Consider the following 568,789-nt stretch of genomic DNA (forward strand, 5'->3'; position numbering starts at 1 on the left):
AAATTATTTGGTTCTTATCGCGTTGTAGACAAACGAGTATACAGCTCACCCGATAGTGAGTACTTATCGTCGCCCATAGACATCAGCAATGCCAGGGGTAGAGCTAGGCGAATATCTAATGTTAAAACAACAACCCACCGCACAACGTTAATCTTAGTCAACTGTAAATACAAAACCCGCTTATTACATTTTCTTGCGCCACTCTGCTTATTGCGGCGCATAACTGATATAATTCTTGGAGTGCATTTCAATATTTCAAACACGCGACCACCAGCTCCGGTAGCCGTGATCGTCTAGTGGTTAGGACCCTACGTTGTGGCCGTAGTAACCCAGGTTCGAATCCTGGTCACGGCAGTGATAATAGCACTGTCGCGGCGGAGTTATGTTTTTTCTATTTTTATCTGAAAAACGAATGACATTAAGCTTTTCATTGTTTTGATTTAAATTATTTTGTACTTGACAGATAAACTTATGAATTAAGTCAATTACGACGTGGTCCTTCTGTAGTTTGTGAGTTATGACAGTAAAAATATAAGTACTTCACAACTTAAGCCTTAGTTCACAACTTAAGCCTCGTTTCTCTTACATTTAAAAATGTACTGCTAATATTTAACTTTTATACAACATTGAAACGGCGCATAAAGTTTTGTCCCTCAAAGCTAAAGCGTCACGTTACGGAGTTTTACCAAAAACTTTTGAATTTTACGAAGCTTATTTAACTACTCCGCTTAAAAATTTTAAAACAGTAATTAGTAGTGGATGTGGTCACAGTTGTTTCATAGTCTTAGGAAACATAAAAATTAGATCAACTTAATATTATCATTCAAATTCAAATTCAAAATCATTTATTTCAACTTAGATGTCAGTATGACACACTTGTTGAATGTCAAAATACAAATAACAATGTTAACTCTACCACCGGTTCCAAAAAAAGCCACAGTCCTGAGAAGAACCGACGAAACAAACTCAGCGGGCTTTTTTTTTTGTTTTTTCTCAAATATTTTCTTTTTTTAAAATAAATAAAAATATTTACAATAAAAGAAAAAACAAGTCAAAAAGTACAATGAAAATAATAATAATAATAATGAAAAATGAAAAGGCCAGGAGCGAGCGCCTCATTCCCACGTAGTGCCATCTAGTAATTCATCATTATTATTATTACATATTAGTATTACATCATTATTAATATCTTTATTAAATGTGTTAAATTCTTAATGTTCCATCATTAGTAGCGTAAGCAATTGATGTCTTAAAAAATTGCACATATCATTAGCACACCGGTCGGTATCGCTATTGATAAAGGAATTTTAATCGCTTTGTTACGGTTTGGTCAAATCAACACTTCAGAATTCTCTTTCCTTCATTGATATGCTATGCACTTTAATCAAAAGATTACAATCATAACACAAATTACAATTTGTATACGACTCTAAACTGTAAGTTAAAAAATGTATTTTTCTTTGATTTGTAAGCTTTACCGCTAAGAAGCTTAATATATTATATAGATTTGTAAATGACAAAAAAATGTCACATAATAAACAAACGTATGAAAACAACTTAAAACATTATGTACGAGTGCTCATATTTTATTTATTGTTAAATGAGAAAAGAGCTCATGTTCATCAGGTGTAAAGTGGTTATTACATAAGATGAATTACGCCACCTACTATTAAATATGAGGTCGAACCTTAGATTATACATAAACAAGCTAACTCTAAGGGTCGAACTCTCAATTGTATTGTAATACAACGGCTGCCCAACTTTTCGTACTAGAACACGTCACATCTTCGCGACTGATAGACCAGAGCAGACCCACCCACGACCAGACCACCGATGGGACTTCACAATATGAACTATTACCATTAATTCATACCCGATCCGGTGTACCGAATGGTAAACAGTCGACGTCGCCCTAAACACGTCATGACGGATCCACCAGATCCATTATCGGTGCTTTTAGGTACTTCAAGCACCGGTCACCGTCCGAGCCTGTCGCTTGCAACGAAGGTCTTGACGAGTAAATTAACTCATAGACACAGCCCACTGAGTTTCTCGCCGGATCTTCTCAGTGGGTCGCGTTTCCGATCCGGTGGTAGATTCTGCGAAGCACTGCTCTTGCTAGGGCCAGTGTTAGCAACATTCCTGGTTTGAGCCGCGTGAGCTCACCTACTAGCTTGGCGATACTAGAATAACCCCTTCGAGGTTACTAGAATAGGTAGGAAAAACAACATTAATTAGGCAACATTTCAAATGTTTTGCGGAACGCCTTTTTACTACACTATAATCACTATCTTTCGTTGGCCGTTTGTAAACGCGTGTTTGGAAGGTTTTTCTTTTTTTTAAGTCTACACTTACTTAAGCTTCTCTTGAATTGAACCCATGCGTAGACGCCGCATAACTCGACGCGAGCACACCATATTGAAATAGCATCTTCTCTTACCATGCTGCATACGGATTTGGCATGAGTTGTACGACCAGCCCGCTGCCTGACGTCAACCCTCCTTGAGTTATAATTTCCATACATCCATTCCAATGTCGGAGGGACATTTCTGTTTCTTCTTTTGGTGTTCCTATTATTTCATCTGTTCTTTTAGTTCTATAGTGTAGTACATTTATAATGACGTAAGTCATGCATTCAATATAACTAGCTGTAAGTGAAGGTGTCTTTAAAATAAATCAGTTTCAATACATGGTGACAGCGGTGGGATAGGGCATTTTTCGCGAGTATGTGTGCAAAAGAAAGTAATTTGTAAGGTGTTAAATTTGAGTATGGATACTGCGATGATAGTGAAGAAAATTGCAAAGAAATGTTCTATGTGAATACGATCGCGGGGAACAATAACATTATGTAAGTCATCTAATGAATGGGTGGAAATTGTAAAATATAAAGACACCCTCACTTACAGTTAGTTAAATTGAATGCATGACTTACGTCATTATAAATATACTTATAGATAATAACATAGATATAGATAGAGATAGAGATAGATAGATAATACATATAGATTTGCATTTTATTATCATCTTTACCTATGCACGTACCCTTTACTTACCCATATAAAACGAGCTGGACGCACTGTTCAATTTACATTTACGATGTGCGAACTTTATGATGCTGACGAAGACCGCTCGTAGAAATCGTCTGATAGACTTTTATGGAGCTTCGAAGTTTTAAAATGGACTGTTCTAATGTTTTACGATATTCACGCACGATTTAAGGATTACGATTCGAAACATTGCACGTGCTTTAACAATAATTAGTTTATTTATTTGTTTATCGACAATTTACCATAAACTGTGAACTCTCTTATAGACAATACGCTCTGGTTCTTATAGTACAAGGATATTTTGGGGGTTACAGTTTGGGGCTAGGCGACTATTTACCATTTGTCCCCGATTTTTTTCCCCTTCCTATTCATCGGTAGCCTAAAGGGCTTTTTCGGCTACACTCTGGCTCTTAGTTGAGCTCACGGGGATCAACCCGAGAGAATTTGCTAACACTGGCTTTAACAAGGGCAGTATTTCGCTGAAACTTCCACTGGATCGGTATCCTGAGCCACTGAGAAGATCCGGCGAGAAACTCAGTGGGTTGAGTCTATTATATATTTAATATTTGGAATATATGGGAAAATAATATATTGAAAAATATAGGTATCAGATCTTCTGAAACCGCGAATTAAGATCTTTAGATTTTGAATAAAACTTTCAATACAGTCTGTCTGATATCCGTGGCCAAAGAACAGCATCACTCCAGCTCGTTCCGTAGATAAATAAAACATATTTCTCTCAGGAATATACCAGCAGATTTCGATCCTAGACTAGTATTTATTAGTGCTTGACCTCATTTCTAGTCCTCATGTGTATATATGACCATGTTGCCTATTTCGACTGTGAAGCATTTTTCGGTTTGATGATTGGATCACCCGTTATTCTATATAACTGAGACATCAAAACAATGTCTCATACTACGTTATTCATTTTTTATTTGCTTCGGTAACATAAGGACAAGTCAGTAGGGAGCTCGTCCGCCCATTCACAGCTATAAATAAAAGTTTATTGCCTTAAAATTTATATCCATAATCGTAGTTCTTCAATGAAAAATATTCTTATCGGATAGTGTAGGGATAGTGGAGGTAGGTATAGTGTCGACAAAAAAAAAACGTAAAAAAATTAACTCCGCCGCGACAGTGTTATTATCACTGCCGTGACCAGGATTCGAACCTGGGTTACTACGGCCACAACGTAGGGTCCTAACCACTAGACGATCACGGCTATCGGAGCTGTTGCTGTTGACGACGAAGAAGCGAAAGGTGTTCCAAAAACGAGACCAGTTTTAGGGTACACTTGCGCAACAAAATAAGAGAAAGTGTCTTAAGAGCAATACACTTAAGAACAATATCATTCAAATTGTTTTTAGTGGATATTGTCCCGCGATATTTATTTTTTAAAACCAAATAGCACATTACTGAAAATCCAGAATGGACTCATAAATAGATAGAATAAGAAAAAAAATTAAAGCCCTTAATCTCTTTTAAAATTAATATTAAAAATTAAACGGTAAACAGTATTAATAAACTAGAGAAAACTAAGCTCTTTTTTTACTTAATGACAGACTTATCAATAAAAATCCTTTTTAAAAACTAGAGTTTTAAATAGTACAGGTTTCTCTTTACACTTATTTATTTAATTTTTTATTTGTTTGCAAGAAGATCACGTCGTGTGAAGATCTACTCCAACGAAAATCAATGTTCCCTATTCTGGGCCAATTGTATCCAGTTTGGTCCCCTTGTCTTTGCGATGTCAACCTACGGAGGGATGATCTCACCCCGAGCGATCTCACACCTTAATTGGCCAATGGGGTATATTTAATACGGGGTAAGAAATAACCAAACAAAATACCGCCATTAATCGAAACATGAATAAACAGTGAATAAAAATATATGAAATTAATGACTTGAAATTAAAATTAGCTCGATTCTGAGATTATTATATTATATTTTGTCTCTAACTAGCTGACCCGGCAGATTCCGTAATGCCTAAATCGATAAATAAAAGACCTAAACTTTTGTATACTTAAAACTTAAAACAAACAAAAGGAATCCGTCCGACGGGGGACACATCAAAGGAAAAACAAAATTGTTATTTTTATTTAATTCCGAGCATTTTCATATTTATCTACTTTTTAAATCTTCTCTGTACTTCCACAAATAATTCAAGACCAAAATTAGCCAAATCGGTCCAGCCGTTCTCGAGTTTTAGCGAGACTAACGAACAGCAATTAATTTTTTTATATATATATAATTACATAAGAGATATATGGCCAGACATTTATGATAACAACTTCAGAGCATTCCTAATTATATTTGTTTCTGATCTATCTAAAACAAAAACAATATATTTTTAGCAACGGCTTAATAATTTGAATAAATAAAAAAAATACAAAAGTGGGTTGGAACGATCGACACAGAATATTAAATCTAAGACAAGTGAACGCTGCGCGCGCTTTCAGCAAAAGTGATCCGAGGTGGCGTGATGTCCCCGCTGGTCGGTCGGTTGCCCCTCCAGATGACGAGTTGCCCCTCCAGATGACGTCACGAGTCCACGTGAGTGCTCGTCGTCAATGGCTCCGCCCATCGACTTTGACTTAAGAGGAAGTCGCCTCTAATACGGCCTCTCCTGACTGGTGGACGTCCACGTTCACCTCGATGTCATGACCGTCTTCAATCTCTGACGATGCAGGACTCACTGTGTGCACAGCGTTGCTATCGGGGTGTTCTATGATATCGTCATAGAAATAGATTGTTTGCATTACAATCATGATTTTGGTACCATGAACCATTAGTAAAAGTTAGTAGTTCTTGTGAGCATTTTACATCACATTTCAGTGTGTTCATGTATAGTAGGCTCTTGTTGAGTTACGTTAGATGTACTGACGACACGGCACTGTTACCATATCGGGTGTATAATATACTGTGAGAGTAAAGTCTGGTTGACATGGCCAAGTTAACATGTCAAGCTAATACACTCGTAACGTGAACTGCGTTACCACGTCACACCTTTACGTGAACTTTGTTACCACGTCATAACATATACGTGAACTAGGTTACCACGGTACAACATCTACGTGAACTATGTTACCACGTAAATCTCTGCGTGAACTATGTTACCACGTTACAACATCTACGTGAACTATGTTACCACGTAAATCTCTGCGTGAACTATGTTACCACGTTACAACATCTACGTGAACTATGTTACCACGTAAATCTCTGGAAGTATGCAGTCAACCCCAAGAATGTTTGACATTACGCGTCACTGGTGACTCAACTAGTGCCTGAACCCTACGAGGACTCGGCCTAACCTGACCTCCACCAAAAATTAAATCAACTCGTGAATCTGTAGACTAGCGTTCGCGAGTCAACCAGAGGGCCCATTATGCCCCGTATCATTATTAAAGTTCCGAGTTTGTCAGTCAGACCTCTGACCATCTTAATACAGAGCAACGATCTCCTGGCGCACTCGACGTATGAGGCAAAGCAATCTGATGCTAATTGCATAGCATTATAAAGAATATTGGCATACTCTAACTTTCGTGGACACAACGGCTTAAAGTCTTTTACGAAGTTACCCCACGTCCGGTCACTAGACAATCACACGTGTAACCAAGTACGCTCATCACTCTTAAGACAGCCCAAAACTCGTGACAAATACTCAGTGCCTTCCCAGTTAAGGATCTAGTCCATTCTACTTCCTTACACAATGTGCCTATGTATTGCACGGCAGGGTAAAACTTAGAAATAAAGTAACCATGAGCTCGATCTGAATTTACGAATCTAATGGATTCGGTTAACTTCCGTGCTGATGTGGTAGTTGCCTTGTTATTGTCACAACGCGTGGTGGAACTATTTTACATCTATTCTCAAACGCGGGTACAATCGACACGGCGATGGAACAACACGGCGTCCCGTTTGCATGATCACCGACCTGGACAGTCGGACTGTTGTCTAATTGACGTATTGATGGAGTGTGCCGACTAGTAACATTTTGAACCCTTCGAATGTTATTTCCACCCATCGAAACTGAGCATTCAGTCTCCAGCATGTTCTATCGCGTCAATAAAAATAGACCGTAAGGTCGGTTGTGATAAAGTCGTTGAGCTAGTTACTTGGTGACTTATTACATTTCATAAGAGGGTATCCGACAAAAAAAATCTACTTCGCACCAAGAATCGATATCATTAACGCTGGGGTCAAAATTAGAAATATAAAAATGGTTCGACCTTACTTTGGACAGTGCACTTAATGCTCCGATGATCCTGTCTGTAGCGTCGTACGCGCGGGACTCTGACGGCGGCGGTGATGTGATTCCCAACGCCACCACGGGTCCGGCGCCACCACCGTCCGCGGTCGAGGGACGTGCGTCTTCTATCTGCGACCCTAGCGGGCTTGACTCACGCGCAACGTTCACATTTGAGTTTTAAGCAATTAAACGCGCCAATATTATTCTCCAATATTGGTCTCGAACATTCGGCGAATGCGAGCGTCCTCCTACCCTGCTTCCAGTTACACGTATATCGGTCATTACGTTGTTAATTTAATGCAAATTTTAAAAATAAACTGTACGCCAGGATAACCCAAAAGCGGATAGGGCACAAGCCCTATCCCACTTCTGATTTTAGCAACGGCTTAATAATTTGAATAAATAAAAAAAATACAAAAGTGGGTTGGAACGATCGACACAGAATATTAAATCTAAGACAAGTGAACGCTGCGCGCGCTTTCAGCAAAAGTGATCCGAGGTGGCGTGATGTCCCCGCTGGTCGGTCGGTTGCCCCTCCAGATGACGAGTTGCCCCTCCAGATGACGTCACGAGTCCACGTGAGTGCTCGTCGTCAATGGCTCCGCCCATCGACTTTCACTTAAGAGGAAGTCGCCTCTAATAATATATATTTTTGTTTGTTTGTCTTTTATGCGTACAGTTGTTGTTGTGATAAGACTCCGAGAGAAAGATATCTCTGTCTTAATACCATCAACAAACAACGGTAGACCGCTGAGCGTGACCCAATTTCACTACCCTACTATATGAGGGGGAGGGTGATGGGAGAGATGTGCTCCGCACTAAACACTTCACTTTCCCCCCTTTGCCTTTTCATGAGTTCTGTCTCATGTGAGGTTTGGACGTTTGTTGTTGAGCGACAGGAGGTTTTAGTCGGTTCGACTCCGACATGCTCCGCCCGCCGTCCCCAGTGGAGGGCGAAAGTCCGGCGATTTCCTCCTGACCAAAAAAAAAAACCCTACTATATAGATATTTAAACATTAGTAGAATAAACAATGAAGCTGAATGAAGCAATTGGTTTGTGAAATTTTGCCCTAAAAATAAAGCCCACGGATTTTTCAAAATGTTTATACGACTTTTCGTCTGAATATTCATAGATCAGATTTCTTGAGTGACATAATAATTAAAACTATGTACTTTTTTATTGCCCTTGTAGGCAGACGAGCATACGGCCCACCTGATGGTGAGTGGGTACCGTCGCCCATGGACCTCAGCAATACCTATATTTACGGTTTTTAATCTCGCGATTTTTACGGTCATTATATTGTTTCTGACGTTTCGAATACTCTAAGCTTTCTTTGTTCCGGAACGGGTCGTCGTAGTCGTCGTTGCTGTACAGATGATGACTTTTTGTTTCCGGTGATTGGTTTTTTACTTGGCCGACATACGCAATTTCAACAAAAACCTATTTAATAATCAGTACACTAAGGTTTGACTTTGAGGATTTAAGTACGTATTGACAAAATTTGGACTTCCTTTCATCTCCCGTATGGTCTAGTGGCTAGGATACCTGGCTTTCACCCAGGAGGCTCGGGTTCGATTCCCGGTACGGGAAGCTTTTTTGGTTCTCTATCATTTATGTAGAGTTTTACGCTTAGTGATTGTTTAAATTCATCCTGGCAGGCGATTTAAATTGCCACCACACTAGGTGGAACTGCCATCGTACAAACGTTAACGGTAGGCGTCTCGACGCGTTTATAGACGACCTCACCTTTGAAATAGTCGGTCCCCCAACTCCAACATGTTATCCGTATAACATCGCGCTCCGTCCGAGCACTATAGACCTGGCATTGCTTAGGAACGTAACTCTGCGCTTGCGTTCCATCGAAGCAATGTCAGAGCTCGACTCAGACCACCGACCTGTCGTTATGCAGCTCGGTCGCCCTCACAACCCAGTCACTGTTACGAGGACCATGGTGGATTGGAATAAGCTGGGCACGTGCCTAGCCGACGCCGCTCCGCCAATCCTCCCTTACAGCCCGGATTCGAATCCATCCCCCGAGGACACCGTCGAATCCATAAACATCATTACCGATCACATCTCTTCCGCGATCATTAGATCTTCTAAAGAAGTCGATGTGGAGGACAGCTTCCACCGCATCAGACTGTCCCCCGATCTTAGGAATCTCTTAAGAGTTAGGAACGCGGCAATCCGGGCCTACGATCGTCTTCCCACGCATTCAAACCGGATTCAGATGCGTCGTCTACAACGCGAAGTCCACTCCCGCTTAAGCGACGCGCGTAACGATAATTGGCATAGTTATTTAGAACAACTCGCGCCCTCCCACCAAGCATACTGGCGACTAGCTAGGACTCTCAAATCCGAAACTACCGCTACTATGCCTCCCCTCTTACGCCCTTCAGGCCAACCACCGGCATTCGATGACGATGACAAGGCTGAGCTGCTGGCCGATGCACTGCAAGAGCAGTGCACCACCAGCACTCAACACGCGGACCCCGAACACACCGAGTTAGTCGACAGGGAGGTCGAGCGCAGAGCTTCCCTGCCGCCCTCGGACGCGTTACCCCCCATTACCACTGATGAAGTTAGAGACGCGATCCACAACCTCCAACCTAGGAAGGCACCAGGCTCCGACGGCATCCACAACCGCGCGCTAAAATTTTTGCCAGTCCAACTGACAGCAATGTTGGCTACAATTTTAAATGCCGCTATGACGCACTGCATCTTTCCCGCGGTGTGGAAAGAAGCGGACGTTATCGGTATACATAAGCCGGGCAAACCGAGAAACGAAACTTCTAGTTACCGTCCGATTAGTCTCCTCTCGACGATAGGAAAAATTTACGAACGTCTCCTTAGGAAACGCCTCTGGGATTTTGTTACCGCGAACAAAATTCTCATAGACGAACAGTTCGGATTCCGCTCAAAACACTCGTGCGTACAACAAGTGCACCGCCTCACGGAGCACATTCTGATAGGACTAAATAGGCGTAAACAAATCCCGACCGGCGCCCTCTTCTTCGACATCGCGAAGGCGTTCGACAAAGTCTGGCACAACGGTTTGATCTACAAACTGTACAACATGGGAGTGCCAGACAGACTCGTGCTCATCATACGAGACTTCTTGTCGAACCGTTCGTTTCGATATCGAGTAGAGGGAACTCGTTCTCGTCCCCGTCAACTGACCGCCGGAGTCCCGCAAGGCTCCGCGCTCTCCCCGTTATTATTTAGTTTGTATATCAATGATATACCCCGGTCTCCGGAGACCCATCTAGCGCTCTTCGCCGATGACACGGCTATCTACTACTCGTGTAGGAAGATGTCGCTGCTTCATCGGCGACTCCAGATCGCAGTAGCCACCCTGGGACAGTGGTTCCGGAAGTGGCGAATAGACATCAACCCCACGAAAAGCGCAGCGGTGCTCTTCAAAAGGGGTCGCCCTCCGAACATCACTTCGAGCATCCCACTCCGTAGTAGGCGCGCAAACACCTCCGCCGTTAGTCCCATCACTCTCTTTGGCCAGCCCATTCCGTGGGTCTCGAAGGTCAAATATCTAGGCGTCACCCTCGACAGAGGGATGACATTCCGTCCCCATATAAAAACGGTACGCGACCGCGCCGCGTTTATTCTAGGACGACTCTATCCAATGCTTTGTAGTCGAAGCAAACTGTCCCTCCGTAATAAGGTAACTCTCTACAAAACTTGTATACGCCCCGTCATGACGTATGCAAGCGTAGTGTTCGCTCACGCAGCCCGCACCAACTTGAAATCCCTTCAGGTTATTCAATCACGATTCTGCAGGATAGCCGTCGGAGCGCCTTGGTTCCTTAGGAATGTGGATCTCCACGACGACCTGGAGCTCGACTCTTTTAGTAAGTATCTACAGTCGGCATCGCTGCGCCATTTTGAGAAGGCGGCACGACATGAGAACCCTCTCATCGTAGCCGCTGGAAATTACATACCCGACCCAGTAGACCGAATGGTAAACCGTCGACGTCGCCCAAAGCACGTCATTACGGATCCTCCTGATCCATTAACGGTGCTTTTAGGCACCACAAGCACCGGTCACCGTCCTCGTCGAACCCGTCGCTTGCGACGAAGGGCTCGACGAGCGAACTAACCCATAGACACAGCCCACTGAGTTTCTCGCCGGATCTTCTCAGTGGGTCGCGTTTCCGATCCGGTGGTAGATTCTGCGAAGCACTGCTCTTGCTAGGGTCAGTGTTAGCAACTCTCCGGTTGAGCCCCGCGAGCTCACCTACTAACGTTAGGGTGAAGCTGAAATAGCCTCTCAAGGCTATCAGCATAGGTAGGGTTAAAAAAAAAAAAAAAGATTGTTTAAAACGCCTTTTGAAAGGACATCAATTGTAACTATGCTCGTTCTTTGATGTTTACTTACACATCAAAGCGATTGTAAATGTTTAGATGTACTATAGCGTTTACTTTAATATATGCCTTCAACAAAAACATCGCGACACCATTATCGACTTTTGCTAAAACATAAATTATTAAAATTTGCAAAGAGTCTGTGCGCGTCCCCGTTGTTTCTGCCGAGGTAGTCATGTCTTGGGTGGGACCGTCAACTTACAATGCGTTTGAGATTCTTATTGTTCAAAGACCCCTCCCTAACTGTACTCGTCGAAATCGGCAAAGAGTTCGATGTACAACCTAACCTAAATATCAGCCCGCTGAGTTTTAGCCGGATCTTCTCAGCGGATCGCGATTCCGATCCGGTAGTAGATTCATTCGCGAAGCAGCTACTCTTGAGTTGTTAGGTCTTCTTTAAAGGCGCTCAGGCAGCTGTTAGCAAATCCCACCCCTCCTGGCTGAGCCTTTGCTCGCCCACCTGTCCTGGTGAAACTAAAAAGGCCTCCGACCAACAGTAAGCCCTGAATCATAAAAAAGGTCAAAGTGAGAGGTCACGATCGGCTTAAGTAACCACTCAACACCAGAGGGATCTGAGCTCGTTCAATAAAAATAATAAATAGATGTGCTTAGTTGCGATTTTAAAAGACTTCTGTTCAATGTTATATGTATATTCTCTTAAAAACACCAGAACGAAATCCAGAAGAAGAAACAATTTTAATCTGATGAAGGTAGTAATTCCAGTGGAAACCTCGACCATTTCTAAGATGAGTTGATTATGACGTTGTGGTTCATGTAATTTGCTCAAGACAAAACAATTTTATTTTTATTTTTTTATTGCATAGAGCTCGCAGCCTACCTGGTGTTAAGTGGTTACCGGAGCCCATAGAAATGTACAACGTAAATGCCGCCACTCACCTTGAGATATGAGTTCTAAGGTATCAGTATAGTTACAACGGCTGCCCCACCCTTCAAACCGAAACGCATTACTGCTTCACGGCAGAAATAGACAGGGTGGTGGTACCCACCCGCGCGGACTCACAAGTGGTCCTATCACCAGTAAAATGGGTCTGCTTAGTTGCGATTTTAAAAGATTTCTGTTGAAAGTTATATTTTCTCAAAAAAAAAAAAAAACAGACCGAAATCCAGAAGTAAAAACTATTTTAATCTGATGAAGGTAGTAATTCCAGTGGAAACCTCGACCATTTTTAAGATGAGTTGATTATCACATTGTGGTTTATGTAATTTGCTCATTAAGATTAACATAAAACTATTAACATCCACAGAATGAAATCAAGATTTACGTGTTCAATTATTAAATTTATTAAATTAATTCTTTGACATATCACGGACATTTCTGTGATCCGCGGTTTCTCTTGTTTCGCCAGTATTCTAAAAATAAAACAAAAACATCAAAAAAACATCCTTTAATGTATTATACAACAATGTAACTTTGAGTTACCTCGGTACAAACGTGAAAGAACGCCGCGGGCTACAGTACATTTACAAAGGTCTTTGTGAGAGAATTTTAGAATATAGTTCTAAATGCTTTGTTCTAATTTAGAGTTAAATATTGTTTTGATAATGTTGACGATACTAATAATATTAGGTATATTTAAAAGCTAGGTCTGCCCTTCTAAGGAAATGATTTTTTTTGTCATAAAAGCTTATGGGTCTGTTATGAGTGCTCCAGGCGTCTTAGTGTTTATACCATGACGACATCAAATTCGGAACAGAATGTTAATTGCTCTATGGTGGAACCGGTATATGCCGATGCGGATAACTTTCTGGCCGGATCTTCGCAGTGGGTCGCGTTTCCGATCCGGTGGTAGTTTCGGCGAAGCAGTGCTCTTGCTAGGGCTAGTATTAGCAACGTCCTCAGGTTAGAACCCCTACTCGCTCGGCAACGCTGGCATAGCTCTCCAAGGCTACCAGATTAGGTAGGAAAAAATACCGATGCTGTATAAATCGAATAAGTTGTACCGTCGTCCTGTTGTCTCCTCGCTTGACCCCGCTGCTCCTTAATTTTACGACAGCATGTCTCAAAATCAGTAGTGACATTGTCGAGTAATGATTTACAGAAAATTACAAACTTTACCTAATAATAACATAATGAAAACTGAATATTCTCACTTCCATATTCTAATTTAAGCTTATTTACAGCAACGTTTGTGATCATTTATCAGAGTTGAAGATGTTTCAGGATCATCAGCGACGTGATATAACACCGTTCAAGCCACTTATCTCACACTTATCCTCGATTAGGGATGTAGCGAATAATTTTATGACACATATAATTTTTTGTCCAGAAAACGAAGAATATGGTTAGTTGTAAAGGTGTACAATCATGCTTCAGCAACTAATGTAATAATAATTAGAAAAGTTAAACATGCGTTGATTTATCAAGTAATTATTTTAAACCATTTTCAGGCACCCTAATTTCTTTAATTTACAAGAAATTCATGAATAGGTGGTAGGACCTCTTAAGTCCGCACGGGTGGGTACTACCACCCTGCCTATTTCTGCCGTGAAGCAGTAATGCGTTAGGGTGAGGGGGGGGGGCAGCCGTTGTAACTATACTGAGACCTTAGAACTTATATCTCAAGGTGGGTGGCGTGTTTACGTTGTAGATGTCTATGGGCTCCAGTAACCACTTAACACCAGGTGGGCTGTAAGCTCGTCCATCATCTAACCAATAAAATAAAATTGGGACCCGATAATTACTTTTATGGTTGGGATTTTTTTTCCCTAATGGGTTTAAGGGTTTCACGCTGACCTCTCAACAGCCACTCATGGGATCTGTGAGCTTTATTTGGGCCCTATAAATAGTAAGCCATGACTTGATTTCTACATTTATTCAATAAAATAATTATCAGGAAACAAGTGATGTTACATCCCTAAAATAAAGCGCTTTGAGATGAGAGATTTGCAGGACGTAGATTGTAGGAGCTTCTATAACCACGTACAACGCTTTTATGATACGTTTGTCTTATCTTGGGAAAACGAGGTGAAAATCTGGTATATTATAGCTTTTTTCTATGTAATTGTCGCAGTGGCCTTAATGATAAGACGCCTGGTGCATTCGTATTGAGGGATGCGAATCTACCGGTGTCCGAATTCCTTAGACCGGTGCTAATAGCCTCCACAATGTATGAATAATAACGTGTTATAAAAATCAAACCCGCAAAAAATATAATTTGTGTAATGTATCGCACGTTAGGTAGGGTTAGGGTTAAGTTTTGTGAGTAAGTTTTGTATGCAGACGAGCATACGGCCCATCTGATGGTGAGTGGTTACCGTCGCCCATGGACTTCAGCAATATCAGGGGCACAGCCAAGCCGCTGCCTACCGCTTATTACTCTCCACAAGCCTCTTTTGAAGAAGGACATGTCATAGCGCTCGAGAAACACCGTAAAGGGGAGCTCATTCGATAGCCGGATGGTACGTGGCAAAAAATACGTCTGGAAACGCACTGTCGATGAACGCAGCAGTTTCAGATAATATGGATGAACTCTGTTCCGATAGAAAGGAGATGAGAGGATCTTTTTGACGTTCAACAAGTATGTAGTTTCATTTATGTTGAATAAATTTTTTTTGATTTGATTTGATTTGGAATTTCCGCAGAGCACTCATCCACCATCATCCTGCTTATTTATATCGTGAAGCAATAATGCGTTTCGGTTTGAATGGTGGGGCGGATATTGTACTCTAAAACTGAGACTTGGAACTCATGTCCTAAAGCTGACGGCAGGATTTACATTGGTGATGTCTATGAGCTCCGGTGACCACTTAAAATCAGGTTGACCGTGAACTCGTCCGACTATTTATGCAATTACAAGTCAGTAGATTTGTACATCTGTAGATAAAAGCTTTTGGTGATCTTGGCTCTAATGATTTAGCGTCAGATGAGCTACTTCGAAATCTTCAGCAATAAATAAGAGAAAATAAAGGAAAAATACAGTTTCCAACTTTTCTTTTTGCATCAAAACCACATCTACGTTTTTATAACGTTGTGAACGTAAAAGCTCCGGAGGAACATACACGACAAACGGGAAGCTTTCACTCGCATCGTAAAAATGCTTAGCTTTAATCGTAAAAAGCTGAGGCGCTGTTCTATAGTAGTCTTTTAATTATTATGTATTTTATATTATTAACTTCGATAATTAATTATAACATTGAACTTTATTAAATATATGGTTTATTTTGCAATTCATGTGCTTTAATATGAATGAAGTATTCTTGAAGGAATTTTGTGTTAGCAGATTTTGTTTTGATTTTTTTAGGGAGAGTTAGAAGTAGAGGATGAACTATCTCAAATTGTGATTCCATATACTCCATTAGATCTACATCTTCGTCGCAAAAGTGAATTTGTTTGTTCATTGTACATGTTTACGCAAAATATTTGAGCGATTGTATGAAATACAGCTGTCGACTTTTATAAATATTCTTGAACAGTTTAAAAAATGTTTTTCTTGAAGTCTCGACCTCCTAAATTTTTAGTATCTAAATACAAAGAAGGCATAAACAAGGCATCTAAATGCCTTATTTATTTCTACTTAATAATAACTTTTATGACCCATCTAATTCAATGCCACATTTTCTTTCTTAACTCTCTTTTTCTGCCGTTACCATGTTATTATAACAGCTACTCTCAGCTAACTCTTTTTCTAACTCTGTTACTCGCTGCTTTCTATTGTTAAGCAATAGCAGCTTCTTTGGCTGGTAAGAGAATTGTTGTTATTACACAAATCTGATATTTCGACCTCATATCCCAACATGAGTCATCGTACTCTCTCGCATGAGACCGACTAACCATTAAGCAGCTCTGGTCTTTGAATTAGACCCATAAGAGAGCCAAAATTACCATCACCTTTTTAAGACCTTTATTTATTTTGTTGCCTGATTGAACCAGGTATTAAGTGGCTACAGAAGCCCAAGAACATCAGATAGTGAATGTCGCAACCCAACATGAGACATGAGGTTAAAGTCTCAATTGTGTTGTCTAATAATTTTATTCATTTAAATATGATTATATTTTTAATTAAAAAGGTTATGATTTTTTTATGATGCCTCCGTCTCGCATCCCGTCATGCTTAATCAAAAATCACTAGGTAGCCAATTATTTGGACACTAAAGGGAATGCGTATTAGTTCGGTTAAATTCCTCATGAATCTGACATCGCAACGCGTGGTCCCGAGTTCGTTACACCGAAATTAATTTTGCATTACCACACCTTACCTTAATGGGTCGTGAGCCGGATTTTGAGAGAACTAAAGAGATGGGGAGATTGGTATGCCATCTTTAATTAATTGTCACGGTTTATTTTTTTATGTACTTGGATATCGCCGCATTTTATCTTTTAACAGTCGAAAACATTTAAGGAAAAAAAATCGGCATTGGTGATATACAGCTAATAATATTTGCCATGGGGAGTCTTTTTATTGTCATCCGAATTACAATTACTGTTTTGTCTTTTGTGACATTGCTGAAGTTTCTAAGTTCTCCTGTAATTGATGTATTTTAAGAAACCGAATTTCACGTACCTAATTGTTGGTTGGGATCTTCAGAGTCCTATCCTATCCTATAAAGCCTATAAAAAACCAAAATATATAATTTAGCTTACTTGGATTTTTTATGTTGGTATATTTTCGCTATTTCAGGAACCCGTTTCCGCGAATTTCCATATCCATTGAACGGGGCCATAAATTTCATTTCTTTCTACATCAAAATAAGGTTTAGCTACGTTCAAACCCATTGTTATAGGTACATATATGCAGAGCGGAATAAAATTTTCTCCTTCCGAATACAAATAGAAAAGTCAGCGCTGGTTACTTATTTGCAAACTAAATACTTATTCTCTCTAACCTAAAGGTGAAAAATAATGTTACATTTGTACAAGAATGTACGCATGGAAAACGCGACATACGGCCTAGCGATAGCTACAATAGAAACTAGAACATTCTACAATGCTCTAGTAACCAAGAACTGGAAAAATCTGTTCTTTCAGAAAGTGATAATTACTTATGCTTTTGTCTACAGTCTGCCCTATATATTTATGTACACACTTGTTAAAGTTGATTCTGCATTAGCTTATAATATAATAATATAATATTGTAGTCGTCGCGGCCTAAAGGATAAGACGTCCGGTGCATTCGTATCTAGCGATGCACCGGTGTTCGAATCCCGCAGGTGGGTACCAATTTTTCCAATGAAATATATACTTAACAAATGTTCACGATCGGCTTCCACGGTGAAGGAGCAACATCGTGTAATAAAAATCAAACCCGAAAAATTATAATTTGCGTAATCACTGGTGGTAGAACCTCATGTGAGTCTGCACGGGTAGGTACCACCACCCCGCCTATTTCGGCCGTGAAGCAGTAATGCGTTTCGGCTTGAAGGGTGGGGCAGCCGTTGTAACTATACTGAGACCTTAGAACTTATATCTCAAGGTGGGTGGCGCATTTGCGTTGTAAATGTCTATGAGCTCCAGTAACCACTTAACAACAGGTGGGCTGTGAGCTCATCCACCCATCTAAGCAATAAAATAATAATAATAATAAAAGTTGATTTTGAGAATTATTTCAAGTTATTTTATTTTCTTTACCTATTAACTGGTAGCCTAAGGAGCTATTGCAGCTACGCCCGGACGGGTAGATGAGTTCACGGCTCAACCTGAAAAACATGGTTGCAGATGCAATGCAAAATCTACGACCGGATCGGAATCGCGACTCACTGAGAAGATTCAGCGAGATATTCAATGGGCTGTTAATATATTAATCAACAAAGGATACATTGAAGAAATTGGCTCAAGACCTAAATAAAAGTTACACAATAATTCATCAAAGAGCGAAATTTAGATACATATACGTGGATATGATATCGAAAATTTAAAATATCTTACATTACGGACTTTTTTTTCGGTTAGGGTACCCCTCCATTCGACTCCGACATGCCCCGCCCTCCATCCCCAGGGGAAGGCGGAAGTCCGGCGATGTCCTCCTGACTAAAAAATAAAAAGTACCCCTCCGCATCGTCCCGTAAGAAACTTCGTTCCAAAATACCATAATCATAACTACGTAGGATACATTAATGTACTTACAGAGAGGTCGTAAAGAAATGTCTGTACTAAAACGTTAGATTTTTTTTAAATTACGCGAACAAAATAGACTCGAGTCTCGAGCCTCTCCGGCCACTCGAGCCAATTAAAAGTGAAAGTTAATTAAAAACTTTATGACGAATTACCATAAGTTTGAAATAAATTAAAATACGAATTAAATATTTCGTTCAAAACGTAGTCTCAATATGACGCAGTTAGACTGGCACTGAATAAAATTATAAAAGATATAATCTTATATCTTTAAAGGGGCGATTCTTGTATATGTATATAATCTGAATCTCGGAAACGACTCCCAACAATTTTCATAAAATTTAGTATACAGGGGATGTCGGGGGCGATAAATCGATTTAGCTACGATTTATTTTCAGAAAATATTGTTTTATTCGTGTTTTCAATAATCAACTTTATCGAAAATCAAGTTAAATATAAACTTTTTTTTTATTGATAGAAAATAACAAATAACATAAAATAACAAATAATATCAATATGTAATTCCTATTGAAATATAATTTATAAACAACAAAATTTATAAAAAAAAAGCCGGTCATCCTCTTGTTTTTAATATTGGAGCATTTACTCAACTCAAAACCAATGATAATGGGCCATGATAGAACCTTATCCGAGTTCTGGATCCTAAGGGTTTCGGTTTCACTTAGTATGGCGTCTTGTGTGTTGCGTCAGGATGTGTAATATGCTGACAATATCTTTACTTCTTACTCTAAATGTATTGTGAAGACTAGAATTAGTTTGAGATCTTTTTGACCATATTTAATCACACGCGACTGCTATCTCCACTGCTACTGCTACACACCATTAATCCATCACACCTCTGTCAGAACCTGGTCAGAGTAGGGGGGTTCTCGCGGTCAACACTACAACCAGACACGCAGTGCCAACCCGAGGATGCCCGACCGACGGGTCGTCGAGGCGATAGTCGACGACCAACGACGCCGGTCTCTGCGGTACGGCGGCCCTACCAGGCCGCCCGGGCGATGCCGCTGGTGTTCCGCGATACCCCGCTGGGCCAGAACCAGCCTGCCGGGTCAGAACGCGATCACTCACGTACGCATTATCACAATACAGCGTGAAGTTGTTTAGCAATGGTTGTGATTGAATTTTGATAACTTCACGAACACTGTTAAAATTCCACTTGTCCTACTGTTCTTCACATACGAGTGCGGTGTGAAACGTGGTCTCGTGTTTTCGCTTAAAATCAACTTTAGCCCGAGAATTTGCCGTAGTTTTGTGTTGAATAAATTTTGTTTAATGCATCACAGAATATAATGGATATTAAGTGTACTGAATTAATTACACAAGAGCTTAGACAGAGGAATGCGCCACCACAATATAGAGATGCAATGATATTTGCATTTTTCATTTGTCCTTTAAAACGTTTAATGGAGGCCCAAGAATTGTGAGGACGCTAATGAATTTTAATAGAAATATTACGACACTTCGATTAAGACCACAATAATTACATAGATTAAATAGACAAAATATAAAGAAATAATTGATCACTCGCCGTGGGTTATTGATATGCACTTACTTACTTAAGCAATCATCTAAGCAATAAATAAATAAAACTAGCACTTTTTAATATGCCAGTGAAATAAGTTACTCAGCTGTGATAATAAAAACTGTATAATACTCAAAACTAATACATAATAAATACAATAAATGCGTAATTAAGCCGCATTTTCAAATATTTACGTAAATATTAATTTCAAATTTTATACGTCATCACCCGAACCTTTAAGTTCGTTCACGTATATTTAATTACCGTAGCATTAAATTTTACAACACTCTTAATTACCGAGCTAAATATAACTTGAAATTAAAATGTAAGGATCGAAGATAAGTGCTGCGTTAATTACTTTGAGGTAAAATCTTTGCGTTTATTTATTCACGCACTATTACAAATACAACCACCTTGTGTGTGAGTGATTACTGTAGCCCATAGACATCAATTAATACCGCCACATGTAGTCTTATCCCGGTTTGGATTAGAAAGAAAGTGTTCTTGGAAGATCTAATAGCTCTGTATTTTTACGAGATTTATGCGTAATATTGTAGCTCAATGAAAGGCATCTACCTTACCTTATGTGTGAGTAATTACTGTAGCCCATAGACATCAATTAATACTGCCACATGTAGTCCTATCCCTGTCTAAATTAGAAAGAAATTGTCGTCCTTGGAAGAACCAGCTCTGTATTTTTACGAGATTTATGCGTAATTTTGTAGCTCAATGAAAGGCATCTACCTTACCTTATGTGTGAGTAATTACTGTAGCCCATAGACATCAATTAATACTGCCACATGTAGTCCTATCCCTGTCTAAATTAGAAAGAAATTGTCGTCCTTGGAAGAACCAGCTCTGTATTTTTACGAGATTTATGCGTAATTTTGTAGCTCAATGAAAGGCATCTACCTTACCTTATGTGTGAGTGATTACTGTAGCCCATAGATTATTTCATCACATATTTTTTTCCTACGTAAGCTGATAGCCTTGAGAAGCTATTTCAGCGTAACCTTAACGTGTAGGTGAGCTCCTGGGCCCATAGATATCCATCAATGCCACCACATATAGTTTTATCTCGGTCTGGATTAGAAACAAAGTTCGCTCTTGGAAGAACCAATAATTCTGTATTTTGACGAAATTTATACGCAATTTTGTAGCTCAGTGAAATGCACTTACCTTACGGAAGACGTGCTAGCAGCGGTCGAATGAGTAAGACACCCGGTGTATCTATTGTGTAGAGGGATTCAAAACGCTTGGAAGGCAATCATGTTCTGAAAATTATATCACGATTCAGCCTATTTCTGCCGCACCGTAATAGCGCGTTTCAATTTAAACTATTTATTACGTTAATGTGTTTTAATATCACGACATACCTGATTGATATTCATTCATAATATCAGATGTAAAAGATTATCCAATGGATATAATAAACATTTACTTATGCTTAAATAAGTTATTATTCAGCTCTTTTATAGAGATTGTAACAAACCTAATTTTTACTAAATCTTCATTAACTCTGCTTTCAGATTGGGAAAACTTTTAGAATTTTCAGTAAGGTACTGATAAATCTGAATCTATTAATTCATATTAGTTTCATCACGTTACATTCGGGTCCAAAAATGTATGTAATCGTTTCAGTCTCCTTTATGTAGTTTCTTATTTTCCGTATTTACAATATTAGAAATTGCGTGACATAGTTTTTTCTATAGTAATAAAAAAGTTGATTCACAAATTGAGATTTTTTCTTCAAACTATTGTAAATATCTTCTACTTTAAGATTGGCAACATTATTACTCTTCAATTTTGCGTAAGCGCAATCACTCAAGCGGTAAACGTGCTCTAGTTTACAGAATATGACTTGTTATTTAATTTTACCAGTCACCAGCTCCGATAGCCGTGATCGTCTAGTGGTTAGGACCCTACGTTGTGGCCGTAGTAACCCAGGTTCGAATCCTGGTCACGGCAGTGATAATAACACTGTCGCGGCGGAGTTTCGTTTTGCGGCTCGTTGATTAGGGGTCTTAAAATGAAACGAAAGATTCAATTTTTTTTTAATTTTTGTTACGAATATTTTATTACCTAATTGAAACGTTATGTTAATAATAAATGTAATTGTCCTTTTTTTCTTTACAATAAATATTATTTTCATGTTAATACAAAGAATTTTAAAGAATTATGAATGAAGAAATATTTTGAAAATATTAAACAAATATTGACGAACAATTTCTTAAATCGATTCAATTTGTACATAATATTTTAAATCTAAATAGAAATCTCTAGTTATGACTTTAATTTGTTCCAGAAATAATTAAATATATTATATATTAATAATTGTCGAAGCTGATGTTATAGAAAATAGGTATTCAGTCTCATCTATATAGTAAAGTTTGTTATTTATACATAGCACTCAGAAGAACTATGTAATTGTATATGTTTTATGGGTATTAGTATGTATGTATGTAAAAGGTTATATCTATGTGTAAAAATGATTATTCATTTTTTATGTGTCAAGGGGTAATATTATCATTTTATTATCGGTATAAATATAATATTTTTTTGAATAAAAAGGTACAGCGCTTACAGATAATTCTTGCCGATCCGATGGTAGTCTGGAAATTTTACTTTTGTATTTAATATTTTGCAGTTGCGTTTATTTCATATCGGAATACAATAACGCATACTCTGCTCTCCGCTCATAAAAATCGCAGTGATGTAGCGGCATCAAATAGATGTATAGTATTGGGCAAGAAATAATGCATTGAGAGCGCTGATGGTGAATCAGAAGGAATTGAGGATTTATAATTGTTTTGTCAGAATGTATCACTTTTCAAAATAAATAAATGAAAACCTAAACATACATGTTTTTTATTTTATTTTACTATAATCTAAGGACAACGCTTATAGAAAAATAATTATAAAAAAAATATTAGATGTTCCAGATTTTTTTTTTTTTTTTTTTTTTTTCCCAGAATTTCTGTAAATTTATCGCTTTTAGCGATAATACCGCCTATTGTACAAATGTATCTGCTTTTTTGATTGTTTTTTGAATGTAAATTGTGTTTTGGTGTGCAATAAAGTGTATTCTCTAAATAAAAAGAATAATCAAAATAAACAACTCATAATAATTGTTTTAACAGCTCTTAACAGATACCAGACTGTTAATATTTCGTGCGAAAGGGACAACGCTCTACAAAGCCTAAATTAGCCGAATGTCTCTTTCTAGAGGTCGATGTGCATTATTTCTTGCCCAGTACTATAAACAGTTGTACTTTGAATGGTGTGATTCAGTTAGTGTAAAGTAGGCACGTCGTATCATAGCAGCGTATACCGGCCATTACCTCCGAGGCCGGAGCGCATCACTGTTTGTTTACGTCAACATTTGTTAGGATAATAAAACTTCTATGAGTGCTTTATACACTTTATTGCTTGGCGCATATTATTCTCCATAAAATCTGAAACAACCACGTTTATAACGAGAAAACGAGGAACGCCCCGAAGTTAGGGCGCCGTAGACTACACGAGGCACTGAAAGACAGGAATCACAGATCGAGAGAGCTTAGAAAATAGACACGGACTTATCAATATAAGAAGCTGGAGGGAGGGGGGCGAGGCGACGGAGCAGGTCTCGCGAGCCGGGGGTGGAAAGCGCCTAGTGCCGCTTCGTTGGTAGAAGACGGTCTCTCCTCCCTGACGCGCAGCTGAGGAAGGTGCCAGGCGGTGCACGCTGACGTAAGAGCGTGCCGGTTCAAGACCCAGTACGCTACAGCATTCAAGGCTGAGTGCGCATAACCCAGAAGAAGCGCGTAGTGACCAACCATTTCAGGGACGTGGATACCAAATGATCCACATATCACTATCGCGGCATGCGGACACCAGCACATAGCGAAGATTCCAGCGATGCCCATCAACACGTTGCCGAGACGTCGACGTGAGCGCAGCGTCGAGGTTTGCGGTTGCGGACCCAGAAGACTGGGCTGTAGCTTTTTCTTAGATCTGGCATCACCAACATCCACTGCGTCGCGTCTTTCTCTAGGTCCCACTCCAGCAACGATAATGACATGAGTCGGACGCCGCATCAGTGGAACTGGTAGAGGTAGCTCTCCGTGAGCTGCGCGTGCTGTCAGCGATAATGCAGTCAGCTTGACACGAACCGACCAATGGCATCTCGCCACGGCAATGACCGGGAAGCAAAAAGCCACTACTGCATGTACGGCTGCGAGTGGCGGGCACGTTATGCAAGTTGTTGTGAATGCTGCGGCACCTGTACAGAAATACGATTGATTTTTTCCAAACGAATCTAAGGTCTAATTAAGTAATTAATTAATTAATCATCACATCGCGACTTGTTTTTCTGATACATAGTTGACCTATCTCTGAAGCTTTCGATAGCCGCTTATATGCATTGGTTCGTTTTCGCCGTAATGTCGGTAAATTACTAACGGTATATTGTTCTTCTTCACACTTAGACTTAAATTTAACTAGTATGAGCGATGTTTATTTCGATAGTGGCTATCAAACTTAGTAATTGTAGTCTCAATGCTATGCAGACATTATCATATCGTAGACAATGCATTCCGGTATTATTCATCTAATTAGCGATTTAAGGTAGCCTATCACGATCACCAGTATTACCATTCATACAAGAAAGTGAGGTTTTTTGTTTGCTTTCTAGTCTTAATCTACTCAACCGGTTATAATGAAGTTTTGCATACATATTGTCTGTAGTACACAATAGGATATTCAATGAACCTTTCATCAAGAATAAAACTATTATTCCCAAGGGACAGAAGATAGCTTTGAGGCATGGGTAACTTGTAAAATAATGTCCGGAGTACATAGAAGGAAATAAGACCTGTATGTAGAATTCCAAGCTTAATATGATGTTGCGAAAAAGTGCAACGAAATTATGCTTTTTCCATGGCCACTTAGATGTGCCGATTTCGTATATGCCCAATGCCCAGAGTTGATTTACACCAACACTACCGTTGCCTTCCCTGTACAAGTTATTTGAAATTTAAAAACAGTAGACCTTACTGTCAGTCAGGGTCCCAATGGCAGTGAGTCTTGACAAATCCAACAAAAACTAAATCGCGTTTGATGGTTAAACAAAGTTCTTACCAAGCAGTAGCGCCATAGACCACACTGCAGCAACAGCAAGGAAGGGCCTTGAACAGAGCGTGGTACCTCGGCCACGGTGTATTGCTCCACAGCGATCTGCCGCGATCGCCACTAAGGATAACGTACTTGCCGCCACCGGGAATGTCTGGAGGTAAGGCAGTAGTTTCTTCAACGTTTTTAACAGAACTACTAAGATGTAATTGGTGGCAGATTAAGCTATATTCGCACGTGTAAGTTGCAGAAGCGACTTGGCTTTAAGGACGTAACCATTTTCTATGTCTACGAATCCCATTGTCTATGAAGATAGATGGTGCAGTTGAGCTTTTTCGTATTTAGAGTCTAACGTGACGAACTCATAATAAGAATTTGTGTTCCAACCTAAAAGCCATTGGTTTCTCGGGATACTTTTATAATTATGTCATGCTATCTTTCGTAAGGACATATAAGGTCAAAATTGATGCCTACACATTGTTGGATATTAAAACACTGTGATGTAAATAAAAAGCACACAGAGGCAGCTTTTATGACTACGTTTAGGCATACATGTGTAGAGATAGGCACTAAGGACTGAACGTTGCTCTTCTTGGGCTGGCTATTTGACCCGGCAGTGCAGTAGCTATCAGCCCTAACTGTTGTAGCGAGGGTCGTGGGTTCGATTCCCACATCGGCCAAACATTCGTGTGATGAACAGGTTTGTTTGCTCTTTGTTTGAGTTTAAATTATCTATACAAGTAAAGTTTAAACGCAATAAGTATGTCTGTCTCTGGTACCTACCCATAACACAGGGAATATTAATTTAGGCCCGGATGAAGATACGGGAAGTTATTTAGTTTTTTTTTTAGTTTTTTTTTATTGCCCGTGTAGGCAGACGAGCATACGTTCCACCTGATGGTGAGTGGTTACCGTCGCTCATGGACGTCAGCAATGCCAGGGGTATAGCCAAGCCGCTGCCTACCGCTAAACGACGAGTAGAGAAACTTGCCTCGATGTAATAAGTGACATGACATGGTAGTGATTCGACGGTAGCAGCGCGTGTTGCCGCAAGAGGTGCACTCGCCGCGCAAACCAAGAAATCTGCCGCGCACGCGCTCAGCATTTGCGGGGTGCGGAGCCTGGCAGCGCCACCAGACGCTAGGGCTGCCATTAGACTAACATTCCCTGGGGACAAAATGATTTATTTCTATTAAGTTAAAAGAGTATTGATAAATTCTTTACTGATGGTAGGACGTCTTGTGAGTTCGAACGGGTAGATACCACCGCTCTGCCTATTTCTGCCGTGAAGCAGTAAAGCGTTTCGGTCTGAAGGGTGGGGCAGACGTTGCACTGTAATAACTGAGAATATACAACTTATATCTCAAGGTAGGTAGCGGTATTTACGTTGTAGATGTCCCTAGGTTCCAGTAACCACTTAATACCAGGTGAATCGTGAGCTCTTCCACTCATCTAAGCAAAAATAAAAAAGAAAACCTATTCACATAAACTTAGAGACAGTTAAATATACCATTATTTGGTCTTAAATTATTGATTTAACGGCAAAAGGACAATATCAAATTTGGAGCCTCTGGGTCTGCGGAGGGACTTCGGTTCCCTCTGTATTTTGTACCGCATGTTCCATGGGGAGTGCTCTGAGGAATTGTTCGAGATGATACCAACGTCTCGTTTTTACCATCGCACCGCCCGCCACCGGAGTAGAGTTCATCCATACCACCTGGAGCCACTGCGGTCATCCACAGTGCATTTCCAGAGATCTTTTTTGCCACGTACCATCCGGCTATGGAATGAGCTCCCCTCCACGGTGTTTCCCGAGCGCTATGGCATGTCCTTCTTTAAACGAGGCTTGTGGAGAGTATTAAGCGGTAGGCAGCGGCTTGGCTCTGCCCTTGGCATTGCTGAAGTCCATGGGCGACGGTAACCACTCACCATCAGGTGAGGTGGGCCGTATGCTCGTCTGCCTACAAAGGCAATAAAATATATATATATATATATATATATATATATATATATATATATATATATATATATATCAGCTTGACTGCTAGAAAAGCCGATTTAAACATCGATGTAGGTAGTTCCTAAGATCAATTTTTTTTTTTTTACGGGAGTCAAGGGACACCTATTCTCAACCGGGTATTACCCAGACAGCTCTTACAAGCCCACAGGTACAAACTATTTCATAAATTTACTCATTAGAATGAGACCCTCGTCATGAACTGACTATGAACAGAAATACTATAGGCTCTGAACTAAACGAAACTTAGGCACTATGATAAAGGTTAGACAAGTGGATATGCCGTGTCTCTTCTTATATTGTTACGCGCTGGGGTTCGGAATAAATAAATGGTCCACCAAAGTATAACTTAAACTGTATTCAACACATACAGAACACTTAAATCACTTCACAAACACTTTAAAATTCTCAAGTCGCTTCTTCCGCTTCGCTTCAGGTGATCCGTTCGCTATTTCGCTTAGAGTAGTTCCGATAACTAAATGACTGCGTGCCATCTCTGCAACGCTTTCATAGCCGATACTACATTACTAGAATTATCGAGAATATTCCACACGTTTCTGGTATTGCGTTTCCGCTGTCTGACAATAGATGGCGTTGTACTTCTCGAGCGTTCTAGATGCTACTAGATCCTTCGATATTCGTTTGACTGTTCGGCAATAGATGGCGTTACTCTTCCCGGCGTAACTATATTGTAGTCCTATTCAAAATTTAGGTCTATATTATCTTCTGGGATACGTGAGTTCCGGTCGCGTTTCGCTTTTAATTTGCTTGAATGCCACTATTCGTCCTTATTTTTGGAGTAAAGGAGTCAGTTTCGTCTTAAAACGACTTTCAGTCATCGAGTATTGAATGAAATATATCCATTTTTTATATCTTCAAATGTAAATTTCGTTGATATATAACGCATTTTTTTAGGTTTGGGTTTTTTGTATTTGTATTGATTTTACTATTTAAATCAATTTCTCCGGATTATCCACATATATCCTGTTATAATTTTATTTTATTTATTCAATTTATCTTCAAATTAAAGCGAAGCTTAGATTATAAATAGATAAGCTAATCTCCGGCTGAAAGCGGTTACCGGTGTCTAGAGAGCTGTTATTGGCAGGTAGGCTTGAAGAAATAAGTCTGTCAGAATGAAATCTGAGCAACTTTGAACTGGATATATTAGAAGTTTTAGTGTAAATATGAAAATTTAACACTGTACAGATTAGGAGCAAATTTAAATTACTTTTAACTAGCTATTTTGGTTCATCGGAACGTATTCTCCTGAAGATCATATAGCAAATATTTTAAAACCCTCCTATGGCGAGGAAACAGCAGAATAGGAAAATATATATCGAAGTTTTACGTTTGTTTCATTAGTGCGCATTGCAGTTGTTAAATATAATGTTATGAGGCAGGGAATCCAGGCTTAGGCCCAGAAGTGCAGGTCTGATTTATTCCTGTCATTTATTATTATGTATTTATCTTTGTAGGCAGCGTCTTGGCTCTGCCCCTGGCATTGCTGAAGTCCATGGGCGACGGTAACTACTCACCATCGGGTGGGCTGTATGCTTGTCTGCATACAAAGGCAATAAAAAAAAAATTCCTCCCCGAGAACCTTCAAGGTACTCCTAGTAGCTTAATAAAAACTGTTAGGCGAATTGATTTATCACCGCATTGGAATCGCCTGATATTGTGGGCCATGCTTCGCGAATTGGAATCTACGACGCTGGCGAGTCGAATGCAACTACCAGAGCGGATTAGCTCCCAACCCAGCTCGGTCCAGAGGTGTTGGGCGGCTATTAGAGTTATATTAGAGAAAATGTTTACTAGCTTTTTTTTTATTGCTTAGATGAGAGGACGAGCTCACAGCCCACCTGGAGTTTAGTGGTTACTGGAGCCCATAGACGTCTACAACGTAAATGCGCGACCCACCTTGCGATATAAGTTCTAAGGTCTCAAGTATAGTTTCAACGGCTGCCCCACCCTTCAAACCGAAACGCATTACTGCTTTACGGCTGAAATAGGCAGGGTGGTGGTACCTACCCGTGCGGACTCACAAGAGGTCCTACCACCAGTAATTACGCAAATTATAATTTTGCGGGTTTGATTTTGATTACACGATGTTATTCGTTCACCGTGAAGTCAATCGTAAACATTTCTTAAGTATGTGGGTGACTCACATGTATTTATTTATTTTATAATATTTTATTATAATTACACTACACAACAACACATACATACTTTATTTTATTTCAACACATTCATTTATCACACAATCATACAAAACATTATTTACACTTAACAAAATAAAATTCACAAGCAAAGTCAGGCGATAACTGTAGTATAGCGGCGGCGATATATTTCGCTAGTACATCGGTCGCATTTTTACCGATCCACCGCCACCAGTCGAAATCTGACTTGCGAGCGCGCATCCCGTATTATCTTTTCTGTTCTACGCCTTTTATAATTTTTGCTTTTTGTTTCGTGTACCTGCTTGTGTTGCTTGGACTATCTATTTCTTGTTACTTTCTCCTTCTTTCTTTATATTGGTGTTCGTCTTAAATAAAAACTTTCTTTGTGTACTTTTGTGTTTGCAAAGACTTTATATTTCAACCCAAGACGACTAAACTGGTGACCCCGACGTGATTGTTGGGTGTCCCGACTAAACTGGTGACCCCGACGTGATCTGAACACGCAACCTTCTGATCTGGAGTCAGATCTGGTGACCCCGGAGAACACATTCAAGAGATGTCCAGTTCGAGTGGAAGTGATACAGTTAAATCGCAAGTTAACACGCGGCCACGACGACACGGTAAAATGGCGTCTCCAGTCGCAGCGACAGACTTAACAACTTTTTCGTCGCCACCCTCACATTTACGTATCCCACCTTTTTGGCCAGAAAAACCTGCTATATGGTTCGCTCAAATTGAAAGACAGTTTGCAGTGATGCGTATTACCGATGATGCGTCCAAATTTTACCACATCCTGAGTACCTTAGACAGGCAGTATGCAGCCGAAGTTGAAGACATTCTTACCGGCCCACCTGACTACAATCGACTTAAAGATGAGCTCATCAAGAGACTGTCAGTGTCGCAGGAGAATAAGGTGAAGCAGTTGCTCATGCACGAACAGCTCGGATGCCGCAAGCCTTCACAATTCCTACGGCATCTGCAACATCTCGCTGGTCCCGGAATACCTGAGGACTTCGTCAAAACAATTTGGACAAGCCGTCTACCCTCTGGATTGCAGCCAATCATCGCTTCGCAGCCATCGTTGTCTCTCGACGCACTGGCGGAACTTGCCGATCGGGTTAATGACATCGCGACCCCGGTACCGCAGGTAGCAAGCGCTACCACGTCTACACATATCGACGAGTTGACACGACAGGTAGCAGAGTTGACAAAACAAGTAAGTGCACTGACCGCGCAAGTCAACCATCGCCCAAGCAGAGCACAACGGCGACCGAAACAGCGCAGCAGATCTTCATCTCGCCGCCGGTCACAGTCTAACTACAGACAGCACCCCATATGTTGGTATCACTTCAAATATGGTACCAAAACCGTCAGATGTGTCCAGCCGTGCGACTACAAGGCGTCGGAAAACAGTCAACAGTCCGGACAGTCGCTGATGGCGACACAAGACTGCCGCAACACCACGGGTCGCCTCTTCATAACGGACAGTAAAACTAAAAATCAATTCCTTATTGATACCGGTAGTGATATTTGTGTCTACCCAGTGTCCGCACTTCGAGAGCGTCGTTATAAAACTTCTTTTCAACTCAGTGCCACGAATGGTTCAGTGATAGATACGTATGGATATATCGAACTTAATCTTAATTTAGGTTTACGTCGTGACTTTCCATGGCGCTTTGTTGTTGCTGATGTCACGATGGCTATTATTGGTGTTGATTTTCTTTCACATTACAACCTTATTGTTGACATCAGCAACCAACAACTTATTGATACTTTAACCAATCTTAAGTTTGTAACATCTATATGTAAAAATAATTGTCTTGTCACAAGTGTAAAAATTCCAACTGGTGGTAGTGGTAGGTATCATAACATTTTGGCACAATATCCGGAAATAACTCGCCCCGCTGGTACTCCGGGTATCGTCAGACATCACACGACACACCACATCATCACCACACCAGGTCCACCTGTATCGCTGCCGCCCCGTCGTCTCGCCCCAGATAAATTGAGAATCGCCAAGCAGGAGTTCGATGCTATGCTACGTAACGGCACGGCACGCCCTTCCTGCAGCCCTTGGGCATCACCACTGCATCTGGTGTCGAAAAAAAAAGACGACGGCTGGCGTCCATGTGGCGACTACAGGTCATTAAATGCACGAACCATACCCGACAAATATCCTATTCGTCATATACATGACTTTTCACATTGTTTGTCCGGATGCACAATTTTCTCTGTTGTCGATTTACAAAAAGCTTATAATCAGATACCAGTAGCTAAGGACGACATTTTAAAGACAGCAATCACAACACCTTTTGGATTATTCGAATTTCCGTATATGACGTTCGGACTGCGCAATGCGGCGCAAACTTTTCAAAGATTCGCTGACGAGATGACGCGCGGACTGGACTTTACATTCCCTTATATCGACGATTTTTTAATTTTTAGCAGGTCAGCCCAGGAGCACGAAGACCACTTGCACCAACTCTTCACACGCATGAAAGAGTATGGCGTTTTGGTTAATACTACCAAATGTGTCTTCGGCGTCCCAGAAGTCACGTTTTTGGGTTACCAAATCTCCGAGAAGGGTACCAAGCCTCTGGTAAGCAAGGTCGAGGCTATCTCAAATTTTCCTGTCCCAAAAACCGTCAGAGAACTCCGGCGATTTTTGGGCATGATAAATTTTTATCGCCGATTTCTACCTAACGCTGCCCAGATACAAGCGCCTCTCAACGCATTGCTAGTTGGTTCCGTTAAAGGTGCGCAACCCGTCGCTATCGAGGGAAAGTCATTGCAAGCCTTCCAAGATTGCAAAACCAGCCTATGCAATGCAGCTCTCCTAGCCCATCCCGATACTCAAGCAAAGTTGAGTCTCGTGACAGACGCTTCGGACTCTGCAATAGGTGGAGTACTCCAGCAACTTAAAGGTGGAGATTGGCAGCCGTTAGCATTTTTCTCTCGCAAATTGAGCCCCTCGCAGTCAAAATACTCGCCGTACGACCGAGAGCTCCTCGCCATTTATGAGAGCATAAAATACTTCCGGCATATGCTTGAAGCAACAAACTTTACTGTGTATACTGACCACAAACCTTTATGTTACGCATTTCAGCAGCCGAAGCATAACTGTTCGCCGCGTCAGTACAGACATCTGGACTTCATCTCCCAGTTCACCACGGACATAAGGTTTGTTTCGGGCAAAGACAACCTTGTCGCTGACACCTTGTCTCGCATCTGTGAACTGCAGATGCCTGTTGACTTGGAAGAAATGGCCAAGTTACAAACCACAGATCCGGAGCTGGCAGAACATTTAGCAGGTGGATCATCTTTACGCCTGACTAAGATGAGCGTCCCTGGAAGTCAAGCTGTTTTGTACTGCGACGTCAGTACGCAGATGCCCAGGCCGTTCGTCCCACGAGAGATGCGTCAGAAGGTATTTCAGTGCCTTCATTCACTCAGCCACCCCGGTCCCAACGCTTCAGCCAAACTCGTTGCACAACGATTCGTTTGGCCACTAATGCGGAAAAATTGCCGTGAATGGTCTAAGGCATGTTTGAATTGCCAGCGCTCGAAGGTCACAAGACACGTCACCGCCCCTGTGGGCAAGCATGACGTACCTTCAGCACGATTCAAACATGTCCACCTAGACTTGATCGGACCCCTACCGCCAGCAGGTGATTATCGGTACTGCCTTACAGCCGTCGATCGCTTTACGCGATGGGCAGAAGCTGTACCTCTAACCGACATCACCGCCAAAACAGTGGCCACAGCATTCATTTCTTGTTGGGTGTCCCGATACGGTTGTCCTGTCGAGGTTGTCACCGACCGCGGCAGACAATTCGAGTCGGATTTATTTCTACAGTTGTCCAAGTCCATCGGCTTTGATCACCGTAGAACAACAGCATATCATCCACAGTGCAACGGTTTGGTTGAACGTTTTCACCGGCAGCTGAAAGCTGCGATAACTTGCCACGCAGACGCGAACTGGACTGAGACCTTGCCACTCGTCCTTCTCGGTATAAGGACTGCTTTCAAGGAAGACCTCCAAACGTCATCGGCAGAGCTGGTATACGGTGAACCTCTTCGCCTACCTGGTGAATTCTTCGGTCACAATGTCACTCATCACACTACCGACGTCACCGACTTCTTGGCTCGTATGAGGTCCTTTGCAGAGAAGATACGCCCAGTCCCTCCTCAATACCATTCGACACAAAAAACATTCGTTTTTAAAGACCTCGCCACTTGTAATCATGTATTCCTCCGAGAAGACTTGTTACGTGGCTCACTTCAACCTACTTATACAGGACCGCATGAAGTGCTTAAAAGAGGCGATAAATATTTTTCTATTCTTGTCAAAAACAAAGCTGTGACAGTAAGTATAGATCGCCTTAAGCCGGCATATATACTGTCCAATGACACCGGCACAACCTTAAGCCACACATCTCCACCAGATACACCACCCACTGTACCAGATACACCACCCACTCCACCACACCAACACCTTCCAGTAAGGACAACACGATCAGGGAGGAGAGTACACTTTCCTGATTACTATCGCCCGTAGGCACGGTCTCCGGAGGGGAGTGATGTGGGTGACTCACATGTATTTATTTATTTTATAATATTTTATTATAATTACACTACACAACAACACATACATACTTTATTTTATTTCAACACATTCATTTATCACACAATCATACAAAACATTATTTACACTTAACAAAATAAAATTCACAAGCAAAGTCAGGCGATAACTGTAGTATAGCGGCGGCGATATATTTCGCTAGTACATCGGTCGCATTTTTACCGATCCACCGCCACCAGTCGAAATCTGACTTGCGAGCGCGCATCCCGTATTATCTTTTCTGTTCTACGCCTTTTATAATTTTTGCTTTTTGTTTCGTGTACCTGCTTGTGTTGCTTGGACTATCTATTTCTTGTTACTTTCTCCTTCTTTCTTTATATTGGTGTTCGTCTTAAATAAAAACTTTCTTTGTGTACTTTTGTGTTTGCAAAGACTTTATATTTCAACCCAAGACGACTAAACTGGTGACCCCGACGTGATTGTTGGGTGTCCCGACTAAAAGTACGTATTTCATTACAAAAATGGTACCCGCCGGCGGGATTCGAACATCGGAGCATCTCTCAATACGAATGCATCGGACGTGTTATCCTTTAGGCCACGACGACGATAAAGTTAGACGACGGTAGAGTTATCTATCTATCTATCTATCTATCTATCTATCTATCTATATATATAAAAATGAATTGCTGTTCGTTAGTCTCGCTAAAACTCGAGAACGGCTAGACCGATTTGGTTAATTTTGGTCTTGAATTATTCGTGGAAGTCCAGAGAAGGTTTAAAAGGTAGATAAATATGAAAATACTCGGAATTAAATAAAAATAACAATTTTGTTTTTCCTTTGATGTGTCCTCCGTCGGACGGATTCCTTTTGTTTGTTTTAAGTTTATTTTATACAAAAGCTTAGGTCTTTTATTTATCGATTGAGGCACTACGAAGTCTGCCAGGTCAGCTAGTATTAGATAAAATGTCTAGTCGCTTCCCTTACCTATGATGCCGATGAGCGATACGAGCACGTACATGGCGAGGAGTGTGGCCAGAGCGTGAGCGTGTGTCGCCTCGTCCGTCTGCGCGTCATCGCTCGCGTTACCGTACGACATCACTCCGCATCATATCATATCTGAAACAAAGTTGAAACATGAGTTGCTCGCTCCGGGCATTTCAATATTGTAATAATTGTTACGTTATAATACTCACTGTAAAAATGAATATTTAAAAAAAATCTAATATTAATTTTTTTTATCTAATCTTAAAAAAAAAAGACATGCCCGCTGAGTTTCTTGCCAATTCTTCTCAGGACGGAGGCTAGGTTTTGTCAATTGGCGGTAGTTCTTTTGACATTCAACAAGTATGTACTTTCATTTCTATTGAATAAAAATTTTTTGATTGGATTTGATTTGAAAGTATTGTTTGTAATCCAGCGAATCGAATTTTGAATTTGTCGTGGCCTAAAGGATAAGACGTTCGGTGCATTCGCATCGATGCACCGGTGTTCGAATCCCGCAGGCGGGTACTGATTTTTCTAATGAAATACGTACTTAACAGATCTTCACGATTGACTTCCACGATGAAGGAATAATATTGTATAATAAAAATCACAGCCCGCAAAATTATAATTTACGTAAATACTGGTGGTAGGACATGATGTAGATACACAGTGTAATTGTTATAATCTAGAAGACCGACTTTATCTATGCACGTCACAATACTCACGAATTACTTTCACGATGAAACAACATTAAAAAGGTTTGTTTCGACTATCCCTGAAATCTCCTGAAGGTTGGCGACGCTTAATAGGTTTACTGCTGATCTTGTAAGTCCGCGGTAGGTGCCGCCGTCCTGCCTATTTCTGCCGTGAAGCATTATTGCGTTTCGGTTTGAAGGGTGGGGCACCTGTTAACCCATTTACCCGGGCAACGTAATTACGTTTTAAGGTTCCATTAGATATATATCTATGAAAAACTATATAATATAAATGTAAAAATTATTGAAATATAATAAACATAAAAACTGGTGAAGCAATAGCTTTAAATGTTGTTTCTCTTTATAGAGCAACTCAGTTTGTGATATAGTTTTACTAGCCTAAACTTTAAACTATATGTAAAACTCATAAAGGAGTGTTAAAAATATATCCTAAATGTATTAAAGTATATGTATTCAAAGATAATACACAAAAAGAGGGCGCCTGAATTTTCTAAGCAGTAACAAGGAGCAGGCGCCCGAGGCGACTTCTTGGGAAGACTTTATACAAAGAATTATTCATTTCCATCTCGTTCCTAATAAAAATTTAACGATGAAGGACAATTTTTTTTCTTTCCGAGATCCGTTACGTAAATACACGTTCTAATCTCAAGTTGGTTCAGTAAATTGGAGATAAAATGGTCGCTTCATGTTTTTCATTAATCGTTTCCGTTAAATGGGCTCCCTGTATCCATATTTGATATTGATCTAAATTAATGGGTCAGCTCACAGATCACTTAGTGTTAAGCTGTCAAGGGCGGATCCAAGGGGGGGGTCATGGGGGTCATGCCCTCCCCCCCTGAGCTGGTTCCAGGAACTAGGTGTACCGCATATTGAACATAATGATTTTAGGACCACGGTTATAGAATATAAATAAGCTGCCTCATTCCGGGCGTGATAGTGCTTCTCTGGATGTCTTCAAGAGAAGATGACAATATGTACGTGTATACGTACAAGTTATTATGTGTCAAGTTTTTCAAGTGTACAATAAAGAATAAATATTTTTAAGTACAGTACTTACGTACATTAATAAAATACCTACTTTTTACTTGTATCTATTGTTATCAAAATTAAATTATAAGTTCTTGACTTGACCATGACTATGTGACCCCCTCCTGGCACCAAAGCTGGATCCGCCCTTGTAAGCTGTTACCAGAGCCTATTGAAATCAAACTACTCTTTAAAGCGGGCCCTAGACTTACAATAACATTGTACAATACATTTTATCTATACTTCTATACTAATATTATAAAGAGGAAAGATTTGTTTGTTTGTTTGTATTGAATAGGCTCCGAAACTACTGAACCACTTTGACATAGTGAGTGACATAGGCTACAATCTTTTTTGAAAAAAATTAGGGATCCCTACTAAAACTCCAATAATATAACCCAAGGTGTAAAAAAATTACCTAAAATACACAGACTGAAAAATATTGTTGCAATAAAAATTAACTAAACTAGCTCAAACTTTCGATCAATCATTGGGCAATTTTCAATATTAACTTTACTAACTACTAACAGTCTAATTGACTAACAGTCAATAATATTGTCCAGTTCCCAATCTTGCGCAAAATAATGCGCAAGGCAATACCTAATTTAACACGTGTAATATTCATACAATTCCCGTTCCAGTCTATCCACGATCTTTGATTGTCTGAATGTTGACGGATAATGCTTACAAAGAGAAAATGTTATGTGATACATATTTACGTTTGTGAATTTTAAAATATGAACAAAGGTTAAAGGTAGGCAAATAATTGAAGTATACAATCTGTAATTTGATGAATGAAATAGCTAAAGTTCCTAACGGGTGGCGTATATTAAGAGTCAACTCCCTGAGCCTATAAGAGTTCTTGCCCTAGAAATTTGTAATAAAAAAAAGTGTGTGTGTCCGCTCCGACGCACGACTGGAGTTTACTGGATATAAATATAAATTTGTGTCAGTTGAATACAGTAAAATATGGAAGTTACGTATTCTAGTGAGAATGATCCGGGAGTTGCGGAACACGTGGATGCGGTAATTAAGTAAGTCTATATAATTCACTTTTACAATTAATATATAAGTTGTCCATTCACTGATAGAAGGAATTGTTTATATTTAATAAGCTTTATTAATAAATGATTTGTAGCGGGTTATATTCGGGTATCAACCCACTAACAGTTGATACGTTCAGGAATCGAACCCGAACGGCGTCCGGCCACAAGCAAAACGATGTCGGTAAATTAAACGAAACAATACGAGAAATAGTTCTATATTACGACAACACGATACACTACAGATTATTAACAAATTAACGAGACACAAAACAAACGACTAACAAATATATGAAAATACAATAATGAGAGAAACGCGCGATCAGTACGAGGCTTTGTGGCGGACTGCCGGCGCAGCAGCCCGGCGTCACCTGCGATAACGCGGCCGCGCGTTGGCTCCTGATTGGCGCGCGCACGCATCACGCAATCAGGAGCCAATCAGGCGCATAACGCATTTCGTGTGACATGCTATACTCTCTAGTACGATTTTGGTCCCCATAATTTTCATACCCCGGGCCTATATATGTAAATCGATTCTTAAGGAGTAAACTCCAAAAAAAACTCCCATCAAACATTATGAAAGCGTTGTGGAAACAACTTTACTGGTGGTAGGACGTCTTGTGAGTCCGCACGGGTAGGTACCACCACCCTGCCTATTTCTGCCGAGAAGCAGTAATGCGTTTCGGCTTGAAGGCTGGGGCAGCCGTTGTAACTATACTGAGACTTTAGAACTTGTATCTCAAGGTGGGTGGCGCGTCTACGTTGTAGATGTCTATGGGCTCCAGTAACCACTTAACACCAGGTGGGCTGTGAGCTCGTCCACCCATCTAAGCAACAAAAAAAAAAAAAGTGTGTGTGTCCGCTCCGACGCACGACTGGAGTTTACTGGATATAAAAAATTAAACGAAACAATACGAGAAATAGTTCTATATTACGACAACACGATACACTACAGATTATTAACAAATTAACGAGACACAAAACAAACGACTAACAAATATATGAAAATACAATAATGAGAGAAACGCGCGATCAGTACGAGGCTTTGTGGCGGACTGCCGGCGCAGCAGCCCGGCGCGCATTTCGTGTGACATGCGCAATCAGGCGCATAACGCATTTCGTGTGACATGCTAGTACGATTTTGGTCCCCATAATTTTCATACCCCGGGCCTATATATGTAAATCGATTCTAAAGGAGTAAACTCCAAAAAAAACAGCGAAAAAGGAGAACCAGAATTTGACAGGGTCTAGTCTTAGTCAAAATTCATCGCTCTAAGATGAATAAATTATAAATTCTTAGACAAGCGTACAAACAGAGTATATTTATTATCCTGAAATGTCGACAAATAATTCACATTAAATCGTAGATTAATTAAATTTGCATTTATTATTTACTCTTAACGCGTAACTGAGCAGTCTATTCCGCTTAGATTGAACTGGAGCCAAATGATTAGATTAAACTGTATCACAAAAGATTTAATCTCACTTAAAGTTAGTTTTTTGCTCACAAAAAGATTGCAGTACACGTTATAAATTTGTTATGGTCGCTTGCCGTAAAAAAAGACGCTGCAATAAAAATGTTCACAATTACTAAGCCATTTCTTAACGGGTTCTCTGGTGAAGTAAAATAAGGCATCTACCCGATGATAGAGGGCGGGAGTTGGGTTTTTGAGCGGGGGTCATGGTTGTTCTTTTATATTGCCTTAGATAGTTCTCGAATCACTTGGTGTTCTTTTATTTGTACTATGTTTTATTACGGCAGTTACACCCTTTTAATCTGATAAAAATTTTTTTGCTTTGATGGCTGGACGAGTCTTCGCCCGCCTGGTGTTAAGTGGTTACCGGAGCCCATAGACATCTACAACGTAAATACCGCCACCAATCTTGAGATATGAGTTTTAAGGTCTCAGTATAATTACAACGGCTGCTCCACCCTTCAAACCGAAATGCATTACTACTTCACGACAGAAATAGGCAGGACGGCGATACCTACCCGTACGGAATGACAATACGTCCTACCACCAGTATTATGCAAATTATAATTATGCGGGTTTGATTTTTACTACACGATGTTATTCCTTCACCATGGAAGTCAATCGTGAACATTTGTTAAGTACGTATTTCATTAGAAAAATTAATACCCGCCTGCGGGATTCGAACGTCGATGCATCGCTCGATACGAATGCACCGGAAGTCTTTTCATTACATATAGACCAGGGTAGAAGCCTTTAAAAATAATAAAAAGTGAAATCGAGAAAAACCGCTTTTTACCCTTAAACCCCCCCCATCCCCTTCCCGACCTCAGATCGCCCGTAAATTTTTTTTGCCTTCCATTTTTATAATATTCCCCTGCTTTTGTAATGGGTTTCATCCTACTATTTTTTTTTTGGTTTTAAGAATTGTCGACACTGGTCTAATAGTGGAACAACGCTCGATCTTGTCCATTCGAATGAACTTCATACATATTATGCTGTCGACGTTATAGTAACAGTATAGAAAGTGGACAAGAATTTGTTTTGACTATTGACCGTATAAAATTTCACAGGGTCTTTCAGATGCCAGATATTATTTGAATACGAAACACGATTTAACTGTAGGTAAATATTATCTATTTATATGTTAATACGTGAAGCAAAAACTTTGTACCCCTTTTACCCCGGACGGAGAGTATGAAATTTCTCACACTTGTAGAGAATATAGAGCAGGAGTGCACAATGATAATATTTTTTTTAAATAAGGCATAAAAGATACTTTAAATCAATAAAGAAAACATTACACATACTACCATGCATTTTACACAACACATACATAAAAATATACTCTTTGTTTACTGTTAATTGGGAAACTTTTGTTATTGTTTAAAGTCTGTGGTCGAATTGAAAATAGATTAATATTATTTGTCTTTAATATTATTGATCTATAGTGCAGTTATGGCGAATACTGTGATCATATTATCGAATTATAATAGTGTTTGACAATAGAACCATATTAATGTTTAAACTTATAATTTCAATTAATTATAGTCGAATTTCGACTACTGCAGGGCCACTAGTATACACAATAACACTGTCGTAGAGATTAACACGAATAAAAAGACAAAAGTGTTTCTAAGTTGAGTTTAAGTACGTTTGTAGATATTAACTTATTTCGCACTAATAGGATGTAAAGCAGAAGCCTATAATGTTCAGTCTGAATATATATTTTATGTATTTGTTCAACTCCCCGATTACGGCCCTGTTCGATTCTTATTACGATTGGATCTCGTCGTCTAGACTGGGGTGAGTCGAATCGTACAATCGCCTTGCGACTTTTTTTATTTTATTATTCTATTGTATTTTCAATTGTTTCGTTCATAGAAAAACCGCTGTTTTGATGAGTTCTTTGACGTTCTTCAAACATTTGGCGAGATTGTCTTTTAATTACTTTAATTAAACTCTATATAATATATTGTACACATTCTGAAAGGCCGGCTTGACACGGACGTGATGAGGGACGCGGTTACTAGCAGTCGGATGCTAAATAGCCTAACTACCAACTTAAGCTCCTAGTGTCCTGTACTTTAGACCTTAATACCCCAGTCTAGACGTAACAAAGGTTTTTGTATTTGTTGGTTCTATTCGCTACTGGACAACAAATGGGCTTATATATTTTTTTGAAATGAAACTTTTTTATGCGCCTTGTGAGTAAAATTTAACTTGCAATAGATTCGTTACGGCTAGAGAGAAAAGATACAATTTAGGAAGAGCGAGAGTGAGAAAATAGACAGAGCGTCTCGTGAACCACTGTTTACGGGCGTCGGCTACCAGATGGCTTGTTATTAGTTTCTCATTGCTCCTGTAGATGGCTGTAGCATATTAAGTATCTTATATTTAATTTAGTTTAGCGAAATCTATTGGATTTAATATAAACCACTATATTGCAAGGCTAACCGTGTGAACAGTTTAGATCCTAAAAAGTATATGAAGAAAATCACAATACTACACACCGCAAAAGAAGCTTAACTTCTTTCACGTGGACTAAGTTGCACGCCCACCAGTTTTCTTCCTAAGTAATCTTTGGTAGCCTAAGGGACTATTCCAACTTCGCGCGGACCGGTAGGACCTGAGAGAATTGCTAACACTGCCAATGGACTTGTATGCTCATTAATAGTAAACAAACAACACCATTGTTTTAAACCATAATGATTATGTCAATCAAAGTAGATTTTGTAACATAAACATTGATTGATCGTTTATTTTCTAAATTGAACAAGGATAATCCAGGATGAAGAAAAAGACGCACACAAAAAATTCATCACCGAAAAATTTTCCCAAAACAAATTATTTCATTCGCGAGAGATTTAATGAATGAAAAAATTTAATAGAACCGCAACTTTGCGTTTCAAATTTCAAGAGGAAACTGGAGAGATGTTTGCATAAAACGGCTTAAATTTTCACTCAATTAACTTTATTAACTAAAATACTTCATTTTAACTATTCCGCCTTTTTGAGGTAAACACGCAGAACCATTGGAGCTAGAGTGTTCGATTAAGCTTGTTTTGCTTAAAAATTAAACAATGGTATTATACAATAAGCGTAACCAATTCAAAAAAGCGTTAAATTCCAGCTAATCTTATAAATAAAGATAATAATATGGGCAGTAGAAAAGTAAGAGAGTGCAACAATTATTAACTAGATGTGGATCTTAAGCATGGCACTTTGAGATTCTTTTTTTTTTGCTAAAATGGATGGACGATAATTTCGCCACCCACCTTGAGATATGACTTCTAAGTCTCAGTTTTTACAGTAAAATGGCCGACCCGCCCTGCAAACGCATTACTGTTTTGCGGCAAAAATTGGCAGGGTGGTGGTACCTACCCGTGTGGGTATACAAAACCCTGTAATATGGAGCTGAACATTGAAATGATGATGATAATGGCTATCCTATTGTTTTAAAGGCGATGCTCAATGGTTTTGTTATACAAGGAAAACGAAGCGATCTCATTTATTAAATTATGCCATGAAATATATGAATGTTTTAAGCATTTTCGTATTTATGATAATGAAGTCTCATTTGTACTCGTTCTCATTCAGCGCGCTGTAAAATGTGTGTGTTTGTAGAGGATTCTTATGTTCCCTTATTACGTCGGTAAATATGAGTTCCGTTAAAATATAATGGCCGTGTACGAGGGAACATTGGTACAATTGTTTAAAAAATAAATAAAATGGAAACGTTTTAAATTTATGTTGCCAAAGCATACATATTCTGGTTGTTTTGTGAGTTTTTTTTTATCGTGGTTATATTGGGAAATAATTTTTCTAATGAACTATGTACTTACTAAATGTTCATGATTGATTTCCACTGTGAAGGAATAACATCGTGTAATAAAAATCAAACCCGCAAAATTATAATTTGCGTAATTATTGGTGGTAGGACGTCTTATGAGTCCGCACGGGTAGGTGCCGGCACCCTACCTATTTCTGCCGTGAAGCAGCAATGCGTTTCGGTTTGAAGGGTGGGGCAGCCTTTGTAACTATACTGAGACCCTTGAACTCATGTCTCAAGGTAAGTGGTGGCATCTACGTTGTAGATGTCTATGGGCTCCAGTAACTATTTAACACCAGATGTACTGTGAGCTAGTCCAACCATTTAGGCAATAAAATAAATATTATTATATTCGCATTGTCAGTCTTCTGTAACACAAAAATCTGTTGGGTATCTTAAATATTGGATACATCCCAGAAATGAAGATTCCTTGGAGAGATTTGTCGTACAGGGCTGTGTAGAAGGCAGAAGAGCTCGAGGTTGATCCCTCACGCGCTGGCTTGACATCATCATCAGCACTACGAAAGCCACTGCCACCAGTCTCCAATGGAGGAACATTGCTCGACGTGCGAGTATCTTGGAAGCAAGCGGCGACGACGAGACGCAACCCTGTCTATCGAGAGCCATGACAACTCTGCCAAGAGTATCCGACTAGGAAGAAGATCTTAAATATTGTGTTACACCGGTTAGAGTAAAGTCATCTATCGCCTAATAGCCGAACGAATATCGAAGCATCTAGTAATATCTAGAGCGCTCGAGGAGTACAACGCCATCTATTATCAAATAGCGTAAACACACCAAAACTACTCGACTGGTCAGGAATGTTCTCGATAATTCTAGAGATGTCGTATCGACTATAAAAGCGTTGCAGAGATGACCCGCAAGTAGTTAGTAATCGGATCTACTCGAAGCGAAACAGCGAACGGATCACCTGAAGCGAAGTAGAACAAGTGAATTGAGATTTTTAAAGTGTTCATAAAGTGTTTTGAGTGTTCTAAATGTTAATACAGTATTAATTTATACTTCGGTAGAATTTTAGTTATCCGGAACACCAGCGCGTAGCAATATTAAATGTATGGTTAAGTATTGGATCGCCCAATTTGAAACATCAACGGAATCTTTCTAATTAGTCAATTTGTATTTAAGCCGCGAAACAGTAATGCATTTCGACTTAATAAGAACTTTAATAGAAATCTATGACCTATCCGTTCGTATGTCCGGTCTATGTCCTATATCCTGTATATGACCTATCTATCCTGTTGCTCCATCTTTTGTTAATTAATTTTAAGGCTGCCTAAAAAAGGACGCTTTTAAAAAAACTTCTTGTGATCTTTAAATGTACGATCAAGTTTGACGAACGTTACCTCTCGTCCATTTTGAAATTAGTAACTGAAAACTGATAATCAATGGAACAAATTGTACAGAATTAAATTGTAAATTCAAATTGATTTTAATTTACAAAACAAATTAATTCGATCAGTTGATTGGTGTCGCTCTGTTGAAGAGGACCTGGTTATGTCAAAAAGAACCATTTAGATTTATTGTGCAAATAGTAAAATAATGAGGGGCCGAATCGTGTAGATTATTTGTTGTACCTCTGGCACTTAACATCCATGTGACGATTACGCACTCTCTTTCATTTCTATCATTAATTAATAATATATACAAACTAATAATTTCCTTTGTCAGGTTTGCCCAAATTTACATAAATTATGAAACTGATAGAAGCGAGTTTAAACTACTAAAATATTATTATTCAACTGTAAATTAGTGCAACACGAACTGGACTGACAATCTGAAAATAAGCGTTGTTTTGGAGGCAGATTTTCTGGTTGCGTCAAGAATCTCACATTTAATAGTTTTGTAAGACCTGCGCTCTGGAGTTTCTTTTGAGTTGGACGGTGGGACAGGGTTGACGCAGAGCACATTACATTCATCCCGCCGTCCCACAGACGCCGGACCAGCGGCCGCCGACGACACTACCACCGGCACCCTCGGTCAGCGGGCCAAGAGTTCGCCTTGATGGCGCCGCGTTACACCTTCCCCCGGAGCGGTCGGGGGGACGCGGTCTACCATCACCCGGCTTCCTACTGCGTGTGAGTATACAAAGCATGCCACCCCACGCCTGGGTCCCTCCCCGCACAAAACGCGTGGGCCCCAAGCTCTTAGAGGGCCAGGTCACGGATACGATCCCGGTCCCGACCCTCGCTCGACGGCGGCGGGTTTCTGCGTAGTGAGGAGAAAGGAGGCGCTCTGGAGTTTGGTTCTTTCTTGCATAGTACTTACAATAAAAAAATATTGATAAGATTTTCTACTTGTATAAATATATTAACAAAATTGTCCGATCGAGAATAATGATATTTTTTTTCGTATGTAATGTCAACAGTATTCAGTCTGCATTGAAATAAAGAGAACTTTATATTTTATACAGAAAGAATTAATAATGAAATTTCAAATTAATTATACCTGTAAACTTGTTTAAAAATCCAGAAATATGTAAATTTCATTAAATTGATATTTAATTAAAATTTGACTTTAAAACTTTTTGGTTTGACCTGGTTGGTGTTTGTGGCTAGCAGACTGGATTAGGACCACCATATCTCTCTGTCTGTGGGTCGACTACAGACAGGCGTTCTACAATACAATTGAAACTTCAACTTCAACGCAGAATTCATGTTGTGGTCTTAAGGTTTTGGTAAGCCCTTTGGCTTAAGACCAAAGAAAAAGCCAAAGTGTAAAGACACTGGATGAGCTATGAGTAGCGGTAATAACGGTAATGATGAAGCAGATAAAAAATCTTTATCGAAATGATTGCGTATGTTCTTCGAATGACAATCGTGTTGTAAGCAAAAAATCACGAAACTTTTTCAACGAATGTCAGAGCAAAACTGAAAGAATCACGATTCGTAATATGTCTCAAGTGTTGGTAAATATTTTTATATTGTTTAAACAAAAGTTTTTAAAATTATACGCCCTCTACAAGTTTCTAAGTGTATTTTTTCAGGAATATTAGGCTCGAAAATCAAATAGTGCTATAATTTTTTTTGCAAAAAAGGATTATAATTGGCACTCCTTAGTTACCGGTTAGTAGCGGTTTGATATGTTCTAAGATCGGTAGCCTACTAAGCTAGAACCCTGATAGATTAGTGTCGAGTGAAGCTAACCTGTATTTTAAAATCTGAGGCAAATACAGATTGTCATAAGTAAATTCGTATCTAACTACCACTGATTGAATAACATCATAAAACTCGCAATATGCGGAAGAATTTGGAAAATCCTACTTATTTCTGGAGAGAAGCATTCTAACGTTCTAGGTTAGGTCGGTCGTGATTAAAATATTATTATGACTTTGATCATGACGTGTCAAGGTCAACTTATTCACGTAATGACATTTACAAGAGTCTGGTAACTTCAATTGGAAAGTGAGCTTATTCTGTATTAAAAAAAAAAAAACATTACCTGTGCTTATAGCGCACAATTTACGGCTATGTATAAGGGCTGTCACTAAAATATCTTCGATTATTCTACGAATATTAGGTACACTAAATACAGAGTAAAATTCAATTGGGAAAACCGTTCATAGCTCTTAGGCTGTTGTTATATAATATGTATGTTTCTTTAACAAAATCGAGAATCGTGAACACTAGCTTAATGAGCTGAGGGTGAAATATTCGAGACGGATATTATTGAAGTATATTGAGATCTGCCTTTGTTCTCGCGGGAACAGCTGCCAATTCCAGCCGAGACAAATGAGCTTTGAAGTCCGATCGCGGCATGAGCGTACCAATGTATTGAAATTAGAAGGCGTGAAAGATGACCTTTTGTATGATCAGGCAGTGCATTTTTGTGGTGACTTAAAGAGGTTTTTTTAAAGCATTTTTTTTAAAACTATCTGGTAAATGTGTTATTTATTTAAATTATTTTATTATATAATTAATTAATTTAGCTTAAAAAGCGCTACATACGTAGCAAACATGGATTCAGCATAAGAAACAAATCTAAGAAAAATAGTGATATTGCGAACGATATTGATCACTAGAGAGACAGAAACATCGTCCGCAAACAAAGAGTCGAATAGCCGGATTAATGCTTATTCATTCGGGATTTTATTAAACTTTAACGTCCGAGATTTAATATAATGTTATTCAAATTGATACTGAAATATTAAAAAAAAAGAAAATTTTAATTTAGAAAACATTTTGATACGTGGTCGGTCGTCAAAAGATTAATTTGGTAAACGTAAACAAATCCAATCAATACATCAAACATTGAACAATGGCCTCCGATCAGCAATGTCAGTGTCGACATCACGTACAATGGATTACCGGGAAAACATGTTTCACGTTCGAAATGGCATTCAAACAAGAAAATTTGTGGCAATTCAATACTAATTATATTGTATACAGAGTAGTAACACAAATTCTATTCTGTTGTGTTTGAAAATAAGAAATAATCACACGTATTTTTTTAAATTTGTTTTTATTAGTTCGGTGTGTGTGTGTGTGTGTGTGTGTGTGTGTGTGTGTGTGTGTATTTACGGAATCTTTGAATGTCATTCTTACCAACTTCAAGAAGTCCGATTACCTTGAAAATTGGCATGAGCTCTTATATACTTATAAGTTAAGCGATATATTTATGTACATTTTGTAAATACGTTTTGAAAGTAATAGGACAGGTTATGAGATTAATAAGTAATAAATGAGCGTAATCTAATAAGTCCAACGCAAAACAAAAAAAAAGTATATAATAAACAAACTCGAAGTAATAAACAAAATGATTAGTTTATTCTATTATTAACCTGAAAATTAACATGTTTGATGCTTATTTAATACCACAATTAGAACTGGGGCTAAAATTTCTATTGCCTCTTTAGGCAGGCAAGGCATAGGTTATATAGTCACTTTGCTCATAGACATCAGTCATGACAGGCGCACAGACAAACCACTATCTACTGCATAATTAGATTGTATGTTTCCATTACATACATACATATATTATGTCCAGATGTTGTAAGTGGGTTGTGATGTTTACAAGCTCCAAGGAAACAAGTAATTATCCGAATTCGAAGACAAACATATGCCGAGATCAAACCAATATTATTGATGTATAGATATATGTCGTTCGCGAACGAACGAGTCAAACGACCCGGATCTCAAATTCCGCGCGAACGATAGGGTCACTTCAAAAAATATGAGTCGTTCACTAAATCGACTCGTTTAACACAAAACCTACGAATCAGAAGAAAAGAACCATACGAGTACGACGGTCATTCGGGTCATTTCGGGTTGCCGCGTCTCGCCCCGCGCCCGTCTCGCTTAGTCGTTCGTTCGACTGAACGGGTCGTACGAACCGGATAATTTTGTCAACAGGTCAGTACTGATCTGAATCTCTAAAATTGACACATATCTAGTGATGTATGAATAAAGGATAATGTACTTCAAAACCAACTGCTCGAAAAAATAGTGATCGCCAAATTGACATTAAGAAAAAAAAAACGTCTGGCACTCGAGGACTGCCGCGGTAAAACGTAGGTATCTCAAGGTAGGCGTCGGAATTTACGTTTATCTATGGGCTTCGGTAACCAATTAACACCAGGTAAAAAAAAATTACTCGAGAGATTTGCTGATTTATATTCCTGGTACCTGAGTTCTCTGATGCTTGATTTAAGAGAACTCTTATATACATATTATGTAGCCTGTCCTAATTTCCGACATGCAATATCATAAACAATATTAGTGGAAGTTTGTTTCGTGAAATTTCCACGTCGCACTGCGTTCGCTTGCGGCTACATGACATAATTCAGTTGATTTTACATTCGCGTTTTCACAGAGAAGCGTTTCGGCTCTGCGGTAACCGATTCTGATTTAATTACACAACGCGCTACAGGCTTGATTGCGGACGATTGTGGTTTGTTAAATTGAGTATTAATTAATCGTATTGTTTTTTTTTGTAAATTGTATATTGGTTGTTTGGTGAATTGATTAGGAATGGCTTCTGCGTATAAACAGGCGAAGACGGTTCAGGGACCGTTTTCGTACTGTTTATATTTTTGTAAAAAAATTTGAACTGTTTTTGGAACAGTAATTTCTTTTTTACCGTCCATTTGAATGAGTGATTTTTTTTAAATAAAATCAATCTTATACCTTTAAACGAGCAATTCTTGTATATTAATATAATATATGTATATAATCTGAATCTCGGAAACGGCTCCAACGATTTTCATAAAATTTAATATAGGTACAGGGGATTTCGGGGGCGATAAATCGATCTAGCTACGATTTATTTTCAGAAAATGTTGTTTTGTTCGTGTTTTCAATAATCAACTCTTCCCGACATCTATTGGCGAATAATAATACTATTTTTCTTAATTGAGGGCAACTATCCGCCTTAAAGACATAACAAGATGGCGTTATCAAAAAAAAAACCGAGCAAAGCTCATCGTCTAGTATATACATTATGGTCGAATTTTGACAACCGAACGAACGCAGATAGAATTAATATTTTGATATGCCTTTAGTTTAACGGCTGAAGGTTTTCTGAAAATTTTATTGAAATCATTCCAGCCGTTTCGGACTCTATATAGAAAACAAACACGCATCGATTTTTATAACCATATAGAATGGATGCAGGGTTAACACCCAACTAACCTATTTCGAAAGTATGATTGCTCACTAAAGCCGTCTTTGGAGAGATTAATGAGAGTCCCAGGTCGTACCCGTTTCGCTACTTCTATTTAGGCATTAGCAGAACCAATCTGTGCCGGCCCTAATCTACTAACATACTTAGACTTCGAAATGTAATTGTGCGCTTAATTAATACTACGCCCAATTGGCCTTGATGGGCAGAAAAGGTTAAGTTGGAACTACTTTTAGTCTAATATGTACTTATACTAAATTGTGACGAACATACATCGTGCTAATTAAGTTTTTTTTTTGTAGCATAAGAACTGTTTATTCCGTTTTCCAGTGATAACTTTTTAAGAACGTGCTTTAGGCTCGGTTTTGAGAATCACGCATCTTTTGTCTATGGTATTATAATTTTTTACTAATTTTATTAGACGGGTAGATATCAGCTGACAGCGTCATAGATAACACACATAAATGACAGCCTACCTGTCATTAACCGGCTACTTGAATTCTTAGGCATGAAAACGTGAAAGTCACTGTCTCTAGGAGATTGTTACGATTAAAAACATCAGCAGAAATAAATAAATTTAACTGGCAATATTATTTTTTGAATAAAGATTTAATCACCGACTTCATAAAAAGAGGAGTTTTTGAGATATCGTTAATAGTACATATAAATTTGTAGTCGAACTTAATTATTTTTATAAACCTGAGCTTGTGTGTTCACGAATGCTGCCTACGTTTGCCGCTAAAGGCGCTGTTCTAACTCCATACAAATTTGAGTTAGCTTTTACACGATCGAGAAGTTAAGAAACAACATTATTTTTTATTGTCATTATTATCAGGGAGTCCAACACTCATATAAATATTAGCCTATCCATTAAGTACATGTATTTGGATACCAAGTTTTAAGTCGATCGGATGCACGGTTCAGTAGTTATAACGGAACATCCGTAAAAACCACTGTAGATTTATATATTAGTATAGATATTTTCAACGGCAAAGGGTAAGGTCCTTTGTCACCGTAAATGAAATAAAAATTGAGAATTTCAACGTTATAGTGTATTTCATTGCAAGATATATTAAATACGCGAGTAAGCTGAGAGTCTTACCCATAAATCTACTGACGCCTTAATATGGCTCTAAAGTAATCCTAGCACCCACGAAACCTAGACATTGAAATACCGTAATTGATATGAATAAAATGCCACTCGAATTAAGTTATCAATATCTAGAAATTCAGACCCAATTAACTATAATTCTACTTATTTCTATGTGGTTTCAAGGACACTGTTAATTACAACACATTCGATACCCGAAGCCCTGCCTTGCGTTTAATTCAGATTATTATGTTTATAAGCGTCTGTAATTACTGGTGGTGGGACCTTTTGTGAGTCCGCGCGGGTAGGTACCACCACCCTGCCTATTTCTGCCGTGAAGCAGTAATGCGTTTCGGTTTGAAGGGTGGGGCAGCCGTTGTCACTATACTGAGATCTTAGAACTTATATCTCAAGGTGGGTGGTGCATTTACGTTGTAGATGTCCATGGGCTCCGGTAACCACTTAACACCACGTGGGCTGTGAGCTCGTCCACCCATCTAATCAATAAAAAAAGAAGTAATCACGCGGCTGTTGGCTATAAAACTCGTACCGAAACACGAATCGCATCGAAAACCTGTCTGCGGGATTCGAACACCTGTCCAAACGCATCGCTCGATACTAGTACACCAAGCGCCTTATCCTTTAAGCCACGTAGACTTCTGAATTGTCATTGAAAACAACAGTGTTTCGTTTGGTAGTTAAACCTTTCGTATTATGCACCAAGATCTGCTACATTATGTTCTCTCTATTAAAACTAAATATACTAGAGGTCCCGCAGTAGTCGAAATTCGACTATAATTAATTAGAATTGTAAGTTTGTACACTATTATGATTGTATTTTATGCTTCTATAATCACAAAATTCGCCAAGGCTACGCTATAAAAATATTAATAAAGACAAACAATATTTAATCTATTCTCAATTTGACCACAGACGTCAAGAACAAAAGTTTGACACTAAATAGAATATTGCGTGTGTGCGTCAAATACATGGTAGTGTGTGTAATGTTTTCTTTACTGATTTATTGTATTTTTTATGTATTATTTAAAAAAAATTAGCATTGTGCACTTCTTCTCTATATGCTCTATTAGTGTGGAAAATTTCTTGCTCTTCCGTCCGCGCAATTTTCGTAAAAAGGGATACAACATTTTTCCTTCACGTATTAATATAAAGATTAAATAAAGATTATATTTCCTGTCCGCCGTGAAACAGAGAGCGTTGCGTTGCTCTCTGTTTCAACAAAAGTCTTAAATTTAAATACATACACAAATAAAACAAATCTTTGATCGTGAACTGTAGTTACGTTTTGATATTTAAATACATTTCACACATAAATTTAATTGAATTAGACACTTAATAACAAAATTCAAAACCAAATTTAAATGCCAATATTTCAAAAAAATCATTTCATGTTTCATATTGTTTTCGTAATTGAATAGGAATGCCTACAATATGGCGGCAATAGCGCGGAACAACTAACAAACGTGAACAGTAGTTGTTACAAAAGGAAATGCTATTTTGAATTGTATTGTTGCGTATTCTGGATGAATAATGTTTTGATTGAACTGCTGTATATTAATTACAATGCAGCTACCAGCCGTCCGTGAAACAGTTACTGTATTGATTAACTCAAACTTAAATAAAATCATCATTCATCATCATTATCCTGCCCTTCTCCCGGTCACCTGGGGTCGGCGCAACATGTTTTCTTCTTCCATACTCTTCTATCATATACCATTTCTTCGCTCACTCCCCTCTCACCCATATCGTATTTCACGCAATCCATCCATTTCTTCTTAGGTCTACCTCTTCCTCTATATCCTTCCACATTTATAGTTAATATTCTCTTACCAACCTCATTTTCATTTCGTCTTATTTCAACTTAAAAAAACCGCTTAATTACAGAGGGACAGGGTGGGTTGTGGGCACTATTTAAGCAGTGAAGTACTAATTCGTCAAAGCCAATTCGTCGTAGTAATTAGTTGCGTCGAAGATTGAGAGACAGCTGGTGCACCACGTCTTCCCTATGTTAAGATTAATGGCCCACTCAGAGATCAATATCAGCCAATAATGTGTTTATATGTATGTATATGTATGCGTGAGTGTGTAGGTACATTTCAATCGATAGGCAAATCGCGGGTAGGTAATTTTGTTTCCTAATGATTCTTGTCCACCTGATTTGTTGGAAGTTTATCTGGAAGTTGTCCGGAAGAGATCGCTCGTAGTAATAAGACTGCAAATTTTAATTTTTTGTATTTATTATTTCGCATTTTTTATTTATTTTGTGTACAATAAAGCATGCGCTCTTTCTCTCTTCCGTCTCTTTTTCTCTCTAATTCGATTGATAAAAACATAAACATTGCACAAATAATTGATAATATTTTCTTCTTAGTCGTTTGCACTCTTAGCAGAGTGGTCGTGGTCATCAGTTCGGTGGTAGAGTGTTTCACGAGGCGTCCCCATTCCTCGCGTACCGCGGTCCTTCTTGTGCAGTCGCGTTGACAGGACTGAATAGTTAACGAGCGATTATGTTTTTTTTTTTTTTTTTATTGTCTTGGTAGGCAGGCGGGCATACGGCCCATGATGGTGAGTGGTTACCGTCGCCCATGGACATCAGCAATGCCAGGGGCAGAGCTAAGCCGCTGCCTACCGTATATAGTTATATTTTAGTAGAATAGTTTTAAGAGAACGATGAAAGCGGCAGATAATATAAAGAAAATATTGTTATTTTTATTTTTAAACGCTCTTATTAGCTTCAAACGTATATATGTTAGAATGTAACGGAATCTTTGAACATGATGTTGACCCCCTTCAAAACGTTGGATTAACTCGAAATTTGGTATACTTATTAAGAACCGATGAAAATTCAATATAAAAAAAATATTGAAAAATTTTAAATTCAACAAAAAAATTAAAAATAAATTTTAATAAATTTGAATTAAAAATAGTGTAAGAAAAAATGATTTTATTGTTGAAAAGGGGGGGGGGGTGCATGGTATCAGTAGTTATAAATATTTTATGAACAGATAATATGAGTAGAAGGGCTATTTTGATAATATCCTGAAAAGCACCACACATTTTTAATTCAAATTTATTTTCTATTTTTAAGTTGAATTTTCTATAAAAGCGTATTTTTTAGTTTTTTTAAACTATTATTTCCTAAAATTTATGAACCAACTAACTGTATCTCCACATTGTCAAATTACCTAATAAAACTATTGATTAACTAGTATCTAGAAACATTTCAAAATTAATCAGAATTCGCTCAAAAATACAATGTAAATGTTTGAACTAAATTCCACTAAACAAATAACATTACTTATTGATGTAGTCAAGAGATTTAGGCTTGGAATTCGACGTATGTAATAATGTAATAACCTAAAATAAAATAATCCACATGGCTGACGATTCTAGAGGTCAATGACTTTTATTATCGTAATAACTAATTCCATTTGTTTCTAAAGTGTAGTTGACGAGACTTTTGGCATTTTACGATTTGTTAAATTGGCAATTTCTTTCTACGATTTTAGTTTTATTTGAATAGCTTTTCATTTATTTCAAAATCGGAATAATTTTTTATTGAGTTTTGTAGTTGCTAGTTCATTGTTAAAACTGATGTCAGCTGTTTTTAGTTTCCAAATTCGAATTATACTTGAGGTTCTATTGTATTTTATCACCGAAATGTAATTAAGGATGTCTCACACAATTGACGATTGATTTAATCATGTTTCCACTGCCCAATCGTTTATTGCTGTGAAGTATCTGCAGTTTTAATACATTTAGCAAAGGCTTTTGTTGTGTAATTTGTGTACTTTGAAAAAATTTTGATACGAACGTTTATGACGGATAGATTATTTGTAAAAATTCTGATTGAAGTTTCAGTAAGGAGAATTTTTTCTTATTAATGCTAAAAATTTTAAATTTAGAAAGTTTTTATTTAAGAAAGCATTTACAGATACTTTTAATGATGTGACTCCAATAGCTATGTGTGATACTGCTTCACCACTGCGAGGGATTGGCGAGATATTAACGACTTACTTTTTTCCAAATTCAGATCCAATACAAAACAGAGAAAAGGTGGGTCCAAATTCGAATTCGATTTGTTTGATTAAGGAAAATACTCTAATTTATTTACTTTACGAGTATTCGTGATTACGAAAGCGAATTACAAAAAAGAAATGGAAATTTTGCCAAAAAAAATCAGCCGCTAATGCTGTTCGTTTATCGGTACCGAAAATAAAACTCAGCTTACGTAATTTGGACACATTACAACTTATTAATTTAAAAACACTTACAAATCGATTGATTTTTTTATTTGGATTTAAAGAATATAATAATATTATGAGCACACAAGTTTGGCGCGTGATTTATGAATGAGTTAGAAATATAATAGTATATCTATTTATCTGATTGTACGTAAAATAATTTGAAAAACATTTGATTATTATTAGTTTGCTTATTTGTTAGGTGTCAATATGATTTAAAAGGTTTGCTTAGGGTGTCCAGTAGAAGATATTAAGTACTTAAACAGTGGTGTATGTATGGTGAAACAGTGGTTATACGCTTCTAAATGGTACCGCCCTTGATTCTATCAATTAAGAATCCTAAGTTCAGTTGTGAATTTTTCTAATTTCTGTCAATAAAATATTTACGAGAAAGTTTGACATCGCGCTTTTGTTACAATAAATTTATTTTTTCTATTTTTTTGTTGGATTTTCTATAAAACCGTGTTTTTTAGTTTTTTGAACTATGTATTATTTTTCATTTGAATCATACAATTGGGACTTCAACCTTATATCTCAAGGCCATATTCCTGTAAACGGCCAAAAATTCCCACTATCTGATTCTCATTGTTTTTTAAAACTGACTTAGGTATACGATTTTCTTTGCTTTGATTAATTTAATTCGTTCATTTATATCGTGTTAAGATTTTACTCTAGAGCCGACGCAAAAATGGAAAAGCCCGTGCGAAGCTAAATATTCTAGAACCAAATATTCTGTGCAGTCCAAAGTTGTATCCGTAGTTGAATTATGTTCATGTTCTAGATTCAAGGCGCGTGTCGCATCGTGTTGCGAAAGTTCGCTTCATTTGCGCAATTAAAGCTTGTATTGTATTGAGTTTTTGAAAACTTGTGCTAAGAAATTTTGATTCATGAGTCCGTTTTCAGTTATGATCTAAGCGACGGTGCTCACAGAATTTCAGGCAAAAACTGTCAGATATTGAATATTGTATTTTTTTTACGACTGCAATACTTTTATTCTAGTAATTGATGATCACGAAATATTATTTTAGATAGATCTGTATGCGGTCAGTTTTTGGGAATGATAATGCTGCCCATATATACATAAGTGGTGGAAGCACCTCTCGTGAGTCCGCACGGGTAGGTACCACCACCTCGCCTATTTCTGCCGTGAAGCAGTAATGCGTTTCGGTTTGAAGGGTGGGGAAGCCGTTGTAACTATACTTGAGACCTTAGAGCTTATATCTCAAGGTGGGTGGCGCATTTACGTTGTAGATATCTATGGGCTCCAGTAACCACTTAACACCAGGCGGGCTGTGAGCTCGTCCACCCATCTAAACAATAAAAAAAAACTAATGCCCGGGATATTGTAGCATCGTTTACTGCTCTTAGTCATAACTAGAACTCGCTGCAAAACTAAGAAAACGCTAACATTGTGTACGCTATCCTATCTATTTCTCTTTTTTTGTCCGAAACAGATTTACGTCCCCCTTTGAAGGGTGTAATCATCGAATGGGTGTAATAGCTGTTAAACAATACAATTGAGAATGCGACGTCAAATCTTAAGGTGGGCAGTGATATTCCACACTGCTACTACTATCAGCTTTGGTAAGAACATAAAAAAAACCCTTGATACTTCTAATTCTGTACAGCTTACCTACAAATAAGCTCGTTTTAAGAAATCAAATAACAAATAAAAATGATCTACAGAGCGATTATATCGAGAGGTGAAAAGCTATTGGCTTATGCAAATTTTTTGCAACTTTTTGCTTCTCGGCTTATTTCCCAAAAAGATTAACTCCGCCGCGACAGTGTTATTATCACTGCCGTGACCAGGATTCGAACCTGGGTTACTACGGCCACAACGTAGGGTCCTAACCACTAGACGATCACGGCTACTGGAGCTGGTGACAACAGTTACGAAATATCGAAACGCTATCGAAAAACGAGAGTCATTCAACGGTACATTAGCAGCCAGTGCGCAAGGTAACGGAAGAAAAGGGTTTTTTCGTGCAAACAATTTATGAACGGTTAACTTTTTTGGACAGTAATAAAAGAATACAGAAACACGAATAAAAGGCGATGCTTTTTTGTTTTTCTTATTAGAAAATTTAATTTCCAACGTAAATTCTATAACAATATAATGTAAATCAAAGAACAAAAAAAACGGATGAAGTAAAAGAAAAATCAAAAGAAGAAACAGAAAAGTTACTCTTACTTCTTAAAAGGTACTACTAATGGTACTAAAGGTACTTACTACTTATAATGTACATTTTAATAGTTATATAGAGATATGTTGGGTTGTCATCAGGCAGGCGTCTGGTCTTATAAACTCATGCCAATGCAAATGAAGAAACAGGAAAAGTTATTAAGAAAAAGTCGCCTATTACATGGCACGTTGCAATGGATGGTAGTTTTGCTTAAGGTGAGAGACGTGTTTTTAATACGAAATCTATTAATTTACTTTTACTGTCATCGTTGATGAGCGAACTATAAAGAAGAATACCGTCGATAAGTTGATTTGTCACCTGCTCCTGGCCATTCATTACCGGCAACTGGGAAATTGCAGTTTTAATATCAAATGAGTCTGACAAATCTTCTATCAAATCTTTAGAACTAGTTTGACTACTACTATTAAACTTAAAATTATGTTGTATTTCATCAATTAATGCTTGGAAAATCTCACAAGATTTTTTATCTAATTTCTGATATTGAATTTCTGGATTCAGTCGAGTCAAAACAGTTCTAAAGATTTGATAGAATATTCAGGCAGCAATATAATTGCAGGGTCGCCCTGTATTGGAGTGATGTAGACAAAATAAAAGAGAACTGTTCACGTCGACAATTCATGTAATACTGTCATAATTTAGTGTGTACAGTTACAAATATAGGTTTAGGAAAGCTGCACACTACAGGATATACTGTTGGAGATATAATTCGAGCAGGCGGCAGCCAATAAAGCTCCAAAACGGCTCTGAACGGCCGTCTGCTGTAGTGGTAAGTGACATAGTCACTACATAAGGGGTTGCAGGTTCGAATCCCGCCAAGGGAAGATATTTGTATGATAAATATAAAATGTCTTTTCCAGGGTTATGGATGTATATTAAATATATGTATGTGTATAATAAAAATCTTACATTTATTTCCGTTATCTGGTACCTGTAACATAAGTTCTTTACGAACTTACCACGGGACCAGTTAACGTGGCGTGATTGTTAGTAAATATTTATTTATTATTTATTTAAATGCTTATGCAGCACGATAAGACGATATGCTTCCCCGATCCTACATAATCTGAGCTCAGGACAAGAAGAAGAAGTACAAGAATTTCTGAACAGCTAAACCATGATTTTCAATACATATCCCACATTTTAGTAATTATAAGAAACTAGCTGGCCCGGCAAACGTTGTTTTGCCATATAAATTATTTGTAGGATTAATAACCTAGATAACGACTGTAGCGCCATCTGCCGGGCTGCTTTGTAAATTTAAACCATTCTCGAATTCACCTGAAAGTACACAGAAAGTTTAATTAAAATCGGTCCAGCTGTTTAGGAGGAGTTCAGTGACAAACACATGCACAGAAGATATATACATATATACAAAGATTACCCGTTTCCGGAATCAAAGACGATTTGTGATCGAAATTTTATATTCGCTAATATATATATTTGCTTAGAGTGGTGGACGAGCTCACAACCCAGTTGGTGTTAAGTGGTTACTGGAGCCCATATACATCCACAACGTAAATGCGCCACCCACCTTGAGATATAAGTTCTAAGGTCTCAAGTATAGTTACAACGGCTGCCCCACCCTTCAAACCGAAACGCATTACTGCTTCACGGCAGAAATAGGCAGGGTGGTGGTACCTATCCGTGTGGACTCACAAGAGGTCCTACTACCAGTAAAATTTTGAACAGCCGATGTGCAAAGTCCACATCCTCGTGTGGTCCGGGTTAGAAAGCTTTCAGTGGAATGCCGGCTCTCGAAAATATAATTTAATGAAACGATAACATTAGGCTTACGTTCTATTACACGTCTATTGGTTTCCCTTAAATTACTCCCTAAATTAATTCCCTTAATTTACTGGTGGTAGAGCCTCTTGTGAGTCTGCACGGTTAGGTACCACAGCCCTGCCTATTACTGCCGTGAAGCGGTAATGCCTAAAAGCGTTAGAGCAGGTATTGCCAGACAAAAAGCACCGTAATAACAATTTATCAGGTACTGTTTTGCAATAAAACGCTTAAATTTTAATTTCAATTTTTGTTTTAGTGTGCTTACTTAATAAACTTAGTGGTAAATTATATTGTATTTTTGTTTAGTGATGCGATTTATGAAACTACTGTTCTCATCAAATGTTGTACGTATCTTTAATAACTATAGGCTTTTCTGTGATGTGTTGTTTCTCGGTAGAACGACAGTTAGAGATTTGTCTCAAACTGTCTGTATGTAAATCTTTTTACTAGTAGTACCTATGGGCGACCTATGGTCCCACGCGGGTAGGTACCACCACCCTGTCTATTTCTACCGTGAAGCAGTAATGCGTTTCGCGTTTAGTAGTGGGGTACCTGTTGGACAAATTGAGATGTAGAACTAAGGTCTCAAGATGGGTGGCGGCATTTATTTCGATTATTTCTATGAACAACCGCAACCATTTAATACCAGGTGGGCTGTTAGCTGAGCCACCCGCCTAAGCATTAATATAAAATATATTACCACACGAAGAGAACACATAAAATAAATGTAATAATGTGACGCATTACTTATAAAAATTGCGAGCTTTTGCCATGAAAGATAGACAGACTTATTGTCCAATCATAATGAAGCACGGCGGCCTATCGACCTCATTAATATCCACTCTTAGTACTTCTTTATATTATCACAGTCACAAAATACAAATGTTTTAACCTTCATTACAGGTTTAAAAATACTTGAAAACTGGAAAATTCTATTAAAATTCGCATACAAAATAATAATTAAGAAACAATTTCCCTACCCCACGAAGCGGCCAGAAAGCATCTATCTGAAATATTCACGTCTCATTTGTAAGCCTCTTATAAAGCAAAATTAATGTGATTTATTAGACTGTGTTCATACAGAATTTCAATTTTGAACCTTAACTTCCATGAAATTAGTGCCAAATTATTAGATCACACACATTAACGCCCACGCCGGGTATGGGCCCCGTCAAGTTCTCGAGAAAATTTCTTCATGAAATATAACAAATATTGCATAATATATTGTTTCGTACTGTTTTTTTATTAAAATAGGGCCAAAAATTATTTCAATAGAAATTTTCAAATCAACGTGATTTTGAAGGGAAGTAGTGAGTTAAAAATAATCTATATATTAATACGTGAAGCAAAAACTTTGTATCCCTTTTTATGAAAATTGCGCGGACGGAGGAGTATGAAATTTTCCACACTTATAGAGAATATAGAGAAGAAGTGCACAATGCTAATATTTTTTTAAAATAATGCATAAAAAAATACATTAAATCAATAAAGAAAACATTGCACACACTACATACCATGTATTTGACGCACACACGCATGCAAACTATTTATTGTCAAACTTTTGTTCTTGACGTCTGTGGTCAAATTGAAAATAGATTAAATATTTTTTGTCTTTCTTAATATGTTTTATAGTGTAGCCTTGGCGAAATTTGTGATTATAGAAGTATAAAATACAATCATAATAGTGTACAAACTTACAATTCCAATTAATCATAGTCGAATTTCGACTACTATGGGACCTCTAGTATCTATTAAATGTCAACAGGTAAACATTTTTTGTCTTTAATGTTCTTCTTAAATAACACACATTCGTTTTAAATAAAAAATGTAATAAGACTTAAACAAAATGCTATGCATGCGTAAACAAATAAATGTTGTGCACTGTACTTTAGCAGAGGCTTCCTCTAGTCCCCAATTAAGTTTACGAAACCATTACTGGAATCATAAACCTTAACCTAACAGTTAATATGAACTCCAAATTCATGAACAATTACCGCAAAATCCCTTCTGCGTCTTGTTTGGGGGTAAGATAGCCGTTATTTAAACATTTGGGATTTACATACAAAGTGATTTGGCTGTTAAGACTTGATTCGCTTATGTTAAGGCGTTGTGGCTACCAGCCAGCTTAAGAGCGTGTCTCGAAATAGATAACTGTTGGGATGTGCTCTCTGAGTAATCTGGGATAATCCCCCATTTCCTTTTTACCATCGCACCATCCGCCATCGGAGTGGAGTTCATCCACGCTACTCTGAACGATAATTTTGGCACGTATTATCTAAAAAAAAACCTACGGAATGAACTCCGTCTATGTAACTTAAAGGCATATAATATAATACACTATATCTTAAAGTAGAACCTGTAGCATCATATCTTCCTTCAAATGAGAGTTGGCTGTAACGTGACATGCAATCAATTGAGCGGTATGCTACTATGCTTATTTACATATATTTGAAGTTAGTAAAAAAAACTCATTTCATTATAGCTACGCTAGTGTGATATGATATACAGAGCCATAAATTTTAATACTTTTTTTTTCGTTATTTAGCTTCGTAATTGTAACGAAACATTAGGACGTCCGCAAAAATTTATGTACATTACTTAGTTATGACCGACCGTACTGGCGTATAAGAGGTCGACCGAAAAAGACATGGATGGAGTGTGTGAATGACGATATGAGAGAGAGATAGGAGTGAGTGTTGAGATGACGACTGATAGAAGAGAATGGAAGAGAAAAGTAGCTGTGCCGACCCCACCTAGTGGGATAAGGTGGAGCAAAGAAGACTGGCGTATAATTCAAGATATTTGCATACATTGGAATGATTAACTCGAATTTGCTTTTAATATGTCGGGAGACCCTCGTAGGGATTCGTAGTGCATTTGGTACGTAGAAAAAGACTTCTAGAGTACAAAAGAAAAATTCTGGAAACCATTCAAAATTTTAAAGCGCAAAATACGATTTAAATTCCGTAATTAAAATAAAATTAAATCGTACGTATTCAGACCGATAAATTAGTTCATTTGTTTTCTCTCTGAGACCACTCTTGAATCGGAACTGAAGCAATGAAAGCCGTGTTCCTAAATAAACAATTTTAGTTTGACGGCTTTGTTAAAACCTTAAACTAACATCTCCATTGTTAGGCTCTGGCTCTCTCTGGCTTAGAGAAATAAAACATAAAAGTATATAGGAGCTAAGATAATGCACACTTGATGTATTTTTTTTGCGAAATATAAAGGGATTACCTGTTTTATTTTATTGCTTCTGTGGGCAGATTAAAATACAACCTGCCTTATGATGTGTGCTCATCGTCGCTCATGGGCGTCAGCTCTGCCAGGGCCATTCCAAACCGCTGCTTACAGCTGTTGTATCGTAGTTAATAATGGATATCATAAACAGTATTACTTTCTCAGCAAATAGGTCAAGTTTATTGACCTTTTCTACCAATTTTCTGCCTGTCGATTGTTCAATATTAGAAAATCGAGAAAGACTTTGTTTATAGTTTAAATGGAAACATTTTGGAACGCACAGAATTACGGTTTACTAGATGCTTACTGACAACCTAACAACATTCACTTCTATTCGCAGTGTTCGCAGCGCTAATTTTTCGACCTCCACGAGACAAGACGTCAAAATTTTAATAGCGCTGAAATAACTTCTGCTTTGTACAAAGCTCCAAAAAAATGAACGGTTATTTCTTACGAAAATTTTACATAAAAAAAAAAAAAAACGAAACTCCTTCGATATTATTATTGAAGTAATCGTAAAGCTGAAATCGGTCGCTAAATTTCTAATGATTTTGTGCTAAGTAAAAGTGAAACATATTTTTTTTAATGGAAATAAAAATCTTTCAGATTTACGTAATATCGTAAGGTCGTGGCAAACTATTTTCTATTGTTAGCCGGCCTTTGTTTCAGGGTACTCAAGACTCGAGAACAATGAACGAGGAGCCACGTTTCTGAAGTCTATGTACCTGCGACTCAAACAGAGGCTATATGCATTTAGTATTGCGTGTGAAGATAATGTTCAAAGAACAAGTTGAAAATATCTGTTGTGAAAAAATAGCTGTTGCAATATTACATTATTTGGGGAGGTCAAGTTCCTCGAATAATTTTTTTATTGCCCTTGTAGGCAGACGAGCACACGGCCCACCTGATGGTGAGTGGTTACCGTCGCCCATGGACTTCAGCAATGCCAGGGGCAGAGCCAAGCCGCTGCTTACCGCTTAATACTCTCCACAAGCCTCGTTTGAAGAAGGACATGTCATAGCGCTCAGGAAACACCGTGGAGGGGAACTCATTCCATAGCCGGATGGTACGTGACAAAAAAAACCTCTAGAAACGCACTGTGGATGAGCGCAGTGGCTCCAGGTAGTGTAGATGAACTCTACTCCGATGGCGGGCGGTGCGATGGTAAAAACGAGATGTTAAGTAGTCACCGATGCTAATATAATCGGAACATAAACCCTGATTAGAATAAGCTTTCTTCTTTATTTTCCTTATTTTTCTTCTATTGATTTAAATGGATGAACAAACCCACTGCCCATTTTATTTTTTATGTAGAATCTTTAATTCTATTGAATGACATGTAAGATATACCGTACCCTTCAAATAGGAATGCAGAAACAGAAAAAACAAATGTAAGGTACAATATTGGAAGTCCACGTGGGTACGTACCAACATCCTGCGCATTTAATTTTGTGTCGTCGTTAGAATCATTTATGTAGAATCTGAAGAATTATTTACTGGTGGCAGGACCTCTTGTGAATCCGCACGGGTAGGTACCACCACTCCGCCTATTTCTGCCGTGAAGCAGTAATACGTTTCGGTTTGAAGGGTGGGGCAGCCGTTGTAATTATACTGAGACCTTAGAACTTATATCTCAAGGTGGGTGGCGCATTTACGTTGTAGATGTCTATGGGCTCCAGTAACCACATAACACCAGGTGGGCTGTGAGCTCGTCCACCGAGCGTTAGAGTAGGTATTGGCAGACAAAAAGCGCCGTAATAACAATATATTAGGTACTGGTTTGCAATAAAATGCATACATTTTAATTTCGATTTTTGTTAAGCAATAATACTACCACCTACCACCAACTAAGCAATAAATAAAAATCTTGACATTTTTAAAACAACTCGCACAACGTCATGTTCTCGAAATTTCTTTTCTAAGCCCCTAATTCATCACTGTCCTGTTATCCGCCTTATGTTTCACTCCACCGTTTTGTTTCATAAATTTCAAACCACATGAGTTGTTATTGTGGTTGTTTCGAACGTAATCCACGACGTATTTCCCTGAAAAATGTATGGTCTTGTAGAAAAAAAACCAGATCAAGTTGATTAAATATAATACAAAGGCATTATATACAAGTACATTTACGAGAAATAATGAAATGCCGTCCCTAAAACTAAAGTAACTAAGGCGTAAAATGTGATGTATTTAATTTTTTCAAACCCTAAAAAAATATTTACCGAAAATACCAAAATAGGCCAAAAACGCCTTTTCATTTTCATTTTCATAATACGTAAATACTAGAATATTAGAAATTACAACGCCGATTTTATGCTACCCATCAATTCTAGTCATTTGCTAGGTGCCTCAAAAAAGTTTATTGAGAATGAGGTGTATTCCGCGAAGTAAATGAAAATATTATTCAACAAGACAGCCTTCGTAGGCCGCTTACATAGAGACCGAATCCTATTTTAATAAGAAATCCCTCGTGAACACAGCCCGACCTGAGGAGCCCTTTCTAAAGGTTTCAATTCTGGAAAATATGAATATTCGTACCCTTACCCTTATCCACGAGGCAACGATTAGCCACGGTTCAGGATGAGCCCGTTACAAACCCGTGAAATCCCAGAAAGGGTATTACGAAGAAGCTATAACGTTTGCTAAATAATTCATTATTTATTGTCTATACTAATATTATAAAGAGGAACGATTTGTTTGTTTGTTTGTTTCGAATAGGCTCCGAAACTACTGGACCGATTTGAAAAATTCTTTTTCCATTAGAAGCCGACATTGTCCCTGATGAACATAGGCTACTTTTTACAATTTTTTTTTTTTTTTTTAGTTTCATTTGTGTTTTATTGTTTCCGAAGCGAAGCGAGGGCGGGTCGCTAGTATTAATACATTTAACGTGTAACAAAGAAATAACGTTTGTTTGTTTAATTGATTTTGCGAAAATATTCGGGAGCCCGTCTTCCCTAATTACTGATTCTACTCATTCGATAACATATATATGACGTGTTTCTCCAGCGTGAGTAATTAGCCGCCATTTTGCCTGTTTCTACCGCGAAGCAGATATTGGATTCAGGTTTGTAACGGGTAGCTATTATTAGAGCATAAGATATTTGACAGATGTCCGAATCTCGCAAACGACATTTTCAAGATGAGCTTATATATCAAGCTCCGAAGAATAATATTCGGAACTTCAGTCTATCGAGCAATATCACCCGCTTGGTAGACGATTTTCCCTTTTAACGTTAACCCTCGCTAACCATAATGATCGGGATGGCTGCTAACTATAGCTATACTAATAAGAAATAACTATACTTATACTAATAATAAAAACGATCGATAGAGTTGAGTTGATACAGTTGAGTTTGATCAAAAGAGTACGAAGAAGTATTACTTACCTTCGTTAGGAATAGGAAGCCAAAGTTGGATCCGAAACGTAGTAAATTGGGATCCAATTCACGCAGACAGGAGTGTAAATCGATCAAGCTTATCAGTAATAGTTAAGAGTTTATATATACTACATATGTATAAGAAGAACATAAGTTTTAATTAACATTTTTTTAATTGATTTTATCGTCTGGTAACTAAGACCTTTATTTAGGTCATGTCTTATTTTAATTTCTATTCTGAATCTAATCTGAATCTAATTTGTATTATGAAAAATGATAATATGGAGTGAAATGAAATTAGATGATATGTAATGAAATATTATAATCTCAGTAAAATGGTGGTCATTTACTGAGATTTTTTCAGTGGACTTTTTGGAGGTTCCCGAGAAGTTATGTCTAGCGGCTTTGTTTCATTTTCCCACATTTGTGCACTTTCACAGATATGAAACAGTTAATAAACCATCGCTTTTACATATTAAAACCTGAAGAAACAATAAATAGACAAAATAAAACTAATCACACAGCTTCACTCCTCGCGTTCCCGCCAAAAAGTCCTAACAAAAATATCAGTTAAGTTGAACATAGCATACCTATTAAAAAACTAACCGACTCAGTCCCGTTGAAAATTTAATTTATAATTTGTATTACCAGCGCAAGTAGACGGGCATGACGGCTAATGGTCGCCACCGGGCATAGCCAACTGTTTACAGTAATTTTGAGGGCCTTCTTACATAACGAATAGCACGTTAAAAATACTTCCAATGTGAAGCATAACTAGTTGAGGGAGACCACAAATTTTATGATACTGACTTCATCATCATGGATTATAGAGAACAGATGTCAAGGCTATAATAAACATCTACAAGACCATGATCGCTCTGCCAAGGATAACCGACTGTGATGATGATGGCTTCTTCCAGTTCGCTTTGGCTATTCAACAGAATCGACCATACAATCAGAGATATATATAAAAATGAATTGCTGTTCGTTAGTCTCGCTAAAACTCGAGAACGGCTGGACCGATTTGGCTAATTTTGGTCTTGAATTACTTATGGAAGTCCAGAGAAGGTTTAAAATGTAGATAAATATGAAAATGAAATAAAAATAACAATTTTTTTTTCCTTTTGTTTGTTTTAAATTTATTTTATACATAAATTTAGATCTTTTATTTATCGATTGAGGCACTACGAAGTCTGCCGGGTCAGCTAGTCAGAGATAAATATTTCCACAATAAACAGGGAAAAGTTCGTGTTTATCTAGACTATTCACGTTAAGGAAACGAATGCTTGGGCGGAAACAGGTTTCCGCTGTAATGTTACCAACATCCTGCCTTCTGTTTGTACGTTTCTGTAAATATTATTACGTGGTAAAACAATTTTCTTCGTTTTTGGAGATTCTTTCGGATAGCGCCATTAGTAGTGTTTTATCAGTCGCCTATAACGACTAGTTGCTTAAAGGTTAAGTGAAATATATTTAAAACCAAGTGGCCAGTGGCTAAAAAAAGTTTTTTTGCAATACTTTTTGGTAGTTTATTATTGTTTGGATTTTTTAACCTTAATAAAAAAATCGAATTAAAACGATTGTTATTTATTGCAATTAAGATGAGTCATAAGTCGGTGAATAGTTTAGTTTTTAGTAAAAGACGACTAAAGGATTCTGTGGAGAGTGAGCAGCAACATTATCTGAATATTATACCAGCGCACTGCGATCAATTACTCGTAGGGTCTAATGTAAGACCATACGCAATACAATACCACCTTACCGCCTATTGTAGCTATGAAGCTAAGTCACGCATTTCAGTCCGTCATCCATACTCAAGGTGGGTGTAAGCTTTCCCGTTGCGATATATGTAACCACTTAAGACCCGATGGGCCATTAGCTCGTGTAATTACCACAGTATTAGAAAAAAAAACTATAAAGACGACGATTCAGCCATATCATATCGTACATCAAATATCGGGCACCGTAAACTCATCTAGCTTTGATTTCTGTTAAAACTAAATTTATAATCAGCAGATTTTCAGAATAATCTATCGTTTTTCACTAATGCTTACTACAGAGGAGCAAAAAGTACTTGGTTTGGTTAAGGATAATAATTTGACAACTAAGCAGAAGTAGCCGTTGGCAAGCAGTAGTCACAATTTGACAGAAAAATATTATAAAAATATTATTGTTACGCCGGTAAGAATAACGCCATATATCGCAGAATAGTCGAACGAATATCGAAGGATCTAGTAGCATCTAGAACGCTCGAGAAGTACAACGCCATCTATTGTCAAATGGCGGAAACACACAATACTCGACTTTTGTGGAATATTCTCGACGATTCTAGGGATTTCGTCTCGACTATAAAAGCGTTGCAGAGACAGCAAGCAATCAATCAGTAATCGGAACTACTCGAAGCGAAACAACTAACGGATCACCTGAAGCGAAGCGGAAGAAGTGAATTGAGAATTTTAATGTGTTTGTGAAGTGTTTTAAGTGATAAATACAGTGCTAACTTGTACTTCGGTAGATTTATTTATTTATCCCGAAACCCAGCGCGTGACGTTATAATACGCGAAAAGCTGAAATACAAATTTCATATTGTTTATTTTTATTCCCGCGTAAATATGCAAATTTCTAACGTTACAAAAAAAACTGGCGGAATAATTTTAAAGTCACGGTCTGAATTTGGCTAAGTTATTAAGCGATCTTCACTTGTTGACTTTAATCCAAAATTAGCATATTTTCAACTGCATGAACAAGTCAATTAAAGGATTTTGACTTCGACCAGAGTGTTTTTTGTTGTTAAATTAAATATTGAATAGCTTGAACAGCTTGATTAAAGCTTGAACAGTCATAAGTGATTTATTTTCTTTGTTATTCAGTGTACGTATCAAAAATATTTTTTTACATTTATAAGTATAGATATAGCTAAAACGCCAATATATCAATGAAGGCAACTCAATTCAATTTTTGTTTGACACAATTTAAATATTGATAAAATTCAAGGAATTTCCCAATAGGCAAATCAAATTAATTACCATGACAAATCTCGTATTAATTGAATCTGATTTTGCTTGAAACTTCAATTACAAAGTTTAATTTCGACGTGGATTTGAATGACGTAATGAAACAAAGTAGATTTTTATGTACCAGAGACGCATGAAGTTAAAGATGTCGAATAACGACACAATACAATAAATACGAATGTTGTTTGTTTTACTGGTGGTAGGACCTCTTGTGAGTCCGCACGGGTAGGTACCACCACCCCGCCTATTTCTGCCGTGAAGCAGTAATGCGTTTCGGTTTGAGGATGGGGCAGCCGTTGTAACTATACTGAGGCTTCAGAACTTATATCTCAAGGTGGGTGGCGCATTTGCGTTGTAGATGTCTATGGGCTCCAGTAACCACTTAACACCAGGTGGTCTGTGAGCTCGTCTACCTATCTAAGCAATAAAAAAAAGCCTATTTGCAAAACTGAAACTATTTTGCAAAAAATGCATAACTATTATTTCCGAATTTCAAGAAGCCGATAAAATATCTAAATGTTGCCAATCCACAAGTTCTCGAAGTTTATAAAAATAAAAAATACAATCCAAAACACACGTGTCACCGACAATATTTCCCTCGTTTTTGTTGACTTTGAATAGTAAAACTTTTTCATATAAACTGGGTTTCTGTTGAACAATACGGCATTCAGAGCAAGTTTTCCCATTTTATCAGGATTGCGGCTTCACGGTATAAAATGTTTTTATGAATTTCGAATGATGTCCGTCAGATGAAGCCACATTGTGAATAGTTTCTTAGAAAATGCTTTTAAAACTCAATTAACTATACTCTTCGAATGATAGTTACAGAATGGATCTACTGTATCTGTTTTACTTGACAACATTGAAGAGAAAATATTGAAGAAATTGTTCCTTTTTTAAATATATTTGTATTAAGATTATGAATTAAATTATTACTCTGTAGGCAGACGACCATGCGGCCTACGTGGTGGTGAGTGGTTACCATCACCCATGGACTTTAGCAATGCCAGGAGCAGATCCAAGCCGCTGCCTACAAGTGTATTAAATGTAAAAAAATGTGTGTGTGTGCAAGTCACACACGGTAGAAGTGAAACTTATAAATAAGATATAGATAAAGATAAACTGACTATCCCACTAAGGAGCATACATATGGACAATGTTTAGTAGACGATAGTGGGGATGCTACGAAGAGTCGCACAAAGAGGAGACCGAGAATGTCTAATGTGTTCTATCTCATTCTCTCGCCGGCTGAATCCTATACATTTATGTGTTTGTGTCTCTATGGGCTTATTTTTTCGTTTCATCGAGTTTGAAATCACAACGATTCTAAAGAAGTTTCACTTCAAAAATGAAAAACTATGTATCAACTATGTCCAGCAGTGGACTGCTATAGGCTGATAATGATGATGATGATAATGTATTAAATTAATAATTTATATGTATTGTACGTATTTAAAATGCTGAATTTCTTCCCAGACATTCTTGCAGTCCGGTAGTAGGCATTTACGAAGTAGCTGTCCTTGAGCTGTTAGATCTCTGTTAACAAAACCTGAACCCGGGCTTCCCAACCTGGTCAAGTTGAGAGGCCTTCGCGCCACCAGCACACCTTCCATCCTAAAACTAAACAAATCAGTCGGGCTTGCTAGTTTCTTATAATATAGAGACAATATCTATATGTATATATTTATCTACCACTATCTCGCATATCTTTGTCGCAAATTTAACCTTGGTTAGGTTAAAGATCGGAACGAGCGTGATACCAAGTCAATTAAGACTTCAATTTTCGACTGCCTATCTTCGCTAGGGAAAACTATTTTGAGTTTTTTTTATATTCGTTCGAATTACAGTGATATTGTCTTTGGTGTTTTAACAACCGTTTTTATTTTTTATTGCTTAGACGGGTGGTCGAGCTCACAGCCCACCTGGTATTAAGTGGTTACTGGAGCCCATAATATAAGTTCTAAGGTCTCAGTATAGTTACAACTGCCCACCCTTCAAACCGAAGCGCATTAGTGCTTCACGCCAGAAATACGCTGGGTGGTGGTACCTACCCGCGCGGACTCACAAGAGGTCCTACCACCAGTAGTACCACCACCACCACCGTACGATCAATGTCGCTTTTATTGTCGAACACATCAAACTAAGGCCACACGAGTATAATATTATGTATAAATTTCGTGTGTTTATTTGTAAAATCATCCAGTATTATTAAAACATAATTTGCCCAATTCATTATGATACGAATAAGGGCAAAAAGCATTTTCATAATTAAGTTTAATCCGAACATGAAATGCTCGCCGTACACATAATTGGGATATAAAATTATGGTTTTACGAGTAGCCCACAATTAAGAATTTCCAAAGAGTTTTCGAGTCTTCTAGGGAAAGGCTTATTAAATTTTATAGAAATAAAAAGAAAATTCTGTGTGCTTATTCGAACTTCGTATTTATTGTAAGGTGTTTTGCAGTTTCAAGAAGATCAAAAACATAATTTTACGTGTACAGCATTTAAGTTTCTAACTGCATCGTATGCTGATATTTGCACACATTAATAAACTATTTCATGCTTGTGTTTATACGAATCTAACACTTTTCAGCTATGTGCTAATTTGTTAATGCTGATTACTAATTTATTTGTCCAATTATTTTTAAATGTTACTTTGTTTTTATTATTATTATATGGAGCAAAGAAATTTTCCTTAAGCAGTCACTGCCAGATAATCTTGAAGCGATTTCAAGGGATTTCTGGAGCAATTTTCCTCAAACTTTATCCAACTTTTTTAAATCATTCCTTAAGCGAGTTAATGCATGCCTTTTAGATTAAATAGCCGATTATATGAAGTGAGGCAGTCCTCTCAAAGCTCAGACAGCTCTCTTAAAAGCCATTTCCAGTGAATGGCTGTAAGGTTTCTGAAGCAATTTTTTATTTCGCTATTTCTGAAATCGTTTTCATAGATGACCGACGTGATTTCATTTCTGTTGGCTCCCATACAGACGCGTGACAGTTCGAATACTTCGTTTTTGTTCTTTGATTATCGTGAATTGACGTATTTGTGTGATCAAAGTAACTTTGATGGCTTTCCACATATAAGGGGTCACTTTGAAACCCGAAATTAAGGGATATAGTTATTCCTTACATCGTATATTGGCATGTAGTTTTAGCACTGTGATTGCCACTTAATTTTGGACAGCAGGTCGATTTTTTTCCATTAGAACCAGTTGACTATAGTTTCTGAAGCCAAAGTAACTGTTAAATGGCAACGAACTAAGAACGCTGTAACGGAATCTCGCGTTTATTTTTTACATCTTCAAATTTTCTGATGTTTCGAATACTTCACAACTTTCCTGGTCACTTCTTATTCTTATCTTACATCTTTCTATTCTTATCTTTAAAAATCTTCTCTTCCAACTATTCTTATCTTTGAAAATCTTCGACTACATTTTCGTTAAAATTAACAATCGAAGCTAACAATCAGCACGCAATAACTTTTTATCGCATTTCAGATACGAAAAATTCTGTGAAACTTTTTTTTTTTCTCTTGACCACAATCCTTTTTTTTTTTTTTTTTTTTTTTCGGGTAGAGGGCCGAACCTCCTACGAGGTCCCCGCGCAAAAGGGGCGCGCGGGGTATGTGAGACTCAACGATCTGCATGGTGTTGTGAGCAGACCGCGGGCCCAAGGATTTTAGAGCCCACCCACTAAACGACTCCTCTGCACTCTTACACCCGACGTCCGATCCCCTCCGAGGTCAGAACCCGGATGAGGTAGGGGGGTTACCGCGGTCAACACTACAACCAGACGGCGCGGCTCACCCCAAGGACGCCCAGCCGACGGAGCCTTCGAGGCGAATCGAAGGCTCTAAAACGTCGGCCGTCTCGGTACGGCAGCCCGTCGGGCCGCCCAGACGGTGCCGCTGGTGTCCCGGAATACCCCGCTGGACCAGAACCAGCCTGCCGGGTCGGGACGCGATACACCGTCGACCGGTCGCTCTATTCACTCCACGGCAGCGCGCTAGAGTGCTGGTAGCGCGCCGCGCGGCCTCACCCCCTCAGGTCGCCCCTTGACCTTCACCGGGGGGAGGCCGCCACCTACAGGGGCCGGGACGTACGGGCGTATTTCCGCCTCCGGCCCCCGGCTCGACGGCGACGGATCGGTGCGGAAAGGGAAGAGCTCTCCCTCTCTCGCTCCGCCGCCTCCTTCTGCGAGATGGTGGACTCGCAGAAGTCGAGCATCGCCTTCCAGGACGCGTCGCTGCCGAGCATCGTAGCCACGACGCGCGGCAGCGAGAGGTCCTCTCCAATGACCGCGACGAGGGCGGCGCGTTGCTCGTCGAATCCAGAGCAACGCGCCAGCGTGTGTTCCGCTGTGTCTTCCTCGTCGCGGTCCGCGCAGTGGTGGCACTGCGCCGTCTCTTGACCACAATCCTAAGCGAAACATTTTTTTCTCCATTTAATTAATCCTTGAAAGAAAGCTCACGATCCTGCGATTATTATTACCATTTTAAGTCTAACATTTTTAAAGAAAAATTATTCACTTGCTAATTGTTCTCTGTCCACTGAACTTTCGTTTTCTCCTTAGTTTAGTCCCATTTCAATGACTCTTGGCCTGATGTTTTCGAGATATTTTTATTTGTTGTACTGGGTAACTTGAATACCGTCACTCATGACAAATGAGTTTGACATATCCATTGTTTTTTTTTATGATTGAAGGATTACTGGTGGTACCGAGGCCTTTTCAGTTTCACCAGGACAGGTGAGTGAGCAAATGCTCAGCCAGGAGGGGTGGGATTTGCTAACAGCTGCCCGAGCGCCTCCGAAGGAGATCTAGCAACATTGCTTCGCGAATGAATCTACTTCCGGATCGGAATCGCGACCCGCTGAGAAGATCCAACAAGAAACTCAGCGGGCTGATGCATGGGTTAGGTAGCACGTCGACCTCTTTGTCGAGTTCGACGAGTACGGTTATCGGGGTCCCTAAGCCCGCTCCTAGTATTAGACCTGAAGGCGTCTAATGCAATGGTTATTGGATCTGATGGATCCGTAAGGACGTGTTAGGGCGTCGACGGTGACTGGCTCCCGTATGATGAGGAGTCGGGGAATAGTTAGCGGCGGCAACGATAAGGCGATTATCATGACGCATAACCTTATCGAAGTACCATTCCGACGCTGACTTCATGTATTTCTGAATAGATTCGAGGCCCAAGTTGACGTGTAGGTCAACGTTCCTCATGAACCACGGAGCCCCGACGGGTAGCCTGCAAAATCGGGATTGTAGAGATTGGAGAGCGTCTATGTGTGTGCGGGCCGCGTGTGCGAACACCACACTCGCGTAAGTTATGACGAGCCTTATGCAAGTTTTGTAAAGTGTAACTTTAACGTTGCAGTGGTGCATATTATAGCTCTACCTCGTTCACACGTTCGTTTTTACACGAATGAAAATCTATCGTATGAGCATCCAGGTGATTGTACGTTAAAATAACGAATACAAGGAGAACGTGCAGGATGATGCCGTGTGAACCCAACCTTACGCTACTTACTTCCTACGAGATTAAAACGTGTTGCGTTGCATAGCGTGTATCTAACACGATAATGTACAAAACGAATATACATATAAAATTAAACAGGATACCTACTAATCTCACGTTAAAAGCCCACTGAGTTTCTCGCCGGCTCTTCTCAGTGGGTCGCGTTTCCAATCCGGTGGTAGATTCCGGGAAGCACTGCTCTTGTTAGGGCCAGTGTTAGCAACACTCCCGTTCGAGCCCCGTGAGCTCATCTACATGTTAGGGCGAAGCTGAAATAGCTTCTCAAGGCTATCAGCATACGTAGGAAAAAAAAAAACTCGATCGAAACTGGCCCGTAAACAGAGCGTGCATCTTTGACATCAAAATTTCCGGATTGAAAACGCTTAAACCAAATTTATGCTACTCTCACAGACACTGGACTGGTCCATAAACATTACAAATTTTTTTCGCGGCTTGCGTTGCATCTTCACCTTTTTTGTAGTAAAATTTTAAAATGTATAGAATTTTCTTCATTAGATTCACTCATCTTTACAGTACGAAAAATAAACAAAAATCACACATTTTCATAATTTGATTTTAGAATTATCTTCTTTAAAATTTAAGCTTTTAATGATACTAAAACTAGCCAGATACAAATAGTATAGCCAACGAGATTTTATTACAAGTTCATACATACTATAATGCGAAAAGACTTTTTCCCCAACCTATTATTATAGTAATGCTACCATAAATCTTGCGCAGTATTTAATGTAATTCAATAATTGATGCTGTTCAAGTAGAATGAGCCTATATAGTATAATATATAAATTTCAATGTATTTATTTATTTTTATGTTTCTGATTTTACAAACTGACAAAGGGTACCTACGGCTTCCACCAACCGCCTTTTTTCTCGGCAAACCGAACCAGTCTAATTATGATATTGGGAAATAGTATATTAATATACATTTGTTGTAAATTTTGATAGCGCGATTCAGGTTATTATCAAATACTAGCGGCACGCTCCGACTACGCTTGGTTTTTTTTTTTTATTGCTTAGATGGGCGGACGAGCTCACAGCCCACCTGTTGTTAAGTGGTTACTGGAACCCATGGACATCTACAATGTAAATGCGCCACCCACCTTGAGATATAAGTTCTAAGATCTCAGTATAATTACAACGGCTGCTCCACCCTTCAAACCGAAACGCATTACTGCTTCACGGCAGAAATAGGCAGGGCAGTGGTACCTACCCGCGCGGACTCACAAGCGGTCCTACCACCAGTAAAAAACAACCGGTATTTAACAAAAATTTCAACGATGTTTGACGTTGTTTTATTTCTTAAAATAAAAGAACATTTATTGCGGCATAACTATAATAGTTATATATAAGGTAAAAGCTCCTAATACGGCGGTAGTCAAAATCGCTTCCTATTACGGTGGTATTTCTATTTTCGACATTTATTCTTGTTTTATTCAGTTTAAGCTCACCGAAACGGAATCTATTTATTCTAAATCTATTACTTCATAACATAACTGACATTTTCAAGTGTAGCATATAAACAACACTACAAGATCTATCAGTTTGTAGCACGGCATCAACGTGAGAGGAGTTTCCATACAAACGCGGAACAAAAAAATAAGTACACTAATATTTAGAAACTAAGTTTTTTGTATTAATAAGTCGTTCAACTTTGTTAATGTGTTATTTGTAGCATTTTCCTACTATTATACTTACTTTTTAAATAGCTTGTTTCATATATGTAACTCATTTTTTACTCAAAAAATCAGAAACAAAATACCGCCGTAATACGGTACGAATTTTATAGATTAATCCTAATACGGTGGTATAACTCCGAAATAGGAAATATACTGGGCATATTTAATTGTTTATAACTTTCAATTTATTAAGTTATTGAATTAGTTCCAAGTTTAGTTGGAATAATTATTAATCTTGTAAATTAGAAACCATATTCTGCGGTATGTATTATTCATTAAAAATCTAGTTAAATATGAAAACTGTCGAGTGCAAAATGTTGGTTTCTTAGAAGGGGTAAAAATAGGAAGGTGTATTTTAATTAATCACAAATCATATATTTTGTATAACTGTTGACTTGAGTTTTACACATCTGGGCCAAAAAACTGTTATCGTTTGATTAAGTATTTACATTCTTTGTTTATCGAAATTTTGATGGGTCAGAATTAGGATTAAAAAAATACGAGTAGTTTTCCTATTACGGTGGTAGTTATTTCCAGGTAGCTCTGTGTTAGGTTCTATGATCTCCTATTACGGTCATATTCATAGAACATAAAATTACAAGTTTTAGGATTCCATAGAAATAATAGAAAGGTTATTTATACTTATTTTACACAAAAAGATAATACAATAAAAACAGATTTAAAGAATGTCTAAATACTATGTACAAAGGCGAGCTTAACTCTTCATGAGTTTTCTTCCAGCAAACCCTTTTCAGAGAGAAATACGATGTATAGTGTACAAGTGAAAGGTTATTAAAATATATTAAATACAGTGGATTTCATTAATAACGACCTCGGTTATAGCAACGTCGAACTTACGTCCCTTGAATTTAAAGCATACTTTCGTAAGAAATTCATTCGGTAAGAGCGACTTTGGATACTATAGCGTCAATTTCGGGTATAGCGATTTGTTTTTATGAACCATTTATGACAGATTCCCAGAAATCCCGTACAGATATTTCTATTGAGTCGGTAAAGGCACAAAGACTCATTCATAAAACTATTAAACTTTCTTATCTTTTGTTTACATTCACAGATGACCATCTGTGAAACATTCACAGATGGTCAAGCAAATGATTTGTTGGTTTGTTCCTAAGCAGTCCTCAATAAATTTACCATTAAGTAATTCTATTTTGTTCATCTTAAATATGTATAGCTCTATTCAGACAGCAGTGGCAGCGGCCGCCGCATCAGCCACCGAACATTTTTATTCTTTCAAGCGATACTGATCTATAAAACAATGTAGATAAAGTTTAAAATTCTTTCAAAGCTGAAAGTGCTCTTCGCACCTTTTTTTTCTCCTACCAATGCTGATAGCCTTGGCAGGCTATTTCAGCTTCCCCTTGACGTGTAGATGATCTCATGGGGCTCAAACCGGGAGTGTTGCTAACACTGACCCTACGAAGAGCAGTGCTTCGAAGAATCTACCACTGGATCGGAAACGTGACCAACTAAGAAGATCCGGTGAGAAACTCAGTGGGCTGCGTCTATAGGTTGATTTCTTCTTCGAGTTCTTCATCGCAAGCGACGGGTTCGGCGAGGACGGTAACCGGTGCTTGAGGTACCTAAAACACCGTTAATGGATCGGGAAGATCCGTAATGACGTGCTTAGGGCGACGTCGACTGTTTACCATTCGGTCCACAAGATCGGGTAGGCCTTCGCATCGCTGTCGGCCGTTGCCACCAATGTCTGAATTGAGCCGAAAACTTCACTTACCTTAAGTTTACCATTAAGTTTAAGTCTAAAAAACCTTAGTTACTCCTTATATCATCAGCTATCTATTAGTGAAAGTCTCGTCAAAATCGGTCCAGTCGTTCCAGAGATTAGCCGGAACAAACAGACAGACAGACAAAAATTATAAAAAATGTTATTTTGGTGTATGTACCGTAGATATATTTATATGCATGTGGGAAAAAGCGGTTATTTCAATATTACAAACAGACACTCCAATTTTATTCATGTGTATACATTCGAAATTCTCTAGAATTCTCATGTTAAAATACAATCCAAATCACTTTTAAACGCGGTAAATATGTACTCTCCTTTCCGAGCCGACCTGTGTGAATGCACGGTTATACTACATTTGTATTATAAATGTTAGGACGTGCATAATTAGAAACAATTTAGTAGTTCAACAGTATTTTATAATTTTCAAATTAACATTATATTCTGACATATATCAGTTCTCACATACTAATCATAGATAAGTTTGCTCATCGAACTTTACCTTCTTAACACCTCCCCTCAAAGTCGTGAGCTTTTAACTACAGACATCACAGACAATTATGATTATTCCATCATACCTAAATTATTCATGCATTCATAATGCTTCGTCCCACACAAGCCCTTGGTCAAAATATCAGCAGGCATTTTGTCTGTACTCAAGTATTTCAAATCAATCACACTCTGTTCACACATATCTTGAACAAAATGGTGTCTAACATCAATATGCTTAGTGCGAGAATGATAGCTTCTACTCTGTGCAAGCTTCATAGCACCCTGGTTGTCATTAAATAATGTCACACAACTACATTTTACACCAACATTGTTTATCACATTTCTGAGATACATAGCTTCCTTAGTTGCTTCAGAAAGCGCCAAGTACTCGGCTTCTGTGCTCGATAATGCAACGGTACGCTGTTTTCGTGCTTCCCAGGTAATTGGGGCACCTGCTAAAATAAATGCAAAACCGGAATATGACCTTCTATCAATCGTATTTGCACCCCAGTCTGCATCAACTACACCAAACAATGGTACACCTGTCCTCTCATACATTAAGCCGAAAGTTGATGTACCTTTCAAATACCTCAACACTCGCTTAGCTGCCTTCCAATGCTGTACATCATAATTAGTGTTAAATTGGCTTAAATAATTTACAGTATAAGCTATATCCGGTCTGGTAGATACAGCCAAATACATAAGGGCACCTATAAGGTTCTGGTAAGGGTACTGACTCATAACATCATTGTTTACACTGTTGGGTTTTTCTAGTTTAACGTTCACATCCATAGGTGTTGATATAGGTTTACAATCACTCATACCATAACGCTCTAATACTTTATCTATATACGCACCTTGCTTTAAATACACTCTATGCTCCTTATCACGTGAAAATTCGATACCCAAACAAGTACTGATTTTTCCCATATCCTTCATTTCAAAGGCATTAGATAACTGACGCTTAACATCATGCAACCACACCTCATCATTAGTAGCTAGGATAATGTCATCTACATAAATAGCAATTAACATCATTTTTTCATCCCTTTGCGCAACAAACACACAAGGTTCTTGTGGTAATGCTTCAAAACCAATATTCTTCAACCTTCCTACTAACTTTTTATGCCACTGTAATCCTGATTGACGCAAACCATACAAAGAGTTCTTTAACAAACACACATTATTCTCACACTCATTCAATGCTTCGTTCCAGCGTTTAGCTGTATGAAGTATATTCTTATCTCTTATAATATCTCGTTTTGATCCAATATTTTGGTTTGCTAGTACACTTTCTAAGACATCTGATAGTTTATCTGGTATTTCCATGAATACATCTTCTTCGAGAGTACCATTCAAGTAAGCTGTTACTACATCCATTTGATGCATCTCTAATCCTAACTCTGCTGACACTGCAGCTATGAGTCTCACAGATGAAGACCTTACAACAGGAGAAAAGGTTTCGTAAAAATCCTCCCCTGGCCTTTGAGAACATCCCTTTGCGACAAGCCGTACTTTCTTCCCTGTATTCTTTGTTTGAAATACAAATCTGCTACCAATCACTTTTCTATTTTTCGGTCGTGGGACTATTTCCCATGTAACATTCTTTAATTGTGCCAAATACTCGTCTTCTAAAGCCCTTCGCCATTCAGGTTCGTCATCAGTCTTTTCTATTTCTTTCCATGTTTTAGGTTCCATAATCGCAATTCCAGCTATCGTTTCTTCATTATCTACTTCATACTCCGATTCAGTTTCACTCTCTGTACTGTTAGTAGCTGGTTTATACTCTTTGCGCGGTCTTCCCACTAAGCCAGTACGAACTATCCTTGGTCTTCCTCTCCCTCTCATGGGGTTTGTTTTTCGATCTTCCTTCTTCTGATCATGTCCTGTCAATTCAACGACTATCTTCGAATTATCAAAACTCTCTTCTTCGTCATTTCGTATTTCTTTATACTCATGACAGAATGCTGTCTCGTTCATAAACTTCACATCGCGAGAAATGACGATTCTTCTAGTCTTAGGATCATGTATTCTGTAAGCTTTAGACTCAGTAGCATAGCCCATAAATATTCCAAGCTCTGAACTTGATTCGAATTTTCCCTTCTGCGTTCCTTTGTTTTTATAATACGCTTTCGATCCAAACACGCGCATGTAGATTACGGTAGGTTTCTTTCCTTTCCACAGGGTAAATGGTATTTGACCATCAAGAGCTGCAGTGGGGCATCGGTTCCTTATGTAATTAGCAGTATTAATTGCTTCAGCCCAAAAAACAGGAGGGCTTCCCGCCTGACGCATCATACAACGGGCCATCTCTAGCAATGTCCTGTTCTTTCTCTCCGAAATCCCGTTCTGCTGAGGCGTATAAGGTGCCGTCAACCTCCGTCTTATTCCTTCTTTCTTCAAGAAATCATCAAAGTCTTTGTTAATGTATTCTCGACCGTTATCGGATTGTAGATTTTTGATCTTCTTTCCTGTCAATTTTTCCACGTAAGCCTTGTAATCTTTGAAAACTTGAAGTACGTCGCTTTTATTAGCAATAAAGTATACTTCACACCATCTTGATTTGTCGTCGATGAATGTGACAAAATACTTTTTACCGCCCATAGACTGTTGTCTCATTGGTCCGCACACATCTGTATGCACGATCTCCAATAGTTCACTGGTACGATCTTCGCTTCCTTTAGAAAAAGGCGTGCATGTCTGTTTTTCACTTATACATATTTCACACTCTGACAATTTTTCGTTGTCCTTCAATGATAGGCCATGGACAAGGCCATTTTTCGCCATTGCCTTTAAATCACGCTCGTTAAGATGGCCGAGGCGCTCGTGCCACATATCTATAGGTTTTTTCACCATTTCAACATTATTGACATCATCTTGGCTCATTCGGACGTGGTATAAGTTACCAACTCGATCCGCTCGCATATGAACCTTATTATTGTCATCTATGACAATTGCATAATTTTTATTGAAGCGAACTTCAAACCCGTGATCTGTCATCTTCGCAACTGATAATAAATTAGTTCGTAGATCCGACACGTAGAACACTTTTTTAATATCAACATGGCGCTTTTCGCTGCCTGTGTCTACCATAGTACTGACTTTTCCCGAACCGCTAATTTTTGTAGTTTTACCATTAGCCAAATTCAAGTCTGTATCAACTCGAGTAAAATCTTTAATCAATTGTTTGTTGTTACACATATGTCCCGTACATCCACTGTCAATACACCATACAGGAGCTCTCTGCTCGGCTATCATCACCTCTTTGGTGGTACTTACTAACATAGTTGTCTTGTGCTCATCATCACTATTACATTCTGCTTTATGTGAGCTTTGTTTAAGCTTACTCACGTTTTTAGTTCTGCACTCTCTCGCCATATGCCCAAGACGACCGCAACGATAGCACTCAATGTTTTTATTTGTGTGCTGTTCAAAGTTCTTCTTCGGGTTGGCATTTGATTTAATATTGGTACGCTTGACGAACATAGCCCTCTGGTCTATTATCTTACTCTTCCGACCTTCATAATCCTCGATAATCTTCACTTTCAGTACATCAGTTGATGGTAAATCATCACGCGATTCCATTGCTGTTCGAAACATTGAGAACGAATCCGGTAAACTATAAAGTAATAAAATAGCAAGCAACTCATCTATCACTATCAATCCGATTTCTTTAAGCTTCTTAACACAGTCGAAAAAATCAGAAATATGTTTTCGTAGGTCTCCATCTTCTGGCATATGATTTAATACAAGTCTCTTTAGTAATGACGCTTTTCGCGCTGGCCCGCTTGACTCATACATAGATTTTAACTTGTCCCATATTGCTTTAGAGGAGTCTAAACCATCCAGTGCAATTAACTCGCTCGGGCTGACAGCTAACAATATGTCCGATTCGGCTTTTCCGTCCATTTTATTCCATTCAGAATATTTAGAATCTGAATGTATTGGTTTCGGTATTTTTCCTGATACGTATTCCCACAAATCATTCTTCTTCAGAATAGCTCGCATGTGAATCTTCCAGGTGTCATAGTTATCACCCGTAAGTCGATCAATATTAATATTAGAAGTCATTTCGTAGTTTCTTCAACTTCAAAAAAAAAATCAGGAAATAATTGACACAACGGATTACGCCTATTAAAACAATTAATCGTTAAATCATTTCTATTTCACTTTCTGCAACGTCCTGGGCCCATAACCTGTTAGGACGTGCATAATTAGAAACAATTTAGTAGTTCAACAGTATTTTATAATTTTCAAATTAACATTATATTCTGACATATATCAGTTCTCACATACTAATCATAGATAAGTTTGCTCATCGAACTTTACCTTCTTAACAATAAATTTCATTAAAAGTGGTCAATTAATGCAAAACTTACAATTTAAGTTCTTCACATTTATATTATTTACTTAATAAATATTATATGTTCGGAACTTAATAAATATAATTTCTGACCCTCTGTATTAGGAACCGTCTACCGCAGTAATAGGCTCTGACCTCAACCATACCTCCGTATTAGGGAAAATCGACCCGGCTATTTAAAACATTTTTTAAAATAAGTAATTTCTAGAAAAGAAATATAGACTCAACAGTAATACGAAATTTAAATTCCATTTTTGACGATGAAAATTTTTTCCACCTTTAAAAATACTTAAAAATGCTTATTTTTCTTTCTTACTTTCAAATTTTGCGAAATACCTCCGTAATAGGTGCTTTTACCTTAGTTAGTTATATTATAGTTATATATAATAGTTAAAATACGTTGTCGTGACCCTTTTTGTAATGTGTTCTACAAAGTCGTAGTACATTATTTTATTCTATCATCAATAGTTTTCGCAGGGCACGCGATGTAAAGAATATTTTAGGTAATTTTTATACACCTTGGGTTACATTATTGGTGTTTTAGTAAGGATCCCTAATTTTTTCAAAAAAGATTATAGCCTATGTCACTCCGGAATAGTGTAGCTTCCAAACAGTGAAATAATATTTCAAATCGGTTCAGTAGTTTCGGAGCCTATTCAATACAAACAAACAAATGAATCTTTCCTCTTTATAATATTAGTATATAAGTAGACAATTCACTTGTCGCTTTAGAGACAATTACGACAATTAATTCAACAATACGCCAATAAATTCTTCGTGGATTTTTCGAAAGAGCTGATTGTCACATTAAATATTAATCTTCTACGATCGAATCGAGTACATTAGTCAGCGTTGCGATCGACGGCAGAAAATAAAATAAAACAAATGGTTTGTTTACGTGACTTCTAAGAAACTCAATAGTCGCCGCGTCGTGGAGGGAGCGTAAAACATTTTCAGAACAATATGGCCCCTCTGACTAATAGTCACACGCATTTGCATTCAGAGCTGTGAAACGGGTTTGCTACAAGAATAAATAATTCCTACTATAAACTATAATATATTTATGAAATGAACTTAGAATTAATTCATTTCACGTATGTTTTAATTACTATCGGAGGGAGTTACTATACGAGCAAATGTTTCTAATCAACTGCATTGTGACGCTAAAAAAAAAGATAAACTCTTTTTTTTTTTTTTTATTGGTTAGATGGTTGGAAAAGACCTCGGGGTGCAGCCCAATACGTTGGTCCGAGCAGATCCGCACCGCTCTTGATTCCACGTTTCACAACGCCCTCCACACCGCCAGAGACAAGAATGGATGGAGAAAAATCGTGCCTGCGAAGGTGATACAAAAGGGCGGTCACGACCCTCAGCAATGAGGAATACGGCGCAAGGAGGAGATGGTTGGACGAGCTCAGAGCCCGCTTGTTATTAAGTGGTTACTGGAGCCCATACACATCTGCAACGTAAATGCGCCACCCACCTTGAGATATAGGCTTTACGGTCTCAGTATAGTTACAACGGCTGTCCCACTCTTCAAACCGAAACGCATTACTACTTCACGGCAGAAATAGGCAGAGCGGTGGTACCTACCCGTGCGGACTCACAACAGATCCTACTACCAGTAAATTCCAGCTACGCCCGGATGAGTAACAAAACTACATCGAATACATAATATTTTACTGGTGTTAGGTGGTAGTGGTGGTGGTGGTGGTGTTAGGGAGTGCTATGAGCACTGGCACGGGGAGGTGCCGCAAACCTGGTTATTTTTTTATGACAAGCAACTTTAAATATCAATTTGTAATATGGGACAATTACACTGAAAGACAAAAATACTAGTAATATATTTTATTTTATTTTTATTTTATTTTATTTTATTTATTGGGTACCAACATGTTATACATCAGCACAGAACATTACAGGTATCATATACATTGATTTCACACTAAATGCTAACACAATTACAGGTACCGACTGCATGCATAAAAAAAAGCGGTTCATTATATAAAAAACAAAGAAAAACTATATATAACATTACATGAAGACCTTACATTATTACACATTTACTACCAAATACGCTATTACTTAATTGAAAAAACTCATTGAGCAAGGCTGTAGACTTCTCGTCTAAAACTGTCAACAGTGCCAGCAAAAACGTCCAGAGAATACTTGTTATGCAAATTATTTAATTCCCCAACTAGTCTGCTGAGAGGCGCGTTCTTACCTAGGTTGGTGTAGAATCTGGGAACCCTGAACACCATCAACTTCGAGGCCCTTGTCGACGTCAGCGGCACGTTAAAGTTCAGAAGAGATAAGAGATCAGGGGCATCGTATTCTCCGTTAACAAGTTTATGCAGGAACAATAGATCGAGAGTGCGTCTCCGCTCCGAAAGAGAGCTCATGTGGAAATACTTTAACCTAGCCGGGTAACTCTGAATGGTTCTAGCAACATTGCAGGAGAAAGCAAGGTGCCACAGAAAACGCTTCTGGACCCTCTCTAACTTCTTTTTGTACACGTCGTAAAAAGGGTTCCAAGTGACACTGCAGTACTCCAGAGTGCTACGAACGTAAGAGTTGTATAGTAATATTTTTGTTTCCGGTCTAGTAAAGTCCCTGCTGTTCCGCAAAACAAAGCCGAGGGACTTGAAAGCCTTCGAGCAGATCTTCTCAATATGGACGTGAAATCTTAATTCTCGGTCAACTTCTACGCCGAGATCCCTAATACTATCGACCTCTTTTATGATGCTATGGTTTATAATATAATAAAAAAAGAGATTAAAGCATCAGGTCTAAAGGCGGGTGGCGGCATTTACATTGTGACAACATTGTTTGCCACGCTTTCTGATGATAAGGGTGTATGCAAGAACCATTATACAGTACCATTGAGAAGTTGAGAAACTAGGAAAGCATTCCATCACTTTCCAACTGGCTTACCGTGGACTTGTTGGTGTACAATAGCAATGAAAAAAAAAACTTTGACAATGTTACTGACTTTGACGGCCTGTAAGTATCAGATACAGTAACACCAACGGCTCCTTCCCTTATTACCTTTATAATTAAATAAGAACATTAATATATCTGCAATTATAATTTCATCCATTTGACATCAAAATTTCCGGATTGAAAACGCTTAAACCAAATTTATGCTACTCTCACAGACACTGGACTGGTCCATAAACATTACAAATTTTTTTCGCGGCTTGCGTTGCATCTTCACCTTTTTTGTAGTAAAATTTTAAAATGTATAGAATTTTCTTCATTAGATTCACTCATCTTTACAGTACGAAAAATAAACAAAAATCACACATTTTCATAATTTGATTTTAGAATTATCTTCTTTAAAATTTAAGCTTTTAATGATACTAAAACTAGCCAGATACAAATAGTATAGCCAACGAGATTTTATTACAAGTTCATACATACTATAATGCGAAAAGACTTTTTCCCCAACCTATTATTATAGTAATGCTACCATAAATCTTGCGCAGTATTTAATGTAATTCAATAATTGATGCTGTTCAAGTAGAATGAGCCTATATAGTATAATATATAAATTTCAATGTATTTATTTATTTTTATGTTTCTGATTTTACAAACTGACAAAGGGTACCTACGGCTTCCACCAACCGCCTTTTTTCTCGGCAAACCGAACCAGTCTAATTATGATATTGGGAAATAGTATATTAATATACATTTGTTGTAAATTTTGATAGCGCGATTCAGGTTATTATCAAATACTAGCGGCACGCTCCGACTACGCTTGGTTTTTTTTTTTTATTGCTTAGATGGGCGGACGAGCTCACAGCCCACCTGTTGTTAAGTGGTTACTGGAACCCATGGACATCTACAATGTAAATGCGCCACCCACCTTGAGATATAAGTTCTAAGATCTCAGTATAATTACAACGGCTGCTCCACCCTTCAAACCGAAACGCATTACTGCTTCACGGCAGAAATAGGCAGGGCAGTGGTACCTACCCGCGCGGACTCACAAGCGGTCCTACCACCAGTAAAAAACAACCGGTATTTAACAAAAATTTCAACGATGTTTGACGTTGTTTTATTTCTTAAAATAAAAGAACATTTATTGCGGCATAACTATAATAGTTATATATAGTTAGTTATATTATAGTTATATATAATAGTTAAAATACGTTGTCGTGACCCTTTTTGTAATGTGTTCTACAAAGTCGTAGTACATTATTTTATTCTATCATCAATAGTTTTCGCAGGGCACGCGATGTAAAGAATATTTTAGGTAATTTTTATACACCTTGGGTTACATTATTGGTGTTTTAGTAAGGATCCCTAATTTTTTCAAAAAAGATTATAGCCTATGTCACTCCGGAATAGTGTAGCTTCCAAACAGTGAAATAATATTTCAAATCGGTTCAGTAGTTTCGGAGCCTATTCAATACAAACAAACAAATGAATCTTTCCTCTTTATAATATTAGTATATAAGTAGACAATTCACTTGTCGCTTTAGAGACAATTACGACAATTAATTCAACAATACGCCAATAAATTCTTCGTGGATTTTTCGAAAGAGCTGATTGTCACATTAAATATTAATCTTCTACGATCGAATCGAGTACATTAGTCAGCGTTGCGATCGACGGCAGAAAATAAAATAAAACAAATGGTTTGTTTACGTGACTTCTAAGAAACTCAATAGTCGCCGCGTCGTGGAGGGAGCGTAAAACATTTTCAGAACAATATGGCCCCTCTGACTAATAGTCACACGCATTTGCATTCAGAGCTGTGAAACGGGTTTGCTACAAGAATAAATAATTCCTACTATAAACTATAATATATTTATGAAATGAACTTAGAATTAATTCATTTCACGTATGTTTTAATTACTATCGGAGGGAGTTACTATACGAGCAAATGTTTCTAATCAACTGCATTGTGACGCTAAAAAAAAGATAAACTCTTTTTTTTTTTTTTTATTGGTTAGATGGTTGGAAAAGACCTCGGGGTGCAGCCCAATACGTTGGTCCGAGCAGATCCGCACCGCTCTTGATTCCACGTTTCACAACGCCCTCCACACCGCCAGAGACAAGAATGGATGGAGAAAAATCGTGCCTGCGAAGGTGATACAAAAGGGCGGTCACGACCCTCAGCAATGAGGAATACGGCGCAAGGAGGAGATGGTTGGACGAGCTCAGAGCCCGCTTGTTATTAAGTGGTTACTGGAGCCCATACACATCTGCAACGTAAATGCGCCACCCACCTTGAGATATAGGCTTTACGGTCTCAGTATAGTTACAACGGCTGTCCCACTCTTCAAACCGAAACGCATTACTACTTCACGGCAGAAATAGGCAGAGCGGTGGTACCTACCCGTGCGGACTCACAACAGATCCTACTACCAGTAAATTCCAGCTACGCCCGGATGAGTAACAAAACTACATCGAATACATAATATTTTACTGGTGTTAGGTGGTAGTGGTGGTGGTGGTGGTGTTAGGGAGTGCTATGAGCACTGGCACGGGGAGGTGCCGCAAACCTGGTTATTTTTTTATGACAAGCAACTTTAAATATCAATTTGTAATATGGGACAATTACACTGAAAGACAAAAATACTAGTAATATATTTTATTTTATTTTTATTTTATTTTATTTTATTTATTGGGTACCAACATGTTATACATCAGCACAGAACATTACAGGTATCATATACATTGATTTCACACTAAATGCTAACACAATTACAGGTACCGACTGCATGCATAAAAAAAAGCGGTTCATTATATAAAAAACAAAGAAAAACTATATATAACATTACATGAAGACCTTACATTATTACACATTTACTACCAAATACGCTATTACTTAATTGAAAAAACTCATTGAGCAAGGCTGTAGACTTCTCGTCTAAAACTGTCAACAGTGCCAGCAAAAACGTCCAGAGAATACTTGTTATGCAAATTATTTAATTCCCCAACTAGTCTGCTGAGAGGCGCGTTCTTACCTAGGTTGGTGTAGAATCTGGGAACCCTGAACACCATCAACTTCGAGGCCCTTGTCGACGTCAGCGGCACGTTAAAGTTCAGAAGAGATAAGAGATCAGGGGCATCGTATTCTCCGTTAACAAGTTTATGCAGGAACAATAGATCGAGAGTGCGTCTCCGCTCCGAAAGAGAGCTCATGTGGAAATACTTTAACCTAGCCGGGTAACTCTGAATGGTTCTAGCAACATTGCAGGAGAAAGCAAGGTGCCACAGAAAACGCTTCTGGACCCTCTCTAACTTCTTTTTGTACACGTCGTAAAAAGGGTTCCAAGTGACACTGCAGTACTCCAGAGTGCTACGAACGTAAGAGTTGTATAGTAATATTTTTGTTTCCGGTCTAGTAAAGTCCCTGCTGTTCCGCAAAACAAAGCCGAGGGACTTGAAAGCCTTCGAGCAGATCTTCTCAATATGGACGTGAAATCTTAATTCTCGGTCAACTTCTACGCCGAGATCCCTAATACTATCGACCTCTTTTATGATGCTATGGTTTATAATATAATAAAAAAAGAGATTAAAGCATCAGGTCTAAAGGCGGGTGGCGGCATTTACATTGTGACAACATTGTTTGCCACGCTTTCTGATGATAAGGGTGTATGCAAGAACCATTATACAGTACCATTGAGAAGTTGAGAAACTAGGAAAGCATTCCATCACTTTCCAACTGGCTTACCGTGGACTTGTTGGTGTACAATAGCAATGAAAAAAAAAACTTTGACAATGTTACTGACTTTGACGGCCTGTAAGTATCAGATACAGTAACACCAACGGCTCCTTCCCTTATTACCTTTATAATTAAATAAGAACATTAATATATCTGCAATTATAATTTCATCCATTTGACATCAAAATTTCCGGATTGAAAACGCTTAAACCAATTTTGTGCTACTCTCACAGACACTGCACTAGGTCCATAAACATCGCAATTTTTTTTCGCGGCTTCCGTTGCATTTTTACCTTTTTTGTAGTAAAATTTTAAAATGTATCAAATTTCTTCATTAGATTCACTCATCTTGACAGTACGAAAAATAAATAAAAAACACACATTTTCCTAATTTGAATTTAGAATTATTTTCTTTAAATTTAAACTTTTAATGATACCAAAACTAGCCAGAAACAAATAGTATAACCAAAGATATTTTATTACAAGTTCATACATACTATAATACGAAAAGACTTTTTCCCAATCTATTATTTTAAAAAAAAGTAACTCCGCCGCGACAGTGTTATTATCACTGCCGTGACCAGGATTCGAACCTGGGTTACTACGGCCACAACGTAGGGTCCTAACCACTAGACGATCACGGCTATCGGAGCTGGTGATGAAAGACATCAAACACTCGCTTATAATGTCCAAACTGGAGCACTTTCACCGTTACGTACGGTATTCTGTTAGGTCAAAAGTCTCCATGATTTTCGATGTAATTTGTGTCTTATTCTCTACGATATTAGGTCGAATTATTAGTGTACCGGTAGATATCTTAGTTCGATTTGTATTCAAAGTTCATAGGCAACAAGAATTCGGTTATATCTGTGTTTCGTATCTTAAATACATCCGCAGTACTAGATTGAGGAATCATTTCGAATATCATCAAGCCCTTTTTGACCAAAGTTCTACCAATGCCATTAAGTATACAATCTTACTGTTATCAGGTTACAATTTCACACAATCATAGCGCCGGTGTAAGGCACTAAGATCTTACGACTAATTCTACTTTTTCTTTTGTATAATGAAAGGAAAAACGGCCGGGCACTAATTACTGTTCGTGGAAATGAATTGTTGCGGTGATTTTTCATTTGTGTTGCTTCATTTTGTTATTAATTAATTTTCTTGTCTTCCTGTTTACTTTATTGACGCTATTTTTTTAAGGGATTTTATGACCTGGTAACTGAGACCTTTAAGTCATGTCTTATTTTATTTTATATTCAAATTTTTATGAAAAATGATATATTATGGAGTGAAATGCAATGAAGATGATTAATTTGAGACATTAATCAACTGGGATGAAATTAAATGAAATGAAATGGGATGAAATATAATCTCTAAAAATCTCTAAAAATCTTTTTTCAGTGGACTTTTTGGAGGATCCCGAAGTTACGTCCAGCGGCTTTGTTTCATTTTCCCATATTTGTGCACTTTCACAGATATTAAACAGTTAATAAACCACCATTATTACACATTTAAACCCGAAGAAACACTAAATAGACAAAATAAAACAAATCACACAACTTCACTCCTCGCGTTCCCGCCAAAAAGTCCTTATTGACGCTATATTAGATTTATGGACCTTAAAACGTTAAAATGATATTCTAATCGTGACCGATCTGGGTTAGAAATAGAAACGTGATACTTTGCAGCGACTGGGCTGCGCCTCTCGCATTGCTGACGACCATGAGCGACAGTAACCATTCACCATCAGGTTGATGAAGGTGCTAGTCGCATTTAAAAAACAGGATTCAAACCTACATCCCTTACGCTAGTATACTAGTAGTAGTAGATAGTTTTTTTATTGCTTTGATGGGTGGACGAGCTCATAGCCCACAGTGTTAAGTGGTTACTGGAGCCCATAGACATCTACAACGTACGTGTCGTCACCCACCTTGAGATAAGAGTTCTAAGGTCTCAGTACAGTTACTACCCCACTCTTCAAACCGAAACGCATTACTGCTTCACGGCAGAAATAGGCGGGGTGATGGTACCTACCCGTGCGGACTCACAAGAGGTCCTACCACCAGTATAGATAGTAGTAGTAAGTAAGAATGGTTATTTATTGTTTTACTCAACGTTCTTGAGTGATGTAGCTTAGTGTCTTCGCGGTTGGGTTTTTAATTAAAAAAATCTTAACAAGCTAATTGGTCTATATTTTAGTGTTAAATGAATGATAGAGCAAGGCCGCATTCTAAGTATGTGCACACATATTTTAGACAAACGGTCGTTGCTGACGTCTATGAGTGACGGAAATCATTCACCATTAGGCGATGGCCATGTACTCCTCCTCCTCCGTGCGTCGTGTTCCTCAGTGCTGAGGGTCGTGACCTTTACGGAGCACTTTTGTTAGGACTATGTTCTTCCATTCACTCCTGTCCTCCGCGCAGTGGATAGCGACATTGATGCTGGATTCCAAAGTCGTCTTAATCTGATCGGGCCAGCGTATGGGACTACGCCCCCAAGGCCTCTTTCCTTCCACTTTGCCGGTGATGAGAAATCTTTCGAGATTGTCACCCTTTTTCTTCACAACGTGGCCGAAAAACTCTAAAATCCTACGTAAGCAAATGGTGGAGAGTTTTGAGAAGACGCCTAGTTCTTCCAGGATTGATGCGTTTGTCCAATGTGCTGTCCAGAGAATTCCATGTACAGGTCTGCTTATAACTGCAAACCGGGATCGGAGTAACAACCTTAGAAATTTTAAAACAATTCAAGTTACTCGACCAAAAAACAAACACTAGTCTAATGGGAAAAAAGCACATAGTTCCCACGTGTAGGAGTTCCGCGTGCTGTCATGTGCAATGATCTGTTATTAATACGCTTTTATTAGCTTGAGACGTATGTATGTTAGTATGTAACGGAATTTTGAACATGATTTTGACCCCCTCCAAAACGTCGGATTAACTCGAAATTTGGTATACTTATTAAGGACCGATGACAATTCAATATTAAAAAAATGTATTGGAAAAATCGAAATTCAACTAAAAAATTAAAAATAAATAATAGTTTAAAAAAAATAATTAAAAAAACCCACGCTTTTTTACTATAAAATCATTTATGCCTTACACTATTTTTAATTCAAATTTATTAAAATTGATTTTCTATTATTTAGTTGGATGTTCTATAAAAGCGTATTTTGTTAGTTTTTTTAAACTATTCTTTTTAAATCTTAAGCATATGTCCGGTAGTAGCCCATATGGCTAGGTTCCATCATCTAAGCTACTTTTCACAATAAGCTCCACGTCACGTCTGAAGTGAGTGGCAGAATTTATGCTATGATGGTTGGATCCTACTGTCGATCACCCATCTACGTAATAGAACAGTAGAAAATAACGGCCTTTTTCTGTCGCTCAACAACCCACGTCCGAACCTCGCATGAGACAGAGTTCATGAAAAGGCAAAGGGGAGAAAGTGAAGTGCTTAGTGCGTAGCTCATCTCTCCTATCACTGGGCCCCTTGGGACGCCGGACTGGCGGTCGTCGGCGCCACGACCACCAGCCCTCTCGGTAAAATCACAGCCTAGGATACCTAATCGAACAGTTTGTGAACCATAAAATTTATCTACAAAACTTTATGATGGCATAACCCAGCAATTGAGAGCACAGCTAGCAAGATGGAATAATTGTAAAAATAAACGTTAATTTAGTAAAACTAGAGGTCCCGCAGTAGTCGAAATTCAACTATAATTAATTGGAATTGTAAGTTTGTACACTATTATGATTGTATTTTATACTTCTATAATCACAAATTTCGCCAAGACTACACTATAAAAAATATTAACAAAGACGAACAATATTTAATCTATTCTCAATTTGACCACAAGCGTCAAGAACAAAAGTTTGACAATAAATAATATGCATGCGTGCATGCGTGCGTGCGTGAAATACATGGTATGTAGTGTGTTTAATGTTTTCTTTATTGATTTAATGTATCTTTTAAGCATTATTTAAAAAAAATATTAGCATTGTGCACTTCTTCTCTATATTCTCTATAAGTGTGGAAAATTTCACACACCTCCGTCCGCGCAATTTTCGTAAAAAGGGATACAAAGTTTTTGCTTAATTATAACATTAATTAATACGACCACTCTCAACTCTGCCAATGCCGGTCCCATGGCCAGATGAGAAAAGAGGAAGTTTGAGTTGGAGTTCGACCGTTTCCACTGTAAAACAGTCAACACCGAATGTCTGGCGGCGGTTAATTAGCCGGATCCAAATAAAGCTTCAACGGCCTCGAATAACTAAATCTCTTCCAAAAGCACTGCCGTGGAAGGACGCGGGACCCCACCACGTTTATTTTCCCAAGAAAGCCTCATGAGGCTACGACCCTCAGCATTGGGGATTATCGACCAAGGAGGGAATACGACCATAAAAAACGATTAATCGGATATTTGTAAAGAAATAATGTAAACCTCAAAACATTTAATTTAATTAACAGTCACTGAACAATTACAATTAACACAAATAATTTAATTAACACTTACATTTAATGTAAATTTTTTGGTGTCACACAAACTTTTAAAACAAAACACTCAATGAAGAAACAATTCGAAATGATTGACACTACGAGAATAAATACGGCGCATATATAATAATTATGTAGAACACAGACGATTATAAAACGCCATATGTCACATTACTGACGCACGGGCCGTATTAATATTGTTTAAGAGGGCCATCACCCTCGGCTACCTTCGCACTTTACGGCTTCGACACCACGTGCGAAATTAGCACTACACTTTGTCATCAACAACGGATTAATATTATTTTAGTGCTCTCCCAAATGTTCAGTCCCCGTAACAGATTTCTTGAGTGACCTTCGACAAAAGCTGATTGAATTTTGTGTAGACTGTGGCTGGTAGCCATCATACAACACAAGAGAGAACTTTTTGGCGGGAATGCGAGTAGCATAGTGTGTGATTAGTTTTATTTTGTCTATTTAGTATTTCTTCAGGTTTAAATGTGTAATAACCGTGTTTATTAACTGTTTAATATCTATGAAAGTGCACAAATGTGGGAAAATGAAACAAAGCATCGGCTTTCCATCCGTCCATCGGGACGTAACTTGTCGGGATCCTCGAAAAAGTCCACTGAAAAATTTTCATTAAATGACCATTATTTTACTGAGATTATATTTAATCCCATATCATCTGATCTCAATACATTTAATTTCATCCCAGTTGATTAATTTATTAAATTAATCATCTTCATTTCATTTCATTTCACTCTATTTTATCATTTTTATTAAAATAAGAATATAAATTAAAATAAGATATTACTTAAAGGTCTTAGTTACCAGGTCATAAAATCCCGTAAAAATACAACACAAGATATTTGACAGAAGCCTGAATTTCGCTTACGACGTTTTTAATATAAGCTTGCATTTAAACAAGTTCCGAACAACAACATTTGGACTGTCGGTCTACCGAGCCATTTCACCCGCTCGGTGGAAGATCTTCCCTTTATCGTTATACCCCACATAGACGTCTCTCGAATATAAATACGCATATTTCGTTGATCCGTACGAGTGGCGACAGTGGTCTCCCCTTCTTCTTTAAGTCAGATTCCATAACCAAGGAAAAAATAGTCAGGACACTATTACTTACCTCTGTAGGCTCAATACGCCCTGTCACAAGCATAGTACATTGTGCACTAAGCACTTACACTTTCTTCCCTGAACAGCTGGACGAAAACTTTCGGCGTCGGTAGGAAAAAATATCTTTAACGTAGATAATCTCTATGTTTAAATAGGATGTAATAATCCGTGCGCTCTCCAGCTTTGAATTGGACCGACCCATAATATTCCCCAGGGTGTCGTAAAAGGCGAGTAAGAGACTACTACTGACTACTGTCTTAGGACAACGACAGCGGTCCCAAAGGGGGCGTCAGGCAGACGGCTGGTCGTAAAACTCCTGTTAAATCCCTGTGCAGCATGATAGGAGTACATTTAGCGTCCACCCAAGACTATAAGGATAAGAAGAAGAAGAAAACGAATGCCGATATTTAAATATAGAAGTCGACGTGTGTATCTGTATGTATGTTTCCAATAGAATTCAGAAATGGTTGAACTTATTTCGATGAATTTTTCAGGAAATCCTCAGACAAGCCCAGCGAATGGTCTGTTTGTTTATGTTTGGTACCGATCCCATCGAAGCCAGGTTAAGGACCGGTCAGAAAAGTGAGCCGGATTTCACTAGTATTAATATAAAAATGATGTCGAGTGCTTTAACAGTTAATTAGTACTTTAACAGTTTAATTTCATATTTTGTACAATTTTCGTGGTCACAAACGACTAACGTCGACATTTCAATAGTATGTATTAATGTGAGATCCCTTAAGCGAACCACTACTGTAGTGAAATAGTGGACTAAACTGTGAATTTTGTTCAGAGCATGCAGTTAATAACCTCGTTCGTGCCCGTTGAGTTTCTCGCCGAATCTTTCCAGTGGGTTGCGATTCCGATCCGGTAGTAAATACATTCACGAAGCAGCTGCCCTTTAGCTGATAAGTTTCCTTCGGAGGCGCTCAGGCAGTTGTTAGCAAATCCCTTCCTCTTGGCTGAACCTTTGCTTGCCCACCTGTCCTGGTGAAACTGGAAAAGCTTTCGGCCACCGGGAATCCTTACTTCATAAAAAAGTCTCGTTCGTCCAAATATTATAGTATAATGTGTATACAACACAAGTTGCTAGGATTGCACCAGTAAGGAGTCAAGTGGACTCGTAGATATAACGATGTCATTCTTCAAAATAATGGTGACACATTTTCTGTTACGGAAGTGTTTGTGCGGTAATTGTATCTGTTCCATATTTGATTCGCTCGACTGTTTCGAGAAAATTTCCATTACCGGAAGAAAATATATTCCGGTTTAAAGAAAAAATCGATTCGACCGAAGTGAATGAAGATTTCTAAAAAAAAAAAAAAAAAGTGTGTGTGTCCGCTCCGACGCACGACTGGAGTTTACTGGATATAAAAAATTAAACGAAACAATACGAGAAATAGTTCTATATTACGACAACACGATACACTACAGATTATTAACAAATTAACGAGACACAAAACAAACGACTAACAAATATATGAAAATACAATAATGAGAGAAACGCGCGATCAGTACGAGGCTTTGTGGCGGACTGCCGGCGCATGTACTAGCATGTCACACGAAATGCGCATAACGCATTTCGTGTGACATGCTAGTACGATTTTGGTCCCCATAATTTTCATACCCCGGGCCTATATATGTAAATCGATTCTAAAGGAGTAAACTCCAAAAAACCTTCTAATCCGTCAGCTTATACTTTTGAATTCGATCCTCCCGATCCACTAACGGTCCTTTTAGGTACCTCAAGCACCGGTCACCGTTCTCGTCGAACCCGTCGCTTGCGACGAAGGGCTCGACGAGTAAATTAACCCTCAGACACAGCCCACTGAGTTTCTCGCAGGATCTTCTCAGTGGGTCGCGTTTCCGATCCGGTAGTAGATTCTAGTGTAGGTACATTTTTTATTTATTTATTAGAGGGGTGGATGAGCTCACAACCCACCTGGTGTTAAGTAGTTACTGGAGCCCATAGACATCTACAACGTAAAAGCGCCACGCACCTTGAGATATAAGTTTTAACATCTCAATTATAGTTACAACGGCTGCCCCACCCTTCAAACGGTAACGCATTACTCCCTCACGGCAGAAATAGGCGGAGTGGTGGTACCTACCCGTGCGAACTCACAAGAGGTCCTACCACCAGTAATTACGCAAATTATAATTTTGCGGGTTTGATTTTTATTACGCGATGTTATTCCTTCATCATGGAAGTCAATCGTGAAAATTTGTTAAGTACGTATTTCATTAGAAAAATTGGTACCCGCCTGGGATTAGAACACCGGTGCATCGCTTCAACATGAATGCACCGGACGTCTTATCCTTTAGGCCACGGCGACTTAGATCAAACCCGCAATAATTATAAGAATTCAGACATTTGTCTCGAGTCTCAAGGTAAGCGGTGGTCAAGGTGGTCAAATTGTGTCTACGTTGTGATATCTACGGACTTTGGTAGCCCCTGAACACAGGGCGATCTCGTCCAAACGTCTACACAATAAATAAAACAATATGTCGTTTAACGTTTTAAAATTTATTTTTCAATTAGTCTTCAGTTCAAACATAATGAAATAAACATTTAAAAACTTTGAGTAAAATTGTGTGTTCTATCACAAATTTCTCGCGATATTCTCGTTTTGGAACTTTATACCACTATTTGGGCTGTGACTATATTAATCCATTTGAAGCAACAATAAAAAAAACATTTGGCAGGAACTCGGGCATAGTCCCGTAATAAAGTAATAGCAGTAGCAGTAGTAGCAGTAGTAGCAGTAGTAGCAGTAGTAGCAGTAGTAGCAGTAGTAGCAGTAGTAGCAGTGGTAGCAGTAGTAGCAGTAGTAGTAGTCCTAGGGTAACCCGCTGGTATAGAGCCCGCACAAGTTATCTCCACTTCACCCTGTCTTGCGCTTGATCCTGAACATCGGCCAGACCAGAGATTCTCGTCTAGCTCTCCACAGTGCATCGCCAAGTGTGTACAGGGCGACCAGGTCTTCTATTGCCACGCGGTTGATGATACACGACACGCCCGTAATTAAGAATCAAGTTAAACAAAGTTTTGAGAAAGGCTATTTATTACCATATTTTTTCCTACCTATACTTATTTACCTAAACTTCTTTTCTTACCTAAATTTTAAATTTTTTTCTACCTAAGCTGATGGTCTTGAGAGACCATATCAGCGTCAATTTTTAATGATCGCGTATGTATGTCGCGTAGCATACTGAGATGTGTACAGTGCACACACTTCATTCGATAAACAATCGAGTCGAGGACACGTCACTCGGAAAATCAACATGCAAATATCGTTGACTTTTCATTTGCTGCTCATGAAAATTCTGTGCCGAAAACACGTAAGGACTTTATCTGATGACAGAAAAAGGGGCTTCCTCCCCGCATACGTTCGTTAGCAAGTATTCGACAGCGAAGAAAGCGAAGGTTGAAGAGGTAATGAAAATTGTATCCCGAGTCGAGCATACATAAGCAGTTGATGGAGGAAATCGCGTCAGTACTGAATCCGTGGAAAGGTAAACCGACTTACATTAAATCGAAGTAGAATATTATCAATATACGCGGAGTCAATTAAATATGCATAATTAAGGGTCTCTTCTTTATTTTTTATTGCTTAGGTGGATGAGCTCACGATCCACCTGATGTTAAGTGGTTACCGGAGCCCATAGACATCTACAACGTAAATGCCGCCACCTACCTTGAGATACGAGTTCTAAAGGTCTCAGTTTTGGGCTGGTGGTATCTACCCGTACGGACCCACAAGATGTCCTACCACCAGTTATTACGCAAATTATAATTTTTCGGGTTTGATTTGACTCAAAAACTTGTGGTCAGAATTAATAACAAAGAATAAAATTTAAATGGGACCACATGAAAAGCACCCGAAATATCATCAAAATCGGTTCACATGGAAAAAAGATCTGAGGTAGCACACATAAAAATTGAAACAAACTGAAACCTCCTCCTTTTTGAATTCGGTTAAAAAATTTAATTCGAATACTTATATAATACAAATATTCCAATTAGTTTATAGCATTGTTTTAAGCCGAGCATCGCATTCATTTTATATATTGCGCATACAGAACGTTGTTTTAACAAATAATCAATGTTCGCATATAGACATGCCGCGTAATTGAATATCACCCAAATGAATGCAATATCACTTGATGAAATATGGCTTCGTTTAGTATTTTTTTGGATTGAAAAATCAATTTATATAGCAAGTACAGTAAATACAGGCTTTTTTTTAAATTGTAGGACGCAGACACCGGCGCGCTACCAGCACTCTAGCGCGCTGCCAAGTAGTGTCGACAACAATAGAGCAACCAGTTGGCGGTGTATCGCGTCCCGACCCGGCAGGCTGGTTCTGGTCCAGCGGGGTATTCCAGGACACCAGCGGCACCGTCTGGGCGGCCTGACGGGCTGCCGTACCGAGACGGCCGACGTTACAGAGCTTTTGATTCGCCTCGAAGACTCCATCGGCCGGGCGTTCTTGGGGTGAGCTGCACCGTCTGGTTGTAGTGTTCACCGCGATAACCCCCTTACCTCATCCGGGTTCTGACCTCGGAGGGGATCGGACGCTTGGGTGAAGAGTGCAGGGGAGTCTTTTGGTGAGTAGGGCCCTGTAAACATCCTTGGGCCCGCGGTCTCCCAGTCGCGGACCAGTCCCACATACCCCTAGGCGCGGGGACCTCGTAGGAGGATCGGCCCCCGGTCCGAAAAAAAAAGACGTAGATACCGTGTGAACATTGTTTTTTAACATCTCAACTATAATTTTGTTGTATTTCGAACATATGTAAGTCGCTCTGACCGCCGAAACTGTACATCTGGTACACCGCAAGTTGTAAAAAGAACATAATAAACGCGAGATTAAATCGTAAAAGTGCTTATAATCATGTGGCAACTCGCGAAACCTCGGAGATTGTAATAAAATATCCCGAAGAAAAAAATTGTCGAATTTTCCTTCACAACTCGAAGTCTGGTCGAGTTCGTTCACCCCCAATTTGTTCGGGTGCGCGGGAAACATTCCGACATTTAAATATATAAAAAGAAGGTTCAAAATGACTTTTGTTTTTCAAGTACGTAGAATCTGATTGTCCGTTCGTTTTCTGGGTTCAGATTAATCGTTATATATTTAATAATATTCAATGGTTGCGGCAATTCAGACAGAACAGCATAAATTTTGTTGGACACGAACGTATGATTGCTTCACCGTAGAAATAATCTTGTGGTGGGACTCACCCATGTGGGCTCAGAATACACCCCACCACTTAAAAAGGACCACTGCTCATCACAGTATAAGTTTAAATAAAAAAAGAAAGTGGCCATTTTCCAACACTAAAAAAAAATTATACCATACAACCCGAACAAAATAGAAATGTCTCATGTAAGACTAAAACACGTACACTTACTGTACATGTTACTCAGTGGGGTTATACTTGATGGATAACTATTTTCTTCCATTTCTAAAATCAAATCATAGAACAGTTGTTATTATTAAAACTAAGCCTTAACAGTTACTGTGTTCTATGAATAGGACATAGAAGTCAGTTTTGTTTATCACGAGCAAAACCGACTTAAGCCTACTAGTCTCAATACATTTACTTCACAACATTGCGGCATTCATTTCCGCGGACGTATCTGTTTCGCGAGATAAATATATTTGTCTTGGAAAAAAAATCTTGTGAAATACGCAGAGAATATTTCGGAAAGGAATTGTCTAATTAGATCGTTGTTTATTGTTGGCAACTTTTTTGCGCATTACAATGTTTTATAAATATTTTCTTCGGATTTTGAATTAGACAGCATTTCTTTCTTTGATCCGATTATGAATGTTTCTTAAATTAATTTTCTTTGACGATGTCTTTCTTGTTCAAGTTTTAAAGTAAACCGTAATTTGAAGCTTAAAGTGCGAATAAAGTGTCTGTGTCGTTTAGAATTTTCTATGGCAAATTCTAAACTCTGCCATTGCCGGTCCCAAGCCTGATGAGGAAAGAGGAGGGTTGGCGTCGGTATGCTACCTACCCGACCGTAAAAATATAACGCCGAGCAATAGGCGTCGGTCAACTAATCCGAACTAGGGCTTCAGTAGCCCAGAGGAACTAAATCGCCTCTGAAACTCTGCTGTGGAAGGACGCAGGAACCCACCACTAGCAAGTTTCCCAAGAAAACCTTTACGTATGTATTCCGTAAAGGTCGCGATCCTCAGCACTGATAAAAAATCAAAACCACGACACATTGTTTTTTCTTGCTTAGACAGACCGACTTTACACGGCCCATCTGGCGTGATGTGGTCACCGGGGTCCGTCCTGTCCAACCAACCTTGTCTTAATTGTTTAGTAATTACGCATGTTCCTTTATCGTAATAATCGATTTGATATTCGATACCCGAGGGGCGAGCACGAATGACTATCGAAAAAGTATTCGTATCGCTATCGAGAAAGAATGTATAGGATTTTAGCCGCGCCTGTACGTACCGTCAATAAAAATAATTAATTTCAACAGCACGAATGAATTTACTACTATCCTTTCGCAATCGAATTGTCACGTTCTCGAAACTCTAAACTTATAATCGAGAGCACGAAAATTGTTTTGACATACGGTGACGTAAATCTCGAAGATTGGCTATCGAGTACTACTATCTAATGTAATAATCGGTTTTCGTATCGAGAACTCGATACATTTATATTACGAATTCGATAGATTTTCGTGCTTGACGTACAGCCTTATCCTTTAGTCCACGACGACTTTAATTTAGAAGTCGTCGTGGCTTAAAGGATAAGACGTCCGGTGCATTCGTACGTAGCGATGCACCGGTGTTCGAATCCCGCCGGCTGGTACCAATTTATCCAATGAAATACGTATTTAACAAATGTTCGCGATTGAGTTCCACGATGAAGGAATAACATCGTGTAATAAAACCCGCAAAACTATAGTTAGCGTAATTACTGGTGGTAGGACGTCTTGTGAGTCCACATGGCCTATTTCTGCCGTGAAGCAGTAATGCGTTTCGGTTTAAAGGTCGGGCCGCCCTTATAATAATAAAAATAAAACAATGCAATGCAAACATCAACCTCATAGCTCAAGAAATATTATCGTGCAATAATATATAAATCTGCTTAGTTAGTGATGGTAAGACGCATTAAGTACGCATTAGTACCACCATCCTGTTGGCAGGATGTCCTAGATCATATAGCTGCTATATAATACTATTGAGGCTTCGACCTCATGTCTCATACTGAAGGTTTCAAGCTAAGACGTCTATTAGCGCTAGTAACAATACAAAAAAAAAAAAAAAAACATAACTCCGCCGCGACAGTGTTATTATCACTGCCGTGACCAGGATTCGAACCTGGGTTACTACGGCCACAACGTAGGGTCCTAACCACTAGACGATCACGGCTACTGGAGCTGGTGATTATCGAACTGAAACACTCAGTAAAATTATATAAAGTGGAGCACTTTCACTGTGGCGAATGCTTCGATTGCGCCAGCGAATTTAAGAATAACAGTGGTTTTTATTTATAACTGTCAAAGCCCAATTTTATTCTGTGACGTCATGTTTTCTGACCCTTTATTAGCTATGCGATAGCCTAGAATGACACCAGCCTATTTCTTCCCATGTATGCCGCAAGGGTGACCAAGAACTTCACTGGAGTATGGGCGGCAGTGTTCTTTGAGTATTACACCGAGGAACTGCCAACCGGCCTTTTACTGGTGGTAGGACCTCTTGTGAGTCCGCACGGATAGGCACCACCACCCAGCCTATTTCTGCCGTGAATCAGTAATGCGTTTCGGTTTGAAGGGTGGGGTAGCCGTTGTAACTATACTGAGACTTTAGAACTTATATCTCAAGGTAGGTGGCCAAATTTACGTAGTAAATGTCTATGGGCTCCTATAACCACTTAGCACCAAGAGGGTTTTGAGCTGGTCCAAAGCAATTGCTGGTCAAAAGCGTCCTAAGCAATTATAAAAAATAAATAAAGAAATGTTTTAATTTTGTAGATCAAATAACAGTAGAATGTCTTTTTTTATTGCCCTTGTAGGCAGACGAGCATACGGCCCACCTGATGGTGAGTGGTTACCGTCGCCCATGGACTTCAGCAATGCCAGGGGCAGAGCCAAGTTGCTGCCTACCGCTTAATAGTTTCCACAAGCCTCGTTTGAAGAAGGACATGTCATAGCGCTCGGGAAACACCGTGGAGGGGAGCTCATTCCATAGCCGGATGGTACGTGGCAAAAAATACTGGAAACGCACTGTGGATGACCGCAGTGGCTCCAGGTAGTATGGATGAACTCTACTCCGGTGGCGGGCGGTGCGATGGTAAAAACGAGATGTCGGTATCATTTCGAACAATTCCTCAGAGCACTCCCCATGGAACATACGGTACAAAATACAGAGGGAATCGAAGTCCCTCCGCAGACCCAGAGGTTCCAAACGATCCGTGAGAATGGGATTATCGACAATCCGAACAGCCCTCCTCTGTATGGAGTCAAATAGAAAAAGTTGGTATTTGGGAGCCCCGGCCCAGAGATGGGAGCAGTACTCTACCCGAGGCCGGACTTATGTGCTTTATAAAGCAAAAGCCTTTGTTCAGGCGTGAAGTACCGCTACACTCTGTTGAGGACTCCCAGCATTTTGGAGCAAAGTCGCAATTTAAAATGTGTAATGTATGAGCCAGTCTCTACATTATGGAGATATCGTCTTTTCTGGTGTTTCAACCGGATTGTGAGCTCAGTGAGCTCACAATCCGGTGGTAGATTCTGTGAAGCACTGCTCTTGCTAGGGCTAGTGTTATCAAATTCTCTCAAGTTGACCCCGTGAGCTCACCTACCCGTCCGGGCGTAGCAGGAATAGCAACTTAGGCTATAAGCCAATAGGTAGGAAAAAAACTGGTGGTATTGCAACCCTGTGCGGGTAGTTACCGTCGATCTCCTTAGTTATGTGGCGAATCAGTCATATGTTCTAGTAATAAATGGAAGATTCGCCAGACAATACTATAGATAGAGGCTTCAATCTAACGTCTCAAGGTGGGTGGCGGTATTAATATTGTGACACTTAAAACAAATAAAAAATATAGTACATTGCATACGTCCTTCATTTAGGTTTTCTTCCGCTTCACCTCGTAAGATTTTGACGTTGTGAATTTGGTATGAACAAAAACGTACGAATAACTTGATGTGCAATGAAAACTTAATAAATAAATAAGCCAGTGTTTCTCAGTATTTATAATTCGCTTACTTATAAACGTATTATAAATATAACGAAGTCGGCATCAAGCAGCATCTAGGTATTTGGTATAGTACAGTCTCGAATGGTGAATTTCTTCGGACACGTTTAGCGACGAGATGGCCGGTTCATAGAACGCCTCGTTGTACAGGAAAGCGTTGATGGTACAAGACCGCGCGGGAGGCCACCAATGCGGTGGACCGACCAAATTAAAACTGCAGTGGGAGGTCCCCTAAATGAGTGCAGTAGAATGGCCTCGAGCAGGGAGAGATGGCGCGACATCGTGAGACGCATCAAGTCTGCCCCTTCCAACACTACATGACGATCACGACCACTCTGTCAAGAGTGACACGACTGAGAAGAAGAATAAACGTAAATATAATAATACCCTGCTTATGTAATGCGTAAAGTAAATGCTATCAGTCAAATATATAATACCAGCTTCTTCCATTTGACTCCATACAGAAGAGGGCCGTTCGGATTGTCGATAATCCCATTCTCACGGATCGTTTGGAGCCTCTGGGTCTGCGGAGGGACTTCGGTTCCCTCTGTATTCTGTACCGTATGTTCCATGGGGAGTGCTCTGAGGAATTGTTCGAGATGATACCGGCATCTCGTTTTTACCATCGCACCGCCCGCCACCGGAGTAGAGTTCATCCATACTACCTGGAGCCACTGCGGTCATCCACAGTGCGTTTCCAGAGGTCTTTTTTGCCACGTACCATCCGGCTATGGAATGAGCTCCCCTCCACGGTGTTTCCCGAGCGCTATGACATGTCCTTCTTCAAACGAGGCTTGTGGAGAGTATTAAGCGGTAGGCAGCGGCTTGGCTCTGCCCCTGGCATTGCTGAAGTCCATGGGCGACGGTAACCACTCACCATCAGGTGGGCCGTATGCTCGTCTGCCTACAAGGGCAATAAAAAAAAAAAAAAAAAAAAAAAAAAAAAAAAAAAAAAAAAAAAAAAAAAAAAAAAAAAAAAAAAAAAAAAAAAAAAAAAAAAAAAAAAAAATACATATTGTGAAATAGGCTTTATGTCGACACGTTTGTCAGAATTACTCTGTACAGTTGACATTTTGCCAACTATATTATAACGTCTTAGCGTAGAGACGACAAATACGGTGATGTTTTAAGGCATACAATTTTTCACACTGAACGAATGAGCTAAAAGGAAAAGGCAAGGAAATATGTTTCCAACACATATGTCCGTAGATCGTGTAGGTAGGGTATACTTGATACTAAGTTATACTAAGTTATTTAATGTTGACATCATTTGCTTATCGCTTGTAGCATACAGAAAAGCATTTGGAATATTTTTAAAGTTAGTTATATTCTACATATATAGTTATTAATAAATTTTAAAATATTTACACATATCTATATATACAAACTAGCGACCCGCCCTCGCTTCGCTTCGGAAACATTAAAACACACATGAAACCAAAAAATAAAAATAAAAAAAAATTAAATAAAGTAGCCTATGTTCATCAGGGACAATGTCGGCTTCTAATGGAAAAAGAATTTTTTAAATCGGTCCAGTAGTTTCGGAGCCTATTCGAAATAAACAAACAAACAAATCTTTCCTCTTTATAATATTAGTATAGATAAAACAAAGGTAGATAGATATACGTACATATACATATATATGTATGTGTGTGTATTCTAAGCTTTAATTTATTACATAACTTTTTGTTTGTTCACTCTCTACTCATATTTAATGATACCGGTGGAAGTTTGCTCGATTTTAATTTAAGTAATGTTATATACATAATAAATAAATAAAAATTTACATAGAGAATTTAACATGAAGTCGTCCGTCCACATTGTGGTCTCAGTGTTTCACTGAAGTCCGTTAGCAGGTTCCTTGAAACATGAAGTTGTATTCTCAGATAAGACGTGGGTATCCAAATGCTAGTGCCATATCCTGGACTCGAGTCTTCATACTGATTGGGCCGTGAGCACATCTGTCGATATAGGGCATAAAAATCTACATACTGTTGTTTTCTAACAAAGCTTGCACTTAACAAACTTCTTAAATAAAAAAATGAACTCCGCCGCGACAGTGTTATTATCACTGCCGTGACCAGGATTCGAACCTGGGTTACTACGGCCACAACGTAGGGTCCTAACCACTAGACGATCACGGCTACCGGAGCTCGTGATGAATAACATAAAATGCGCAGTTATATTTTACAAACTGGAGCATTTTTAACGCTTCGCTGATCACGAGCAATGATGCCTATGAAAATATTCGTCACGGCGGTGTTGCTGTAAACAATATTAACTTAATAAACGATGGCATTAAGCACGCCTTAACAATTACCTTGATCGATGTATTTGAGACTTCGACAAATAAACCTTTTTTTTATGGCTTAGATGGGTGGACGAGCTCACAGTCCACCTGGTGTTAAGTGGTTACTGGAGCTCATAGACATCTACAACGTAAATGCGCCACCCACCTTGAGGTATAAAGTTCTAAGGTCTCAGTATAGTTACAACGGCTGCCCCGCCCTTCGAGCCGAAACGCAATACTGCTTCACGACAGAAATAGGCAGGGTGGTGGTACCTACCCGTGCGGACTCACAAGAGGTCCTACCACCAATAGTTACGCAAAGTATAATTTATTAATTACAAACTTAATAATGGATTTAGATTGTATTTTAAGGCAAAGCTCAGTGACTTATGTGATTTTGTCCATAAGCGACCGATCACACAACAAAATGCTATAAATTCTTCAAACGTAACTTCAAAATTAATGGTATATCCAATCAAAAACACTAAAAAATGCGGCGCTCTTTCTAATCGATTTTTAGCAGTGATGAGACAACACGGATTGTCTACAAGATCACAATTTGTCTAAAAGCTCGATCGTATTGTAAAGCTACCGAATATATTTATGAAACGACTTCTGATAAGCATATCGTGTAAAATTTATTCGATCAGTTTCTCAATATTCAATCAATTTGTTTTATATAATGTTTTCTTCTTATGGAGCAACTTGAGTTACTTGACCCATCACCAAGTGTATGACGTCATATGCTATACATGAATTAAAGGAACCCGAAATAAAACTAATAATTTTTGACCTTTCAAATGTGACTGGTGGTGGGACCTCTTGTGAATCCACGCGGGTAGGTACCACCCTGCCTATTTCTGCCGTGAAGCAGTAATGCGTTTCGGTTTGAAGGGCGGGGCAGCCGTTGTAACTATACTTGAGATGTTAAAACTTATATCTCAAGGTGGTTGGCGCTTTTACGTTGTAGATGTCTATGGGATCCAGTAACCACTTAACACGGGCTGTGAGCTCGTCCACCCATCTAAGCAATAAAAAAAATGTACCAAAATATATGACCACAGAACGTGTTTGTAAGCTAATTAAAAGATAACACTAAGTTAATTCCTATTATGATGTGTACGAAAGCTCAAAGTTATTCAACGAAGTAATTAATAGAATACCTGAAGGGTGAAACTTTACGAAATACGCTACACCAACTTTCATCTGAAGATAAGGCGCTTTATTCAACAGCTAATCAGTTACGAAAAGCCTCAAAAAGTTAAACAAAACAAAAACCGATAAGCTCCGTAAGCTTACGAATGTTACCTTGGAATTCTTCATTTTGTATGAGCTTTTCTCTGAAATTTTTTATGTATTTCACTGGAAAAATCTTCAATGTTTTATTCTAGTATCTAGCTGCTTTAATAAATTAGACTGCGAAGTTCGTAAGTAGAATGAAATGGTGAGTAACTCTAAATTTGGATTTACAAAAAAAACAACGCCCCTTAAAAATCGTTTTTACATAATTGTAAATAGACATGCTTTAACAAAAACCGACTTCAAATAGATAAAAGAAGATATTCTAAAACAAATTAATATACACTAAAAACAATAATCATCGAAATCGGTTGGCGTGACATCGAGTTATTCGTCTATTTGTCGCGCATGTACTTAATGCAAATTTAAGACTTATATGGTTTCCTCATGGCTACCACTATCAGAACTGGACTAAATTGAATTGGGACCACACGGGAAACGTCAATTTTCTAATAAAAAAAGAATCATCAAAATCGATTCACCCAGTCAAAAGTTATGAGGTAACAGACATAAAAAAGATAAAGTCGAATTGAGAACCTCCTCCTTTTTTGAAGTCGGTTAAACATAAAAGAAACATCAAGCATAGTGTTATGGAAACATTAAATAATTATCATGTACATAATAATATTTAAAATAAAAAGTTCATATCCGATTTATAGTAATGTCCACCGGTCGCGTTTTTTCAAATAAATTAAATCGTTTTCTTACTTCATATTTTTAAACATAAGTAATAAAGAAGAGGAAATCCGATTCCATACAGATCAGACTTTTTATAGACATGAGGAGAAAATTTACCGATCTTTGCACCATTATCCCCAGGTATCCAAGAACAAAAATGTTTTAGCCATTTAATTTGAATTAGCGTCACACGAAAACAAAAAAAAAAAGAAACAAAGAAATCTAATAATTTTCTTCTCCTTGTCAGAACCGATTCTTCAACACGAAACTCATCTGACATTTACATTAAGATTCCATGTTTGTGTTCTGTGAAATAAAAATTTGTCAAGTTTTTGAAACTCGAGCTCCCAGGGCTATTTCATTACACAGAAAATTGGGTCGGATATCTACATTCCTTTACTGTGGTTTCGCCTGTTAATAGAATTGTTCTTTTATATTTTTTGTGCTAAGAACTGGGCAGACTGAGAGTGATCATTTTTTTAAAGTTACAATAATACAATAAAGTTTTACAGTTACAATATCAGACTATTGAAAGGAGCCAAATTTAAGACCATCAAAAGTCCTACAGGATATTTAACAGAAGATACTATGAATGCAAACCATCCTCGTAATTTCAAATCCAGATTCCAAGCTCCTGTTGTTTCAGACTAAGTTCGTTACGCGATCCAAGACAAATTAGATTACCAACTCATTGTTTAGTCGCCGGTGTGGATTCTGTCAACACAGAGGTCACAGAAGTGTGTACAAACTGCGGGTAAAGGCCCGATACCTTATCGTGATTCACAGCAGCAGTATCCTCAACGACGGTACGCAATTTCTTAGCTTCTACAATTTTTTTGGGTTTACCCTAATTGTTAATACAGTTAAACAACATTTACAGCTTAAATTCGCATTTATTACCATTTTAATATTTCCGATGCTTCGAATTTTTTGCAGTTTTCGTGGTCATGGACGAGTGAAGGATTCATCGTGGACATTTACATATTATTATTTTAACCGCCTTCTAAGTTTCTAACATTAATTGAGATTAGAAGAAAAGTAATTATAAAATTAAACGATTAGATCACCATTATTAACTTCAGATGGATCATCGTTGGTTGATATAAATCAGTGGAAAACTACTGCCAAGATATTAGATGCTAAAATCTCCAAACATAACAGATCCCACTAAAATATTTGATGTTGACTTTACCGACGAAAACATACGAAAAAGAAAAAGTTTTGGTCTTTCGTTTCAACAGATAAAAGACAACTTAGAATAGGTACTTATACGAAACTTCAAACTGAAAATACAAGTTAGACAAATTTTGGAATCCGTCCAACGCGATAAATTAATAGAAATGTTACTATAAAATATCTCACATTCAAGCGACACATGGCTCGATATTGTTGTTATTTATGTAAAGTCAAGGTAGATGGATTTTTTAATCGATTAGTTACCTTCATTTAAGTCCTCTGGAGCACTTCTGTAGCCCAGATTGACAACAGTGCTCACAGGAGGTCAACAATGATGTTTAGGCTATCCAAGTGAAAATAACTATTTATAATAAATATATGTATTGGCTCCGGAACTCAACTGACCGGAACCGATGGAGGCTGACAGTAGACAAGCTAAAACGGAGTCACGATCCTCAGCAATGAGGGAGCGATGGAGAAGAAGATGTATTGGCTCCAGCAACGATTTTAAAGATAAAATAATATGAGGCATAAGAATTTAGCAACGATGAATAAATCGATATACGATATAGATTGTAACATTTATAAATATTGAAATAGGAATGGAACCGGCTAAAAGGGAATGCAATTACGTGCGTGGAAACGGTTCAGCGAGTTTGATTAACAATGATTGCTATCTGTGACTCGTTCACGCATGAATTAGGCGATTAGCATTGATGCAACTTCCGTAAGCGCGCGTGTGTGTGAGTGTAAATATTCTTCTAATCAAATCAAATCAAATCAAATCAAATCAAAAAAAAAATATTCAACATAAATGAAAGTACATATTTGTTGAACATAAAAAAGAACTACCGTCAATTCACAAAAACTAGCCTCCGTCCTGAGAAAAACTGGCAAGAAACTCAGCGGGCATGTAGTTTTTTTTTTAAATATTAGGTTTTTTTTTAATATTCATTTTTTCAAGAGGTATTTTAACGTTACCAAGATTTGCAATATTGAAATGCCCGGAGCGAGCAACTCATTCCCACTTTGTGCAATCTTCTAGATATAATTGACTTTGTTCTTTAATAGTTTTCTTAAACCTATGTATATGTAGGTTCTAAGCATCTTGTCGGATTTTGTTGTACATGCGCACAGACAAACACTCAAATGAATTTCGTATCTTAAGTAACCTACTCGTCGGCACATCAAGCTTGTGTTTTGTTGTCTGGTCGGTCTCTTAATTGCTGAAGGTCGAGTCTAGTTTGAAATGTTGATCACTCAATGCAACATGCTTCCCCACGTCTTCCTGTCCTCGGCGGTCTTTATAGCCTCTGTTATTGGTAGACCGGTGAGAGTCTTTATTAGATCAGACCAGCGGTAGGTGAGCGTCCACGTGATCTTTTCCCGTCAGCTTGACCAACTACCATCAGTTTCTCTAAGTTATCGGGTCTCTACGAGCGATGTGACTGAAGTACGGGAGAATACGTTGGAAGCAGATAGCGAACAACCTTGTGGTAATACCGCGTTCCTTCAGAATGGATAAGTTGGTCCGGCGTGCTGTTCATGGAATTCGCAACATCCGCCTCCAAGACCACATTTCAAAAGCGTCGATCTTTGTCCTCTCACTTCGTCTTATCGTCCAAGATTCGGCGCCATGTAAACAGCGCGTATAACATCTTCCTCTTCCTTGCGTAGGTTTTCTCATTACTGAGGGTCGTGACTCTCCCGCTGCATCAATCTCTCTTGCGTATTGGAGTGATGTAGTCAAAATAAAAGAGAACTGTTCAAGTCGACAATTCGTGTAATACTGTCATAATTTCAGTGTGTGCAGTTACAAATATAAGGTTAGGCGATATGCACACTACACTTGTACGATTGTTTTTCATCTGCTGCGATACTTGGCCTCGTGGAGGGGAACGTGGAGCTTGATGTCCAAACAAGACCTAATTTGGAACCGTATTTGGACCGTATAACATACAAGTGTATAAAGAAAAATTATATCTTTGAAACAGGAACGCATCCGTTTCACATTAGAAATGTTGGTATCAAGGTATGGCAGGATATCATTATCATTGCGAAATACGCAAGTTACAAAATTTCCGGGCTTATCTATCAGTTTATCGGAATGCTTACTTAACAAATGCTCTCATTATCGGGTAAGATTGAGATGCACCCCTTTTACGGTAAATTATATTCGAACAACACAAAATGAACAAAAAAAAAAACGACAGAAAAACCAGGAAAGTGCGGGTCGACACGGCGAAGATGAACGGTCGCGGATTAAATTCAAAGTGGATAATAAATTAAATAAAACCCTTTCCCGTCTGACTCTAAACAGCGTGTAGCCCAAATAATTCTTTATCTCTAAAAGTACTAAACAAATCCGGTTCAAGCAAATCGTTGAATTCTTATTTTAAACATCATCAGTATACATATTTTTATTGCTTAGATGACTAGACTAGCTCACAGCCCACCTGGTGTTAAGTGGTTACTGAAGCCCATAGATATCTACAACGTAAATGCGCCACCCACCTTGAGATATAAGTTCTAAGGTCTCAGTACAGTTACAACGGCTGCCCCCACCCTTCAAACCGAAACGCATTACTGCTTCACGGCAGTAATAGGCAGGGCGGTGGTACCTACCCGCGCGGACTCACAAGAGGTCCTACCACCAGTAAATACCTACCACCAGTATAATGCTAATAACAACAATGAATACCAGATATTGGCAACTAGCTAACCGACTTTTAATAATTTCTATTCAAGCAGCAAAGTAAATTCTACTTAAAATAACATACACTGAACTACGAAACATCTTCCAAGCTTTCGTAGCGTGCTCATTGATTAAAGCTCATGACGTCATAATTTCCGCCTCAGATTAATGTTGTTCCGAAGTCTAGGTACATGAAGCATACTGAAAATTCTGCATTTCTGCTTGTGGCGGGTAGCCATCATCGCAAGATAATTGACAGATGCCTGAATCTCGCTTACGACATTTTAAAGATAAAGCGCATATATACAAGTCCCGAACAACAACATTTGGACCGTCGGTCTACCGAGCAATACCACCCGCTCGGTGAAAGATCTTTCCTTTCGTCGTTAAGACTCCCAAATGCTCATCAACATTAAAAACTTCAATGTCATATTTGTTAATAAATAATAATTAATTTCGTAATTATGATGTACATATTATATTAATGTTTGTGCAATGATTGAAAATCGATTAAATAAGTTACAGACTTAAATATTTAGATTCGTATTTCGTTTCATTCTCTCTCTTTTTCGTTATTTTGAGAAAAAAAAAACGAAGTATTTACTACAACAAAAAACCATATAGTTACTATTCCGCTAAAGCAGGTCTCAAAACGATACTAACTATACTCGTATTTGCCTGTTTAAAAGTACTAGAGGTCCCGCAGTAGTCGAAATTCGACTATAATTAATTGGAATTGTAATATTAACAAAGACAAACAATATTTAATCTATTCTCAATTTGACAACAGACGCCAAGAACAAAAGTTTGAAAGTGTGTGCGTCAAATACATGGTATGTAGTGTGTGTAATGTTTTCTTTATTGATGTAATGTATCTTTTATGCATTATTTAAAAAAAATATTAGCATTGTACACTTCTTCTCTATATTCTCTATGAGTGTGGAAAATTTCATACTCCTCCGTCCGCGCAATTTTCGTAAAAAGGGATACAAAGTTTTTGCTTCACGTATTAATATAGTATAGATATTTCGCTGAAAATTGCGTATCAATTGTATTATATCATGCGCAAATTTTTAGGAGGTCGCTATGACAAATCCACTCTCTCCACAAAACCTCGCCATTCGTATTCAAAATGATTTCAGGAAATAAGCCTCGAGAAATAACCTCATTTGAGTAACCTAAGGCGTTGGTACATTCATCGTGGCACTATTACTCTCCGTGATGGAATCCGTGAAGGTTGGCCCTCGCATACAAATGCTTTGAAAAAAACGTTGCTATAATCAGACGACTTTTCGAATTTCAGAAGCTTCTCATAACCAGTGCAGCGGCGGCTTCAGGATAATTAGGGTCCCAAGGTTCTGTAGCGCATCGGGGATGCTTACCGATAGAAATACAGACTCATTGCGGTAATTCTTCGTGGAATTCCAGCATTTTTATGAGTCGCATCGGGTGAAGCTCAAATAGTGTGGTTAAAATGTTGGCGGAAAAAATTAGAATCTGCCATTTAGAGACGCTGGATTTTTCTTAAAAAATGCCTTGGTCAGTTAAACACGTTTACATGATACTGTTGCGTCTCGTCACTCCTACTGCATATTAGTACTATTATTTTGTGAAAATGTCCATTTAAATTGTTTGTATGTGGTCATGTGTGATATTCCGTAAATTTAATTATAACGCTATTTTCTGAAATATTCAAATTTCATTCAATAATTTATGTTAAATCTAACTACTTTTGACTAACTACCATTCTTACGTAAATTTAATTACATGTTAGATTTTAAATCATTTTATTGTAATCTATTTTAGTTGATAGATATTTATTCTTCTATGATGTACAAATAAAATAAATTATAATTTTATTTATTTATCTTTCGTCAACTGCTCCCGCAATTCGCTTCTATGGAAATTCTGCAAATTATTTGGACATGCTAGTTCATCCCTTTTTTTTCCAGTTTCACTAGGACAGGTGAGCGAGCAAAGGCTCAGCCAGAAGGGGTGGGATTTGCTAACAGCTGCCCGAGCGCCTCCGAAGGAGACCTAACAACTCAAGAGCAGCTGCTTCGCGTATGAATCTATCTAGTTCATCCCCATGGCTCAGACTTCAATTCGACTTTTGCGTCACTAAAAGTACTCTTTGTTGCTTTGTTTTTAGCACATGACCGCCCTCTATCGAGTGATGCGATCTATGCCGGGGTTCCAATCGTGCAAACTATTTTAAATCGAATAAGACAGCAGACAGCAGACTAGCAAATATTCACTGACTACGTCCGTGATGATTAAGTAACAACATCGGGAGGACACAGTTTATCAAAAACTTACAGGATATATTATTATCTGAAACGTAGACAGTCATGCGAAAGGTTCAGTCGCTCGTAAACTATAACGACTGTTAGACCACAATGCGAAAGCGAATATCTAAAAAAGTATCTCTAACCCTGACGAAAAAATCCCCTTAGAGCAGATATATTTTTATCTATGTGAAAATCGAAACACAATGTAACATCGACGTGCTTGCGATCCGGTTTTATTAAGCGGGTTGATGCAAAGAGACATCGCGAGCTCAAGAAATACTATTCAAGGAATACTTATTTGTTTCAATGAAAACAGACGGCACCAATGTTAGAGTTATTCTACAAACATATTAACTACATTAGTGAATCTAACAATATAATAATTTTGTACACGTACAATAGGCACATATCGTCTTTTCGCATTAAAAGTATACAATTTCCAAAAATATTCGAAATTGAGTTCATATGCGGAATCATTTGGTATCATCAACATTTTTCTAATAAATATTGTCAAAAGAGCGTAGTTTAGTTTTTTTTTTTTTTAGCCTATCTATGTTTTGACTACTATTAACAAAATTAATACATAATTTTACCTTACTTTTAAAGACAGATAATTTAACTAGTACACAATCAAAAATTAATGTTGCAAAGATGATTAATATTAAAAATACCACAATGACATGTTAAACCTTTAAAACACTCTCCTGTAAAATTAGTAAGTTTTGATATTATACAGTTTTAATGCGAGAAGACGATGTGTGCATTTAATTTATACAATAGAGATCTCACGGCTTACCTACTATACTATACTTGTAACTATACCTGAGACCTTAGAACTAATATCTCAAGGTGGGTGGCGCATTTACGTTGTATATGTCTATGGACTCCAGTAACCACTTAGCACCAGGTGGGCTGTGAGCACGTACAATCCTCTAAGCAATAAAAAAAACTGGCTACTAGTTACCCAAGCCTATTGACTTTATAAAGCAAATAGTGTCACTTAACTTGAAAAGCGAGGTCAAATGTCCCTATTGTATTGTTGAATGGATGTTCCTTCAAAACGGAAAACACGCTGGCTTCACGACAGAAAAAAATAGGGCTGCACCGACCGTATTAAAAATTGACAAGAGGATTCTCCTATTTCGGACGAGTAGAGATAATAATATATCGATGGGTAAAATGCTATTTGGTTTTAGCGACATTTTTGCAACTTTACAGGAGAGCCATTTAAAGTTTAAAGTTTGGAAAATCATATCATAAAAAAAAAACTTCAGCTATTTGAATGGAGTAAGCTTCATTGACGTTCAATTAAAAACATCGAACTGTTGACGCTAATCATTACATAGTATAAAACAAAGTCGCTTTCTCTGTCCCTATATCCCTATGTATGCTTAAATCTTTAAAACTACGCAACGGATTTTGATGCGGTTTTTTTTAATAGATATAGTGATTGAAAAGAAAGTTTTATATGTATAATAACATCCATTAAATAGTGGAGAAATCAATAATAAATTACAGTTGCCGAAGTGAAGCGGGTCGCTAGTATCAAATAAAACGTACATTTAATTATAGAGATGGATGTCGCGTATTAAGCGTAAATGTCGCTTAAAAAAATTATCTTTTACCCCTCAATATGTACTACGTTAAAAATATAGCTGGAATTATCCGGTGACGCATCTCCATATACGGGTTGAATAACCGAACGGACTATTTTACCGGTTGAGGATCGTCGGACTCTTTCTTTATAAATGCTAAGGACCGCGGTTATCGCCTGTTGCCATTGTCGTTGTCAATTTATGGCGCTGGGAAATCTAACAGGCTGATACCGACTATTCAATTTGCTGGACTTCACTGATTTTCTCACAGAAGATCGATTCTCTCACTCAATTAATGCCTTCGCAATCTTCAGCGAACAAACAGTATTTTAAATGTATGGATACTGAAATATACAAAATCAACGCAAAACTTTATTGTTCTTTTTTGCTTAAAAACGAGAGCGAGAGTAATGAGTTAAGTGCGAGATGTAATTAATGACGGACAACTAAATGGGCTGCGAATTTCTAACGAAACGAGCCTTTACAAGGCTTACAGGGTTGTCTATGATCGATCTTGTGAATTCAATAGGGTTGTCTATGATCGATTTTGTAATTTCTTTTATTTTAACATTAACGTATTAAGTAATTGTGGTAGGCTGCGGCTTGACTGTGCCCTTGGCATTAATGACTTCCATGAGCGACAGTAACCACTCACCATCCGGTGGGCCGTACGTGCGTCTAACCAATAGGACCATTAAAAAAAAATTATTACCTAAAATGAAAAAGTAAATATTTTTGTGGCAACACAAATTAATTTTTATATTTTAAAGATGTGTGAGAAAAACGAGCGTAACTGGGTGTCTTTCTCTCGTACGCATTCAATTCACTATAATGATAGTGACGTCATTAAATTTAAAATATTTCTAACTTATGGGATAAGCTTTGTATGACTTTCGGCTTATATTATTTTATGGGTACTAACTACAAGGTACTCTGTTCTGTACGTCAAAGGAAATAAATAATAAAAATATAATAAGTTCTTTATATCCAAATAATGAATTCGGCAAATCCACAAAAAAAATTAACTAATAATTTCTGCCTAAAAACTGGTAAATGAATTGCTAGCAGAATTGGTTTTGGGCAAAATTGTTAATCCATACTACAACACTACATAAAAAAAATTATAAATTTGAAAGTGAGTTTGTTTGTTCGTTACGCTTTCGCATCTTGACTAATGAAACGATCGTGAAATTTTGCATACACCTTGACAATGCGGACATAGGATATGCAATTTGACTAATTAACCAAACCAATTGAGACTACGACCGCACGTCTCAATGGATAGCTGCATCTACTTTTTGCTGAGCTCCGGTATCCACTGAGCACCAGGTGAACCGTGAGCTCGGCTAACCACCTAACCAACACAAAATAAATAGTTTCATTCTCATCCTTATTGAGCACTACATAAGGTATTTCTTATCTCAACGTATTTGACGGCCTACATCATCGCATTGTCAGTCTGTAGTTTGGGACGTCAATCTTAACTACCGCTATGGTCCTTTGCTGCTAACGCTAAGGCAATATTTGGCGAGCACACATAGATCTTGAATCCAACAAGCGACCGTATAAACGATGGCATGGCAAGTTAAACTTTACGGCAAAGCAACAATCCTCAAGAGTGATAATTAACTCCTCCCTGATTTGTTGAGGGTACTCCCTAACCAACTCCGGAGTACAGTGTGAATTGCTAAACAACCGTCGCAGTGCGGTCGGACCCTCCCGCGTTTACTGCCCTTCCAATACTTACTTTATTGCCAATAACATCCCGAAATTCTGATAGCAAGAAGAATTCTATCAATACACCGTACTTAGGAGAAGCGAACGTCGAAAATATTTTTTTTTATTCAGAATTTGCGCCTAAAAATTTCCAAAAACTGTTTAGCCTTTCCTCTGCGTCACGGATAAAATGACATTTAAGTTGTTGAGTTCGAATAAAAACATCGTCTGATTTAATTTTGGTAAAAAAAAATATTTAACATATTTTTTTTCTGTCTACTGTTGTATCCTTAGTTAAGTCTATAGATTATAAAAATGGTTGTAGTTTTTTAGTGAATTTACACATATCTGAGGGCTGATATTGTATTCGCTACATTATTAAATGCTAAAACAATAAAATGGCGACATTTTCTATTTCGGGTGAAAGAGAGATCGCAGTCTAGACATTATGAATTTTAAAGATTTACTGTTCAGAGGTCTACTTTGTTTTAATAACTATTATTTAAATTGCTCCATATTTCAACAAAACTTCATAAGATCTATTACTATATATTTTTATTTTTTTACTAGCGACCCGCCCTCGCTTCGCTTCGGAAACATTAAAATACACAAAAACAAAAAAAAAATAATTAAAAAAAGTAGCCTATGTTCATCAGGGACAATGTCGGCTTCTAATGGAAAAAGATTTTTTCAAATCGGTCCAGTAGTTTCGGAGCCTATTCGAAACAAACAAACAAACAAATCTTTCCTCTTTATAATATTAGTATAGATTTCATAGATGGGTGGACGATCTCACAGCCCATCTGGTGTTAAGTGGTTACCGGAGCCCATATTTATTTATTTATCGTATGGCATTCGTTTACACTGCGTGGTTATAATTTAAATTTACAGTTTGTGAAATAAAATGTTATTGAATTGCTACATTTTTGAAATCTTTCACTTGGCCTGCGAATTTCGTTAGTGGGTCTTCCATGACAATGTGGCGTACACCACATGCCGCCACCCACCTTGAGATATGAGTTCTAAGGTCTTAAATTTAATATAGTTCTCAAGTATAGTTATTAGAAGCGTCACAAACTTCAGCTAAGAGTGAACGATTGAGGAGACGATTATATAACAAAAAGGCTTTCATCATAGATTAGCGTTGTGCTGGACGTCGAACGAAGTAGGTTTTGAAAAGTGACAAAAAGAGATCAATGGTTTCATGTAATAGAGTTATATACTGTCCACTTCCAGATATTTATAACAAGAGTTATGATGCCCTTTTACTAACATACTAGAGTCGACCAAAGACTCTGTCAGTCGTGGAGTGGTAGAGCATAATATAACGCACTTGTATAACGCACCACTATATTGCCTATTCAGGTAGCAGTCATGCGATCTATATGGAATATGAGGTAGCAGTTAGACAATACGAGGTAATTTTTGAACTCAAGTCTCGTAGCGTGCATGGCCGGTGCATCACGCACAATAAAAAATTAGCAATAAGAATGCTGTCGTCTACCTTAGGTCAGAAAATGGAAATCTCAAAGAATTAGAATTACGGTTTGTTTTATTGCCCTTGCAGACGAGCATATGGCCAACCTGATGGTGAGTGGTTACCATCGCCCATGGACTTCAGCAATGCCAGGGGCAGAGCCAAGCCGCTGCCTACCGTTAAGTACTCTCCACAAGCCTCCTTTGAAGAAGGACATGTCATAGCGCTCGGGAGACACCGTGGAGGGGAGCTCATTTCAAAGCTGGATGGTACGTGGCAAAAAAGATCTCTGGAAACATACTGTGGATGAACGCAGTGGCTCCAGGTAGTATGGATGAGCTCTACTCCGATAGCGGGCGGTGCGATGGTAAAAACGAGACGATGGTATCATTTCAAACAATTCCTCCGAGCACTCCCAATGAAACATACTGTACAAAATACAGAGGGAACCGAAGTCCCTCCGCAGACCCAGAGGTTCCAAGCGTTAGATTATGTGTCTTTAAAATGCGTTAACTAGAAAATAAGGAACACGGTATTAACTTACACGCCAGTCAATTAGCATCACAAAAACAATGTCGAAGGTAAGCAGATAGATTATTACGGCACAAATTTGCTTGAACATACTTTGATCCGGTATGTTTCCTTTACTCATAGCAGTTTTATGGTTTCTCGAGGATTTTATTACGTCAGCCCTCGGGATTGAAGACACGCTCGCGAGCCCCACCGAACATAATCTTTTATCGTTTGTATTGTTGTTTTAAAGATTATAACCGCGGTTAGTACATCATTTATTTATAAGTAAATGCTATAAAGAATAAAGAATCTGGGAGTAAAACACACGACTGTCGTGAAGCTAGAAGATTGCACAAAGTGGGAGTGAGTTGCTCGCTCCGGGCATTTCAATATCGTAGTAATTGTTACGTTATAATACTCATTGTAAAAAATTCATATTTAAAAAAATAATAATCTAATATTAAAAAATAAATAAATAATAATTTCATATTTAAAAAAAAAAAAAAGACATGCCCGTTGAGTTTCTTGCCAATTCTTCTCAAGACGGAGGCTAGTTCTTGTGAATTGGCGGTAGTTCTTTTGACGTTCAACAAGTATGTACTTTCAAAATTTTTTTTGATTTCATTTGATTTGATTTGCAATCAATATAGCTAAATAATGTTGGGATTTCGATCCCACGCTTCAAGGTGAGCAGTAGAATTTACAATATTCTTCGGACCTTAATGAAAACTCAATGCAAAAAAATACCGGTCATATTGTCAAAATACCCTACCAAAACTAAGTACTTTATCCTATTTCACCTTTCAATCCTATTTCACCGACAAAGCCGAGTTCAAAACGACCACAAAGTACTGACTAACACAGACTGAGCTGTGTTTATACATATTTTTGTCAGTGAATCAAGCTTCGTTTATCAACGAGACTACGCATGACATGAATTAGTTTGGAATTTGAAAACCTAAAGCTCGTAACATCCATAAAATAAAGTAAGCTCAAAATAATAGCTATTTTTCAACATGAATACTGCGAACACTAAAAAAACAAACCAAGATATTTTTTTTAATGCACCTCACGAAGACTATATAAATCAATTTATTGTTCACGGATGATGTCTCTTTGGGTAAAAACTCTGTATGTTGTTGCCACAATTTATGTAGTAATAATTTTTACTGGTTTATTATTTTCACCCAAGAATTATTACTCAATTTATGTAAGCAGTACTTATATCCTGTAATAAGACTGGTTGACTTATTGGTTTGGCAACGCAAAACCTGTACCGCTAGGGCTACAAACAATTTGGCCAAAAATCTGGCAATTCATGCATTTTATGTCGTTTTTTGTTGATGCCTTTAATTACAGAAGCTTTTTTGGATATTTCACACCTAACAGGAATAAAGCAATTAGTGAACAGTACAGTATCGAAGTCTGTCATTTACGAACAAAGAATCACGAAACTTTATATCTGGTTGGCAATTAACGTACTTTTTCAACGTTTCCCAATATTGTACCCCTAAGAATAGACGCGTTTGTCTGCTTTAAAGTATTTACTTCCTTTATCTAGTAACAATAACCAACCGATATTGAATAGTCTGTGTCACTCAAGGACTTCGAAATCGAATATCTTTCAAAGGTGCTACTTATAGCTCAAAGCTCTTAAACTAAAATTAGATTGGAGAAGAACATGTTAATATGTACAGGAAATAGAGTTCATTCCATGAGTGGGCTGTAATATTTTGGAAAAAGCACTAAATGAACGCAGTGTTTCCAATTGTTGTGATGTTCTGAAAATGGTGTAATTTTAAAATAATTCTTAACTTATCATTCCACACGGACTACGCGGTATAAAATAAACTAAATGTATGTATGTATCGTCCTACTAAATACACGTAATATATTCAATGGACGATCACATTTCTATAGTAAATCATGATACAGCATTTAATTAGCTCTCCCAAGTGTCTGATCTTGCCTGAGGTAAGGGAATTTACCTTGAAGCTCGCATAGACAAGCCACCCGCATTTGAATAAGCGACCGCTGTGTGTTTGACAATCAAACAATCTGCGGTTACGGCGAATCCTAATATTTAAATTTAGTCCCATGTTCCAAGTAATACTCAGCAACTTTAAGATTATAAACAGGGTTACGTGAAAACATTACTTAACCTGTCAATATTGATACGATACTAATCCCAAATTGATTATTTAGAGCGGGTTCAAGCCAAGGACAAAACGTAAGAGGAATAGAGGGGAGAAATAGTAAGTATGGCATGTCAATATTTGATGACAATCTTATAGTTCACGTTTTACTTTACTTCAGTGGTTACTATATAGATGTAATTATTTTTTTAAATCAGGAAATCGCTATCCATTTGGTATTGAAGAGTAGATATGACAACGAAATTTTAATCCGTCTGGTGCAAATAGTCATCAGACTCCACAGTCAGCGCGATGTAGCTACAGGTACTTAACTTGAGGATTTGAGCCAAAGTCTAAATTTTAATTTATAACGGTTAAATTAATAATTACCTTTGGCAAATCATTTGTATTTTTATATCCACTTACGGAAACCTTAGTTTTTCAGATTCAGCTACGCCTATACGATTATTCTAACCTTATACTTTCTTACCAAATTTCATCGAAATCGTTCCAGCGGCTTATGCGTGAAATGTAATAGACAGAGTTACTTTCGTATTTATATTAATATAGAATATGAACTACCATCAATGTCCCTGACTTATTACCAGCTATTACGAAAGTAATATATTATTACAACTAACGAGTTCTTATTCAGTTGTCACATACATACATCGTCACGGGCCCTTTCATATTGTTCTTCTTACTATGTACGTTTATACGTAATTGAAAAGATATAAATCTACGGCTAAATATTAATATATTTATTAAGCAACTAGGTACTAATGAATAATATGATGATGATTTGATGCAAATTGACAAAAAAATTAATAGAGTTGTCCTCAATGAAAATAAATTCTTAAACAAAACATAAAATTGAACTAATCGTACCAGAAATTGGATCGAATTATACCCGCAGATCCTACTTTTACAAAACAATTGAGAATTCGTCCTCAAACCTCAAGGTGGGTAGTGATATTCACGTTGAGATGTCGACTCCCATAATCACTTAACATGAGGTGGTTCATGTGATACTTCATTTGTCTACGCAATTAAATAATTATTACCAAAACTCCTTGTTAACCATTTTAAAACAAAATACAGTTAAATTATAAAAGAAGTATAAAAACAATTCATTATTTTGCGAAGGCCACACGCATGGCCTCGAATTGTCATAAAATCTCAAAACAGGGTGTAAACCAGTTCAATGCGTAATAGTGTCGTTATTCTAGACCAACTAAAACTTCATCCTTCTGTTGGACGACTTAGGATCGAATTTGCTTTGACATCACGAATGGTAGGCAGCCACTTAGCTGTGCCCCTGGCATTGCTGACGTCCATGAGCGACGGCATCTACTTACCCTCAGGTATTGCATGCAAAGGCTAGAAAATAAAAAAGTGTAAACAAAATAATAAAATTAGACCATAATATGCTAGGAATTGTTACGTTGGATGCGAAAACTGCTGTTTAATAGGTCGCACGGTATTTTCAGTTTCTAAAACGTATTTGTTATATAAAATTTTCTTTATGTAAATATAGATAATATATGTCGGAGAAGGCCACAATTATTAACACCATCGTCAGACATCGTAGGGGCGAATAGAGTGATCGAGCTAATAGAAATATTGAATACACCAAACACGTTTGTTGTCTTAGAATAATTTAGAAATCTTCTCTTGACGTTAGCAAACGAAAACGAATGACAGTTCTTAGGACGAAGGCACCGCTCTTCAAGAAGGCTGGTTGGTAAGTGTGATAGCGTCTACGCGCCTCCATCGGCTAGGCTCTGTCGTAGCACGAAGTTAGTCGAGTTCCGACGATACCGCAATCGTGCTGCCATCTCTCGGGAATCGTGCTGAGTTTCGTTTAGCTACCAAACTAATGTCCGTTTCCGACATATATAATAGTTCGACTCAAAATAAACAAACAAAAATTTATCAATCTACTGGTGGTAGGACCTCTTGTGAGTCTGCACTGGTAGGTACCACCGCCCCGCCTATTTCTGCCGGGAAGCAGTAACGCGTTTCGGTTTGAAGGGTGGGGCAGCCGTTGTAACTATACTAAGACCTTAGAACTTATATCTCAAGGTGTGTGGCGCATTTACGTTGTAGATGTTTATGGGCTCCAGTAACCACTTAACACCAGGTGGGCTGTGAGCTCGTCCACACATCTAAGCTATAAAAAAAAAAAAACAACACAAATGACGGCAAAATGTCTATAACCCAAGAAACAAATGTCGAATTAACTCGTTCTAAATGGCTTCTTCGGGTTCTTTTTGTGCTTTCGAAAAGCACTGCAATTGGTTCAAGAGTAAATAAGAATGAAATATTAAGACATAAAAACAAAAACTGACGGATTCCGTGATACAGTTCCTCTTAAAATTAACTATCCAAATTGCACATTTTAAAGTGCTTGTATGCTCGGCGATTTTGAACTTTACGCTTTTAGACGTGAGACTGAAAAGCGGGTAATGTCAAATGCACGTAATTACTCTATCCTATTTGTTTCAAGGTATTCACACGAATGCTGAATTCCTATAGGATATCTCACGAAATTAAATCTCCCTAGACAATCAGGAAAAAAGTTAAACTCAGTCAAAGAAAAAAACAGGGCTCGAAACGTTGTCTGAATTCGATGAGCAGTAAAAGTGCGAACTTGCTCCTTCAGGTGCGTCCGCATTAAAAGTTCCCTTCAAAATGTTCGCGAGGGACTTGGCGCACACGGCATGATGTTACGTCAGTAATCCTTGTAGATTTGATGTTTGATGGAAGGGAACTTAACGTGATTATTAACAACTACGAGTCACTTAAAAGTTTGTGCCAATCTCAGTGGCTAACTAGCCGTTTATTTCTCTATATCTGCGGATAAAATACTTTTTTGTTCCTGTTCGTCGTTCTTAAAAGTTTTATTTCCTACCTCAGCTGATAGCCTTGAGAGGCTATATCAGCGGAACCTTAACTAGTAGGTGAGCTCACGAGGCTCAAACCTGATGACGTTGCTAACACGAACCCTAGCAAGAGCCGTGCTTCGCAGAATCTACCACCGGATCGGAAACGCGACCCACTGAGAAGATCCGGCGAGAAACTCAGTGGGCTGTGTCTGAGGGTTAATTTACTCGTCGAGCCCTTCGTCGCAAGCGACGGTTTCGACGAGAACGATGACCGGTTCTTAAAAGATAAGACGGCCTGCATACTAGTATCGAGCGACGTGACTATGCCAGTGTTCAAATCCTGCAGACGGGTTCCATTTTTATTTATTTATGAAATAGATACATAATTTATATACAAGAAAATCTTCCACGATCTGTATATGTATTTCACGGTGTTATTCTTTTAACATCAATGACATAAAAATAAAACACGCAAAAAATATTGTGTCATTAAAAAAAATATATTCACTACTGTTCCTACAGTGAAGAGCTCAAATCCTACGACGCTGTTCTTTTATGAGTACCAGGTGAGCCGTAAGCAAGTTCATAAGTCAAGCAATAAAAAAGTACACGCATCGGGATTATGATGACAAAAAAAAACGAAACCTTTCCTGAAATTGTACATAACACTTTTACGACCTCATTTAAAATTATATATATTTTTTCTAAATATAGTTTTTCTACGTTTGCGAATACCGAATAGAATTCGTGACAATCGAAGAATACACCCTTCGACTAGACTGTTTCAACTGATGCGCAAATGACAGCATGGATTACGTCACTAGTTATGGCAAGAGCTCATTACGTGAGTTTACGTAGTCGCCTAGTTTATCTTTTTTTATTTTTATTGCTTAGATGTGTGGACGAGCTCACAGCCCACCTGGTGCTAAGTGGTTACTGGAGCCCATAGACATCTACAGCGCCACCCACCTTGGGATATAAGTTCTAAGGTCTCAGTATAGTTACAACGGCTGCCCCACCCTTCAAACCGAAACGCATTACTGCTTCACGGCAGAAATAGGCCGGGCGGTGATACCTACCCGCGCGGACTCACAAGAGGTTCTACCACCAGTAATAACGCAAATTATAATTTTGCGAGTTTCACTTTTATTACACGATGTTATTCCTTCACCGTGGAAGTCAATCATGAACATTTGTTGAGTACGTATTTCATTAGAAAAATTGGTACCCGCCCGCGGGATTCGAACACCGGTGCATCGCTTCAACACGAATGCACCGGACGTCTTATCGTTTAGGCCACGACGACTTTATATAAATATTAAAGGAACTTCCATATAAATATTAAGTTATTTTTTTATAATAATATACTCAATAAAAATATAGAAAAATAAATATGTATTTACAGATAAAAATTGTTGAGAACGAAAAAAGAAAATTAACAAAACGTTCACAATTTTTTGAGTACTGAACGCCGAACAACGACGCAGCGTCTGTCGCCTTAGCTACTCAATTACTACATTCATAAAAGACACGCCATATTTCTGCCACTACCAGACGGTGTAAGAATATTGCAGGCTCCTATAGAGATAGTATTATTTTGAAAACAAATCCAATCACTTGAAATTCTTGTAAATTTCTTACTATAATATCAGTATAGATATGCAGACGTAACGCTACTTTAATTCATGACATAGTTTGTTAACACGCCAATCATTTTTACTGGTGGTAGGACCTCTTGTGAGTACGCACGGGTAGGTAACACCACCCTGCCTATTTCTGCCGTGAAGCAGTACCTAATGCGTTACGGTTTGAAGGGCGGGGCAGCCGTTATAACTATACTGAGACCTTAGAACTCATATCTCAAGATGGGTGGCGGCATATACGTTGTAGATCTCTATGGGCTTCGGTAACCAATTTTTTTTTTTTTTTTTTTTTTTTTTTTTTTTTTTTTTTTTTTTTTTTTTTTTTTTTTTTTTTTTTTTTTTTTTTTTTTTTTTTTTTTGTCAGGAGGAAATCGCCGGACTTCCGCCCTCCCCTGGGGATGAAGGGCGGGGCATGTCGGAGTCGAACTGACTAAAACCTCCTGTCGCTCAACAACCCGCGTCCGAACCTCGCATGAGACAGAACCCATGAAAAGGCAAAGAGGGGAAAGTGAAGCGTTTAGTGCGGAGCACATCTCTTCTCCCATCACCCTCCCCCTCGGGACGCCGGACTGGCGGTCGTCGGCGCCACGACCACCAGGCCTCTCGGTCGGCAGGCTATCCGGAGCCCGCCTAGATGGCGCCGGTTAGAATGGGTTATCCTACGGAATACCCCGCTGGGTCAGAACCAGCGTGGGTCGAGGATAGTCGGCCTTCCATCACCCGGATGCTCTTGTAAAACGCGTGCAGAGCAGCTTGCACGTCGTCTTCTTAGGCCCCCGCCCGACGGCGGCGGGCTTGCGCGTCTCTCACGCGCCCCGCCGCCTCCTTCTGCGAGATGGTGCACTCGCAGAAGTCGAGCATCGCCTTCCACGACTCGTCGTCGCCGAGCATCGATGCCACAACACTCGGCAACGACAAGTCGTTTCCTATTTTTGCGACGAGGACACGGCGCCACCCCTCCCATGCGGGGCAGGCGACGAGCGTATGCTCTGCCGTGTCCAAGTCGCAACCACAATGGTGGCACTCTGCCGTCGGCTCGGCTGTGATCCGGTGCAGGAACTCACCGAAGCAACCATGCCCAGTGAGCACCTGCGTGAGCCGGAAAGTGAGGCGTCCTCTGTCACGATTCACCCAATCCACAAGGACCGGGCGAATCGCCTCGACGGTCCTACGACCAGCCGAAGGATCAGCCAGCCGTCTGGACCATGACTCCAGCAAGGACCGCCGAGATTGGGCCCACCGCGCTCTGACCACACTGGTCGGTAACCACTTAACACCAGGTGGGCTGAGACCTCGTCCACCCATCTATGCAATAAAAAAACATCAATGAACATGTATGAAACTGTTTTGATTAATAAACAAAGATATTGTTCTTTTTCTAGTATGCTTTTCGGTTGAATTTCTTTTGGTTTTTCTTTCTATAGTTTAGTAAATAAGATTAGCGTTATCATTAAAAAAAATATCGGTAACTATAAATATTTAGAGAAAAAGTCAATAACGAAATTAAATCAAAAATGTAATACATAAAATGGGTCTTAATTTGAAATGTCACTAATTACGGTGAGCAACACTTATATTATTTAGGCAAAGTAATATCAATAAATGTTCCAAGATCGGCTCTTTAATTTAGATCCTAATTAATGTGTCACGGGTTATAGGATCGGATCCAATCTCTTTATTAAAAATTGTTTGGAATTCAACTGAGTCCCGAATTTTATTGTTAGTGTTTTAATCTATATCAATTTATAATGCTTTCATAAATAATAATATAATAATAATAAAAAAATAATATAAAAAATTTTAAGTTGCCCGATTTATAATGATCTCAATGTAAAAGCTTATTTAGGTTTGTTATGCTTTGGTTTCTTAGGTGGTTTTGTATCTGTTCGAAATAATTGTCATTTTTGTTCGGTATTTTGTTATCGGTCTGTACAATATTATGTCTGTATCTGTTGTGAATCATGCAGCCCAGGACGACTGTAAGTCTAATGAAATTGTAAGTCTAATTGTCACATAATGGACGCTACCACATAACAGCACCGTTCTTATTGACAGAATCACCAGAAAGCATTAATACACAAGCTTTTTAACTGTAATAGCGTGTAGAAATTTGGATCCAAGATCGACTCATTAAAAATTTCCAATTTCGTAAATTAACACGCACATCCCATGCTTGACCTTGAATTTTTAATAAAATTATCTAAAAAATCTACCACTTAATAGTCAAATAAACGTTCAATCAATCAGGCAATGATCTTATATTTTTAGATAAGAATTGCTCCCGAAAAATTAAGTTAATAATACTCAAATCATATTATTTATTGAAGCAAAAAGAAAAATATTTTTGTAATTTTCATTCTATTAACATATGAGAAATATGAAAAAACCCATCGTCAGGTATTAAAGAGACATGTATCCACACAAACTCGACTATGTAATTAAAACCAACAAGATTGTGAGGCTCTCATTGCCGGTAAGTAGGTCTTATTCATTACGGCGGGTAACGCGTTTCCAATCTAAAATATCCACAAAACCGACAGTGGCTTCGTAAATTGAAGAAATACATACATATAACCTGAATGAATTAAGGTCTGCCGAATGGAAGGAATGAATGAAGGACTTATTTCTGACGTGAAGCAGTAATGCGTTTCGGTTTGAAGGGTAGGGCAGCAGGAAGGATGTCTATCTAAAAAAACGTTTATTTTATAACTCTCCGTCATGGCACAGTCTGGCTGGGGATAACAAGAAAAGGAGAACTGAAGACTTGGTTCAGTGATGTGAATTGTGCAAAGCTGAGATAATTAAAATGAATTAAAATTATCTTTCGTTCTCTCAAAGTATTGAACTTGAATACACTAATCAAGACAAAAACTAATTAATTATCTGGAGCCTTTCACGAGAAAGTCTAATAAACGTATCGAGTATTAGATAAATAAGTTTCCAATTTAATACACGAACCTCCGTCACTGAAATCCCTTATATCATTTTATCAGTGAAAATATATTATCAAAGGCTTTATCGGCACGGCACTTTGTCACGAATACTGATTAATTTTCAATACAATGACAGTGAAATACACGCAGAATATATATAATAATATATGAATTATGTATATTAATACAAATATTAAATTATTAAGAACTAAAACAAACAAAATACATATCCGTGAATACTTTCAAGGGTCCACCACCTTCTAGCTTAGTCATCAGACCAATTCGAGTAATGGAGCTGCATGATTTTATTCATGTACTTAGTTTATAGATCCGGGTGCGCTTTGACCTAGAAAACTGAACAGTTTTGTGTAGAACCTATTTAGGAAGTTTTTGTTGTATTATTTAGACGGGCGAGCTTATGGGCTGTAAGGATAGGGATATGTATTTACTGCAGCCCGTGTTGTAGCATGAGGTCATAGTCTCAAGCGTATTGTGTATCGGCCGTCGTCATCATAGTCGGTTTCTCTTGGCGGACCAGTCGTGGTCATGTGGAATTCTTGTTTATAAAAGCCTTGACAGATGTTCTCCATAGTTTGTGAGGCCTGGCGCACGCTTTCGTTAAGTGGGGTTTTAATAAGCTCTTTTACCTAATCAGTCCAGCGCATGAGTCTTCGTTCACGAGATATTTTACCATTGACCCTACTCTTAACACCAAGTTTCTTGATAGACTCTGCTGGCCGTCGCGATACGGGTCCAAAATATCGAAGAAACCTGGATTGCGTTATTGACGACAACCTTTGAGAGATATTAAGTTAAGGATCGAGGCGTTGGTGAGATGTTCAGTCCAAGATATACGGAGCATCTTTCACCAGCATCACATTTCTAAAGCATCGATCCTTCTTCTTTCTTGTATCGGCCGTATCCCTCTCTACGAACCGAGACGTATCACTGCTTCACTGCAGAAACCCGCAAGTTACAGGAGTCTAACACGTATTTAATACGCTCTAGAACCTAAGCGATTGCTTCTTATCTTTTATTGGAACGCCAGTCCACCTGTGGCACGCATTGTACTTAATTAAATTTCTATGAACTACTTTGAAACAATACTGAAATGATAAATAGTTACTATATTGCACTAGGCAGGTACAATGTTGCTATACACATAATAATATACACATTAAAACAAAATTACATCTACAAATGACCTTAGTATAATTGAAAAATTAATTAAAATCTAATTTAAATGCATGTAAATAATCCTTGCTCACCGCAAACAAAACGGGAACACGTTTCAGCTTTTTCCAGTAGTGCGTCTTTCATAACAGATATACATACGACAACACGAATTATAAATGTTAATTTTAATCAATCAAACATACTTTCATGACACTTTCCTTTGAAACGACATTCTTTTTCACATTTTATTTACTGTGCTATTCTACGAAGTCAAAACGGATTATTTTGTTCGGCGAGTGTTACGTGTTCTCTGGCTGGGGCGGGCGGCGTACTCTCCCTCCGACGGACCATATAATACTGAAGACTGTAACTATTGAAGCCGCCTCAACCCGATACGTCCCGAGCTCAATACAGGGAATATTTGAAATAACTAATAGAGTAAATAACATTTTCATTTGAGAGCGATGCGCTTTGGTAATTGCGCTCTAGTGCTTTTACGTGTAATTCTGGAGCACTCGCCTAATGCTTTTAGTATTAAATAAAAATTTCAATTTCATATTCCATACTTCTCTGGGTGACCTTATAAATTTTGTTCTTCTACTAATATGATATTCATTAATACATATATTCTTAACTATACTAATATATAAATCTACAGTGGTTTTTACGGATGTTCCGTTATAACTACTAAGCCGTGCATCCGATTGACTTGAAACTTGGTATCCATTTTTATTTTATTTACCGCTTAGATGAGTGGAAGCCCACTGGCCACCAGCCCATCTGGTGTTAAGTGGTTACTGGAGCCCATAGACATCTACAACGTAAATGCGCCACCCACCTTGAGATATAAGTTCTAAAGATCTCAGTATAGTTACAACGGCCGCCCCACCCTTGAAACCGAAGCGTATTACTGCTTCACGGCAGAAATAGGCAGGGTGGTGGTACCTACCCGCGCGGACTCACAAGAGGTCCTACCACCAGTAAAAAACTAAGATATTTGTTAGTATATTTTGGTAAGATCAAAACCAATACAACAGGCAGACGCCAGAGAGTCCGTGCTACTCCACACGAACCTTCAATATCAATTATACAAATTATCAAAAACAAAAAAATCGCAAGATTGCGGCTACTTTAAATTTTATTTATTACAGGCTTGTAATTGTAGCTATTATTGAAAAAAGAGATCCGTGAAACCTGAATCGCGCTATTGATATTTTCAAGGCAGTTGTTATATATCTTGAAGCTCTGAACAACATTTTTCCTAACCGCCAGCTTAGCAAGGAATATCTTTTTTTTTATTGCTTAGATGGTTGGACGAGCTCACAGCCCACCTGGTGATAAGTGGTTACTGGAGCCCATATATATCCACAACGTAAATGCGCCATCCATTTTGAGATATAAGTTCTAAGGTCTCAAATGTAGTCAGTTACATCTGCTCGGTGGAAGCTCGTTCCTTTATTTAACAATTTAAAAAACAGCAATTGTGTTCCAAAAACTTTCCACACAATAAGACTTCAAAGGCTGCTGTGATGTAACATACGGACCAGTTTTAAATGAAAATCGCCTTAAGCGCGATACGTTTAAGGCTCGAAATCGTCTGTCGTGTTGGAATGACGCGTTTCCTTAATACAAGTCGTTTACGCATTCATCGACCTTGAAATCGATTGTGTGCAGTACATGCAATGCGAAGCTCAGCTTTTCTCGAGTCACGTTGTCTCAATATCAATTCTCAACGTTTGTATTTGGAGCTTTTAATAAAAAGCTTCACTCGTGAGCTTGTATTGGGTGACAAGTAAAAATTTTGAATGTGAATGTTTTTCTTTAAATTTCTATCTATATATACATTTATATAAAATTGGAGTGTCTGTTTGAAATATTTAAATAACCGCTTTTTACTACATGCACATGAATATAATATGCCTACAAATACACCAAAATAACATTTTTTGCAATTTTGTCTATCTGTCTGTTTGTTTCGATTAATCTCTGGAACGGCTGGATCGATTTTGACGGGAATTTCACTGAAAGGGAGCTGATGATATAAGGAGTAACTTAGGCTACCTTTTTTAAGACTAGCTTCGCCCCGCGGCGTTACCCGCGGTACGACAATAACTGCTGGTAACATCGCGGGACTCAGCTGTTAATAATAAAATTTAATGTTTCCGAAGTGAAGCGTGGGCGGGTCGCTAGTATATTATACGGAACATACACCAAAATAACATTTTTTACAATTTTTGTCTATCTGTTTGTTTGTTCCGGCTAATCTCTGGAACGGCTGGACCGATTTTGACGGGAATTTCACTGATAGGGAGCTAATGATATAAGGAGTAACTTAGGCTACGTTTTTTTAGACTAGCTTCACCCCGCGGCGTTACCCGCGGTACGACAATAAGGTAATAAAGGTGAGCATTCGTAGCGCCACGTACAAATATAACTACATAAATTATATCGACGGAAGAAAAGCTATTTGGTTTAAGCGACATTTTTGTAACTTTACAGGAGAGACATATCTATATATTAATACGTGAAGCAGGAACTTTGTACCCCTTTTTACGAATATTGCGCCGACGGAGGACTATGAAATTTGTCACACTTATAGAGACTATAGGGAAGGAGTGCAGAATAATAATATTTTTTTAAATTATCCATAAAAAAATCATTAACGCAATAAAGAAAACATTACCCACACTACTATGTATTTGAAATTGAGAGTAGAATGATATTGTTTGTCTTTAATATTATTATTATTTGTCTAAAGTGTAGTGGAATTGGTGGAATCAATGACTATAGAAGTATAATAAATAGTCTTTGAACCTAGAACAATAGAAAATAGTGTCACAAACATATAATTTCAATTAATTATAGTTGATAGTCGATTGAGACCACTAGTAAAGGTTAAAGTTTGTAAAAAATATCATAACAAAAAACTTCTTCAGCTATTTGAATAGGATAAGCATAGTTGAAATTCAATTAAAAACATCGAATTGTTAATACAAAATATTACGGATTTGCAATTAAAAAGAATAATGTCGCGTGTATGAAGTGAAATGTCACTTAAACCAAATAAACCTTTCACTCCTCGATATGACGTTTTATTTATTTATTGCTTAAATGGGTGGACGAGCTCATAGCCCACCTGGTGTTAAGTGGTTACTGCAGCCCATAGACATCTACAACGTAAATGCGCCACCCACCTTGAGATATGAGTTCTAAGGTCTCAGTATAGTTAAAACGGCTGCCATGCCCTTCAAACCGAAACGCATTACTGCTTCACGGCAGAAATAGGCGGGGTGGTGGTACCTAAACGCGTGAACTCACAAGAGGTCCTACCACCAGCACCATCAGAAACTAGAGCTTACATAGTACCTTGTTTCGCACAATACGCCCTTTAAGCCACAAAAGCTATCTCATAAAGCCATCTAAGCTCTCACGAACCACAATATCGAGCAGTGGTGTTAAAAAATATTGTATATTTGAAAAACAATTTAGATTTAATTTTCACCCGCATGAAATTTGCAATTCAAAGTAGTACAAACAAGTCGTGTTTTTCCGGGACAAAGAATCGCTTGCTTAACTAAATTACCAGTCGGCTTGTGGACCGTCGGCACGTAAAATCACGGACATACTATTATATTTACGCGTATTTGCGTAATTACTGGTGGTAGGACCTCTTGTGAGTCCGCACGGGTAGGTACCACCGCCCTGCCTATTTCTGCCGTGAAGCAGTAATGCGTTTCGGTTTGAAGGGTTGGGCAGCCGTTATAACTACATTTTAGACTTTAATATAATCTCAAGGTGGGTTATTTTTTTTTTATTATTGCTTTTATGAGTGGACGAGCTCACAGCCCACCTGGTGTTAAGTGGTTACTGGAGCCCATAGACATCTACAACGTAAATGCGCCACCCACCTTGAGATATAAGTTCTAAGGTCTCAATTATAGTTACAACGGCTGCCCCACCCTTCAAACCGAAACGCATTACTGCTTCACGGTAGAAATAGGCAGGGTGGTGGTACCTACCCGTGCGGACTCACAAGAGGTCCTACCACCAGTAATTACGCAAATTATAATTTTGCGGGTTTCATTTTTATTACACGATGTCATTCCTTCACCATGGAAATCAATCGTGAAAATTTGTTGAGTACGTATTTCATTAGAAAAATTGGTACCCGCCTGCGGGATTCGAACACTGGTGCATCGCTCAACACGAATGCACCGGATGTCTTATCCGTTAGGCCACGACGACTTCTAAAATGGGTGGCGCATTTACGTTGTAGATGTCTATGGGCTCCAGTAACCACTTACCAGGTGGGCTGTGAGCTAGTCCACTGACCTAAGCAATAACAAAAAAAAAAGGTCGCGAGCTGGTTTATCCGTCTCGGTAATTAATAAAAGGAAATCACAACTTTAATATCAAATTAGCGAATAATGTAATTGATTTAATAAAAAACTTAGAAACTGATGGAGCAATCAAATCAAACATTATTTGAATTGAAGAGTACTAATTTACAAACGCTAATTTACAGATGAGCGAATATGAGAATGTGTATATAATTTTAGAACGGAGAACGGTGCTCCTTATTCATATTTATGAATTATTGATGAATATGACGATGTATAGACGTGAATTTGCGATATCTGTTTTATATGCAGAGGGAAGATGCTGTAATGTATGATTGCGAATTGAGCAAAAAGACTTGAATAGTAATACCGAATCAATTGTTCGGTAGTCAACAACCGTGTTTGTATTCACGTTGTCAATCAAATCTGTGATCATATCGGCCACAATATCTTCGTTCGATAATCAATTTCTGAAACTGTCAGCAATTTAGACCGATATTCAGTTCATAAGAAAACCAATTATCTATATATTAATACGTGAAGCAAAAACTTTGTATCCCTTTTTACGAAAATTGCGCAGACGGAGCAGTATGAAATTTTCCACATTTATAGAGAACTAGCGACCCGCCCTCGCTTCGCTTCGGAAACATTAAAACACACATGAAACCAAAAAAAATAATTAAAAAATAAAATAAAAAAAGTAGCCTATGTTCATCAGGGACAATGTCGGCTTCTAATGGCAAAAGAATTTTTCAAATTGGTCCAGTAGTTTCGGAGCCTATTCGAAACAAACAAACAAACAAATCTTTCCTCTTTATAATATTAGTATAGATATAGAGAAGAAGTGCACAATGCTAATATTTTTTTAAAATAATGCATAAAAGACACATTAAATCAATAAAGAAAACATTACACACACTACATACCATGTATTTGACACACACACGCATGCATACTATTTATTATCAAACTTTTGTTCTTGACGTCTGTGGTCAAATTGAGAATAGATTAAATATTGTTTGTCTTTATTAATATTTTTTATAGAGCAGCCTTGGCGAAATTTGTGATTATAGAAGTATAAAATACAATCTTAATAGTGTACAAACTTACAATTCCAATTAATTATAGTCGAATTTCGACTACTGCGGGACCTCTAGTTATTTTTATAATGCGAAAATAATTTATGGATCTACAATACTCACTTTCGTTTGCCATTACCAAATAAATAATGTACTACAATTAAATGACATTACCAAAAAAATGATTTTATTGTAAAAAAGCGTGGAGTACTTTTCAGGATATTATCAAAATAACCCTTCTAACTCATATCTGTTCATAAAATATTTTTAACTACTTATACCATGCACCCCACACTTTTTTTTACAATAAAATCATTTTTTTCTTACACTATTTTTAATTCAAATTTATTAAAATGTATTTTCTATTTTTTAGTTGGATTTTCTATAAAAGCGTACTCTGTTAATTTAAAAAAAATTTTTTTTTTCGTTTTTTAGTTGAATTTAAAATTTTCAATATATTTTTTTTATATTTAATTGTCATCGGTCATTAATAAGTGTACCACATTTCGAGTTAAACCGACGTTTCGAAGGGGTCAAAATCATGTTCAAAGTTCAAAGATTCCGTTACATACTAACATACATACGTCTGAAGCTAATAAAAGCGTATTAATAATTAGATAGATAAATAGTATTAACGTCATTTACTCCTAGCGAGGACTTTGGCAGTTTTCGAAAATAAATTGAAAAAATTATACCAAGTTAAACTTTACGAGTTCGAAGAGATCTTGCATAATCCTCATATGAGTTTCAAACAACGATCCGTCCGTAGGCCGAGCCAATACACTCGGTCGGTCGAAGGTCTCTGAAAAGAAATGAATGTGAACGAAATAAAATGAAAGGAATCTTAGTAACTTCTTCTTCGTAAGTTAATAATGCGACATCGATCCCGAAAACTTTCATACTCTTTTGCGTATTTTATTCAATTCTATACAAGTATATTTTTTATCAAACTGTACATTGCTTAAGAATTATTTAACGATTTTGTTAGAACATCATCATTCAAAAGGTTTAAAATTAACGCCACAGTGGAATATGGTTTTTTTTAATATAAACTTTATCATTCGATTCTCCAGCCCACTTCGATAACGCGGCACGACACGAGAACCCTCTCATCGTGGCCGCCGGTAGCTACATTCCCGATCCTGCGGAAAGAATGGAAAGCATCGTGGACGTCGACGTCGCTCCAAACACGTCATTTCAGATCCTCCCGATCCACTAACGGTGCTTTTAGGTACCTCAAGCACCGGTCACCGTTCTCGTCGAACCCGTCGCTTGCGACGAAGGGCTCGACGAGTAAATTAACCCTCAGACACAGCCCACTGAGTTTCTCGCCGGATCTTCTCAGTGGGTCGCATTTCCGATCCGGTGGTAGATTCTGCGAAGCACGGCTCTTACTAGGGTTCGTGTTAGCAACGTCGTCAGGCTTGAGCCCTGTGAGCTCACCTACTAGTTAAGGCTCCGCTGAAATAGCATCTCAAGGCTATCATCAGCTTAGGTAGGAAAAAAAAAAGGTTCTCCAGCGATTTTATCAATTCGAAACACTATGCATTTCATTAGATTCAAAAATGCCAGCCGCATGTAACAGGAGGAGAATTATTTTTAATATTTCCGTGATTTATGGTGGCCTTCAATCATTAGAAAATTTAATCTGCCTTCTAGTCTACGCTAGTAATCATACAGAGATATTGCTCGCGCCAAATTAGCTTTCATTCGATCAGATCGTGGGTCACGGCTCGATTTTCGCCAAAATCATTTAGAACAGAATGGTCCTTCTGTTAACACTTGACCCTGGATAGTTCAGTTCCAATTTTCACCGGTAATTGAAAGGCTTTTAGCACAAGAGGTAGTTAGCATTCTAATCTGTTCTTCTTAAAAACTTTCCAACGAATATAAGTAAGCACAGATAGCGCAATTAGATCTCACAGAGAAGGTGATGGTCTGTGGAATTGTTTTTATTACCTAAGTTGGGTAGACGACGAGACCCATCTCATACTAAACGGTTACCATAGCCCACCGTGAGGCGAAGAGACAGAGTTTTTTTTTATTGCTGAAATACATTCACTACTTTACAGGCCAGTTTACCTGGGGTCACTCGATTTTATAAACATCATACTGCGAATATTTAACAGCAGTCCAAACCGCTTCAAACCGGATCTGGTGCTCACTCGCGAGGACTTTCAATATGCTCTACCATCAGTGGAACCACCAGGTGCATTACCACAATGATTATCAATTCGAACTAGAGAACATGATTACTTCGGTGCAAAAACAGGCAGAATAGTGGTATGTATGTTTCTTAATACTCGAAAACCGTGAGATGCCCGCTTAATAAATGCCCTACTATTAATAAGATGCGATATGCGAAGAAGAAAGCACTATGAATTAGGAGACTGCTATTGTATCTATAGCAAGTTCCCAGAAACTCACTTCACTTTAGGATCATAAATAAAATTAACAAATTAAAAGCTTGTTTCCTGTCTTATTTTAACCTCTCTAGTGCTTGTAAGTTTTTGTTTATTGCCCTTGTAGGTTAATGGTGAGTGGTTAACGTCGCTCATAGACGTCAGCAATGTCAGGGACAGAACCAATCCGCTGCCTACCGAAGTGCTACTGTATCGAAATCGTCCATTGATATTAAAATCTTGAGTTCTAAATAAACAAACATCGCGCACTCCTGGCCTAATACGATCGAGGGCACCCGTACAACTTATATCGACGATAGAATCCGAATCGTTACTATCGTGCGTGATAGGAATACTGCAAATATATTGTTTTTTTTTTTTTTTTTGTATAAGCCCCGTGTAATTTTTCGAGGACTTTGACGAAAAACTAACTTTTCGGTTCGGAATTTGCGTGCGATAATTTTCAAAGGATTTCGTGAATATTTAACAGATTACACATTTACGAGCAGAAGACGACAAAATTGTGACGTTTCCTGAACGTTTTAAAAGCTTTTCATAGAATAAACTTTCCAGTCAAAACCGTTAGTGCATTAAAACCGTCTTGAAAACAAAGAAATAATGAAAATGCTGAGGGTTCTGTTTTAATTAATGTTTGATACACAAATAACAATCGTCCGTTCTCTAGTTGCGGTTTCACAAAATTTGAGATGAAGTACTTAGCTTAGCTTAGCTTAGAAAATTAATCATTCATTGTTCATATGTCAGGATAACAACGGCCCCTATTCCCTCAATGCTCTTCAACAAACACATCGTTATAACATTAAATATATTTGGCAGAACTTCAACATGAAAGACAAGATGCCAGAAAGTTCCCAAAAAAGATCATTTGGCACATGACTCAACAAGTTCGTTAAGAAGTTGCGAAGCTCACGCAAAGCTCTCTCCCTTTGACCCGGCCGACACGTATGTACGCAGTATAGAGACCCGGTTTTATATCTCGTTAATATATCGTCTCTCGAAAGGAATTTTATTGTATTACATTCTTATTTTTCTTCCAATATGTTTGATTTAACTTCATTGTTTTATGCTTAGATGAGTTCACAGTTTCACTCGGTGTTTGCTGGAGCCCTTGGACATCGCGTGAACGCCGACACTATCAAAGAGACTTGAAGTCTACTTCTCAGTAATGTGGTAATAAAACGCTGATTATGTTTTTCATTTTTTATTGCGTAGATGTGGTAGACGATCTCACAGCCCACCAGGTGTTAACTGATTACCGGAGCCCATAGATATCTACAACGTAAATGCGGCCACCCACCTTGAGATATCAGTTCTAAGGTCTCAGTATAGTTACAACGGCTGCCTCACCCTTCAAACCGATACGCGTTACTACTTCACGGCAGAAATAGGCATGGGAATGTTTTTACGGGTTTGGTTTTGTTTTTCACGTTGCTATTCTATCTTCGCTGAAGTTAATCATGAACATTTGTGGTTTTTTTTATTGCTTAGATGGGTTGGACGAGCTCGCAGCCCACCTGGTCGTTAAGTGGTCACTAGAGTCCCTAGACACTTACAACGTAAATGCGCCACCCACCTTGAGATCTAAGTTCTCAGTATAGGCACAATGGCTGCCCTACTCTTCAAGCCGAAACGCATTACTGCTTTACGGCAGAAATAGGCAGGCTGGTGGTACCTACCCGTGCGAACTCACAAGAGGTCCTACCACCAGTTATAAAAGTCAAGTACGTTTTTCTTTAGAAAAATTGGTACCTACCTGCAGAATTCGTACTCCGCTTGATGCAAATGCACTGGACATGCTACTGCTTAGACCATAACGACCAATGATGCTGATAAAATATTGCTACACATTCTCCGGCAAATGCCTTACTCGCCTTTACGACACCTATGAGAAAATACTCGTAAGTGTTTGAGACTTATAAGTGTAAACGCACGGTGCATCTCCATAAAAATAGGTAGGATGATCCGGAGTCTACACCCGTACAGAATCATAATGGAACCTCCCGCCAAAGTACCAGCTACCGGTGGATAAACCACAAAAAGATCTAATTGCAATCTCATGATCGCGTTCGTTCGCATTTGTCTGGGTATTATGTAGTTCTATTTCTCGTAAGATGATCAATTAGCTTATTGAAATTTAAATATATCTACCAATACATTTTCATTTAGAAATGCATTTCCAAATTATTATTATTTTTGAGACTACGTTCAATGCAGAAAAATTAAAAAAACATAACTCCACCGCGACAGTGTTATTATCACTGCCGTGACCAGGATTCGAACCTGGGTTACTACGGCCACAACGTAGGGTCCTAACCACTAGACGATCACGGCTATCGGAGCTGGTATGAGTGAGTGTTAAATTTTAAATTACATTGGACAAAATGAAACACTTTCACTCCTCAATTCGTTACAGTCACATCGATTGATTCTGTAAGGCTTTTTGCTGGCATTATTTTGTAACTAGCGTTCGTCCAATGATCGAAGCCAGACCATAATCACTTGTACCTTAAGATTCATAATAATTTATAAATCAATCTTTTCTTCAGTCTTTTCTTAAGATTTCGAAAAAAATAATACTTAAAATTATTAAGGCCAAAGCTCCTCGATGGTAAATTAAAAAAAAAGATATTGATTGACAAAAAGAAGGGAAAGCGGCACATATTTTATTTTTACCTATTAATACATCTCGATACAGCCCGGCCACTATCCCAGTAGCTATGTATGATATTAATAATCTCCCGACTTAAATCAGATTCGCTGAATAGTTTCACTGGTTTTTATTTTTTAGCGCGAACGCCTGAGTATTTAAAATAAACGTAGCCAAACTATGTTATTTTCTTATAAAATCAGCTATTGGTCAGTTAAAACCCTGTCAAAATTACTCCAGATATTTTGAAAATTAGCCGAAATAAAAACACGGACATAACATTTTTTTTTTTTTTTTTATAGTATATTCTACACATGTATTTCCAAAGAAACTTTCATTTTGATACTGATATTTGATACTTGATTTTTATTTATTAAATTAATCACGTTGGATTGACGTATTGAATTTGTTGTAGATAGTACTAATAAATTGATGAATTAATTAAACTACGTTCAAAATCCGAAATCAAACACGGAAGTTATTAATATCAGACAATGCGTGTCCGGAATTAGATAGAATGGTAATATAGGGCTGCAGATTGTATCACAGATTGTTCAATTGTAAACCACAGAATAGTTGTGTAGTTGAGCAATGAAACATTATTTACGTAACAATAGTTTTGGACATAGCTTCGTTATGACTGCATTTTGTTGGTTATAATTATAATTAGCCACTAGTCTAGTTGATCAGTTTGCAAAAGGCATGCCTCTCCGATCTCCTTAAGTTCTCATAGTAGCTTCGATATTTCTGTCTGCATTATCCACAATTTGTCCAATCTTATTCCGGTTTCGAATAGAAGGTTTTGTGAGACTTGAAGAAATGGTTGTCCTACCTATTTTACGATATCAGGCGACCTCAAGTCAAAACTCACAATATAAATATGAAGTGCAATTTACAGCTTTACATTTAGGTTGGATGAGCAACCGCAAAACGCAAAACGCAAAACGCATTTCAAGCGATTAGATAGCGCCTTAACACCGAACGGATAATGAGTTTACTAGCTCAAAGTAAAGAAATTAAAAAAGGGTGCATGTACTTATGTACGCGCGTAAGAAGTTATACTTTATTTTTATTAAATTTATTTCTTTTTTTTTATTTAAAAGTTAATCAATTTGAAAAAAATCGATTAAACAACATCCTCAAACACGCATATTGGACATCCCTTTTCTTGACATCGTATAAATTCGGTAATTCTCGGTACGGTTCAGAAAGTTCACCTGCGGCTATATTCAGACTCGCCAAGCTACGTCGGTCGTATTGTAATGAGCGATTTAGTGGGCAACTTCATTCTGTTAATTTTGTGTCATGGTGCGCGCGCATCGTAAAATTTCACTCTCATCAATTTTTCATAACGCGCCTAAAGAAGTATAACTTCAAAAATTAAAAAGAACCTTTTAATTGGACTTAGACTATATAATAGAAACCCCTTCCCTCCGTATGGCGTTCTTTATCTATTCTCAAGACGGAGGAATATTTCATGGCACTATAATTTGCCGATATGTTTAGTTTTAAATTTATTTTAATTTATTTTTATTTTTGTTTTATTGCTTATGTGGGTGTACGAGCTCACGGCCCACCTGGTGTTAAGTGGTTACCGGAGCCCATAGATATCTACGACGTAAATGCCACCACCCACCTCGAGACATAAGTTCTAAGGTCTCACTTGTAACAGTACAAACTGCCTCGGCCTTCAAACCAAAAGGCATTACTGCTTCACGGCAGAAATAAGAAGGGTGGTGGTGCGGACTCACAAGACGTCCTACCTCAAGTAAATTTTTTTTTTATTTAGACAAATGTTTCGTGGTGTATGAAATTTTATTTTAATTTTATATAAATGTAGTTATGAATAATAAACATAAAAAATATTTCACTATATAATGTCCTATTTTTGATCAAATTTTAAAATTATTTAGTATATTCAGTCGCTCTGTCATAAGTTTGCTGGAATTTATACACTAATAAAGTATCGCCTTTGTTCTTTCTAGTTAAAAATTTACCGTACAATTAAATCCGATAATCTGAGTGTAATAAAAAAAAGGTAATGTTTCATTTTTCATTCCACAACTGGTTCGACGTGATCTAGCCGGATATAACGTGAAATTGCATATTTCTGACACAATCTCATTTTGAAGGGAGAACAAAGCTATCAATCTCGGTTATGCGTGACGTCAGAAAGCTTCGGTAAAGACAGAATTTTTAGGTAATTTTCGAACATGAAATCATTACTCATCTCTGGTTTAGTTCATAATGTTGCTTATTGTATTTTATTGTTGATTTGAAAATAGAACGTGAAGATAAAAAAATGAACTGACTTGAAAATAGGTATATATTTTAATTAGCACAACCTCTTTTTTAATTCCCAAAAATATTCTGTATACTCTATCTGTCAATTGAAATTTCCCGAACATTTTTGAAACGACTCTAAATTAAGTCAAAGGTGGTCTTCCCATAAATCAATACCATAACATCATATCTGTAATAAGAGTTTTCTGTTCCAACTTTCATTTGTAGGTTTTTTTATGTTACTAGAGCCTATAGACGTAATGCGCCACCCATCTTGAGACATAAGTTCTAAAGTCTCAAGTATAGTTACAACGGCTGCCCCACCCTTCTAACCGAAACGCAATACTGCTTCACGGCAGAAATAGGCAGGGTGGTGGTACCTACCCGCGCGGACTCACAAGAGGTTCTACCACCAGAAAATATTATGTAGTTATTACCTTTATATGCCCACTGAGTTTCTCGCCGGGCCTTCTCAGTGAGTCGCAATTTCGATCCGGTGGTCAATTCTGCGAAGCACTGCTCTTGCTAGGGCTAGTGGTGGCAAATTCTCTCAGGTTGAGCCCGTGAGCTTACCTACACGTCCGGGCGTAGCTGAAATAGTCTCTTAGGCGAATAGGTAAAGGAAAAAAACCATTATAAATCTTTAAAGATAAGCGAAGATATAACACGCTGTAGTTCATAAGTTTATCGAGCAGACTAAACAGATTTAATAATGATTGAATGTACAAAAACGATCCAACTTCAATTAAAGGTAGAAGACGCTTTCAATTTAAACTTAACTACGATCGGGAGAACAATAAATAGTTCACTCGCAAACTTTGGAAAAGTTTGTATACGTTATCTTAAAACATATAAATGCAATGCACAATACTGTAATTTGTGAACCAATTTTAGCGAGATAGTAGATGTTTTCTGAAGTAGTAATTTACGTTAGGGTCGACTCTAATATCAAGTTCGTGCCCTTATTGTATACCGATATGATAATAACACAATTATATGCATGTGGTGATTACGTTAAAAATTTGTACTTACAACTTTGTTAAATTTGAAAATTCAGCCTGTAGATCCCGTCAACAACAGTTTTCAGGGTCGCCATGTAAATTACTTATTAGCCTTTCAAGAATCCGAAATGGCTAAGTCACTTTATAAAATAGTTTTGGTGGGCCTTCAGAGACGATAACAGTTTCCTTAATTTTTTTATATAATTATTTTATTACTCTTTTTTGTACAATGGAGTGGCATATTCACTAGGTGAATAATCTTCTTAAATAAAGATAAAGATAACAAAACTCAAACATCGAAGGCTGATTCTCGGTGTTCAGTGGCATCGCTCCATTGCGGACTTGGAGCCAGAAATCACATTAAAGTCTTATTTCACGGTACAACTGCAAATAATTGGAGGGACGAATCGTTATTCGATTTTATTGAACATATCCCCGAAGAACGTGCAATGTTTACGTTTTAAATATAGAAAGCCGAAAAAATAATAATTACAATTGGTAGAAATTACTTTGAGATTTAACGAATAATTTATAAGAAATCCAACTTGATATAAATTGTTTTGTTAATATTTAGCATTATTTTTATTAGTTTTATTAATTAAAGCCTAATTTTATATCGTAGGTGTTGAAAAAGGAACGAAGAAGTACGCCAAAGAGCAACAGCATTTTCTGAGTATTTTACCAGTATACTATTATCGCTTACCAGCAGTAGGTGGTGGTAAGGCGTATTGATAGCCCTCGCCGGAGGGTATCCCATTCCGGCGTGGGTATTTATACCACGAAACAATCGTCTTTTCTGGTTAAAGAGTGGGACGTCCGCTGCGTAATGCAATAGAGGCTTCGACCTTATTTCTGAAGGTGGGAGGCGCTACACTGTGATATTCACGCCTTCCGTTAACCCCATATCAGGTGGACCTTTGTTTAGGGCAATCCTAAGCATGACACTTTATATAATTGTTTTTAAGTTTGAGAAAGCACTAATAAGCATGTCAATGCAATTAGTTGCAATGGCACAACAATTTCTGATCGTACATGCACGTATTGTACATCAAGAGAATTAAAAACACTTTGATCTGAATCAAGTTTCTATTGAAGCGCAAAAATACACAAAACTACCTTGAGCCGACCCATCTACAGGCGGACATTACAAAAAAATATCTTTCATATATAAACGTTGTATTGACAATTCAGCATAACAAACGAGAAATCAGTCCAATCGGTCAAGTCAAGTGATGCTCCTTTATAGATAGAACGATTGCTTGTTTTAATTTACATAAATGTTACTCCTTCAAAATTCGGGAATACATTTTAATTGAGTGCGTATGTGTGTGTGTGTGTGTGTGTGTGTGTGTGTGCTTAATTGCAATTTCACAAGATTTAAACCGCAATATAACCGCGTTATGATATTTTGATTAATTACATGTTTTTTTTAATTTATTTTTATTTTTTGCATAAACGGGTGAAAGACCCATAATTCTCCAATGTGACAACGTAGATTTTTTTTATTGCTTAGATAGTTAGACGAGCTCACAGCCCACCTGATGTTAAGTGGTTACTGGAGCCCATAGACATCTACAACGTAAATGCGCCACCCACCTTGAGATATAAGTTCTAAGGTCTCAATATAGTTATAACAGCTATCCCACCCTTCAAACCGAAACACATTACTGCTTCACGGCAGAAATAGACGGGGTGGTGGTACCTACCCGTGCGGTAATATGCCACTTTGTGACACGAAAACCAAGTATCGATTTTGTTTTGTTCCCATCTGGGAAAATCCATCGCTATCCCATCCTTTAAGCCGGAACGCAAGGCTGCTTTACGACAGAAATAGGCAACAGTAATGGTGCCTATCCGTGCAGGCTTACAGTACGCCGCGCAGTAAAGCTTAGCATCTTTATAACGACGCCTAAAAATACAATAATTAAAATTTAATAAACAGTGATTCTGTAAGAAATATTCTATGTACCGCCGCCTCATTAAACAAATTAATTTAAGCCAATCACAAACATGTATTGTGCAAATAGCTTAACAGAGCTACAATAAATCTTTTACCTTTAAACGAGCAATTCTTGTATATTAATATATACATTATAATCTGAATCTCGGAAACGGCTCCAACGATTTTCATAAAATTTAGTATACAGGGGATTTCGGGGGCGATAAATTGATCTAGCTACGATTTATTTTCAAAAAATGTTGTTTTATTCGTGTTTTCAATAATCAACTCTTCCCGACATCTATTGGCGAATAATAATACTATTTTTCTTAATTGAGGGCAACTAACCGCTTTAAAGATACAATAAGATGGCGTTATCAAAAAAAAAACCGAGCAAAACTCGATCATCATCTAGTTTAACATTATATGTAGTTCACGGTTATATAAATAATGTTTAAAACGAAATACATTTAATACGACAATAGTTATCTTAACGTGATGTTAAAGGTTGCGTGTGTTATCATTATATTTTACGCATTTCTGTATCATAGTGAAGCGCGTAAGTAAATATTAATCAAGTAATTCCATCGATAGTGCGTATACAACTTCACTTTGAGAAGGCGGCACGACATGAGAAACCTCTTGTCGTGGCCGCTGGGAATTACATACCCGATCCTGTAGACCGAATGGTAAATAGTCGACGTCGCCCAAAACACGTCATTACGGAGCCTCCCGATCCATTAACGGTGCTTTTAGGTAACACAAGCACCGGTCACCGTCCTCGTCGAACCCGTCGTTTGCGACGAAGGGCTCGACGAGCGAATTAACCCACGGACACAGCCCACTGTGTTTCTCGCCGGATATTCTCAGTGGGTCGCGTTTCCGATCCGGTGGTAGATTCTGCGAAGCACTGCTCTTGTTAGAGCCAGTGTTAGCAACACTCCGGTTTGAGCCCCGTGAACTCACCTACATGTTAGGGCGAAGCTGAAATAGCCTCTCAAGGCTATCAACATAGGTAGGTTAAAAAAAAATATGCAGCTATTATTTCTGCCAACAAGCCGTAGGCGTACGATTATAAAACCTACGCGTTTCGGTTTGAAGGGCGGGGCAGCGGTTGTATTGTAAAACTGAGACTTAGAACTCGTATCTTTTTTTTATTGCCCTTGTAGGCAAACAAATATTCGGTCCACCTGATCGTGAGTGGTTACCATCGTCCATGGACTTCGGCTATGTCAGGGACAGAGCCAAGCCGCTGCCTACCGATAATGTCTCTAGGTGGGTGGCGGCATTCACGTTGTTGATATCTGTTGATGGCTTCGGTGGCCACTAAGCACCAGGTGTGAGTTCGTTCACCTATCGAAGCAATAAAAAAACTGCTACAATGCAATTATGTTCAATTCGAAAAGTGGAACATCAGTGTAATCATGCTATTGATATTTCGATGTCATCTCCTAAGATCTCGGAATCAAGAACTTTGAAAACCAGGTTAGATGCGAGTATATCTATAAAAAAATGTTTTATTAAAATTAAGCTTGCTGTTATATTTATTGTACAAAACTTTTAGTGCCTTCAGATCTTTGTCGAATTCGGCCCAAAGATAAACATTGTCTTATAGAGTATATGGCTCGGAACAGATGGTCGCATCAAATAAGGTCAGTACTAGTTTCAATCAAACAAAAAAAGCAGTATTAATTTAACCGAAAATTGTTTCTACTAGTAATTCAATATTATACCTTTAAACGAGCAATTCTTGTATATTAATATATATGTATATAATCTGAATCTCGGAAACGGCTCCAACGATTTTCATAAAATTTAGTATACAGGGGATTTCGGGGGCGATAAATCGATCTAGCTACGATTTATTTTCAGAAAATGTTGTTTTATTCGTGTTTTCAATAATCAACTCTTCCCGACATCTATTAGCGAATAATAATACTATTTTTCTTAATTGAGGATGACACAACAAGATGGGGGTTATCAAAAAAAAACCGAGCGAAGCTCGGTCATCGTCTAGTATTATTTATGAACGCACTATATCCGGTGTGACGATCGGTACAGTATTTTCTTTTATTTTTCTATTTTTATTGCCCTTGTAGGCAGACGAGCATATGGCCCACCTGATGGTGAGTGGTTAACATCGTCCATGGACTTTAGAAATGCCAGGGGCAGAGCCAAACCACTAACATAACTCTAAAGATTACATGACACATACGTGTCGCAGAACCGATGGCCGATGGAGCAGACGCGTTCTGAACAGGAGACCACATACCGGTAAGCTCAGCGTTAGGCGATGACTTGCGGCGATATGCTGGGAAAGATTGGATGCGGAAGACGAAGGATCGTTCATTGTGGTGGACTATGGGAGAGGCCTACATCCAACAGTGGAGAAATACAGGCAGACGATGATGAGACTGGACGTAGTAAAAATGCTTTTATTTATTTATCCAATTTAATATTGTCGTTCAATCTTTTCAGGTACGTCTTTGACTGGGACTTCCAGAAATGCGTCGAGATCCGATGGTCGGCTCACTGCCCCAATGTGCCAGATTCACCTGTCAGTAACAATTTCCCGACTGAACAAAAATGTAAAGACGAATGCTCCGGATGGGCATGATTTTCTAGCATTGAATTTTCTTTCCTGTCGTGTCGACCTCTGTAAAATAATTACTAGATTAATGGTTTAAACAAATGTTTTATTCAGTTAGTCCGTTCTGCGTGCAAAGAAATGTAATTAGTTCATTTTACTCGTTAGCGGAATATTCAAAATGTCGACAAATACTTTAATTACCTTAGTTGTCAGTGACCAAAAAAATTGTAAGTGTGAAATTACACGATACGTCCGAATTTGAGAAAATAATAAAAATGCGTGACATTTTTATTAATTTTTTTTTTTTAAATTTAGCTTTTAATTGTGTCTACGACTCTTGGAAACCAACACTATAACGAAAGCTTGTCTTAAAATGACTCCATGTTTAAGCCCACTGAGTTGCTCCGCGGATCTTCTCAGTGGGTCGCGATTCCGATCCAGTGGCAGATTCTGTGAAGCACTGCTCTTGCTAGGGCAAGCTAGTTAGCAAATTTTCTCAGGTTGAGCCCGTAAGCTCACCTACCCGTCCGGACTGGAATAGCCTTTTAGGCCACCAGCGAATAGGTAGTAGGACACCGGACCTGTACGGTTAAAATCTTCTATCTATAATTCAAAACAGACATTTATTAATTTAATTTATATAGTCATTTTACCTCACATTTTACGATCTGAATTTGGAATGAATTTTTCTCTATGATGCTTCTTTGGCATTATGACAGCTATTTTTTAAACGAAGTTTCAGAAAGGAGGAATTACGTAGCGGAAGGTAACTTAACTGTAATCCTGGCATGCTGCTATCCAAAAGCGGCCATTTTGAAAACCAGTGAGATCGTTAGAATTAAAATTTTAAAATAGTACAGCTGCTTGCGCGAATGCACAGCCATGTCAATTGCTTTCGATTGGACGTAATTAAAAGTAATCGCGACATAACATAAATAATTAAAAACGAATTAAATTTACAATAAAAATTAACATGGCATGAAATGAAATGAAATGAAATGATATGAGATAAAATATAATCTCAGTAAAATGGCGGTCATTTACTTTTTGGAGGATCCCGAGAAGTTACGTCCAGCGGCTTTGTTGCATTTTTTTACATTTGTGCACTTTCACAGGTACAGAACAGTTCATAAACCACTATTATTACGCATTTAAACCTAAAGAAACACTAAATAGACAAAATAAAACAAATCACACAACTTCACTCCTCGCGTTCCCGCCAAAAAGTCAATTTTGGCGATAATTTTAATATTGTCATAGATTATATTTCTTATACCGCGATCTCAAATGAGGTTTTTAAATAATAAAACTTTTTGTAATATTGTAATGTAATCCTAGGCCTATGTCCAGCAGTGGGATGAAAACAATAATCCTAAATGTGAATCTTATAAATTATATACTACGTTACGCACAAAACAATTAAATAAATTTTATCAAAACTTTACGCTCAGTGATGAACCCAGTTCGCAAGACTACAGTCGCATATATTCTAAAAAACAAACTACAACATAAAACATTAAATAGATGAAAATATACGACCCATTCTATAAGAATTCTTTTAACATATAAAGCGAAATGATATTTATTTCGAGATAAGTCTAATAAATATTGGACATCGTATTTGGATTGTCAGGAATACTGTTGTGTATGAAACTACTACTGACAATCTAATTTGGTGCCCTGGAGAATTACTTAGATCGTATAAAAGTGGACGCGGCATTAACAAAACCAAGCACTAGGTATAGCTGTTGTGATATGGCTCCTTATAAACAAATATTAAGATCAAATCCTGAGATAAACCTCGAGATATAAACAAAAAGACTAGTAGAATAAGTAAGATAGTACTGTCAATCGCGATAGGTCACAGTTCGGTGTAGTAATGGGTTTTTTCCTACCTATGCTGGTAACTTAGAGGGATTATGCCAACGTAATCAGGCGAATAGGTGAACTCACGGGGCTCTAACTTGGGAGCGTTGCTAACATTAGCCCTAGCAAGAGCCTTGCGTCCCAGAATCTACCACCGATCAGACACGCGACCCACTGAGAAGATCCGGCGAGAAACTCAGTTGGTTGTATCCCAGGGTGGTAATAGAAGAATCTAATCGCAAATTTGAACTTGTTCATTGGCCTTAACATAAACTGTAAAGCTGCATACCATTTTTGTTAAGTCTAATTATTACGCCACCAGCATAGCATCTATATTAAAATTAAAGACATCCATATAATTTCTCGATCTATGTGCATATTAATACGAGTCCCTTTCCGCAAATACATTTTGTGTACCCGCACTCAATAGTCAATACCCCGGGGGTGTGACGATGGAAATAAGCAATCTATAGGGCCTGTAAGGAGACTGTACCCAAAGCCAAAACGGCAGTGTACTGCAAACCTAATATAAATTAAAAATAAATATTAGTTAAAAAAACTAAAAAACACGCTTTCATAGAAAATGTTTTTTTTAAAACGCTTTTTTTTTATTCCATTTACTTTTTGTTTTTAGTTGGATATTCTATAAAAGCGTATTTTTTTGTTTTTTAAACTATTATTTATTTTCTATTTATTAGTTTGGTTTTCTGTAAAAGTTTGTTTTATAGCTTTTTAATTTATTGTCTATTAAATATGGTGTTGCAATGAAACATTAATATGTCAAAAATAAGCTATTAATTTGTACGGCTGTTGAATTAGGCTTTGTAAATATTGTAGAAGAGCTGTTAAAATTGGGGGCTAGTACCAACAAAAAATCGGTAATCCTGATTATCCTAGTAAGTATAACAGGGCTAACTGCTTAAAATATTGAATTTTCATCGGTCCTTGATAAGTATGCCAAATTTTGAGTTAATCCGACGTTTTGAAGGGGATCAAAATCATCTTCGTAATTTCCGTTACATAAATACTAGCATACGTATGAAGCGTGTTAAAAATGTTAATTTACCAAATTAAAACTAAGTAAGCTTAGAATTAGTAAGCCCGTACAGTCATGTAAAGGACGGGAGACGCACCACACAGCCTATGAAAGCCATGGACCAGGCACTTAGATTAATGATCTCTGATTCAACTCACAATAGGCCCTTAGTGTATAGCTTTACATCGCAAGTACACTCACCGCAAAACGAGAGACAATTATATTAAGTAATTGCTGAAATAGCGCCTTGCCAAAAAGACCCGCAGTCGAGAAGCGTTCCGAGTCTACGAAGTTTGCTTTAGTAACAGAAAAAAAAACTATGATAGCTTCGTCAATAGCACTATAATAATTTACGATTTCCTATGAATTAGCTAAGTTTTATAAGTTTTTTTTTTATTGCTTAGGTGGGTGGACGAAATCACGGCCCACCTGGTGTTAAGTGGTTACCGGAGCCCATAGACATCTACAACTTAAATGATAATTACTCACCTTGAGATATGAGTTTTAAGGTCTCAATATAGTTACAATGGCTGCCCCTCTCTTCAAACCAAAACGCATTACTGCTTCGCGGCAGAAACAGGCAGGGTGGCGGTACCTACCCCTGCGGACTCACAAGAGGTCCTACCACCAGTAATTAGGTATATCATGTATGGCCCGTATGGTTATATACCTTGTCTGTTGCTGCTTCAAACCAGTCGTGCGTTCTAGTTTGAAGGAAATGCCAGCTATCATATACGTATAATTGAGACATCTCAAGGTGGGTGACGGTATTTTAGTTGTCTCTAAGCTCCAACAGTCATTCAATGCTTAGTAGGCTAATATAATTACGGTTGCAGGTTAGGTTACAACGCTCATAGTCTACCGCGACCAGAATAAAATTGTAAAAATGTAATGATAAGCTTCTCTTTTTACTTCTTACTCTAGCATCCCCGTAGGTACATAGGTAGGTAGGCATGGAAATCACGCTACCCTTTCTGATGCATATTTGAAACTTTTAATTTTACTATATGTTTCGAATTTTATTCAGTTTTCATGATCATATCAACTAATACGTTTTTCTTCTTTTCCTCCTTTACCATTGCCTCTTTGTTACCTCCTGATATCTTTTCTTCGTGGAAATTTGATGAGCACGGGTAAGATACTTCACTCGTAACTGATAACATGAATATAACCACGCCTCCAGTAATAATATAGAAACGACGAAAATATAATAAGCTGACTCGTAATAAATAAGATAAACTTACACGAACAAGGTGTGGCTGTTAATGGCCGTCGCGCCCTAAATTTGCGGACACAGAAGCGTGTTGTCAAATTTGACATTTGATCTCGTTTTTTATCTGTGGATTTTTGGCGCGTTTTTTTATATTAGAGAACTATAGCAGTGTTTTGACTTCTTGGCGTGTTTTAAATGAAGTTGTGTGATTTGTTTTATTTTGTCCATTTAGTGTTTCTTCAAGCTTAAATGCGTAATAACGGTGGTTTATTAACTGTTTAAGATCTGTGAAAGTGTACAAATGTGGGAAAATAAAACAAAGCCACTGGATGTAACTTCTCGGGATCCTACAAAAAGTGCACTGAAAAAATCTCAGTTAATGACCACAATTTTACTGAGATTATATTATTTCATCCCATATCATCTCATCTTATTTCCATAGACAACTACTAGGTCTAGGAACTGAAGGTGAGGAAGATGTTTACAGCACAGCCTAACCCCACCAATCTCAACTACCCCCCATATTAGAATTTAAATTTAGACGAAATAATATGCTCCATAGTCTTTCAACTGTTATTAAAAAACCATAAATACGGCGCTGATAGCTGATATGAAGCGACAGAACTACAGTATTCAAACCATACGCCCTTGACATTATAACACTGTACATCCTTAGTTCATATTTACACTTCACATGTGTATTTTTGAAAGATATAAATTATTCTTAAAACTTTATTTTAAAATATTTAGTACATATTCGGTATTTATATTTATAATTAAATTTAGTACATTTTGTCTATATTTTAAAATTTCCAGGCTGGCTCTAATTATCGTTTTCTTCAGTGCATCAATCTAGAGTGAATGAATGGCAATGATTTAAGTGTCTATCGGATCCCATAGACATCACAACGTGACACCGTCAGTTAGCATAAAATGTAAAGTTGTGATCTGAATCAAAAATTTGCAGAGTCTACCAGAATACAATCCTAACAACTTAAATTGAGTAGGTACACATGAAAAAAACGGCTAAACAAGACTGTAAATATCGGAGTCATAATACACTTCTATAAATGTAAAATATTAAAATTTGATTAACTCAAGTCATCAACACAAGTCATCATCATCATCATCGTCATCATCACAAGTATCTCAATTCAACTCAAAAACATCTGATAAAATAATAATTAAAACTCCTTTGCCATTTAATCATCCTTTTTTTTATTATTATATCATTTCATTATATCATTTCCGACGTTTCAAAAACTGAATACTCACAGTTTTCGTTTTCGCAATCAGAGAGCGATTGGGAGACGCGAAATTTAATGCGAAATTTAACGGCCCTGAACGATGTTTGTTAACGATGAAAGTGGATCTACAAAAAAAATTTTGCTATAGTAGTAGTAGTAGTAGTAGTAGTAGTAATTTTACACGTAATTTTTTTACGTCTACGGCTCACGAAAATCGAAGGAAAAAATATGCGAAAGAAAAACAAAACTACCTATGTGACGTTACCCTTAGTCCGGTGGCGTAGGACATTAATTCAAAAGGCGCGTTCGAGCCAGTGCTAAGCAGCGGCCGCCGCAACAGGCTGCTTACTAAACGAGCTAGTGCCGTGAACTAGGAAAATAGCATGGGGAACAAAGTTGTAACATTTACAGAACAACAGCTCGAAGATTACCAGGTAAATAAAACAATAGGAATCGTTTGGAAAACTGTCAAAACTGTGTAGAATAGTGGGTATCTCACTAGTGAAGATTTACAGAAATAGCGCTAAGGTTTCGGTAATTAGTTTTTCTTAAACATTTATTTCTAATAATACAAATTAAATGTATATAAATAAACATAATAAAAAAAAGTGACAACAATTATTTTACTCCAAAAATTCTGACCCATGGATATAATAATAACATCTCCTCTTAATGAATAATGCGTAAAAATGTATTCTGATCAATAGTTATAAATAATAATTGCTTGTTGTATTTTTCATCAGATTTTTTTTTTAATAAGTTGTGTAAATTTTTTATTATTAAGGTAGGTGAGTAAATATATTCTTATAAAGTACATTAAATTATAATTTTTTGTGAGTCGTGGAATAACTACTTTATTGCTCTCGTACAGATATTGATCGTTTTAGTAAATACAAAATAAATAAAAAATGCACTACGTTTCTTTCGACACAAAAAAAACAAAATACTACAATGTTATTTTATATAGTAAATTACGAATTTTATTGAGTTTTACCATTAAATAATTTTTTTATTTATATATTTAATAAATTCGAATTATTTTGTTAATAAATTCGTATTTATTTATCTAAATGAGCGGATAAACGCACGGCCTGCGTGGTGTTGAATAATCACAGGAACCCACAGATATCTGTATGTGAAAACCATCACCACCTCGAAACATGGGATCTAAGTTTCAATGGAATTTTATTACGGTTGTTCCACCACCATTTGAAACGGAACGAAGACTGCTTCGCAGATTTGGCTAGGCGCCCTCACAATAAGATCCTCGAGATTTTGTATAACATTTACTACTACATTACTGCTACGAAATAAATTACGTGTTGCCAGAATAGAAAAACACTTTTTAGTTCGTAGAATAAATAATAAATTACAGCCTTCGAGTATAATGATGGGTATAATTACCTACCAGTTTTAGTCATCAAAAACTTATTAAATTGCTATAATTAAACAGGACTGTACATTTTTCACGAGGAAAGAGATTTTAAGGTAAGAAATAATACAAAGATATAAGAAATGAAATACGCCACGACAGATTGATGGCAAACAGCGAGTGTTAGAATCTTCAATAACACAAATCAATACAATTAGAGTGACATAATGAATAATATAAGTTGTGTTATGTTTGAAAATCTTATCATTGACTAGTTATTTCGTTTCCAAGTCACAAACTGTACATAAGTACATTAATTTCTAAAGAAAAGTGTCTCTTTATACATCGGTATGTTCTTAAATCACAAAAAACGACTTTGATAATTTTCAGACCAAAAATATCTGTATTAAGCGCTAGACCTCAATGAGTGGGGGTGTGCTGTTTGTAAATAATCACAGTACACAATTAACAAACGAACCGTCTATTTTAATTTTAAAGTTTGTATAAAGTTGGACAATATGTTTGACTATTTCGTTTTGTGAATGGAATAAAACTATAAACTTTTCCACTTTTATACATACATTCACTCAATTAGCGTACGATCTAATCAAATTAATTAAACATAGTGCCTTCTTGTAAAACCGAGTATTCATTTAAATACGGACTAAAATGAAAACTAACTCGAAACTATTTTGTTTAAGACTACAATTTCTACCGGTAGGCGTGTTTTGCGATTTGAATATTTTAACATAGTTATACTTAATGCATGAGACATCTGCCTCATTCCCCAGGGTATGCGTCACGATAGACATCTTTGCAACCGCTGATTACTCCCCGAAACCTGCCCAATCACCGTCGACGCCCTAGACACGTCCTTAGGGGTTCATCAGATCCAATAACTCTTGCATTAGACGCCTTAAGCTCCAATACTAGAAGCAGACTAAGGGACCCCGCTAACCTGACCTAAGCATCATTCAGCCCGCTCAATTTCTCGCCGGATCATCTCAGCTATCATCTTTTCAATTCCAAAATTTTGTACGCGTAGTGGATGTTTTAATTTGATTGTCAAGTTTCAACTTACCTACATACGTCATTGTACAGAGTTTCAAGTTACAAACGTCCAAGGCCGCACACGTTTCACAGATCGATACAGATAATTAATGAGCACTTTGTACGTTCGGTATGCTGTAAGCGGATTTAGTGGCGCATTTAAAGTTTCTCACGTGTTTCTGGAACGCGATTCTGTTTTTGAAGCAAATGTCCAAATTAGTTTGGAACATTGTGAAGCGAAGTATTTGTCCTTAAATTAAGTAGAAAGATAAACTTTCCGCCGCAATGATGGCTAGCGAATAGACTGCATATAGTAACGCATTTATTGGCGAATTTAAACAAAAAATCTTTGCCATTTCAGGTAAGGAGTTGCTAAGTAGAACAGTTCTAAAATCTATATTTCCTTAAATTCTCCCTCATGCATTACCCTAAAATTCGTACTGTCGACGAGGTCGGCGGAAAAGACCTGAGTAAATTTTCTGAAGACAGTATGATGGATGTTGGCTTAGAGAGCTCTCTTTCAGAAAAAAGAGATCGTAGGTTTATTAATATCAGTAGAATATAGTGTAATAAGAGGTTCGAAGCTCGGAGGTGACGTAAAACGTTGTTTATTCCATCCCTTTCCCTTGTGGCGGGTAGCCATCATATATCATAAGATCTTCCACCGAGTGGGTGATATTTGCTCGGTATACCGACGGTCCGAATGTTGTTGTTCGGAACTTGTATATATACAAGCTTATCTTGAAAGTGTCGTAAGCGAGATTCAAGCTTCTGTCAAATATCTTGCGTTGTATGATGGATACCCGCCACACCCTCTATCTTGTAGAACTTATGGTTGGTAATCACCAATCAGGTAATTCTTTGGGTTTCAAATAAAAAATTGTTCAACATAAATGATGTGCTAATTTCAGAGTATTCAAAAGGTTCCGAGAAGTGAATCCAGACTTAATACCGAAACGAATGACGGAGAACCAGGCACACACTATAGCGGTTCCCGTGGAAGAAATAGAGAAACTACCTGAGCTTAAAGTACGAAAGCTTCTATAGATAACCTAAATAAAATAAACAGTATGTAATTCAGTGGAAAGCCAACGAAGCTGATTTCCCTCATAACAATTCTTTATTTCAGATTAATAACCGAGAATCATGTGATGAAATTTAATTTAGCTATGGATCGTCACTACATTGTATAAAACAAAGTCGCTTTCTCTGTCCCTATATCCCTATGTATGCTTAAATCTTTAAAACTACGCAACGGATTTGGATGCGGTTTTTTTTAATAGATAGAGTGATTGAAGAGGAAGTTTTATATTTATAATAACATCCATTAAATAGTGGAGAAATCAATAATAAATTACAGTTTCCGAAGCAAAGCGAGGGCGGGTCGCTAGTAAAACGATAAAAGACTATGAGTCGAAGGCTTCGCAAGAGATACGCTTATGCATATGTGTTAGATCACAACAAAATCAGAGAACACAGTACAAGTACATTCGCGTGCGAACCGCCAAATGCATACATATTGTTTGACTTTTTTTTATTTTTTTATGTTATTGCTTAGATGGGCGAACGAGCTCACAGCCCACCTGGTGTTAAGTGGTTACTGGAGCCCATAGACATTTACAACGCAAATGCGCCACCCACCTTGAGATATAAGTTCTAAGGTCTCAATATAGTTACAACGGCTGCCCCACCCTTCAAACCGCATTACTGCTTCACGGCCGAAATAGGCGGGGTGGTGATACCTACCCGTGCGGACTCATAAGACGTCCTACCACAAGTAAAACTTTGTTTAAACTTTTTTTTCTAGGAAAACCCGTTCAAAAGGCGCATATGTCAAGTGTTTTCTCACGATGGCTCCGGGAACCTTACCTTTGAAGATTTCCTCGACATGATGTCGGTGTTCAGTGAAGCAGCACCAAGGGATATTAAAGCATGGTAATAATTATATCAACCCCAGATCACATGCTCTGAGTTACTCGTCAAAATCACTATAAGCCTTGATATATACGATAAAGACATTAATCGCATTGGTTCAATAGTTGAGCCCATAGATATTACTTATATTTGAGTTGAACCTTCAAACCAGAACAAGCTTTCAGTCCACTGCAGAAAGATAATTACTAATGCTACAAAAGATGAGCTACGACCATGAAATCTCTTGATGAATGAGCAGACAGAATAATAGGTTTGTAGGATTCTCTGACGTTTTCTATATTATAACAATGCAAGATTTTTGTGCTAAGAGATAATTGCGATTGGTCGGTTGGTTGATCAGCAACAATATTATACTAGCACTATAAATGACAGAAAAATTTAAAAACCTTATTTCGGGAGGAGAAGAGGGGTAAAAAAGTACGTAAGATATTTTAGATATCTAAATGTCCGTCTTCCAATGAAGTAAATGGATATTTCTCGGATATCTCTCAAAGTAAATGTCTATTTATAGACATATTTATTTTATAGACCATAGACCATATTTATAGACATAGACATTTCGGTTTGAAAGGTGGTGCAGCCTTCAACTATATTGAGTATAACAACTATATACCTTAGAACTCATATGTCAAAGCGGGTGGCGGCATTTACGTTGTGGATGTCTATGGACTCCGTTAACCACTTAACACCAGGTGGGCTGTGAGCCCGTCCACTGACCTATGCAATAAAAAAACCTAGATATCTAATACTTTAATGGTATTATAATATTACAATTATCGGCAATCGGAATATTTAAAATAAAAAGGTACCTACCTGTTCTTTTTATAGCGTCATTACACTTGACATTAACTGGAGAAAAATAACCAAAATCTTACTTAGATAGAAGTTAAGAAAAAGTTTACCATAAATTATTATGATTCTAATAGATTTATAATCATTAAACTCGGAGTTTACACCAATCCTATTTTATGATTCACACGATCCCGAGACTCATCGTCTGAAATCACGCGAAACAATGATTAGCTAATGGATAAAGTTAGCGAGATTCACGTTGTACTTTAACACCAACAATAATATCTATAATTGGGTTACGAAAAATCAGGTCAAACTTTTGCGTAATTAAATTAAATATTTTCACACTATCGGATTTTACTAATGGCATTTGCTATTTATTTGCATATAAATATTCCAAATGATATCTATATGAGGGTAGATACCCTGCCTATTTCTGCCGTAAAGCAGTAATGCATTTTGGTTGTTAAGTGGGGCTTACTTTAGAACTGAGACTTAGAACTTATGTCTCAAGCCGCTTTCAGACTACGCTATAATATAATAGCTTAAAGTATATAGCTCATAGCACAACAATATCGCGCACCATACATTATGGACCCGTTCACACTGTACTGTCTAGGGTAAAGCCGAGATAGATGCCCCACTTTTTGAAATAGTCATGTAATTTTGAAAATATTAATTTTATACGAATAATTTCTATTAATATAGTTAGCTCAATCCTTTATGTTTAATTAGTATAAACTTTTTTTAACCTATCAAATACAGATTTTGCAGAAATTCGTTTTTCGTAGAACCTTTTTTTTGAGGATAGATGCCTACCTGTATGGATAGTTGCCCCACCAAGAAAATACTGAGTAGGATAGATGCCTGCAGTACAGGATAGATGCCCTTTATACCGTGTAAACGAAAAAACCAAACCAAATATTAAGAAGATCTATTCCTAACAGAACAATTGTCTCCAAGAAACATGGGTCATAATAATAAAAAATATTTTGTATTTTTAAAGTCTTTGAATGTTTATAATTAAAAGATAATTCTCATATCACACAAATGATCATAATTAAAATTTTAAAGCGCTAAGTAAGCGTAAGCTAAACTACAATTTTTTTAGTTTCAATATGCATTATCCTATTTTTTATTAAATTATATTTAACAAATATTTATTCAACAAAAATATAAATTCTTAATTGTTTATAAAATATTCACATTAAGTGTCAATGTGTACATTGCCAAATCATATTTTTTTATATTAAATTAACACAATAAAGATATCTTTATTATTTTGTCCAATTGAAGTTTAACTGGATAGTGCTTTCAATTTTTCAGATCTTCTACATCATTTCTGAAATCACGTTTCATGTAGCTAGTTCTGAAACATTAAACATTGAATCCAGTCGGATTGCGACTTCGTATTTTTATAGTTTTCAAAACATTCAATGCAGATATATTTACATGCGTTTTAGGTTTATCCCTTAGATTTCTTTAGGGGCAAATCTATTGTTTTATTTCCTTTCATTTTATTGTGGATTGTCTTCATCTTCGCTGCTTGAACTGTAAATAATTTGTTTGTGTTTTATGTTTTCGTGGCATATTTCTGCTATATTCTGAAATGGCAGAGTATGGAGGGATAGATGCCCTTAAGGCACCTATACCTCAAAAAATCAGGGCAACTATCCTTTGTGATAAGGATAGATACCCAAATTTTTTGTAAATAAATTATATACATAATAGCATTTATTTACATCTAGATGCAGACTCAATGAACCAATATATTCACGTAGTAAAAAATATAATGGAATTTTACACTAATTATAAAGTTCTACCACGCTAAATACTAACCTTTAAATCTTTGACGTGTTCGTGAAATTCCGCGCGGAGAAAATTACATGCACGAGGAAAACACTTCGTCACCACGCGATTGTCAAATGGTACATAAGGTATAGGGTGACTGTGGTTCCTACTTATGAAATTAATTTTTTGTTGTGAGTGCGGGAAGTTAGGTTTTTAGAACATGAGGCATCTATCCCGCTGCGGCATCTATCCAGGTTTTACCCTATACTAATATATAAAACTATAGTGGTTTTTACGGATGTTCCGTTATAACTACTGAACCATGCATAGGATTGACTTGAAACTTAGTATCCATGTTGAAAATACATGTAGTTAATGGATAGGCTAATATTTATATGAGTGTTGTACTCCCTTCACCTAGGGAGCGTTAATGATGAGAATTTTGTGGGGGTGAGAAATAATAATGTTAATTTTAAAGGCCCAGCGAAGTGGGTGGGTACAGCTAGTACTATATATTATTGGCTAAGTATAGGCTGCTATTATACTATATGGCACTATAGTATAGCGTAGTCTGAAAGCAGCTTTAAGATGGGTGGCGAAATTTACTTTGTTGATGTTTATATAGGCCGTGAGCTCTTCGTCCGATCTAAGTAAAAAAAGTAGCTAACAAAATTGTTTACAGGTACGCCTTCAGAATTTATGATCTCGACGACGACATGTACATAGGTCGAGAGGACCTTTTGGAGGCCACTCGATTGTTGACGAAGGGAGAGCTTCACGCTCAAGAGAGGGAGGAAATTGTGGCCAGTGTTTTGGACGAGGCTGACGTAGACGGAGACGGAAGACTATCCTTCATGGACTTCGAACACGTGGTTGTGCGTGCACCGGACTTCCTATCCACGTTTCACATTAGAGTATGAATAGATGATGGCGTCTTTTAATAAATTTATAGAAAGTTATTGTTTTTTTTTTTAAATTAATTATTACACCATAGTATCCTATGCGACATGTCGCAAAACGTAAATAAATTAAAGAGGTTAGACCCGGCATTGATAGTAAATACAGTCGAAGTCCGGGTGTAGGCGGACGATTACAAAAGACCATACTGTATACAACGTGTTACAAAAATTGATTAAAGCTGTGAATTGAAGTACGCATTATTTCATAGTTACATGTAGAGGCGGCAATTAGAAATTGTGTTTGTTGGAAGGGTACGTAATACGCCCCAGGCGTGGAGCTCTTCTAGGCACTGGGTATATGGGTATATAGAAGGTATACCTATATATCCAGGTATATAGTATGCAATGAGGACCTCCGCCTGCAAGATCCAGGGCTGCTTTCTCGCCAACACTCATGCTATCTCGAAATATATGGTGCTGAAACCTCAAATAATCTAGTATGTTAAAATTTTGTTCATTGCATCGAGAGTAGCGTATGAATTCACTGAATTATAGTAACCATTATTACCCATTTAAATTCTTAATGTTCGTAACATAAAAAGTAATCGCGAAACATTCCTAGCTCGTATAGTTACAACATTTTGCCCAATCTAAAAACATCACGCGAAGCAAGCAATGTCGTTTTGTGTGTTATTTATTTTGTGTTTCTCTCAATGCGCGGTCCGCCATGTTTGACCCTTGTTACGACTCAGATTTATCATACATTTTTCACGAGTCGCTCTGTGCGTTTTCCTGTTCCTCCCACATAATTCGTCCCTTACACGGTTTATATTATCTGGACGTTTGTAATATATAGGGGTTGTTATATCACAATGAATGTGAATATAACGAAATTTTCTAATCCGGTTTCATCAAGACTGTTTTATTAAAAGGTCATTGAATAATTATGATTACACCCACAACACTAGGGTAATCAGAAAATAATCCTTATGCTTTATTTAATTTAAAAAAAAAGTTTTTTTCTTTCTTTCTATAAACGCAGTTATTTGATATAATTAAGATTGAGTGAAAAGGTATTTTCTTTAACAAGAAATTTGCCGCGTTAACGCTGTAGAAATCGGGGCTTAGCGATAGCGTTAAACGATAAAACAAAAGTAAAATCATTTAAGAATTTTTAAGCACAATATTTATTTACTTCAAATCAAATCAAATCAAAAAAAAAAATTCAACATAAATGAAAGTACATGCTTGTTGAACGTCAAAAGAACTACCGCCAATTCACAAGAACTAGCCTCCGTCCTGAGAAGAATTGGCAAGAAACTCAGCGGGCATGTCTTTTTTTTTATATGATATTATTATTTATTTATTTTTTAATATTAGATTTAATTTCCGTGACAGGGATAATTCTTCGCTGTCATAAATTTAAATTGCGGAAAGTCCAGTCATTATTTACAATTGAGATTTCGACTTCATGTGTCAAAATAGACAGCGGCTGACAAGTCGTGATGTCTATGAGATCTATAATCTTCTTCCAAACAAACCATCTGCCTATCTACTAACTAACTTTTTGTCTTGGCTCTAAACGTAGCATGGAATTAGTTGCAAAATGATCATATATCAACAATCAACATTGCAAAGACAATAATAAAAGCAAAATACTTAATAATGCTGTCCCTACATTCGTGACAGAAGGTTCGGCTCGTTTTTATCCACAAAATGCTTTATCATAGAGGCCAACCGATTCATCACGGCTCCACTCCCCGGTACGACATTACGTAATAAACTAATAATAATTTCATTCATTCATTTGTTGGTTCATTCATTAAGTATCGTTACGTCATCGTATTTTGGTAATACGAGTCTAGACACACGACGTTTTAGGTTAATTTTATCGATTTCCGAATATGCTTTATATATACGACGAAGTATACTTTTCATCGATTCCTCAGTAGCGGTCTAGAGTGGAGAGTAGCTGGAATAGCCGCTTAGGCTATCAAGGTAGGGGGAAAAGTATTTTAATATATATATATTTTTTTATTTTTTTTATTGCTAGATTTTTTATTGCTACTCCAGTAACCCCTTAACACCAGGTGGGCTATGAGCTCGTCCACCCATATAAGCAATAAAACATAAAAAACCACATTATCAGTTGTACTTCTAGAATACCTACTTTAAGGAGTATTCACCCCCTTTTAAGATTATGTTGAGGAGGCTGTGCGTTAACTGTCAGCCAGTCATGGTACTTTAGACGTGACGAGGGTCGCAGGAATAAATCGAACGCAGACTGATCCATACCGGCCATTTTGTGGCCATAGAAGAGAGGTCAACCATAAATGGACTTCCTTTATCTGATAAGATGATTACATTGACCCCTGATGACCGCAAAAGACACATTTTAATAAGGATTTCTGCAAACAGTCCAAAGCCGTAGTTAGAACTTTTTACAACATATTATTATTGGAACAATGTTCCTTATCGCGCGTTGTGAAAGGGGGCTAGACGGAAAAAATTCTTACGAAAAGTTGTCACGACACTTTTTAGATCCGTCATTCTGACCAATCAACGTGTAGGCGCTTATCGCGTGATATTGCTCGTATCCGATTGGTCCGCGTAATGAGTACAGTTTCTCGAGATAGCGTTTCAACAATAGTAATTTAGTTCATAGTATTGTTTTTTTCTTCTTCATAATGCCGTAATTTATTATTTTAACTTTAAAAAAAAATTACAATTCCGTCACTAATTAATCGAAAGGAACTTCGTTCCATCCGGGTGTCCCTTGACACCTCTGAAGTTTTTATCTTAATAACACTTCCACCACATTACATTTTTCAATTCGACTGAAATTATATTTTTATTATATTTAATAATTGAATGCCACTAAAAGCTTATACCATTAAGTTTATTTCGTTAGTCCTTCTCAGAACTTTTTCATGTTGAATTTTGAAAATGTTGTTTAGCGTACGTTCCACACATGAATTATGGAAATGAAATGAAAGGGTAAATAGCTGTTTGGCTATATTCTTAATGTTTAACAAGAGACTTTCAAATGATTCTTCGAAATCTATCCGTGTTTTTTGTTTCAATTAGCGTTTGTCGCTTTGGGAAATTATATTTCTTGCATCTTTGAACGTGTCCCTGGGTAATTTGGATTTAAAATTGGACTTAGGTTGGGCTGCAAACAGTTCCCAGGATCTTTTGTATATATATGCAACAAGGAAAATACGGGACTCGATACAGGGTTACAATATTAAAAATTAAAAATGTCGCGAGAAAATTTTCAAATAAACCAATTTTTATGTAAAAGTTTTATTACATTTTGATTATATTGTATGTATGCAGTTATTGTTTTTTTAACTATCAGATTTTTTCCCCGGACAAGAACACTTTATTATTATAATTTCGTTGATTTAGTTGATCTTGTCAATCTGATGATGGCCTGGAAGAGATCGCTTTTAGCGGTAAGACCTCCTAATGTATATTTGTGCTAATCCGTTGCAAATAAAAAAATGTAGACAGTCTGCAATTCTCTATCTTTTTGTGAAAAACGTAAAATTAAACTCGGCCTAATCCACAAAACGCCCAACGAACTTTAAATAACAATCTTCTGATGCGAATAGGTCGAAATTAAAATCCTTTATCAGGCGTTAACATTCAGAGCAACTAGAAAAGTCAACCTAAAGAAATAAAATTAAAGAAACTTGTACTTATAGATAGATGTGAATGATTTTCATTTTTACTCTTCACGACTGCTTTACAATTTCAATTACATATTAGAATAAACCAAATCGTTTTTAACTAATATTATAAAGAGGACAGATTTGTTTGTTTGTATTGAATAGGCTCCGAAACTACTGAACCGATTTGAAAAATTCTTTCACCATCACTACCCTATTCCCGAGTGACATAGGCCATATGTTTTGAAAAAAATTAGGTATTCTTACTAAAACTCCAATAATGTAACATAAGGTGTAAAAAAACTACCTAAAATATTCTTTACATCGCGTGCCCTGCAAAAACAATTGATGATAGAATAAAATAATATACTACGACTTTGTAAAACACATTATTATAACTATCTAACTATTATAGTTATGTCGCAATAAGTGTTCTTTTATTTAAAAAAATAAAACGTCGTTGAAATTTTTGTTAAAGACCCGAGCGGAGCCGAAGCGGGCCGCTAGTATATAATATTTTCTAAAAAAAAGTTTGATCTGCACGCACCTTAAGTCTTGCCGAACAAAGAATGACATGACATTATTAAACTTCTATCCCAGTTTCGCCATTATTTGAGATTTCTTTCACATTTCGTCGAACCCGTCTTTTCACAATATCACTACGACATATCTAGAGATTTGAAACATTCGCCCAGTATTATTTAATTTCGAACCCCTTTATTTCACAGATCCCTATAAAAAATCTGTGTTAAAAAAATACCAATGGAACCTTTGGCCTAATTTTGATGAAACTACAAATAAATTATTGTATTGACTAAGTATTACCCTGTTCTGTAGTCTACTATATGAGATTTTAAAATAGGCTTAGCTATAATCTTAGAACCTTCTGGAATAATCAAGGTAATTTGATTTTATAAGTAATATATGACATATTTAGTATCAAATGAAACAAGAATATATACGCAAGAACTCCATTAATATCTAACTCCAGTAACTGAAAAACAAACACAATATTAACATTCTTGAAGGTCGCACCACTCACTAAAATTAAACGAGAATTACGTAGGTAGGTAATTACAAACTTTGATTAACGCAATTCACCTTAAACCCTAAAGCATATTATCACTATCACTACCTACATTACCATAAATATTATTATAAAATTAATTCTCCGATCATGTCATTCCAGTAAACTGTATTATTAATGCTATGCATCTGTCATTAAGACACGATAACCAAAAATATTGCAATTATCTTCCATTTGACTCCATACAGAGGAGGGCCGTTCGGATTGTCGATAATCTCATTCTCACGGATCGTTTGGAACCTCTGGGTCTACGGAGAGACTTCGATTCCCTCTGTATTTTGTACCGTATGTTCCATGGGGAGTGCTCTGAGGAATTCTTTGAGATGATACCGGCATCTCGTTTTGACCATCGCACCGCCCGCCACCGGAGTAGAGTTCATCCGTACTACCTGGAGCCACTGCGGTCATCCATAGTGCGTTTCCAGAGGTCTTTTTTGCCACGTACCATCCGGAATGAGCTCCCCTCCACGGTGTTTTCCGAGCGCTATGCCATATCTTTCTTCAAACGAGGCTTGTGGAGGGTGCTTAACGGTAGGCATCGGCTTGGCTCTGCCTCTGGCATTGCTTAAGTCCATGGGCGACGGTAACCACTCACCATCAGGTGCAGACCGTCTGTCTACACGGGTAATAAAAAAATATAGGTCGTCGTATGTATATAATATAACTAGTCAGGTCATAAGTATTGTCACACAGTAAAAACTTTTCTTTTAGAATGCTGGCCACAAAAAAGTTTATTGAATTAGAATTTCGATTTGTTCATGAAAATAAAAATGTATACTTTTAGAATTTTACTCATTTTTAAATATGGAGTGGACGCTTAAAGAAGACCGTGTTGCAGTTATTGCGTTGCATCGTTGCGGTTACGCGCCAATTCAAATTTTTAACATACTGAAAAATTTGAATATAAGCAAAAGATTCGTTTATCGTACCATCAAACGATACAATGAAGACTCTAGTGTAGATGACAGGTCAAGAAGTGGTCGCCCTCGGTCTGTTAGGACTTCAGCAGTGATAAAAGCTGTGAAGGCGCGAATTCAAAGAAATCCCAAACGTAAGCAGAAACTGTTGGCCCTTCAGATGGGGTTAAGCAGAACCACGGTGAAAAGGGTGTTAAATGAAGACTTAGGGCTTCGGGCATATCGAAGAAAAACAGGACATCGTGTGAATGCTCGTCTAATGGACCTGAGACCGAAGAGATGCCGCGCTCTGTTGAAGCGGTACGCGGGAAAAAAATATCGGGAAATTCTTTTTTCGGATGAAAAATTTTTTACCGTAGAAGAGAGCTACAACAAACAAAATGATAAGGTGTACGCACACAGTAGTGAAGAAGCGAGCAACCGTATTCCGCGTGTCCAACGAAGTCATTTTCCATCCTCGCTCATGGTATGGTTGGGAGTTTCTTATTGGGGCTTAACAGAGGTACATTTTTGTGAGAAAGGTGTAAAAACGAATGCAGTTGTGTATCAAAATACAGTCCTGACGAACCTTGTGGAACCTGTTTCTCATACCATGTTCAATAACAGGCACTGTATTCGTAGGTATTCCAACAAGATTCGGCGCCAGCTCATAGAGCGAAGAGCACACAAGACTGGCTGGCGGCGCGTGAAATCGACTTCATCCGGCACGAAGACTGGCCCTCCTCCAGTCCAGATTTGAATCCGTTAGATTACAAGATATGGCAACACTTGGAGGAAAAGGCGTGCTCAAAGCCTCATCCCAATTTGGAGTCACTCAAGACATCCTTGATTAAGGCAGCCGCCGATATTGACATGGACCTCGTTCGTGCTGCGATAGACGACTGGCCGCGCAGATTGAAGGCCTGTATTCAAAATCACGGAGGTCATTTTGAATAAACTTTAGTGTCATAAGAATTTATGTTTTGTTAAGTTCATTTTCGTATATGAATGGTTACATAATGAATAAACTTGTTTCAATTATTTTACATTAAACATGTGACAGAATTTATGACCTGACTATGTACCTTGCACCATATAAATAATATAATAATAATAATAAGCAAATTTTATTTCCAACGCCTTACGAAAATAACAGGTTTTTAAAAAAAAAATATCGAACATTTTGCACTTGTGTTATTGGAACCCCACTTCGTGTATAGGCCTCCTCCAGCGTACTCCGTTTTTCCCTATTCTTGGCCTTGCTTCTCCATTCTTTTCCTGTTGTTGCTATTATTTCATCCATCCAGCTGTTCCTTTGTCAGCCTTTTCTTCTTTTACCCATTGGTCCTTCCTATCGTGTGGTTTCTAATTTCCACCTTTTGTCCGCATATCTCGCAAGATGTACACTGCCCAAATGCACTGCTGTGTTAGAGCATCCAACTTTTGCCATATAATTGTGCCATAGTCACGGTACATGAAGTTTGTATATTCCGTTATTATTTTTATAGAGGAGCGGAGATTGGCTGCATGTAGACAGCGCGGGACTCATTTGTGATGGCGATGGCGAGACATGGGGAAGCCTATATCCAGCAGTGGACATATGTGGGCTATATATCTGTGGATATATAGGTGTCCTTGAGAGAACAAGATTTACATATTTTAAATTGATTATCTTGTTAATTAACAACATAAGTAAACGTATTCTATTATTATCAAATTAAAGTATCTAGAACACCAATTATTAAAGTACCTTCAAGTGTAGGTACCTAGATAGTTAATAATATCAAAGTTCACTAATGAACACACAGGCAACACAAAGGGATATTAAATACCCATCATAGGTAGAAAGCGCTGTGAACCTAATGTAAAATACGTTTAGTGCTGATTGACACTATCAAATGTCCTCCGAGAGGCGATAAATTCCTTGATAATAAATATTATAACAATGGCTACATCGATTAAGGTACGGAAGGTGACGAACTTATCTGCTACGCACCTGTGACGATTGGAAAATTAGCTGAATGCTAACAATCCGAAAGTTTAAGGAATATTTCGTTCAAATTTTTATTAGTCGTGTCACCTTACTCCCAGCCTACCGCGGATAAATTCTGTATCATCAGAAGTTTAAATGCGTGTTTGTTGAGTGGAAGGAAGCTTTAATTAGTTCACTCCGACATATCCCGCGTGCCGCACTCAACGCTTAACCCAACTAGGAAGGTTAGTGTCTACTAGCTACCTCGATAGATATAATTGAAATTACATATTTTTACTGTAACAATTTAACTGTTTACAGTTTGTAAAACGTTAGAAATGATATAAAGACAATATTATAAACTGAAAAAGTGATTTTAATTACCTCTACGAACCGAAAAACTAAGGAAAATACTATTGTATCTCGATGGATTTAAAATGTATGTATGTTATGCTGTATGAAATTTAAACTAGTATTTTTTTAATTGACATTTCGTAAAAAGACACCGTAGATGATTCGCCTTTTCCTATCTTTATCTACCTATAAAAGAAGAGGGTCCAATGCTCCTGATAATATTCCTATAGGTAATTTATGAACAGACATTACCCATATCCATATAGAAAAAAAAATTATTTTATTTCACTGCTCCCTTTAATACCGGATATTTTCCATGAATGTTACATAGGTCGTCCCACGTTGGAGACCTTACGAAATACAGATATTTTAGAACCCGAGGAAGAAGAATTTTATTAAACATTGAGTTGTTAGGTATATCTTTATTGTTAATCTTTACACGTCATTTCGGATCCTCCCGATCCACTAACGGTGCTTTTAGGTACTTCAAGCACCGGTCACCGTTCTCGTCGAACCCGTCGCTTGCGACGAAGGGCTCGACGAGTAAACTAACTCTCAGACACAGCCCACTGAGTTTCTCGCCGGATCTTCTCAGTGGGTCGCGTTTCCGATCCGGTGGTAGATTCTGCGAAGCACGACTCTTGCTAGGGTTCGTGTTAGCAACATCGTCAGGTTTGAGCCCCGTGAGCTCACCTACTAAAGTTAGGGTTACGCTGACATAGCCGCTAGGGCTATCAGCTTAGGTAGGAAAAAAAAAAAAAAAGTTAATCTTTTTCACTTAGGTAACTCATACTATTATTGTGTTCCTTGTAACTTAAGTCATATAAATATTAAACAACCATATTAAGATAGTTAAGTTAAATATAATATGTCTATAATATATCGATGATATAATAACCTTATTTGTCATTGATAACGAGAATTTGTCTTAATACTGAAGATTCTACACATAGATGTTCTAAATTTAATGAAACAAAATTAGACATCTGTTGACGAGTAGCTGACATCACGTCATTTTTAAAACTGTATTAGATGTCGCTGACCGCGGTCCTAAGTGATTTTATTTAGATCTGTTCATTAAAATAACATTTTCACAATAGGTTCATAATAAATACTAATTTGTTTACGAGCCTACGTTTTTCACATTTATCATTTTCTGTCAGCTGAATAAAAAATATACGTTTCATAAAATTTTGAACAGCCTGTAACTCTCATTTTTAAAAAATCATGTGCGCCATTCACTCTCGGTAGAAACGTAAGATTCAGAAGCATATAAAACACAAATATAATAAAAAACAAGTTCCGAAACTTTCGAAACAGTTTTAACAACTTTCATGTAGGTTCTCTTCAATTAAACACGCTTTCCTGTTTGGATTTTATATTAAGGGCTGAATACAGTTCTTCCTCTCTACTATTTTTCTATTACTGACATCTTTCATTCTTCCCTTTTTTTTCATAAGCTCTTTTGCGCCTTCTTCTAAATAGATTGAAGTCTGTATAACAAGACAAGTTAGTTTTAGCAGGCTTCAAACACGGCACAAGTTGTATAACAATGTTGTGTGATTCCTATTCAGTCCCAGGTACTCAACCTAGTACAGAATTTTATTCTTTTAATAAACAATTTGTTTTTGTTGTCTTAAACTAATGCATGTTTATTTAAAAGGCTTTTTTCCAGACATCTATATTGAACGCACCCTATTCTAAATTCTACATTTTGTCTATGTTGGTGAAAATCTATATTATCTGTGGTTAAAAAAAACTAAAGAACACTCGCTTTTGTAGTCGCGTTTATTGCAATTTCGTAGATAAAATGCTATTGTAATTCATTAATATAAGGAAACGTGCCTCAACAAGCGTCGTTAACACATTCAGTGCTAATATAATTAGATATTTTATACAATTATATGAGTAATCGCTTCCATTTGACAAACTGCGCTCGACCGCATATTTAAAATGGCAGCCCTACCACGTAGAATAATCAAAGAGACACAGCGATTGATGCAGGAGCCGGTGCCCGGGATCAGCGCAGTACCTAGCGAGACAAACGCCCGTTACTTCCACGTTATCGTGACGGGCCCAGAGGACTCGCCTTTCGAAGGAGGACTGTTCAAATTAGAATTATTTCTACCGGAGGATTACCCCATGTCGGCACCTAAGGTTAGGTTTATCACGAAAATATATCATCCTAATATAGACCGACTGGGCCGCATTTGTTTGGACATTCTTAAAGATAAATGGAGTCCAGCTCTACAAATACGCACGGTGCTACTGTCTATTCAGGCTCTGCTGTCAGCACCTAACCCTGACGATCCGCTGGCGAACGACGTTGCCGAATTGTGGAAGGTGAACGAGAGTGAAGCTATTAGGAACGCGAAGGAGTGGACGCGGAGATACGCCATGGACAACTGAATAGCCGGCACGAGAGCACCGGTGCCGACCGTGCGCGCCACACGACCAACGAGATATCACGACTTATGAGTGCAAGTTATGTTACACATCCTAAACAGAGTAACTTGTGAGAGACTATTGTGGATCAAATTTTTATTATTAGTGGATGAGGGCCGCGGCGCCGGTCCCTTTGCAGTTATCCATTGCCTCACCTTGTTCGCCTCGGAACGGCTAGGCGATCCCACAGATCATTGTTTACCCATTCACATGTAGCTTGGTTACAATATTAGGTATGCATATTTTTTTACTATTAATATGAATAGTGAATAAAGAAAATATACCTGGAGTCTTCAATGTATATATTATGCTGGTTTAAAATTAATTTTGTACAGAAGATAGTTTCAATTTGCAAAGTTTGATTATCTATGCCAGAGACTTATCGGACACAGTCTTACTAAAATTTGATTGTAACATCATTTAACTGATCTCTCATTGAAATGTTTTTTGTTTTTTTTTTTATAGAACAATGATTGCATTTAGGTATAATTTTCACTTTATTAACCACATCGAACATGATTTCACAGTGAATCTTATGTTGTACTATTTACGTCTTGTATAAAAATTATCAAAATAAATTGTATTTATGTAAATTTTTAATTTGGCTTCGTGAGCAACTTCAAAATACATGAAATACAAAAAGCTAACCCATATTTTATTTTTAGTGCAATACCATCACAAAATAGGATTCATTAAATTAAAATAAGGGCCAAACTCAAGTAGCAATTTACAAATTAAAAGCATTTACTGGAATCGCGTTGATACCTTGCAACATGCTCTTATAATATTGAATACATTGGACCAATGGCTATCAAACTCTTCTAAGTAAAGGGTGATTGCTTTATGGCATCAATAGGCATGATGGTTGTCATTACGTTTAAAGAATCTATCAACAACAGTTACAAAACAAACTTTGAAAAATTAACATCTTTTTGAATTCACCTCTACACCTCTGAATTTCAACTAGAAATAAAGTGCTTATCCATTGATCAGTCAGTGGGTATAGGTTTGTTAGTTCATTGAAATTTAAGTAAAGACACAAGTTAACTGAACAGTTGTCATTGCAACTTAACGAAAATGTAATATCAGAAATGTTGATTGAATGATTGTTTCATATTGAATTAAGCAACCGTGATGACATATTGGTCGTAAGCCACCAATAGCTCATAAGTGCTTTAGACCATAATAACTCAAATTTTATAATAACAAAATATAGATGGTATTTATGAACCAAAATCAAAGTTTATTATTTGTACTGTAGTTTTATATTGTTAAGAAGAAAATATTCAAATCACATTCACATTTAGAGCTGTAAGTAAATTAGAAGGTATTTCCATAAAAAAATATTGGCAAAAAAATCAGGTAGATGTTATTTCTTCTTGGTGTGAGTTCTTAAAAAGTTTTTTTTTTTTTATAATATCATAGAAAAATACAAAGAAAAGTAGCCACTTCTAACATTAAGATAAAAAGCTAACAGATGGTGCAAAAAACAATTTCAGTAAAAATGTGAGCTGGGAGGTATTGGGAGCTTACGGTTGATAAATTCTTCAGTTCTCAGTCATTGACATAATTAAAACTAATTTTACGATTTAATGCCATGGTGGTGTGTGTTGAATTGTGATCACAAAAATTGTAGTGTCCGTAACATTGATAATAATATGATTGAACTATAAGTCATATTAAGATTATCTTTGACTTAGCAGGTAAGATGTCCTCTAATATTGCTGTGGGATTTTGAGTGGTTTCCTTGTGATGCAGATTGTATTGACCCTATATCAGTTCACATTAGCACTTCAGGGAGTTATTTTGGATGACGACTGAGAATTTTCTCTCCTGCCAGTACAGCTACTTGAAGAACTCATTTTGCATATATAGTCAAAACTGAGAAAAGCAACTTACAGATATAGCCAAGTACTTTAAATCTATAACAATATGTCTTAATTCCTGTCACCACCATTTCAAGATGTGCTCGTAGGACTGTCGGACAGAAGGACAGGAAATACTAAATCACACAAGCATGAATTAATATTGTTAATATATTATATAATATTAATATACCTATTTTATTATTATGTTCCATAATGCTTTTGATATAGCATCATATGGATTTCCCAGACTATAAAAATAGATAATACTTTTCATGTGCCATATTAATGAAATGTTTTCCTCATTGATGTTTTCGCTTCAATTTTTTGATATCATTGCTTTTAAGGAGAAAAAACAACAAAAAAATAAAATAAAATATAACTGGATAAAAAAAATGCATCATAAGCTTTTAGAACGAAAGAAATTCAATACCAAAATAAATATATTGTCAAATGGTAGTATAGTGGATCTTCTTCTTCTATATCGTTCCATAACTGCTGAGGATCGCGACCACATGTGACGTTCTTCCACTATGTTCGATCATGGGTGGCATGGACCACATGGTACAGACTACCACCAAGTGCTTCTCTTACTAGATCTGACCGTTTGGCTGGTGTTCTGCCCACGGCGCACTTGCTCTCTATGCGACCCACAATTAAGAGCTTCTCTAATTCTTGTCTGAGATATAGTGGATGGTTGCACCGAAATATAGTCACCTTTTTAATTATTAGCGGAGGCAGATGAGTTCCCAGGTCACCTTAATGTAAACATTGCCTTCATCTACTAACTTAATAATCAAAATAAATATTAGAAAGTAGCCCATTTTATAATGAACTAGGTACATTAGATTGTGGGTTATAAATTACAATGATTTCTCTTTACTGGGAAACAAAGTCCCTATTTTGAAATTCGCGTCTTCGCTCATTGTGCTGATTTCAGATCGTAGCTCTTGATGTCATCGACCAGATACATTGTACTGTTAGTGTACTTATAAATTGCATTCTAATAAGAAAACTTTAATCTTCGTGAACCTTGAAATTTCGAAGTAAATACAATCTTTACTTAACAAAATACGACCGGATTTAGATACAATAGGTTTGTGGTTTTGCAATTAGATGTGTGCATAAATTTTGGGCCAACTGATGTTGAATAGCTACCAGAATATACTTTGGTATAAAACATTATCCTTCAATCGTGGAATTTATCTTTAAAACGTTTTGAGTACGCATTGATACCTGCCTGCTTAATTTGATGTTTGAATAAGGGCATAGCATAGCGCCAACCCTTTTAATGCCTACACTTTATAAGTGAATAGATGTGTAATAACGCAGTGATCAGCGCAGTTTTTAACGCAGTGATGAACACAGCTTGCGGTGATTGGCGCAATGCGATCATAAAAAGGGTAACGGTATTTATCTCAAATAATCCACAGATTAAACAATTAGTTTCCCTCATCAAATGAAACGGAAGTTGGGCTGGTATTTTCAAAGAAAAGAGAAATATATATAGAAATATATATATATAGAAAAATCAATAAAGATCTTGCAAAGGTGATTGTCAGATAACGACCTGACATTGGTGTAGGTTTTAATGTTGGCGGTCGTTTTTATCTTTGACATGTTGAAAACAAAGCTATTTGTTGTAAATTACTAATGCATACTGATAATCTATTTAAAGATTAGACGTTAAGTTCTCTCGCATTCAGTCCTAACTTTAAGATTTCATGCCTAAATAAATACCTATCTATAAAACCCGAAACAAAAATGTAGACAAATTATTTTTATTCATTAGGAGTAACCGTGGTAAGCAACTATCAGAAAATAAAGGTACTGAAGCGTGTACAACATATCCCAGGCAATGTAACATAATAATAAATGAACTTTCCAAATCTACAATATTGTTTTTGGGAACTGTCTCTACACTACCAACCCTATTCTAAACAAAGTCAGACTATATTATACTGAGGAAAAACTCGCAGTTCGGAAAGAATATTTATCTACTTTCTATTATAAACATTTCCTTTATAAGTAGATGCGCGACCGTTTTGTGGTGGTTACTGGAGCTCATAGACAAGAAAAGCCGCCGCAGCCTTGAGACGAGGTCGAAATATTGTGTGGGGGTCCCACTTCAAAACGTAACACATAAATGACCACTTCGTGGCAAAAATAGGAAGGACGATAGTACCTACCCTTGCGGCTTATAATACATGTTCAAATCAATAAGACAATGATACCTACTCAAAAATAAAACAAGTACCCACTTCAATTATTTCTATTCATACATACATACATCGAAGGAGGTACCTTCTTCGACAAATGTTTTTCAGGTCCAGTAAGTATGTATACATTTTTTGTTAAAAAATAAAAACTAAACGGAGGTAATGAATTTCTGACAACTCATATTCTGTTAAATTATTTTTTTACTGGCGACACTATAATTTTTTTGTGTAGGTATTTTACTACAGGTATGCGAAGTAATGTAAACAAAAAAAGGGCCGCCTAAAAAGTAATCAATGTATATCTAGATTCTAGACTATAAAAAAAAAATCATTGCTAATATTAATAGAAGGCTGAAACCGCAGGTGGCTTAACGGAAATATCATGTCACACAGTGTAATTTTTACTGCCTGGTAAAGGAAAATAAATCAATACCAGAACGTGCAAACTGCAAGAACTAGGAAATATCGTTCGTCTTCTCTGTTATTAGAGAAATAAGCGAGCCCGACTGGAACTGTTGCCATAATCTACATCGATACCTACTAAAACCTATACTCCTGCCAGAATCTAGAAACTACGCTGAAATCCAAAATGTATAACCGACGGGGAAAAGTCTTAACATAATCCGGTCATCGTTCTCGTCGAACCCGTCGCTTGCGACGAAGAGCTCGACGAGTAAATTAACCCACAGACACAGCCCACTGAGTTTCTCGCCGGATCTTCTCAGTGGGTCGCGTTTCCGATCCGGTGGTAGATTCTGCGAAGCACGGCTCTTGCTAGGGTTCGTCTTAGCAACGTAGTCAGGTTTGAACCCCGTTAGCTCCCCTACTTGTAAGGATTTTTTATTTTTTTATTGCCTTTCTAGGCAGACGAGCGTACGGCCCACCTGATGGTAAGTGGTTACCGTCGCCCATGGACTGCAGCAATGCCAGGAGCAGAGCCAAGCCGCTGCCTACTGCTTAATACTCTCCACAAGCCTCGTTTGAAGAAGGACATGTCATAGCGTTCGGGAAACACCGTGGAGGGGAGCTCATTCCATAGCCGGATGGTACGTGGCAAAAAAGACCTCTGGAAACGCACTGTGGATGACCGCAGTGGCTCCAGGTAGTATGGATGAACTCTACTCCGGTGGCGGGCGGTGCGATGGTAAAAACGAGACGTTGGTATCATCTCGAACAATTCCTCAGAGCACTCCCCATGGAAAATGCGGTACAAAATACAGAGGGAACCGAAGTCCCTCCGCAGACCCAGAGGCTCCAAGCGATTGTTTAGATGGGTGGACGAGCTCACAGCCCACCTGGTCTTAAGTGGTTACTGGAGCCCATAGACATCTACAACGTAAATGCTCCACCCACCTTGAGATATAAGTTCTAAGGTCTCAAGTATAGTTACAACGGCTGCCCCACCCTTCAAACCGAAACGCATTACTGCTTCACGGCAGAAAAAAGCAGGGTGGTGGTACCTACCCGTGCGAACTCGCAATAGGTCCTACCACCAGTAATTATGCAAAATTAAAATGTTGCGGGTTTGATTTTTATTACACGATGTTATTCCTTCACCGTGGAAGTCAATCGTGAACATTCGTTGAATACGTATTTCATTAGAAAAATTGGTATACGCCTGGGATTCGAACACCGGTGCATAGCTTCAACACGAATGCACCGGACGTCTTACCGACGACGACTTTAATATAAGTTACGCTGGCATAGCCCCTCAAGGCTACCAGCTTAGGTAAGAATAAAATAACATCCTCCTAAAACAAGCCGTTGTTCAAGTAAAAAAAGAAAAATATACATCTGGCTTGGAAGTCACATGTTACAAGTAAGGAAACAACGTGACAAATTTGAATTTAACTGAATATTACATTAAAACTTGTTTATTAAACACATCTGTTTACGAAAGTATTGTAATACAAGATAAATAGGAGGAAATTCCCATTCAATTACGTCATAACTTAGCGATTGTTTCAGGGCAGCGTTTTTTTATTTTCTCGGCCCACAGAAGCTTTTTATTTTACAATAAGGAGTAAATTTATTTTAGAAAAATATTCGTTAAAACATTTAGATAACAAAAACAGACATACGAAAAATCCGTTGAATTTTTTTCCTTGGAGACTTATGAAGAAATATATGGTCCGCCATTTTATTCTTTTTTCCTTACCTAATCACTGGTAGCCTAAGGGGCTATTCCAGCTCATTGCGGACGGTTAGGTGAGCTCACAGGCTCAACCTAAGAGAATTTGCTAACACTATCCCTGGCAAGAGCAGTGCATCGCAGAATCTACCACCGTATCGGATTAGCGACCCACTAAAAAGATCATAGGTCAGGTCATTCTATTTTTGTGTATATGTCAATTTAAAATTAGGTAGTACGCTCTTTTTAACAGCTGGTGTTTCTATAAATACCCATTCAACAGCTCTAATCATTGACCATAAGAATTGCTCTAAGGAGTTTCTCCTATTATAGATCAGCTAGAAGTCCGTAGCCACGAGACAAGAGCAGGAATCCGCCTTCGGATGCCAATTATCTTCAGATAGGTCGTCCTGTTTCGACCCTAGATTCCGGAATACAGAAGTCGCTAACTACGAAACCAAAAAGGTTTTATAGTATTATGTAGTACCAAAATAAATTCATGGAATTACTGAGGTACATATAGCTTAAAAGTCTTCACCTTCAGGTCAATGTTGGCATTTTAACTACGAAATTTTTATAGGTTCTGGTTTCCAAGAGAGTGTAGGTAGCTATAGGTCTACCAGGATCTGATGGCAAAAAAGGAAAAAAGAAATTGACGGTAGCAATATTGGGGAAATTGGAGTAAAACGTTTTGACACTTTTTTTTCTTATAGCGGCTGATTCTGTGTGATACATGCAAATATAAAAATTTATGCAATGATCAAGGATAATTTTTGAAAATTTTACTGTGGCCAATGTGGGGTTCGAAATTTAGATGAAAACTCCAATTACTCTGGTCATAAATTTATTAATTAATTCTATAATTAAACCATTTTTGGAATAGCATAGGCTATCAGAACTTGAAAATGGTTCCAAATACTGCACATCCATAAAAAAATCTTCATCGGAAGAGGAAGACGAGGAAGGCGCAGTATTTTTGCCACCTTTCCTCTTTTTGCCGGGCGTACTAAATACGCCTCTGTTAATTTTTTTTATTGCCTCTGTAGGCAGACTGGCGTACGGCCCACCTGATGGTGAGTGGTTACCGTCGCCCATGGACTTCAGCAATGCCAGGGGCAGAGCCAAGCCGCTGCCTACCGCTTAACCTGTTAGATCTTCAGCAACAATTCGTCTAATGGTAGTATTAGAGACACCTGAAATAAAGTGTACATAATACACACGAAAATGCAATAAACCAAAGTATCAAGACGTGTCATTCCTACTAACCAGTCAACGCTTGCACATGGCTCAATATCGATGATTGTGTTTGTTCTGCACCTTGTTCATCAAGTATTCTTTGATAAACATTGAAAACAATATTTCTTGCTTGCGATCGAAGAGGTTTCTTCGACATTTTCACCACTTTATAAAGGAAATTTGAAGCCAAACCAAAAACAATTCCTAAAAATTTCAGTTTTGACAGATGACATTTTTTTTGTTGCCATATGATTATCACAATTTTTTTCCGTTTTTTGCCGTCAGATTCTAGTAGACCTATAGCTTTTGGCTTAATGCAATTGTGACTTTGACCTCATATGAGTAGCAACATTGTAGAGTACATGAGCTGAGTATCAGAAGTCTAGCAACACCGAAATCCAACGAACTTTTTTATGCTTCAAAAAATGTCAAAATAAAACAATAATCCAGTATGTTCATTTTATTCTTAACTTTAATGCAGACTAGAATAATACTCTTAGAAATGAGAACAACAATAATTTCACATATTACAGTGTAACTACCACGAGCATTCACGATAAAGGCTATTTTTTTTATTAATTTATTTATTATCTGTGTTTCATAAATGTAAATAAAATCTTATTCACAACAGCTAGCAATATAAAATTACGTTATACATTATTAACCTTTTTAGCTATATTGGAAAGGAAATTTTACAAGGAGCTTGACCAGTGAGTTCTTATTAATTTATAATGGTGATATATAAAGAGAAAACTGTTTAATAAGAATGTTTGGTTGTTCCGGATTGAGGGGAATAGGACAGCCGGTATTTGTTACAAATGAAACTTCCTCCTTACGTCGCAATGTAGGTGGCAGTACTCACGTCGTGATGTCTATGGTCTCCAGTAACTGACCTACAAAGTTTCTCGCCGGATCTTGTCAGTGAGTCGCGACTCCGATCCAGTTATAGATAAAGCGAATTACTGCTGTTGCTATTGTTGAGCCTCTGAGCCTACCAACCCATAAGAGCTGGTATAGCTCTTTGAGATTACCAGCGATTAGACAAAAAACTAACTACTTTACACCAGTTGGGGGATGAATTCTCGTCCCTTCCTTCATCCGGTGGAAAAAAGTGATTTTTTTTTCACACATATTGACATATATGTATCTATTAAAAATCGAGTTACTCCAGCATTGTCTTTGTGTACATCACGATTTATCATTCCGATAGAGGCACCCGTCACGCGCGGACGTGCTCATCGACCACTCGATCGCCCGGCCTTTGTTCGCCCGGCTTTTGTTAGCCCGGCCATTGTTCGCGCGGCCTGTGTTCGTGGTACATCTGCCGACTAAGTGCTCTTCCTGGAAGTTTTTATTTGTTTTGTTTCCTTTTGTTATTTCTGTGTTCGTGGTACATCTGCCGACAAACTGTCTTCCTGGAAGTGTTTAATTGTTTTGTTTCTTTTTGTTATTTCCATTTTGTTGTGATTTTTCTTTGTCCTGCAGTAATCGTGCCGCATCGCCACCTGTGTTCAATAGAACCGCTCAGGTCCGAGAAGTTGGGGCCTCGCCGCAAGGCGAGTGTTTTCTAAGACCCAGGGTAGCCCCACCTGGGCACGTAGACATCATGGACGCTGTATTTGCGGAATTTCTCCGGCTTCGCTACCCAAAGCTCACTTCCGAGTTTCAGGCCTTCAAGGCCGATCACACTGCGAGCCCTCTCGTGGACTCCACCGAGCTCGCTGCTCCTGCGTCGCCTGTACCTGCGTGCAAAGCTTCTGCATCGAGCACCGCAGCCTCCGTCGTGCCTGCCGTTCCCGCGTCGCCTATACTGGCGAGTAAAACTGCTGCGTCGTCCGCCGTGGTCACCGTTCCAGCAGCGCGATCATCCGCGGCCTCCGTCGCGCCGTCCAAAACACCTACTCGTAGGTCACCTGCGCCCGCCTCCTCGTCCTCCGACTCTGACTCGGAGATGGAGGTCGACCTCGCTCCCGCCTCATCGACGGATGGATTCACCCTGGTGCAAAAGGGTAAGAAGCGTGCCGCGGAGTCTCGAGCTCCCGCGGCCGCTAAAATTAGCAAAGCCGCGAACGCGTCGCGCCCCCGCCCTCAGACTCCCGTTGCGCCTCCAGCCCGTGCCACTCCGTCGCCGCGTCCGGTGGCACAAAATAAAGCCCAGACCCCTCCCCCGGTAATCCTTCAAGAGAAGGCAGCTTGGGAACGAGTTTCCCTGGCCCTTAAGGCCAAAAATATCAATTTTACGAATGCCCGTAATCTCGCGAACGGCATTCAAATTAAGGTTCGAACATCCGACGACCATAGGGCCCTCTCTTCTTACCTCCGTAAGGAGCGTATAAGTTTCCACACATATACGCTCCAGGAGGAGCGCGAACTCCGTGCCGTTATACGTGGCATCCCTAAAGAGTTAGATGTAGAGCTCGTCAAGGCCGACCTTCTCGAACAAGGCCTACCGGTTAACTCCGTACACCGCATGCACACAGGCCGCGGAAGGGAGCCATATAATATGGTTCTCGTCGCCCTCCAGCCTACCCCCGAGGGTAAGCAAATATTCAACATCCGAACGGTCTGTAGCCTTTCCGGAATCGCAGTCGAAACCCCACACAAGAAAGGCACACCTAGCCAGTGCCATAACTGCCAATTATACGGGCATTCTTCCCGTAACTGTCACGCGCGCCCCCGATGCGTCAAGTGCTTAGGCGATCACGCCACGGCCCTATGCACTCGCGATCAAAAAACCGCGACAGAACCGCCTAGCTGCGTCCTGTGTCGAACACAGGGTCACCCCGCAAATTACCGCGGATGCCCCCGAGCCCCGAAAATAAATCGCCGCGTCGCCCGCCAAAACCGCCTCCGAGCTTCCGGCCCAGACATCAAAGCCTCGGCACCCTCTGTGTCGCAGGCTAAGCCAGCGTTCGTTCCGGCGCCGGTGCCCAGTGTCTCGGCCTGGGCGAAACCGCTGCCGTACATGAACACGGCTACAACTCCCTCCTCCGCGATTCGTCCCGCCCCCGCGACTCGTCCCTCTCCCGCGACTTGCCCTCCAACCGCGTCCGACAATCTCGCTTTAGCGATCGACTTCTTTCAGTCGATCAACTTTGATCGCGTTAATGCTTTGGGCGACGCCATCCGCGCCGCCTCCACTGCACAACACTTTATCGCCGTTGTGCAAGAATACGCCGACGTATACGCGTCATTAAATACGTACGTCCTCCCCTCACTCCGCCGGTAATCAATGGCGTATATAAGTAGAATAAAGCCCCTATCCGTAACGATAGGATTTTTTAACGCTTACGGTCTCGCAAATCAGCGTGATCAGGTTTCTGACTTTTTGCGTGACCATCAAATTGATATCTTTTTAGTGCAGGAGACCCTACTTAAGCCCGCGCGCCGTGACCCTAAAATCGCGAACTATAACATGGTCAGGAACGACAGGCTCTCTGCTCGTGGTGGTGGTACCGTCATTTACTATAGAAGAGCCCTGCATTGCGTCCCACTCGATCCTCCCGCGCTCGCTAATATCGAAGCATCAGTGTGCCGAATCTCACTGACGGGACACGCGCCGATCGTTATAGCGTCCGTTTATCTTCCACCGGATAAGATCGTTCTAAGCAGTGATATCGAGGCGCTGCTCGGCATGGGGAGCTCTGTCATTCTGGCGGGCGACCTAAATTGTAAACACATTAGGTGGAACTCACACACCACAACCCCGAATGGCAGGCGGCTTGACGCGTTAGTCGATAATCTCGCCTTCGATATCGTCGCTCCGCTAATCCCGACTCACTACCCGCTAAATATCGCGCATCGCCCGGATATACTCGACATAGCGTTATTAAAAAACGTAACTCTGCGCTTACACTCGATCGAAGTAGTTTCAGAGTTAGATTCAGACCACCGTCCCGTGGTTATGAAGCTCGGTCGCGCTCCCGATTCCGTTCCCGTCACGAGGACTGTGGTGGATTGGCACACGCTGGGCATCAGCCTGGCTGAATCTGATCCACCATCGCTACCGTTTAGCCCGGACTCTACCCCGTCTCCTCAGGATACCGCTGAAGCCATAGACATCTTAACGTCACACATCACCTCGACATTAGATAGGTCATCGAAACAAGTTGTAGCGGAGGACTTCCTTCACCGCTTCAAATTGTCCGACGATATTAGGGAACTCCTTAGAGCTAAGAACGCCTCGATACGCGCCTACGACAGGTATCCTACCGCGGAAAATCGTATTCGAATGCGTGCCCTACAACGCGACGTAAAGTCTCGCATCGCCGAAGTCCGAGATGCCAGATGGTCTGATTTCTTAGAAGGACTCGCGCCCTCCCAAAGGTCTTACTACCGCTTAGCTCGTACTCTCAAATCGGATACGGTAGTAACTATGCCCCCCCTCGTAGGCCCCTCAGGCCGACTCACGGCGTTCGATGATGACGAAAAAGCAGAGCTGCTGGCCGATACATTGCAAACCCAGTGCACGCCCAGCACTCAATCCGTGGACCCTGTGCATGTAGAATTAGTAGACAGTGAGGTAGAACGCAGAGCCTCCTTGCCACCCTCTGATGTGTTACCACCCGTCACCCTGATGGAAGTTAAAGACTTGATCAAAGACCTACGTCCTCGCAAGGCTCCCGGTTCCGACGGTATATCCAACCGCGTTATTAAACTTCTACCCGTCCAACTCATCGTGATGTTGGCATCTATTTTCAATGCCGCTATGGCGAACTGTATCTTTCCCGCGGTGTGGAAAGAAGCGGACGTTATCGGCATACATAAACCCGGTAAACCAAAAAATCATCCGACGAGCTACCGCCCGATTAGCCTCCTCATGTCTCTAGGCAAACTGTATGAGCGTCTGCTCTACAAACGCCTCAGAGACTTCGTCTCATCCAAGGGCATTCTCATCGATGAACAATTCGGATTCCGTACAAATCACTCATGCGTTCAACAGGTGCACCGCCTCACGGAGCACATTCTTGTGGGGCTTAATCGACCAAAACCGTTATACACGGGAGCTCTCTTCTTCGACGTCGCAAAAGCGTTCGACAAAGTCTGGCACAACGGTTTGATTTTCAAACTATTCAACATGGGTGTGCCGGATAGTCTCGTGCTCATCATACGGGACTTTTTGTCGAACCGCTCTTTTCGATATCGAGTCGAGGGAACCCGCTCCTCCCCACGACCTCTCACAGCTGGAGTCCCGCAAGGCTCTGTCCTCTCACCCCTCCTATTTAGCTTATTCGTTAACGATATTCCCCGGTCGCCGCCGACCCATTTAGCTTTATTCGCCGACGACACGACTGTTTACTATTCCAGTAGAAACAAGTCCCTAATCGCGAAGAAGCTTCAGAGCGCAGCCCTAGCCCTAGGACAGTGGTTCCGAAAATGGCGCATAGACATCAACCCAGCGAAAAGTACTGCGGTGCTCTTTCAGAGGGGAAGCTCCACACGGATTTCCTCCCGTATTAGGAGGAGGAATCTCACACCCCCGATTACTCTCTTTAGTCAATCCATACCCTGGGCCAGGAAGGTCAAGTACCTGGGCGTTACCCTGGATGCATCGATGACATTCCGCCCGCATATAAAATCAGTCCGTGACCGTGCCGCGTTTATTCTCGGTAGACTCTACCCCATGATTTGTAAGCGGAGTAAAATGTCCCTTCGGAACAAGGTGACACTTTACAAAACTTGCATAAGGCCCGTCATGACTTACGCGAGTGTGGTGTTCGCTCACGCGGCCCGCACGCACATAGACACCCTTCAATCTCTACAATCCCGCTTTTGCAGGTTAGCCGTCGGAGCTCCGTGGTTCGTGAGGAACGTTGACCTACACGACGACCTGGGCCTCGAATCTATACAGAAATACATGAAGTCAGCGTCGGAACGGTATTTCGATAAGGCTATGCGTCATGATAATCGCCTTATCGTAGCCGCCGCTGACTACTCCCCGAATCCTGATCATGCAGGAGCCAGTCACCGTCGACGCCCTAGACACGTCCTTACGGATCCATCAGATCCAATAACCTTCGCACTAGACGCCTTCAGCTCTAGGAGCAGGCTTAGGGACCTCGGTAACCGTACTCGTCGAACTCGACAAAGAGTTCGCCGTGCAACCTAACCCATGAATCAGCTCGCTGAGTTTCTCGCCGGATCTTCTCAGCGGGTCGCGATTCCGATCCGGTAGTAGATTCATTCGCGAAGCAGCTGCTCTTGAGCTGTTAGGTCTCCTTCGGAGGCGCTCGGGTAGCTGTTAGCAAATCCCACCCCTCCTGGCTGAGCCTTTGCTCGCCCACCTGTCCTGGTGAAACTGGAAAGGCCTCCGGGCCACCAGTAATCCTTCAATCATAAAAAAAAAAAAAAAATAAAAAAAAAAAAAATCACGATTTATTTAGACAAACATTGGAATCGAAAATCTAAAAATAGAAATCGGTGAAGTGTTTAAAAAAAAAACTAGAGCTCACTGGTCGAAATCGCAAAGAAGAATTGAATCGAAATATAGATAAAGTTTGAACTTTCGAGGAATGTTCATGAAGCGATTACAAGGGGTACATCTAAAGTCGTTTACATAACAATCTCGTTTAAACTCAATCCGTATCGATTACGAAATATTACGAATCGATAATTTATCGATACATTTTATAGAAATACTGTCATTAATAATTTTATACATAAATATAGTTTACTCGTCCTCAGAGCGCTAAGCTTAGCTAAGAACACAGGATTTACATATAAACGTGGGTTACATATTAATGCTATAGCAATACTATAAAATTTACAAAATATGATATATTTTTTTCTTGAATTGCTACTTGAGAGTTCTCATATATAATTCTATACGCACTAGTCGATTCATTATTTTAATTTTTCCGTTGAAACCGCGGGAATTAAAAAAGAAAAACGTGAACAGATACCTCTCTCTCTTTCATTAGCATTGTAAATGTTATAAGCATGAAAGAGATAATTTAATTTCAAAGGGCCTTCCTTAAAAGTTACATATTACGGTTTCGAATACATTTTGAACTATGGGTGCATATTTTTTATATAATAAATTCATCACATAAAATGGTGTTTCATTCATTCTTTTGTTTTTTAATTAATAATTACATTAAAGTAGTAAGAAAGCATAGACAATAAATAATGGAATGATCTGGTGAATTAAAACTAAAATGAAATGGCAATTACGCAAGATTCAAATAATCGAAGACTACGAAATCCCAGTCTTCTTCGATAACATCTATAATTAATAAAAATGAAATAAAAATTGCTTACGTCTAAATGGCAAAACAAGTTTATAAACAATGACATCGTAATCTGTCCAATGTAATATTTGCTGCATTTTTGTAAAATTAAAATAGAATATTACTGTTTTTAAAAAAAACAAACTAAATATTTTTTTCAACATTAATAAAGCAAATTCGTTTCTGAACTCGAACGTACAGTTATCAGTACAAAATATATTCTAGGAAATCTGAAATTTGTCCATCTGTATTTGGCTTACGAAGGCGATAGAAAGAAAAATGAACTTTATGTATATAACGCATTGCATTATTTTACAATGGCAAACATTTTTTTCTTTTTTCTTTTTTTAGTTCGTGACTAAGATATTGGCATAAATTTATTTACGAGTATGTGTACTCCGCGGCTATACGGTTTTTTTTAAAATAAAAATGAACATTTTTTCATGAATCTGCTTGAAATGGGACCTCACCCTGTATTCCAAGTATGGAACTATAATTTTAAAGATACTGTAAATTCGAAAGCATTTGTTGACGGTTTCGCTTTCCCGCAGCAATGGACAGTAAACCTTCGAAAATTGCGGAGTACAACAACTCGTTATTATCCATTCATTACTGCTTTATTAATTATTTTTAAACACTTTTCCACAGTGAAGGAATAACATCGTGTAATAAAAATGAAACCCGCAAAATTATAATTTGCGTAATTACTGGTGGTAGGACCTCGTGTCAGTCCACGCGGGTAGGTACCACCGCCCTGCCTATTTCTGCCGCGAAGCAGTAATGCGTTTCGGTTTGAAGGGTGGGGCAGCCGTTGTAACTATACTGAGACCCTAGAACTTATATCTCAAGGTGGGTGGCGCATTTACGTTGTGGATGTATATGGGCTCCAGTAACCACTTAACACCAGGTGGGCTGTGAGCTCGTCCACCCATCTAAGCAATAAAAAATAATAAAAAAAAACGTTCAACATACATATAGACCTCTGTTACATTTTGCATTATATTATTACATGTATAAGCGTATAATAGTGTCATTTTGAGAGAACTTATTAATACGCAGTTCTTAGGTACTAATAGATTCCATTCAAATCAATCTAAACTATTTGATTAGTACAAAGCAGATCCTGATAGTAGAGTGAACTGAGCCCGCATAGGTCGTCACCACCGTCCAACCTATTCCTACCGCGAAACAAGTCTGTATACCAGTTTAAATGCAGTATAGCCTCTAAACAATACAAAAGAAGCTTTCGTCTTTCGTCACAGGTGAGGTGGTGAGATTCTACAGTCTTCAGTTATTAAATATAAAAAAAAAAACGTTAAAAACAAACCGCATTTTGTTCAATTAGCATTAGAACTGTTTAAATGATTGTCCGCCAGCTATCACGATTGTGTAACACAATATTCAATTCGAATATGTACTTGTAAAACAGCATCAAATCAAACTTTGTTCTATTAAAATACCAATTGCCGTACTGGTCAATTTAGACATTAGCGAATTAAAATTTGACTCCTTTTTCAAATGAACAATACTATAATAATTGAAAAACAGTAACGATTTGAAGAATATTGTGTGATTTAGACTTTACGACTTTATAAATAAGGTATTATTTTCAGATCAAATCAAATCTCTCATGAATTCATTCAATTAACACATTGCTGTTTATCAAAGCAAACAGAATTTTAAAATGTATTGACGAGAAGCATTTAGTGACTCAACTTACACTTAATATATTTAATTAATATCTAAGCAGATATGAGTGAATTTGATATTTGATTTACAAAAACACATTCACATACATAAGTGGAGTATGTATACACATTGTCATGACGATTATATTTTTTATCACCTCCGAACGTAACCCTCGAACGATTTCTGTCTCTTTCGCTCTATATTCTATTCGATTGAGAGAAAGAGACGAACAGCAAGAGCTACGTTCATATTTGCTGCTAACAACATTTGATGAAAGCATAAAAATATTTATTGTAATCTCCTTTCATTTAGAATTAGCAGCAAATATTTTAATTAAACTTACACGATATATATACGTACTTATTTTAGTAGCCACGAAAGCGTTTGTAAGCATTTAGAAAAGTTTTACATCACATTGTTTTTGTTTTTTGAGTATTTTTTGACAGCAAAGCTTACACCAGCCTCGGATCGTTCGGTTTGTGTGACACAACTAGTAACAGGAAAACAATAACAGATGGCGCTGTCTTCAAAATTCATTTTAAAGACTTATGCAGAATGTGAAATTCCAAATGACAAAAATAGTATTGTAATCCATTTTCTATGTCAAATAGGTCGCCATTTTGTTGACGTGATAATGAACATGTCCATTTTGATTTGACGTTCTCTGTGCCTTGAAATTAATAAGTATACCTCAAATTATATCATTTGCGGTATATAGCCAAGTGAAACAAACGCGTTACGTCTCTGAATGCTGGTGGAGTGTGTACCAACGCTCTTTACTTGAAATTTAAAGAGGCCTTGTCCGCAACTATTGATAATTTTACTTATGGAAGCATTGGCTGAAATTTTCATGACAATAATTCAGTAGTGAATATTCTAAGGGTAAGATACGATCCGAGGGTGAGTTGCAGCGGTTGAGGAGGCTGTGTGGGTGAAGCAGGCACTTGTGTGTGGTCGGCGCGCGCGGTTATATGAACACCGGATTCTCCTGGCCAGTCAACAGTCTGAACATCGACGTCGGCATCGTTTTCATTAAGATCTGAAATGCGATTACATTAATGTAACTTCTTTAATGAGCATTGTATTTTTTTTAAGGTACATTATTTACTATAATATTAACTGTACGGATTATTAGGTCGGCGATTTGGAATATTATACAGTTTTTGTTATCGTTGATGGCGAATCCAATCCGCATCGATCAGATTTGAATTCTGTTTTTAAAAAAAAGTATCATAAATGTCAAATTCGATTGACACTGACCATAGATTATATTATATAATTAATAATCCTGTGCCAGGGCCGGGTAGAATCGTGACAGACAAACTTGAATGTCAATGATGAAATTGTCAACACGTTCTTTAAAAAGTTACGTGATTTTTTTTTTCATTTTTATTTGAGCGTAGTAACAGAGCACAAAGAGTCTACGTGATTTTCTGTAAAATACAAAATGTTGTTGGACAAAATCGTTCACCTCTCCGACGGAGGTGGCGAGCAGGTTGACGATCCTCTCGTGAGGCACGGCGACCACGCTCTGCGAGTTGATCTCGATGATGCGATGTCCCACGCGCACGCCGCCGCGCTCCGCTATACCGCCGCGGAGTAAGCTGCATATCTGTAGAGATTGACAAAGATATCATAATAATTAGCTAATTAAAAAAACGCATTTTTTAATTTCCAAAAACATGTACTATGTATATACATGAAGCTTTAAAACTAAAACTTTGTACCCCTTTTTACGAAAATTGTGCCTAAAGAGGACTAAGAAAATTTCCACACTTATAATAGAGAATTTAGAGGAATGGAGAATGTTATTTTTTTTAATTGAGCTTAAAAATACAATAAATCAATAAAAAAAAATACCATTACACTACTATTTAACACAGACGCATGTATACTCATTTGTTTATTGTCACTTTTGTTATCTTTTAATGTCTGTTATTTGTCTATAGTGTAGTCTTGACGAAATCTATGATTATAGAAGTATAATAAATAGTCTTTGAGAACAGAGCCATAATAATGTTCAACTTATAATTTCAATTAATTATAGTTGAATTTCGACTATTGGAGGGCAATTAGTACATATAAAAGTAAAACTTACCACACCATTCTGAACACTAAAGCCTAGTTGGTATTTAGTGTCCGGCCGTTTTATCTTGACCTCAACGACGGGAGCGCACGGTACCACGGTAAGTTTCACTACAGTTTGGTTTTTAGAGTTCTTTATGTAAGTTTGACAGGTCGACAGAGGCAGACCGACGAGGCTTACTCCATTAATTGCTATTATTTGATCGCCTGAAATTAAATAAAAATATTAAGAGAAAATCAAAAACCAAAATTTAATTTATAGAGCCTCATTTAAATAATAATAAAAAAACATGCCTAAATAGCAAAACTGAACCAGCAATTAATATGGTCTTTTTGCATCCTGTTAAAACTAGTCAGATTAAAAAAGTGAAATCATACATTAATTACTGTATAGTCATCGGTCATTGATGCGTGTGAAAATTTAAGTTATTCGAAGGTCTTGAAGTCAATGAAAATGACTCAACAAATTCGTTACATAAAAACAAACTTACATACATAGTACATACACACCAAGCTAATAAAGCGTGTTAAAAGAATTCAGAAAATTTTCATTTGTTTAAAATCAATATTAATTTCGATTACAATTAATCTTTCTTCTCGGTTCGTTGTTACATAGTATAAGTAAGCAATACTACTTATACTACCTACAATATTACGTGTTAAGTTAATAATTAGTAGGGTTTTTTTTGATGACAATTAAGGCTAGAACAATAATAGATTAGGTTGTAATGACGATGAATGAAAATATTTCTGTAATCGACGTATCCTCATACAAGACGGGCATAGCGGCAGATGATTTAATTGTCTTTTATGATCCTATAGATTTAAAATCAGCATCTTTGATATTTGACAAAGTAATGTTCAAATCCGATTAGACAGACTTCGCTGAACATTCTCGTAACATGAGTTTATAAACTTCTATTGAAGTACTATTTGATCGACTCAACAAAATTAATATTGAAAAATATTTGTTTCCGGAATCATCCATGCATATTCTATTCATATACTCTGGTGGTAGGATCTCTTGTGATTCCCCACGGGTCGGGTAAGTACTTGCAGAGGATCGACTTTTCTTTCTATTTTTTATTCCCTACCCATTTGCTAGTAGCCTAAGAGGCTATTCCAACTTCACAAGGAACGGTAGGTGAGCTCACGGGCTCAACCTGAGAGAATTTGCAAATACTAGAACAAGAGCAGTACTTCGCAGAATCTACCACCGGAAGATCCGACGAAAAACTCAGTGGGCTGTGTCTATGGGTTGGTTCGCGTAGTAGTAGAACTGTGACCGGTGCTTGAGGGTTCTAAAAGCACCAAGAGCGAATCCGGGGGATCCGACAAGACATGTTACAGGGGGCGGCGGCTTTGCATTACCCCGTCGCGGTCGGGTATAGGCGTTCGTCTGTGCGCGGACGTACCTATGTTGAGTTGTCCGCAGCGCGCGGCGGCGCCGGCGGGCGCGAGGTTGGCGATGACCACAGTGGGCAGCATGGAGCCCCACCCGGACTCCACCACCACCACGCCCAGGATCTCGCCCTTAGTCTTTGGTACTACCACCTGAAGGGACAACTTGTTATTACAACAAGCTTAATATTTATCTTTCCACTGAATCTTTTCGCACCGTTTGTTAAAAAAAAACTATATTTTATTATTATTTACTATCTGAACCGGCAGACTTCGTAGTGCGTCAATCGATAAATAAAAGACCTAAACTTTTGTATAAAATAAAAACAAAAGTAATCCGTCCGATGGGAGACACATCAAAGGGAAAACAATTTTTTTTTTGTTTTATTTAATTCCGAGCATTTTCATATTTATCTACCTTTCAAACTTTCTCTGGACTTCCACAAATAATTTAAGACCAAAATTGGCCAAATCGGTTCGGCCGTTCTCGAGTTTTAGCGAGACTAACGAACAGCAATTCATTTTTATGTAATATATAGATTCCTAAAAAAATTTTGAAGCTTTCAAAATATTCTACAATATGATGGCCCTGCTTGAAGTGTCAAGCTCTTGACAAACTATGTACCTCTTTCTGCAATTCCTTTTTCGCGAACATCTGGAGTTCATCACCGAATATCTCCTGACTGTTCAGCACCTCTTGATAATCCATCTCCTTGACGAAGCTGTGGTCTTCGATTCCGTTTGCTTTTAAAAACTCCATGTAGGCCACTTGAAAAGCTTGGCCAATCGACTGCGCTATGAATTGGGCCTGTAAAATAAATTTCGGTAAATTACAGTTTAGGCTGGCAACTTTTAGGTAGTTTTAGTAGAAAACGATAATACGATTTTGGATTATCTTTTAAAAAGTTATTAATTTGTGATTATTATATGATTAATTTAATCGCTATTATTGAAAGACTATTTAGATTAACCAAAACGTGAAATGGGAATGCGTTTACGTACGACGCACAAAGATAGAACATAAGTAAGCTTAATAAACTAAAAGCTAGTATAATTTGTTTTAAACTATACAAGTTTCGCTGAATCTAAGGCCGTCTGGTGTAGTGGTAAGTGACATGGTCACTGCACAAGGGGGTCGCGGGTTCGAATCCCGCCAAGGGAGGATATTTGTATGATAAATAGAAAAATATCTTTTCCAGGGTTATGGATGTATATTTAATATATGTATGTGTATAATAAAAATATTACATTTATTTCCGTTATCTGGTACCTGTAACACAAGTTCTTTACGAACTTACCACGGGACCCGTTAACATGGCGTGATTGTTTGTAAATATTTATTTATTATTTTATTTATATGTATTAATGATTATGAATGAAGTTTAACATTTCCCATTAAAGAGAGTTTTACATCGAATATTGTTTAATAGTTGAGTCGTCTATTATCAAAGGTGGCAATCTGTGCATTTGGACAAAAAAATTTTATTGATATGTCAATACAGATTGAGTTGAATATAATCGTCTCCTTCAAAGAATACAGTTCAAAACCTGCATTAAATAAAGGTTAATAGTTAACCTGTTATTTATCTAAGATGTCGTTCCGAAGAGTTTTGTGACTGCCAATGGAATACAAAGTCAATAATTCGTTTTTCTGATTTACCAATCATTGTCCAAAAGTCAGATTGCCGGCTTTGATAATAGTCGACTCAGTTGACTTAATGCGCAAAGATGGGTAGGCAGCGGCTTGGCTCTGCCCCTGGCATTGCTGAAGTCCATGGGCGACGGTAACCACTCACCATCAGGTGGGCCGTATGCTCGTCTGCCTACAAGGGCAATAAAAAAAAAAAAAAAGATGTGCCAAAGTAGGTACAAATTAATCATTATAAATTTCACAGCACAAAAAACTTTTTGCAGGAAATCCACGTCTTTAATGGCAAAAAACAAGGGTTATATGCCGATATCGCGTTATAATATTACCGCGTTATAGGGGGGATATATTCAGAAGTACGTTCTGCGTTCTCATTTGTTTTTACAGACCGTTTGCCAAATAGACAGATGAGCTCATAATACCACAGTGTTAATACCGCTATGCGCCTTTATACAACGACTATCCAGTACTACAGTCCGGCAATTGTCAGAACAGGGGTAAACACCCGTGAGGGCCATCAACAATAAATGTTGCGAATTAGCAGAACGAGCAGAGGGAAGAAATCAACAAGGAATACAACTGCTGTACAGCGATTATTAAAAAGTGTTAGGTAGACCTGGGTCCCATATCTGTATGTACATTTTGTGTTACACCGAAATACCGCACCGACTTCACAATACGCGCGATACCAGCTGAACTTTTTTTTTTTATTGCTTAGATGGTTGGACGAGCTCACAGCCCACCTGGTGTTAAGTGGTTACTGGAGCCCATAGACATCTTCAACGTAAATGCGGCACCCACCCCGAGATATAAGTTCTAAGGTCTCAAGTATAGTTACAACGGCTGCCCCACCCTTCAACCCGAAACGCATTACTGCTTCACGACAGAAATAGGCAGGCCGGTGGTACCTACCCGCGCGGACTCACAAGAGGTCCTACCACCAGTAATTACGCAAATTATAATTTTGCGGGTTTCATTTTTATTTCTTACAAAATATGAGACTCCAAATTTGTTTTACTCGAAGTGAACTTGTTCGATTATAATTGACTCACCTCCTCGCTCTCAAAAACGTGACATATCATCTTGGGCGTACGGTTCAGTTTCGGTTGATCGGAATCGTTTTCGTGCGGAACGAAACGTCGCCTCGCCATCAAAACCACCAGGTCCCCTATATCGGCGATGTACGATATCGTTCTGAGGGCATGGTCCATCATGATCTCTTTCAGTTCCGTGTTTAAAACCATTATTTTTTCCGTTGAAATGAACAGATCCACTTCGGTGCTCGGTTGGTTCTCGCCCTCGGGTGCCTTCGCAACGAAAACAATAAATTTAATAAAGCATTTTTAAGTGTCTCCCTTGCGAACAGATTTTGTTATTAATTTTTAAAGTAAAACCTACAGATCGAGTCAAAAAAGAAATAATATTGGTAATACTAATATGGTAATATTTTCCCCTATTTAATAGATGGTAGCCTAAGGGGCTATTCCAGTTACGCGCAGACGGGTAGGTGAGCTCACGGGCTGAACCTCAGCGAGTGTTGTTAACACTAGCCCTAGCAACAGCAGTGCTTCGCAGAATCTACCGCCGGATCAGAGTCGCGACCCACTTGGAAGATCCGGCGAAAAAATAAACTGGTTATTTCTATAGGTTTAGTAATGTAACTTGATATAGACGGCAAGCAACATTATTCGTAAGGCGCATTATAAGCCCGCTCGAGTCGGTACCACCATCTTTTTTATTTCCGCCACAATGTTATCCGTTCCCCGGTTTGAAAAGTTGTATTTCATGCAATATAGATACTTTCTCTGTCTCAAAATGTAATGATGTAATTCCACAATTCGTGACTCCGCAATCTAAGTCGAAACAGGTATGGTGGGCAATATTTTTGTTGGAATATACTGCGGATCTGCGGACCCTAGCCAACTTTCTTCGCTTATCTATAATTGCATAGCATTGGAAGATATACCAACAGTTTTGTTATTCGAGGTTTGAAAAAAGACCTCAGCACATTGACTGGATGTGTCACCGACATTGCCTATATCAGTGATTGTCCATGTAAAACACTAACCAAGATACGTTTTTTACACTATGCTTGATATGATAAAAACATAAATTTTGATCTTTCTAACTTACCAATGCCTAATAAAATCCATGGGTGAGCAATAAGGAAAAATCATAGAAAGAGTTGTTAATTTAAATATATATAAGAAAGGAATTACAATAAAAATCTACTTAATTACGAAACGCATATACGTTTACGCAAAAAAAACGAGTTATACCTATATATAACAAGTGGTCGTTATATCACAGCGCGAAGACGATTAGCCTACACTATTACTATTAATCATTGCTAAATATATTCATGAAAAACATTTATATGCAATATTCAACGCAAATAACGAATGATTAAGGCTGTTTTTCGTATCAGATTTATGTTTTATATTTTACCCATACAGTATATTTTTTGGTAAATTTTTATTGACGGCAAAATATCAAGGGTCCTTTTTTTGGAAATGTCATACATAATAATTCATTTCAGATGTGGACCCAATGCTTTGATACATTAAACATTAAAATGATATAATAATAACAAATTATTCATATGGATTAGCTGTCGGCCAAACCACCTTGATCTTAGTGACTGCCTCCTCGACCATGTTCTTTTTGAGTCGTTTTTTCCTTCTCCTAGAGTCCTCGTCCACCTCGACCGATCCCAGGAACGTGAGGCGGAACACGGCCGCCGGCGCCGCGTACACCCCGGAGTACGGACCATCGCAGCCCCACTCCCACTGTAGGACACACCGGCTAACCTCCTCACCGAACCGCTCGCTCTCACATTGTCGTATTCGATATTTTTTACGATTGGCAACTCTTTTTACCGATTTATCACTATCGATGTTCGATGGCCAGTATTATTTATGTCATAAAATCGATTACTGACATATAAATTTTAATAGTTTTTTCTCTTAAATTCAGTAGGCATATTCTATACACAATTTCGCGATAATTATGAAAGCAAACTTTGTAGCTGAATGAAGCTTTTGAAAAATATTCGATTTTCATCGGACTATATATAGGTAAAGCCTTTTTCAAACGCGCATATCATTGTACCTAGCCAATCATCAGATTGACGAAAACGCAAGCAAAAATAAACTCGAATACAAACACGCACAATGATGAGAGAAGCGAGCGAGCGATAACCGTTGTCGTTAGTTCGGAAGCCTTACGATTAATAAAGTTAATTAAATCATCTCCACTCGTGCTTAGGCGTAAAGCTAATCCGCGATGTCTGTGCAGGCTCTCTCGGTCCGCCGGAAATCGGCTACAGCCGGTGTGAATCGGATATGGATCATGCTGTATCGTGCAGATGTGAAACTCGCGTGATCATAGAGCAAGCGTCCCACGCGCGCCAATATTCGTCCGTGGCAGCACAGATTATCCAAGAGTACGAATTAAAAAAAAATACACACGATAATCTAATTAAGTAAAATCGTAAAACATGCTAAATGTGAAACGAGCACTTGTGAACGGAAAGGCTGTCACCTTACCTTAGTTCGAAGGTTTTTAGAGCGCAAGGACGTAATGTAAAGCATAGCGACAAGCGGTAAAGTAAGCGACAGACAAACATATTCAGAGGAGGCTAGCCGGCCAGTACGGGATCCGACATTCTTCCAGGTCGGGTCGAGGGGGTGAGGAGCACGCTGAAAAAAACACTCTAGTGCCAAGTCAATAAGAGCGTAAATGGTTTGGCGGACAGGTCGGTGGACGTCACCACAGAGTTGACAAATTCATTCACGGGGTACCGTAACTCTCGGCATAAAAACTAATCTAATTAATATTTATAATTATATTTCAAGTACACTAGCATTCTCAATACACTAAACCTACAAAATACTGGTATTTATTTAGAGCATGAAATTACATATTTACATAATAATTTAAAATGTGTTTGAAAAATATTTTACAAGTTTAAGGTGCAAACACTTTCCGTTAAAATATTTTAAACGTAAATGAACCTAGCTGCAATTATCAAATTGCCAATAATTTAAATTAAATTTATAAGTCTGTGCCAAGAATTGACTGATATTTGTTTTTTTTTTTTTTTGGTAACACTGACGAAGTGTTTTTTCAGATGTCTAACCCGTTTTTTTCTTTTCTCAGTGGAGTACTTGTAAGCCTTGCGGAACCGTGTCCATTCTGGTAATAATAGTCCATTCTGGTAATATAATAAAGAGATAATAGTAAAACGCAATTTCATGCTCGCAAACACAGTACATAATATCTACATAATATATAATGTTAGGTACTTTTAAACCGATTCACACGGGCAGTTTTTGCCTTTACATTAAATGAGAATGCGTTAATTAACAATTCATTTAACTGTTGTGTCAATATAATACATCGATCAGTCGGATAATTAATTACTTCAAATTGAAATCAAACAAATAAATACAATTTTATATAGTCCTAATAATAATGTATATGAAACAGATTATTAATTGTTGAAATTAGGTGTGGTGTGTCATCATAAAAACTGGTTTTCCTTTAACTTTGAAAAAATATTTATTTTTAATAAGAATATTATTAAAATAAAGTTTTACGGTTTAATCTCTTGTTTGTAGTTAACAGGTTTCGCGGGCATGGTAGAAATACTTAGGTAACATAATAATGTTCGCATCTCTTGTTTTATGAAGGAAGGATTACTGGTCGCCCTGAGGCCTTTCCAGTTTCACCAGGACAGGTGGGAGAGCAAAGACCCAGCCAGGAGGGGGCGGGATTTTCTAACAGTTACCCGACCGCCTCCGAAGGAGACCTAACAACTCAAGAGTAGCATCGGTACCGGATCGCAGTTACTTCCTTGTTCCCCCAAACTGTATACAAATAATCTGAACATCTATTGAGGAGAGCATTAGGTAGACTTTCCACGCACACACAAAGCAACCGTGTAATATCTTGAAGTGTAATTTATTTTATTGGGTTTCATTTTAAAAATGAAACGGGAATGTCTATTACTTCAATACTTCTCAGGACTGAAGTCCATTTACGAAGCGTGTTGCGGATAATAATATGTACTCTTAGGTTATTAAACTACCTTGCATTTTGATTTAATAAAAAAAAAAAGATTTAGATATGTTTTACGAAGCAGTGGTACATGGTATGATGTCTGACTTAAATTCAATCAGCATATTAAAAGTCATCCAAATTTAAATGATACTAGGTTGGATCAACTGATATTACCTGGTATATTACCCGACGTACTAACCATAGATTAAACCGCAAAACGAAGACACGTGTAAATATTAAACAAAAAAAAAACGATATTACTCCGTTTACCTTAATCCTGGAGACCGCTTCTTCAGCTTGGAGCATCCGAGTTGCCTTCGTCGGCTGACCCTCGCAAGCGAGCTGGGTGGAGCCGAGGTAACGAGCTCGGAATAAGACACCTTCGATCAGAACTGAACGTATTGTTTCTGAAAAAGTTCAATGACACTGTTGTATTTCCAGTTTTTTAAACATAATCTAGGTAGTATATCGAGAGGTGAAAGGCGACATTGGTTTAACGGACATTTTTGCAAATTTTATCCAGGAGAGCCATTTAAAGTTTAAATGTTGTATGTAATAGAGAGAGAAGTGCCGTGAAGCAGTGATGCGTTTCGGTTTGAAGGGTGGGGCAGCCGTTGTAACTATACTGAGACCTTAAAGCTATATCTCAAGGTGGGTGGCGCATTTACGTTGTAGATGTCTATGGGGTCCAGTAACCACTTAACACCAGGTGGGCTGTGAGCTCGTCCACACATCTAAGCAACAAAAAAATAAAAAAATAAAAAAGAGAAGAAGGTGGAACCCGTGAAGCTATAGAGCTATAGATAGGCTAATATTTATATGAATGCTTGAGTGTTGGAGTTAGACTCCCTACACCAGTTGCGGGGGCATTAATGATGAGAATCTTTGTGGGGGTGAGAAATAACAATGTTAATTTTAAATGCCCAGCGAAACGAAGACGGGTACAGCTAGTATCAGATAAAAGTATATTTCCAGACATCTATTATTGAATAGCATTATTGGTATCATTTTATTTCTCGTTACTTCAAAGCAACGTATCGTGAATCTCTTGAATAACTAGCTACATAGTAATAAGGTCAAAAAAGTCAAATTGTTATTTCGATTTTTGTTTTGCGTCTTTACGAAGTGTTGTACATTAACACTCACCGTTTTATTAATTCCATGCGCAGCGTGAATGAAATATTCATTTTCAGTTTGATTTATTTGATCATAATTTATGTTACATTAGAAATAAATAGATCTATTTTTATATTAATCTGAATAATACGAAGTGTACATCCTTCCGGATAGGCAATGACTTATGCGAATATAAAAATTATATTTACTGCATTGGACATATGTCCTTCTCGTTTTAATAACTACATTTTCATGAGTCCGGAAACTAAAGTGAAGGCAATGGTGTTCCTCCCTCCCATTTCACGAGGTCGCTGACCCCGAGCGTCAGCTGATTTTTGAGTTGAGAGAGAGAGAGAGGGAGAAAGTGTGTGTGAGAGAGAGAGAGTATTCTTTATTGTACACCAAAAAACAAAACAGTTGAGTAACAATTCAATGCAAAAAAACATGTTTTTAAGATATAAATTGTTTTTTTTTTAATTCATTTACAGGACGGGCACAGTACAATCTATATAAAATAGTAAGTTAAACGAACCTTCCTTGTTTTTGCTCTTCTTCTTTCCGTCTTTGTCCTGAAAAAAAAAACGATAAAATCATTAAGATATCATATCATAAATAATGAAATCAAATGTAAAATAGTAGTCACCAAAGCACACACGGACAAAAATTTAATTGCTTAGATGGGTGGACGAGCTCACAGCCCACCTGGTGTTAAGTGGTTACTGGAGCCCATAGACATCCACAACGTAAATGCGCCACCCACCTTGAGATATAAGTTCTAAGGTCTCAAGTATAGTTACAACGGCTGTCCCACCCTTCAAACCGAAATGCATTACTGCTTCACGGCAGAAATAGGCAGGGTGATGGTACCTACCCGTGCGGACTCACAAGAGGTCCTACCACCAATAATTACGCAAATTATAATTTTGTGGATTTGATTTTTACTTCACAATGTTATTCCTTCACCGCGTAAGTCAATCGCGAACATTTGTTGAGTACGTATTTCATTAGAAAAATTGGTACCCGCCTGCGGGATTCGAACACCGGTGCATCGCTAGAATATTTAGATTAGTCAACATTTTAATACGAACGAACTAAGCACTGTGTAATTAATTACTGCTCGATATTTAAGTAAGCATATAATAATAAGACGGCTTATCTGAATATTCGTGTGTCTGTGTGTATTAGTTTTTATGTACATATGTAATACAAACTAGCATACAGTGTAGTATAATAATTTGTTACAGTCATTATTCATCGAATATTCATTATTCGTAAGTTGAATTTTAATGCGTATTACAAATTTAGCAATATTTATTACAATTTTAGGTAACATTTGTAAAATTTTAACTCTTCTTACCACATTTAAAACCACAACAACAACAACACATTTACTGGTGGTAGGACCTCTTGTGAGTCCGCGCGGGTGGGTACCACCGCCCTGCCTATTTCTGCCGTGAAGCAGTAATGCGTTTCGGTTTGAAGGGTGGGGCAGCCGTTGTAACTATACTGAGACCTTAGAACTTATATCTCAAGGTGGGTGGCGCATTTACATTATGGATGTCTATGGGCTCCAGTAACCACTTAACACCAGGTGGGCTGTGAATCGTCCACCTATCTAAGCAATAAAAAAAAAAAAAAACATTATTCGATTTACGATCCACCGGTGGGCCTAGCGTACCATATCATTCGGGCCAAGCCAAAATCAAGGAATCAGTATATTTTTTATCAACTGGAGATTCATTCTAAAATTTATAAAATGCGATAATCTGCACGGAAGATAAAAATTAGCGACTTTTATCGTCTACTAATTTAGATACTTTAAAAGGCCCACGGTTGTCCCTCGTGGCTTGGTCATGGTACAGTAAGATAGGGCTCACCGGTGGGCGCCGTGACCTGAATGAAAATACTCGATTTTTCATAAGGCTTTCCACGTGTTAGTTATTGCGATGCGACTATGCCGGTGTTTGAATTACGCAGGCAGTTAGATACCAGTTTTTTCTAACTTTTTTTTTCCCTACCTAAGCTGATAAGCCTTGAGAGGCTATTTCAGCCTAACCTTAACTAGTAGGTAAGCTCACGGGGCTAAAACCGGAGTGATGCTAATACTGACCCTAGCAAGAGCAGTGCTTCGCAGAATCTACCACCGGATCGGAAACGCGACCCACTGAGAAGATCCGGCGAGAAACTCAGTGGGCTGTGTCTGTGGGGTTTTCTAACAAAATACGTACACACACACACGTTAGCACATGTTCACGAATGACTTCGACGATGAAGGAATAACATTGAGTAATAAAAACCAAACCCGCAAAAGCTAGAATTTGCGCAATTACTAAACAACTAAGAGAGAGAGAGAGAGCGACCTCAAATCTTACGTTATTGATGTCTATGGACTCCCGTAACCACTTAACATCAGCTGGGCCGTTGCTTCGTTCACTAATCTAAAAAAAGAAGAAATCTAAGAAAAGAAGAAAAAAATATTTATTTTGGTACTATTTACTTCACTATTACGGTAACAACACGACATGGTTTTAAATTTGTGTAAAAACCGAGAAAACTCACATGTTTTAAAGAGAATTTACATATATAGGTACTGTGCTGTTAGTAAATAACCAATATAAGGGATTTTTTTTTTTTTTTTTATTGCCCTTGTAGGCAGACGAGCATACGGCCCACCTGATGGTGAGTGGTTACCGTCGCCCAAGGACTTCAGCAATGCCAGGGGCAGAGCCAAGCCGCTGCCTACCGTAAACCCGCAATGGGGAGGGATGGAATGAACAAGTTCTTTGCGTCTTCAGACCTTTCCATTATGAAGATTCTCCTCGTCTTTGTTGTCGGCTGAGTCGTGAGCATGAGGCGGGGAGCGCGCCGAGCCGGACCCGCTGCCCGCGGGCATCACCGTCCGGGATTTCGGTTTCCGCCAACCCTACAACATTTAGTATCATTATTTAGTCTTCGCGAATCGTAGATGTAATCAAAACTGCTTCTACGGTTTAATTTAGCATTTTTATTGTCCTTAAATTATTTCCGTTGTTTCGATTACGGACGGACATCTATCTCCATGATGTCCCGGAGCTTGACTCAGTCAGTGAGTATATACAGTCGGCATCAATACGCCACTTTGAGAAGGCGGCGCGACACGAAAATCCTCTTGTCGTGGCCGCCGGAAATTACATACCTAATCCTGTGGACCGAATGGTAAACAGTCGACGTTGCTCTAACACGTCATTACTAAACCTCCCGATCCATTAACGGTGCTTTTAGGTACGTCAAGCACCGGTCACCGTCCTCGCCGAACCCGTCGCTTGCGAGGAAGGGCTCGTCGAGTAAATTAAACCACAGACACAGTCCACTGAGTTTCTCGTCGGATCTTCTCAGTGTGTCGCGTTTCCGATCCGATGGTAGATTCTGCGAAGCACTGCTTTTACTAGGGCCAGTGTTAACAACACCTCGCGTTAGAGCCCCGAGAGCTCACCTACAGCTAGTGTAACTCTGATATAGCCTCTCAAGGCTATCAGCAAAGGTAAAAAAAAAAACAGACGGACTGGTAACTGAGGTCGTCCGTGACCAAAAGAATCCAAAAGTAAACAAAACAATAACATAATGACAATAGAAAACAATAAGTAAAATAAGTTTTAACTACCTACAATATTAATTGAATTTAAGAATTCAAACGCATACGCATTAACATTTGTTCGAAAACAATAGTGTTCAAGGTACAAGTTCAGTGCCGTGACCTTAGTGCCAATGTTGTGGGAATAACGACGAAGGGAAGATCTTCCACCGAGCGGGCGATATTGCTCGGTAGACCGACGGTCCGAATGTTGTTGTTCAGAACTTGTTTATATTCAAGCTTATCTTTGAAAGTGTCGTTAACAAGATTCAGGCATCTGTCAAATATCTTGTGTTCTAAGATGGCTACCTGCCCAATGTTATTTGATAAAGATGACTCTAGCAATTACTCTAGCAATGTCTGATTATCTTAGTTCACTAATTATTCTGGCTGTATGCGGTGGCTAGAGTAGCACTTTCGACTTCCTTCCAAAAACTAAGAAGTGTTGAAATAATAGACGTAGTTTAAAATCTAAAATAAAAAAATATATTCTTCAAAGGTAAAATCGATTTGTTATGGCGCCGTAAACTTTAGAAATTTCCCTGAAACATTCCGTGAGTGTTAGGATACTTCGGGTCGGTGTTTCGATCGATGTTCAATATCGTAATATTTTGAGGGTAAAGCAAAGTTAGCGTCAAAAATGTTAAGAGTCATCAACAGAGCGAAGCGATACTTCAGTTACTTCTATTTGTCTACAGAAGAGGGTCATTCGAATTATTGATAATCCCATTTGGAGGGAATTCGACTTTATCCATGCTTTGTATCGTGTGATGATCTCTGCGATGATCCCATCATCTCGTTCTTACCATGGTACCGGCAGTCACCAGAGCAGAGTCCATTCATACTACCTAAAACCACTGCGTTCATCCACAGTGCAGTTCCATAGATTTTTTCTGCCACGTACCATCCGGCTTTCGAATGAGCTCCCCTCTACGGTGTTTCCAGACCGCTACCACACTGAGCGGCGGCTTGGCTGTGCCCTGGCAATGCTGATGTCCATGAGCGAAGGTAACAACTCACCATCAGATGGGTCGTACACTCGTCTGCATACAAGGCTAATGAGAAAAAAGGTCTGAGTTCACTGGAGCTTTCATGGAATTGACGATAAAGAATTTTAGCGTGTCGATGATAGGACATGATGAGCTATCTGTTTGTAAGTTGCGCAATCGCGCTGATGACTCAACTAATTTAAATGAGAATAACTGATGTCTAAAGCGGGTAACATTAACTTTATTCTGCATGAAACAGTAAAAAGTTAAAAAGGCGTTTATAGATATTTTAAAAACATTCAAATGCTAAGTTAATTGAGTAACAAATTTTCGTAACTATCGATAGAACACATATAATTTGTAAATAATTAATAAGCGATCAGAGAATGAGGAAACTTCACATTCCTTATTATATTTTATCGTATATTTTATTGTACTAAGTGTGTAGGCACACAACCTCTCTGGTATTAATCGGTTATCAAATTCGGTTAAAAACCAACATGAAATCGTTGTCTCAATTGTACAGTAATTACGCAAAATCTTATAATTGGGGGTTTGATTTTTGCTATGCTATTGAATTCCTTTATCATTGGTATTCATTAGTGAATATGAACTAATTACGTATGCATTTCGTTTTGATAAAATTGGCACCGTCTGTGGGATTTGAATATCAAGACAGTCGCACCACTCGATAAGAAGTACACCAGGCGAAAACTATGTGTTTCGTCAACTTCAAAATTTAAAACTAAATTGAAATACTCAATATTTTGCACCTTTTCCTTTTCATCTTCTTCGACATTTAACCCCGATTCACTAACTGCAACGTTTGAATCACTACTAGACACGTTGATGTGTTCTGATTCAGTGTTTCCTTGTGCTACATCCGCAAATTCTCGCTTAATGTCCGTGGTATCATTAAAATTTTCATCTTTTACCTTTTCATTACATACAGTTTTTTCACCATCGTAATCTTCTATTTTTGATTCACCAGCACTAATTCTTTCTAGACTCGTGCTTTTGGAAATGGCATCATTAAATACGATATCTTCATTGGCATCACTTATATTACTGACTTTTCTGTTGTCATGTTCATTTATTTCTTTCTGAATATCTGAAAATACTTCTGTTTCTTTAAGTATATTATGTTCTTTCTTATCATGTGCACCTTCGTTGTCCAGTTCCCCGTTAACTTCTTCTGTAAAATTTTCTCTGTCAGCTTCTTCGGTATTCAGAAAATTTTCGCTTGTTTCCTCTTTCCTGTCGACATCACATATTCTGTTTGTTACTAAACACGGCTGTCGCTCTTCTTCGTTCATTTTGTCGATTATCATTTGTTTATAATCTATTTCAATAATTCCTCTTTAGTTACTATCAATAATCTTACAATATATCTGTTTATAATATGTCTATGCTCCCAGTTTACATTAACATTTCCCATATTGAATTAGAAACGGAAAATTTCCACTGCAACAATCCCGAATAACACGCATTTTCAACAACACAACACAACACACGTTTCAAAACACGTCTTTTATTTATGATTACATATTCATGGACAACATTAATACACTGACTGCCACGTTATAAACGTTTAAAGTTAATATTGTAGATAGTGTTTTATCTGTAGCGCGGTCGTCCGCGTATTGATAAAAATATGATTGAATAAAAAGAAACACACATGCACTCCACTCGATCAACTTATGAACACTGACAGACGACCATTTGTGCAGATGAATACGTCATAGAGTAATTGTTTATGGTTTATTTAGATCTTTTTTAATGAGCCGTTTGAGAATTTATTAATATTTCTTTAACGATTATTTTTCTTTCTTTTAGGCTCCGTGAAATTTAATTCAAAGATTAAATAATTTGCTTCGTTTTTAAAATTAAATATTGAATATTAAGTGAGAGAAAACTTACCTTTTTCGCTAACAAGAGCTAAAAAAACGAGAAAACAAAGACTTATCGATAGTGGGAATACATCCAATTTTGTTTTGTTTTTATAAGCTATTTTGAAAAAATAAAACTCATTGTTTGAGATAAAATAATAAGTAAAAAAAGTAAAGGGAGTAAGAAACTTGTGTGTCTTCTTAGATACTTAAATAATAGGCATATAAAATCGAATGAACAAAATCTAATCTTTGATCAAAAATAGGAGAGCAAGGTCATTGCGCGTGCGCCGACTCGACCTATAGCTGCTATTAGCTGTTTTGTTCAAGTCCAGAATAAACAAACTTGCGAGCAGCTGATGATTACATCACCTAATCACCTTACTGAATGAAATTATGTCGAACCCGCTTGACCTTTTGGAGACGCCATCACATCTGTTTTTCTTATTAGTATTATTTGGTAAATGTAGTATTTAGATTACACTATATTATATTTAATAATATAGTGTTTAGACTATTGCAAAATGTATCTGAATGTGATTTGTTTTTTTTTTGGTGTAGATTAGCCCATAGATATCGCAACCTGAATACCGCCACCAGCCTTGAGACGTGAGGTCGTAATTTTTTATTGCTTAGATGTGTGGACGAGCTCACAGCCCGCCTGGTGTTAAGTAGTTATTGGAGCCCATAGACATCTACAACGTAAATGCGCCACCGACCTTGAGATATGTTCTGTCTCAGTATAGTTACAACGGCTGCCCCACCCTTCAAACCGAAATGCATTACTGCTTCACGGCAGAAATAGGCAGGATGGTGGTACCCACCCGCGCGGACTGACAAGAGGTCCTACCACCAGTAATTACGCAAATTATAATTTTGCGGGTTTCATTTTTATTACATGACCTGAACATTTGTTAAGTACGTATTTCACTAGAATAATTGGTACCCACCTGCGGGATTTGGGCTTAAATTGTTATTTCCACGTGACTAATACCAAAACATGTGATTTTTTCTCATTGTTTGACGGGCCTAACACCTGCCGCAGATAAAAAGATTTTGCCAGACTTTCTTTCTCGTTAGATAATATCTCAAATATTTTTGATACTTTATGTCGTAACATTCTAAGCCTCACTTCGATTTCAAAATTCAACGAGAGTTTCATTGGCAAGCATAGAGCATTTATCAAAGAACAAAATTAAAGCCAAAGCGATTTAAATATTTTTTTTCTGTTTAATATTTAAAATTTGTATGGTCTTGAGGCATATCTAGTATATTATTCAATTTCTTTGTAAGCCGTGACATTAATCGCTGTTCATACGTCTAAAGTTTTTTTTTTATTATTGAAAGATTACTGGTGGCCCGAAGGCCTTTCCAGTTTCACCAGGACAAGTGGGCGAGCAAATGCTCAGCCAGGAGGGGTGGGATTTGCTAACAACTGTCCGAGCGCCTCCGAAGGAGACCTAACAACTCAAGAGCAACTGCTTCGCGAATGAATCTACTACCGGATCGGAATCGCGACCCCCTGAGAAGATCCGGCGGGAAACTCAGCGGGCTGATGTATGGGTTAGGTTGCATGTCGACCTCTTTGTCGAGTTCGACGAGTGCGGTTACCGGGGCCCGTCTAAAGTATAAAATAAGCCCACACATTTGTTAAAAAAAGTCCATGACTCATTTGTGACCTATAGTAGCTTACTAGGCTGCACTAAAAGTATCGGGAATGGAATATTTCCACTCTTTCTGTCATATTAAAATCTTTTTAATTGAAAACTCCTTGGTTTTAAAAATCGAATACCATTTATTTATTTAAAAAAAGATTCTCGGTCTTGTCACGAGGTTTTGTCAAACTTGTTTAGTCGTTGAGAAAATGGAATTGACTCGAGAAAATTCAAAAGCGATGATTTATTATGACTTTCGAAGTGGTTTAACACAAAAACAGTGTGTTGACCGGATGATTTCTGCATTTGGTGATGAAGCCCCATCCAAAACCACAATTTATCGCTGGTTTGCTGAGTTTCAACGTGGACGTGTCAAGCTCAGTGATGATCCCCGTCAAGGTCGTCCAAAAACTGCAGTCACCCAAGAAAACGTTGATGCTGTGCGTAAGCTGATTGAGGAAGATCGACATGTGACATACCGCGAAATTCAGGCAACTTTAGACATTGGCATGAGTCAAATACAAATAATCTTGCATGAACAATTAGGTGTAAAAAAGTTGTTTTCCCGATGGATACCGCATTCGCTCTGTGAAGAGCAAAAAGCGGCTCGCGTTACTTGGTGCGTCAGAACTCTCGAAAGATTCCATGCAGGATCCTCAAATGCTGTATACAACATCGTATCAGGTGACGAATCTTGGATATACGCGTACGAACCCGAAACAAAAAACCAGTCACGAGTTTGGGTGTTCGAAAATGAGTTAAAGCCAACAAAAATTGTTCGTTCACGGAGTGTTGCAAAAAAAAATGGTGGCCAGTTTGTCTCCAAAACCGGCCATGTTACGACTATTCCTCTTGAGGGACAAAGAACGGTTAATGCAGAATGGTATGCTAGCGTTTGTTTGCCACAGATCGTTTCTGAACTCCGTAAAGAGAACTGCAACCGCCGCATCATCCTCTATCACGACAATGCGAGTTCTCACACCGCGCACAGAACAAAAGAGTTTTTAGAGCAAGAAAACATAGAATTATTAGACCATCCGCCGTATAGCCCCGACCTAAGCCCTAATGATTTCTATACTTTCCCTAAAATAAAGAATAAATTGCGTGGACAGATTTTTATCACCTGAAGAAGCTGTGGACGCCTACAAAACGGCCATTTTGGAGACCCCAACTTCCGAATGGAACGGTTGCTTCAATGATTGGTTCCATCGTATGGAAAAATGTGTCAAATTTCGCGGAAAAGCAATAAATACATTTTTAAATAGTAATGTTGTGTCACTTCGTTAATTCCCGAAATTTTCAGTGCCGCCCTCGTATAGTAATAAACTTTCACTAATGCCACTTTGATCGACAATATTGTTGATCGAAGATATTCCACCAACAACGGTAGCATGTTTCAGAGTAGATAACTTTTGATGATATGCATCGGCAAGTAAACCTCTTAATGAGTCCTCCAAGTAAGCCCCCTGAGCTACCTAATGTTTCGTATCTACTGGAGCACATGGACATGACAATACCACCAGCCACTTTGATACCCACAAACGGCAACACACATAGCTCGAAACTGCTTCCGGAAAGATACAGAAAGATCGGTGGTAAGTACTTCTGTCTACCACATTCGGACTCACAATATGCTCTATACTTCACGCCGACTAACCTACATCTATACATATAAATCAAATTGGAGTGTCTGTTTGTAATATTGAAATAGCCGCTTTTTACTACATGCATATGATTATATCGACGCTTGAAAGGCAAACGTGACTAAGCGACAATAACTTCTTTATACATAAATGATAGGCAATAACCATATTGCGCAAAAAATATATATTTCTAGGTCTTTTAAAATCATTTCAATCCTACAGCTAGATTCGTTAAAATACATTTTTTTTCAGGTATTTCAACTTTAAATTAGTCTACTGTAAAGTTCACGCATTGTCGCTTAGTCACGTTTGCCTTTCAAGCGTCAATATGTACCTATACTGTACATACACAAAAATAACATTTTTTACAATTTTTGTCTATCTGTCAGTCTGTTTGGTTCGGCTAATCTCTGGAACGGCTGGACCGATTTTGACGAGACTTTCACTGATAGGTAGCTGATGATAAGGAGTAACTTAGGCTACTTTTTTTAGACTAGCTTCGCCCTGCGGCGTCACCCGCGCTACGAAAACAACCGCAGGTAACATCGCGGGACTCAGCTATACCAAATAAAACGCATCTTTAATTACATAGATTTCGTATCGTATCAAGCGAAATGTCGCTCAAACCAAATAAACTTTCACCCCTCGATATTATTGTTACATCGAGTGTGGTCAGAGATGTTGAGTATGATCGAAAACTGAACTTGTCATTGTTGCCAGTCCGACAAGCGATCATAGTCAGACCATAAAGGTTGTCAATCTTTTAATGTAATAACATTAGCGAGAATTGAATTTACACACATAAATACAATAGTTACTAATAAATAATAACAATAATCATTAGTAAATATACAGATTTCAAAAATCAAATAATTAGAATCTGGAAACAATAAAAAGTTTATATAGTACCTGTAGTTCTTTCCACAACAGGTGTCATTCCTTACCATCTTCACCATAGCCTTAAATTAGACAATCTCAAACAAAATCTCTACATAACCCTCCAACAAGCCGCTATTTTAAACACCTGCCGAAACGTGAGGAAGTTTATGCAGGTTGACGATAATACACCATCACTCAACCAACACACAAACATTATCATCAAGCAGTTATCACTTGATTTGCGCCCGTGCTAACATGCAATTACCGGCTCCGCCGAGAAAACAAGTCGATAATAATAATAATAATAACCATAGTGCGACGATTCCTTAGATCCACTACTCAAACCCCTACAACACTACACAATGAAGCAACTCACTTGGCGTAAGCCCTTGCTAGGCTCACATTTACCAGCATTAGCTGAGAAGAAAAATATCCATAACCCAGAATAATAAAATCATTTATTCCCTTTCACACAGATTTAGATTATTACAGTTAGGTAAATGAAAAACACGTGTGGCACTAGGGGACTGCCGCGGTAAAGCTATTGCATAGGATTTTTTATCAACTTATGCAATTTTAATTAGACAATAATAATTTAATACTAAAACAATAATAAAATAAGACCACGCTATATTTATAAACATTATCAAAAGCAAAACATTAACTGTCCCCTTCACACTCATAAGCTAGACCGCGCGAGAGAGGGATGGGCAGACTTTTCATGGTGCGCATACAGTGCGACGTCACGCCGCGCGCTTATTTACAAACACTAGACCAGCGAAACGTGTGAATGTGTTGAACTCGAGCTACATGGTAGGCGGAGTGGGAGGTGTTAGGTTTTATTTTCGTTACGGAATGTCTTGATTCGGTCGCGGCGGTCAAAGCCCGCGATAAAAGCTATGCAAATAGTTTAAAAAAAAGCAAAAGGTGTCTCAGCTGTTGCAAAGTGTTCGGGAACCTGGTTTTAAATAAAGGTCCTAAAAAAATAATTATCGATTGCAGTTAATGTGCAGTACTCACTTTATCGTCGAAGAAGCCCTGGTCATCGGTCCTCTGCTGACCGAGCAGCCGGTCAGTTTCGAGATCGGTATCAGCTTCGTCTGATCGTTAACAAATTGAACAATGCACTTATTAAATTGTAAAACACTAGCGCAAAGTACATAGACACGTTTTACCTTATACATCGAGGAGTGAAATGCTATTTGGATTAAGCGACATTACGCTTAATACTTTTTTTTTATTGCTTAGATGGGTGGACGAGCCACAGCCCACCTGGGGTTAAGTGGTTACTGGAGCCCATAGACATCTACAACGTCAATACGCCACCCACCTTGAGATATAAGTTCTAAAGTCTCAGTATAGTTACAACGGCTGCCCCACCTTTCAAACTGAAACGCATTACTGCTTCACGGCAGAAATAGGCAGGGTGGCGGTACCTACCCATGCGGACTCACAAGAGGTCCTACCGCCAGTAAAAACGCGATATTTATTTTTGTAATTAAAGGTGCGTTTTATTAGGTTTTAGCATAAGCACTTGGATATTTTTATTTGAACTTCAATTAAGTTTGTTTCATTCAAAAAGCCGAAGAAGTTTTTTTGTTATATTTTTCAAAATTTTAAACTTTCAAGTGGCTCGTGAAGTTGCAAAAATGTCGCTTAAACCAAACAGACTTTCAACCCTCGAATTATGTTTGATTAAAAACTACTTTTACGGATTAATCTTGAGTTTTTTATTCGAATCGAAAATAATATTGCGAAAATAAAAAAAAAACGAGATAAAACCTTATAGGCAGTTATTACGACTGGCGACAACCGAAGAAAATTAAATATTATCTTAAAAACATAACAATTCTCATTTTATAAACGGGCTTGTTTTCCTCAAAACGCATAAATTGAAATGTTTTCGCCATATTGTTTTTTTTCCCTCCAAAAATTCTGTCAAAAAATATATGTACAGATTTGACATAGCGATTATTCGATAGAAACGCTGGCCACAAACACACAGTACATATTGTAAGTTTTTTAGCGATTTTTACTAAAATTATTTTGAATTTCGATACATACTTAGTATTACTTATTTACTGTAGATACCGACACTCTGCTTATCTTTATCATGAAGCAATATTACGTTCCAATTTGAAGGCGAAGACCTCGTGTCTCAGCGTCGGTAGTGGCATTCACCCTGATGTCTATGGTCTATGGTAACCAATTAACGCTAGATGGACCGCGAGGTCGTTGACCCGTCTATATAGTAAAAAAAAATGTAACATGATACCTTCGTCGCCGCTTGGAGGTTTGATCTCAACGGATTCAGTGCTTTGAGGCGAGGCAGGCCTTTTCCTGTATCAAAATAATTAAAATCAAGTATTTATAAGATACGATATTATTATATATTATATTGATTTCATATAACTTACAAAATATCAGGGTAAAATACCCTGAAGTACCCAAATAAGATCCTAAATATATTTACGGTTGGAATGTAATAAATTTGGATTAAACAAGGTCCCAAATAAATTTTACCTTGAAGGGTAGACGTCTTGGTGCGCGGAGGGCGGGGTGGCGGCGGGGCGGTGAGGCGCCGGCGCGGGGGGCGGGGGAGCCGCTTCGCCGCACGCCACTACACACACACATATGCATGTAATCAATCCTTATAGTCCCTTTAGCTGCTTTCAGACTACGCCATCTATACTAATATATAAATCTACAGTGATTTTCACGGATGTTCCGTTATAACTACTGAACCATGCATCCGATTGACTTGAAACTTGGTATCCGTGTAGAAAATACATGTACTTAATAGATAGGCTAGTATTTATATGAGTGTTGGACTCCGTACACCAATTGCGGGGGCGTTAATGATGAGAATCTTTGTGGGGGTGGGAAATAATAATGTTCATTTTAAATGCCCAGCGAAGCGGACGGGTGCAGCTAGTACCATATAGTAGTGCCATATAGGATATATACTTAACCAATAATATATAGTACAGTACAGTGTGAACGTGTCCATAACAATGTATGGTGCGCAATATTGTTGTGCTATGAGCTATATGCTATTGTATTATAGCGTAGTCTGAAAGCAGCTTTAAACTACCAGCGAATAGGTGGAGAAAAAAGTAGACGTCAGGCAAGTGGCCGGTCGTACAGCTCATGCCAAATCCCTATGTAGCATTGCGAGAAGACATGAAAACATTTATAGTCGTCGTGGCCTAACGGATAACACGTCCGGTGCATTCGTGTTGAAGTGATGCACCGGTGTTCGAATCCCGCAGGCGGGTACCAATTTTTCTAATGAAATACGTACTCAACAAATGTTCACGATTGACTTCCACGGTGAAGGAATAATATCGTGTAATTAAAACCAAACCCGCAAAATTATAATTTGCGTAATTACTGGTGGTAGGACGTCTTGTGAGTCCGCGCGGGTAGGTACCACCACCCTGCCTATTTCTGCCGTAAAGCAGTAATGCGTTTCGGTTTGAAGGGTGGGGCAGCCGTTGTAACTATACTTGAGACCTTAGAACTTGTATCTCAAGGTGGGTGGCGCATTTACGTTGTGGATGTCTATGGGCTCCAGTAACCACTTAACACCAGGTGGGCTGTGAGCTCCTCCACCCATCTAAGCAATAAAAAATAAAAAAAATGCTGCGCTGAGCCCACGTAATGTGGGTCTATTCAGATATATCTACGCGTTCAGCGCTAGCTGGTATCTATCTAACTTTGAATTTACTTACCCAGTGGATCTAAAGAATGTAGATCGGCGTCTGACAGTAAGTGGGGTTCCGTGCTGGTTCCGTTCTCGACGATTTCCGTTATTACGACCGAATGAGTCTGTTAGAACAAAAATCATTGTTTCACGCGTATGTACACAAAATAATTTCGATTTCTTTAAACGTGCAAGAGAGCAATCAAACTATGATCCGAACCGAAACCATTGGTCCGAAACCTTTGGTCATGTGATAATATGCTTCCCTACCTAAGCTGATAGCCTTGAGAGGCTATGTCAGGGTAACCTAACAAGTAACTGAGCTCTTGGGGCTCAAGCCTGACGATGTTGCTAACACTGACCCTAGCAAGAGCAGTGCTTCGCAGAATCTACCACCGGATCGGAAACGCGACCCACTGAGAAGATCCGACGAGAAACTCAGTGGGCTGTGTCTGTGGGTTCATTTACTCGCCGAGCCCTTCGTTGCAAGCGACGGGTTTGACGAGGACGATGACCGGTGCTTGAGGTACCTAAAAGCACTGTTAGTGGATCGGGAGGATCCGAAATGATGTGTTTAGGGCGACAATATGCATTCATCGATATATGTAAAATATGTGTGTGATGACCCTATGACTACGAAGGCAGGACCGATTTTGAGAAAATTTTCATGACATCTTCAGACTGGCTTAATGGGTGATCCTCGATCGGATCAAAGATCAGCCTAACAGGAATGTATGCGTAGTTCGCGGTAACAATTACAATTTATGATCGTATCAATACGGTTGAAGATTTAACCTCATGTTTCAATCTCTCTCTACTTTAGTACCGCTTAGCGTTAGGTGGATCGTCCGTTCGTCTAGCACACGAAAAGCTAAGATCTATAATATCCCACCATTAATTATGTAAATTTATAGTCTATGATTTTGACAGATGACGCGTGTTGTGGATACAAAATATGGCGGCATTCACATCTTGATATCTATGGATTTTAGTAGCGTCTGAGTCTGACCTATCAAGTGCAATATAAAAAGCCAGTTTTCATATTGTTAATGTGTAGTAGCTGCGTTGCTTATGTGTGTTATGATTATGTCAAATAGAATCACCTGTTGCATTTGATTGTTATTGTCATTGTCGGAAGCGTGGCCGGAAGATAAGCCGTCTTCGACCAATGGCAGCTTCGTCACGACGCCGGCGCGACTGGCATCCATTTGTACTAAAACAAAATAGGAAGTCAAGAATTGACAAACATAAAAAAACTGTTTTGAAACTGTTCTAAATTATAGCTAACTTGGGTTTAAAAAAACTGCTTCAAGAAAGGATTTCGATTTATTTAACATTCAACAGTAATATCTGAGAATAATTATTTTACGGTCTGTATGTTTGTGTGTATGTAATATATTTATTCATAAAAAGTTACACTTTCATTTAAACCGTGCCCAGCAAAACTGCTTACGCAGATTGACTGCAGGTAACTCGCTTTATATAAACATAGCTTATAAATTATTAAATTAGGTTATATGAATACAATTAATTTACGTAAATGGTTACGTAAATGGTCTAGTCTCGCGTATTACATTGTCATTGAATTCTGTCCGACTTCACACTTATAGTTAGTTTTTTCGTGATCACCGAACAATAAAATGTAAATCGTTGGCATTTGAATATCGGCATTGGAATTTTGTATGATTACCGTTTTTTTTTTTGTATATATGTATGATGTATTTCAAAAACATTCTTTTCATTTCACTTATAACGAAAGAGGTATCTTGATTACGTAACTAGTGACGTGCATAGAAGTGTTTATGATAATGTCTACGAATTGCGCAAACGGAAGAAAATATTAATCTGAGAATTGAGAATTATTTATTATTGCTAATTTTATTGGGCGGTAAGAACCCGCAGGAATACCACTCTCACACCATCAAAAGCACCAATGGTGGATCAGGAGGATCCGATAGGACGTGGACCATACGTATAAACTAGGTTACATTTTTTAAATTTATAATTACATCGTTAATCATTATCTAAATCATCATTATCTACTGATGAAAACTCATTATGTACTGGCGAGAAATTAGTTGTGCCAATAATAGTAAAACTGCAACTCTGAAACTTACCTTTCATTTCAGAAAGTTCATTTTCCATTATAGACACTCTCGTCTCCGAGTTCTGAGTTCGTATCCCGAGTCCTAACGAAACAAATAAAACACACATTAAGTTTGTTCAAATTAAAACTGTAACAGAAATTGAAGACACGAGTGGATGAAGGGGTTAAGTACCATTTTTAAGATTTTTGACTTTTTACATTGAATGAAGGTGTTACGTGCCTATAAATCATATTAGACCTTAAAAATCCGCGTTTAAAGACTATTTTTAAAAATTGCATGAAGGAGTTATGTACGGAGAAAACGGGCAAGTAACAAAAGTTTGTTGCCCGTTTTCTCAAAATTAACAAATTGTATCATATCCCCTTCATCCACTCATGTCGTCAATTAAGAGCTATTAGTTATTAATTAAGCCTATTATTATTAATTATTAGCTATTAGTGGACGCCTGTGGGCAGATAAGAAGAAAAGTTATTAAAATTCAACCCCTCACCCCTATAGCAGAGTACAGTATACAGGGTGTTACAAAACTACCCGTAAAGCCAAAACGAACTTAAATGGGGCCTTATAACGAATCCGTTTACAATGTTTGAGAACCGTAGTAATGCTGTATAACATCCCCCATATCCCAAAAAAATTAAAAAATAATATTATTTTTAAGGATGTGCAAATCCTATTTCAGTAAAATTTAAAGAGTAAACTACGCAGAATGTACCTACATTTCTATTCAATCCGCGGAACGACAAAAATTTTGACAAGTACGATAAGTACTTGAGTATAATGACATCCTCGTATTGAGGTAGCAAACATTTATGAATGAAAAATAGAAAAAACTATTAAAGTAGACAATTATTAGGTAAAATAGGTACGTAGTAGGCCTTTCTGTTAAATAATCTGGTTTCCGGTCATGACAGCTTACTAGGGTTGACAAAAATTTTTGCTTTGTTAATTAATAATAATTTTTTTCGGGGTATTTTGTAACACGTTGTATAGATACATATTCGTTCATGCACAACTTGAGCCAGTTACGCGTGATTATGTCTAAAATTCTCATTTCTCTATTGTCTATTCTCATTTGCTTTTTTACATTTTTTTACAGTAACAACTTTTTCTTTCTATCTTTCTTTTTATTTATGACCTACCATCTGTCAGTGCAGGTACATAGACGCCATTTTCGATTCGTTTCTTTATTGGCGCGACTTATCTATATATTAATACGTGAAGCAAAATCTTTATACCCCTTTTTACGAAAATTGCACGGACGGAAGAGTATGAAATTTCCCACACTTATATAAAATATAGAAAATAAGTGCAGAATGTTAATATTTTTTAAAATTAAAATCCTAATAAATACATTAAATCAATAAAAAAAACATTACGCACACTACCATGTATTTGACGCACACACGCATGCATACTATTTATTTATTGTCAAACTTTTGTTCTTGACGTCTGTGGTAAAATTGAGAATAGATTAAATATTGTTTGTCTTTATTAACATTTTTCTATAGTGTAGTCTTGGCGAAATTTGTGATTATAGAAGTGTGTCTTTGAAAATAGAGTCACAATAGTGTACAAACTTATAATTTCAATTAATTATAGTCGAATTTCGACTACTGAGGGGCCACTACCTACCTTACGTATAGTTAGTTACCTTTCACGTATAGTTACCTTTCACGTCGGAGAGCTGCGTGTCGACGGGCATCAGCGACATCTCGCTCCCGGTCTCGCTGGAGTCCGTGGACAGCGCGAAGGGGAGGCGGCGCGCGCCCGGCGACCCGGAGCCGCTCCACGCGCCCTCCGCGGTCAGCCCGTGGACGATCGGCTCCGTGTACACAGATCTCTGTTGCTGGGACAAATGCAGGAAACGCGGCTATTAGTTCCCGATGCTGAACAACCGTGGACGGACGTTTCAAATGTTTTCTAAGCTGATTCCTTAGACGGTCATCGTTCTCGTCGAACCCGTCGCTTGCAACGAAGGGCTCGACGAGTAAATTAACCCACAGACACAGCCCTCTGAGTTTCTCGCCGGATCTTCTCAGTGGGTCGCGTTTCCGATCCGGTGGTAGATTCTGCGAAGCACGGCTCTTCCTAGGGTTCGTGTTAGCAACGTCGTCAGGTTTGAGCCCCGTGAGCTCACCTACTAGTTAAGGTTACGCTCAAGTAGCCTCTCAAGGCTATCAGCTTAGGTAGGCAAAAAAAGGCTTATGCCAGCGTAACCGAGCGAGTAGGTGAGCTCAAGGGGCTCTAATCTGGTGACGTTGCTAACACTAGCCCTAGCAATTATCTACCACCGGATCGGAAACGCGACCCACTGAGAAGATCCGGCGAAAAACTCAGTGGACTGTGTTTGTGAGTTAACTTACTCGTCGAACCTTACGATGACCGGTGCTTGAGGTACCTAAAAGCACCGTTAGTGGATCGGGAGGACACGAAATTACGTGTTTTGGGCGACGTCGACTGTTTACCGTTCGCGAATGTTATTTGTATGTTTGTTTAAGAAATATTTATTTAAATTAGCATATTGAAAACATATTTTTTTTTACATTTTACGCAGACGCGTCTGCTGTCCACCTGGATGGTGAGTGGTTATCGTCGCTCGTTGAGCAAATCTAGGCGAACAGCAAATAAGCTGTCTAAAAATAAAATGAGAATTACCTGTAGCCCGAGGAAATTAGTGTGATTGTTGACAGTGTGCGGTGAGTCAAGCGGCTCGGTCACTTGGGGCCATTCCGACTCGCTACCGTCCATCCCGTTCTCCGAGGGGCACTCCTGCGTCTGACGCTTCAGTTCGTAGTCCAAATCCTACGGAAGGGATGTGAGGGTGATTGAGAGAAATTAGTGTTTTAAGCAAACTTTAAAAAAGAAAAAAGAAAAAGGTTCTTTACCTAATTCCTTTACCGAATCCTTGAGGGACAAGTTTAAGGAAATCAAAATTCTAACTTTAGCGTCCCAATACATTTTTGAAAATTTATTGTACGTGCGTAAAAACATTGTAGAATTCCCCAGAGTCTGCGATTTGCATAATGTGAACACTAGGAACAAACATAGGCTTGCGTTACCGGCGGCTCGAATTAAGAAAATAAGCAACTCTTTCAGGGGGCTGGGTGTACAACTTTTCAACAAGATCCCACAAAACGTTCAACTACTACCTGTTCATAGATTTAAGAAAACTGTCAAGGAACGTTTGTGCAACAAGGCATATTATAAAGTTAAGGATTTTTTACTAGATGGCACTACGTGGGAATGAGGCGTTCGCTCCTGGCCTTTTCATTTTTCATTATTATTATTATTTATTTGAATTGTATTTTTTTGACTTGTCTTTTTGTATACTGTAAATATGTTTACTTGTTTTAAAAAAAAAAAAGAAGAAAATAGTTGAGAAAATACATAAAAAAGCCCGCTGAGTTTGTTTCGCCGGTTCTTCTCAGGACTGTGGCTTTTTTGGAACCGGTGGTAGAGTTAACATTTTCTTTTACATTTTGACATTCAACAAGTGTGTTTTTGATGACATCCAAGTTGAAATAAATGATTTTGAATTTGAATTTGAATTTGAATTTGAAAATTTACATAGAACTTTTTTGTAGAAGAACCGATTTTGATATATTTTTTTTGTTTTTTTTTTAAAAACGGTAGACTCTCGTTTAGCCCCATTTAAAATTTTCTCAAAATTTGACTAATACTTTTCTCGATAGTTATCTTTAATAATACATATTTGCATCCGAAAATCCAACCATATTAGTGTAAATTTAAATATCATAATTCAATAACAGACCTGAAAATTGACGACCTCGTCGTTAGCGTTGAGTTGCGTCTGCACTGGCAACGTGGGACATCTGAAGAACTCCTCCAGAACCTTCCTCGTCTCCGAGAACTCGTAGAGGTAGTCGAAAGCCGTCGAACTGCCTGGGGGGGTGATATCCCTGCTCTCTGTCACTACTCTCTGGAAGGAACGAGACAGGAAATCATTAGTGAACGCTACAATGATAGTTTTCAAAATTATACGCTTAATTAATAATTGCGTTTGCTTCTTAAGTAATTTTTCAAATTTACTTTTTCTTACACATTACATTATTTAGGTGTGTACCTAAGTACAATAAAGTGTTTTGTATTGTATTGGATTTTAATTATATATAAAGTAAAAATAAAGCCGCAAAAAGCCGTCTTCTATGAGCGTTTAAAACAAACACATAAGCAAAAAAAAGGTAAAGGGACCACGTCAGCTGTAGACAATATAAATTTCAAACGTAAAATTTTAAAATTTTCGATGAATATACATATTATACAGGGATTGGGCAAAGTTATTTGTTTGGCAAACACACAAGGAACCCGCAAAATTATAATTTGCGTAATTACTGGTGGTATGTCCTCTTGTGAGTTCGTGCAGGTAGGTACCACCACCCTGCCTGTTTCTGCCGTGAAGCAGTAATGCGTTTCGGTTTGAAGGATGGGGCAGCCGTGGTAAGTATACTGAGACCTTAGAACTTATATCTCAAGGTGGGTGGCGCATTTACGTTGTAGATGTCTATGGGCTCCGGTAACCACTTAACCCAGGTGGGCCGTCAGCTCGTCCAGCCATTTAAGCAATAAATAAATAAATAACTTCTAGAAAATGTCACTGACCTGCGGAAATCCAGGCCTCGGTGACCTGGTCGTCTTCTGAGTACCGACCCCGTACCTCCGCGGCGATCCCTCGTATTCCGCAATCGGCAGTTCCCCGATCACACGCGTCACCCTGCCCTTATCCTCGTCGCCCGACATCCAAACCCCCGAAGGACTGACATTCCTCATATCCTCACCCGAACGAGAGGAATCACTGGCGCCGTCACAACTCATTTCACTCTTGTTGTTCAACATATCACTATCACCATTTTTGATATGATCTATAGTTCTTTTAACACTCATGTCAATGTCATTGTCACTAGGGTCCGGTTCGGTCCTCAAACCTAGGGACACAGAATTCAATATCACTGAAAATAAAGAGAGAGAGCGATATGAATGATTGGTCGGGGAGGAGGGGGACGCTTGTATTAAAACGAGGCTTGCGGAGAGTAAGTACTAACAGTAGGCAGCGGCTTGGCTCTGCCCCAGGCATTGCTGTAGTCCATGGGCGACGGTAACCACTCACCATCAGGTGGGCCGTATGCTCGTCTGCCTACAAGGGGAATAAAAAAAAAGTGTGTGTGTCCGCTCCGACGCACGACTGGAGTTTACTGGATATAAAAAATTAAACGAAACAATACGAGAAATAGTTCTATATTACGACAACACGATACACTACAGATTATTAACAAATTAACGAGACACAAAACAAACGACTAACAAATATATGAAAATACAATAATGAGAGAAACGCGCGATCAGTACGAGGCTTTGTGGCGGACTGCCGGCGCAGCAGCCCGGCGTCACCTGCGATAACGCATTTCGTGTGACATGCGCAATCAGGCGCATAACGCATTTCGTGTGACATGCTAGTACGATTTTGGTCCCCATAATTTTCATACCCCGGGCCTATATATGTAAATCGATTCTAAAGGAGTAAACTCCAAAAAAAAAGTGTGTGTGTCCGCTCCGACGCACGACTGGAGTTTACTGGATATAAAAAATTAAACGAAACAATACGAGAAATAGTTCTATATTACGACAACACGATACACTACAGATTATTAACAAATTAACGAGACACAAAACAAACGACTAACAAATATATGAAAATACAATAATGAGAGAAACGCGCGATCAGTACGAGGCTTTGTGGCGGACTGCTGGCGCAGCAGCCCGGCGTCACCTGCGATAACGCATTTCGTGTGACATGCGCAATCAGGCGCATAACGCATTTCGTGTGACATGCTAGTACGATTTTGGTCCCCATAATTTTCATACCCCGGGCCTATATATGTAAATCGATTCTAAAGGAGTAAACTCCAATAATAAATAATTAAAAGATCAGTAAGCATTGTAATGCATAATTTTGTAAAAAGTACCCTCATATCGATTAAATATCGACCAAGTAACTTAGTAAAAATATTATTTACAGAATATATATCTCAACCTGTGGCATGGCATTACATACTGAATTATTCTTGCTCGAAACTTGTGTTTAAAAAAACCACAGCCACCTATGGATATCACCAGCAATATTAGCACAATCAAGCAACGACTAGCATGAAACAGGACGTAATATTTTAAAGAACACAACACTAGTATCAAATTATTACTTAACAAGCTGGCTGGAAAGAAAAAAACGGTGTGAAGGAAAATAGCGGGTAGAGACAAAAGTACTACAAAAATTCTCAAAAGTCCCTTCCATTACGAGATCAAAGAATCGCGCGTTAATTAAAATGATTGTGAAACTCTTCGCAGTCGCGGCCGAATGATTTGATTTGTAATTTGGGATACCTAAAAAGTTTCGCTTATTCAACTATGACGGCATACTTACATGTTATTTACAATATACTGATTTTTTTTTAAATATAGATTTTAAGATATAGATACCAAGCTAGGATTTTCTCCTGTGTGATGCATATCAAGTAATATGCACAAGAGAAACAATTTAATCATTTTGAACAAAGATTGCACTCTGTAATCCTATTTGTATGGTTGTGATCAATTAAATATTCAATTTCGAAAAGGGCACATGTCGCATATTTTGTCAAATACGTTTTTTCATATACATGTAGTTTTGAGGCTTACCTACACCCATTTTATAATAATTCCAGTATTTTTCAATTGCTAATTAACACAAAAATATATCTCAAAGGTTAATTTTAAATTTTACACTGCTTTAGAAAATAATCAGTTTTTTTTCATTTCCTGAACATTTTACATTTTCAGAGATGTGCCCTTTTCGAAATTGCATATTCAATTGTTTTCGATTGATTTATAGTAAGTTTCCATTCTTTAACCTAATCCTATTGTTTAATTAAAAAAAAGTTAAATCTTAATGGCTACTCCACGTACTACGCTGTTCCTGGTATCATGGACGGTGGCAACCCATTAGTTTTACTAAAACATTAAGGGCTATATTTTAAAAAGTTAGCGAGTCACAGCGAACCCATTTCGTCAGTCAAGTTTAAAGATCACCTTTCCAATCATCGTTCTCATCGAGCACCATGACTTCTCCATCAGCGACCACGGCTATGGGACTGCTTTTCGTGCTGACGTCGGTCGTCTTATGGGGGTCCAGTATTGGTGAGCTATTCTTTGGTATTCCCATGGAGTTCTGTTCGATAGGGTTACGGTCGCCATTCGTATACGTAGGGGACGTGTGTCGGATGATTTTCTTTTGTTCACTGTTCAGTCTGTGAATGGAAATCTGAAAAACAAGATATTGATCTTGTTGAAATCAATAAAGTGACAACCTTATTAATAAACTTGGGAGGGAAGGGAGAAGCCTAGACTTGTCTTTTTCATTCACAACGCGCTTCAAACACGAACGACAGAGACTGAATACAGTCAATAAAATATCAGCACCTTCCTTAAATACAGGTCTGATATTCTCTGGCGTAGTTTAGACTACAATTTTTACATTCATATCGTATGGATGTAATCTCGCAACGAGAGATAATATCGTAAATTTTCACGGTTTCATTTCCAAACATTCCATTCCATTCAGTTTATTAAAAAACAAGTCAATGTGAATAGCATTTCGACATATTTCTTACTAAATTTAAGGTAATTTAACATAAAGCGAGTGTACTATTATATGTATAACTAGCTGAGTCCCGCGATGTTACCCGCGGTTATTATCGTACCGCGGTTCACGCCGCGGGACGAAGCTAGTCTAAAAAAAGTAACCTAAGTTACTCCTCATATCATTAGCTACCTATCAGTAAGTATCTTCAAAATCGGTCCAGCCGTTCCAGAGATTAGCCGGAACAAACAGACAAGACAGACAAAAATTGTAAAAAATGTTATTTTGGTGTATGTACCGTATACCTATTTAATCATATGCATATATAGTAAAATGCGGTTATTTCAATATTACAAACAGACACTCCAATTTTGTTTAAAAGTTTAGATATGAGTATACAGGTTAGGTATATATATTACAGGGCGTTGTGTGAGACCATACGGGTAGGTACAACGATCCTGCCTATTTCAGCCGTGAAGCAGTAATGCGTTTCTGTTTCGGTGGGGCAGCCGTTGTACCGTAAAACTGAGACTTAGACCTCGTGTCTCAATGTGTGTGGTGGGAATTCACGTGGAAATATTCATGGGCTCCGAAAACCAATCAAAACTAAACAGAAAGTGGGCTCTTTCAGCCATCTATGCTATAAAAGTCTTAATAAAAAAAACTTAATATTAAAAAAAGACGTTATTCCAAATGTACTAGTAACATTTATTATTCTGGTACTTATTTGCTTGGTGCCGAAAATTTATTCTATTTTATACGTTTTTGTGGGGCCTTGTGTTAAAAAGGTGAATAGCCTCCTACTTATTTATATTATCTCATCAATATTTTTAATTTTCTCAAATAGATAATTAATAAATAAGATAAACGATAATACCAGACACTTCGACTGATTATTACTACTCTTCGTTACCAAACGACGCTCATATGATTTCGCAACTATAAAGCATCTTGCAGACATCTCCTTCCTTTCCCGGTCTGGGTACAAACATTGGCCAGTTACATTTATTAGGTACTAGTTACGATAAAAAAAAAAATCGAAGAGAATAGTTACCTCATTGTTAATATTGTCGACTCCGTGGTCGATGGTGTCTTTGCCAAGGGACCGCACCTTGTTCCTCAAGTTGTGTTTGTGGGTGTTGTTGTGCCTTAACTTACGCACTGCTTTCGTTCGACTCTGAGAGTACAGCTCGCGACCTCCTGCGATTTCTATTATCCTGGTAAAACGAGTGCAATGATGATTAACAATACGTCTGTAGGCAGCGGCTTGACTGTGCTCCTAGCGTTGCTGATGTCAATGGGCGACCATTCACAATCAGATGGGCCGTATGCTCATCTGCCCATATGGGCAATAAAAAATTACATTCAGTTTACAGTGCTCGCACACACAGACCTAATGAAGCTAAGATGGCGCATTCCAAAAGTATTAGGAAATGAGGAGATGATATAATAGAGCAGAATAGTTGAGTAAAATTCACATCTTAACAAAACCCATAGAAGCTTCGAAAGCCCGAAATTCCAGGCATATGACGCTTCGTCTAAACTATGTCCAAGATTCTGCGAGTCTTAATTCTGCGAGTGCTTTTAACGCCCTTTAATACCCACTGCTGGGCATAGGCTAAAGTGAAACTTCTTTTGCGGTGGGTAGTATTGTGGTTTGCGTAATTTTTCGTCCTTAAAACCCTTATAATAGGGAATGCTATGTATAAGAGAACCGACGTAGCTCGCTTTGTCCTTTCCCTCGCTCCACGGTCGAGTGGTTCACGAGACGCTCTGTCGATTTTCTCACTCTCGCTCTCTCTAAATTGTATTTTTTCTCTCTAGCCGTAACGAAACTGTCACGAGTTAAATTTTGCTCTCAACGCGCCTAAAGCAATTTCACTTTAATAACTGTTCTCCAGTCCTATTTTACAGTGTGTTGTTAAAAGTTCGATCAGAAAGTTGAAACGAAATCAAGAAAAATATTTATTTGTTGGGTTGTGCAGAAATAAATTCGGTTATGCCTTGCGGTTGTTTCCCTGCACATCGACTGATTGTATTGCAAAATGATTTTGATTTATTCAGACTCCTTGTCTAGTCGAACGATTTTGAAACGCAAGCTGACGTGATATTGTAATAATGTCAATAGTTCCGCCCTCGTAATTTCACGCTCTGCTGTGCTTTGTACGATGCAAACAGGCTCCGTAAATACCAACAACCCCTGTCAAACTGCGACCTTCAAAAACTTGACATATTAATTTTGATATTTCTTGGCTTACTAACAATTGACGCGGTATGTAGGCTTTGTTTAGCGATCAATGGAAACCGATATAATGCTGTGGTTGATGTTCAAACCTGTATATGTATATGAAGTGTTTTTTTTTTACTTTTCTTCTCCTACTTGAAATTATGGCATTCATATAACTTTTATGAACTGTAAATGGACCGTGATCTTCTTATGATTTCTCGTGAACATTTTTTACACTTAACTATTAGTGAGAAAGAGAAGGACGGTGTCGCCAAATACTTAATTATTAACAACAAGCCTGGAATAGTTACTTTGGCATAGTGCTAAATTTAACCCTCACTTCATTTACGTAGATAGTCATGATATGTTTGAATTATAGAATGTTAAGGAGCTATTTAAAACCCTATTTTGAAACATTATTTATTGGTGCTCCACTTGTATTGGTCTTACCTTCCACAATAAATGGGCTATCTAATACTGAAAGAATTTTTCAAATCGGTCCAGTAGTTCCTGAGATTAGCGCGTTCAAACAAGCAAACTCTTCAGCTTTATAATATTAGTATAGATATTCACGATGCTTAGATACTGCGCGTCCATTTGCAATTTTCATTCGGGACTTTATACTTTTAAGCTAAGCAAATCTTAAGGCGTTACTTACCTAGAATCTCTGAGTTTGTATGTTCCGCCTTTGGAGTTGAGAATGACGAGCTGGCCGTCGCCTCTCTCCTCGTCGGAGGAGGCATTGTTCGCATCTCGGGCCTCCAGGCCGGAGTTTAATCTGGAACACCGACAATAATACTTTATACACACATCTATACTTCTATACTAATATTATAAAGAGGAAATATTTGTTTGTTTGTATTGAATACTGAACCGATTTGAAAAATTATTTCACTGTTTTGAAGCTACACTATTCCCGAGTGACATAGGCTATAATCTTTTTAAAAAAAATAAGGTATCCTTACTAAAACTCCAATAATGTAACCCAAGGTGTAAAAAAATTACCTAAAATATTCTTTACATCGCGTGCCCTGCGAAATTTATTGATGATAGAGTAAAATAATGTACTACGACTTTATAGAACACATTATTATTTACAAAAAGTGTCGCGACAGCATATGTCTAACTATTATATTTGTGCCGCAATAAGTGTTCTTTTATTTAAAAAAATAAAACAACGTCAAATATCGTTGAGATTTTTGTTAAAGACCCGAGCGGAGCCGGAGCGGGCCGCTAGTACATAATATAACTACATTCTACGTCTTGAGACGGCTAGGGCTGTGCGAAAATCTTATTCGTATTTTTTTTAGAAAATCTCTAAATGAAAAATCTTTTTTTATTTATTGCTTAGATGGTTGGACGAGCTCACAGCCCACCTTGTGTTAAGTAGTAACTGGAGCCCATAGACATCTACAACGTAAATGCGCAACCCACCTTGAGATATAAGTTCTAAGGTCTCAAGTATAGTTACAAAAGCTGCCCTACCCTTCAAGCCGAAACGCATTACTGCTTCACGGCAGAAATAGGCAGGGTGGTGGTACCTACTCGTGCGGACTCACAAGAAGTCCTACCACTAGTAATCACAAGAGGTCCTACCACCAGTAATCACAAAAGGTCCTACCACCAGTAAATCTGCGGTCAAATTAAAGTAGATCTTGTTTTAGGTCGAATATCGATACATAAGTAGGCAAAAACAAAACGTCTCTTCTATCTGTCAATCGATCTGTTTATATATATTTTTTTCTTTTTTCTTCAATTCTAGCGACGAGATTTTGTATTAACAATTAATATCTCGGAAACTGTATATTTCCTTTTTAAGATTGTAGCGGTAGCTATCTTACAACACAAGATATTTGACAGATGAATCTCGCTTACGACATTCTCAAGATAAGCTTGCATATATACACGTTCGGAACAACAACATTCGGACCATCGATCTACAGAGCGATATCGCCCGCCCAGTGGAAGATCTTCCCTTTGTCGTAAAAAACCTCCCACAAGATTCTCAACACCAAAACTCATGAAAGATTTTTAAACATAAAATGAATGTAAGCCTTCAGGTGTCTGTGATTAAGGTCGAATTTCAAACGTGAAGTCAAAAAATAGATGGCAGTAAATGTTTTAGTGTCAACGGGGCTCTGGTCTTCGTTTGGACATCACCTATGCCGAGAAAAAATACACACCATATATTCCAAGTAAAACTTTAATTAAAGTATTAAATGCATAAACCGCTAACATCCTTTACAAACATCTGCTAAAATTACTAAAAATACATACAAACAAAGTTAACGTGCTCTAATTGAAATTTCGGTGTTCTCATGCTTACTGGTATTAATCAATATTTTAGTGCAACAAGTCATCGAAAGGTGTCATTACTTGCGCAGATAAATATGGCAATTATAAATTATTCACAACAATTAGTGTTATTTTACTAGATGACATTATATTCGATTTATCGGCGCAAGTGAATAATTAAATCGACTATATTCATAACTGCGAGTTTGAACAGTCTGAATGGATTAGAGAAGGTACCGCGCAACCCCATCGCCTTTTCCACATCCCTAGCGCAGTCCCACTCTCCTATCAAATCGGCAAATCGGGTGGCATTACGCGATATCCCGCTCCCGCTGTAGGAAGGCGCGTCAAGCTCGCAGTTACGTACGCAGCCGCCATTACCTATCGTGCTGGTGCTGCATGTTCTTAGGGCGGCACTTGGGGAAGAGACGCGTGATCCGCTCGCCGACGTCGGAGCCGGGCGTTGAGTCGCCCGCGCCGTCCGCCCGCAGCGTGACCGCGCTCATGTCGCCTCCACCTTCACCGCGCCACCGCCTCTACCGGCAAACGATGCCTCTGCATTATTTGTATCGACCTATACTACTTATACTAGGTAAGTAAGTTCGGCACGCGTTTACTGGACACGGGAATTGATTTGTGTTTTTTTTTCAAAAACATTGGTCAAAGAAAGACGTTTTAAAACCGGTTATGAACTCAGTGCGGCAAACGGTTCGATAATAAAAATACATATGGGTACGCCCACTTTGTACTCAACCTAGGCTTGCGCCGTGACTTTGCTTGGCGGTTTATTGTAGCCGACGTTACGAAGGCGATAATAGAGGTTGATTATCATATTATAATCTTGTTGTAGATATTCACAACCAACGCCTAATCGATGGTAGCACAAAACAATACAATGGTAGTACCTATTGTATTGTAGTTTTATGTAGAGTTTTTACGAACAGTGACGGATTAGACCGGTGTTTCTCAACGTGGAGCCCACGTCCCACAAGGGGGCAATTTGATAATTAAAGGGGGGCAAATCGTGCTAAATGAATATAGAAAATATATATTAAAATTATTTTGAATTTGATTTTATTTTTTTCTTTTTTTATCGCCTATGTGAGTGGACGAGCTCACGGCCTACCTGGTGTTAAGTGGTTACCGGAGCCCATAATTAGAATCGAATTGAAAGATTGAATTTAATTTCAGTTTTTTATTATACGTTTTAAAATATTACTTACTATGTTTTGATAACAATTTCATAGTGATTTATTCCTAAAATATATAATTTATGTTTCTTAAGTGAACAAATCCATTTGTTATTTTATAAAAATTTTAGAAATGTTACAGTGGGACATGGCACAAGAAAGGTTGGCAAACACTGGATTAGACGCTTAGGAATCGTTAGCCTTGAGTTGACTAATCAGGAATAATTAAAGGAACTAATTACTCTTCTAGCCAGTACATATGATTCTATTGCAGTAGGAATATGTAAATTCCGGCTTTTTTTGTCTCGATGTTAAGTTATTACCAGAGCCCATAGATACAAACGACGTTAGTGCCATCACTCACTTTGAGATATGAGTTCTAAGTCTCAGTTCTATAGTACAACGGATGCTCTACCCTTCAATCCGGAATGCATTACTGTTTCGCGACAGAATCAGGAAGGGTGGTGGTATGAAAGCTCACAAGACTCCGTACCACTAATGATTACGCAAATTACAATTAAGTAAATACAAAAATGTGTGCGTGTACTAGTGTACACACGTAAGAAGTGAAACTTATTTATGGCCTTATTTTTCGAAAAATGATCTACATGCAACTTTCTAGAAATTGGTTAAATAAAGTTAAATTAGATAAAGTTTAAACAAAAGGATTTTATTATCATAGACATGAATACAAAAAAGTTAAATTAGATAAAGTTTAAACAAAAGGATTTTATTATCATAGACATGAATACAAAACAGATGGCGCGTAACGGAAAAATGTGACGCGTAACCGAAAAACGTGACGGTAAATTTTTTTCCAACGCCGATAAGGAAGTTTCACTTCAAAAATTATATCTTTTGCAGCTTTAATTTTTATTACGCGAATTTCGTGATCGTAGAAGTTAGTCGTGAACGTGAGTACGTATTTAATTTAAAAATTTGAATAGGTGCCTGCAGGATTCGAACATCGGTACATTTGCATCGCTCGATACCTGGCGTCTTATCTTTTAGGCCACGATGTTTCTAGAATTTACCGACATGTCCTAAAGTGTGGTGACGGCGTTCCCTTTGTAATCTTTATTGGCTATCTACTATGTAACAGGTAAACTGTGTAATCAACAGCTCATCTAATGCAGTTAATGAATAAAAAAGGAATAGATTTGTAGTCCTACGAACAAGATTCATAAATGTGAAATTAATCCGATATTTACTTCTTTCCAATTCAGAACGATCTTCTCAAAAAACCGCTACTAACATCTTCAGTGTTGATGTTAGAGGCAGTATCATTAAAACTAACACACTTCCGCCCTTAGTTTGACCTTTGTCTCTTGCGTCATTAAACTTACCTACTGTTCGCATCGTTAGCAAAATGTTATAACTTAAAAAAATGATTAAGTAAAACATCATAAATACGTCATTATATTTATTATTCTAAATAATATGCTTTCTATTGGTAAAACATAACGGATGCCGAAATAATCTATAACTGATGGTCTAGAAGACAAACTAAATCGAGACAAAATAGTATTAATTTCTTTTTTTAAGAACTATAAATTTAAAATGGCCGTACCTGTACTATTAGCACTTTTTTAAATGTGTTTCTTTTTCTATATTATTTTCCAAAACCCGTCAAACTCAAATAATATGTAAACATTTAAGTATAATTTGTCTTCTAGATTCCACATCGATTTTAAGACATGCTCAAATAATTAATATAAATACTAAAATATTTTATCATGCAAATGTATATATATATTACAATAATAATTTTTGAAGCTGAAACTGTATATGAAAACAGTCCAGTGCCATTTTCTCCTGATGTTTGTCAACCGATTTTTTAAAAATACATTTTGACAAGCTTGAGAGGTGCCAAAAAAATCTATTCTTTTGATTTTCAAAGAAAAAGAAAGGTCAATGACCGAACAAGAGAAAAGCTGTAGTACAAAAAATTAATTTAAATCTTAAGGTGTTTGTGTTATGGTGGAATTTCGACTGCTAGACGATCATATTTTCTTTTAAAAGGTGAACGCTTGTTAATAATACTTAATGAGTTAATTATTTAATTTGTTTTCTTGACAAAATGAAAGAGATGCGTTATCGAAAGTAGAATACGTGGAAAAGAGACAACGAGAAGTCTCCATTACGTTATCACTCATGCGATACTGTTTTCACAAAAATACTTCCCTGGAATGCTCTATTTGCTGTCTCGTTTTAACTTATGAAACATCTCTGTTGCGTTATTTTGATTTATCTCCAACACATGGTACTTGCCAGCCTAAATAATGCTTTAGCTACTAGTACTTATTCATGAATGTGTCAGCCTAAACAGCACAAAAAATTACGCAAGTACACATAATACTTAAAATAAGAAAACACATTTTAAACTGGCATTTCTAGTACGCGTTCGAAAATATACACCTTAAACGCGATGAAAAGAAATGCGACGTATTTTTTTTAACGCTTAGTTGGGCGGACGACTTCACGGTCTGGTGTTAAGTAGTTTTCGGAAGAACGTTCACCAAGAACGCAAATGCCGCCGCTCCCCTGTAACATGAGTTCTGAGTTTCCCAGTATGTATGTATGTATCTCGCGAGAATTTTGCTCCCATCATCAATTGTTAAAAAGTTTATTATCTCGATTAAGTAATTTGTAAGGTAGAATTAAATCTTGGCTCTGCCCCTGGCATTGCTGATGTCCATGATCGACCTCCACTCGCCGTCAAGTGGACCGTATGCTCGTCTGCCTACTACGGTAATAAAAAACCTTGTACGGGTTTAGAGAACATTAAGGTCGCACAATTCAGTACTGTTATCCTGTCTCTGTCTGGCTCGAAGCAGTCATACAACCCAGTTTCAGAGTCACGTGACGAAATCTAAAGTATACTGGAAGCAATTACAATAGATTTTTTTAATTCATCGGTGTTATAGCATATATAACGCCGAGATTTCAAGTGACGAATGCAGAACAAGGATATTATGTATTAAGAATGTTCCTATTTAGGTATTTACCAGACGGCAACAGTATTGCAAGCCCGCAAACGAGGGCGCGAGGACAATGACGTGTTTCGCATGGCACCGACTGTAACCGCTGCCAAACTACCGGATCGATACGGCATTAACGGTGGGGCCCCGAAACTGGCGGCTCGAATCGGTAATTCGAATCGTCATAACATATTTAATCACTAAGGCAAGAAAGTACGTACGATGAAGGTTTTATAAAACCGTAATTCGAATTTCAAATTTTAGGAAAAACTAATAGAATACTAGCGGCCCCGACAGATGTTGTCCTGCATACACAAAAATTCATTCCAAGTCGATTCAGCCGTTTATTTGCAGTATATATATAAAATAAACTAGATACCGACTATAGCACTATCTGCCAGGCTGGTTTGTAAATCTAAGCCTTCTAGGGCGCTACCCAAACGCATACAAAAAAAATCACTCAAATCGGTCCAGCCTTTTTGGAGGAGTTCAGTGACATACATACGTACACTAGAATTATATATGGATATATACAGAAGATTTAAAATAAGTCGGACTCAATCTACTAAAAAGTCTTATATTGTGTTTTTATTTTTACGAGATAAATTAAAAATTTGTAATTATTAATTTAATTCAAAGATAATAAATCCCAGAACAGTCATTTTCATAGGGCGTTGATTGATTTTAAAATCACAGATCAAGTTTACTACTCTAATTTTTAATATCAATCCGTATATTCTATGATAATAACACATTTACACTACGAACAACTATGAAATTTAATTAAATATTAATATTTAAAAAAAAATCAGTTAGCTTCCACTCTCAAATTTTTTTCATAGAAACGCTAGTTTCGTGGCTCCATCGTTAAAAGCATGACACGTAGTCTCGGGTGGTGGCATCCGAAGCTTTTTTCTTAAGCCTTAAGGGGTGGATTCGTACCAAAGGTTTTTTATTACTCCGGACGGTCGCCGGTGTGTTTTGAAATATACATTTATTTTTTTTGTAGCTTCAAATATAGAAATTACCTTGGTAGAAATATCTTGGAATGGAAATTACGAACATAATTATGATTACTTTTTATTTTGTTTGTAGCTAATTAACGGCCAAGTTATGATGGCAATACAATAATAACACCACTTTCCAAAGTTTTTCACTATTATATCAACTTTTTGCGTATTTTATGTCTTTTGTATGTATATATTTTTTTATTTTCTTATTCTGCGGACAATGATTTTTAGATATATATTTAAAAAAAATCCTACCTTGGCATCATAAAAATATTGAAAGAAATTATAATGCGTGTAGTTTCCAGAAAAGCATACAATTCTTTGAATGATTTTACACTATCTTCGACAAAAGTTTATGTAATACCAAAGTCAAAACTACCTTATAAATCGGTCCGTATATTTCATTTTAGAAAAAAAAATAGAAAACCCATTTCGGTAGTTATGTGAGATTTTCGTGCTTGTATCGACATTTGGCAGCTTTAAGTTGCGGTGTCCGTGGGCAGCAGCCGCGAGTTCGTTTTTTTTTTATTGCTTTGATCGGTGAACGAGCTCACAGCCCACCTGGTGTTAAGTGGTTACTGAAGCCCATAGACATCCACAACGTAAATGCACCACCCACCTTGAGATATAAGTTCTAAGGTCTCAAGTGTAGTTACAACGGCTGCCCCATCCTTCAAACCGAAACGAATTACTGCTTCACGGCAGAAATAGGCAGGGCGGTGGTACCCACCCGCGCGGGCTCACAAGAGGTCCTACCACCAGTAATTACGCAAATTATAATTTTGCGGGTTTGATTTTTATTACACGATGTTATTCCTTCACCGTGGAAGTCAATCGTGAACATTTGTTGAGTACTACCTATTTAAGTAAATAAAATGCATAACAGCGAATCTTTGTATCAATCTTCAATCGATTTCCATTATAATACGAGTGAAATCTAATAAGATAAATCAATTTTAAACAGCTGTAGATATTCCCTTAACAATCTCGAGAAATTGAAATCTGTGTAAAAGGAATCACGAAACTTAATTTCCATAAATTTTGACCCCTTTTGAATTCGAAAAGGGCCCTCCCTAATAACAGCATCTGAATAGAAATGACAATTTTAATACGAACGTAATTTCAGCGCCTCCTAATTGGTCGAGATGGCGAATGACAATTCATTTTAAGAGAAGTGGCTATTTGACTCCATTTCACCAATTTACTATTGTCAGCTATAATGGAGGTGAAGAGAGAGTGACGAATTTCAATTTGAAAATCTTATTTAAATTATAAGATATGCATATTTTCTGTTAGGTATTTGCGATGAAAATTTAAACGAAATACCTGTTTGACGAAGACTAGTTAAGTACGTATAGACCAAACTAAAAGCTCTTACGTAGTACCTTTAAACTTTAAACGAAAATTAATTCGAAGATCTGCAAAACAACTCATTTGCCACAATTTGAAACTTCGTCGTGGCCTAAAGGATAAGACGTGGAAGTCATTCCTGAACATATGCTTAGTACGTATTCATATATTAAATCGAATGCGAATCTAAATTAATTTTGATTTTTTTTCGTGTTAGAAATTTTACTTACTTACCGCGTATCCGCGTATCGTTACCGCGTACAAGTACTTACTTACTATCCTTACTTGCGCATGCATTTATATTTTACAAGCGGCCCGCTCCGGGTCCGCTCGGGTCTTTAAGAAAAATTTCAACGATATTTGACGTTGTTTTATTTTTTTAAATAAAAGAACACTTATTGCGGCATAACTATAATAGTTAGATATATGCTGTCGCGACACTTTTTGTAAATAATAATGTGTACTACAAATTCGTAGTACATTATTTTATTCTATCATCAATAGTTTTCGCAGGGCACGCGATGTAAATAATATTTTAGGTAATTTTTTTACACCTTGGGTAACATTATTGGTGTTTTAGTAGGGATCCCTAGTTTTCTAAAAAAATATTATAGCCTATGTCACTCGGGAATAGTGTAGCTTCCAAACAGTAAAAGAATTTTTCAAATCGGTTCAGTAGTTTCGGAGCCTATTCAATACAAACAAACAAACAAATCTTTCCTCTTTATAATATTATATTTTTAGGTAATTTTTTTACACCTTGGGTAACATTATTGGAGTTTTAGTAGGGATCCCTAGTTTTTTTCAAAAAAGATTATAGCCTATGTCACTCGGGAATAGTGTAGCTTCCAAACAGTGAAAGAATTTTTCAAATCGGTTCAGTAGTTTCGGAGCCTATTCAATACAAACAAACAAACAAATCTTTCCTCTTTATAATATTATATTATAATTATAATATTATATTATAGTATAAATAATACCATGCGATTTTTACACGATTGTGTGTTCGCCTTCTGTCATAACAACGATGTGTAAATAATTGCATACTAAATCAAGATATTAAACATAATCTGTTTATACATTTTAATTATACATATTTGTCTACTATATTTATTTATTATCTATATAAGTAATGTTTTATTATAATTATGTATGCAATCTAATTTTCTATTTAATCAGTCCTCTTTTTATATGTATTTCAGGCCGCCACACCACATTTTTTAGTTAGTTTTGTTAGTTATTTGAAATATTAAGCACTTACTAAAACAAAGAATTGGGACAAGAACCAGTTAAATAATATTTTTTATAGTTGCTTCAGTGCTTCCAAATAATATATTTCAACTAATAGTTATTGTGTGCTCGGGTAGAGGGAGAAGAGGTAGACCGAAGAAGACATGGATGGAGTGTGTGAATGACGATAACTGAGATCTTAGAACTTATATTTCAAGGTGGGTGGCGTATTTACGTCGTAAGTGTCTATTCGGAGTGAGTGTTGAGATGACGGCTGATAGAAGAGAATGGAAGAGAAAAATTCGCTGTGCCGACCCCACCTTATTGGGATAAGTTGAAGAAAAAGAAGAATAATTATCGTGTACTAAGCACTGATGTTGATAACGCACTAATATATGTATATTGACAAAATTGTCATATTACGTCAAGATTCCGTGTTAGTAAACATAATGTTAATGTATTATATCAAAATATTATACATTAAAGTATCTAAAGTGCCTGAAGCGTTTCAACACCGATCCCTTTAAGAACAAAGCACTTCTAACAACAACTTATTAATTAAACATCAACAAAGTGTTGGGAGCACGATGGAAATTGACAAAACCACACAATTTTGGAGCTTACATTATGAACAGGGTTCCGTGAAAGAAAATATTGTTGGCTGAGAAAACCCTGATATCGTAACTGTGACACTTCAAACGTGATATATAAATGTGTAGCTACTGTTGGCTACGTTGTCAAAACAGGGCTGCCAACATAAAAAATATTTGCAGTTTTCTTAACTCAAAATTGAATTTGGTAATGTTTATTTATGTCGTTCTATGTATTATATTTTCATAAGTAACATAAAATTAAAAACAGTTTTTAGTTAGAAATATAAAGACTTTTAGCCTACTGAGTTTCTCGCCGGATCTTCTCAGTGGGTCCCAATTCCGATTCGGTGGTAGATTCTGCAAAGTACTGTTCTTGCTAGGGCTTGTGTTAGCATATTCTCTCACGTTGAGCCCGTCAGCTCACCTACCAGTCCGCGCGTAGCTAGAATAGCCTTTTAGGGTACCAACGAATACGTAGGAAAGAAAAAAACTTTTTTAAATTGGCTTTAGCCCTTTAGACAAGCTTACTCAATATTAGGTCGTTTTTTTTTTTATTGCTTAGGTGGATGGACAAGCTCACAGCCCACCCGGTGTTAAGTGGTTACTGGAGCCCATAGACATCTACAACGTAGATGCGCCACCCACCTCGAGATATAAGTTCTAAGATCTCAGTATAGTTACAACGGCTACCCCACCCTTCGAACCGAAACGCATTACTGCTTCACGGCGGAAATAGGCGGGGTGGTGGTACCTACCCGTGCGGACTCCCAAGAGGTCCTACCACCAGTCAACCAGTCAGTTACCGGCTAATATATGCTATGACGTGAATACTTTCAAAACGGGAATCAGAAGGGTGGGCCAGGTTTTACCAACCGCTAGTCTGGCAGTAAAAATATCTAAAATGTTTCCTACAAAAATAATAGAATAACTATCATAAGAAATACAAAAATAATAGAAACGAATTAAAAAAAATCTACTATTTTAGTGCAATACAGTGAATTAAAAACAATAAAAAATTGTATTTTTCTTACCGTAAAATCATTAGTTTCCAAACGCGTTGTTTCGGTAAGAACTCAGAAAAATTATTAAACAAAAATCATTATTCTTTTGCAAATTCACGTGTCGTGATTTTATGAGAACTTATTGTATTCTATTTTAACTCAAGATGGACAACCCTCACGGGGAAGTTTTCGCAATAACCACAAAACAAGGTGAAATACGCTTTTTACGACTTTTACACCATTTCCTGTCGCGACGATATTATTTTACTTGTGAACCCTTCAGCGTATACACTAAAATCTTGCCACAGCTCCTCGTGTACTTAATACAACTAACCACAACACACAAGTGTGGAGGTAGCCATCATAGAATACAAGATATTTGACAGATGTCCGAATTTTCAAAACAAGCTTGCATATATGCATGCGGAAAAGGTGCACATCCCTGATTCGCGGGGTCCGGGGCAGCCCTAACAGCATCCTGAAGGCATTAACAGACCGTTATGACTGTCGGTACTTGAACCATTCCGATAGAGGCACCCGTCACGCGCGGACGTGCTCATCGACCACTCGATCGCCCGGCCTTTGTTCGCCCGGCTTTTGTTAGCCCGGCCATTGTTCGCGCGGCCTGTGTTCGTGGTACATCTGCCGACTAAGTGCTCTTCCTGGAAGTTTTTATTTGTTTTGTTTCCTTTTGTTATTTCTGTGTTCGTGGTACATCTGCCGACAAACTGTCTTCCTGGAAGTGTTTAATTGTTTTGTTTCTTTTTGTTATTTCCGTTTTGTTGTGATTTTTCTTTGTCCTGCAGTAATCGTGCCGCATCGCCACCTGTGTTCAATAGAACCGCTCAGGTCCGAGAAGTTGGGGCCTCGCCGCAAGGCGAGTGTTTTCTAAGACCCAGGGTAGCCCCACCTGGGCACGTAGACATCATGGACGCTGTATTTGCGGAATTTCTCCGGCTTCGCTACCCAAAGCTCACTTCCGAGTTTCAGGCCTTCAAGGCCGATCACACTGCGAGCCCTCTCGTGGACTCCACCGAGCTCGCTGCTCCTGCGTCGCCTGTACCTGCGTGCAAAGCTTCTGCATCGAGCACCGCAGCCTCCGTCGTGCCTGCCGTTCCCGCGTCGCCTATACTGGCGAGTAAAACTGCTGCGTCGTCCGCCGTGGTCACCGTTCCAGCAGCGCGATCATCCGCGGCCTCCGTCGCGCCGTCCAAAACACCTACTCGTAGGTCACCTGCGCCCGCCTCCTCGTCCTCCGACTCTGACTCGGAGATGGAGGTCGACCTCGCTCCCGCCTCATCGACGGATGGATTCACCCTGGTGCAAAAGGGTAAGAAGCGTGCCGCGGAGTCTCGAGCTCCCGCGGCCGCTAAAATTAGCAAAGCCGCGAACGCGTCGCGCCCCCGCCCTCAGACTCCCGTTGCGCCCCCAGCCCGTGCCACTCCGTCGCCGCGTCCGGTGGCACAAAATAAAGCCCAGACCCCTCCCCCGGTAATCCTTCAAGAGAAGGCAGCTTGGGAACGAGTTTCCCTGGCCCTTAAGGCCAAAAATATCAATTTTACGAATGCCCGTAACCTCGCGAACGGCATTCAAATTAAGGTTCGAACATCCGACGACCATAGGGCCCTCTCTTCTTACCTCCGTAAGGAGCGTATAAGTTTCCACACATATACGCTCCAGGAGGAGCGCGAACTCCGTGCCGTTATACGTGGCATCCCTAAAGAGTTGGATGCCGAGCTCGTCAAGGCCGACCTTCTCGAACAAGGCCTACCGGTTAACTCCGTACACCGCATGCACACAGGCCGCGGAAGGGAGCCATATAATATGGTTCTCGTCGCCCTCCAGCCTACCCCCGAGGGTAAGCAAATATTCAACATCCGAACGGTCTGTAGCCTTTCCGGAATCGCAGTCGAAACCCCACACAAGAAAGGCACACCTAGCCAGTGCCATAACTGCCAATTATACGGGCATTCTTCCCGTAACTGTCACGCGCGCCCCCGATGCGTCAAGTGCTTAGGCGATCACGCCACGGCCCTATGCACTCGCGATCAAAAAACCGCGACAGAACCGCCTAGCTGCGTCCTGTGTCGAACACAGGGTCACCCCGCAAATTACCGCGGATGCCCCCGAGCCCCGAAAATAAATCGCCGCGTCGCCCGCCAAAACCGCCTCCGAGCTTCCGGCCCAGACATCAAAGCCTCGGCACCCTCTGTGTCGCAGGCTAAGCCAGCGTTCGTTCCGGCGCCGGTGCCCAGTGTCTCGGCCTGGGCGAAACCGCTGCCGTACATGAACACGGCTACAACTCCCTCCTCCGCGATTCGTCCCGCCCCCGCGACTCGTCCCTCTCCCGCGACTTGCCCTCCGACCGCGTCCGACAATCTCGCTTTAGCGATCGACTTCTTTCAGTCGATCAACTTTGAGCGCGTTAACGCTTTGGGCGACGCCATTCGCTCTGCCTCCACTGCACAACACTTTATCGCCGTTGTGCAAGAATACGCCGACGTATACGCGTCATTAAATACGTACGTCCTCCCCTCACTCCGCCGGTAGTCAATGGCGTATATAAGTAGAATAAAGCCCCTATCCGTAACGATAGGATTTTTTTAACGCTTACGGTCTCGCAAATCAGCGTGATCAGGTTTCTGACTTTTTGCGTGACCATCAAATTGATATCTTTTTAGTGCAGGAGACCCTACTTAAGCCCGCGCGCCGTGACCCTAAAATCGCGAACTATAACATGGTCAGGAACGACAGGCTCTCTGCTCGTGGTGGTGGTACCGTCATTTACTATAGAAGAGCCCTGCATTGCATCCCACTCGATCCTCCCGCGCTCGCTAATATCGAAGCATCAGTGTGCCGAATCTCACTGACGGGACACGCGCCGATCGTTATCGCGTCCGTTTATCTTCCACCGGATAAGATCGTTCTAAGCAGTGATATCGAGGCGCTGCTCGGCATGGGGAGCTCTGTCATTCTGGCGGGCGACCTAAATTGTAAACACATTAGGTGGAACTCACACACCACAACCCCGAATGGCAGGCGGCTTGACGCGTTAGTCGATAATCTCGCCTTCGATATCGTCGCTCCGCTAATCCCGACTCACTACCCGCTAAATATCGCGCATCGCCCGGATATACTCGACATAGCGTTATTAAAAAACGTAACTCTGCGCTTACACTCGATCGAAGTAGTTTCAGAGTTAGATTCAGACCACCGTCCCGTCGTTATGAAGCTCGGTCGCGCTCCCGATTCCGTTCCCGTCACGAGGACTGTGGTGGATTGGCACACGCTGGGCATCAGCCTAGCTGAATCTGATCCACCATCGCTACCGTTTAGCCCGGACTCTACCCCGTCTTCTCAGGATACCGCTGAAGCCATAGACATCTTAACGTCACACATCACCTCGACATTAGATAGGTCATCGAAACAAGTTGTAGCGGAGGACTTCCTTCACCGCTTCAAATTGTCCGACGATATTAGGGAACTCCTTAGAGCTAAGAACGCCTCGATACGCGCCTACGACAGGTATCCTACCGCGGAAAATCGTATTCGAATGCGTGCCCTACAACGCGACGTAAAGTCTCGCATCGCCGAAGTCCGAGATGCCAGATGGTCTGATTTCTTAGAAGGACTCGCGCCCTCCCAAAGGTCTTACTACCGCTTAGCTCGTACTCTCAAATCGGATACGGTAGTAACTATGCCCCCCCTCGTAGGCCCCTCAGGCCGACTCACGGCGTTCGATGATGACGAAAAAGCAGAGCTGCTGGCCGATACATTGCAAACCCAGTGCACGCCCAGCACTCAATCCGTGGACCCTGTGCATGTAGAATTAGTAGACAGTGAGGTAGAACGCAGAGCCTCCTTGCCACCCTCTGATGTGTTACCACCCGTCACCCCGATGGAAGTTAAAGACTTGATCAAAGACCTACGTCCTCGCAAGGCTCCCGGTTCCGACGGTATATCCAACCGCGTTATTAAACTTCTACCCGTCCAACTCATCGTGATGTTGGCATCTATTTTCAATGCCGCTATGGCGAACTGTATCTTTCCCGCGGTGTGGAAAGAAGCGGACGTTATCGGCATACATAAACCCGGTAAACCAAAAAATCATCCGACGAGCTACCGCCCGATTAGCCTCCTCATGTCTCTAGGCAAACTGTATGAGCGTCTGCTCTATAAACGCCTCAGAGACTTCGTCTCATCCAAGGGCATTCTCATCGATGAACAATTCGGATTCCGTACAAATCACTCATGCGTTCAACAGGTGCACCGCCTCACGGAGCACATTCTTGTGGGGCTTAATCGACCAAAACCGTTATACACGGGAGCTCTCTTCTTCGACGTCGCAAAAGCGTTCGACAAAGTCTGGCACAACGGTTTGATTTTCAAACTATTCAACATGGGTGTGCCGGATAGTCTCGTGCTCATCATACGGGACTTCTTGTCGAACCGCTCTTTTCGATATCGAGTCGAGGGAACCCGCTCCTCCCCACGACCTCTCACAGCTGGAGTCCCGCAAGGCTCTGTCCTCTCACCCCTCCTATTTAGCTTATTCGTTAACGATATTCCCCGGTCGCCGCCGACCCATTTAGCTTTATTCGCCGACGACACGACTGTTTACTATTCCAGTAGAAACAAGTCCCTAATCGCGAAGAAGCTTCAGAGCGCAGCCCTAGCCCTAGGACAGTGGTTCCGAAAATGGCGCATAGACATCAACCCAGCGAAAAGTACTGCGGTGCTCTTTCAGAGGGGAAGCTCCACACGGATTTCCTCCCGTATTAGGAGGAGGAATCTCACACCCCCGATTACTCTCTTTAGTCAATCCATACCCTGGGCCAGGAAGGTCAAGTACCTGGGCGTTACCCTGGATGCATCGATGACATTCCGCCCGCATATAAAATCAGTCCGTGACCGTGCCGCGTTTATTCTCGGTAGACTCTACCCCATGATTTGTAAGCGGAGTAAAATGTCCCTTCGGAACAAGGTGACACTTTACAAAACTTGCATAAGGCCCGTCATGACTTACGCGAGTGTGGTGTTCGCTCACGCGGCCCGCACGCACATAGACACCCTTCAATCTCTACAATCCCGCTTTTGCAGGTTAGCCGTCGGAGCTCCGTGGTTCGTGAGGAACGTTGACCTACACGACGACCTGGGCCTCGAATCTATACAGAAATACATGAAGTCAGCGTCGGAACGGTACTTCGATAAGGCTATGCGTCATGATAATCGCCTTATCGTAGCCGCCACTGACTACTCCCCGAATCCTGATCATGCAGGAGCCAGTCACCGTCGACGCCCTAGACACGTCCTTACGGATCCATCAGATCCAATAACCTTCGCACTAGACGCCTTCAGCTCTAGGAGCAGGCTTAGGGACCTCGGTAACCGTACTCGCCGAACTCGACAAAGAGTTCGCCGTGCAACCTAACCCATGAATCAGCTCGCTGAGTTTCTCGCCGGATCTTCTCAGCGGGTCGCGATTCCGATCCGGTAGTAGATTCATTCGCGAAGCAGCTGCTCTTGAGCTGTTAGGTCTCCTTCGGAGGCGCTCGGGTAGCTGTTAGCAATTCCCACCCCTCCTGGCTGAGCCTTTGCTCGCCCACCTGTCCTGGTGAAACTGGAAAGGCCTCCGGGCCACCAGTAATCCTTCAATCATAAAAAAAAAAAAAAAAAAAAAAAAAAAAGGTACTTGAACCATTGTACCATGGTTCACTTGCGGACTTAATAATAATAATAATAATGGTTGGTTCGAAGTAAGTATCAGTTGAATGGAATATTTGAAATGTATTCAACTGATAATTCTTTTTAATAAATGTATCTTTTTTATTTGATTGGTTTTGTTAATTTTAAGTATGTTTTAATGATACTATGTACACATATGGAGTTGTTGTTGTCTGAAATAAAATAAATCATTCATTCATTCATTCATATATACGATTTCCACGCAACATTTGGTGTTCCGTACAACATTTGGGAAGTCGGTCTACTGAGCAATATCACCCACTCGGTCGAAGATCTTGCCTTGTCGTTACTACCAAACACGCATACTTTTTTTAAGGGTAGGCAGCAGGTTGGCTCTGCCCCTGTCATTGCCGACGTCTATGGGCGACGGTAACCACTCACCATTGGGTGAGCCGTGTGCTCGCCTGCCTACAAGAGCAAAAAAAAAACATGCCATCCATTTCTAAAAACTCACCACAAGTATATTTTTTTGGTCGGTCCAGTTAAGTTACTGCATCACGTGCCCCCCAGCTCATGTTTCACAGCGTCTTAATAAAATTTATTTAGTATTCCGAGTGCGAATATACGGGCTCTTCGGAAGGCTGGTCCTTGAAATCCTAGTTTAGTGTTCGGAATAGGAATAGTATTTTTTGTTGTAATTGAGACATCGACCGTGTGTAAGAGACACGTTACAGTGGGACATAAATTTGTTCAACACCGCGTGGCAGAGCGGTAGTGAACACACGAAATCCCATAGTCGTCTAGGAATTTAGTCTTTGTATTCCTGTGCCTTAATAGTCAATACGATGAGGTCATTTGACAGACTTGCCAGAGTCCACACAGTCCGTTTCTGTTACGTGGTCATCGTAGTCCATAGACATAGCAACTATTGTCGAATGCACTAGAAACCCTTCGAACCGTCAGACTTGGAAGCGTATTGTCTGGAGGGCGGACCTCGGAAGCATGGGCGACCTAACGAATCCTTCCGCACACACAGCGTCAGCGCAACCACGACCACTCTGGCAAGAGTGTCCGACTGAGAAGAAGATATAACAATGCAAAGACAGCCATCCAAGTTGAAAAGTGGGGTTAGAATTGCGCAGGGGTACCACCCTAACCGGGAAAAAACGTCCGTAACGTAAGATTTTTATTATTTAATGTATAGTCTTAGTATGATGGCTATACAGTGTCTAATGTATAGTCGATAGTGATGACGGTTATTATTATTCCTCAAATAAATAGCTGTTTCTTTGTATATTATTATTATATATTTTTTATAAATCATTGTGAATAAAATGAAGTTGATAACTTTGTAAAGTCCTTTTTTTATCAATAAAAAATCATAATAAAAAATGTATACCCGACTAATTATTTTCTTTATACCTCGAATTGAACTTAAAATTAATATTTTTATAATAAGGAACTTCGTTCCTATCCGGCGTCCCACGACACCACACATTCCTTCTTTTTTTTAGGAAGGAAAGATTACTGTCGAAAGCCTTTCTAGTTTCACCGGGACAGATGGGCGGGTAAAGGCTCAGCTTGGAAGTGTGGGATTTGCTAACAGCTGCCCGAGCGTCTCCGCGCTTAGCGAACGCATCCACTACCGGATAATCTCATATTGTGTGACGGCTTTGAAATCAAAACGCATGACTGCATCGCGGCCTAAACATACAGGACGGAGGTAACCACCCGCGCGTGCTTACAATACGTCCTAAAGCAAGTAATTATGAAGACTTATGACTTTAAATCAGATCTTTATTACATACTCATGTTTCTTTATGGCGTAAATCTTTCGTAAACAAGAAAAATGGGTAGTCGCCTGCGGTATTTGAACACGGGTAAGGTCGTATCGCTTGATACAAGTATATCAGTCGTTTTATCCTTAAGACCATCATGGCATCAAACCTACATCCATTCTAATTTAATTTTGTTTGTTTAAATAAGTGCGTTAAGTCAAATATACTTAGACTTAGCAAATAGTTTTTGATGTTAAGAAGTTACGTTCTTGAACACCATCGTGATTACGAAATACAATCTTATATTGAGAGAATAACGGATAATAGTTATTGTTATTTTAATCTAACAAAGACTAAACGTCACCTTGAAAATGCAAAAATCTAGAAAGATAAATAATTTACTATTAACCAACAACGTGCATTATATTATGTATGTTGCATTATTAAATTTAAAATTCTACCATTTTCTACCATGCTTCAAATAAATATTCACATTTAATTACCTTCGTTCAACATTCCGTCTGCTTTATACCTGGAACAGAAATATTATTTATTCAAGCAAATAAATGTTGTTAAAACACAATCGCTATTTTGTTTTGTTGTTTCTTCAAAGTCGGGAAGTGTTGAAAAACAAATAAAGTGACCCGCGACGCAGAGAATTTCCTCAAACTATGATCTCATTTAAAGTTTAGGAGCAAACGGGCGAAAATCGTCGTTTTATTTGTGATTGAGATCACTGTTATGAGGTATGTACTATGAGGAGTAAAAAATCTAATATTTGTCTCGTGGTTTAGTTTAATTCTTTGTTTTTTCGTAGACAAACAAACATACGACTGAGTCGCAGAGACAGACTACTGCGAAAATTGTAAAGTATTCGAAATGTCGGATGTAACATGATTAAAGCCGTAAAAGTAATTTTAATTATATCAAATTTTAGATTTTTTCTTTAGAAAGCGGTTTTGGGTTTGATCGATACTTTTATATTGAAATTATAGTTAAATCTATACTAATATTATAAAGAGGAAAGATTTGTTTGTTTGTTTGTATTGAATAGGCTCCGAAACTGTTGAACCGATTTGAAAGATTATTTCACTGTTTGGAAGCAACACTATTCCCGAGTGACATAGGCTATAATCTTTTTTGAAAAAAATTAGGGATTCTTACTCCAATAATGTAACCCAAGGTGTAAAAAAATTACCTAAAATATTCTTTACATCGCTTGCCCTGCGAAAACTATTGATGATAGAATAAAATAATGTACTACGACTTTGTAGAACACATTATTATTTACAAAAAGTGTCGCGTCAGCATATGTCTAACTATTATAGTTATGCCGCAATAAGTGTTCTTTTATTTAAAAAAATAAAACAACGTCAAATATCGTTGAAATTTTTGTTAAAGACCCGAGCGAAACCGGAGCGGGCAGCTTGTTAATTATAAATCCAGTTACTTTTCAAACACGTGTCATTTAATTTTTGCTTTCGCTTATAACGTGATTGATTGACGCCCTAACCAATATTTCTGAACAAGGAATTCGAATAAAAAGAACACTGGAAAATAACGAGATAAAAATTATATTATCGTCCTGTGATCTCAAAGCGCTTCAAATTGAGATGCAAATTCGTCGTCTAGTGCCGCGCAAGTGGATCGGGGGCGTCAAGTGGATGGCGAGAGGGAATGCAGCGCTTTGTGCAGCCTGTTTACACAACAGGGTTACGGTGTATTTTTTGCGAAATTCAAATATATTTTGGAATATAGGAAATACGGAGAATTCGTATGTATTGTATAAGGGAGAATTTTTAGATCGGTGATAACGAAAATATAAACTATATCGAACAGCACACACGGATCCAATATTAACAGCGGGGTGTACGTATCAATTAAAAACAAAACGGGGAGCTATGAAAAGTAAAATATGCAGAATAATATCAAACACACATTTAATAAGGGTAAAATCATTTTTTTTAAGCTATTGCATAGATTTTATCGCGGGCTTTGAGCGCGGCGACTGAATCAAGAAATTCCGTAACGAAAATAACCTGACACCCCCACTACGCCTACGATGTAGCTCGCGTTCAACACATTCACACGTTGCGCTCGTGTAGTGTTTGTGAATAAGCGCGTGGCATAACGTGTGCATCATGAAAAGTCTGCCCATCTCTCTCTCTCGCGCGGTCTAGCTTATGAGTGTGAAGGGGACAGTTAATGTTTAATATAGCGTGGTCTTGTTTTATTATTGTTTTAATATTAAATTATCATTGTCTAATTATAATTGCATAAGTTGATAAAAAATGCTATGCAATAGCTTTACCGCGGCAGTTCCCGAGTGCCACACGTTTTTTTTTTCGGGGTGGAGGGTCGAACTTCCTACGAGGTCCCCGCGCCTAGGGGGCACGCGAGGTATGTCGGATTTTACGATCTGCAGATGTTGATTATTGATAAAATCCTAATCTAACCTAACAAATGAAGGAGCCTTTTGCCTGCTAAGCCCAAAAAATATCTAGACTACCTGAGTTCGAAAATCATGGCACAAATAACATAACAATACATAAAATATTTGGGAGCCTCTAGTTTAAGCTGTTTCTGGAAGTTATATTAATACTTTTTTTTTTGTTTTTTTTTTTTGGTCAGGAGGAAATCGCCGGACTTCCGCCCTCCCCTGGGGATAAAGGGCGGGGCATGTCGGAATCGAACTGACTAAAACCTCCTGTCGCTCAACAACCCGCGTCCGAACCTCGCACGAGACAGAACCCATGAAAAGGCCATGGGGGGAAAGTGAAGCGTTTAGTGCACATCTCTCCGATCACCCTCCCTCTCGGGACGCCGGACTGGCGGTCGTCGACGCCACGACCACCAGCCCTCTCGGTTGGCAGGCTATCCGGAGCCCGCCTAGATGGAGCCTAGAATACCCCGCTGGGTCAGAACCAGGGGTGGGTCGAGGATAGCCGGCCTTCCATCACCCGGATGCTCTTGCGTAAAACGCGTGCAGAGCAGCTTGCACGTCGTCTTCTTAGGCCCCCTTCGCCGGTCCCCAGACCGACATGTGAAGGGGACCCGAAACCCTTAGAGGGCCAAGGCTTGGGCGAGATCCGCCTCCCTGGCCCCCGCCCGACGGCGGCGGGCTTGCGCGTCTCTCACGTGCCCCGCCGCCTCCTTCTGCGAGATGGTGCACTCGCAGAAGTCGAGCATCGCCTTCCACGACTCGTCGTCGCCGAGCATCGATGCCACAACACTCGGCAACGACAAGTCGTATATTAATGCTTAGTTTAAAGTAACATTGACCACTGTTTTCAAATTCAATATATGCAAGTAACATTAAAATTACATTACCTTCTCGACAGTTTAAAAATGTACAACATCATTATGTTATTAATAAATATATCTATCGGATATTTCGAAAGATATAAATCAATTTAATTAAAGAAGATGAAGAATTAAATTTCAGAAAAAAGTTCACTGTATCGAAATTTCAGTGATGTAATTATTTCGCGGCGACTCCAACAGAATCGATTCAGAATCATCCGAGAAATCCAGGGTAATGAAACGTGACCGATTAACTGCGGATTACAGTCCTTTGAGATTAGAATGAAAAAAAAAAGACCAGAATGTTCTAATTTACGTTGTTTCAATCAAGCAAGGGACACGTATTTTTTCATGTTCTCCGAGTGTAGGTAATTTTAATTTGATTTTTTATTGCTACATTGTATGGACCAGTGGCCATGGAGTCCACCTTGTGGCCACGAAGCCAATAGACATTAATTACCCGGAAACATGAATCCTACGTCTTAGTTTTAACAGTACAATATTCGCATTGCTTCACGGCAAAAAGAGGCATAATGGTGGTCCCTACCAGTGCGGACTCACAAGACGCCCAGCGGGGTATTCCGGAATACAGACGTGACGGGCTGCGGTACTGTGACGGCTAGCGTAGAGTAGTTAACTTTCACCTCGAACCCCCAGGCCGGGGGTCCTTAGGGTAGTGTTGACCGTGGTAGTCCCTCTACTACTCCCTGGCTACTTTTAACGGTACTTTTAAATCAGTGTAAATAATCATACCATAATAACAAATATAGTTAATTTGAAAACATTCTAAAAATATGTAGAATTCAAACAATTCGAGTTGTCGATAGTGAAAACTTTTAAAGTAATCCAAACATCGGACATTAAAGAAATATATGATAATAAAAGCTAGACTGAACCGTTGTAATATATATAAGTGCAAAAAACTAAGAATCTTACAAACAATCCTATTGGGAACCATCCATTATTATCAATTTAACCTTTCCGGCGTTATTGCTGCGGAAAATCAAATGGACGCGCGGGGGTTCACTCTTCAATTTTGTACATAGTATTGTTGTCTTTTTCTTCTTCCTAGTCGGTTTCGCTCTTGATAGAATGGCCGTGGTCATCACTTCAAGCGTTAGTGGCAAGCCGCACATCACCACCCCTCTTAGACGGCTGCCCTCCTCGTGTATACATACGTGTAATGACAAGTCATTTCGGATCCTCCCGATCCACTAACGGTGCTTTTAGGTACCTCAAGCACCGGTCATCGTTCTCGTCGAACCCATTGCTTGCGACGGACTCCAGACACAGCGCACTGAGTTTTTCGCCGGATCTTCTCACTTTCCGATCCGGTGGTAGATTCTACGAAGCACTGCTCGTGCTAGGATTAGTGTTAGCAACGTTGTCGTCGTCAGCTTTGTGTCAGGTTACGCTGACATAGCCTCTCAAGGCTATCAGCTTAAGCACGGAAAAAAAGTGTAATGATGATAAGTTAAGTGAAGTCGCAATGACAACTTTATGCACATTTAACATAGCTGTCTGTGTGACGTATATCTTTTTTATTGCTTAGATATGTGTACGAGCTCACGGCGCACTTGATGTTAAGCGGTTACCGGAGCCCATAAACACCTACAACGTAAATTGCTATCTAACCTAGATTTCAGCGGCTACACTTTTGAAATATTTCACTTGAAACAGTATTTTCATTAAATTTTTTTATTAAAGAATGGACTACTAACATTATTTTCCACTAGCATGGACTACTAACATTATTTTCATTTTAACAAATCAAAATCGACCGGCCTAAAATAAATCCGATATTTCATCACAGAGTAGGTATACGCGCCGCTGTAAAAAACTAAACAGAAATAACAAATAGTTGTATCGGAACAGTTGTTCGTGTTTCCGCGTCCCGCCCGAGAGCACTATACAATTCAACTCACACTAAGTCTTGATATTCAGATTTCTTTTGTTCCGTTGAACGAATGCCATTCGGTTCTCGAGTATCATTGGTAAAGATTATTCCGTTGAATTGTTTTCTTAGGGAGGTTGCGGTTAAAGGAGCATGTTTACTTTAACATTGTAGGTAAATGTTATTAATACTGAGATAACATTTTGCGAGCATAGTTTTCGGTGTGGATTCGATTTTCAAATGTCATTTTTTCATTTTGGTCCCCTCTCTCTCTCTTCGATCGGTCCCTCACTCCTGAGGATCGTGACTCCGTCCGATTCCGTCAACCAGCTGTCTCCATCGATCCCGTTTTGTAGCTTGATGGAGTGCGTCGCTGATCGGTACCCCCAATTCCTCCGCTATTTGGTCCGAACATCGCTTGGGACCTCTACCCTTAGGCCTTTTTCCCTCTATTTTACCGCTCACCACAAGGCGTTCCAAACTGCTGGTATCCCTGCGTGCAACATTACCAAAATACCGCAATATTCTTTATCAGGTTGTGGATAGACGTTGAGTCTTTTCTATTTTTAACTGCCTGAGAATAGAGATGTTGGTGCGGCGGGCCGTCCATGGTATTCGTAGCATACATCGCCAGCACCACATCTCAAAAGCGTAGATTCTCTGCCTATCTGCGGCCTTGAGTGTCCACGCCTCTGCACTGTATAGAGCAATGGAGAAGACATGGAGCAGATGTATTTTAGTCCGGTGGATAATATTACGGTCTCTCCAAATTTTGCTGAGTTGGGTCATTGCAGGTCATTCGTTTTGGTCCAATGTCCGAAAAAATTATTTAGACATTATTATCGTATGATGTTCCGCTACTACACACATAATCTTGAATACAATTTAAAAGCGAACGTAACACGGTAATTTTAATTACATTAACCACTTCAAGTTTTTCATTTACCTACAGCCAATGGTAACTGTGGCGGCAGACATAAAACACAAGATATTTGACAAATGCCTGAATCTCTCTTACCACATTTTCAAGATAAGCTTGCGTATATACAAATTCCGAACAACAACATTCGGACTGTCGGTCTACCGAGCAATATCACTCGCTCGCTGGAAGATCTTCCTACGATATACCTACAAAAAAAAAAACAATCGACACGAGTTGTATCAGAGCTTCTAACCCGTCCACGAGAATCCATTTCATCCGGAACACCCATGGGCGTGCTGATAAAAAAGGTCTAGACGATCGTAAACATGAACGAATCGATCGAAATCACCGACCTCCCTCGAACGGGCGCCTTAAGAAGCACACGTCCCGATTGCTATTTCTTTAAGTTATCTTAAAGGAATCCTCTTTGCCGTGACGAGACTCGAAAGATGATAGCTTCAATCGTTATTAAATATCATTTATACCATGTGAATCTTGATTATAAGTTAATTTTGTTGACTTATTGTGTTTGTTCGAATTACAAAATAATAAATCACTATTGGTTTTGACAATGACATCAAATGACGATTCTAAGCATTGAGTGGTGGTGGTGACTTTACCGGTGGTAGGACCACTTGTTAGTCCGCTCGGGTAGATACCACCACCCAGCCTATTTCTGCCGTGAAGCAGTAATGCGTTTCGGTTTGAAGGGTGAGGCAGTCGTTGTAACTATACTGAGACCTTAGAAGTCATATCTCAAAGTGGGTGGTGACATTTACGTTGTAGATGTCTATGGGCTACGTCAGCTCGTCTACAAATCTAAGCAATAAATAAAAAAATCATTCGTTTTAGAGTAGAAATCGGAACGAAATACTTCAGGACACATTTATTTTGGGCAAATATCTAACTAAGTCAGACGCCGGGTACACGATTATGACGTGGTTCGATGCTCGGACGCGTGCCCCGTTTTATATACCTACAGGAATATTTCATGTCGAACGATTGATTTTGTGACGAAAGAAAACATGGCACAATCAGAAGATGTAGCTCGCATACTATGTACATAATCATTGATCAGTATAGCACGTTATCACTCAACACGGAAGTATGTAGCTTCATAATAAACACGTGTTGATACAACAGATTTAGGGCAGTGTTCGGAAGTTTTTTTTTTTTTTTTTGAGAATTACATGCATCAAACGTAAAATACACATAAAATTATATCGCTCATCAAAATGCTAGAACGTCTAATACAAATCAAATTACACCACGCAACGCATCATCAAAACCTTCGGTAGAGGGGAACACTGCCTTTATATTAGATTGCGAGGGGTTGATCACGGTGGCGCCAACATTCCGGCATTAGACGACGACAGGGACTATACTTAACATGAAAATATTAATCCAATCGATTTTGTTTTTCGCATCGCGATACATTGCATACATGTTTCCTTTTTCTTTTATTAGTAAATTAATTTTATTACAGTACCTACTAGCTGTATCCGTCCGCTTCGCTGGCCATTTAAAATTAACATTATTAATTCTCACCCCCACAAAGATTCTCATCATTAACGCCCCCGCAACTGGTGTAGGGAGGCCAATACTCATATAAATATTAGCCTATCCATTAAGTACATGTATTTTCTACATGGATACCAAGTTTCAAGTCAATCGGATGCATGGTCAAGTAGTTATAACGGAACATCCGTAAAAACCACTGTAGATTTATATATATTAGTATAGATGAGACGCGATCGCTGGTTTTAGCCGGTTTAAATTTGTTATTGGGGGAAAAAATGAAAGATGTTGTATTTTTTTCCGCTACTTTGTGTCACTATCTAGTCCATAAATTACCAGTCGATTTGTGAAACCCTTGCTATGTAGGTGGATTGGGGAAGAACGGAACGTTAAGGTGTGAGTGAGAGAAAATGGTATGAAAGGGAGAGAAAGTCGGTTTGAAAGTCGTCGTGGCCTAAAGGATAAGACGTCCGGTGCATTCGTAACGAGCGATGCACTGGTGTTCGAATCTCGCTGGCGGGTACCAATTTTTCTAATGAAATACGTACTCAACAAATGTTCATGATTGACTTCCACGGTGAAGGAATAACATCGTGCAATAAAAATCAAACCCGCAAAATTATAATTTGCGTAATTACTGGTGGTAGGACCTCTTGGGAGTCCGCACGGGTAGGTACCACCACCCCGCCTATTTCCGCCGTGAAGCAGTAATGCGTTTCGGTTCGAAGGGTGGGGTAGCCGTTGTAACTATACTGGGATCTTAGAACTTATATCTCGAGGTGGGTGGCGCATTTACGTTGTAGATGTCTATGGGCTCCAGTACCCACTTAACACCAGGTGGGCTGTGAGCTCGTCCATCCATCTAAGCAATAAAAAAAAAAAAAAAAAAAAAAAAAAAAAAAAAAAGAAAGAAACAAGATGGCGAGGACAATTAGTGAGCAGTATGTAAAAAGTGTCAATTAATTTTTAAATAGAGAAGATTTAGTAAGAGAACAATTAAACTAGAATACAGTGAATCCGTTTTATTTGACGCACCACGATCCCAATTCTACATTAAAGTCTAATAGGTACGAAACAGCGAACACAATGTCGTATTTATCTTAGATAAATAGTGAAGGGAAGTTCATACCAAAGCCTGATGGTACGTGGTAATAAGGATCTTTGGAAAACGTCTGCGGTTGAGCGCAGTGTTGGATAAACATGCTCCGATGGCATGTGATCTATGCTAACGTGAAGATGGCCGGAACATCTCAAACAATTTCTCAGAGTAGCAAAGAAAAATAACATCCAATGGCACAGTAGATTTTTTTTCTCCCTACCTGGCAAACTGGAATAGCCCCTACTATTCCAGCTTCTAACAGACGGGGCCAATTGCAAAGGGTTTACATTCGTAGAAAAAACGGATGTTTGTTGGTCTAGTTACAAAAATTCTATTTATATATTTAAACGTATGTATACAAGTATTTATCTTACTCGTTCTTATAGTACAGTTTTATTAAGGGATTTTATGACCTGGTAACTAAGACCTTTAGGTCAAGTCTTATTTTAATTTCTAATCTTATTTTTATGAAAAATTTAAATATGGAGTGAAATGAAATGAAGATAATTAATTTTGAGACATTCATCAACTGGGATGAAATTAAATGAAATGAGATGAGATGATATGGTACGAAATATAATCTCAGTAAAATTGTGGTCATTTACTGAGATATTTTCAGTGGACTTTTTGGAAGATCCCGAGAAGTTACGTCCAGCGGCTTTGTTTCATTTTCCCACATTTGTGCACTTTCACAGATATTAAACAGTGATTAAACCACCGTTATTACACATTTAAATCTGAAGAAACACTAAATAGACAAAATAAAACAAATCACAGAACTTCACTCCTCGCGTTCCCGCCAAAAAGTCCACACGTGCGTATTTGATTTGCCAAAAAATGTCTTATAAATACATTAAGAGTTCAATTCCATATTTCCGATCATACATTTTTGTACTTCACGATATCGTATCGTTGAACACACTGTTTTGAAAAAAAAAAAGGAAATAGAAAAACAGCGCGTGTTGAGTGTGGAATGTGTTTTATTATTTAATATTACTCGTACAATGTCGGGCGGCCTAGCCCCCCAACCCTATAAAGGATGACAAGCCACATCATTCCCGATAGCTTGATGATGTTCCGGCGAAACAGGAAGCGGCCGTACAGGCTGGCGATTTGGCCAGACTTCCGACAAGTTGCGGTTTTGATTAACGCGGCCATGTATTTTGAGGGTTTTGGTGACGTAAAGGCTAATAATATCTATCGACGCTTGAAAGGCAAACGTGACTAAGCGACAATGCGTTACAGTAGACTAATTTAAAATTGAAATATCTGAAAACAATCTATTTTAACGAATCTAGCTGTAGGATTGAAATGATTTTAATAGACCTAGAAATATATTTTTTTGCGCATCGAATCTGGTTATTGCCTATCATTTATGTACAAAGCAGTTATTGTCGCTTAGTCACGTTTGCCTTTCAAGCGTCGATATCGTCTTCTTGCATTAGAACTGTATAATCTCAAAACTGATATTACAGAAGAGCGTTTTAAAGGTTTAACATGTGATATTTTTAACAGTAATCATCTTTGCAACATTTATTATATTTTTTTTTACCGGTTACATTATCTGTCCTTTAAAGTAAGATAAAATTATGTATTAATTTTGTTAATAGCAGTCAAAACATATGTATACTAAAAAAAAAAAACTAAACTACGCTCTTTTGACAGTATTTACGATAAAAATACTGGTGATACCAAATGATTCCGCATATTAACTCAATTTCGAATATTTTTGGAAATTGTACACTTTTAATGCGAAAAGACGATATATGTGTATTTTAGGTACAAACAAAGAACTAATAAGTATTACAAAATGAACGTACCGAAAACAAATAAACGAAAGACTGATTCTAGCCTTCGAACTAATGACTTAATGATAGACGGGGATCAAAATATAACTGATAAATTTAACTGACTGTTGCTGTTACATCGTGGTTGATTCATAATTACGTAAATTATACTACTTTTTTTATTGCTTAGATGGGTGGACGAGCTCACGGCCCACCTGGTGTTAAATGGTTACCGGAGCCCATAGACATCTACAACGAATACCGCCACGCACCATGAGACATGAGTTGTAAGGGTCTCACTTTTAACAGTACAACGGCTGCCCCGCTTTTCAAACCGAAACGCATTACTGCTTCACGGCAGAAATAGGCAGGGTGGTAATACCTACCCGTGCAGGCTCACAAGACGTCGTACCACCAGGTTTATACAAGAGTTTCGAGGTAAATCATTTTGATTTTTTTTAAAGATTATTTTTTATTGGTCTATGCACAACTGTAGACGTGTAAGACATTAAAAAAAATACATAGAAAAAAGTAAGTACAAAGGTGTGATTAACTCGGATAACATTCTTCCAGCAACTTAGATATAGATATTAGATACTTAAAGCAAAATAATGTATCGAAAGGGTTCAGTGTGAAGAGCTTAACAGAAGATAATTTTTTTTTTATTCCTTGCATAAAAGAAACCATAAATAATTTTATGGAAAATACGACACAAACATATATATATGACGGCGTTAACGATATTTATGTTATAGAGCACGTGCAATAGGAGTGACTCACACAAGCCAGGCGCGCCGGCCGTGTCGTTCCACTCGTAAACAACAGCTGCAACAGAAGTGACTCATAAGCCAGCTGCGCCGGCTAGTATAAAAAGGCGGAACGTGCCTTGAAATGAACATTCGTTCGACTGCGCTTGCCTGGTGCACTTACTATATCGTTGTTACGTTGTGTGATTCAATGACTGTTGTACGTACTGGTTAAAGTTGGACAAGTGTCAAAGTGAATTGTCAAGTTAACATATTGTTGATTAAATTAGAAATCAAAGGTGACTTCGTTTTACTTGGTGTTCAACAAGATAATGTCTACCTTCAAGCCTACATATACATATAGAAGTAGAATGAAGATATAGTTTTTTACTTGTGATAGAGCGTCTTGTGAATCCGCACCGCATGTAGATGCCTATTCATGCAGTGAAGGGTGGGGTGGCCGTTGTACTGAGATTTAGAACTCGTGTCTCAAGGTTGTCTTTGGGCTAAGGTGCCTTACACCAGGTGTACCGTGAGTTCGTTGACCCTTCTATGCACTAAAAAAGGTGTACATATTGAAAATGTTAAATCCTCTAGAATTCGAAACAAATTAACGCATGTGTTTCATGTCCGAAGCTCTGGTTAACCTAAAATAAATATCGATTAGATTTACTAAGTCGCTACTACGTCACAAGTCTAGACGGTAATCGCTGGAGGACTTCGAACTAAGGCTTATTACGTAAGACTTATGTAAGTAAAGGAATAAAATCGTGTAATAAAAATCAAACCCGCAAAATTATAATTTGCGTAATTACTGGTGGTAGGACCTCTTGCGAGTCCGCGCAGGGAAGGTGCCATGACCCTGTCTATTTCTGCCGTGACGCAGTAATGCGTTTCGGCTTGAAGGGTGGGGCAGCCGTTGTAACTATACTGAGACTTTAGTTACGTCTCAAGGTGGGTGGCGCATTTACGTTGTAAATGTCTATGGGCTCCAGTAACCACTTAACACCAGGTGGGCTGTGAGCTCATTCACTCATCTAAACAATAAAAAAAAATAAAAAAATTGCTGAGAAAGTATCTAAACACGTACATAGTGTGTCTTTTATTATTATTTTATAGCATGAACGAATTTACCGCCCCTCCGCTATTATTGTTGCCCCCGATTTTGAGACTCGGAATCTATCTCTGAATTCTATTGTAATTGCGCAAATTAGAATTTTTGCGAGATCAATTTTTAACGCGAATGTCATTCGTGCCAATCATCATCATCATCAGCCCATAGTCGTCCACTGCTGGACATAGTCCTCTCCCAATCCACACCACTGAGCCCGGTCTACGGCACTCTTCATCCACTTCTTGCCGGCCACTGTTCGGAGGTCATCGCACCACCTAGCCAGGGGGCGTACCACGTTAGGTCTTCCGCTGCGCGGTCTCCACTCGAGAACCCGTCTGCTCCAGCGATGGCCAATTCTACGGCATATACGGCCCAGCCCACTGCCATTTCAGCTTGCTGACTCTTTGAGCTATGTCGATGACTTTCGTGTCAATGTTAAGTATGTATATATTTCATTGAAAAAATTAGTAACCGTATGCGGAATTTGAACACCGAAACAGTCGCATTGCTCGATACAAGTACACCGGGAGTCTTATTTTTCAGGCCACGACGACTCTCTAGATCAATTTTACTTCCTCGATCGCTATGAGATTTTCTTGGTGCTCATCGATCATCGAAATCCTGAGGTTTGTGAGCGACCGTAATGTTTCAGCATTAGATGGGCAGTTTCATCAGACTTAGGAGGAGATAAAAAAAACACTTTCTAACGGTAGGCAGCAGCTTAGCTCTGCCCCTGACATTATTAACATCCATGGGCCACGATAACCTCTCACCATTAGGTGGGCTGTATGCTCGTCTGACCTTAAGGGCAATAAAATAAAGCTAAATAACTTATAAACATTAATATAATATAATCTGCATATATAATAGTTTTAGAACAAAGTTATTGATCGCACATTTCTGCCGTGGACCACTATTGAATTATACAAAGATATTTAAATTTTATATAAACTCAACTAGCGTTACCCGCGGCTTCAGCGAATATGAAAGGTCAATGTATTTTCTTGTGGAAACGAGATGTTTTCTCGGGATAAAAGGTAGTCTATGTGAATCTTCTGACCTACAACTAGACTTTAAAAAGAATCATGTGAACTCATTGTTTTGTCGCAACGTGAAATAAGAACAAACAAATACACAAACAAAAAAACACGCTTTCTAATCTATAATCGAATTATTATTGTAAGGTTTGTTGTAAAATAACTATAGTATAAATTTATCATGTTAAAATTAGAAACTTTCGCAATGCCATTTGGCAACACTGTTGGTGTCCCCACTGCTTCCAATGGCAGCAGTGGGGACGAGACATAATAAAAAAAGGCGGTGGTCGGAAAAAAAGTGGGCGAATGGCGGTGTATTCTATAGTGAGCACATATCCAAAAGTTGTAAAGTGGATTTAAGAAAATAAACGAGGACAGACTGAGGAGAACTACTGCAATCTATGTGTTATTTCCTGACTGCTGGAAGTTGAATTTTACATTATTTTCGTTCAAGTTAAGCAATATATAATACAGGGTGTGATTAATTGTAAAATGACTCGTGATTGTCGATAGGGAAAATTTATAGATATTTTTTATCAAAACTTAGCTCACGGTTAATGCTATTGTGCGGAGTAATGAGTGGGTGAGTCTAAAAGGAATATCGTATCACTAATATTTATTGTGTATGTGTCCGAGCGCCGTGCCGGACTCCAGTGGACTGACTTGACGTTGACATGAGCCGGCACACTATCTTTCATTCATTTATGTCATTCATTAATTACGTTTTACAAGTGGCGGTCGATTTCAATTAGAAAAACACGCCATATCTCATATATTAACATAAGAACTTAAGCATCTCAAGTAAAACGGTAAACTCTTTCCGGATACTCAAAAAGGACGTTTCCTTCGAAATCCTCGGTTAATATCGAATTGGGGGTTCGGAGTAAAATGTACCTTACCGTTCCTGTGGTTGATGAGTGGATTTACACAGGACGTGGTCAAAGGGGCACGGCGATATCGAGAGATAAAGTGTTCCGCAAACGCAATCCCGTGTTTATTTTAAGCTTGTTTCAATTTGCTGTTTAACTTTCTTTTTTATTAATTATAAGTAATGATTTTCAAATTTTCGAAATTAACTGAATCAACTGACTCAAAGATGGCCGATTAGGTGAATTACAGAAATGACGCTTAAAAGTATTTCATGTTGAGTTTTTCAACGTGAAGAATTTTTTATGTGTCGATATACAGAAGATCTTACAGACCATTGGATAAGGAATCCCATCAGGTTTTTATTAGCTAATGTTCGCAAGCCAACTCTAAACCCATCCGTCATTAATGGGTTACCAAAACCCCCCTTAAGGATCACGAGAATGTCACGAGGTCTGAATCTCAATTGCATTATAGCGGTTCATCATTTTCGACCCCTTAACTTCTTAGTGGCAGTGCGAGCTTACAATACAGCCTACCACTAGTTAACTAACGTGTAACTAATAATTAACGTGGCTTAATAAAAATAAAAAATTATGACGGTTTACATTCAAAATATGAAAAATAAAACTAATCCTCACTCCTGTGACTCACGGATTTCCGGCCGAGGACTCGTTTCGGGTGGCGGCGATCTTGAATTTCGAACCGGCTCGTGTCACGCAAACCCTAACTAATGTAAAGCACCAAATAATTATGCTTGTTTAAAATGTAACAGGAACTATCCAATCAAATGAGGAATGTTTCGCGGCAGAAACAGAAGATATGTTTAGTGTGAACTAACAGAATTAGGTATGTTTTTCATAGTGTTAATCAATCGAAACACGTCGGACTTTTCCAAAGTCAGAACGAACGATCCAAAGTTGCATGTATTTACACGATTCGACTCTGAGCAACACAGAATACAGAGTATATTCAGGTTTTTTTTAAAGGGATTAGGTCAAGTCTTAGTTTAATATTATATTCATAATTTTTATGAAAAAGGATAATATGAAGTGAAATGAAGGTGATTAATATGAAAAATGGCATGAAATGAAGTGAAATGAAATGAGATGAGACGATACGGGATGAAATATAATCTTAGTAAAATTGTGGTCATTTACTTAGATTTTGTCAGTGAACTTTTTGGAGGATCCCGAGAAGTTACGTCTAGCGGCTGTGTTTCATTTTCCCACATTTGTGCACTTTCACAGATATTAAACAGTTAATAAACCACCATTATTACACATTTAAGCCCGAAGAAACACTAAATAGACAAAATAAAACAAATCACAACTTCACTCCTCGCGTTCCCGCCAAAAAGTCCAACGGTCTACGAAACGACAACACAGAATACAGAGTATATTCAGCTACCGTATAAGAATACAGAGTATATTCAGCAGATTTTGATTCGAAACCGCCCGGAACAACAGAACGCTTTTACGAGAGGCTCCTCTTTAACACACAAGACCACGGCTGATTGAGTCACTGTTAAATGAAAAAATCAAACACCGTGTTCGTTGGCCCGCGAAAAGGACGCGTTTTTAAAAAGTAAATAGCGATGTATTTTTTAGGGTTGATGTTAAAAGCTTCATTATCCAATATATGTATCCGTTTAAATGACGTTTTGAAATATTTTTAGTGCGACTTTGTTAGTGGAATATCTTCTCCGGTGTCACAGAATTACATGAAAATAAAAATAAAATTTTAATGTTACCCAAACCCAATTACAAGAAATAGTTCATTAACACTCAAAATGGAAAATGACTAAAGTTTAAGCGTGCTTTTTTTGCATGTAATTTTATTTGATTGTTTGCTCAATCGTCTTCCATACCAAAACCATATATTTTATTGCATAATTAATTACGTATTAAATAATTACCGAGATTTGCTCGATGTTTTTTTTTCTAAAATATATTTTTTAGAAATTATATTTAAATACGAATTACATATTGATAAAATGATGAAATATGAATAATATTTTTCGAAAGGACTTTGAATTGGTCAGTGTGCAAGCTGGGCTTTTCAGCCTAAGAAAACTTGCTAACGTCTGCCCCAGCAAGAGCAGTGCTTCGCTTAATCTCAGCGACAAACTTAGTAGGTTGTATCTGTGGGTTACCTTTTGAACACAATGATTTAAGAAATATCATATATATAGATATATATAGATATTAAATATCCATCCAACCGCAACCCGAATCTGGCAACCCTTGTTCGTTACTGTCCCTTGTGTACAGAGCCTAATAAGGTCGTCGCTAAAAGTACTTATCTGCTTTAAAACCCCTTTAAATTAAGCAATAAATGGAGGGTGAAACGCACACACACAAAATTTATTTACAAGGGAAAATATTTGTTGAATGTTGTCATTTGATGTTGACATCATAGGTTTCAGTTACTGTTTAATCTGTGGTATTGTGTTTCGTTGTTGGATCTGTGGTTGTTTCATTAGATTTAATTTTACTATTATTAGAATTTATGATACTGTAAGCATACATACACGATTTTAAAGTTGGAATTAAGATTGACCATTCGAAATCAGTAATGTTGAAATTAAGTATTTAGCTAGCTTGTATCTCTTGTTTATTTGTACAAAAAAATAGATGTGTATTAAAGCGTACTTGATGCATTTCTTCTAGGAAACTAAGAGTAAAGATAAATGGAATGTACAGGGGGCGAAAGGAATACAACAACCAAATTATTTAAAAAAATGGCTGTTACACTCAGTAGGTCTTGTAAAAAATATGGTAATCTAGCCCCAGGCTGTATGGGTTACGTTCTGTCTTGTTCGCTCTTTGGAAGAATCAAATAAAAATGTACTTCGCTTAATTTTTTTTAATAAAAGTCTTGCAAAGTGCTTATAGTTTTGAAAAAAAAATTTTTTTTCTATGATAAACAGATTGCAAAATAATAACCACATTTTTGTGTATTTTAACTTTCTTTCATCGTCTAAAACTTCTATTATCAAGCGACAAGCTTTGTTCACCAGCTTCTAGGCAGTTAATTTCCTTACATTGTATGAAGTAATCCGGCTCAATTAACACGCGCCGGCGGACTAGATGTAGCTTAGCTTTGTGCGGCAACTCCTAATTAATTCACAAACAGACTTCGTCTAAACACACAGTTATGTACTAAAATTAGTGCCACAGTTCAGCCAGAAACTAGAAATATATATATGTTAGAGGAAGCAATGAGTCGAGTTGATTCTTGTTTACATGCATAATGCATAATATTATTATTTTTACGTTGTAATTACTTTTATAATTCTTAATTTTATTTTATTTTGTTTAATACATTTTTATATAGTTTTAAAACCAAAACTGTAAATTCACGTAGGTAACGACCAATCAAAGCAGAGCATTTACCACGAGCGTGGTCGAGGCGCCATCTTTATTTTAGGAAGGCTTATATTGTCGTCGGGTGACACATTTTTGAGCATAAAAACATATCGAGTTGGATCGTTGGGGACAGTTAAAGTGAGATTGGTGCACCGAACACTCTATTCGGTCTAAACTGTTGTATTCTCCTACAATATTACTGTGGAATAACAAAATATTGTGTAAACTGAATTAAGCTACTCATAAAGTCAACCATACTGATCATTTGTGTTCTGTGCTCGCATTTCATCCCAATGAAGCCCACTAAGCCTACAGCCACTAATGACGATGCCAGCGGGAATAGCCCTTCCCAGACATATATCTGTATTTTATTTTAAAATGTACAATGGTTGGAATAAAACTATTTATCTACATTAAACTCTCTGTCGTTCTTCAATTCCTGTTTAACGTTTCTGTTGTCTATGGCAGTTATATCCATAGACAGTGAATCCCGCCAACACTTCGCTACGACTGAAGCTACACAAATGAAATAAACCCTTTTATCGCAACGACTCGCCCATCACTTCTCATACAGACAGACAAAAACCTTCCCTAAAATACCAACAGCAATGTTGTACGAAGTTTAGACTCGATCAGATAAACGATTGCAATAAAGTTTTGCGGTAGAGGGTCGCATTTTTTTGCTGCTACAAATGGAAGACGAGTCATATGCGATTTTTGTCATTCCGAGAAATTGCTTGAGTTAGTTCGAACACATCTTAAGACGAAGAATCAAAATCGAAAAACCAAAACCAATCTTGAGGAATACCTACAAATAAAAAAATAGTTAACACAAAAACTGTATGTAGGATTGGAAAGAACGGAATGTATGAAAAAAGTGAAGTGAAGCGTTAAGATATGACAGAGAAAGCGGTAAGAAAGGGAAAAAAGAATGACAGAGAAAAGGAAGATGGCGAAGAAGATTTAATGAGCAAGGCGTAAAAAAGATTACAGTTAATTTTCATTTTTTTTTTATTGCTTAAATGGGTGGACGAGGTCACCTGGTGTTAAGTGGTTACTGAAGCCCATAGACATCTACAACGTAGACGCGCCACCCACCTTGAGATACAAGTTCTAAAGTCTCAGTATAGTTACCACGGCTGCCCCACCCTTCAAACCGAAACGCATTATTGCTTCACGGCAGAAATAGGCAGGGCGGTGGTACCTACCCGCACGGACTCACAAGAGGTCCTACCACCAGTATAATAACAGAGGAGATTTTGAAAGAGAACAATAAAAGTGCAACAGTGGAATACTTTTATTTTAAGCGCCACGATCCCAATTCTACATATATGTATGTATCTATTCTCAAAATATCAGTATTATATTCATCAAATTGGGCGGTGTTATTTATTACATCGTATTATTTTAGCGATGGTTTAATTATCCCGCCATAACGTGACCGCCGGCGTGGAGCCGCTAAAATGTTTGCGGACATACCCATGCATACCTACATACGTGTGCAGTGAGGTAGGTATGTGTTTCAATGATGCGTCCGGTAATTTAATATGCATTGGACATTATAAATTGGGTTGGCGGAGGCTTCGTTAAACTTTATCGAATATATTGAGTTTCGCCTCTATGTGGGTAAGGTTTTTTTTTGTTAATTAGATGAAGATTTGAAGTCGTCGTGGCCTAAAGGATAATACGTCCGGTGCATTCGTGTTGAAGCGATGCAACGGTGTTCGAATCCCGCAGGCGGATACCAATTTTTCTAATGAAATACGTACTCCACAAATGTTCACGATTCACTTCCACGGTGAAGGAATAACGTCGTGTAATAAAAATCAAACCTGTAAAATTATAATTTGTGTAATTACTGGTGGTAGGACCACTTGTGAGTCCGCGCGGATAGGTACCACCGCCCTGCCTATTTCTGCCGTGAAGCAGTAATGCGTTTCGGTTTGAAGGGTGGGGCAGCCGTTGTAACTATACTGAGACTTTAGAACTTGTATCTCAAGGTGGGTGGTGCGTCTACGTTGTAGATGTCTATGGGCTCCAGTAACCACTTAACACCAGGTGGGCTGTGAGCTCGTCCACCGATCTAAGCAATAAAAAAAAAGAAAGGGTGCACAGTCGGCATGGAATTAAGGGTTAAGTCTGAGACATGAGTTTAAATTCTCAGTTTTCTATTAGAACAGCTGTCTTTCATCCTTCAAGCCGAAGCGCATCACTGCTTCTAATAGCCATACAGCAGAAAAAAAAAGGATCTAATATCATTGATGACTAGTGTTAAAACCCTTGCCTCGCTTCCGAACCACTCAAATGTTCGGGTTTGAAGGCCAAGACGACGGTTATACAATTGATGAAACACAAACCACCTGACGGAGATCGATATCCACAAAGCCCGCTGATAGTTGAGCCACTGCCTGCCTGAGACAGTGCCTATAATACATATTCGACTAATAAGCTACGAATGTGAAAATCAACATTACTAAACCATTATGCCAACGTTGCGCAAAATCTTACCGAAGTTTCACTTGAACCTAAGACTATCTGTGGTGAGACCGAAATCAGAAATAGGCACGTATAATGAAGTACGACTTAACATTTAATACTCTACTAATAATCAGGGGGATTGAAATAAAAACCACTCCATTCTCTCTGGATTGCGCTTTATGAAAAACCTTTAATTATAAACTTTTCAACGAAAAATAATGGAAGCTGTTTCTGTTTCGATTTGTTCGGTTTGTCCTTTTGGCAAAGTTACGACCGAACCACGGTTCATTAATAATTTATTTCAAGAAATTCCTATGAATCGAAATGTTTCAATGTTGATTATAAAATATTTAAATAATATCAGTGGAATAAAGACACATGTCAATATTTCTTTGAAGGAAAACCACACATGTATACAGAGGTATACACGATTCAAAATAAAGTCGGGTTAATGTTGGATGTTCAGTATTTGAGAATTAATTCAGGGTATGCAATATCTACGTCTAAAAGTCTCTACTAAGGCAGGTTTTTTTGCGTACCTATCTGTCAGATGCCTCAAGGAGCTATTCACGACTTCAATGGTGAGCGGGCTCGGCGTAAAATAATTTGCTAATATTTGCTTTAGGAAGAGCAATACTGAATCTACAACCGGATCGAAATCGCGAGCCACTAAGAAGATCCAACGAGAAACTCAATAGATTGTGTCTATGGGTTAAGTTAAACGTATAAGCTCATCGCATTCGACGAGAGCTTGGTATACCTTAAAGCACCGAAAGTGGATCGAGAGGATCCGGTGACGGTGACTGTTCATGTGCCTGAAAGATAATTTAAAAAAAAAAACGATTTGAGTAGTTATGTCTCTCTCTCTGTCTTTCTCTTTCTCTTTTTATCTCTCTCTCTCTCTCTCTCTCTCTTCTAAGAATACACGAAGCAGCTTACACCTCCAAACGGGACCACCGGTTCTTGCTTTAAATTATAATTATAATACCTTATAACTTAATTGCAAAGCGATTGCCAAGTGTTGTGGTTTTTAACGCTCTAGCAGAGAACGCTACTGATGACGTCTATTCTATCGCGTATGCCGTTACATAAATAGATGTATAAATATTAACAGTGCTCGTAAAGGACATTTGAATAGACAATCAAAGTCTCGTTCTCAACATGACTGACAATTGTGGACATGCAAGTATCTTTTGTCGGCGCCAACTTTCAGAAATGAGGTCGAAAGTTTTAATTGCATTTGTATAACCAAATTGAGTTTCGTGATTCCTTTGTGACGAAACTAAGTGGGACAACTGTACCGATTCGTGCTGATTCATAACGTGCTCCACAATCAAATTCTATGCTAATATTTGGTTTCTATTGATCGCAAAACGCTATTCTGTTCTGTTCTTATTCCTTAATTAGGTAATTTTATTCGAAAAGAAAAATGCATTGGACATAGTAGAGACCGCACTTTTTAATGAGGATAGGACGCATTGTGAGCTTGTAAGGGTAAAACCATCATAATATTTCTTCAACGATACTGTTTTTTCCCTACCTTTCTCCTAAAGGGCTTTCCAGCTACGGCCGGACAGGTAGGTGAGCTCATGGCTCAACCTGAGAGAATTTGGTAACACTAGCCCTAGCAAGAGCAGTGGTACGCAGAATCTACCACCGAATCGGAATCGCGAGCCACTAAGAAGATCCGACGAGAAACTCAATAGATTGTGTCTATGGGTTAAGTTAAACGTATAAGCTCATCGCATTCGACGAGAGCTTGGTATACCTTAAAGCACCGAAAGGGGATCGAGAGGATCCGGTGACGGTGACTGTTCATGTGCCTGAAAGATAATTAAAAAAAAAAACGATTTGAGTAGTTATGTCTCTCTCTTTGTCTTTCTCTTTCTCTTTTTATCTCTCTCTCTCTCTCTCTCTCTCTCTCTTCTAAGAATACACGAAGCAGCTTACACCTCCAAACGGGACCACCGGTTCTTGCTTTAAATTATAATTAAAATACCTTATATCTTAATTGCAAAGCGATTGCCAAGTGTTGTGGTTTTTAACGCTCTAGCAGAGAACGCTACTGATGACATCTATTCTATCGCGTATGCCGTTACATAAATAGATGTATAAATATTAACAGTGCTCGTAAAGGACATTTGAATAGACAATCAAAGTCTCGTTCTCAACATGACTGACAATTGTGGACATGCAAGTATCTTTTGTCGGCGCCAACTTTCAGAAATGAGGTCGAAAGTTTTAATTGCATTTGTATAACGGCCATCCAAATTGAGTTTCGTGATTCCTTTGTGACGAAACTAAGTGGGACAACTGTACCGATTCGTGCTGATTCATAACGTGCTCCAGAATCAAAGTCTATGCTAATATTTGGTTTCTATTGATCGCAAAACGCTATTCTGTTTTGTTCTTATTCCTTAATTAGGTAATTTTATTCGAAAAGAAAAATGCATTGGACATAGTAGAGACCGCACTTTTTAATGAGGATAGGACGCATTGTGAGCTTGTAAGGGTAAATACCATCATAATGTTTTTTCCCTACCTTTTCCCTGGTAGCCTAAAGGGCTAGTCTAGCTACGGCCGGACAGGTAGGTGAACTCACGGGCTCAACCTGAGAGAATTTGCTAACACTAGCCCTAGTAAAAGCAGTGGTACGCAGAATCTACCAACTAATCGGAATCGCGACTCACTAAGAAGATCCGGCGAGAAAGTCAGTGGGCTGAATCTCAACGATACAATCATGTATTCTGGCTTACGGCGTTGGACGGCTGTAATATCATCAAATACCATAAATCAGCTGATAGTGAATGGCTACCGTAGATCCTAGACATTAGCCATGCCAGAAGCACAGCCAAGCAGCAGTCTACCTACCGCTGACTTCGCCCCTTGTTTCAATGAAGTTAGCGCTTAATTAAGGCCAAATTTCCCGTCTTTGCGTAGCTTAAATAGTCCCTTCAAAAAACCTAATAACGTTCGCTCTTTCATTTAAATTATCTGCGTTTTAACAATCCAATTACAACAACGATCGATTCTCCAAAACAATCGTAAAACAAATAAATCAAGACGATAGTTCCAATAAACTCGGCCCCGGGTGTCGTCAAGGAACACTAGCGGACGCTTGTTCGAAACTTTCCATTTTAGCGAGCGCCCCTCGCCCGCAACTACAGTTTAAACTTTCAGGATACGCGTTGGATTTTGCAAGCCTCTATAAAATCCAGCAGAAGATTTCTCGAAGCGTACTTGTTTTATTCGTTGGTTGCTTCAATTTCGGAAAGGTTTTTACATTTAGAGAGATTTTGAGGTTGGTGTTTCAGAGCGGGTCTTTAAACTTTGCACTGTAGGACATACTTAGGGTGGATCGTGTGGTCTGACTTGGCCGTGAAGGATTCATCTGTTCCGATTTGGGTCGGATGTTCTAACGGTAAAAGAAAATTTCAGCGCCAACTCTCAGATACAGAAAGATTCGACGAGGACGATGACCGATACTTGAGGTACCTTAAAGCACCGTTAGTGGATCGGGAGGATCCGGACTGAGGTGATTATTAGACCATTGAACGACGATACCCCTGTTTGTACAGTATCTTAAAATAATGATGTGTAACAATCTGATTCTTAATGATTAAAGGAGTACCAAGGAGGTAAATAATTACACGTTATTAATGAATGATGTGAAGAAATTGTATCGCTTCAATTACGGGGAGCCACGGTATGTGTCAATTAATTAAGTACTAAATGATTTAAATGAGGAAACTAATATTTTACAGGTGATAGATAAAAAAAAGTAACTGAAAGAGGGTAAAAACACCAGGGCTCGAAAATCCGCCCATGAAATCAAACGGAAAAGGAATTGTAAATAACTTATATTCTTATTACCTTTGATAATTCTCTTATTAATTATTATATTCTAATTTCCACGCAACTTCTACAGTACGACCATTACAGAGTAAAAAATAAATGTTGAAAGTTAAAAATTTCGAATTCCAAGTTAAATGAATGAAAGGAGATTAAAACGGAATGCGACGATTCCGTTTTAATTCAGCTCTAATTGCAATTATCTCAGGGCTCAATCTTGAATGGCGGTGGATCACAATTTAGCAGGGCTCTGAATCCTCTTGACACGGCCAGCCTCTTGACCCGGAGATGCGCTGCACGATATATTAATCTGTGCAGATGATATTACTAAAAGCTTTCCTAGAAAATGTCAAATATGTGTCTCGAATTTTAATGTAAAATAATATTTCGGATGTATTTAATATTTCATGTTACGGCACATCTATTCCCTCAACGACTGCTTTTCTATCGCTCCATATAGACTGATTTGGCCCATAGATATCACATATAATCATTATACGCGTCTTCAGATCGGTTGACAAAATAATAATAACTAGTGGTCGCCCAGTAGTCGAAATTCGACTATAATTAATTGAAATTATAAGTATGAACATTTTTATGGGTCTATTGTTGGTTTGATGGTCCTATTGTTCTATTATTGATTTAATGTATTTTTATGCATAATTTAAAAAAATATTAACATTCCGCACTCCTTCGCACTTCGCTATATTCTCTGTAAGTATGGGAAATTTCATACTCCTCCGTCCGCGAAATTTTCGTAAAAAGGGGTACAACGTTTTCATTACAACAGGTAAACATTAATATACAGATATTTCAACAGTATTGCATAAGGGCTATTTAACCCTGAAACTGATGACCTATGATGATATATGTAATATTAATTTAAATAAAAAACGTGCGATCTTGAAACACTCGCCATCGTGTTAAATAAATGTAGATGTAATTTATTATATCTGATTTCGTTTTCCGTTTGGGCGATTTCTTTATATCATAGATTCGATAAACCTAATATGTCAGTCATGCTTTGATTCAATTTTCAACATTTTCGTGTTTCAATTTGACAAGATATAGGGGGAAAAAATGCGCAGAAAATTTCAATGCAATAAAAATCGGCAAACTAACAACATTTTTATGGTGACAAACGTCCATACTCAATCTCTAGTGTGATCAGATGCTAATACTCGTAGTCGTGCGCAATAATTGTGATCGCGGTAAACAATAGCATTAATTAGTATTGATAATCAGACTTACAGACTTAATCAGACCACACAAAAGATGCGTCATTATGCTAAGAACGCCCGTCAATAAACATGTCTGGAATATTTTAACACACATGCTATATTAAGAATTCTAAAGCTACACATCAATGAAAAAGCGTAGGTGTGAAGCTTTCTTAAAATTCGAAATAACACCTTCTTTCTTTCGCTTCTCTTAAAAACACTCCTCCGCAGTATGCAAGGTATTTCCAAGTTAAGCTGAAGAATGGAATCTCCTGTTGGGGAAATGAAAGGCGCACGTACCTACAATGCCTATTATTATATTAATTTAGAGGACGAAAAATACAGATATCAGAATAAAAAATGCAGGTGAGCATACGAATTTATATGACCGGTTGAAATTAAATGAACGGACCTGATGGTGAGCGGTTCATGGACATCAACAACGATAAATAAAAATCAAGGCGCTACCTACCGCTAAATACTCTCCGCGAACTTCGTTTGAAGAAAGACATATCATAACGCTTAAGCAACAACGTTTATGAAGTCAATTCCAAAACCGGATATTACGAGGCAGAAAAGATCCCTGGAAATGCACTGTGAATGAAAGTTTTAGGTAGTATGGATAAACTATGAATTCCAGCGGCGAGTGGTTCGAAAAATGACGCACAAGCATGCGCCTACATTTTTACTCTTACTGCATTTAATTGCTAAATTGCGAATATTATCTCATATTCGTTGGGTTGGTTTAGTCGAATCCTCTATCAGTGAATAAAAATTGAATCGTGCCAAAAACAATTAAAAGAAATGTTCTTCGACACGGAAATAGACAAGCACTTCTTTCAACCATCTCGATTTTATTTTCACTTAGACGACTGAACGATCTCGCGGTTCACCTGGTATAATAAGTTTACTAGAGTCCATAGACATCGCACCGTGTATGCTACCAAGCACTTTGAGACACAAAGTCGAACTGAGTTCTTATATCAGTTGTTCAACCACTGAAACCAGAAAGCATGATTGCTTCGATGCAGAAATAGACGAGATGGTGGTGCCTACTGGTGCGAACTCACAGGACGTCCTACCAACAGCAACAACCAAGAGTAACTTGCACAATCCATGTTTGTGATTGGTGTGTAATTAATTTATATATGGAGCTATCAGTACATAGCGTATTTCTTACAGAACCACTGTTAATTACTTTTTAATTTTTGTATTTGTAATTTTTGTAATTTTTTCATCATCATAATCGGTTGCTCTTGGCAGAGCAGTCGTGGTCATGTGGAATTCTTGCTTATTGAAGCCTTGACAGATGTTTTCCATAGTTTGCGATCGAGGCCCGGGGCGGCGGCGCACACACTTGTTAAGTGGGGTTTCAGTAAGGTCTTTCACCTGGTCAGTCCAACGCATGGGGATTCGTCCACGAGATCTCTTACCATTGACCCTACCCTGAACAACACGTTTCTCGATAGACTCTGCTGGCCGTCGCGATACGTGTCCAAAATATCGAAGAATCCTGGATTGCACTGTTGACGATTGCTTATTGTGCGGCATACTGTGAGCTTGCACCGATAGGCACCGCCGTGTTGCCTATTTCTGTCATAAGGTAGACACGTAATGCAGTTCACGATTGACTTCAATTTGCGAGTGAATGTCGTTTGGCGATAGCAGTACCCTAGTTTCATACTCAGACAACGTTGCTGCCCACCAATCCAAACAAAGCAATTAGAATCCCAAAATGAATCCTTCTTTTTCTGGTCAAAAACATCATCTGTTTTATCTCTTGGCAGATTCAAAATCTTGTCTCCTTTTTGTTAAAAGAGATGTCTTTGAAAGGAAACAAGCACGTTCTACGATCTATTTACTGTTTTAAAGATAGCTCACAAAGAGTTAGAAATCGCAAAGTAAACTGTATTCTTCTGTTTTCATCCCCATCTCGGACTCCACATTCTAAAGCACCACATTGTTACTAACAAATCTTTTTATTTCTTCACAGAATAATTTCCTTTTCCCGCATCAAAAGGAAACCAATTAAAATTAACTCACAAACATTTCTTTGTTTGAGTTTTTATGAGTTCAGCGCATAATAAATAAGGACCTCTCGTTTACTCCAGTGCCACATAATAAACGGCTTTATTACGTTAATTTTAGGAGTGTTTTAATAAAATTATAAACGTTCCTTAAGTCGTTTCATTATTGCATAGCACGAATTTGTTTCAACCGTTTTAATGGCTGCCTGACAGCTTTGGTGCCGGCTTACTTGCTACTGAAAAATACACTGAATTTTTTGTATTGAAAGACTGGTCTTATACTACATGATCTTTTGGTACTGGGAAAATATTTATTTATGTAAAAACGAAACGTTTTAGAGTTTGACAGATGACAGATGGGAGAACCGAAAAAAAAAACGAAGGCAAAAGTGATTAGGTACACTATCGGCACGTTATGATGGCATATGGACAATAATGTATTTGAAGGTATAGTACTTCTTTGATTTAAAGTCGGCAAGTCGCGTCTTCGACTAGGGTAATTTTATGTAGGTACTTTCCAATACCGAAATTCCCTTAACGGCTTCAAGGAAATGGGTGAACCGATTTCAGACTGCTGAATGACTGGTCGTTAATTAGTCGCCTTTATTTTAATTAAAACCTTGAACATACCTATATTTTTCGGATCTCGGTAAATTTATTTTTGTTTGGTTAATACGGTTTGTTTTCTTTTGTGAAAACGGTCTGGCGTTTTTCTTATGGTCAGTAATTTCAGCTTTTTTTTTCCTACCTAAGCTGGTAGCCTTGAGAGGCTATTCCAGCGTAACCTTAACTAGTAGGTGAGCTCACGGGGCTCGAACCTGACGACGTTGCTAACACGAACCCTAGCAAGAGCCGTGCTTCGCAGAATCTACCACCGGATCGGAAACGCGACCCACTGAGAAGACCCGGCGAGAAACTCAGTGGGCTGTGTCTGAGGGTTAATTTCAGCTGTGACTAATGGGCACTATGGAGTCTTTCGAGTCCACAAAATCAGAAAGATACATCAGAGAAATGTTCAGTGATATCTGAAATACCGTATAACGGTAACACCTTCATAATTCGTCGGACTCACAGCTTTATCGCTCTATTAGTGTGATATAAAAACTGCCTATTACAAAAATACAAGTTCAAAGGTTTGCACGTTTTATTTAAATTTCAATCAATTTTATTTCACAATGTTACTGTGTCACTTCTCTCTCGTTATTTTCGCACTTTTATTTCAATATGAAAACATGAATAATCCAATTAACGAAAACGTTTCATATGTACGCGAGCCTAGCTCGATTCATCGGCAGTTAGAACCAATTAAAATACGTTTTATTGCTCTTTACAAACACGTACATAAATAAAACGTGATTGAAACGATTCAAGAGCGTTTTACGAATGACGCGATCTGTGTGCTTAATGCGAGTTTTTTAACGTTATCGATAGCGTAAAAGTTAACAAAAATTTGTATGGAGCTGGAACGTTTGCCTACGTTTGCCGCTAGGGGCGCTGTTCCAACTGCATACTAATTTGAGTTAACTTTTACGCTATCGAGAACGTTAAAAAACTCTCATTAAGCACACTGTACATTTTACGTTTAACTGGTCTTACTGGTGGTAGGACCTCTTGTGAGTCCGCGCGGGTAAGTACCACCACCCTACCTATTACTGCCGTGAAGCAGTAATGCGTTTCGGTTTGAAGGGTGGGGCAGCCGTTGTAACTATACTAAGACCTTAGAACTTATATCTCAAGGTGGGTGGCGCATTTACGCTGTAAATGTCTATGGGCTCCAGTAACTACTTAACACCAGGCGGGCTGTGAGCTCGTCCACCTACCTAAGAAAAAAAAAAAAGTTAAAGTTAAAGTGACTCGTATTGTCCGATTTGCATCATATATTGGGTCGGCATTGGTGATTATTTACATCCTATATTTCAGGGGCGAAGTACACATGCGATCTGGTTTGGATATAAAATTGGGGCTTAAGCTTCAGATTACGTTGTTATCTTTACGTGCTTCGTTAATCACTTAGAGCATCGTTAATCCGTGAACACATTCTCCCATCTAGTGAAATGAAAAATCGAAAAACTCATTATTCTTAACACATATTAGTTATCTTTAACACAGCATTGAGAGTTCAGCTCCGCGCTCTGCACCGATAGTCTTTAAAAGTGGCCTGACATACAATATCCCTTATTGAAAAACCAGTACAAGAAACTTTGTATGTGTGACGTCATTTGAGGTCAAATGTACAACGAGTCAACTATATAACAAGATAAAAACGTTAGCCATAAATTATATTATGCATTGTAAAGGATGTTAAAAAAGGATACTCGTAGTAGGTATGTATAATGATTAAATTTTTTGATATTGAATTGATACTTCACTAAAAGTACCAGTCATTTAATACAATTTTTCAATGAATATTATTGTAATATATTATTAGTTTTTTTATTGCATAGATGGGTGGACAAGCCAGCACACACTCGAGCCAGCACTGGTGGTGCACAGCCCACCTGGTGTTAAGTGGTTGCCGGAGCCCATAGACATCTACAACGTAAATGCCGCTACCCAACTTGAGATATAAGTTCTAAGGTCTCAGTATAGTTAGAACGGCTGCCCCGCCCTTCAGATCCAAACGCATTAAGCGACGAAGGGCTCGTCGAGTAACTTAACCCACAGACACAGCCCACTGAGTTTCTCGCCGGATCTTCTCAGTGGGTCGCGTTTCCGATCCGGTGGTAGATTCTGCGAAGCACGGCTCTTGCTAGGGTTCGTGTTAGCAACGTCATCAGGTTTCAGCCCCGCCAGCTCACCTACTAGTTAAGGTTACGCTGAAATAGCCTCTCAAGGCTGTCAGCTTAGGTAGGAAAAAAAAAGCAGAAATATGCAGAGTGGTGGTACATACCCTTGCGGACTCACAAGAGGTTCTATCACCAGTATATACGCAAATTATAATTTTGCGGGTTTGATTTTTATTACACAATGTTACACAATCCTTCACCGTGGAAGTTAATCGTGAACATCTGGTAAGTATAATTAGAAAAATTGGTACCTGCCTGCGGGATTCGAACACTGGTGCATCGCTCAACACCAATGCACCGGACGTCTTATCCTTTAGGCCACGATAACTACAAATAAATACTCATTCTACTAATTACTTAAAATTAGCTACGCTTCTTGTAACTATTGTTTAATTGTTCTGTTTTAGTCCGGTTGTCTATTTGAAAATACTAAACTTAGTAAACACTCTTTATTGTCAGATTCTGTAAAAGGCACCCACCCTTAACTGATAATTTAAAATGAAAAAAACACTTTCATCTGCGAACGATAAACATTAGAAAGACATTTTTATTACACGATTAAAGAATGTAATGTAAGTTTGCGGGTATAGGTACAAATAAATATAAAATTATTTTGATGCGCAAAAATATTTTCTTTTACGACCTATATAAACTTACTTTACGCAAAGATTGCCTATCAAATTTGCGTTTCGTTATGAGAAAATTCAGTCGTTTCAAGTGAAAGAAAACCTTAGGCATACCGTGAGAAGTACATTATATCAAATTGTAATTATTGATTTTGCTGCTATAATTATTTTCTTTGCCAGTCCAATTATGATGCAAAGGTTAGAGAAAATCCAACAACTAAACGAACAAACCACATGTTTTATGCAGGATGAGGGCAGCCGTTGTGTTATAAAAGTGAGAGTCAGAAGTCTTGTCTCAAGGTAAGTGGCGCCATTTTCGTTGTTGGTGTCTATGGGCCACAGTAGCCACTTAACTACAGGTGAGCTGGGAGTTTATTTATCCGTCTGAACAATAAAAAATATTAACACTTTTTGTGAAAAGTCGATCTTATTATGGCTCTAATGCCGAGAGATGTTGGCCGCTTCTTTTGAGAGCAGTTTTTGATTCTCATTGCCATACTCAAGAGCAGCTCTTCTTAAGCGGTATCGGTATCTATTCTTAATTTATAGTTTTGTCTATTTTGTCAACGGGTTCCTAACCGTGAACACTTGTAAACTAATAAACGTCACCTAAAAAGGAAGGGCGCGGTCAGCTTCGAGCAAGCGATTCAGACTCATTCGACATAATGACTGATCATCGTTTGCTGATTTCAAACGCGCTTAAGAGTCTAGAAGCCTAATTATTATTGTCATTTATAAACAAGAAGAAAAAAAATTACACGCATTTTTCATAAACAAGCCTAATTGAGAGAAAGCTGAGTTGTCAAATAGGCAAACGTATTGGCATATTAAAAGTTTATATTTTTTGTATATTCCATGTCATTTTGAATACCTTTGGAAAACGCTTTTTTTTTTCAAATGTTAATAGTAAAAATATCGGAGAAAAGTCACCGTTGTACAAGACGAATTTTTAAGGCTTTCCTTTGCTACGGAACGCTATAATATTTGGGGGAAAATAAATTGATTTATTGTAAAAGTTAGGACATATCTCCAACAACGTGGCATCTCAGGAGAGTGCAGGAATGGACTTATAACAAAGGCAATGTATTTTATGCTTTACAATTTACTGAAGGCTTTTTTTTCAATCTCGAAGGGATTAAGCTTGAAATTATTAGTTTCGCAAACTAAAAGAAGTTTTCTAGGGATTAAGGTGATTCTTTATGGGTCTTTTTATTTTGTAGTTATTTATTACGAAACTTTTTTGTAATATGTTTTCGTTAAATACCTTGAGGTATATTTTTGTTCAGTTGATAGCGCGCTGGTTACAATAGCGATTAACGCTATAGGAGATTAATTATACTAGCTGCATTAGGTTCATAAACGTTAATAATCTATACTAATATTATAAAGCTGAAGAGTTTGTTTGTTTGAACGCGCTAATCTCAGGAACTACTGGTCCGATTTGAAAAATTCTTTCAGTGTTATAGCTGCTCATTGACTGAGGAAGGCTATTGATTATATAACATCACGGTAAGACCAATACAAGTAGAGCACCAATAAAGAATAATATTTTATTCAAGCCTCTTAAAATACAAACACGTACAAAAATACTTAACACAGTATAATAATATACATGGCTTTTTTATGAGGTATACATTAACAATATTCCGACTTTTATGCTAGGAAAACCTGTGTTACAAAAGTCAGTGGTTCAGTGCTAGGTCACCAGGTAAAGGATGTTTCAAAATAGGGCTTTAAATAGCTCCTTAACATTCTATAATTCAACAATATTTTCACATTCAACGTAAATGAAGTGGGAGTGAAATTTAGCGTTATGCCAAAGTGACTATTCCACGCGGACGGAGTCACGGGCAAAAGCTAGTAATTTATATGGCTTTATGTGTTTGTTTTCTATAGGTTGATTGGCCAATTTAGAATTGATGAATAAGGTCTACGTTTGAATAAAGAAGTGTAGCGAGTAGGCAAGTACTCACACGAATAAACGCAGGTCCACATCGTATAACTCCTTCGTAATATCACCAAATCTTTACAGTGGCTAACACACCGCATTAACGGTGCTTTTAGGTACCTTAAGCACGGTCACCGTCCTCGCCGAGGCGGCGCTTGCGAGTAAATTAACCGACACAGCCCACTGAGTTTCTCGGCGGATCTTCTCAGTGGGTCGCGTTTCCGATCCGGTGGTAGATTCAGCGAAGCGCTGCTCTTGCTAGGGCCAGTCTTAGCAACACTTTTTGATTGATTGATTTGATTTGAGCCCCGAGAGCTCACCTACACGCTAGGGTGAAGCTTAAGGTTATCAGCATAGGTAGGAAAGAAACCGGCTAGTCGCGAATTTTTTTTTGTACTAGTCTAGACTAGTCCCACTCACTACAAAGAATACCAAAAAGCACACAGTCGCTTTTTTGAACACGCTTATGTAAGCTCGATGTATTTTATGTATGTAATCTTTTACGTCATTTTTACCGACTTAAAAACGTTCGATTGACTTGAAAAATTGCACAGGCATCAAGAACTCGCCAATTCAAGGACACGCCAATACAATAATTTTATAACTTTCGTCCTATTTTCTTAACCAGTTTTCACAGGATAAAAAACATATGAAATTAATTGTAAATGCGGTAGTAAAGTTATTTGACCGTGTTTTTTTAAGATTCTAAACTACATATTATTATAATATAATATTTTTTTAGAACATTTTCATTGATTATAAAGTTCAGTTTTCTTTATCGATTGTTTAGCTAGTGCCAATTCATACGAAGAATACATTCGTTACATCATAACACCATGTAATTGTCATCAAATAAATTAAGTATGATACGTACTTTACAGCATGTACAATGAATGATAAAATCCACGCAATGCAGCAACGAAACTATAAATAAAAATATCTTTTTTTTTATTGCTTAGATGGGTGGAGGAGCTCACAGCCCACCTGGTGTTAAGTGGTTACTGGAGCCCATAGACATCCACAACGTAAATGCGCCACCCACCTTGAGATACAAGTTCTAAGGTCTCAAGTATAGTTACAACGGCTGCCCCACCCATCAAACCGAAACGCATTACTGCTTCACGGCAGAAATAGGCAGGGTGGTGGTACCCACCTACGCGGACTCACAAGAGGTCCTACCACCAGTAAATTATAATATATTATACACGTCTCGGTTAAAATAAATGTAATTGTGCGAGTAAATCACACGCTAAATAACTATATATTCGATCGTAGAAAAGATTCGGAATAAAGTGAACACGATTTCATTTCAATTTATATTTTGAATTTTTTTATATTAGTAAACTTATAGCATATTTTTTTTTTAATAAAGAATGCTATTCAAAAGATTACGTAACTAAACAGGATTCCGGGGGTGATTTGCATTAAGTAGCTCTCTGTTTGCGTTATCAAGGAGCCTAGTTTGGCTCGACCACTCTATTAACACTCGTCTTTGTAAGACGTTGTCTTTTATTTTGTTTTTTATATTCTGACATGGAATGGAGCTATACTAATATATAAATCTACAGTGGTATTTACGGATGTTCCGTTATAACTACTGAACCATGCATCCGATTGACTTGAAACATGGTATCCACGTAGAAAATACACGTGCTTAATGGATAGGCTAATATTTATATGAGTGTTGGACTCCCTAATAATAATGACAATAAATAATAATGATAATTTTAAATGCGCAGCGATGCGGGCGAGTACGGCTAGTACTGTGTAAAACACGTTAAACCTATATTAATTACTAAAACATTAGTTTGACAGCCAGGCCACTTTGATAGACAGGCGTCATTGAAATAAATCTTTTACGCGGAAACAAGTTTGTTGTGGCGCCCTGAGCCGGATCGCGTATCTAAAATGTCAGATAAAAATAATAAATAAGGTGCGGGAGGGAGGATAGGAGAGGAAAACGAAGAAACACGGAAATCGGGAGGCATTGTAGCAGGCTTTATTACCGACTGATAGAGATCAACAGAGTCTTAGAGATTTGTGAACTGAATTATTTGCTTAATTGGAGATTGGATGCTGATTTTAAGGAAATAAGGTTTTTTTGTTTGATTCTAATTGGCGATATGACATCTAGATACAATCTGTTGCAGAAGTCGATGTTAATGGCAACGGTAGTTATCACACGAATATTCCATACATTACTGACCACGACACAGTTATTAGGGGGGAAATATTTAAATATGTACTTGTCCAAGTTAAGTTTGGATTAAAATAATATACAGGGTGTAGAGTCGATTACCAATGGCGAAAACGGAAAAAGCGACAACCCTAGTGTGAACGGAAAACAATATGCATTTCCTATTCTCAAACACGAATATTTGTAGTTTTAATTAGTTTTAGTATTTAAATAACACGCGATATAACCGAAACGCAGATGGCGAGAGGTCCCGCGAAATTAAATCCGGCGCCTCAACCAATTTTACTATGAATATACATTGAATATAATAACACTATCAGAATTATGATCGAATATGATTCGGTAACGATTTTTAAGTAGTATCACAATTAAAATGATGAGTACCAGGACCGCGGGGCGTCCAACCAGTTGGACTAACGACTTAGTGCGCACGGCGGGAAGTCGTTGGATACGGAAGGTCGAGGACCGCATTCTGTGGAAGGCATTGGGAAAAGCCTATGTTTTTTTTTTTATTACTTACATGAATGGACGAGCTCACAGCCCACCTGGTGTTAAGCGGTTACTGGAGCCCATAGACATCTACAACGTAGACGCGCCACCCACCTTGAGATACAAGTTCTAAAGCCTCAGTATAGTTACAACGGCTGCCCCACCCTTCAAACCGAAACGCATTACTGCTTCACGGCAGAAATAGGCATAGCGGTGGTACCTATCCGCGCGGACTCACAAGTGGTCCTACCACCAGGAATTACGCAAATTATAATTTTTGCGGGTTTGATTTTTATTACACGATGTTATTCCTTCACCGTGGAAGTCAATCGTGAACATTTGTTGAATACGTATTTCATCAGAAAAATTGGTACCCGCCTGCGGGATTCGAACACCGATGCATCGCTTCAACACGAATGCACCGGACGTCTTATCCTTTAGGCCACAACGACTTCCAGCAGTGGGCAGATAAAGGCTGATGATGATGATGATGATGACAATTAAAACGTAATTTTTCCATAAATTTATTTAGTTTTTCATTTAGTATTTATTTGTTAAGTAGAATTAATTACGCTAGTACGTTTCAATGTTTCGTAAATTTAGGAACGGTTGTAACACACCCTGTATAATGTCGGGTTATTTAGTTTCTTTAAGCTGCTGATTGTGGAAAAGATACACCGCACCCCTTTCGGCTAGCCGGTGAGAATCTCATTTCTAAAATCTCATTAACATTTACATGTACGTTGCTTTACTGAATACATCTGGCTTGTTCTGCGATGAATAAAATTGTATGTTGGAGACCTCGTTGGGAAAGTCGCATCGCCTTTTTTCTATTACGGCTCGGAAATCCGGTTACATTACCGTCGCTGTGAGTACGAACATGTTTCGTATGAAACCGGAGGCTTTGGGGATCTCCGATGACGCGTTATTTATTCTCCGGGCTTAATGTCAGGTTGGTGACGAAACACAAAAAAATATCTATTTTTAATGTAACCAGTGGTCGCCCAGTAGTCGAAATTTAACTATAATTACTAATTTAAATGATATGTTTAAACATTATTGCGGTTCTGTTGTCATTGACTTTACACTATAGATAAATAATATAAAAGAGAAACAATATTAATCTATTCTCAATTAGACAACAGAGTTTAACAATAAACAAAAGAGTTTATATGCGTGTGTGTCAAATACATGGTAGTGTGTGTAATGTTTTTTTTTGTATTGATTCAATATATTTTTATGCATGATAATAATAAAATATTGGCATTCTGCACTCCTTCTCTATATTCTCTATAACTGTGGGAAATTTCATACTCCTCCGTCCGCGCAATTTTTGTAAGAATGGTACAATTTTTTTGCTTCACGTATTAATATATAGATGACATATAAATGTTATGATTGTCAGTCATTTGTTTGAGTCAAAAACTATTCTTTTTTTTGCGATTGTTTTTTTTTAATAACAGTGCAATATGAACATTACTGCGTTTTGATTTTCGATAAAACATAAAATACGGTTTTTTTTTCTTTGAATTACTCGCGCGCTACCTTTCTTCATTGGCCTATGAAAATGACCTTCTCTGCTGTGGAGAGAATTTTTGCAAAATTTGTCGAATGTGTTAATATCATAAACAAGTGGAAAAATAAAAAAAATAATTAAAAATTACAAACACAACAAAAACATGAATTCTCAACATGAACGCTGCCGTCTTGAGACATGGGGTCAAAAACTTATCAGTTTTTCAAAGCGTCTTACTTTTCAAAAAGAAGGCGATTCTGTCGCGACACAAATAGGCAGGTCAGTAATACCCAGCCTTGCGGATTGTCCTACCACCAATATATGCCGGGTAGCGAATAGAATATTCGAATGTAAGAGAACGATACTGCGCATTCTCCGGTCAATTCCTTAGTTCTTTTCACGACGCCCAAGGGAAGAGACGTGGTGATACTCTTATAGCCCGCAGACAGTAGCTGACGATACTACCTCCAAGTAGTCTTATGTTAATTTAAAAAAAAAAATGGATCTATTGTCTTACCTGAAACAAAACAAAATAGAAATTAGTATTACGACAGTTCCAAAATCATTTCATAATATGTACAATAGGTAAATATTTCTATGCACGTATTTAGCTGCACACAAGTTTTTACTCAAGTTCTTGGACATGGCAATGTCAGGAGCAAAGTTTACCGCTGAGAGCTTCGAACGAACTCTCTTCCAATCTCTTTTGAAATAGGACTTAAGGGGAATTTTAGAATACTAATTAAAATTTATTTATTTATACTTATTAAAAAAGATTTTCGCTTGCATGGTACGCTCTTAACTAGTTTTTCAATACATATTCAAGTAACGTAATGCGCTACTGCATTAGGGGTCCGCTGAGTCACTAAGATTAATAGTTCGGGTCCTATTTATGCAGAAAAGGGCACGATAGGACATCGGCCGTTCGTGCAGGCAAGTCAACGACCTACCCGACTATTGTGTGGACACACTGCCGGTGCGCCTACACAATATTTACGAAGAATTTTATTAATGATCGCACGCCGGAACTGTAAAATACTTTATCCGAGCGATTCTCGACGTCGATGTATAGTTCGTCCTGCTAACTTTAAAAGCGAGTATTTCTCTGACGTAAATCTCCCCTCCTATAACCTAAGCCGTAGAATTGACATCTCCAACCATAGATAATTAATACACATAAATTAGTATAAATAAGCAACAAAAGCAATCAAGAAAAATGTTTACGGGCGCCGGCCACTAGATGGCTTCGCTTCGATTAGTTTCTCATTGCTCCTGTAGATGGCAGTAACATATTACCTACACTATATTTTATTTTTAATGAAGGATTTTGTAATTTTTCAGAAACCACAAATTGATAAAATTTAATCAATTTGTCTTTAACAAATAAAGACTTGTATGATTTATTAATGTTTTATTTTCAGTTTTTACTTATACAATAATTAAATGCTTTAACTTTAACAACATATAAGTTTAGGGGCATCCGCTACAAGATGTCGCTAGTTTCTATACAAAAAAATATTTGTCTAAAGTATCTAAGTTTCAAGGCCCTGTCATCAACTTGTATTTTCATCGGTTTTCACGAGTTTTTTTACATAATTTAGATTACTTTATGATTTAATCTTGCGTTCTCTAGTCCGTGGCCACAAAGACTATGAAGTGTTCGAAACATCGGAGATAATACAAAGACTATTAAAAAATGCGAGATTAAATCTTAAATGCGGTATTAATTATATCTCACTCTCTCCATTTATATGGATCGTGTAGTCGTCGTCTAGACATTGTAATTAACGAACGTCTTTTAGTCTAAAAATATTATTACTTTCAAGATTTGATACAAGCCAGTCCAATTTATAGACTGGGTACCTAGTCTTACAGTGCTACAATTGGTTAAAATCAGAAGGTGATTGATTGACGCAATGAAATTAAAAATTTAGGTTATTATGAAAATGACCACAGTGATCTTTAGATAAAACGCTGTCTGTCTGGTAAATGTCTCGTTTCGCTGTAATGTAAATCGTGGCCTGTTTATTCGGGATCTCTTCGCATTATTACAGTTTGGCATTTAAAAAAAAAACCAGTGTCAATGACTTTTAATCGCAGTAAGCCCTTGCTTCTTTTAGTTACAAGACGTAAATTCAAGTTCCCGTCTTGAGACATACCTCTTGCCTCGATTAAATCCAAAACATATGATTTTGTAACTGCTTAAACACGCTCCACTCTCAATACCTCAGTCCACGCTGCTATCCACACAGCCGAGGGCAGGCAGGAATGGCGCAAGATGATGCAGGAGAAAGTTATTAGAGGAGGCCACGACCCTCAGCACTGAGGATTATCGACGCAAGGATGAGGAGGAAAATAGACATGTATAAAGATTGGCATTTTTTCGAGAAATTATACGAACATAACATGAGTTTCGTGAGTGTTCGAATGAAAAAAAATACATTATTGGCAATATTATTCGTGTGTATCAAGTGTCGAGCTTAGTGGGCGCGGCCAAACGAGTCTAAACCAGAGGAAGCTGAAGCAATGTTATAGACTAGAGGTCCCGCAGTAGTCGAAATTCGACTATAATTAATTGGAATTGTAAGTTTGTACACTATTATGATTGTATTTTATACTTCTATAATCACAAATTTCACCACTATAAAAAATATTAACAAAGACAAAAAATATTTAATCTCTTCTCAATTTGACAACAGACGCCAAGAACAAAAGCTTGACAATAAATAGTATGCATGCGTGTGTGCGTCAAATATGTATGTAGTGTGTGTAATGTTTTCTTTATTGATTTAATGTATCTTTTATGCATTATTTGAAAAAAATATTAGCATTGTGTACTTCTTCTCTATATTCTCTATAAGTGTGCAAAATTTCATACTCCTCCGTCCGCGCAATTTTCGTAAAAAGAGATACAAAGTTTTTGCTTCACGTATTAATATGTTATAGATATTGTCAAGGTATAAATGGCTTATATAACAAATTAAAACTGTCACAGTTTAGGGTACAGTTTAATGATGTGTGAATAATCAACGATAAATTTATTTACTAACTTTTTGAAGGCGTCGTAGCCTAAAGGATAAGACGAGCAAATTTTCTAATGAAATACGTACTTAACATGTTCACGATTGACTTCCACGATGAAGGAATAACATCGTGTCATAAAAATCAAACCCGCAATATTATAATTTGCGTAATTACTGGTGGTAGGACCTCTTGTGAGTCCGCACGGGTAGGTACCATAACCCTACCTATTTCTGCAGTAATGCTTTTTGGTTTGAAGAATGGGGCAGCCGTTGTAACTATACAGAGACCTTAGAACTCACATCTCAAGGTGGGTGGCGGCATTTACGTTGTAGATGTCTATGAGCTCCGGTAACCACTTAACACCAGGTGGGCTGTGAACTCGTCCACCTAACTATGCATAAATAAATAAAACTTAAATGATAACACAATTAAACACTTGTATATATCGATTGAATCGCTAACTATATCGATTGAATCGCTAATCGCTAACAAATAGGGTTGTGCGCATTATAGTTATTAATTATTATTAATCTCTATTAATGTAAATCTATTGACATCCCACGCGGAAGTAATTTCTGATCTTCCCGATCCACTCTTGATGATTTCAGGCATTCCAAGCGCCGGTCAACGTTCGCGTCGAAAGAAGACGATCGGAGAGTTTGACGTGAAAATAAACCCATACTATACACGATCCACTGATTTTCTCGCCGGATCTTCTCAGTGGGTCGCGATTCCGAAGTGCTCCATCGAAGCACTGCTCTTGCTAGGGCAGATGTTAGTAAATCTTCGAAAGCTGTGCCACGTGTGCTCTTCGCCAACGAAGGCGAAGCCGGAAAACGCTTTGAGGCAAATAGGTAGGAAAATCCGCTTTCGTTCATACTAACTTTCATGGTTATGTTTGTTGGCGAAAATATGTATGACGAATGTCCAATGCCGATAATACCGAAAATAACCGGGCAAAAGCAGCCATCGATAGACAAAGAAAATTAATTAAAAATATTCAGTATGGGAGGAATAGAGACTAGATTTAGAATAGGGACAAATCTGGGATGTTACAATACTTTTGTTGAGTTGTTAGATAGTGTTTAAGAATATTAAAAACTTTATTATAAATAGTAGAATATTACAAATAGTTTAATTTGGTCATCAAAGTTTTGTAACTCATTAAGTATATTAAAAAGTTAATTACCTAAAGTTAGGTACCCATACGCAACTTGATTCACCCCAAAACCAAGGTGAATCGGATCAAGCTAGTTTTTTCAGTTTTTTTTCTATATTTTGTAACTAGCTATTTATCGTATAAAAAATGTAAGCCTCCGGAACCATTTTAATTTCAATTTTATTGGTATTACCCTAAGAAAAATCATTGAAAATTTGTGTTGGATTTGGAAAGGGCCCCGATCGATTCCCCCCAATCTACGGTTATTTTTAAACCTAAAAAAATACAATCAAATAGCAAACACTACAAAAAAAATACGATAATCATTTATTTTTTAACCTGCTTGAGTTTTTAGGGCAGAATAGTACAACTGATAAACCTTATCATTTATGTTAAAGATCACTTGAAAGTCTGCCAACATCAAGCTTATATTTGATTACGCGTAATGCGACTTGTACTCGTAATATTTAAGGACATTTATACGACAGCGCCGGAACCTTTGACTGTGACCAAATCTCTCACGGAAAATCATAATTCCTAATCGTTATTATCGCGAACTCATCTGCATTTTAATATAACCGGTAGTTTTTATTAATTAATTAATTTTATTAGCACAGCACATATTAAGTAAGTGATAAAAACTATATTAAAAATTATGTAATATTTAAAACCACTAAATAAAAATAAAAAAACTAACACATAGATAGATTTTAAGTTAGGAAAATTTACCAGAAATAAAAAAGGCTTTATTATTTATTTATTATTATTATTATTATTATTAGCACAGCAATACCTAAAGCCACAATAATCTTCAAAGGCATTTGAAAAATGAAGAGTCTGTCTTTGTGATTGATATTTTATTTATAAAATACTAAAGCTACGCCCTCAACAAAATTTTATATTAAATCAATTTTATATTATATTAAAACATAAAAGCCATAAGACGATTCAGAATTCAGAAACTACATAACATAATTCAAGTTGAGCATACATATACACACATGTAAATTCCCTTTTATAGATTTTATATACTTCATTATGTATATTATCTATAACATTTCATATAAAGTATAAATCATGCGGCATTGTATTGCAATTTAATTAATTTCATACATTATTACGGTTATCTTTTTGTTTGTTGTTGTGTAAGTCAGTGAACGAGCTCACAGCCCAATTGATGTTAAGTAATTACCGGAGCCCATAGACTTCGTAGCAATTTAAGACAAATTTTATTTTTTTATGGGTTTCAATTTTAATAAAACAAATGCAAGAAAACTTCAATTCTTTTAAAAATACCGTTCTCTATATTTGGGAAGAAACGATATTGTTAGTATGGTCAGATAGGCAGATGGTTATAAAAGCAGGCATCCGTATCAATTGTGGCATCATCTTCAAATATTTTGCGAAACGTGAGCATCACAAATATTTTTCAAGGTGGGTGGCGCATTTACGTTATAGATGTCTATGGGCTCCAATAACCACTTAACACCAGGTGGGCTGTGAGCTCGTCCACCCATCAAAGCAATAAAAAAATAAAAATCTTCGAAGTGACTAAGTATGTAACTTAAAACTTCAACTTAAAGTAGTATGTATGAAAATTGAGATAGCGTATTTCATTTACCCAAATACTTCTTCTTCCTTTGACCCAATTACCCAATATATTTCTTCTACATCTTTCTGTCAGCGACCATCTCAATAATCGAATCTATCATACTTAACCCAGATCTTAATTAAATTTAATAACTATTCAATTATTAAATTTAATTCAGCACTAAATCAACATTTAACATAACAACAACAGAAGTCAGAATTCAATAATCGAACAAGTAGCGAATAACGTTTTAATTGCGTACGTTCAATCATTCAGTGTTACACAACGAAACGAAGCTTGAATGATAATGAAATCAAACTCTGCGTAGTACAACATAAAGCTCATATTTGAACGGTATCGAGTTGAATTAATTCGATATCAACTTGCGATGATCGCTCGTGGATTGGACGCGCGGCACAGCGGGTCTTACACGCCAAACTGTTATACATTTTAGTTTCGTCATGGAATTCGGTCATTAGTGAAGGTGCGTTTTCGGATTTGCCGTCTTAGTGGGAGGTCTTTGAGTGAACGTCGATGAGAATTGTTCGTTCGTTGAACTGGTATACTGGTGGTAGGACCTCTTGTGAATCCGCGCGGGCGGTACCACCGCCCCGCCTATTTCTGCCGTGAAGCAGTAATGCGTTTCGGTTTGAAGGGCGGGGCAGCCGTTGTAACTATACTTGAGACCTTAGAACTTATATCTCAAGGTGGGTGGCGCATTTGCGTGATGTCTATGGGCTCCAGTAACCACTTAACACCAGGTGGGCTGTGAGCTCGTCCACCCATCCAAGCAATAAAAAAAAAAAAAGATGGTGAACATTAGATTGTTCCCGGAAAATTATTAGAACTAAGTTTACTACTTATGTTTGATACGGTGTAGTATGACGTCAGTATGTTCTGAGAATACTTTCGGAAGGATTAATCCACGATGTATCGAGAGCCCGTCTCGTCTCATCTCAACATTTCTATAAAGCAGAAACATAAGTATTCCTTTTATAAAGATTCATTTAAAGTTATGAGTTGCTCTGAGGAATTGTTCGAGATGATAACGGCATCTCGTTTTTACCATCGCACCGCCCGCCACCGGAGTAGAGTTCATCCATACTACCTGGAGCCACTGCGGTCATCAACAGTGCGTTTCCAGAAATCTTTTTTGCCACGTACCATCCGGCTATGGAATGAGCTCCCCTCCACGGTGTTTCCCGAGCGCTATGACATGTCCTTCTTCAAACGAGGCTTGTGGAGGTATTAAGCGGTAGGCAGCGGCTTGGCTCTGCCCCTGGCATTGCTGAAGTCCATGGGCGACGGTAACCACTCACCATCATGTGGGCCGTATGCTCGTCTGCCTACAAGGGCAATAAAAAAAAAAAAGAAGTTATATATTTGACTTACAGTCTCAATTATTGAACAGTAAATTATATTTTAGATTGATAATTAACAAAAAAGTCAAAAATCGTCGCATTGAACATGGGATATATAGTTTATTAGATCAACCACAATTTGAAATGTTTTATAATGGTCTTTAATTCCGAGATAATCTATATATTAATACGTGAAGCAAAAACTTTGTATCCCTTTTTACGAAAATTGCGCGGACGGAAGAGTATGAAATTTTCCACACTTATAGAGAATATAGAGAAGAAGTGCACAATGCTATTTTTTTTTAAATAGTGCATAAAAGATACATTATAACAATAAAGAAAACATAACACACACTACATACCATGTATTTGACACACACACGCATGCATACTATTTATTGTCAAACTTTTGTTCTTGGCGTCTGTTGTCAAATTGAGAATAGATTAAATATTGTTTGTCTTTGTTAATATTTTTTTATAGAGTAGCCTTAGCGAAATTTGTGATTATAGAAGTATAAAATACAATCATAATAGTGTACAAACTTACAATTTCAATTAATTATAGTCGAATTTCGACTACTGCGGGACCTCTAGTACGTATAATAATGTAATATTGAAGTCCTATCCCTACGCGCTCACGCCGAAAGCATTTCCCCGCTAGCTATAAACAGTCGAAGCTACAAATTGCGATACGTAAAACTTATTAGATCTTCATTTTCAATTTCACAGTAGACCTGCCACGAATTGATTCACTAAATCCCCTTTCGAACTTGTATGCACAAGTCCAACGACGTGTGTTAAATACAGGGGAGAAATGTCGTTTCATTTTATTAAGAGATTTTCACAAATTCAGTAATTTAATCTTATACCTTTAAACGAGCAATTCTTGTATATTCTCGGAAACGGCTCCAACGATTTTCATAAAATTTAGTATACAGGGGATTTCGGGAGCGATATATCGATCTAACTACGATTTATTTTCAGAAAATGTTGTTTTATTCGTGTTTTCAATAATCAAGTCTTCCCGACATCTATTGGCGAATAATAATACTATTTTTCTTAATTGAGGGCAACTAACCGCTTTAAAGACGCAACAAGATGGCGTTATAAAAAAAAAAAAACTAAGCCAAGCTCGGTCATCGTCTAGTAATACTTAACACGCAGTTACACCTGCAACATGAATTTGCAATTGAAATTTTGTAGAATTTCATACCTTTTTAGAATATAATTTTTAATGTGTTTTTCGAATGATTCGTGCCATTTATTTTAGGATAATGGTGTATTCGTATCGAGCGATGCGTTGTATCCCGCAAAGGCCGCACGCAGCCGAATATAAATTTTACAAATAAAAAACCATTGTCTGTTTACGATCGAGTCTCACAGTAAACAAATAATAGAGTCGTGTAACAAAGAGGAACGTGAAAATTTAATAAGTTGCGCAATTTCGATGATAGGGCAGGCGTTTTAGGATCCCACACCGGTAGCCATTGCAATCCCTTCCTTCGATTTCCGAAGACTTCGAAGTCGTCGTGGCCTAAAGAATAAAGACGTCCGGTGCATTCGTGTTGAGCGATTCACCGGTGTTCGAATCCCAGGCGGGTACCAATTTTTCTAATGAAATACGTACTCGACAAATGTTCACGATTGACTTCCACGGTGAAGGAATAACATCGTGTAATAAAAATCAAACCCGCAAAATTATAATTTGCGTCATTACTGGTGGTAGGACCTCTTGTGAGTCCGCGCGGGTGGGTACCACCACACTGCCTATTTCTGCCGTGAAGCAGTAAGGCGTTTCGGTTTGAAGGGCGGGGCAGCCGTTGTAACTACACTGAGACCTTAGAACTTATATCCCAAGGTGGGTGGCGCATTTACGTTGTAGATGTCTATGGGCTCCGGTAACCATTTAACACCAGGTGGGCTGTGAGCTTGTTCACTCATCTACGCAATAAATAAGAAAATAAAAAAGAAGTGTCCGAAATCCGCTTGTAATTAATCAACGTGTAATTGTTATTTTAAATATTTAAAGAGAGCGACAACGGACCGTCCGACCTTGCTGCCGACTTATAACGCGATGTTATTTCAGCTGCAAAGCTTTGAAACGATTATAAAGGCCGGTGACCGCGGTGATTCTAATGAAAATGTGTGCTGAGTACTGAGCGGGATAATGTTAATTTAGACGCTATATTTTGGGTAATACGTCACTGTTTCTCTTATGTTAGATATGAAGATATGACTATCTAATTTCACAAAGTCTTAGTTAATTGGAAAAATTCATGGTAGTGTCTATCGCTAAATAATACATCCTATATAGGCATTTGTAAGCCCGGTAATTCTAACAACTGTTTAAATATTTAAGAAGTTAAGTTTTTAACGATCACTCTATCTCTTTTTCTCTTATTGAGTAGACTAGTGTAGAAGAAAGAGTTAGAATGATACAGCATTTCACAATCAATCTCCTTGGCAAAGGGGTATTATTGTTCGATCGAAATTCAAATAAGATTCGAATACACATGAAAAGGAATTTAATGAAACAAATCTCTTGTAATTTATAGAAAAACATAAACAAGGTTCTTAACGGAAGCTTGATCATGTGCTTTATAAAGAAAAAGCTTTTGTCTGTACGTGATGCACGGCTTCGCTCTGTCAAAGAATCGTCATTAGTTGACAAACTTGTGAACTAAATCCAATACTATTGATAAGGCGAAATTTACTCTAAATCGCTGGCAAAGATCTCTGTTTGAATCAAATTACTTAGTCAAATTAAACTTAGTAAATTGTCTTGCGTCGATGTTTGGGCAACACATTCATTGGGTGCAGGATATAATAGTACTCTAACAGATTTAAGAGAATTAATGTGAGTTATCGTTTACAAATTGCACAGGAGATGGACAGTCGGAAAGTTGATGTTGCTTTTTTTTTTATTGCTTAGACGGGGGGACGAGCTCACAGCCCGCCTGGTGTTAAGTGGTTACTGGAGCCAATAGACATCTACCACGTAAATGCGCCACCCACCTTGACATATAAGTTCTAAGGTCTCAAGTATAATTACAACGGCTGTCCCACCCTTCAAAATGAAACGCATTACTGCTTCAAAACAGAAATAGGCAGGGCGGTGGTACCTACCCGTGCGGACTCACAAGAGGTCCTACCACCAGTAAACGTGTTAAATAATAAATATTTTTTCTTTGCATGCGAATGAAATTCGCAACAGTAACAACGTTTTTATCCACACCACGACCGCATTAATGACGTGAGCGTGTTCTCAGATGCACCCCAACAGCTGCATAGTGTGGGGACTGTTCAAACTAATTATAGAAATCAGCGGCTCCCATGGGGGGACAGGCCTCCCCCGCTTTACCTCATATTGGATTCGTTAGGGTCCTTTCGCTGTGTGACTCATCTGATGCGATGAGAACGAATTCTATGTCACCCTTGTTTTATGACTATTTTATTTCCTACTTAATCTTCTATGTGATTCATCTGAGTGTATGCGTAAGCTTGTACGTGTGATCATGGTGTCCTATCGAAAAAACACCGATAAATGTTTTATAAAAAAATATTATATTATATCATTGTTTGCGAAATGTTATTGTAGATTTGGTCTCATTCTCTTCTAGATTCACGAGATCCACAGTGGAAATACGTAGTTGAAATTGTATTTCACTTTTTTTTTATTGCTTAGATGGGTGGACGAGCTCACAGGTCACCTGGTGTTAAGTGGTTACTGGAGCCCATAGACATCCACAACGCAAATGCGCCACCCACCTTGAGATACAAGTTCTAAGGTCTCAGTATAGTTACAACGGCTGCCCCACCCTTCAAACCGAAACGCATTACTGCTTCACGGCAGAAATAGGCAGGGTGGTGGTATCTACCCGTGCGGACTCACAAGAGGTCCTACCACCAGTAATTACGCAAATTATAATATTGCGGGTTTGATTTTTATTACACGATGTTATTCCTTCACCGTGGAAGTCAATCGTGAACATTTGTTGAGTACGTTTTCATTAGAAAAATTGGTACCCGCCTAAGATTCGAACACCGGTGCATCGCTTCAACACGAATGCACCGGACGTCTTATCCTTTAGGCCACGACGATTTCAATCCACACCATTCCCTTGTGGGCAAAATCCATCACTAAACCATGTGTGAATGTGATATGATTCTTAATATCTTGATTGTTTTATCACCAGTTTCAAATGTTGCATGTTATTGGAATTACAATAACGGCTACCTTTACATCTAGATGTAAAAAAACTTTAAATTAAATATTAGAATTCCATTTGATGAAAGCTACACCTGTTTGGTTTACGTATGAAAAAAAAATTCTCTATCAAATCACACAATTATCGTAGACTAAATTTATAATAATACAATTTATTGCGTATTCAATAATAACAATTACATCCTATTACAATCAATTGAGCAGACTTATTATTAATAATAACAGACATAACGTAAACGCATCCACAAGCACAAGAAAATATTCAGTTTCTTTTTAACTGTGCTTGCCATATTTTTATTGTACAGCCGCTAAACTTAATTATTTTTTTATAGGAGTCTTTTTTACTTTAATTATTCATTGTTTATTTTTTCCTAACACACCGATTACTATCTGATTTACTTAACGGATCGCACTAAACATGATTCGTGTTCGAAAGATGAGAAACTACGATTTTTTATGCAAAATTTAGTTATCGTAATATTTTAAATAGGTGAATCTCTTAGGAGACCGCGCGGGTGGTTACCACCACCCTGCCTATTTCTACCGTGAAGCAGTAATGCGTTTCGGTTTGAAAGGTGGGGCAGCCGTTGTAACTATGCTGAGACCTTAGGACTTATATCTCAAGGTGGGTGGCGCATTTACGTTGTAGATGTCTATGGACTCCAGTAACCACTTAACATCAGGTGGGCTGTGGGCTCGTCCACCCATCTAAGCAATAACAAAAAAAAAGTGTTATTTACTTGTTAACGCTCTATCTAGATATTCCTTCGTTCGTTTTCTTTGCAAAATTCGCGAATACTCTCCATATTACGTACGTACGTATGACTAATAAGAGTTAAGCACATGATCAGTTCACTCTGAAGTTTCTTTGCCTCAATGAAATCTGCTAGTTCAAAAACAAATCTTAAATTTTAAATATAAAAATAGTAGAGCAAAAAAAAATCTAAACGCTCTTGTTTTCTTCTTTCGTTCGCCTTAAATGTTCAATTGAGTCTTGTGACGTCACGCTCTGATGTTCAGTTACGCACAGGGCGTTACACAATGCTTCAGAACTTTTATTTTTATTAAAACGTGTCGCTTATCATCCGAAAGTGATAAAAGAGTTCTGCAAATATCTCTAAATAAGTTAAGTAATATTTAAAAAAGAACATTCAACGAATTTTCTTGATCTTGATCATTTGCTTATAATTATATTGTGCATACATATAATTAAATTCATGTAGGCTTTTTTTTCAATCTTCCAATTATTGTTCTAACTCATTGCTCACTCGTTCACCACTCACTGCTTGCATGTATCTGTCTCAAAGATGTTTGTCAGATGTTTCCCAAATCGTAGTTATTGGTACCTAATATTGGTATAGGTATCTTGGTATCAATTAAAAAAACCTACTTAAGTTATTTGCAGCAGTTTCAATGTTAATAATAATAATGATATTAAATAAACAAAGTTGTTTGTTACCAATGCTTTTCGTAACAAACTGTAATCGAACTCCGGTCGACTTGTCCGATTACTACGAATCAAACGTTCGCTTTAATCAACAATGAGATAATAAACGTCGAAAATCCAACTTACCTTGTTACGAAATTACTTAAATTCGCCGAAAACCCCGAAGCAAACAGAGCCACACAACAAACAAAGGGAACTTTGTTACGGCCGTTATTCGTGTTCCTTATATTATTATTACTTCATCGAAACTTATCCCAAACGGAAAAGCACAAAATGTCGTTGCCTCCCTTTATTACCTACACTGTAATGTTCACTTTCAAATCACTTTAGCACTTGAAGTGTTGTAAGTCATTAGAGGGTGCTACGAGCTACGGCGCCGCTACGGGTTCGTAGGCGTTGCTACGTGCGCTGACTACGAGTCTTGGATTTGTACTGCGGCGGGTGTCGTGGCGCCGCGCATGCGCCGACCGCCTCCTAGGGGATGGATTCGCCTGCCGTAAGCCGTTCGCCTTTTCCAATACTATTGTGATAATTGAGGGGTACGAAACAAACGCACCGCCCTTATAATATTTGGTCAGTTCGACTTATCAATTCGCTCGATCATGTTTCCACTAGTTTTGACAGGCACGAAGGTGACTGCTCAAGACATGTTGAATGAGGGGATCTTGGTAGTTTAACGCTTTTTAGTTTTATCTATCGAAACGTATGATCAAGTAAATCTCTCCAGTCCAATATATTCGTTATCATTAATCTTGGACCTGCCTTTACTTCTGTAGCCCTCCAGCCGGCCTTCCAAAAAGCTTTTGTGTACTCTAGCCTCATCCGTACGTACTAAGCGTCATACCAGTCGCAAGCGTCCAATCTTTTTGGTATTAATGACCTTTATGATATCTAATGATTACGTTCGGAGAATTTTTTTCTAACAATGTAATATTCAGTCAAACATTAACTTCGATCGTGTCTGTTATGCTACAGGCGTTTGATAGCCGGCCAAGGTTATATCTTGTCTAAGGTATTTATTATTCGAAGTAGGTATAGATCAACTTGTTTTCTCGTAGGAATTCGTAGGAACAGAAACCGCAAAAATACGGGCAATTAAATATGGTTGTAACAACTCTCTATTATTTCCTTTATCGCTCGTATAAGTTGCGCTGTGACTACAAAATATGTGAAATAAAGTAATTTGTTGTTATGACTCGAATGTCATGTCATATAGTGATGGTATTGAGATAAAAATAGTTCCTGTTGGCGACAACAGTATAGTCAATCAGTCAATGTTTAATTTACTGGTGGTGGGGCCGTCTTGTGAGCCCACACGGGTAGGTACCACCCACCCTACCTATTTCTGCCGTGAAGCAGTTATGCGTTTCATTTTGAAGGATAAGGCAGCCTATAAAATACTATAAAATTGAGAAAGAGAACTCATGACTCAAGTACCTCCGGTGGCGGCATTTACGTTATTAATGTCTATGGAATTCGACGACCACTTAACCAGGAGCCGTGAGCTCGACCACACATCTTAGTAATAATAATAAAATGGTTATAGAAATACGCTTGGGTTCAATGTCCCTTGGCAACAATAGGTTATAAGCTAGAATCCTCAAGATTTAGGGCACAACCAATTACTAAACCAGACCATCTTACATAATAATCTGTCTGGTATTAGCGACCTTGGACACTTTAAGCTACCACAGCTACGCAGTCCATGTATCTTAGCATGTATAACAATAGAAATTCCAGTTACCAAGACAGAGAGGTTAAGACAGTTCCTCCTATCCGTATCCTATAGTATCTCCTAACTTTTCTCACCTGGGTACTCTTGTCAAGGGCACACATTGTCAATAATTCTATGTGAGCTTACTCGCACTAGCACTTCTCTGATGCTCGCGCCAAAGGAAGCGTTGTTAAGATTCATTTGGCCAATCCAGAGCATGAGAGTTCGTCTCCTAAATTTACAACTATTGATGAGTCCTCTATCACAGTGGTAAACTTCGTGTGGTGTTTAAAAATTCAAAGTAATATGCGTAGTAGGGACAAGCCAATAGAACCTTATGAGTCAATATCGGTCTATATGGCCAATTTCTCAAGAAATAAGGGATATGTCCTTGACATTGCAATTTTTTTTTCTTGGTCTATCAATGGCCGTATAGTTCCACATATATGGGCTGTGAGATGGAATCTGGATGCCAAAACAACTTAACAAACCTTTTGTCACTTTAATCCCCTAGCTTCTATAATCCCCTAACTTCTACCTTGAAACGCTGAAGTATCACTGTTCTTCTTTTTTTGACACCAAACAATAAATCGGTCGGTCTGGTCTGAAGGCAAGGTAGGCATTGTTCTAGTAAAACTTAGATTTAATCACGGACCTAGACTCATAGCGACCTTCATTCACGTCGTTTATTTAATTCCAAAATCTCTAATATTTTTTCTAGTAAAGAAATATAATTTATACTTCTCAACTAACTCTGGCGAAGCTCATAACATGAACAAACACTTTGTACACTTTATATGTACAAGCTATTGTGAAGATAAGCACACACAAACGAACTTAAAAGTTACGGTACTAATAAGCCGGTAGACAGTCTCTAGACCTTTAATACTCTTGACGTTGCTAATGACCATATACAATAGTAAGCATTTTACTGGTGGTAGGACCTCTTGTCAGTCCGCACGGGTAGGTACCACCACCCTGCCTATTTCTGCCGTGAAGCCGTAATGCGTTTCGGTTTGAAGGGTGGGGCAGCCGTTGTAACTCTACTGAGACCTTGGAACTTATATCTCAAGCTGGGTGGCGCATTTACGTTTTAGATGTTTAAGGGCTCCGGTAACCACTTAACACCAGGTGGGATGTGAGCTCGTCCAACCATCTAAGCAATACATAAATAAAATAAAACATTTCTCATACGTCGGTATCATACGGTCCTGTGCTCCTTTAGATAATAAAAAGATTCCCGACTAAGTTATCACGGAATCTGATACTACTTATAAACGCAGCTACGGGAAACCTGTATTTGGTTAATGACGATTACAAAATTCCAATTTCATCAGATATACTATCCTCCTCAGATATACTATTCTATACTATCCGCGAATATAATAATCAATACAACAACATATTCATTTAAATACTTTTAATAGAACATATCTAGATGTGCTTTAATCTTAAAGAATAAGGGAGGGAGGGAGAGAAAGAGAGAGGGAGGGAGAATGTCCTACTTATTTCTAGTTTACAAAGGTTAATTTTGAAATCCTTAAGAGAACTTTAATTATTTTTTTGCTCGAGGTCTAATGAAATGAAAATTATGCTCTTAATCTAATGATGTTTTAATTTCTCTTTAACTAAGAATTATTATTTGAACTAAAATACCAAAAACAACGTTAATTTAGTTCCATAATTAATTTTACTTTCTATTATAAAAGGTTTTTGTACGTGATATAAAGGAGCTTTTACATTAGACGAAATAATTCGAATTTCAATATGGTAATAGTTAGAATTCTTACCATATCACCATAGATCCATGGTTGGTAGGAATTGAATGTTGATTGATTAATAATTTTGTCTATGGATTTATATCTTTAGTTCTAGTCTTATATTTAGTCTACATATATATTTAGTCTAGTCTTTGGTTGTTGATTAACTACTAAAAGTTCAGAGAAAGTAGGATTTCAGTGAAACAAAAAAAACAATACCTAATTCATAAGCATGATGGAACATATGTAATCCCTCCGGAACCAAAATTGCCGAGGTCAGCTACGCGAGTTCTAAAATCAAACCTCATGCTCCCGCATTGGTTTTCTCTCCTCACGTCTCAAGGTGGGTTGCGGCATTCACGTTGTTGATGTCTACGGGCTGCGGTAACCAATTAACAGCAGGTCAGCCGTGAGATCGTTTACCTAACTCATACATCATTCTCCTGACCTTCTCTCAGTCACCTAGAATCGGCGCAACATGTTTTCTCCTTCCATACTCCTCTATCATATAGCATTTCTTCGCTCACTTCCCTCTTACATATATCGTCTTTCACGCAATCCATCCATTTTTTCTTAAGTCTACCTCTTCCTCTGTTTCTAACCTATCTCTTCCTCTACCTCGTTTATCTATCTAAGCAATAAAATAAACAAAAAAGCGATACGTCTCTCTCTTTTTTTAAATACGGAGTGTTCGTGGTCTAATTAAAGAGACGACCGGTGTGAATATCGAAAGATGCAACCCTAGTTAACCCTACCGAGGTCCGAATATCGCAGCAGAAATGTAAGACCTTCCCCGTGTTGGCTGAATATAGTCTCTACGCAAATGTATTATTTTTTAATACTCGATACTGTTCCATCATCATAGAATCGACGTCATATTAGATACATATTTATTTAGATAAACGAGTATCTGTTGTGTATTTGAATCCCGGCGTGTCGCAACACTAGTTACAGGGCGTGTGATTGAATACTCCAAATTAGTCTGATAATATATGTTTTCGTAATGGAGTGCTGTTATATTTGCCTTCCACTCGTGGCCTATTTTCCTTTTTGATGATCAAAAAAGTTGTAATCGCTTACCCAAGAGAAAATGCTAAGGCATTAGCAAATTTGAATCCCTTAAAACATTTAGTAAAACTATCATATTTAGTACAAAATTGAATCATTAGTAATTGACGTTATACGCGGTGCATTAACCACGAGACGGCAAAAAAAATGGGGAAAAATCACAAACATTCCAATATGTAAGCAGATACTCACTGGTGGTAGGACCTCTTGTGAGTCCGCACGGGTAGGTACCACTGTCCTTGCCTATTTCTGCCGTGAAGCAGTAATGCGTTTCGGTTTGAAGGGTGGGGTAGCCGTTGTAACTATACTGAGACTGGAACTATACTGAACTTATATCTCTAGGTGGGTGGCGCATTTACGTTGTAGATGTCAATGGGCTCCAGTAACCACTTAACACCAGGTGAGCTGTGAGCTCGTCCAGCCATCTAAGCAAAAAAATATATAATATAATATACTTTAACGAGAAAACGTGCACGTCATTAATAAAACCTACGCTTTGTAATAAATTCTAATGGGCTATATTCTTCTCAATGCGCCGCCGACTCACCGATCTATACCTTACAGAGTCGAGTCTTCTTCGATGCGATACACAATGTTAATGTAAAGAATTCAAAACCACGTACGTAATGTGAGCTCGTATTGCTTGATGTTACTGCACTGCGAATGGCGTCCGTCAATGCGCTACAGTACGAATAAACTAAGATCGCAACAAATTGCTGACGTCCATGAGCGACGGTGACCACTTACCATCAGGTGGGCCGTATGCTCGTCTGCCTACAAAGGCAATAAAAAAAAATACTTGCTCACTCAATGCTTTTTTTTTATTGCTTCGGTGGGTGGACGAGCTCACAGCCCACGTGGTGTTAAGTGGTTACCGGAGCCCATAGACATCTGCAACGTAAATGCCTACCTTGAGATATAAGTTCTAAGGTCTCAGTATAGTTACAACGGCTGCCCCACCCTTCGAACCGAAACGCATTACTGCTTCACGTCTGAAATAGACAGGGCGGTGGCACCTACCCGCGCGGACTCACAAGAGGTCCTACCACCGGTAGAATCCTAATGAAATCCGTGTGTAAATTAGTATTTAATATACGTAATAGGTTTGATGGAATCGCGTCGGGTCGCGGGGTCGATGGCCGGGTTGGCGCCGACACAACATCGATTGAAAACTACAATAAAACAGCAACTCACCCTCCGCGTATTAAGGATACGTTCGTGTTTGTATGTTCATTTAACGAAGGTGCCATCTGTGCCTCGTTTAATAAGGCCGCAATTGTGAGAAATCCATAAAAATAATTGTCATAAGTCGTCCTAGATTTGTTTTGATTGTCACAATCGTCAAAAACCTTGACTTTATTTTAAATCAGTAAATGTATTTGATAAATTTCGGCCATTGTCAAAAACAATCTTAGCCCACAGACACAGCCCACTGAGTTTCTCGCCGGAACTTCTCAGTGGGTCGCGTTTCCGATCCGGTCGTAGATTCTACGGTCATCGTCCTCGTCGAAGCCGTCGCTTGCGACGAAGGGCTCGACGAGTAAATTAACCCTCAGACACAGCCCACTGAGTTTTTCACCGGATCTTCGCAGTGGGTCGCGTTTCCGATCCGGTGGTAGATTCTACGAAGCACGGCTCTTGCTAGGGTTCGTGTTAGCAACATCGTCAGGCTTGAGTCCCGTGAGTTCACCTACTAGCCCGGCGACGCTGACATGATCTCTGTAGACGATCAGCATAGGTAGGAAAAAAAACAAAACAATTGGCCTTGACATCCACGTAAGAATATGTGTGTTTGTCTCGTAAATGTGCCGGCTTCTTAAATATACACATCGAACATGCCGGTGCGATAACGTCCACTTATGCAAATTATGTAATTTCTCATGAGAAACGTTGGAAAATTCAACATCTTATTATATAATTCTTACATAGTTCTGCTAATCTATAGAAATATAATGAAAATATATTTACTACTTTACTATACTAACTTCATCACTAAAAACAAACATATATCTCGTCTGACTATAACTAATAACTAAAATATAAATTTTCTCATACCCAGTTGAGTGTTAACAAAAATTGCATAAGTGACTTAATAGCACCGTATGTGCGCGATATGTAACACATTTTTTTTAACGAATAATGCTAAGCAGGATGATAGCACATCATGATTGTTCGATAATTGTACTCGTCGGTAATGTGAATGTGACAATAATAGAGAAGTTTTTTACGAATAATAATCAAGAATAATAATAGTGTTGCACTTATTTATTTATTTAATTAGATAAAAAATGTCACATTTTCGTTACAGTCGGTATTTAGTTACATATATCGTTTTCTCAAGGTCAAGGTAATCCGTGTGTACTACTGTTTTCTAGAGCAACGAAGTTGTATGGAATTTATAAAAAAATACTAATTTACTAATAAATTAGCCAAAAATCCAGAGAGCATTCAAATCCTATTTAAAAATCGGAAAGTAACTATTATATTACTTCATATATGTTAATATACGTCAAAAGGTTTATGCTGTAGAACAATCTAGAGAATTAAACATATTTAGACATACTCAAATCCCGCCCGCGCGTAGTTGGAATATCCCCTTAGGCTACCAGCCAATAGGTAGGGAAAAAAGTATACTAACAAAAATAAATTATAAGCAATATATGTAATAAAAATAACACGCGTTCTCGAAGTTAAAGGGTTAATAGCAAAAAGTTACAGAACAAAATTGGATGAGAATAAGGCTGACTATCTAAAGAGGAATTTAATTAATCAATGGCCTCTGAGAATCCAATTTAAAATGAAACCTTAACCTTATTATTCCTTTTTACTAATCCGTTCTTTTGTAATTTTATAGCTAATTTATATTGAAGTATAAACTACGTTTCGTTGCGTACGTTACGTACAGCAGTAATTTACTTAATTCTGTACTGATTTAATTGTAATTCCACTTTACAAAGTACCTACACAATCTTCCCCGTTTTTTTTTCGACTACCTTTACTTCGTTTTCCGCCGATTTTGATATGTCTCGTCCGCACCAACAGTGTTGCCACACGGCAGTCCGAAAATTGTCTTAATTTTAACATATTAAATTTTATATTACAGTTACTGGTGGTAGGACCTCTTGTGAGTCCGCACGGGTAGGTACCACCGCCCCGCCTATTTCTGCCCTGAAGCAATAATGCGTTTCGGTTTGAAGGGTGGGGCAGCCGTTGTAACTATACTGAGACCTTAGAACTTATGTCTCAAGGTGTGTGGCGCATTTACACTGTAGATGTCTATGGGCTCCAGTAACCACTTAACACCAGGTGGGCTGTGAGCTCGTCCACACATTTAAGCAAAAAAAAATATTTATTTTTACAACCAACTTTACAGCAGTTCGTCATAATATTTTGTGTCCGATTTTCGATCGAATCCTAGACATAATTAAAACGACTGTTGCCGTTGGATATTTGATTGTCCATAAACTATTTCCGACGTTTCTAATACTTTAAAGTTTTCGTGGTCACAAACGACTGACTATAAAATGACGGTAGTACGTCATTTTACATTATTCTGACCAATATCTCGCGAGTGTTTTTATACCTGTACCCTCATTATTAGATATAACGTCATTACTCGCAACTTTCACAGACGTTACTTTATACAATTCAGCAATATCTTATTCGTTCTTTCTCTAACTATATCGATAAATATTAAAGTTCACTCATATTTAACCTTCGTCGAAATTCAATGACATATCCAGAGTGAAATGGAACCTGTGCTGATATTTTCAAATGCAGAAACACTGTTAGCGATGCGCTCAAATAAAATATATTTTGTCTATGTTTGTAATGTCTGGTATTGTCTGTGATCGCCTAACGGTCAAATGAAGGACTCGTACGTGTGCCGGCCTACCGGACGCAACGTGCTGTTCAATTTTGTTCATTGTGATTCTCGATAAAATATACGCCTTTTCTCTTGTTTCCTCGATTTTATTGCTGAACCACCTCAATAACCAACAAACACTAAAATACGCCACGGACGTAAATTATTATTTCTTAATAAATTCCTTTTTAGAATTTCTCCCAAAAATCGTTGCAAATATATTTTAATATGCACTGAACATATCAGGTATTTAGTAAGTAGCCAAACCCTAGCCGCTTTGCTGGCCGATTTTTGAATTGACTTTGACCCGATCGATACTCACTGAGTTTCTCGCCGGAACTTCTCAGCGAGTCGCGATTCCGATCCGGTAGTAGATTGATTCGCGGAACAATTGTTAGGTCTCCTTTGGCGGCACTTGGGTAGTTGTTAGCAAATTCCATCCCCTTCTGGTTGTGACTTTTCTCGCCCACCTGTCCTGCTAAAACTGGAAAGGCCTCCAGGCCACCAGTAATCCTTCAGTAACAGAAAAAAACCAATCGTTTGCAAATATCGAAATCGGTCTGGCCGTTTTAGAGTCTATATGGAACGAACAAATATCGATTTATTATTGTAATAATCTCTATATATAAAAATGAATTGCTGTTCGTTAGTCTCGCTAAAACTCGAGAACGGCTGGACCGATTTGGCTAATTTTGGTCTTGAATTATTCGTGGAAGTCCAGGAAAGGTTTAAATGGTGAAAAAATATAAAAAAAGCTCGGAATTATATGAAAACAAACAATTTTGTTTTTCCTTTGATGTGTCCCCTTGATGTGTCTTTTATTTATCGATTGAGGCACTACGAAGTCTGCCGGGTCAACTAGTATAGATATACAATTTGATCTTTTGGCGTCCAGTCTCCTGGATTTCGTCTGACCCTCGTAACAACATGTCGCTACCATCAAACATCATATAAACCAACATTTCACGTTAAAAAAACAAAAATCGAGCACAATTTTGAAACTTTACTAATCATTTTACGTAATAACCCCCATTCGAACTTCAGCCATGATTTTGTGTGAACATGCAACGCTAACATTACAGTTTTAATCGCCGACACGCAACTTCGAAAGCGCACGCTGCAAGTACAAATAAACCTATGACCACATTAAGATTTAAAGTAAATTAGCACTAAAAACTAAAGACATTGAGTTGTAATTTAATTGACTGTACATTTATTCATATCGCGCGTACATAACGTGGTCATGATTTAACGCATTTTGTTTAATGAATTCTTTCCACAGTGGGTCGGAAATGAAAATTAATTGTAACGTAAATTTATTTATTTATTTTAATCGTTCCATTTAGTAGTCGCGTACATTAATACGTTTTTTTATTGATGTTCTGACGAAGTTCGCTTCAGACGCTCAACAGAATTAAATGTTTTTTTTTTTTCAATCTTAATTATTCCTCGTAGCTCAGACACATTAGCAATACAGAGGACACAGGACACAGAAAGGAATGCTCTTTTCAAAGGTCGTTTTGAAGAGGCACATCCCATTATGTCGTCGATTTTTCCAAATGAAATACGTACTTAACAAATGTTCATGATTGATTTCCACGGTGAAGGAATAACATTGTGTTATAAAAATCAAACCCGCAAAATTATAATTTGCGTAATTAAAGGTGGTAGGACCTCTTGTGAGTCCGCGCTGATAGGTACCACCACCCTGCCTATTTCTGCCGTGAAGCAGTAATGCGTTTCGATTTGAAGGGTGGGGCAGCCGTTGTAACTATACTGAGACCTTAGAACTTACGAGTATATCTCAAGGTGGGTGGCGCATTTACGTTGTAGATGTCTATGGGCTCCAGTAACCTCTTAACAACCAGGCGGGCTGTGAGCTCGTCCACCCATCTAAGAAATAAAAAAATAAAAGTTTATTTCCCAGTCGGAGTGCACTTTGAATACCTTATCTTATGACGTTCCTGAGAACGACTTAGCGAAATTATAGGTATTGAAATTTTTATTGCACTTTCTCACTTTATTGTAAATAGCTTTTCCACATGTTTTCGTACGTAAAGTCTTAATAACGCAGCGAACACTCGGCAATAACACTCTGAGAATCGGATCACGTTCGGTTATCAAAGCACAGTCGAATCGTATTTTACAAAAGACGCTCGTATTAATGGCGGCGTAAAGTTTACATTACCTAACCAATGACGGGGAGGGTGCAAGCCCCGCTTGGTTTACGAGTAGGGGAGTTCTACTTCAAATATTTTACTTGGACTTTAAGACGTTTTAAGAAGAGTATATTAAATTTATTAAAATCTTGAATCGAATAATGGATTGTCTTTACCCACACAAAAAAAAGTCCCGAAAATCCATTTGCTAATCACTAAAAGTAAATTACGGAGAAAAGTTACGGCGATTTAAGATTCAACATTCAAAATTACTCGAATCTGATTGTCATTTGATAATTTCATTAGCTTAATGAAATTTTAAAGGAGAAACATGACTCTGACATCTAATAAATTTCATTACAAGATGAACAACTGAAGTGTACTGATTCGATGTCAATAGGTTAAAACACATTCACGAATAAGCGACAGAGATATTCAACATTCTGTTCCTTACATTGATGAATTTACTGGTGCTTTGCTCTATACACCAGTCTGTTTGCAAAGCGCTTGAAACATCTAAAAATACTTCAAGGATTTGTCTGTCATTTCTTTAGTGTACAATTTTGAGGTGACAACATCTTATAATTCGATGGAGACGGCTGCACGCACGAAAAAAGATGACTCATTGAGGCGTTTCATTTAAGGCTTGAAGTGCAAGCGAGAGCGCGCAACGAGCGACAAAGAGGCACAATCGGCCTCCGCGTTCGGCAGCGTTCGACATCTGTCTCTCTCCTACTTGACTGAGCGATGCATCCGCGTGGACAGATGCTATACAATAATACATTTACATGTTTTCGTCAAGTATAAAGTTCAGCTAAAAGTGAATGTGGTGTCAATTGTTTATAGCAACGACAATTGCGATATTTGAAAAATGAAACCATTCCACCAGTATTTTTTTATGACGTTGTCACTCACGTTCAACTAACGTCAGTAAACCGACTTTACAGACAACCGATTTTTTTTGCAATAAACGCTGGCTGAATATTAAAAAGCGGCTCCGTGCGTTCATCCACTATATCACGCCGCTTCAAGTATTCCGCAGGTCCCCACTTCATTAAGTGTTCCACGAGCTAGGCTATTAACAAGAAAATTACTTTTGCAGTTAGTTACGCTCTATTTACGTTCGTTTCTGAAAATTTATAAATTTTCCATTGATTACTCAGACAGACCACTGTGCTGGTATTAGTGATTGTTCAGACGATACATTAAAAAGTGACTAATTGTAATGTATACACGTATATTTCAGTAGCAAGCAATGATCACATAATATTATATCTTTAAACGAGCAATACTTGTATAAAAACATATTTAATATATATAATCTGAATCTCGGAAACGGCTCCAACGATTTTCATAAAATTTAGTAAATAGGGGATTTCGGGGGCGATAAATCGATCCAACTACGATTTATTTTCAGAAAATGTTGTTTTATTCGTGTTTTCAATCAACTTTATCGATAATTTTGATTTTTTCTTTCAATAACCATTCATATTTTTTATTATTCTGTCGGTAAGATCGAAAAATATTATTCATATTTCATCATTTTATCAATATGTAATTTTTTTATTTGAATATAATTTCTAAAAAACACAAATTATCAACAAAAAATAACCAAGCAAATCTCGGTCATTATCTAGCATTAAGTAAAACAGTGCAATTTACGGACTCTGGGCAGCGTGGAGAATGAGCGCCCAGCTTTGCTTTCCACTGAAGATTAATAAATATGTAATCCAACACATATTAAAAACATTTTCCTTTATCGAAACAACTCCTTTATCGAGAAAAATAAGGAAAGCTGACACAGCCACCATTGCGACAGCTACGAAGAGAGAGCTTAAATAATAAAATAACAATCCTATGAACTAATGCTTTTAAGGTATAACAGGTGTTTTACGAAGGGCAGGTTTTGAAGTTGAAATACTGAAGTACTCGCGCAGCGTTTTAGGAAGGAGTCTTCGGTTCCACCTTGCGCATTAACGCGGGGTCAGCCGACATTAAGAGGTCAAGAGCCCAGACGTTGTATATGTATCCTGGATGTTTGCAACGGCTAATTTACGAGAATCTCGTCTGTATTTTCTCCTTTATATTTACGTGAGATTTCAGTCTGCCCGAAGTACCTAATATGAATGAAGCTTTTTATGGGTTAGTTGTTTGTCCTGTATGTTCTTATGTGACGTATTGTCGGTGAAATAAGATGTCGCTTTTTTTATTAAAGCCATCTTCAGGGGACTGGGCCTTTATTGTGTTTTTTTATTTTTATTTGACTGTGAATGTATTGAAATAATAATGACCACTGTTGATACATAAGACGCACAAAGTCTATGAACACGTTGAATCTATTTGACATATTCAGGAACATATGGCACATATGTATGCCTTTGTTCTAACTATGAATATATTTCATTATTCGTTAGATACACATATCGTCTTTTCGCATTAAAAGTGTACAACTTCCTAAAATATTCGAAACTGAGTTAATATGCGGAATCATTAGGTATCACCAGTATTTTTCTCATAAATACTGTCAAAAGAACGTAGTTTAGTTTTAGTTTACCTATATTTTAACTACTACTAACAAAATTAATACATAATTTTATCTTACTTTAATAAATAGATAATGTAACTGGTAAAAAATAAAAAATAAATGTTGCAAAGATGATTAATATTAAAAATATCACATGTTAAACCTTAAAACGCTCTCCTGTAAAATTAGTAAATTTTGAGATTATACAGAATATAGACTATGCAAAAATTTTTTACTCATAGAAATTATTCTAATATAAAATGAACAAATCGCAAAAAGAACAACTTAAATCCAAGTTCTTTGAACTTTAAAAAAAAAACATACCTGAAAATGTTTATTCTATTTCTCAACACCTCGCATTCATATTTTAAACTAAAAAACATAACATTTAAATTCAGTTTGTAGAACTTGAACGCGTAAAAATGTTTTATAGCACTCCCGAGATAGGAGAGAGTGAAACCGTAACTATGAAGCACTTGTGTTTTAACAGCAATAAAACTTCAAGCTGCTTCGAGTACCGACAACGAGTAGACAAAGCATTAGCATAGCAAAAGAGGACAGTCACTAGATTCCATATCGACGCTTGAAAGGCAAACGTGACTAAGTCGTCGTGGCCTAAAGGATAAGACGTCCGGTGCATTCGTGTTGAGCGATATGCACCGGTGTTCGAATCCCGCAGGCAGGTAACAATTTTTCTAATGAAATACGTACTTAACAAATGTTCACGATTGACTTCCACGATGAAGGAATAACATCGTGTAATAAAAATTAAACCCGCAAAATTATAATTTGCGTAATTACTGGTGGTAGTAGGACCTCTTGTGAGTCCGCACGGGTAGGTACCACCTCCCTGCCTATTTCAGCCGTGAAGCAGTAATGCGTTTCGGTTTGAAGGATGGGGCAGCTATACTGAGACCTTACAACACTTATATCTCAAGGGGCGTGGCGCATTTACGTTGTAGATGTCTATGGGCTCCAGTAACCACTTAACACCAGGTGGGGTGTGAGCTCATCCACTCAACTAAGTAATAAAAAAAAAGCGACAATGCGTGAACTTGATGATACAGTAGACTAATTCAAAGTTGAAACACTGAAAAAAAATCTATTTTAACGAATCTAGTTGTAGGATTGAAATTATTTTATTAGACCTAGAAATATATATTTTTTGCGCATCGAATATGGTTATTGCCTATAATTTATGTATAAAGCAGTTATTGTCGCTTCGTCACGTTTGCCTTTCAAGCGTCGATATGTAGTTAAGTGATAACACGTGTGGCAGTAGCCATCACAGAACACGAAGATATTTGACAGATGCCTGAATCTCGCTTAAGACATTTTTAAAATAAGTTTATATATATATTAGTTTCGAACAACATCAGTAGGACCGTCGGCCTACCGAGCAATATCACCCACTCCGTGGAAGATCTTCCCTTTGTCGCATACATCCACATACGAACCCCCACTTTAACACATCTAGACTCTCTAGACTTCAATTTTATATTCGACGAGTTAGTGTTCATTAAAATTGAAATTCTAATTGATAATCTTTTTTTTTTATTGCTTAGATGGGTGGACGAGCTCACAGCCCACCTGGTGTTAAGTGGTTAGTGGAGCCCATAGACATCTACAACGTAAATGCGCCACCCAACTCGAGACATAAGTTCTACGGTCTCAGTATAGTTACAACGGCTACCCCACCCTTTGAACCGAAACGCATTACTGCTTTACGGCGGAAATGGGCGGGGTGGTGGTACCTACCCGTGCGCACTCCCAAGAGGTCCTACCACCAGTGAAAATCTCTCGTATCTCACAAGTAGAGACTCAGTTGTACTCCTACTAACGTCATTGAAGGAGGGTAACCACTAATCATCAGGTATGAGGGCCTGTCTTATAAGGGCAATAAAAAATCAATACAGTTGAATAAAGATCCCTTCCTTGCTGAGACGCTCAAGTGATATTACATCAGAATAATCATAGCGCACAGAAAACATACATCTCAAGAACCATGTAAGGTTAACCTAAAAGCATAATGTAATTCAAAAAAACAGCCCTCTCCCTTAAGTTGCAAACAGTATAGTCCAGGTGAGCGATAGAACATATGGTTGTCATATCGTGATTTCCCCCGGGACGGAGGCCACAACAAATCAACATAGAAAGAAAACACTCACAAATCGTGCAATAACGAAAAAGCGGCCCAGGTTTTTTTGGTGGCGTGTGGGCGTTGCTTTAACTCTGCGAAGTCGCTGTTAAGCTTGATTTAAAAGGAATATTACGTTTTAGTTACAGAATTATCTGCAGTCTATGTCGTTCAGCATTATGGGTTTAGTGTAGTACTCGTATACATTCAGTATGCAATGTTACTTTAGAATTTTAAAGTCGTCGTGGCCTAAAGAATAAGACGTCTGGTGCATTCGTATCTAGCGATGCACTGGTGTTCGAATCCCGCAGGCGTGTACCAATTTTTTTCTAACGAAATACGTACTTCACAAATGTTCACGATTGACTTCCACGATGAAGGAATAACACCGTGTAATAAAAATCAAACCCGCAAAAATCATAAATTATAAATACAAAGTAATTACTGGTGGTAGGAGTCCGCATGGTTAGGTACCACCACCTTGCCTATTTCTGCAGTAACGCGTTTCGGTTTGAAGGGTGGGCAGCCGTTGTACTATAAGAACTGAACTGAAACTTAGAACTTATATCTCAAGGTAGGTGGCGGCATTTAGGTTGTAGATGTCATTTGGAAGGAAAGCCAAGTTGGCATCTAAAATGCTGGGAGTTCTCAACAGAGCGAAGCGGTACTTCACGCCTGGACAAACACTTTTGCTTTATAAAGCACAAGTCCGGCCTCGCGTGGAGTACTGCTCCCATCTCTGGGCCGGGGCTCCCAAATACCAGCTTCTTCCATTTGACTCCATACAGAGGAGGGCCATTCGAATCGTCGATAATCCCATTCTCGCGGATCGTTTGGAACCTTTGGGTCTGCGGAGGGACTTCGGTTCCCTCTGTATTTTGTACCGAATGTTCCATAGGGAGTGCTCTGAGGAATTGTTCGAGATGATACCGGCATCTCGTTTTTACCGTCGCACCGCCCGCCACCGAAGTAGAGTTCATCCATACTACCTGGAGCCACTGCGATCATCGACAGTGCGTTTCCAGAGGTCTTTTTTGCCACGTACCATCCGGCTATGGAATGAGCTCCCCTCCACGGTGTTACCCCAGCGCTATGACATATCCTTCTTCAAAAGAGACTTGTGGAGAGTATCAAGCGGTAGGCAGCGGCTTGGCTCTGCCTCTGGCATTGCTGAAGTCCATGGGCGACGGTAACCACTCACCATTAAGTGGACCGTATCCTCGTCTGCCTACAAGGGCAATAAAAAAAAAAGATGTCTATGAGCTACGGTAACTACTTAACATCAGGTGGGCGATGAGCTAGTCCACCAACCAAAGCAATAAAAATAAAATAAGAATATAGTATGTAAATGGTATTGTACAAATACCAGGATATATTATTATTGTTTCCGTTTTGTATCCAATCACAAAGAAAACCAACTGAGTACGTACTTCAAATTTAAGAGTTCATTAATTTTAATTAATTGAGTTATTTGATTGAGCACATAGATAATATGAATTGAAATCCAAGCTTCTGAATATACTTTTGAAAAGTGCTTACAAAAAAATAAAGGTGAGTTTAGGCATTATGTTTTATCTTGACTTGACTGCAGGTTCTTCTCCACAAAATCCCAATTTTTCTAAAATCAACGTTGCAAATCTTTTTTTTTTTAAATATTGCAACACATTCATGAATATAATTTTTTTTTATTGTAGACAAAAGCATCCTTCATATTTCTAAAATATTTTTTTTTCTGTTTCACCAATCATATGATTCGCCCAAATTTAGCTTTAGGCAGATTATGGCAAGCTACTTTTTAAGATACAAATATTTGATACTATAATGAATAAAAAGTAATAATATAATAAAAAAGTCACAACACGCGCAAAAAAACCTGCTAACACACGAATGTTTGATAGTTACGGAAATCAAACCCACGATTCGGGCTTAGCATTCATGAGCACTAACTACTGCCACCGTGTTGGTCACAAACCACAAACCAAGCTTATCTCGATACGTCACTCAGAATTCGAATACAAATTTGTACTACCATCCTGTATATTTTTGGCGCGAAACAGTCAGTCAGAATACATACATACCTACCTAAAGTATAAAATAGCCGTTAATACCAATTAAGACTTAAATCTCATGCCTAAAAACTTAGAAGTATTACATATTTTTTTTTTTTTTTTTTGGTCAGGAGGAAATCGCCGGACTTCCGCCCTCCACTGGGGATAGAGGGCGGAGCATGTCAGAGTCGAACTGACTAAAACCTCCTGTCGCTCAACAACCAACGTCCAAACCTCGCATGAGACAGAACTCATGAAGAGGCAAAGGGGGGAAAGTGAAGCGTTTAGTGCGGAGCACATCTCTCCCATCACCCTCCCCCTCGGGACGCCGGACCGGCGGTCGTCGGCGCCACGACCACCAGCCCTCTCGGTCGGCAGGCTATCCGAAGCCCGCCTAGATGGCGCCGGTTAGAGTGAGCTATCCTACGGAATACCCCGCTGGACCAGAACCAACGTGGGTCGAGGATAGCCGGCCTTCCATCACCCGGATGCTCTTGCGTAAAACGCGTGCAGAGCAGCTTGCACGTCGTCTTCTTAGGCCCCCCTCGCCGGTCCCCAGAACGACATGTGAGGGGGGACCCGAAACACTTAGAGGGCCAGGGCTTGGGCGAGATCCGCCTCCCTGGCCCCCGCTCGACGGCGGCGGGATTGTGCGTCTCTCACGCGCCCCGCCGCCTCCTTCTGCGAGATGGTGCACTCGCAGAAGTCGAGCATCGCCTTCCACGACTCGTCGTCGCCGAGCATCGATGCCACAACACTCGGCAACGACAAGTCGTTTCCTACTTTTGTGACGAGGACACGGCGCCACCCCTCCCATGCGGGGCAGGCGACGAGCGTATGCTCTGCCGTGTCCAAGTCGCAATCACAATGGTGGCACTCTGCCGTCGGCTCGGCTCTGATCCGGTGCAGGAACTCACCGAAGCAACCATGCCCAGTGAGCACCTGCGTGAGCCGGAAAGTGAGGCGTCCTCTGTCACGATTCACCCAATCCACAAGGACCGGGCGAATCGCCTCGACGGTCCTACGACCGGCCGAAGGATCAGCCAGCCGCCTGGACCATGACTCCAGCACGGACCGCCGAGATTGGGCCCTCCGCGCTCTGACCACACTGTGGCTGGGACGCGCCACGCCCCGGGCGCGAAGGTCAGCCCGCCACTGATAGTCAGCGGCGAGCGCCTCCGCTTCCAGAGCCCAAGGCGGCGTCCCAGCCAGTACACACGCCGCCTCAAAGGAGATGGTGCGATAACCACGGATGACCCTGACCGCGATGGTGCGTTGCGGCCGTTGCAGCAGCTTCGCCACCCCCGCGGCCAGGGACTGGCCCCACACAGGCGCCCCGTATAGGGCCATTGATCGCACCACCCCCGTATAGAGACGGCGCGTCACCTGGTCAGGCCCCCCGACGTTGGGCAGAAGCCGGCTTAACGCGCCGGCCACCCCCAACAAACGAGGGACCAGGTAGAAGTATTACATATGGCTGCTTCCTAAGGAATATAAGCTGGCGTCATGTTTTTTGATGACATCATTCATACCCAGTGCTTGTAAAATACCAAATTTGTCTTAAAATATGACAACGAGACGGTTATTGTGATTCCATTTATGTATGCGTTGAAGTCAATGACCTTTCTTACTGACTTTATTTTAATTACTGCCAAAAAATACAGTTCCCTAATTAACTGTTAAATGTATTAAAAAAAACATAGAACAGAGAGGTTTTAAGAAAAAATATATTTTGATTCCCAACGGTCCAGGAATTTCAGCGAACCAAGCCTTTTCCATTAGCTATCGGCAGAGAATTCAGTTCATAAATAAACATGGCGCCATAATTCCGCCATGTTGGGAGTCAGACTGCGGCCAGAGTATGTGGCACGTTTAGTTCTAACATAGCTATAAGAAATACTTTTTAATTTGGATTCAGACTATTTTGTAATAAATAGTTCTATTTGTACTATGACTTGTCTAAAAATTTCAATCGTCAATTATAATCGACCGACTTTGTTTTTTGAAGAAACATTGTGGGTAGTTTTTTGGTTTTCTTTACATTGTTTGCCTACGAGATTAGCATATATCTTGACATGTCTACAAATGAATTAAGCATAGGCACACACCTGTTGCGAAATCAATCTTCAATAATTAAATCTATTTTTTTTTTTATTCAGTAAAGTTACTGTTATATTTTTTCCTAACAATTTAGTGTTACTTCACTTTATGAAGAATTATGATGTTGCTTAAGTATCAAGTAAGCAACTTTGGCGGATCTAAAGTTCTTTACACGACTTTAAGCAATAATAAAGCCAGCATCGACTGAAGTTTGAAGTCATTACGAATTTTTGTTGGAGTTGCAAAGCGATACAATACTTTGAATTTTAATTTAAAAAAAAAACTGCAAAGTAGACCTATTTATTTTTTTAACCATTCTTTTACATAAATTTGTATTACATAATTTATACATATTGATGAGATGATGAGAACCATGAAAAAAACCTTATCTTTCTGACTGGAAGCTCATTATGAGGAGAAAGCTTTATCTATGTGGTCTAGATTAACAGCCTATCTCTACCTGTAGGTACGGTAAAGGTGTCTAATGGATTGATCGGAGACTGGGCAGCAACATTTTCTTAGTATTATTAGAACAAGTAGTCGCCCAGTAGTCGAAATTCGACTATAATTAATTTAAATTATAAGTTTGAACATTATTAAGGGTCTATTGTCAAAGACTATAAACCGCTATAATAACAAATTTCGCCAAGGCTACACTATAGATATAATAATATTGAAGATAAACAATATTAATCTATTCTAAATTTGACCATAGACTTTAACCATAAACAAATGAGTATACTATACACGCGAGCAAAAGTTTGGAATCACTTACTTGAAATTGGTTCCGCGCGATCTTGGTTACTAAATAAATTTTTAATTATCATAAAAATTACATAATTTTAAAGGTTCAGCTGTCAACTTTAAATTGATACCAAATTCATTTAAATCGAGCCAGTAGTTAAGGAGCTATCCCGGATTAAGTGAAGGAGGTAGGAAAACAAGGAAATATGGAAAAATAATGAATGAACAAAACAACAAAAATTAATAAGTAAAAGAAATTATTTAGCCTTAAAATTAAGTATCAGTACTTTGTGTTCCCTTCCCTCGCCCTAATAACTGCTCGAAGACGATTCTTCATAGACATGATCAGCTTCTGAATTGATTCTTGTGGGATACCTTCCCACTCGTAAATCAACGCCGATTTCAGCTCATTCAGACATGAAGGAGCAGGAGTTCTGGAACGAAACTTCCTCTTCGGTTCACTCCACACGTGCTCAATGGGATTCAAGTCAGGGCTGAGCGCTGGCCAGTCCAATTTGGCGATACCGACCTCTTCGAGGTATACAGTTGTTAAACGAGCAGTGTGACAACGAGCGTTATCGTGCATAAGGAGGAAGTGATCACCGATATATCCAGCATAGGTAAAGACATGTTCCAGCAGAATATTGGAAATGTACCAGTCCGAAGTTAGACCGCCTTCTCGTCCCCCGCCAAGCACGAAAACAAGCTCGGTTTTACTATCGAAGGAAATGCCGGCCCACATCATACAATGGCGCCCCCATAAGCCACTGTTTCAGCGAAACAGCACTGCGAAAATCACTCCCCAGGCCGCCTGTAGACCCGACCTCTTCGGTCGCTACCGTGCAAACACATCTTGCTCTCGTCGGAGAAAAAGGCTTGCCTCTATTGCTCAACCTCCCAATCAAAAAGGGTGCGAGCAAATTGAAGGAGAGCTTGTCGGTGAGCTACCGTGAGTTTCGTGCTTGTGGGAGGCCTTTTTGGAGTCAGATTCGCTAGCTTGAGTCGTCGACAAAGTGTCCACTCGCTGGCTGCTACCCCACGAATATCTCGGAGCTCCTGTTGGACGTCGACACCATGTAAATGCCGATTTCGGAGAGAGGTTAACACGATAAAACGGTCATCCCTCTCCGATGTGCACCGGCGCCGTCCAGATCTTGGTCTCGGGATAAAGCCACCAGTCTCCTGAAAGCGCTTGTAAGCTTTCGAAACACAGGACTGGCTTATGTGGAGCCAACGAGCGACAACCCGCAGGCTGAGCCCTTCTTGCAATAGGTCTACGATTTGTGCTGCTTCTGTAGGTGTTGTCTCCATTGTCGTAAAAGGTAATGGATCAAAATTAACGGAGATGTGTATCGGTCAACGTGTGAAAGTCAATTATAGCGATGCACCGGTGTTCGAATCCCGCAGGCGGGTACCAATTTTTCTAATGAAATACGTACTCAACAAATGTTCACGATTGACTTCCACGGTGAAGGAATAACATCGTGTAATAAAAAATGAAACCCGCAAAATTATAATTTGCGTAATCACTGGTGGTAGGACCTCTTGGGAGTCCGCACGGGTAGGTACCACCACCCCGCCTATTTCCGCCGTGAAGCAGTAATGCGTTTCGGTTCGAAGGGTGGGGTAGCCGTTGTAACTATACTGAGATCTTAGAACTTATATCTCGAGGTGGGTGGCGCATTTACGTTGTAGATGTCTATGGGCTCCAGTAACCACTTAACACCAGGTGGGCTGTGAGCTCGTCCATCCATCTAAGCAATAAAAAAAAAAAAAAAAAAAAAAAATTGATAAAGAAAATCCGATAACAGGTGCTTTTATAGGGGGTCAATAAGTCGCAACTCGCGCCGTATCAAGCAATTGAAACACGTATTTTTCGTTATTCCTTCACTTAATCCGGGATAGCTTCTTAAATACTGGCTTGATTTTAATGAATTTAGTATCAGTTTAAAGTTAAGAATTGAACCTTTAAAACGATGTCATTTTTATGATTATTAAAAAAAAAATTAGTACAAGAGATCGCGCGGAACTAATTTCAAGTAAGTGATTCCAAACTTTTGCTCGCGAGTGTATATGCGTGTATGTGTCAACTACATGGTAGGGAGTGTAATGTTTTTTTATTGATTCAATGTACTTTTATGTATAATTTAAAAAAAAATATAGCAATCTGCACTCCTTCTCTATATTTTTTATAATTGTAGGTAATTTCATACTCCTCCGTCCACGCGCTTTTTGTAAAAAGGGGTACAAATTTTTTTCATCAAATTTTTTTTCACGTATTAATATATTGATTATACCAGCGAACTACAAACGCTTAGAAACATTAGCTGGTGGTAGGGCGTATTGTAAGTCCACCCGTAGACCCGTCCACACACTAGTACGTCCCATCGAGCTCCCTATTTCTGCTAGGAAGCCGTCATGTGTTTTACGGAGACAAAACCGTTATACGGTACAGCTGAGACTTCGATCTCTTAACTAAGCAGAGACGTTTTCCATCTGCACCAATAAAAAAAAAACCAAAAGTCTCTCAGTCGGAGGCTAAAAGCTCTAGCGGCGTAGAAAGCGCATTGACTCGGAAACACGTTCTCAACTAAACTTTCTCTCGTTAAATGATATGTTCGCTTCAACGGGCACGGCAACTACTCTTATTGTGAACTGTCTTTATACTTAACCCTCGTGAGGGATAAAGATTTATTGGTGCAGTCTTTTTCCTGGTAGCAGGATGTATTTTGGAGTCAGCACGGATGGGCAACCCTGTGCTGTCAATTTATTCCGCAAAGCATTATAGTTTATCGTTATAGATGTAATATTATTGAAACTTCGATCTGGTGAGTCGAGGTGGGGGGAGGAGTCATTGCATTGTCTATGGGCTGCCATTTTCATTGAACATAATGGAATGGGAGCTCTTCGTAGACATTAGACAGATTATAGCTCACGACGTTACGGAATCATTGAAGCCCATGGACATGTAGACCACATTAAATCATTCAAGTTAATTTGAAATTGTAACCAGTCTGAAATGAGACAACTTCCAAGACAACAAGAAATACATAACAAAACCTACAGATCTTGCTGACATGATCTTTTCTTGTCTTTCTGACCTGTACTGTCTCAAGATGAGTGGCCGTATTTACGTTACGATGTCTATGGGCTTCAGTGATAACTTATTACCTTCCGAGCTCTTTTTTTTTTATCTGGAGGAAATCGCCGGACTTCCGCCCTCCACTGGGGATGGAGGGCGGGGCATGTCAGAGTCGAACTGACTAAAACCTCCTGTCGCTCAACAACCAACGTCCAAACCTCGCATGAGACAGAACTCATGAAGAGGCAGAGGGGGGAAAGTGAAGCGTTTAGTGCGGAGCACATCTCTCCCATCACCCTCCCCCTCGGGACGCCGGTCCGGCGGTCGTCGGCGCCACGACCACCAGCCCTCTCGGTCGGCAGGCTATCCGAAACCTTCCGAGCTCAGGAGATAATCACCCGTACATTCTATAAAAGAAATTACATCAAAGTTCACCACAGTAAGCTTCCATATAATTTCACACAAATTTCCGAACAGACCTAACTTTTGTTCAAGGTTATCTTTTAATGAAATTGTAATATAAAAGTGACAACACGCCGCAGAATATCCAAATCCGAACACAGAACCAGATGTCCTTGAACACACAGAAAGGACTTATCAGCAACGCCATAACGCGGCTGTCGAAACAAAAGGGGTAAAATACATTCGTAAATCCGTTCGTATGTCGATTGTTCAAACGAAAAAATACAATTCGGAAGGGCTCAAAGCGTCAGCGCTGTCAGAGATTGCCTTCATTTCGTAACGTCAGACAGACATAAATATGCTGAAACACAATACGCGTATTAATGTTATGTAGTTTTATTTTTTTATGATCCGTTATATTGTTTTATTCTTTCGAGCTGTCCTTATATATGTTAACTTTTTGTTTGATACGCACAAATGATTTTCAAAGAAATGAAGTTTGAACAAAAAAGCACCAATATACAGTCATATCTCCTGTATATACTACGGAGAGTTCCTTTTTGAAGGATAATACAGCAATGGTCAAGCATATGTCTGAAAACGGGCAACTGATTCAGTTTTCGGGCCCAGATAATTGGTTATGGCCAGATTGTTCATGAGCAACTTCTCCATAACCTACAAAATAAAAATCTGTTACTGCTCCCGAAAATTTTATCAGCATTTGAGGCCCGGATAATTAATTGCCTAGATGATCCATGAGCTATTTGTCCATAGCCTACAAAATAAAAATCTGTTACTGCTCTCGAAAATTTTATTAGCATTTGAGGCCCGGATAATTGCCTATCACCAGATTGTCCATGAGCTACTTGTCCATAGCCTACAAAATAAAAATCTGTTACTGCTCTCGAAAAATTTATTCGCCTTTGATTTGATTCTGAACCGAGCTGCGTCGTTTTGTTGCGAAGGTCCAAAAATTACTTTAATTTGGCGTGTGATAATATGCAAATTTACATCCGTCCGTTATCCGATTGCGGACTGAACTGTATCGCCATATAAATCGTTCTATTCAAAGCCACCGCTTCGACTCTCAAATAAAATTTAATGATCATTTCGAGAGCTCAATCAATCGCTTTGATGCAGTTGTTTGAAAATCGTAAAGGGTTTTAGAATTAATAAAGATTTTATAGACACCATTGAGGCTTGAAGTATCTAATACATATCAAATTATTTGTCCCGACTGCTTCAATAATGCTGCTACTATCACTGATCCTTAAAAGTACATGTTCCATTTTTCTAAGTAGGTAAAAATGGATAAAAAATCACTCCTTCAAGGGAAATGCTACATTCGCTCAAAACTTGCACACTTCATTATTAATGCACATACTGAAATGGGAAATGACAGAATCATCGCTTAAAAGGCTCGCTCAGAAGGGCAAAAGGGTCATAGTTTATTGTGGAGAAAACCTATCCTTGGACGGGTCGAGTTAACCTTTTTTTGATGGCAAATAGGACAAATCGAAACAACACGCCCAGGTATGTCCGCGGGAGCATCATGATGGGTAATGTGGCTATGCATAACTAAAATACCCTATTTCGTTGTTTTGACGATTTTGTCTTTAACGCTTTATTTCCATAAGCAGATTGAGGGAATTTTTTAATAAAGCTACGTTGTAAATTCCGAAATCGTCTTTAGGATAAAATTGGGTGGTAAAAATCAAACTATTCCTGCAAAGACGCAGACATCGGAAGCCCTATCAAGGGTGGTTTATGTTATAAATTAAACCGTCCTTCCTATTCATACACTCTTGACAGAGTGGTCGTGGTCATGCATCAGTCGGATCCTGCGATACCGATGCTCTCGCGATGCGACGCTATGTGGCACGATGTTTCGCAGAGTGAGAGCAAACATTTATGTTGGAGTGAGTAACAGATTTTATGAGGTCGGTCCATCGTGTTGGAGATCGTCCGCGAGATCTTTTGCCCTCGACTTTCCCTTGCACCACCAACCGCTCAATGGAATCCTCATTACAAGTGATGTGCCCGAAGAACTTGAAATTAAACCACTTATCTCCAAATTGCCGAAAATTCCTTCGTAATCAGTAATCAATCAGTCCTTTTGCACTTTGTGGACACCCTATGAGATACTATTAACAACTTCCAAGCGATCCCAATAAAGTAACACAGTTACACGGAATGACGTACAAATGTCACATGTCGCATGTAGCGCGTGCCGCTTTATACGAATTCAGCAATTAAGTTACGAACTGAATATGAAATATGAGAGAGAATGGTATTCTGATATGTTGTATTCCCTAAAAAATTTGGGCACTATTTACTATATTAATATCTTCGCTTTACCATTTTTCATCTGAGACCAAAGTCTAAAGATGCTTAAAATAGAGGACAGTCATTGAGTGGAATGATTAAGACACAGCAGTGTGCTTAGTGCGCGTTTTTAACGTTCTCGATAGTGTAAAAGTTAACTCAAAATTACGGAGTTGGAACGTTTGTTTAGGTTTGCCACTAGGGGCGCTGTTCCAACTGCATAAAAATTTGAGTTAACTTTTACGCAATCGAGAACGTTAAAAAACTCGCACTAAACACACTGCCGCCATGGGAATTGGGAGGCGGAGTCGCTCGCTGTCGATTAACAGTGGCGCAGCGAGCTTCGTGCTCTGGGCGTGGCTCGTCTCTCCAAAAGTGAGCTGCGGGCGCGGAAGGCCCATTCTCGGCAGTCCGTGCTCGATCGTGGTCGAGGCGGTTGGCTAGCCCCACGTGGGGCTTACGGACTGTCGAGGCGGTTTACCCGGTCTTTGATGATTGGGTGAATCGTGGCGCAGGACGCCTCACCTTTCGTTTCATGCAGGTGCTGACCGGGCATGGATGCTTCGGGAAGTACTTGCACCGGATAGGAGCTGAGCCGACGACGAGGTGCCACCATTGTGGACACGATCTGGACACGGCGGAGCATACGCTCGCTGTCTGCCCCGCTTGGGAGGTGCAGCGCCGTGTCCTGTTCGCAAAGATAGGACCGGACTTGTCGCTGCCTGGCGTCGTGGCGTCGATGCTTGGCGGCGACAAGTCCTGGAAAGCTATAGCTAAGCGCTCGACTTCTGCGAGTGCACCATCTCGTAGAAGAAGGCGGCGGGGCGGGTGAGGCGAAGCTCTCCTCACTACGCAGAAATCCGCCGCCGCCGAGCAGGGGGTCGGAACCGGGGTCCCATCCATGACCCGGCTCCCTAAGAGCTTTGGGCTCCACCCGTTTTATGCGGGGAGGGACCCAGCCGTGGGGCGGGGTGATTCACACCACGCCTGTAATAGGAAGCCGGGTGATGGTAGACCGCGTTTCCCTGACCGCTCTGGGGGAAGGTGCAGCGTGGCGCCATCCAGGTGGGCTCCCGTCCCGTCGACCGTGGGAACCGATGGTCGTTTCGCCGACGGACACCGGTCCGGCGTCTGAGGGACGGCAGGATGCATGTAATATGCTCTGCGTAAACCCGGTCCCGCCGTCTCAATAACTTCCGACTGGGCTCCGGCCCGGTCCGGGGTAGGACGCCGGCTGTGAGCGGCAGGAGTTTTTAGTGAGGTTCAACTCCCACATAAACCACCCGCTGCGCGGATGGGGATCCGGCGATTTTCTCCAGTGGAAAAAAAAAAAACTACACACACTGGACCGATACCGTAGAAATGGAACTCCGCGTAACTCAAAACATCGACGAGGCGAAGGATAATATGAGACCGGAATCGATTCTCGGTGTCTCTAGATGACTTTGCTTCGAAAATTATGAGAATGACATTCGTACGCACGAAATTCCAGAGTAATTTCGCAAGATTCTGCAACAATGTTGTCACCTACCCGTACTTCCGACAGACTTTACTTCAGAAATTTTACGCCTTTCATTTGGATTCCAATTTGTCAGTTCTTCGTGATAGTTTTCTGTCCGTTTTTCGTTTTTCTTGAACATGTGCTCAGTATGCATTTGTGAAATTATAAGTTGACTAAACATCAAATACTCGTATTTGCCAGTCTTTAAATGCTTTAATAGTTTATATCATTAACCGTCAATGAGAATCTTCACTAGAGAGTGTAAAGTATGTAGTTCTTTTTTTTTTTTTTTAATTCAAGATTCTTTTAGAATCACGTCCATCCGTTGACATTCCAGTTACGTTAGCGACCTATTTGGCTGGTTCGGCATCCATTGCGACCTACATACCGTTGACTCTATCGTCGGCCGTGAGCCACGCTACTGCAGGAGCTAAGCTGATTTGTACGCTACATTTGCGACTTCTAGCTACACTTTCAAGTGCACCAAGCTTCAGAAAATCTGTTTAGTACTTTTAATTAAGTGTTAATTTCGTGTTTGAGTATTATATCTGGTCAAGTTTTAACTAAGTTAAAAACACGGAAGCATATCTATTTTACAATAATATCTACCCGTATCCACAAAACCATTCATTCTATTTACCCTATTATTTGCTTATGAAACAATCTTGAAATATTTGTAATATCATCGGAATGTTTCTATTAGTTATTCGATTAAGCTCCCGTCTTCACCTGTCTCGCAACGGATTAATCAAGTCGATACCGTGGCATAAAGCCAAAACAAAACCCCGACCAGAAGAAGTGCTGATTAGATTGCTATTAGGTACAGTCGTTCGCACTTTTGCTTGTGTTATAAGTTTTTATCTATTGGGTATGCGATGCTATAGAGATTAATGGCTCGAAATTGGGTAGCGCAATCGTTTCAAGTAATTGTAATTGAGTTCGACGTACACGACTTTGGTCTGCTCGTGCTATTACTTCACTACGACCCTTCCCTTCCCTTCCACTTTGGTAGTTTTCAACTATATTTGCTAGTCAATTACTTAATTCACATTTTAAGTATTGGTGCCCCGTTACCAGGAGCTGAATGCATGCCGGCTAGAGTTCATCCAGCCAAATTACCTATTTCTGTAAAGCAAACATTGTGTACCGGTCTGTATCAATGTGCTAATACAATGAGACTTCGACCTTCAGTTTCAAGGTGAATTAGGGCATTCACATAGCTTTGAGATCCAGTAACTGTATGATGAAAGGCAAGAGACCGAAAAGAATGGAGCGCATTCGATGAGACCTACACTCAGAATTGGGTGGGTTGTACAAGAAGAACCGTATAAAGTCAAATGATTTGGTGTCCCACTAACCATAATTTTTTACTTGTATTTCTTTTCGTCTTACGAAATAACTACGGTATTTTACTTTTCCCTTTCAAGAACTATATTAGGCATATAAATTAAGATTTACCTTTCCGAATTACTGTATACATTTGGATAGTTCATGCTAGAACGTTCACACTTAAAAAGGAAACGTCGAGTACAAACAAAATTCAACACAAGCCGAAGAGCATTGCTCAATATTTGGAAAACAAACTTGAGTCGGAGAAACAATAGACTAGATTTATGGGAGCAATAAAATTTATCAACGTTCAACTGAGGTTGCACGAGGGGGAATGCGAAAACAGAATTGTTAATGCTTCAGTGCCCAATACAAAAGTGATGCATTTGAAATAGAACAGGAGGAATTATTAACACATTTCCTTCGGTTTCATATTATAGACAAAAAAAGACACATTTAGCCCCGCCTTGCCGTGATAGTGATTATATTGCAATACAGGCCCTGGATGACTAAGTGATGAGAGATTCATTAACGCCGACAATAAACAGCCAGACATAATGCTGCAAATTTATTTGTATTAACTACCCAGAAAATTAGAAGGACTTATGACCAACCCCAAAGAAAGGGAAAAAGACCAAACCGTAAACTGGATCATCTCTTTTAACTTGGTGCACTTAAAGAACAATGTTCCAACATCATCGCCTAGGGAGGTGCGATAAGTGAAGTTAATATAGAGAAAATATATTCTCAGGATATTATCTATATTAACTGCTAGGGTAGGTGGCAATAAAGTACCGTAGAAATATTAATAAAAATACAATAGTTACGTTATATTTTAGCCCTATTTCACGAGATATTAGAGCGAAAGTTACGAAAAGATATCATTGGTCAAACATGAAACCTACCTGGCTTATAACTGAATTTTCATGGTATTTTTAGAACCACATTTCATCCTTTTACAGTCTTTTAAGTATACATTCTTCACTTTTCAAAGACAGCGGCCCACTGAGTTTCTCGCCGGATCTTCTCAGTGGTCGCGTTTCCGATCTGGGGGTAGATTCTACCAAGCACTGCTCTAAAGGCTAGGGCCAGTATAAGCAACGTTCCCGGTTAGAGTCCCGTGAGCTCAGCTACACGTCAAGAAGAAGCTGAAATAGCCTCTCGAGGCTATCAGCATAGGTAGGATAAAAAAAAGAGCAATTTATACTGACAAACTATTGGGGATATGATTGTTGCCCAATCTCTTAATTCTCTCTCTGCCTTTTTTATTGATCCCACCACCATGCCACTTTACGTGTCAACGCATTTGACTATATCAAGCTAGCACTCTCTCGGAAAACCACAAGAATATAAGCTCATGTGGCGCATTAAAAAAAAATAAGTATTTTTGTGTCTCTGCCCAATAATCTCCCGCGGTGATGTAGTGTGTTTCATTGTGCCATGTACGCAGTTCATCTCATCACACGCTGCCAGTGCACGACGGTTTTAACTCAAGGACTGGGCCAGAGTAGATTTATTGGTTCAATACAATTTATCGACCTAAGACGGAGTGAGACGAGAAGGAATGCGGCGACGTGACGTTTGCGAGTGGGGATGTGTGTTGTAGTTTGTTATACGTAGGCAAGAACGCAACAGGTCGTATTACGATATTGATTAGGTAATAAATTTTGTCGTAGTTGTATTATAGTAATTTACTTTGCTAAATTAACAATTTATTGTGCATTTATTGTCTCTTGTCTCTTTCTCATTTATAATAACACTATCGAAACTGACTGTCAAATTTGTCAAATTTGATACCGGCATTCAGATTGTGATGTCTAAGAGCTCCGGTATCTATGCAATAACAGAAGAGGAGTGAAGAGTAAAGTCGTCTATCTCTTTACACCATTGAAGAACCCAGACCGAAAAACGAAACAATTTTATTTATTTATTTTTATTTATTTATTTATGTACACACAGAAAACAAGACACAGGAAAATTATGTACAAAGGCACTGCTTATTTCTTTGAGAAATCTCTTCCAGCAGACCTGCGAGAGGATAATGAGAATAATAATAAAATGTGATAAGTGTGTGTAGAACAATAGTGGTTTGTGCGCTGTTTTTTGCACATATGTAATAAATGACTTGGAAATGGAATTGAATTGGAAAATAGTGACCTACTAGTGATGCGACACGTCAGCGGGTTCGCTGTTTTCACAAGCGACGGTGTGGAATAAATCAAAAACGCTTTTCTGTATCCGTATTTCTTTTAAGACTAATAAAATTAGAAAAATGTGATTGAAATATAACCTACTACACTTTTCCATTTTATATAATACCTTTGGGAAGTGTACAGTAATTTAACATTCTAAAATATCCCTACATCATAATTTAAAAGCAGAAACCTTTTTACCTGATAACTTAAAACCGGTGCAGAATAACTGAATGCGACCGAGCTCATCATTGAAACCGGCTGGAAAACGGATAAAACGTTTTCGAGTGATTTTAAAAAGTTAGCGAGACTAAAGCGATTTTTAAATCCGTCTGGCTCAACAATGGCTTCACGTTTTTTTCACTACTTTTTTATGCACTCAAAGAGTTGTCACCGGCAGACATCGCTTGCGCGTTAAACCGGTTAAGCAGATTACAACAAAGCCATTATGGTTTCATCCGGGTATGATTTTCTAGCATGATTTTCGGGTTTGATTTTCTTTAATGCGTTAAAAGTGTCTATTTAAGTACCTACCATAGTAGATGGACAAATAGACAACCTCAATTCTTGTAAATGATATGTACAGGTGTAGCCCTCCGATATTTTACAACACGGTGCCACTATAACACGAAAAGAAAAAATTCCCAAAACCCTCTTATAACACGGTACTTCTATAATACGAAACTAAGTTTTTTGTTAAAATTATTTAGAAAATTATAATACATTATGCACTGTGAACACACAATATATGCGAGTAACCAAAATTTTACTGCTTATTTTTTTTATGTACAATAGGTAAAAAAATATACAGCCATAGTTGAAATGTTTTTTCAGAAAAATTACTCTCTTTTTTGTACTGGCTTCCGGCTTATATAACACGGTTTCACACAACACGGGGCTTTGTAGGAACGTATGTACCGTGTTATATGTAGAAGGGTTACCTGTAGTCTTAGAATTGGTTTCACAACGCGGCAATATTTTTTTCTTTATTGGATATGAGAATGACGTTTGGTGCTTTCTATAAACATCTTGCTATACCCGATTCACGCCGGAATTTTTATAGCGATGACGTCATTAACTAACAACAATGCGCACTTTTTTGGTTTTTCACAACTACCGCAACAATTTACAAATTCTGTATCTCCAAATTTGTATCTCATCATCATCATTATCAGGCCACAGCCGTCCACTGCTGGACATAGACCTCTCCCAATCCACACCACTGAGCCCGGTCTTCGGCTCTCCTCATCCACTGCTTGCCGGTCACCGTTCGGAGGTCATCGCACCACCGGTTTCTGCTGCGCGGTCTCCAGTTAAGTGCCTGGTCTGTTCCAGCGATCGTCAGTTCTACGGTATATACGGCCAGCCCACTGCCACTTCTTGCTTGCTGACTCTTTGAGCTATGTCGATGACTTTAGTTCTCTGTCGAATAACCTCATTCCTGTTTTTATCCTTCAGAGAAACTCCGAGCCTTCCATGGCTCGCTGAGCGACCTTGGGCTGACGGACCAACCGCACTGCGAGTGTCCACGTCTCGGCTCCGTAAGTCATTACCGGTAGGACGCACTTGTTAAAAACTTTCGTTTACAGGTTCTATGGGATGTGCGATGAAAATACTTCAGGCAGTTTGCCGAACGCTGCCCAGCCCAATTATATGGATATTCGGTAATTCCTTATTAGGCTAACAAAATTCCGTTTTCGATTTTGATAAAACCATAAAACCGGATCAATGTCCCGGAATACATTATTGGTCTCGTTGTACTGCCACGATTCATAAGCAGTAAGTTTGGATGAAGATGAAAGGTCAGACGTATTTGGCGGTCGCTTAATAAGTTCCCTCTGTATTTTGTACCGTATGTTCCATGGGGAGTGCTCTGAGGAATTGTTCGAGATGATACCGGCATCTCGTTTTTACCATCGCACCGCCCGCCACCGGAGTAGAGTTCATCCATACTACCTGGAGCCACTGCGGTCATCCACAGTGCGTTTCCAGAGATCTTTTTTGTCACGTGCCATTCGGCTATGGAATGAGCTCCCCTCCACGGTGTTTCCCGAGCGCTATGACATTTCCTTCTTCAAACGAGGCTTGTGGAGAGTATTAAGCGGTAGGCAGCGGCTTGGCTCTGCCCCTGGCATTGCTGAAGTCCATGGGCGACGGTAACTACTCACCATCAGGTGGGCCGTATGCTCGTCTGCCTACAAGGGCAATAAAAAAAAAAAAAGAAGTTCACTTGTTGTATTCTAGCTTTAGGAAAACGACAATACCGAACGAACCAATAAACTTCCGGTTTTTGTTACAACAGAGGAAATTACAAAAGAAATAAATTTAATAAGTGCCGGACACATTAATTTCTAATCGCGTCTTTTATGTGGGGGACAAGTATACATAGTAGCACGCACAAGGTTTCGTCAATGGATTGAACATTTACAATTAAAAACAAACAATATTATTTTACTGAATCATAAACTCGGCTTAGAAGAAAATACATTTTGGTTACGCGCGGATTAGTAATAGGATGCTAATGAATTATTGGGATGGCGCCACCTTTGGAGTTTGTTAGTTACTAATTACCGCGACTATCCAAAGCGTGGTTCTACCCGATCGATCACGCTTTACCGCTAGCTGCCTAGATGGCGGCACTTGTATATTGTGTGGTGCTTGAGCTTACGAAAAGCTACGTGAGCTTCGTCACCCCCTCCCGCCGCCCGCGTGCTTCCATCGCCGACGCCCGCACGACAGTCACTGGCAAGGTCTACAGGTGAGTGCAAGTTCTTTTAATTTATTGCCATTTTATTGCTGCTTCCGTGTAATCATTCGCCCGCCCGCTCGCTTATGTGTATTTGATTTATATCTTTAGTTTGATTACTAGCTTTTGTTTACCGCTATATAGTTTTACCGCTCCGCTAATTATAAGTGACAAACATTTGTCACATACCGCTTAGGACGGCTATTTACACGCCTTTCTACAACCCCGCTTTATATACTCCCGCCGCAGGAGGGCTATTTACACGCCCCCTTGCTACCCCATAGTTTGGTCCTTCGAGCCGGATTAGATCCAGCTTAAATTTTAATTAAAATTAGAATTAATTTATGATTACCCCCATTCGCCATTTTGTTACAGTATTGTATTGTATGTAAAAGTTAATTACATTCATCGCTATTAGTAATAACTCGTAACCGCATATTGAATTGTATTTATTAACGTAGTTCATTTAGTGTTATTTTTTAGTCAGTTATTTCAAAACTTCATTATGGAAAATAGACAACTAAAGAAACTTATCGCGAAGAATAATTTAGTATTTGCACAAATTAATGATTTATATAATAAATCAAAAAATATTTCGGAGTTTGATTCGGAATTAATTGAAACTTTTCTTGCCGAATCAGAATCGATTGATGACATGCGTGTTAGATTTGAAAGCAATTTGGATGATATCAATGATTTAAATTTAAAGCAAAACCCCGAAGTTGAGCCTGAATATGCAGCTTTATCGTCTTTTGACACGTTATATAATTACGTAAGACGCGCTCGTAACAAAATTACAATTGGTAATTCGTCAAATGTAATGAGAACTACCGCCGCCATAAATGTAACATTGCCAACAATTTCACTTCCTTCCTTTGACGGACGCTCTCTTGAAGGATGGGAAACATTTTACCAGGCTTTTAAAGCTAACATCCACGATAACCCGCAACTGTCTGATGCGCAACGTGTGCAGTATTTAATGGGCAAATTAACACATAGTGCATTAAAGTTAACCGCTGGTATAATACCCACAGGTGAAACTTATAATATTATTTGGTCGAATCTAATTAGTAAATATCAGGATAAACGAGCTTTAGGATGTCATTATCTGAATAATATATTAGATTTAAAAAATTGTTCACCTACCGCAAATAGTTTAAATATGTATATTGAAAAAATTTCATCTTCGATTGCCGCTTTGAAACAATTAAATTTACTTGATTTGACTGATTTTATTTTATTACAATGCTCACTGAGAAGGTTGGATCCTCAAACGTTACATTCGTTTGAAGCATCGGTTCGTGGTATTGAAATACCCACAACTGAAATGTTTATTAAATTCATACAGGATCAGATAAAAATATTAGAACGCTCTGCACCGAAGTGTAACATAGAGAAATCTAAAAATCACAAATCGTTTATTTCCAGTAGTTATAATGACCCAGTCCGCACTGAAAGGGTTAACAAACCGGTTTCGTTATCTACGTGCGATCTTTGCTCGAGCTCGCACCACACGCAGTTATATCGTTGTAATGAATTTAAAAATATTATTTCACCGCAAGAACGTTATGATTTTATTAAATCGCACAAGGGTTGCATCAATTGTTTAAGCTTATCGCATACATTAAAAGCATGTCAATCAAAGTTAACATGCAATAATTGTAAGAAATATCATCATACTTTGTTGTGTTTTGGTAATAAACGGGCGAATCGAAAAAGTAAAAGCGTACCCAGTCCATCGAATGACTACGCTGATATGGACAGGCAGGTCAGTCGGTCGCAGGTACAGGGAATTCCGAGTGATGCCGCGCGGCCCGATTACGGTCGGTCCCAGGTTCAATCTCAACCTGTTGTTCAGAGTTACGATCATCATGATGCCGCTTCGAATACTTGTTTACACTCTAACAGAACGATACAACAACAAAATAATACGACCGCTACCACGTTGACTCACAGTTCGGAAATAAAATCGAATAGTAATATTTTATTATCAACCGCTCAAATATACGCTCACTCGAATAAAGGGGAACGTAAAATAGTTAGATCTTTAATAGATAATGGTTCCCAAAATAATTTAATAACTGTCAATTGTTGTAAATTACTTAAATTACCGATTATACCTTTAAATAATTCTTATATTAGAGGTATTGGATTAACCGCTCGCCCGATTCACGGATATGTTTATTTAAATATTGAATCTAGATTTTCTCCTAATAAATATTATATTCACGCTTTAGTAGTAGACTGTATTACAGATAAATTACCCGCTTATTTTATAAATTCCTCAAATATGAATCATATACGTAATTTAACGCTTGCCGATTCAAACTGGAACGTTCCAGGTGTGATTGATATGGTGTTAGGTGCTCAGTTATTTCCATATATATACTTAGGTAATCGTATAGATACTGGCTCACTAGCGCCACCTGCCGTAGAAACAACCTTCGGTTATGTTCTTATGGGTGACGTACCTGAAGTGAGTTACACCGGCATTATGAAACCGCAACATGATAATTTTTCTGTTATAAATGATAATAATACCTCTTTGTGACTGTCTAGTACAGTTTATATTGATAATCCACCCGCTTTCGAAAATACTAAAATTCATTCTGCATTCACTTTAAATAAAACTTTCTCATCTATAACGCATAAAGACCTTGAGTCATTTTTACATAAATTTTGGGAATTAGAGGAGATTCCTCATGAGCGTCATCTTAGCCCTGAGGAAGCCGAGTGTGAAAACAAATATATTTCTACAATTACCCGCGATAATGATGGCCGATATACGGTTGAGTTACCATTTAGTAGAAATCCCGCTGACCTTGGCAAGTCTTATACTGTTGCTCACCGCCGTTTTCTTTCGCTCGAACGTAAGTTTGTTCAATTACCCTCACTCCGCGATGATTACGATATCGTTATACAGGATTACATTAGTAAAGGTTATTTAACTGAAATTAACGACACCGCTAAGGAAACCGATAACGGTTATTATATACCGCACCATGCAGTTATCCGCCCAAGCAAGACTACCACTAAACTACGTGTAGTTCTTGATGCTAGTGCTAAAACATCTAGTGGACTGTCACTTAATGACGTCTTGCATACTGGTCCAAATTTACAGGCAGACTTATTTTTGCTTTTACTCCGCTTTCGTTTGTTCCCTGTGGCATTGTGCGCTGATGTGGAACAAATGTACTTACGCATTAGGGTGACCACAGACCACCATAAATATTTAAAAATATTGTACCGCTTTAAAAATGATAAACTTCGCATTTTCGCTTTTAACTGTCTGCCCTTTGGTTTAAAGTCATCACCTTATTTAGCAATGCGTACTATACGTCAATTAGCATCAGAAGAATGTTATCGTTATCCGGAAGCCGCTAGTGTAGCTGAGTCTCAATTATATATGGATGATCTCGTCACATCCCTACACGAAGATATTTCAGCTATCAAACTATCGAAACAACTAATTTCACTCTTTAAATCAGGAGGTTTTAATTTAACAAAATGGGCAAGTAACTCCACTGCCTTTCTTAATAGCCTTCCAGAAACGCACCGCTCTTCTGTAAGCTTCTCTGATGATACTAATAATACCATGAAAGTTTTAGGCCTTGCGTGGCTTCCCGCTAATGACTCATTTTTTATGACGAGCTCAAACACTAATGAAAAGTGCACTAAAAGAACAATATTATCTTTAGTCGCACGCTTGTTCGACGTGCTTGGTTTAGTTGCTCCAGTTATACTGTTCGCTAAATTGCTTATTAAGGAACTCTGGAATTCTAAAATAGACTGGGATGATACACCTCCAGATACAATTATTTACCGCTACTCTTCACTTGTGAAAGAGCTTCCATTGCTTTCAACTATAGCAATACCGCGCCATATTGGAGTTTTTAAAGACTGTGAAGTAAATATTGTTGCATTTTGTGATGCAAGCTTGAACGCTTACGGTTGCGTTGTTTATTTACACATTACAGATCCCACAGGAGATATTACTTTAAGATTATTGTGCTCAAAATCAAAGGTTTCTCCGGTTAAAATAACTACATTAGCTCGCCTTGAGCTTTGTGCCGCTCTTGTTTTGTCAAAATTAGTTAAACTTATTTATAACGCTTATAATTCTTTACATCCTATCACCGCTATATACGCTTTCTCAGATTCTACAATTGCTCTTTCTTGGATTAAATCTTCCCCGCATAGATGGTCAATATTTGTAGGAAACCGCATCGCTCAAATTCAGGAGAATTTATCACCTGACCGCTTTTTTCATATTAATGGTAAGGAAAATCCTAGCGATTGTGTGTCACGAGGTCTTTTACCGTCACAAATTATTAATAACTCGCTTTGGTGGCAGGGTCCTTCTTGGGCCTGCTATCCTATTTCATAATGGCACTAATTTTGTTGGCGCAAAGGCTCAGTTAGATGAAATGTATAAACTTCTAGTTTCAAATAATTTTATATCCGCATGGAATGATGAATTAACTAAATACCGAATCATTTGGAAGATGATCCCGCCTCGGGCTCCACATTTTGGAGGTTTATGGGAATCAAACATTAAATCCGTTAAAACTCATTTAAATAGAGTAATAGGCGCACAAATTCTCACTTACGAAGAGATGTTAACTGTGTTGAATCAAATAGAATGTCTTATGAATTCCAGACCTTTATGTCTTTTATCCGCAGATCCCAACCCCGAAATTCTCACACCCGCACATTTTTTGATGTCCACTCCTTTGCAGTATTTACCCGCGTCTGAATTGTCCGCAAATCAGATGAGTCTGACTAATCGCAAAGCGTTGTTAGATGGTTTGGTTAACTCCTATTGGAGGAAATGGAGATTAGAGTACCTGCATACGTTGCAAGTCAGACAGAAGTGGTGTACATCAGATAACCCCGTGAAGGTTGGGACAGTAGTTCTTATTCATCAAGATGACATTCCACCGCTCCGCTGGCCACTTGGCGTTATACAAGAGGTGTATCCAGGTGCCGACAACATTATACGCGTTGCTTTGGTAAAAACGAAATCTGGATTTCTTAAACGTCCAGTTGTAAAATTATATCCGCTACCGCTAGAATAAATTAGAGTACCGCATGTCATCAACCGCTTCAACTCTACTCGTAAACATTCATGATGGCTTATTATTAATTAAAATTTGTTTCTTTTCAAATAACTTCCCGCTATTTAAGCTTTATGCTTCCTATCTTAGTATCTTTATATATTTGTTGAAAGTCCTTCGAACTTTCAAGGCGGGCAGGATGGTTACGCGCGGATTAGTAATAGGATGCTAATGAATTATTGGGATGGCGCCACCTTTGGAGTTTGTTAGTTACTAATTACCGCGACTATCCAAAGCGTGGTTCTACCCGATCGATCACGCTTTACCGCTAGCTGCCTAGATGGCGGCACTTGTATATTGTGTGGTGCTTGAGCTTACGAAAAGCTACGTGAGCTTCGTCACCCCCTCCCGCCGCCCGCGTGCTTCCATCGCCGACGCCCGCACGACAGTCACTGGCAAGGTCTACAGGTGAGTGCAAGTTCTTTTAATTTATTGCCATTTTATTGCTGCTTCCGTGTAATCATTCGCCCGCCCGCTCGCTTATGTGTATTTGATTTATATCTTTAGTTTGATTACTAGCTTTTGTTTACCGCTATATAGTTTTACCGCTCCGCTAATTATAAGTGACAAACATTTGTCACATACCGCTTAGGACGGCTATTTACACGCCTTTCTACAACCCCGCTTTATATACTCCCGCCGCAGGAGGGCTATTTACACGCCCCCTTGCTACCCCACATTTCATTGATGAATTTCCAGAATCACATTGATATATGTATTCGTTCAGAGTTACTCACAAGAAAATTTCATTTTTTTTTACTGTCCTCCTCCTCCCCCTCCAACTATCTGATATTAGCCTTGAGCGACTTTACCCTCACTGGGCGAGCTCACGGGGCTCAACCTCCAATAATTTTCTAACAGCTGCCCTATCAAGAGGAGTAGGTACTTCGCTGAATCTACCATCAGCTCGGAATTAATTTCAAGACTATGTTACTGGTATCATAATAATACCTTCCAAGGCCTATCTGACGGTACATCTAAGGTATTATATGCAAACCTTTTATTCTGCAAGTAATATGGTCTCGCTAGAAGACTTCAATACGATTTCCCATTGTATTCACTATAATAGGAGATTACGCTGAATACAATGAGAAATCCTACTCAATGTAAAAGTGCTTCATCTCAATCTGTAGCATTCGATAAACAGTCGGAAACATTATTTATCCGGTTCCAGTAAATAAAACCGGGTAAGTCCGTCTGTCCGGAATGATTCGGGTGGCCCGGCCGAAATGTATTGGCGTTATAAACAGGTCGCCAGCAGGATTTTGAACGTTACTGTGAAGGCATGTATCTTTGTTTGGGAAATTGCTGGATATAGATTCGATGTAATCGAATTACCCGGATTTCGAACACGTATTCGGACGATGTGATTGCAAAGAGCATTATGCAAAGAGTTAGGTACTGAATAAGGTTCACATATTTTATTAGCTTCAACAGCAAATCGGTTTACGAACTTCCTAATTTATCCGGTTATCCGGGCCATAATCACCACAGCACCTCAACTGCTGGACCATTCTCACATAGGGAAATCGTTTGTGTGGTGAATAGGTTGGTTTGCTCTTTGTCTTGGTAATTAATATCCAGTTCGTATATATGTCGGCGCGAGAACGATTACTTATATTATTTAAATATTAAGCATAGATAATACACATAAATTAGTTATAGATAAGCAACTCAAGCACTCAACAAAAATATTTACGGGCGTCGGCCACTAGATGGCTTCATTCGATGATTTTCTCATTGCTCCTGTAGATGGTAGTAACATATTACCGATCCTATATTTTATTTTTAACTAGCTGACCCGGCAGACTTCCTAGTGCCTCAATCGACAAATAAAAGACCTAAGCTTTTGTATAAAATAAACTTAAAACAAATAAAAGGAATCCGTCCGACGGGGGACACATCAAAGGGAAAACAAAATTGTTATTTTTATCTAATTCTGAGCATTTTCATATTTATCTACCTTTTAAACCTTCTCTGGACTTCCACAAATAATTCAAAACCAAAATTAGCCAAATCGGTCCAGCCGTTATCGAGTTTTAGCGAGACTAACGAACAGCAATTCATTTTTATATATATAGATGAAGGATTTTTCAGAAACCACAAATTGATAAGATTTAATCAATTTGTCTTTAACAAATAGACTTGTATGATTTTTTTCTGTGTTTAGTTAGTCAATAATTAAATGCCTTAACTTTAACAACATATAAGTTTAGGGGCATCCTCTACAAGATGTCGCTAGTTTCCATCATCATCATCAGCCTGCGGCAGTCCACTGCTGGACATAGGCCTCCCCCAAAGCTCGCCACTGAACCCGATCTTCGGTTCTACGCATCTAGTTTCCATAAAGAAAAAAAATATTTGTCTTAAAGTGTCGCAGTTTCAGAGCCCTGATATTAAGTTAATGTTTTAACCATTGGTAGTAAAACTCGAGATACCCACAATAAATTTTAGGAATGTTATAAAAAATACTTGTACGGGCCTTAATTTTAGTATAAATAAATCCGTTCCGCGGCGGCCAAAAGAGACGATAACTCATATATTATGAGCTGCTGAGAAACGAGAAACTGAGCCCGCTGAGTTTCTCGCCGAAGCTTCTCAGCGGGTCGCGATTCCGACCTGGTAGTAAATTCAATCGCGAAGCAGCTGCCCTTAAGTTCTTCGGTCTCCTCCGAAAGCGCTCGGGTAGCTGTTATCAAATCGCATCGCTCCTGCCTGAGCTCGTGCTTGCACACCTGCCCTTGTGAAACTGGAAAGGCATTCGAGCCAGCTTCCTTCCTAAAAAAAGACAAGAGGGCGTCGGGTGTGAGCCGCAGGAGCGATTGAACCTCTTGAATATTGTAAAAAGCAAATAAACGGCTACTAGTAACCAAGTTTGTTTTTCTGCTTCACACAGCATGGGCGCCCGCCGCCATGATGAAGGTAGTGACGTCAATATGTCTGACGTCACCAAAGCCACCAGGGCATTGAGTCCTTCTTCATATATTTTAAAATATCTTTAAATATGTATCAGTCTCTGGTTCCCAGAGCACAGAGATTCCTAGTTTGAGACCATCTGTCATCCTGTGTGACTTGTCCCTGCATATAATTATTACCTAAGATTGTCTCTATCCATCACACTATTATAATTACATACAACCCTATCTGTCTCAACCAAGAGTCCTCAATCATCCATTTAAAAAATTAGGAGCCTCTATCTGCCCAGATTTCCATCTTATATTCCAAATTTTCGAACTCCCTTATCGAGGTGGCCAATAAATTCGTCTCCCTATTTTAGCAGTTATATTAATAAAAAGCACACATACGTATATTAATGTCACAACAAAACTGATATCGTCAACTCGGTCTACACGTGTACAACATTATTGCTTTCCATCCTTCGTGTGTCGCATTATATTCATCAAGTACTAAGACTGAGCGCGACAAACGTCCAAATTGCACGTTCGTACGAGAAGTTGTCGACGGTTGGCGTTTATCTGTCGCCACCGGTGAGGCGCCCCGTCTGATTTATAGACGGAATCAAGCCATGAACGCAGAGCGTTATCTTTGATGAGAACCCTGCATTTCCTGTCATTTTGGTTATGTCTGTAATTGAACTTAATGTGTGTAACAAACACACCCGCTTTCACGGCGAAATAATTTCGATTTAATACGAATTTTAATGATGTGCATAAGTTTTATACACTTCCACAATATTCGGTCTATGTCGTTTTACATAATTATTTTCTGTCTATACTAAATAATATATAAATCTACAGCGGTTTTTACGGATTTTCCGTTATAACTACTGAACCATGCATCCGATTGACTTGAAACTTGGTATCCATGTAGAAAATACATGTACTTAATGGATAGGCTAATATTTATATGAGTGTTGAACTCCCTACACCAGTTGCGGGGGCGTTAATGATGAATCTTTGTGGGGGTGAGAAGTGAGAAATAATAACGTTAATTTTAAATGCCCAGCGAAGCGGACGGGTACAGCTAGTTTAACTATAAAATCCAAAAATCAAATCACAGCAAGGTAAAATAGAATTAACATAATATTGAGAATAGCGCCATCTAGTGACTTAAACCACAAAACAACATTCACGAATTTAATAAGTCTTCTCTTGACGGTTGGAGCAAATTACGAACACCAACGAACTACGGCGATAGGGAAACTCAAAAGTTTGTAATTACGGCTTGGTATCGAGAATGTATAATCCGATTATTTTACCTGCCGCAGCCACGTGAGTCTTGGCGATGTTATAATAAGCGTTTACGCTATGTGGATTCGTTTGCGTAGCTATATCTAAACTGTCACTGTCAATGAAAGTTTTTTTTAAATATTAGGCATAAATATTTGTAAAATCGTGGCTCAACTGATTTAGGTACTTACTGAAGTTTATACATGCTAAATAGTAGAATATGACTGGCGCCTGCCTTCATACTAAGGTCAAAGTTTGGCTTGTATTGAAATTTTACTGGCGGTAGGACCTCTTGTGAGTCCGGGCGGGTGGGTACCACCGCCCTGCCTATTTCTGCCGTGAAGCAGTAATGCGTTTCGGTTTGAAGGGCGGGGCAGTCGTTGTAACTATACTTGAGAACTTAGAACTTATATTTCAAGGTGGGTGGCGCATTTACGTCGTAGATGTCCATGTGCTCCAGTAACCACTTAACACCAGGTGGGCTGTGAGCTCGTCCACCCATCTAAGCAATAAAAAAATAAAAAATAAATGTCTATGGGCTCCAGTAACCACTTAACACCAGGTGGGCTGTAAGCTCGTCGTCGTCCAGCCATCTAAGCAATAAAAAAAAAAGATAGATTCTGATAAAATATAAATAAAACGTATCGGGATTAAACTGCGCACCGCAACAATAATGACATAGTGACCTTAATTGCTTCGGAATGCTGAAGGACTACTCGTACCTACTAGTGATTTGGAGCTGCAAATTCTCTAGCCAACAGTGACTTGCAGTCAAATTTATCAAATCTATCTTGATTTTTACTCAAACTACTATAGCTATGTATAATTTAGTATATTTCATCACAGCCGAAATAGCTCAGTTGGGAGAGCGTTAGACTGAAGATCTAAAGGTCCCTGGTTCGATCCCGGGTTTCGGCAAACCTTTTGCATTTTTTTCGCTGCGTTAAATAATAAATTTAACCTAAACACGTGTATGCCTATTGTTTATATACATATTGTTGATTTTTTTTTTATGCAAAGACGAATTATTTTATAATATCACGGTACTTTGTCGAAGAGCGCGTGAAATTAGCACTTAAGTATAAAGACACTATGTTAGGTGTTACGTTGTTATTGAATTTAATAAGATTATATTGTACACATATACATAATATTAGACAAAGTAGTAAATTAGTTATCATAAAACACGCTTATAATTAATAAAGGATCGTGATATACTAGTCATGTTGAATACAGTTGTCAAACCCACAACTAATAGGAATCTGTCGACATCAAAATTAAATATACAAACCGTTTACCGCAAATCATGTGAAAGAACTAAACAATGAGGGGAAAAAAACACGTAGAGAACACAAAAATGTAATTTGAACTCTCTTTTGCAAGTAATAAAATTCAAAATTACAATTTAATAAACGCCTCCTTAATTCTAATAGGGGATATTCTGAAGACCCTCGAAATAAATGAGAAAGGAAGGAGCAATTGGACAATGGCGGAACTAAATTGCATTGCACTAATTAGCTGTGCAAAAACATTCGGTCGATCAAATTGTTCGTGATTATACAAGTATTTCCCATCTGCTGCGGTCGGTGGTTTATTTTCGAATGAACAAACACGAGAGAACCATGTTTAATCATTACATAGTATAAAACAATGTCGCTTTCTCTGTCCCTGTATCCCTATGTATGCTTAAATCTTTAAAAGTACGCAACGGATTTTGATGCGGCTTTTTTTTAATAGATAGAGTGATTGAAGAGGAAAGTTTATATGTATAATAACATCCATTAAATAGTGGAGAAATCAATAATAAATTACAGTTTCCGAAGCGAAGCGAGGGCGGGTCGCCAGTAAACATATAAGTTGGTAAAAAATTGTCTTTATATCATACAATACTTATTTTGTTAATTAGGTAATTTCTTCGCAGCCAGACAGTCTCTAAGCATTTTGAAACCAATTAACAAATGACGACGCTTGCAGCTGAAAGTAAGTATTGTACTTTTTGACGAAGCATGTTGCTGATAACTTTATTTCTGTAATCTGACGAGGCGTGTTGCGGATAATAACATGTACTTTTAGGTTAGGAATATTGTGTTCTGTTTTTTTATAATAAATAAATTTTATTTAAAATTAACAAAGATCTATTACCGAGTGCCAATTTTTTTTAGGCAAATTTTACATCACGACACCGCGCATTGAATATCCAACCGTTCTAACCTGGAATGCATGATTGCTTCGGGGTAAAAATCGGTAAGTTGGTAGTGTATATTTATTTACCCTTGAGGTTAACAACATGCCCCGCTACTACCAAATGTACTAACTAATAAGGATGACCATTGACTGATTGATCATCGAGTTGAAGCTTTCAAGCTGAAAACAATTGAATACGTAGCCATTTTTAATTCCGTAACTGACGGAGAAAGAAATGAACACTTAGGTATAGGGTTTGACAAAGTATCCGAGAAAATTAAAACAATCATAAATAATGGCAGTACATATATTGTATGTATATCAGTTTAGATCTGGCATTATAAACACGTGAATCAATGATAGACTATAGCAAACTTTAATTTTTTTGTTAACATTTGATGCGTTTTTACAGTCAAACTAAAAATATTTTCGTTAACGTAAATTAATGAAAGATAATTTCTAACAATACGATAAACAATCTTTATACACAACATTGGAAGCTTCGATCTAACGTCTCAAAGTGTCTCATACAGATCGATTATGTGTCTATGGGTTCCCATAATTTATATAAACGGGAAAGCCCGCACGAAAATTAAAAATAAACGTAATATAACACGAGAATAAACAAGGTGAAAACAACATATTACGCTTCGCTCTCTCTCTCTGGAGGTTACATAAAACATCACGTAAAAATGTGAAACGTGAAATAAAAGCGAGAACAACGTGTAACAAAATGTTATGAAGCGAAAATTAGATTCAACGGCTATACGGAGAGAAGATACGCCATAGACGCGCTACACAGAACGAACTTAAAGCCCCAGCAACGCGAAATCACATATAAAATTGACGCGAGTTGTTTTTCTTCGAAATTTGCACTCGATCTTGGCTGAAGGTAATTTTTCGATGCTTGAACTGAGCAAATCAGATTTCTTCAAGACTAAATAACGTATTATATAAGAAATTTCCGGTAGTAAGTAGGACTATATGGCCGCATTATTGTCATTTTAACAACGTCCGTCCCACCGTTTTTTTTTGTTTTTTTTCCCTACCAATTCTGATAGCCTTGGGAAGCTATTTCAGCTTCGCCTTAACGTGTAGATGAGCTCACGGGGCTCAAACCAAAAGAGCCACCGTTGACACCCACGGACCGTTTGAATTAATTAAGTTGGAAAGAAACCGACTAAAATAAAATTTAGAAAATTATTAGAGTTTGATAAAAAAACCACATTCTGTGGGCTTAGTGCGAGTTGTTTAACGTCTTCGATAGCGTAAAGGTCAGCTTATATTTGAATGGAATGGGATCGTTTGCGTATGTTTGCCGCTAGGGGCGCTGTTCCAACTGCATACAAAATTGGGTTAACTTTGACGCTATCGAGAACGTTAAGAAACTCGCACTAAGCACACTGGTGTTCAACCCCAAACTCTAAATATACCTACAATCTATTATACATTCGAGTGAACAAAATTTTAGTTTCGATTTTACAAATTCACTTCGATTCGAACAAACATTGGCGCTGACCCAACACAGAATTCCACGAAATTTCCCTCGCATTTTCGCACAACAAAAATCTATCACATCGGATCAGGAATGGCTTCGATCTAGGCGACGCCAAGGAGCAAAGCAACGCCGCCGTCGCCCAACACATATCGTCTTCTCGCATTAAAACTGTATAATCTCAAAACTTACTAATTTTACAGTCTTAAAGGTTTAATAAGTAATATTTTTAATATTAATCATATTTGCAATATTTCTTTTTTAATTTTCACCAGTTAGATTATCTGTGTTTTAAAGTAAGATATAATTATGTATTAATTTTGTTAATAGTAGTCAAAACATAGGTAAACTAAAAAAAAGAATCTAAAACTAAACTACGCTCTTTTGACAGTATTTATGAGAAAAACACTGGTGATGCCAAATTTTTACGTATATTAACTCAATTTCGAATATTTTTGGAAATTGTACACTTTTAATGCGAAAAGGCGATATCTTGTCGGAGCCTCCGGATCCGTTTTCGGTAAGTTTAGGCTTTTCAAGCACCAGTTACCCTGCTCGTCAAACTCGTCGATTACGGCGAAAGGTTGTTTTGTACTGGTGGTAGGACCTCTTGTGAGTCCGCGCGGGTAGGTACCACCACCCTGCCTATTTCAGCCGTGAAGCAGTAATGCGTTTCGGTTTGAAGGGTGGGGCAGCCGTTGTAACTATACTGAGACCTTAGAACTTATCTCAAGGTAGGTGGCGCATTTACGTTGTAGATGTCTATGGGCTCCAGTAACCACTTAACATCAGGTGGGCTGTGAGCTCGTCCACCCATCTAAGCAATAAATAAAAAAATAAAAAAATTAAACAACTTATTGTGGTAATGGTAATACTGGTTTATTAACCGTTTGAATTTCATTAATGTATATGTCGTGGCGTGCAACCTCTTTGACAGGACATAAGACCTACAACAACTAGACATAGACACAGACTAAGACAGAGACTTGACAAGAATTCGAAAATAAATGGAACGAGGGCGTACGTGACCAGCGGCGACGCAGTACATTTTTTGACTTCTGAAAAGACAGACATACAAAAAGACGAAAAAGAACCGGAAGAATTGACCGGTCTCATATAAGACAACAACAGAACAAACGACTGTTCAATGACCTTCGACCGTTCAGTATAAAAACAGGAGGAATTGAAAGCAAAACACCGAATGTGATATCATAGCCTTCTTAAATAGCCATTCAATTCGCAGTTCGTTTCTACTATTTAACTCAAAGTATTACTCAAAATTAAACCGAAGACTATTATTCTATTTATACAGAACAACGAATACAGACTGAAATTTCGAATAACCAAAAGCCGTAAATAAATTTTAATAACATTATTTTGAGGAAATCTCACTTATCGAAAGATTTATTTGTGTATTTCCAGTATTCTGTCGACAAATAAAACATTTTGTGGAGTGTTTTAATTTATAACAGAATCTTCGATATTTTTTTTACGGCTCTTTTGAAATGTCGCGAGTATAAGAGGGATTTGAAATGTGAAATGGAAAAGAAGCGACGAGCGCTTTACTGAACCGAGAACGCTATATGGTATATGTATACAATATGTTAAATCCGCACTGAATAAAGATCAACGCGAACAGAAAGAGATATTCCATTTTCTTTTTCGAAAATATCACGAAATAAAAAATTTGGGCATACATTTTGTATGAGCATTTTTAATATGCATGTCGCTTACATAGTTTTACATAAATAGCTAAGGCTATAACTACACGGCCGGTTAGCGAAAACCAAATTAATATCAGTTTAGAAATAGTTTAGTTATACGAATTTTGATTTGGTTCTTTACAAAAAGGACCTTATTTAGTGTTGGTTAGTGTTTGTTCACTTGCAATTTTTACCAGAAAACTCGGTTTACGGCAAGGTTTATAATGGAAATTAAGCCTAATTCGGTACAACAAATTCATTTTTACTGTTGGTAGGACCTCTTGAGTCCGCACGGATAAGTACCACCTCCCCGCCTATTTCTGCCGTGAAGCAATAATGCGTTTCGGTTTGAAGGGTGGGGCAGCAGTTGTAACTATACTGAGACTTTGAACTCATATCTCAAAGCGGGCGCATTTACGTTGTAGATGTCTATGGATTCCAGTAACCACTTAACACCAGGTAGCTCGTCCACACATCTAGGCAATAAAAAAAAAATCATTCAACGTGTTAATTCTTAGGACTTTAATCTTGACGTATTTAATATATTGTCTTCTTCTTATAAAAGAAAGACGGAACAGCTGTTATACAACTGAAACTTCTCATGTCTGAAGGTGGATGATAGCGATTCACGTTGTGATATCTATGAACTTTGAACATCAGATGAGGCGTGAGCTCATTCGCCCCGTTACTTCATTAAAGAAATCTTTTGAGATTATTTTTGTTTCAACACAATATCAGTATGCATGTACCACCATAAATATACATGATGAGTTTTTTTATCCTACCTATGCTGATAGCCTTGAGAGGCTATATCAGCGTTAACCTAGCATGTAGGTGAGCTCTCGGGGCTCAAAGCGGAGCTAGCACTGGCCCTAGCAAGAGCAGTGCTTCGCAGAATCTACCACCGGATCGGAAACGCGACCCACTGAGAAGATCCGGCGAGAAACTCAGTGGGTTGTGTCTGTGGGTTAATTTCTTCGAGCCCTTCGTCGCAAGCGACGGGTTCGACGGGGACGGTGACCGGATACATGTTCGGTTGGGACACACGGACTGGCGACGCGAAAAATCGCATTCTAAGCATTAATTGCTCCAGCTCGCCAGTCACTCCACAAAACTGTACAGAATAGACGAGTCCACGCAGTCAGTCCGCAACCACGGCCTTAAGCACTCGGTGCCAGACACCTTACTTAAAATGTCCAAAATCACCTCTCTCAAATTAGACTTATAACTTTTGTAACCTGTAAAATATAGGAGCATTGCAATAAATAACCATACGTCGCAGTTGGCTCTACAAGATTTTGATTTAAACACGCAACCACATCCTCAACATTCAACCTACAACATACTGCATACACAATACACATACGGCGCTCTGTAATTAAAGCTCTCGGCATGTGGTGTTTTAAGCTCACATGAATTGGTATCAAAATCCTACTTAAGCTGCAAAATATTTATGATCTTATGGGTGGTACAGACCTAACATAACGGAGGCTGTGACCACAAATCCTTAACAGGTAGTTATTGTACTGTAAAATACACGAGACATACTAACTAAAATGATTAGCTTTCATACATATATCTAGGAAGACGCCAAACAAGAGTGAAATATCAGAGTTAATCTTCCGAAATCAGAACGAAGCCTTTTCGTGAATGAGATTTGACTAATTTTTCTTTATTCGTATTGCATACGTTGGCCTCAGTTCATAAAACAAGTTTCACTCATCAGTAATATACTGTATAATTTATACACAAAAATTTAACAACAAAAAAAAAAACGAACTTTGTCCAAATATAATGAGAATATCATTATAGTACTCAAATTCAATTAAGGACAACTCAAAAACCACTGGTCATATTTGAATAAAACATAAATAGGACCACATGAGAAGCAATTTCACAACGCCCTTCACACCGCCAGAGACAAAAAGAAATGGAGAAAGATCGCGAGAAGAAGAAGGTATCTACTTAACATTAGTTGGTCGTGAGCTTGTCCACCCATCTAAGCCATAAAAAAATTGCTTCAGATAGAAAAAGTACCTACTGAGATTAACATACTCGTACAACAAACAGTTGAATTGAGGAATTCCACATTTTTTAAATTCCATAGGATAATAAGTACATAAAGTCGTCGTGGCCTAAAGGATAAAACGTCCGGTGCATTCGTATGTAGCGATGCACCGGTGTTCGAATCCCGCAGGTGGGTACCAATTTTTCTAATGAGATACGTACTCAACAAATGTTCACGATTGACTTCCACGGTGAAGGAATAACATCGTGTAATAAAAACCAAACCCGCAAAATTATAATTTGCGTAATCACTGGTGGTAGGACCTCTTGTGAGTCCGCACGGGTAGGTACCACCCTGCCTATTTTCCGCCGTGAAGCAGTAATGCATTTCGGTTCGAAGGGTGGGGTAGCCGTTGTAACTATACTGAGACCTTAGAACTTATATCTCGAGTTGGGTGGCGCATTTACGTTGTAGATGTCTATGGGTCCAGTAACCACTTAACACCAGGTGGGCTGTGAGCTCGTCCATCTATCTAAGCAATAAAAAAAAACATAAAAAAGTACTGAGGTTAACTAACACACACGTACAACAAGCAGTTAAATTGAGGAAATCCACATGTTTAAAGTCCATAGGATAATAAGTACATAAGATAATAAGACAAAAACAACTATCAAAACAATGTGGGTAATTCAAAGGCTCGATAATTCAGTTTTAGTGTTTATTTTCGGACTCCTCAAATGGTTTGAGGTCAAGGTTCTATTTGGGTATGTTTGCACCTTCATCACGTCAGAGCGAAGGGTCGACGGGTATATCGCTCGGCGTATCCGCCTGCATTAGTCACATGACAAAATGTATATGGTAGTTTTATGTCCCGAGGATGTGTGGCGAACGCATTTACAAAGTTCACCTCCCCGGCAGCTGTGAGTGTGGCTTAAGGTGAATTATAGTCGTTGTTACATTTAAGTTATAATCTTTGTTTGGTGTTAGAAATACTATTTTCGTTTTGAGTATATGAAAAAACAACATAATTTGAGTGTAAGCGTCGCTTGATGCGCAATAGAGCCGCTTTTCTTTCCCTAAAAGGGCGATTTCCTTCATTATACGGACCACGTTTTACTGATTTTAAAGACACTTTGTAAGAGCACTTCCGATTTCGTGCGATTTTTGGTCGAAATTGCTATTGGTGACTTTCCCATTGTGTTAGTACACTTTAGCCCCCGCAATTTATCAGGGCTCTCTTGAGGACCGTTCCTTTTGTCTCACGTGAGGCCGCCTTCTTTATACCGCCGGCTTTCCTCGGGCCATTGTGTGATTTATGATCACCGTGCCCATTTTTATATCCCCGGTTCTATTATCCTGTGTAACGTCAGCTGCAGATGCGTTTGTTTGTGTATTAATTTGGGGATGTTTTTGATTCAAAGTTTTTACATGTATTTTTGCTAATACTATTGAGAGATCGCTGAGACCTATAGTTTCGGACCTGGTTGGAGAGACCAATTCTACTTCCGTGCGACTGTATCACGCTTCAAACCGCGGCAAATCATGATGTCCCAGCAAAAATAGACAGGGTAGTATATACCCGTTAAGGCTCCCAATGTACAGTAACACAATTCGTGACGCGTACGACCGAAAAACCGGTTCAATAATCGTGAAACCAATTTAATAGTGAAATTGTTTTAGGACTGACAAAAACAAAAAATGTCTACTATATTTACGTGTTCGTATATGTTCTAAAAAGGTTCATAATAAAAAATACGATAAGCATGTAATGACGAATATTCACAATTTTGCTGACACCAAGTCCGAATGTTGTACTTTTAAAATAAAAACAGATTATTAATAGATGTAAATTTATTTTGAAAAAAGCTTATGAATCAAAGTAAATAAAACATATAATAAATAATTAACATGAACATTTAATAATGACTACATACTTACATTTTTCAGGAGAATAGTTTCAGAAAGCAGCGCAGAAAATCTGTAGCAAAGAAAGCATTTTTTTATATTAAAATGTCTGCAAGCATTATTAACTATGTGCTCTATTACCGAGGGCAAATTAGCTAAAGGCATGGTAACAACAAGTTGGTGAGACAGAGGCCAGTTGGAGGCGGTATCCAACAGGCGGTCCACTTCGCAGCGGACCGATCTTCATGGAAAGACTTACATACGTGTGGTCGCGATCCTCAATAATGAGGGATCGACAAAGAAGAAGAATAGCTCTGTTACCCACATTCTAAGACGTTACCTCAAAACTCCCTCGACTTAATCGAGGATATGTTGATGACCTACTCGAGGAATTCTATTATTAGTCGCAATACCGCCCCGTCATGCTATTTTGACAATTTCCAAAGTCGGGAAATTTATAATAACAATAGATTCTCTTGGTTTTACTTTCACCATTGCTTCCAAAAACGGGTGGCCAACAAATTTCGAGATGACGTGCTAGAGTGTTGGCTAGTATTTGTTGTAGGTTTACGATATGAAATTCCAATCGTATGGTTTAACCATATCTTTCCGGCTCCGCTCAAAATCAAAGCTTTGCAGTTAGTATATAACATTATATACTATTATAATATTGTACTATAATATATCAGTATATAATAGTTCAATGGTATTTTATAGTTATTATTTAATTTGATATTTAGAGATTAAAAAAAGCAAATTGAAAACACGTATATTCGATTGTATACAAGCTTTATATTTTTATTCGTTTATAATCAAAACTCAATTACGTAAACATAAATTATACTGAATTATATTATTTATATGTAATGTGTTAAGTTGACTTCATTACCGGGAAAATACAAAATGGCGTCGCTTGAGTTCAACGTTCTTAACACATTCATTCGACATTATAAATTGGGCGTCGGAAGTACTGGCGGTGGTATCTTGCTCGCAAATAGGCATTAAACCAACAAGCTGGCAAAAACAGCGGATGTTTCGTCCCTTAGTCGTAAAGATAGCGACACACAGCATTCCAGCAAATTTTTCCAGTTGGCCATTGTGAGAATCGCACAAAGAACATCGGTCTTTGAAGCGTGTGCAAATTTTCAAGTTAATCATAGTTCTGGAAATCAGTAAAAATAACGTTCAAATGTTCATTTACGTACAAACATGGCATACATACGTAGCAAACTAATAAAATCGTGTTAAAATCTATTATATTCAACTGCAACCAGACTTCTCTGCTGGGTTTGGACTAAATCAGGACAATTATAACCTACTAGATTTTTATAAAAAAAATGGATAGCGAAATTGAAGTTGTGTTCACACCCTGCTTACTTTTTATCATATTACTAGCTTTTGCCCGCGACTTCGTCTTCGTGGAATAGTTCACAAATAATGTTTTATTTTAGAACAAATTTGGTTAGCATAATAACGTTATAGTGAGCCAACCTTAACATATTGACATATGCTGTAGCGGACTTTTTTTTGTAGATCTTTTAAAGGGGAAAAATTCTGTCATACATTACTTTAGCGAAACTTTAACAGTTTCTGCAGCGCACGCAGCGGAAGCTCTCAAAAGGGATCAAAGCCCCGATTTTGAACCATTCTTTATCGGTGCTCCGCTTGTATTGGTTTTAGCTTGATGTATCCTATAGCCTTCCTCGATAAATGGGCTATCTAACACTGAAAGAATTTTTCAAATCTGACCAGTAGTTCCTGAGATTAGCGCGTTCAAACAAACAAACTCTTCAGCTTTATAATATTAGAATAGATACCATATATTTTATGCAATACTATGAATTAAATAAAAAATACACCGTTGGGGTGATAAGCTTAGAGAGCAATCAACAACAACGACAGACAATTGTAAATCCAAAACGCCGCGCAAACCTTATCTACAACTCTACGGTCCTCGAGCTTCATTACCACAATCTTATCATTTATATGATAACAAAGTATTGGAATTATATATTCCGCTTAATATAATAACAGCTTCAGCGGTTGTCGCGTATTTTATTTTCGGCATTCACACAGGGTTGGACAATGAAACTTGATTGAATTTAAAGGCATATAGCGTATAGATAGCGTAAAGGCATATAACATATACGTCAATGCCCATTGGATGTGGAAAACTACATATTATAACTAGAGAATCCGTATAACTTATTGTGATCAGATACTTATATTAATAGTAAAGGAATAATAATAAAAAAGAATTATGGATAATTTTCATATGCACATTTACCTTAGCTATAGTAGGACGTATTGTGAGATTGCGACAGTAGGCAAGGTGTTATGAGTTTCTACCTATAGGTTGTGGCAAAAAAAATGCTGTAATGCCTTAAGTCAAAAGAGTATTGGGAATGGATGTATTTGTTTATGGTTCCAAACTATTCTTTTTTGTTTGTTTTTGTATTGGCACAACCTTTTTTTCTATTTGAGAACTAATGTTTTGTGTATTTTTTATTCTTTCGCGGTACTTTCTTTGGCAGAAGAATACAATGGAATTGGGACGTATCTCGTATCTCAAGAGGGATTCATTAACTACTGAATACTAGGTATATATAGTTCATGTACCCGTCTGGAACGATTTGTAAATCAGTTCACGTGACAACAGCGACCTACTTTCGCAATATATTACGTAACTTATCAATGTTTGTTAGGTCAAATTCTGTCAGCTAAATTAGAAGTACTGAATCGTGCTAGTTGACGGAATGAAACGGAGTCACGATCCTCAGCAATGAGAGACCAATTGAAGAGAGAGAGAGAGAGATAGGACCCATTTCATAATTGCTGCACTCGGAGTTGGATTCTCACCAGGGAACTCCTCAATGATTAGAAGCACAGACATAGGATTGTATAAGCATATTATTATTAATATAAATAATATATAAAATACGCATTCCAAAATTAAATGTGAACATGAAACACTCGTTTTTAAAATATATATTTTTTCTATGAATTTATTTGTTTACCAATCAGTTACTGAATCTTTAACCTTACCATAATTGTTCATTATACAACTTCATAACGTTCTTAAGCTTTATAGCTTTAAACATTAAAACAAAAACCTAATAAGTAACATCCAATTATTTTCTTAAATTTCTCCTCATTTACTACACCGAAAACTAAATAGGATAATAATCTATTATTATGACATGATTAAACCCGAAGAAGCTCTAAATTAAAAAATAAAACAGTAAACAATTCACACCACATCGTCTTAGAGGTTCCCTCAAACTCACGCTTGGTAAGCCACGGTGTTGCCAACTATAATAAAAACTACAAAGAATTCGAATCCTTGACATTAAATCTTATCGCATCTGTTATTTATGGTATATCACTTCGACTGAAGGACACAGATTCCGAACATTCACCGGTCTCTCTCTGAATGAATGAATCCTCCACTCCGATAATCCAAAGCGTGTAATTTGTCACGTCGTTAAGTATTCCAGTTTAACGTCTGGCCGCCATTAAAACGAATTTCCCGCGAAAATTTTAGATTATGCGTTAAGTAATCAGCTCAAGTTATAACGTAACGAAAAATTACCTTGCAAATCATAAAGGTTGGACTTAATTTTTAGGGCAAATGAAAAAATTTCCTTGATACGACGTTTATTCGGAATTTAAATAACGCTTTTGATCTTAGCTGCGAAATCTGAGTTTTCGATCATTCTCAATGGTATGGAACATCCACAATTATATTATTATAACTTATAGGAGTAACGCAAAATTTAAACATAAAAGAAAATCGATTTCAACAAAATAAAATGATAAAAGTCATCAAGGTAGTCGAAGTCAGTTAAATATGCATTTTTAAGGATAACTCAAAAACTACTGGTCACATTTTAATAAACTTTAGATGGTACATAAAAATCACCAGCTTTCAACTATAAAAAAAATCATCAAATTTTTTTTTACAAATTTACCAAAAGATCATTCAGTGCAAACGTTTATAAAGGATTTTTAAAAATGAAATTGATAAATAGAACTTATATCTCAAGGTGGGTGGCGCATTCACGTTGTAGATGTCTATGGGCTCCAGTAACCACTTAACACCAGGTGGGCTGTGAGCTCGTCCAACCACCTAAGCAAAAAAAATTTAAAAATTACGTTTCGGGTTGTTACTAAGTTTCGAGTACGTGATTTCTTACGTGATAAAATTTGGATAACGTTTGCGGGATTTGATCATAGGGACAGTTGCATCGCTTGATACGAGTACCAACTGATTTAATTTTCCAAATTGTCCAAAATAGATTTCCTTCCTAAAACTGTCTTGTAGAAAATCGTCAAAAGTGATATCCACCATAGTGCCAAAAGTGAGACTAAAGAATAACACCAACTAGTCACGTATTAACAAAGCTCATAGGTGCTCATACGAAGCCTAGTAAAACCTAAGTACCACTTGTCTTTAATCTACCTTCAGTAATCCCTTATCGTTCTAAATAATCATCTAAAAACTCTAATATCTTATTTTTAGGTGAATTAAAAAGACAACAGAAAGAAATAAATTCTGAAGCATTTGGCCGCTTAATTAATATCAATATTCTAATAAAATTCCCAGAGGAATTAATGAGACGTTGGCGTTGATGAGATTCGTTGTGACTGTATAATATTTTTTAATCACGCACCTCGATAGCAAGCATACATCGGTTATAAAATGAATTTAAATGAGCGTTTTGTTGTTCTAATCAAAAATAGCTAATTTATGTTTGGCTGGCAATTAATTATAAATTGAAATGAATTTTATTTTAAAACGATAGTACTTTAAGGATCTAAAGAATAGACGTAATATTTGAATAATAGTATTTAAATGCATCAAAATACAGTGTTCTCAAAAACCGTGTGGCTTTGAAATTGATTTTATTTTAAAACTATGTATAGTACTTTAAGGACCTAAAGTATAGATCTAATATTTGAAGTTTAGTTAATATTTAAACGAATCAAAATACAGTGTCCTAAGCCTGTCAAGCTATCAAGTAAGTAGGCTTTGAAATGGTACCCCACACAGAAATCGAACAGATCTCTAATGAATGCTCGATAATGTAGAGATGTTCAAGTTCAAGTCATAAATTGCTAAAAGCAAATCCTGAGTGTCCTGCCGATTCTATCAGTGGTTAAACAGCATCCCGAATCAATATTAAAATATTGACAACTAGAATGAATAAATAACCTTTCATTTTATTTTGAACAGCTAAATAGACAATTTAATCAAGTAAGGTCATCAAAATCTCTGTTAACCCCACATTGATGTTGCACAACAGAAAATAATTTCGTACATTTCATACCGTATCAATCTATAAAAATAGGTACTCCAATACATTGGTATGTAAGAATGTGTATCTTTTAACTTTGGGAGGCTATTTCAGCGTAACCTTAACTAGTAGATGAGCTCACGGGGCGAATTTATTAACACTGGCCCTAGCAAGAGCAGTGGTTCGCAGAATCTACCACCGGATCGGAAACGCGACCCACTGAGAAGATCCGACGAGAAACTCAGTGAGCTGTGTCTATGGGTTAATTCGCTCGTCGAATATATCCTATGTGTACTGTGATTTTATAAGATAAGATTTATTTGGACAATATTTTTATATTTTTTATAGCCATTATTTAAATACTACTTTTAAAAACCACAATTATTTTGTGCCTAATTCGTTTCTCCCTGTACAAAATTTCGTGAGAGAGACGCCTCTAGGCGATAAAGTCGTCAATTGAAGACTTTTAATTATTATTTATTATAAGGTTTACTGCTCATTTATTTAGTTTTGGTGAAGAATCATACGAAATATATTTATATACAAGCCTATTACTGAATGCCAGTACTATTTCAGTGTAAATATACCCGCCTCATCAAAGTTGATGGTGCTACGTCAGAAGCCTTCCTTGATTTTTCAACTGCATAAATAAAATTTCAATTAAATCGAATTAACAACGCTCGAATACATTACACATCATTTGTTTATTGAGATGATTTAAGTATTTAGGTAAATTATTAATGAGCATGTTCAGCTAAGCGTAAATAACAGTATGTTAGTTGAAATTCTTTTGAAGTTCTTCTCTCTGAAGTCTTACTTTGAAATTCTTTGAAGAAAAAATACGAAATTGTTTTATTATTATTTTTACTTAAGTATTAGGTATCGTTACGTCTATACCTCGTTATTAATACGCTTTTATTAGCTTCAGACGTATGCATGTTAGTATGTAACAGAATCTTTGAACATGATTTTGAACCCCTTGAAAATGTCGGATTAACCCGAAATTTGGTGTACTTATTAAGGGCCGATGACAATTCAATATTAAATAGAATTGACAACAACAAAAAAAATATATATATATTGAAATTCAACTAAAAAATAAAAAAAAGGTAAATAATAGTAAATTCAAATTTACTAAAATTTATTTTCTATGTTTTAGTTGTATTTTCTATAAAAGCGTATGCTTTTTTTGTTTTTTAAACAATTATTCATTTGTTATTCTGAAGGAAAATTAGTTGATTAATGACCAATTTAAATCTGCATATTTTGGCCGGTACCTATTGTTATGCATAACGACTGCAAAAAGTACAAATACAGATAAACGATCCCGCATAGCGGTTCAGTTAACGAACTTAATCTAGATGCTACCGGATAATTCCGGTTACGAGCGACTCACTTGGTTCGTATTTCAAAGAGCCATGGGTTTGCTTTCATCGCTGCAATGCAATCGACTTGACTACAATGCCATCACTATGTACAAACGGAATAATCGATTGGATCATTTCCTACTCTAGCTTGGTATCTGAACAACGTTCCTCTCCTAGAACGAACATGGGCCCTTATATAACATCATTTTCCGGATTAAATTAACCCGCTTCAGAAAATCAGACGTTTAAAGCCGAGGGATCGTCCTCAACTTAATTACATTCAATTCTTATCTCATTACGTCATTCCCAAAAAATAAATACTAACAGCAAAATTAAAAGATTAAGTTAAAACGTATTCAGATAATGGAAGTTGTTTAGTGTTACGTAATTGCAACGCTTCGGGGGCAAACCGTTTCAAATCTCGTTATTGCGGGTCGCGACAATAAAAATAAATTAACAACTTGATATTTGCTGACTATTCGAAGGAAGCACCGTGACGCTGGATAATAAGCGTACCATTATATCGCAGGATGATAGCACTCGCTTAGCCAATAATAAAGACGATCTAATTGTAGCTGACAGCCGTAATGATCACTCGGGGCGAAGTCGTCGGTTGATACACAAAACTGTTTTTACAACGTCATATTAATTTAACGGCTGTCTGGTGTAGTGGTAAGTGACATGGTCACTACACAAGGGGGTCGCGGGTTCGAATCCCGCCAAGGGAAGATATTTGTATGATAAATATAAATGTCTTTTGCAGGGTTATGGATGTATATTAAATATGTGTATGTGTATAATAAAAATCTTACATTTATTTCTAAAGTTCTTTACGAACTTATCACGGGATCAGTTACCGTGGCGTAATTGTTAGTAAATATTTATTTATTTACTATTTATCTAAATTTACTACCTATACTAATAACCACGAGGAGTTATACTATATTCATCGAAAGAGCCGAGCTAACGGGACTCAGTCTGGCAAATTTGTTAACACTAGCCCTAGCAAGGGCAGTGCTTCGCAGAATCTACCACCGGAACGGAAACGCGACCCACTGAGAAGATTCGGCGAGAAACTCAGTTCGTTTCCGTGTTGTGCGCTGACTTACTATTGAGGAGGCTGCATTTACACGATAGACTAAAAAGAAACTTTTAAAGGTAATAATAATGTTGCAAAATGTTTTAGGCTCGCGCAACGATCTACATTACATTTAAAGGGTTCTTAGCACGATTTTCCACAATTGATAAAAAAAAGTGCGTGCGTACAAAGTACACATGTCAGAAGTGAAACTTTTTTGGCGAACTAATTTATAAGTCTTGCTTATATTTATACAAGTCTAAAACTTTAGATTTCCGAGACTTAGAGGAAGGGAAAAAGGAAGATATGTTCCCGCCAAAAGTCTGTCAAATGTCAATCTCAAGCCTCAGTGTTGACAGTCACTTTATGTTTAGATTTCTAAATTGTAAATGACTAATATTTTGCCAATTGAATTGACTAATTTAATTTCATGCTATTTAATTAATGTTCCAAATTCTTTTCATTTCATTTCAATTCCTATTAACATTTTTCACAAAAAAATTATAAAATATCAGGCTGTATGGTATGATACATTTGCCTTTCCAGTTGAAAAAATACAATAACTACTACTACTGAAATTTGACAAGTACTTAATTTCAATAGTAGTTTGATGTCACTTGCGTTGCATGCCTGCGTGACGTTCTGTAAACATTTTACCCCCATGCGCCTAAAGAAGTTTCACTTCAATAAGTATTTCATATTATTTACAACTTCCACAGGTGTCTACTTTATACGCACTATTATTTAACGGGTTCTTAGCGCGATTTTCAAATGTATTAATAGTATTTAGAATGATTTAAAACTTACGCGACCATGTAGATTAAACACACTATTATTTAAGAGTTTCTTAGCGCGATTTTTACATTTTATGAATTCCCGTAATTTCGGTGATTTTGCAAGCGCCATAGATGCACGGATAGACTCTAGAATTTGTTCTAAGTTCGTTGAATACTTTTAAAATTTCAGTAATTCCATTTTTGCTACAAACTTTATGCACCAGCAGCAAGTCTCGAACAAGCCGGCTTAGTTGCAGCACTTAGCGTAAACAACGCGCTGTTTAATTTCACCTAACTTTGTTAAGTGAAGCTTATGCGTTACCTGAAAGTTTGAAGACTCGTTCGCTCTCAGGACGTACAGGTAGGTTTAGTGCTACGGTTGGAATTAATTTTAGAGCCTGGTTAATCAAACTGTGACCATCAACTGTTTCTTTTTGGATTTAGTGAACACTCAAATTGAATATGCAATTTCGAAAAGAGCACATCTTTGAAAATATAAAATGTTCAGGAAATGAAAAAAACTGATTATTTTATAAAGCAGTGTAAAATTTAAAATATTAACTTTTGAGATATATTTTAGTGTTAATTAGCAATTGAAAATTACTGGAATTATTATAAAATGGGTGTAGGTAAGCCTCAAAACTACATGTATATGAAAAAACGTATTTGACAAAATATGCGACATGTGCCCTTTTCGAAATTGCATATTCAATTAAGATGCTATGATTTTATGAACTGGAAGGAGTGACAGACGGTTCAGACCTAAACGAAATTTATTAATGGAAAGTGGAAATTAATTTAACGACTGCTATCCCATACGGGATCTCACTAAGAACTCGAAATTAAAGTCAAATGACGAGTCAAAATGCCAAATACCTACTACAAATACTAAGTATTATTTAGTGAACACTTAAACAAGATCAGAAAAGACTGAGTTTCTCGCCAGGATCGAAAGGATTTTTTTTTTACCTATGCTAGTAGCCTCGAGGGGCTATTCTAGATTCACCGAGCTAGTAGGGGAGCTCACGGGGCTCAAACCGAGAGTGTTGCTAACACTGACCCTAGCAGGAGCAGTGCTTCGTAGAATCTACCACCGGATCGGAAACGCGACCCACTGAGAAGATCCGACGAGCAACTCAGTGAGCTGTGTCTATAGGTTAATTCGCTCGTCGAGCCCTTCGTCGCAAGCGACGTGTTCGACGAGGACGGTGACCGGGAATAAGTATGCTCATTAATCAATGCAAACGTAATAACAAGCAAGTTGTGTACTGAACACAGACTTTCATTTATAATGTAAACATCAGTTTTAAATCAAAGCACTATTCCAGTTTCCAATAATGCTCGATATTAATATCGAAATGATCAATCGGAATGCGACGAGCGTATTAACCACATATCCGTTTAATTGCCTCCGAGAAGTCGTATCGGATTCCTTGCAATTTACTAAATTAACAATTCACCCTGTACTCCCACCCTGTACTCGTACTGCAATATCAATAACAATAGTAATAAAATACGTTATCCACTCGGGGGATAAATAGGGAGACAGCTATTCTTTTTTTAGCTTACGATCGTAGAACAATATTTTTATACGTAACGATACGACCATGCTATTGAGAGAAAATACGATAAATATATTTATAAATATGATTTTGAATAAAATAGAACGGGCAACGGCAGCTTCGACTTAAAATATTTTGGTCAAAATCGAAATCGTATTTCAAAGTTACCTCTTTAAAAGTAGATCACTTATTTCAAACATTACTCGAGACAGACTAGGTATATTTTCTTTGTATAAAATTACTAAAACTAGAGGTCCCGCAGTAGTCGAAATTCGACTATAATTAATTGTAATTGTAAGTTTGTACACTATTATGATTGTATTTTATACTTCTATAATAAACTATAGAAAATATTAACAAAGACAAACAATATTTAATCTATTCTCAATTTGACGTCAAGAACAAAAGTTTGACAATAAATAGTATGCATGCGTGTGTGCGTCAAATACATGATATGTAGTGTGTGTAATGTTTTCTTTATTGATTTAATGTATCTTTTATGCATTATTTTAAAAAAAAATTAGCATTGTGCACTTCTTCTCTATATTCTCTATAAGTGTGGAAAATTTTATACTCCTCCGTCCGGGCAATTTTCGTAAAAAGGGATACAAAGTTTTTGGCTTCACGTATTAATATATAGATACGAATAAAATTACTTTCACTATGAAGGCAAATTTTATAAATTTCCGTATTTACCGATTGCATCGTTTTGTGAGCCTGCTTAAACACGCCTCAACATTAGAATATTTGTGTCGCGAAGAAGTTATACAATACTATCGATATATTTAAATTTCAACGAGTATTGATTGAGGATCAAGGTAAACGGGTGAGGGAATTCAAAATTTCAGACATTCGGCAAAATAAAACAACTACACGACCGTGGCCGCATCGTCGATCATACTCGTGGTATTGTCATGTTCATAATTACTGTCGATTGAATCGAAATATTCAACGCTCTGTCGGAAAATCCGAAAATTGGATTAGAGGATGCGAGGACAATAGGCCCGAGCCATTCACCGATACTTATCATTAAATCTTCGGTGTCATCTGCATAACGATGGAACAGCCGCCTAAAAGGTCCCTTTTGCACAGTAATAGGAAGTGCAAATTTAAATGACACGTTCACTGGTTCAAAATTCAAGTGCATTTTCAATTCTGTAGTTATGTAGAAATGCGTAGCTTTATTTTCATTTTGAATCCTTCGAATACATTAAGATTGAATTAAGAATTCATTGTTTAGCGATTTTTTATCGAACATTTATTTAAGTACACGAGAATTAATGTAACGTTATTTATCCAATAACACCTTCTTGGTTCTAGTTCAATTAAACATTTACTTAGGCAAACGTATATTGGCAGAAAACTGACAAAGTCCGTCCGAATTGCCACTCAGCGTTCCCCCAACTACAACCGATATTTAGCTAGTGTTAACTTACCTAACTTACACGCTACAGGGTTTCGCACTCAGCGGAGAATGATTAATACACCGAACAATACCCAAAATGGAAGAAATAACCCACTTTTCTGGGCCCTTGGAGGGGAAAAATGTATTAGTTTTAAATGCACATCTATCATGTCACACCCTATCTAGTATATTGTCTTTTATGGTATTCAATACAAATGTGCTGCAGTAAATCTTTCGTACTCCACGTAAATAATTGCTTTTTAGATACGCCTTAGTAGCGTTTGAAGTTGTTTAAGGATGTTTGTTAACGAAAATATATTTTACCTTGTTTGTCTTTTGTTATTGTTTTAACAACTAAAAAAAGCGAGGAAAGGACGTGATGGAATTTCGTTTTAAACTGTTGGAAAAGCCCATGGGAGCCCCAAGGCGAATGTCGCTGCCTCCCATCTTGAAACAATGTCTACAATGGCATAAATAGATAGGATACTTAACCGTAAAATGTGCAGGTCATGAGGTGTGTAGGAATTGGGAATTAGAGATCTAGGTGGGAATATATAAAATTAGTACTAGATAGATAAAGAATCAAAAATGTATATAGTCGACGATGCGGGTCCTAACCTAAACATCAGCCCGCTGAGTTTCTCGGCGGATCTTCTCAGCGAGGCGCGATTCCGATCCGGTAGTAGATTCATTCCCGAAGTAGTTACGCTTGAGTTGTTAGGTCTCCTTTGGAGGCGCTCGGGTAACTGTTAGCAAATTCCTCGCCTCCTGGCTGAGCCCTTGCTCGCCCACCAGCCCTGGTGAAACTAGAAAGACTACTAAGACCGGGCCACTAGTAATCTTTTAACCATAAAAAAGGATGCCTGACCGTTTCTCATTCATAATAATTTATTAAAACAGATATATCGGATATCATTAAGCAGTTTCTTGCACTGCATGCAATGTATGTATCATGATACTTAGTACAAATCAGCTGACGTACGGGGTCAATGGCCTCGCGTACCGCAGTGAGGCCGCCGCCAGCTGTCTTCGCTTGGTTTTGCGTGTTCACTAAATTTGCAGTATACATCTATATAAAAACGGGCAAATAAAACAGTTCAATACCTTTTTCTCTTTTATTTGTCGATATTTTTAAAGATGCAGAATGCGGGTAGAACTACATGTGGGTACTATTGGAAGCTCAATAATTTACATGTTAAATCCGCCGTCTTATTTAATGTAAAGGTTTCAATCCGGTCAACGTTCTCGTCGAACCCGTCGCTTGCGACGAAGGACTCGGTGAGTAAATTAGCCCACAGACACAGCCCACTGAGTTTCTTGCCTGATCTTTTCAGTGGGTCGCGTTCCCGATCCGGTGGTATATTCTGCGAAGCAGTGTTCTTACTAGGATTAATGTTAGTAACAATGCCAGGTTTGAGCCCCGTGAGCTCACCTACTAGTTAAGGCTACGCTGAAATGGTATCTCAAGACCATCAGCTTAGGCAGGAAAAAAAAAGTTTCAAATTCAACTCCCCTACATTCAGCAACTTGCCCTTCGGAAACCTACATACCTCAAATACATCAGATCAAACAAAGATACTGACTACCAACCGGGAGTTGAATCTAGACCATGAGGTACAATAATCAAAGTTCACTTAAATTCATTTAAAAAAACTTAATTTAAACGTATTGTTACGTGTATAACCTAAATCTTATGTCATATTCATCTTCTCAACACGTATCTACACGTATCTATTATCTTCTAGTATCTTCTCAACACATATCTATCTTTCAACAAGTATCTAGACAATGGAGTGAAGCAATTTGATTTTGATTATATTTCGACCTTGAAATGGAGTCGTACAACCAAATACATCCATCTCTGGAACAATCAAATTAAACCGAGATAGTTCACATCCCAGTATATTACGACTCTCGTCGTGGCAACTAGCACTTGGAAATGTAGACGATTGTTATACATGCGTCCTCGGGAGACGTACGAACCGCCTCGTTTCCTGCAAGAGACAGCCACGTCAACGTGAACAGACCCTTATGAATACAAAATCATCGTTTTGTATTCAATAAAGGTTACGCAATAAACAAAACGTTTATTTGATATATGCTAATGTGATTATTTAAGGCGATATGTAATTCGAATCACAATAGACGTCCTTGTGCAGACTTTAATTAATTATCAATTTGAACCTATTAAAATGCTCATGAAATTTCTTGGTATGGACGTTTTATTGGGTTGAAAACATCGGACAAAGATCAGTTTAGATTTATTGGAAGCAAATCTAAGTTCCACGATAACCGCTTTAGAGCTTAGTCCCAAATAATGCTCCCATTATGCCATTTTAAAGTAGTCGTTCATTAAGGTTTGATTGGTCTCTCCTTTCTTCCAGGGTAATAAATTCTTCAGGGTGGTAACTTCAAACTTAGCTTCGTCATACCCAATCAAGGTATCAATATTACCATAACTCAAAGCTCATCAATTAATAAACAATACCAAAATATGTACACGTTTGAAAAACACAGCATTTCTTTTTGATAAAAAATAAAATAATGTATCGGTTTGTATGCTGTTTTGAAATTATTGAAGCTCAAGAAATTCGATCCTTCAATAAATATTAAAAGCGGTCTCCTTCGAGGATTTTGTTTCGTAATATAGGAATACCTTTCGGAGTGATGTATATGACGGTTGGTATGTTTTTCGGAATTATGTTGTATAGAATTTATTTGGTTTTGGCAACATTGTTAGATTATTGTTATATTCATTTAGTTTGATTTATTTTACAGAAGCATGAAATGTAAGCAGACTTATAACCATCAAATTATATTACAGCAAATTCATGGCATTGTGATGAAACTAGGTATAATTGTTATTGGCACCCTAAAAAGTTTTCTAAGTTGGTATCATCAACGAAACCGTAGGTGTTGATTCAACTTGAATCCACTTGAATCAGCCTTCGATTTCTAAGTATGTAATTAAAACTCTTTTTATTTTACATCGATTTTGCATCTTTTAAATGTTCTAAAAAAATCTAAATCGCACTCAGTACTAACATTAATTGAAAAATCCTTTTTTTAGCCAAGCCTGTCATGTCCTCAATTAATCTCAATTACACCGCTCGCGAAACGATTATTACAAACAAATGACGCCATCATAAATGTTTAAACAAAAACAAATTATGAACAACCGGTATTCCGCGCTGTGAATTTAAACAATATCTCTCCGGTTCAAGGGGAGATTCCACAGTCTCGTCTCCGGGAATCATATTATTCCGTGTAACTCCTACGATGGGTTTATTAGACGTTATATTTTATCGCCGACGTCTCAAGGGAAACGCCACCTGTTCTAATATTTCCCTACATTTACTTTTAAAGCCGTATACTTGCGCAGAAATGGCTTCTCTGTCGACGAATTTCGGGGTTGCTCGATCGGGGGGTCGAGGGTTGGTCTTATGTCGTTATGGTCTTACGAAAAATATATTCTAGTACATTCACGAATACTGTATTATATAGTGTGTACAATAGTTCTTCATTCGCGAGCTATACATTCCGTGAATATGCCGCGAATACAGAAACCAAGAAAATGATTTTTACTGGTGGTAGGACCTCTTGAGTCCGCACCGGTAGGTACCACCACCCTACCTATTTCGGCTGTGAAGCAGTGAAGTTTCGATTTGAAAGGTGGGGCAGCCGTTGTAACTATACTGAGACCTTAGAACTTATATCTCAAGGTGGGTGGCGCATTTACGTTGTAGATGTCTATAGACTCCAGTAACCAGGTGGGCTGCGAGCTCGTCCACCCATCTAAGCTACAAAAAATAATAATGAAAAAGCGCGTTTACAAAGGATATTCGGATAGATATGTAGGACAGGGACACATTGGAATACTTTTTTTCAATGTGTATGTACCGATGTACCCATTAGATCCGCGAATAAAGGAAGCGCCAATAAGGAGCGTTTACTGTATGTTAATGATAACATTTATTTATAAATACGTCTTTTTTTCTTATAATTTCAGTAATTACGGTTTTTCGAAACGCACGTTTAGGTTTCTCGAAAAGACTTTATCACAAAAATGTAACCAACATTTTAATTAATATATGTCAAATTAGAAAAAAATACATAGTTTTAGAGTTAAATATGCAGATATAAATCTTCAAAGAAAGCGACAGGATTAAAAAATATTTAAAAGACTCTATCTCTTGGGATGCTATTTAGTTGCTTCCTCGACTATTATTACAATTAAATCTAATCTCTAATACATATTTGAAGAGCGTAAAGTAGTGTTCAAAGTTATTTATGTTTTTCGTCAAGATCGGTCATTGAATCAAAAGATATTCACTGAGAACCTAATAAAGTCGCGCGCTGCTCCACTAAAGTATTGGTAGTTACTTAAGTGCGATGTATAAATATATAATGATATGCATATTTACATATTTGTCCAGGTCGTTGATTTAAAGAGCTGACTCATCGAAATTAAACGTAGTACATTTAATCACTTACAAATTATTATTATCTATATTTATTTAAAATCTTTTTTTTTATTGCCCTTGTAGGCAGACGAGCATACGGCCCACCTGATGGTGAGTGGTTACCGTCGCCCATGGACTTCAGCAATGCCAGGGGCAGAGCCAAGCCGCTGCCTACCGCTTAATACTCTCCACAAGCCTCTTTTAAAGAAGAACAAGTCATAGCGCTCGAGAAATACCGTGGAGGGGCGCTCATTCCATAGCCGGATGGTACGTGGCAAAAAAGACCTCTGGAAACGCACTGTGGATGACCGCAGTGGCTCCAAGTAGTATGGATGAACTCTACTCCGGTGGCGGGCGGTGCGATAGTAAAAACGAGATGATGGTATCATCTCTAATATTTCCTCAGAGCACTCCCCATGGAACATACGGTACAAAATACAGAGGGAACCGAAATCCCTCCGCAGATCCAGAGGTTCCAAGAGGTTTCAAAATAATTACACAATATTTTTTTAAAAAGGTATTGAAAATACAAATTTTAAAAAACACTATATAAAAATAGATTGCCGCTGATGGCGGTGTTTACGACACAAGTCACCAGTAATTAGGACTCCAAAATGAGGAACCTTCTCACAATACGCGCAGTATCGAGGATAACTGCCTTCTGTATCAGGCCCCTAACCCAGCTGGATAACGAAAGTTTCTTAAGGTGTTGATCGAAACTTTTCGCTATCAAGCCGTGCGCCGACACAACTATTGGAACAATGATGGTTATTCAACCATCGCCATTGAAATCAACATGCTATATGGCGGTAGTCTCGTGGGCCAGGTCTAAATACTTTATTTAGTTGTCCTTTTCTGCCTTCACGAGGTTCTCGTCATGAGGAATGGTGACCCCAACCAACACTGCTCGACGCGCAGACCGATCTATTATCACAATATCAGGCTTATTGGAAACAATATACCTATCCGTGATAATAGATCGGTCCCAGTAGAGAATAATATGACCATTTTCAAGAACTGGTCGAGGTTGGTATTGGTAATAAGGAACAGCAGAATCAAGAAAGCCATATTTCAGAGCAAGTTTAGCAGAGCAGATGGATTATTATTATTAAAAGTCTATTCAAAATTTAAGCACGTTTGCACTCTAAGACACTGATTCCTACATTACATGTCTATCCGATATACGTAATAATTTATTACTATAAGTTGCGTTGTAGGTTTTTAAGTAAACCTTGGTCGCAAACCACAAATAGAAAAAGAACTATAGTTTTTATGACAATTACATATCCTTATATATAGGTATATATTTCTTCTTCGCGTGTGTTTGTCACTGAACGCCTCCTAAGCGGCTAGACCGATAAGATGGCATTTGGGTGGCACACTGAATGGTTTAGATTCACAAATCAGCCTGGCAGATGGCGCTGCAGTCGGTATGTTATTTACCTTTCCTAGAAATAATTTAGATGGCAAAACAACGTTTGCCGGGCCAGCTAGTCTATGTTATAATAATAACTATCTAAGTAAACGAAATCACGTCCGAGCTGGTGTAAAGTGGTTATGATATAGAGCAAATATATAGTTTTATTACTTACACGTTAATATTAGGATTTTGATAAATATCTTAATTTTCAATTACATTATTTTCTTTAAAAACAGACCGTATCAAGCTTGAATTATTATTGCGCTACGCACAAAATATTAAGTTTTACGATTGAAGGCTAATATTGCGAGCGGGGCTTATAATTCCGTTGTGACCCTTTGCCCGGAAAACGTTAAATCTTTTACATCATCTTTGTGCGCAAAATGTAATTGTTGCAGACTACGCAACGACATTAAAATGGAAACGGAGCGTTGCGATGTCGCGATTCGGTACATCATCGCCTCTACGACCCTTTAAGTACATCCGTTTCGAAGCATAAATCTTTAAAAATGCGACCAGCCTGAGGATTCATTTAATTTACTTTGAGAACGGCTTCCACTTATAAAACGTCGGGAGGTAGGCAACTATTAATCTTAAGGATGTTTCCTGAAACAATTTATTACGTGGAACGTTAAACGCTGGCTCAACGAATTGGGTCTTGGAGATTACGTGGGTCAGAACGTTTTAATGTTAACAAACGAAGGAATTGTATTATGTTCGGTACGTGTTGCGTTAACGACGACTCTGGAAGGTTCTTGAGGCTTTCTTCGATGATGATGGACAGGTCGGACAGCTGACGTGGGGCCTTTTACTAGCGACGGTCTACCTCGAGCACCGGGCTCTTAATAGAATCTGATGTAATGCGCAAGTCATCTATGTATAATTAAAGTTTGGCGTGTAAAACTTTGCAGGAAACCGAAACCGTTTTCGTTGGGGCTGTCGTGGGTACGGGATTAATAGCTCAGCCGGGTTCAGTTCATCATTTGGCGAGTTAATGAACTGAACTATTGAGTGAGGTTCGAACGTTATTAGTGTATTGTAAATGTTTGGTACTTGGTCGGTTTAAGGCTATGGACCATGACAGATTTTAAATTCATGACTTTCCATCGTTTCTTGTAAAATTATGTTAATACTATTACAGTTGAGCCATTGGTGTTTAGCCTCGCTTGATTTTCTAACTCAAACATCGGCAGGGGTTAAATTACTTTAATCTGAATCGCGAATAGCTTTGGAAAAGTTTCGATTGCTGTACATTCGTCAAGCCAGACCAAACATATATTGGTAAACATGTTCAAATTGGCCAATAGTGGTCGGCATTCGTCTAGTTCGTAGCACGAGGCTTACAATTCGCCTATTCTCTCGTCGATCGAGGCTCGACCAAAATGTTTCTAGCTTTACGCAAGAAATATGAAATATGATCACGATTTATAGTCAGCCATCATTAGTCGTATACCAGTATGTTTTTTTTTATTGCTTAGATGGGTGGACGAGCTCTACCTTTCGATTGCTGTGCACCAATCTGTCGTTCTTTCGCACTCGTCAAGCCAGACCAACAAACATTGGTAAACATGTCCACATTGGTCAATAGTGGTTGGCATTCGTCTAGTAATCTAGTTCGTAGCACGAAGGTAAGGTCTCAAGTATAGTTACATATATGTATCAGCGGCAAAGATTTCCGAGATTCCAGAGTGTTGATAAATAAGTAGTATATCGGTGAAATTAGTGCTTTAGAATATTATACTAAAGCAATATTGTAGGTTATTGTAGGCATGGACTATTTATCTCTGTTGTTGTTGTATGGCTTTTGGTATTTCTGATGTCCATGAGCGACAGTGAGCACTTGTCATCAAGCTTGTCTGCCTGCAACAGCAATAAAAAAACCTTTATTTGCTGTAAAAGACAAGGTTTATGTAACAGCATGCGTTGCCTAGTGGGTAAAACACTATGAGTGGTGCGACTGTGACATGGTTTCAAATCTTCTTTTTCTTGTTCTTATACCACATTACGTGGGACAAGGGCATCATGTTCTCTTATTATGCTGCATAAAGATTTGACGCGAATTTCATGGCCGGCCGAAAGCCTGACGTCAACCCTCCTTAGGTTATATATGTCTCCAGAAGTATATTCATTGCAAAGCGCAGTCTTTCTTTTTGACGTTATTAGAAGTATGATTAGAAGCTCCTTTATTATTGTGTCAATCAGTCGAGATCTTAACGTTTATCATTGATTCTAATTGTGATTTCTGAGCATTCAGACTTGACCCTCTTCAAACTATAAAAAGGGTTCTAAGCGACAACCAGCCGCTCAGACCGTCTGCTCACATTGCTGCTGTCCACGAGAATCGGAGACTACTAACCAATAGAAGGAACCTATGCCCACCTAGCTGCAGCTATAAAAAAATGACTGTGTGGTCTGTATGGTTTAAAATTGAACAAAATCAGCGTTTCAATGCAATCTCTACCGTACTGTAAATTGATTATGAAATCATTAACATCTAGCTTCACTTAACTTCACTAGCTTTGGATTCGATCCCCTTCAATGCATTACCGGCACGTCTGCTCGTTTCGTTTTCGCTTTACAAAAATATTTATCTTAAATTAAAACTCCGGGCCGAAGTATAATATTAAATTATGAAACGAAATAAATATTAAAACGAAAAATCCTCGAGGAACGCAGTAAGTAATAAGGGATGTAATTAAAAGCTGATTACAAGGTAATAAATAGCAAAAAATGCGCTGTCGAGTCTAATCTAGGCAGTATGCTCAGAGAAGCGTTGGTATATTAAGCGTACTAAGAAATTTATGAAGATTGAATTAATTAACACAATTTTCCCTTGAAAAATGTTTACTAAATTTCTCTTTGGACTCTCATCACTGTATTACGTATTTTGTTACTTTTAAAAGGAAAAAGAGTAAAGGGTCTCACAGGATACCACGTGGTTAGTACATAGCAGAACCCATATATACGTAATGTCTACCGTCGTTGTGCAATAGGATAATTGGAATAACTCAAAATTCAAACCAAAAGTGATGAATGAATTATCATAGAAATAACCAGGAAGCTGATAACGACCGTAAGCATTTTTTTATTTCGTTAATATGCACTCAGGCTACAGCATATATATTTGCTTCCAGGGTAGGGTATTCCAGCTCACACATGAAGCTATTAATAGGATTTTATTAGCTTCAGACGTATGTATGTTAGTATGTAACGGAATCTTTGATTTTGACCCCCTTCATAACGTCGGATTCACTCGAAATTTGCTATACGATGACAATTCAATATTAAAACAAATATTGAAAAAATTTAAGTTCAACTAAAAAATTAAATATAAATAAAAGTTTAAAAAAGTAACAAAAGGCGCTTTTATATAAAATCCAAATAAAACATAGAAAATAAATTTTATTAAATTTGAATTAAAAATAGTGTAAGGAAAAATGAGTTTATTGTAAAAAAAAGCGTGGGTGGAGCGCATGTTATCAGTAGTTATAAATATTTTATGAGCAGATATGAATTATTTTGATAATATCCTGAAAAGCACCCCACGCTTCTTTACAATAAAATCATTTTTTCTTACACTATTTTTAATTCAAATTTATTTTCGATTTTTTAGTTGGATTTTCCATAAAAGCGTATTTTGTTAGTTTTTTTAATCTATTATTTATTTTAACTATTAGCAGCTATTTTACTGCAATTTCTGTTTTTGCTTCAAGTAAGCGCTTAACTTAGTAACATTCAACATTTACGTAAATCTATGATTGTATAAATACTAATTAAACTTTATAAAACAACAACAACAACAACAACAAAAAATTAACACAACGTTGCTTCTTCAAAAGTCTTTTCTCCGTCGGTGTGTTCAGAGTTAATCAGACGAACAATCTACCAGCTCACGGCCTTTGAATTACCAACACTTTGTGTTTGTTACAAAAGAAACTTCAAAGAGCGAAAAAATGGCGCGCATCTCTCGTGGTAGCTCATTCAAATTGATTACCGAGTTACGAACAATGCACTTAGCCTAGATGGTATTCGAATTCTGATCTCCAGGTAAGCGGAAGAATAGATTTAATAGATATCAATGGAGAGCTCGCTTCCTCAAAGAAAATAGGCCGGGGTCGAATTCAATAAGCGTTTCCACTGGATTGGGGTAATATCATTTTTCTGCGTTATCATCTGACTTCCGTTGTTTTATCTTTTCAGAAGGCTAATACTTTGAGATGAAAGGTTTTTAAATGTACGTTCTGTTTTGACTGGGATTTCCCTAGATGTTTGGGATATAAGGTAGATAGGACGTAAAAAACAAATGTTCCACCCACACACACACACACATGCAGGCACAACACACAAAACCTAGACATTCACACATGCACATACAATGGCTTAACCCAAATAAACACAATATATCGAAATTATACAATCAGCGTTTTTCTTTTTAATACGTTTTTATTAGCTTCATACGTATGTTAGTTACATACTAATATAATAGTAGAAAAATAAATAATAGTTTAAAAAAACAAAACCACATTTTTGTAGATAATCCGACTAAAAAATAGAAGACAAATTTATTGTAAAAACCGTGGGGTGCTTATTAAGATATTATCAAAATGATAATCCCTCTATCTGTCAATAAAATATTTATAACTATGTATTGACATCATGCACCCCACGCTTTCTTTACAATAAATTTATTTTCTATAAACGCGTGTTATTTAGTTATTTTTTTTATTATTATTTTTATGTTTTGTTATTGACTAGACGCCATTGAAAACTATGGAGTCGCAAAGTTGACTGCTAAACAAACAGGTCGGCGTCCAAGCCGTGGTTTTAATTACCGATGTACCTTGTTCTCGTTAGAACAATGTGTCCGCGATATAGGTCAACCCGGACCGGTCTAGATGTCTATTATAGCATTTGAAGTATGATGGCAAATGTGAACAAGTCATTTAGTGACTTCTCTATATTTTTAGTTTATTTTCATTGGAAGATCTACTCTTTCTTCGTTTTAAATTTTTTTTGAACCAAAGTTTGCCTTCACCCCAATCTCTATTTCTCATCTCCGCCCGCACGAGTCTTCCAAAATGGCGTTTGAAGTAAAAGCCTATGGAAATCTCAGTTCGGATAACCATTGCCCAAGTATGTTTGTTAGGCCGTCGTACTCGTGAAGTCTAGTAAAGAAAACCCCTACCCTTCCTAGTAGATATAGTTATATATAAATAATTATTATTACTAATATCAATTAGTAGTTACTTTAACGATGTTGTTTATTTTCTATTTTGACCACTCCTAATAAGTAAATTAAAAATTACTAAAAAAAAAAGGTTGTCCGACCGCTATGACATGTCCTTCTTCAAACGAGGCTTATGGAGAGTATTAAACGGTAGGCAGCGGCTTGGCTCTGCCCCTGGCATTACTGACGTCCATGAGCGACGGTAACCACTCACCATCAGCTGGGCCGGACGCTCGTCTATATACGAGTCCTATACGGCAATAAAAAAGGGTGAAATCCATCACTTGAAATAATGAATTTTTGTTTGCTAACCGTACGTGCTCTCACGCCTACATTGACGCGTATACAGATTGGTCACTCACACAACTATGGGCGGCGCGCAGTCTTAATTTGCAACAACTATAATATAAGTTTAAGTTTATAGTGTTCAGTTTTAGTCGGTAATGGCCAAAGTACGGCCTTCGTGCCTTCAATCTTGGAAGCAATTTAATCAGACTCGCCGACAGCACCTTTGCGTTAGGCGAAGTCGTAATTACCTAACTATGAGACTTGCATTTATTAAAGTCTCACAAATAAATGTGACATTGGGATTGAGTTCTTTTCTACTAGAAAACAGCAGTGCAGGCAGCAATTTGTTTGTGCCCCTGGCATTGCTAAAGTCCATGGGCGACGGTAGCCACTCACCATAAGGTAGGCCGTATGCTAGTCTGCCTACAAGGGCAATAAAAAAAATTTAAAAAAAAATCTGAAAGTACAAAGATATTGTTGTACTATCACGCGGGGTGTACAAATCGCACCTTTAGAGTTATAGACCTATTTCAAAATTTTTGAATATCGACTTTATATAAAAAATGGGCCTAGAACGACCCTTTCCATCGACTGTTATGAATCAAATGACCAAGAATAGTTTAAAAAGAGACAAACTTATCCAATTGTCCCTTTCACTCCGTTCCCTTCCTCTACGCCTTTTCGGGTTGAAAACATTATTAGACGTTTTCCAAAAAAAACACATTTTTTGGCTTGGGTCTCTATAACTCTACAGGTGCGGAGGAAGACAGACCGAATAAATTTACATATGTCTTCACAAAAACAATCTATTCTATAATATACTATTTCTGTTTATCTATACTATACTATTTCTTATATAATCTATACTATTTCTGTTTTAAAATTTCTTCTAGATATTTTTGGTCCGTCATTGTCACGAACAGCGACGTAAATACCGCTACGATGCCCCTAAGCGTTTCGAAGAAAAACAAAACAATGCTATAAATATGAAAAAAAAACCTTTTACAACAAATAATTGCACAAGGAAATTAATGCCTTTTCCCGGAGGCTACCTACGCTTGTAAAGATGGATTCTGAGAGTACCCAGCCGTTTCGCCAAGCGTGGAATAAGACCGGAGCGTAATGGGCTTATTCAAATTTAACTATGGAAAAAGCGCGGTTAGAAAAGGATCGTGGACTGCCGAACACCTGCGACTGCTTCGGCTCGTAACTCAAAAGTCTACTCGACGTTGGATAATTTCGTTCTCATGAAAAACGTTTCAAACTGATATTATTACGAACAAACAGACAAAGCCGAATAAATGATTGATATTTTTTCTTTTATTAGAAAATCTTCTGAGTAATCACTTAAGATAGACAAAACACTTGCCCATTGGGTTTTTCTTTACTCAATCGTCGCTCGCTTCTATTAACGATCTCTATACATCGTTGATAGCCCAGGGGATATCGTGAAAATGTCTGATATATTATCTATGGTGAGAAATTAAATAACTAAATGGCTTAACAGTCTCTTTACCGGGCCATAAAATCTTTAAAAAAAAACTAAACCAAGTCTTTTTTTCTGAAATAAAAAGAAACATTAATTTCGTGTTTTTATGCGCATTCTTAACATAATTCTGTTTTATATTCAAAAATCCACTATTTGGTTCATTTGTGAATTCATACCATTAAATTTTCAATTTCATTTACTTCTAAGCTTCTATAAATTGTTTTTGGCGGTTAGCATGGACTCTTTCATCCATCTGCACGATAAAAAAATCACACAAATATAATTGTCTGTTTTTCATTCATCGTTTTCCTATTCCATGCATTCGGCCAATATCTATAACAACACTAGCTGACCCGGCTAACGTTGTTTTGCCATATACATTATTTCTAGAAAAGATAAATAACCTAGATACCGACTGCAGCGCCATCTGCCGGGCTGATTAGTAAATCTAAGCCATTCTCGAATCCATCTGAAGGTACACAGAAAATTTCATTAAAATCGGTCCAGCCGTTTAGGAGTTCAGTGACAAACACACGCACAGAAGAAATATATATATAAAGATATCAGACCACGTACCGGATACGTTAAATCCAGACTAGTGAAAAAATTCCGAGCGTAATTTTATTATTTCAGTATAGCCACAACGATACTTGTTACGTTATTATAAAAATTTAACAGAATTTTATTTGAGTCACTCTAATACAGTAATTCAAACCGAGCTGCCACAGGACGAAGCGAGAAGATGTCAGTGTAAAACGCATCATCTTTCACTAAATATGTAAATATGTCACGTAACAATACGTAATTTTAACAATATTTTCATGTCACAGGAATTTACGTTTAAAACCATAATATAATCATCATATGTATATATATGTACCTATTGGAAATCTGATGAATATTAACCTTTTGTGGAGATTCGCAGACCTCACCCTGTTTTAATGAAAACAATGACATAGACAAAGATGGACGACATATTGAAGGAAGAAATGTTATTTGATTTAAGCGACATTTTACCAACTTTACAGCAGAGCCATTTGAAGTTTAAAATTTGGAAAAAATATCATAACAAAAAACTTCTTTAGCTATACGAATGGAGTAAGCTTAATTGAAGTTCAATTAGAAACATCGAACTGTTGATAATAATACAAAAAAAAACGCACCTTTAATTACAAAGATAAATGTGGCGTATTAAGCGAAATGTCGCTTAAAACGCCACACGCCTTTTACCCCTCGATATGGAATGCTACGCCACAACTTAATCATGTTACCTAAGTATAATTTTCGCGCATATGCAATATACGTACATATTTATATACATAAATATGCTGCATCAGTACATTCCGCATGACCAGTGACCTGCAAACATAAGTTCTAGAAACATACGGATTACCAACGTATCATGACTTCCACTTTCGTGACTGATCGGAAAATTACAGTTTACCGCTGCGTAGATCGCGTGTGGTATGTTCCATCCATCACGTCGCAAGCAGAATGAGTTTTTCAATCTTCATTTAAATACATGTTTGAATAATATAATGGGTTTCTAATTAAAATAGGTGTCTAAGATCCGACTCTGACTGTTGCGCTGTTCCAGAGGTTTGTGGGCGCACTGTGCTTAGTGCGAGTTTTTTAACGTTCTCGATAGCGAAAAAGTTACCTCAAATTTCTATGCCCTACCTACTTATAAGTTATGTCGCTGCTAAGAGCGTGTCTTGTGAATTAATTAGACATTATAATTTGACTGATTGAACTACTTTATTTCGTTTCTTCGACATTACCCAACGACGCCCACTATTAGAAGACCAGGCATTATGGACTCTGCTCTGCCGCCGTTATGTATATATTTAAACATATATAGGTATGATGTATGTCAGTCTCTGGTACCTATAACGCAGGGAATCCAAATTTGCGGCCGGATGATCCTGCATAATTTGTTTCCAGTTATATATTTATTGTTATTAAAATCATAATTCATTTGCCACCAAAGCATATCTATGGTATACGCTTAATATTACGCAGAATGGCGATATCGATTCGTCTCAAGTGTATCATAGCCTCGAAAATAGACTATGCAATTGAGATGCGTAGTTTGTTACTAATCACAATTTCAAGGAAACAATCATGGATACAGAAGGTTCTGCTGAGGTCTAAACTCGACTAGACTTTTAATAAGACGCTAAACTGTATTTAAACTTGCGATACATCGTAATACGTGTTATTGGGACTTGTGTACACAAGATACAGAATACAGCTGATTAAATATTTAACTACTTATTCAAAACAACTAGATGATATGATCGTCGATGAATTTCATAGGCAACAATAATATGCGCTTTGTTTTATGCCTTTGTTTAGCTAAAATTACTAAAAAGACTCAATCATTATAAATTCTAGAAAAAATATATAGACAAACCTATCGTTCTAATTTCATCACTACTACAAACTATAATACGTTTAACTATTTTAGTATAAGACTCTGGAAGGACGTTCAGTGAATAGAATCTGGAGTTTCAGTAGAAGAAAAACTCCAGTTATAGAATGGTATTTAATTTTGTATTTCCACATATATTTCTTTATCACATTTTCCCACCATTTTATAGAAAACTATTCGCAATCATAATAAACAATTTATAAAATCATTTTGACTTGTACCAAAGAATATTGCTACAAATTTTAAATCTCATTATTCGAGTATTTTCAATCACTAAACCTGTTCACAGTTACTTTAGACAATTGTGAAATAATACATAAGCGATAATATCAATAATGTCTCGTAAATTGAGTACTTTTAACAGTTTTGTGAAGCCACACGTTAAAACCGCTTTAGTGACACATTAACTTAATGCTTATGTGAAAGTAAACGAGTTCCCCAATTACACAATTAAACATTGTCGTTGGTCAGAATCGATTTAGGATGCCACACAAATAAAACCTTTCTAACTAGTGGTATAGAATAAGTGAGTCGACTATTATCAAAGCCGGCAATGTGACTTTTGGACAATTATTGGTAAATCAGAAAAACGAATTATTGACTTTGTATTCCATTGGCAGTCACAAAACTCTTCTGAACGACATCTTAGATAAATAACAGGTTAAGTATTAACCTTTATTTAATGCAGGTTTTGAACCGTATTCTTTGAAGGAGACGATTATATTCAAATCAATTTGTATTTTTTGTCCAAATGCACAGATTGCTACCTTTGATAATAGACGACTCAAGTGACTGTATTTTCTGAATTAATTCTTGATTGTAGAATCGAGTAAATACTTGAAAAAAAAAACTGACTCGAATCAATCGCTTGGTATTGTATGTTGAGCTCTCCATAGCTAGGCTATTTCAATTCGATGCACGGTCAAGACAGTTTTGTGTCATGTGTCTCCGTGTTGGCTTCATTTACGTCATGGCTGTGACATCACACACATAATAAGTTATGGAATATCAAGAGAGGATAGTTTCTTACCTGTTGAATACAGCAGTCTCTCGTTTAATTGTACCTCCTTTTGGTGCTCTTTGACAAAAGACACAGAGAAACGTATTTTGATCGGTAATACATTGCCTCATACTCGCCATTGTGTAGCTAAGATTAAGGCAACAGAGAAGTTCGCCTTGGACATTACGCCTTACAAAAACCATTAGAAGAGGTCTCGTTGGGCATTCTTTGAAAATGCCTCTGCCTCTCGGCGAACCTTTAGCACGACAAGATAGGCCGATTACTATCAATTCCAATCGAATCCAGAGTAAACGTTTTCTAGTACCCGCACAAGGCTAGGATATGAATGATGATGAAATTATATGTATTTTCTTGTTATGCTGCTGCATTGTTAGAGGGCTACAATATAGCTCTGTATAGAGGAATACAACAAGCACCGCCCAGTACTCTAGAATAAGGTCAGCTTATAATTTATCTAAGGCTTTAAACAGGGTTAAGTTATACTGTATATTTTTTTTTCCTTCCTAAGCTGGTAGCTTAGAGAGGCTATTCCAGCGTAACCCTAACTAGTAGGTGATCTCACGGGGCTCAAACCTGACGACGTTGCTAACACGAACCCTAGCAAGAGCCGTGCTTCGCAGAATCTACCACCGGATCGGAAACGCGACCCACTGAGAATATCCGACGAGAAACTCAGTGGGCTGTGTCTGAGAGTTAATTTACTCGTCGAGCCCTTCGTCGCAAGCGACGGGTTCGACGAGAACGGTGACCGGTGCTTGAAGTACCTAGAAGCACCGTTAGTGGATCGGGAGGATATACTGTATAACCTTTCCATTACCGAATGCATGTTTAATATACAGGATGTCCTAGAAAGAATGGATCATTCTGAAACACCTCATAGTAGAGCTATTGGGGAAACCAAATAAAAAAATTAACAAAAGATTTCTTAGGTAGTACCCAAATTAATTACCCAAATAAAAAGACTACATTTCATGATTAAAATTTAAGTTAAATTTTTACAAAAAATTACAATAGCTACTCATATGGTTTAGTGCATATCCATTGGTATAGTCCATGTATAACATATATAACATGTATAACATATATAACAACAAAAACCCTATGGATTTCATGTGTTTGTAGCTGTTTTATATTACAGGAACGCGCAGTAGTATGGAAAATTATGATTTTTGTTTGAAACACGTAATTCGGGTACTACCTAAGAAATATTTTTATTTATTTTTTTATTTTGAGTCCCCAATAGCTCTACTATGAGGTGTTTCGGGATTATCCATTCTTTCTGGGACACCCTGTATATTACTCGTATTTCACACTGAAGTTCTAATTTAGATTCTAATAATTTCGTACACATTTTAGAAACTTCATTAATATACTCTACAATTGTACAGAATCCGTATCATTTAATGAATGTATTTCGATCATAATCTCGATAAATGGTCGCAATCCTCAAAAAATGAACGTTCGACGGTCGAATTAACAATAAATTACGAACGCTAATGCTCAGTGTCATTAAGGAGCAATTAATCAAAAAACGAGGAATGGTATGAAAGCAACCGAATAACGGAGACATTTTACCAGTCACCAGAAACTCCATTAGGAAATACATTTGAAATCAATACCATAATACTCCGTTGACCAACTTTAGACAAAACATAGAATTGAGAATAAATGCTGAAGTTCTTACAAGTATTTGATCTATACTAATTTTATAAAGAGGAAAGAATTGTTTATTTGTATTGAATAGGCTCCGAAACTACTGAACCGATTTGAAAAATTCTTTCACTGTTTGGAAGCTACACCATTGACCAAGACCCGAGCGGAGCCAGAGCGGGCCGCTATGTTAAAAATATTTTTAGGCAATAATCCTTTAGATGCAGGCATTCTAAAATCAGAAACACTACTATGGATTAAAAATACTGCTTTAATAAAACCAATAAGAATTTTTGACACATCACGATTTTTTTTATTGTCCTTGTATAGGCGGACGAGCATACGGTCCACCTGATGGGGAGTGGTTATCGTCGCTCGTGGACGTCAGCAATGCCAGGGGCCAAGCCGCTGCCTACCCAGAATTTAAAATGCATATATTTATAAATAAAATGACTTTCAAAGTTGATTAAAAGCATGTAAATAATTAATGCTACTATTTTATCACAAGTTTATTATTTTTATTGTATAATTTCCTATGTACCTTATACTTGAAGAGTTTTCGTGGTGACAAACAACTAAGGTGCTATTTGTTGACATATTTGAATATTATACTACCTAGTCTATTTTTTTTTTAATTAATGTTATTTGTAATTATTTGCACAAAGAAAGAACTAACAGTGTCTTGAGGTCTAACAATTTGTTTCATTTGTGTTTTGTGCATCAACTATCATCTGTATTAATGCAAATAACTTTATAGGCTATGACAAAATCCAAATTCTCAGTGCAGAAAAGAAGTTATTTCCATGATATTGAATAATCCAATTGAAATTTAATATGTGTATAAAAAGTATTCTCTTTGTATTCTTATTCTTTCTGTTTTTATTTTTTCTAAAATATCATATGCAAAATTGAAGCTCTCAGTAACAAGGAACATCAAAAAAATAATTGATTGGTCATTTAGAATATTTATTTCAGAGCTAGCAGATTCTCTCTACTTAATTTATTCATTATTTTAATTATACATATTAGGTATGGAATAATATTTTTTTTTTTTAATATTATGGTTTCAATAAAAAGCCTCCTTTTTTTAAAGTGCACACAAAAGAACACAAAAGTAACACAAAAGAAAGGTGTAGGTAGATTACATCAGGATTCAGTTGGAAGGTCAGGTAAGGAGTAGCGGGATTGAGAGTACCTTTAATTTTCTAGTCTGAAAAAATGCAAGTAGATTTATTAATTCTGATAATTTTAATTTAATTACACAATTTAAATTGTCCAGTATATATGTAACAGTAAATTGTTTTTGTTTTTTAATATTTTTTTTACTGTATTTTTAATTTATTTTTATTATTGCTTCGAATGTACAATAAACAATTTTTTTAATTACTTATAAAAACGATATATTTTCGCCTAGTTTTTTTAATAGTAATTCAAACATCATTTTATTTTACACAACTTGTAAAAAAATAATGATAAAATCAGAAATAAATTCCTATAAGCTTTCAGCAAACTATGCAGGAAAAACCTTTACACGAACTTCAAAGTTATTCGTGTGATGATTTGAACTTCGATTTTTTTGCGTATATCGCAAGTTTAAGCAAACTTTGATCTAGGTAAGCCTCTTACGATTATACATTAATACACACCAATTCAAATTAAATTACAATACAATTAATTCTTCATGTTTTGTGAGACAATATGTTTGCAATGGAAAACCTACTGGAGCTCCATATACCTACGTACTGTGGTGGAAAGTGGTGTTTCGCGTGATTTCTAAATGGGTCACCTTGATTTTGTAATCGCTGTACGTACTTTGATATCTTTAGTTTAATATTACTTAATAAAAACAAATCAAATGATATATTTAATGTTAGTTTTCTATTATCGATCGAGAATGTTTGATGTCAGGCGATGAATGAAACGATAACTCAAAGCAATACTCACCGAAACTAGGTGCTTTTGCACCTTTGAGGAGAAGCACAATTTTCACAATAAGGTCTTAGTTAACTCTCTTAATACAATATGCTATAAGCCCAGGTTACTAGTACAAAATTAATTATATTTCGTTTTTAACAGGACAATTCACTGAAACAAATCACGAACGAGCACAAAAAAACAAGACGAAACAGACTTTTCAAGACGAAGACAGATGTCGCTCTTGTGCGAATGACACATAGACCTATATAGTTTGGTTTCCTACTTCATTGGAATGACAATATAATTGACATTTGACATATGAGTTGTATATTTTTTTATTCGATTCGTCTCTTAAATAAGCAACGGCAATGAAGAACGAACGGATATATATTCTGTACAAATACATCGTGTTATTTGAGTATGATGTAAAATGGAACAGACTCTGAGATGAAATAAAGCCTTTAGACAATCTTATAAATTGAGAAAAAAATTATTAAAATAAAATTGCCGGTAAGGAAATAATTACATAATTATGGACATTGAAACAACTATAATACTGATATGGTAAGGTATGGCGCTCGCTGTAATTCTGCGCGATACCGGTGTCATGAACCTGCTTCTACTTCGCTTCATGAGATCTAACTTGAAAGATATGAAAGTTATAGTTGAGCCAATGCGCTTAATCAACTAACACTTCGATCTTTCATCTTGCCTTCACCGCAGAGATTGGCGAGACGTGGGTTCGTGGCTGTACGAGCCCAGAAGTTTCCCTATGGTCAGTAGTTGCGAAATGATGTCATGGTTCTGGGTCATGACCAATTTTTTGTGAAAATTAAAATCGGATACGTACAGAATTGTAGACTTAATTTTTTGTATTTCATTTTCCATTATTTTTTCTGCAAAATAGTTGTTAACTTATTACTATTACCATCCTATTAACATTTTCACCACCATGATAATGAAGTGTACAGTGTATACAAGGTGTAATTTTATGTATTTCTAGTAGCTTCAGTCGAGAATATAAAATAATAAATAGTCCAATTTTCCAAAGCAGACAGTTCTTGATATGGTGTTTTGTTTAAAGACAGCTTTGATGTTAGATAAATATATGTATTACAGTAAAAATTAACATGTGACCTCACAAAAGTTTAAGAATTCATGCCGTAATTTTCTTAATAAAATTATTATCTTCATACTAAACTATTGGTACTTTTCATAAATTTACAAAATAAATTTCATTATATCAATCCTCAGGCTTCCTTTATTTCCATAATTTTCTTATCAATCTTTTTTATATAATTCATTCTATCTAAAAATAAACAACAATCTCAGTCTTATCAACACCCTTCTTGACTCAGGATTTAACAACATTAGTACTTTTAAATGAAATTTGTAGGAAACAAATTTCTTTTTTAACATAAAAAAAAATGTATTTTTTTCTTAGTAAACTATTTATAAACATATTATTACTTAAGACCAAAATAAATAAAAAAAGATGTTGAAATTGTTTGAGTTTAATTCGCTCAATAGTCTTACTGAAATAAATAAGATAATCCCTTAAATGTATATTCTTTGAATGGAACTAAAAGTAAAAAATATATATTAAAAAACTCATAAATTTTGAAAGGACCTTTTCTACGGGACAAAACTTTCTTTAATATCCTTACATTAGTAAATAATTATTTTTCACGTTATGCCATACTGTGAACAAGTCACACCGAACTCAAGTGAGTTGCAAAAGTTATCAATTAGTAACATCAAGCAAAATCAACACCTGTGTCGAGTAAGTCCCTTATTAGTACTGTTGCTCGGCGCGGTAGAATACGTAACAAATGACCAAGACATAACAAATGTTTTGGAACTGATGCTTCCGGGTAGTTCCTCCTGACGCTGTCCAGGATCGATGATGCTGCTTCTACAGGTGATATAGTCCCGAAATAGCTGGGTATCCTTCAAATGTTAAAAATTAATTTAAGCCTTGCTAATTAAGATAACAATTTATATCTTATCATATCTTAACTTTTCACGAAGATAGAAATATTTCAAGTTCAAGAGTACTGTGTAAATTGAAACTGAATAATGTAAAATTGATTGAAAGTAGATTTTGTACTGTAATAATCCATCTCCTAGGTGCCAGAAAGGTCATTAATGTATATGGGTTCTCAAAAAATTTGTTGCAATGATATTTCACAATCTATTATAAACAAAAGGCTACCATTATTCTCACCTTAATTTCACATCGTGATACTCATCATTCACGATGAAAGGATATATGTGAATCAATGTCACATGCACATTATCAATCTTATTTATTCTGAGATCCTCCATCAGCGACTCCGCTAACCCCTGCACTGCAAACTGAGCAACACTGAGCGGCATCTTATCTTTTATGTAGCTGAGACCAGCTACAGAAGTCAAAGCCACAATGTGCCCGTGGTCTCTGGTTTTCATTTCTGGTAAGAAGTTGTCTATGAGCTGAAAAAAAATTAAGCAAGGAAAATTGTGTTTTAAAAAAATATTGTAATGTAATTTATACATGTATGAGGGTATCTATATCAACTACAGAAATCACTGACTTGCTTAAATGTTAACAAAAGACCATTTCATCCAGCTGATGTAACAACTGGAAGTTAAATTTATGGAAAAAATTTAATAGTTCACTACACACAAAAAACTAAATACCTAAGTTCAAATTTTTTAGGTTTAATTAATGTTACATTATTGAACTTAGCAACCCTTAAAGATTAGCTTTTGTTCACGAGTGGCATTGATTGCAAGTGAATCAAGTGGATCTTGATGGGTCTATAGAAACAATAAAGTAACTTACCCAGAAATATGATGTCAATGTCAAATCCAATGTTTTGTGTATATCTTGAGGTGGTTGTGTCATTAAAGACCTAGGGCTGGGTATACCACAGCAATAGAACAACATGCTGACAAAACCAACATCTTTCTTAATTTGTGCTGCTAATTCTTCTATTTTCTCTCTTCTTGTAACATCACAAATGTAACTGGCTGCTGATCCACCTCTAAGTTTGATGTGGTCCACAGTATCTTCATTATTCTGATGATTGATGTCAATACACAGTACTATTGCCCCTAGATCTGCAAGTTGCATAGCTATTTGTCGTCCAACACCTCTTCCGGAGCCAATGACCTAAAATCAGTTAAGACTTTTGACGATTTTTTTTTATTGCTTAGATGGGTGGATGAGCTCACAGCACACCTGGTGTTAAGTGGTTACTGGAGCCCATAGACATCCACAACGTAAAATGCGCCACCCACCTTGAGATACAAGTTCTAAGGTCTCAAGTATAGTTACAGTTAATAAGTAATAAATAAACAAAAAATATGTTTTAAATTTATCTCACCATAGCAGTTTCCAATCTGACAGTTTTCAATGGTGGCGGTCTGAACAATTCATATGCAGCTTGAAATGTTGCGCATATTGCATTGAACACAACCCAAGCAACATCCACCATCAAAATGCAAAATGAATAGAGTCGTAGTAACATTTTGATTGGAAAAATGAAATGTAATAACACAGACAGTACATCCATTTGTTTGGATTCCTGAAAGGAAAAATAAATTAAAATAATTTACATTAAAAAAAAAAAAGAGATAGTTTAAGCCGATCCTTCGAAAAAGTATGATGAGTTGGGTGGCTTAATTTTGTTCGAAAAGATTACTAATGAATTTCAAATGAAATAGATAAAAAAGTCACCATTAGTGTTTCACAAGATATATATTTCCAAATTACCCGCGAATAACAATCGCTTATCTGAATACAGAATAAGGCACCCAACACAGTGCTTTTAATGCAAATGCCACTGCGTGCTCGAAGCGGAACTCACAGAAAACAATGAACTTTTGATAGTACCGCAGTTCGGTTATGTTATCAATACTTTTATGGAGATAACAATAGATAGGTACTTAATGCACATATGCAATGCCTTTCATGAAATATAATCATCTACAAATGACGTTGGTATGCTTTGCAAATATTTTTTTTGTGATTTAACGTTATATCTTGATAAGTAGATATTATTATTGTAAGTTTAAAATAAAATTTGATTTGTTTAGCTCGCTAAAATTTGTGTACCAATTGTAATTTTTTTTTTAAGAGATTTTATGACCTGGTAACTGAGGCCTTTAAGCCATGTCTTATTTTAATCTATATTCTTAATTTTATGAAAAATGATATTATGGAGTGAAATGAAATGAAAATGATTAATTTGAGACATTAATCAACTAGGATGAAATTAAATGAGATGATATGAGATGAAATCTAATCTCAGTAAAATGGTGGTCATTTACTAAGATTTTTCAGTGGAGTTTTTGGAGGATCCCGAGAAGTTACGTCCAGCGGCTTTGTTTCATTTTCCCACATTTGTGCACTTTCACAGATATTAAACGGTTAATAAACCACCATTATTACACATTTAAACCCGAAGAAACACTAAATAGACAAAATAAAACAAATCACACAACTTCACTCCTCGCGTTCCCGCCAAAAAGTCCCCAATTGTAATTTGCCATGTTTTACGCATAGATTAAACCACAGAACACTATTACTTCTAGCGAAGGATTAAACACTTTATATTTGAGATAATATATTGGTTTTACGTTTTACGGAAATTTATTATGTGTATAATCTTAAGTGTATAATCTATGGTACGAAGGAAAAATTGTACCAAAATTAAATTTCATTCCATATCATCTCATCTCATTTCATTTGATTTCATCCCAGTTGATTAATGTCTCAAATCAATCATCTTCATTTCATTTCATCATTTTTCATATTCATTTGCCATTTTTTCAATGGACTTTTTGAAAGATCCTAAAGAGGTTACGTACAGCGGATTTGTTTCATTTCCCCTCCCCACATGTATGCACTTTCATAGATATTAAAAAATTAATAAACCATCGTTATTTCACATTTAAACCTGAAGAAACACTAAATAGACAAAATAAAATAATTCACACAACTTCACTCCTCGCGCTCCCGCCAAATTGTCTAATATGAATATATTAACATGGATAATACACTCAATATCTAGGTAAGTTTGAAGTCGTCGTGGCCTAAAGGTTAAGACGTCTGGTGCATTCGTAATGAGCGATGCACCAGTGTTCGAATCCCGCAGGCGGGTACCAATTTTTCTAATGAAATACGTACTCAAATGTTTACGATTGACTTCCACGGTGAAGGAATAACATCGTGTAATAAAAATCAAACCCGCAAAATTATAATTTGCGTAATTACTGGTGGTAGGACCTCTTGTGAGTCCGCACGGGTAGGTACCACTGCCGTGCCTATTTCTGCCGTGAAGCAGTAATGCGTTTCGGTTTGAAGGGTGGGGCAGCCGTTGTAACTATACTTGAGACTTTAGAACTTTATATCTCTGGGTGGGTGGCGCATTTACGTTGTAGATGTCTATGGGCTCCAGTAACCACTTACACCAGTTGGGCTGTGATCTAAGCAATAAAAAAAAAACTTTTATTGGCGTTATTGTAAAGTTGCAAAAATTTCGCTATTATTTTAAATTTAAATAGTCATACAAGCACAGCTATGCTATGATTCACGACTGATATTACGGACTCAGGACGGATCATCTTCGACGAGCTGGCGGATCATCTGATTTTACAGATTACCGAAACTCAAGCTATCACAACGTGAACGCTACCACCCTTACATACCAACATACCTTGAGGTCTAAACTCTTTACTATATCGCATAACGACTGTATCGTCCATCAAATTGAAACGCATGATTTCTTCGCGACACAAATAGACAAAGGTGGTACCTACTCATTTGGGCTAAAAAAACGCCCTAACGCCGATAAATCAGACAAACATTTTAATTAAAGGACCCGCCCCGCTTATTTCTGCCGTGAAGCAGTAATGCGTTTCGGTTTGAAGGGTGGGGCAGCCGTTGTGACTATACTGAGACCTTAGAACTTATATCTCGAGGTGTATGGCGCATTTACGTTGTAGATGTCTATGGGCTCCAGTAACCACTTAACACCAGGTGTGCTGTGAGCTCGTCCACATGTCTGCAATAAAAATAAAAATAAAAGTTTACGATCACTTGGGCTGGCTAGCTCATAAGTGGTCTGCATTTCACTGAAATATATTGTTAAAATTTTGACTTTTACCTTTACCTGACTTTACCTTTGATTGACTTTACCTTTTTTATCCCATTTCATTAAATACACAAATTAATGAATTTCATCCCATTTCGCTTCATTTTTGTTTTCATATAATTCAATATTGGAAATTTTACGTGACGCGGCCCTAATGTTATTGTTCGGAGCTTTTTTAAGCAAGCTTTTCGTAAATGTCGTAGCACGATTGCAGGCATCTGTGAAATATATTTTTTGTATGGTAGCTGCATACACTGTGTTCTTACACCGGTCACTCACATGCGCACGAATACGCAAACCCGCAACTGTAGGACGACATCTGCAAATGATTTATGCAAAGTTTTCGCTGCATTCGTGGTTTTCCAAGCTGTGTCGGTTTTTTAACAGACATCAAAGCGCGCGAACCTCGAACCTTCGCGTAGTCTCCCACACATTCGCTTGCCCAGTTGCGCCGACGATTGCGAAGATAACGGACGTATCGCCATTTTCATAGTTCGCGACGTCTACTGTGTCGTGTGTGACGTTTTCATCAAAAGAAATCCCATAAAAACAGCATGACTGTTAATGATGTCTGGGAAAGAATTCAAAACTCTTTTTCTCTTCAATGTTCTATTGACGAATTAAAAAGGACGAGAAATTCGTGAGACATTCGTAAACAAGTGTGGGAGGAAGCGCAAACGGGTTCGCAAATTGAGTACCGAACCCATTTGCACAGCCGCTAGGTTTGCGAATGAATGTTTGACGGCCCTTCACATGCGCGCAAACATTCGTACAATGTACGAATATTTGCACGCATGTCAGTGGCCGGCATTACACCGGTCACTCACATGCGCACGAATACGCAAACCCGCAAGTGTAGGACGACATTTGCGAATGATTATGCAAAGTTTTCGCTGCCTTCGTGGTTTTCCAAGCTGTGTCGGTTTTTTAACAGACATCAAAGCGCGCGAGCCTCGATCCTTCGCGTAGTCTTCCACACATTCGCTTGCCCAGTTGCGCCGACGATTGCGAAGGTAACGGACGTATCGCCATTTTCATAGTTCGTGACGTCTACTGTGTAGCGTATCTTCATCAAAAGAAATCCCATAAAAATAGCATGGCTGTTAATGATGTCTGGGAAAGAATTCAAAACTCTTTTTCTTTTCAATGTTCTATTGACGAATTAAAAAGGAGGAGAAATTCGTGAGACATTCGTAAACAAGTGTAGGAGGAAGCGCAAACGGGTTCGCAAATTGAGTATGCGAACCCATTTGCACAGCCGCTAGGTTTGCTAATGAATGTTTGACGGCCCTCCAAGAATATTTGCGCGCATGTCAGTGGCCGGCATTAGGAATGATAGACTTATGATCGTACAGCCGTTGATGAAAATTAAAAAAAAACTTAAATTGACATTTTGAGTTGAAGTAAAAAAAGATTGTTTTCCATCAGGAGGTGAATGAAGTTAGGCCCTCAAAAAAATTTTTTTTTCCTGTTTTATACTTATTTTCTATTAATTCGTTTGTTCATCATTTGTTCATGATTGTTCACTGTTAATAATTGTTTGTTCTGCATTTATTTATTTAAAAAAAATATTTAAAAATATACCTACAAGTTAGCCCCTCTAATGCAATTTTTAATATTTTTTCATCCTTAATGACTCGTAAATATTCATTTTCGATTGTTCTTATATAAAACACGTTTGTTCTCTTTCGAAATTACTCGTTTTTTGTTTAATTTACTATTTTTATTAGTTGAAATTTTATTAAAATATGTGTACTGCGCATGCGTCAACTATAATGCCTAAACTTTCTACGCGGTTTTAATCGTGAAAAAAAAACCAAATATAAATCCTGAAGGAGCAATTAATTGGTATACAGTTTAATTTAAAAAATTAAAAAATAAATAAATGAAATAATGTGCCTTGGCGTTAAGTTAGACCAAATACATTTTTTCCATACTCCTACTTATCGTTATGAAGGTATAAAAAAGATAGGGAGTTCACATAGGTAATATAAACAAATAAGTAAATATGTTCATTATTTATCTTTCAAGAGTTTTTTTTTTTTTTTTTGGTCAGGAGGAAATCGCCGGACTTCCGCCCTCCCCTGGGGATGGAAGGCGGGGCATGTCGGAGTCGAACTGACTAAAACCTCCTGTCGCTCAACAACCCGCGTCCGAACCTCGCATGAGACAGAACCCATAAAAAGGCAAAGGGGGGAAAGTGAAGCGTTTAGTGCGGAGCACATCTCTCCCATCACCCTCCCCTCGGGACGCCGGACTGGCGGTCGTCGGCGCCACTACCACCAGCCCTTTCGGTCGGCAGGCTATCCGGAGCCCGGCTAGATGGCGCCGGTTAGAATGGGTTATCCTACGGAATACCCCGCTGGGTCAGAACCAGCGTGGGTCGAGGATAGCCGGCCTTCCATCACCCGTTTGCTCTTGCGTAAAACGCGTGCAGAGCAGCTTGCACGTCGTCTTCTTAGGCACCTTTCGCCGGTCCCCAGACCGACATATGAAGGGGACCCGAAACACTTAGAGGGCCAGGACTTGGGTGAGATCCGCCTCCCTGGCCCCCGCTCGACGGCGGCGGGCTTGCGCGTCTATCACGCGCCCCGCCGCCTCCTTCTGCGAGATGGTGCACTCGCAGAAGTCGAGCATCGCCTTCCACGACTCGTCGTCGCCGAGCATCGATGCCACAACACTCGGCAACGACAAGTCGTTTCCTATTTTTGCGACAAGGACACGGCGCCACCCCTCCCATGCGGGGCAGGCGACGAGCGTGTGCTCCGCCGTGTCCAAGTCACAACCACAATGGTGGCACTCTGCCGTCGGCTCGGCTCCGATCCGGTGCAGGAACTCACCGAAGCAACCATGCCCAGTGAGCACCTGCGTGAGCCGAAAAGTGAGGCGTCCTCTGTCACGATTCACCCAATTCATAAGAACCGGGCGAATCGCCTCGACGGTCCTACGACCAGCCGAAGGATCGGCCAGCCGTCTGGACCATGACTCCAGCACGGACCGCCGAGATTGGGCCCTCCGCGCTCTGACCACACTGGGGCTGGGACGTGCCACGCCCCGGACACGAAGGTCAGCCCGCCACTGATAGTCAGCAGCGAGCGCTTCTGCCTCCAGGACCCAAGGCGGCGTCCCAGCCAGTACACACGCCGCCTCGAAAGAGATGGTGCGATAACCACGGATGACCCTGACCACGATGGTGCGTTGCGGCCGTTGCAGCAGCTTCAAGAGATAATATAGGTATACATTATAATAACTTTTTTACACAGTCGAAATTATATTCCTAACATTAGTAAAATAACATTTTAATACGATAGGTAAGAGGATAGTAAAAATGTATTTGGTCTAACTTAACGCCAATGCACATTATTTCATTTATTTGTTTTTTAATTTTTTTAATTAAACTGTATACCAATTAATTGCTCCTTCAGGATTTATATTTGTTTTTTTTTCACGATTAAAACCGCGTAGAAAGTTTAGGCATTATAGTTGACGCATGCGCAGTACACATATTTTGCATACATTTATTCAACTAATAAAAATAGTAAATTAAACAAAAAACGAGTAATTTCGAAAGAGAACAAACGTGTTTTATATAAGAACAATCGAAAATGAATAATTACGAGTCATTAAGGATGAAAAAATATTAAAAATTGCATTAGAGGGGCTAACTTGTAGGTATATTTTTAAATATTATTTTTAAATAAATAAATGCAGAACAAACAATTATTAACAGTGAACAATCATGAACAAATGATGAACAAACGAATTAATAGAAAATAAGTATAAAATAGGAAAAAAAAATTTTTTTGAGGGGCTAATTTCATTCACCTTCCATCATAAGTGTATAATCTATGTTTTCCATAGTGTAGTGTTGGTAGGTACGGTACTAGACGTGCGCTAATCATGTTCGGAACTGGATTGAACATGACATCGTTCTTTTGAGTGTCGGAACTAGTTCCAGTAAACATGTTCGCGGTGTTGGAAGGTCGTGATGCTGTCCACGTAAATTGTCTATGATGCACTATATTTGAATTTGTAATATGTTCTTTTTACTTTTGATGTGCGGTGTCATTCTGAATTATATTTTCTCTTATACAAGTCAACACAATGTTTTCAAGTATTTAATTTACGTTTTAATTAATTGCTATAGCCGCTAGTCCACCCTATCAGTGGTAGCAGAGCGTGGTTACATAAATATCTAGTGGCAAATGGAAGAAGCATATTAAAATTTAAAATAGTAAGTAAATGAGAAAATAAAAAAATTTAAAATGAGCTCGAGTATCAGAAACATAGAACCGCTGACAAAATCAAACTATGATACCTGGTGCTTACAAGCACAGGCGATTCTCGTAAGATACGATTTGTGGAAATACGCTAGTGGTGCAAAAGCGTTAGCGGCAACTACGACTGCCGAAGAAAAGAGTGCGTTCCTAAAGGAAGACTTAAAGGCAAGGTCAGAGCTAATTTTACTTATATCTCCACCAGAACTGAAACAAGTTAAAGGGTGTAATACATCCAAGGAGGTATGGGATAAACTTAAGTCTATTCACCAAAGTTCAGGGCCGGCAAGAAAGGCTACGTTGTTAAAGCAGCTAGTATTAAAGAAAATGACTCCACAAGAAGATGTGAGAGACCATCTCAGTAATTTTATGGATGTAGTAGGTAAATTAGAAGATATGGATGTCAAAATTCATCCAGAGTTATTAAGTATAATGATGTTGTACAGTTTACCTACAAATTTCGATAACTTCCGAACGGCAATTGAGTCGAGAGATGTTCTACCAAGTCCTGACAGTTTAAAAATAAAAATCGTAGAAGAATACGAAGCAAGAAGGCAAACCGAAGATAGTGAACCTCAGGCTTCAGAAGCTTTCTACACAAAGACGAAGAAAAAGGTACAATTTTGTAAGGATTGCAATAAGAAAGGGCATTCCACAGAAGCTTGTTGGTCAAAGAAGAAACCCAATAACCCCAATAAAACTAAAGGTCAAGAAAAGACATTTAACATCTGTTTAACAACAGGAACATCGAAATGTAAAGGCAATTTATGGTGTCTTGACAGTGGCTGTACGTCACATATGACGGGTGATAAAAGTATACTCCATAATTTAATCCCCGCGACTGACACTCTAAAGCTAGCTTCAGATAAACATACGACCGAAGTTAAAGGGAAAGGAAAAGCCGAACTTTATACAAAGGATCGACGCTATAAAATTAGTCTTTCTGACACATTATATGTACCTGATTTATCGAATAATCTAATTTCTGCAAGCAAAATTACGGATCATGGCTATAAGGTTCTATTTGAAAAAGAACAAGCCAGTGTCATAAAAGGCGGGAAAACTGTATTAAAAGCTAACAGAAGAAATGGATTATACTATCTTGAATTTGATAAACCGGAAGAGACAGCAAACTTCGCACCTAGTGATGAAAGCGAAATTATGAAATGGCACAAGAAATTAGGTCACATCAATGAAAGAGACCTAAAAGAAATGGTTAAAAATAAAATGATGCGAGGACTCAACTTTAAAGAAAAAACTTTGGGTACCTGTGAGACTTGTATCAAAGGAAAATTTTCCACTCTACCATTCCAAAGCCATGGACAAATAATCTCTACCGAAGTGCTCCAGATAATTCACAGTGACGTGTGTGGCCCATTTGAGAACGAATCAATAGCCGGATCAAAGTATTTCGTAACATTTATTGACGATTATACAAGATACTGCTGTGTATATTTCTTAAAAGAAAAGAGCGAAGTAATCGATAAATTCAAGGAATATAAAAACTTTGTTGAACTGTTTCATAAGAAGAAAATTCAAAATCTACAAACTGATAATGGAGGCGAATACAGGTCTAAAGCGTTTGATAAATTCCTCAAAGATAACGGTATAAGCCGAAGACTATCTGCACCTTATACCCCCCAGCAAAACGGCATGAGTGAAAGAAAAAATCGGTCGCTGATGGATAAAGCTAGATGTCTGATGATAGATGCCAATATTCCTGCAAAACTTTGGGCAGAAGCAGTAAACACTGCAAACTATTTAATAAATAGAAGCCCAGCAAGAGCTCTCAAAGGCAATTCCCCATTTGAGAAATGGGTACAACGAACACCATCAGGAAATCACCTACACGTATTCGGAAATAGAGCGTTTGTGATGAACAAAAACCGAAGAGGAAAATTCACAGCCAAAGCGACAGAAGTATTCTTGGGATATGCGGAATATACAAAAGGTTTTAGAATATATATACCCGAAAGGAATGATGTTGTTATCAGCAGAGATGTAAAAGTAGTCGAAACGATGCATTATAGCGGTACTCCTGCTGAGAAACGCGAAGGTCTTACTCCAGAACCTGAAACAGAACAAATTGAAATTCCAGAAAAAAGAAACAACATTAATGAGAACTTACCTTTTCAGGAACCTAACCCCCTTTATTCCAGCTCTAGTCAAGATCATGTTGATGAACCATCTCCCTCAAGTGGAAGACCACAAAGGGACGTGAGACCACCAGCATGGACCAAAGATTATGAGTTAAGTCGCTGCGTGACTATGTTTACGTCAGAAAATAATGACGACTATGACTGCTCTTTACTAACATACAAAGAAGCTGTGACTGGCACCGACAGACGAAATTGGGAGAAGGCGATACAATCTGAAATGGAATCATTACAGAAAAATAACACCTGGGTATTAGTAGACAAGTGGCGTGGTGGGTGGCGCGTCTACGTTGTAGATGTCTATGGGCTCCAGTAACCACTTAACATCAGGTGGGCTGTGAGCTCGTCCATCCATCTAAGCAACAAAAAAAAAAAAAAAAGTCAGAAGCCAAAGGACACAAAATACTGTCGAACAAATGGGTATTTCGGATTAAAGATGACGGTACGTACAAGGCTAGATTAGTCGTACGTGGATGCGAGCAGAAAGGAAACCTGGATTTCGAAGACATTTATAGCCCAGTAGTAAGTCAATCTGCATTAAAAACTTTATTAGCAATTGCCGCATCTAAATCTTACTACTTCATGACATTTGACATCAAGACAGCTTTCTTATACGGAGAGTTATCAGATGAAGTTTATATGAAATTGCCTGTTGGCTATGAGACTAACTGCAATACTACTGAAGTAGTTTGCCGACTAAAAAAATCTTTGTACGGATTAAAACAAGCTCCATTTACATGGAACAAAACTTACCCAAGCGATGTTTGATTTGGGATTCAAGACAATCAAAACAGATCGATGCGTTTTCATAAACGAAGATAAGTCAATAATAATCGGACTATTCGTTGATGATGGACTTGTCCTAGGAAAAGATAAGAAAAAGATCGAAGCTATTTTGAAGAAACTTGAAACCAAATTTCAAATGAAAAAGAATGAAAATCCAAGTACGTATCTGGGTATGGAAATAAAAAACTCAAAAGAAGGAATAATTCTTACTCAGAGATCCTACATAAATGACGTACTGGAAAAATACAACATGAAAAATGCCAAACCTTGTGACACGCCCGCAAGTAGCGATTCAAAGTCGATACAGGAAACTGCCCAGGAGAAGGAATATCCCTATAGGGAAGCAGTGGGAAGTTTACTGTACCTGTCTACCAGAACCAGACCAGATATCGCACAAGCGGTCAATCTAGTTAGCAGGAAGGTCGAAAACCCCACTAGAGAAGACGTTACAAAAGTGAAGAAAATATTCAAATATTTAGTGGGAACCAAACATAAAGGCATTTTATTCAAACGAAACAAACCGATAGAGAGCATCGATGCTTACAGCGACTCGGATTATGCTGGAGACCCATTGACGCGAAGAAGCACTTCTGGTTCCGTGCTAATGATAGCCGATGGACCAATATCATGGGCATCCAAGAGGCAGCCTATAGTAGCGCTATCGTCGACTGAAGCCGAGTACATAGCCGCAGCCGACTGTTGCAAAGAGGCATTGTATCTCAAGTCTCTATTACAGGAAATAACCGGTTTGGACATAAAAATAAATCTACATGTTGATAACCAAAGTTCGATTCAACTTATGAAGTCTGGATCCTTCAACAAAAGGTCGAAGCACATAGACGTGCGGTACCATTTTATACATGAACACTTCGTGCATGGATTAATAAATATTAGCTACTGTCCCACAGAAATTCAGTTAGCTGACGTAATGACAAAACCATTGTCAAAAGTAAAATTTGAAAGACACTGTGCAAGATTAATGCATAATATATAGAAACGTGTCTCGGCAACATGAGTGAACATCAGGAAAAGGTGTTGGAAGGTCGTGATGCTGTCCACGTATAATTGTCTATGATGCACTATATTTGAATTTGTAATATGTTCTTTTTACTTTTGATGTGCGGTGTCATTCTGAATTATATTTTCTCTTATACAAGTCAACACAATGTTTTCAAGTATTTAATTTACGTTTTAATTAATTGCTATAGCCGCTAGTCCACCCTATCACGCGGAACTGTTTAGTTCCACGAACATGTTATGTCTAGTAGCTGTTTGTAGTTTGTAGCTGTTTAGTTCCGCGGACATATTAAGTCTAGTAGCTGTTTGAAGCTGTTTAGTTCCGCGGACATGTTAAGTCTAGTAGCTGTTTGTAGTGTAGCGAATCACGTATTAAGTTATTATTAATTACAAAATATTTTTCAAAAAAGGTATTAAAAATACAATTTTTTAAAAACACTGTATAAAAATAGATTGCCGCTTATGGCAATCATTATTGTAATTTATAAACGGATCCTCAGGGTGGTGGCGACAATTGAGACAATTTACATCCACACGAAATAATATATTCTCTTTTGTACAGGTTACGGTGGGTAGAATACGAATGCAACAGAGATTTTTTTTTTTTTTCCTACCTATGCTGATAGCCTTGAGAGGCTATTTCAGCTTCACCCTAACGTTTGTAGGTGAGCTCGCGGGGCTCAACCGGAGAGTTGCTAACACTGACCCTAGCAAGAGCAGTGCTTCGCAGATGCAACAGAGATATGCTAACCGCCGGTATTTGTACAATCATCTTTACCTATTTTAATACAAACTTAGTAGGTAATATTAAACATTGTTCATCTTAATTATTCTGCTGATTATTTACGTACAATTATTATTTAATAATATCGAATTATGTAACATAAATGGCATTAAGGCTTATTGCGCCGGAAGCTGTCAAGCGGAAGGCGCCATAAAATATTATAAGTATAAAGAAATATGAATGAACTATTTACTTGATTATGAAATTACTAATTATTTTATAAGACAATAATAAGTTCTATATATTTCCTAAGTTCGTAAATAATAATTATGTGAGGCCGGAAGTGTTGCTCGATAACAAATTATTATTTCGTAAGGTTTTTAGTTTTAGGTTCATTGTTACAGCTGGTTGCATAATTTATTAATATACTGTAATTACTTTGTCATAATTTCAATTACTCTACTACTTTCATTATTTGTCAATGTATTGTACGATGCACCGGAAACTATAACCTATCAATTGTTAATTAAAATACCACGTTATTCTGATATACAACGTAAATTGAGCTCGTTGTAGCCTTACAACCTTTTTCCCATAACCGAGATACCGAATAGCGAAAGTGGTGAATGTTTTAAAATTCTCTAATTTTGAATTATGATTTTCTAAGAAATGGTCTACAAACACTTAAGGTTAAGTGCTCGTAGGAATGATGCATGGTCAAGGTCAAAATCCATAGCAAAACATTTTAATTTATTCAACTATCGACTGTAACACGTAAGTCGTAGAGCATAACTTCAATATTAATAAAAATGTAATATGAAAGAGCTCCACACGCAGATTCATGTACTCCTCCATCTCACTCCCTCGTATTCGTGCCATATTTCGCCTTATCTCTTTACGTGGACTCGTGTCGGTTCGAGACTCGTTCGGGTGGACTCGCCGCGCCACGCCTCCGCGCCGCGCGGTACCTATGCTCTAATCATGTCCGCATGTCCGTCATGTTCAACGCGTTCGTAGTTCCTGCATAACAGTACACTTGGAATGGAAATGGAACTGTCTGAACATGTTAATTTTGACAACTCAGATTGAATGATATAGTTCCATATGAGGACATAGTTCCAGGAACTATTTCGGTCCGGAACTACGCATGTCTATACGGTACCATAGATTATACACTTAATATATTACGGTACCGTACGCAATTTTTGCTGTTCAGAAAACTTAAAAACAAATCTCATAACTGAATCAGATAATTGAAGAAAATAGAACAAAAAAATGCATAGTAGTTAGGCAGCAGAAAGACAAAGTATTTAAAGTAAAAGTATTATAATCTGTTAAAATTTTAAGGCCCTATGCTTCGATCAATAATAGTACGCCCTATGTCTAGAAATTATCTGATGTCAAAGTTTTTTGTTTACTAAATCATTAATACACAGCAAATTCTAAAGTAGATCTTGAGATTAATTTTGAAAAGTCATAATGGCTTTCGTTTACCAAGGAGATGCCGAATTAGAAACTAAAGCAAAGAAGGGTAGGTATTCAAAATACTTAAAAAGGGCATTGCAGATCAAATTATACTTCCTGCTTATATATCAACGAATATGAGTAGTTGAGCTTACGATCCATCGCTTGCTGGATCTCAAAGACCGGGTACTGCTACCTGAATGACACTACTCCTTAAAATTGGTAGCTTTGTGGTGATAATGGTCGAAATAAAAGTATTTTTCATGATGTTCCAGCTGCTGAAAGAATATCTGAGAATATGCACATCGTAGCCAACGAACCTTCACTAGCACTGTACAGATTACAAGAACATGTAAGGAAGGCCTTGCCTCCTATGGTGGAAAGAAGAGTTGAGGTCACAAAACTACAATATGAATTGCAAGGGAGGTGTTATGATGTTGAATATGCATTAAGGTAAATTTAGCTCTCATAACTTAAGTTTTCTATGTTCAGATCATGTTACATAAATATAAATATATCATGATTGACTTTTGAAGTGTACATTCTGTAAAATATATAATTTAATATATCTAAATATATTTAATGATTAAAAGATATTTTAATAATAGGTTGGGGAAAAAGTTTCTTCACATTTTTTAAGAAAATTCACAACATTTTTTAATATCATTTATTTATATTTAACTAAAGCATGTAGGTACCATTTTGTTCGATAAGTTTTTGCCATCTTGTTGGTAGGGACACGATTCCATTGCTATAGAAATTTTGGGGCTTCTGATCAAAATACTGCGGCAATTGGTTTTGGCAGTCCTCTCGTGATGTTAACCTGACAAATTCTGAAGAGGCTGAACTGATTTTATTACAAGTTCATACATACTATAATGTGAAAAGACTTTTTCCCTGACCTATTATATTTGTATATATCAATATAAATATATTTTGCCTTCAAGTTAATGCCAGCTTACAACCTCTTTCTGCTGTACATGTTTTGTGTTTGAAGGAAACAAAACTCCTTTGAAATATTACATTGTTTATGGTCTTTTATGTCTACACAATTGCATAACATTTTCTGTATATTTAAATTTTCAGTGCTGTAAAATCTATGGATGGTGCTGCAACAAGCTTTAAAAACATACAAGAAATGTTAAAACAGTGCATATTTTTAAAGCAGCAACTAAAATATGAAGAAAGTAGGAGAAATAAAAAAGATTCCAATTCTGTGTACAAACGTCTATCTGCTCATATAGTTTTAGATCTCCCAGACCTGTCCGAGTTCTCCATGGTACGTGAGACCACTAACCGAATCGAGAACATGATGGCTCATGCTAGGGGCTCATCAGCCGAACTCCACAGATCACATACAACTTTACATTGAATTGTAACTGTATGGTTGTTGTGTTCAATTAATATGGAATTTGTGTTCATGGTTACATATAAGAGAGGCACTAGAGTAAACATGAATATTATGCTTATTTATTGATCTCAGTAATGTATACAAAAAAACTATTGATACCTATGCTGTAACATAGGTCTAAGGACAATATCTTTTGTTTGTTTAAAGTCATGTTTGAGCCAAAATAATAGAGATCTCTCTAAGCAAAATTGGAAATGATCATTGCTTCCCTAAGCTGTTTTGATTTAAAGTTGAAAATGGCTTATCAAATTTGATTACTCCCTAGAGGTATAATTTTACTAAAAACATCAGAATAAATACATTGATGGATGAGTACTGATTGGATCTTTCAGTGCTGATGATTAATGCGGGCCTCTTCTAGTTGTAGTCAGTCATGCATGATATTGGGATTATGAAATTTTTTTAGGAAATGTTGTATTATAATGTATGTTATCTAACAAAATTGAGGGTGCATTATGAATGATTACTTGCAAGTATTTTTGATCTTTACTATTTCTTGCATTTATCTAAATCATCCTATTACTTAGGTTTTGGCAATCAAATAATTTAACTTTTTAGTTTTATTATTAATCTTATACACATTGGTAGACTGCACCTGAAAGAAACAACTCACTGTATTTAAAAGTTACACCATGTCATTAATAACATGGTAAGATTTTAGAGTCAATTTTGCAATCACCAAATAGAGTATATTATAACCAGTCATAGTCTTACTATTTACGAAGTTTTATGAAAATGATTTGGTGATTATGAAATTATCAACATTGAGAGTATCCTAGTCAATTAATGTCCAATCTTTGTGTTCCGTTACATTGGTATTATACAAGCAAGCATTTTTTTTAAATCTTTTGAAATGTATCATGGTACCCCTCATTCACTATGTTAGAAATTTATCTAGTACCTCGACCATTTGCCCTTAGCACACTTCCTCCGCGAAATGAATCGCAAATCCACTCCACGTTCCGCTCATCGGACTTGACTATATTTACTACATTACATCGCAAATCGAGCAAGAGCACATTACTGTCAAAGTTTGAAAACAATGTGCTGAGTGCGAGTTTTTTGACGTGACAACGTCTTATAATTCGATGGAGCCGGCTGCACGCACAAAAAAACATGACTCATGCGGCGTTACCTCGCTCTGAGGCGATGTGAGCGATGCATCCGCATGGACAGCTGCTATACAATAATACATTTACATGTTTTCGTCCAGTATGAAGTTCAGTGAAAAGTGAATGTGGTGTCAATTGTTTATAGCAACGATAATTGCGATAATTGAAAAATGAAACCATTCCATCAGTATTTTCTTGTGACGTTGTCATGTTCAATTATCGTCAGTAAACCGACTTTACAGACAACCGATTTTTTAACTTCTCGTAGGGGCGCTGTTCCATACAAATTTGAGTTAACTATTACGCAATCGAGAAGTTAAAAAACTCGCACTAAGCACACCGGTGGTTATTTTTGGTTTATTTTCGTTTCGCGGCGGAAGGGCTTACACTTAACACGTTAAACTGAACTATAGGATGCTGTTTAAGCGGCACTTTTTGTACGTTTTTTTTTTGCTTAAGCACGCAAGAAAAAAGTTCTTAATGCATCGTTGGAGGAAAGGTTTCTCATTATTCACAATTTCATAGCATATCAGTCAATTTCAGTAATTGGTTTGGATCAATTTCAAATGCATTGCTAAGAAAAAATTTAAATGTAGGTAGGGTAAAACACCCAGTAGTCAGCCTTTTAGTGGGATTCTTAACTTGATTCACCTGTATTTTTAAAAATAAAAGACTTTAAACGAAAAAAAAAATTTTTTACAGAAAGTTTGTTTATTATTTTTACTAAAGAGATACAATTTTTTTTTAAATTTTCTTAGAATTATATAAAAAATCAATATCAAACAAAATATGGCACTTTTTACCGGTAGTCAGCCTCATTTCTCCACAAGTCAGCCATGTCTTACCCTATAGTCAGCCTTTTACTTATTATTGCACGTTGGACATACAAATTCTTTATTATAGACATTTTCATAGTCTTCACCTGCAAATATAGTACATTTTAAATGATACCACGCAGGACAATTGTCACAACCAATATTTTTTAAGTCGTTTATATCTGTGTCATTAGTCAATTCCTCTTCATACGAATCGCATCTTATTCTGTTTACTGTGCATGTCGTACTTTTCTTCTTACTTATACTTTTTTGGACATCAAAACTTTTGAGCTTTCCTTTTTTGTAATTATTCTTCCTTCTTTTGTCTTTCTTCTTCAGTCTTTTTTTAGCTTTCATTCTTTTCTGCTTTTTAACCAATATTTCGTCTATTCATGAACATGCTTCGACGCAGTTTATATCTTCTTGCGTGAATTCAGATGCTCCTGTTTCCTGGACTTCATGACTTTGTTGCAAGTCTTCAAAGTCTGTTATGAATTCGAAGTCATTTAAGGGTACTTCACTTTCGGTTAAATTAATGAAATTATTGTCTAATGTGCAATTCCCTATAATTGGCAAACTAACATGAAGAATTTCAACTGATTCTGACGCTATTTTTAGAATTAATAGAACTTGAGGTATCGATTTGGACGGCCTGGCTAATTGAATTTACTTTAGAATTTAGGCTTTCAGTACCGACCATATTCTTTGCTCTGTTTAAAACATCGATAGCGATTTTGATTCTCTTAACTCCGGATTTCGTTTAAGAAATGAGTTCCATTTCTTCCCTGGCCTATTATTTACAAATGGGTTAGGTCTGTTTTCTTGGGAAATAATATTATGGACAGTATAAAGGATCATCACATTTAAAGGGAAGCCACATTCTGCCAAAGCAATGCACCAGTCTTTCAAGACAGTTTCTTCGTCTTTGGTAAGTACTAAGTCTGATCCCATTTTACGAGGTGCTTCTGGGACTCTTAAATGCAGGCGATCTTGTAGAGTCCCTCATGGTACGCTAAAAACTCGACTAGTTTCTCTAATCTTCATCCCGTTTCTGATCGCGGCCATAGCCTATGACAACTGCTCTTCTTTGTACTGGTGGATTGGTCGTTTCGACATTATGAAACTCTAGAATATAAGATTTTAACTTGATCCTTATTAACATGCATTAAAGTTCAATATTACACAATAGAACTAACGGCCGACTATAGGAGTTAATAGTCCATTAGTCAGCCCTCAGCATATATTTTACTTTTATACACGGCTGACTACTGGTAAAATAATATTTTGGTCATCTAAGAGTTATATTCAATCCAAAGCAAATAACAAGGACTATTCTCTGTGTTAATTTCGACGAATTCTAAGAAAATCGTAAAAAACCAGTAGTCAGCCCCTTGCTGCTGACTTCTGGATCAACCTTAACAAATTGTAACCCAGAAGTCGGCCCCCTAAATTGAAACGAAATAAACATATAAAATGCCTCTAATGCTTAATGTTATCGTAGAAAAAACATTATACAACAACATAACATAAAAATCTACCAGCAATTACAAGAAATTCATAGAAAAACTTACCAAAACCTCGAACACGTTTCCTTACGAAAAAAATAGCAAAAGTAACACATCCTGTCCTTTCGTTGGCGGCAGTGGAAATGAACGAGTACAGAGGATCAACCTGTCACGCTATCGGTTCTTAGATGTGCACAGTAACCAACAAGAGAACATAGATTTGATTAAACGTTATTTCAATGGTGTAAGTCCATTTCAACACTATTTATACCAAAATAAAACCTATAAAGGCTGAGTACTGGTGCAGGGCTGACTTCTGGGGGTTTTACCCTATCTACGAAAGCTGGTTTTGTGAATACATTTGCTGCATTAATAACGTCGTACATTGGTATGTAACCATTTGGTTTTATAATAAATAATGTGAATTATGTATAACAGCCCGTTTTATTAATGGCATTTGGATTACATATTTTGCTAATTGGTGTTGGAATCTTTTATTTTCATTGCTAACTCTGCTTTTGATTGGTAACCCAAAAATAATTAAAGTCAAATGCTTTGTTCCATAATTTATTTTCACATTTAACATAAAATTATATAATTAAGTTTAACATAAAATACACATGTTCTTAAAATGACTAAAATTAAAACCTTGATATTCATATTCATGCTTAAATCTTCTACACTTTTCGCACACCCACTAAAAAGACACCTGCCTTTAGAGACTGCGCGTTAACTTACTGCCATTTATTTTAAAACGAAATTTACGCTTTTCTCATTTTCCATCAGCAATCGAAGGGATCTTAAACGAACTACCTATGAAATATAACAGACCAAGGCAATTCCTTCAAAGTGTTTATGGCGTATTTTGGTTCAAAAGCACTGAGCGCCTGGAGTGCACGCTGTGAAGGGCTTCGTTTCAATTTACGCGGCAGTATTGTCTTTAACCAAGAATACGAGAATAGATCCTCGACCACTCTATTCCCTTGTTCTTTGCTTAAAATCGAATTGTAAATAAAATCGATGGGTATCTCGGTGACGACGTATGAGTATACTTGAACGTTGTTGGTTTTCAATTTTTCCATTCTATCAAACACTTCCATCCAGTTCAAACTGTCTAAAATTTGAACGTTGACCAGCACCTGTGATGTTTTAATGGTTTTATAAATAAGCGACTCCACTGCGAAGAGCTTATTCTTTAAGCTTATTAAGTATGCATGCGTGGACTATATAGCGCGGGCGGAGATCCGTTCTGTGTGCTAAGTGCGAGTTTTTTAACGTTCTCGTTAGCGTAAAAGTTAACTCAAATTTGTATGAAGTTGGAGCGTTGGCCTACGTTTGCCGCTAGGGGCGCTGTACCAACTGCATACAAATTTGAGTTAACTTTTACGCTATCGAGAACGTTAAAAACTCGCACTAAGCATGCTGAGCAGGGGATACGAAGGCAGCGTATATTGCCCCCACGGCTCAGACTATCGCCACGCAATTTTTGTTAAAATCGGTTGAGTAAGTTACTGAAAACGTAACAGACAGACCGAGTTAGTTTTTTACTGGTGGTAGGACCTCTTGTGAGTCCGCGCGGGTAGGTACCACCACCCTGCCTATTTCTGCCGTGAAGCAGTAATGCGTTTCGGTTTGAATGGTGAGGCAGCCGTTGTAACTATACTTGAGACCTTAGAACTTGTATCTCAAGGTGTGTGGCGCATTTACGTTGTGGATGTCTATAGGCTCCAGTAACCACTTAACACCAGGTGGGCTGTGAGCTGGTCCACCCACCCATCTAAGCAATAAAAAAAAAAGTTTCTATCGACGAACGCAAACTTCCTAAAGAGTGCAATTACTCGGCTCGGCTTAGTACTCACCTCGGCTTGGTACTCACCTCAGACGTATCGTTGATTATGAAATTATCAAAGTAATTTCCGAACATTTTCGTAACGTCCACGTCGTCTTTTAGATGCACAACAACAGTATACCCTTTCTGGCTGTACCTATCCACTAAGCTATCTACAGTACCGATGTCGTACGTGGTTCCATCTATGATGAAAGCCAAACGGTTGGTCATAGGTAGATGAGATTCTACACTGCAATAAAAACTTGATTTTAGTACACTTAATTCTACAACACGAAAATAAGTATTAAAGATTTCATCTCCATTATCTCTGATTTTCACATAATAATTCGATTGACTTGGTGGTGCAATAGTTAGCGGCCCTGACTGCTGTACCGAGGGTCGTGGGTTCGATTCCCGCATTCGGGCAAACATCGTGTGATGAATAAGTTTGTTTGCTTTGTGTCTGGGTGTTTATTATCTATATATGTACCTATATATTTAAAGTTATGTAAGTATATTTATCTCTGGTACCCATAAAATAGGGAATCTTAAATTGGGGCCGAATGACCATGTATGATTTGTTGCAAGTTATCATTATTGTTATAATCCAGACTGATTTTACTGTTTAATCTTGCGTTTGACATGATATTAGTTTTGACGTATCGAATTGTAAAGTATCCGAGACGTCGGATGTAATAAAGTATAATGACAATAAAAATCGTGAGATTAAACCGTAATAGTAGTTTTATGATATATCATCGTTTGAAATAGTCTGCTATCTCAAATACTTAAATGAGGTGTGATTTTTAAGTGTTCTAGAATACTTTTGTGATAAGTAGCCAAATAAATTACATGCTAGAACTAATCAATAAACCATGTCCCTTCTTTTTCAAATCGTATAATATCGAATACATTGCTCGTTGTACGAAGAACTTTTGATAGACCGTGCATTCGTCCAATATTAATATAGGCGGTGCGCCAATAATGGCAGCCGCGAAACGGACACGGCTACGATCAGCTGATAGCATCCGGCTAATCCTTGTATGGGCTAAATCCAATAAATCTGCAACGGAATTAATGGGTCACCGTTATTAGCATTTTACTAAAAAACCAAAGGTATAACTATTATTAGAACCACTCGCGATTGTAGTCATATTATAATTAATTAAACAAAACACGCCAATTTGCAATTGTGTTTCAATCTAATAGTTCTGATATAAATTAGGCCACCATCGTCGGTCACGCACAAGCCCGCCGCCGTCGAGCGGGGGCCCGGGAGGCGGATCTCGCCCAAGCCCTGGCCCCTTCGATCAACAGTTGATCGAAGCCTGGCCCTCTTAAGTGTTTCGGGTCACCCTCACATGTCGGCGAGGGGGGGCCTAAGAAGACGACGTGCAAGCTGCTCTGCACGCGTTTTACGCAAGAGCATCCGGGTGATGGAAGGCCGGCTATCTTCGACCCACGCTGGTTCTGGCCCAGCGGGGTATTCCGTAGGATAACTCACACTAACCGGCGCCATCTAGGCGGGCTTCGGATAGCCTGCTGACCGCGAGGGCTGGTGGTCGTGGCGCCGACGACCGCCGGTCCGGCGTCCCGAGGGGGAGGGTTATGGGAGAGATGTGTTCCGCACTAAACGCTTCCCCCTTTGCCTTTTCATGAGTTCTGTCTCATGCGAGGCTTGGACGTTGGTTGTTGAGCGACAGGAGGTTTTAGTCGGTTCGACTCCGACATGTTCCGCCCACCATCTCCAGTGGAGGGCGGAAGTCCAGAGATTTCATCCTGACCAGAACAAAAAAAACAAACTGTGCCGTATAATTTCTGTTCCAATATCTTAACTTTCTAATCGATTCATAATAGGATCGATAATACGATAAATCAAAATAGCAGCATAAAAGAATAGTTAGTTTGTATTGGAAAATCGGATGATCAATGTGATTGATAATACCTAAAGCTTCGATAAGGTCATTCAATTGTCGCTTAATATGATCCTTGGGGACACCTCGCAATGTTCCGATTAGTTCTAGAGCGTCGTATGCCGTCATCCACGTAGGAAGCGACACTTCCGAACAACTAATTGCAATTTGCTGGCAATACTGTGAAGCATTTGAGAATTGAAGCACTTAATACTACTGGTAGGATGTTTCTTAAGATAGGTAGTTTTGTCAGCCCACACCGATAGGCAGTATTACCCTTTTTATGGGCAGTAGCCTCATGCGAATTTTCCGCCCCCAAAAGCCACGCGTAGTGTGTGGATCTCAACGGTTTGCAGATGTTGGGGGTACATCGTGAGCCCAAGGATGTTTTCAGGGCCCTACCGACTATACGAATCAGACACCACCACGCTGCCTATTTCAGCCGAGAAACAGTAATGCGTTCCGGTTTGAAGGGTGGGATCGTTGTCATACTATAGAACTGAGACTTAGAAATCGTGTTTCAAAGTGTGTGACGGCGTTTACGTTGTTGATGTCTTTGGGCTACCTGATAATTATGATACCCACATGTATGATCCCCCATGAGATTATGATAACCACTTAACATCTCCCCTTGATAATTATAATTATTATTACTTTGTTCTTGTATTTATAAATATATGTATATATGTACTTTATTTGTGTATGTATGTGTATATATATTTAAATTTGATAGGTATATCGTGTAAAATTCATTTCTAACTGATTCTTGTCGACCTGATGGCTGTCTGTAAGAGACCGCTAGCGATACTTAACGCTAGCGACTGTTAACGATAAGACCGCCAATTGTACTTTTTTTATTGCCTTTGTGGGCAGACGAGCACACGGCCAACTTAATGGTAAGTGGTCACCGTCGCTCATGGACGTCAGCAATGCCAGGGGCAGAGCCAAGCCGCTGCCTACCGTTAACATTCGCATTTAATGTTTCACATTCCTTATTCATTTCATATACAATAAAGAATCTCTCTAAAGAGACTGAATACTAAAGAAGACTCTATCTTGATGAGTATACGTTCACCATACATCACTTTCATAATAATTTTGCACTTACCAAATGAGGTTGTCGCTTTAAGCTCCACTGCGACATGCACTGCAATTGCCCTCTACTCGGCATTAAGTGCCCGGCCAGAACCTGGCAAAACGTTAATCTGCCGTGCCTTTTCAGTCCGGAAAGTGCTACAATCTCCCCCTTCCTCATGCCCAAGTACACGTTGTGTACAACGTAATAACCGGACATCTTTTTAGTTACGTTCAAAGCGAGCAAATATTCGCCAAACGTGTCCATTTTGGTTTCTGCAAACGTTTTGCTGCGTCACGAATCTAGTTATATTTATGTTTCAAAGGTATTTTAGTTTTGCTGTGTCACATATTTATGTTTCAAAGGTATTTTAGGTACGTTTTGATATGTAAATTGCTTATTCTTATTTATGTGTAAAGAAGCAAAATTATTAATAATTATGTATTTGTGTATGTATGTGTATGTGCATATATGTATGTATGTGTGTATATATATTTCACTGATATGATACACCGCGTGTGATTCGTTTCCAAATGATTCTTTACCACCTGATGGTTGTCTGGAAGAGATCGCCCTTAGCGATAAAACCGCCAATCGTACTTTTTTTGTATTTATTGTATCGCATTGTTTATTTAATTATTTGGTATACAATAAATAATACTCTTTCTCTCTCTCTCTCTCCCTTAGTATCTACACTGAGTTTTTTTAAGAAATTATTGTATTTAAATCTCACTATCGATTCTCAGTCGCTTGGTTTTATCCAAAGCATCGTTCATCTCGCATTGGGCACCCGGTCTCAAATTAGCCTCGCATGATTTTGTCATCCTCAACTCCCAAACGAAAGTCCACATTCTCTGTAAAACCTTGTACTCGAGTACAAGCAGTATCGAAATATATAAAACCGCTACGGATAACATCTGAATGATTTCCTTTAGTATACCGGCCCTTCCTGCCAAGTAACTCTTTCTTGTGAAACACTTTTGGAGGATGCCACATTTAGCTGGAAACAGTAAATCACTTTTAGATGTTTAGATCAGCTAACACAAAAAGTTTAACGCTTGGAACTTGACTTTTTTTTATTGCTTAGATGGGTGGACGAGCTCTCAGCCTACCTGGTGTTAAGTGGTTACTGGATCCCATAGACATCCACAACGTAAATGCGCCAACCACCTTGAGATATAAGTTCTAAAGGTCTCAGTACAGTTACAACGGCTGCGCCGCCCTTCAATCCGAAAGCTGTGAGCTGTGAGCTCGTCCACCCATCTAAGCAATAAAAAAAAAAAACTTACTCCATGGTCGAATTTATACGAACGAATACTTTTTCCTGGATTAATAACATGAAATTTTATTGTAATCAGAGCTATACAATCCGTAATAACGTTTTTTTCTGTTTTCCGACTTCATATTGCATTAGTTGGGCTGATGAAATCGCGGTTCAGTTGGTGTTAACACATGAGGAAGACTTCTTAGTGGCATTTTTACTGGTGGTAGGACCTCTTGTGAGTCCGCGCGAGTGGGTACCACCACCCAGCCTATTTCTGCCGTGAAGCAGTAACGCGTTTCGGATTGAAGGGCGACGCAGCCGTTGTAACTATACTGAGACCTTTAGAACTTATATCTCAAGGTGGGTGGCGCATTTACGTTGTGGATGTCTATGGGATCCAGTAACCACTTAACACCAGGCGGGCTGTGAGCTCGTCCACCCATCCAAAGCAATAAAAAAAAATTGTGAAACGCCAATCCGCCCTCTCAAATAAGAATATTCAAATGTTTCGCTACAGAAACAGTCAGGATTGTTGAACATAGCCGTGCAAGCGTGATGTTGGTACGCCAGTAAAATCAGGGAAAATATTGGGGAGAATTTGGAAAGAAGATACGCATTGAGGATGGAATTGATGCTGCCACTATATTTACTTACGCATGGTGGTACAAACCAGTTCAAAACCGCGCCCAACCACCAGTACATGATAAAAGAACACCGTCAGACACAGCCCACTGAGTTTCTCGGCGGATCTTCTCAGTGGGTAGTGTTTCCGATCCGGTGGTAGATTCTGCGAAGCACGGCTCTTGCTAGGGTTCGTGTTAGCAACGTCATCAGGTTTGAGCCCCATGAGCTCACCTACTAGTTAAGGCGACGCTGATATAGCATCTCAAGGCTTAGGTAGGAAAAAAAATTTAAGATAAAAGAATTACTCACGACAACACTTATGGAACGTTTTTGTTGAACACAAGTTCTTCCTCTTGAATATAGTGCACTCGCTGTTGTATAGAAATATTTGTTTTATTTTTACGAAAGCGTTCGCCATGTTGTATTGTGGCGATAGTACCATGAATTGAAGAAAAAAATCTAAGATTTCACCTTCAAATATTTTCATTAGTATAGTTGTTTCACCTGCAAATGACTACTGTTAAAATAGAACCAAACGCAACATAAAGTGCCAAAAGAGAATTTAAGTTAAAGTTCGAGAATCTGTTCAATGGATAAAGACTAACAATTGTATAAATGCCTTCTTCAAACGAGGCTTGCGGAGAGTTCTTTATGGTAGGCAGCGGCTTAGCTCTGCCCCTGGCATTGTTGACGTCCATGAGCGACGGTGACCACTTACCATCAGGTGGGCCGTATGCTCGTCTGCCTACAAAGGCAATAAAAAAAAAATTTGTATAAATAGCGTAATTTAATTGAGACAGTTAGAAGCGGCATTTTTTTTTTATTAATTTTTTTATTGCTTAGATGGATGGACGAGCTCACAGCTCACCTGGTGTTAAGTGGTTCCTGGAGCCCATAGACATCTACAACGTAAATGCGTCACCCACCTTGAGATACAAGTTCTAAGCTCTCAAGTATAGTTACAACGGCTGCCCCGCCCTTCAAACATGTGTAAACTTACCGAAGACAACATTTATAATTACGAAGGTCATCGAGTTGAGCGCTGGCCTGCGACCCAAGCTGAACAGATACGCTTGAGGTATACAACCCAGTCCATAAACGATAAGCATAAACGGCACCACCACTAAAAACATTCGAAAATCTAATTAAAATTATATTGCTTCTATTTGATTATTTACTACTAGCGACCCGCCCTCGCTTCGCTTCGGAAACATTAAAACACACATGAAACCAAAAAAAATAAAATAAAAAAAAATTATAAAAAGTAGCCTATGTTCATCAGGGACAATGTCGGCTTCTAATGGAAAAAGAATTTTTCAAATCGGTCCAGTAGTTTCGGAGCCTATTCGAAACAAACAAACAAATCTTTCCTCTTTATAATATTATTATTATTATAGTGTATTAAACACTGCCACGCCTGGGAAGACGGCAGGACACACTCCGGCGAGGTGGGCAACAATCGGCCGGAACGTTAGGGACTATTGGGAGAGAAACCGGCGAACTATACGGGCATTGTCGAGCAAGACTGCTTTTTGCATTTGGGCCACCACCGACTTTTTGTTGAGACCAAGCCTCTCGAGATGTTTTGAGAGGCTTTTAGGGACCAAACCATTCACCGACACAACTACCGGGATTATTTCTGTAGATACCACCCTCCACATGTCGGTCACCTCGTGCGCCAGGTCCAAATATTTGGTCTTTTTATCTGCCTCGGCCCGCACGAGGTTCTCGTCGTAGGGGATGGTGATATCCACCAGAAATACCCGAGACTCCGTCTGGTCCATCAGCACGATATCAGGCTTATTCGCAAGAATAGTCCTGTCCGTAATGATGGGCCGGTCCCAGTAGAGCTTGGCACGGTCGTTTTCGAGTACAGCGTCCGGCTGGTACTTATAATACGGTAGCCTCTGTTCGATGAGGCCATACTTAAGGGCGAGCTTTTGGTGGAGGATTCTGGCTGCTTGGTTATGTCTGTGCAAGTACTCAGTGTTAGCAAGCATAGAACAACCAGAGGTGACATGTCTGAGGGATTCACCCGGTCGGCGGCATAATCGACAGATGTCAGCTGTCCCATCCCTCAGAATGTGCTTCCTATAGTTGTTCGTCCTGATAACCTGATCCTGTATTGCACAGACAAAACCCTCGGTTTCCCCAAAGAGGTCACCGAATCGCAGCCAGTGCACGGAGGCTTCTTTGTCCACATGGGACTCATGCAGTGCCTGAAAGAAGCGTCCGTGCAGCTCTTTCCCTTTCCATATGGCCTCACGGTCAGATGTACTGAGTACCGCCGGTGATTGCCACCCGTCTCTGGCCAGGGCTAGCGGGGTCAGTCCTTTGTCGCATTCCATGACCTCTCTGTGCATCACACTGTCAGCCCTCGATAGGAAATATTTCCTGAGACTGCACACCCCACTGTTGTGCATGACCTTGGCGCTAAGTAGGCCCCGGCCACCACACTTCCGCGGAATGTACAATCTCATTACCGAGGACTTCGGGTGGAGCATCCTATGGAGGGTCATAATTGAGCGGATTTTTCTATCCAGGGCATCCAGTTCGGTCTGAGTCCACCTGAGCACGCCGAAGGTATACAACAGGACGGGCATCGCCCAGCCGTTAAACGCCTTTGTCTTATTCACGCCCGACAAAAGGCTCTTACACACTTTTGTCAAACGTTCATAAAACAAGTCGCATGCAGCCTGTTTGACGACCGCCACGTCAATACCTAAATTTTGCGACATGCCCAGGTACCGGTATGTTTCTCCCTCGGAGAGTGCCCGAAGGTTTATCCCATCGGATACAGGTAAACGATCCGATGAGACTATGCTCCCTCTCTCTACATGGAGAACCGCACACTTGTCGACTCCCAGCCTCATCCTAATGCGACTACTGAAATCACAAGTGATGTCAAGCAGTCGCCTGAGGCCTGCAGCATGAGGAGCGTACAACTTGAGGTCATCTATGTAGAACAAGTGGGACACCTTCAAGCCCCCCCTTCGAAACTGAAAGCCCGTCCTCGAAGCCTCCAGTAATGAACTGAGAGGATTCAGGGCCAGGCAAAACCACTTATTATTATTATTATTATTATTTACTATGGTCTTTGATATCATATCGAGAGTTGAAAGGCTGTTTGGTTTAAGAGACATTTTGAAAATTTTACAAGATAGCCATTTAAAGCTTAAATGAAAAAATATTACAAAAAACTTTTTCAGGTATTTCAAAAGAGTAAATTTAATTAAAGGTCAATCAAAAATATATCGAACTGTTGATGCTAATGCCAAATAAAACGCACCTCTAATTACAAAGATAACTGTCGCGTATTAAGTGGAATGTCGCTTAAACCTTTCACCCCTCGATATGGAAATTTGCTCCAGGTAAATTCGCTAATAGCTTCGAGCGTGGCCTCCGATATTTTTTAAGGAAAAGATGCTACAAAGGTGCTACTTGTACATTCGACAGCTTTCCTCCTAATATCCAGTCGGCTAATAAACTTACTGAGGTCATCGAGAATTATACTATGGCTCTCCACGGTCTTAGTCCTAACTGGACTTTCTGGCGGGAACGCGAGGAGTGAAGTTGTGTGATTTGTTTTATTTTGTCTATTTAGTGTTTCTTCGGGCTTAAATGTGTAATAATGGTGGTTTATTAACTGTTTAATATCTGTGAAAGTGCACAAATGTGGGAAAATGAAACAAAGCCGCTGGACGTAACTTCTCGGGATCCTCTAAAAATTCCACTGAAAAAATCTTAGTAAATGACCACCATTTTACTGAGATTATATTTCATCTCATATCATCTCATTTAATTTCATCCCAGTTGATTAATGTCTCAAATTAATCATCTTCATTTCATTTCACTCCATAATATCATTTTTCATAAAAATATGAATATTATATACATTAAAATAAGACATGACTTAAAGGTCTCAGTTACCAGGTCATAAAATCCCTTAAAAAATTAGTCCTAACTAGAATTTAGTCGGCAAATCGAAGCCTATTTTAGTTCTTGACAAAGACCTACATCCAGAAGTGAATGATGATGGGTTCAAATCCCAAAGCGGTTAGAGGGAATAATTGCAGTTAGGTACTTTTAAGGTTTAATATCGTGTTTTCTAAATGTTTCTGATGTTTAAGGTGCGTCATCGACCACCTCAGTTTTTTTTTATAAACATCGGAGTTAGTATAATGACATTAAAAGTGCGAGACTAACCGATTTTTAATATACGACTCACTAATACCGGAAAAAATACAGTTAGGTACAAGAACCCTTTGATATTTTAACTTCTTTTTGAATTCGATTTGAAGTTGTGCCTGAAGTCTTGCGGCGAAAAACAGTAATCACTAATGGTACCTCGCCTGTGATTGCGTGGGCGAAGCAAATAGGCATCCAATACCTACCCATATCTCCATAGTGATAGTGTGCGGCGGGCGCCATGATGTGCAGGACTGAGACCATGACGACGGAAATGATCATCACCAAAATCCAGTACATGATTAGATCGCAGAAATATAACGTGAACCAGTAACGAGCCGGTGAGAAGTTCATTGCGTGACTCTGGAATAATCCATTTATTTTTTATATTAAATTTAATTTAAAAAATAAAAAATAGTTTAAAAAAAAAACAAAAAAAAAACGCTTTTATAGAAAATCCAACTAAAAAATAGAAGATGAACTTTAATAAGTTTGAATTAAAAATAGTGTACGAAAAAATTATTTTATTGTAAAAAAAAGCGTGGGGTGCATGGTATCAGTAGTTATAAATATTTTGTGAACAGATATGAGTAGAAGGGTTATTTTGATAATATCCTGAAAAGCACCCCACGCTTTTTTACAATAAAATAATTTTTTTTTACACTATTTTTAATTCAAATTTATTAAAATTTATTTTCTATTTTTTAGTTGGATTTTCTATAAAAGCGTATTTTTTGTTGTTGTTTTAAACTATTATTTATTTTTCATTTTTTAGTTGAATTTCAAATTTTTCAATATTTTTTTTTAATATTGAATTGTCATCGGTCCTTAATGAGTATGCCTTTCGAGTTAATCCGACGTTTTAAAAGGGGTCAAAATCATGTTCAAAGATTGCGTTACATACTAACATACTTCTGAAGCTAATAAAAGCGTATTAAAAAAAAGATTAGCATAAACTATTCTGCCCATTTCTGCTGTGAAACAGTAATGCGTTTATCGAAACTGACACTTAAGACCCACGCGTCAAGGTGGGTGGCGGCATTTACTTTATCGATGTCTATGAGCTCCGGCTACCATTCAACGCCAGGTCGCCCGAAGGTGAGGAGTGGCAGCATCGATATTCACACTCGATATACCTACATATGTTTTTCGTTGTACTCTATACCTAGGTTGTAGCGGAACTCATACTTTACACTGAGAAATTGAGATGACTTTTTTTTATTGCTTAGATGTTGGTATTAAGTGGTTACTGGAGCCCATAGTTATCTACAACGTAAATTCGCCTCCCACCTCGAGATATGAGTTCTAAGCACAGTTCTGTGGTTCTAAGGTCTCAGTATAGTTACAACGGCTGCCCCACCCTTCAAACCGAGACGCATTATTGCTTCACGGCAGAAAAAGGCGGAGTGGTGCTACCTACCCGTAACTATACTATTTTATGAATTGATTTCATATCTAAACCGAAACGCGTGCTGGAATATTTGTACACAACTTATACGGAGAATACACATCGCTGCCAGAAAGAACAAAATACACAACCGTTACAATCATACGCAGAAAAATCACAAATTGAATTGAATAATACACAGACAGATTGCTTTTCATAAGCCACTTACTTGTAAATGTCGTATTAGCCCATGTTCTCGCGAAGGTAGAAGAGTTGTATGAGATATGGTTAGTATAAGTAGACATTGAATTAACAGTGGTGCAGTTTCGGCTTGCATCATCCACTGCAAATATTACGTGAAATTCACAATTTGGACTTTATCACAATTTAAAAACGTATATTAGATGACTTGTTACCAAGCAAAAGGAGACTTAACAGCAGAGAAACTCATAATAAAAAAGAAATCAATAACTTTATTACAGTTACATTTTATTCAAAAGATATGTTTAAAAAAATCAGTAAAACAGGACTAGACTTTTAAACTAGGTACTCAATCGCGTTAAAAATAACTCAAAGTATAGCGCCACTAGCAGCAAAGGTAGGAGCACTCTTCCAAATCCACACAGAGCACACAGATGCGCTTCACAATAACATTATCTGAAGTACCGAGTACTTACTGGCGTTAAGTCCAATTCTAGCGGATCGTCAGTGAACTGTATGGTAGCATCCAATTTTCCCGTGTAATGACGAAGAAGGGCGACATAGGCCCTTGCCAACGTTTTTGCAGCAGCCGCGACGTCGTAATGTAATGGACTGTATAATGCTTGTATCTGCAATTGAATGATAGGGCGTTAAGTTCTACTCGGGTAGGTTACCATAGCTATTTCAACCGCGACGCAGTGATTCAATTGGGTTTGAAGCTTGGGGAGGCTGTTATGTGGTACAATTGAGTCTGAGTGAGTGTAATGGTGTGTAATCTACAAATATTTCTACCGTAAAAACTTACTTTCAATACTCCATTTGCAGCCGTAGCAACATCCATTCCATAGGCGTGCATGTTCACATACTGCTGAGGAGAGTCTATTGCACGAGTCACGAGGTATTCAGTCAGACTCTGCAGACAAACACACATCACTAAAGAAAACATCGGCACGAACTAGAAATAGATCCGATGAAAAGGTCTTTAAACTTAGCCATGAACATCCTGTAGTTTTAAATTTTATTGCCCTTGTAGGCAGATGAGCACACGGCCCACCTGATGGTTACCGTAGCCCATGGACTTCAGCAATGCCAGGCGCAGAGCTAAGCCACTGCCTACCGAAAATTACCTAGCTCTACGTAGGTAATAAAAGGACATTGAAAACGAACTCTAAATGGCTTTAAATGTTGCTAAAATGTTATTCTCTTATTGGCTTACGTCAACATAACACGACATTTTACTAGTACTAGTGGTCCCGCAGTAGTCGAAATTCGACTATAATTAATTGAAATTGTAAGTTTGTACACTACTATGATTCTATTTTCAAAGACCATTATACTTCTATAATCACAAATTTCGCCAAGACTACACTATCTATAGAAAAATATTAATAACTAGCGACCCGCCCTCGCTTCGCTTCGGAAACATTAAAACACACATGAAACAAAAAAAAAAAATAAAAAAAAAATAAAAAAAAATAGCCTATGTTCATCAGGGACAATGTCGGCTTCTAATGGAAAAAGAATTTTTCAAATCGGTCCAGTAGTTTCGGAGCCTATTCGAAACAAACAAACAAACAAATCTTTCCTCTTTATAATATTAGTATAGAAGACAAACAATATTTAATCTATTCTCAATTTGACCACAGACGTCAAGAACAAAAGTTTGATAATAAATAAAATTAAATAGTATGCATGCGTGTGTGTGTCAAATACATGGTAGTGTGTGTAATGTTTTTTTTATTGATATAATGTATCTTTTATGTATTATTTAAAAAAAAAATTAGCCTTGTGCACTTCTTCTCTATATTCTCTATAAGTGTGGAAAATTTCATACTTCTCCGTTCGCGCAATTTTCGTAAAAAGGGATACAAAGTTTTTCCTTCGCGTATTAATATATAGATCTCTACACTTATAATAAAATATAGAAACCAACAATGTCCTTACTTCAGAACTTGGTATCGCCATGTAAACGACACCACCAATGTCGGAAACTGTTGAATTCGGCTCAGAAAAAACGTACCTGAAATTAAAAATAGAAAATAAAAAACCAATTGCACTTTAAAAATTGCATCACTATCTGGTTTCGAATCCTACTAACGCATTGGCCACTGATCTTGCTGCTGAACTATTATCCGTCCTTAGCACCAGTGTTGTGACGTGATTCCTACCTTCCGCATTTAGAACCTTAAATTATAACGCAATTTATATTAAAACACATCGATCAACATCAAATCAGACCTCCTGTGCGGGTGGTCATTGGCCTTCCCCAAGGTTCGCAAAAATGACCAGACTTGCGAAGCTCGCATCCAGCGGATTCCGACGACCTTTAGTAGTTTATCGGTTCACCTCCTGAGAGACCTGCCCACATCAAAACACCTAAACACAACAAATAGTTTCAATATTTCATTCTTATTTTCTTCTTTCATTCTTCTCTATTGATAAATATGGAGACTTGTTAAAAGTTCACAGTCATAAAGCCGTTTTTCTACCTACTTATTATAAATATGAATTTGAGATACAGTTAATATCTCTTGAACAATGAAATACACTATTTCTGTACGAAACATCGCTGGATCACCAAAATCAACTGGACTGGAAATAGGCAGACTTTCACTGTCAGACTACTTATGTATAATATGTATAGGTAACGTATAAGTGTAATAAATACATCATGCGGTCTCCCAGACACGAATTAATGAAGCTCATAATTGCGGGTCACATAGAAGGCAAACGTGCCTTGGGCAAAACACCAGCCAGATGGTTAGACCTACTAAGAGAAGCACTTGGTAGTAGTCTGTACCATGCGGTCCATGCCATCCATGACCAAACACTGTGGAGGAACGTCACATGTGGTCGCGATCCTCAGCAGTGAGTGAACGATATAGAAAATGAATGCGTAAGTACGAAATATTCAATTAAATTTACTACTTTAGTTTTGAAACCTTTTCTATTTTCTGACACTATTATTAAAAAATTTAAAAAAAGGGGCTATGGAGAACAACGAAAATATCATAATAAATATATGTACACACACTACAAAAGTATCTCCTAATTTAATTTTCTGAGTCTGTTGCCCGTATCTTTAGACATAACGTCAAATATTCCTCCACTCTTAACTCATCCGATGACGCTCGAGCATTCCTCCGTAACTTACTCGAGTTTGATATTTTTAGTCGACCATTACATTATTCCTCAACTCTGCTCGAGTGAGGTAGAGTCGTGGTGCTGCGTCACCACGAAGTCATCAGTTTTAGGAAAATTTGATGATCAACCCATAGAGTTCTGTAGTCTATGGTCATTGTTTAATGTCAAAGGCAAGCTGCCACTGTGTGTTTGACACTAGAAGCATTGAACTTGTTTGATGTTTTAGTTGTGTTGAGTTATTCGTAAATATGTGTGCGTGCGGTTATATTTTTTTTTATTCTTTATTAAAGCCATACATCTATTAGGTTAAGTCGGCTTGCGTGCGGTTATCAAAATTAAATTATCAAAATATGCGCGAATCATGCACAGATCCAGGACATTGTACAACAATACGAGGGCTGCACTAAAAGTATCGGGAATGGAATATTTCCACTGTTCCTGTCATATTAAAATCTTTTTAATTGAAAACTCCTTTGGTTTTAAAAATCGAATACCATTTATTTATTTAAAAAAAGATTCTCGGTCTTGTCACGAGGTTTTGTCAAACTTGTTTAGTCGTTGAGAAAATGGAATTGACTCGAGAAAATTCAAAAGCGATGATTTATTATGACTTTCGAAGTGGTTTAACACAAAAACAGTGTGTTGACCGGATGATTTCTGCATTTGGTGATGAAGCCCCATCCAAAACCACAATTTATCGCTGGTTTGCTGAGTTTCAACGTGGACGTGTCAAGCTCAGTGATGATCCTCGTCAAGGTCGTCCAAAAACTGCAGTCACCCAAGAAAACGTTGATGCTGTGCGTAAGCTGATTGAGGAAGATCGACATGTGACATACCGCGAAATTCAGGCAACTTTAGACATTGGCATGAGTCAAATACAAATAATCTTGCATGAACAATTAGGTGTAAAAAAGTTGTTTTCCCGATGGATACCGCATTCGCTCTGTGAAGAGCAAAAAGCGGCTCGCGTTACTTGGTGCGTCAGAACTCTCGAAAGATTCCACGCAGGATCCTCAAATGCTGTATACAACATTGTATCAGGTGACGAATCCTGGATATACGCGTACGTACCCGAAACAAAAAACCAGTCACGAGTTTGGGTGTTCGAAAATGAGATAAAGCCAACAAAAATTGTTCGTTCACGGAATGTTGCAAAAAAAATGGTGGCCACGTTTGTCTCCAAAACCGGCCATGTTACGACTATTCCTCTTGAGGGACAAAGAACGGTTAATGCAGAATGGTGTGCTAGCATTTGTTTGCCACAGGTCGTTTCTGAACTCCGTAAAGAGAACTGCAACCGCCGCATCATCCTCCATCACGACAATGCGAGTTCTCACACCGCGCACAGAACAAAAGAGTTTTTAGAGCAAGAAAACATAGAATTATTAGACCATCCGCCGTATAGCCCCGACCTAAGCCCTAATGATTTCTATACTTTCCCTAAAATAACGAATAAATTGCGTGGACAGAGATTTTCATCACCTGAAGAAGCTGTGGACGCCTACAAAACGGCCATTTTGGAGACCCCAACTTCCGAATGGAATGGTTGCTTCAATGATTGGTTCCATCGTATGGAAAAATGTGTCAAATTTCGCGGAGAATACTTCGAAAAGCAATAAATACATTTTTAAATAGTAATGTTGTGTCACTTCGTTAATTCCCGAAATTTTCAGTGCCGCCTATGTATCATATATTTCCATTTACGGTCCACTACATACTATTTGGACAGTGATAGAAAACCAGCCTTGAGGAACGTTCAAGGTACGTCGCAAGTCGCAACGTACCTTGACTTGACAGTTCATATACTCCACTCCGGTGAGGATAATTTTTCGAGGACGTTTGAGTGGAGTTTATTTTTACGACCAAGCATACCAAAAAGCGCGTTGGACGTTGAGTCAAGTCGAGTTAAGCTCGTGTGAACGACTAAAGATACGAGGGTGTGTGTACAAGTCGAAAAGCATCGAGATTGGAAAATGAGGCAAGAGAGGATTGAAATGTTAGTATAGAACATAAAATAACTATATTACCGCTGACTACGGACGAATAATTAGAAAACTTAAAAACAACAGCACAAATATATATTATTATATATATAGAATTCAAAATGCAATAAATAAACCGAATGTACCATTAGTTAACAAATACCATATTGTCATATAAAATCATACCTCTTGTTTCATAGTATTTGTGACTATTCTTGATTGATTCAATTCTGACAAAATTGTAGACAGTGACAGTCCAATGAAAACACCAGCCAGCAATGTTGATAAGAGCTGCTTAGAAGAAATTACGTTTTTCTTGTACGATCTGCTACTTATGAAAATACATAGAAGGCGGATTTTTAATCACAACATCAGAGCATGAGACCATATTATTTGACAAAATATTTAGAAAAATGTTATATTAAAAATCCAACCTTGTCGTAATGCAATTATTGAATAATTCGTGAGATATCGAACAACACGATTGAATACCAGTAATATGTATTTTTAACGGCTTACTTAAATATCACCCACATTTTCTTTCATCAATCAATTCCTTCTCTTGGGCCAGTGTCCATCGATGTATGAGAAACAAAAAAATACTTGGTAGAAGCTTCAAATTACCGTGATAATCAAAAACAGCCTGTAGTGAACGTAGAACGTGAAATATTTCCAAGCCACGCTCCTCAACAATCTCACATTCGTGCAATACGTTTTATCCCTTTGCCAATCGACCGGTTCTGTAAGAGGCGTTTTGTACACAAAACCAAGGTCTATAAAAAATATTATTAAAAAAAAGCTAGCCATATCTACCTGTTATTCTTTTGATAGCATTCTCTGATATTTGTCGTGAAACGGAACGTTCTTCGGTCGCTGTGTCTGCCATAGCCCTGTACATTTTTCCAAGATAAACCTATCTAATTACGCTAAATTATTTTCTATAATACTGGTATATCATTATACTATTAATGTGTTTGTTTTTAAATTTGGTGCATCCAAAGGGTCTTCTTTAGATTTTAGCATTTCGCAGGCAACAATTAGGTAAGCTACGCCGCCACTCCAAATTAGGCAACGATTGATTGACCCAACTGAGAAATAGGGCTCTACAGATCGTCCCCGGTACTTAGATCAGCCATCATGTCCGTTAAAATTGTTCTTCCGCCACTCCAAATTAGTCAACGATTGATTAACCCAACTGAGAAATAGGGCTCTACAGATCGTCCCCGGTATTTAGATCAGCCATCATGTCCGTTAAAATTGTTCTTTAGCAATTCCAATTATGATAATCAAATAATTACAATCAAAATGTGTCGTGGCGTGCAACCTATTTCACAGGACATAAAACTACAACGACTAGACATAGACTAAGACAGTCTTGACAGGTAATTCGAAAAGAAACAAAAGAAAAAAAAAGAAAAGAAATGGAACGAGGACGGATGTGACTGGCAGCAGTCAGTATACGCCGGTAAGAGTAACGACATATATCGCCGAATAGTCGAACGAATATCTAAGGATCTAGTAGCACCTAGAACGCTCGAGAAGTACAACGCCATCTATTGTGAGATACCGAAAACACAATACTCGAAATGTGTGGAATATTCTTAATAATTATAGGGATGTATCGGCTATAAAAGCGTTGCAGAGATGGCACACAGTCAGTCAGTAATCGGAACTACTCGAAGCGAAACTGCGAACCGAAACGGAAGAAGCGGATTGAGAATTTTAAAGTGTTTGTTGAATGTTTTAAGTGTTCTAAATTCTAATACAGTGCTAGCTTGTTATTCGGTAGAATTTTATTTATCCCGAACCCCAGCGCATAACAGTATTTTTAATGCCTTCCTAAAAGACGTACACGAACCAGACGACAAAGAACGAACCTACCGTTCAACACGTACCTACCTACTTACCTTCTGCAAATCTCTTCAGAATCCGGCAAGCTAATGTTCAAAGCAATAACACCGAATTTAGTGGCGTTCTCCGTTAGGTCTCTAATAAAAGCGGTGACTTTGTCTGTAGGTGTGGTCGGTAGCTTCAGTATTAGCAGAGAACCTAAGTGAGCTCGAACTGTGGCTCCGGCCTCCTCAGATTTTTCTAGAAGTTCCGTTGTATCTAAAGCACCGCCGCTTCGTAAAGTCAGACGCAATTTGTATTCACGTCCTGATGAAATATACATAACAAAACTATATATCGAGGAGTGAAAAGCTATTTGATTTAAGCGATATTTCGCTTAATACGTGACAATTATCTTTGTATTTAACGGTCCGTTTTATTTGCTATTAGTATCAACAATTCGATGTTTTTAATTGAACTTCAATTAGGTTTACCCTATTCGAATAGGTGAAGAAGTTTTTAGTAATGATATTATGGCAGCCGTTGTAACTATACTGAGATCTTAGAACTTATATCTGAAGGTGGGTGGCGCATTTAGATTGTAGATGTCTATGGGTTCCGGTAACCACTTAACACCAGGTGGGCTATGAGCTCGTCCACCCATCAAAGCAATAAAAAAAACTCTCTTTCGCCCGAGGCTGCCCCTGTTTTTTAAATTATTCTAGACTGTTTGGTCAGCAAATTAAAATTATAACAAAAGGATATAACAGTAGACTAAGCTCAGATGAATTTTTAATATGTAATTACCATATTTGAAGAACATATACGCAGGGGTCCCTCCGAATACTAGTATTTTATTGTCGAATAGGAACACTCTATCGGCGTATTCCAACTGTAGGCTCGAAAATGAAAACTTTAAGATGGTCAAGTACCTTCGGTATTTCTGGAAATATGATAATTGTAAAAGCGGTGGCAGTAAGCAGTATTCTTCTCGTTAAGCTGATGGTCTTGAGAGACCATTTCAGTGGAACCCTAACAAGTAGGTGAGCTCACGGGAAACTAACCAGGAGTGGTGCTAATACTGGCCCTAGCAAGAACAGTGCTTCGCAGAATCTACCACCGGATCGGAAACGCGACCCACTGAGAAGATGGTATTCTTCTTGGTTTTCGCGAATCGTAAACATGATTAACCCTACTTTTACGGTAATATTACGGTTTTTACTATCGTTATATCATTGCCGACGTTTCGAATACTTTAGACTCTTTGTGCTCACGGACGACATCATTTAGTCAATTTGGTCAAAGTAGTTTACTTTAAATCAACTATAATTTAATGAACAAAACGATCAACTTTATTTATTGAAAAACCTAATGTAATTACTCAAACTTGCGGTTTGGCTGCGCTCCGGGCATCGCTGTTGTCCATGAGCTACGGTGACCACTTAGCATCAGGTGGGACATGTGACCATCGCAACTTGTACCCAACTGAGTGTATGTCTCTAAATATTTGCCTGTCCGCCTATAAAAACAATGTTTAATTTTGACTTACAATTATTTTGTCAATGATAACCGCCCTGTAAGCTTGTTCATCCATAAAATGGGGGATTATAATAATCTAAAATGAAAAAGAAATTATATTAGGACATTCAAAAGGGAGTTTTCTAAAAAATAAACAATGCACAATCAGTAGGTATCACAATCTTGCTTATATCTATCGTTAAATAAGATCCATTTAGCTTTTTTTTATGTTTGAGAGATTACTGGTTGCCCACAGACTTTTCCAGTTTCACCAAGACAGGGGGGCAAGCAAAGGTTCAGCCAGGAGGGGCGGGATTTGCTAACAGCTGCCCGAGAAAAGAGACCTAACAACTCAAGAGTAGCTGCTTCGTGAATGAATCTACTACCGGATCGGAATCGCGACCCGCTGAGAAGATCCGGCGAGAAACTCAGCGGGCTGATGTTTAGGTTACGTTGCACGTCAAAATCTTTGCTGATCTCGACGAGTACCGTTACCGCAGGTCCAGCTAGTCACCCCTTAGGGTACTTTTTACTTCACTTTTCAGTTCAGAATTCAGTTAAGACGTTGACCCATGCCTCAAAGCGGCCAGCACATTACATTCACCCAAAGATTATTGGAATTTTAATTAACAAAAACTTAATAACACCTCGTTCGAAAATATTTCCTTGCCCTCTATTATACTAATAGACCCCCCGATTTTACACCCCACGTCCGATGTCATAATCCGGTCAGAGTAGGAGGGTTCCCGCGGTCAACACTACAACCAGACTCGCGGCGCCACCCCAAGGACGCCCGACCGACGGGTCGTCGAGATACTAATAGACCAACCCAATCTATTAGATTTTATGACTTTAAAAATACTCACCAATTACTTGATATCTTAAAACTCGGGAACTATTCATCAAGAAACAACTGATGATTCTTAATGACACCGATACTATAAATACCTAATCTTGCTAAAACTCGAGAACAGTTGGACCGATTTGGCTAATTTTAGTCTAGAATTATTTGTGGAAGTCCAGAGAAGGTTTAAAAGATAGATAAATATGAAAATGCTCGGAATTAAATAAATAAAAATATCAATTTTGTTTTTCCTTTGTTATGTCCTCCGTCGGACGGATTCCTTTTATTTGTTTTAAGTTTATTTCATACAAAAGCTTAGGTCTTTTATTTATCGATTGAGGCACTACGAAGTTTGCCGGGTCAGCTAGTCTAGAATAGATATCTATACTAATATATAAATCTAGAGTGGTTTATACAGATGTTCCGTTATAAGTACTGAACTATGCATCCGATTGACTTGAAACTTGGTTTCCATGTAGAAAATACATGTACTTAATGGATAGGCTAATATTTATATGAGTGTTGGCCTCCCTACACCAGTTGCGGGGGCGTTAATGATGAGAATCTTTGTGGGGGTGAGAAATAATAATGTTAATTTTAAATGCCCAGCGAAGCGGACGGGTACAGCTAGTTATTCCATAAATCTCAATAGAATTCAATACTCACTCTGGGCTCCAAAAGCAAGGCTAACGCCCAGCATAGTTGAGCTTTGTAATAGTCCTCCAAGTTTCCAATGCGCTCATGCTGTACGGTCTCGAGATCACAATCGCTCAGGAGACATCTAGATCGAATGTGACCGTACTCGTAAACGTATTCGTTTGACTCTTGCCAGAGACAGAGCTGTTGGTATTGATGACCCATATGAACATTAAAAGTACGCAGTGTACACAACACTAGGCGAGGTCGAAGATGAAGGATGATTGTAAAGTTAAGTTCGCTCCGTAAGGAAGCTGTTATTACTGGTGGTAGGACATCTTGTGAGTCCGCGCGGGTACGCGCTACCACCCTGCCTATTTTTGCCGTAAGGCAGTAATGCGTTTCGGTTTGAAGGGTGGGGTAGCCGTTGTAACTATACTTGAGACCTTAGAACTTATATCTCAAGGTGGGTGGTGCATTTACGTTGTGGATGTCTATGGGCCCCAGTAACCACTTAACACCAGGTGAGCTATGAGCTCGTCCACCCACCGAAGCAATAAATAAATAAAAAACACTAGGCGAGGTCGAAGATGAAGGATGATTGTAAAGTTAAGTTCGCTCCGCAAGCAAGCTGGTCGTGTTTGGTTACCATTATCAAGTTGATGAAATCGGCTAGGCTTGCTGCGGAAAATCTTCGTCGGCCAGCGAAGAGAAAAAGGAGCAATAACACGTGTTATTATACGATTACACTTGAGTTCGCGTGGTAAAAATAAAAAAATACTTACGTCAAGAAAAAAAGTGAAATGTTCGTGGACTGTCAGGTCATCGAAAAGTATACTTGAGCGATGACAGTAGCCCACCATATGTGATTCAGTCAAAAAATTTTCGCCGGACCTAACATTACGACCTAATATATTAATGCTTCCTTTATCTGGTAGCGCGAGACCTGGAATTTACGGTTTGGTCATGTCTTTGTTAGTTTTTGTCGTCACGGACTACAATTGTTTGTTTGTCATTTGTATTTTCTTCTGAGATTGTACGGCAGTGCTTCCTAACCTTTTTTGTGCCGTGCCCCACTGTAACATTCCTAAAATTTTTATGCCCCCCATACATAATTTTCAACATTAAAAATTTATTTGTTAACTTAAGAAACATAAATGATAGGTTTTGGAAAGAAATCACTATGAAATTGTTATCAAAACATAGTGAGTAATATTTTAAAGCACATAATAAGAAATTGAAATTGAAATGCAAAATATTTTTAAACCGATTTTCTATACCTATTAATTTAGTGTGATTGCTCCCTTTAATTATAAAATTGCCCCCTTGTGGGGAATGGGCCCCACGTTGGGAAACACTGCTGTAGCGTGATCGAGAAATGGCTCAGTCCGAAGATTAGGGGTTTCTTAATAGCACGCTGAGCGCCTCCGAAGGAGAGTCCTAACAGCTGAAGGGCTGCTGCTTCCCGAATGCATCTATCATGTAACCACCGGATCAAAATCGAAGCCCTCTGCGAAAACTCGGCGAGAATCTCAGCAGTTTGATGTTATGGGCTAGCTTTCAAGTTGAACTCTTCGATGAGTTCGATGACCTTTGTTATGACGGCTTCTAATCTTATAACTTTTCTTTTCCTGCCTATGCCGATAGCCTTGAGAGGCTATTTTAACTTCACCCTAACATGTAGGTGAGCTCACGGGGCTGAAACCGGAGTGTTGCTAACACTGGCCCTAGCAAGAGCAGTGCTTCGCAGAATCTACCACCGGATCGGAACCGCGACCCACTGCGAAGATCCGGCGAGAAACTCAGTGGGCTGTGTCTGTGGGTTGGCTCGTCGAGCCCGTCGCTTGCGACGAAGGACGGTGACCGGTGCTTGTGGTACCTAAAACCACCGTTAATGGATCGGGAGGATCCTCAATGACGTGTTTTGGGCATGTTATAACTAGAAGCAGCTAATAATACTGAAATTGTAATAATATGGTACGTATAGCAACGGCTTGACTCTGCCCTTGGCCTGGCGGAAGTCCATGGGCGACAGTAATCACTCACCATCAGGTGTATGCTTATCTACCTACAAGTGCAATAAAAAAAAAAACAGTTATAATAATGCTGCTAGAAGTAGCTAATAATACTGAGAGTGCATCGGCTGGGTCCATAAGCACGTATCTAGCTCGTCGAACAGAGATGTAGTCCACTACGGCCACATTAAGGAGGTTTTCGTGTCGAGACGCTCACTCGAAGCAGAATATAAAATTTATTGCCATATCAAATATCAACATAACGGTTTAGATGTAACAGTACGGATCTATAACAATACCGGTTAGTAGATCTTCCAAAGTCAACATCATCTTGTGTTGTATTCTTTCGGCGAATAGAACCGAGTATTCTCCCCGATATAAGTCCATGGTCACATTACTCAGAACTGGTATTCCCATAATACTCTAAAATTTATACTAGTTTAATTACAATTGATCTCTGGTACGGAGAATTTCTAAAAATAACGTAGATTTGCGTATAAGGTCATTATGGAAGAAAAGGACACACTGCTTCATTGTACACGCAAGGTCATCGGCCCATCGAAGTTTGTAAAATTTTTTGAAAATCACAAAATAAGTCGCATAGTTCCTGGCTATTCTGAAGAGCAAAATTCTACAACATAAACTTAGTACAGTCGACAACAAATATTTATGATTTAATATTTTTTAATTATAGCACAATTACTTTTTTTTTAAACAAAACACATTTTATGAATGATTAATGAATTTCGATTCAAACTAAATGCGAACTTGCAGAATTTTTACAACAATAACATTGTTTTTCTGGTATAATTTTAATATGCAGTACGGTAGGTAATACAACTGCGAAATTTATTTCGGAAAAACGGAAGAAATGAAAAAATATATTTGAATACGTAGAAAATATAATCTGTTTATCCCTACCTAATCGTTGGTTTACCTAAGGGAATATTTCAACTATGTGCGGATCAGTAGATGGGCTCAACATGAGAGAAATGCTAACACTAGCCTATCAAGAGCCGTGCTTCGCAGAATCTACCACCGGATCGGAATCGCGACCCGCTGAGAAGATCCGGCGAGAAGCTCAATGGCTCGTGTCTAGGGGCCAGTTCGCAGATCGAACTCATTGACTAGTTTGATGAGGTCGGTGACCGGTACTTGAAGCTCCTAAAAGCACCGAAAGCATTTTTAATCATAAGTTATCGAATGAATTGTTCTAGAATTAGATTCACCTTTGTTACTTCATTGAAACTAATAGCTTTAGCGACCAGCTCATCAACTTCCTGCAATTTCTCGCGTTCCTTAATGCTAGGCGCTTCGATCTTACATAACTTATCTTTACCCTGAAATAATATCAAAATTGAAAATAAAACAATAACGTAGAGAGATTATTTCGTACTAGTCAAACTGGATTTGAAATTTTCGATGCAACTAATGCTGGCGTTTAAACAAGCCAGATAGCATATAAAAACTTTTTTTTACTGTCCTTATAATAAGACGGGCATTCACATGGTGGTAAATGGTAACAGTCGCCCAAAACAATCAGGTCTACCATGAGCACAGCCAAGCCACTATTTAGAACAGCTTACGATGACTTCTACGATCGATTAATTAATCAAACTGTAATTATTCATAAATTTACGTTATCACTGGTCATTCCTATCAGCCCTATCTTAATGTGACCGGACACGATTTGGCGTCACCGTCCTGCCTATATCTGTGGCTAAGTAATCAGGTGCTCCATTTTGGTAGCCATTAGACGATACAATAGAGTTATCGACTTCATCTCTCAAGGTACGTGACGGCATTGATGTTGTGCTGACCATGAGCTCCGATAACCATTTAACTGGCGGATCGATTACTGATATATGCAATAGAACACAGAAATAGAATGCTGTCAAATAATCGCTGGATAAATTGGTGGGAACATGAAGGTCTGTACCCAAAAAGACCACCAGGCGAAAAGGCTACCAGTGCTACCACCAAATATACTATTAATCTTAATCTGATGCACTCTGAATACATCATTTAATTTGCTTCACAGTGGTTTGAATGCGGAGATGGTTATTAAGATACGAACGTTAGGTAAGCCCCATTCAACTTCATATTCTTCGTTGTTCATAGAAAAATCAAATCAAAGTAAATATTATCTCACCTCTACGCTTTTAAACAAAATAGAATTCCAAGACATCTGTCCTCCTATAGCCCGGTCCTGTCCGATCGTTCTTTGCAAGATCATCAACAGTGCAAAACAGAATAATATCAAGATACTCCACGAGCCGATGGTGAGTGACAGGGTTCGACCAATACTGGATTCTTCTCCACCTGAAACTGACGCTGATTTATTCAGAATTCAAAGATTAAATCATCGTCTGAACGGACGCATTTAATGCTGAGCTCAAACTTCCCAATGCCCGAGCGTTTCCAGAGAAAATTATGGCAAAATAAAAAATGATTTGCGAACAAAATTTTATCAAATCATTGAATTAAACACTAGGTAAGTATACATCGAAAGCTATTTAAGTATAGAGGATACAGACTTAGCAGTTGGAGTAGTTACTTTAAAATCAAAACGTAAGATCTTTTACATAGAATAAATAAAATTGAAGTGCCTGTTTGCAATATTGAAAATAACCGCTTTTTACTACATGCATATGAATGTACATATACCAAAATATATATTTTTTCCATTTTTGTCTGTCTGTCTATTTATTCCGGCTAATCTCTGGAACGTCTATACCGATTTTGACGGGACTTTCACTGGCAGATAGCTGATGTAATAAAGAGTAGCTTAGGCTATTTTTACTATCTTAAATTCCACGCGGACGAAGTGACGGGCACAGCTAATTAAGAATAAAATAAATTATTTGTTAAGCTCTGATACTAACTTCCAGTCTGTAACAATGCGAACTGATTGAACGAATGTATGAGTCCTAGTTGAGGAACGATTAGATTGAGGAAGAGCGTTAAGGCGGTGTGTTGCAAATCGTAATGGTGATGGACTAGCAGCTCGGCTAGGTACATCTGTAGGAATGTGAATAGGGTCGTCCATATACAAGCTAACCAAGCTGAAATAAAAGTTTAATTAGACACACACTGGTATTATTATAGTCATCATAATCATTATCTCATTATTATTCATTCATTTATTATCCCACAGTCCTCCACCCATTTTTTTCCTACCTAGCCTGATAGTCTTGAGAGGCTATGTCAGCGTAACAGGGCGAGTAGGTGAGCTCACGGGGTTCAAACCGGGAGTGTTGCTAACACTGGCCCTCGGAATATGGCCCTAGCAAAAGCAGTGCTTCGAGAGAGAAGATCCAGCGAGAAATACAGTGGGCTGTGTCTGTGGGTTAATTTACTGGTCGAGCCCTTCGTCGCAAGCGCCGGGTTCGGCGAGGACGGTGATCGGTGCTTGTGATACCTAAAAGCACCGTTAATGAAGCGGGAGGATCAGTAATGACGTGTTTAGGGCGTCCTCCACTGCTGGACATAGGTCTCTCTCAATTTTTGCCGTTGAGCGTAATAACGCCTTCCACCCTTCCCATATAAACTTTTATAATAAAATAATGAATGAAACGTATTTGTATGCAGTTGAAATAGCGCCCCTTGCGGCAAACGCTCCAAGTCCATACAAATTTGAGTTAACTTTTACGCTATCGAGAATGTTAAAAAACTCGCACTAGGTACACTAGTAGCGCTGGTTCGGCCCACGGAACAAAAAATAAAAGCCCTGGTAGACTCCAGATTTGAGTCAAAAGCCTCATGGTGTCAAGGACAATGTCTCAAGTACGATATAGTTGTGCAATAAACAAGCCATATTTTACTGGTTCATTTAAAAATGACAAAGATAATGAGATACATTTTTTTTTGCTGAATTACCTTTATTATGAAACATGGCCATGATGAAAGCGTGCATGATCATAACTGAGACGTACACCAAGACGACCAGCAAAGCGAACATGAGATGGATCCACCTGAACACCAGGATCAAGGTCACGGAAGCTAACAGCGAGATCGGTAGAACGGTCAGGTATGCGTACACCAGCCAGCCAATGTACATTGATGAGTATAAAACATTACGCAAACGAAGCGCGCGCTGAAATGCAAATAAACAAAATAGTACGGACCTACTTTCAATTGAAAACATAAAATACCTACTTCAAAAATGTTTTGTAGCTTAAATGGGTGAATGACCTGACTTGGGGGTTAGTGGCTATCAGAGGCCCTAGATATCAGCAAAGTTAATTCCACAAACCACTTCCATTCGTTCAAGATTCAGTGCATTAGACGACTTACATACCTATGTTATAGTTCCCCGTGATCGTATTCACATAGAACATTTCTTTGCAATTTTCTTCACTATCACTAGTATCCATACTAAAATTTAATACCTTACGAATCGCTGGCATCCCTGGGTGGAAATTGTAAATATTTTTTTCTTTTTTTTTTCATTAAAGGAAGATGTAGTATATTATATATATATATTATAGTAGACGTAGTGAGGGTGTCTTTAAAATAAATCAGTATTAAACCAACATGCATGTGTGTTTCACGACAGTTTTTATTACGCGATGTTATTCCCGCACCGTGGAAGTCAATTGTGAACTTTTGTTAAGTAGGTACGTATTTCATTAGAAAAATTGGTACCTACTTAACATTGGTAAATTGCTGAAGTCCATGGGCGACGGTAACCACTCACCATCAGGTGGGCCGTATGCTCGTCTGCCTAAAAGGGCTATAAAAAAAATAAAAAAAAACCTGTCTGCGGGATTCGAACAGCGGTGCATCGCTTGATACGACTGCACCGGACGTCTTATCCTTTAGGCCATGACGACTTAAAACCTACCTATGCCGGCTCACAATATGCCTTACCACTAGGGAAATTATCAAGAATGACCCAGTGAAATTATAAAAAAATACGTTTATATTATAGGTCGTTTGGTCACATAAAATTGAATGAGAAAATTGGTTGATTTAAATGAAACTAGAGGTCCCATAGTAGTCGAAATTCGACTATAATTAATTGGAATTGTAAGTTTGTACACTATTATGATTGTATTTTATACTTCTATAATCACAAATTTCGCCAAGGCTCCACAATAACAAAAAAATTTATAAAGACAAACAATATGTAATCTATTCTCAATTTGACCACAGACGTCAAGAACAAAAGTTTGACAATAAATAGTATGCATGCGTGTGTGCGTCAAATACATGGTATGTAGTGTATGTAATGTTTTCTTTATTGATTTAATGTATCTTTTATGCATTATTTTAAAAAAATATTAGCATTGTGCACTTCTTCTCTATGTTCTCTAAAGTGTAGAAAAATTCATACTCCATCCGCGCAATTTTCGGGAAAAGGGATACAAAGTTTTTGCTTCACGTATTAATATATAGATGAGAGACATTCATGTAGTATGTTTACTACGGTATGATGGTAGTATGGTTACTATGTATCCTTTATTAGACTAAATAGTTAAACTAGCTTCCAGCCAACTAACCAGGCGTGAAATTTTTACGGGAGCCTATAGGAATATTGCAATCTTCTTTGAGACTGTCTCAAGCTGTATAACGACTGTTCCAAGCTACTTAACTGCATCTTGAACGCATTTTATATATCATAAATAGGTATCTAATTAAGGCAGCACTTGTATCTTACATGTGATACTTCTTATCAATACTGATTGTTAAAAAACCAGCACAATTGTTACTTTGTTTTGGCATTGACGTTTGTGGCCGAAATAGCTCAGTTGGGAGAGCGTTAGACTGAAGATCTAAAGGTCCCCGGTTCAATCCCGGGTTTCGGCAACTGAAACTTTTTTATTTTTAAATTAAATAGCTATGCTTCATTTTACTTCGAGTGAGTACAACTTACAACCAAGTTTTGTGTCACACCCAAGACATTCTGACAAGCGCATCATACACTCACTGACTACATCAAAACATCCACAAAATAAACTTTATAAGGAAAGGAAAGGATAAGGATAAAGGATATTTTAATGTTAATCATTTATTTAATCGTTACAACTTAAGGTACAACAAGGTATAACAAGATAGTTTTTAAATTTATAATTTTGTGCAGCGACCGGCGCATGCGCGTTATTCAAATTTTTCGAAACTCACTGACTGCATTTTTACGAATCCCGCGCAGGTGTCGGTCGCGCGGCGTTGGTCAACACTTTAGGGTTCCGCTTAGCGTGCGAGGATCTTTTTATTATATTTCAGTTCCGCACGTTACAATATTCATTTAATTTTGTTACGCAACGTCTAACAATGGTTTTTGTCACAGGAAGGCTGTTTTCAGTCTTTTGTAACGTTACGCTATTTCGTGTTCTTGACAAAAAAAATATTATAATTTTTTTAATTACGAGACATTATTTGATAAATTTGTCTTTAAGTGAACACTACTTTCGTTCTACTAAAGAAATAAAATTTATCCAACAAGATACATGTGTAATTTTAAATGAATAATGAATGAATTTGCCTGTTTTATTATTGTCATTTAAAGCCGATCATAACCAATTGATTCAGTCAACAAATAGAGGCATATACAACACTAATTTAGTAATGAATAATTTTAACCTTAACTCCATTGAGCGTCTCAGTGACAATTAGAGCTTCGGTTTCCAGAACTGGTGGTATGAAGGCCAGGGTGAAACACAGCAATATGCCGGATAAAGTCTTCCTAACAAGGGCCTCCTTCATCAACGGTGACACCGGCATCGACACTAGGGTTAGCTGCAAGATGGCATTATTTAAAATAAAATTAACACAACATTGACACAAAAAGAACAAATTCCTTTTGTTTTTTTTTTATTGCTTAGATGGATGGATGAGCTCACAGCCCACCTGGTGTTAAGTGGTTACTGGAGCCCATAGACATCTACAACGTAAATGCGCCACCCACCTCGAGATATAAGTTCTAAGGTCTCAGTATAGTTACAACGGCTACCCCATCCTTCGAACCGAAACGCATTACTGCTTCACGGCGGAAATAGGCGGGGCGGTGGTACCTACCCGTGCGGACTCCCAAGAGGTCCTACCACCAGTGATTACGCAAATTATAATTTTAGAAACGTTAAATATTTACGATTTGTTTTCGAATTATTACGAATCGTAAACTTACTACAATAAAAAATTGCCGTGATAGTAAATAGTAATATTTAAAGTAGTGGTAATTATTTAATTAACTTATTTAACCAAAGACATTGGTGACTGGTGGACACAAAATTTTTTAGAACCTAACAAATCGCCTAATCTTAAATCTGCTTTAGACCTATCAAATTAGTTCCATAATTAGACGGCATTTTAGAACATCAATAATTACTATTGAAAATCTTCGTTGGTAACCTTAAAAAGTGATGAAGTCGATTGACAAAGTGTCGATAGCTATTAGACATGTGTAAGTAATGCGAGTGATATTACTCCGGTAATATTACACTACGATGTAATGCAACATCACACATTACGCGAAGGAAACAAACATCACACTATCACCCAACATGTTTCTTTCTTTGTCGTGTAATGTTGCTTTTTTTTTTTTTTTTTTTTTTCCTACCTAAGCTGAGAGCCTTGAGAGGCTATGTCAGCGTAACCCTAACTTTTGTAGGTGAGCTCACGGGGCTCAAACCTGACGTCGTTGCTAACACGAACCCTAGCAAGAGCCGTGCTTCGCAGAATCTACCACCGGATCGGAAACGCGACCCACTGAGAAGATCCGGCGAGAAACTCAGTGGGCTGTGTCTGGGAGTTAATTTACTGGTCGAGCCCTTCGTCGCAAGCGACGGGTTCGACGAGAACGGTGACCGGTGCTTGAAGTACCTAGAAGCACCGTTAGTGGATCGGGAGGATCCGAGATGACGTGTTTTGGGCGACGTCGACTGCTTTCCATTCTGTCCGCAGGATCGGGAATGTAGTTACCGGCGGCCACGATGAGAGGGTTCTCGTGTCGTGCCGCTTTATCGAAGTGGGTAATGTTGCACTGATACACGAACGGAACCGAGCGAGCGAGACAGACCGATCTACGCAAAATAAATGAGCAAGCGACACGGAATTATTCCTAGTGATTTTGAACCGTATACCCTGGCCTCTAGGTACATATTTATACCTACGGTACGTCTGAATTTTAATATAGGTATTTGTGTTTATATTTTTCATGCGGCCAGCCCACGGAATAGATAAATAAGGTTGGAATGGTAATGTAGGTGGGGCAAGCGTGCCACAGTTATGATCGAACAAACATAACTCGACCGATTCTTTCATTCACCGCGTTTAGTGCGCTTCGGAATACTTGGGCGAACAGATCTCCGCTTTATAGTGCCGTGTTGTGCAATTATAACTTGTAAAACAAAAAATCAGACCTCAAGTATAGAGCGAGGAGGTATATCTTTCGATCGGTAAGTCGAAATTACCATTTAATTACAATATTATTTGTCTAAAACATAAAAATATACTGAGCATTATGAAATTCCAAACATTAACAATATTATTGCAGCAAGTTATAAATAGCATACATTGCGCGATGTGTACTCGCCCAATGAACGCAATGACCAAGTCAGCTTCCAATGTACTACATGCATTGCGTTCTCTACACTTCAATCTTTGAAATTTCGGCCTTTGCCCTGATTGGCCGTGGTGCACGGCGCTAGTTTGTCGATAGTGAGGTGACCATGTGGTGAAATAAAATCATCGACAGAATTCTCGGATATACAACATGTAACATAATTAACGCACACCCTGAAAGTAATTTGTTCAGAATCGGAATCTGGATCGATTTTGATTGTTTTTATGTACCAATTTTTTTTCCTAAAATTTAGTTAAAACTAAGTAAATTACAGTCACCCTACACAGCTAGCTAAACAGTTCATAGAAACGAAAATGGAACGTAAGTCAGGGTATTAAGACTTTTTAAAATGAAATATCTAATTAGTAAAAAAAAATATTATTTAATTAAAGAAATCTGATACTTATTTCAAGGCTAATAGTCTATTACAAAATAAAATACCTACGCACACAATACCAACAGCGACCACCGGCACACAGCAACACTACAATACATAAAAGAAAACCACGTAATACAAAAATAATTACTATCCCTTTCTTTCGTCGGCTTAATATTCTTACAATAAACGGCAGGCTAATCCCGATGTTCGCGGCGACGCGGCGACGCGGTTGCGTCGGCGGTGATCAAAGAAAAATCTAAACAACGAAGTCAACAAAATATTTTTGACAAGTCAGTCACGCCGCGTCCCCCTTATCGATAAGAGGTCAAGTGATAGTGCAAATAAAATATCTCCCGTATTTCGCTATGTCTTTTCGGTCAGTGACCTCCTAGATCAGCTGATTTGACGCCTCTCGACTTTTTTTTGTGGGGGCGAATTAAATCGCTAGTTTATAACACACAGACAATAAGTGCCGAAGAACTAAAGAATAAGATAATAACCGCCTTTGATAAAGTGAAAAGTGATATTGCAGTATTATCTAAAATAAAACAACAAATACGAAAACGGTCATTAAAGTGCATTGAACAAGGGGCGCGGCGAGTAGGTGTCTGTGTGTGCGTGCGCAGCGGAGTGTGAATCGGTGACCATTTTATTTCCACGAAATTGGAATAACTAATTTCACAAATAATCAATGTTAACGCACATATAAATAATATTTGGTGTATGCATAGCGTTTATACTATTAAAGTCTAATTGGGGTGTTTGAGGGTGTGCGTTAAATATGTTACATGTTGTATTTACATTTGACATGGATAATTTTTGCATTATTTTATATTTAATTAATGATACCTAGTATATTCTTAGTGAGACGTATTTTGAGTAAAATAAATATGTATTATTATTATTGAATTATTATCATTGAATTAAAGTGAAGGTATAATATAAAGGGACATGTAGACCTCTCATTTACGGGTATTTACTATATTGTCTAAGACGTATTAAAATCTAAGTAAAATGCCATTTGACTTATGCAGTAAATAAAAAATTTTAGGTTTCCTAAAGAACCTAACGCCAGGGAACAATGGATTGACGTGACAGGTAGAGGAAACTGGAGATAAAGACGAGTACTATTTGCTCTAAACATTTTACTGAAAATGATTTTACCATAAAAAAAATCAGAATACACTTAGTTCTGAAAAATTCATTCGCAATTAATAGCAAGCGCCAACTGCTTAACAAATACGTTTTATTCCAGCGACAGTGACTATTTGTAATTAATAAAAGTAAAATAGTTTTTTTTTCAATATTTATTTCATGTTTCATTTTCTCCATTCATTCATCAGATAATTTATCGATAAAGAATATCGATTTTATCAAGCACTAGCGTGTATGAACATTTTTATTGCCTTTTTGCGTGTGTGAGTGTGTATGCCTACGGGTGTTTTGTGCTAGTTTGCGAACGAATATCTGTCCTGAGATTTATGTGTGGGTGTTTTTGTTGTGTGCGAAATACTTGTAATCACAGTGTGTGTATGTGTAGAAATTAAAATAGTGGGGATGAAGCGGCGACACTGGTTCTAATACAAAATTAGAGCAAAGGCCTTTCCAACCTTATTTATCTATTCCGTGGGCCAGCCGATAGTTCCCCGCAACTAGTTACTTAATTTTTTATTCGCGACTTTTGTAAAATCGCTAGTCGCTCGTAATTGTTTAGTAATATTTCATATTAATTTTTGTGTTTGAATTACTTAAGCACTTGTTTGAAGATAGTTTTATTATTTGTTTTAATGCGTGTTTAATAAGTGTAAGAAAGAATGGCGTCTAAATGAAAGTACAGTCCTCTTTGGATGCATTTTGAAGAGACCGCGCCGAAACAATGCGTCTACTGCTCTCGTATATTAACATTATCGTCGAGCTCAATTTGCAGTCTAAGTCTCCATATGAAATCCGTTCATCTCACAATAAATTATATTAAGTAAAAAATAAAATTATTATAGGTATTATTAAGTAAGTCAATCTCTGTCAAGTAATATAACAGTGTATTACAATACAAAGTATGAACACATCACTTTGGTAATAGCTATCTGCGACATTATAGAGGACACTCAATTTATTGGAACACTGTTATAAAGAACGAAAATGATAAAATGACAGTCACTAATCGGTACCTACAAAAAATCAGTGATACGATAAAATGGCAAAATCACAAAATAGTTCCAGTTTAAACTCATAGATGTCGCTGTGTTCAATTGCGTAATCGTTTTAATATTAAAACGTCTTTTTTATCTTTTTACTGGATTTGGTAATAAATTTACTTTATGGAGTCGTAATTCTTTAATAATATGCGTAAGTACTCTGTTTAATATTTACGAATATTTAATGCTGTACATATGTGAAATTATAACTACATATTTAGAAACAACAAATCGACATTTACAAAAAATGTTTCTATTGTATTTGCCTAGTTAAAACAGTTTTTTTTTTTAATTTTTTTTTATGTGATAGTAATATATATTTTTAATACAATGATAAGATAAATAATTTCATACCATCGCTCACAGCCGAAATAGCTCAGTTGGGAGAGCGTTAGACTGAAGATCTAAAGGTCCCCGGTTCAATCCCGGGTTTCGGCAGTACTTATTTTTGTAAATTTTTTTTTCGCGTTGTCCTTATTTATATTCCTTTCCCGATCGTGTATCGAATGGTAAACAGTCGACGTCGCCCTAAGCACGTCATTACGGATCCTCCCGATCCGTTAACGGTGCTTTTAGGTATCTCAAGCACCGGTCACCGTCCTCGCCGAACCCGTCGCTTGCAACGAAGGGCTCGGCGAGTTTTTGACAAAGTATTTAGATACTAAATTACAAAGTAGTTATCTTAAATAGAATTACAGATTGATTATTAGCTTAGTATGGATTATAGACACGGCAAAAGCGTTAACAGTTAGGTTTAAAGTAAGATTTGGTGGCCGGAATGAGTGTACTGGCTGATTATTGTAGGTAGGTAGGATTAAGGTAGGTATATATAATGTCAGTATCTATGTAAAAATCATAATCTTGAGCGATGTATATGCAACGTTAGAATATTAATTTAAATGTGCCAGTTTTGTAATTATTAGCAAAATACTGTAGATTAATTGATATGGACATGTCAATGGACATTGTGCATGCACCGCCTATGAAATTGTTTTTCTCAAAACTACGATTAATTAATATTTTACGACAGCTTACTGTATAGAATAAATAAATAAATAAACAGAAAAAATGTGGTCGTTTTTGTAATTATGGGTCGCGTTTCCGATCCGGTGGTAGATTCTGCGAAGCACTGCTCTTGGTAGGGTCAGTGTTAGCAACACTCCGGTTTGAGCCCCGTGAGCTCACCTACACGCGTTAGGGTGAAGCTGAAATAGCCTCTCAAGGCTTACTTTTACTGGTGGTAGAACCTATTGTGAGTCCGCAAAGGTAGGTACCACCGCCCTGCCTATTTCTGCCGTGAAGCAGTAATGCGTTTCGGTTTGAAGGGCGGGGCAGCCGTTGTTACTATATTGAGATCTTAGAACCTATATCTCGAGGTGGGTGGCGCATTTACGTTGTAGATGTCTATGGGCTGCGGTAACCACTTAGCACCAGGTGGGCTGTGAGCTCGTTCACCCATCTAAGCAATAAAAAAAAGGCTATCAGCATAGGTAGGAAAAAAAAGCATAATACCTCATAATTCGGATTGGAGCCGGCCGCGTTTTCAATTATAGCCTGTAAGATCGCCAGCTGCACGGCCAGGAAGCCGACTCGGAGGTGCGGGTTCGAGAACCGCGTGTGATCGATACTAGTCTCGTATTTGGCGCGGTCCGTGCTCCTTATGCTTAATTTCCAAGTGTTGTTTATCTAAAATAATTATTACCATTATGTGCCAAACATAATCTTATGTAGTACGATGTAGCAAAAAAAAAACAAAATTCGCATAAATTGACTCCAAAAATACATTAAAATTGTTCACGAGCGTCTGGACGTGTCTGCTTTAACTTAAAAGCTTAATGACGATATTTTCCTGTACAATGAAATATGTACTGTAATAGATTCTCATGAAATTTTTTATGCATATTCAGTAAGCCTGAGAATCGGCTACTATCTATTTTTCATACCCCTAAGTGATTAGGGTTGTCCACCCCTAACATATTTTTTTTATTTGGACTTTTTTTTTGTTATAATGAGGTATTATGTGGTTGAATGAGGTTTTGTTATTTTTATTAGGGTAAAGCCGAGATAGATGCCCCACTTTTTGAAATAGTCGTGTAATTTTAAAAATATTAATTTTATACGAATAATTTCTATTAATGTAGTTAGCTCAATCCTTTATGTTTAATTAGTATAAATTTTTTTTAACCCATCAAATACAGATTTTGCAGAAATTCGTTTTTCGTAGAACCTTTTTTTGGAGGATAGATGACTACCTGTATGGATAGTTGCCCCACCAAGAAAATACTGAGTAGGATAGATGCCTGCAGTGCAGGATAGATGCCCTTTATACCGTGCAAACTAAAAAACCAAACTAAATATTAAGAAGTTCTATTCATAACAGAGCAATTGTCTCCAAGAAACGACATAATAATAAAAAAAAAAATTATTTTTTAAGTCTTTGAATGTTTATAATTAAAAGATAATTCTCATATCACACAAATGATCATAATTAAATGTTTAAAGCGTTAAGTAAGCGTAAGCTAAACTACATTTTTTTAGTTTCAACATGCGTTATCCTATTTTTTTATTAAATTAAATTTTACAAATATTTATTCAACAAAAATATAAATTCTTAATTGTTTATAAAATATTTTCATTAAGTGTCAATGTGTACATTGCAAAATCATATTTTTTTATATTAAATTAACACAATAAAGATATCTTTATTATTTTGTCCAATTGAAGTTTAACTGGATAGTGCTTTCAATTTTCCACATATTCTACATCATTTCTGAAAAACACGTTTCATGTGGCTAGTTCTGAAACATTAAACATTGAATCCAGTCGGATTGCGACTTCGTATTTTTATAGTTTTCAAAACATTCAATGCAGATATATTTACATGCGTTTTAAGTCTATCCCTTAGATTTCTTTAGGGGCAAATCTATTGTTTTATTTCCTTTCATTTTATAGTTAAGTGGATTGTCTTCATCTTCGCTGCTTGAACTGTAAATCATGTGTTTGTGGTTTATGTTTTCGTGGCATATTTCAGCTGTATTCTGAAATGGCAGAGTATGGAGGGATAGATGCCCCTAAAGGCACCTATACCCCAAAAAATCAGGGCAACTATCCTTTGTGATATGGATAGATGCCCAATTTTTTTGTAAATAAATTATAAACATAATAGCATTTATTTACACCTAGATGCAGACTCAATGAACCAATATATTCACGTAGTAAAAAATATAATGGAATTTTACACTAATTATAAAGTTATACCACGCTAAATACTAACCTTTAAATCTTTGACGTGTTCGTGAAATTCCGCGCTGAGAAAATTACATGTACGAGGAAAACACTTCGTCATCACGCGATTGTCAAATGGTACATAAGGTATAGAATGACTGTAGTTCCTACTTATTAAATTAATTTTTTGTCATGAGTGCGGGAAGTTAGGTTTTTAGAACATGAGGCATCTATCCCGCTGCGGCATCTATCCAGGTTTTACCCTATATATTCCCTCAACGTTCACAGCGCTACATGCCTCTTTCACTCATTTACCACATCCTTACACACTTACAATAGGTTAGTTTTTTTTTATACACTAGAAATTCCCTAGAAATCTTATATATGGCAAAACAATGTTTGCCGGGTCAGCTAGTATTATGTATAAAAATGAATTGCTGTTCGTTAGTCTCGCTAAAACTCGAGAACGGCTGGACCGATTTGGCTAATTTTGGTCTTGAATTATTTGTGGAAGTCAAGAGAAGGTTTAAAAGGTAGTTAAATATGAAAATTCTCGGAACTAAATAAAAATAACAATTTTGTTTTTCCTTTGATGTGTCCCCCGTCGGACGGATTCCTTTTGTTTATTTTATACAAAAGCTTAGGTCTTTTATTTATCGATTGAGGCACTACGAAGTTTGCTGGGCCAGCTAGTATTAAATATAAATAAGATCATTTTAATATTGTGATCCCCTCATTATTCGCCTGTCCTTCTCACAGTCACCTGGGGTCGGCGTCACATGTTTTCTCCTTTCATACTCTTCTATCATATCTTATTTCTTCGCTCACTCCCCTCTTACACATATCGTCTTTCACGCAATCCATCCATTTTTTCTTAACTTTATCTCTTTCTCTCCCTTTAAAGTGTTTGTCATCCCCTAACTACTATAAATAATCGTAATGACAATATTACAAACAACACTCAATGCGACAGATTAACTCGTATACGTATACTCAACGAAATAATATAGTCGCGCTTTGAATATTGACGTCACTGTACAAAATATTATAGTATACTATTTGCTGTATTATTACACGGAATTTAAATGCGTTATACCAAAGATTATATTATATACATACTTAAATTACCTGCTGGCTGTGTTAGTTGTTAAATAAGATAATCTATACTAATATTATAAAGAGGAAAGATTTGTTTGTTTGTTTGTTTCGAATAGGCTCCGAAACTACTGGACCGATTTGAAAAATTCTTTTTCCATTAGAAGCCGACATTGTCCCTGATGAACATAGGCTACGTTTTTTTTTTTTTTTTTGTTTCATGTGTGTTTTATTGTTTCCGAAGCGAAGCGAGGGCGGGTCGCTAGTAAAGAATATTTAAGGTTTTTTTTTTATTTTTTTTTATTGCTTATGTGTGTGGACGAGCTCACAGCGCACCTGGTGTTAAGTGGTTACTGGAGCCCATAGACATCTACAACGTAAACGCGCCACACACCTTGAGATATAGTTCTAAGGTCTCAGTATAGTCACAACGGCTGCCCCACCCTTCAAACCGAAACGCATTACTGCTTCACGGCAGAAATAGGCGGAGCGGTGGTACCTACCCGTGCGGACTCACAAGAGGTCCTACCACCAGTAATTACGCAAATTATAATTTTACGGGTTTGATTTTTTAAGTATTTATTACTAATACACTACTACAGTAACAAAATAAGTATTGATGGAATTTAAGGAATTTTTAAAGTCAAAAGGAAAACAAGAAGTGACTTAAAAAAACGGATATATAATTAACTTATAAATTTTATCTTAATATATTGTCTTTTACATCTGCTGTACATACATATTGTATTAATAACAATTTCATTAAACACCTCGGAGCCGAAATAGCTCAGTTGGGAGAGCGTTAGACTGAAGATCTAAAGGTCCCCGGTTCAATCCCGGGTTTCGGCAAATGTCTTTTGCCATTTATATATTTTATAAATAAACACAAAATTTTAATTACTAAAAATCAAAACACCAAAGTACATTTAGTTTGCAAATCACCAGACCTTTTCGTATTGATTTATATTAGATGTATGAAATTGCCGATTTGAACTAAAAATTTAAATTCTTTGTTTTTTTCCATTTAACTTATTTATTTAACCAAAATATCTACCATTATTATCTATACATTGCTGCCATATAATAGGAAGGTCATTTATGGCTTTGCTATAAAACTCTGGTGATCTACAAACTATGTGAAAGCATTCGGTACCGCTTCATGGGAAGAAAACTTTTTATCACGTAAAAAATTGTCCAAATCACGACAAAAATGGTAGTCCATTGGAGCAAGCGAATACGGAGGGTGACGAATGGTTTCTAGTTGCAGTTTATGTAGAGCTAAAACGGTTTCTCGTGCTCTATGAGATCTCACGTTATCACGGAGCAATAATGGTGAAGATCGATTCATCGGTTGGGGCTGTTTCTCTACAAGTTTTTATATCATTGCTCGGAGCTCGACACAATAGGGGGATCTGCCGTTATTGCTTAACATAACACCCTGCTGAGACCACCAAACAGTTAAGTACTATTACCTTTTTATTTACTTTTGTTTATTACCAGAAAATTACGAATTGACGCGAGTGACGCCACAGCTACTTTTTATTATGATTCCTTATAATTGTACCTTAGTCTCCCATATGATCCACATGACTGCTTCATCGAGAGGTGCCTCCGACACTCGATCAAATAACATATCGTTTAGACCATTCTCAGATGAAGCCGTCAAAAAACCTGTACAATACAAAATTTTATTTTACCTGACTGCAGAAAAGTCAAAAGACGATTATAATTTTAGCCGTATACACAAAATATGCGCGTGTGTGTAAATACCCCCATTTCTGTACTAAGCTGGGCAAATAATGTTTAACAGTAGAAAATATACCAGTCACATAATATATTAACTGTATATTAATATAGCTATAGCTAATCTATGTAAGCAAAACGAATCACTAGATTAGATATTTTTTAGGTATAATAATATATAAAATATAACTTCTAAGAGAATAAACTGATAATTAAAACAAATTAGTCTCAAATAATTATGTATTTCTATGCAAATATACCAATTCGCTGATGAACTCAACCACACATATCTACGTCACCTTTTGATAGGTCATACGGTCACCGAAGTGTTTAAAGATAAAGACAATGAAAGCAAATACAGAAGCTTGTGAAGAGTTTATGCATTAGTGAGGATTCCAGAAAACCGGTTTATTTAAATTTAAATTTTGGTAAAACAATTGTCTTGCCTCAACCGCTTTAAAGTAAATTATACCGTATTGTGGAATAATTAGGGAATAAATTCGAAATGAAGTTTATATGAGGGTTTGAATTGAAGTTCTATTATCCATGCCACGGAATAGAGAACCTTATTTATCTATTCCGTGATCCATGCGGTATATACGAGTACTATATAAATATACTGATTCCCAGTTTTTTTTTGAGACTTTTACTGGTGGTAGGACCCCTTGTGAGTCCGCGCGGGCAGGTACCACCGCCCTGCCTATTTCTGCCGTGAAGCAGTAATGCGTTTCGGTTTGAAGGGTGGGGCAACTGTTGTAACTATACTGTGATCTTAGAACATATATCTCAAGGTGGGTGGCGCATTTACGTTGTAGATGTCCATGGGCTCCAGTAACCACTTAACACCAGGTGGGCTGTGAGCTCGTCCACCCATCTAAGCAATAAAAAAAAAGAAGGTGGAAATTGCAATGTCAAATATTAATGAATTCTGGTCGTATTTCAGTTACTATTTTGAATTATACTTTGATTCGAATTCACCCTATTATCATTAATACTGAAATTATTTTAATACGATATGTCATTTACAAACCAATATTTACAATTTCAAAAGAATCTAAACTTATATATACAATAAAAATAAAAAAATATCTGAATCAGATTTTTTTTAAAGTACTTAAATTAATGTTCTAACGTATGTAGGTACGTGTTAAAAGTTATTTTAGATTTGTTAGATTTGGTTAAGAAATGATAACTAATATTCAAAGTGATTGAAAATTTTAAAACTTCACTTATCAGATATTCGGTTTGATGATGATGAAGATTAGATATCTGAATAATTAATAATTTAAACTGTTTCACTGAAAATTTTCAAACGAATGCAGTTCCTTGATCATGCTGATGTAAAACTATTTGTTCTAAAAACTTAAAACAAGGTTTTGATGGTAATTACCGCAAAACAAAAGCGTATTTCATTTGATGTTTCACAATAATAACACCGTAGGGTTTGCGGGTTCCTCTAGTAGGTACGTAGTAGGTATATTTAGGACAAAGCAACATTTTTTATATGTATATGTATACAATGTATTATGATGGGAAAATATTGAGAATTCTTGGTTATCCCCGAAATAAGTTGAATTAAAACTTGCTAAAAAAATATATATGTGCGCATCTTGCTTCTGAATGTGACAAAAGAAAAACTTGAACTGTCTTAAAAATTTTATGAAAGATGAAACGTACTTATGTTCAGGAATTTAGCAGCCCTTCCCATTATAGCGGCGAAGGGTTCCGTATTAGGGGCATACCCCATTATAGTTCTTCGGTTCAGAGAAACCAATATGTCAGCTGCTGTAAGAGGCGGCTCAGGTTCGGCTTGAAGTGGAGTAAGAAACACAGGGTTGGCAATAAACACAGCGCTCAGGAAGAGTATCCCAGCGAAGAGACCTTCGAAGAGCAGGATTTTCCATCGGCGCCTAGAAAAGATGATTATTATTTAGCAGTAGTCAGTTTCGGTAGGCAGCGGTTTGGCTCTGCCCCTGGCATTGCTGAAGTCCATGGGCGACGGTAACCACTCACCATCAGGTGGGCCGTATGCTCGTCTGCCTAAAAGGGCAATAAAAAAAAGTTATCGAGCTGAAAACCAGCAGTGACATTTAAATAATATTAAAACGTACCTCAATGAAAAACACTATGTATTATTTTTTGATGTTTCAAATTACATTAGAATTGAAAATTAAACACTTATGTGTCATAGGTTATATAGGGACACCGTAAACATTATAATGACAATAAAAAACGCGAGAAAACATCATAATAGTACTGTTAATTAGGTCTACGACTCGTTTTACAAGGATATAATATCATCAGCAAATAAAACATGTTGTTTGGTTACTGGAGCCCATAGACATCTATAATGTAAATGCGCCACCCACCTTGAGATATAAGTTCTAAGGTCTCAGTATAGTTACAACGGCTACCCCACCCTTCAAACCGAAACGCATTACTGCTTCACGAAAGGAATAGGAGGGGTGGTGGTACCTACCCGTGCGGACTCACAAGAGGTCGGAGAGGACGTCCTACCACCAGTGATTACGCAAATTAAAATTTTGCGGGTTTGATTTTTATTACACGATGTTATTCCTTCACCGTGGAAGTCAATCGTGAACATTTGTTAAGTACGTATTTCATTAGAAAAATTGATACCCGCCGGCGAGATTCGAACACCGGTGCATCGCTACATACGAATGCACCGGACGTCTTATCCTTTAGGCCACGACGACTATTGTTATCGTTCCTTGATACGGTTGCGAACTATCTTCATAGTCTTGAAGTTTGTGAAAATAGCGCACAGAGTTTCAGCTACCTAGATACATATATGTAAGTATATGCATATGCAGGCAAATAGGAGTTAAAAGTGTTCAAAATGCAACGCACTGTCTTTGTAAGAACGATTTCCAAATTAAAATATTCGTGTGCTTCTGGAATCTACTCGGATTTTTTAAGTCTTCTAATTCCATTTGTAATTATATTTATTTAATTTAATATTTCTACCTATTTACTTCACTAAACTTAAGTTGTAGTGAGGCATTGTTTGACAGTGACAGTATATGACATTACATTTTTAATATATCATAAATACTGTAAATGAGGTATTGGAAAAATAAGGTTGAATATAAAAATATGTATATTAGAATTTAGCATTTTGGAATATTTTTTTATTAAATCTCTCTTTAGCAACAAAGTTCAAATTTTCCGTGTTTTTTTTTCTGAACTATTTATTTCTAAACTATAATAGTTTTTTAAAAAGCAAATACTATTTCTAATAATACTTAAAGGAATAGCTTCTGAAAGCGGTGCCAAATACTATATTAAATACTATTTTAATCGGATAGAGATCTTCTGCTGCTGATGATACAAGCTGCTCTTAGTTTACAGGCCTTGAAATACCTATTCTAATTAAGAATACCTTATTTGCAATGAAAAAATGAACATTTATATCTTTTTCTTTCATCTTTATTGTAACTAAAATATTGCCATTGAATAATAGAATAATAAAATGATTATCACTGAAGAATAATAAGATACATTATAACTGAGTTTTTTAAATTTTCAATCGAAGTCAACTGACGCCCAGACAACCACCTCACAAGAGGCAGCGAGTTACCTTGTTTTAAGTGATGTGAAATATTTAGCGTAGCCATCCATATATGCCATTTGAAGGTTGGGACAGCCGTAGTGCTGTAAAACTGAGACTTAGACCTCATTTACGTTGTTGATGTCTATGGACTTCGGTAACCACTGAACACCAGTGTGCCTAGTGTGAGTTTTTTAACATTTTCGATAGCGTAAAAGTTAACTCAAATTTGTATGGAGTTGGAACGTTTGCCTACGTTTGCCGGTAGGGGCGCACTAAGCACACTGGTTTAAAAAAATCCGAAAGTATCGAATACCCATCTGACTAATACAAAAAAACTAGCACCGACCTTCAACCACGCGTTATAAGTTTTATTTTCATTATATAGTGGTTTTCCTACCCTCCGAGTTCGAAAACACGACTGCTTAGCGGAATAGGCAAATCGCGATTCCGATCCGGTAGTAGATTCATTCGCGAAGCAGCTGCTCTTGAGTTGTTAGGTCTCCTTCGGAGGCGCTCGGGCAGCTGTTAGCAAATCCCACACCTCATGGCTGAGCATTTGCTCGCCCACCTGTCCTGGTGAAACTGGAAAGGCCTTTGGGCCGAAATATGTTTTCTCGGTACCCCGGATTCCCAATCGGTGATTTCAGTATCTTCAAGCACCGGTCACCTTCCTCATCGTACTAGTCGATTACGACAAATTATTCGACGAGCGAATTAACCCATAAACGCAACCCACTGAATTTCTTACCGGATCTTTTCAGTAGTCGTCGTCGTCGTGGCCTAAAAAAAAATTATAATTTGCGTAATTACTGGTGGTAGGACCTCTTGTGAGTCCGCACGGGTAGGTACCCGCCTCTTTCTGCCGTGAAGCAGTAATGCGTTTCGGTTTGAAGGGCGGGGCAGCCGTTGTGACTATACTGAGACCTTAAAACTCACACTTAAAACACTCAAGGTGTGTGGCGCATTTACGTTGTAGATGTCTATGGGCTCCAGTAACTACTTAACATCAGATGGGCTGTGAGCTCGTCTACACATCTAAGCAATAAAAAAAAAAGGTTCCAATTCCGTTCTAGGTAGATTCTGCGAACAACTGCTCTTGCTAGGGTTAGTGTTAGCAAATTCTGTCAGATTAATCCGTGAGTTCAACTACCCGTCCACTAGAAGCCAATATAGTCCTATAGACTACCAGTGAATAAGTAGGAAATAAAAAATACAATTATTTGTCCGCTGGTTAGCAAATGCTAACTAACAAGTTTTTATGTTATTGGTTCAGAAAAGTTTCAACACGATACATGGTTCCCTATTGCATAAGTGTTACATGACAAAAAAAAACCATCCAATTGTGGTTTACCGTATTTTTATATTTCATCGGGAAACCCATAGTCGTTCTTGTAAAATCACTATACAAACTATAAAATGTACAAATATTTACTTGATAAACATACTCTACAATATTATTATCCCCTGTTCAATACTTCTCAACAAAAATAAATTCAATCAATTATAATCTTGATATCCATCTATACAAAGATCGAATTCGGTTGTCTAGTCAACTGAAGGTAAATTGGTTTTAAACAAACTAAACTCGCGCTAAAATTCACGGTAATGTCCAAATTAATCGTGTTTCAATTCGAATATATATTGTGGTGTGATTATTCGTAGTTTAGTATTGGTTACGAATATCCGCAATATGGCCGGCACTAGTGTTTTATGTGGTCTCGTTCTCTTAATTATTTGTTGTAATCAAATCGATGCAGGTAATTCACTCAATATACACATAATTGTTTTTTTAATCTGCTGTAACATACCGTGATTTAACGAGCATGTTTAACTCAGTTACAATCCTATGGCTAGCAATAAACATTCTAGATTAATAAGAACTTAACCTTAACTTACTTACCACTTTTTTAGTGGTAGGAGGTCTTGTGAGTCTGCACGGGTAGGTATCACCGCTCTGCCAATTTCTGCCGTGAAGCAGTAATGCGTTTCGGTTTGAAGGGTGGGGCAGCTGCTGTAACTATACTTGAGACCTTAGAGCTTATATCTCAAGGTGGGTGGTGAATTTACGTTGTAGATGTCTATGGGCTCCAGTAACCACTAAACACCAGGTGGGCTGTGAGCTCGTCCACCCATGTAAGCTAAAAAAAAAGTTCAATGCTCAATGAGAATTTGCCATAACTTTAGACGAAAAAAGAATCGAAAACAGGTTTTTATTTATCTACTACGATACAAAAGTGATTTAGAATAATATTTTGTTTGTTTCCAGCTACACGCGTAGCCCGATCGCCCCAATTCAGTCAGGCTAATGCTCAAGCGCAAGCCGGTGCCTTCGGCCGTCCAGGTTTTCAGTCCAGACCTGGATTCGGCGGTGGCGGATTTAACCGACCCGGTTTTGGAGGCGGTGGCTCCAACAGGCCAGGCTTTGGAGGCGGCGGTTTTAACCGGCCCGGCTTCGGTGGTGGTGGCTTCAACCGCCCAGGAGGCGGAACCTCGATTAGTATTTCAAAGAGCATCGCTATCAGTCGAGGAGGATCAGCCCAGTCTAGCTCCAATTCTGTAGCGAGAGGATAATTTTGAACATGCACTTACATAACAAAAAAATGTGATTTACGAGTATTATATATAAGGTTGAATAAATTATTGTCAAATTTCAATACGTTTTTCATTTGGCTCTAAGATGCCTGCGAGATGTTTCTATATTATTTAGGTCACCAATTAGTTTCGCTTGGGGTCTGTTTTAAGAAATGAAACGACCACCGCAGTCCGCACCATATTTTATGGAAAAAAATATGTGATAAACAAATGTAACTACCGAAATAGCAAAGGTATTTTTTTCAATTTCAATGAGAAAAATGTTATTTTTTGTTCGACTATCTGCCTCAAGTTAGAAGTAAAATTAGTGCAAGATATTGACATTAAATCCTGGAGATGCTCTCATCTGTCAGTCGAGATCGAAACATATTCTCAATGAAGTTCATCTTTGAAAAAGCTGCTTCACAAATATGTATATGTTGATCCAAACAAAGTAAAGTTTCAAAGCAAATTTTTGTAGATCTGGATATTTATTACACTCAAAGGTTATCCAGAACTCTGTACCCTTAAATCTATATATCTAAAAATGAATTGCTGTTCGTTAGTCTCGCTAAAACTCGAGAACGGCTGGACCGATTCGTCTGATTTTGGTCTTGAATTATTTGTGGAAGTCCAGAGAAGGTTTAAAAGGTAGATAAATATGAAAATGATCGGAATTAAATGTTGTTTTTCCATTGACCCCCGTCGAACGGATTCCTTTTATTTGTTTTACGTTTGTTTTATACAAAACTTTAGGTGTTTTATTTATCGATTGAGGCACTACTGGTCCAGGAGCCAAGTACAATTTCGGTCAATTATTTCCTCTCGGGCGAAACTTCGTAAAATAAATTAGGGACCTATACTATGAATACTCGCGACCGTCAGCTGCGACTCCGTGGGTGGGGCGTGCGGTGGCAGCCTCCCACGCATGGAGAAAAAAAAGTTTTTTCAGTCATTTCCTCCCATTTGAAATTTTGTCAGATTATAGTTAACATATTTTTCGTGTATCTCAGGAATGTGGACAAGATAGGACTATTATAACAAATTACATTATTATTTTAGCAACGTTTCGGTCTTTTTTTAGACCTTCATCAGGCATCTGAAAATTACACATAATTGATAACCTACAATACAAAAAACAACAATTGTCCAAACTACCATATTTACCATAATATGAATTTAAATAATCCCTATCATACACTGCACAATTGTCTGTATGTATATCTGATGAAGGTCTAAAAAAAGACCGAAACGTTGCTAAAATAATAATGTAATTTGTTATAATAGTCCTATCTTGTCCACATTCCTGAGATACACGAAAAATATTTTATAATAATTATGGACGACAATATTGATAATATTATAGTTAACCTAGTATTTTGAAGGAAAAAAAAGTCAGCTGGCCATAACATGGTGGATTATACGTCAGCTGGCTGCGTGGGAGGCTACCACCGCCCGCTCCACCCACGGAGTCGCAGCTGACGGTCGCGAGTATTCATAGTATAAGTCCCTAATGCATTTCACGAATTTTCGATTGGGAGGGACTTGGTCATGAAAATTTGTCACGGGCTCCCGGACTATACGAAGTCTGCCGGGTCAGCTAGTTTTATAATAAGTATGTAAAAATGAAATGTTTTTTTCTATAGATATTTCATTCGTGTCCTTGAGAGCACGAGTAGCTGGGCCGAAAATGGCCCATGTCCTTTCCGTACTGTAAATCTAAGTGTAAATTGCGTCCGTGTGTAAATTGCGCGCTCCGCACAAAATGGGTCGGCGAATTTGGCGACCCCTGTTTTAGACTTTTAATTAACTGCACAGAGTGCAAACACATGTTAAACATTGAAATTTAGTTCAAAATTTCAACCGGATGCTTCTTTATTTCATCGCCTCCTTAAGCCGGCTATAGAAATACTCCAAAGCCCGAAATGTCTGCTACCGTTAAATCTGATAGCTCTCTTATCGCGGCCGCCTCTAATTACATTTTCGACTCAGGTGACGTGGTAACACAAAGCCTACATAACAAAAAGCATAATAAATATTTTGTATTCAAGTTTAACAATATTTACTATGTGTATGTGCATTACTATAATTCTCATGTTGTATTTGTTATTTTAGCTGTTCTACACACACTCATCACTTTTAATTATTATTCTCATAATACTCTCGCAGGTCTGCTGGAAGAGATTTCTTAAAGAAATAAGCAGTGCCTTTGTACATAATTTTCCTATTACTCTGTACTATGTCTTCTTTTCTGTGTGTACATAAATAAATATATATATATTTACCACATTCAATTGGCTGAAAAAAAAAGCCATGCTAAACATGTCATAACGGATCTTTTTTTTACTACCTATGCTGATTGCCTTGAGCCTATATCAGCTTCGCCCTAACGTGTAGGTGAGCTCACGGGGCTCAAACCGGAGTGGTGCTAACACTGGCCCTAGCAAGAGCAGTGCTTCGCAGAATCTACCACCGGATCGGAAACGCGACCCACTGAGAAGTTCCGGTGAGAAACTCAGTGGGCTGTGTCTGTGGGACAGTGCTACCAGGTCGCGATTCCGATCCCGTAGTTAAATGCTTCTGGGTCCTCATATTTCCTCACGGGGCACGATACGGGCCTCGGGGAAACCCCCTATACCCGGAATTAAATATTATTTTGTAGTTTTTGTACTTAGTTTGTAAGATTCCTATTAGAATTATAAGTTAGTGCTAATTAAGTGTTTACTTTAGTAATACTCTCGACGGTTTGGTGGTTGGTAAAAAAAGATATATTTGTCTGAATTAACTGTGTTAGGAATCTGGAATGATATAAGGGGGTTCAACCCATTGAACAAACCTTCTGTCTTTTTTCTACCGAGCCTGAGAGCTAATGTAATACATACTAATCAAATATTTATGGAGGGAATGAAGAAGAGGGAGTGAACTAATAACAATATGTCATAAAATGTCATGTCTGGTGGTAAGACCTCTTGTGAGTCTGCACGGGTAGGTACCACCACCCCACCTATTTCTGCCGTGAAACAGTTGTAACTATATTGAGATCTTAGAACTTATATCTCAAGGTGGGTGGAGCATTTACGTTGTGGATGTCTATGGGATCCAGTAACCACTTAACACCAGGTGGGCTGTGAGCTCGTCCACCCATCTAAAGCAATAAAAAATGGGTGGCGTATTTACGTTGTAGATGTCTATGGGCTCCAGTAATCACTTAACACCAGGTGGGCTGTGAACTCGTCCACCCATCTAAGCAATAAAAAAAATCTAATCCGCAGTAATATAGAATTTCCATATAATTGGTGGTGAGCCCGCACGGGTAGCACCACCACTCTGGCTATCTTGCCATGAAGCAGTAATGCGTTTCGGTTTGAAGGTTGGTGCAGCCGTTGTACTGTGTAACCGAACCTTAAAACTCACGTCTCAAGGTGGATGGCGGCATTTACTTTGTTGTTGTCTATGTGCTCCAGTAACCACTCAACAGCTGTGAGCTCGTCCACCCATTTAAGCAATAAAAAAAATATAACAATAATGTGCATCAATTTACATCTACCATAAATGCGTCCGAACGTATCATGCACCTAAAATGGACCAGACGATGACATAATAGCATGACCTCACAAATTTCGCTGGATTTTACCACATACATTATCGCAAAACGTATGTAGGTATAACAAGATAGCTCTGTTGTCCCCTCTGTTACTAAGCTCTGATGTTTACTATGACAATTTGATGCTAAATAAATTATTCTAGTGATACTTGGAAGCTGTTTTTCACATCCTTCATTTGTAAAGTATAAATTGTAGGAGTTGCGAATATCGGTTATTAGATTAAACGTAATGGCGACGACGACGACATTGACAATATTCGCTGTGGTTCTCCTCTCAGCACACTGTGCTGTGCTCGGACAGTATTGGCAAAACGAAGGTATATTTTAGATATTAATTATAATTTTTTTAAGGGATTTATAACCTGGTAACTAAGACCTTTAAGTCATGTCTTATTTGTATTTATATTCTTATTTTTATGAAAAATTATAATATGGAGTGAGATGAAATGAAATGAAGATGATTAATTTGAGACATTAATCAACTGGGATGAAATTAAATGTAGTGAGATGAGATGACATGGGATGAAATATAATCTTAGTAAAATGGTTGTCATTTACTGAGATTTTTTCAGTGGACTTTTTGGAGGATCCCGAAAGCTACGTCCAACGGTTTTGTTTCATTTTTCCACATTTGTGCACTTTCACAGATATTAAACAGTTAATAAATCACCGCTATTACACATTTAAACCCGAAGAAACAGTAAAAAAACAAAATAAAACAAATCACACAACTTCGCACCTCGCGTTTTTTTTTTTTTTTTTATTGCTTAGAAGTGTGGACGAGCTCACAGCCCACCTGGTGTTAAGTGGTTACTGGAGCCCATAGACATCTACAACGTAAATGCGCCACACACCTTGAGATAATATAGTTCTAAGGTCTCAGTGTAGTCACAACGGCTGCCCCACCCTTCAAACCGAAACGCATTACTGCTTCACGGCAGAAATAGGCGGGGCGGTGGTACCTACCCGTGCGGACTCACAAGAGGTCCTACCACCAGTAAGTTCCCGCCAAAGAGTCCTTTAGATATTAACATTCAATTAAATGCTTGGAAAGGTTAATAGTGTATTTTCATAGATTATCACAAGTCAACTTGCTTAAGGCTTAAAGCGACTAACTGACTTGGTGGTGCTGTAGTTAGCGCCTCTAACTGTTGCGCCGAGGGTCGGGGGTTCGATTCCCACATCGGCCAACATTCGTGTGTTGAACAGATTTGTTTGCTATTTGTCTGGGTGTATATTATTTACATATTTAAACGTATTTAAGTATCTATGGGTTAATGAAATAATGAATGCAAAATTAGAATACGAATTTCTGTCATGATGTTATCACCAATAAAAGTAATCAAATATGTACTGATTTGAAATATGAATAATTATGTTTTTTTGCATGGCAGCAACGCAGTAGACGATTGCCTGTCGGTGTATCTGTATGTATACACAAAATAATTATGATTACGTGCCTAAACTCGAAAGAACAAGACGAATTTCATGGTAGTAGTCCTTAAGACAACATTTTATTTATTATTTTTTGTTTCAGATTCACTTACGCGAGTTGTTCGATCCCCGTGTGATGAATGTGAATATCATAGATTTCATCATCATCCACGTCATTTTAGGTACCTTGGGCCTCCGGGACCACCTCCAATATTCCGCACACAGCAATGGACAGGGGTAGCGCGTGGTTCAGATGGAAGCGCCCAAGGTGTATTCAGTGGAGCAGCTGCTGCTGCCGAGGGCGGTGCTCAAACAGCTGGTCAAGCATTCTCCCTAGCTTCTTCCTCTGTTGGATCAGATGTCGGTGCCGGCTTAGGATCTAAATCTGCAGGTTATGGTGCTAGTGGCAATTCAGGAGCTGCAGGTCAAGCTAGTGCTGGCGCTATTAAAAGTGGATCCATTGAGAACAGTGGAGAATCAGGTGCAGGTGCTACTGCAGTAGGAAGTTCTGGGTTCAGTTCAGATGGAGTCGGGGGAAACGGACAGAAAGAAAATGCTGCTAGTTTCAAAGAATCACACTATTCATATCAGAGCAAGCAATTTGGAGGTCGCAAGCAATTTGGGGGTTTTAGCTCTCAATCACAAAGTCAAGAGGGTGGATTCGGTGGTTCGCATGGTCAACAGAACGGATTCAGTGGTTCTCAAGGCCAAGGAAGTGGGTTCAGTGGTTCACAAGGCCAAGATAGTGGATTTAGTAGCTCACAAGGTCAAGGAGGTGGATTTAGTAGCTCACAAAACCAAGGCAGTGGGTACAGTGGATCACAAAGCCAAGGGAGTGGATTCAGTGGTTCACATGGTGAAGGGAATGGGTTCAGTGGCTCACAAAGCCAAGGGAGTGGGTACAGTGGATCACAAGGCCAAGGGAGTGGTTCACGTGGTCAAGGGAGTCAATTCACTGGCTCACAAAACCAAGGTAGTGGGTATAGTAGATCACAAGGCCAAGGAAGTGGTTTCAGTGATTCACGTGGTCAAGGGAGTGGATTCAGTGGCTCACAAAATCAAGGGAGTGGATTTGGTAGCTCTCAAGAGCAGAGTGCTCGCTTTAGTTCTGCAAACTCTCAAGTTAAAAGCTCATACGGGAACAGTGGTGGATCTAGTTTTGGTCACAATGATGGCGGATTTTCTGGTGAAGCTCAACAACAGCAAATTGACGCTGGTTCTCAAAGCGGCGGCTTTTCTCAAGGAGGCGATGGTTCGATCAGTGAACAACATCAATCGCAATCATCGAGCGGTGGACAGTGGCAACAAGGCGGTGGATATGGGTCCAGCTCATATAGAAAGGCGGGATCAGCTTTAAGTGGAGCTCTGGATCTTGCTTCTCAAGGAATGAAGTCATATCAGGGTGCCGGCTGCAGTACCTGCGGAAAGAGCAACTACGCCCTCAGTAACGCTAAGAGTGACAGTGGATCGGCAGTGGCGATATCTGTGGGTGGTTAATTTCATATTTTGATAATTTCATAATAAAAGTTTTCTTCAAAACCATACCAATTTATATATTCATCCATTCACATCTACGGACACTGTTTGGAATATAACATGTATATCTAGTGAACTTTAATTATTGTTTTCTGTTATTTATTGTGCATATGTAACATAAGTAATATTGTATTTAATAAACGAATGTATATTTGTATCGTATTATTGTTTTTCTTTTTAATAAAATTTCAATAAATTAGAATTCTTATACTGAGAACGGAGTGCATTCAGTCTATGACAATGTACTGGTGGAACCTGACGCTTCATTGGGTATTCCTCAACACATGGAGGTACGGCTACAAAACTAAACTCCCTTTGAAATTTTCAAACACTCCAAGCACACGAAAGATTTCATATAATAAATAGATATGGAAGAAAGTACAGAATCTGTAGAAGACGGCTTTAGCATTGTAGTTATTAAACCGATGAAATTAATCTGCAATGTGACGATGTAGATACTATCAACCGCATAATTTATGAGTGCGAAGATTTGAAAAGAGTTTAGTGATAGGCACTGACTCCCTGTTCCAACAAGGCTTCAGTCTCCTATTCTTGATACATAATCATCGATGCATCAAGTTGCACTCCTGTTGACACATGGGGCACCCGTCACGCGATAGCATTGAAGCTTCGGGCTGGTACTGTATCAAGATCGGAAATGTGCTCCACATCGAAAAACCACTAGGAACTCTGAGCTTTATCAGATCATTTTAAAGTACATATTAGTTCAGAAAGTGACGAGTCGTAGTAGAGGCTTTTACTGGTGGCAGGACCTCTTGTATGTCCGCACGGGTAGGTATCACCACCCTGCCTATTTCTGCCGTGAAGCAGTAATCCGTTTCGGTTTGAAGGGTGGGGCAGTCGCTTTAAGCTATGCTGAGACCTTAGAACTCATATCTCAAGGTGGGTGGCGGCATTTACGTTGTAGATGTCTATTGGCTCCGGTAACCACTTAACACCAGGTCGACGACAAACCTAAGCATGACAAAAGGTGATAAATAATTTGGCAGTCGCATCGTCAGATCACATGTTGACTGTTCATAATAACCGGAGACAAGTCACATACGGTCCTTTGGCCCCAATTAACATTCCCTTTGCTATGGGAACAAAACTCTGATAAGCATACTTAACTAGCGACCAGCCCTCGCTTCGCTTCGGGAACCATCATTTGTTATTGATTTTATTGAATTTTCTTTTATACAAATCTGAACCTGAGAAAATGATCTATTATAGGATACTGTATAGTGGATTGTTTATAGTATCACCATTAGGTTCTACTTATACGTGGCTCTGAAAATACTTTTTTTATTTTTTTTATTGCTTAGATGGATGGACGAGCTCACAGCCCACCTGGTGTTAAGTGGTTACTGGAGCCCATAGACATCTACAACGTAAATGCGCCACCCACCTCGAGATATAAGTTCTAAGGTCTCAGTATAGTCACAACGGCTACCCCACCCTTCGAACCGAAACGCATTACTGCTTCAAGGCGGAAATAGGCGGGGTGGTGCGGACTCAAATAAGGTCCTACCACCAGTGATTACGCAAATTACAACTTTGCGGGTTCGATTTTTATTACACGATGTTATTCCTTCAGCGTGGAAGTCAGTCGTGAACATTTGTTGAGTACGTATTTCATTAGAAAAATTGGTACCCGCCTGCGGGATTCGAACACCGGTGCATCGCTACATACGAATGCACCGGACGTCTTATCCTTTAGGCCACGACGACTATAACTTTGTCAGCACTGCCATTCTCCTATTCCTTATCTATTGCCTAGTCTCTTTTGGCTGCTTCGGGCAATTCGTAGAGCTACAAATGTACTTTACGCCCTTAGAACACCGAGAGAAAGGGTAAACAAGCAAGCATCACACAAATTTTTGCCCGATATTGGAATCAAGCCCGCGAACCACGCCCCAGCAATCAGGGGCATTTATTACCGCACCATCGAGTCAGTTATATCATGTTTAAAGGTTTCAAAATATTACGATTTTGGTTGTTATTGGATACTCAGTAAAAATCGCGGAATACATTGTGCCGGCCCGAGCCGAAGACGAGGGTGGCAAGCACGCGGGATGAGATTTCCTACTTTTTTCCCGCGGTGCACATACTATTTTTTCTCCTACCAGTCCGAAAGTTCGTGGAGTACCGAGCCGGGGTCCAGGGGCGAAGCCCTGGCAGGGGGTAGGGAGGGCGGAGCTCATAAAAAACAATTTAACTGTTGTCTACTTTTTAAATACACTACTACTAATTGAATAAGAACTCTCAGATGAACTCATCTTTGTTTAATGCTTCAGTATAAAATTTTATTGCCTTTTGTTTATTTCACTTTTACACTAAACACAATATTGCAAATTACCCGAACACAACAATGGCGGAGAATTTTAGGTGCGCGAGAACAGACGTAGACACTAACGCGCATGCGCACTTGTTTTTTTTTTTTTTTTTTATGATTGGAAGTTTACTGGTGGCCCGAAGGCCTTTCCAGTTTCACCAGGACAGGTGGGCGAGCAAAGGCTCAGCCAAGAGGGGTGGGATTTGCTAACAACTGCCCGAGCGCCTCCGAAGGAGACCTAACAACTCAAGAGCAATTGTTTCGCGAATGAGTCTACTACCGGATCGGAATCGCGACCCGCTGAGAAGATCCGGCGAGAAACTCAGCGGGCTGATGCATGGGTTAGGTTGCACGTCGACCTCTTTGTCGAGTTCGACGAGTACGGTTACCGGGGTCCCTAAGCCTGCCCCTAGTATTAGAGCTGAAGGCATCTAATGCAAAGGTTATTGGATCTGATGGATCCGTAAGGACGTGTCTAGGGCGTCGACGGTGACTGGCTCCTGCATGATCAGGATTCGGGGAGTAGTCAGCGGCGGCAACGATAAGGCGATTATCATGACGCATAGCTTATCGAAGTATCGTTCCGACGCTGACTTCATGTATTTCCGAATTGATTCGAGGCCCAGGTCGTCGTGTAGGTCAACGTTCCTCACGAACCACGGAGCCCCGACAGCTAACCTGCAAAAGCGGGATTGTAGGGATTGGAGGGTGTCTATGTGTGTGCGGGCCGCGTGAGCGAACACCACACTCGCGTAAGTCATGACGGGCCTTATGCAAGTTTTGTAAAGTGTCACCTTGTTCCGAAGGGACATTTTACTCCGCTTACAGATCATGGGGTAGAGTCTACCGAGAATAAACGCGGCACGGTCACGGACTGATTTTATATGCGGGCGGAATGTCATCGATGCATCCAGGGTAACGCCCAGGTACTTGACCTTCCTGGCCCAGGGTATGGGTTGTCTAAAGAGAGTAATCGGGGGTGTGAGATTCCTCCTCCTAATTCGGGAGGAAATCCGTGTGGAGCTTCCCCTCTGAAATAGCACCGCAGTACTTTTCGCTGGGTTGATGTCTATGCGCCATTTTCGGAACCACTGTCCTAGGGCTAGGGCTGCGCTCTGAAGCTTCTTCGCGATTAGGGACTTATTTCTACTAGAATAGTAAACAGTCGTGTCGTCGGCGAATAAAGCTAAATGGGTCGGCGGCGACCGGGGAATATCGTTGACGAATAAGCTAAATAGGAGGGGTGAGAGGACAGAGCCTTGCGGGACTCCAGCTGTGAGAGGTCGTGGGGAGGAGCGGGTTCCCTCGACTCGATATCGAAAAGAGCGGTTCGACAAGAAGTCCCGTATGATGAGCACGAGACTATCCGGCACGCCCATGTTGAATAGTTTGAAAATCAAACCATTGTGCCAGACTTTGTCGAACGCTTTTGCGACGTCGAAGAAGAGAGCTCCCGTGTATAACGGTTTTGGTTGATTAAGCCCCACAAGAATGTGCTCCGTGAGGCGGTGCACCTGTTGAACGCATGAGTGATTTGTACGGAATCCGAATTGTTCATCGATGAGAATGCCCTTGGATGAGACGAAGTCTCTGAGGCGTTTGTAGAGCAGACGCTCATACAGTTTGCCTAGAGACATGAGGAGGCTAATCGGGCGGTAGCTCGTCGGATGATTTTTTGGTTTACCGGGTTTATGTATGCCGATAACGTCCGCTTCTTTCCACACCGCGGGAAAGATACAGTTCGCCATAGCGGCATTGAAAATAGATGCGTCTTTAACTTCTATCGGGGTGACGGGTGGTAACGCATCCGATGGTGGCAAGGAGGCTCTGCGTTCTACCTCACTTTCTACTAATTCTACATGAACAGGGTCCACGGATTGAGTGCTGGGCGTGCACTGGGTTTGCAATGTATCGGCCAGCAGCTCTGCTTTTTCGTCATCATCGAACGCCGCGAGTCGGCCTGAGGGGCCTACGAGGGGGGGCATAGTTACTACCGTATCCGATTTTAGAGTACGAGCTAAGCGGTAGTAAGACCTTTGGGAGGGCGCGAGTCCTTCTAAGAAATCAGACCATCTGGCATCTCGGACTTCGGCGATGCGAGACTTTACGTCGCGTTGTAGGGCACGCATTCGAATACGATTTTCCGCGGTAGGATACCTGTCGTAGGCGCGTATCGAGGCGTTCTTAGCTCTAAGGAGTTCCCTAATATCGTCGGACAATTTGAAGCGGTGAAGGAAGTCCTCCGCTACAACTTGTTTCGATGACCTATCTAATGTCGAGGTGATGTGTGACGTTAAGATGTCTATGGCTTCAGCGGTATCCTGAGGAGACGGGATAGAGTCCGGGTTAAACGGGAGCGATGGTGGATCAGATTCAGCCAGGCTGATGCCCAGCGTGTGCCAATCCACCACAGTCCTCGTGACGGGAACGGAATCGGGAGCGCGACCGAGCTTCATAACGACGGGACGGTGGTCTGAATCTAACTCTGAAACTACTTCGATCGAGTGTAAGCGCAGAGTTACGTTTTTTAATAACGCTATGTCGAGTATATCCGGGCGATGCGCGATATTTAGCGGGTAGTGAGTCGGGGTTAGCGGAGCGACGATATCGAAGGCGAGATCATCGACTAACGCGTCAAGCCGCCTGCCATTCGGGGTTGTGGTGTGTGAGTTCCACCTGATGTGTTTACAATTTAGGTCGCCCGCCAGAATGACAGAGCTCCCCATACCGAGCAGCGCCTCGATATCACTGCTTAGAACGATCTTATCCGGTGGAAGATAAACGGACGCGATAACGATCGGCGCGTGTCCCGTCAGTGAGATTCGGCACACTGATGCTTCGATATTAGCGAGCGCGGGAGGATCGAGCGGGACGCAATGCAGGGCTCTTCTATAGTAAATGACGGTACCACCACCACGGGCAGAGAGCCTGTCGTTCCTGACCATGTTATAGTTCGCGATTTTAGGGTCACGGCGCGCGGGCTTAAGTAGGGTCTCCTGCACTAAAAATATATCAATTTGATGGTCACGCAAAAAGTCAGAAACCTGATCACGTTGATTTGCGAGACCGTAAGCGTTAAAAAATCCTATCGTTACGGATAGGGGCTTTACTCTACTTATATACGCCATTGATTACCGGCGGAGTGAGGGGAGGACGTACGTATTTAATGACGCGTATACGTCGGCGTATTCCTGCACAACGGCGATAAAGTGTTGTGCAGTGGAGGCAGCGCGAATGGCGTCGCCCAAAGCGTTAACGCGCTCAAAGTTGATCGACTGAAAGAAGTCGATCGCTAAAGCGAGATTTTCGGACGCGGTCGGAGGGCAAGCCGCGGGAGAGGGACGAGTCGCGGGGGCGGGACGAATCGCGGAGGAGGGAGTTGTAGCCGTGTTCGTGTACGGCAGCGGTTTTGCCCATGCCGAGACACTGGGCACCGCCGCCGGAACGAACGCTGGCTTAGCCTGCGACGCAGAGGGTGCCGAGGCTTTGATGTCTGGGCCGGAAGCTCGGAGGCGGTTTTGGCGGGCGACGCGGCGATTTATTTTAGGGGCTCGGGGGCAACCACGGTAATTCGCGGGGTAACCCTGTGTTCGACACAGGACGCAGCTAGGCGGTTCCGTCGCGGTTATTTGGTCGCGAGCGCAGAGGGCCGTGGCGTGATCGCCCAAACACTTAACACATCGGGGGCGCGCGTGACAGTTACGGGAAGAGTGCCCGTACAATTGACAGTTATGGCACTGGCTAGGAGTGCCTTTTTTATGGGGGGCTTCGATGGCGATACCGGAGAGCCTACAGACGGTCTGTGTGTTGAAGATTTTCTTACCCTCGGGGGTAGGCTGGAGGGTGACTAGAACCATATTATATGGCTCCCTACCGCGACCGGTGTGCATACGGTGCACAGAATTCACTGGAAACCCCTGTTCTAACAGATCGGCCTTGACGAGCTCTACATCTAACTCTTTAGGGATTCCGCGTATTACAACGCGGAGTTCGCGCTCCTCCTGGAGCGTATAAGTATGGAAACTTATACGTTCCTTACGGAGGTAAGAAGAGAGGGCCCTATGGTCGTCGGGTGTTTGAACCTTAATTTGAATGCCGTTCGCGAGGTTACGGGCATTCGTGAAATTTATATTTTTGGCCTTAAGGGCCAGGCAAACTCGATCCCAAGCTGCCTTCTCCTGAAGGATAACCGGGGGAGGGGTCTGGGTTTTATTTTGTGCCACCGGACGCGGCGACGGAGTGGCACGGGCTGGGGGCGCAACGGGAGTCTGAGGACGGGGGCGCGACGCGTTCACGGCTTTGCTAATTTTAGCGGCCGCGGGAGCTCGAGACTCCGCGGCACGCTTCTTACCCTTCTGTACCAGGGTGTTGCGCACTTGTCAGTACCCAGGGAGAAAAGTTACACTTTCTTCCCTGTACAGCGGGAGGAAAACCGAACTTTCGGCGTAGGTAGGAGAAAAAATCCTCCTCTAATTCTTAATTAAAAAAATATTATAATGGACAAAAACATCGAACAAAGAGTTTGTCTTGAACTTTGCATTGGAATTTCGTATTCGGGATGACCGAAATTGTTATAGAAGGCATACGGTAAGTCGACTTTTTCAAAAATACATGCTTTTGAGTGGTATAAAGCATTCAAAAGATAGAAAAATATATGATAGAAATTAAGCCTCGCTCTGTTAGGCCATCAACGCCTACAACTGAAATTAGCAACGCAAAGGTAGGCAGCAGCTTGGCTCTGTCCCTGATATTCCTGAAGTCCATGAGCGGCGGTAACTACTCACTATCAGGTGGACCGTATGCTCGTCTGCCTACACTGGCAATAAAAAAAACGCATTCCGGATGTCTTTACCTAATGCCTTCTGTCTCTTCGATATTAATTCACTTTCATTGGCATTTCTGATATCAATGACCAATGGTGTCGCTACAATAATGTATGTATACGACAATTGAACACAAAGATATTCACGCATCACAACAAGGTATTAAGAACAAACTATCAATTCCAATTTTAGTGTTATCACAATAACAGATTTCGTTCTACAAATTTATCAAACCACAAAGCGGATGGAATTGTCCAAGGCTGACAATATTAGGCTGCGAATAGACTGTCAATAACTAAGTTGCATATAATGATTGTATGTAATAAATACCTTTAGCGCTTATTATTTAAATTTTAAGATTTTACTGTTGTAGCTAATCAAAAGAGGTTGGTTAGAAGAGGTTATTAGAGGTTTTTTGAGGCCTCGGGAGACCAGAAGGCCGGTACGTATTTTGCACAAAGAATTAGCATTGCTATCCAGCGTGAAAATGCTGCCAGCCTTCTGGGAACTCTGCCAACCGGCGGTGAGCTAACGCAGATTTTCTATTTATAAGTAGCTTTACCTAAATAATAATTATTTTTATTCATTTATTAGGTTATTTTTGATTGATTTGAAAATCAAAAGTACCATGTTGTAAAGTACACGTAGCTTTTGTTTACTTACAAAACGAAAAGTTTTTATAATTTACGCCCAGCTTTCTATTAACTTCCCATAATTTAAATTTTTTTGATTTAATAAAGTAGGTTTTAACGCACGATGCAATTACAAGTGAGAGTTAATTAAGTGCGGACTCACATTCTATTCTAAGATTTATGCTCAGATTCTATTGGATTCGTATTCTTTTGTTGTGTTCTGGTCGGCTTAATCAATTTTTTTACTTTGTTATTAAAATTAAATTAAACACAATTAAATCCTTAGATCCAAGAAATGTAATTAAAACTTGTTTTAAATTCGTGGTGGCCTAAAGGATAAGACGTCCGGTGCATTCGTATCTAGCGATGCAACGGTATTCGAATCCCGCAGGCGGGTACCAATTTTTCTTAATGTTGTTCACGATTGACTTCCACGCTGAAGGAATAGCATCGTGTAATAAAAATCACACCCGGTAAATTATAATTTGCGTAATTACCGGTGGTAGGACCTCTTGTGAGTCCGCACGGGTAGGTACCACCGCCCTGCCTATTTCTGCCGTGAAGCAGTAATGCGTTTCGGTTTGAAGGGTCGGGCAGCCGTTGTAACTATACTGAGACCTAGAACTTACATCTCAAGGTGGGTGGCGCATTTACGTTGTAGATATCTATAGGCTCCAGTAACCACTTAAAACCAGGTGGGCTGTGAGCTCGTTCACCCATATAAGTAATAAAAAATAAAATTGCGTCCGGACACGAATACAAAAATATCCGTATATGTTGCGCCTAAATGATAACAGAAATGTAATATTGCTTCACAGCGTATGCACAATTAATTAACAGTAAAGTGCGAACGAATAGGGATTCTGGGTAATTCTATCGGTTTAATATTGGTATTAGAGACATATAAATTTGCGACATCATATCGTTATTCTTCAAAACGTACACGTAACATGAGTCGGTCAGCCGTGTTATTGTTATTGTGTGCTGTCGTATTACAGCATGCTGCAGCCGAAGAACGCAGTAAGTTTGTTTGAACAATTTCATTGGTTTAAGTTCCTTTTATTCTTCTATATCGTTCCGTCACTGCTGAGAATCGCGGCCACATGAGACGTTTTTGGTGGTAGGACCCTTTGTGAGTCCGCACGGGTAGGTACCACCACCCTGCCTATTTCTGCCGTGAAGCAGTAATGCGTTTCGGTTTGAAGGGTGGGGCAGCCGTTGTAACTATACTGAGACCTCAGAACTTATATATCAAGGTGTGTGGCGCATTTACGTTGTAGACGTCTATGGGATCCAGTAACCACTTAACACCAGGTGGGCTATGAGCTCGTCTACACATCTAAGCCATATAAAAAAAAACGTTCCTCCACTGTGTTAGATCACGGGTGGCATGGACCGCTTCCTTAACCAGATCTGACCATCTAGCTAGGGTTCTGCCCACGGCACGCTTGCCCTCTATGCGACCCGCAATTATAAGCTTCTCTAATTCACGTCTGGGAGACCGCATGATGTGTCCGAAGAAGCTCATAACACGTTCCCGGCAGATAGCAGAGAGCCTTTTTCGGATGTTTAGCTCCCTTATAATCGACTCGTTAGTTCTCATGGCAGTCCACGGTATTCGTTGAATCCTCCGCCACACCTACATTTCAAATACAATACAGTACAATAATAAAGTGAAAGAATACATTACCTTTTTGATAAAATCGTAATTAATTTTCTCGCATGTCTGTCCGTATGTACGACGCTGACAAAACTATATTAAATGTTATTTGATTCCATAACTGAACTTAGTTAATAATTAAAAAGAAGCGTGAATTATGACGCATAAAATATGCATATGCATGCATAAATTCACATTAAGTTTATTATATTTTACTATTGTTATTATTATACACTAGCTGACCCGACAGACTTCGTAGTGCCTCAATCGATAAATAAAAGACCTAAACTTTTGTATAAAATAAACTTAAAACAAACAAAAGGAATCCGTCCGACGGATGACACATCAAAGGAAAAACAAAATTGTTATTTTTATTTAGTTCCGAGAATTTTCATATTTATTTACCTTTTAAACCTTCTCTGGACTTACACAAATAATTTAAGACCAAAATTAGCCAAATCGGTCCAGCCGTTCTCGAGTTTTAGCGAAACTAACAAACAGCAATTCATTTTTATATATATAGAAGAAGAAGATATCATAGGTTCATTCATTAAATTAATTATTACATTACAAAATTATATTTATAGAAGACACAGAAGTCAGCAACCATAGGCCGTTACTAGAGCGACTCAAACGGTCTCCACCAGGATACGGATGTGACAGCTATTATCCACCACGACGACCACACCATCACTGGCCACCACGGCCATATTGGCCGCCACCCCCGCCCCCGCCGCCGCCGCCACCACGGCCATATTGGCCGCCGCCTCCGCCTCCGCCGCCACCACCGCCACCGCCACCGCCACCGCCCCCACCACCACCACCACAACCAGCGCGATACGAGTACTTCCCTGAAAACAATGGATGTGACACATGCGGCGGAAGAGGAGACAGTGGAGCAATTAGTAACGCTAAGAGTAACACTGGGGACGCTATTGCAGTTGCTATAGCAAAAGCCAATAGAAATTAAAATTTTAAATCAGATGTAATCAAAAGCTCCCGAATACAAACGTTGTATTAATAATTTTACTATGTAAATAAATAGATTTAAAAAAACATTACTGTTTCATTTTATAATCCTTTTAAGTAATGAAATTTCTTTGCTTTCTAATTAAAAGAATCAATGTTACAGACGTAATCAAAAGCTCCTGAATACAAAGGTTGAATTAATAATTTTATGATGTAAATAAATAGATTTTACAAAATTAGCTGTTTCATTTTATGATTCTTTTAAATCATAAAATAATAGGGGTCGAAGTTGCATAACGTCCGTAGGAGATTACCCACCGCTACCCTACACGTGACCCCTGGGTGGTGCTAATAGTGCAACAACCTGGCAACCGAACTGTCCTCCTGAGGATCTCCCGGTTCCAACTACACTGCGTCAATTATAAAACCCTAATCACAAACTGTAAATTTCAATTATACGTTTATAATAATATTATTATAAATTTCAATTGCGTACCACGCTGTGTAAACGAATGCCATACGATAAATAAATAAATCATGAAATATCGTTGGATTGTACTTAAAAGAAAATAGGTTGGAGATATAATACCATTATTAGTTATTACTAGCGAACCGCCCTCGCTTCGCTTCGGAAACATTAAATTTTATTATTGATAGCTGAGTCCCGCTGAAGCCGCGGGGCGAAGCTAGTCTTAAAAAAAGTAGCCTAAGCTACTCCTTATATCATCAGCTACCTATCAGTCAGAGTCTCGTCAAAATCGGTCCAGCCGTTCCAGAGATTAGCCGGAACAAACAGACAGACAGACAGACAAAAATTGTAAAAAAAATTATATTGGTGTATGTGCCGTATATATGTATGTATATTCATATGCATGTAGTAAAAAGCGGTTATTCCAATATTACAAACAGACACTCCAATTTTATTTATATGTATAGATTAGTGAAATTGATATTATACGAAATAGAGCCCTAATCGCTTAAGAGTATTCTTGACTATTATTTGAATACATATAACAATTATACTATAACAAAAAACTTCCACGAACTGTCAACATTTAGAATACAGACAAACAAAGCCATTATTCATTTATCATTGTTTTTAGTAACCGTCTCTCTTACATGTCTTTTTGGATGACAATTTGTAATTGAGTTGAGTTTGTTGAATTGAGTTGAGGTTAAGTTAAGCTTACTTCATGATGAGGTACTAGACTTGAAATTCAAAACGCTCAGAACAACGAACAGAAGAATGAAATGCGGAAAAAAAAACTGGTACGCGTTCAACTTGGTGCTTGTGAAAGATATGAAACTTCTTTGCGGTGTGTAGTATGGTGATTTTCCTCATTTTTCATCCTTAAATCAAATTTCTCTTCACTTTGTCCTTTCCCTCTCTCCAAAGTCGAATGGTTCGGGAGAGCTCATCCTAAATTGTATCTTTTCTGTCTGGACGTAACGAATTTGTCACAAGTTAAATTTTACTCTCAACGCGCCTAAAGAAGATTCACTTGAACTTCAAAAACATTTTTTTCTTTTGAGTTTGTATTAAAAAACGGAACAACCGTATTAAAGAAGGAGGTTATCAGTTTTTTATGTGTATTACAACATCAGTTTTTTTTTTAAAGTGAACTGATTTTGAAGTTTTTTTTTTCGAAGCTTGTGCTTCTCAGATGTGATCCCTTTTAAATTTTATGATGATCTGATCAGTATTAGTATAAAATTCGAGCTATCTCTATTTAATTAACTTCGACTACATTCATGATATTCTCTTTTAAATTCGTATGCGGTCGGATTTCCCTTCCTAATCGTTGGTGGCCTAACGGGCTATTCCAACTTCACGCGGACCGGTGGGTGAACTTACGGGCTCAACTTGAGAGAATTGCCAACAATAGCCCTAGCAAGAGCAGTACTTCGCTGAATTTACTATCAGAATCGCGACCTGCTGAGAAGATCCGGTGAGAAACTGAGTGAGCTGTGTCTGACGAACTCTTCGTCGGTGACCGGTGCTTGAGAGACCTAAAAGCGCCGAGAGTGAGTCCGGGGGATCCGACAAGACATGTTTTGGTCTACGGCGGCTTCGGTTTGCTCCGTCGCCTGGGTCAGATAGGTAGAAGGGTTATCGTGCCGCGCCGCTCGTTCAAAGTAGCGCTCTGTCGCTTCCCTAAGATAAGGTACCTATGTTATCTGTGTAAGCATCTATACAAAGTTAATTGAAAAATTGAAGGAGGTAAGATAGCTAACGCTTAATCCCATTCGCTCACCCAACGATAAGTGGTTACCGTCGCTCATGGACTACAGGAATGCCAAAAACACAGCCAATGCGCTGTTGGTGGGAGGACGCCCCTTTGCCCTTTTTAACCGCGAAGCAGTAATACTTTCCGGTTTTGAAAAATGTGAATTAACCGGTTGCGATAACCATTGAACACTAGACGAGGCGTGAGCTCGTACATAAATCTACGCTATTTAAGAAAAAACTACCCCCGACATCTTTAAGCCTCGTTTGAAGAAAGACATTTTGCCCACTGAGTTTTCTCAGTGGGTCGCGTTTCCGGTCCGGCGGTAGATTCTGCGAAGAACTGCTCTTGCTAGGACTAGTGTTAACAGAGTCATCAGGGGGTACCGTACGATTTCCCGAGAGGTCGCCTGCGCCCTCACAGGTTCCCTTCCTTGCGATCTCGAGGCCGAGGTATAGGCTACGGTATACCGGCGCAGGACATAGTCCCTGAGTCGGGGACGGACACCCGGCCTGTCGGCTGTCAGTCAGTGGAGGCGTGCTGCGCGTCATCTGGCGTACGCTAAATGGAGGGAGCGGTTGCTGGAAGAACTTCATCAAACCTCAACCACCCGCCGGCGCACTCTCGAGGCCCTGGTGCCCGTGCTGGAGACATGGTCAGATCGGCGACACGGCGTGCTCTCCTTCCGCCTTACGCAGGTCCCCTCGGGGCATGGCTGCTTCGGGAGGTACCTGTGGAGGGTTTGCAGGAGAGAGCCACATCCGGGTTGTCACCAGTGCGGGCATCCGGATGATGATGCTCAGCACGCACTCGAAGCGTGCCCGCGTTGTGAGCACCCGCGGCGAAATCTCATCGCGGTGCTGGGGAGGGACCTCTCCTTGCGGGCTGTCATTGCCCGCAGGCTAGAGGACGAGAGTTCGTGGGAGGCCATGGCCAGATTTTGCGACCTGGTCATGGCGTTCCGCGAGGCTGAGGAGCGCGAAAGGGAGTGGAATCCTTCTTCGGCTCCTCAACGAAGAAGGCGGGGTGGGCGACGCGGGCACGATGCTCCCGTTAATCTCCCGTAGGGACTGTTGGGTACTGGGTGCGGGGGCGCCCGGTGCTCTGCTGTCGGTTCCGTGGTGAGGCGGCGCAAGGTGGCTCCTATGCGCCACTCACGGTGTCTCCCGAGACGACGTCCTGCGGGATCTTCCCGGGGATTGGATCCCGTCCTATTGTCAGGACGGGTACCGGCGACGGCGAGCCTGCGGCGCGCATTGTGCGCTACCGTAGGTTTCGTGGAGTCGGAGTGGTGGAGCTCGATGTGGTTTAGTCGGTAGTCGGTTTTGCGGGGCGGGTCCTGCGTGGAAGACGCCGCGCAGCGCCTCGCGCGCCTTTCTCAAGGCGTAGTCTCCCGGTAGGAATTGGAAGAAGAGGAGGACTTTGGTCTTCCTCTTCTCCCTCTTCTTCTCTGGAGGCGCCGGAGTCCGACATAACCCGGTCTATTACCCCTCTCGACCGGGTATCCGTAAATGGATTCCCCAGCGTTAAAAAAAAAAAAAAGGGCTAGTGTTAACAATACTCCCAGTTTGAGCCCCGTGAGCTCACCTACACGTCAAGGAGAAGCTGAAATAGCCTCTCAAGGCTATCAGCATAGGTAGAAAAAAAACACGTGCAGCACCCGGACTGCCGCGGTAAAGCTATTGCATAGCATTTTTTATCAACTTATGCATTTATAATTAAACATAAATTTAATATTAAAACAATAAAAAATAAGACCACGCTATATTTATAAACATTAACAAAAGCAAAACATTAACTGTCCCTCCCCTCCACACTCATAAGCTAGACCGCGCGAGAGAGAGATGGACAGACTTTTCGTGATGCGCATGCAGTGTGACGTCACGCCGCGCGCTTATTCACATACACTACACAAGCGCAACGTGTGAATGTGTTGAACGCGAGCTACATGGTACGCGGAGAAGGGGGTGTTAGGTTTCATTTTTGTTACGGAATTTCTTGATTCGGTCGCCGCGCTCAAAGCCCGCAATAAAAGCTATGCAATAGCTTAAAAGACATTTCAAAGGAATTGAATAGAGAATGGCTCCAAGTGAAATAGATAAATTGCATTCACATGCTCTATTTCACTTATAAACTCCCGATCGAGAGATGTTCGTATTCTTTTTTGATTAGTACATATTTCGTAGCCGAAAACAAACACGCGACAAGGAATTTACGCCATACGATTTAGCACTGAACGTTTATCTGAACAATTAGCGTGCGCTAATATTTGTTGCCGGGAAATTTTGGTACGAATTAATAATGATATTTTGACACGTACATACTCGTATATAATGAGACGTGTGTGGTTTTATAACAAAACATGTCATCAAGATGTGGCGTTCAGTTGTTTTAGTGTTTTATTGCGCTTTACTATTCGAACTCTGCGCGGCCGAGGAAAAACGTGAGTCGGAAATAATTTTCATATATCCCCAATCAAAAAAAAAGTGAATTATTATTTCCTTAATATGGGCAGAAATTAGTGTTTTACTATTTTGTTTGACATGGCTATTGCTTTTGAAACAAAAATAACATTCTGGATTACATATAAAGCAATCACAATTGGATTTCGTTTCTGTCTTAACAATGTTTCAGAGGTTTGATTAGACGCGTCAACGTCAATCCCTTTTTATTCTATGGTTTGTTTGGTAATTCCAATTCAAGAACCATTTGGTATTAAGTTGTTCGCGAAGTAGCATTTTGTATTTCATGAAGTGAAGGAACCAGATGTATATATTAAGGTGGTCATTACAAAACAACTTTTGTTTCATTATATGTCTTGTATGTACATACTTATCAATATATTTTGGATTTCTAACTAAGCATATTATTATGTTAGCGCAGCAGGAAATGGGCCCCAATACGGTGGAGGTGCTGTCGCAGTAGCCGTGGCCAAAGCATCAGCTGGCAGTGGCTACTGAAGCTACCGACATCCTAGTCATTAAATATCTTGACATAAAAGGTACATAAGCCTAAAGGGTTATTTTTAAACTAATATCAATGGCTGATTCCCACAGTAGAGGGGATCCTCCTATTGGGGCCACATGACCGGGTGTGATTTGTTCCTGATCTACTTTACAGATGATTGCATTTTTAATAACCCTACACTTTAATGTATTGTCATAATTAAATAGAAAAACAAGAAACTTGGAACTTTGGTTCGAATTAAATATTTTCTACAAAAACATTTTGCTTTTTAATTATAGTGTTGTTAATTATTAAATAAGTACATTTTTTATTAACACAAAACTGTCTAAATTTTCTTGGCTTAACTCGGAAATTTCAAAATGTCTGTTTACATTTCGAGTTTTATTTTTTTATTTTGTTATTGTATAGACGACGGTTGGCCGAGCTCACAACCCACCTGGTGTTAAGTAGTTACCGGAGCCCATAGACATACAACTTAAATACCGCCACCCACCTTGAGATATGGGTTCTAAGGTTTCAGTATAGTTACAGCGGCTGGTATAGTTACAACTCTCGAGAGGTACAACGCCATCTATTGTCAGATAGCGGAAACACACTCGAAGCTACTCGACTTGCCCATAATGTTCTCCATAAAACTAGGGATGTCGTATCGACTATAAACGCGTTGCAAAGATGGCACGAAATCAGTTAGTAATCGGAACTACTCGAAGCGAAACAGTGTACGGATCCCCTGAAACAAAGCGGAAGAAGTGAATTGAGAATTTAAAAGTGTTTGTTAAGTGTTATAAGTTAAATAGACTTTTAATTTGCTCTTCCGTAGAAGTTTTATTTATCCCGAAGGTCTACTAAGTCAGTTTCGGTTCTTCCTAGGGTTGTGGTTCTTCTTGAGCTGATATTAGAGTTTATATATTCACTTTCAACAAAGATATTCAATGACACATTTAATTAGGTAGGTTTCAGTAATTACCGCTCTAGTGCATTATATGGAAGTAGTTCTACGGAACTGCTGGGCGTCCTAGGGGTGCCGCAGGGAGTATGGATTTATTGTTAACAGTTGGAACCCTCATACTCTGCCTGGGTTCTAACCCCGGGCGGAGAGTGGATGTCAGCTGAGAGAGTGCAAGGGGTGACCTTGGGTCCGCGGTCTGCTCCCAACAAACGCAAACCGTCAATTACTGCTTACCCAGCACGCCTCCTAGGCGCGGACACTTCGTATGAGGTACGGCCCCTGCCCGAAAAAAAAAGTTATCAGTAATTACGACATTGTTCCTTAAAATTGGTAGACGATAGTGAACCCATAATAGATACATTGAATATTCACAAAAAATATCTGACGATCGAACCCCTGCATAGTTGAAGACTACGATTATGGTATTACAACAAATTGTGGAGCTACCATTGTAATACCGGTAATGTCTGCACACATGCTAAGCCCACGTAGGTAGGTACCTACGATATTTCTCCTCAGGCCTTAACTGGAACAATCATATTCCGATTTTAATAGCAGCCTTTAGATTATAATTTTAATCTTGTCTCCTTCAATTTTAAATATACTTAACTTTTTTTTATGTCCACTACGAGCAGCGTCATACTGCTTGTGATGTAATATCAAGCAGGCCTCTGACTTATTTTTCTATTTTAACAATCCTTTCCCTTGAAATTGAAACGAATTTTGCGGCAGACATAAGAAAGTTGCGCGCCGCGACCGCTTTCAATCACTGAACAATCGGCGCTTGGTAGGTACACAAAAAATCGTCGATTTGAATTAATTAACACTACAACACGATATTTGCGGAATTATTTACCGTCGAAGTACTGTTTGGGATATGTGTTGATACAAGAATCGTATAAAAACCGGCAATTTTATAAGTTTCTCATCATAATAATCGGAGATGATGTGGCGAGCTGGTATTGTTGTGATCGTTTACATTACTGTTGCATTACAACAATCGTTTGCAGGTGAGCAGCGTGACACGATTGATTATTTTAAATATTAATTGTATTTCTTGTCACAAATTCGATGATAAACGACAGTTGAAAATGAAATCTTCGGTAGCACTTTATAAAAACTAAATTACTGTTGCAATTTTTAGAAACGCTGCTTCGAAATTCCATTCTTAATAATGTTCAATATCATCAATTTAAATGAAAATAAAAAAAACCAATTGTCGTGTTCATTTTATATTTTATTTAATGTCACTATTTTTTGTACACACACACACACACAGAAAGATAGAGAGAAAGACTTGTATTTTACACATTTGTATTTTACAAAGGACATTTCTTTTTAATCAACAGATTCTAAAGATGGAGTTGAAAACGGACTACTTCTACAGCGACTGAAACGTTCCACTTATGGTAAATGTGATCCTCAACCGCCTTCACCTCCCCTTCATCTTCGTCCACAGCCTCCTCCGCCACCCCCACATGCCCCGCCCCCTCCACCTCCACGAATCCCACCACCACCCCAGCCAAGGCGGGAACGTAACCAACAGCTTCCAAGCAGCGGATGCAGTACTTGCAGCCGAAGCGACAGCTCAGCCATCAGCAATGCGAAAAGTGGGTCTGGTGATGCCATAGCTGTTGCCATAGCTAAGGCTAGTGGTTAAGGAACTGTTGCGTTATTCCATTTAAAAACTGTAAAGACTTGTTGTTGATTAATGTTACATCAAAAATGAAAATACGATTAAATAATTAATTATCATTTCATGTGGTTTATTTTGGAAGTCGTCATGGCCTAAGGGATAAGACGTCCGGTGCATTCGTGTTGAACGATGACGTTTCGGTTTGAAGGGTGGGGTAGCCGTTGTAATTATACTGAGACCTTAGAACTTACATCTCAAGGTGGGTGGCGCATTTACGTTGTAGATGTCTATACGTTCCAGTAACCACTTAACACCAGCAATGTGAGCTATGAGCTCGTCCACCCATCAGAGCAATAAAAAAAAATGTGAGTCCGCACAGATAGGTACCACCACCCCACCTATTTTCTGTCGTGAAGCAGTAATGCGTTTCGGTTTGAAGGGTGGGGTAGCCGTTGTAATTATACTGAGACCTTAGAACTTACATCTCAAGGTGGGTGGCGCATTTACGATGTAGATGTCTATACGTTCCAGTAACCACTTAACACCAGGAATGTGAGCTATGAGCTCGTCCACCCATCAAAGCAATAAAAAAAAATGTGAGTCCGCACAGATAGGTACCACCACCCCACCTATTTTCTGTCGTGAAGCAGTAATGCGTTTCGGTTTGAAGGGTGGGGTAGCCGTTGTAACTATACTGAGACCTTAGAACTTACATCTCAAGGTGGGTGGCGCATTTACGTTGTAGATGTCTATACGTTCCAGTAACCACTTAACACCAGCAATGTGAGCTATGAGCTCGTCCACCCATCAGAGCAATAAAAAAAAATGTGAGTCCGCACGGGTAGGTACCACCACCCCACCTATTTTCTGTCGTGAAGCAGTAATGCGTTTCGGTTTGAAGGGTGGGGTAGCTGTTGTAACTATACTGAGACCTTAGAACTTAGATCTCAAGGTGGGTGGCGCATTTACGTTGTAGATGTCTATGGGTTCCAGTAACCACTTAACACCAGGAATGTGAGCTATGAGCTCGTCCACCCATCAAAGCAATAAAAAAAAAGTGAGTCTGCACGGGTAGGTACCACCACCCCACCTATTTTCTGTCGTGAAGCAGTAATGCGTTTCGGTTTAAAGGGTGGGGCAGCCGTACTACTGTTAAAACTGATGCCTTACAACTCATATTTCGACGTGGGTGGCAGCATTTATGTTGTACATGTCTATGGGTTCCGGTTACCACTTAGCACCAGGTGGGTCGTGAACTCGTCCAACCATCTAAGCTATAAAAAAATCCTTTACTATTGTTAAAATGAAAGAGGAAATTCTTGTTTCTTAGTCTAAGAGTGTCATAAAATCAGTACTAGTATAGTCCTAATTTGAACGCCCACTCGAGTCCTCGATCTTTCGTTGTTAGAAAAAACAAGAAACATTATATTTTTGCGTTCAAGGCAACGGAATCAACTTCCGTTTCCACAAATTAAGAAGATATATTTCATAGTTTTGAAACTATTGTTTAATTGATTGATTTTTTGATTCATTATGAGAGCTGTATTTTAGTAAATCACAACCATCAACTCAAAGTATTAAGTACTAGCGGCCCGCTCCGGCTCCGCTCGGGTCTTTAACAAAATTTTATTTTTTTAAATAAAAGAACAGTTATTGCGGCATAACTATAATAGGTGGACATATACTGTCTCGATACTTTTTGTAATTAATAATGTGTTCTACAAAGTCGTAGTATATTATTTTATTCTATCATCAATAATTTTCGCAGGGCAAGCGTCGTAAAGAATATTTTAGGTAATTTTTTTACACCTTGGGTTACATTATTGGAGATTTAGTAAGGATCCCAAATTTTTTTAAAACAGATTATGGCCTATGTCACTCGGGAATAGTGTAGCTTCCAAACAGTGAAAGAAATTTTCAAATCGGTTCTGTAGTTTCGGAGCCTATTCAATACAAACAAACAAACAAAATTTTCCTCTTTATAATATTAGTATTGATATATTATAATACTCGGTAATGGCAATCAAACCTCTAGAAACAATTTTTGCCACTATCCTGCACTGGGATGACAAATAATAACCGATATTCTTTCCCGGCGATCCAAATAATTCCAAACTTAATTTTGGGAAAATTAGTTCACTGTTTAGCATAAAAACATGCTGATAGAATTACTTTCCTATTAATTAGTTATACTGTTTGCTTTGTAGCTTCTACACATCCAAGAGTACAAAAATAAATTCCAATAAAAATGAATTAAATGACAATTTACAACTTCCGATTTTAAATGAAACAAAAACTTTATATTCTGCTTCCATTGTATATACAAAATTTACATAGCGTTTTGGGTGCGTCGCTCTACATCTGACCTTTACAAAGAACTCGACGAGTATGTGACTAACGAACAGCAATTCGTTTTTATATGTTATTATAGATTTGACAAATACTAATTGGAGCATAGGCCTTTGGCTTAGGCATATTATTACAGTCTACACTAGTCTACAGTCTAGTGTCCATTTATAGATCTATCTCTATATCGTCTTACATACATATGTGGGTATGTATATAGACTATGCTTGAGCAATAATGAAGCTTACGTTTGAAAGAACAGTTGAATTAAATTGATAGTTCACTTTCACGTCAATTCAGATTACAAAGTTAATCTATAATCATATCAAATATATATCAAAAAGAAGGCAAGTGGATGATACGCATCGCGCCTAGCTCACCATACCACACTGGTGGTCCATGCAATAAAAATTGTGATCCTATCTGATTTTAAAATTGAGAATTATATGTATGTGCTATCTATTAAAAATAACTACAAGAGATAAGTAAGTTCAAGAACGATTAACCTACCAAACTTATTTGCCAAAACCAAATATGAAAGCACATAATGGGTGATGACGTCACCGCCATTAAAAACAAGACGTGCGAGAGAGATAACGATAAATAAATATTCCCACTTCGCACCCAATTTTATCTGTATATTAAGTATATGATGACCTCTTGTTGTGTCTTTAAAGCGGTTAAGAAAAATAGTATTATTATTCGCCAATAGATGTCGGGAAGAGTTGATTATTGAAAACACGAATAAAACAACATTTTCTGAAAATAAATCGTAGCTAGATCGATTTATCGCCCCCGAAATCCCCTGTAGGTGAAAATCGTTGTAGCCGTTTCCGAGATTCAGATTATATATATACAAGAATTGCTCGTTTAAAGGTATAAGATACGTGAAGCAAAAGCTTTGTACCCAGGGTCGGATTTAGGTCTGGAGGCCTCGGGGCAACAGAGGAGCGGGGACCCCCTGGCCCCAAATCATTTTCCAAATAAAATGAACAATTTTTTTAGTCGAGTTTTACAATTGAAACCACGTAAATTCTCTTATTATTTAACACACATAAATACATAAATATAACCGGACACAAGAATTATCTGAAATTAAATTTTAGTGTTAACGAACGGAACTTTCCGAGCTTTTTTCGCCGAAAACTCGTTGATGATTTCGCTGAAATCCAATTCCCGGAGTAAATAGCTTTCAATGCTCAGGAGAGAAAGCTTCGATAAACGGTTTTGTCCCATCGTGGTTCGAAGGCATTTTTTTATAAATGTCATTTTTTTAAATGAGCGCTCTCCAGTGCAATTTGTTACCATCAGAACCAAATGCATTCTCAATGCAATTTCCAGGTATATAGATAAATTATTTCTGTTAATATTTAACGGTAAAGGTAAAAGAGCGAAAAAAAATATCGAAGGCAAAGGAAATATGTTTACCAGTGCTTACTTGTCGGAATTTGAAAGATTTTTTTTCCAAAGTTTCTATTGTGGGGGCCCTCCGTTTATGAAGAATCCGGGGCTTTCGCTCCAGTTGCCCTCCCCTAAATCCGGCCCTGTTTGTATCCCTCTTTACGAAAATTGCGCAGACGGAGGAGTATGAAATTTCCCACACTTACCTAATATAGAGAAGTAATGTAGAATGTATTTTTTTTAATTATACCATCATGCCCATCTTCTGCGTGAACCAGAGTGGGGGAGTAGTTAGCGGCGGCCACGGCTACGCGATAATCATGTCGCGTCGCCTTATCGAATTAAGAAGCACCTGCTGTGGCATCTACATAAAATGCCATCGATCAATGCCTCCCAGAATTTACCACCGGATCGGAAACGTGACCCACTGAGAACATCCGGCGAGAAACTCAGTGGGCTGTGTCTATGCGTTACTTTACTCGCCGAGCCCTTGAGCCTAAGCAACGGGCTCGACAAGAACGATGACCGGTGCTTGAGGTACCTAAAAGCACCGTTAGTGGATCGGGAGGATCCGAAATGACGTGCTTAGGGCGACGTCGACTGCTTATCATTGGGTCCGCAGGATCGGGAATGTCCTACCAACGATAAGTTAGTTAATACACGGAAAACGCTGCTGTACAATCTGCGGTGAATCCTATATTTACGACACCTACGAGAGGTGATAGGTTTAAGATTGTCAGGGCCCATGGCTTGCTATTGTAACTGTTCTAGCCATTGTCTTTTATATTTGTAGCAACCATACCACGACATAGACTGATTGATCTGTACTTACTACAAATTTTCAAAATATTTTTTTTTTTGTAAGAAACAACTTGATGATACATATATTATATAGACTTTGTTTTTCATTGAAGACATACTCTGAATTCATTTAAAACATGTTTCCATGCGATCATAGATTGACCATAATAACATGAACAAAAACAATAAAGTAATCAAATCTTATTTTTAATTATTTAACTAATATGTCGTTAGAATGCTTTGTCCGCAATAAATCTTACTAATAAAATGTTCGTGTGAACATTGTATAGTTTTTCGACATAAGTTATTTAATAGAACAAGTATTTATAAGAAATATTTCGTCATTTCTATGAATTAGTTATGACGAATATAGTTTTTTTGAACTTTAACCAACATGTAGCTCCACTTTTGTTAGGGTTCTCTCTATATATAATGTGGTGAAGCGCGCGCCTATTTTCATTCATCGATTGTTTTCTTCAGACATATTTTTACAGTAAAGCACTTTTTTTATTAAGATATACTACAAGTGTGCGTTGTACAACTTGATAAACGATGTATTATAAAAAAAAAGAACATAATATTCCTAATCTAAAAGTGCATGTTATTACCCGCAACACGCCTCGTCAGATTACAGAAATAGAGTTATCAGCAACATGCTTCGTCAAAAAGTAGAATACTTATTTTCAGCTACAAGCGTCGTCATAAGTAACATATAGATCCACGCTAACAGCAATACGCGCGTAGGCATCGTCCAGTCAAACATGTATTGTATAAAGTGAAAAGGTGTTATAAGAAATAATTAAAACTAATAGTACTTTTCGAAAACTGTACGGTTTTCGTGGTCACGGACGCATTATAAACACGAAATGAAACCGTACAAGTAGTTTTAATTATGTATATGTACGATACGCGCAAACCAAAGAAATAACTATAGTAGACATAGAGATCATACAGAAGAGAAGACAAGGCATACAGAAGAGAAGACAAGACATACAGAAGAGAACCGTTCGGATTGTCGATAATTCAATTCTGACATTTTAAAGACGTCGTGGTCTAAAGGATAAGACGTCCGCTACATTCGTATGTAGCGATGCACCGGTGTTCAAATCCCGCAGGCGGGTACCAATTTTTCTAATGAAATACGTACTCAACAAATATTCACGATTGATTTCCACGGTGAAGGAATAACATCGTGTAATAAAAATCAAACCCGCAAAATTATAATTTTCGTAATCACTGGTGGTAGGACCTCTTAGGAGTCCGCACGGGTACCACCACCTCGCCTATTTCCGCCATGAAGCAGTAATGCGTTTCGGTTCGAACGGTGGGTAAGCCGTTGTAACTGTACTGAGACCTTAGAACTTATATCTCGAGGTGGGTGGCGGGTGCATTTACGTTGCAGATGTCTATGTGCTCCAGTAACCACTTAACACCAGGTGGGCTGTGAGCTCGTCCCTACATCTATAAATAAAAAAAATCGTTTGGAACCTCTGGGTCTGCGGAGGGACTTCCCTCTGTATTTTGTACCGTATGTTCCATAGACAGTGCTCTTAGGAATTGTCTGAGATGATTCCATCATCTCATTTTAACATCGCATCGTCAGTTCATCAAAACTACGTGGAGCCACTGCGAACTTTTTTTCCACGTACCACCCGGCTTTGTAATGAGCTCCCCTCCAAGGAGTTCCCCGAGCGCTATGACTTGTCCTTCTTCAAACGAGGCTTGTGGAGAGTACTTATCGGTAGGCAGCGGGAAAGGTTTTAAGACTTATAATAATGTCTATTAAAAACGTATTGGACAGGAGGGAATGAAGAACGTAGTCCAAAAAAGTGCCACGTAAAAGTCATGACCATCAGCACTGAGGACCACGATGCAAAGAAGAGGTTTTAAACGTTATTACGAATACACAGATGCATACATATATGCCCATGCAGATTTAAAAAAAAAGCTGCGGCTAAAATTATTTACGACAATATGTACATACATAAATCTGTCATCTTTTACTTAGTCTGGCCATAAATACTATTACAAAGGAAAGCAAAAAAAAATTCTATGGCAAATAACATTTATTACTTTTACAGTGCGTTAGTTTAATACATAAATATAAAACAATTTAAAGTATAAAAAGCTTATTCGAAGTGGTCTCCATTGGCTGCAATACAGTCCTTTAAACGTTGAGGCCAGTTATCAATAGAAGCACGCACTCTTTCTCACGAATTCTTTCCCTTACTGCTTTGACCACCTTTTTCGTACGAATACTACGTGAACGGCCAGATCTTTTTCAGTCACAAACAGAGGAGGTCTCATTCCACCTATTAATAGCCCGGTACACAAACATTTTACTAATACCAAGCGTATGGAGAGTTTTAAAAATTGCATTTGGCTCCATACCTACTTTGTGTAATGCAATCACAGCGATTCGGTTCTATTTATCACCCCACATCATTTTAATATCGCAAAATATTGTACAATGTATTGGCGCCAAAATGAGAAAACTCAATGAGCAATCATATAAAAATTACAGATTCCAAATTCAAATGTAATATTTTGTTTATTTTTAATTGTAACAGTATTTATGGCCAGACTAAGTATATTGCAATAGCCTTCGATCAATAATAGTACTATTATTGATCGAAGGCAATACCAATACAGAACCTCATTCTATTAAATTACACGAAACACAATCTTATAAGTTATTTCCAAATTTTATTGACAGCAAATGGACCATTTCCGCTATAAATTTCGTGTTTTTTTTCTTTCTTTTGTAAAGACTCAAAAGGTCTTTGACCAAATTAGTGTATTTTGATAATAAATGCGAAAATTCTAAAGGTTCAATTTAAAGTTTTAATTGAACATGTTTGCGAAAGGAAGTCGTTAACATTTTCCATATTGATTAACACCTTAACACGCTGATTAACTATTTTAGAAAGGAAAAAAAATGTTAACTTTGTTATTACATATTTTTGTCACTTTAGGTTTCTGACGCGGGACTGTAAATGTACAGCCCGGTTATATTATCTCTGGACCTGGCGAAAGGGAAACGGGGAGGGGCTTTACATTCCAGCGAGGTCCAGAGATATTGTAATCAAGCAATACTTACTATACTCGTAGATGCTAGATGATGATATTAATTTATCCCTAATGGGAAAGGCAAAGGACTTCAGCCCATACAGCCAGGTCTTGTTCTTGGTAATAATTGGAGAATTTTGGTAGTTTTAAAGGCCGAAGCCACGTCTCCATTGTTCTTGATCGTAAGGCCGAAGCCATGTTTTGTCATATTTTTGTCATGTCTTATTATTCTCGGTCATAAGGCTCGTAGATGCTAGACTATAGATGTCAGAAGCGAATGTCAAACTGAAGCGAGCTTCTTTTTTCGATCGGGGAGTCAATCATCCTACGAGGTATCCGCGTCCAGGGGGCACACGCGGTATGTTCAGCTTGACGGTCTGCAGAAGTCAGGAGCAGACCGCAGGCCCAAGGATATACTGAAGCGCGCTAGCTCAACTATCACTACACATTTTAGCACCTACAATCTAAACGTCGCTGTATCTGAATCCGATAATCTGAAAAATTACAAAATGTATTTCTTTACGGGCCACACACATTCAAGAGGAAGGTTTAAGCGCATAACTTATTAAAGATTTGTGTATGTTTGCCGAAATCTGGCAGAGTTTGTTGAAAATGTCGGAAATAATCATGCCGACTAAAGGGAGAATTGGCGGCGTGCGCCGTGTAAGCCAATAAAGTCTAATGAAAAAAAACGTGTCTCGGAATTTTTCAAAATCTATGTGCATCTGAGAGTATCTATTATTATTTTGTTAAGATCCAATAACCGTCAGTAATTATTAAGGGTGTTCTGGGGCAATAATTAATGTATCCGTATATTTTTTTTTAGATCATCGTTTACAGTTTTTGATCTAGTTTAGTTTATCATTCACTCGGACGCAAAAAGGATATTTACAAATAACGAACGTAAGTCAACGATTCTGCTGAGTCGATGGCATCAACAACTTCATCTGTTTGCTCAACATTGCCAAAGGCTTCCTCTACTTTTATCCACTCTACTCAGTTTATAACTTTCTTGCGAACGTCTTTATCTCGTCTTCCCAACTCCGAATATGTCGGCCATGTTTCCTTTTTCTATTTCCTAAGGTACCAAAACAGCATGCTGTACGAGTACATAAAGAGCGTAGGAATACATAAAGAGTACATAAACGTGGTCAAATGTTGCTAGTGATATTTTGTTTGTAAATTTATGGAGTATATATCTAAATCAGTCCTATATCTGTTTGGATACGAGAAAATTAATTTCTCTGTTCTTTTACTTTGAACGTCGTGGCCTAAAGGATAAGACGCCCGGTGCAGTCGTATCGAACGATGGTATTTTCATTCATTGCTTTGATTGGGTGAACGAGCTCATAGCCACCTGTCTTAAGTGGTTACTGGAGCTCATATATATCAACAACGTCAATACTGCCATTGAGACATGAAGTCTAAGTGTCTGTTTTTACAGTACAACAGTTACCTCGCCTTTCAAATCTAAACGGGTTACTGCTTCACGGCAGAAATAGGCAGGGCGCCCGGGCGGTGTTAACTACTCCTACGGACTCACAAGTGTCATCTACCATTTACCATGTAATTATGAATTTAATATTTTAATATCAATTATATATTAATAAAAACATTTGTTTTATTCCACCAATTGGATTTGGAAATATTGCGAATTTTGTATGAAAGAAATTTTAGAGCTTCGTGGGATTTTTACGAAAAGATTTCTTTAATTTTGTAAACCAATAAAACGCTATCAGTCAAGACCCCGAGAAATATGCTAAAAACTACACGATTGGATGTTTTAAAAGATATTTTTGCTATGCATAAATAAATGACAAATGTAATCTGAACAAATATATAATATAACAATACTAGACAAGCCATACTCGCCCTCTTCGCAGGTCATTTAAAATTAACTTTATTGTTTATTGTCATTATTATTAGGTAGTCCAACGCTCATATAAATATTATCCTATCAATTAAGTACATGTATTTTCTACATGGATACCAAGTTTCAAGTCAATCGGTTGCATGGTTCAGTAGTTATAACGGAACATCCGTAAAAATTACTGTAGATTTATATATTAGTATAGATTTACGGATTTATTAGATACTCTTAATTTGGCAATACTGCAGTGTTAACGATACTATATACATATGATTATATTCCAAGCGGTTCATATGAGCTGAGTCCATTGATCATGATAATTATCCAGCGGCTAGTATGCTAAATAGTGTTTCGAGTTAAACAAGAAAGCCTGAATTTAAATTTTAGTCTGATTTATTTAATATGAATTTAAATTCTAGATAATACTGCAATTCAGAGTCTTAATATACAGTTTTCAATTCTCGTATTTTCGAATAGAAAATAAAATGATATAAAATGTAGGTATTTGTTTTTTTGCTATGACGGGTTACGACTTCATCACCCATCCGGTGTTACTTGATAATCGGAGCCCATAGGCATCACAAAGCGAATGTCCCCATTCACCTTGAGACTTGAAGTCGATGTCAAATATTTCTTTTTTCCTGGAGCTAGAAGTCGTCGCGGCGGTGCATTCATATCTAGCGATGCAACGGTATCCAAATTCCGCTGGCGGGTACCAACTTTTCTAATGAAATACGTACTTAACAAATGTTCACGATTGACTTCCACGGTGAAGGAATAACATTATGTAATAAAAATGAAACCCGCAAAATTCTAATTTGCGTAATTACTGGTGGGACTGGACCTCTTGTGAGTCCGCACGGGTAGGTACCAGGGCGGGGCAGCCGTTGTAATTATACTGAGAGCTTAGAACTTATATCTTAAGGTGGGTGGCGCATTTAGTTGTAGGTATCTAGGTAGTTAGGTTGTAGGTATCTATGGGCTCCAGTAACCACCTAACACTAGGTGGGCTGTGAGATCGTCCACAAACGTAGCAAAAAAAAATTTTTTTTTTCTTAACTCATGAATATTGATTGGAGGTGTTGCGTGGGAAGTCGTTTCTTTAACTCGCACAAGTCGATATCACGATCCTGGTTATATCTGCCACACAGCAGTCATCAGTTCCCATTTGAAGGATGGAATTACTATTAATGTACAGTAACAATTTAGAATTTGAGAGACCTGTGAGACCTCCTCAACCTGTGAGAGTTTGTTAACACTGGCCCTTAGGAAGACCAGAGCTTCGCAGAATCTACCACCAGATCGGAATCATAAACCACTAAGAAAATCCGACGAGAAACTCAGTGGATTGTATCTCAAATTTCAGAGATGAGGATGAGAATGATACCATAATGATAGTGATAAGTTTGTGTCGACAAGCCACATTTGTTGAGCATGCTACTCCAGTAAAATGATAGAAATACTAAAATGATGCATCACAGCAACGGCAGAGCGTTTACGACGTTATTAAAAATTCTATTCGCCTAATTTAAGGAATCGATTTGCCGTTTTTGCATTTTTACAGCCAACGTCTACCGTTGAGTTCTCAATGGTTTGCATTTGTGAATATGTTTCACGTTTCTTGATTTTTTTCGTCATAAATGACTTGGATGGGCTGTGTGAAAGAGGATATGAGAGAGAAAGGTGTGAATGCGAAGATGACGTATGATCGGCATGAATGTAACAAAGACAAGAAGATCTAGGTATGAAGTATTAATACGCGACATTTATCTTTGTAATTAAAGGTGCGTTTAATTTGGAATTAGACCCTCAGACACAGCTCACTGAGTTTCTCGGTGGTAGATTCTGCGAAGCACGGCTCTTGCTAGGGTTCGTGTTAGCAACGTCATCAGCTTTGAGCCCCGTGAGCTCACCTACTAGTCAAGGCGACGCTGATATAGCCTCTCAAGGCTATCAGCTTAGGTAGGAAAAAATATATTTGGAATTAGTATCAACAGTTAGATGTTATTAATTGAACTTCAATTAAGTTTGCTCCATTGAAATAGCTGAAGAACGAAATTTTTGTTGTTATGATATTTTTTCCAAATTTTAAGCTTTCAATGGCTCTCCTATAAACATGTCGCTTAAACCAAATAGCCTTTCACCTCTCGATATGATCCTTTATGATCCTATATGATACTTTACTAAACTACGTAATGCAAAACAAACCAAAAATTTAGTATTGAGTAATTTCGAACGCAAGCGCGCGAATACGAATCTCGTGAAATATTTCGCATGTTTTTTTTTTGTTATACATATATAATTTTATATGGCTCATATTTTTTCGCACTAAACTTAGCAAAACAAACGAAAATATGATCAATCAACCAAATTAACATTGACTAGTTCGTGAATTTTAACAAGTTAAAAATTAGGAGTCGTAAATTATATTACGTTCAATGTAAATTGTGTTTTAACATTAAAGCCACGACGTATTTCGTTTTTTTTTTCTTCCTATAAAACACATACCTACAATGTAATCGTTTAACTTTATTGTCCCAATTAAGGCTGTGCTAAAGATGATACCTGTTACTATTCGCAATATTTACGATATCAGATCGCCCTGGACACATCAAATTGGTTTACCGTAATCAGCTAGATAAATTTTATTTATGAGTGTCAATGGCACTTAGATGTATCATCTCGACCTAGTGATTTCCGAGTGGGGGTAATCATGTTTCTAGTATATAAACACGGAGAAATGAAACACAAGCATGCACAACCATCGGGGGAAAGGTCCATACATCCTGCGGAGGAAGTAAACAGAAGATGGTGTCCAAGTTTATCGTGTTTGTTACCGCTTTGGCTTTGTGCCACGCCAAACCATTCTTGATCGCAGGTAAATTAAGGTTTTATCTCGTGATTAATTCTTAAGAAATGCACGTATGATCTTTTGAAGTGTCATTGATCTCAATTTCCTTAATTAATAATTTTTAATTAGAATAATAAATTAATTTATTTTTATGTTAATATCAGATCTTCAAGCGTCTTTTAATAATAAGGTGTACATTACGATAATTGTATACACATATGTTTTATAGGACCTCAGCCATACTATGGCCGCATTGAGAGCACCCCCAGCATCGCTTACGGCTTTGGCAGTGGGTTCAGCAGCAACATTGGCGGCATAACTCACACTTCGGGCATCGGACACTCTTTCCAAACCGGCAACGCCGAGGCCTACGGTGGCGGCTTCGCCAACAGCGACGGTCCAGCCTATGCAAGTGGAATCGGAATCGCTAACACCGGAGTCCAGCCCCAGCAATACTACAGAACGTACAACGTTCAGCCTGCGGTCTACCGTCCTGCCCCTACCTACACAAGCTACCAGCCCGCTATTTACAACACAGGATACTATCGCGACCAGGGCTCAGCCATTGCTTCAGCTCAAAATTTGAACAACTACGGCACTTCCATCGCTCAAAGCCAATCCGGATCCAGGCAAGGATCAGCCGTGTCGACTGTCAGTAACTTAAGAGGTCTCGGTTATGGATCTGTAGCATCAGCTACCGCTAACGACGGATTTGGTACGGTCATCTCCAGCGCTGACAGTCGCGGAACTGCTATCTCGTCGGCTCAAACTCGTGACGGTCAAGGAGATTACAGCAACGTAGTATCGGCGGCACAAAACATCGGGGGATATAGAGCCAGCACCGCTCAGAGCGTCCAGCAAAGCGGCGGGACCACCCAGCAGAGCGGCGCCAGCAGCATCGACGGCCCCGGCATCCAAGCCAGCCACACTCACTCCGTCAAAACGTTCTAAACGACGTAGCCCTAAATGATTTTATTAATTAAAAACCGAAGACATCGGAGACGACTGTCGGTCACTTGTCTCCATGTCTTTGTTGTAATAGAAAAATAAAATAAAGACTGCATTCATGTACCGCAAATTTATTTCATTTATACTAAATTGATTATAATTAAATCTAAAAAACACTTACAAAGCATTAGTTACGAATCACTCTTGGCACTGTTGTCGAATGGTACTCCGTTAATTTCGCCATAGATATGCCCGTTCTCGTTCACGGCCGTGATTGACTCACCGTGTCCGGCGAAACTGGGGTCATAGAAACTCTCAACGTTCCTAACCCAGTCGTTTATCGGGAATCCTTGGAATGGGGAGATGTAGAATGGGAATAAGTACGGGTGACCGGCTGAGCTTGATGCTGACGCGAAGCTTCTGCCAGTTCCGGTTTTTCCTGATGATGCGACGCTGATGCTTTGTGCGATCCTTTTTCTGCTTCCATCATTCGTTCGAGTCGCAAAGCTATCGCCGTTCGTATCTGATGTCGATATAGCTACAATTGATTCGCCCGAAGGAGATGATTCTGTAAAAAGACATTAAACATCTTACAGTTCAAGAGAATTTCACTGCTACTAGCCTACTTAATTTTATTAAGATTTTATGATTGATAATTGGAAGTGATAGAAACTCGCCGTAACAATGAAACCACTAATGAAAGCTACTGTCGAAAAAATTCAACAATATCATTCATTATCATCATTATCCTGCCCTTCTCCCAGTCACCTGGGGTCGGCGCAACATGTTTTCTCCTTCTATACTCTTCTATCATATACCATTTCTTCGCTCACTCCCCTCTTACCCATATTCAACCCATATCATCATAACTATTTAATACAATATATTTCAGAGACATACCTCTTAAGACGAGCGGTACTCCGTCAACATAAAGTGACGTCAGACAAGTGGCGACCAAAACAATTATTGTCAATTTCATTTTATCCGTGACCAAAACTTAATATATTTAGTAAATGGAGAAATGAAAGACGAACCAGACTCTAGCCATTTATATAGGTTGTAGACTCGATTCGTATTAGCCCCACAGCATCCTTGGTTCATCGAACTCTAACATATACAATAATTATAGCTAAGATGCGAACGTGATTTTGTAAAAAAATTGGACAGAGAAGAATCGTTCAAGATTTAAGTGTCGGCTTTGTTTTTTTTTTATTACGTTGTTTATGAGATTAATTTTGCAATGCTTATTAATAGTAAGTTATAATGATTACATTTAATTTATGTACGGTATTAAAATTATTATCGTTTCTTTCCATTATTGAGGACAGAAGTGTGATTGTTGAATAAAACACTAGTATCTAATTAAAATCTTTAAACCTTACACAGAAAATATTATAAAGAAATGAATGGAATCAATACTAGTTAGATATTGTGCTTAAAACTAAATTTGCCTTAAGTCATATTCAATTAACTCTTTTTTTTAAATAGTATTAAGGGTTAAAATCACTATATTATTGTAACATAAACATAGACACGCTAATCCTAGATTTCTCTAAACTATATTTTCAAACACGTCACTTCGGATCTTCCCGAACCACTATCGGTGCCTTTAGGCATTCCAAACAGCGGTCACCGTTCTCGTTAAATCCGTCGAATGCGATGAAGGATTCGTCGCGAAAATTAACTCACAGACACAACCGACGGAGTTTCGGATCTTTTCAATGGGTCGCGATTCCGATCCGGTAGTAGAATCGGCGAAGCGCTACTCTTGCTTGGGTTAACCAGTGACATCACATCGCTTTCAAAAAAACTTATCATTATATATTTATTTATCATTATCCTGCCCTTCTCCCAATCACCTGGGGTCGGCGCAACATGTTTTCTCCTTCCATACTCTTCTATCATAATATGATAATGCTCGGAATTAAAAATAAAAATAATAAACGTGTCTGAAATCACTATTGAATACACTTTTATAATATATAGTTTTATAACATAGACAAACAAAAAACGATCTTATTACTTACGAACTTTAAGCAAAAATCTAAATATTCGTTGAAGTAAAAACTACCCCACACTTAAAATCTAAGGGCATATCCACTCTACTAGAAAGATGCAGAATCAAACTAGATATCTAACTGGATATATAAAATCAAACTAGACTCATGCGGGATGAATCAGATAAAATTAATAAATGAAAAGAACTTAAGAGAAATTTAAGATCGATATACCTTTATAAGTTACATCAACATTATTATAATAATATATTACAACACCCTACTATTTAAATTAAGTTACATCATTGTGATCGCACGGGTAGGTAACACCGCCCTGCCTATTTCTGCCGTGAAGCAATAATGCGTTTCGGTTTGAAGGGTGGGGCAGCCGTTGTAACTGTACTGAGACCTTAGAACTCATATCTCAAGGTGGGTGGCGTCATTTACGTTTTAGATGACTATGGGCTCCGGTAACCGCTTAACACCAGGTGGGCCGTGAGCTCGTCCACCCATCTAACTAATAATAAATCAAAATTTGGCTTAAGCGAAATTTAGTTTTGAATCGAATATTAGACAATTATTAACTTTATTAATTTGAACATCCTACAGCTAATGTATATTTCCAGACGAATATAACAGTTATTACTAAGGACTTACTCCGAACGATAACATAAGAACTTTACATCTAGAGAAACTCACCGGGATGATGTATGGATTAGGTTGCACGTTGCAATAGGACCAGAGTCTTGGTGAAGGCTAGCTGAAGGCGTTTAAAGCATGAGTTACTGGATCTGATGGATTCGTAAGGACGTGTGAAATGCATGTCTGATGTGAACTGGTGGTGAATTGTATACAGGTGTTTGGGTTAAAATGGCCTTTCTCAGTTAAGCACCTTCGTAATTATTTGCTAATATTAAATTTTATAGGATTTTAAATTAAATTGTTTAAAGACACAATGTGATGTTTTTTCTTGACAACAGACGGCTTAAAAAACGACTATTTCTAATTTGCGCTTGGAACTAGTCTAGATTAGAGTCCCCCGTACTTAATGAAGACATGTTTGAATTTTTTCTATAAAAAACCCGTTTTGATACATTTAAATACGTGTAATCTAATTTTAATACGGTACTTTGTACGAGTATTCACTTATCACTGAAACCGCAGATGGTTAAAAATAAGACGAAAGTCATAATGATCTTTTTTTTTTTTTTTCATGTAGAGGGCCGAACCTCCTACGAGGTCCCCGCGCAAAAGGGGCGCGCGGGGTATATGAGACTCAACGATCTGCATGGTGTTGTGAGCAGACCGCGGGCCCAAGGATTTTAGGACATACCCACTAAACGACTCCCCTGCACTCTTACACCCGACGTCCGATCCCCTCCGAGGTCAGAACCCGGATGAGGTAGGGGGGCTACCGCGGTCAACACTACAACCAGACGGCGCGGCTCACCCCAAGGACGCCCAGCCGACGGAGCCTTCGAGGCGAATCGAAGGCTCTGAAACGTCGGCCGTCTCGGTACGGCAGCCCGTCGGGCCGCCCAGACGGTGCCGCTGGTGTCCCGGAATACCCCGCTGGACCAGAACCAGCCTGCCGGGTCGGGACGCGATACACCGTCGACCGGTCGCTCTATTCACTCCACGGCAGCGCGCTAGAGTGCTGGTAGCGCGCCGCGCGGCCTCACCCCCTCAGGTCGCCCCTTGACCTTCACCGGGGGGAGGCCGCTAAAGTCATAATGATCTGACTTATTCTTTTTTTTTTCCTACCTAAGCTGATAGCCTTGAGGGGCTATTTCAGCGTAACCTTAACTAGTAGGTGAACTCACGGGGCTCAAACCTGACGACGTTGCTAACACGAACCCTAGCAACAGCCGTGCTTCGCAGAATCTACTACCGGATCGGAAACGCGACCCACTGAGAAGATCCGGCGAGAAACTCAGTGGGCTATGTCTATGAGTTTATTTACTCGTCGAGCCCTTCGTCGCAAGTGACGGGTTCGACGAGAACGATGACCGGCGCTTGAGGTACCTAAAAGCACCGTTAGTGGATCGGGAGGATCCGAAATGACGTGAGAGCTGACTATAATTTCGAATAAACTATCAAACATTAAGATTTTATCTTTACGCTTATATTGGTTTTAATATTATGTAGAATCTGCGATAATGTTAAAAGCGCTTCTCCTTAATAACACAGAGCAAACACATAAATCTATGGTTCGGACATAATAAATCAACAAACCGTTAGCTGCAAAACGTAGTATAGTCAGAAGTCGCGAATTTTGAAAGCTTCTAAAAATTTATAACCGTAGCCATAATAGGAATAGTGTGTTAATTGAGATTATTACTGCATTTTACGAACACACCTCGTTCTCTAAATGAGTTTTTTTTTTTTTTTTTTTATTGCCTTTGTAGGCAGACGGGCATACGGCCCACCTGATGGTGAGTGGTTACCGTCGCCCATGGACTTCAGCAATGCCAGGGGCAGAGCCAAGCCGCTGCCTACCGCTTAATACTCTCCATAAGCCTCGTTTGAAAAAGGACATGTCATAGCGCTCGGGAAACACCGTGGAGGGGAGCTCATTCCATAGCCGGATGGTACGTGGCAAAAAAGATCTCTGGAAACGCACTGTGGATGACCGCAGTGGCTCCAGGTAGTATGGATGAACTCTACTCCGGTGGCGGGCGGTGCGATGGTAAAAACGAGATGCTGGTATCATCTCGAACAATTCCTCAGAGCACTCCCCATGGAACATACGGTACAAAATACAGAGGGAACCGAAGTCCCTCCGCAGACCCAGAGTCTCCAAACGATCCGAGAGAATGGGATTATCGACAATCCGAACGGCCCTCCTCTGTATGGAGTCAAATGGAAGAAGCTGGTATTTGGGAGCCCCGGCCCAGAGATGGGAGCAGTACTCCACGCGAGGCCGGACTTGTGCTTTATATAGCAAAAGTCTTTGTCCAGGCGTGAAGTACCGCTTCGCTCTGTTGAGGACTCCCAGCATTTTGGACGCCAACTTGGCTTTGCCTTCCAAATGACTCCGAAACTGGACATCGCTCGAAATGTCGACCCCAAGTATCCCGATACTCTCGGAAGGTTGCAGGGATACTCCTTGGAATTGCGGCGCCATGACAAAGGGGTCCTTCTTCGCAGTGAACGCGCAAACCTGTGTCTTCAACGGGTTGAATTGAACTAAGTTCGATTCACCCCATTTGGAGACTCGCCCCAGAGAGTTCTCCACTTCAGACACAAGTTTTGATCGTCTCTCTTGCACCACGCTCCGAGAGAGACTCTGATGGCCGATATATCGCGCATCCCCCGTGCTATCATCTGCATAGCAATGCATGCCATCAATAGACAGCATGTCATTGATATACAGGATGAAAAGCGTGGGGGAGAGCACCGAACCTTGTGGAACGCCAGCGTTAATGGTCATGGTATCAGAACAGTCACCGTCTACAACGACCGTGATGCTCCGCCCATCCAAAAAGCTAGCGATCCACTTGCAGAGACCCTCGGGGATTCCGTAAGATGGTAACTTCGATAGAAGTGCCCTATGCCAGACCCTGTCGAAGGCCTTCGCGATATCAAGGCTCACAGCAAGAGCCTCGCCCTTGCTCTCCAAGGCTTCAGCCCACCTGTGAGTAAGGTATACAAGAAGATCGCCAGCTGAGCGACCGTGACGGAAACCGTACTGTCGGTCACTGATCAGCTGGCGATCTTCAAGATACTTCAGGAGTTGTGTATTTATAATTCGCTCCATCACCTTGGAAAGCAAGGAAGTTATCGCGATAGGCCTGTAGCTCGATGGGTCCGACCGGTCACCCTTCTTGGGGATAGGGTGGACGTGGGCGGTCTTCCATGAAGACGGAACCCTGTTAGTGCAATAAGAGAGGCGATACAAACGCGTTAGCGCAGGTGTCAGCTCAGGGGCGCACGTTTTCAAAACCACTGCGGGGATGCCGTCTGGCCCACTCGACTTATGGACGTCCAGGAGTCTGAGCTCCCGCCTGACTGCACACTGTGTGAAGCAGATTTCCGGCAGGGAGCTATCACACCGGGGGATGTTCGGTGGTGTGGCACCCCCGTCGTCCACAGTCGAGTTCGAGGCGAAGAGTTTGACCAGAAGGTCAGCCTTCTCTTTCGCGCTGTGGGCCAGATTGTCATCGGACTTGCGCAGTGGTGGGAGACTAGACCTGCAGAAGTTTCCTTCTGCAGCTTTGGCGAGCGACCAAAAAGCACGGCTCCCGGAGGGATAGCTCTTCAATCGCTCGCCAACTCTAGCGACGTGCTCCGACTTCGCCTTGGCAATTACCTTCTTGTAGGACCTGGAAGCGGCGTTATATTTCCGCCTTTCCCCTGAGATGTTAGGATCCCGACGTCTCCTGGCATTATCCCATGCCACGTATGCGGACCGCTTGAGGTGTGCAGCATCCCTGCTGGCATTGTTATACCAGGGTCTGCTGCGACCCCCAACGGGCACTTCAGAGGAGGGAATAAACAATTCCATCCCCTGGAGCACCACGTCTTTAAGACGGTCCGCACAGACGTCAGGATCAGCAGAGGAAAAGCAGAACCGCCCCCATGGGTAGGATGCGTAAAATTCACGCAATCCATCCCAGTCTGCTGACATATACCGCCAAACTCTTCGATACCTGGTTGTCGTTCGACGATCAGGACGAGAGAGTAGTACGGCAGCACGAATAAGGCAGTGATCAGACGATCCAAGCGGAGCGTCGACCACCACACTGTATCCGGCCGGATCTGTGGTCAGCAGAAGGTCCAACAAAGAAGGCTCGTGCCCCTCGATATCTGGGACACGGGTGGGCTGTGTCACCAGCTGGGAGAAGCCGTAGGCCAAGGCGAAATCGTAGGCAGTCCGACCCGGGAGGTCAGTGGTTCTGGATCCCAACCACTCTTGGTGGTGAGCGTTAAAGTCTCCAAGAACCACCACCTCCGCAGATGGGTACTGCTCAAGCACGCGGTTAGTCCCCTCTTGCACATGCTCAAACAGAGCTGAACCTGCATCACTGCTGTGGGACCTGTACAGGCACGCGTAGATTCGGCTACGGCCCCCGTGATCTACGCGCAGCCACAAGAGGGACAGGTCCCGTTGTTCGAGGCCCCGAAGAGGCGACAACAGACATCAGCCCGGACGAATACGCACACCCCGGCTTTACGCAGGAAGTTGTGCTCCAATACGTAGCCGGGGTATTCAAGGTATGAGGTATCATCCGGAGCAGATATCTGCGTCTCCGTTAAAAAAAGCAGGGCAGGCTGCGCCGTCTCAAGGTGGTGGTGTACGGCGTCAAGGTTGCTATGTAGGCCCCTGACATTGCTGAAATCCACATTAAATGTGGAATGGGGGACCGCCTGTGAAACCCTTTTCTTTTTTTTTGTCGTCTTCATGATGTTTAAGTTTTCGGAGAGTAGGATTAGGAGAGGTAGGATGTTGGAGGTGAGATCGAGGCAACACCTGAATGAAGCGCGGAACATAGTACGTGCTCGACCACGGGTTGCGTGAGAGACTGACGCAGGGCATGGAAGGGCCCCCAGTCCACTCTGCGTGCGATCGCCGGGATCCACTCCGGTCTCCGACTCCGGCACGACGACCGCACGGCAGGATTTTACACCGGTTGGCGGGACAGCTTCCCGGGGCGGAGTTTAGTAGAGACACCCGGGTTCAGGTCCCCTACTGACCGGCGGGCGGCAGCGGGTACCGTTTCACTGGGTCTCCCTATACCCCCGTCAAACAATCACGCCCCGTGAGTTCGCACGCACGTCTGCTCCGCAAGTTCCAGGCGTCACCAAGACTCAACCCCAACAAGGAAGGGGAAAGGGAAGGGATAGAACTGGCTCTCCAACCCACACGCCGGAACACAGCTAGGCTATTTGGCGGCGGACTCTAATTGGAGGGTGGTCGCCAGCCAGTCGGACTAGGTCCTACCACCGGTTATGTTTTCGGCTCCCGTTTAGCACCACCCAGGGGTCACTTGTAGGGAATCGCGGGTTAAACCTACGGAAGCGGGAAGCACCAAAAGTCACGCAATTAATCGTCAAACAATAAAGGACACAAAGCCAAGTCATTATCAGCCAAATGAAAAGACGCCCAATTTCTTCTGAAGTTTGAGTCAGATTGGCCCACAAAATCACTTTAGTCTCTCAGTGGTCACCCATACGCAATAACGTGTATTTAAGCGCCCACTAAGGACTGCAAGCAATTCCGTATCGCTTAAAATATGAACTTCATAAAAAAAACACAAGAGAACTCTGAACAAGCGTTGCTTTAAACACTCTAGTCTACTTCCAAAATCAAGATATTTTGTTTGAATGTTACTTTTTTTTTCATTTTCACTTAAATTGTACAGATAAATATAAATTAAGTACCTGTGATATATCTCGATTGTTATTGTTAAGATTCATTATTTTTTTTGCAATCTCCATATCAATTTTGAGATCGATCTAACAACTCCCGCCTCAGGCTTAGATGTTAAATTTGCAGAAGGTACAGGTAATAACTTTCTTTTTTGCATTAGGTGGGTACAGAGCCCGACCTTTCTTGTGTTCAGTGTTGATAAAACTGAAAATTGCCGTCATCCTGGGACATTGTACAGGATACTGAATGCTGGCGTTATTTGGGCTTACCGCTAAAGTAAAGCAAAGGGTCCTAGGGGCCAGGCCTGTAAAGGATTTCGAAAGAAGAACATGGTTAGGGAACGAAGATCGGATATGTGAATACTACATGTAATAGCTAAAGGTTGTTGGAATTTCGTTCTACTGGTACCGCTGATCAATTGTCCACCATCTTGTTTTTACCATCGCACTGCCCGCCAACGGAGTAGAGTTCATCCATACTACCTGGAGCCACTGCGTTCATCTACAGTGCGCTTCCAGAGATATTTTTTTTCCACGTAACATCCGGCTTTGGAATGAGCTTCCCTCCACGGTTTTTCCCGAGCGCTATGACATGTTCTTCTTCAAACGAGGCTTGTGGAGAGTACTTAACGGTAGGCAGCGGCTTGGCTCTGCTCCTGGCATTGCTGAAGTCCATGGGCGACGGTAACTACTCACCATCAGGTGGGCCGTATGCTCATCTGCCTACAAGGGCAATAAAAAAAAAACACTAGGTAAATTCATTGCAGGATTCTTCAACATTAAATTGAAACACAAACTAATATATTGAGAGATGGCCAAACGAATCAGGTACAGATAATCAAAAGAACAAACATATAAACAAACAGACAAACGAGAACTAATAAATAATTAAAATTATATTCAAATTGTTTACCTCAGACACGTGTTCAAAAGTCTTTGAACGCCAACATTAGACAGGAAACTAAAATTAATTAGAAATAAAATGAGAATCGTTTATTAATGTAACCGACCGAACCAGTTTCTGATTTTCATAGCATCAGAGCTACAAAAACTTAAACGGTTCGATATAAAAGATCAGTGTGACATCAGTGATCATATAATGCACTGTTTCTTTGGTCTATTAAATTCGGTATGATAAGCAGTAACGTTCACAGACAAGCACCTACTCACATAAGTTTATAACATTCACAGATTGTCATAGGTTGAATGATTTTGGTGATTGGATTAAATCGCATTGTAAAGTACATTTGAGTTAGGTACCAGTCATGCCAAAGAACAGTTGTTATGTCAAAAATATTGAGTTTTAAAATTCACGACTCAGGAAGAACGACATTCACGCTTAGATGCATAAGGGCTCAGATAGTCCATTGATAAATAAAGTCGGATTATCGTATGGTTCAGCGCAGGTACTTGAATTACTTGAGGCTATAATTCGTACCATACATTAGACTTCAAACGAATTTTGAATAAATTTTGATAAAATTGACGAAGAGAGAAAACCTGAATTAAAAACTAGATCGTAAGATAGAAATACAGTTAGGATTGAAGAAATAAAATTACATCAACATTGTGAGAAATACTGAAATGGTTTAAGACTCAATAAATACAGAGAATATTCGTAATCATACAATGGAGAAATGGACTCCATTTAAATAGCCGATAAATGGATCTGTCCACATCAATATTTATTAAAAAAAAAACCGTTTCTTTAGAGACTATAAATCGAAAACGAGATTTTTTACGATGGAATATAAAGTGAGATTCTGTTAGTTGATCTTGCATTTCTAATCCACGTTTCTATCACGATGTTGCTAAGCTATTTCTTTGTTTCATTATTATCAGCGACGCTAGCAGGTAAATGTTCTATTTATATTTATGAATAAATTAAAATGTATATAAATGTATTTAAACAAACACAAAAGTGGTACATAACTCGTTATATATATACTGTGATTTTTGGAATGAAGCTACATAGATACTTTTTATTATATTTATTTACTCACGATACTTTTATGATGTTTGAGAATAGCTGTTTTGAATTTTAAGCTAAAAGTTTCGTTGTCGTTGCGATATTTAAGCTATTTATCACCTATAATGTGTGAATGTGAATTTAGAATGCTTACATTTGACAATCACAGCATTCAATTTATTTATTTATATTTCGAAGTAATGCTTCAATTGCCAACATTATTCTAAGCCAATCGTTCTTCTTTTTAGGCCCTGTAAATACTCACGGACCAGTTTTACATTCGGCCCAAGTAAAAATTGATCGCCACGAGGCCCAAGCGATCCATACGAGTACCGGAGGCGGTGGAGTTTCAAGCGTAGCCGGTATTTCTTCAAGGAATGGCCGAGTGACGTCATACAGCGGGGTATACTCCCACTCTGACCTCGACACTCCAGCAGTCATAGCACGAGCAGACAGCAAGGACCTCAGTTCAAAAACATCTGATGGAAAACCTTTGTATATAACCAAGGAGATTGACAACGAGTTTACTAAAGGAACCGTCAAGATATCTCCCGGATCTGTATCGGTGACGTCAATTTCTAAATCGAGATCCGCTCCCGGCTCGGAATCTTGGAGGAACACTTTATTGATCCCAATGATGCCTATCATCTCCAACCCCTTCCTTCGCAGTTCTATCTCGACTTACGATCCGAGATTCAACCCGTGGTTCCCTCAAGAATTATACGGTAGCTCTACCCAGAAAACCGATAATAGATTCAGATCTAACCCCTTTTATCCAAATTTTTATACTTTTTACAATAATTGGCAATAAAAATTTGTATACGTACTACTTTAAATCTTAACTAACGAACTGGATTTGATTAATCGGTTGACAATTCTGACAATTTTATTTTAGAGCTTTCGTTAAAATGATTCATAAACAAAATAAAAATTTAATTTAAGATGTATTTTTTTAAATACAATTTCCTTTTAGCTTTTTTTTATTATGTTCATTAGGAATGTATAAATATTTAGTAGTATAAGTCAATAACACCGACTAATGTATTCGAAGAAAGGTTTTAAAGGTGGTATTTATGTTATCCTTGGCCAAGACTGTACGAAACTTGTCCGACAAGTTATTTTTATGTGACAACCAGTTGATATGTTGTATTGCTTAAAATACACACAGCAACAAGTCATAAGGATTCGCTTGAAGTCTCACTAGGGTCTTCTAGATTTTAGGTTCTGGATTAGTAGTGAGAGAGGATTACATACGAATGTGTTTTCCGTAGCATTTTTGTATTTTTTTTGTTTTCATTTACGAAAAAACGATATTCTGTAAATTAAAATTGTCTAAAAGAAAAACAATAAAAAAAATACTCTCTTGTCTATAAATAAAGGTTTGTCCATAAAATAAAGTGCTTACAAACACATTATCGCGCTGTTTTTCGCAAATTTCTCATTGTTGGTAGGGCCTACGTCCGCCACTATGTACGTAATGAGTCCTCTCTGCGAAGCACTGCTCTTACTAGATCTAGTGTTAGCAAATTTTCTCAGGTTGAGCCCGTGAGCTCACCTACCCGTCCGGCGTAGATGATAGGTAGAATAGGTAGGAAAAAAAGATGAGGCCACACGGGCCACCATCCTGCTGATTTCTAAGGAGGATAATGTGTTCCAGCTTGAAGACTGGGACAGCATTTCTATTATAGAACTGAGACTTAGAGCTCACGTCGTAAGACGAGTTGAATTTACGCGGTTTATTTCCATAGGCTTTGAAAACCACTAAACATTAAGTTTAAAAAAAAATCTGAATCAATTCAGTTTTTTTTTTTGCACGATTGGGTAACGAACATACAAATGCACATTTATATTATAATATTAGTCTATATATACTAAATTGAAATGGAAACAAATATGGCAACAGATGTAGGTTTAAAAGTCTCCAGCATGTGTCGCAATAAAGTAAACCTGTCCATCATATTAACGAAAGTTTCGCGACAAAAGTCATCATTTAACCTTGTATATTCTATCTATCAAATATGAGATTGAAGCATGCAAAATTTTAAACATTGTTATTAACCTTTTGAAATGAATATTATACTGACATATTACTACTACTGAGATACTACACCCAAAAACAATGTTCGCTATTTCCATTCTCGAAAACGAAAACAGATTGTTAGGTCTTAGAAGACAGCGTTAAAAGTGACATTCCATAAATTGTGGGTCCAAAACATTGTACGTTTCCAATAAAACATTGAAAAATGATAATTTTGCTTTGCGCGCGACGCAATATAATATCTCGATAGAACCCAGACTGAGTTGCCATATAATTTCAAATCAAATCAAATTAAATAAAAAAAAAATTATTCAACATAAATGAAAGTACATAGTTGTTGAACGTCAAAAGAACTACCGCCAAATTCACAAGAACTAGCCTCCGTCCTGAGAGGAATTGGCAAGAAACTCAGCGGGCATGTTTTTTTTTTTTTTTAATATTAGATTATTTTTTTAATATTAGATTTTTTTAAATATTCATTTTTACATGAATATAATAACATAACAATTATTACAATATTGAAATTCCCGGAGCGAGCAACTCATTCCCACTTTGTGCAATCTTCTATATTCTAATTGTGCTTTATATAGCCAGTTTTATTTCTTTTCACGCGAAACAACGGTATAGTTGTTGCAAAGTACGACTGCGCGCCGCTCTTAGTTGTGCGAGTGACCAATCTGTATACGCGTCAATGTAGGCTATATTATGTAGCCAATGTAGCTACTGAGCTAGCTATTAGCTGTAGCTACTGTACTGTAGCTGTAGCTATTAGCTGTAGCTAATGTAGCGCTCCGTCGGGTGCACACACTAACGAAAATGTGTATTTACGATTGCAACTACAAATAAAAGCCACGCGCGCTCGTATTTTGCAACAACTATAAAGCAATATGTTAAGTATTTAGGCTATAGTAAATACTTATTATATTATATGGGTGTATCTGAGACCATCGTAGGACTATTCCTCACGTCCTTACGGATCCATCAGATCCAATAACCTTTGCATTAGACGTCTTCAGCTCTAACACTAGGAGCAGGCTTAAGGACCCCGGTAACCGTACTCGTCGAACTCGACAGAGTTCGAAGTGCAACCTTGCCCATGCATCAGTTCACTGAGTTTCTCGCCGGATCTTCTCAGCGAGTCGCGATTCCGGGTAGATTCATTCGCGTAGCAGCTGCCCTTGAGTTGTTAGGTCTCCTTTGGAGGCGCTAAGACAGCTGATAGCAAATCCCACCCTTCCCGGCTGAACCTTTGACCGCCCACCTGTCCTGGTGAAACCGGAAAGGCCTCCGGGCCACCAGTAATCCCTCAGTCCTAAAAAAAATCCAAAAGTAATGGGCGATTATATTTAATACATTATTTTTGTTTTTTCTTCACATTAAGCTATATACTTTTCGTTTTCGGCTTAGCAAGCATCACACAGATCTATGTATTTACGAACGATTGCAAATTATCGCTACGCTCACCAACATAAGACCAACTTAAGATTGCAAACCGCTGCCCACTATTCTTTGACATTATGCAACTTGCGAAGCAGTGTGATTCTGCATTAGAAAAATATTATTTAAATATATTAATTGAATTAAAATGTAAGTCATCAGTGTTGATTGTCCCATCAGTATTCATGTGACATTCACTACTCAGATGATACATTGAAATATCTATTACTAATCGAACTATTTGTATGTTAAATGTAGGTAATTATCGTATAAACACATGGACGGTATCACGATAATTATCGTTCACAATGTAATTGCATATCATGTAGTAATAAATATTTATAAATAGTAATAAATAACTATACATATATTATTTTATTAATTTGATTTTCGAAATTACGGGTACTGTACCCCATTTTGTATGATTAAACAAAACATACGCCAACATATGTTTTGTAAATATGTTAGTTTATTCAAACTAGTTAGTTAGTTAGCTAGGTAGTTTATTCACACATTAAAACTAGTTTTAGTTACCTGGAGCCGCTGCGGTCATCGACGGTGCGTTTCCAGAGGTCTTTTTTGCCACGTACCATCCGGCTACGGAATGAGCTCCCCTCCACGGTGTTTCCCGAGCGCTATGACATGTCCTTCTTTAAAAGGGGGTTGTGGAGAGTATTAAGCGGTAGGCAGCGGCTTGGCTCTGCCCCTGGCATTGCTGAAGTCCATGGGCGACGGTTACCACTCACCATCAGGTGGGCCGTATGCTCGTCTGCCTACAAGGGCAATAAAAAAAAATTAGTCCGTCAATGATGATCGAATTAATTTCAAGCGTGATTGAACTTAAAAATAAACTTGTTTACCAACCGATTGAAGTGAGCTGTTGATTACAAATGACAAATTAAATATTATTATGTTCTATAACGAAAACAAAGCGTTAATTTTATTGAAAAATGTGTTTTTAATGCAAATGGCGCGTTTTTAAAATGCAAATGGCGCGTAATTTTTTTTTTTATTATAATCGCGCAGAATAGCCCTTCGGACACGTTTCAAACAGCCACGATCACTCCCGAGCGCAGTCTGCTTACGTACGCCTAACGATGCGACTACAACTGGTTTTGCTCCTTGCCGTTTCCGCTTGCCTTGTGCTTGGGGCTCCACAGCGGTCCACCTTGCAGGCTGGAAAGAGCATCAGTGAGTTATTTTATTTTGCGAACGTATAAAAATTCACTTATATTTATGTTAACATAATTTAATTTAAGCATCCGTTAAGTGATCGGTGTTCGAATTAATATCTAATATATAATAAAATAATAGAACATTTATTTAATTTAGAATAAATTTGTTGTTCGGACGACGGTGAGTGAATTTTCGAGAACGGTATCGCCGCTGTTATTTGAAATAACGCTACCGTGAACTCTTTGCCATCACCAAGTAAACGGATGTAAATTAGTCATTTTACGTTCACGACACGCCACCGACAAAATAAACTATGTTCTTTATGTTCTCTCTCTCTCTCTCTCTCTCTCTTGCTTGAATTCGAATTTACTGAACACAGTTTCACAAAAAAAAGAAAAAAAAAAAGATTGGTTAAGTTAATGTTCAACAAGCTGTCTATTTTTGCCGCGATACAGTCATGCGTTCGTGCTTGAAGCGTGGAACAGCTTTAAACCATTTAATTGTAACCTAGGCTTTATGTCTCAAGGTCAATGACCTGCGCAACTGCATGGACGTAGTGATGCCTGTGGGCGCTAACCACCACTCTAAGTAGATCATGAGATAGTTTATCGTCGATAATATTATAAAGAGGAAAGATTTGTTTGTTTGTTTGTTTCGAATAGGCTCCGAAACTACTGGACTGATTTGAAAAATTATTTTTCCATTAGAAGCTGACATTGTCCCTGATGAACATAGGCTACTTTTTTAATTTTTTTTTATTTTTTTTTTTTGGTTTCATGTGTGTTTTAATGTTTCCGAAGCGAAGCGAGGGCGGGTCGCTAGTTTATCGATAAATTCATTAAAAAAGGCAACAACGTTTTTTAAAAACTTTTTAAATAGAAGAATGTTTTTATTTGGCATTTCAGATTCCGACACTCAGCCATTTGTAGAGGAGGTCGTTGTGGAGTCTGTGCTGCAAGTTAGGAGTCCATCAGCTGGAAGGCAAGCGCGGGTCAACACTCAAAACAATCTACACGACGGAGCGAGAGTCGCCGAAGCAAAGAACAAATGATTTTGAACTTTGTTAACTAAGCATAAATGTGAAATTTCTGTGTGAAAATCCACAACGGATTTTAATATGAAAATCACTGTCTCCACAAATGTTTGTTGTATTATTTCTTTTTTTGTATTGTTGTTGAAAAAATAGTTACTGGTGGTAGGACCACTTGTGAGTCCGCACGGGTAGGTACCACCACCCTGCCTATTTCTGCCGTGAAGCAGTAATGCGTTTCGGTTCGAAGGGTGGGGCAGCCGTTGAAACTAAACTGAGACCTTAGAACTTATCTCTTAAGGTGGGTGGCGCATTTACGCTGTAGATGTCTATGGGCTCCAGTAACCACGTATTACCAGGTGGGCTGTGAGCTTGTCCACCCATTTCAACAATAAAAAAAATAAAAATAACCTTTGTTTACGATCTTTGTTATACTGAGTTTATTGTGTCGCATTATCCCAAGTCACGGCTAGGTGAACGGAATGAAAATCGAATAGTAAGTAGTCATCGTGGCCTAAAGAATAAGACGGCCCGGTGAATTCATATATTATGTAGGTAGATATAACTGTGCCCGCGTTCGAATCCCGCGGATGGCTACAAATTTTTCTAATTATAAATGTACCTAATACGAACAATTCCCACGATAAAGGAAAAATAATAATATCGTCTATAAAAATACGGAAAACATTGTAATTGCATTCATTAATGGTGGGCGTCTTGTGAACCATTACGTCTAGATGTGAAAACCCTGCTTATTTCAGTCGCGAAAAGTAATGTGTTCCGATTTGATAGTACCAACCATTATAGTATAGAATAGAAAATAAGTCTTATGTCTCAAGATTGCTGGCGTCATTTACTTTATTGATGTCTATAATCTCCAATAACCATTAAAGATTAGTTGGCCCTAAGCTCATTCACCATTCAAAGTATTGTAACCAATTCTAACCTAAAAACGAGAGTTACTATCACTTCTTCTGCGACGAAGCAGGAATGTCCCGGCTTGAAAGACGGACAGTCATTGTACAGTGTCCAATTGAAAAAAAAAAAACCTTGACGTGCTGCAAAAACGTTCACTTAAGTGAATCGTAGGGCTCGTTCTGCACATAACTTATTCAACAGCTTCAAGATACGATTTTCTCCTGTAACTATTGTAGGTGCTAACTTAGAATAGAGATAGAAGAAAGAAGAAGAAGAAAGAAAATGGATAGAATAGTTCAACGGGAACAAAATACAAGGAGATCCCGAATGTCGTGCAATGAACGTCCAGTGGTTAGGGTCAATGGCCGCTATATGGACGAACTGCGCTGGGATATTTCTTTTGTTGTCACTTCGCTTTCAATTGAATCTAAAGAAACAAAAGACGTTTGGGCCTTGGGTACGGGAACAGGCCTATTGTTCAATTTTATCAACTGCGAGCTCCTTAACGAAGGAGACTAGCTGAGGTGAATTTATTGTATGTACCTATAGCGAAATTCTGAAAAATCTATAGTTATATTTATACGGCTATACGATATTTTCAAAATAATTTTGGATAAATATAAGTTCCAACAAGATGTCATTCACGACACCAGGTTAAAGCCCCCTGAGCTCACCTATTAATCTAGCATAAACCCTCGAAGTCGCTAGTATAAGTAGGGAAAAAAATGTCATGCACACAAACCTCTCGCAATCAAAACCACTAAGAAAACCACATAATATTTGCATCAATATTGATTATATTATACTCAATTACCAAATTATTCACTTTTTTGGTCCCTGCTTTTCAAAAAAAGTAGAATATTTGACTGCGCTTATATTTGGCTTAGCCACAATATTCACTGTTTTAAACATTCTAGTTTAAAATGGTAGAATGCAATTTAGTACTAAATCTTTCTTAATTAAATTAATCATTCCGTATTAGCCTTTAAGTACTAAGTAATCAATAAAGAATATTATAAATCACTAGAACGTATTGGACAAATAAAAAAATAAAAAAAATAAGTATGGTGTCGTGGGACACCGGATAGGAACGAAGTTCCTTATTATAAAAATATTAATTTTAAGTTCTATTCGAGGTATAAAGAAAATAAAACTGGAGGTTTCGTAACAACCCACGGTCATTCGGTAACGTGTGAACTTATGGGGGTCCATTTCATTCACGGTTGTTTGCATAAGAGTTAGTGTATTGTGCAGACGAACGCTCTGACATCGTGGTCAATGAATGATAAAAAAATATGTTATTTTTTGTACGTTATTACAAAGTTAAGTCGTACACTGTGTGCATTACTAATTTGTACTTTATTACAAAGTTAGTCGTACACTGTGTGCATTACTAATAAAAATCTTACGTTACGGACGTTTTTTCCTGGTTATGGTACTAGCCCGAGAGCCCGTGGGATCTACCTGTATGTATTTGACCAGACCTGAATTTTCGTACATTGAGACCCCTATACCTACCATGCATGAGGTGGGGACTCACTAAGCTCAAAGTGGTCGACGCGCCGAGCGCTCAGGTAGGACAGGTACCGATTTTGACGGATTTTAAATCCATTTGACCACGTCTGCCGTTTTGAAATTTTGAAAATATATGATTATTATTATCGGAAAATAAGAATGGCAGACCATTATCGCGCATTTTACTTTGTGGCAGACCACTTTGAAAATGCTAAATTGCATTGAAAATGCAAAATTTTGAAAGTAATTGACTAGATCTGCCATTGATTTAATAATATGTTGTTTATTATAGTCTTAAAAACTTATATTGATCACGGCAGACCTCTACATTGCGTACATACATCAACATATAATAAAATCTTAGCTACTACCCGGCCAGATGTATATTATGTTTTCCGTTCACTGTTTTAGAGGAATATAATTTACTTGCGATTTACTTTAGCAATGTATTTACCGAAATTAATATTTTTTTATATTATATATACTAAACTTCATTAGTTAGACAATTAAGAAGTGAATTTTTTATGGAATAATTATAAATAATACGGTACAATGCTGATCAAAAAAGAATTCAATTCCTCATTTTTATTTCGTCAAGACAAAATTTAAAAGTGTTAAATCAGTTAAAAAAATATATCATGCATGCATTACATATTATATATATATATATCAATCTTCATTCATCATCATCATCATCGGAGTCATCTTTATCGTTAGGCGACTCGTCTTCATCAACCATTGAATCGAATACTGCAAAAATAAAACATAAATTGTAAAATGAACGTAAATTCATCTGAACATGTTCGAGAAAGAATTGTTATCAACTTACCAGGAACATTGGTGATTAAGTCACTCACAAAATATGGAAGTTGGTCACCTTCGAACCCTTTGAAGGCATATATGTTGTCCTGCTCAATCCAACCATACTCCAATGGGTCTAAAGTTGTCAGTTGCTTTTTGTAAGCATTTCTCCAAATAGAAGAAATATAGTGGGCCCTCAAAAGTTGTTGATAAAGCTCACTCTTATGCGGTGGTATTGAGCTTGCCTCAAATTTTTGATTTTTTTTCTATAATTTTCATTGATGTCTGAATATTTATAGTTGCTAACGAATAGCTGGAACCTTCCATCATCTACATCACTAGATTTTTTGGCATTGTATAGCTGGCAAGTTAAATGTTGAATGATAAAAATGAGGAATTGAATTATTTTTTGATCAGCATTATACCGTATTATTTATAATTATTCCATAAAAAATTCACTTCTTAATTGTCAAACTAATGAAGTTTAGTATATATAATATAAAAAAATATTAATTTCGGTAAATACATTGCTAAAGTAAATCGCAAGTAAATTATATTCCTCTAAAACAGTGAACGGAAAACATAATATACATCTGGCCGGGTAGTAGCTAAGATTTTATTATATGTTGATGTATGTACGCAATGTAGAGGTCTGCCGTGATCAATATAAGTTTTTAAGACTATAATAAACAACATATTATTAAAACAATGGCAGATCTAGTCAATTACTTTCAAAATTTTGCATTTTCAATACAATTTAGCATTTTCAAAGTGGTCTGCCACAAAGTAAAATGCGCGATAATGGTCTGCCATTCTTATTTTCCGATAATAATAATCATATATTTTCAAAATTTCAAAACGGCAGACGTGGTCAAATGGACTTAAAATCCGTCAAAATCGGTACCTGTCCTACCTGAGCGCTCGGCGCGTCGACCACTTTGAGCTTAGTGAGTCCCCAATTCATGCATGGTAGGTATAGGGGTCTCAATGTACGAAAATTCAGGTCTGGTCAAATACATACAGGTAGATCCCACGGGCTCTCGGGCTATACCCCTCCGCATCGTCCCATAAGGAACTTCGTTCCAAAACAAAACAAAATGTAATCAATTAGCAAAACATAAAAGTAAAGTATTCTCTGCTCATATCTTTTGGCTCGGCATTTATGTTCAGGCGCTAAAATACAAATTCTTTTTAAGTTTTATTTGATAGTTTCGGGCATTCATGAGTAGATATTCTTTTTATAGCCAATGTAGGCAGATGTGCATATGTCCTATGTAATGGTGAGCAGGTATGGTATTTCATGGGCGTCAGCTATGCCAGAGACAGAGCTAAGCCGTTACTTGCAAACCACCAGGCTTTTGAGAAATTTTCTTTTCCTTTTTTTTATTGCTCAGATGGATGGACGAGCTCACAGCCCACCTGATGTTAAGCGGTTACCGGAGCCCATAGACATCTACAGCATAAGTGCCGACAGCCACCTTGAGATATAAGTTCTAAGATCTCAGTATAGTTACAACGACTGCCCCACCCTTCAAACCGAAACATTACTGCTTCACGGCAGAAATAGGCATGACGGTGGTACCTATCCGTGCGGACTCACACAGTGGTGGTGGTGGTCTGGTGTTAATTATTTACCGAAGCCGCCATGCCGTCATCACCTTGAGACGACAGATAGGCAACAGGTCATAGAAATCTAGATGGCTCTCAGTAGGCCCAGTTGTGAAGGATATACATTCGACAAATAAATTTTAAAATTCCCTAAGCAGGCCCTAACCGTCCCGCTGAACGAGGGAACCGGTGGTCGTGTCACTGGCGGCCGCCGGTCCGGCGTCCGTGGGACGGTGGGATGGATGTAATGTGCTCTGCGTCAACCCTGTCCCGCCGTTTCAATAGCCTCGACTGGGCTCCGGCCCGGTCCGAGGTAGGGCGCCGGTTGTGAGCGGCAGGAGTTTTTAGTGAGGTTCAACTCCCACATACCCCACCTGCCGCGCGGGTGGGAATCCGGTGATTTTCACCTGTGGAAAAAAAAATTAAAATAAAAAACCCTAACTTAATCACTAATTTATTATTTTAATCGTATAATTTTGCCGCTTCGATGATGCTTTACAGTTTCCGTGATCACGGACGACTAAATCGTTATTCGTCGACATTTGATTATTGTGGTAGCTTTTGCCTGTATTTTTGAGCAACGGCACGGCTGTGTCCTTAGCATTGTGACTTCTATGAGCGACTATTGCGACGACTTCAACCACTTTCTGTATTATATGCTTGTCTACCCACAAAGGCAATTAACAAATAAATTATAGTTTAAAAAACTAAGAAAATACGCTTTTATAGAAAATCCAACTAAAAATAGAAAATAAATTTTAATAAATATGAATTACACGCTTGAATTAAACCCAGGCTTTTTTTACAATAAAATCTATTTTTCTCACACTATTTTTAATTCAAATTAGTTTTTTTAAAACTATAATATTATTTATTTTTCATTTTTTAGTTGAATTTCAATTTTTTCAATATTTTTTTTAATATTGAATTGTCATCGGTCCGTAATAAATATACCTAATTTCGAGTTAATCAGACGTTTTAAAGGGGATCAAAATCATGTTCAAAGATTCCGTTACAAACATAATCTGAAGCTAATAAAAGCGTATTAAAGAATTTTTTTTAAACAAAATATCTTTGACATTTAAGTTTCTTTGCCCACAAAAATAACTAACAGTAACGTAAATTATGTGTCACTCTATCCCATTGATCAAAGACCATAAAAACGAATCTAGTTATTTGGATTTTTATTTATTTCATACGCCCACTTACAATCTAATGATTCAGTGTCCATTGACGACTTTGATTGTTTTTTGTAGTATCTTTACTTATAAAAAGACTAATAGGTACGTATTTTTGTATATACTTACATTTTATATTTTATAGCCTTAATTCTTGATTTAGGGTACACACTCCAAAACAGTGTTGCAAGCTAAAAAAACTATTCTTTAAGTTTTTTAGTGATCCATTCGAAATGCAATTCGCAATGGACCAACATAAGTACCGCAAGCCAAGTGATTTATCTCTCTAGAGACAACATCAAAATGTTAAATGACCGTGGTTATCAAACAAAGAAGCGAAAAATCAGCAACAATGTAGCGATCCACAAGTTCATTAAAAAAAAAGAATTATTTTTCTCCGGTCGACTTTTACGACGATTCCTTGTAATAAGTGCGAACGTATGCCAACAGAATTACAACTCAACGTAGGTACGTCGAACAAAAGCATTGTTTTATTCAGGATCTCATGTAAATTAACATACATCCTTTAACCGTGCCGAAATTTACGATTGAGAATATATATTTTTTAATACGAATAAAATACAAGATTAATTGTCGATAACTGTGAAGGTTGTATAAAGGCTTAACCCGGTTTTTTAGTGGATGCTCTCAGTAATTCCAACCTCAATGCAACAATCGTCTTAATGTCTTTGAATGGTTGAAGAGTTTCATTTGCATTAAGTTGGCAACTGATTGCACGCAAAAAAATTGATCTCACAATCAACTCACTAAAATGACATTTTCTCAACATCACAAATACCAAATACAAGAAATAGAATTAATAGGCAAAAACATTTAACTTTTTAATTTCTTTAATGTCCGGTAAGATATGTTTATTTTGAAGCTTTAGTGTCAACAAAATGTCAAAAATAAAACCGTTTTTTTTTTCTCTAAAGAAATATAAAAACAAAACATTAGAAAATATTATTTTCTGTTTAGTATGGTTTATTTTCCGTGTGCCATTTTAATGTTTTTCGCGGGAGGACGTCCTCGAAGCCTACCTGATTTGAAAAGGTTACATGACCTCATAGATACTGCCCAGTTTCAGACATGACATCAAAGCCTCAAATATATTACCTCTTTCGGTCCAAACCCAACGCAAGACTAGTCCTCATGTATGTGACAAGATAATCTGACATTCAAATCACTTGAAAGATAAACGGCCTGTCGATTTGGCTTCGATTCAATTGTAAATCGTCCCAGTCGAGATATCGGATTTGTTTATGGCGTTGGATTCAATACGATGCCAGAGTCACCTGTCCTTCATCTGTATTTACTGTGTATACACAAAGTGTGTACTGAGTTTATGCCCAAGGAATTCTCAACAGGTCATCCAAGGACGGCATAGAGCGCTGTGGTAGATCCAATGCAAATTAATTAATTGTTTCATAAAATTTTATTGATACGTGAAACGTGTCTAGACCAATACCGTCTTTACCATAAGGGCACACGGGGCCCGTGCCCAGGGGCCCCATTCTCAGGGGGCCCCGAAGGACCGACAATTTGGTTACCAATTGTAGTCGAGAGCGGTCATTTTCGCAGCTTAAGAGAATAAAAAATGAATTGCGAAAAAACAATGTTACAAGAACGGCTGAGTAATTTGTCAACTATGAGCATAGAAAGTGATATCCTTCAAAAAATTGACTTTAAAGATATAATGGAATATTTTGCTCAACAGAAATCCCGAAAGAAACCGTAACCATCGTAATCGTAACCAAAAAACCAGCAGCATTCTAATATAATTAATATTATTATATCATACTGTATTTGATTACCTATAATAAATGGTCATACTCAGTAAAAAAATGTTATTATAATTCGCTTTTTTTACTTTCCAAAAGGGCCTCAAATTCTTGTGTGCCCAAGGGCCCCAGCCTAGTTTAAGACGTCCCTGGTCTAGACACACACACAGGCAGATATACAATAAGGTTTTTTTTATTGATTACAGTATATTATTTACCACTGTAGTGCCTACACCCACCATTAAAGTTTCCATAAAATAATTAATGTACAGACACCGTTTCATTACAATTTTATTGTATTATTTATAGATTTAAGATAGAAATAGAACGATAGCAATATGTGTTTTATACTGTTTTATTATGTGTAAGCATAAAATATTTCAATATTTTATATATTCTCATTATTTAGATATTATGTAAAATATGCAACACACCTAATAATATCAAAATGTAGATTTGATAGTACAAAAAATGTACATAATAATATTATTATACAATAACTTTACACAACAAATTCACATGACACATAACAAGATAAAATGCCTTTTTCTGAAAGGTTTCAGGTACTACATTCAAAAGAACTTGCTGAATCTTTGTCTGACTTTCTTGACAATTCTCCTCTGTGATGAAACTGTATTCAGAATCGGTGAAAAAGTCATAATTGTGCAGATGCGTCCCTGAAGATGTGGTGAAAATAATTGTATGTCTTCAAATTGACATTTTTAATTTTTTTTAATGAAATAATTTTAATGAAAAAAGCATTTCGAGATACAGGCTAGCTGATTACAGAAAAACAATTTTTAGTGAAAAAAATGTTTTTATTCTCAAAACTTTTATTCCAATATGTTTGGCACTTTTGTTATAATTTACTTGATAACCTCAAGGACTTTTTGGCGGGAATGTGAGGAGCGAAGTTGTGTGTTTTATTTTGCTTTCTTCAGGGTTAAATATGTAATACTGGTGGTAGGACCTCTTGTGAGTCCGCGCGGGCGGGTACCACCACCCTGCCTATTTCTGCCGTGAAGCAGTAATGCGTTTCGGTTTGAAGGGTGGGGGAGCCGTTGTAACTATACTTGAGACCTTAGAACTTATATCTCAAGGTGGGTGGCGCATTTACGTTGTGGATGTCTATGGGCCCCAGTAACTACTTAACACCAGGTGCGCTGTGAGCTCGTCCAACCATCTAAGCCATAAAAAAAAACGGTGGTTTATTAACTGTTAAGTATCTGTGAAAGTGCACAAAAGTGGGAAATTAAACAAAGCCGTTGAACGTAGCTTCTCAGGATCCTCCAAAAAGTCCACTGAAAAAGGCTCAGTAAATAACTACCATTTTACTGTAATTGTATTTCATTCCATATCATCTCATCTCATTTCATTTTATTTCACTACATAATATCATTTTTCATATTATTATAAAAAAATAATATAAAACATTAGGCTGTATGTTATGATACCTATGCCATTGTAGTTGGAAAAAGTACTACTACTATTGATAACCTCACAACACGTTTCTAATTTTGCTATAGATAGGTAATACACATAAACTAGCTTTTACTCAAAGCATGAAGATAGTCAGGACTTGAACACTGTTAAGATTTTTTTTTATTGTTTTGATGGGTGGACGAGCTCACAGCCCACGTGGTGTTAAGTGGTTACTGAGTACTGGTAAGAGCCCATAGACATCCACAACGTAAATGCGCCACCCACCTTGAGATATAAGTTCTAAGGTCTCAAGTATAGTTACAACGGCTGCCCCACCCTTCAAACCGAAACGCATTACTGCTTCACGGCAGAAATAGGCAGGGCGGTGTTACCCACCCGCGCGAACTCACAAGAGGTCCTACCTCCAGTAAAAAAGACTCATAGTTTTGTTTTTCGATATCTTCTCTATTTATAACAATCCTTGTGGTTTATAACAATATTTTCAGAAATATTGTACCTACTTATTGTAGCGCATAAAAAATGTTTTAGATGAACGGGTGACATTGATTAAATATCACTGCTAATTTTTTTTTTAAGGCAACGTCTCCCCTTCCTTTATTTGAATATCGTCTTAATGTCATTACCTAGAAGCGCTTATATGATCAATTAATTATCAAAAAATAACGATAGCGATTTTTTTAGAAATATTTAACATAGTATCTGAAACTGGACCATTCTAAACAAACAAAAAATAATCAGATCTAATTTTGTACTATCAACGCCCGCATCGCAACGCAACGATTTTCGCAAAATCACTTGCTGAACAAAAGTAAATCAACGCATATTCAACATAATTCAATCAACGTACTGATCTAATAAATCTACATTAATATTGCATCGAAAACGGCGCGGCGCCGGATTTGTTCTCTGAAAAGGTCAAAGTTGCATCGATATTTTAAGCTATTTAAAAACACATTTTATGCACTAACCGAATGAAATCGTTGAATACTAATCTATCTGACGGCAGACTAAGATATTTTATTGTACCAATCCCTTACTAAGAGAACGAAAAATTAGGCTCAACTAAGAAAAATCAACAATAACTTCCTTAAATTATTGTGTTCTTTTTGAGCTTCTTAAGACGAATTACGTAAACGATAATAAAGTAACAAGATTCATAATAAAAATGTCAAATTAGGAACAAACGATTCTTATTTTACGTCTCTTGAACAGTTTTTATGTCTGAAAAAAAAAACGAGAATAATTTGAAATTCTACAAAAGTCATGACCAATTTAAAACGCGTGAATTATCTTTTATATGTTGGCCCGACGTTATTTATAAGCGTTGGAAACTACCGCTCGTTGCCGGCTTTCGGTAAAACACATGCAAAATGTGTTAGTTCTCGATTCGGTAATGTATTCAGTGTTGTGCTTCGGTAACATAGCGAAGAGCGGCGCACGCGCGACGAATAACGTACTACGTGAGTACACGGATTAATATTATACAGGCTGTTATTTTTTATTATTATTAAAAAAAAAAAACTAGTAAATTAAACTGAAGTACTTTTGAAATCTTCGGGCACATCACTCGTAATGAGGACTCCATTGAGCGGTTGGTGGTGCAAGGGAAAGTCGAGGGCAAAAGATCTCGCGGACGATCTCCAACACGATGGACCGACCTCATAAAATCTGTGACTCACTTCAACATAAACGATTGCTCTCACTCTGCGAAACACCGTGCCACATGGCGTCGCATCGCGAGAGCATCGGTATCGCAGGATGCGACTGATGCATGACCACGACCACTCTGTCAATCGTGTACGAATAGGAAGAAGACTTTTGAAGAAGATTTGACCAGATAAGCTCTACTCTCAACTCTCCACGTTGCCGCACAGCCAAGGATAAGCAGGAGTGGCGCAGGATAATACAGGAGAAAATTATTAAAGCAGGGAACGACCCTCAGCATTGATGAGGAATTTGTAATAACTTACATTAAGACGCGAACCTCTACGATTAAAGATTAGAGGACAGTGTTGTTATAATTTAGCCGGGTTAATAGCTAATAGCTAGCTCAATTCAATAGCTAATAGCGCATTTTTAATTACCATCTTAAACTTTAGGATCATTTCTGGTGTCGTTATGGAGTGTCTCTGCGACCCAGGCCTCCGGAGTAAGAAGCCTCCTATTGCTTATCGTCTCTAGAACACACTGTCAAGTTACGGTCTACCGCGGAGTAGTCTTCGCAAGCTTCATTTAAAGAAGGACATGTCATAGCGCTCGGGAAACACCGTGTAGGAGAGTTCATTCAGGGCTGGGTTTTTATTGGTGGTAGGGCCTCTTGTGAGTCAGCATGGGTAGGTACCACCTCCCTGCCTATTTCTGCCGTGAAGCAGTAATGCGTTACGGTTTGAAGGGTGGGGCAGCCGTTGTAACTATACTAATGGTTTTTCCTGGTGGTAGGACCTCTTGTGAGTCCGCACGGGTAGGTACCGCCACCCTGCCTATTTCTACCGTGAAACAGTAATGCGTTTCGGCTTGAAGTAGCAGTGGCAGCCGTTGTAACTATACAGAGACCTTAGAACTTATATCTCATGGTGGGTGGCGCATTTAAGTTGTAGATGTCTATGGGCTCCAGTTACAAGCAATAAAAAAAGACAAAAATATGTCTGGAAATGCACTGGTAATTAATGCAACGGTTCCAGATAGTATGAATGACCTCTGCTCCGGTAGAGGGAGGTGTGACCGCGTAACAGACCCTTAATCCATCTTTTTTTTTTTTTTTTTTCTACCTATGCTGATAGCCTTGAGAGGCTATTTCAGCTTCGCCCTAACGTTTGTAGGTGAGCTCGCGGGGCTCAACCGGAGAGTTGCTAACACTGACCCTAGCAAGAGCAGTGCTTCGCAGAATCTACCACCGGATCGGAAACGCGACCCACTGAGAAGATCCGGCGAGAAACTCAGTGGGCTGTGTCTATGGGTTAGTTCGCTCGTCGAGCCCTTCGTCGCAAGCGACGGGTTCGACGAGGACGGTGACCGGTGCTTGTGGTGCCTAAAAGCACCGTTAATGGATCAGGAGGATCCGTAATGACGTGCTTTGGGCGACGTCGACGGTTTACCATTCGGTCTACTGGGTCGGGTATGTAATTTCCAGTGGCTACGATGAGAGGGTTCTCATGTCGTGCCGCCTTCTCAAAATGGCGCAGCGATGCCGACTGTAGATACTTACTAAATGAGTCGAGCTCCAGGTCATCGTGGAGATCCACATTCCTAAGGAACCATGGCGCTCCGACGGCTTTCCTGCAGAATCGTGATTGAATAACCAATTCATTCAATTGGATTTCAAGTGGGTGCGGGCTGCGTGAACGAACACTACGCTTGCATACGTCATGACGGGGCGTATACAAGTTTTGTAGAGAGTTACCTTATTGCGGAGGGACAGTTTGCTTCGACTACAAAGCATTGGATAGAGTCGTCCTAGAATAAACGCGGCGCGGTCGCGTACCGTTTTTATATGGGGACGGAATGTTATCCCTCTGTCGAGGGTGACGCCTAGATATTTGACCTTCGAGACCCACGGTATGGGCTGGCCAAAGAGAGTGATGGGACTAACGGCGGAGGTGTTTGCGCGCCTACTACGGAGTGGGATGCTCGAAGTGATGTTCGGAGGGCGACCCCTTTTGAAGAGCACCGCTGCGCTTTTCGTGGGGTTGATGTCAATTCGCCACTTCCGGAACCACTGTCCCATGGTGGCTACTGCGATCTGGAGTCGCCGATGAAGCAGCGACATCTTCCTACACGAGTAGTAGATAGCCGTGTCATCGGCGAAGAGCGCTAGATGGGTCTCCGGAGACCGGGGTATATCATTGATATACAAACTAAATAATAACGGGGAGAGCGGGGAGCCTTGCGGGACTCCGGCAGTTAGTTGACGGGGACGAGAACGAGTTCCCTCTACTCGATATCGAAACAAACGGTTTGACAAGAAGTCTCGTATGAATAACCCATCTGAATAGCGACAATTTCCTCAGATGTACTTCATTGTTAATAAGCACAATAATACCACCAACACTCATACCAGCCTGTGTAAAACTAACCTCGATATATCTATATAGCATCACCCATAATAGAACATCATGTAGAACGAACAAATTTGCCGAATAATACCATATTTGAATACAATCAGTTGCCTACAAGCAGTTTTAAATTAAGTAAGTTCCTAATTCTAAGTACCTACGTATAATTCGAATAGTTTTGAGCTTATGATAAATTCTCGTGCCGGTGGATTTGATACGATAATATTCTGTTAAGTATTTTATCGCAACATACGCTTATGTGACATCGACTTTACGAAGCTCCTATTATTATTACCCCGACATCCACCCGTTTCTGTCTTAGTACCTATCATCGCAATATTTTCCTTCCTACGCTTTCCTCTAACCTCTATATTGAGTACGAATGAGTATTGTCAGGCACCATAATCTCACACCGCCGTCTGGTTTATTTCTGTGGTGAGACAACAAGTGTTCCGACTGAGGAGTGAGTTAGCGTAAGAAGTCTGAAATCTGACTCAAGTTTCAGTGTGCTTAGTGCGAGTTTTTTAACATTCTCGATAGCGTAAAAGTTAGCTCATATTTGTATGGAATGGAATCGTTTGCCTACGTTTGTTGCTAGGGGCGCTGTTCCAACTGTATACAAAATTGGGTTAACTTTTACGCTATCGAGAACGTTAAAAAACTCGCACTAAGCACGCTGAGCGATCCCTTGAAATTTCGTATGTATGTCTATGGGTATTTTAGAAAAAAAGGTACATTGTAAAAATTTAATGGACAATGGACAAGATCACACTGAAAATTTCAGATAAATTATTGAAATCCAGAAACTCGTAGGTTCTATTTGTAGTTGATTATTTAGTACAATTGATACGTGTTTGAGCATCGAACAACAATGTAATTTTATTATGTCTTAAAATTACTTTTTTTTTTGGTAATAATGCACGCAATTATGACCTTTATATCACATCAGACTTAAAAATAGTTTTCTCGTATAGATTTTGAACGTTAATTACTTTATGTTTTGCGACGCGAATGGTAAAATATTCGACCGTCGCACGCGCGCGTACTTGAATGTACGAAAACGTCTTATCGCTTCTTAGAACTCACTTTAAGACAATTTCCATGCGACCGCCACGCAATGATCTGTTGCCATGACAATTTTTTGATTGAATTGAAAACGTTGTTTCTCGAAAATCCTCGCAGAAAGCCGATGAACCCAACGGAGCCGAAATTGGACACAAACGGCCCGCATCGATATATGTGTATTATTTACACACTATCATAGCTACGACATACGAGTCGACTATTATCAAAGGCGGCAATCTGACTTTTGGACAATGATTGGTAAATCAGAAAAACCAATTATTGACTTTGTATTCCATTGGCAGTCACAAAACTCTTCGGAACGACATCTTAGATAAATAACAGGTTAACTATTAACCTTTATTTAATGCAGGTTTTGAACCGTATTCTTTGAAGGAGACGATTATATTCAAATAAATCTGTATTGACATATCAATAAAAATGTTTTGTCCAAATGCACAGATTGCCACCTTTGATAATAGACGACTTATACAATGTCTTAATTTATTCACTATATACACGCTTTACACCAAACTGCTAGTTCTTTTCTTTGTAACAAATAAATCATACTTGTCAGATTCATTGCAATCGAAAGCGTACGTCAATCACATTAAGCAGAATAACAAAATTTTAAGAAAAACGAAATCCGTTTACGGCCTCTTAATGACAATATGCATTATTAAGTGTTCAAGATCTACATAGCGTGAAACGAAACGCAAATGCAAATTTTTTATATTATCTGTGCATTTTTCACTCACTCACGACTTTGGCGCCTTTTTAAACATTTTGATTTTTTTCATGAAATTGTTATTATCGGGCTAAAAATACATAAGATGACTTTCACAAATCGACTTATTATTTGTCCCAAGCGTGGACATTAAGAATAATTCATAAACTATTAATCAGATTTCTATAAAATTTAAATCAAGAAAATCGGCACAAAAATGGAAAAAAAAATTTGGTCGGTTGAGAATCTGCTGTTTTTTTGAAATCAGTTAAAATATATGTTCGCAGACACAAAAATTAGACAGTAATCTCTAATAGAATGTTACTGTCTAATAGAACACAAAGAGCATCATCACGGGGTCGTCGTGCATCCTTGCGGCGGCACAGTAACTCATTGGATTGTCTAAAGGTTAAGATGCACGTCGAACTCTTCATTCGACGATTTCGGCTCATGACCGGTGCTTGGAATGCCTAAAAAACCACAAGAGAGGACCTAGGGGATCCGAATGGAAATGTCTGGGGCAACGGCAGTTGCTCGTCGTCTGGGTTAAAACATACTTACTGATCGGATCTAACTCTTAAGTCGTAATGAAGATCCTCATATACCATGGTGCTCCGACGGCTAGCCTGTCAAAACGGGACTGCATTACTTGTAGATTGTATATCTGGGTACGGGTCGCGAGAGCGAACACTACGCTTGTTTTTTTTTTTCTAGTTGCCCAGAGGTTTTTTCAGTTTTATTACCGGATTTCTACTATTAACATAGCCTACACTACAGCTATACGTATAGACTCACAATATACTCTACCATCCGTATAAAACAAATATTCAAATTAAATATTCATTTTATTAATATTCTTAGTAAGAAATGTGAATATGGAAATATATGTACAGTAATATTTTGTTTATACGCACTAATACGGATGACGTGACTTACCAGATCTGTGTATGCAAATCAAAACGAAACATTAAGTAAACAAAAACCGAAACTCATTTGTAATCAACGTACATAATTACACAAAATTATTTTAAAGGTTTTTAAAGCAATAAAAACCCGATTAAAATGCACATGTGTTTTTTTTTTATATATATATTTCTAGACACAACATTATAGGTACGAAAAAAATAATGAAATATTCATTTAATTGTACGTTCTGTAGACCCATTGTCTAAGACACAATTTATTACCCCGTTTTGACAAAGAGTATGTGAGCTTATACAAAATTCGACCTCGTCAACGATTTATATTCCGCTATAATTATTTGCAGCTGTTTTTAATGAATTTACAACTTTGTAACGAGGTAAAAAAATGTCGTACGCTTATAGAATGCTTATAACAGACTTATCGAAGAACAATAAATTAAAAATAGTCAAACGAGCACAGAATAACAAAGTGTTTCCGCAGCGGCCCCGTGGGTGAACCTTATCGTCTGTAACAAAGTAAAAACTAATGGTACGTGACTAATCGATGATATAATATTAATATAAAGTAACAATGACAATTAGTCCGCCGTTAATACAATGAATGACGTAATGGGTTCAGTCCATGACCAAAAGTAGATCTTCCAATATTTTACGGTCAGAAGAAACGACACATACAATGTCTTGAATTGAAATATCTTGACAACAAATTATAACTTGTTAAATTATTATTATATATTTATTATATGATGTAAATACGGGACTTATCTGTCAGAGACCGATTTATTCACGCAATTTCACGGACACGAATTAATTCAGTGAATAATTATGTATTTAAATGATGAATCTCTCGCGTTTTCTTCATGAGCTTCCGTTGGCAATTTTGTAGCTAAAATTGAATTCATTCAAAACCATTCATTTATCATGTATAATGAACAATAAAATAACTACAAAAAACGCGTGATTAAACCGTAAAAGTACTTTTAATTTGTAATTAGGTTTTTCGCAAATAAATAGTTCATTTTAATTGTTCCACACCACTCCGTAGGTCACGTCCTTACGGATCCATCAGATCCACCTTTGCATTAGACGCCTTCAGCTCTAGCACTAGGAGCAGGCTTAGGGACTCTGGTAACCGTACTCGTCGAACTCGACAAAGAGTTCGACGTGCAACCTAACCCATGCATCAGCTCGCTGAGTTTTTATAATAATTTCGTCTGACTCAGTGTCAGGGTCGTGAGTTCGCTCTTAGCGGACCGTTAGATGAGCTCAACCTGAGAGAATTGCTAGCAAAAAAAAAAAAAAAAACCCTAGCAAGAGCAGTGCTTAGCTGAATCTGCCACCAGATCGGAATCGCCATCCACTGAGAAGACGGGCTAGATTTTACTATAATTATACTATAATTTTACTATAATTTATAGTTCGTTGCATCAGTAGAACCGTAAATTAAAAAACATACATGTACAATGATGTCACCTACGATCTAATTATAAAAAAAACACAACGATGAAATCACATCATCGAGCCACTTACATAATAAATAAGTGAATTAAAAATTCCACATTTTAACACCATTGTAGTCATCAACAATGGCCGTGTTGCAATTCTAATTAAATATTTCCACGCAACTCGTCACAATCCTGATTCTAGATCTGACTCTGGTCATAAAAAGAAACAATGATAACTTATATTAGCATTAAACACACGATAAATAATTTAGCAGCTGAACTAGTACGGTGCAGGATAAAAATACTGAATTCAATGTGTGTTTTGATCTACATAGTATCGTCAACTTCGTGCATGAACTTAGACACGTTCCTCAATTGTTCATTTCCATATGTGGACATCACAAAGAACAGGAAAATGAATAGTCTGTCCGTACGACAGTTGACGTCAAGATGGAGAACGATATGCATTCAAAGACCTGCGAGACGCCAGACCATACGCAGACGATAAAGGGAACGAATTACGTCAGCTTGGTTAATAAAATTTCTTTCTACGCAAGTTTTTTTTTTTTTTTTTTTTTATTGCCCTTGTAGGCAGACGAGCATACGGCCCACCTGATGGTGAGTGGTTACCGTCGCCCATGGACTTCAGCAATGCCAGGGGCAGAGCCAAGCCGCTTAATACTCTCCACAAGCCTCGTTTGAAGAAGGACATGTCATAGCGCTCAGGAAACACCGTGGAGGGGAGCAAATGCATAGAGCAAGTGCATAGTAATGATTCATATTGAAGTATGAGATTTTTGTTATAAGTATGATCTCGTAGAGGTTTGAGGTTGAAGTCTGAGGTTTCTTTATAAACTCTAATATGTAATATATAATAAACTATAATATAATTTCTAATAACTCTAATGATTCTGAATATTTTGAAAAGGATCACGGTAAACAGAACAAAGAAGTTGAAAGAGAATTTTGGACCAGATTATTAGGTTAATTTTTTTTTTATTGCTTAGATGGGTGGACTACTTCACAACCCACCCGGTGTTAAGTGGTTACTGGAGCCCATAGACATCTACAACGTAAATGCGCCACCCACCTTGAGATATAAGTTCTAAGATATCAGTATCGTTACAACGGCTGCCCCACCCTTCAATCCGAAACGCATTACTGCTTCACGGCAGAAATAGGCAGGGCGGTGGTACCTACCCGAGCGGACTCACAAGGTCCTACCACCAGTAGATGCCTGAAAGTCAATGACCATTTGGCGCCAAAATAATTAATTTGAATCGATTAATCTAAATTCATCAAGTTCCCTTACAAATAAATTCTTATATTTTTTTTTATTAATGTCCGACTGCCCTTTGTTATACTCGTAGTAGAATACAATTTGTAGTTTAATCAAGAAGATACTGTGGGGAGATATTCGACGAAAGGAAAGATCTTCCACCGAGCGGGTGATATTGCTCGGTAGACCGACGGTCCTAATGTTATTCTTCGGAACTTGTATATATGCAAGCTTATCTTGAAAATGTCGTAAGCGAGATTCAGGCATCTGTCAAATATCTTGTGTTCTGGGATGGCTACCCGTCTCAATACTCTATCTTTGACGTATAATGTCTTTGACATTGCCCACAATTATTTTAAGCATTACATTATGAATATACAATACACTAATATTCTATATGAAAAAAACAACTGCTAGCAACTTCTAAACGCTATTATCTTCACCGGCGATCGGATCTAGGGCGGTATTGTCATTCAAAAGCGTCTCCTCAAACGATCGATAATCGCAATCACAAAAAAAAAATCAACCGTGCCTCGAACGGGGTCTGAAGATAAGGCCTTTCTTTTAAATGGACGAATAAAGTATGAAGCGTGAATGCAAATACTTGTTCGTGACGCGAATCCGCTAGCAAGTTCATGATCAATGTTTGACGCGTGGAAATTTGATTTTGGAAGCTCAAAGTTGGTGGCAATAGCGTTTAAGAACATCTAAGACACGGCTAAGCTTCACTGTTGTTTTCTTTAAACAGTTAAATAGGTATACCCGTTTCTTCAATCTGGGTTTTGAACTAATTTGTCGCTGGGTCCAAAAAAATCTAGATTGGGAACCGCATCCACGCAGGCCGCTTCCACAAGATCCAGAAACGACCTGTTGAAGGTCCCAGGAATGGGCTGGATGTGGCAGCGCAGATTCGGTCATTCTGGCGAACCTCAAAGGCGGCTCAAGTGACTCTAGTTTAATGATGATGATATTAATTATTTCTGTCACATCAAAGCACCTTTATTTTACACAAATAAGCAATTAAATATTCTTTTTGACGAAACAATATATTTTGTGTGTGTGTTTCATTCGAAACCTCAATAAACCCATTAAAAGGACGCGCGGACGGCTCGAACTATTTCAAAGGACAAATACAGATTATCGTATTTAAAAATTAATAAAGTTTATTGAACCTCAATGTATTTGTCTCACAACTAACGTGATAAAACGCTTGAGTTTTGCTCTAACATATTTTTAAAACTCCAATTAAACAAATCAAAACAAAAAAAAAACATGCATAAATGCATCCCCCAAATACGGCCTTCGATTTGAATAATAAGCAGTCGTCTACCTTACAATTGGTGTTGAATTAATGAACGCCTTCGGAAAACTGTCAGCTGTCACATTGACAGATGGCTTATCAAAACAGAATTGTTGATGTTTTTTTTTTCTTCACACACATTTCGACCATTGACTGAATATCGAGATTGGAATCTCTGTGCCTTTTTAAATGCTGCTGTCATCGGTCCACAGTAGTTTGTGTAGATAATTCACATAATAACATTTAAGTAATTGCTTTATTTGATCAGCAGCGTAATTCCTATCGTGATCTCACTAATAGGCTTGTAGTAAACAGAATGGTACTACGTATCGGTATCGAGTAAGAATGGTACCACCGCTCTACTCATTTCTGCCGAAATGCGTACCTATTTGAAGAGTAGCATTATTTAAAATCAATTTACACTTTAATCCCATTGGTTTGGTTAGTGACGAATTCCAGGTTATTGATGGTTCCGGTGTCAACATTCGACGATCATGACGACACATATCTACAAAAATATAAAAAAATATTTAACCATTTTTTTGGAAATTTTAACTTCTGATTATAAGATGTGTTTGCACTGTCTTCTAGAATTATCTACACAAGGATCGCCATTGATACCAGAAGCGCAGCCTGTCCATTATGGCTGTCTCAAATCAACACCCAGCAAATAAGTTTTTAAATCAGTTTTAATTCAATCTTTAGATGATAAGAATTTATTTAATTAACGTATGTATTTACATTTCACACTATCACAATAGTTATTTTGTATCACAATAGCTAGTTTGTAGTCGTCGTGCCCTAAAGGATAAGACCTCCGGTGCATTTGTGTTGAGCGATGCCCCGGTGTTCGAATCTCAGGCGGGTACCATTTTTTGTAATGAAATACGTACTCCACAAATGTTCACGATTGACTTCCACGGTGAAGGAATAACATCGTGTATAAAAATCAAACCCGCTAAATTATAATTGACGTAATTACTGGTGGTAGGACCTCTTGTGAGTCCGCGCGGGTAGGTACCACCACCCATGCCTATTTCTGCCGTGAAGCAGTAATGCGTTTCGGTTTGAAGGATGGGGCAGCCGTTGTAACTATACTTGAAACCTTAGAAGTTATATCTCAAGGTGGGTGGCGCATTTACGTTGTACCTATGTATATGGGCTCCAGGAACCACTTAACACCAGGTGAGCTGTGAGATAGTCCACCCGCCTAAGAAAAAAAAAAAAAAAAAAGGTGTTATTACATTCCCGAAAATATGAATGGATGATTCGTTTTTTTTTTATAATATTTTTAAAGAACAGCCTAAACTTTTACTATCGTTTTGTTAAATATCTTGGCGTTTACAAGGTTTTGAAATGATGCAGCCGATTGCAGCCGGTATGCAGGAGCAGTCCAAATTCAATTTGTATTACTCGCAAATCCTGTTTGTTTTTTGTTTACATATATATCATACTTGGTACTAACCGTTTCGAACGTGGCTGAGATCTCATTGCCACCGAGAATCATTTTGATTTAAGATTCTCGTGAAAAATACTCTACCCATAGAATTTTAATATTGTTTGAATGGGTTAGTGACCTTATACTGTAGTCAACTGAAATAACCCGCAAAATTCGTTTCAAAGCGTTTATTAATTTTCTATCAAGAATATTCCAGAAAAAGTTACATATCTATATACATATAAATAAAATTGGAGTATCTGTTTGTAATATTGAAATAGCCTCTTTTTACTACATGCATATAAATATATATACGGTACATACACCAAAATAACATTTTTTACAATTTTTGTCTGTCTGTCTGTCTGTCTGTTTGTTCCGGCTAATCTCTGGAACGGCTGGACCGATTTTGACGGGACTTTCACTGATAAGTAGCTGAGGATATAAAAAGTAACTTAGGCTACTTTTTTTAGAATAGCTTCGCCCCGCAGCTTCACCCGCAGTTATTGTCGTACCGCGTGCAACATGGCGGGCTTCGCCTATCAATACTAAAATAGCGAACCGAGGGCGGGTCGCTAGTATGTATATAAGATTAAAGATAAAATTGAAAGCTAAGTTTACGACTTAAGCTCTCGATTATTGTTACGATTTCATAGTTGTCTTTCGTTTCGAATTAAAGTTATTTTCAAGAAATGTTTTTAAGTGACAACTTATTTTGCACTGCGATTTGCGATGAAATGGAAGCATACCTAATACACATCGAGGGGTTATTTGCTTTTTTTCTTTTTCTTTTTTAAAAGTTTTCTATTAAAAGCCTTTTTTTATTGCTTAGATGGTGGACGAGCTCACAACCCACATCGTGTTAAGTGGCTACATACATAAACATCTACAACGTAAATTCGCCACCTTGAGATATAAGTTCTAAGGTCTCAAGTATAGTTACAACGGCTGCCCCACCCTTCAAACCGAAACGCATTACTGCTTCACGGCAGGAATAGGCAGGGTGGTGGTACCTACCCGCGCGGACTCACAAGAGGTCCTACCACCAGTAAAAAATTCTCTATTTTGCGAAGTCGTCGTGGCCTAAACAATAAGACGCCCGGTGCATTCGTGTCAACGGTGTTCGAATCCCGCAGGTGGGTTTTTTTTTCCCTACCTATGCTGATAGCCTTGAGAGGCTATTTCAGCTTCGCCCTAACGTTTGTAGGTGAGCTCACGGGGCTCAAACCGGAGAATTGCTAACACTAACCCTAGCAAGAGCAGTGCTTCGCAGAATCTACCACCGGATCGGAAACGCGATCCACTGAGAAGATCCGGCGAGAAACTCAGTGCGCTGTGTCTATGGGTTAGTTCGCTCGTCGAGCCCTTCGTCGCAAGCGACGGGTTCGACGAGGACGGTGACCGGTGCTTGTGGTGCCTAAAAGCACCGTTAATGGATCAGGAGGATCCGTAATGACGTGCTTTGGGCGACGTCGACGGTTTACCAATCGGTCTACTGGGTCGGGTATGTAATTTCCAGCGGCTACGATGAGAGGGTTCTCATGTCGTGCCGCCTTCTCAAAATGGCGCACCGCAGGTGGGTACCAATTTTTCTAATGACAAATTGGTACCCGACTGGAATTAACATTAGTTCCCGATTGACTTCCACGGTGAAGGAATAGAAACGTGTAATAAAAATCAAACCCGCAAAATTATAATTTGCGTAATAGGTCTAGAAATGTATACTCTTTTGTTCATTGTTTATCAATCTGTGGTCAAATTGAGAATAGATTAATAGCGTTTGTCTTTAATATTATTTGTCTATAGGTGATTATTAGAGAATTACTATTATAAGTACAATGATTATTACAAAAATGTGACAATCTATAGGTACTACAATATAAATCTACAGTGGTTTTTACGGATGTTCCGTTATAACTACTGAACCATGCATCTGATTGACTTGAAACTTGGTATCCATGTAGAAAAGACATGTCCTTAACGGATATTTATATGAGTATTGGACTCCCTATACCAGTTGCGGGGGCGTTAATGATGAGAATCTTTGATAGGGTGAGAAATAATAATATTATTTTTAAATGCGCAGCGAAGCGGGCGAGTACGGCTGGAACTATAATATTGTTCAAATTTATAATTTAAATTAATTATAATCGAATTTCGACCACTGGACGACCACTAGTAATATGAAAAGCATGTCAGATTGCCTGACATTTAAACTACGAGATTCAAGAACGTTTTTAAACACAATGCCCAGTAAAAAATCTAAATAGATACGTCCGTTATTGTTACGTTTGTCTGGTGAACAATGCCCGTTTTTTTTTTTCGTCGTATAGGGCCGTCCGCATACAAGTCATTTTAAGATACAGGTGTTCGAAACGTATTTGATAGTCAGATGTGGAATGAATCAGTGTCGCTTGCCGCTCATACTAATGTATGTGATGTTTCCGGCATAAATCCAAAAGATATATACCGGGACGTGTAAACAGGCATAACTGACGTATACGACCAATTTAGGTGTATTTATGTTCAAGGTTCCGTTTTTAGTGACCGTAATGATGTAGGTACCTAAAAAGATGACTATCGAAATGCTACGATTTAATTTGAACTAGAGGTCCCGCAGTAGTCGAAATTCGACTATAATTAATTGGAATTGTAAGTTTGTACACTATTATGATTGTATTTTATACTTGTATAATCACAAATTTTGCCAAGACTACACTATAATTTTTTTTTAATAAAGACAAACAATATTTAATCTATTCTCAATTTGACCACAGACGTCAAGAACAAAAGTTTGACAATAAATAGTGTGCATGCGTGTGTGCGTCAAATACATGGTATGTGGTGTGTGTAATGTTTTCTTTATTGATGTTAATGTATCTTTTATGCATTATTTAAAAAAAATATTAGCATTGTGCACTTCTTCTCTATATTCTCTATAAGTGTGGAAAATTTCATACTCCTCCGTCCGCGCAATTTTCGTAAAAAGGGATACAAAGTTTTTGCTTCACGTATTAATATATAGATGTTTGCCGTGTACGAAATATAAACTGTCTATGGAATAATTGTAATGTACCTAGGCGTCCACATCAAGAAATACACTGAAAAGGAGCCTTAGCTAATCAACTGGAGGAGTGTTACAGAGTACCACGAAACCTGTTTAGGAATTGGGCTAGACATATTATAATGTCATTGAGAATCAGTAAAAAAGAAGATACAAAATAAGAGGTAAATGATTTAGAAAAAAATATTCTTCGATATCAATTCTATTTAACTGTCAAAATTAAGACCGTAAGACGTAATCTTAATTTTTTTTTGAGAAAGAGAGGGAAGAGAGAGAAGGAGATAAATATATATTTCTTCACTTCTTTGAGCGGTGCCGCTACACCCAAACCGCTAGGACCTAATTCTCTTGGCCGCAGTTACCTAGACCATAATAATATGTGCTTCAACACACCGGTTGGGTCTTTACCTTCCGTCTTGTGAACAGGGACTATATTCCATTTACTGAAGAAAAAATATTCGTTTTTGTTTATTTAATCTCTAACAACAGTTAAATCACAAAACAATGTATGTAATTATTGTTAGCTTAAGTAATAGTTACATATCACTTGCAAACCATCTTTGGACATCGAGTCATATCGAGAGTAGAAGCTGCTAAGATATTGAGCGAAGCGGCAACATGATGCGTGGGAGAGTTGATGACCACGCGCGTGGTCCTGAGCAGAAGCCGCTGGCGACACATCTTTCATAATTAAAAACGTTCCGTGTTCCAGTTATCCCAGCAAGAATTCACGCCTGTAGTTTTTCGTAAATAAACATACCAACATTGAGATAGACTTTCCCTTTTATTGAATCCTAGTCATTAACAATGTCAAAGCCTATTCGGCCATGAGTTGACGGTTCGAAGATGTCAAGTGCACAAAAACACGCAAGCACTATACTTGTAACTATACTTGAGACCTTACAACTTATATCTCAAGGTGGGTGGCGCATTTACGTTGTAGATGTCTATGGGCTCCAGTAACCACTTAACATCAGGTGGGCTGTGAGCTCGTCCACTCATCTAAGCAATAAAAAAAAAGGCAGAATGATATATCTTGTTTTTTTGTTTTCTTTCTTAACTTATAAACTAAAATTTATTCACCTCGTGGTGAAGATTACGGAGTTCATCTAATTCTGTCAAAGTTACCTTAAAACTGAAACAAAAGAGAAAGAAACACAAAAAAGGGGAATACATGTACAGACATCCAACACGCTCTATTAAAACAGCACTGTTTGCTTTATAAACTACTAGCTGTGTAACCGTCCGCTTCGATGGGCGTTTAAAATTAACATTATTATTTCTCACCCCCACAAAGATTATCATCATTAACGCCCCCGCAACTGACGTAGGGAGTCCAACACTCATATAAATATTAGCCTATCCATTAAGTATATGTATTTTCTAAATGGATACCAAGTTTCAAGTCAATCAGATGTATGGTTCAGTAGTTATAACGAAACATCCATTAAACCACTGTAGATTTATATATTAGTTCAAATTATATGAATGCACCTTACACTTAATTACCAAATGAAAAGAAAAAACAAATCCACAAAGGAGGGAGCACTAAAGCAATTTTGTTTTTTTTTTTTCAATTTCACGGAACTCATAAACGAAAGACTATTCGAATTACCTATATAAAACCAAATTATAGGCGGCCTAAAAACTCTTAGGTTCGCAATATCAAATTTACATTCACTTAAGCGGTTTTAATATCGGCGAGCGCCTGCTTGTGGACTGAATAAAGGTCGTAAATATTTTCCTGCATCAAGCCAGCCCTTCGTTCCGAGAAGTTGTTAAAAATCTAGTAAAAACACCGCTCGGGATATAAATCGTCATGAATGAACCTCCTTATCATTCCACGTAGGGTCTGAATATTCAGGGAGAGTCTCTGGACTGCATAATGTGCGATCGCCACACGCAATACGATTTATATTTTTATAACACTTTGATCGTTTTATTCACACGGTTATGCATTAGACCATATAAACATTACGCTATATTTAGGCTTCGAATGAACTTTATGATGATAAATAATAAATTAGTAAGTTCACAGCTAAGATTACTTTGCGGTTTAATCTCGGTTTTTTTAATGCCTTTTTTTTTATTTCCGACATACAGAACTTTACAGTTTCGTGGTCACGGAGGACTGTAATCTGTAACGGGACGACGGAAAACCGTAGAGTATTGGGAAACTTCGGAAACGATATAAAGAAAGCGAGATTAAACCGTAAATTATAATAATTTTCATTAATTACGTCTACGTCTAGAGGCAACCAATGATAATATTAGCTCGATGTGATACAGTTTGGCAAATATATATGTCGACGCTTGAAAAGCAAATGTGACTAAGCGACAATAACTGCTTTGTACATAAATTATAGGCAATAACCATATTCGATGCGCAAAAAAAAAATATTTTTAGGTCTATTAAAATCATTGCAATCCTACATCTAGATTCGTTAAATAAGATTTTTTTTCAGGTATTTCTGAGGTATATTTTTAAATTAATTTCAACTTTAAATTAGTCTACTGTAAAGTTCACGCATTGTCGCTTAGTCACGTTTGCCTTTCAAGCGTCGATGTATATATTTTTTAATTAAACTATAAATAAAAATCCATTTTTGTATTGTAAAAAAATAGATTTTTGTGCGTGAAATAAAATCGTCAAAACAAATAGCAAACGGTTCACCCACCTAATGATTTTCCTACGTGTCTTGCATTCTCCGATCTACACTAGGATGTCCAGTTGCTCATAACGGTTGCAGAACTCTGCCGAATAGTGTAAAATTACTGTCTAAGTTCGCGCTGGTGCAGGCGGCGTGCATGACTCGCATCCCAATGAGTCCAGACAGACTCGACTATATAACGCGGACTCGGAACATAGTCGTCACAAACTCGATAGCAGTATACCACTCAGCACCCTTTGACGTCCAAAGGGTATTAAAACAGTGTTAAAACAAAAACAAATTAATAAATCATAATGAAGGTGATGTACGCTTTCGTGATGATGAGCTGCGCGCTACTGGTGCAAGCGTATCCCTACAATCCCTACTATGGAAACGTGGACTCCCGTGAGTATTAATTTAAATGTTTGATACTTGTCAAATTATATTTAGGCCAGTGCTTTATTCATATGAATTAAGATGTTTAGAGTTATGGGCTTTTGTTGAAAATTTTGATACTCGAACTGTTTGAAAGTGTACCTGACATTATAATAACTTTACAGTTTCCTACGGCTCGGGCGATAGTAACCGAGGAGGCTTGGTCATGAGCCGTTACTACAATCCTTACTACAACCCCAGAGCTGTGGGCGGTGGTATGGCCGCGTTCATGTACCGCCAGCCCGAAGCCGCACAGGCGCCTTCAACGGGCCAGGTGTACATACCTGATCGTCGCCGCCAGACCCTTGCCGATACCAGCTACGTACCGCAACAAGAAAACGAAGTCTATTACCCTCAGCAACCAGAGAACCCGATCTTCAGCCCCACTCAAGCGACCGAACTGGCTGACCCCACTGAAAAGATCGAATTGTACTCCACCACTTTGGTACCGGTTGCCAAGGCTACCGAAGCGCCTGCCGCTCCTGAACTACCAGAGCCGGAAGTACTCGAAGTTGAGGAGCCCAAGGCGAAGAAGGCTGTCGCTAATAAGAAGAAACAGGCGAAGAGGCCTCTTGAGGAAGACGAGGAAGAAGATGACTTCGCACCACCCAGAGTGCCCACATCCGCGTTCTTCCCAATGTTCTTCGGATGGGGAGGTAGGGCCGCAGGTGGTCCCGGAGGCCCGACCGCAGTTGCCAACGCATACAGCACAGGTCGAGGAGGCGTCGCCACAAGCCACGCCACCGCCTACGGTGGACCCCGACCGGATGAAAAATTGTAAACCTTAGACCTAAATGTAAATTGATACTATGAGTTGTTTTGTATAGAATATATTATTATTATAATTTTTTTGTAAAAAATATGGATGATATTTTAATTATTTGAATAAATAAATCTAACTTTTTTCATTGTTTGTTTTAATGCCATCTAGCGGCTAATTTAAACAAGCAAACACACAATCATCAAGCTTCGATCTGGTCGAGTCGAGTCATAACGCGATATGGGTTTAATGTTTTGTAATAGTTTATTAAAATAATAATAGAGGTCACTTTAACTATTCCAGTTTAAAAATTGTATTTTATCAAAGTATCTTTTTCTAGCAACCGAATTTTCATTAAATACTCCATTAAATTTATCCTAGTTCTGAGAGTGATTTATTGTTTTATTTAATTATTATTTCTTTACTGTATTACATAATACAGAACATGGTACTAATTTAATACATTTATTATTAAACTAGCTGACCCGGCAGACTTCGTAGTGCCTCAATCGATAAATAAAAGACCTAAGCTTTTGTATAAAATAAACTTAAAACAAACAAAAGGAATCCGTCCGACGGGAGACACCTCAAAGGAAAAACAAAATTGTTATGTTTTTTTAGTTCTGAGCATTTTCATATTTATCTACCTTTTAAACCTTCTCTGGACCTCCACAAGTAATTTAAGACCAAAATTAGCCAAATCGGTCCAGCCGTTCTCGAGTTTTAGCGAGACTAACGAACAGCAATTAATTTTTAGGTATATATAGAGATAAATGAAAAATATGAAATAAAACCGACGGCGTTACAAACAATAAGTGTACATAGAATTATTAAAATATTTAAAAAATTGTTAAAATGACCATTTAAATGCTTGCAATTAAACCAAATTATACATAAATGAAAAAAGCTAATTATGAAGAAACATATAAAAATAAATTCCTGTCATAATCATTATCTACTGGATCCAGTGCTTCATTATTGGGCAGTCTAGACGACTCCTCCAGCAGAAAGGCTGCAGGTAGCTATCATCGGAGCGCTGATAAGACGCTCGCGAGGCGACTATAACCACGCAAACAATGTCAAACTCAGCCACAAATTTACATTTATTAATCCTGGTTGGTTTTTCTTGGAAAAAAGTACCAACACGCTACTTCAAAATTTAAATCACATATTTTTAGGTTAAGTCAGATATAGCTGAAGGTCCTAGGTCCTACAATTATGAAGTATTCTTCTCCTTAATAATTTCCCCTTTGCTGAATGGTTTCGTGACACTAACCTTCTTTTTAAAGTCAAAGAATAAATATTCAATAAAACGCTTTAAATTGTTTTAAGTTAAAGTTTCGTCAGTGACACTTTTATAGCTACGTATTATTTAAATTAACCTCTCCACAGTTCGGAGTCCTTTGAGCGGACTCCACAGATACGTGAAATGTCAAATCACATTTATATAACTCTGTGTTGTTCGTATTATTTTATTACATATTTAATATATCGTCAAACCTTCTTATCAATTAACTAGTTTTGTGCTAAGATAAACGATAGAATTTATTACAATTTCTGGGATGGAGTTTCTTGTGTATTTGAAAATGTTTTTTGTTTTCTTACCTACGCTGATAGGCTATTTCAGCGTAACCTTACCTAGTAGGTGAGCTTACGGGGCTCAAACCTGACGATGTTGCTAACACGAACCCTAGCAAAAGCCGTGCTTCGCAGAATCTACCACCGGATCGGAAACGCGACCCACTGAGAAGATCCGGCGAGAAACTCAGTGGGATGTGTCTATGGGTTAATTCGCTCGTCGAGTCGCTCGTGGTTCTATTATTCACACAATCAAAAAAGAATTTTAAGGCTTAAGAGTTTTTTTTTTTATTTATTTTTTATTGCTTAGATGGATGGACGAGCTCATAGCCCACCTGGTGTTAAGTGGTTACTGAAGCCCATAGACATCTACAACGTAAATGCGCCACCCACCTCGAGATATAAGTTCTAAGATCTCAGTGTAGTTACAACGGCTACCCCACCCTTCGAACCGAAACGCATTACTGCTTCACGGCGGAAATAGGCGTTGTGGTGGTACCTACCCGTGCGGACTCCCAAGAGGTCCTACCACCAGTGGAATAGTATTGCATAGTATAGTATTGCATACCTACTACCGCAACGCAACGCAAACTATCAATATTACGTGATGAAAAGTAATTAATTCAATTGGTCTATCAAGTGATCCGTTACTTCATCAAGGATTAATTAAAACCTCATTAGTTTTTTCTGTATTTTTGTACATAAAGGAAAATAATAATTTAAGTACATAACGTAGGTAAGTATCTTTATGCCTCGTGATTAACACACCGTGAAGTAACAATGCCTAATTAAAATGTAAATAAAAACTTTACATATTTAATTGTTAACTTCTGCAAGCACTTAAAATTCGTGAAACTTCGGAAAAACCTCAACGTAACCCATTTCCGTAACAGCGTATATAAGTATACGGCATCAAATATAGGTACTTAGGAACTTTATGACGCGAAAATTAGAGTTGAAGTTCGCTTGATATTTTACGATCCACCTAAAGGTAGTACGGGCAGAGAGCGCGTTCAACCCTCCAAGCAATTAAAAAAAAAACAAGATTAATATGAAAAATAAGTCTCTTAACTACAAGGGCGAGATGATAAGTAACTTTTTTTTTTTTTTTTTTTTTCTCGGGGGGAAATCCTCATGGACTACCTTCGCCTAGGGAAAAGCGAAGGGGCGTGCCGGACTCCTACCGGCTAAAACCACCCCGGTGTCCACCCACACGTGCACGCAGGGCCGCGGGAATCCAAAATTCTTCCGCAGCCCCACACCAGTGCTGGCCCGGTCTATCCAGGCCTCGTCTCCTGCACGGAGTAGTGAGGCGTTCAGCTACTCCGTGCATCGCCTCAGGGGCACGCGCCGACACCCGCATGCGCCTCCGTCTCAGGTCCATCGAATAGGGGGCGAGGGCTTTCCCAAGTCACTCGCCCCTGGACCCATTCATGGGGGGCGGAAAAGGGCATTGTCCGCCCTTGTCCTGCGCCCGGTGCGCCTTCTGCGGCCGGGAAAGGGAGTCGAGATCTCCCTCTCCCGTTCTGCAATTTCCTTCTGCGACATCACGTCCTCACAGAAGGACACCACCGCGTCCCACGACTCTGCGCTGCCGACCATCCTCCGCACTACGGCCGGCAGCGACAGATCGCTTCCTACTTCATTTGTGAGGACACGGCGCTGCTCCTCCCAAGCTACACACTCGGCGAGCGTGTGTTGCGCCGAGATGATAAGTAACTAGCCTAACAATAAAACACTCAACTTTTCGTGGTAAAATTAATTTTATTTTTCGACATAGTCTCCGTGAACGTCTATGCACTTATTCCATCTTCGTTCTAAAGCAGTAATGCCTTCCATAAAATGATATCTTTCGGGGCATGCAAAATACTCCTCTACAGCGGCTATGACTTCATCATTTGTGGCAAATTTCTGTCCGCCCAAAAAAGTTTTGAGCTTAGGGAATAAGTGGAAGTCTGATGGGGCTAGATCAGGCGAATAAGGTGGGTGGGGTAGCAAATTATACCTACTTCAATTCGTTGATTTTTGCCATAGCTTTAACACATGTATGAACCCTAGCGTTGTCTTGGCGAAAGATGATTTTTTTTCACCAAATCTGGTCGTTTTTGCTGAATACACTGATGAAAATTGTCTAGAAGATTAACGTAGTATTCTCCATTAATCGTTTGACCTTTAGGAAGGTCATCTGTCATCAAGATCCCATCTGCATCCCAAAAGACGGAAGCCATCATTTTTCTAGCCGACTTTACAGCCATGGGTTTTTTGTACAACGTAAACTCAATCCTTGTGATCATAGATAATACAATTAATATATTAGTATCCCTGTTTTTTTTTCCAGTTATTTACCACACTTACTAACTTTAAAGGTTTCATCAGTACTTGATCCATATATATCCAGCCAGTGTAAATTCATTTGATTACTACGAAAGTGTAGTTGGATACGGTAGCACATCTAATTATGACGGTTGTACTAGCGTTGTATGTCTGAGGCAATAGATAGTAGAAACGAAAGCTAATGAGAGAATTAAAAGAAAGAGGGAGTAAGCACGTCGAGATAAGAAAAAAGAAGAAATATATTCTAACCCCTAAAATATCGCACGAATCTGTTGCGGCCGACTCTAAAAGAAATCGAGTATAATAGCAATACAATCATAAATTATCATAATAGTTTGATCAGTTATCTAAACGGAAAGCCCAAGTACCTAAATGGTAAACCAGGCCTCACCCGGATGCGAAGCGTACAGCTCTGTCCATACTGGCGTCAAAACTCATACAGCGCTCAGTGTGCTTAGTGCGAGCTTTTTAACGTTCTCGATAGCGTAAAAGTTAACCCAAATTAGTATGGAGTGGGAAAGTTTGTTCACGTTTGCCGCTAGGGGCGCTGTTCCAACTGCATACAAATTTGAGTTAACTTTTACGCTATCGAGTACGTTAAAAAAAGCGCACAGCGTTAGCATCCTGAAAATATTGACAAATGAAAATATTGACAAAATGGTGGTGATACCCATCGTTGCGAATTTAATATACCACTGTAGAAAATATCCTATCAACCAGTTCCTTGATTGAACAATCAAGTGCCAACCGCGCTCGCAGTGTGACCAGACCCTAAGGATGATAATACAACAATTAAATCGTGACTTGACATTAGAGCCGCTATAATCCATACGCAGGACTAAAGTAGGATATTAATAAATACAATACACACAATCATACAATGCAACTTATTGTTTAAAGGTTACGTCTACGATAATTACTCATGTACTTGTAATAAATTAATGATAGTTAAGGGTAGGTAGCTTAGGTAGGCAGCAGTTTGGAAAGGCAGGTGTGGCTTGGCTCTGCTCCTAGCGTTGCTGACGTCCATGAGTGACGGTAACCACTCACCATCAGATAGGCCGTGTGCTCGTCTGCCTTTAAGAGCAATAATAAAAAAAAGCTATTTTAAGATTCAAAATTTATTTGGATCTCTTATTAGTAGTATGATTTGAACAGTGTTTCAGGACAATTGAGACCGTCAGCGCAAAACTGGCCTAACCAACACACAATTCATATATTTTGTGCCTAAATATTACAATTTATTTAAAACATAATAAATTTTGATGCAAAACCGACCTATCACTAGTTTCATCCATAGATAACAGATACCTTTGTAAATATTAATTTTTGCGCGTATTTTTTTTGCCTACGCAGTATTGTAAAGATAAATTCAAACCTCATACTCTTCCAAATGTTCCAAAAATTTTCGTTTAGTAGCTAGTGTCTTACCCTGTTAATGTGCTTACTGTCTTTACATAGTTTACATAGTGATCAATGAGCGACGATTAAAAAAAAAAGTGATATAATAATTATTATTTTTGCAAATTTAAATTAATCTCTTTTAAATATTCACTGTAACTCTTTTTTAATAATTAAATGAAAATATAATTGTTTTTCAAACTGATGACGTCATCTGTAGTATAAAAGTTATAGAGGCGTCACCACAAAAAAATGTAACCCGTGACATGGTACTCATCCGTTCATCCTTGTGTCAATGTCACCCGTTCACTTTATTAATAACTAGCTGTTACCCTTGGTTTCGCTCGCGTAGTCAAGGAAAAGCATCAAAGTTTCTTATGAAAATTCGATGTATTTTCGGGTCACTATCCTGCTGACCCAAAAATATAACTTAAAAAACGTCGTGTACATCCATTGCTTGGCTTCGATGTGAAAGAGAAACAAACAAACACACATTCACATTTATAATATTAGTATGAATGAATATATATTTTAATAGCTTTAAGTACAATATTTCTCAAAACACGTACCGATTGTTATAATACCGCATTGAAAGATTTTTTTATTTTATTGCCCTTGTAGGCAGACGAGCATACGGCCCACCTGATGGTGAGTGGTTACCGTCGCCCATGGACTTCAGCAATGCCAGGGGCAGAGCCAAGCCGCTGCCTACCGTGGATAGGATAGGAGATAGGACGATAAGTCATAAAAGTTTTGACTGCCTTCAGACTTGAGCTGAAACAATCCGGAAATACATGAAGTCAGCGTCGGAACGGTACTTCGACAAGGCTAAGCGTCATGATAATCGCCTTATCGTTGCCGCCGCTGACTACTCCCCGAATCCTGATCATGCAGGAGCCAGTCACCGTCAACGTCCTAGACACGTCCTTACAGATCCATCAGATCCAATAACCTTTGCCTTAGACGCCTTCAGCTCTAACACTAGGAGCAGGCTTAGGGACCCCGGTAACCGTACTCGTCGAACTCGACAAAGAGATCGACGTGCAACCTAACCCATGCATCAGCCCGCTGAGTTTCTCGCCGGATCTTCGCAGCGGCTCGGGATTCCGATCCAATGGTAGATTCTGCGAAGCACTGCTTTTGCTAAGGTCAATGTTAGCAAATTCTCGGTTTCATTCCGTGAGATTACCTACCCATCCGGGCGTAGTTGAAATAGCCCTGAGGCTACCAGCGAATGGGTAGGAAAAAAAAACTGTGGTTATACTACTGAAGATATAACTCAAGGAGAGTTGCCATTAAGCAGGCGGCCGGTGGTACTGCTCATGCCGAGTCCCTATGCGGTATTATAAGAGGACCCACGCAATGTGGAATAACGATAAAAAGAAGTAGATGACGTTAATTAAGAGCAAATAAAGGTCATACATGTTTCCAGAAAAATAGGTATTAAAGATGATTTCTCAACAAAAAAAAAATTAAAAAAATTTCAGTCCAAAACTTCGTTTAGTATACTCAGTAATCAGCTATCCTAACAATAGGAATGGCTTATAAAAAAAAACAATGTTATATAGCTGCATAGTGAGGTATGAGTTAATCTATTTTAGTTATGTTTGTTATTTTGGCGGTTGCGAAGATGAGGTTATTTTTCTTCCATGAAGGGAGTTCAAATGGACAACGGCTTATTGCAAACCAATGCTTGTAAACCGGCGTGTGATTTCTTCTACTTTTATCCCCAGCAAATATGTATTTTATCATTTCTTTTTTATTAATTCAGAATCATCAGTATTATATCTGTAACTATACTTAGAACGTTCATTTTTATTAAGCATGTTGCATCCGTGCAATACAATAATAAGCACTTGATTTATTAAAACGACTGCGTTACGACAATTAACCATAGTTAAATACTTATAAAATATTTATACCTCGCCATTAGATGTATTCATAATCTTTTCATTAACTTCTTAGGTCATCAGGAAAATACTTAATGAATGTTATCGTGTTATAAATATTGATACTGAATTCTGTGGCGAAGCAAACACTTGTTAAAGTTTGGTGTATGAGATAGTTGTTACATATTACAACAAACAAACAAACAACCATTTATACTTAAACACAACCTTTTTTTCTGGACAAGGGGCCGAACCTCATACATGAGGTTTCCGCGCCAAAGATGCGCTCTGGGTGTGTTGGTTTTTACGGTCCGCAGATTTTGGGAGCGGATCGCGACCCCAAAGATGTTTTCGGACCCCATTCACCAAACGACTCCCCTTGCATTACCTCACCCAATGTCCGATCTCCACCCCGTCAGAATCCGTAGACACGCGTCTACCCCAAGAACACCCAACCCACGGGTCGTCTCCGCGGAACTGTGGTCAGTCAAGTCGCCCAGCGGTGCCGCTGGGGCTCTGGGGTATCCAACTGGGCCAGGACCAGCCTGCCGGGTCGGTATAAACCGACAACGACCTGAAACTTAACCTAATGATATCAAACCTTATTTATTACTATTCTCTATACAATGATTCATAAAATTGTAATGTCAGATATAATTAGATCATAAATCCTCATAGCAATATTGTGAATTACTAGCGATTTTCAAGAATGAGGTCGTGTCTGTGGCAAGAACTGTACGTTAACTGGCTGTATCTTTGATATTAATCATACGATTGATAGTAAAAAAATATATTTTTTACGACAAAATGTTTTTTTAACTCGTACATCATAATTTCCTACGTTTTAGATCATTTTAGCTACAAAAGCGCGTATTTTGCTTTAATTAACTGTATTTTTTAAAGTAGCATAGATCTTTCGATGACTTTTTCACACGTCCATGGAAAGAACGAATCAACTAATTCATTATTGCGTGCAATTCAAAACGTATTAGGAAAAGAACAGTTCGAATTCTCTGTTATATAGTGCACATGGTTTTACCAATAATATAATAAGCTACTTGCTAAACATCACTCGTAAAGACAATATAGTGACGCATATTACTTTTCGGAATATGTAAACCTCATCGATACGTGGCTCGAAATCACGATTCTGTGGTCAAGAGGCGTACGTGATGTCGCTTCACTAAGAGCGCGTTGAAAATCTTTCCTACTTCCGAACAAATATCTATGTATATCTATTCAAACCTGCTATACACCGAGTACTTTCGATAACCTCAATAGGCTTATCAGGCGATACTTATGGAAAGGGATTACCGTCAGACTTACGAATAGGCAGCCACTCACTACCACTACACTAAATAAAAACATGTTGTAACGCGCAGAAAAGTTCATTCTAGTTATTTCCTCCTTGTGGTAGTCTTTGCTGAACACATGTCTTAAGTACTTATCTCGAATCGTGAAGAAATTTCCCACAAAATCATTTTAAACAAGATTAACTCACAGTACACCTTTTCTGTCATAGCAAATGACATAATTCGGACAACGGCGTGTATATGTACTTTGTATGTATCTGCTATAATGGATCATCATTCTCCTGTCCTTCTCCCAGTCACCTGGGCTCGGCGCAATATGTTTTCTCCTTCCGTACTTCTCTATCATATACCATTTCTTCGCTCACTCCCTTCTTACACATATCGTTTTTCACGCAATCCATCCAATTCTTCTTAGGTCTACCTCTTCCTCTATAGCCTTCCATATTCATAGTTAACACTCTCTTACCAACTTCATTGTCATTTCGTCTCATCACATGTCCATACCATGCCAAACGCGCACTTCTCAACTTCTCTGTGACAGGTGCTACTTTCAGAGTTCCTTTAATTGCTCTAATGTGCTGTAATGAATATGACATTTTACGTACCAACGCATTTACAGATCGAATGATAGAGAGAAGTGATTTTCCGGGTCTTAAGCAGTTATTCAAAAACATTGGTAATCTGGTCTGGGTGTTACTTGTTATTCCTTCGTATCTGTGTTTGGAGCGGAAGGAATGTTTTAGATTCCTATATTTTTCAACACCGGCTTATTTCCAATTAAGTATATAATTTCGTTCTCCGACATTTACATTCAATCATAAAAAAAAAAACTTTCCTCCGCTAATCATAGACGCGATAAGTCAACCAGTATCTTGAAATTCGTTAATGTATCCCGATTAGTCGATAAATTGCTTTCAATTTTCTTTCTGATAAACTAAATTTAAAAAAAAAACTGTTAGCAAAGACTAAAGGTCGCCAATTGGTACAAAACAAAACATTTAATCGTCTGCGCTGAAAGGAAAAAAGACTATATAAAAAACACATTCATTGACACTAAATTTCTTCAATTGTTCATCAAGTACATAAAGAAAATAAACAAAAGAAAAAATTTCACTAAGCTGTGCTGTGTTTTAGATTCCTATATTTTTCAACACCGGCTTATTTCCAATTAAGTATATAATTTCGTTCTCCGACATTTACATTCAATCATAAAAAAAAAACTTTCCTCCGCTAATCATAGACGCGATAAGTCAACCAGTATCTTGAAATTCGTTAATGTATCCCGATTAGTCGATAAATTGCTTTCAATTTTCTTTCTGATAAACTAAATTAAAAAAAAAAACTGTTAGCAAAGACTAAAGGTCGCCAATTGGTACAAAACAAAACATTTAATCGTCTGCGCTGAAAGGAAAAAAGACTATATAAAAAACACATTCATTGACACTAAATTTCTTCAATTGTTCATCAAGTACATAAAGAAAATAAACAAAAGAAAAAATTTCACTAAGCTGTGCTGTGTTTGTCTATACTAATATTATAAAGAGGAAGATTTGTTTGTTTGTTTGTTTCGAATAGGCTCCGAAACTACTGGACCGATTTGAAAAATTCTTTTTCCATTAGAAGCCGACATTGTCCCTGATGAACATAGGCTACTTTTTTTTAATTTTTTTTATTTTATTTTTTTGGTTTCATGTGTGTTTTAATGTTTCCGAAGCGAAGCGAGGGCGGGTCGCTAGTCTATCTATAAGATGCATATTCATTAAAAGAACATTCCAGAGTAAGTCTTCATATAATGAATTGATCTAAACCTACATACAGAGTTTTGTTTACACCTAAGTTCATGATGCATTTTCAATAAAATGTTAAAGACGTTTAAATTGTGATAAATTATGTATCTTGAATTTGATTTTTCTGCTAACAGTCTCGCGTTTATCGCAAATTAAAGACATTTATAAATTCCACAATGCACCAATCAATAATACCTCGAATGGTGACGTTATAAATATTATCATATGTATGTGTATATTGCAACGATTAGCGTTATTTACGTCTGTATAAAAAATTACGACAATTAAACATCATTATTGTTGGTAATTAAACAAATGTTTCGCATTTTCTAAATTGGGTTTTACACATGTTGAATCATGAAAATGATGATTTTCTTAGGTTTGCGCCACCGGCATTTGGATGAAGTTAGACTTCATATTCAATAAAGTGAGAATATTGTCAATCGAAGTTGGTTAATATTGTGGTGTACTCTGAGGAATTTTTTGAGATCCCATCATTTCGTTTTTACCATCGCACCGCCCGCCACCGGAGTAGAGATCATCCATACTACCTGGAGCCACTGCATTCATCTCCAGTGCGTTTCCAGCGATATTTTTGCTTTTGGCTTTGGAATGAGCTCCCCTTCATTGTGTTTCTCGAGCGCTATGACATGTCCTTCTTCAAACGATGCTTGTGAGGAGTACTTAATGGTGGGCAGCGGCTTGGCTCTGCCCCTGGCATTGCTGACGTCCATGTTGTTGTTGTTGTTGTTGTAGTCCTAGGGTACCCCGCTGGTACATAGGGCCCTCACAAGTTGTCTCCACTTTACTCTGTCTTGCTGACGTCCATGGTTTTAACTAAAAAATATTAAATGGAATCAAATGAGAAACGCCAACTTTTAAGTAAATAATGAAAAATACTTAGAAAAGGGTAAAACCCAAGAAAATACGGTGAAATTAAAAATTTCATTTTTAGCAGTAGTTTGTACAGTTTTTTTTTTCACTAAGCTAAAGAATTTCACAGCCCATCTTCTTTTTCAACCCATGTCCACCCATACTGAATCTAGGTCTGCTCAAATGCAATCCATTCTTTTCGGTCTCATGCCTTTCGCATCTACTCCTTGCCAGCTATGTCGTCATCCATCTCATTGGTTGTCTGCCCACGTTACGACGTCTAGTACGGGGTGTCCACTCCAAAACTTTTGTGTTCCACCGATTGTCAGTGCCACGGCATATGTGGCCGTCCCACTTCCACTTCGGAAGTCAAACCAGCTCTTCTGCGGATTTCAGTATTGCGAGAGAAATGCCTAACATAGCCCGTTCCATGGCTCTTTGCGTGATTTGCATTTTGGTCATAATTTGCTTTGTGAGCGTCCACACCATCACAGGGAGAACACATTGGCCGACCCTTCAATTTCATAAGTGTATTCCCCTTTATTATCTCAGTCAGCTTACCGAAAGTAGCCCATCCTAGCTGCGTGCGGCGCTTTATCTCCCGTCCCTGGCTAGTTTTATGTCCTAACATACTCCTCCACTCTGTATTTTTTTTTCTTTAACACAGCCCGCTTGGTATTAAGTAATTAGAAGAGTTCATATGTCAGAACGTGCCGCCACATTGAGACATAAGGTCGAAGTCAGACTTTTATTAGGTAACGGCTGCCCCACGCTTCAAAGCTGAATCCTGAAACTGAATAGCGCTAGAACGCAGGCAAGATGATGGTACCTACCCTTACGGGCTACCCTACTATTAGTCAGTACACTGTTAGTGTGATTATGTTTCTTTATTGCACCACATAGGGACAAATACACCTGCTACTAAATCTTAAATAAAATTTCATCATCATTCTCCTGTCCTTCTCCCAGTCACCTGGCGTTCGCAAGATATTTTTTATTGTTTTTTTTTATTGCTTAGATGTGTGGATGAGCTCACGCCCCGCCTGGTGTTAAGTGGATACCGGAGCCCGTAGACACCTACGACGTAAATGCCACCCACCTCGAGATGTGAGTTCTTAGGTCTCCGTTTTTACTGTACAACAGCTGCCCCACCCTTCGAACCGAAACGTATTACTGCTTCACGGCAAAAATAGGCAGGGTGGTGCTACCTACCTGTGCGGACTTACAAGATGTCCTACCACCAGTAAAAGTATTTTCCAGTGTTTTCTTTTTCCATACTCCTCTATCACATACCGTCTCTCCGCTCACTCCCTTCTTACACATATCGACTTTCACGTAATCCTTGTTAAATAAAACATAAACAGCTCCTAATACGTGAGATACGTGTTTTTGTTTTATACTACGAGTAATAGGACAAACTAAAGTCGAGTGCGATGTATTTAAAGGGTCAGAAAATGTCAAAATTTAGCTTTTAAAGGTCACTTGTGGAGTGACATACACTGTAGTACGTATGAGATTTTTTTAAGGGATTTTATGACCTGGTAACTAAGACCTTTAGGTCATGTCTTATTTTAATCTAAATTCTTATTGTTATGAATAATGTTAATATGAAGTGAAATGAGATTGTATGGTATGAAATATAATCTCATTAAAATGGTGTACTTTTACTGAGATTTTTTCAGTGGACTTTTTGGAGGATCCCGAGAAGTTACGTTCAGCGGCTTTGTGTGATTTTCCCACATTTGTACACTTTCACAGATACTAAACGGTTAATAAACCACCGTTATTACACATTTAAACCTGAAGAAACACTAAAGAGTCAAAAAAAAAAACAAATTACACAACTTAACTCCTCGCGTTCGCGCCAAAAAGTCCTATGTATGAGATCCGGTAAACGCTTAATACTAGGTGTGCAATAAAATTATCTGCCAATATGCGCTCCACAAATAAGTAAAAATTCCAAAGGCACTGCTGAGACAACAATCTGCTTTCGTATCCAAATATAATCTTGATCGTCAACGAGCTAAAACAAAATTAATTATCACAAGAGTGTTGCAAGATATAAGAATACAAACTTAGTATATTAATTAGCGCTAAAAAACAAACAGCATAAATAAATGTTGAAATACATTATGACGTATAAAGCGGTTACATAGTATAGGTATTTCCCATTGTTCATCTTTTAGTAACGATGATAAAAACTATAGCTTCAATCATGATAATTTTCGCTACAAATGTCACGATTCGATTACTTTTTAACCGATTTCAAAAATAATTAGTGTATAAAATCGACTGTATGTTTTATTTGGATTTGGTTACCTCAAAACTTTTTTCTAGGTGAACCAATTTTTATGATAATTTTTTTATTATTCTCATTTTATCTTAAGATCAGCAGTTTTTATCCTCAATAATTCATATTTAATTAACTACATTAATGATATTCACAATTTATATTGTTGAAATAAATTGTTTTTTTTTCTTGCTAAAATACGGTATTATCATTTGACAAAAATAAACAGATCGATGTATTTTTTATTTAAAAAAATCACGTTCTTTCTCCCACTTGGAATAATAACCATATAATTAATCAGTTTTCTTGTGTTATTTTTTATTTCTTTATTTTAAATCAAATTATCGAAATCATGTTTTATTACAACATATAATTCAACTACCAGGGCGTTAAATTCTTACCAGTAGCGATATAAGTCACAACTTGAACGCTCTACCTTCATTGAGACAAGAGATTGAAGTCTCAGTTGTATTGGAATAAGGTCACTTATCCATCACCACGGAACACATAAATGCTCTCTAGTTCCTACTAGACAAGCAGCTCACAATACGGCGAACCATCATTATTAATTACGCAAATAAATAATAAATTTCACCAACAATACAATTAAATTACAAATAACATTGCGTGTTTAATACCCGCTATATTTTCCCGACAAAAAAACATTAATTTTTCTTCCACACAATTACATAGCTAAAGTACAATCGTATCGGAAAATTGTTGGAAATCGGAATATAGACGGCTAATATTCACGGCTAATATTTACTGGTGGTAAGACCTCTTGTGAGTCCGCACGGGTAAGTACCACCGCCCCGCCTATTTCTGCCGTGAAGCAGTAATGCGTTTCGGTTTGAAGGGTGGGGCAGCCGTTGTGACAATACTGAGACCTTAGAACTATATCTCAAGGTGTGTGGCGCATTTACGTTGTGGATGTCTATGGGCTCCAGTAACCACTTAACACCAGGTGGGCTGTGAGCTCGTCCACACGTCTAAGCAATAAATAAAAAAACTTGCAAAACACAGTTCTAAGTTACATATTTCGCGTATTCCTCTTTGTTTTTATGAAAATGTTTTTATCGACCTAAAAAACGGCAAGAGCAAACTGCATAATACAAGCAACAGTAACATGATGTAGTTCAAGGAATGACCTTTTAATGCCCCCTGTAGCAAACGCACATTTGTTATCGTATCTGATTCTAACTAAACGAGAATACGCAAAAACCCAACGTTCTCTTACTGTGGGAAGATACGTCTATATAAAAACTTATTGTTTCCACTTAGCTATGTATGAGTTCTCGTGAACTTTATACATACGCGCACGATTATAATAACGATATAAAAAGGATGGTGTTTTACAAACGACGTCAGTAAACAAAGCCGCTAGACATGAAACAGACGGTGCGGTCCTGTATCGTCCTTTGCCTTTTTGTAGGCTTAGGAAATGCATCAGGTAATAATAATAATAATCTTTATATAATTTTCAAGTTACTCAATTGATTTTAATATCAGTACAAACTATTTTATTAAGTAAATTTTCATTTAATAGCTTGTTTTGATTTTTTTCAATGTATTCTCTCAATGCATTGGACTTTTATCTAGGTGGATTCTTTGTCTACACATATTGATATCCCTGTCAGACAATTGAATTGCTTTACTTTTTGTTGCAGTAAGAGTGCGTCGAGGCTATGGAGGTAGCGTTGGAGGGGGAGGGGGAGGAGGAGGAGGTGGTGGAGGAGGATTCGGTTTCGGAGGCGGTGGCGGTGGTGGATTCGGCTTCGGAGGCGGTAGCGGGGGCGCCTTCGGAGGAGGCCTCGATACGATCCGGGAAGGTGTTGGCAATATTATCGGAAAGGTTCACGCCGGTCTCTCCGGTTTGGGTGGCGGAGGCTTTGGCGCTGGAGGCGGCGGAGGTTTTGGCGCCGGAGGCGGCGGAGGTTTTGGCACTGGAGGCGGTGGAGGTCTTGGAGGTGGTAGTCACGGTGGATTTGGAGGATCTAATGAAAAAACGATCTACACGAAATCGAACGATGGAAAATCTGGTGGTTTCGCCTTCACCGGTACATTAGATGGCGGAAAAGGTGGTTACGGCGGTGGCGGTGGATACAGTAATGGCGGTAATGGAGGCGGCGGCTACGGTGGCGGCGCTGGGTTCGGTGCCGGAGGAGGCTTAGGTAGCGGTGGATCAGGAGAAGGTGCTGGCGGGCACAGCGGCAGTGGAAACGGAAAGTACAATGGGGCGAGTGGATCCGGAAATAACGGCTACGGAGGCAGCAGCGGCGGAGCATTCGGTGCGGGAGGTGGATTTGGAGGGGGTGCTGGCGGTGGCCTGGGCGGTGGTGGAGCAGCAGGGGGACTAAGCAGTGGCAGTGGAAAATACGGTGGCTCCGGAAGCGGTGGCTATGGAAGCAGTGGAAGTGGAGGATTTGGCGGAGGTGCAGGTTTTGGAGGGGGAGCCGGTGGTAGTAAACACAGCAGTGGCGGTCACAGTGGTGGAGGAGGCTTCGGTGCCAGTGGTGGATTTGGCGGAGGAGGAGGTGGAGGAGGTGGTGGTGGTTCTGGATCTCATGAAAATTCTGGAAGTGAAGAATATGGATCAAATGAAAATGAATTTCACGTAAAAGGCGACGGTAATGGCGGCAGTAGTGGTGGAGGGCTGGGAGGTGGTGCGGGCGGTGGATTTGGAGGTGGAAGTGGCCACGGCGGCAGTATTAGTGGTGGTTATGGTAGTCACGGTGGAAATAAAGGAACCGGCAACGTTGGTTATGGCGGTGGCGCTGGAGGGGGCTATGGCGGTGGCACTGGAGGGGGTTTAGGCGGCGGTACCGATGGCAGCTTTGGGTTGGGCCTCACAGCTGGATTTTCTGGGATCGGCGCCGGAAAAGGAGGTGGATTTGGTAGCGGTGGAGGAGGACTGGGCGCCGGAGCAGGTACGAGCCACAGCGGTGGATTCGGCGGATCACTTGGCTTTGGTGGTGGACACGGTGGTTATGGCGGAAGTGGAGGAAGTAGCCATAGTGGTTCCGGTGGATATGGCGGAAGTGGAGGAAGTGGCCACAGTGGATCCGGTGGATATGGCGGAAGTGGTCACGGTGGTTCAGGTGGTGGCTGTACTTCCGGTTGCGGTGGCAGCGGTGGTTACGAAAGCCATAGTAATGCCTTTGCCTCTGCTAGTGCTAAAGCTTCAGCCTCTGCTAGTGTCGGAAGCTATGGCAAATGAAATGCGTTTCGTAATTAATAGACTGTTTTTCTAATGGCCATATAGTTATATGAGACTATTCTAGTTAGTTACATAAAATAAACTCTAATATTATGTTGCAATAAAATTGTTTTTCTGTAATATAACTTTATTGGTCTTAATTTACGTTGAGATCTTAATTCATCGGAATATTCCATTTCAAAAACACAGTCAGAGGTCAACTAACATTTGCTAACTAAAATTTAGACAAACAACTAGAACGTAATCCCACGAGATAATTCGAATAAAACAGGTAATGTTGTATCTTCAACTGCTACAGAAGGCATTAAAATAAACTCGAGCAAAAAACGAGAACAACTTTGTTCAGAAATAAAAACTCGACCATAGCAAAAAACTGTTGTTGAAATATTCATTTTATACCTTAATGGATAAGACGATTTGTTACTTGTAACTTTACTTAGTGAAGATAAAATTTAACAGAGAAAAGGGAAAATACGCGAATACTTGCGGCAGAGCTGGGAATGTTCTCGCTTAAATATGCAGTACCTTCAGAATTTACCTCAGGCATAATCCCATCCCTAGATACTGTTTTTTGATTTTCTTTTTTATTGCTTAGATGGGTAGACGAGCTCACAGTCCACCTGGTGTTAAGTGGTTACTGGAGCCCATAGACATCCACAACGTAAATGCGCCACCCACCTTGAGGTATAAGTTCTAAGGTCACCCTTCAAACCGAAACGCATTGCTGCTTCACGGCAGAAATAGGCAGGGTGGTGGTACCCACCCGCGCGGACTCACAAGAGGTCCTACCACCAGTGTACTCAGCTTTAAGCGTTTTACTTGACGGAACTTTGTGTTTCAACTGTTTTTCGAATAACAATGCTCTCGTCTGAGTCCTCAGTAAGATCAAAACAACACATATATTTTTTCACACCCTCAGATTTTGCCAGACGGTGATTTCATTCATAGAGAAGGATCAATTCATCTCTTAAAACGCACTATGAACCACCGCATCTGTTCCAAACAGTAGATATAAGCTATACGATGATAAGTGATGGTTAATAACAGATGACGGGATCATCTAACTTCTAAAACAACGAGGTTCAAAAGTTAAGTTTGAGGTGAAAAATATTGATAACCGATCCACTAATGCAATTGAGATATCAACCTCATGTTAATGGGTGGGAAATGATTTCAAGTTATTGCCTACACAAAAAAAAAGAAAGAATGGAAAACATAAAAGATAACCACTTTTTATTGGCCTTGTATAGGCAGACGAGCATATGACCCACCTGATGGTAAGTGGTTACCGTCGCTCGTGGACATCAGCGATGCCAAGGGCAAAGCCAAGCCGCTGCCTTCCGTTAAAATTGTATTCGGATATGACTCCCACTACGACCCATTTAAATTTGATACGAAGGATTCAAACTGGAAAAAAATGTGGTGAAATCAATTCGGGCAATACCACAAGTGACCACAAGGTGTATTTGTTTCATTCAATTTGAAAACGTAAACAGGTCTGATATCAAAACAAAAACTTTGTGGATGTTGAAAGAATAAATAATAAAAAACCAATCTTCACAAAAAGAACTATAAAATCTGTATGAAGAAAACAATAATTACGCTCAACAAGAACTCCTAATTTATAGTCAGTTTAATTAAGTAACATCATAAAACAAGTTTTGAAATGGTTTTCTCCTATTTGTCTAAAGACACGGCTGACGTAATAAAACCGGTACATTAGTACATCTAATTCTAGTTACAGTAGCTACTTCAATCTGTGAATACAATTTTTTTTTTAAGTGAAAATTCTTAAGGCGCATTGGGAATAAAATTTAACTCGCGACAAACGCGGATTAAGCAATTTTTTTAAATGAAATTTTTTAATTATATAAAATGTATATATAAATGGTGAAGAGGTTGTTTGTCTTATACAAAGCATTCCTTATTACAAAAGAAATATGATTTAAGGATATAAAATGAAGATAACCACAATACTGTACACCGCAAAAGAAGTTTCACTTCTTTCAGATGTACCAAGTTGCACGCACGCCCTTTATTTTTATTTTTTTTATTGCCCTTGTAGGCAGACGAGCATACGGCCCACCTGATGATGAGTGGCTACCGTGAACTTCAGGAATGCCACGGGTAGACCCATTCCGCACCTTACCAATAAGTATTTAAAATTCATTTTATATATAATTCCCGTCCCGAAAAGCTATAACTTTATCTCAATCGTTTATAAGGTCAGAAAGCTGACAATAGTCATGTTACGCTCTTACTAATGTACAAAGTGTATTTGCATGAGAAGGCATATCCATTGGTATATGTCATTTTATTTATTTATTGCATATATGGATAGGCAGGCTCACAGTTCACCTGGTGTTAAATGGTTACCGAAGCCCATAGACATCTACAACCTAGATGCCGCCACCCACCTTGAGATATGAGTTCTAAAGTCTCAATATAGTTCCAACAGCTACGCCACCCTTCAAACCGAAACGCATTACTGCTTCACGGCAGAAATAGGCAGGGTGGTGGGGTGGTGGTATCTACCCGTGCGGACTCACAAGAGGTCCTACCACCAGTAATTAAGCAAATTATAATGTAAGCAAATTAAAATTATAATGGTTTTTATTAGACGATGCTATTCCTTTACCGTGGAAGTCAATCGGGAACATTTGTTAAGTGCATATTTCCTTAGAAAAATTGGTACCCGCCTGCGGGATTCAAGCAACGATGCATTGCTCGACACAAAGGCACTGGACGACTTTAGGCCACGACGACTTCAGGTCACCCTTTAAAACAATGCTTAGTGTTATTAAGTGTAATTAAGGGTTTACACGTCATTACGGATTCTCCCGATTCATTAACGGTGCTTTTAGGTACCTCAAGCACAGGTCATCGTCCTCGCCGAACCCATCGCTTGCGACGAAGGGCTCAATGAGTAAATTAACCCATAGACACAGTCCACTGAATTTCTCGCCCGATCTTCTCAGTGGGTCGCTTTTCCGATCCGATGGTAGATTCTGCGAAGCACTGCTTTTGCTAGGGCCAATATTAGCAACGCTCTCGGTTTGAGCCCCGTGAGCTCACCTACACGTCAAGAAGCTGAAACAACCTTTCAAGGCTTTCAGCTTAGGTAGAACAAAAGAAAAAAAAGGGTTTTAAACAGATTAACATCAGAAAATAATTAATCAAATGTATAGTATCTTTATGTACTCGTCTTTCCCTATCTATTAGCCGGTAGCCTCTAGGGGTATTCCAGCCACGTGTGGACGGGTAGATTAGGTAGCTCAGGAGCTCAACCTGAAAGAATTTTCTAGCACTAGCCCTAACAAGAGCAGTGCTTCGTAGAATTTCCCACCGCAACGGAATCGCGGCACACTGCGAAGATCCGGCGAGAAACTCAACGGGCTGTGTCTATGGTTGTACTCGTTGATTTCAACACTGTTTATCCATCGACAGACATGTTATTATTTATGTATGTTTATACATCATTATTTAGAGCACACTCGTCCACTGCTGGTCTGTTATGTTTTGCATCACTGAAGTCTGAACAGCTTCCCTTATTCACCTCTTGCGAGTCCTATTTCTCAAATCACCGCCTCCTGTCCAAAGAGTGTCTTACATTACATTAGGCGGAGCGTGGTCTCCACTGAAGACTCTTTCTGCTCTAGCGATCGACGATTCTAAGGCATGTATGTCCAGACTGTTGCCACTTAAGCTTGCTATATCATTGCCTTTATTTAAGTATCTTTCGAATAACTTTATTCCTGATTTTATTCTTGAGAGAAGCTCCATAGCTCGATGAGTGACTTTGAGCTAATGGACCAGCTGCACTGCGAGTGTTAACGCCGCGACGATCCGTCGATCATAATCAATGATGCGCTGGTTGAAATTATGAACTTCATATAAAGTTACATTCGGATCCATTCAAAGTCGGGGATATTAACAAACAAATAAGGAACTTCGTTCCAAAAATGAGATACAAAAAGGCACTAAGTATATCTAAGAAATTATTATACGTCTATAAATATAAGTATCTAATGTTCGTTTAAAAATATTCATTCGCGTCTGCAGAAAACCAGTTTTGGTATATTAATATTGAAGGCATTATTATTTACCTTCGTTTAAAATTAATTGAGCATCATTTAATGTATATAAATAACTTTAAAATGAACCGCAAATGCTCGACGTAGTGATTAAAATATATAGATTACTCTTTAAGAATATAGATTTATAGCTTCCGGTAAGATAATTTGACGAGCTCTATAATAGATCATATCCAAAAAGCGATATGTTTTAAAAAAAAATTAAATAACATAATTAAACACAAAATTTTACTGTCTTGAATTCTCACATCTCATTTACTAGCTTGAGTAATATGGCTACTTGACATTTCTATTCTTCTACAAATTTAGTATCATATTTTATATTAGGTATTTACATATGAAATTGTCGTTTAATCTAAATAAATTTTGGACATTTTTTATAACTATTTTTTATTTCTATCAATCAAAATAGTATATATTATGGTATCAATGAATCTCTGCAAGCGCAGTTGGAGTTTTTAATGCCCTACTGAAGAAGTCAGAGAGCCAATATACGCTTCACTTCCAACCCTAGTAGCTCTAGTAGCTTATTCGCCGCCTGTTGGATAAGAGATCGAGTCTTGTCGTGTAAGAGCAGCATGGACGAGCAATTCACCAAGGATCACCAGATATTCGCAAGCTTCATTATTGTGGGCAGTTCCTCACAATGCACTTCCGCTGTAAGGCTGGTGCCATTTAGAAAGAAGCCGTCATAAATTATACCAACATTAGACCACCAAACACTGACCATGACTTTTAGGGGTAAATTTCCGTTTAGGGCATTTCTTAGGTTCTGAATCAGGGTCTAACCAACATAATAACCGCTTACGGTTTTTAAAAAGAATACATTTTTCATCGCAAATGACAATGGGCCTTAAATCCCTTTGTTTCTGTGTCTATGAAGCATAACAAGGCTTACCGTAATGGGTATGTCGCGCTAGCGATCATTTCGTTCAGATCGCGCGATACCTTTTTTTAATTTTTTTATTGCCCTTGTAGGCAGACGAACATACGGCCCACCTGATGGTGAGTGGTTACCGTCGCCCATGGACTTCAGCAATGCCAGGGGCAGAGCCAAGCCGCTGCCTACCGCTTAATACTCTCCACAAGCCTCTTTTGAAGAAGAACATGTCATAGCGCTCGGGAAACACCGTGGAGGGGAGCTCATTCCATAGCCGGATGGTATGTGGCAAAAAAGACCTCTGGAAACGCACTGTGGATGACCGCAGTCGCTCCAGGTAGTATGGATGAACTCTACTCCGGTGGCGGGCGGTGCGATGATAAAAACGAGATGCCGGTATCATCTCGAACAATTCTTCAGAGCTCTCCCCATGGAACATACGGTACAAAATACAAAGGAAACCAAAGTCCCTCCACAGACCCAGAGGTTCCAAACGATCCATGAGAATGGGATTATCGACAATTTTTTTTTTTAAACTACTAGTTTAACATTTTTCAAAATCTTTTACCTTGCCAACTAACGCACATTTAACAATATTATTTGAATGCTAACGTTGAACGCTGCTGACAACCCAGCAATAGATTAAGTATCGTCCAACCAAGCTTCCACTAACGCCTTAAATTCGTCGTTGTTGAAGTGGTTTTTTTTTTTTAATAAAAATTTCGGTGTCGATTTGATTAAATTGATCAAACCGACACCGACAGCGAGTTGGTATGTACTATAGCGTTCAATCAGCACACGTCATAAATGCGGTGAGCCGTTTTTGCGTCATTGCTACCACGACGGAACCGGTATACGATAATAACTCGTATGTCTATCGTAGGTATTGATATTGATGAAAAAGATACAAATGTGGTGAAATCTAAACACCAATCAAGAAACAAATGATTTAATTTGAAAATAGAATTCCATATTTTCAAATTAAAATTCATTTGAATTTAGAATTTATTGTCAGCCATACGTCATTTACGTTTTAAATGGCCAGTACTGTAAAACGGCAACTTCGTAGGATAAAATAACTTAAAATACCTATTATTGAACAAAAGTCTGGGATCTAGATAGTAGTTTATATTATTTATTCATTTAACTTTATGCGCTAAAGCACAGTGGCGGACTTAATGCCTTAGGCGTTCTCTACCGGTCAACCAAGGGTGATGTAGAGAGTCCTGTGGTAGGTGCATTCCTTTTTGAGAAATAAGAGATAATAATAATATTATATACATATACAAACACACAAACAGTATACATACAAAAATGCAACATACCACAACATAAATATTATTACATCATAATAGTAATATAAAATTTCCACATGCATATCTACTACGTGTTACAAAATACCCCGTAAAAAATATAATTAATTATTAAAGCCAAAAATTTTGTCAACCCTAGTAAGCTGTCATGTCAAGGAACCAGATTACTTAACAGAAAGGCCTATGTACCTATTTTACCTAATAATTGTCTACTTTAATCGTTTTTTTCTATTTTTCAATCATAAACGTTCGCTACCTCAATACAAGGATGTCTTTATACTCAAGTACTGGCTTCAAAAAATGTGAAGTTGGAAAAAAAATACATATTTATGTTGTCAATTTGAAATATTCTAATCAGAACCAGCCTGCCGGGTCGGAAACAAACGACGACAACCTGAAATTTAACTTAATTATATCAAACCTTATTTATTTACTAGCTTTACCCGTCCGCTTCGCTGGGCATTTAAAATTAACATTATTATTTCTCACCCCCACAAAGATTCTCATCATTAACGCCCCCGCAACTGATATAGGGAGTCCAACATTCATGTAAAAATATTAGACTATCCATTAAGTACACGTATTTTCTACATGGATACCAAGTTTCAAGTCAATCTGATGCATGGTTCAGTAGTTATAACGGAAAATCCGTAAAAACCACTGTAGATTTATATATTAGTATAGAGTCTATAGAGTATAGATTTGACGTAAGTTATCGTAGAAAATGGCAAACTATATTTTCATCAGGCGTTGGACCCTTTTCCACGCTTTTTGTTTTAAATTACGTTAAAAACTTTTAGTCTGTAAAGCAAGCCGTTGTCAAAATAAAATAACAAAATTAAACACACTGAGAATATCTTTAGGAAATTTATGTCATAGCAGTTGTTTCTTATAAAAAATGATAAATAAATTTCATATTCGTACATATACGGAACATATATACATACATATGTATGGACTCATACGGAATCTATGCAGGCTACCGCCATACTTTACATTCATACATGGAAAGAATTCTATTTATTGTCAAGCCCTACAACTTGTCAAATGTCTATGATATTTGATAATTAAATTCATAATTTGACGTAAGTTATCGTCAAACATGAGAAGCTATATTTTCATCAGGCGTTGGACTCTTTTCTAGGCTTTTGTTAATAACATTTAGTAAAGCAAGCCGTTGTCAAAATAAAATAACAAAATTAAACACACTGAGAATGTCTTTATGAAATATATGTCATAGCAGTTGTTTCTTACCACAGATAATAAAAAATGATAAGTTTCTTATTCGTTTAAGTAGGAACGAGTGGATCCACTTGGTGGTTACTGGGACTCATAAACGCCGCCACCGTCCTTGACACTTAGATCTATGTCTCCACTGTATAGTATAATAATTACGCAAATTAAAATTTTTGCGGTATGGACTTTTGCTACACAATGTTCTTTACTCCTTCACCATGAAAGTTATCTGTCAAAATGTATTTCATTTAAAAAAAATTGTAAATACATGCCTGCGGGATTCGAACATTGACATAATCGTATCATTCAATAAAGAATATTATTATATAACGTATAGTCCACGATGACTTTTAACGTCTTAATCATAGATAATACACATAATATTTGATCATAATAGTTAAGTGTATAATCTATGATAATAGTTACTAGTATTGTGAGTGTAGCGCCGTATTAATTTACAGAGCAAAGTTATTTAAAAAATGTAGAAGTAGTCTTTAACAAGCGCTGAAGAGCTGAAGAGAGAAGAGGAGCTGTTATTATGAAATATATTATAATTATAAAACATATGTAAATAATATATGTTACAAAATTACAATTTTATTGATTTGGTTTGGATTATGACTTCACATATTACTTTTATCGGCTCAAATAACTTCACAACACACGGTTGACTGCAACCAAAATCTGCTTCCGTGTGGAAGTATTCACTGATATAATAAACAAATTACAGTTCCCTTTATATTTTACTCAATAAACAAAGTTGACGGCCTCACACACTATAAATACTCAAGGCGAAGCTTATATGGAGAATAGTTAAAAGTTATTTAAAAATAAGCTTATTAACATATTGCATCGCTGTCAGTGCCGATATAGACGTTTTATTCTTGGAAATTTGAAATTTCCCGTTGCATCTCTTTGAAAGTTGAATTTCGAATTCTGTGAGCTATTTATGTGTAGTAATTGTAAGGAATATTCAATACAAACTGCTGATTATTCTAAAACAAGGATATTTTTTTTGTTGTATAATTTGCCACCTTAGCGATCCTCCTTACTTTTTTATGTCAGGTATAAATGTATGATTTGCAACAAAATATACATAGGTATGTGAAACTAAGAACGAATGTGATTAAATTTTCCAAATAAATGTTTTTACCAAATAAAAATTGCAAGAATACGATATTAAAAAAATTCAACTTCACACACAGCTAAATCGGTTTAGCCTTGTTGTTTGTTTTGGTCCGACTGATCTTATTAACTTTTACTTGTCGAAAAATAATATTAAAGAAACACAAATATGGTTATTTTTTTACACATAAACATTTAATTTATAGCTCATATTCGCCCACCTATATTTCAATACTTTTTGACGTGTTATTTTTAAACTCAATTTTAAGTGAGGCAATATTTAAAGCAAGCGGCTTGCTCGCATACATTTCTTAATAAAGTTTTTTATGAAATTTTTCATGTATTTTTATTTATTTCGTTAAGTTTTGTTCGACTTATTTAACTGATGTCTGAAATGCTAATTTTTTAGGTAATCGATGTTTGAAAAAGAACCTAGAAAGTATATCGGAAAAGTTATCTTGTGTGTACCACAAATTGCATTTCTCTTAACGAAGATTGCAATTATTTATTTATGAATCAAATGCTGACAATGTAAAATGATCAAAACCTATCAAAATAAAGTCCTCTCTACATATACTATGTATTCCGTATTGAAATCCGATTCTTTTTTTTAAGTTGGCCACTTTTATTTTCACCTGACAGCAGATTTTTTGGCGGGAACGCGAGATATGAAATTGTGTACTTTTTTAATTATTTTGTTACATTAGTGTTTCTTCTGGTTTAAAGGTGTAATTATCGTTTAACATATGTGGAAGTGTACGAAACAAATTTTCTGGGCGTGGCTTCTCGGGTTATTATCTAAAAATCCACTATACAGATACATTTTTAGTAATTGTAAATATTTTATTTCCGTAGATACAAAAATATTCTTATATCATTCACTGAGCCTTGATATTCTTCACGAACTGTCAATAACATATTAAGGCCGTTAACAGAATTGTTTCGAAATTTTTAACAACCACAAACAAGGATAAAATATTGAATATTGGAACATGTTACATTATGCCAGCCTTTCCCAAAGTGGGCGATAACGCCTCCTTGTGGGCGCTGCAGGTTTAAAGGGGGGCGGTAAGAGAACCCAGAAAAAAGGGAGCGTTTTGTAAAGGCTTGGGAGGCGATTTGCAATTTCATCTAGGAGGACTCCTAGACACCGACTGAACTCCCGCTATAGTGGTTTTTATGTAGGTGAAAAAATAGGGGCGCTAAAAAATAATTTATTCTCAAAGTGGGCAGTAGACAAAATAAGTTTGGATGTCCCTGCATTATGCGGTTAAAGCACTTTTTTTACTGGTGGTAGGACCTTTTGTGAGTCCGCGCGGGTGGGTACCACCACCCTGCCTATTTCTGCCGTGAAGCAGTAATGCGTTTCGGTTTGAAGAGTGGGGCAGCCGTTGTAACTTACTTGAGACCTTAGAACTTATATCTCAAGGTGGGTGGCGCATTTACGTTGTGGATGTCATGGGCTCCAGTAACCACTTAACACCAGGTGGTCTGTGAGCTCGTCCACCCATCTAAGCAATAAAAAAAAAACAATACAATGTTTAGTATCGTGCGTCGGTACAATTATGTCCTGTAACATATTGCAGTGTTTATTTCAGTGAATAACTAGGCAGCCTTGAGAGGCTATTTCAGCTTACCCTTTTTTTTTTTTTTTTTCTCGGGCCGGGGGCCGAACCTCCTACGAGGTCCCCGCGCCAAGGGGGCGCACGGGGTATGTGAGGCTCAACGACCTGCAGGTGTTGAGAGCAGATCGCGGGCCCAAGGATTTTAGGGCCCACCCACTAAACGACTCCCCTGCACTCTTACACCCGACGTCCGATCTCCGTCCGGGATCAGAACCCGTTCAGAGTAGGGGGGTTCCCGCGGTCAACACTACAACCAGACACGCGGCGCCACCCCGAGGACGCCCGACCGACGGGTCGTCGAGGCGATAGTGGACGACTAACGACGTCAGTCTCCGCGGTACGGTGGACCTACCAGGCCGCCCAGGCGGTGCCGCTGGTGTTCCGGGATACCCCGCTGGGCCAGAACCAGCCTGCCGGGTCGGAACGCGATACACCGCCGACCGGGTTGCTCTTCAACAGTATGATCGGCGACGACAGCGACGACGAAAATACGGACCGCATCGCAGTCCGCAGCCGCCGACGTGCCGTCCCGTCCTCCTGGTGCCAGCGCGCTAGAGTGACGGTAGCGTGCGGCGCAGCCTCAACCCCCTTAGGTCGCCCCGTGACCATCACCGGGAGGAGACTGCCTCCTCATAGGGGCTGGAGCTGGACAAACGCCCTCCTCCGACCCCCGGCCCGACGGCGGTGGCATGGCGCCGAGAGGGAAGAAGAGCTCTCCCTCTCCCGTTCCGCCGCCTCCTTCTGTGAGATGGTGGACTCACAGAAGTCGAGCATCGCCTGCCAGGACTCGTCGCTGCCGAGCATCGTAGCCACGACGGTCAGAAGCAACAAGTCCGGTCCTATTTTTGCAACGAGGAGGCGGCGCTGCTCCGCGAAAGCGGGGCAGTACGCGAGCGTGTGCTCCGCCGTGTCCTCGTTGCAGCCACTGCAGTGGTGGCACTTCGGCGTCGGCTCCCTCCGGGCGACGAGGTGCAGGTAGCGACCGAAACAGCCGTGTCCCGTGAGCACCTGCGTCGCTCGGAAGGTGAGACGTCCTCAGTCGCGATTCACCCAGTCCGAGAGGACCGGGCGGAATTTCAGCTTACCCTAGCTTGGGTAGGTGAGCTCACGGGGCTCAAACCGGAGAATTGCTAACACTGACCCTAGCAAGAGCAGTGCTTCGCAGAATCTACCACCGAGTCGGAAGCGCGACCCACTCAGAAGATCCGGCGAGAAATTCAGTGGGCTATGTCTGTGGGTTAATTCGCTCGTCGAGCCCTTCGTCGCAAGCGATGGGTTCGACGAGGACGGTGACCAGTGCTTGTATTGCCTAAAAGCACCGTTAATGGATCAGGAGAATCCGTGATGACGTGCTTTGGGCGACGTCGACGGTTTACCATTCGGTCTACAGGATCGGGTATGTAGTTTCCAGCGGCCACGACAAGAGGGTTCTCATGTCGTGCCGTCTTCTCAAAGTGGCGCAGCGATGCCGATTGTAGATACTTACTGACGGGGTCGAGCTCCAGGTCATCGTGGAGGTCCACGTTCCTCTGGAACCATGGTGCTCCGACGGCTATCCTGCAGAATCGGGATTGTATAACCTGAAGGGGTCTCAAGTTGGTGCGGGCCGCGTGAGCGAACACTACGCTTGCATACGTCATGACGGGGCGTATGCAAGTTTTGTAGAGGGTTACCTTGTTACGGAGGAACAGTTTGCTTCGTCTACAAAGCATTGGGTAGAGTCGTCCTAGTATAAACGCGGCGCGATCGCGTACCGTTTTTACGTGGGGACGGAATGTCATCCCTCTGTCGAGGGTGACGCCTAGGTATTTGACCTTCGAGGCCCACGGTATTGGCTGGTCAAAGAGAGTGATGGGGCTAACGGCGGAGGTGTTTGCGCGCCTATTGGGGAGTGGGGTGCTCGAAGTGGTATTCGGAGGGCGACCCCTTTTGAATAGCACCGCTGTGCTTTTCGTGGGGTTGATGTCTATTCGCCACTTCCGGAACCACTGTCCCATGGTGGTTACTGCGTTCTGGAGTCGCCGATGAAGCAACGACATCTTCCTACACGAGTAGTAGATAGCCGTGTCATCGGCGAAGAGCGCTAGATGGGTCTCCGGAGACCGGGGTATATCGTTGATATACAAACTAAATAGTAACGGGGAGAGTGCGGAGCCTTGCGGGACTCCGGCAGTCAGATGGCGGGGACGAGAACGAGTTCCCTCTACTCGATATCGAAACGAACGGTTCGACAAGTAGTCTCGTATGATGAGCACGAGTCTGTCTGGCACTCCCATGTTGTACAGTTTGTAGATCAAACCGTTGTGCCAGACTTTGTCGAACGCCTTCGCTACATCGAAGAAGAGGGCGCCGGTCGGGATTTGTTTACGCCTATTTAGCCCTATTAAGCTCCGTGAGGCGGTGCACTTGCTGTACGCACGAGTGTTTGGCGCGGAATCCAAACTGCTCGTCTATTAGAATTTTATTCGCGGTAACGAAGTCCCAGAGGCGTTTCCGAAGGAGCCGTTCGTAAATTTTGCCTATCGCTGGGAGGAGACTAATCGGACGGTAACTAGCGGTTTCATTATTTGGTTTGCCCGGCTTGTGTATACCGATAACGTCCGCCTCTTTCCATACCGCCGGAAAGATGCAGTGCGTCATAGCGGCATTTAAGATGGTAGCCAACATTGTTATCAGTTGGACTGGTAAGAGTTTTAACGCGCGGTTGCGGATGCCGTCGGAGCCGGGTGCCTTTTTAGGTTGAAGGTTATCTATCGCTTCTCTAACTTCGTCAGAGGTAATGGGGGGTAACGCGTCCGAGGGTGGCAGGGAAGCTCTGCGCTCGACCTCCCTGTCGACTGCCTCGGTGTGTTCGGGGTCCACGTAGTGCTGGTGGTGCACTGCTCTTGCAGTGCATCGGCCAGCAACTCTGCCTTATCATCGTCATGGGAAACTCCTAATACCCGACTCAGGGCGGTACGTGTGAGCGGCTTTTTTCCAACTAAAATGCCACTCACTATGGTAATTTGGAATATGTTCCATACATTTTATTTCGTCGTCCTAAGTTTGATTCAGATCACTTATCATTTTTAGATGGTACTATATCAGAAATGAAGTCGTCGGGCCTAACGGATAAGACGTCCGGTGGATTCGTGTTGAGCGATGCAACGGTGTTCGAATCTCAGGCGGGTATCAATTTTTCTAATGAAATACGTACTCAACAAATGTTCACGATTGACTTCCACGGTGAAGGAATAACATCGTGTAATAAAAATGAAACCCGCATAATTATAATTTGCGTAATTACTGGTGGTAGGACCTCTTGTGAGTCCGCGCGGGTGGGTACCACCACCCTGCCTATTTCTGCCGTGAAGCAGTAATGCGTTTCGGTTTGAAGGGTGGGGCAACCGTTGTAACTATACTTGAGACCTTAGAACTTATATTTCAAGGTGGGTGGCGCATTTACGTTCTGGATGTCTATGGGCTCCAGTAACCACTTAACACCAGGTGGGCTGTGAGCTCGTCCATCCATCTAAGCAATAAAAAATAAAAAAATAAAAATATAAAAATTGTTCCTCAAAATGTCAACTATAACTATACATAGCTCCAACACGATAGGGTAAACGATGCTCAAATGTTTAGTATATGTGCATACGAATAGAACTTTAAATATCCAGTTGTAAATATAGACATTATGCAATTATATTGACTGCATAATTTTGTTTAGACTATTTATTATAAAATATTACTCAAACTGTTGACATTGCTATCATCGGATAAGTGTTAAATGAATATTTCTGGTAAATCCACAACCAACCAGGATATTATGACAGTAAACAACGTTTATTACGATAAATTGTATGCAAATTTCTGCTTATTTATTTCTTATGTTGATAACGTGTAGACGATCCGTGCTAAGAGAATCTAAATCTAAACCATAGCATAATATGATGTTCTGTTGTCCAGAAACTTATTGTTGATCGAAATATTAGAGAAAGAGCACTCCAAAGAACGCATTAAAGTTTACGTGGCTTTGGAAGAGATTTAAAGTTTTCGTATCAACAATTCAACTGATGCAAGGAATAACATTGTAACTCAGATTTTTCTAAATATCATTTACAATGTTATTCCTTGCATGTGTTAAATTATCTGCATTATAATGTAATTCTTCGATACCTATTACCGATACCTGCAAAATTATAATTTGCGTAATTACTGGTGCTGTCGCGAGTCTGCACGGGTAGGTGCCTACTTCTGCCGTGAAGCAGTAATGCGTTCCGGTTTGAAGGGTGGGTAAGCCGTTGTAACTATACTGAGACCTTAGAACTTAATTTTGTAGTTATTTTGATCAGTAGTGCTACTGCTGAATACTGCTAGTGTATTCTCCAGTATCCAATCGCTAAATAATGTTATAAGCCTTATAAAACCTTAGGAAAAACGTTTCTTTTGCAACATATTTATTGATTATGGGTAGCCATTGTAGTAATAAAATCTGTGAAAGGTAGCCTATATAATTTCTCACTCAAAGTGGGTGGCGCGTTTACGTTGTAGATGTTTATGGGCGCCAGTAACCACTTCACACCAGGTGGGCTGTGAGCTCGTCCACCCATATATGCAATAAAAACAAAAAAACAAAAATCATTCGATTCGATACGATTTATTTGATTTCGTGAATTTATCTAAGGCACCTAATATCCAATGACAGTCAGTCAGGTGGCGGGTCAACTGTTCCGTCCTTTCTACTGTATTGTTATTTTTTTGATCAGTTTTTGTCGCACATACAAAGTTAATGACAACAAAAGATATTTTTATATCAACTAACAAAAACTAACCACGTCATAATAATATATCGAGGAATAGACGAGTTTCCTGGAGGTCGCGTGAACGTTAGCGTTTTTATCCTTTACTCAAGTCACGTTCTCATTTCGTCAGCTTAAACCAGGGCTACCACTAAAATAAAGATAATACGATTAAATAAAGAAGTTTTCAAATTATAATTTTATTATTGTTCATATGTACCTCCCACGAGAAATCCGCGCCAAAGAGACGCGCGTGGTATGTGGGACTGCGAAGCGAGCCACTGTCACGGCCAAAACTGCAACGCTGAGAACGCGTGACCGAGAGTGTTCTACTCTAGCAGAGTAAAGTCCGGCAATCATAGGCACCTTAGCCGTTGGGCCAAGCGCAGAGTCAAAAACATGCGATCATAGGATCCTAGCACCTTAGCCGTTGGGCCAAGCGCAGAGTCAAAAACAGGCGATCATAGGATCCTAGCACCTTAGCCGTTGGGCCAGGCGGAGAGTCCAAAACAGGCGATCATAGGATCCTAGCACCTTAGCCGTTGGGCCAGGCAGAGAGTCTAAAACAGGCGATCATAGGATCCTAGCACCTTAGCCGTTGGGTCAGGCGGAGAGTCCAAATCAACCTTTTGTCGCCCTGAAGTTCCTGCCCCACTATTAGCTAACTCTGCCTTAATTACATAGGCTTAATAGCTCAAACGCAATAAGCGAATATCATCCTTCAGGACTTTTATATTTATTTATTGCTTAGATGGGTGGACGAGCTCGACGAGGATATTATAAATAAAACAATTGGCAGCCTTATCGAACTGTAATCGCTGTGGTCAGCTAAACCTGTTCTTGAGGTTTATGTAATACGTAAACAAACACATCATACCAATATTATTGTTACCGAGGCCTTTACGATGCTATGATACAATAAAGGATTTTGAATGCACACAACTCTTTCGTACAAAGAACGCGCCTTTTGAAACTTGAAATTACGAAAGGTTTAATAAAAAAAAAGTATATACAAATAAAAGTAAAAATAAAAATCGATACCTACAAAATAAACTGTTAATATCTCATCGATGTGCTCTAAGTCAATTCAGTATGCATCATTAAGGATAACTCTAGAAAAACTGGTCAGATCTTAATAAAAAATTTAATAGAACCACTTGAGGAGAAGCACCAGCTTTCAAATAAAAACAATCGAATTCATCTTCCTTTTTTAATGACGGTTAAAAATAATTCTAAGATTAATGATAATATTCTATTAAAGGAAACTATAGTGATTAACTGTTTTTTTTTTAAAGTTTATTGATGTATGTATCAACAAATGGCTTGTAGAGATTGCGATCATGCGAAGTATCCTTGATTTTGCTTATTCGTATGATTGTAATTATCATTTTAACAACTACATTATTTTACAGCTGCTTTGCTTTACGAAATTGACTTAAAATGTTTATTTTTTCATCAAAATACGTTTATAACCTCTTTGAAACTTGTGAGACCTACTTATTTGCGGATTAATTACTCTTTTGATGAAATAGTTTAGGCAGTTATTGGACTCAAAGTTAAGCGGTGATATATCAATAATGACGTTAATAAAAAAAAACGGAATTAATTATTCTTCCACGATGTTATTCTACATTGCGGAAGTCATTCGTGAACACATTTTTGGTGCGTCTTTCGTGACAAAGATTGGTATCAGCCTGTGGGATTTGAACACCAAGTCTGTGAAGCACTGCTCTTACTAGGGCCATTGTTAGCAAATTCTCTCAGGTTGAGTCCGTGAGCTCACCTACCTGTACGGGCGTTGCTGGAATGGCCTCTTACGCTAACAGCGACTAGGAAGGGAAAAAAGTATGTTGAAGAGTATTTTGTATAAATTACAATTCTTACTGATGGTAGGACCTCTTGGTACCGCGCGGGTAGGTACCACCGCCCTGCCTATTTCTGCCGTGAAGCAGTAATGCGTTTCGTCTGAAGGGCAGGGCAGACGTTGTAACCATACTGAGACCTTAGAACTTATATCTCAAGGTGGGTGGCGCATTTACGTTGTAGATGTCTATGGGCTCCAGTGACCACTTAACACCAGGTGGGCTGTGAGCTCATCCATCCATCTAAGCAATAAAAAAATAAAAATAAAAATTAAATAACAATTTTGTTTTCATTATGATCTATATGAAATATTATTATTTAAAGAACATTAATCATTGCTTAATTTAAATGTTTCCATCATAAAGGTACCGTGGTTCGGTAACCATATTAATGATTCAAGTTTAAAGAAAGCTTCAAAACCGATTCACCCATATCATAAACAATTAGAGTAATCTTAAAGTACGAAACTAAATATTACCTTGTAATATTATATTTCTTGTTTAAAGATATACCCTTGATTTAATACAATTTGATGAAAGGTCAATGCCCGATTTCACGACTCGATCGCCAGACCATCAAAAACTACGTAGCCGTATCCTGATTCATAAAAGTCGTTTGCGCTAATTCATTCGAACCGATAGGCTTTGTAACTATGTATGTACTGTCGTTTTTTTAGCTTCTGTGTAGCCCGTTGTAATATATTTAAAAAAGGTATGTGGTGTCGTGGGACACCGGATAGGAACCGAAGTTCCATATTATAAAAATATTAATTTTGAATTCTATTCGAGGTATAAAGAAAATAATTATTCGGGTGTACATTTTTTATAATAATTTTTTTATTGATTAAAATTAAAATAATCACAAGGGTCAACCACTTCGCAACTTCGCAGTGCAATGATACTTCATTCGCCTCGCCCTGGGGGAACCGCCTGAATGATCACGGTATCCCCTACGCCCGGTAAGTATGATTAGCAAGAGAAATACGAGAACCTCTATCAAATGTGTAACATCTCGTCACCGCGATTCAGGAATTGTTGAATTTACGTGCAGCGACATCTGCCGATAACAAACTGAATAGAAAAAATCTTACGTTACGGACGTTTTTTCCCGGTTAGAGTACCCCGTCCGCATCGTCCCATAAGGAACTTCGTTCCAAAAAAAACCAAGTTTGTCCAATATCTCCTATTAATAATTAAGGTTGTACAAAGATATTTTATTACTGAATGCAACTAATAATTCATCTTTTTTTTACTAACAATTGTAATATACGTATGTACAAGCTGTGATATCAAAAATGATCAAAAAACGCAAAGCTGACCGCAATTTGTGCCAATAAAAAGCCAACACAAATTAAAAACTTACAAAAACTGCTGAAGATAAGATAGGTCATTGTTCATTATTACTCATGCTACAAGTTAAATGTTTATTGTATATTCTATACATACATATAATTCTGGGTTTCTTAATTTCGTTTTTAATTATTTATCCACAAATTATAATGACGTCATTTCCATGTACGGTGTGAATCCCCGAAGAGTTTCTTAAGAAATTAATATAGCACTCAAAAACTCACTTGAATCAATGTAGCAAAAAAATCAGCGACTAGTTCAGTTTTTTGTTCGATGAAAGATAGACACGTATAACTAATAGGAATGATGCTTCGTCAGTCAATAGCAGTGAAACCTGTATTTCTTTTTTATTCAACTAAGCATTCTAGCTCCTTATCATTTACAGCGAAATCAAGACTAAAAGACTCTTGAAATGTTCGGGATTTTTACATTTTAAGCCCGCACGTATAGGTATGACTATCATGCACGTTTTTGCCGCCAAGCAAGGGTGTGATCCAGTTTCAAGTTTGGGGAAGTGTGATATAACAAAATTGACATCGTTCCTCCAATCAGGCGGCGGTAGGTTATGATATCTCTTAGCTGTAAGCCTAAAGCGTGTATAAGCATAAACACGTGAGCCGCGACCATATTAAATTTTCTCATGTTTTTTTTTTCTAATAAAATATGAGCCTTTTTATAACTCAGACGGATTGACGAGCTCACGGCCCACCTGATGATAAGAGATCTATAGGAACCTACTGATATCAACATCGTAAAAGCCACCACCCACATTCAGACATGAATTGTAAGTCTTAGTTCTATAGTACAGTGGCTGCCCCAAGTTTCAAATCGGAGGCAGCTGAAATAGGCAGTATGCTGGTACATACTCGCACGGTTACACAAGAAAAACCAAGAAGAGCAGATTAGTCTTGAGGCAGTTTTTTTTTTTTGTTTTAAATAAAGGATAAATAAATATTTACTAACAATCACGCCACGTTAACTTGTCCCGTGATAAGTTCGTAAAGAACTTGTGTTACAGGTACCAGATAACGGAAATAAATATAAGTTTTTTTTTTTTAATTTTTTTTTTATTTTTTTTTTTATTTTTTTTTTATTGCTATTATATTTTACACATACACATTATTATACACATACATATATTTAATATACATCCATAACCCTGAAAGTGACATTTATATTTATCATACAAATATCTTCCCTTGGCGGGATTCGAACCCGCGACCCCCTTGTGTAGTGACCGTGTCACTTACCACTACATCAGACAGCCGTTAAGTTGATTACGTGTCAGACATTATCCTTTGAAAAGCAACATGAAGGAAATGCAATCGTTTCTGGTAGCAAGGATAAATCGTGCTCCTGTAGCGGGATATGCTAAGTAGTTGACGGGACTAAATGTGAGCCAATTGCTCATTTTGGTGATACGCTAATTCGATATATCGCTTTGTCTTTTATATTTATTTTATACATTAGATACGATTTTATATATTTGATCACTTTCAAGGTTAGCGGAACTACAAGAATTTATTGTGATCAAAAATAGCAAACAATTTCTATGTACATTGTGATTGTGATCGAATTGAGTGTGATTGAAAATGTATTTAATACGTTTTTTTCTGTCCTTTTCCTCATATTAAACAAAATAAACCAAATTTATTGAAATTTATTTAAAACGTAATAATATCAATTTTATTTATTCTTCACCGAGAGATGTACAGCTTACTTCAAATCGTAGCGCGTCTGCAGAAATGAACAAGATGTAGAAGGTTTGGTCTATAAACCATATTTTTTTCTCCTACTTATATTGATAGCCTTGTGAGGCTATTTCAGCTGCTCCTTGACGTGTAGGTGAGCTCACGGGGCTCAAACCGGAGTGTTGCTAACACTGACCCTAGCAAGAGCAGTGCTTCGCAGAATCTACCACCGGATCGGAAACGCGACCCTCTGAGAAGCTCAGGCGAGAAACTCAGTGGGCTATAACCCATGATAATCCTTCATAGTTGGCAGCGCACATAAACCAGTCAGGTAAGTATTACAAGGCGCATCACAAGCACGCCGACCTTATCTATTAGAAAACAGACGCTGATTTTTACGATGACTTTTCCGCTAAACATCTTCATTAATGGATATTATTAACAAGAACATAATATAGTACTTAATCAAGAAGTCAGTTCCGATGAACAAGGTACGTCGTGACTGAATATTAATAATTGCAGTTATACCTGTACCTATTTAAATCATTTATCTAAGATATGACTGGTTTTACGGCTTCAATTGCAAAAGATGTTTTCAAACAACATAGATCATTCATAGATAATATTTGCTCCGTTGGGTTGGGGGGGCGGTGTGACGCTAAAAAAGAGATCAGAGGTCCATCTCCAATAATTAATCGGAACAGTCCCCATGGAACATGCGACACAAAAAAACAGAAAGAACTGAAGTCCCTTCTTTAGACCCAGAGTTTTCAAACAAACCATGAGATTCAAATGTTGATGTATAACACTTTAGTCCTGTATTTAGTCCCTAATCAGGAAAATACAGAGGTGTCTAATGGACCGCGGGTTTGAACGGAGATTATATTGCTATATTTTTTTTGTGTTTGTTTTAAGTAATGATTAAATAAAATACAAAGAGTCAGATTTAGCAGTTAACACAATAACTGCGTTCATTACACTAAGTTTGATCAGCATATTTATTACGATATAAACTTTCCTTATGCTTACTTTAAATCTTCTCTATTGTCTTTAACTTCGGATACACGACTTTATCAATTTCCTTGAAATTAAAAAAAAACATGAATTTTTATAATAATTCTTTGTTATAAGAGGTTATATTTTTTTGATCTGAAAATTTTATGATTTGGAAACGAGAAGAGCTATTGAGACTTCATATATTCATATATTCCCCGCACTATCCAATCCAATCTCAACAACAAAATAAAATATAGCAACAAAACGTGTTAACGAAGAATTGTATGAAAAACAACAATAAAATGGGTAATTAAACATTAAAACTACAAATATTATTTCTGCATCTTCTGAAAACTA

The 568,789-nt window shown here is 38.4% G+C and overlaps 14 protein-coding genes, 4 long non-coding RNA genes and 13 other non-coding genes across 46 annotated transcripts; 17 read left to right on the forward strand and 14 right to left on the reverse strand.

The window, feature by feature from the left end:
- The first annotated feature begins 282 nt into the window (after positions 1-282).
- On the forward strand, positions 283-354 carry TRNAH-GUG (transfer RNA histidin (anticodon GUG)). The gene has a single exon. It is a non-coding gene; the product is annotated as a tRNA-His (tRNA).
- Positions 355-4,200: 3,846 nt separating this feature from the next.
- Positions 4,201-4,272, reverse strand: TRNAH-GUG (transfer RNA histidin (anticodon GUG)). Its single transcript has one exon. It is a non-coding gene; the product is annotated as a tRNA-His (tRNA).
- A 4,546-nt stretch (positions 4,273-8,818) lies between these two features.
- Positions 8,819-8,890, forward strand: TRNAE-UUC (transfer RNA glutamic acid (anticodon UUC)). The gene has a single exon. It is a non-coding gene; the product is annotated as a tRNA-Glu (tRNA).
- Positions 8,891-22,191: 13,301 nt separating this feature from the next.
- Positions 22,192-22,263, forward strand: TRNAH-GUG (transfer RNA histidin (anticodon GUG)). The gene has a single exon. It is a non-coding gene; the product is annotated as a tRNA-His (tRNA).
- A 1,439-nt stretch (positions 22,264-23,702) lies between these two features.
- Positions 23,703-131,096, reverse strand: NGR-A17 (neuropeptide receptor A17). The gene is given in 5 exon segments (NM_001134243.2): positions 23,703-24,559; positions 25,417-25,561; positions 26,399-26,574; positions 35,172-35,303; positions 130,866-131,096. Coding segments are annotated over 4 exon segments (1,116 nt in total). The 5' UTR covers positions 35,284-35,303; positions 130,866-131,096; the 3' UTR covers positions 23,703-23,876.
- Positions 57,052-57,123, reverse strand: TRNAH-GUG (transfer RNA histidin (anticodon GUG)). The gene has a single exon. It is a non-coding gene; the product is annotated as a tRNA-His (tRNA).
- On the reverse strand, positions 89,973-90,044 carry TRNAH-GUG (transfer RNA histidin (anticodon GUG)). Its single transcript has one exon. It is a non-coding gene; the product is annotated as a tRNA-His (tRNA).
- Positions 102,369-102,440, reverse strand: TRNAH-GUG (transfer RNA histidin (anticodon GUG)). Its single transcript has one exon. It is a non-coding gene; the product is annotated as a tRNA-His (tRNA).
- On the reverse strand, positions 106,341-106,412 carry TRNAH-GUG (transfer RNA histidin (anticodon GUG)). The gene has a single exon. It is a non-coding gene; the product is annotated as a tRNA-His (tRNA).
- A 9,778-nt stretch (positions 131,097-140,874) lies between the features above and the next one.
- Positions 140,875-140,946, reverse strand: TRNAH-GUG (transfer RNA histidin (anticodon GUG)). The gene has a single exon. It is a non-coding gene; the product is annotated as a tRNA-His (tRNA).
- A 4,610-nt stretch (positions 140,947-145,556) lies between these two features.
- LOC101735764 (calcium and integrin-binding family member 3) lies at positions 145,557-162,336 on the forward strand. Of its 5 annotated transcripts, XM_038011292.2 has the most exons (6): positions 145,739-145,862; positions 147,892-147,970; positions 148,050-148,137; positions 157,771-157,888; positions 158,667-158,794; positions 162,060-162,336. In XM_038011292.2, the coding sequence occupies exons 3-6, from the start codon at positions 148,106-148,108 to the stop codon at positions 162,295-162,297; spliced, it is 516 nt and encodes a 171-aa protein (XP_037867220.1). In that variant the 5' UTR covers positions 145,739-145,862; positions 147,892-147,970; positions 148,050-148,105; the 3' UTR covers positions 162,298-162,336. The 5 variants fall into 5 exon arrangements, with proteins under 5 accessions (XP_062524454.1, XP_037867220.1, XP_037867218.1 ...); XM_038011290.2 differs by lacking the exons at positions 145,739-145,862; positions 147,892-147,970 and adding an exon at positions 146,210-147,044; XM_038011293.2 differs by lacking the exon at positions 145,739-145,862 and having other exon boundaries at positions 147,407-147,970.
- LOC101735976 (uncharacterized) lies at positions 148,919-149,745 on the reverse strand. Its single transcript, XR_210047.5, has 2 exons — positions 149,277-149,745; positions 148,919-149,141 (listed from the first exon to the last, which is right to left on the reverse strand). It is a non-coding gene; the product is annotated as an uncharacterized LOC101735976 (long non-coding RNA).
- Positions 162,337-171,986: 9,650 nt separating the features above from the next.
- Ubc13 (ubiquitin conjugating enzyme E2) lies at positions 171,987-173,348 on the forward strand. The gene is given in 1 exon segment (NM_001046928.1): positions 171,987-173,348. A coding segment is annotated over 1 exon segment (456 nt). The 5' UTR covers positions 171,987-172,212; the 3' UTR covers positions 172,669-173,348.
- A 13,160-nt stretch (positions 173,349-186,508) lies between these two features.
- LOC105842463 (uncharacterized) lies at positions 186,509-379,993 on the reverse strand. 5 transcript variants are annotated; one of them, XM_062668542.1, is made up of 25 exons: positions 379,163-379,993; positions 347,775-347,814; positions 229,400-229,552; positions 227,382-227,501; positions 225,551-225,713; positions 223,947-224,178; positions 221,487-221,833; positions 220,639-220,806; positions 219,522-219,668; positions 218,535-218,712; positions 216,876-216,947; positions 215,862-215,971; positions 214,787-214,883; positions 213,576-213,672; positions 213,328-213,392; positions 212,073-212,152; positions 203,185-203,310; positions 200,920-200,956; positions 199,542-199,678; positions 195,260-195,514; positions 193,185-193,367; positions 192,574-192,712; positions 191,172-191,365; positions 190,545-190,685; positions 186,509-190,112 (listed from the first exon to the last, which is right to left on the reverse strand). In XM_062668542.1, coding segments are annotated over exons 2-25 (3,315 nt in total). In that variant the 5' UTR covers positions 347,777-347,814; positions 379,163-379,993; the 3' UTR covers positions 186,509-190,040. The 5 variants fall into 5 exon arrangements, with proteins under 5 accessions (XP_062524526.1, XP_062524524.1, XP_062524525.1 ...); XM_062668540.1 differs by adding an exon at positions 246,340-246,368 and having other exon boundaries at positions 186,509-190,685; positions 229,400-229,554; XM_062668541.1 differs by lacking the exon at positions 347,775-347,814 and adding an exon at positions 246,340-246,368 and having other exon boundaries at positions 186,509-190,685.
- Positions 339,292-339,364, forward strand: TRNAF-GAA (transfer RNA phenylalanine (anticodon GAA)). Its single transcript has one exon. It is a non-coding gene; the product is annotated as a tRNA-Phe (tRNA).
- Positions 379,994-380,368: 375 nt separating the features above from the next.
- On the reverse strand, positions 380,369-383,655 carry LOC733110 (epidermal retinal dehydrogenase). 3 transcript variants are annotated; one of them, XM_038010828.2, is made up of 5 exons: positions 382,990-383,655; positions 382,507-382,707; positions 381,963-382,292; positions 381,363-381,610; positions 380,369-381,085 (listed from the first exon to the last, which is right to left on the reverse strand). In XM_038010828.2, the coding sequence occupies exons 2-5, from the start codon at positions 382,693-382,695 to the stop codon at positions 380,893-380,895; spliced, it is 960 nt and encodes a 319-aa protein (XP_037866756.1). In that variant the 5' UTR covers positions 382,696-382,707; positions 382,990-383,655; the 3' UTR covers positions 380,369-380,892.
- A 10,115-nt stretch (positions 383,656-393,770) lies between these two features.
- LOC101735624 (BLOC-1-related complex subunit 8 homolog) lies at positions 393,771-398,930 on the forward strand. 2 transcript variants are annotated; one of them, XM_062668543.1, is made up of 4 exons: positions 393,771-393,924; positions 394,077-394,270; positions 395,978-396,155; positions 396,789-398,930. In XM_062668543.1, the coding sequence occupies exons 2-4, from the start codon at positions 394,258-394,260 to the stop codon at positions 397,072-397,074; spliced, it is 477 nt and encodes a 158-aa protein (XP_062524527.1). In that variant the 5' UTR covers positions 393,771-393,924; positions 394,077-394,257; the 3' UTR covers positions 397,075-398,930. The 2 variants fall into 2 exon arrangements, with proteins under 2 accessions (XP_062524527.1, XP_004932424.1); XM_004932367.5 differs by lacking the exons at positions 393,771-393,924; positions 394,077-394,270 and adding an exon at positions 395,399-395,769.
- Positions 398,931-399,670: 740 nt separating this feature from the next.
- LOC134198868 (uncharacterized) lies at positions 399,671-400,820 on the reverse strand. The gene is made up of 2 exons (XR_009973125.1): positions 400,612-400,820; positions 399,671-400,165 (listed from the first exon to the last, which is right to left on the reverse strand). It is a non-coding gene; the product is annotated as an uncharacterized LOC134198868 (long non-coding RNA).
- Positions 400,821-401,099: 279 nt separating this feature from the next.
- On the reverse strand, positions 401,100-445,228 carry LOC105842460 (cholesterol transporter ABCA5). 2 transcript variants are annotated; one of them, XM_021352051.3, is made up of 32 exons: positions 445,069-445,228; positions 443,875-444,107; positions 442,019-442,125; positions 437,647-437,820; positions 431,580-431,735; positions 428,874-429,090; positions 427,880-428,059; positions 427,147-427,316; positions 426,224-426,334; positions 425,294-425,417; positions 423,765-423,925; positions 423,010-423,183; positions 421,531-421,596; positions 420,789-420,924; positions 420,059-420,308; positions 418,965-419,041; positions 418,776-418,891; positions 418,338-418,442; positions 415,124-415,209; positions 414,970-415,045; positions 413,831-413,938; positions 413,502-413,654; positions 413,054-413,167; positions 411,644-411,800; positions 408,250-408,372; positions 407,559-407,753; positions 406,095-406,361; positions 405,395-405,636; positions 404,319-404,466; positions 403,226-403,436; positions 402,422-402,623; positions 401,100-401,684 (listed from the first exon to the last, which is right to left on the reverse strand). In XM_021352051.3, the coding sequence occupies exons 1-32, from the start codon at positions 445,149-445,151 to the stop codon at positions 401,355-401,357; spliced, it is 5,052 nt and encodes a 1,683-aa protein (XP_021207726.1). In that variant the 5' UTR covers positions 445,152-445,228; the 3' UTR covers positions 401,100-401,354. The 2 variants fall into 2 exon arrangements, with proteins under 2 accessions (XP_021207726.1, XP_012551102.2); XM_012695648.4 differs by having other exon boundaries at positions 427,147-427,322.
- Positions 430,733-430,805, forward strand: TRNAF-GAA (transfer RNA phenylalanine (anticodon GAA)). The gene has a single exon. It is a non-coding gene; the product is annotated as a tRNA-Phe (tRNA).
- TRNAF-GAA (transfer RNA phenylalanine (anticodon GAA)) lies at positions 436,500-436,572 on the forward strand. The gene has a single exon. It is a non-coding gene; the product is annotated as a tRNA-Phe (tRNA).
- TRNAF-GAA (transfer RNA phenylalanine (anticodon GAA)) lies at positions 441,231-441,303 on the forward strand. Its single transcript has one exon. It is a non-coding gene; the product is annotated as a tRNA-Phe (tRNA).
- A 1,885-nt stretch (positions 445,229-447,113) lies between the features above and the next one.
- LOC101735351 (translation initiation factor IF-2) lies at positions 447,114-448,425 on the forward strand. The gene is made up of 2 exons (XM_004932365.3): positions 447,114-447,528; positions 448,038-448,425. Exons 1-2 carry the CDS (start codon positions 447,462-447,464, stop codon positions 448,340-448,342), a joined length of 372 nt encoding a protein of 123 aa, XP_004932422.1. The 5' UTR covers positions 447,114-447,461; the 3' UTR covers positions 448,343-448,425.
- Positions 448,426-452,015: 3,590 nt separating this feature from the next.
- LOC101747144 (spidroin-1) lies at positions 452,016-455,078 on the forward strand. The gene is made up of 2 exons (XM_004932364.4): positions 452,016-452,263; positions 453,484-455,078. Exons 1-2 carry the CDS (start codon positions 452,176-452,178, stop codon positions 454,875-454,877), a joined length of 1,482 nt encoding a protein of 493 aa, XP_004932421.4. The 5' UTR covers positions 452,016-452,175; the 3' UTR covers positions 454,878-455,078.
- A 14,769-nt stretch (positions 455,079-469,847) lies between these two features.
- LOC101747008 (uncharacterized) lies at positions 469,848-473,234 on the forward strand. Of its 2 annotated transcripts, none has more exons than XM_004932363.5 (2): positions 469,848-470,006; positions 472,829-473,234. In XM_004932363.5, the coding sequence occupies exons 1-2, from the start codon at positions 469,937-469,939 to the stop codon at positions 473,137-473,139; spliced, it is 381 nt and encodes a 126-aa protein (XP_004932420.1). In that variant the 5' UTR covers positions 469,848-469,936; the 3' UTR covers positions 473,140-473,234. The 2 variants fall into 2 exon arrangements, with proteins under 2 accessions (XP_004932420.1, XP_012551103.1); XM_012695649.4 differs by lacking the exon at positions 469,848-470,006 and adding an exon at positions 472,329-472,489.
- Positions 470,461-472,184, reverse strand: LOC134198870 (uncharacterized). The gene is made up of 2 exons (XR_009973129.1): positions 471,498-472,184; positions 470,461-471,260 (listed from the first exon to the last, which is right to left on the reverse strand). It is a non-coding gene; the product is annotated as an uncharacterized LOC134198870 (long non-coding RNA).
- A 10,358-nt stretch (positions 473,235-483,592) lies between the features above and the next one.
- Positions 483,593-486,531, forward strand: LOC101746872 (uncharacterized). Its single transcript, XM_004932362.4, has 2 exons — positions 483,593-485,480; positions 485,683-486,531. The coding sequence occupies exons 1-2, from the start codon at positions 485,411-485,413 to the stop codon at positions 486,402-486,404; spliced, it is 792 nt and encodes a 263-aa protein (XP_004932419.1). The 5' UTR covers positions 483,593-485,410; the 3' UTR covers positions 486,405-486,531.
- Positions 486,517-529,767, reverse strand: LOC101746734 (probable RNA-directed DNA polymerase from transposon BS). Of its 3 annotated transcripts, XM_062668544.1 has the most exons (5): positions 501,079-501,097; positions 500,749-500,849; positions 495,684-495,731; positions 489,098-495,075; positions 486,517-486,969 (listed from the first exon to the last, which is right to left on the reverse strand). In XM_062668544.1, exon 4 carries the CDS (start codon positions 493,026-493,028, stop codon positions 490,842-490,844), a length of 2,187 nt encoding a protein of 728 aa, XP_062524528.1. In that variant the 5' UTR covers positions 493,029-495,075; positions 495,684-495,731; positions 500,749-500,849; positions 501,079-501,097; the 3' UTR covers positions 486,517-486,969; positions 489,098-490,841. The 3 variants fall into 3 exon arrangements, 1 of the variants encoding a protein (XP_062524528.1); XR_009973126.1 differs by lacking the exons at positions 489,098-495,075; positions 495,684-495,731; positions 501,079-501,097 and adding exons at positions 501,304-507,669; positions 529,633-529,767; XR_009973127.1 differs by lacking the exons at positions 489,098-495,075; positions 495,684-495,731 and adding an exon at positions 529,633-529,767 and having other exon boundaries at positions 501,079-507,669.
- On the forward strand, positions 495,763-502,530 carry LOC101746450 (uncharacterized). The gene is made up of 3 exons (XR_210046.3): positions 495,763-496,624; positions 496,988-501,405; positions 502,296-502,530. It is a non-coding gene; the product is annotated as an uncharacterized LOC101746450 (long non-coding RNA).
- A 68-nt stretch (positions 529,768-529,835) lies between the features above and the next one.
- LOC101746215 (uncharacterized) lies at positions 529,836-530,948 on the forward strand. The gene is made up of 2 exons (XM_004932358.5): positions 529,836-530,010; positions 530,166-530,948. The coding sequence occupies exons 1-2, from the start codon at positions 529,920-529,922 to the stop codon at positions 530,819-530,821; spliced, it is 747 nt and encodes a 248-aa protein (XP_004932415.1). The 5' UTR covers positions 529,836-529,919; the 3' UTR covers positions 530,822-530,948.
- Positions 530,949-545,555: 14,607 nt separating this feature from the next.
- Positions 545,556-547,607, forward strand: LOC101741834 (uncharacterized). The gene is made up of 2 exons (XM_038011245.2): positions 545,556-545,715; positions 545,933-547,607. Exons 1-2 carry the CDS (start codon positions 545,652-545,654, stop codon positions 547,480-547,482), a joined length of 1,614 nt encoding a protein of 537 aa, XP_037867173.1. The 5' UTR covers positions 545,556-545,651; the 3' UTR covers positions 547,483-547,607.
- The last annotated feature ends 21,182 nt before the right edge of the window (positions 547,608-568,789 follow it).

The sequence above is a fragment of the Bombyx mori genome, chromosome 5 (assembly GCF_030269925.1).
Source record: "Bombyx mori chromosome 5, ASM3026992v2".
Lineage (NCBI taxonomy): Eukaryota > Metazoa > Arthropoda > Insecta > Lepidoptera > Bombycidae > Bombyx > Bombyx mori.

Excerpts from the sequence above, each read along its gene's own strand:
- LOC101741834 (XM_038011245.2), top strand. The coding sequence starts at position 545,652 with ATGAAACAGACGGTGCGGTCCTGTATCGTCCTTTGCCTTTTTGTAGGC. Across the intron at positions 545,716-545,932 it reads AGGCTTAGGAAATGCATCAG|TAAGAGTGCGTCGAGGCTAT; the intron begins GTAATAATAATA and ends TTTTTGTTGCAG.
- LOC101747008 (XM_004932363.5), top strand. The coding sequence starts at position 469,937 with ATGTGGCGTTCAGTTGTTTTAGTGTTTTATTGCGCTTTACTATTCGAA. Across the intron at positions 470,007-472,828 it reads CTGCGCGGCCGAGGAAAAAC|ATTCTAAAGATGGAGTTGAA; the intron begins GTGAGTCGGAAA and ends TTTAATCAACAG.
- LOC101747144 (XM_004932364.4), top strand. The coding sequence starts at position 452,176 with ATGGCGACGACGACGACATTGACAATATTCGCTGTGGTTCTCCTCTCA. Across the intron at positions 452,264-453,483 it reads ACAGTATTGGCAAAACGAAG|ATTCACTTACGCGAGTTGTT; the intron begins GTATATTTTAGA and ends TTTTTGTTTCAG.
- LOC101735764 (XM_038011290.2), top strand. The coding sequence starts at position 146,984 with ATGTTAAAGGTTGCGTGTGTTATCATTATATTTTACGCATTTCTGTAT. Across the intron at positions 147,045-148,049 it reads TCTGTATCATAGTGAAGCGC|TGCCTTCAGATCTTTGTCGA; the intron begins GTAAGTAAATAT and ends CAAAACTTTTAG. Across the intron at positions 148,138-157,770 it reads AGATGGTCGCATCAAATAAG|AGTATTCAAAAGGTTCCGAG; the intron begins GTCAGTACTAGT and ends TGCTAATTTCAG.
- LOC105842460 (XM_012695648.4), bottom strand. The coding sequence starts at position 445,151 with ATGGAATTAGAAGACTTAAAAAATCCGAGTAGATTCCAGAAGCACACG. Across the intron at positions 420,309-420,788 it reads GTATATGTTCTTCAAATATG|GACGTGAATACAAATTGCGT; the intron begins GTAATTACATAT and ends ATATTTCATCAG. Across the intron at positions 404,467-405,394 it reads TAAAGCGACAACCTCATTTG|TATTGCCAGCAAATTGCAAT; the intron begins GTAAGTGCAAAA and ends AATGCTTCACAG.
- LOC105842463 (XM_062668538.1), bottom strand. Across the intron at positions 225,714-227,381 it reads TACAAACTCAGAGATTCTAG|GATAATAGAAATCGCAGGAG; the intron begins GTAAGTAACGCC and ends TCGTTTTACCAG. Across the intron at positions 192,713-193,184 it reads AAAAGGAATTGCAGAAAGAG|GTGGTAGTACCAAAGACTAA; the intron begins GTACATAGTTTG and ends TTGTCCCTTCAG.
- LOC733110 (XM_038010828.2), bottom strand. The coding sequence starts at position 382,695 with ATGGATGTACTGTCTGTGTTATTACATTTCATTTTTCCAATCAAAATG. Across the intron at positions 382,293-382,506 it reads TCAGATTGGAAACTGCTATG|GTCATTGGCTCCGGAAGAGG; the intron begins GTGAGATAAATT and ends AACTGATTTTAG. Across the intron at positions 381,086-381,362 it reads TATCACGATGTGAAATTAAG|GATACCCAGCTATTTCGGGA; the intron begins GTGAGAATAATG and ends TAACATTTGAAG.
- LOC101735351 (XM_004932365.3), top strand. The coding sequence starts at position 447,462 with ATGGCCGGCACTAGTGTTTTATGTGGTCTCGTTCTCTTAATTATTTGT. Across the intron at positions 447,529-448,037 it reads TTGTAATCAAATCGATGCAG|CTACACGCGTAGCCCGATCG; the intron begins GTAATTCACTCA and ends GTTTGTTTCCAG.
- LOC101746734 (XM_062668544.1), bottom strand. The coding sequence starts at position 493,028 with ATGTCAGCAGACTGGGATGGATTGCGTGAATTTTACGCATCCTACCCA.
- LOC101746872 (XM_004932362.4), top strand. The coding sequence starts at position 485,411 with ATGGTGTCCAAGTTTATCGTGTTTGTTACCGCTTTGGCTTTGTGCCAC. Across the intron at positions 485,481-485,682 it reads CAAACCATTCTTGATCGCAG|GACCTCAGCCATACTATGGC; the intron begins GTAAATTAAGGT and ends TATGTTTTATAG.
- LOC101746215 (XM_004932358.5), top strand. The coding sequence starts at position 529,920 with ATGAAGGTGATGTACGCTTTCGTGATGATGAGCTGCGCGCTACTGGTG. Across the intron at positions 530,011-530,165 it reads CTATGGAAACGTGGACTCCC|TTTCCTACGGCTCGGGCGAT; the intron begins GTGAGTATTAAT and ends ATAACTTTACAG.
- LOC101735624 (XM_004932367.5), top strand. The coding sequence starts at position 395,718 with ATGGCTTTCGTTTACCAAGGAGATGCCGAATTAGAAACTAAAGCAAAG. Across the intron at positions 395,770-395,977 it reads AGAAACTAAAGCAAAGAAGG|CTGCTGAAAGAATATCTGAG; the intron begins GTAGGTATTCAA and ends ATGATGTTCCAG. Across the intron at positions 396,156-396,788 it reads GATGTTGAATATGCATTAAG|TGCTGTAAAATCTATGGATG; the intron begins GTAAATTTAGCT and ends TTAAATTTTCAG.